At 39.6% G+C, this 576,716-nt stretch overlaps 5 protein-coding genes across 12 annotated transcripts; 1 reads left to right on the forward strand and 4 right to left on the reverse strand.

Annotated features, from left to right (window-relative positions):
- Positions 1-97,163: 97,163 nt before the first annotated feature.
- LOC132770022 (claudin-8-like) lies at positions 97,164-98,974 on the reverse strand. The gene has a single exon (XM_060766911.2). The coding sequence runs from the start codon at positions 98,723-98,725 to the stop codon at positions 98,060-98,062; it is 666 nt and encodes a 221-aa protein (XP_060622894.2). The 5' UTR covers positions 98,726-98,974; the 3' UTR covers positions 97,164-98,059.
- Positions 98,975-111,063: 12,089 nt separating this feature from the next.
- On the reverse strand, positions 111,064-112,752 carry LOC132770021 (claudin-8-like). Its single transcript, XM_060766910.2, has one exon. It carries the CDS (start codon positions 112,429-112,431, stop codon positions 111,763-111,765), a length of 669 nt encoding a protein of 222 aa, XP_060622893.1. The 5' UTR covers positions 112,432-112,752; the 3' UTR covers positions 111,064-111,762.
- Positions 112,753-171,384: 58,632 nt separating this feature from the next.
- TIAM1 (TIAM Rac1 associated GEF 1) lies at positions 171,385-432,218 on the reverse strand. 8 transcript variants are annotated; one of them, XM_060770443.2, is made up of 31 exons: positions 431,717-431,884; positions 407,378-407,469; positions 366,562-366,615; positions 360,469-360,670; positions 294,130-294,302; positions 290,392-290,444; positions 285,833-286,812; positions 260,736-261,180; positions 255,763-255,935; positions 247,740-247,973; positions 246,707-246,892; positions 244,973-245,119; positions 239,748-239,822; positions 234,873-235,043; positions 227,434-227,538; positions 223,912-223,993; positions 219,342-219,428; positions 217,969-218,190; positions 206,929-207,032; positions 193,614-193,793; positions 192,337-192,405; positions 191,673-191,798; positions 190,271-190,379; positions 187,835-188,014; positions 186,654-186,772; positions 186,311-186,419; positions 184,478-184,536; positions 182,297-182,399; positions 177,165-177,252; positions 176,803-176,975; positions 171,385-174,259 (listed from the first exon to the last, which is right to left on the reverse strand). In XM_060770443.2, exons 7-31 carry the CDS (start codon positions 286,799-286,801, stop codon positions 173,775-173,777), a joined length of 4,800 nt encoding a protein of 1,599 aa, XP_060626426.2. In that variant the 5' UTR covers positions 286,802-286,812; positions 290,392-290,444; positions 294,130-294,302; positions 360,469-360,670; positions 366,562-366,615; positions 407,378-407,469; positions 431,717-431,884; the 3' UTR covers positions 171,385-173,774. The 8 variants fall into 8 exon arrangements, with proteins under 8 accessions (XP_060626426.2, XP_060626424.2, XP_060626423.2 ...); XM_060770441.2 differs by lacking the exon at positions 290,392-290,444 and adding an exon at positions 332,853-332,964; XM_060770440.2 differs by lacking the exons at positions 290,392-290,444; positions 431,717-431,884 and adding an exon at positions 432,127-432,218.
- Positions 432,219-472,488: 40,270 nt separating this feature from the next.
- Positions 472,489-484,594, forward strand: SOD1 (superoxide dismutase 1). Its single transcript, XM_060770438.2, has 5 exons — positions 472,489-472,657; positions 480,425-480,518; positions 480,818-480,887; positions 483,092-483,209; positions 484,299-484,594. The coding sequence occupies exons 1-5, from the start codon at positions 472,535-472,537 to the stop codon at positions 484,407-484,409; spliced, it is 516 nt and encodes a 171-aa protein (XP_060626421.1). The 5' UTR covers positions 472,489-472,534; the 3' UTR covers positions 484,410-484,594.
- Positions 482,400-551,871, reverse strand: SCAF4 (SR-related CTD associated factor 4). Its single transcript, XM_060770437.2, is given in 23 exon segments — positions 482,400-487,896; positions 500,512-500,631; positions 500,776-500,868; positions 501,007-501,169; positions 505,767-505,930; positions 510,055-510,211; positions 511,339-511,452; positions 512,981-513,081; positions 513,844-514,034; positions 515,166-515,245; positions 518,075-518,242; positions 518,356-518,464; positions 518,897-518,991; positions 521,073-521,249; positions 522,018-522,157; positions 523,157-523,292; positions 523,517-523,678; positions 524,913-524,957; positions 526,244-526,327; positions 551,540-551,639; positions 551,641-551,726; positions 551,729-551,830; positions 551,833-551,871. Coding segments are annotated over 23 exon segments (3,423 nt in total). The 3' UTR covers positions 482,400-487,099.
- Positions 551,872-576,716: the final 24,845 nt, after the last annotated feature.

Below are 576,716 nucleotides of genomic sequence, written 5' to 3' on the forward strand. Positions count from 1 at the left end.
TTGGTCTTCAGTTTGAACGGAGTGGTGGAGAGTTATTTTTTGGACTGAAACTCCCCTTGCCTCTACTGTGCTTCCTTTGTACTGCCACACTTTTCCAAGCTCAGAGTCTGAGACAGAAGTATCCTGGAAAGGGAGAAGAAATTTCTTCAGTTTGTCCCAAGTGGTATTGCAGTGGTTTGGGCACTGGACTGCAATGCTGGAGACCAAGGTTGGATTCCTTGCTCAGCCATGGAAACTCACTGGGTGATCTTGGGCATATCACACACTCTCAGCCCCAGAGGAAAACAAAAGCAAAACCATCTCTGAATAAAACTCACCAAGAAAACTTCATGTTGGGTTCACTTTCGAAACATATAGTCCTCTTGCCTTAGCAACTCTGACTGCAGTTCATCCAGTCCTATTAAATTTTGCACCAGGGCCCTGCCACACCTGGTTTCAAAAGGAGGAAGAACTGTAGAGCTTTACCCTAGGAGAGTTGCTACAGGCGTGGAGGGATGAAGACATTACCCATCCAAATAATAGACCTTTGCTCCCACAGTGACATTGCAGAGGGTGAAATGTGGAAAATCATTTCAACTACATTTCTTACCATTGTTTTATTCATATTCCCTTGGAATTTTTCCCTGCCCTTTCCTTTTCTTGGGTACCTGAATTGTATCTCTAAATGTTCATCTCAAGATCCAGGTTTGTGTACTTCTAGCACACAAAACAAAGCAGCTAACTGGAGTGGGTCAAGAAAGCAATCCTATCTGATCTAGGAAACTATGCAAGGCCAGTTCTGTTTAGTTCTTGGATGGAAGACCAACAATAAATACCAGATACTGCAGGCTATGTTTCCAAGGAAGGAAGTGGCACCACCACTTTTGAGTTTTCCTTGCCTAAGAAAACCCAATGGAATTCAAAGGTTGCCATAATTCAACAGACAAAATCACACACATACTCCTGCTTTTGAACATGAGTGAAAATCAAAATAGATATACTGTATATACTCAAGTATAAGCTTGGTTTTTCAGCCCCCTTTTCAGGCTGAACCCCCCCCCCCTTAACTTATACTCGAGTCAAGTTATTTATTATTTTATTTTACTCTGTTATTAGTATTCTTTTATTGCATTTATTATTTTATTCTACTTATTATTATTATTATTATTGCATTTACATTATTTTACTCTATTTATGATCATTATTATTACATGTACTATTTTACTCTATTTTTATTATTACAGTTATTATTTTACTCTATTATTCTTGGAAGGATACATAAGCACATTTACACTAAATAAGGTTAAAATAATGGTTTAATCAGAGTTGGACAGTCTTATCTTAAAGTTTTATATACATATTCAAAAATTTAACCTACTAATGTGATTAGTAGGTAATTAATGTGATTTTATTAGTATATATTTCTTTTTTTAAAATTTACCAGTAGCTGCTGCATTTGCCACCCTCGACTTAATACTCAAGCCAATAAGTTTTCCCAGTTTTTTGTGGTAAAATTAGGTGCCTTGGCTTATATTTGGGTTGGTTTTTCCTCAAGTATACATGTAATTTTACTGGGGTTCAAACAAGACTAAAGCCTTGTTGATTTAATTTCCATTTTCTGCAGTCAATGCTGAGTCTACCATCAAGCAAAGTGGAACAAGCATCTATGGCTGTTAATTCTGGGGTCAAGAAATGCCAGCAAATCTCTAGTTATTTGATGTATTGCCCTAGTATTTTTACTCTTAAAGTGAAATACTACTGGGATTTTCTGCCTCAGATGCCAAAATAATTTGGCTGGCATGGAGCATTATGTATATTGGCTTGGAGCAGCATGGGGGAAGCACCATTTGCTGTTCTTCCTCAGGCAGCGAAATGCCTGGAGCACTGCCAGCAGTGCCCCATTGAAAGCATAATGGACAGGGACTTCAGAAGAAATGTCCTTGTGAATTCCATGAAATTATGAATCAATGGAAGAAGCATTCATGTGGGGCAGCCAAGTTCTTGCATTCTCCTGTGACAAAATATGGCTGAAAGATGATGAACAGTTTTTATTTCCACTGCTTTCCTGACTTGATTCGTAATGCGGATGCATGGACAAGTATCAATTTAGAAAGCAGTCACCATACTATTCACTTCATTGACACAAGGCAACGTTTCTCAAGCAGAAAATTACAAAATTGAAATGGAAAATGCATTTGCTATACTGGTAACTTATTTTGTTCCTAAAAATCATGTAAATGCTTGCACGTGGCAAGGAAAGTACAAGGAAATGAATAAGTATCACAATGCCCTGGAAAATGATTACTGAGTGTGTGCAACTGTATGCAGGCATGATATAATGTTTATTAATAGATGCTACAGATATTAAACTCTTACCAAAAGGTTTACATTGGGGAATAAATTTGTTATTGTGATAGATTAACTATGCATTTAAATATGTTTCAAAACTTAAACCAACTTTAGGCGTGGTAAGTCTTGCTTGGTTTTAAATGCTGCCTTGGTTTATGCTGAATTGTGCGTTAAAGTGAAAGAAGAGTATGTTAAGTGCTTTATCAGAGTCTGTGAAGGCATTGATCGAAAGCTCTGTGCAGACATTTGTTCTGTAGAGCCAGTGAGTTTGAATTTGGAAAGGGGGATTCATCAAGAGTGTGACAAGATGTTATCGATAAGTCCCAACGTTTCCTTTCCAATTGACTTCCTTTTCTTTCACCTCTGGACAGAGCTTGGAAACATTACTTCCTTGTCCTAAAGTTCCCAGATTCCACCAGCACTTATGTGTTTCATTTTTCTTGACTAAATGTAGTATCTCCCATTTATCTCTATTGAAAAAGAAGGAGCTTTTTAAAAGTAAGGTGCCACCGTGTTTTTATACTTTTATTTTGTCTATTTTATGCATGTTTTAAATTATTTGCAATGTTATTATAAGTTTAATTGCATTTTAATAATAAACTTTTGTGTATTTTAATCTATACTGCATTTATTTAACTGTGAGTTGCCAGTTCTGATAGCAAAAGGCAGGGTATAAACAAGGTGAATGACTGTGCTGTGCTTGCTCCTACTCCTCACTCCAACTTTTTTCCAATCTCTCACACTCCAGATGGACTGGACTACTACAATTACAATCTCCAACCATCATGGTCATGTTATAGTCCAGCATATCTGAAGAGTATAAGGTTAGGAAACACTAGTTTACAACAAGGATGTTAATATTCAATATTTTGTTATTATATGTGAGGATGACCAATTTCCATGGTTTCTGAGAAAAAAATTCTATGATGAAATACATGTGGAGTTTTACCCTCACCTTCCCAAAATGACTGGCACCCCATTCAGTATTTTTTCAATAGAGTTATAAGCTGGGTAGATACAAGGAATGCCAAAGATGTAACTTATCTGGATTTCAGTAAGGCTGTTCAGTATTTTTTCAATAGAGTTATAAGCTGGGTAGATGCAGGGAATGCCACCTGAACATTAGGAAAAACTTCCTAACTGTGAGAGTTATTCAGCGATGGAACTCTCTGCCCCAGAGTGTGGTGGAGGCTTCTTCTTTGGAGGCTTTTAAACAGAGGCTGGATGGCATCTGTCAGGGGTGCTTTGGAGGTGATTTTCCTGCTCCTTGGCAGGGGGTTGGGCTGGATGGCCTGCGAGGTCTCTTCCAATTCAATGATTCTATGATTCTGTAATGTTACCTTTGAATATATGTTTACTGTCATTGCACCACTGCAAGAAGTCTGCTGTTTTCTATGAAAAAATCCCACCAATCTTGTGCAACAATTTTGCTCGGAAAACAGAAATCTTTAACAGTTCAGAAATCTTGTACATAAAATCCTATGTCTATTTTTGTTCAAAACTGCTGGTTTTCCCTTTCTTTCTTTCTTTTTTTTTTTTTTTTACACAAGATGTCTTTACATAAGACGTGTGTGTGTGTAGAAAATAGCAACTTTGCACAGGAAGATGTGTAGCTCGATAGAAGGAGGGTTTTTTAAAACTAAAACCCCACCTCTCTCATGGATTTTTGTGCAGAATAATTCATAGAATCCCAAACTGGAAGGAGCCATTTCATTCTTTAGTTAGATCCCACCCAGCAGATAACTGTCCAGACTCTTTATGAAGACATCCAGAGAATGAAACCCTACAATTTCTCTAGGTAATTCATTCCATCACTGAACTGCTCTTACTGTCAAGAAGATCCTTCTAATTTTCACTCAAATCTATTCTCCTGTAACTTAAAACCATTAGATCTGGCCATCCCCTTCTTTGGGAGTACAGAAGAAACCTACATCCTTCCTTTTTGCAACATTCCTTTAGACATTTAAAGAGTCTAATCTCTCTGTTAAATGTCATTTTCTTAGTTTAAGCCCATTTTAAAAAGTTTATCGGGTTCTTTTGAATCCTGTTCCTATCCTCCCAAATTTTGCCTCATCTGAAAACTTGGGAAGCACTCCCTCTACCCCATCATCTAAGTTGATAAAAATATTGAAGTGTGTTAGTCCCAGGATTGGACCCTTTGGCAGTCCAATTAAAACTCCGCTCCAGTCTGAAGCACAGACATGGATGAGGACTCTTTGAACATGATTTTCCAGTCAATTATGGATCTGTCTGATAGTGTCTCCATGTCTTCTATATTTAATCAGTTTACTTATCAAACTACCATGGGGGTCTTTATCAAATACTTTACTGAAATCCAGATAAACAGTATATACATCACTCCCACCATCAATTAAACTTGTGACCTAATTTTATAAATAAGTTTAATTTAGCAGGATTAGATATTGTCAACATGATTATGTGGATAATTTGCTTGGAGAGGTGAGGCCAACCACATGTTTGTTAGACCTATGGCCAACCTTGCTAATTCAAGATGCCAGAAGAGGTCTGACCAATTGGATGGTAGATGTAAATGCTTATTTGAAGGAGGTCTATGTGCCAACCTCCCAGAAGCAACTGTAAGACCTTTGCCTAATTTCACCCCAACTCTCTGGGTAACTATCACTGTTGTTGTGTGCCTTCAAGTCATTTTCCAGTTATGAGGGCCTTCAAGCAAATCTAACATGGTTTTTTTATGGCAAGATTTGTTCAGAGGAGGGTTGCCTTTGCCTTCCCCTGATGAAGGTTTCCATGGCCAAGTAGGGATTTGAACCTGTTCTCTATAATCACAACTCATCACTCAAACCACTATTTCACACCAGCTGTCGGGTATTAAATTTCCATTTTTAAAATAAGGTCATAAGGCAAGTAAAGGCAACACTTGCTTTTTCTTGGATGAAAGTGATAATCTAGATTCATTTCAATCTGGGCTTGCTTCTAAACTCAGTTCATGGTGCTGGTTTTGACCTATAAAGCTTTAAACATCTTGGGGTCAGAATATTTGAAATATGGTTTCACCCCATTATGAGCCTGCCCAAAATCTGAGAACCTCAGTATGTAGTATAATAGGCATTTCTGTGTAGCAGTCCTTTGACTGGAGAACCATTTACCAAGAAGGTTAGGCTGGCTTCATCTCTTTTAAGCTTTCAGTGGGGAATCCAAACAATCCTGTTCCACATGGATTTTAATCTTTGAAACAGTTCTTTTAAAAAATTGGTCAACCCAAAACAATGTCTTATGTGGTGGCAACATTACCAAATAGTGTATCCAAGATGTACAATGCAAACATTTACATTTTCACTCAGTAGGGGTGTATTGGGGTATTAAAAGGTAAAGGTAAAGGCTTCATTTGACATTAAGTCTAGTCATGGCTGACTCTGGGGGGTGGTGCTCTTCTCCATTTCTAAGCCGAAGAGTAGGCGTTGTCCGTAGATGCCTCCAAGGTCATGTGACTGGCATGACTGCATTGAGCACCACTACCTTCCCACTGAAGTGGTACCTATTGATCGACTCACATTTGCATGTTTTCGAACTGTTAGATTGGCAGAAGTGGGAGCTCACCCTGCTATCCGAATTCGGACCACCGATCTTTCGGTCAGCAAGTTCAGCAGCTCAGAGGTTTAACCCACTTTGCTACCGGGGGGCCCAGTGGGGCATTACAAAAATGTAAGTTTTGGTAATGCCTGTAGTTTGACTTTTTACACAGTTTCATAAGGAAATATCCAATACAAGGGTGGTTCCTCATTTATGATGACACAACTGTAGGCTTAAAAACTAGTGTGACATATGGATGCAGCTCTGCCCTCCATAAACCAGAATGTCAACTGAGACAGTCCATAAAGGACTGTCACCAAGATTGTTATCATTGTGTAAGAATCTCAAGCAGTATGTTCAATGAGGAGGACATTCCATGGGGTTGAATTCTAAGCAAACATATTTATGATTGTGCTACACTTTGTTCAGGGCACTACTAGTGCTGGGTTGATTTTGTCTACTATTTGTTACTCTTCAGATCTGAGTCCACAAGACTTCACAAATTGTTTGGCAGATCATGTTTTGCTGAGTTGGCATAAGAGTCATTACATTTCAGCAAACGTTAATCATGACCGAAGGCTAGCCACCACATTGTACAGTATTCAATTTTTTTTTACTGCAATTCACTATATAAATAGTGCCAATCATGCAGATTTTTTTTTTTGCCCTATTTGGAGCAGCTGTAATTTTGTAGTGGGAGCAGATAGGGAAATGCTACTTTTGAGTTTCAGTACATATTAATCCAGACAAGTTTGGAAAACATAATGGGCCCAGTGACTGAGGAAGTAGAATTAGTATACAAAAGTGTCTACTACCAACTGTGTTCTCCAGATCCCTTTGCACAATGCAGTTGAATAAGTAATACCTCTTGCAGAATTCTGGGGTTTGTAGTTTAGGGGGGAGCTTTTAACAACCTCACTAAACTACAGATCCCAGAATTCTACAGGCAGAAACCAGATTTAAAGTGGATTTATTTTCTAGTGTGATGAAGTTGCAGGTTAATCATTCAATAGATTTGCATTAAGCACACTTTTAAACACAAGGAACAGTATGGCCCCCGAAATGAATACTTTCCAAGCTGTGATATGTTTGCAGTGGTTAGTAATTTTCTGCCGGGCTTCATTTAATCTATTACTTTCTCTCTCGGCATAGTTTTCTTTCCTCACTGCTTCCCCCTCCTTCCAATCAGCTTTCCAGGCCCAGAGCATGCTTGGTTTTCAGATGGTTGTCTGGAGTTTGTGCCTCAATATGTGTGTGTGTATCTCCCTGTTCAATTCAGTTTTATTTTGTGGTGGTGAGAGGGAATGCTTGTTCTCAGTCCCAGCTACCTTAGCATCATTAATTTTTCCATTGATTTCTAAAGACAGATCTCACTTCCACCCAGAAAAGACTTAAAATAGATTATCTATGAACCAGGAAATAACATAACCAATTAATGAACCTGTAGTTCATTCTACTCTTTTCACATCAGTGTGTCCCTTTTTGGTCACACTTTTTCATCCCCCCCCCCCAAAAAAATTCTGGGATTTCTTTAAAAACAAGAGCCATTTGTATGGCATATACATCTCTCTCTCTCATTTGTGTGTGGTACAGTTTAGACCACAGTTTCTCAGACTCAGCCCCTCCATATGTTTTGGACTTCAGCTCCCACAATTCCTAACAGCTAGTAAACTGGCTCGGATTTCTGGGAATAATAATAATAATAATAATAATAATAATAATAATAATAATACACTTTATTTATATTCCACCCTTCTCCCCTAAGGGACTCAGAGTGGATTACAGTCTATAAATAGATATAGGCAAACATTCAATGTCTTGTTACAATACAATGGGACAAACATACACAGACAAAGGCAAAGGCTTCTCCTTTCATTTCCAGCTTCTGGAGGCGGTGCTCATCTCTTGCTCTTTTCCAAACTGAGGAGCCTGCATTGTCACCTCCTGGTTGTGTGGCTGGCATGACTGCTTGCAATGTGTTTTGCCTTTTCCTGCCAAAGTGGTACCTCTTTATCTACTCACATTTGAAGTCAAAAACACCTGGAGGAGCTCAGTTTGAGAAACACTAGTTTAGACCACAGTTCTGGGAGCATTCAAAGACTCTGGACTGAAAACATGGATATCATTGACTTCACCTGCTCAAGTATGTTCCTTCCCTGGGAAATGAATATAGGATTGGGAAATTAAATCTTATGAGAAAACACATAGAATCATGGTGTTGGAAGAGATCACATATGCCATCAAGTTCAGCCCCTTGCCTTGCAGGAAAAAAACAATCAAAGCACCCCCGATAGATGGCCCTCCCAGTCATTGCAAGTCATCAAATGTTTAAAATAGTGGGCTGTGTTGGAAACAAAGAAGATCAGCAAATTTGCTTAAAATTTGTCTTCAGAATCCATCAACATGACTCGCCTAGAGATTTTTGATAGGCAAACCTCTGAGTCAACTGTTCAAAGTCCACATAACTTGAATTAGTATTCAACAACATCTGTAAATTGTAGAACCCTTGGAGGACTGCATTTATTTGAAGTACCACCTAAATTTCAGTTCACACTGTCCAAATAATATTCCCTCTTGCCTTTCTTTGGCCAGTATATTACAGTACATTAAACAAAATGAGCATAGTCAAAGGAAATCCCATCCATATTCTGGCAACTGTTCTCTTTCTGTGTCAAACAGATTTCCGTGCCCAAAGCCTTTTGCATCAGAGAAGTTGTTCAAAGCAGGCTGTCAGCCACATTGCTTACCCATTCACTGCACTGCCAATATTTAATTTCAGTACATTAGGAAAATGCTCTGGAATACCTTGAGAAATTATTTAAGAGCCAAAGACCCCCCAAGCTGAAACCACAATGTTTGCATGCTGCTTCCAACATTGATTGGACCAATCACATTGAGGAAGGAGTCGTTCCAAATACGCACAGCATTGGCCTGGAGACTCTTTATGTGATAAGTCTAGACAAAGCCATTGCTGGACTAATGGCTACAAACATGACGGCTTCTTGGTGAGCAACCCCAAGCAAAAGCCTTTTCACAGGGCTGCAGCCTTTAATCAGTATTTTCATCAGCTAAACTGAACAATTAATTCCTGTTTTAATTGGTAAGGGCAAGTTTTAGTTAAAGGGAGTTAAGGGCACATTTTCTAAAGCCACTTTGATTCTGGTATGTTAACATAATGGTAAATTAAGGAAAGAGAAATAATTGAAGGTATTATCTCCATCAAAAACAACACATAGAAGTTGGCACTTGGAAATTGCAGCATCTGGGGGTCCCTTTACACTATGCAGTTACAACACTGCATAGATTTTGGACCTATGGGATCCTGGTATTTTTAATTGTCAGAACTCTAATGCCTCACCTGTACCAGACCACAAATCTGAGGACTCCATCAGGTGCTGCTATGGTAGCTAAAGCAAAATCATACTGCTATATTTTTGCAGTGTGGAAGGACCCTAAAACACAAAGACATATGCAATTTTCTTCTTCCTTTGAGTTTATAGATCCTCAATGATGTGCAGCATGGCACATAATTGAGGATCTATATAGCATTTCATAAGTACTTTGTGATTCAGTAGTATTGTATATCAACCTGTTCAGTCTGTGATGGTGTCTGATGTTCATGTTGATGTTCATGGTGGGAATGGAGATTATGATTCGGTTCCTGGGCCAGGATCTGTTGGATTTGAGGATGAGGTGTTGCTTGGGCCTGAATTAAGCTCAGAAAAGAGGCCTGAGCTGCTGTGGGAGGACTCTCAAGCTCACATGCTTGGGAAAGGCCTTTCATCACAGTTCCCCGAGCAGCTGTCTGAGAATGAAGCAGGAGTTAACAATGAGAGCAAAACCTTGAACAGTAAAAAAAGTTTCAGTAAACAGAGGCAGTTCAGGCAGCAATTAAGGTGGTCAGTTCGGATTCAGCAGAAGAAAGATAACAAAATAAACCTTAAAAAATGTTCCTGGCAGTTTTGGAGTCAGGGAAGGTTTTAAAATGATTTGTGGGAGACAATTGTCTCAGTTGAGGCAACGTGGAGATAACACCAAGTTTATCTTTCCTTTGCTCTAAGTTTCATGTATCAAGGTTTGCCTAGCTCATGTTTTGCCTATGAGATTTGCTTCCTGTGTTGTTCATGGATTCATGTGCCTAGTTTAATGGATTTCTCTTGACTGTTTGTTCCTGTTTTCCTTTGTAGCTGATGGACTAAAAAAGATTTTGAACTTGATTACTGATTACTTTTTACTGCTTTGGTTAAACATATTCTTCATTAAATTGCTTGCTGATTTCACCAAGCTGGTGTGGTGCTTAAGGTCAGAAGTGATCCTGCTCTGGAATACAACAAGTAGGGCGTGACGGATTCAAATGGGAGATGTCACAAAAATCATTTACCATGCATGGTTTCTGAATTCTGGACACTTGGCTTGGTCAAAATATACAAACATTGAAACATTGTAATGGAATGGTTTTCTGTATAATTCAAAAAGTGTATGTTTCATTAATAAAACGTAACTTTAAGCAACTGGCAGTATGATTTGTATTGGTTGTGTGTACATGTAAACAAACTATGCATACAAATGAGGGTTTTTTTACATAATGAAATAATCACTTTTTGTTATTTAAAACATAATAATACTGCCGTTTTAAGCTATGTCAAAACTGCTAATGTGAGTCTGATTTTTATGAGAGGAAGATTAGCTTTTATTGCAAGGATACAGATACGGATAGTCAAGTGAAAACATACTTTTGTGTCCAGAATTGTACCTGTTATTGCAAGCTCTTTCCCCACAGGCTTGGCGTGGAACTAATGCTGAAAATGGAATCACACACACACACATACACACACAGGTGTACATCCAGAATTCAAACTATGAAACTTGAGAATAGTTGTCCCCAAGAGACTTCTTTCTACCTAGGTGAAAATGTCATGAACGTGAGTGGTGCCATGATGTGGTTTCTTCTAATTTTTTGGTATAAAAATCCAGCAATTCCACAGCTGCAATACGAATGTGGTGTTTGCTGGATTGTAAGCACTTCAGTTGCTGTTTAAAGTCAGGATGGGTATATCTACTGTGGACCACTGGCTAGGATTTCAGACTTTTTTCATTAGTCTTTATTTTTTTATTTTTGTGCATTTTTACTGGTATTCACACTTTGTGATGTTTTTGCATTCTGTACGAAAATCAGCAATTCATGTAATGATTGCTGGACTTTTGTTAAGAAAACACATTTCCATATATATGTATATGTGTGTGTGTATATAAAGAATTTTCTTGAAAAATGCCTTGAAGTACAGGGACTTTTGTGTGGATACTGAGGTCACACCCCACATTGTTGTTGTTTGCCCTCAAGTCATTTCTGACCTATGGCAACCCTAAGACAAACCTCTCACAGCAATTTCTTGGTAAGATTTGTTAAGAAGAGGTTTGCTACTGCCTTCTTCTGAGGCTAAGAGAGTGTGCCTTGCCTTGTCACTCACCCACAGAATTTCATGGCCAAGAGGGGATTCGAACCTTGGTCTTAGTCTAGAGTAATAGTCCAGTGCTCAAACCACTGCACTATCCTGGGTCCTTTTTTGAGCAGCAAACAAAAAAGCCATTAAGTTAGCATTTTCATTATAAAACGAAGTGCATAGCAAGTATGTCCTTGGCCCTGATGCAAAAGCATACTCCCTTGCTGTGATAGTGTAGTGGCAAATGGAGAGAAACAGCAGTGCTCTAAAAAAAAACCCTGCTAGTGTCACCAGTGCAATCAATTTCACAAAAGTGGCCCAAGAGACTACAACAACGACTAGGAGCCTTTTGGATCACATATTGCCATATAGTCCATGCTCACATCTCGGTAAATGATTCTGACAGATGAATTTTACTACTGTCATTCACACTATATCCTCAATCTAACTGTCATGCCTATAACTTGTAGAAACTGGGAATTTGCCGTTTAGGGAGAGGTATTTACAATTCTCAGTCCAAGAGTTCCTTGATTCCTCACCAAACTTTAGCCATAGCATGCATCCATGATAGTTCAAGTGGAAAAATAGGACTCTAAATGTGTGGTGTGAAAGGGCTCTGAATTGAATGGAACTTCATTTATCATTTGCAGAGTTCTTATTTAGTTTGGAGCAGCAACAGTAAAATTCAGATTGGATTTGCCACTTACTCAGCAGCAGATCCCTCATCTGCCACAAATCTTGGAGCTCAATCACTAAAGACAAAATGTTAAAAATGCACACCATACTTTTTTTATCAAAAACAACAACATTTTTCTAAGAAAAGGAATAAAAATAAAGAGCCTGTTCAAAGTCTATCTGCAACAGCCTATCAATTTTAATGCTTAAAATGTGACATAGGACAGAAAAGGTTATACCACCACTACATCAACAAATACAAACTTACTCTCCTCTGTGGAGCTATTAAATTGATTTTGCAAACTAATGGTGGTAAAATAGATTGGAGCCAGAACATTTTATTTAAATTGATGTAGAACTCTTTGCATTGTGTTCAGCTCACAATGGACCTCATCAGACGGAGGTCCATAAGCCAGGGGACAGCAGGGCAATCCATGGGGCAGAGACCATCAAGCAGTACCCTGCATACCTTGGTTGCCCCTGCCTTCATCCCATGCTGTCCCTGACTTAGTCAATGAGAACACAGGGCAGCCTCACAACTTGCTGTTGCAACACAACCATAACAGAGCCAGGACAGAGCCCCGCCAGAAGTAGCCCTGCGCCATGCCATGGTCTCCAGCAGGCTCTGTCCTGACTGAATCTCAACTACAGCCCAGGATAGGGAAAAAGCACCGTCTGATGCAGGCATGTAGCCGGGGGGGGGGGGCTGTAGGGGCTTCAGCCTGCCCCCCCCCCGAAATTCTCGTGGTGGTCCGCGAGAAGGCCTTACTGGTACATTATTTAAACAGTTATGTTTATTAATATGATCTGATCACCATTCTCAATATATCCCTTATGTATGGGGGTATTGGGGTAACGATACAAGAGGTTTGCTAGGGTAGACCCTCTTTCACTCAGACTCAGCCCCCCCCATCAAACTCCCCCCCCCCCCCCCCGGAATCAAAATCCTGGTCTGATGAGGTCCAATGTTACCAAACCTTTTATTTCCACCTCACATTTAGTAACTTCTTGCTTCTCACAGATTTCGTCAACAGCCAACTAGTTGTATTAATCTGTTGCTGCAATAACAACAAAAACATCAGACATTTCTGATGAAGTTGATTCCAGTCCATGAAAGCTTAGCTCATAATGAATGTTTTGCGTTTTTATGTGCCAGAAGGCACTTGTTGGTTTTACCCATTTCTTTGTCAAACATTCATTTGTGCTTTCTAATTATTTCTCTTCTCACATCTCCTCTCGCCCCAGTACTGTTAGCATCCTGCACTTTCACTACTGTTCCATTTTGTTGATAATCAGTGGTAAATCTTTCCTCATTGCTTTGATGTCTTCTAGACTTACTTAGATTGCCCCTCCACCCATCCACATTTATCCGAAGCTCTGCTCCCAGCTTCAGGTTATTGTCAACTAAGGATGAAAATGTTTTTAATTACTAGGGACACAAAAGCTTATAGCACATTAAAATGAATGTATTGATCTGGAGGGCCTGATCTATTATGAGCCTACCCCATTTCATGCTCTCTAACTGGATGTGAAATGTCAGAGACAGTCCCAATTACTATTAACCTTCTGGCATCCTATTGTTTCAGCTGCTTTTCAAATGTCCCAGTTATTCCACTCCTCTGGCCACTCTCCTCTTTTCCCCTAAGTTTATCCCAGTTGCTGCAAACTGATTTCAATATGCAAACCTGGTAAATCTTCATATTACGAAAAGTCAGGAGATGTTCTGGAGTTTGTCAGAAACTTCTGAGTAACCCTGCAGCTTTGGGGAAGTGTGGACAGCAAGATCAGGTGCAATTCAGACCAGTTCACTATCTACAATGGCATTGCCATCCCCACCCTTTGCCCCTGTGTTCATCAGCAGAGAGAAAAGGGATGGATCATGCTCATATCACCACAGTTATCACTACCAGATGCTCACACAGCTATGTGCATGCTGTGACATCAGCAGAGGGAACTAAATGAGGTGCAGAGATTAGGGCTCACCACAGGTGCCAGTAGCTCACATGGAACATCAATAGCGATACACTCCAGAAAGACCTGAATAGTCTCAACCTACCTGGATTGTGTAAAGTATGATCCACCCCTGCAGGGTTTTTAAGGGCATTTGTAGCCCCAGGATTACTGGTCAGTGTAGACATAGACTTGGTTTTCAACTGTGTATGCAATTCCAAGGATACACTGGAATAAGCATAAGCTACTGAAAGTACAAGGCGGTTTTATCAATGAGAGATGAAAAGGGAGGGCGACTAAAATGATCAAGGGTCTGGAGAACAAGCCCTATGAAGAGCGGCTTAGGGAACTGGGCATGTTTAGCCTGAAGAAGAGAAGGCTGAGAGGAGAGATGATAGCCATGTATAAATATGTGAGAGGAAGCCACAAGGAGGAGGGAGCAAGCTTGTTTTCTGCTTCCTTGGAGACTAGGACGCAGAACAATGGCTTCAAACTACAAGAGAGGAGATTCCATCTGAACATTAGGAAGAACTTCCTGACTGTGAGAGCCGTTCAGCAGTGGAACTCTCTGCCCCGGAGTGTGGTGGAGGCTCCTTCTTTGGAAGCTTTTAAGCAGAGGCTGGATGGCCATTTGTCAGGGGTGATTTGAATGCAATATTCCTGCTTCTTGGCAGGGGGTTGGACTGGATGGCCCATGAGGTTTCTTCCAACTCTTTGATTCTATGATTCTATGAAGCGGAAAGAGAAAATATATAGAAACAGTGTTTCTTTGGCCAAAATTTTAACACAGATTCAAGTGCAAATGGTTCTTGGGTCTATACTGCAAGAGCTTAGCTCCTTCTGTTAGACCGAATCCAGACAGGTCCTTGTCCCAGAAGCATCTGCATTAAAAAAAACACACAGATGTTTCTGGGGGCTTATCCATACCCACCCCAGAAAGTGAATGCTTTCTGGGGTGGGTTGTCCACACATTCTCTCGGGACTAGCTCGAGAGAAGGTGCGGAGGCCTTCCCCCCCTCCCCCAAGCCCCCAGACCCCTTAGAAAACTAAGAAAAACTTATGCACCCTCCATTTGAAGCCCTGGCAGGCTCTCCCAGTGTGTAGAAAGGATGCATCAGGAGAGCTGGGGTGGGGGGGATTTTCCTCTACCGCCTCCTGCTTTCCTGCTGCATTATTTCTATGCACTGGGAGAGCTCACCAAGGCTTCAAATGGAGGGCACATAAGTTTTTCTTAGCTTTCTAAGGGATCCAGGGGCTTTTGGGGGGGAGTATTCCCACAGTTTACCAGGCTTATTTACTATCTGGACTGCAGTATTCTGTAGTCCAGAACCAGAAATAGAGCATTTATCCCATGCCTTCCAAGAAGGCACGGAATAAATCCACTATCAAATTAATTTGCTACAAACCAGGATTTTTCTGGCTTGTAGCAAATTAATGCAGGACTGTCCAGAACAGTGTCCAATGGGCCTTTATGTTCTTTAGCATTTCCTTTTACCAAAACTTGAATAAAGGAAATCCCTCCCAAGTGTGAGTTGTATACGGTGCCAGGATCTCTGGGAGGTAAAAGATGCTATCCATAGGCTTTAGGGGAATATATAACCTACCTCCTCCCCAAGACTGAGAAAGGGAGGAAGATTTAAATTCTCAGACACAGTTTTTTTATTGGCACAAGAACTAGTTCAAAAACTCTGTATTACCCAAGTCAAATTGAGTACAATGAAGCTATGAAGCATGGGGTTTAAAGGAACCTAATATGTGCATATATGCATAAATAAAATTACTGTTCTAGAGCAGAATTTGAAACTTTTCTCTATCGAAGAACTCCAGTTCCATTTTGGCAAACACCTTGAAGGTTTCCTCCCACAGAATTGGTTTTTAGCTCTTGGTGGATGAGATGTGTAAGAAATAAAGGGTTATTTTAACATTGCCCATTTCATTTCCTCAAAACTGAATTATATTTTGTTATTACTGATGAGACAAAATTATACACTCAACCAGAAACAGGATTTGGCAGCAGGAGCAAGTTGGTGGTCAATGGCAAGGAAGCTCACCACAGAGGAGAAACCCAGGAAAGTTCCTTATTTGCACTGTAATTCTCAGAATCCCTTGGCTAGCATAGCCATAAGCTATTTTCTCTCAGCAGTGCAGTGTTCAGAAAAGTAATCTTCCCATGCTCTGCCAGAGGTCACTAGCCAAGCTGAATACAAGGATGAACCAAGAGCAACAATTGTCAAATTGTTTTCAGATCACCTGAGAGAAATAGGCCAGGCCAAAATCTGCAATCAAAGAATCAATGAGATAGAAGGGAAAAGAATCAGAGGGAAGATGGAAGTAAATAGGCCAGGCAGCAGGAGTTAGATAATGGAAATAAAGCAACTCACCCCGCTGGGCTGGAAAACTCAGTCATCTAGGAAGTACATAGCACCTGTTTCGGAGTCAAGGCAGAGCATATCATTGTATCTCCCAACCCCACTATTGAGCAGTGGAATATGCATCAATTAGGGTTTTCAGAGTGAAAATTATAAATGGCTCCTATACCTTTACTGCTTGTACAGAGGAGGAAATTTCAGCAGGTGTTGCTTGTAACTTGGTAAGCAACAACTACTGAAATGACCCATTCTGCACAAACATCAAAGGTAATGAAGCAACCTCCAGTGTTCAGCCTGACAGCCCTAATTCAGTATGCTAAAGCTGAAGCCATTGGACTCATCATCCTAATAATGACTACTGATATGTGAGTGTGGTGTAATGGTTTCCATATTAAACTGGGTTAGTTGAGACAGAGCATCAAATCCCAACTCAACCATGAATGGACATTTTCCTTTAGCCTAACCCACTTTGTAGGTATGTGGTGAGAGCAAAAATTGAAGAAGCAGATTACATATATGTACACATATATACTGCTCCGAGTTCTTGGAGAAAGGCTGAAGTTATATTTGCACCAGGCAAAATACTCTGGAGTAGTCTGCTGCTAGGCTACCCTGGATACACTACAGGGAGTCTACATATGTTGGTGTGAAAGTGCTCCCAAGTCCTTTTGCAGCCCATGCAGCCGGCAGAGCAATCAGACCACCACCACCAATGCTCCTGGGGGCAACGGTAACTGTCCCACTGGTCAAAAGCCATTCCCAGGAAGAGTCTTGCTAATGATGTTGCTTCTAGTGAGGTCAAAGCAAGGTGCCCAGCAATGGCATCAGGAAGGCTGTGCTGAGGTGACATGGGACTTTTTGTGTTTGGCAAAAGGTTGGAAGCTCAAACCTGTGGAGCGAGATGAGCGCCCATTGTTAGCCACAGCTTCTGCCAACCTAGCAATTTGAAAACATGCAAACATGAGTACATCAATGGGTGTCACTCTGGCAGGAAGGTAACAGCGCTCCATGCAATCATGCCGGACACATAACCTAGGAGATGTCTACGGACAACACCGGCTCTTCGGCTTAGAAATAGAGATGAGCACCACCCCCCAGAGTCAGACATGACTAGACTTAATATCAAGGGGAAACCTATACCTTTACCAATAGATCACCCCAGATCCAGGTGCTGAACAGACTGCGCTCTGGCACCACGAGATGCAGAGCCAACCTTAAGAAATGGGGCTACAAAGTGGAATTCACGACATGCGAGTGTGGAGAAGAGCAAACTACAGACCACCTGCTGCAATGCAACCTGAGCCCTGCCACATGCACAATGGAGGACCTTCTTGAGGCAACACCAAGTGGCCAGCTACTGGTCAAAGGACATTTAATCAACTACCAAGCTTGCAACTTTTGTGTTTTGTTTGTTTGTTTGTTTGTTAAAAAATGCAACGCAACTGTTAGGTCTGCTCCTGACACGATAAATAAATAAACCCCAGATCCACCTCAATCTAACTGTCCACATGTCAAGACCACCAGGGGTCACTCTGGAGTTTTCTTGATGTCCTGTGTTCTTCTTCTTCCAAATGAATGGTCTCAAGCAACACTTATGTGGTACGTTACGCAAGTCCAAGGTGAGTATATTTATTTGGTCCATATACGCACAGGGTGAGAGAAATCTATTTTTTTTTTCAATTTAATAAATACTTAAAGCTTTCAAAAAATCCAGGCTCCCCCCCCCCCCCTCAATGTCTTTTTTTCTCTTTCTTTCAAATGCAGAAAATGTAGATAATACATAAAAGCTCAAATAAAATGACAGGTAATATATGGATTGATAATGGTCCCTGCACACTCTTTAGCTCAGCTTGGGTTTATTTTATCCTTCGCCTTGGCCTAATTCACATTCTGTCCACCCGAACGTGTTGCTGCATGAATGCATTCGCTGTAGCTAACCGATGACAATCTTGTTATTTGATCCAATAGCACCACTTTATTGTGTGCATTTTTTTCTGAACGAAATAAGACAGGATAATACATCTCCGTCAGAATTCCTCACTTTTCTGTATTGTGAATATATCTGAGAATTCATGCCAGCGTCAGCTGAAAATACGATGCTTAAAAATACTGTGATGGCTGGATGGAGCAAGACTCCCAACTATTTTCTATCCTTGTGGTTATTGTTAGCTACATGGATCAAACCTGAGGTTAGAGGAGGTCAACTATATCTCTTCTGGTAATGTTATTAGGTGCACTGCCAGCCTCCCCCCATAGATCACTTTGGACTTCTTGTGATTCTTAATTATCCTGAAGTGCAGGTAATTGAAACAATCCATTTGATATAGGTCAACTTCCACTGTGACAGTGATACATAATGCAGTGTTTTTAGCAATAATAAAATGCCTTTGCAAAGTGAGAAATCAATCAACACGGTTATTTTTATCCCTTGGATTGCTAGAGACTTTTCTCATAATATTGTATAACTTTTTTTTTCCTCAGCCTCCCACAACATTTAGGCAGTGTTCTTTTTTTCAACTTAGATAACATAATGTGGATCTGGCCTTTTGACATGAAGAGAGAAGGAAATGTGACTACAGATAATCAAGTGTTTCAAATCACAGAAGAATAGAAGCAGGGGAGTAATTTTTCCTCACCTCAGCTGGGAGTCTGAAATCAATTTTCCCAATGATTTGATAACATTATTCAGCATCAAAAGGTCAGATCTTCCCCTGATTATACCAATGTATCTCATTCTGTTTGATTATGCTGTCTTATTTATTTGGGAACCAGTTCATCATAGCTTGGAAAGGTTATTTTGTTGACTACAGCCAACAGAATCCCCAACTAAGTTGAGCACTGGTCATGTTGGCAGGAAAATTCTGTAAAAAAAGAGATACTTTTAAACTCTGAACTTCAGTTTGTGCTTTGAGTCTCACTGTAGGGGAAAAAAACTTCCAAAAGCCAAATCTCACTAAACATAGTGAGGGGGATACAAATTTGTTGTTCACATACATTATCTTATTCTGTATAAGGCAAGAAAATGCGTGCCTATTTTTATATTACCAATGCTTCATGGATGAGATGAACTGAACTTTCCTGGATCTTATTTTTCTTGCTTTATCATCTCAGACAACTCATCCCTAGTTTGGCAGGCTGAAAACTACGAGAAGTGGCAGAGCCAGGAAAAAGATGTAAAATAGGACAAGGCTGGGCTTCAAGTCTCTTTTTTTCATGCACCCTTTTTGAAATAAGAACCTTTATGCCCATCCCCTGCTCACTTTAGAATGACATTATAAATGTGGCATTGATACTATTTTTTGATGAATATCAGAGAGACAGACATTATTTTTTAAAACTTGAACCAGTTAAATATATTAAATAAAACTGGACATTAATGGGATTAGATACTGATTATTCATAGTTCTATTTGGGCTCAAGCATGTGAAATTGATCTACACAAGGCTGCCAAGAGCTCTCTGTTCTAGCTTTCTAGATAGTGTTGAACTGCAACTCCCAGCCATAGAGGCCAACATAGCCAATGCTGAGGGATAATGGGAGCTGCAGTCGAATGACATCTGAGGAATTACATGATTTCCATCTCCACTCTAAATTAGTGCTTGGATCATAGACTCAAAGAATAGGAAGGTGCCCTAGGGGTCACCAGGTTCAATCCCTGCTCAATGCTAAATCTCCAGCTAGCAGGTATGGGCAAACATCAACCCTCCAGTGTTTTGGACTTCAACTCTCAGAAATCCCAGCCAGTTTACTGGCTGTTAAGAATTATGGGAGTTGGAATTAAAAACACTTGGGGGGCCAAAGTTTGCCCTTGCCTGAGCTAGAGTATCCCCAGCAGGTACCTGTCCAACCTATTCTTGAAGGTGTCCTTTTAAGAAGACCCATCACCAATTGGATAGCAAATAGTTCTGCTAGTATGCCATCAAGTTCCTTCAATATCTTGGGGTGCAATTCATCTGGGCCTGCAGATTTGAACTCATTTAAGTTTACTAGATAACTCCCAACTCCTTATCAATGAATGCATGGAAGCAGACCATGCTTGTTCTTTTTTTTTTGGGGGGGGGGATGTGGAGGGGAATTAAAGCAAAATATTAAACAATTCTGCCTTTTTGTTGTGATCTTTGCTGAGCCGCAGTCCCACTATTTCCTCCCTCACACTCATTCTTCAAACATGTGTGAAAAACTCCCTTTTTGTTGCTCCTTGCTTGCCTAGCCCATTTGGAGCTTTAGCTTTACTTACACTATTTTTGCAAGCTTGGGCTACACAACTGTATTGTTCCTTGGCAATTCTTCTTTCCTTCATTCTTCAGACAAGTTCTTTGTTCTTTCCACTTTCTTCTTTTGTTTACTGTGCAGCCACATTGTCTCTGTGTGTTTTTTTAGATGCTTCCCATTTCTTTCATTGTACTAAGTTGTGATGGTGCTTTTAGCAGTTCCTTCTTTATGAAAACCTACCTTGCAGGGTGTCTTTTTATTTTAGCATCTCTAGCTATAGGATTTTGCCCAGTATTTTCCTGAACTTGACAAAATTTTCTTGAAATCCTGAGTTTGTGTCAGATTATGCTCCTCTTTGGTCTATCCTATAATCATGAATCCTACCATTGCATGGTTATGCTAAAATACCAACTGCTTTTATTGCTTCCTATTGGTTAAGATCAAGTCCCAATGTTCCTTCCTTCATCTTTTGAAAAAGAATAGTTTCTGCAAAGTACAACAGGAATTTGTTAGAGAGCCTATTCTTAGCAGACTTAAGCTTCCAACAGATATCAGGATAATTGACATCCTTCACAATTCCAATGTGATGCTTGTTGGAGATTCATAAGATCTGATGCAGAAAGCCAATTTATCTTGGTTTGGCCATCTGTAGCAAACTTCTACCACAAAGTTATTTTTCTTTCTTTCTCAATTTATTTTTACCCAAATGGTCTCCACCAGTCCAGGTTAATCACTCACAAGGACTTCTTTACAAGTGAATTATTCTGTAAAAAAGCACCCGGTCCAACACTGAATTCTGTTTATTAGCAGAGGGCAACAGTAGCAGCAAGTTGATTCCTACAAGCGTGGAAGAAAGATTTCCACCCAATGGACCAATGGGAAACACTCTAGGGCAGTGGTTCTCAACCTGGGGTCCCCAGATGTTTTTGGCCTTCAACTCCCAGAAATCCTAACAGCAGGTACACTGGCTGGGATTTCTGGGAGTTGTAGGCCAAAAACATCTGGGGATCCCAGGTTGAGAACCACTGCTCTAGGGGCTGTACGGCAGCAGTGGTTGTATTTCTGCAGGGGCAGTAGCTGTCAAAGAGAGCCCTTGTGGTTTGTTTAGAGAGCAGCCCACCCTCTAAAACAGTGGTTCTCAACCTTTGGGTCCCCAGATGTTTTGGCCTTCAACTCCTAGAAATCCTAATAGCTGGTAAACTGGCTGAGATTTTTGGGAGATTTAGGCAAAAAAAAAAAACAAACACCTGGGGACCCACAGGTTGAGAACCACTGCTCTAAAATACCATGAGGGTTTTCAGCAGCAGCCCTGTAGTTTCCAGTGTTTGATACTAGCAGCTAAGACTTGACTAAGGACAAATCCACTTCATCAAGAAGTTAAAGTAGGATATGTTGGTTTTAGCCAGTATACTGAAATAACTGAAATTATAAAGCAAAATATTCAAGCATGATTTTTTGTGGATCTCAAGGTCAATTTAGTTCCTATACAAACTAGGACTGTAGTCGTATTTCTTTGAAATCAAGATGAAGTAGTTCTAAAGGCCTTTGCTAGTGTACTGATAACAAATAGCAGAAGATAACATCTGAGAGTCCAGTCTTGACATTAATGAGCCTCTCATTCTTTGAGGACAATTTATAGATCAGTTATTCATTGAAGCTATACTTGGGCAGCACAATGTCTTCCATTCCGGTGAATGAAGTTAATCTGGATAAAGGATGTATGTTTTTCAAATTAATCTAAGTATATATCTTGTTCACATTTACTATTTGGACATTTTTGGGCTTATGCAATGATTTATATCCCATTCCAGATGTATGAGACAAATTCTAAAATTGTGCATGAATTTCTGTGAACATAATCTGTTTAACAATCGTGACTTATGGTAGAATCATGGATAGTGAGGTTTTTATGTGATCTTCACTTGAGGATCACCAATTGGTCACCTTGTTTTATGCTAAACTATCTCCCAGGGTCTTGCATTCTTAGCATTAGTTAGTTCCTTAAATCAGAAGTGAGCACTATGGCCCCAGCACTTCATGTGATAGTTTTCCTGCATTAAACCTACCTTCAAAAAAGGAACAGCTTTAAATCATGCAGGCCAAATCTTGTGCTGTTCCTCTTTCCATGGAAGAGGAAAAACTTCTACAGGGTCAAAGTGGGGTTCCAAATGTCCTCAAATGTCATATAGGGAACCTAAAAACATAGCAAAACTGTCCCAATGCCCACTAGAAGCCATTTAGTGATGACATTTTAATTTATTTTCAATAAGGTATTGTGGGGAGTGTGACCTCCCAATCTCCCTGGGGGACCATGAATTTTTACCAGACTTCCTTAGTTGCTCACCCCTGCCTTAAGAGCTTTGATAAAGCAACCACGGCAATGAATCTGTTCTTGTTTTCTAAGTGCAGTAGTTTTAACTGTGTTTTTATATGAATCACTGAATTGAAGGGATACATTGTTGCAACTTATTTATTTGTACCTAGTCAATCTGACATTATATTCTCTTCACCAATATCTTACTATATTGCCATGCCTTTGGTGAGATGCTGTGGGGAAACATCTGAATGAAAAGCGATCTGAACAAAAATACTGGTGATGATTAATCATGTGGACATGAGATAAGATATGTTGACCAATAAAATGGACATCAAAAGCTTTAATTAATAATAATATTGGTTTGCAAACAGTATACACCAATATTTATTTTTAGTTTTATTTACTTTTGGAAAAAGGTGCTTGCTGCCTTTACAGTGGGTTAAACTGTGCAGTCTTGATTTCCCCATGGTAAATCAATGACTTTTAGAGTAAAATAAAGTTTTTAACTGGATCACTTTTAAGTTAATGACCTTGCCCTCCCTGTCACATGCTACTAATTCACAGCAGCCTTTGGTTCTCTTTGGAACCTTAGATGTGACCCACCAAGACAGTTTGCTGACAAGGTCACATTAAGATAACATGTGCCCCGGATGTGTATTTGTTTCTCATGATTTGTTCAGGCTTCACTCACTAACAACATTTTATTTATCCTTCTGGCTAATATTATTCCTGACATGGTCTTCGGAGTAGTCAAACCTTGTTTGCAGGATGACTTTGTAACCTAAGAAAGCTGAAGGATGCCCTGAGTTTTATGTCAAGTTCATTATATTCAGATGGAAGTATTATAGAATTCATTGTATTGGCACAGTAGTTTGCGGCTCTTGCTCCTAAAGGAAATTGAGGACTGTGGATCATACCATGGTAACTGTTAATCAGGACCATGGAATACGGTTCCCATGAATATATTACCAAAATGACTCTACTAAAGCTGAAATTCTTTTGGATAGTAAGGCTGTAGTCCTCATAATGATTTGGTCATCTAGAAGTGTCCAAAAGCCACTTTGGACACTCCTATGTAGAAAAGCAGAATACTGGAAAGTTGAGGGGGAGAGAAAAGGGAAGAAGTGGTGGAAGAGGAAAGAAAACTGAAATATATATCAGAAAGTAACTATTACTGAACTCAGAATGGATTTAATTCTGAGTAACCATATTAGGACTGCATTCAGTGGCTCTGTATTCGGGAGTAAGCCCCATTGTGGAGATCCAGCATAGTGTAGTGGTTTCCTTGCTGGAGCAAAAAGCCTGATTAAGCCTTGGACCCACTTTGAGTAAGTCATACTCTTTGAGCCTTAGAGAAAAATAATAATAAATCTTCTCAGAATAAATCTTGTAAAAAAAAAACCCTCCATGATAGATTACCATAAATTGAGTTGACTAGAAGGCAAGTAACAAGTCCCATTGTCCTCAAAATGTGTTATTGGTGAGTACATACTTGCATATGACTTTTCTGTATATTTTCCAATCTGAAACGTTGTAAACTTCCATGCAAAATTCACTGCTTTATTTTGTGTTGGAAAAATAAAATGTTGACCTTTTCAAAAGGGCAACAAAATTATTTTGCAATAGTTTTTCTCAGCACATGCAGGGCTTTATATTGTGCTAAACAATGCTCACAGCAAGATAGAAATGTGGTGCAGAAAAGTCCTTGGATCAAGACTTTTCAATTCTCATAGTTCAGTACTCTGCATTACAGAAAGCCCTAGGACAATTCCCTTTGAATCTCAGTATTGCAGCAAAGCAGCTGTCTTTTCATTGGATGTACAGGCATTCTTTCACTACGTGAAGAACTTGTAAAGCAATCCAGAACTCATTACTTTTTCTTACAGCATAAAAGAGAATATGTGTAAAACATTTTTCCTCAGAAAAGGTCACAATCTACATGCTACATTAGTACCAGAGATGAGAGATGGCTTTACTTTGTCAGCGACAATGAATTTGTACTGCAATGGAAATGGATCTAAACATTTTCACGACTAAACAAGAAATTGTGATTACGCCGAGAAATAGGTTCTAAATATTTTTCATTTATTAGTTAGATACCTAGACATTTAACTCCCCATCTTTGTTTTTCTTCATTTTCTGACGTGCTTGAGGAAACTATCCTGGAGAATAGGGTCAGAAATATAAAACATATATCACAGCAAATTAATTCTCAACCTGATTCCACATATATGGGTTAGACTGTAGTTCTAAGCACTGAATAGGTGGAACCTGTAGTCCAGAACATTGGAGGAGTGCCAAATTGTGGGAGCTTGAGAAACCTCTTTCATCCACAAAGGCCAGAAACTGAAGCATTGCCTGTAACAATTAAATGGGAGTATTGTTATGGGCATCCATTGGGTTGGTGGGAGATATACAGCAACACTCAGCAACACCTAAGGACCCAGTAGGCATTTTTGTCTTTCCCTGGATCTCAACACATATGCACATGCTTCTGCTCTGCCAGTTACCTGATTCTCATAAAATCAAATGATAAACCTATACCATTCATTTAGCTAGAAGGTATCATATAATAGAAAGCTTCCAATGGCTGAGTTCCATGCATAAGATACCAAATTAAGTCTGTGGTATTGCATTTATTTATTTACTATATTTATATCCCCCTCTCTCTTACCTCAAAGGGGACTCAGAGCGGCTGATGGGCCACTACTGAAAAGACCCAGTCTCTCATTCCCACCAGTTGTGCTTGTGAAAGGAGTGGCACTGAGACCAGGGCCTCCCTGATAGATCTTAATGCTCTAACCAGTTCATAGGGAGAGATATGTTTGGATGGGTAAGTTGGTCTGGAAGCGTTTAGGGCTTTATAGGCTGAAGCCAGCACTTTGAATTGTACTGAGTAGCAGACTGGCAGCCAATAGAGCTGATGTAACAGGGAGTTGTGTGCTCTCTGTACGTCACTCCAGTAAGCAATCTGGCTGCCACCCGTTGGACTACTTGGAGTTTCCAAACAGTCTTCAAAGGCAACCCCACGTAAAGTGTGTTGAAGCAGTCTATTCAAGATATAACAAGAGCGTGGACTACTGCTGCCAAACCTGGCTTCTCAAGGTACAGGCTCAGCTGGAGCATAAGTTTTAATTGTGTGAAAACACCCCTGGCCTCTGCAGAAATCTGGGGTTCCATTTCCTGGAGATCTTGGAAATTCACTGCCATTTACAGCAGACAGTACTGGTTTTGATAGACCAACAGTTTGACTCAGTGTAAGGCAGCTTCATTTTCCAATGAAAATGAATTTCTACTCATAGAAAATTAGCACATCTACAGAAAGTTTAGTAAGAACACTACTCCCTTGCTCTCCATATACAGGCAATGTTTTCATTTTGTGCATATAATATTTAGTCTTACAGTTGTTGGAACTGTGGATTTACTTGCAAAGCAAATTTTAATACACATTAATAATAGTATTGCCACTGTAAGCTTTACATTCAGATCACAACCCTCTTGAAGCAAAGGCTACTTTGAGTTTCTGTGTACCATGTTCTTAGACATACTTTCACCAGAAGTTATTTTTTGAATAACATTCACCATTAATAACTTTTCTTGCACTTCGCTTTGTGAGACAAAGAGAACGAATTGTGTATGCAGTGGCTGTATGAAAAGAAGTACTTTCGAAAAGCAAGTACTTTGGAAAACCAAGTTTTGGAGTATTTACAAGCTCTTGAATTCTTATCTATAATTTGAATCACTGATTGAAAGAAATGTTGTAGTGTGATAAGACTGATAATAAAATATGATCAGAGATTTGTGGAATAAAACAATGTACTAAGGTAACCATTGGGGTTTCATCTGTTTCATCTTTGCAGTATGATTTGTGTTATATATACTCACTAAGGTTAGTTTTTGCCTCTGAATAATCTCAAATAACAAATTTTTGTACAAGGTAATGGCCAAATTTAGACAATCTACTTATTTCTTTCAACAGTAAAGCTTAGTTTTAGCCAAGAGAGAGAAAGAGAAACAGACAAAACAGAACGACATTAAGGACTGGTTCATCAGCGCTCTGTATTTGGTTCATGAACTATCCAGCAACCAGCTATTTCCTGTAAAAATCTTGAAATATGACCCCAGCCCTTGATTCCATCAATCACTCATCACTGATCCTTTAGCTGTTCATGTTTCTGAACCATCTTCGAGAGTATCACCATCTACGAACCCACACGCTCGTTACGATCATCCGGAGAGGCCCTGCTCGTGATCCCACCCACGTCGCAAGCGCGCTTGGTGGGGACGCGGGACAGGGCCTTTTCTGTGGCGGCCCCCAGACTTTGGAACGCCCTCCCAAAAGATCTCAGACAGGCCCCCACTCTAGCCGTTTTCAGAAGGAATCTAAAAACTTGGCTGTTCCGTCGTGCCTTCCCAGACTAGGAATCCCCACCCAAGTCCTAGTAGCACCTTAGCATAACAAATTGTCGCTACACACCGCACTTTCAACCTTACGTGCCTCCTACCATTTCAGCACTTTTAACCCTTGTACCCAGTGCGCCGGCCGAACCAGTTTTAATAATGTCCTGATGTTCTGTCATTGTCGTTATTTGTTTATTGTTGATTTGCTTAGTTATTGTGGAGTTATGTTATTTTGCTTATTGTTTGATTTGCTTGTTATTGTGATGTTACGTTCTATATTGTATTATGTTTTGAGGCTTCGGCCTGTGTAAGCCGCATCGAGTCCTCCGGGAGATGCTAGCGGGGTACAAATAAAGTTAATAATAATAATAATAATAATAATATCACCAAAGAAAATTTCATTAATTTAATCTGGAAATGTTACATGACATAGATGTGAATAGCCAAGGGTTCATCTGCTTTCAGCAGATGCTCTAGCAATAATCAAAGCTGGCAAAAGGGCACAGGCATCCTATAAACCTCCAGGAGCAAAGATGGAATTTGAAATAACCCATATGACAAGCCTACACTTTTAGTACGATTGTGTGCTTGCACAGAACAGTCATCTAACACATCATCAGTATTTTTGGCCATGGAATATACACATGTCTATTTACCTTTAATTAAATGTCACTGATCTCAAGCACACACAGAGAGAAACTAGAGCTTCAAATTAGATAATAAATTAACTTGTTGAGTTATTAATTCACTATTTTTTCTCTAGCATTCTAGATTCCGAGTAAAATTCAAAACATATTTTGGTTAATTACATTATGAGAATTTGTTAGGCTACGTGCCTCTTCTTCTGTCACACTCGGGCAAAGAAATGTGGTATGACTTCAAGTATCCATAGCACCAGTACTTTCTTTAATCCGTATCTGGCAAAAGATGTCATCTCTATGCATTCCCTAGATCAGGGGTCCCCAAACTACGGCCCGCGGGCCAGATCCGGCCCCCTGAGGGCATCTAACCGGCCCGCGGGCTGTGGAGAAGGGTGAGAGGCGGGCGAAGGGGGAGGGAGGCGGCAGGCGAAGAGGGGGAAGCGGCGGGCAAAGTGGCTTGGGCCTGCTTTACCCGTCGCCTCCGTGGGCCGAGCCTCTCCTCCCTTCGGGATGCATCCTGGATGCATCCCGGAGGAAGGAGAGGGGGGGAGGCGACGGGCAAACTGGCTTGGCCCTGCTTTGCCCGTCGCCTCCGTGGGCCCAGCCTCTTTTCCCATCGGGATGCATCCTGGATGCATCCTGGAGGAAGGAGAGGGGGGAGGCGACGGGCAAAGTGGCTTGGGCCTGCTTTACCCGTCGCCTCCGTGGGCCCAGCCTCTCCACCCTTCGAGATGCATCCTGGATGCATCCCGGAGGCAGAAGAAGCGGGGGGGGGGGGCTTAAATCCAGTCATGTCTGACTCTGGGACTCTGCTGCTCATCTCCATTTCTAAGCCGAAGAGCTGGTGTTGTCCATAGACACCTCCAAGGTCATGTGGCTGGCATGACTGCATGGAGTGCCGTTACCTTCCTGCCGGAGCGGTATCTATTGATCTACTCACGTTTTCATGTTTTCAGACGGCTAGGTTTATATTTATTCTATTTTTTAAAATAATTTTTATTAGGTTATAGTTTAAAAGTACTGAAGCAATACTGCTCCCACATACATAGACAAAACAAACATATACCATATAACAGTGTAACATAAATAGCATATAAAAATATCCTCTTGTTGTACATATTGAAGTGTGTCAATCTCTTTTCCGAGCTCCCCTCTGATACTCGGTCTGGTTGCTTTCTTTGTTCTATCGTCTCATGGTTAGCCTTATCTTAGGGAGCAGTTGTTCGTTTTCCCTTCCCCCCTCCCGTCCCCTCCCCCCCCCCCCCTTTGCTCTATTCTGTTACAACCTTGACAGACAAAACATGAAGACACAAGAAAACTCACAAACACATATACAGGCTATATACATCTTTGACTTCCAGGGCGTTTAAGCATGACATTCCTTATATATATGTATTTATTTATTTATTTATTTATTTAATTAATTAATTATCTTAGGTCTGCGCTGGTCGGGTACTCGTTTGTTTGATTACTATTATTTATTTATTTATTTATTTATTTGGGTTTTTCTTCTGCTTTCGTGTTCTATTCACATTTCTTGTTGTACTTCTTCAGGTAGGTTATAAATTTGCTCCAGTCAGTGGTTTCTCTTGCCTGTTCATTTTTCCTTAATTTTTGCGTTAGTAAGTCCATGTTCATAATATCCATGGATTTGCTTATCCACTGACTGAGGTCTGCTGTTTCTTTGTTCTTCCATTGGCGGGCCACACAAATTCGCGCTGCCGTGGTGAGGTAGAACATAATTTTTTCATCGTTCTTGTTCATGGTTGGGTCGTTCAGTCCCAACAGAAAGTGTTCCGGTTTAAATTCCACGTTAATTTGTAATATTTCTTTTATTTTGTGGTGTACTACCCTCCAGAATTTTCTAATGATCTTACAATCCCACCACATATGTCGAAAGGTTCCCAATTTCTTTCGACATCTCCAACACTTTTTGTCAGATCTTCCTTTGCTGTATTTCGCTATTTTTTCTGGCGTTTGGTACCATAAATAGAACATTTTGACCCAATTTTCTTTTAATTCTGAGGCATATGTGTATTTTAATTTTTTTCCCCAGATTCCCTCCCATTCCGACATTGTTATTGTGCATCCTATCATCCTGGCCCATTTAATCATAACCTCCTTCACTTGTTCTTCCTCTGTTGCCCATGATAGTATCTGCTGGTATAGTCCTTTAATCACTTTCCTCTCTTTGTTTAGCATCTTGTCCCATACCTTCTCTTTTATTTCAAATCCTGTTTTTTTATCTTCTTTAAATTTTTCATTTACCTGCCAGTATTGGAACCAGGTGAAATCCGGGTCTATTTGCCTTATTTCCTCTATCGTTTTTAGTTTTATTTCCTGGTTCGATATCTTCAGGAGCTGTTTGTATCTCAACCATTTGCCTTTTGCTGTTTCCCTCCTTTGGTCTGCCTCATTCGGGGAGATCCATGTTGGTGTTTTCACATACCACCTCCCCTTATATTTGTTCCATGTTCTTATTAGCGATGCCCTAATGGGGTGGTTAGTGAAATTCTTTTCTTTTGCGGCTTTTCCCCCCCATAGGTAGTTGTGCCACCCTTTATTTAGGTCATCCCCTTCGAGTGCTAGCATTTTCTCGTCTTTTAATGTTGCCCACTCCCTTACCCATGCGAGTGCTGCTGCATCATAATAAAGTTGGAGGTCTGGTAACCCTAGCCCTCCCCTCTTTGGGTCATCGCACATATTCCTGAATTTTATTCTGGCCCGCTTGTTTTGCCATATAAATTTGTTTAGATCTTTCTGCCACTTTGCTATTGTATTTTTTGTTTTTATTACCGGGATCATGCGGAACAGATATAGGACCTCCGCTAGGATATTCATTTTTGTTACTGCGATTCTCCCCAAGAGGGATAGTTCTAGCCTCTGCCATCTATGCATCTTTTCCTTTATTTGTTTCCATCTGGAGTCATAGTTATTTTTTATTAATTGCGCATTGCTAGGTGTTATATATATTCCCAAGTATTTAACTTTTGATGTTACTTCCACTCCTGATGTTCTTTGCAGTTCTTCCTTTTTCTCTTTTGACATATTTTTGACCAGAAATTTCGTCTTATTTTTATTTATTTTTAGTCCTGCTACCTCACCGAAGGATGTGATTTCTGACCACCATTTATCTCATTGTTTTATCGGATCTTCTATGACTCCTACCACATCATCAGCGAAAGCTGCTATCTTATAGCTGTGTGATCTTAGTTTTAGTCCTTTGATTTCTTTGTTGTTCCTGATACTGTCAAGCAATATCTCCAGGGTCATTATATATATTAGTGGGGATATTGGACACCCTTGTCTGGTCCCCCTAGTTATTTTAATTGGGTCCGATGCTTGTCCATTCACAATTATTCTTGCTGTTTGTAATGAGTAAATTGCTTTGATCGCATTGGAGAAGTGGTATCCTGCATCTAGTTCTTTCATTAGTTCTGTTATAAATCCCCAGTTGACCCTGTCGAATGCCTTCTCCGCGTCTAGGAATAGGAGGCCTACCTCACTTTGTATGTGTTTGTTGTAATATTCTATTACATTGAGGATCAGTCTCATATTCTTGCTTATTTGGCGCCCTGGCAAAAATCCAGTCTGGTCTCTGTTTATTCTTTTATCAAGCACCTTTTTTAACCTCGCTGCTATCACGCCCGCAAATATTTTATAATCTACGTTTAAAAGCGATATTGGGCGGTAATTCGATACCTTTGTTGTATCCTGATCTTCTTTTGGTATTACGGTTATATGTGCTGTTCTCCAGGATTCTGGTAATTTTTTGTCTTCTAGGGCTTTGTTTATTACCTTGGCTAAATATGGTGTTAATGTCTCGCTGAAGGTTTTATAATATTTTTCCGTAAGTCCATCAGGGCCCGGGGATTTGTTCGGTGGTAGTTTTGTTATTATTTCCTTTATCTCGTCTTCTGTTATTTTTTTGTTTAATATTTCCCTTTCTTCCTCCGATAACCTCTTTACGTTTTGTTTCCCTAGGTAGCTTACTACTTTCTCTTTAGGTATGTTATCAGCTGCGTAAAGTTTTTTATAGAATTTTCTAAATTGTTCTTCTATTTCTAGTTGTTTTACGTAGCTTCTGTCGCCGTCCTCTATTTTGGTTATCTGTTGCTTGTGTTTTTTTCTTCTTACCCTCCAGGCTAAGTGTTTCCCAATTTTATTAGCGTTTTCAAAATGGTTTTGTCTTATGTATTTTAATTTTTTGCTAATTTCCTCTAACTGTAACGTGTCCCATCTTTTCCTTAAGATTTCTAGCTGAAGTTTTAGTGATTCCTTGTCGGGTCGTTTTTTTAGTTCTTCTTCCGTTTTTTTGATGTTACCTTCTAATTCTCTCGTTTCACTCTTTCTTATTTTATTCTTTATAGCCTTTTGTTGAATGAAGTGGCCTCTAATATACGCCTTAGATGTATCCCAGATGATGTCTATGGTTGTATCTTTTTCTGTGTTGGTTTATATTTATTCTAAACTGCTAAGTTTATATTTGTTAAAATAGTTCTTCATTTTAATTATTGTATTATTTAAAGTGTTTTTTGCACTACAAATAAGATATTTGAGGTGTGGATAGGAATTCATTCATGGTTTTTTTCTCAACAGTTTGAGGGATTGTGACCCGGCCCTCTGTTCAAAAAGTTTGGAGACCCCTGCCCTAGATCCTCCAATGCAGGTTTATGATATGCTTTTGCCAGAAGATGCCCATAGAATTGTGCTGGAGGAGTCAGCAATGTCTAGAGATGTGTCTTCTCTACACATTTCCTAGATCCTCTAGTGCGACCCTGTGATATACCATCACCAGAAGTTATTTGTTGAATAGAGTTCATCATTATCTGCTATTTTCAATAACTGCAGTAAATCCAGGGATGTATCACGTGCTGATATGGGGGTTGTATCATCTTGGAATTGTTAGAGAATTATTACATGGCTACATTGTTAGGCAGACATAGGGCCCTTCATACAGCCATGTAACCCAGAATTATCAAGGCAGATAATCCTCAATATCTGCTTTGAATTGGGTTATCTGAGTCCACAATACCATATAATCTAGTTCAAAGTGGATTTTATACAGCTGTGTGAAAGAGACCTAAGGCCCCTTTCCATACTGCCATATAAAACCCAGATTTTCTGCTTTGAACTGGATTATATGGCAGTTTAGACTCAGTTAATCCAGTTTAAAGTAGATAATGTGAATTATCTGCTTTGAGAACCTGGATTATATCACAGTGTAGAAGGCCTAAGATGTGTGATTTATTTGTGGAGATATTAGAGAAGGAGAAAATATATAACTTTATGAAGCTGATAAATTTATTAAGTTTGTGGATCATGAAAACAGCTATGTTAGGGAAAGAAGGAAAGAAAGGGGGAATAGAAAAGATGAGGAAAATGAATAGAAAGGAATGAAGTGGAAGAGAGTGATTTGTTTGCTTAACAGGAGATCAAAGCTCTCAAAAAAGCAGATTCCAAGAAGGAGCCTCCTAAAAAGTCTCCAAAATAGTATATAATAATTGTCTATTATTCCATATATACTATAGAACTATATAACATGAAGGGGTCAGTGAGCAGAGTCACAATGCAATCTCCTCGCAGAATTACTATAAACACTCTTATTGACAACTGTCACCAAGGTCCCTTCTACACTGCCAGATAATCCAGGTTATCAACAAAAAAAATCCACATCTGATTTGAACTGGATTATCTTTTTCAACACTGCCATATAATCCAATTCAAATAAAATAATGTTGGTTTTGTACAAGTGTGTCAAAGGGACCCCAGAAGACTTCAGCCACCCCTAGACTGTGGAATAACCTGTCAGAAGTAAATCAACAAATGGGTATTCTATCTCAATTTAAAACCAAATTAAAGAGCTATTTCATCTGGGAGGCCTAATTCTTTCAGTTTAAAGGAGCCAAGAATAAAATATGTTTTCCTAAGTTCAACAATGATAACTTTTTGGCCATTCTCCCATGATCTAGATCAAATCTAAAATTTTAATTAATGAATTAATTAATAACTTGCCAAATTAAACTATTTCAGTTATTGCTTTTTATAGTAGTGAGTTGATTTTTTTTTTAGTTTCAAAGCTCAGGTAATAACAGGACGATACAAAATGGAAATAGAATTGGATGGCAACAGCTAAATGATTTCAAATAACAGTTTCAAATAGAGTTTTTAAAATAGCATAGGAATTGTGATTAAACCCCACAGGGAAAAGTGGAATCACCAATAAGTAGTGCAGCCAGCTATAACCTGGAAAGTAAATGGAAAATGTCCTCACCAGTGATATCAGGCTGCTGAGAAAGCTAGAAGAAAACAGCAGGGTCACATAACCCTTTATCTCTTTCAAAATGTAGTCACAGAACAACCTGTGTTCCCAGATTAGCCCACAAACCATTATGGATCTAGATAGTTTCATTTATCAATGAGCATCCAAATTTACCCAGCCATCACTCACTTGAATCAAGTGATCCATATGCATAATTGTCAAGTCTACAGCACTAGTCAAATCCAGCACTAGTTCTCTGAGCAAGTTTGCCCTTATTTATAAAATAGTTGCCCTAATAATATAATTACTTTGGTAAAAAGATCTAAATAGCCAGGTTTTAGAAGGAATTTCTGAAATGTCTTTTGTGATCCACTGGATTTGGAAATTCTCTAATTAGTCATTTACAACAGTGGTCTTTTCTAAAGGATGTTGCAGTAAATATTTGAACAGGATCTATTACTGACAAGAAGAACAATCCATTGTTGTTAGGCTTCTCCTATGAATTCAGTTCTTGTTAGTAAATACGATGAATTAAACAACTTTTGAATTTGCTAAAATTGCACACGTTTCAAATTACTTATAAAACAGAAAAAATCAAGAGAAATTATTTCATTTGATTAAACAGACATGAATGCAAAACTCCACCTTGTTCTCTGTCACATTTTCATATTGCCTTCATATTGCTGTCTCTATGAGCGGGGCTGGATGAATGCAAAGCTGGGGTGAAAATTGCTGGAAGAAACATTAACAACCTCAGATATGCAGATGACACCACTCTGATGGCCGAAAGCGAGAAGGAGCTGAGGAGCCTTCTAATCAAGGTGAAAGAAGAAAGCGCAAAAGCTGGGTTGCAGCTAAACGTCAAAAAAACCAAGATTATGGCAACAAGAATGATTGACAACTGGAAGATAGAGGGAGAAACCGTGGAGGCCGTGACAGACTTTGTATTTCTAGGTGCAAAGATTACTGCAGATGCAGACTGTAGCCAGGAAATCAGAAGACGCTTACTTCTTGGGAGGAGAGCAATGTTCAGTCTCGATAAAATAGTGAAGAGTAGAGACATCAGACTGGCAACAAAGATCCGCCTAGTCAAAGCCATGGTATTCCCTGTAGTAACCTACGGATGTGAGAGCTGGACCTTAGGGAAGGCTGAGCGAAGGAAGATCGATGCTTTTGAGCTGTGGTGTTGGAGGAAAGTGCTGAGAGTGCCTTGGACTGCGAGAAGATCCAACCAGTCCATCCTCCAGGAAATAAAGCCCGACTGCTCACTGGAGGGAAAGATACTAGAGACAAAGTTGAAGTACTTTGGCCACATCATGAGGAGACAGGAAAGCCTAGAGAAGACAATGATGCTGGGGAAAGTGGAAGGCAAAAGGAAGAGGGGCCGACCAAGGGCAAGATGGATGGATGGCATCCTTGAAGTGACTGGACTGACCTTGAGGGAGCTGGGGGTGGTAACGGCCGACAGGGAGATCTGGCGTAGGCTGGTCCATGAGGTCACGAAGAGTCGGAGACGACTGAACGAATGAACAACAACAACAATGAGATTTTGAAAGATGGGATGCTTATAGCATATGCAGAAAAGCCTTGGAGACATTGCCTTTACACTGAAACACACTATCAGACCGTCTGGCTTCTTGGATCATTACAACTCCACTGATTTGTGTTTGTAGTAAAATATGGTATATAGTGCAACAACTGGTTTCAATTACATTACAAGGACAAATTCTGAAATTTTCATCCTCCCTCTACCTCTACAGAAAATATAGCAGTTGTGGAGTTATAATACCGAAACATTGCACATACTTGTTTTGTGTAGAAAATTGTATTTTATGTGCAGAAAACAATATTTTCTGCACAGAAAATAATACAGTACTTACAGGGTTTACATTTCCAGACCGACTTTAAAGTCTATGGGAACGTTCTTCAAGTTGTATTTTGGCACAAGTGTTGATTCAATGCTCTTCTTTAGTTTTACTCTAATTGTGGATATTAATAGTTCATGGAATGTGATGCAATTTGTGGTATGTGTCATGATCTGCACCCAGATTTGTTTGGCATACAGAAAAGAAGCTTCTGTATATACTCCACTTAATTTCAATATTGGCCATCATGGCCATGGATAGAATACATGTGTTGCTTGAAAAATATGCTTGTGATGAAGAAATTGTTGGCAAAATTCAATCAGTTGTTCTGATTCATTTCTTAATCCTAGGCCAAATTTTACTATAATTTTTGATTCTGCTCTGTTTCCTACTTTTATATTCCAACCGTCTTTGATTAACAAGTGCTGTTTTGGGTATGATCAATTTTCCCCTGGACTCTTGCATAGAATATTTCAATTTCTTTGTTTTCTGCCACTGTGGTTGGTACATAAAGTTGCATCGTGTTTATATTGATGGGTTTTCCCTGAATACTTTATTCAGTCTGACTTTGCATTATATCCTTTGACTGCTTTTGCTACATCTCTCCTCACGATTAATGCCACCCCATTTCTCCTTAGATTTTCATTCCTGGAGTACAATATTGTGTAATTATCTGACTCAGCAAAGAATCTCTCAGTCACTTCTGTTCCCAAGAATGTGAAGGTATGTCAGATATAATTTCATTGATCTCATCCTATCCCATTTCAGCATAAAATTATGAGGTGCCCCCCACCCTTTCCACATAAATACTTCCCCATCTTTTGGTAGACTCTTTCCACACTGTAAATATTTGTAAATACTTTCCCACAATGACTAAATTATGTTTTGTGCACATGTTAATGTAAATCTATATTTCTAGTTATGCACAATTACTTGCATGTAATTAGAAACTGTTTCCTCTTAAGTGAAGGGATAATGGAAGAAATGAATGCAATTAATTAAAACTCTTAAAACCCACAAATTACATAAATTGATAAAGAATCTCGGTTAATACAAATCTTTCTTCCATCTTTAGTTATTAGATGATAAGGTGGCATGCTCCTTTTCCAAGTTTTGTTCCTTCCTTTTAACATTTGTAGAGCAATATATTGTCCAGTCAGATTGTCTGCTGATTAATGTATTTCCTGTATTATGCAAATACAGCTACTGTAGTTACTTGATATCTGAAATGCACAAAGAAATTGTGCTGACACCAAACAATTATTTTGCTACTGCCCGTGAGCCAAGTCACTAACAGTGCCAAGTGGCACCATTTGAGCTGTTCTTTCCAAAGCAATTTCCAGCAGTAAGTTATTAACCCAAACAGCTTTGGGGATAGGTTTACTATTATTACTAATGGAAACCATTACACTCCTGAGGAAAATAATAGAGTTAATATTTGTATTCACAAGAGCCTTGCATTAAATAGGCACCTAGCTGCAATGAGAATTTTAAACCTCATAATTTCTTTGTATTCCACTAGCATTTTTAACCTACAAAAGAAAATAAATGGTTTCATGCCCACATCTCACTGAACGTATGGGTCTGCATAATTAATGAAGTAATACATTTACACCCAACCATCTATTCCAGACCTTTAGCCCTTACACAATATGTCAAGAGACAGCTTCAATTCGCAAAGTAACGTAGGAATGCTGTGGAATTTAATTTTTTCTTTGCTTGGACTTACATTGCATCATTCTGAGAGGTCCATTCATTTAAAGCCCTATGTAAGTGTTTAGAATTTTATTACACCAAAGAACCAATGCCGAGGAGTGCCTTGATTCCATTTGTTTCACCTCCATTTCCATCATCTCCAGTCCATGTAGTCATTTTTGGAACTTCCAAAAGCAAGTTCCAAAAACACATAGAGACTTCTTGTCTCAGACATGGAAGGAATTGCCCTTAAAAAAGTCAGCATGTGTAGACAGTATAAATGCTGATGAAGAGGCAGCATTATTCTCCTCTTTTCATAGTTACTATACTGACATTCTAAATGTCTGCCAAGGCTTTAATAGCTCATTTTTCATGGCATTCTCATCATTATAATAGCATCCCCGTGAATAGTGCTTTAGAAAGTTCTTTTTTTAAAAAAAGAGGACAGATCCGTGACTAGACAAGCGTACTAATCAAAATTTAGTGGAAAGGAAAAGGGAGAAAAGAGGACAGGAAAGATGTAACATTGCAACCTTCAGCAAATGAATTGGTTAATTGGTTAAAACTTGCATGTATGTATATCTGTACTTTTTACATAATGTGAACACATTGTGGTTGTCATCTAGCTACCATTCTATTTCCAAAAGTGCTATTCTTGATTTCTTAGGTCCTGAACGCAACACAGCTATAAATGTATTAAAATGTATTTTCTTCCATACGGACTACATTGGTGGCTCTGCATGCTTTACTGTGGACTAGTGAAGCTCATTTGGTTGTAATTTCCAACATTTCACAGGTAAAAACCAAGACATATGTGACCAGACATCAAAATGTGGTCAAAATGGCAAAAGATTTTAAGCAGATGATGGTCACATTGGGAGTCAATGCTCTTCTGGACTCTTGGACCAGTTCTTAAACATGCTTCTGGAATTAGCTTCGTGTATTCCAAGTCGACTGCAATGTACTTTGTCCTAATCTTTTTAATACTGGTTTTAAACCACTTCATTGGATGTGTTGCAATAGCAACTTCCCAGATTAGTTTGTGTTTACATCTTATTTTATTCCCACCCCCACCCTCCTTGGTTATTTTATATTTAATGTTTATTTTACTTAAGTGATATTTTACAGTTCTAATGTAGCACAAATCCTATGCAAAATCATACTACAGTGTTCCCTCACTTATCGCGGGTGTTACGTTCCAGGACCACCCGCGAAAAGTGAAAATCCGTGAAGGAGGGACACTATATATGTATATCGCATTCCGAGGGTGAGGCAGAAGCAAGATTTAAAGGCACTGCACACCTTTTTTGCTAGCTATCTCTGCTTTGCTTTGCAATCTCTCTTGATTGGCTGCCTCTCAAGAGAGAGGGAGGGTGAAACCCCCTTTCACACTCCATCGTTGCCAGGAGGAAGGATTAGTATGCCGCTTTGGGCAACAGCAACCATTCATAGACTGGGAGGCAAAAACCCACAAAACAACGAGTCCACAAAAAAACAAACCACAAAGTAGTGAGGGAACACTATGTATTTTTGAAAATATCAAAATCTGAAATATATACAGAAAGTTTTATTTTCTGTTTAATTTCTATTTCTATTTCGTATTAAGTTTACAGTAATGACTGTTCTATTTTCTTTTATGTGTCTTGTTTTGATGTAATTTGTTAAACAGTCTCTTGTTGGCACTGAATGTTTGCAATATGTGTTGGAAACCGCCGTTCGAAAACAGCAGTTCGAAAACAGTGAGTAGATAAATAGGTATCGCTTTTACAGGGAGGTAAAAGGGATCCCTGAAGACATACCGGCAATTCAATCAGGAAGGACAACAAGCTCCCCAGCATGGAAAAATGGAACAACAGCACCTCCTCATGACCAGGTCGAGCACAGCCTCCAGATGTCAGAATGTATGAAAAAGAGGGAAGCCTTGCCTTTATCTATGTACTGTCTGTCTTTGTTTGTAAATTGTATAACAGCATTGAATGTTTGCCATAAATATATTCTGTAATCTGCTCTGAGTCCCCTCAGAGAAATAGAGCTGAATATAAATAAAGTATATTATTATTATTATTATTATTATTATTATTATTATTATTATTAGAAACACCACAAGATTAGTCCACAGTAGACACTCTGTTGGCTGTTGTATTTGATCATATGTCGGACACTTCCCAAGTGTCTAGGATTGTGTGATGTATCGGCGAATAATGCGTGCAGATCACAGTAAGGTGGCCTTTTACAGCTGGCAGATGGTAATCTTGTTAGTGCTGATTGTGTTTAAGTGCAGGCCAAGGTCTTTAGGCATTGCACCCAGTGTACCGATCACCACTGGAACCACCTTTACTGGTTTGTGCCAGAGTAAAGGTGGTTTGATCTTTAAATCCTCATATCATGTCATCTATTATTATTATTATTATTATTATTATTATTATTATTATTATTATTATTATATAAATGGAAGATCCTGCCTCCTGATACCTTACCTGAAAGGCATATCTGCGTACACAGCTTCCTTGTCTGATCTTTAAGCCTGGGGATGTTCATATGAGTGAAGGTGATTTCTTTATCTCAAAGTGAATTAGTAAATATAGCAGCTAGCATAATGTGATCCAAATGTTTGGCCTTCAGGTGCAGTCTACGTTCTTTCCCCACAGGAGTATCATTAAAGGGTTCCCCACCACTGAGTACATTACATCAGTCTGGTTTGTTTGTTACTAAAGGAAATACACTCCTGCATCAAGCAAAGAAGTGTCAAAACACATTTTAAAAGATTATTTAAGATATGTGAATGTTTAAAAGCTGCAGAAATTGGCACAGACTACCTATTTATTTATTTATTTATTTATTTATTGTGTCAGAAGTGAATTGAGGGTACGGTTGTAATGTTGTAATGTATAAAGTTAAATACTTGGGATTATACTAAATATACTTTGACCAGTAGCTGGTCACTTGGAGTCAGCCCCCCCCCCCCCCGAAATTCTCATGGTGGTTCATGAAAAGGCCTTACTGGTGCATTATTTAAACAGTTATGTTTATTCATATCATGATCTGATTACCATACTCAATATATCCCATATGCATGGGGGTATTGGGGTAATGATACAAAAGGTTTGCTAGGCTAGACCCTCTTTCACTCAGACTCAGCCCCCCCCCCCGAAACTCAGCCCCCCCTGAAACCCCCCCCCCTGAAATTTTTTTAGCCCCCCCGAAACGAAATCCTGGCTACGGGCCTGCTTGGAGTGCCTCTGGTGTTGCTGTGCTGGATGGGGTTGCACTCCCCCTGAAGACGCAGGTTCGCAGCTTGGGTGTGATCTTGGATTCACCGCTGAGCCTGGAACCCCAGGTTTCAGCGGTGACCAGGGGAGCATTCGCACAGTTAAAGCTTGTGCGCCAGCTGCGCCCGTACCTTAGGAAGTCTGACTTGGCCACGGTAGTCCACGCTCTTGTTACATCCCGTTTAGACTACTGCAATGCTCTCTACGTGGGGTTGCCATTGAAGACGGCTTGGAAGCTTCAATTGGTCCAGCGTGTGGCAGCCATGATACTAACAGGGGTGGCACACAGGGAGCATACAACCCCTCTGTTGCGCCAGCTCCATTGGCTACCAATTTGCTACCGGGCCCAATTCAAAGTGCTGGCTTTGGCCTATAAAGCCCTAAACGGTTCTGGCCCAAGTTACCTATCCGATCGCATCTCCACCTACGAACCCACTAGGACTTTGAGATCTTCCGGGGAGGCTCTGCTCTCAATCCCACCTGCAACACAGGCACGGCTGGCAGGGACAAGAGACAGAGCCTTCTCGGTGGTGGCCCCTCGGCTGTGGAATGCCCTTCCCACGGACATTAGATTGGCTCCCTCATTGATGGTATTCCGGAGAAAAGTGAAAACCTGGTTATTTGAACAGGCATTTGAATAGGCAATGCAATGAATTTCAGGAAATGGAACTATGACTGACGAGTTTGGATCACGATTCTAGTTATGAGACGCCACTTGAATGTTTATTACTGTTAAATTGTTTGATCTGTTTCTGTGTGAATTGTTTTAAGTACCTATTGATGCCGCATTGAATTTTTGCCTTGATTGTTTGCCTTGTTTTTGCTTGATTGTTGTAAACCGCTATGAGTTGCCTTAGGGCTGAGAATAGCGGTATACAAATGAAGTAAATGAATAAATAAGAAGTCCTCCATTGTGCATTTGGCAGAGCTCAGGCTGCATTGTAATAAGTGGTCTGTGGTTTGCTCTTCTCTACATTCACATGTTGTGGACTCCACTTTGGGGCCCCATTTCTTAAGGTTGGCTCTGCATCTTGTGGTAGCAGAGTGAAGCCAGTCTTCTGTGTGCCCAGGAGGGAGTCTCTCATTCAGTATCATCCATGGATTGAAGCTGTGGGTTTTAGCCTGCCACATTTGGACTCTCACTTGCTGAGGTGTTCCTGTGAGTATCTTTGTACATCTTAGAAAGCTATTCCTTGATTTAAGACATTTGTGTGCTGGCTGATATTCAAACAGAGGATGGGCTGGAGATCTCACTGCCTTGGTTCTTTCATTATTGGTTGCTACTTCCCGGCAGATATCAAGTGATGCAATACCTTCTAAGCAATATAATTTCTCAAGTGGTGTAGGGTGTGGGCATCCTGTGATAATGTGGCATGTCTCATTAAGAGCCACATCCAGTGTTTTAACGTGATGAGATGTGTTCCACATTGGGTGTGTGTACTGAGCAGCAGAGTAGCAAAGCACAAGAGTAGATGTCTTCACTGTGTCTGGTTGTGATCCCCAGGTTGTGCCAGTCAGTTTTTATATTATATTAGTCCTAGCACCCATTTTTGCTTGATGGTCAAGCAGTGCTTTTTAAAAGTCAGACCACCTGAGAAGAGGCATCCCACATTCAGTGTCACATAGAAGGGAATGCCTCTTCCAGGATGGTGATCGCAAAAAGATGAGTCGAGGAATGTGTTTCTCTCTCTCTCTCGCCTATAGTTTCAGTGAAATGTGAATTGATGCAGAATTGTTGATTTTTATTAATCCCCACTATTTTGTTTAGGTTCTGAGTGATGCAATTGCAAAAATGTGATAATTCCGACAATAGAACTAAATAGCAATTTATTACTGGGAATGAATACTTTTAAAGAAAAATATGAAGAAAGAATACTAGGATTCCATTAGTTAGCACTTATAGCAATGATACAGATAGTTTTAGAGAGATCATTCACAGCACATTCACAATGGTAATTAAAGTTTAATTTTTTATGAAGTACAGCTCTCTCCCATTCTTATACAGATTTCCTCCAACTGCTGTATTTAAAATTAACATATACTTGTAGGAGATGAGTTTGGAAATTGAATATTTCTGGTGTGGAACGTTTTGCTGACACTGGATATGGCAAAGATTTGTTATCAGTAGCGGAGCTGCTGCTGCTTACATTGTGATTCTAAGCAAAATTAATTTTATCTCAATCATCTGTTGGAAAGGAAAAGATCAGCATTATGAAGGATTGGCAAATAGCTGGGTATCTAACTTTTTGGGATGTCCTCTTTCCTTAGATTAAGAAGCAAGGCAAAACCTGCTGTGCGGAGTCTGATCAATCCCAGGGTTTTGGTTTTGTTTGTTTTTTTGCAAAATACAGGTGTACTGAAGCAATAACATTTCTTAATCAAAATATCTAAACTAGCAATGCCAAATTTCATCCCTTTCATTTGGATGGACTCTGGTGACACTTCTGAAAAACATCATTTGATTTTTCTGGTAGAGCAAAGAAACCCTTCCTAGGTTAACAGCTTGTTATGCTTAAGAAGTAAAGAGCACCGGAAATTATTCCAGTCCATATGTTGCTGAAAGGGTTTTGCAGTGGATTAGTAGCTTATGTAATGAATCAGCCCAGCCCAACATACTTAATTTAGCTTCCTTTCCTCCTGAAAAAAAAGTTTGTTCCTAATGACAAACCTAGTATTAGTTTAATTTCCCTGTTATTTGCTTGTGGGCACATCACCATGTACTGCCATGCACCTTTAGAAAACAGGGAGAATGCACTAATTCTAGTATATATCTTCTATTTAATTTAACTACTTGATGTCTCCTTGGTTGATTTATGGACTTATGGGAATACTAGATATATTTCAGTGTTACTGTACTGTATATAGGGATATTATAATTGTTTAATACTGTGAATTAGTTTCTTATTTATTTGGAATTCCACTGAGCACTTGCCAACATGCACAGAAAGAGAAACCTACTTCACATTCTGCATTCCCCATTTTCTGTTTCATCTGTGGGCTGCTCTGAGACCTTCACTTCATGGAGAGAAGTGAGGATTCTTGTAGGGTGTTTGTGCCTGAAGTTCCAAAGCACACTCACATGCATGTGAGGGACAGAGTGTTTAGAAAAACACATGCCCTTTCCCCATAGTTCACCCAACTATGTATGGGTGAATTATAGTTTCCCCATAGTTCACCCATAACCTCTCAACTGGAGGTTAGAGAGGTTGTATCACTGTGCCATTCATCCCAGGATCTGAGCAATGGTCTTTCTATGCTACGCTATGGTTTACATGCTATACTAGAATAAGGTACTTATATGTGCCACATCCTATCAGTTGTAGAAAAATAGACAAGTGGTTGTTGACATTGAACAGTCATTTTCCATACCATTCAGTTGGGGAAGTTCCTTCTACTTGGTTTGATACACCAGGTGTATATTAATATCACTGAAGGCAGTGTGGTTGTATTACACAGCTTGGCATAATGATCCTCCTCTCATGTTCCACCTCAATTCATTTCTGGTGCGAGACTGGCACATTCTTGCAGCTATTACACTGGTAGTGTATTCCAGCAAATGATCCAAAGTATAACACTGCATTATCTGTTATGGGGTGCCATATCTACTGCTACACAAGCATCATGGAGTTTCTGCAATTCCCTAACCCTTCAGACAGCATAACCTCAATCAGAGCTTTGAAGTGTCATGATTCCCATAATACACACACACACTAAAATTTACACCTTGTTTAAGAGGAGAACTGCTGTTCTTGGAATTTTCTTGCATGGCTGCCCTTCTTTTTGAACAAAAAAATAGTTTACAGTAAGGAAGGTCTAGGGGAGGCTTGCAAAAATGGGCAGTAGGTAGGCTGCATATTTAGTCAATGAGGTGTAGATATTATTGAATAGAGCATCCATCATACCCGACTATCAGCCATTCCCACCCTAAATATCTCGGTGTCATCTTAGATTGAACATGAACATTTAGGAAGCACTGTATGAACACCAAGCACAAAGTAGCTGCATACAATAACATCCTACAGAAATTTATTAATAGCGCATGGGGTGCAGACCCAAAATTAATAAGAACATCAGCCCCTGGCTTCTCTTACTCAACTACTGAGTATGCCTGATTGGCACAAGTCTGTCCACGCAAAACAAGTGAATATAGTACTGACCAAAACATGTAGAATAATCACATGATGTCTTAAACCAACCCCTTTTGATAGATTCCATAAGCTAGCTGGTATTACCCCTCTCCTCAATATGCAGCAGGAAGCTGTGGCCAACTGCAAGATAAATAAGGTTGATCACTGTGAAAGCCACCCATTGTATGGCTATCAGCCTCCTCCCAGTAGACTTAAATCAAGGAAAAGAACCACCACACCTCTAAATGTTCCTCCAGCAACAGCAAGAATATCCCTGTGGGTAGCAAAATCAGGCAGTTCCAACTGGATGGCCCCCCACAAGACTCTTCCTCCAGGGGCAAACCACTCAGCACCTATATGCTTGCCCACAATGCCCTGCCTCATGCATAGGAAGAACTGTTTAAAGCTACAGACAAAACAGTTGCTGTTGCCAGTTTTTGGTCTAAAACTATTTCACTGCTTTTGCTTCCTTTATTTTATCAGTTTCATACTTTTTTATTTATGCAATGCTTTTGACACAAAATTAAAAAGCCACATTAGTTTGTACTAATGTGAGTTAATAAGCCCAAAACATCTGGAATAGTGATTTCTTTTGACTGGCAATCACTCTTTTCTGAGGGAGAGATCCTACATTATCATCTCTAACCTGATCCGTTTAGATAGAGATGGCATGGTGTCCTATTGCCTTTCAAATGGAGACCAGAATGAAAACTGTGAATTAATTTAGTCAGATTTTAATTTGACGGGTCCCTTATGATCTGGCCATCCATTTGCAGCACAGCTGCTAACGTAATTTCTGGCTTGTCATTAAAACCATGAAACCCCTGGGGCTTCTGTATTGCTCACTAGCAATACATCTTTAAAATAATTACATCTTTAACTCTCAATTTAACCAGAAAAAAAGAAAGAAAAAGAAATATGCAGCATGGCTGATTTCAAATGGAAACAGATAAACCTTTGTTATTGCTGACAGTTTCCATAAATTGTTTTCCCCACAAAGGGCACATTAGCAGGAGTGCCTAATGTTTATATCTGCATGGTCTTGCGTTTGAAATAAGGATGTGAAAGTCCAGATCAATAGAGTAATTGAGAAATCCTTTGGCAGATTTGCAGTGACTACATGAGGTATTTTTCTCTTGCATAGCAGCACACTATAACATATTTAGGTCAGATGTAACATCTGAAGAAGGCTGCAAATGAGTGATTTCCAATCTTTGGTCCTCCAGGTGTTCACCACCTCAAGTCCCAGAATAACCAGCCAGTCTGGACAAGTGTCAGAAATTCTGGGAGCAGAAGTCCCAATCACCTGGAGAACCAAATATTGAGAACCACTGTTGTAAATTAATATGCTCTTTGCCATTGCCACAGAAGATCTTAACTCTTCACTAGATTGTCCCACAAATATGATACCTTGGGGGAAAATATATATTTACATAAGAGTCCTTGAATCCATAGCTTTTGAAGCTCAAATTAGCAGCTCTTCAACAAGTTTGTTCATATGTGTTCCTGACCTACATAAGTTTGCTGCATCCATATATAGAAGAATGCTCTTTATAAGCAATACATCCTTGAGAAATTTGCTTTCAACTAGCAGTGCCCAGAAAACAAGAGAGAACAATACAAGCTATGCATTCTTGCAGTTGCCACCTGTGGAAAATGTTTCTTATGTTTGGGGAGATAAATAGTATGTTTAATGAAATGTATGTTTTCAATTCAGATGAAGAATGGTTTGTAGTTCTCAAGTATCTTCTTCCACAGAGCAAGAGAGTACCCTGGATACAACTGAGATATACTGGAAGAATCTTTCAAAAGAGAGCCCTTTGATTTTCACTCTTGAGCCCCATTATGCACCTGGCTGCAGAAGAGGCAGTAAACAAAACATCTAGCAAGGAAAGAGAAGGATAAGGGAAAGTTAAAACTAATATCAGGAATTCTAGTAGTGAAATATGTCTTCTGTTTTTAATTTCTCAGACCCCTCTGCATCTGAATAATTACAGACTGTAGTCCCCATCTACACATAAAACATTTCAAGCACATACAATGTTACAGTTGAAAAACAAGTAGAAAATCCAATAGATTAGATTTATATTAGCCTATTAATATATGTACACTTGTACTTTCAAGTCTCATATGAACCCCAGGAATTTTGTAGGATTTTCTTAGGAAAGGAATACGCAGATGTAGTTTTGCCAGTCCCTTCTTCTGAAATATAAGCTACAGCACTGACAATTTCTAGGCAGTCTACCCTCATTAAATAGCCAAAAATTATATTTTACACCAAGCTGTGTTTTTTCCCCACATAGTATGTATTTTGTAGTATATTAGCCATCAGTCTTCAATGCCATCCTTGGGAATTTCTCCATAGCCCGGAGTCCCAATGCACAATACTTTTAAATCTTTTAAGCAAAACACATTTAATAGTGCATTTGTCTCCGGCTGTAATGAATTATGTCTTGAATTATTCCAGAATTGCTAACATAAAAAATAAACATACATCGAAGTGGCAGTGGCTCAGCTTGTACATTTCTGCTGCAAGACCAACCTTAGGTCCTGCTTTTGGAAGTGCTCTCCTGAGCATCGCTAAGTGCGTACAGGAAAATACCAAAGAGCAAAAAGCAAAAGCAGATCAAAGGGACAGAAATTGCACAGGCAAGGCAGAGGCAGAACGGCTCAAAGCACCAGCAACCTGTGCTGCAGGGAACTGCAGTGTGCCAGATACATTTAAACTCAAAGAGATCTTATTGGTGGGACATGCAGTACAAATGATGCCCAAGAAAGTGAAGCAGATCCCCAAAGTATCTGTCAACATTAGAAAGTCTTTAACAAGGACCGTAGAGGCTGCAGATGAAGTCAGATTAGGATGATACAGTCAGCCCTCCACATATGCTGTGGTTATGGGTACATGACCTGTGAGAACACCTGTCTAGGAAACGCTAGGTCTTCCAGCCCAACTCTGCTAGAAGTTGATCATAGAGTCACGCCGGAGGACCTAGAGATTCCTAAAGAGGTCATGTTAACTTAATTTGCAAATAAACAAATCTGCAGAAGTTAAACCCTAATACATACTGAAAAGCGCCAAAACCTGGACACAACATACCTCCTTTCAGTTCTGTCTGTCTCTGTCCTGTCTGTCCAAAACGGCATTGAATGTTTGCCACATATGTGTTCTGTGATCCGCCCTGAGTCCCCAAGAGGAGATAGGGCAAAATATACATAAAGTGTTGTTGTTGTTGTTGTTGTTATATGGTGCAAATAATATTTGTAAAATAGTTATTCTAATGGACAGATCAGGAGGAGTGTGAGCTGAGATCCCGCTGGATATCACAGAGACAGGTGTGGCTTCCTTGTTGGTGAGATGATAGAATTTAAGAGCTTTGTAATTTTGTTTTTACTGTGGAATTAAGTTGATCGGCTTCAATAAATGAATCCCAATGCAGACTCCCCACCCTATTGAAATGGACAGAGCATTCTTAGTTGTTTCTCCATGCCTCTCAATCTCCTTTCTTAAGGAGACAAAAAAATTCCTTCCTTGCTATCCATCTGTGAGAAGGAAAATATTTTTCTTCTTCTGAAAGCCTTATGAGAACTCAATGTTTTTATAAAAAGAACTTTTAAGTCAGTATTGCAATACTCAATGGCAGGGGTCCACAAACTTTTTAAACAGAGGGCCAGTCACAGTCCTTCAAACTGTTGGTGGGCCAGATTATAATTTGAAAAAAACACGAATGAATTCCTATGCACACTGCACATACCTTATTTATAGTGCAAAAAACATTTAAAAACAATACAATAATTAAAATTAAGAACAATTTTAACAAATATAAACTTATTAGTATTTCAACGGAAAGTGTGGGCCTGCTTTTGGCTGATGAGATAGGATTGTTGTTGTTATTGTGTGCTTTCAAGTAGTTTCATACTTAGGTTGACCCTGAGCGAGGGCCGGGTAAATGACCTTGGAGGGCCGCGTCCGGCCCCCGGGCCTTAGTTTGAGGACCCCTGCTCAATGGCATAGTAGTAAAACGACAAAATCAAGTTATGCATGTTGGGGTTTGAAGAGGTTTGCTTTGTGATTGGGGGAGTATTTTTTAGCTATCTAGCCATTGATGGTTGAATCCATAAATGCAGAATCTGTGGGTACAGAGGGTCAGCTCTACTGATTTTAAGCAACTTTGTATTAATGTATTGTCGAAGGCTTTCATGGCTGGAATCATTGGGTTGTTGTAGGTTTTTTGGGCTGTATGGCCATGTTCTAGAAGCATTCTCTCCTGACGTTTCACCTGCATCTGTGGCAAGCATCCTCAAAGGTTGTGAGGTCTGTTGGAACTAGGAAAATGGGTTTCTATATCTGTGAAATGACCAGGGTGGGACAAAGAAACAGCTCTCTTGTCTGCTGGAGGTGATTAGGTGTTCCTGGTTGTTTCTTGTCTGCAGTTGGATGACTTGGGTGATGGTTGGAGTTCTATGTAGGTATCTACCTGTGTGTGTGGGTTTTCTGTAAACTGTGTGATCCAATTGTTGATCTGGTTTGCGGATGACTAGGACATCCCAAGTCAAAAAAGAATCACAATTAAAGCGCTGGTAAACTGTGCAAAAAGAATATGTGAACCTCACCTCCTCCAAGACTAACTGAACCACATGTTTCTGGCCTTTACAGGCCAATGGATACTCCACCTCAGACATCAGAAGAGTTGCAAGACCGAGAACAAGCCACAAGAGTAAAGGCAAAGATCCACCCAGAGGAAAAGTGTTCTTGCCATACATCAAGGGAACCACTGACCACATAGGGAAGCTGATGTGGAAACGCAAGATACAAATTATCTACAGACCCATTAAGAAAATCCAACAAATGCTACATTAAGCAAAGGACAAGAGGGATCCTCTCACTTCTGCAGGAGTCTACTGTATACCATGGAGCTGTGGACAAGTCTATATAGGGGCCACCAAAGGCAGCACCCAAACACAAATCAAGGAACATGAAAGGCACTGCAGACTACTTCAGCCAGAGAAGCCAGCCATAGCAAAGCACCCAATGAACCAACCTGGACACAGTATATTATGTGAGAATACTGGACCACTCTAACAACTACCATATCAGGATATACAGAAAAGCCATTGAAATCCACAAGCATGTGGACAATTTCAACAGAAAGGAAGAAACCATGAAGATAAACAAAATCTGGCTACCAGTACTAAATACTCTAAAATTATAACAGTAAATAAAAAACAAAACTCAAACACAGGGGAACTCCAGACAAGAAACAATCAGGGACAGCTAATCACCTCTCAACAAAGGAATTTCCCAGGCAGTAACAAGCCACACCTAAAAACTGTCAGGCCACCAAATACCTATCAAGGTGGCCAATTAAAATAGAAGCATTCTCTCCTGATCTTTCACCCATATCTATGGCAGACATCCTCAGAAGTTGTGAGATCTCACAACCTCTGAGGATGCCTGCCAAAGATGCAGATGAAATGTCAGGAGAGAATGCTTCTGGAACATGGCCATACAGCCTGAAAAACTTACAACTATTATTAGTCAATGTCCCTCATGGTCCCTCAGGTACATTTTGGATATTTTTGGAGCTTTGGGCCCTGCTGATCCACAGCCTTCCTCCAAATTTACCCTAATAAGCCACCATTTTGTCTCTCTCAATACAGAGGCTACCCCATGAACTTCATATTATTAAGAAGATGCAGCCAGGAATACATCCTCTAAATAATATAGCCTACATCACCTGATGGTCTCCCATATAAGTACTATCCAGGGTTAGTTAGGATGGGATCTGCTGCCTTTGGAGTATTTTTACCTAATGTGAAATACGAGTGCATCATCTAAGAATGAAGGGTTTTTCTTTACCTTCAGAAGTAGTTCATTTGAAAATGTATGCACATTTAAATAAGATGAATTTTATCACCTCTAACCCATATAATTAACACATATAATTATTTGAAAAAAAATCAGTACAGCTGATTTGACCTAGAATAAAGCAGTTTGCTATGACCAATGATTTGTCCTTGCTACAATACCATCTGCTTCTTTGACTGATTGTGGCTTTCCAAGGATGGACAACTTTGAATGGTCTTAAACCCAATTTTTCAATCACCAGCATGTACCAGACCAAAGCAGGGGAAGGAGGTGGTGGTGGTGGTGGTGGAGAATCGAGGTAGAAGTGGCTATTGCCCACTGTTTTTTCTTACTCACTTAATGTTTTAATTTTGGGGAGGTTGGAAGGCACTGTGCCAAAAAAAAAAAATGAAACAAAACACTCTGCCATTCCAGAAGACCTTTAGGACCAGACGTCTTTTGGGTTTAAAAAATTGTAATGTACTTTTGCTACATCTATTCTTAATGAACGAACTAAGCACTGAACAAGAACAGTCCACACAAAGTATGAGCTTGATTATTGATATGGTTGCTATATAACTGACCTCATATCTCTGTAAGTTTCATAGCTCCAAGTTGCTAGTTATATTATTGAATTGTTCTTTTAAAACTTCTCACCATATTGCCTCTTCAGAATTCTTTTGTTTAAAAAAATCCTTACTAATACAATAGGAATGGCATGATAACCATAACAAGAATGACAAAATGACAAAAAGACTTAATTTTCTTCAAAAAGCAGCTATGGCGCCTCTTCTTAAAGAAAGATCAGAGAAAAAATGTACTCCATTGTATCAGGAAAGTTGGAATTTCTCAGACAAAAAGGTTCTTATCACATGTTTCATGGAGGATAGACGAGAGAAAGAGAGAATTGGGGACTGATGAGATGTCAAAGAATAATGAAGAGCTACATGAAAGGGAAGAAAATGGGTGCAGGGAGAGATCAGATGTGAACAAGCACACAAAGCAAACAAGAATTTGACATGCAGTGTCTAAACTGTTAGAAAGTGGTATGCAATCCAATGGCCATTCATTATTGCTGTGCAAAGCTTCCAAGCTCCAATATACATCACCTTGGCTAGACATTAATTAGAATGGGGACAAACTCAGCAGAACTCAAAGGGCAGTTCTAAAGGAACTAGGTAAGATACTCTAGGTAAGATGGCTTTGCTGAGCGGCAGAGGCAGCCAGAGAGTGAGAACTCTATTTTAGACCTCCTGCCTGGGGCCGGCCTCACCAAACATACTGGGCATTGTCTCCACAGCTGTGCATTCTTACCTGAAGCCTTTGCCATCTGGTCCTTTTGAACTGTTGGTGCTTGCTGCTTGGCTGTCCACTGCCCAGCGCTCTGGCTGCTATGGGGAGCCTTCTCACCCCCTAACCCCCACCGCCTTGTATGCTGGCTTCCCACTGCTTTGTTGCTCAACTGCTGGCCTAGCTGGTCTATTTACAATGGACTCAGGGCCTTGGCCGTGGCCACAACCCACTCATGATATTGCAGCTAAAAAACCTACAATAGTTAGATATGGGAAATTTAACAGTATCCCTTATAATGAATAGATTTGTAACTGCAGAGCAGCTGAAATTGAGGATAGAGCACACATATTATTTGATTGTAAATTGTATCAGAAGGTGAGAGACTTCTATCTTGGTCCATATATCAAACAGACAATATATTGGGAATCTCACATCAGAACAGCATATTTTATGTGTGGCAAAGACCCAAACATATAAAACAGCTCTCTTTTTAAGCAAAACAATATGTGGGACTGATCAGGGTAAATTGTAGGGATGATACAGAAATATGATGTATAGACTCAATTTTATCATATCTCATCATATTTATTTACTGTTATGCATGTCTTATTTTAACTTACTACAAAGAGTGCAATCAAGTCTTATCAAACCTTGTTGTTTGGTTTGGTATTGTGATATGGCCTAAGGGCTAATCAATAAAATGATTATAACTTTAAAAACAGCGTCCTTTCTTTTAAAACCAACTAGAAACTTGCTGTTATCTTCAGGGGAAAGAAGCAACCCTCGCTCCCCCCCCCCCCCCGGGCTTAAGGCCATATTTACCATCCCCCACAAAGGCCCGGGATGATATTGCCCTACCCAGCCTGTACCCAAGGAACCTTGTAATCTGTGGGGATGGGTAGATTGGGGAGGGTGTAAAGAAAGGCAGGGAGATCAAGGGGAGGGAGATGGAGGTCAGGGGAGGGGAGAGGAGACCTGTGTTAAATTACTACAGTAATAATATTCACTAGAATGGTCTATATTTAGTTGGAGAACCCCTGGCCATTTGGCAGTTGTGCAATAGAAAGAGTTATTCTAACAATTAGTTTTATTACATTGCATTTATATGTTTTGTTTTATAATTTGAAATGATATATTTATTATTTGTATGTACAATGCAGCATTGATTTTTGCCATAATCTGTAAGCCGCTTTGAGTCCCCTTCAAGGTGAGAAGAGCGGGGTATAAATATAGTAAATAAATAAATATGAACATATATAATTAACTACTATCATAAGAATTGTCCATTCCATCCTATTTCTAACTTTTATTTTATCAATTAAAATTATTGCTATTGATGTTGAAAATAAAAAAGGATATTTGTCAGTCCATGTTTTCTATAGAACTGTCCTGTAGTACTACTTTTCAATTAGGTTGGTTTTTATTCCACTTTCTTCATCATTCATCTTTCACAATCATAAATAGAAGTTATTAATTTAATGGATTTAAATTGTATAAATAAATAAAAATAATAAAAAATCTCACTTATGCAGGGGTTAGGGGTTAGGGGTGCAGAACCCACAAAAAGAAGAAAAACTATAACTAAAACCTGAATTTTTATCTGAGAGAATATATCTTTAGTCATGCTGGAAGACCTATATATTCACAGAGAAAGCATGTTAATCATAGGGCTTACTGTAGTTCAATCAGCTCCAGTTTTCATAATTGCCTTCTTTATTGTCTCAAAATACAAAAAATACAATATAAATCATTGCTGATGACCAAGAAAAGTCAAACATCAACAATTCCATTTTCCACTTATTTTAATAGTAAAATTGAAATTGGCCCACCAGAACAGAAGATGAAGCTTTGGAGGAATGATTTTATGCATTGACTTCACCTCAGTTTATAAACTCAAATCTAATTCTTAAGAGCATTGCAGATCCCCTGACAATATTCGTCCAACCATCACCTGTCACCCTCCTACTCCCCAAACTGCTGCGATCCCCTCAGTTATTCTCTTTGTTCATTTTTCTTTTCAAGTCACACTATATTGTGCACTGGGAAAGAATGAAAGTATATTCTAAAATTTTTATTTATCATCCATAAAAACAAACTTGCACTGCAATCTTAAATGTATTTATTATCAAGTACGTTCCTGTGAACACAGTAAGAATTATTTGTAAGTAAATATTAATGATGTATATGACTAGGATTGCAACCTTATTTTCATAAAAATAAGCCTCATTACACTCAGACATACTTGAATAAGCACATATGTTTGTGCTTTTGGTGACTCCATGAACAACTTTCATTTATGGTGTAGTTCTTCACTATCCACCCCCCCCCCCCAAATGGTTGGTTTATTTTTCATACAATTATAAAATTGGAAGAGACTTCAGGGCCATCTAGTTAAGTCCCCTGCCATGAAAGACTACACAGCTAAAGCACTATTGATAGAGTATTACTTCTCTTTAAAGATCGGCAAAGAAAGAGGGTCCATCAGCTTCTAAGGCATTCTTCAGAGTGTGGTGAACTCTCCTTTTGCTCTTTAAACAGAGGTGGGATGGTTGTCTGCTGAGAGTATTTTATCTATGTGTATATTTCAGCATGCAGGAGGTTGGTCTAGAAAACCCTTGAGCTTCTTTTTTGAAAAGGGTTAAGGTAAAGTATTCACAATGACCCAGGTTTTGCTTTTTTGACTAAAGGTTTTAGACTTATACATGAATATATAAAGTACTTAATTTTAAATATCACTTCTGGGCTCTTAAAGAAACTGTCATAGCCCAGAGCAGAATCACCTCTGACTTTAAACATCACACTAACAGGGTAAAATCAACAAGCAGTTTATTTAGAAATATATGTAGCCAAAGCAGTAAAAAGTAATCCACAGTAAAAAGTAATCCAATTGATATAAGTGTAGAAAGGAACAAAGAGTCCAGGGAATTCCATGAAACTAAGCACTTGAAACCATGAACAACACTGAAGCATATCCCATAGACTAAATATGAGTTTAGCAAACCTTGCTGCTGGAAATTTGGCATTAATCCGATGTTGCTTCAACTAAAGCAATCTTCCCTCACAAGTCATTTATAAACTCTTTCTTGACTCCAAAACTGCTAGGAACAGATTCTTTTCTCAGTTTTGGTTTGCTATCTAACTTCTGTTGAAGTTTAGCTGAACATCTTAATTGCAGTACGGACTGTCTCTGTTTATTGAAACTTCTTTTCCTATTCAAGGTCTCACTCCCCTCATCAACTCTTGTACCTGGTACCTCAGAATCAATTCCATTCTCAGATAACTGACCAGGGAATTGTGGTGAAAAGCCTTTCCCAAGCTTGGGGCCTTGAGACTTCTCTTGCAGCAACTCAGGCCTCCCTGGCTTCTCTTTTCAACATCATTCAGGCCCTTGCAGCAACTCAGGCCTCTCTGGCCTCCCATCCCCAGTCCCTTCAGGAACATCAACATGAGCATCATCCCAGAGGCGGCCCTAGGTAATTTTCAATGGTAAGCAAACAGTATTTTGGTGCCCCCCCCCCCCCCAACCAATCACTGATTATATATATATATATATATGAGAGAGAGAGAGAGAGAGAGAGAGAGAGAGAGGCAGGCATGGACAAATTTTGGCCCTCCAGGTATTTTGGACATCCTACTGGTTGTTTGGAATTGTGGAAGTTGAAGTCCAAAACACATGGAGGGCCTAAGTCGGCCCATGTCATATATATATATATATATATACACGCTAACCATCCCCTGCCAGTCTGGTTATCTTGAAAAGAAAGTAATGAGAAAGTTGGTTTCTAATATATGTAATTTCTTGATGCTTGTGGGTAAACAGTATTTCTTGTTGTTTCTTTGTCAGTATTGACGTAGCGATTGTCTGGTTTGCCTACTCTGGAACATAAAACATATCATTGTCCTTCTTTAGGGATCCCTTTCAAATCTATGATATTATATCTTCCGTGTGTGTGTGTGTGTGTGTGTGTTTGAATTCTATAGATCTATCTATATCTATGGCAGGATGGCTCTTTATCAGGAGGGCTTTGATTGTTTTCTTGCTCTGGTGAAGGGAGTTGGTCTGGATGGCCATAAGGCAGCATTTCTCAACTTGGGGGTTGAGACCCCGGGGGGATCATGAGGGGGTGTCAGAAGGGTCGCCAAAGACCACCGGAAAACAGTGTTTTCTGTTGGTCATGGGGGATTCAATGTGGGAAGTTTGGCCCCATTCTATCGTTAGTGGGGTTCAGAATGTTCTTTGATTGTAAGTGAACTATAAATTCCAGTAACTACAACTCCCAAATGTCAAGATCTATTTCCCCCCCAAACTTCGCCAATGTTCACATTTGGGCACATGGAGTATTTGTGCCAAGTTTGATCTAAATCCTTCATTGTTTGAGTGCACAGTGCTCTCTGGGTGTAGGTGAACTACAACTCCAAAACTCAAGGTCAATGCCCACCAAACCCTTTCAGTATTTTCTGTTGGCCATGGGAGTCCTGTGTGCCAAATTTGGTTCAATTCCATCATTGGTGGAGTTCAGAATGCTTTTTGATTGTAGTTAACTATAATCGCAGCAACTACAATTCCCAAATGACCCTGGAAGGAGGGCCAAAATTGACCCAGGCCTATGTATGTATATGTATGTATGTATGTATGTGTGTGTGTGTATACACACACACACACACACACACATATATATATACATACACACACACGGAGCAGCACAGGAGTGAGGAGGAGGCTGCTGCCAAAGAGGGCCTCAGCAGCGGCAGCTTCCCCCTCGCCCCTCTGTTGCTCCGTCATCCTTCCTCTCCAGACTGGGCGCCAGGCTTGGGAGCCCAGCCTGGCGAGGAAGTGACCCTTTTAGACACGAAGCAGCAAAGGGGCGAGGAGGAGGCTGCTGCCGAAAAGGGGCTCAGCAGCAGCAGCTTTCCCCTCACCCCTCTGCTGCTCCGTGCGCCTTCCTCCCCAGGCTGGGCGCCAGGCTTGGGAGCCCAGCCTAGCGAGGAAGGGACACTTTTCGCTATACAGCAGCAGAGGGGCGAGGAGGAGGGTACTGCTGAAGAGGGCCTCTGCGGCGGCAGCTTTCCCCTCGCCCCTCTGCTGCTCCGTGCTCCTTCCTCCCCAGGCTGGGCGCCAGGCTTGGGAGCCCAGCCTGGCGAGGAAGGGACCCTTTTAGCCAGGGAGCAGCAGAGGGGCGAGGAGGAGGCTGCTGTCGAAGAGGGCCTCAGCAGCGGCAGCTTCCCCTCAGCCCTCTGTTGCTCTGTCCTCCTTCCTCCCCAGGCTGGGCGCCAGGCTTGGGAGCCCAGCCTCACGAAGAAGGGACTCTTTTAGACACGGGGCAACAAAGGGGCGAGGAGGAGGCTGCTGCCGAAGAGCGCCCCTGGGGGAAATGAAGTGTTCCGCAACGGCTTACTTTGCGTAATGGTTGAGCCGCCCCTGCATCATCCCCATTCCCATCATGAATATAAACATGAAAATCAGACACAATTACAGGCTGCACAGATTGATATACAACAGAAGCATCCCAGAAATCAGATTTTTAATCATGTAAAAACAGTTTCATATACTTTGCTTATGTTTAACAAGAAATGACTGCACCTGAAAGAACACAATGGGGTTTAAGCATGCATATCTAGAGAGAACAATTTTCTGAATGGTGGCATGAAATGAATAATTATGTCAGGGTGTTGACACTGAAGGGAGTTTTTTTTGTTTTGCTCTGAAATCTCTGTGGTTTTTTAATCAGCCACACTGATTCTGTTCCAATCTTTGGAATATGTTTTATCATAGGAGTAGTGAAGACTGCAATGTCCTTGAGTTGCTTTATTACGCCACTTGCCTCCGACCTACAGGAACTTCTAAATTAACCCATTCCCTTTAGCAAAATCAATGATGGGAATGGGTCTTAAAGACTAATCAATAAACTTGTGTATCCAGTGCAATTCAGGGGGAAATTAAGCAAAATATAAACATTCTGATGTCTGTACCTTTGCATGTATCTATAAATCCTGCGGATAGACCAAAAACTTTTCCCAACCATTTATTGCTTTTTTTTAAAAAAATGCCAAGTGCATTTTTATTTCTTTACTTGTTAGTAAGTATCATATTTCAGAGTTCAGTTTTAACTAGCAAGTGAGGTTCCTCAGCAGACCCCAAATTCAGTGATGAGGTGTGTCCTACTTCCTTCCTTAGTCCCTGAACAGAACAGAGAAGCAGTAATTAAAACCAAGAAAGAGTATTCATTAAACTAAGGAAAATTGTTTTGACTTAGGTATGAGATAAAAGTAGACCCAGGATTCTTCTTGGTTTTCTCAGTCATCACTACCTCATGAATATGTATTTTACAGAAATGTTTTGATTTGGATCTTTTATGAACTGAATTTTTATGTGTGTTTGTAGAATTTAGTATTTATGTGTTTTTAACTGTAGTGTGACCTGCCTTGAGCTGTCATTATTGTTGTTGTTGTTATTGTTATTATCTGTTGGAAGTGAAAAGTTCCAGCAACTTTTCTTGTAATTCATACAGTTTCATCTTGTTCGACACACATTTTCATCCTTAATCAAATTAAGCATGGCTATGAAAATATCCAAAGAATATCTGGAGCTGCATCTACACTGCCATATAATCCAATAGTTGATCCTAGATTATCTGATTTGAACAAGATTATATGAGTTTACAATGCCATATAATCTGTGTTGTTGAAGGTTTTCATGGCTGGAATCACTGGGCTGCTGTGAGTTTTCCAGGCTGGAACATGGCCATACAGCCCAGAAAACTCACAGCAATCCAAAGTTCAAAGCTGATAATCTGGGATCAGAAACTGAGTCATATGGCAGTATAGATGGGGCCAGAGCTAATGTCTGTCCTGTCATCTCATCACAGAGATAACATACAACATTTATTCTGCCTACTCGTATAAGTCTTCCGGGAGACTTATATGAGTATTCACTTGGCACAACTATTCACACATCTTTAGTTCTTACTTCCCTCACCAATAAGTGAGGACAGGTAAGACATCTTGGTTGGGGACCACAAGTCAAGTTGAGTATGGTGTATTCTACAACCCCTATTAAAATAAAGAAGGATAAAGAACATAATTCCCTTCCAAGCAGCCCTTATTCCTTTTTGTTTTGAAATCCGTTAACTTAGAAATTAATAAACTATCATAGATGCTCATGATGACCTGAAATCAGTGGTTGGAATATTGTGAACTAAATAATAATAATAATATAAATAATAAACTTTATTTGTACCCCACTACCATCTCCCCGAAGGGGACTCGAGGCAGCTAACATGAGGCCAAGCCCAAAATTACAGTATAGCAAAATAAAATACAAAGAAGCAGAAAATAACATCAAAATAAATACATGAAATAACTAATAAAATAAACAGTTACCAAATAACATGATAAAGAAATAGACCACAGTGGGCAGGCCACATGCACTAGGATAAAATTGATAAAAGCCTGGATGAGATAAGTAGTGGGAGAAGTGTTTCCTAGGGAAGAGTTCCCAAATGAAGTAGTTCCCAATACTATATGACTAACAAAAAGCAAGCAGCAGTTTTTCAATTTTAAAAAAAAAAACAGCAACGAAGGTTTGGATAAACAACCATTGGCTCCTTAGCATAGGCTCTCTATTAATTAATAATAGCATAATCAATTGCTTAATTCTAGAATTCTGACTTAAGTTAGTCAATCAAAATAAAAATAATTTTGACGATTTATGTTAGAAAATTTCCAACTTAATTGATAACAATTGATGTCAATTAATTAGTTCCTGTCTGATTGAAATTGTGACAGTGAATGAATTGAACAATCACTTGCTTATATAATGCTTTGCTCTACCTTTCCCGCCAAGTCTCCCTCTTTCTACCTCTGGGCCCTGTAGTTATCTCTCCCAGGAAAGTGAATTTTGAGGTTCGTAATTATGGGACTTTTGCTGAGATCCCTTCATATTAGCTCTTCCGTGTAATTGGCAGTTAAATATGAGTGTTCATTAACCTCGCCCATTTACTTTACTATGGTGTTAATTAATATTTGAACAAAACTACAGGCACACGAAAAGAGATATATTACTCATTGAATAACATTGTTTGCTAATTATTTTTCATCTCATCAGGGCTTCCAAAGCAATGGCTCAAAAATAAATGTAAAGTTTTAACTGTCGTTGTGTTATTGTTAATGTTTATTGCTTTTTTGTTATGAGTTTTATTTTATTGCTTTGTATTATTTGTTGTTAGTGCTTTATTATTGATGTATTGTGGGCTTGGCCTCATGTAAGCCGCACCGAGTCTCTTGGGAGATGGTAGCGGGGTATAAATAAAGTTTTATTATTTATTTATTTATTTATTTATTTGAACTAGTTTAAAATACACTTAAAAATAATACTAATCCCCTTGGCTCTACCTGGGTCAGAATTTCAGCAATGATGGAGTCAACCAGACTTCATTTGAGAATGCCCATGTACTGTGCCTTGCACCATGATGAGGGTCTTAAGGCAAAGACTAGAAGGTAAATGGGAGAAAAGGTTATTTTAGACCATGAGCCAGCAGCCTGTGCCATTGTGATTTTGCAAAAAAAGTAACAACCCTAAAACAAATAATTATTTTCATTGTTTTAGGAAAACTGGAAAATAATCATTTTTTAAACCACAACTACAACAGTAGTTTGGAATTATAAGAGCATATCAGTATACAACTCTATGCCCATAGAATCCAAACATTTCTAAGGAATTATTCAGAATAATATTAAATCTCTATTCAGATCATAGTGTGCCGCAGATAAGAAGAAAAAATGACCAGAGCAGCATGGAAATTAAGAGATAAGGCTATTCACACAATATGGTTTTTCATTTGTAGTAAAATCTTAGCCTTCTGTCCAAATATATGCATAGAGGGCATAAACAAGGGGAAGATCAGTCCATTCTTTATATGAAGGTATTAAAAGCAGGGAGAAGTCACTGCCATGAATAAGAAATGTGTAATCTCCTCCTACTATATTATTAGGGTGATATGAGAACCAGTTGTTATAAGAAGTGCCATTCTTCAAAGATCATTTTTATGGATGTGGATTTAATGATATCTGAGGTATTTTAATTAAAGAACTGTAAAGCTGCCTGGGCCATACAAATATTTAATTTGAATTGATGTATTTTTAGCCTGTGTCTCACTGCTTAGAAAAGGTTCATAAAAAGGCATAAAACTCTTTTAACTAAGACATTGCCATAGATAAGTATAGATTTCTCCCTTAATTGTCATTCTGTGGAGCCTATTTTGATTTTTGTCAGTTCTTTTATATGAAAACCAATAATGAAATCTCCTAGGTAGATTTAACCTTGCCAAAATATGTCAGCTACAGCAGAAGCAAGAAGGATCATAGCATTTGTTCTTGAAATTTATTTTTTAAATGCTATGTGCCATTAATTCAAAGTATAGAAAGAAATACAGAATTAAAAAGCTTAATCAGTGCATAAGGCTTATTGTCTGTCATATTACTGAAGATCAATAATTATAAATATTTGTATATTATCTTACCAGAGATATTAATGGCAAGTATTCCCAGAGAATAGCATATTCTTAGATCTGGGTCTTCAGAATGATGCAGTAGGCAATAACTTAAATGCTCAATATGATTAACCAGAAGTATGCTAGTACCATAGCCAATCATCTGTTGAGAAAAATTTGCACAACCAGCTATTCTTGTGCAGATTCTTTGGTACAGTAACTTTTTAAAAAATCACTGTATAGTGATAGTGAATCAGCTATGCACATTGTTCCTAATGACATTAGCAAATTAATCTTGAGAAAAACTAAATGTCATTTTGGAGAATGTATTGTCGAAGGCCTTCGTGGCCAGAATCACTGTGTTGTTGTAGGTTTTTTGGGCTGTATGGCCATGTTCTAGAAGCATTCTCTCCTGACGTTTCACCTGTATCTGTGGCAGGCATCCTCAGAGGTTGTGAGGTGATAGATCATACACAGTGTGATTCCTCCTTCCCTTTTAAAAGGTTTCTTAGAGATATTGAAACTGCTTCTACTGAAACCCCAGGGTAGGGCAATGAGAATGTGAAGAATGTGAAGCAAAAATAAGAAGGGAGTAGCTTTAGTTTTCCCACAGGCATAATTTCATGTTCATGGTTGTTGAACCAACAGAAATATTTCCAGTGGGGCACTTACTCATACACCACTGTAAACCATAAATAAATTCTTTCCTATTTGGAGAATATGGTTACACTAGTTGCTAAATCTGTCTACAAATCAGAATTGCTTTTATTCGCCTTTCAGCTATTAAATCAGCATTTAAAAGATGAGAGAACAGTAACACTACAGAAATATAATTTTAAATATTTTACATTGTGTTCTAACAAGAGAGATAGCCATGGTAGTTTTTGCCATAATTTAAAATGCATCAGAAACCACAGGATGGTCCTTGGGTAAAATAATAATTTTGAATTGTAGCTTTGCTGCCACCAGGAAAAAAGAAAAAAGAGAAAGGGGTGAGCTATTAAAAATACACTAGCACATAGTTTTAGGAAGTGGTATTGGAAAGAATAGTTTGTTTATTCCTACCAGAACTGACAGCTAGTTGCCAAATTGTCCCTGAGCACTTTTTAAAATAAGCTGGCTTCATTTGCTAATGTTACAAGAGCCTCTAATTCATCTTTTTGTTGTTTGGATTAAAAGGGCTGAGTGTTTTGCAACATGGCAATTAAGAAATTGTAAAATAGCTGGAAATGCCATTAATAACACTTTTAGTAGTGACAAAGGTCTGCCACAAGTTCCTACTGTAAATCAGAGAATAGCCACATTTTCTTTGAACCTGTACACAAATAATGGTATCTCCTAAGGAGTTCCATCTGCTTGTTTGGCCTGAAAATGTAAAATATTCTGCCAATATCTTCCCCCTGAATTAATGGAATCATCCCAAACAAACAGTTGGTCCCATAAAAAAGGTTCCTCATTTAAGAAACAGCAGTAGACAAGAGGAGCTTCGACCTTAATAGGTATTGTGGAAATATTGCCTACAATTTATTTGGAAGGATTAAAAAGTACTGAAGAATTTAGAATTTGGCCTTATAAGCTTGCAGTATATTAAGAAATTCCTCAAATGTATGCCATTCTGAATGAGCTATAGGTTGTTACTGTTGTGTGACTTCAAGGACCTCTTCACGCAGGGTGCTTTTTGGTGATGGCAATGGGGTTTTGGCAGTTCTGCCACGGAGCCCAATGGCTGCCATCACACCCTGGAGAAGTACTGGTTGATTCAGCTTAAACATGGTTCCCCCCATGTGATGAGGTAGGAAGGCGATGTGGGGCATTGGGTTATAAGTTCCCATGGCCCCTGGTCAGGCGCTAGTGACATCACCATGTTCTGCAGTGATACTGACCAATTCCAATGGAACATGTGAAGAGGTCCCAAGTCCTTTCTGATCTAGAGCAACCTGTCACAGGATTTTTCAAGACTGAGAGGGCATGGCTTGCCCAGGGTCACCCTGTGGTTTTCATTCCAATTCTGGTCTCCAGAGTAATAGTCAAAGGGCCCTTTAAAATGTGTTGAAATGCAGTTACCATCCATCAAAGTCAGCATAGCCCACAGTAAGACGTGAATGGAGCTCCAGTACAGCAATATCTGAAGGGTCACATTGTATCTACTCCTGCTTCAAATGAAGCCACTTGGAACTTGTTTCCCAAGACAAAAGCCATTTATGTAGCTTATTTTTGTTTTTTGACTGCTTTCTTTTGCAGAAAGTTGTAGTGCCTTGCTGGAATTGCATGGCAATCTGCTGCAGCTGTCTCAAAGAATAACTTTTGTCTGGTCGCACGTCAAAAGCCTGTCAATGTGATTCCGGTTGAAAGCTTTGGTGCAATGCCAAGTCAGGGCTTCCAATGTGCTAAAATACAGTACATATTTGATATCTACAGCTTCATTTATTCATGCTCCCCCCAAAAATCCCCATCCACTCACTGCCAGAAGTGTTTATGGACCTTTCTAGGTCCTCTAGTGGAATTGTACGATGTGCTTCCAGCCCAAGTATACTCAACATAATAGGTTGGCTGTTATCCATAGTTTCAGGTATCTGTGGGAGTTCTTGGAAAATATATCCTGAAGATAGTAAGGTCACACAGGGTTTTTGTAGCAGCAGCAGCAGTAGTAGTAGCATGGGTGTATATTGCACCCATGTTTTTCTTAGAGCAGTGGTTCTTAACCCTTTCTGTTCCATGGACCCCTTTGCCAGTTAAGTGAAAACCGCAGGCAACTTCTCAGAATGTAGCAGCAGATAGTTTTATGGCACTTAATATCAGCATGCTTTCAGTGCTGTTCGTATTTGTTGTGAACCGCTGTGAGTCACCTTCGGGCTGAGAACAGCGGTATATAAGTAAGGTAAATAAATAATAATAGTAATAATTATATTGACAGTCCCTGAGTTACGAATGAGACAGGTTCTGTAGGTTTGTACTTAAGTTGAATTTGTTTGTATGTCAGAACAGATACATTTTAATCTGCTCCTATTCAGAAGATTTCACCTCACTTTCTATCTATCCAAAAGAGCCAGAAGGACAACAGCCAGAAGCTTGGAAGGCGGAGGCAATTTTGCTTGTTGTGGGCTGCTTCTGACAGCTCCTGGTGCAGAGGACTGGCTCTTCACAGACTGAGGCCCTGACTGAGAGCAAGCTCTGGACTGCCAGCACCTGCTTACCTCCAGACTGGGAACAAAAGGAGCACACCTGTGGGGGAAACACAGAAAGAGGGAGCCACTTCAGGGGTGGCATGAGGAAAAGGGCCTATTACCTTGCTTTTAACAATCACCTATCTGATTTTATATAGGATTTTTACTTGCCATTTGCCAGCCTGACACATACAAGAAAGATGTCTTTTTTCCAAAGAGGGAGGGAGTCCCCAGACTTCTGGGGCAGCCATTGGAGTCATACAGAGCAGGAGGAGATGTGGAAGGTAGAGACAGTCTGCTACTGGGAAATTGGGAGTGAAATAGAGTGCTTATTGACCCAAACTACCTCTTTTATCTAATAGCTTGAATAAGCAGGGTGACAGCCCCCCTAGGCTGAAAGTGATGCTAATGAAAGTCAAGTCAGTAAATGAGGAAACAAGTGCCATCCAGGACTTGTTTCTCGATGAGCATGCTGATCTGGTTTGTATCACAGAGACCTGGCTGGATGAGACTGTGGAGGGGGTTAATCTCTCTCAGACCTGCCCATCTGGATTCTCTGTGCAGCAGCAGGTGAGGCCTGGGAGGTGGGGAGATGGAGTTGCAGTGGTCTATTGTGATTCCATACCCCTGACCAGGTTCCTCCTCCCACAGTCAACAGTATTCAAGTGTATTTACCTAAAGGTGGGTAACCAGGACAGTATAGGGATCCTGTTGGTGTGCCACCCACTAGGCCCGTAGCCGTGAAGGGTTTAACCCCTTCCCCCACCGCCACCCCCACCCTGGTTTACTCATAAATTAGGAAATCAGTTAAAGTTCATGATAAACCATTTTTTAATCTGACACATTTGGGGGGGGGGGGTGAACCCTTAACTACCACCACCACCCTGGCTAGGGCCCTGCCACCCACCCCACTGCTCAACAATCTCCATTCCTGAGCTAGCCAGGGTGGTTTTGGAGTTGACATTAGAATCTTAAAGGCTAATAGTGCTGGGAGACTTCAACATCCATTCTGAGACTGCCCTGTGAGGAGTGGTTCAGGACTTCATGGCCTCCATGACAACCATAGATTTGTCCCAGGTGGTGTCTTGCCCTACCCATGCTGCTGGACACACTTTGGATATAATCGCATAGATAGTATAATTGCATTCAATGATAAGTACCCCTTTAATTAAATGATACCTTGAGTTAAAAGTTTAATTTATTCTGTGACTGAGCTCTTAACTCAAATCACTCTTATCTCAAAATGAATTTTCCATTTAAATATTTTAAATCCAATCCGGCCCCACAGTCCCATTCAATTTTTTGTTAGCCAATATCAAATTTTCTGCTGTCTGACTTCTCAACTAGCAACCACTGAAAAAGAAAAAAAACCAAAAAACAGATCTCTAACCCTTTCTGGCATCAAATAATTAGTAATAACTTCATCCTTATTGCTAGATTAGTTCAGTATCTTTCATTTTTGTTCTGGGTTCTTGTGGCTAGATTTATAGATAAACTTAACTACTGGTTCATATCAAAGGTCAGTTTCTAATCCAGCATTCTGTTTTCACCAGTTGCCAGCCAAATGTCACCAAGAAGCCCATAAGCCAGTTCTTCCCTTGTTGTCTATCCCCAGGATCTGATGCTCAGAAGCATCTGCCTTTCAACATGGAGCTTTGATTATGGTAAATAGTCACTGATCCCTTCAAATGTGTCATCCACAAATTCATCCATTGCCTTTTTTTTTTAAAAAAAGGAGAATTTCTTTAAACTTGATTCCCATTACTCAAGAGCTAATGCAAGATTATTTCACTGCAATATATGATTACTTCATGTCCTGTTTACTCATTTGTATGAATTCATATATTATATGTACTATAGGCTACAACAATTTTGAAATATAAGAACAATCAACATCACATGTCTGAAAATCACATGGGCTAGAAGGATTACAGAAAACAACAAAGGATACAATTCAACATAGCATACAATTAAAAAAATATTTCCCTTTGACCATATTCATTCAGATCTGTTGTTGTTGTTGTTGTTGTTGTTGTTGTTGTTGTTTAAGGAACTATTTACCAATGCCTTCCTATTTGGTTCAATCAATGAAATAAACTTAGAAATGACTGTGGATGGTTCCAAATATATTTCTGCCAAGGCATTGGCAGTTATTCTATCTATTCTTCTTCAACATATTTATGATTTTTTCCGGTTCCGGTATGGTGGCTGGCAGCAAAAACGCTGTGCTGCTCAGCCAAAATTTCCAATCTGGGGGAATCCGGAGCCCCCCCCTGCCTACCATCTCCTAATCAGGGGGTGAGAGATACCCCAAGCCTCAAGCCCCCGACAGAGGGGCAGAAGACCGGGAAAGAGGTCGGAGAAAGCTATAAACCCGGAGAGATAGTGAAGGTGAAGGAACACCCGTCGCCATCTTACCGCGGCCTACCGGTATCGCCGCCGAGATCTGAGGCCCGGCTGGCCGGATTATCGCCGTTGCTGCTTGGCCCCCCGCCACCACCGCGGATGGTAAGAAGATCGCCGGGGGGTCGCTGGACCGCCGGGCCGTTGCGGCTGGCCGCTGAAGGAGGGCGGCATTGAAGGAGGGACGCCTGGTTGCCGCTAGGCCGCCGGCAAGTCACCGCGGCTGAGTGCTGCCTGGCCGGAAGGAGGGGCCGAGTGCTGCCTGGCCTCCTCCGTCGTGCCGCTGGGCCGCCGAATCGCCGCCGCCGGCTGTCGGAGCGGAGTGGGGAAGCCAGGTGACGGACCGCCGCCGCTGAGCCGCTGAGCCGCTGAGCCACCGGACCACCGCCGCCGCCGGCCGCTGGGTGGGGGGGGCTGGGCGCCCCCTGGCCCCCCGCAACCGCGGCCGGTGGAGAGTCATCGTTCGGCTTCTGCTGGGCTGCTGGGCTGCTGCTGGGCTGCTGGGCCGCTGGCCCGTTTTGCCATCAGGCGAGCCCCTCCACCCTCCGTCCGTCTTGGACGAGCTTTACATCGAGCTTCCCCATCGGCGGCCGAGTCCGTCCCGCCTTTCATCTTCGGGCAAATCCGCCCCGCCGGCACAGAAGACCTCGTGCTGCTACCCCCCCGCCAGGCCACCGCTGACCATCGAGGGCCGCTTGGTTGGAAGGAGAGGCCGAGTGCTGCCTGGCCTCACCCATCAGTCTACTAGACCGCCAAACCACCGCCACCACTAGCTGCAAAGTGGAGAGGCCGGGTGTTGGGCCGCCGCCGCTGAGCCACCGCCGCCGGATCGCCGCCGCCGCCGCCCGCCGCCCGCCGCCGGGTGGAGAGACCGGATGCCCCTGGCCTCCGCAACCGCCGCCGGTGGGAAAGTCATCGTCGCTGGGCCCGCTGGGTTGTTGGGCCGCTGTTGGGCCGCTGAGCCGTTCCACCTTTGGACGAGTCCGATTTCATTGAGCGCTACCCGAGCTGGCCACGGCTGCGTAGCCATTCCATTAGATCTTTAAGTTGGCTTCTTCGCTGTTATTTGCTGAGCAAAGTGTGATTAACCATCTGTGCTGCCCCACCCCCGAGTTATCAACTCTGGAAGCCTATCCGCTGGTTTACCAACCGTCTAGAGTCTCATTGGGGTCATAGCAATATTTAGTTAACTACCACCATTATCGTATACGGGTAGTCGTATAATATCAACTAGCACTTTCCGGTAGTCATTGTTTATCATCTGTTATCATTGTAATAAGAACGATTTAGAACACCTAGGCGCCTGCCATCTGCTGCTAGATTGCACCTGCACTTTCACCCCTTCCCTGTCCCTCTGTGCCGCACTTTATATCGTTAAGTAGAGCACTTTAGACCTAGCACTTTATTAATGTGCCTTTGAATATGTGTCGCTGCTAAGTAATTTACGATCATCCTCGCTCATCGACGGACTGCTCCTGAAATCTTTGCACTTTAAGAACTGGCTATATCGATACTACCATCCGTATCGCTGCTACCCATGTGGTCCCCTGCCCCCCTCGGGTTACTGTTTATGTTGCTCTGGTGTGGTGGAGGGGGCGGGAGAGGAGGTGGCCCGGAGCCTGGGATTGAGAGTGTGGTGGGGAGGGGGGAGGAGGGGGAGGAGGGATGCTGGCAAGGACCAATAAACTTAACAACAAGCATAGGAGAAAGTACTCTTATGGCTCAGAACTGCGGCATGGAGGGGGGGAGGTGTTCCACTAGCCGAGGGGCCCCCATAGAGGTCGTGGTGGGAAGGAGGAGATGCGGGAGAAGGAGACCTCGAATTCGACCTGATTCGGACCGTTTTTCCAAATTAACTATTCCCAATAGGTCTCCTAAGGTAATTTGGTGTAACCAGGTGAGCGGGCCCTCTGGCTTGAAGGTGGTGTTGTTGAACGCCAGGTCTGTCAACGGGAAAACAACTTAGATTCAGGATTTAATCCTGGAGGAGTGGGCAGATCTGGCGTGCATCACCGAGACCTGGTTGGATGAAGCGGGGGGCGTAAATCTCTCCCAGCTTTGTCCTCCAGGTTTCTCCGTGCAACACCAACCAAGAGCCGGAGGACGGGGAGGCGGGGTCGCAGTGGTCTATAGAGATACCATCCATCTAACCAGGAGCCCCATCCCGCAGACCACAAATTTTGAATGCGTCCACCTGAGGGTGGGTGACCGGGACAGAATAGGGATTCTGCTAGTGTACCGTCCACCTCGCTGCACTACAGTCTCCCTACCTGAGCTAGCGGGGGTGGTCTCGAGCCTGGCGGTGGAGTCCCAACGGCTTCTTGTGCTGGGGGACTTCAACATCCACGCCGAGGCAACCCTCACAGGTGCGGCTCAGGACTTCATGTCCGCCATGGCAACCGTGGGGCTGTCCCAACAAATAACTGGCCCCACCCACTGTGTTGGACACACATTGGACTTGGTTTTCTGCCAGGGATGGGAGCAGGGTGGCGGTGTGGAGGAGTTGTCCATCTCTCCGTTGCCGTGGACCAACCACTTCCTGATTAGATTTAGGCTCACTGCGCCCCCTAACCTCCGCAAGGGTGGAGGACCCATTAAGATGGTCCGCCCCAGGAGGCTAATGGATCCGAATGGATTCCTGACGGCTCTTGGGGAGTTTCCCGCCTCCGCGGTAGGTGATAATGTCGAGGCCTTGGTCGCTCTCTGGAATGGGGAGATGGCCAGGGCTATTGACAAGATCGCTCCGGAACGTCCCCTCTCAAGTAACCGAGCTAAACCAGCCCCTTGGTTCACCGAGGAGCTGGCAGCGATGAAGCGAAGGAAGAGGGTTCTAGAGAGCGTGTGGCGATCGGACCCAAGCGAGTCAAACCGAACACGGTTTGTGTCCTTTTTGAGGGCATATGCCGCGGCAATAAAAGCCGCAAAGAAAACTTTCTTTGCGGCCACTATTGCGTCTGCAAAAAACCGTCCAGCGGAGTTGTTCCGGGTTGTCAGAGGTTTTTTAACTCCCCCCACTGGTGGGAGCCCTGACAACTCGGCAGCGCGCTGTAAAGCATTTGCTCGGTTCTTTGCAGACAAAGTCGCTTTGATCCGTTCCGGGCTGGACGCCACATTGGATGCAGTCTCCGTGGATGTGACACAAGCACCTGCTTGTCAGTTTTTGTTGGATTCTTTTCAGTTTGTGAAACCCGAGGATGTGGACAAGGTACTTGGAGGAATGAGACCCACCACGTCCATCCTAGACCCCTGCCCATCCTGGCTTCTTAAGGAGGCCAGAGGGGGATTGGCCGAGTGGGTAACGGTGGTGGTTAATGCCTCCCTTCGGGAAGGCAAGATTCCAGCGAGCCTAAAACAGGCTGTTATAAAGCCGCTGTTGAAGAAACCATCACTTGACCCCACTAAATTGGACAACTTTCGGCCTGTTTCCAATCTTCCCTTCTTGGGCAAAGTCATGGAAAGCGTGGTGGCCTCACAACTCCAGGTATTCTTGAGAGACACGGATTATCTGGATCTGGCACAGTCTGGTTTCAGACCGGGACATGGTACCGAGACGGTCTTGGTCGCCTTAGTGGATGATCTGCGCCGGGAGCTAGACAGGGGGAGTGTGTCCCTGTTGGTGCTCCTGGACCTCTCAGCGGCCTTCGATACCGTCGACCACGGTATTCTTCTGGGGTGCCTTGCAGAGATGGGTCTCGGGGGCACTGCTCTGCAGTGGCTCCGGTCATTTCTGGAGGGTCGTACTCAAAAGGTGTTACTGGGGGACTCCTGTTCAACGCCGCAGCCGTTGACCTGTGGCGTTCCTCAGGGTTCCATCTTGTCCCCCTTGCTGTTTAACATCTACATGAAGCCGCTGGGTGAGATCATCCGGAGTTTCGGGGTGCGGTGTCACCTGTACGCAGATGACGTCCAACTCTGTCACTCCTTCCCACCTGCTACTAAGGAGGCCGTCGAAGTCCTGAACCGGTGCCTGGCCGCTGTAATGGTCTGGATGAGGGCGAACAAACTGAAATTAAATCCAGACAAGACAGAGGTACTCCTGGTCAGTCGCAAGGCCGAACAGGGTATAGGGTTACAGCCTGTGCTGGATGGGGTCGCACTCCCCTTGAAGGCGCAGGTTCGCAGCTTGGGTGTGACCCTGGACTCATCGCTGAGCCTGGAGCCTCAGGTTTCAGCGGTGACCAGGGGAGCATTTGCACAGCTTAGGCTCGTGCGCCAGCTGCGCCCGTATCTTGGGAAGTCTGACTTGGCCACGGTGGTACACGCTTTGGTCACATCCCGCCTCGACTACTGCAACGCTCTCTACATGGGGCTGCCCTTGAAGACGGCCCGGAAGCTTCAGCTAGTCCAGCGCGCGGCAGCCATGTTGTTAACGGGAGCTGGACGCAGAGAGCATACAACGCCTCTGCTGTCCCAGCTCCACTGGCTGCCGATCTGCTACCGGGCCCAATTTAAGGTGCTGGTGTTATCCTACAAAGCCCTAAACGGTTCCGGCCCAAAATACCTTGCAGACCGCATCTCGGCCTACGAGCCCACGAGGGCCTTGAGATCATCCGGGGAGGCCCTTCTCTCGGTCCCGCCTGCCTCACAGGCACGTCTGGCGGGGACGAGGGAGCGGGCCTTCTCGGTGGTGGCCCCCCGGCTGTGGAACACCCTCCCTGCTGAAGTTAGACAGGCGCCCTCCTTGATGGCCTTTCGTAGGAGCCTGAAAACGTGGCTCTTCGAGCAGGCCTTCAACTGAGTGTATTGAATGACACTGGAATGAATTAAGACTACGAATTTCGGCTATGACCCCAGGACTTGACGAAGCGGATTTTTAGTATAAGTATATGTTATGTTGTATCTGTCTGGTTTGTATTGTCGTGATTCACTGTACACTGTCTTCTTTGTTGTTGTTCACCGCCCCGAGTCGCCTTCGGGCTGAGAGGGGCGGTCAATAAATGCATGAAATAAATAAATAATAATATTTAGTATATTAGAAAAAGACAGAAAAAGCAATGGGAAAACATGGGGTAGATACAAAAAGAAAGCAACAACATTGTCTGGAAGCCCACCCCCTGAATTCTGCAAATGCAACAGGGCAACTACACTTTAAAAGTCTTGTCTATTTCTTGATCTATTACAAGGTAATATGGTGAATAGCTCTGGGAAGTAGGATGTTCTGTCCACACTTACATTGAGAATATGTTCTTACCAAGCTCAAGGGGGCTTATTATTTAGTAGGGACATAGTAATCTTTTATGTCAATTAAATCTAGTGTATCCTTTAATATTAACCTTGAATTATTCCCAAACCCTTCAAGGGTGTCATTCTAGCATCCAAAACTATCTCAACCCACTGAACAGGTAAATAAGGTATACAGTACAACCTCCATACACACATCCAAAAAAATACATCCTCCCTTGGAATTTTAGATCTTCCAGTATGATAGACTTCTGCTGGAAGGTACCATAGAGCAACTTTGGAAGATCTAGAAAGGTTCTAGAGAAGCTACCTCTCTAGGATTTTTCCATGTTCTCCAAAATCACTCTATGGTAATTTGTGGTAGAAATCCTTCATTTCAATAGGGTTCTCTATTACTCACAATTTCCTGTGTTCACTGTAAATTCTGTGGATACCATGCTTCTAGCCCCAGCTTGGATATTACACTCGTTTAACTTATCTAAAATCGCTTAAGCATTTCCTTTCTGTCAGCACACTATATTTCTGAATCATATTAATATCTTTTCCAGTACTGCTGGGTAATGTGGGTGCTCAATGTTCTGTTTTCAAGAAGAGCTGGCAGTAATGTATAGCTGATTAATGATGAAAACAGAAGCTCTAGACAGAAAGTTAACCAACCAGAAAATAAGAAGAAAGGATTGTAATAAACACATTTTTATACATCCCACCAGTGATAATTATCTACTGAGCTTAATCCATATATGTGTAAGGTGCCTAATTTGTCAACTTTTGATTATTTATCTCTAAGCAATTCATTAAAAGGATTGCACATGGAGATGTTTTTAATGCCATCCTGTCATACGTCATTGTTGTGGGTATCAATATGGGAAAGCAAATGACCATAGCTCAACAAGAAAGTATATACGACAAATGCAGACATTCCTAGTTTAAATCCCCCCAAATTTCTAGATAAAATATTCTATGGCAAGGACATTGAAAAGCATCTGCCAGTTGGAAAAGACAGTACTGACAGAGATTAAATCTTTGTGTGATTCTTCATATGTTTACTTTACTTACTTTACTTAGGCGATAACCTTGTTGTCCGAGGATGATGGTCCTCCAAGATTGGTGTCCTGGTGGTGGGTCCGTAGGTGACTGTGGAGCCCTAGTCTTGATCTCCATCTTCTCCTGCAGTGAGGGTATTCCCAGTCGGAGTTGGCTTAATGCGCCTTCCTCTTGGCACGTTTCTCTATTTTGCCCTCCATTCATGCCTCTTCAAATTCTACAGCACTGTTGGTCACAGCTGACCTCCAGCTGGATTGCTCAAGAGCCAAGGCTTCCCAGTTCTCAGTGGCTATGCTAGAGTTTAAAAGGTTGGCTTTGAGCCCATCTTTAAATCTCTTTTCCTGCCAACCAACATTCCATTTTCGGTTCTTGAGTTTGGGGTAAAGCAACTGCTTTGGGAGACGGTGGTCAGGCCTCAGGACAACGTGGCCGGTCCAGTGGAGTTGATGGTGGAGGACCATCACTTTGCTTCTTCTAGCACACTGACATTTGTCCGCTTGTCTACTCAAGAGATTTGCAGGATTTGCAGGAGGCAGCGCTGATGGAATCGTTCTAGGAGTTGCATGTGATGTCTGTAGACAGTCCACGTTTCGCAGGCATATAGCAGGTTTTGGAGGACAATAGCTTTATAAACAAGCACCTTGGTATCCCTATGGATGTCCCGAACCTTAAACACACTCTGCTTCATTTGGAAAAATGCTGCACTCACAGAGCTCTGGCGGTGTTGTATTGCGGTGTTTAGGTATGCTTTGAATGGGGTCCCCAGAATTGTGGGGGGTGATGAGAGGTGGGGTCAACATTGGTAGGGAAGTCATTAATTTTGACTACTTGGATATATAAGCCAGCATGGTGCAGTGCCCTGGGGGACTAGGGTATGAATACCTTTGTGACTGTAGGAACCCAAGTCACCTGTCTCAGCCTTAGAGGAAGGCAAGGGCAAAACTATAAATTTTATCAAGAAACCCTTTGATAGGGTCATTCCAATCAGAGTACCATCATTTAATTTCTCAATCATCTGGTTTTTAGTTTTATCTCTTTTTAGCCTTGTTATAAACTTCCTTGGGCATCATGTCAGATGAAAAGCCGGACATAAATTAAATTCACAGGACATAAATTAAATTCCCTCTCCCCTGTACTGGGTCCGTGGCTCTAAATAAACTCAAACATCCCAACTAGAGGGGCTAAAAGCCCTTCTACACAGTCCTATATCCCAGAACATCGAGACAGAAAATCCCACGATATCTGCTTTGAACTGGATTATCTGAGTCCACACTGCCATATGGAAAGGACATTCCACTGAGCATGAGGAAGAACTTCCTACTGTGAGAGGTGTTCAACAGTGAAACTCTGCCCCGGAGTTTGGTGGAGACTCCTTCTTTGGAGGCTTTTAAACAGAGGCTGGATGGCCATCTGTGCAGGGTGCTTTGAATGTGATTTTCCTGCTTCTTGGCAGGGAGTTGGACTGGATGGCCCATGAGGTCTCTTCCAACTCAAAGATTCTATGATTCTATAAATTCCAGTTCAAAGCAGATAATGTGGGATTTTATTCAGCTGTGTGGAAGGGACCTAAATGAGGTGGGGCGGGGGTAATGGATTTTATGGTGTCCACATAATGCATGAGGCTGATTTGTTGTACTGTCTGGCAAAAAGCACTTAATTTGGCCTTGTCCCAACTTATCCAAAGATGGGGATGCCCCAAAACTCCAAAGTTCATCACATTTTTGGGGACATGTAAACAGCTGGGCCACTTTTAATACTGCTGTGTACGTGGCTATCCTTCTTTTCCTGGGTTTGGGCAGCCTGGGGACAAGGGATGACCCTTATCATTACCAGGTTGTTGTAGGCTTTTCAGGTTGTATGGCCATGTTCTATAAGCGTTCTCTCCTGACATTTTACCTGCATCTGTGGCAAGCATTCATAGAGGTTGTGAGGTTTGTGGAAACTAGGAAAATTGGGTTTATATATCTGTGGAAGGTCCAGGGTGGGAGAAAGAACTCTTGTCTGTTGGAGCTAGATGTGAATGTTTCAGTTGGCCACCTTGATTAGCATTTGATGGCCTGACAGTTTTTAGGTGTGGCTTGTTACTTCCTGGAAAATTCCTTTCTTGAAAGGTGATTAAGTGTTCCTGATTGTTTCTTGTCTGGAGTTTCCCTGTGTTTGAGTTTTGGTTTTTATTTACTGGTATGCGGTAGACTCCTGCAGAGTTGAAAGGATCCCTCTTGTCCTTTGCTGAATGTAGCATTTGTTGGATTTTCTTAGTGGGTCTGTAGATAGTTTGTATGTTGTGTTTCCTCACCAGCTTCCCTATGTGGTCAGTGGTTCCCTTGATGTATGGCAATTACTATTACTGTTGTGTCTTCAGCTTAGCAGTGACCTCTGGATGCAGAATTGGTGGCAGTTATCACTCATTGCATGTACTGATGTTAGCCGCAGTGCCAGACCAATCGGAGAAGGGAGAAGGGAATGGAGGGGGCTTTAGTGCCCCAAGTGAAGTGCTGTATTATGTATATTACAGTTTAAGAAATATTTAAAAGATGGAACATGTCTAAAGAAAGTTGGCCAAGATGGCAAAGCTTCTGGAAACCATGTGCTTTAAGGAACAGTTCAAGGAGGTGGATATGAGAGAAGAGAAAACTGAGTTAATAGCTATCTTCACATGTCTGAAGGGCTGCCATGTGGAACATGAAGAAAGTCTGGTTTCTACTGTTCCACTGGATACTGATGCATTCAAATTAAAAGAAATGAGATTCAGTACCAATGAATAGAGACACAGACTGTTGAAACAAATGCAATCATCTTCCCCACTTAATACAGCTTTGGTCTCATCTCAGGTCACAGGGTTTATAGACATTCAAGGAAGATGTATTCATTGTATATCCAAATAACTGCTGCTATGAAAAATGCTGGTCATATGTTATTGCAGTATACTACCAGAAATCTTTTTGGGTACTAAAATAAAAACAGACTTCATAGAAGCAATAAAATATGATTGCCTCCAAAACTTTTAATAAAATTGTGAGTGGCTAAAAACTATATTAATACCCCAAAAATGTGTCCATAAGAACAATATTTCAGAAGTATTTTTTTTACTAATTATGGTATATGGAATTGTTGTAATGGTTGCTTGAGAAAATAACCATGTCTATGTATAGTTGAAGGCTTTCATGGCTGAAGTCACTGGAATATTGTGTGGTTTCCAGGTTGTATAGCTGTCTTTTAGCAGCATTTTCTCCTGATGTTTCATCTGCATCTGTGGCTGGCATCTTCAGAGGATCACATCCTCTGAGATGCCAGCCACAGATGCAGATGAAACACCAGGAGAAAAAGCTGCTAGAACATGGCCCTACAGTCCGGAAACCACACAACACTCTATATTTATTTACTTACGGTACTTTATTTTTATGCCACCTTTCTCAAGATATAGGGACTCAAGGCGGCTAACAATAAATGTGATGCAATGCAAACTAAAATTAATATGTAAGTATAAAAATTAAAACATTAAACACTTTGTATCATAAAACCATTAAATATTAAAATATTAAAATACATTAACAACTAAACAACCACTCAAAATTCCCAATCTTTTGTATAGCTATAGGTATTGAGAGAGGATGCTCCCAATTTATAGACAACCATTTCTAGGAACAATCCAAATAGCTGGTTATAACCTACAAAGCCTTCTACAGCATCTGTAAGATCCTTTCTTCCCTGTTTGAGCATCCTTGGCTTTTAAGATCCCCTTCTGCAGTGGAAGATGGTGGCTTCCATCTTAGTGGGGCATTGAATCCAGTTCAACTTTAAAGAACCTACCCCAGGTGCTGAACCTATTTAGGAACAGAGCTCAGCACCATGGAGAGCTTTTTAAAATCCTGGATTAACACATGGGAGGGGATTAAACTCTTTCACTGATATAAGGATCATCAACTGGCACCCTATATGTGACAGAGAGTTCTTGATAGCAAGTCTCAGGTTGTTAAATTCTATAGGAGACAACACATACCTTCTGCCAGCATGTAAAGACTTCTCCTTATTTAAACATATTTTGAAGGTTACTTCACTGACCATTTAATACATTTTGAAGCTAGCTTCAAACTGAGGGGGGCAGACAATGAACAGACAAAAGCATATGAAAGAAAGCACATGAAAGAAATCCTCAAAATGGGTCCAGGATTTCCTATATAATCATCTGCACAGCAAAAATAATTCCTTCAATATCAGTTTTAAACTGGATTGAATGATCGGTGTAAATGGAGCCATAGAATCTTAGAGCTGGAAGGGACCACAAGGGCCATCAACTCCAACACTTTGCTATACAGCAGAGGTGCACAACCTGTGGCCCTCAAGGCATTTGAGCCTCCAACTCCCCGAAGCCCTAGCCAGTTTGTCCAATGGTCAAGCATTTGGGGAACTAAAATCCAAAACACCCACATAGGTTCTGCACCAATGCTATAGAGAAATGTCCAATATACTATCTTATCTAGATGTCTTGCCCTATAATCCTTATATATCACCTCTCACATCAGCACTTTTAATTCTGTACCCTTCACTCTGGCCCGGCCCAGTTTTATTGTGTTTTGGTGTATTGTTTATTGCTTGTTGTTTTGTTGTTTAATATTGCTTTAATTGTTTTAATTTGCTTTAGGTTTGTATTGTTATGTTGTGTTTGAGGCCTTGGCCTTTGTAAGCCGCATCAAGTCCTTCGGGGGATGCTAGTGGGGTACAAATAAAGTTAATAATAATAATAATAATAATAATAATAATATGCAGTGTTTTTATTCTCATTACTATGCCCTTAAATGCTTTTTAAAAGTTACTACTTTAAAATTGTGTTGTTGAAGGCTTTCGTGGCTGGAATCACTGGGTTGCTGTGAGTTTTCTGGGCTGTATGGCCATGTTCCAGAAGCAACCTCTCCTAACATTTCACCCACATCTATGGCAAGCATCCTCAGGAGTTTCGCTTTCAAACATTGTCCATTCATGCTATACAATGATAGCACTATTATTCCACTTTGGCCACCTTGATGCCACCTTATGGATTTCTGGGATTTGTACTTTAGTGAGGTTCTGGAGGATTTTGACTAAGAATTCTAAAAGCCCCTACACTACATTTGATGTGATGTTGCCATGACAGTTTAAATGGTATAAAACTGCTATAATTGGAAGTGTGAATGGATCCTTTTTTGTTCACCCAAGTACATTATCAGTAAATGTGAAATTCGTGTGAAAGATACTCAGTAGGTTACAGTTCTAATTCTGAGATATGTACAGGTTGGGTGAAGATAGTGTAGTTTTCTGTCTGGGAAACAATGAAGTCTAAACAAAAGAATAAGCACAAAAGTGTATGTATTATGCAAAGCACATAGGTTGCACGGAATCCATTTTACCAATACTGATAAGAAGGTTAGGCCAGCCCTGATCGTTGCAGTGAACATTATCCAAGACAGATAATCCTCAAATGAGATTATCATTTTCCAGAAATGCTGGTGAAATTAAGGACATTTCTCAAAAGTTGTGGCTTCCTTTCCTGCATCATTCTGGCTTTGTCAAATGTGGAATGTTGTTTCATCTGTATCCAGCCTCCAATCCCAAAAGCTGTGTTTGTTTTCTTTGTTCCAGTGGGCAAGGGAATTGATTCACTAATGTTTAATTCATGAAAGTATATCTTCTGAATGTGGCTTTCAATACATATGAGGAACAAAAGTATTGCTAACCAAGGCACCTCATGAAATCTCTGTTTCTGTAACAAAAAGGTCCAGAAAATTGAATTATTGCCACTAATGGATGCCCAGCGCCATAATTATAGTCCTCAGGTTGGAATGCTGTAGATGCAATTAGCTTCCTCCAGGAACCAAGTAGTTCACTGCAATCAGGAAAGTATGACATCTGACCCCAAACAAAGAAGAGAGGGCTGCTCTGCCTGGAGTCTGAGAAATTACTGTCAACCCCTCTGAATGTGCCTCATCACTCTGCTCTGATGCCTCTTCTTTCAAAGCTAATTTCAGGGATATACCATGCCTTTCATTAATTCCTAATACACAAATACAGCCATGTGAAATTACAGTAAATGAATTCTAAGCACAAAGATTTTCTGCTCTGCATACATTCAGGCTCCGTAGGTACTTATAGAAATGATGTGAAATCATGCTAAATAGTGATAGAGTGAAACATTCTTCAGTCTCCTTTGGGCCTTCATCCAGTAGACTGACAATTTGTAGTGGCTACATTATTATTAACTGCATAATGGAATCTTTTCTGTACGAGGAGACAATTGGGGCAAAAAGGAGGGGGGATCAAGACAAAACAGAAGGAGTAATGGGTGCAAAATCAAAGCATGGCTTTATGTCATGAATCATTTTCTTCTTCCTCTTCATTCTCCTCTTCTTTTTACATGTACATGTATCTTGGTGGCAGGAAAGCTAAGGCCGTGACCCACATTGCAATGCGCTTCAGCAATAGAGAACATGGGACACTCCAGATGTTCTTGGACCACAGCTCTCATTAGCTAGTGCTGATGAGAGTTGCAATTCAAGAGCACTGTTTCTCAACCTGGAGGTCGGGACTCCTGGGGGGAGGTCACGAGGGAGTTTCAGAGGGGTCACCAAAGACCATCAGAAAACATATACTTCTGATGGTCTTCGGAACCCCTTTGGCAGAGAAGGCTGGAGATCTCTCTGCCTGTCCTTCACTTCCTTTTTGGAAACAGATCGCAAATTCTCCCACCAAAAGCCCTCCTCAGCTGTGATTGACTGGCCTCTCAACCAAGGGGAGCATTGTTTCTGAGACTCCAAGCAGGGAGGGAAGAGCAGACGTGCTTGGTGCATTGCAGAATTATGCGCATGTGAAGACAAGGGAGAGTGTGTGTGGCTGGAAGGAGGCTCGTGCAAGTCCCTTCAAGGCATGGGGTTTCTGTGTTGGACATTTGGCCCAATTCTATCATTGGTGAGGTTCAGCATGCTCTTTGATTGTAGGTGAACTATAAATTCCAGCAACTAGAACTCCCTAATGTCAAGGTCCAGGCATGTAGCCGGGGGGGGGGGGGCTTGGGGGGCTTCACACCCCCCCCCCCCGAAATTCTCATGGTGGTCCGCGAGAAGGCCTTACTGGTACATTATTCAAACTGTTATGTTTATTTATATCATGATCTGATCACCATGCTCAATATATCCCACATGCATGGGGGTATTGGGGTAACGATACAAAAGGTTTGCTAAGGTAGACCCTCTTTCACTCAGACTCAGCCCCCTCCCCCCCCCCGAATCAAACTCAGCTCCCCCCGAAACAAAATCCTGGCTATGGGCCTGTCAAGGTCTATTTTCCCCAAACACTACCAGTGTTTACATTTGGGCATATTGACTATTCGTGCCAAGTTTGGTCCAGATCCATCATTGTTTGTGTCCATAGGACTCTCTGGATCTAGGTGAACTACAACTCCAAAACTCATGGTCCATGCCCACCAAACACTTCCAGTATTTTTTGTTGGTCATGGGACTTAAGTGTGCCAAATTTGGTTTAATTCCATCGTTGTTGGAGTTCAGAATACTCTTTGATTGTAGGTGAACTATAAATCGCAGCAACTGCAACTTCCAAATGACAAAAAAATCAACCCCCCCCCCCCAACCCCATCTGTATTCAGATTTGTGTCAGATTTCATCCAGTGAATGAAAACACACCCTGAATATCAGATATTTACATTACAATATGTAACAGTAGCAACATTACAGTGATGGAAGTAGCAACAAAAATAATTTTGTGTTGGGTATCACCACAACATGAGGGACATGTCATCAAGGGTCATGACATTAGAAAAGTTGAGATACCCTACAGGTTCTCTTCATTTCTTTATAGAATATTAACTTACAACTGTATTTCTACTAAGGAAATTGGTTTGAGGGATTTTGATGTTTTGTTCTTGTGTTCTTGTTTCTGCAGTTTACAGACTCTGATGCCATTGAAAACCTTGTAGATATGAGCCACTATAGATACAGAATACATTTAAGCCAAGGGAAAGTTTTGCCTTTGATGGTGGTACTTCATGAACTATACTGTACTATGCCAGTTTCCCCCGCAATTTTATATATGTTTTGTCTCTGCATGTGTTTCTGAATTATCCTTTAGCCTTGCAGGCAACCAATACATTTACTCCTTTGTGGAGAAGGAAAACTTAAGTCCTGGTTGTTCTCACTATGGTTGCATTCAGATATTGCAACTATCACATTCTGTGTTGGGTCAAGTAGCTAGATTTTGCTTTATTGTGCCCATAGTTTAGTACAGCCTCCACTATGCGGCAATCCCCAACAGCTTTGACACTATTGCTCTAATGATCATCCCCAGCCAGACAGATAGTTTATACCAAGTTAATGGTTTAGTGTGAGGAGAACAACTTGAACTTTTTCCAGCATGACTGTGAGGGAGAGATAGGAAACTTCTGGTTCTGTTTCAGATTGACCATCATTTGGTGTGTTGTCTGAATCCTAAATTGAGATTAATCTAAGATATACTTTGTGAAAACAAGCCAACATCTCTCTCACTCCACTGTGTCAAGAGCCACAGTTTGTCTAACCATGGCAAGCAACAATAAATCTAAAATGGAAACAAAAGCTTCTATTCTCTTTATGGTTACTCTGGAGGAAGAGATGAAGCATATAAATCCAAGGGAAAGCTAGGCTGGTTCTCATGTTAAACCATGATTTAGTATTTGCCTTCAAGCCAGACTTTTGTGGCAAGAATTTGGCTTGCAATTAATTGTAATTGGAAATTTTGACAGTGACTGTTTGTCAGAGATGAAAAGAGTTGAATTACATGACCTTCCAACTAAAGAATTTTATGATTCCTTATATTAAAGGTTAAAGAAACAGAATTGCTCCATGACAGGCAGGATGCCATATTATTTATCATTTTTGTATCAGATATGCTACCTATAAAATATTTTTATAGGTAGAAAAAACATACAATATATGGGATGAAAAGTTCTATTAGTGCATTCCAAACAGATATACTAGAATTAATATTTCTTAGTCAGTAACAAAGACAAGTACTAGGTATCCAGTATTTACAATGTCATAAAAGGATTATGACATTGTTAATGTTGAAATTTACATTTAGGGTCATTCTACCCACTCAACACAAGAAACTTCTCACCTAAACATACCTTTGCACAATCAGTGCACAATCACACACATCTTGCCACAGGAAGATTTCCATGGTTTTGGAAAACACAGTAGTGTGCAGTGATGTCTCCAGCCATCTCCCAGTAGTGAGGCACTTTGCTATTGAGATCAATAGTAGGGTTCTACAAAATTCCTGCAACATGTACTTGCAAAAACAAGATACCAGGAAAAGGTTGCAGGAGTCAACCTAGTTACCTTCTCTTGAGGTTTTGGCAGGTAATATAATAGCCCCATCACTACAGCTCTGTCTCCCAGTGCAAAATCTCATCCATATGTTAACATTTTTTCAATATTTGTGAATATTTTCCCTCACAATAAACAATCTTACATATATACTTTTGAACATGGAAAAAAGAATTATACAATGAAACCTTATGTACTGAAATCTTCTAGAACACAAAACAGCACCTGTCTTAAAATACCTTCCAAAAAGAAGTCCCAAATAGTTTTTTTAGATTCTACCCCCAAAGTGAGAGCATTTTTTTCATGCCCCTTACAAGGCATGCTAACACCAAGGCTTTTTGGGACTTGCCTCTTTAAAAGGCAACATAGAATGACTACTTCAAAGTTACATATCAAGAGCTGATAATACTCGATTCCATATCCAAACTAAGTGATGCAATAGTTTATTCTTGGGCAATGTTAGCGCACTGACACTGAAACACAGTTCTAGCCATGATATCAACTTTGGCTGAGAGTATATAGCTTGGTTTGAGGTATTTTGCTGGAAGTAATTTCCTTCATTTCTATTCTGTACTGTAAAACATCTATATTGGCAGTGTTCTTTTATAGGACTGTTAATAGGAGGAATGAGATATTCACTGGAAAATACCTTCTATTCTAAGGCATGATATAAAAGCGTATAAAGATCATTTCAAGTGGGAGGGGCAATGAAAGGTTTAGGAAAAATTTGTAGGTTTACAAACATAATTAAATAACCTCTCCTGTCCTGATACTGTCCCCTTAGACATGAAAAACAGCTTTCACCTGTACTCCAGTCATTGACAGAATGGACTTCTTTCTCCCCATGCAGCTGATAGTTGGTAAAGTAGTAGTAATGGTATTGATAGTGTCACAATCATGACTAAGAAGTAATTGGGAATAAAAAAAGGTACAGTGAGAAAATTTAGCGAGATATTTTGTAAATGTGATTACTACTGGGGCTATATCTACACTGCTAAATGCTGTGGAATCCTAGGAGTTTTAGTTTGGTGAGGCACCAGCATTCTATGGAAGAGAAGATGAATTCATTCTAAGTATAGATGCACCTAGGATGTGATTACGATGCTATTGCCACAATTGTACATTCTTCCCCTACCCCATCTGTCTTATTGGGCATCAGATGCATGGAGAGAAGAAGATCCATTTTACTGGTGACTGGAACACAAATGAAGGAAGTTTACATCAGATTGGAGGGGGGGGGGAGGGGGTTGGCCCAGGAGAGATAATTTATAATGAGTGATTTCAGCTCTGCTGAAACCATGGGTTAGAAAGCCTGTTGTGTCTTGCTTTCCAGAAGGCCAAATTAGACAGATAGGGTAGAAGGCAAAAGCAGAGGTTTATTCTCACTGGTCAGATAGAATGTCGGTGGAAAAAGAGATCCAAACTACTGACATACCACAATAGCAAATTGGATTTTTATATAATTTGACAGCTATTCAAGAAACCTGTGCCAGGCTGAAAAACTATCTGGCTAGGATCCACGTTCTGAGTGGCTCAGGAATCTTCTGAGTGTCTTTGCTGATTGGTTCTTCATATAGAGGGAAATTCAACAAACTGTCATTGAATCATTTGAAGTGTTAGTCCATTTAATGGTCCACCTCCAAAAGGGGTGTGATCCCAAAGGAATCCAGTGTGACAATATGTGATGAGTCCTTGATGGGTTTAATGGGTCAGCTCTGGTTAGTACAATAGGGCTAGGCTGGTGTACACAATGGATATTTGGGAATGATGACCATCTTGATAAGTGAAGCCACTTTTAGGCATGGATGCCAGATCTTTCCCACAGATAGCCCTGATCTTATCAATGGGAGCAGGAAATGGACCTCTGACATACATAGAATCATAGAATCATAGAGTTGGAAAAGACCTCATGTGCTATCCAATCCAACCTCTGCTAAGAAGTCAGAAAATTGCATTCAAATCACCCCCGACACTTCTATTGAGTAATTTCCCCCTGTGAATCCCATTGTAAAGTGATTATGGAAATTAAAGGCAGGGATCTTGCATGTAACTGGACATTATTCCAGATATAGTTTATACACCAGATTATTGTAAAACAAAAAGCACAGGCTCATTAGACTCTTGGGAACAGTGGTTTCTGTTTCATATAATTTTACATTTCTCATATTTTGGGGTTTTGATTTCTTGATATCACTTATAAAGGATCCTAGTCTCTACGTAGACATGTGCCTATGCTTTCAAGCTTCTATTGACTTATGGTCACCCCATGAATCTCATAGGATTTTCTTAGGCAAAGAATACTCAGAGATGGTTTTGCCAGCTCATTCCTCTGAAATATAGCATACAGCCTCTGATATTCATAAACAGTCTCCCATCCAAACTCTAATCCAAGGATGACCCTTCTCAACATTGAAAAAGATCAAACAAGATTTTTTGTCTTCATTGGAATTTTTTTTTTTTGCCTTCTTCTGCATATAACTTAAAGAACAAAATCACTGTAACTGGTTATTTGAGTCTGCTTGGAACTGGTTATTTCTACTAGACAAGACCATTGTAGATCATTAGATTATTTATAGATCCTTTGTAGATAATTAACAAGACTTAAAATACTGACTTTTACTGAGCATTATCTAACAAACAAATGCAAGGCAGAATGCTATTTGTTGGATCCAAGGGAGTTTAAAAGTTCAACTGTACTGAATCTGAACAAAGGTGACCGGGGGAGGGGGGGAATCTAATAAGTTTTAAAACGGTATCCTTGCTGTGCCACAATCTTTATCAAGGAGGAGTTTGTCAAGGAGCCTACAAATAGCTTCTCTCCCAGAGCTCTGTTTGATGATAATAAAGGCCCGGGAGAGAGAGAGAGAGAGAGAACATAAAGGGTGGGGGGTGTCAAAAGAGGCGCTGCAACAAATTGATCATTTAAATTGCAGTAAGTCACTGGGGCCGAAGGTTTCATCCAGCAGTCCTGCAATGAATTAGGAATGAAGTAGGAGAAATATTGCTAAAAGTCAAAAAAAGAAGAAGAAGCAAATATACAGATTTTAGAGTCTGGGCTCTTTTTTAAAACAAAGACGTTCCCATTAGTTGCTCCTTTTTAGTTTTAAAAAGCCATAGTAGCAAGAATAAACAGTTTAAGATCCCTACTGTGCTACCAAAATTATTGACAATTTATATTTGCCCCCTCTCCCAAAAAACTTTCCAAACTACTTGACCAAAGAGCGAAGCTATGCTTTCTACACTAGTGGTTCTTCAATCAACAGGGGACATTGGTGAATAGAAAGAAGCTGAGCACCTTCCAGTTTCTTATTTTGCATAATTCTTTTCTTTCTTTTTCTTCATTTTTCAATATCTATACAGATTGGTTGAAACATTTGTAGCTATAATTAGTTGCCTTTTTGGTATAGGATTTTAGGTGTCAAGAATTAGCAAAAGCAATATTTCTTTTGCTATCTGATGTATGACCAATTGCCCATTTTCCTCTAATGCACCTCACCAATACCATATTTATGCCACTGCTACAATTGTTTTTCTCCTGAAAATTTTCCATGGAGCAGCAGATGATAGCTCGCAAACCAGCTCTCGTTCATGGACAGTGAACTAAAATAGCTTACTTGGGAAGCAGTACATATGTATATCATACTACTTTATATCAATTTATAATGTTTGCATAGTATACTCTGGCTGCTTGGATAACTATACAGCACTTCCAATTTCTCAGCTGGATGAGGGTCCAACCCTCCACCATGACAAATGTCTAATGCTATGATGTAACATTCCATAACTTGGCCCAAGGCCTAGATTAAGGTAACTGGGGCCTTGGAACAAAATAGTACATAGGTTTCAACTCTTCTAGAAGTGGAGGAATAGAGATTAGATGCATAATTAATTCAAAATGAGTAGAATAGATAGCAGGATAAAAATAATTGTGCATGAACCTATTTTTTTGAGACTAACAAACAGAACCCATATATTTTAATGCAAATTTTCAAATGTTTGGGAGATTTAAAAATGACTGGGCTAAACAGGTCCATAGCCAGGATTTTGATTGGGGCGGGGGCTGAGTTTGGTTCGGGGGGGGGGGGGGCTGAGTCTGAGTGAAAGAGGGTCTACCCTAGCAAACCTTTTGTATCATTACCCCAATACCCCCATGCATATGGGATATATTGAACATGGTGATCAGATCATGATATGAATAAACATAACAGTTTAAATAATATACCAGTAAGGCCTCCTCGTGGACCACCCTGAGAATTTCGGGGGGGGGGGGGCTGAAGCCCCTCAGCCCCCCCCCCTCCGGCTACATGCCTGGGGCTAAAAGAACTAGCAAATGATGCAATTTTTCATTAGCATTGGGCCCCACACAATTGTAGAAGTTTACCATTGATATTCTTGGCCTCGCTTGGCCCAACCAACATCCTGGAGTAGTTAATACTGTACCAACACTGCAGGATTTCACTTCATAATATTACTTCATCCATTAACCCAGCCAGATCACAAAAGTTACAGATCACTAGAACCAGTCCAGGAATATGGGCAGCTGTATTTGAATCCAGACTTAGAATGAATTCCTCCTCTCTTGATTCTCTGAAGTGAGATGCTAGATATGGAGGCTTCAACAGGAGGTAAAGCTGGAAGGTGGACAAAGAAATGTGTCAGTCAAGAAACAACTTGTTCAGATGAGAGCAGAAACCCAATGTGTTGAGATTTATACAAGCAGTGGCAGAAGATCACTTCTATTCCAGTGGGGCAGTGGAATCCTTACCGAGTTTTAGTATGAAGGTATTGAACCTTCAGCAATAGTTCAGGCACTGAACCTATACAGAAATAGTTCAGCATCTTGGATAGCTCTTCTAAAGTTTTAACTAAGGAACTCATCACATTAAGGCTTAGATTTGCCATACATCATGGTGAGTTCAATGGAGTCTGGCATGAACATGGGGAAACTGTAACCCCACACCCCACATCACCCACCTTCCCCCTCAACCTGTCCCACAGGGAGGGTGGAGTGTCCACCACCCGACTTCCCCCCATTGTTTCCTATGCAACACGGGAAGCCTCCTATGTTGTCGCCAGTGCAGATTACCATGCTTCCACTTCATTTGCAGCACAAAACCCTACCAGAAGTAGATCGACATAATGGAATGGGTGCTGGTGAGCTCCATGCCACAAGTGAAGTGGAAGTGTAATATGACTGGCAATTTTGCCCATCTGATAAGACTGTAAATCCCAGATCAGATTTGTGATCCCACCGACAGAGCAGCCACCAGCTGTTGATATAAGCAAAGCCCATCAATCCAGAAGCAACACATGGTCTGCCACTTGAAGGAGTTAATTTGTACATCTATTTCCTTTGTGTTTGTCAAGAGCACTGGACCACTTACAGTCACAGACACTTCATCAAACTAAAGCCCAGTCAAATAACCACAAGCTCTCTCATACATTCTGACAAATTCATTAACTGCCAAATCACTGACAATCATAACACTCCATTCATGTTGCTCATCATCATTTCAGAAATGTCTTAGAACAATCTTGATAACTTAATTATGCAAGGGAAGGAAACATTTATTGATGTTCAAATTCTGAAAAAATACTAGTGGCTGCTTACTGGAAGTCTGATGAGAAAGAATTGCAGCGTATGTTCTAACAATAATTAGAATATGGGCTCAATCTATCTACTTCCTTCGTTCTCACATCAATGAATGTCAAGTTGTGTTTTATAATGTCCTTGTATGATTACATCTATGCAATCAACCTAGCTATATAAAATGATGTGTTTATTGTGTGCAAGCTTTTCATTAGCACGTGCAGTGCAATCTTTTGATCCATGTAATTCAAAAAAAGAGTATTTTGCAAGTTAGTAAAAAGTTTTGGCAAAAGATTGGGGGGGGGGAGAGGCTAAAAGATTAATATTATGAATAGAACAATTGAACTCATTGAAGCTGGTAGGCTAACAAATACAGAAGAAACAACTTGAGCAGCCTTTGAAATATTACATTAACACAGAATACTGTCCTAGTTGAAATGTCAAGTCATACATTTTAGTTTTTGGCAAAAAAAGAGGAAGATAATTTCTGAAGTGCTACAAATCTACAGTGAAAAAAGGTGAGAGGGGGAACTGGTGAAAAAGATTGTGGCCTTGAGAATGCATCTGAGTATATTACTGTAAATCGTTTAATTCTATTTCAATATTTGCTTTGTTTGTGTTTTGAAATAATAATTATTATTATGATGGTGATGACTAAGATAAAAATGATTAACAGAGAAACCATGTGGCAACAATGGGAGGGGAGCAACTGCAGACAAGCTGGGAGCATTCAAATTAAAATAAAATAAAATATGACCTCATCCAGAGTTCCTGTGCAGGCATCAAATAGGTTTCCATGGCCAGGCAGGGATTTGAACCCTTGTCTTCTAGTGGCATAGTTTCTCAGACTATTAAATCATATTGGCTTTTAATGCCATTTATATTTCTCTAGGTCCATCTTTGCAATGCCTTAAATAGCTTGCAGCAAAACCTTATTTGAAAGTTGCTTATATAACCAGAAATTCAAAATCTGAAATATACCCAAACCCAAACCTTTTTCTTGCCAGCCACCCATTTCTACCTTTGGAAAAGGGGGCTAGTCACATATCCAGTACCTGCCAACTTTTTTCATCAAAGAGCCCTGATGGGAAAAAATGTAGAGAGACTCTATTTATACAACACCTCACACATCTGTCTCACTTTCTGCTCAACCAATGGTGATACATGCCCTACAAACAGCTGAGTGGGTGAGCATGAAATAAATCCATTGATTGTACTGTGTATCTACCCAGAGGTAATAAAAGAAAAGTCTCACAGGAGGCAAACGGGAGGATTTTCCTCTCTCTTCTCAGCTACTTTGCTAAAAGAGTGGAAAATGTGCTGACATCCCTTGAAAAAAAGCTCAGCGGGCGCTGTACAGGTGATTATGTGTATGCAAATACAGATAGTCCGAATCTGAAAAAATGCTGATTCCAAGCCTTCCAGATAAGGAAGACTCTTTAGGAATAATAGAAAATGAAAACATCTGTGTGCCTTCACAATGGCCAAGAATATGTCTCATGAGGGAGACATTTTTGTCACTCTTTCCTCACTTTCCACTAAGACATTTTATTTAAACTTGCTTGGTAGCTGAACCAATGCATTCTACTCCACTTATCATTTTAAAATAAAATCCTTTTAGTTTTTGCTGTAGATACAATCATGAATTTCAGTCTGAAAAATGTTGCTGTTATATGACTTCAAGTTCTTTATAATATATGGCTACATTAAGGTAAACACGTGTGCCTTATAATAAAATGATTTGTTCAGAGGAGATGTGCCTTTGCCTTCACCTTCCTCTGGGACTGAAAGAGTGTGCATTTCCCACTGGGTTTCCATGGCCAAGTAGAGATTTAAATTCTGGTTTTCCCAGGGTGCTTCGAGGAGCACCAAAATCCACATTTTAGAACTGAGTCAAAAAATCCTGGGACTTGACAGCAGGTCCACACACAGGCCTGTCAGTCTCGGGATATGGTCCCCCGCCATCTTCACAGCCTTCTCTTGAAGCTGATTAAGATGGAGGGCAGACAGGAGGCATCCAGGGGAAGTTTTTCGTTAAAAATCCATTTGTTATGCATTGGATCGTATATGCGCACATGCAACTATCTTAATATAAACATAAGCAGATTCACATGTGCACAAATACAGACTACTAAATAATGGAGGTATTTTTTTTAAAAAAAAAAACCACTTCTGTTGGATCTCTCTCTTCCCCCAATTGTTTATCAACCTCTGTTTCACACTATAAAGTATAAAAGAAAGAGTTTCAGGGAGTTCTAATTGCTTTCCATTTGTACTTCCCTTGAAGCATCTGTGTGTCCGTTTGACAGCTCGATCAGCTGTTTCAGGCTTTTAAAGAAGCCCATATGCACTGGAGCAGTCTACACAGGGGAGAGGGAATGAAAGCATATGTTTTGCATGATTGCAGAGATGTACAGTCATGCAAAGGTGTGCTTTTTTGGGCTGAACTGGGTTTTAAGTGCACCTTTTCAACAAGTGCTTTTTAGCTCTTAACCCAATCCCTGCTGCACTTTGGCTAAACGTCATTTAGCCAAATACACCCCTTTAACCCAGTTACTTCTGGGTTTTACAGCATGTGTAAAAGGGCCCCCAGAATCCTAGTCAAACACTCCAACAACAACATCACACTTGCTCTTTCATTCAATGATCAACCATGTACTTAATTTACCCAAAGAGACACACACCTATCTCACAGACAAATATTTGTTTGCATAGGAATGCCATCATACCAACAGGGATTCCACAATATAATCATGTTTTCCCCTTTTGGATAATTTGTGGCTTAACTAATATCCTCTTAGGAAATAAAAACACATATTAAAGCTTTGTTGTTCTTTTCAAGAAGATTTCAGCATGCTTCTTGGATGACATTCTTTAAATTCTGGGTGTGGTAATACAAATGAACTGGGAGCAACCAAATGACACAGGCATTGTTTAGCTGAAACAACAACTTTGCAAAAACTATTGCATTTGAGCAATTTCATCACAGCAATCCAATGATTCTGGCCATGAAAGCCTTCGACAACACAATGTCATCACTCATTAGCAATAGGTGGCAATACTAGATGGACTATCTTAATCCAGTCAAAAACTGAAACTCCCACTACAGTAAGTACACAATTTTTGAGTCATCCTAATGGAAACTTATTTCACTATAAGGCACATGTGTCAAACTCAAGGCCCATGGGCCAAATCCAGCCCACCATGTCATTTTTGTGACTCTCCAGATGTTGAACTACAACTCCTGTATTCCTCATCATTAGACATCATGACTAGAGCTCATGGGAGTTATGCTACAGTAACATCTGTAAGGCTGCGGTTTGTTCTATTTAGCTAGGATAGTGAGGTTTGAACTTAGATACAAGACTTGTAGATATGATGTCTGACTTTAAAGTGTCCTTCAAGCTTTGCCCAGCCTCACAGCCACAAGTGCTGTTGGGCTGTAATTCTCATTATCCCCAGTATGCATGGTGAATAATCAAAAGTGATGGGAGTTTTATTGAATAACACTTGGGAACAAAATTGACCACTATGTGTTATATATAGAGAGAGAGAAAGTTGGCCTTGGATTCAATGGCTCTTTGAAGCTGATCATAATGAGTTTTACACTCCTCCTATAAAGGCAGGGGCATAGCACTGTTTCTTCTAGTTCCGTGGTTCTCAAATCTGTGAGTCCCCAGATGTTTTGGCCTTCAACTCCCAGAAATCCTAACAGCTGGTAAGCTGGCTGGGATTTCTGGGCATTGTAAGCCAAAACACATGGGGACCCACAGGTTGAGAACCACTGTTCTAGTTTCAGGTTTCCAATTATTGAACAAGAACACAGTAACTATCACAGTTCAGGCACCAGATATTGTTTGGTCTCAGAAGCGGAGCAGGATCTGCTCTGGTTCATTCCTGGATGGGAGACTGCCAACATATTCCAGGTGCTGACGGCTATATTTCAACGAGTGGCAATGGCATACAACCTCCGAGTACTCCTTGCCTAAAAATAACCTCTGAAATGCTTGGTGTTGCTATTAGTCAACACGTATATTAGTCAACACTACTTACTTACTTACTTAGGCAATCCCTCGTTGGACGAGTAAGATGGTCTTCCGTTATGGATTTCCTTGTGGGTCCGTATGTGGCTGTGGAGCCCTATTCTTGCTCTGCATCTTCTTCCGCAGTGAGGGCATTGGTTTCCAGGTAGAAGGCGGTCCCGGTCGGGGTTGGCTTGACGCGCCTTCCTCCTGGCACGTTTCTCTCTTTCACCCTCCACTCGTGCCTCCTCAAATTCTGCAGCACTGCTGGTCACAGCTGTCCTCCAGCTGGAGCACTCAAGGGCCAGGGCTTCCCAGTTCTCAGTGTCTATGCCAGAGTTTTTAAGGTTGGCTTTGAGCCCGTCTTTAAATCTCTTTTCCTGTCCACCAACGTTCCATTTTCCATTCTTAAGTTCGGAGTAGAGCAGCTGCTTTGGGAGACGGTGGTCAGGCATCCGGACAACGTGGCCGGCCCAGCGGAGTTGATGTTGGAGGACCATCGCTTTAATGCTGGTGGTCTTTGCTTCTTCCAGCACACTGACGTTTGTCCGCTTGTCTTCCCAGGAAATTTGCAGGATTTTCCGGAGGCAGCGCTGATGGAAACGTTCCAGGAGCTGCATGTGACGTCTGTGGACAGTCCACGTCTCACAGGCATAGAGCAGGGTTGGGAGGACAATAGCTTTATAGACAAGCACCTTGGCCTCCCTACGGATGTCCCGGTCCTCAAACACTCTCTGCTTCATTCTGGAAAATGCTGCACTTGCAGAGCTCAGGCGTTGTTGTATTTCAGCGTCGATGTTGACTTTGGTGGAGAGGTGGCTGCCAAGGTAGCGGAAATGGTCCATATTTTCTAATGTTACACCATTAAGCTGTATTACTGGCATTGGAGAGGGATTGGCTGGTGACTGCTGGAGTCAACACACACCCACACACATATATACACACATTACATTTTCTCATATATACATAGTGCTTAAAGAACCTAAAGATGGATGGATAGATGACAGACAGACAGGCAGACAGACAGACAGACAGATAGAGTAGCAAAGCTGACTGGATTGAATAGCCTATTGAAAATGTTTTGGTCCAGTGTTAAGAGTAGTGAGATAATTTACTAGTACTCCTTAAACAAGACTGGAGTAATCTATGTGGTGTTGTAGGTGTCACTTTCATCCACTTCTCTGTTACCAAGATCATGCAACTTCCGGTGAGCAGATGGAAAGGACCTTCATGGCATAACCATTTATTTATTTATTTATTTATTTATTTATTTATTTATTATTTCTTTACAGCATTTTTATCCCGCTCTTTTCAGCCCGAAGGCGACTCAGGATGGCATACAGATACAACAATTAGATGCCATAAACATACATACATACATACGTATGTATGTATGTATGTATGTATGTTAAAACATTTAATATCACATAATAAAAATCCATATAAAAACCATTTAAAACTATAATAATTAATGTCTACCAATTCAACTCCTTTTCCATTTCCATTGTCTAAGCCATTCCGTGTTTGTTATTTCATCATACTGTATTTATCCAATTATGCCATGTTACCAAAAGCTTGCTTGAAGAGTCAGGATTTCACTCTTTTCCAAAAGGTCAGGAGTGAGGGAGCTGATCTAATATCCTGGGAAGAGAGTTCCACAGGCAATGGGCCACCACTGAGAAGGCCCTGTCTCTCATCCCTGTAAGCGCACCTATGAGGAAGGAGGGGATTGAAAGCAGGGCCTCCCCAGATGATCTTAAATTCCTGGATGGTTCATAAGGAGAGATACGTATTACTTCCCCCTTTTTTTCTGATTGCTTCTATTTTGAAAACTCAAGATGATTTTTGCAATTTTGTAGGGGATTTTTTGTGTCAGGAGCAAATTGAGAAGCTGCTAGTCACTTCTGGTGTAGTTTTATCCTTACACACATATGAATGTGCTTTGTTGTATATGCATTTCTTTACTGGTAGAACCCTTGACGAAATATTTGTTTGTTACTGGTAGAACTGGTAGAACTATTGACGAAATATTTGTTGAAGTTAGTGCTTCAGGTCTCCAACTATATCATTCATACATATGCCAACACTTTGTTAATTGGATTGCCTTTTGAAGGCGTGAATGCACATTTTTAATTGTGGTGTTGTGCACTATATTCACATTGACAAACATTGTCACCTATAGGAATCCTTAGAGTTCTGCTTGCCCCAGCACTCCAAAACAAGATTTGGCACTGATAACCACATTACACCTTGTCAGCATAAACTAATGTGTAAAGGTTGGGAATTGCAATATCAATATTTATTAGGTCACCGAGACTTTATTTACTTGTACATAGAAACTTGGTAGTGCATTAATCCAGTATTGCAAAATTACGCAGCAGTGATAAAACACATAATAGTAGATTCTCATGATAACAACCCAAATCTCAAAATTATACTCTTCCTGCAGTAAAGTGTGAAAAGTGGAAAGCACGATTGTATTTTGATAGCATTATTAGGAAGATTATGCAATACAAAGAAGAGCTATGCTGCATGGTCTAGCTTTCTACGAGAACAAGTTTGTGAAGCCTAAACTCACTTTTAACCGTGGTGCAGTAAAGTCCTAAGACTCCTTACTAGTTTTTATCTGACACCTATTTGAAGTATTTGTCTTTAAAGTTATCTTAGTCACCTTAAACACAGCTATTGTCTGAGCAACTGTATTTGTCATTTAAATCTCATATTTTATTCTCATAAGTATTGAAATGTAAATAGCACCACATCATTTGCATTCAACTCAGTTTAAACAGTTGTGTTTTTCAATTTACAGCAGGAACCATGATGGTGGCAAGCAGCCACTTCTTCAAATCAGATAAAGAAACCTTGATCAAGATGGTACTTCTCTTTTAAAATGTATTTTAATTAGCAGCACTTGTTCAGATAGTGAGCTTCATTATCTGAATCCATAATGCAGCTAGAAGATAAACATGCACGGAAGTTTATTTTCTCGTTAGTTCAGGATCCTGGGACCAGAATCTTAAGTACCTCAAACAAGAGGGCTAATTTTAGAGACTTTGTTAACCCCCTGAAAGTATTTGCTCCTTTTTAGATCCCCAGATAATTCCCATGTATTTGAAGAGGATAGGAAGAACACAAACTCTCTCAGAGTGCAGTCATCCATTCCTTTGGCAAAAACCCAAACCACATTTACTAAAGTATCAAAGCTATCCATTCCTATTTCTTGATGTCCTCATGCCAAGACCTTTTTATTAATTGTGAGCAGTTTGTGACAAGGGGTCCTTCACATACATATATACATAATTATGTGTTTATGAGAACATGTACAGCTCTTAAAATTAGTACCAGACCTTGCTTGCTTCCCCTCAACCCTCCCCACATTCCTTTCATTTTGTGTGATTTCTATTGGATTGTAAGACTGTTTGTGAATGTGTGCACCTTCACATCACCTGTCAATATATGATGACCCCATGAATTTCATATGGTTTTCTTAGGCAAGAAATGCCAAAGGTAGTTTTGAGTGAGCTTTGGTAGGGTTTATAACATTGAAGGTCTCACAGTGGGAGACTTTTTTAGCTGAAAACTTGAGCAAAGTATTTTAAAATTGAAATCACTTTTCTTGTAAGCATTAGTTTCCTCCATTGCCAACATTACCCACCTGACCTGAACTATTCCCAAGTTATTTGCCAACTAAAATATATGGCCCAGAACTAGATTATTCATAGTGTTTGCACCCTATTTCCCTTAAACCTCTTGCATTGGTATTTCTGCTATGTAACATCTCAATAAAGCCTCAGTTCTTTCATGGTCTGTAATGAGGGTTTCGTCAGCAGATGGAATATCTATAATATACATTTGTTGGCATAGCATGAGTAAAGATCAGATGGTTTGATATGCTGAGTGACTTTTTTTCAGAGATAATTGGATGCTGGGAGAAAATATCTTGAATGCTGATAACTGATGCTATTGAATGTAGAATAACCCTGTGAGTTTCCATGGCCAAGTTGGATTTGTACTCTGGTTTTCAATAGTCATAGCCCAGCATTTAAACCACTACAATGAACACAGTATTTTCTGTTGATCATGGGGGTCCTGTGTGGGAAGTTTGGCTCAGTTCTAACATTGGTGGGGTTAAGAATGTGCTTTGATTGTAGGTGAACTATAAATCCCAGCAACTACAATTTCCAAATGTCAATGTCTATTTTCCCCAAACCCCACCACTCTTCACATTTGGGCATATTAAGTTTTCATGCCAAGTTTGGTCCAGATCCATTATTGTTTGAGTCCACAGTGCTCTCTGGATGAAGGCAAACTACAACTCCAAAACTAAAAGTCAATGCCCACCAAACCCTTCCAGTATTTTCTGTTGGTCATGGAAGTTCTGTGTGCCAAGTTTGGATCAATTCAATTGTTGGTGGATTTAAGAATACTCTTTGATTGTAGGTGAACTATAAATCTCAGCAACTACAACTTCCAACAGACAAAATCAACCCCCCCCCCCAACTCCACCAGTAATCAAATTTGGGTGTATTGGATATTTGTGCCAAATTTGGTACAGTGAATGAAAATGCATCCTGCATATCAGATATTTACATTACAATTTATAACAGTAGCAAAATTACAGTTATGAAGTAGCAACGAAAATAATGTTAAGGTTGGGGATCACCACAACATGCGGAATTGTATTAAGGGGTCACGGCATTAGGAAGGTTGAAAACCACTGCATTATACCATGCTGGTTCCTACTGACTTACCATGATTTTTGCAGTTGTCAATAGGTGAAGTCCTTATGATTTGCATGTCATTCATTTTCATCCCAACTCTGTGAGACAGCAGGCATCAAAATACGATTAAGACAATATATCCAGTATAGAAGGAACCTTGTAACCCATCTTTGTAATTGTAATGGCTATTATATTGTAATTCAGCTTCCATGGGTTATAAATGTATATCACAAACACAAGGCAGAACTGGGCATTTTTAAAAAAACCCGAAAGACATTTGTACTCTTACAGTGAAGACATTCCCCCTTCTCTGATTTGGAGGTAAATAAGTCAAATAGTAACTTTTTCTTACAGGTGTGGAACTTTTATTGTAGTTTAATTTAAAATAATCCAGGTTCTGTATTATATTGCTCCAGAGATCTTTTTTTCTATTTAGTGGGTGCCAATCTGTCATGCTTCCGCATTCTTCCATTTTCTCTCTGCCTGTCTCATCAGTGGAAGCTGCAGTTGGTCCAAGATTTTTTTAAAAATTAGATAGAAACTTTTCTTGTGTTTTCCCTTAGAGAACCATATTGCTTCTGAATTCAGACTATCAGGAGAAGCATAACATGGCATACTGTTACTTATGGAGACAATATCAAATGTGCAGGTTAGCAAACTGTGGCATGGTTACAGCATCAGTGGATAAGTGGCATTAAATCCGACATGCTTTTGCACATCCTAAAAGTAAGTTCATAGCTGGAAACTTATGAATTTGGTTCACTAGATCCAGCTGATAATGGTCTCCTAGACAGGGAAGAAGGAAATCAATACTATTGTCCAAAACAAGTTCCATATGTGAACAAGTGATATCATCAGATATACGAATGCACACTTACAGGTTTCATTCTTATGTGCTCAGGTTTGTTTGCTTTATGGCTGATTGGTGTTGGATATCTGTATCCATCAGGCTTCTCTGCACAGGAGAAGAAACTGCAAAATATAGCTCCTCCGCTGATTAGAAATCCAGAGGTGATCCATCCCAAATAGAGGGCAGCTCCCAATTCATATTTCCGGGCAAGTTGGTTTGCTGGATTGTAGAAATCTGTGATGATATTGTTGGCAATCATGGAAACAGGAATCAACACAATGACACCAGTCAGAAGAAAAATGATTCCAGCAGACAATAAAAGCTTGCTTTTTGTTTCCTCATCTTTGCCAGGACATCGTATCCACTTCATGCCAGAGATAGCAATTAGAAAGGCAACAACTGACAATGCACAAGCTGTGCACATAAGCCCTCTGGATGCATCTAAAGTCATTGGAAGGGCTAATGTGGACTGATAGAATTTGCACTGATATTGTCGGATGTGACTGACACATGCCATCCAAAGGCCCTCCCAAATCTTCTCAAAGACTACAATGTTGTTTCCTGTGAAGGCCGATACTTTCCATTGAGGCAGCAGGGTGACTGTGAATGTTCCAAGCGTACCAATGCTCACAAGCAGCAGAGCCACCGTTTGCAAAGCACAGCAAGCCATGGGACTTCTCAGAAAATGTTGCCCAAGGAAACTAGCAAAAGATTTCACCAAATAAATTCTTTATATCCTTTCAAAGGGAACACGCTTCTCAAAGTTTCTTCAGAAAAGTGCAGCCAGAGAAAAATGATGGAGGGCTCTTCTTTCCCCACATAGATGCGAAGTCTAGTTTCCTCATGCCCCAAACTTAAAGTAATTTCCAATTTAATATTTTTCTTTAGTGCTGCAGATGGAGACTAACAGGGAGAGCGACATCCCTACTTTGTTTGAAAGAACATCTATTTATTTTGTGTGAGGTTCTATAAAAGGACAAGGCCCAATACCTTGTAGCCAATCACAAGCTTTGTAGGGATGAGTCCAGACATCTCTCACCTGACTCTGTTGCTTTTTAATTTTAGTATTGCCACAACACTATAATTAAATGATTAGGTTCTAATTTCCATTGCTTAATTACAGCACTATAATTATTATATAGCTCTAATTACTGTCCCAGTGTCAGCAAGAGAGGTCAACTCAGCTTTGTGTTCTGTCTGGTATGAATGTCACCTAAATCAAACTATGTACAACTTGGTGGTGATGAAAATTTAAGGATGCTTATAGGGTGGGGTTGAGATGTGTTTGAGCATTGCAAAGAACAGGAAAATGTGACTTGTATAGAAAGGCACATAATGTTATTATAAAAACAGCACAAAGGATGTTGTGAATGTTTTTGATGCTCTGCCCAATTAGTTATATATAGATGTGTGTTGATTGTTAGTGGATGCCTTATGAATATAAAGGAACACAACGTAAACAGATCATGAGGTATCTCTCCTATGACAAAAAAGAATTCAAGAGATTCACACAAATGTATCTATAAAGAAACATTGGAGAACATTTAGATTTTTTTTTTGTTGTGACAGGAGTGACTTGAGAAACTGCAAGTCGCTTCTGGTGTGAGAGAATTGGCCATCTGCAAGGACGTTGCCCAGGGGACGCCTGGATGATTTGATGTTTTTATCATCCTTGTGGGAAGCTTCTCTCATGTCCCCGCATGAGGACCTGGAGCCGATAGAGGGAGCTCATCCACCTCTCCCCGGATTCGAACCTGCGACCTGACAGTCTTCAGTCCTGCCAGCACAGGGGTTTAACCCACTGCGCCACCGGGGGCTTCTAACATTTAGATGAAGTCCTGGCTTAGATGAGGTGTTTGCTCCAAGGAGCTCAGTCACCTTATGAAGCTTCTGCACCCATTATATAGTTTCATTTTTCACCAACCCTTTCTCCATCATCAGGCATGTAGCTGGGGGGGGGGGGGGCTTGAGGGGCTTCACACCCCCCCCCCCCCCCGGAAATGCTCATGGTGGTTCGCGGAAAGGCCTTACTGATGCATTATTTAAACTGTTATGTTTATTCATATCATGATCTGATCACCATACTCAATATTTCCCATATGCATGGGGGTATTGGGGTAACGATACAAGAGGTTTGCTAGGCTAGACCCTCTTTCACGCAGACTCAGCCCCCCCTTGAAACAAACTCACCCCCCCCCCCCTAATCAAAATCCTGGCTACGGGCCTGTCCATCATTGTCCCGTGTGGTGGAATCAGATGCCCACAAAAAGTAAACCAATGAAATTTTGCTGTCAGAAGCAAAGGAGAAGATGGTGCATGTCATGCACCCTTTGGTTCATGACATACAGATGCTGGCAAGACTGCCAGTTGAGAGGATGGCATCCACCAGTATATCTGACACATCATTAATAGGGATCAGCACAGAACCTTCTGTGATCTCCGGTTAACATCTGAAAGGCTCAGGCCTCCATAGGCTTCTACAATTACCATCAAGCTCTGTTCCCTCCCATTGGGGTCTGTCTTCTGTCTTCCCATGTCATTTTCCCCTTCAGATCAGTCTTCCCCCACTTTCTCTTCACTTTCAGGTGTCACATGTTACCTGACTCCTTCAGAGGTACTCTGGATTCCATTTCCTCTCTGCTATCAAAACAGAGCCCCACAGAGTCCCACCAGAAGTTGCCCTGCATCATGTGATAGGCTCTGAGGGACTCCGTTCCAGCAATGGAGAGAAGCAGGAAAAGACACTCCTCTCTTTGCATCTGATGAGGTCATGAGACATTTGTTACACTCTACTAGCAGTGTACTGCCTACAGTAGCATGATAATATTGACTTCTGTCAGGGCTCCATGGCAAAAGGGGAAAGCAAGCAGTGTACACCACCGCTGCGGCAACATGGGAGGCTTCCTCTGTTGCCTTTGCAACAATTGGGGGGGGGGGGGGGGAAGCTGGGTGGTGCCTTTCTTCCTACAGGCAACTGCAGGAATGGAGCTTGCTTCTCCTTTGGCCCCATCATGGTGAGGAAAGCGACTTGGGGAAAGAGCCTTAGTAGATGGAGATCTGATTGCCTCTATATTCCTCAACCAAAAAGCTGAAACTGCAGGCTAAAATGTGTCCTTATATCTGTGTATCTCACTAACCAGATGCCAGCTATTGTCTTCTCAATAACCAGTCTGTACTTTGGTGCTTTATTTTGAGGCTTGGGTCTTACATTTTATTGATATTCCTGACTTAACTTTGAAAGAAACCCATACTGTGTTAGGCTACTTAGATCAAATCAATTAAATCTTGAAAGCTTAAATGGCAATATTTGTTGCTGCTGTTGTTTTTTATTATTGGGATTGCATATGCATTTTAGAATCAAAACTGTCTGTCTACTATGAGCTACCTTTAGCAAAAGCTTCTTCTGTTGTGATGTCATGCCGAATGAAATGTTAATGGACATTTTGAACGGATGAGGGGAACTAATTCAGAGTCTGTGAGGAAGGATGTTTTGAGATTAGGTATGCATTATGCAATTGTGTTGCCTCATTAATGAGATGTTATGGATGTGTTCAGACAATGGCATTTTTCCCACCGGTAACCTTGTTGTATTTTCCCTCTGCTTCTTTTGTATTATTGTTAGAGAAAACATCTGCCACAAAAAATGTTCACAAGTTATTACAGAAATTTCTTTTTTCCTCAATAGCACCAGACATTCCTGGAACTGAGAATCTTTCAATGGGAATTGGACTAGACAAATCCCCTAGATCAATAAGCAGGAAATAAATTGAACCCATTCTGGTAAAAATCCAATGTATGACTTCCACTAGCTGTGCCATAACCTCCAAAAGTCCCAGTTTGGCAGGTAGGGCTCTGGTTAATCCTCTGTTATCCCATTTTCTCAGCTGCTTTTAAAATGCCCCTGGTTTTTTCCTCCTTCCATTTTCTTCTTTTGTTCTCAGTTTATTTCAATTGCTGCAAACCAATGCTTCATCTTCATGGGCTGGTTAATCCAGAGTGAATCCAAAACAAACCCCTCTCCTTCTTCCTAGATGTGCAGACACCTGATGCCAGAAAAGGTAACCCATGATAGCCGGGATCTGTGATGGAGCGCAACTGAGAATGGTAACATGGGCCTGATTCATCCTTTTACTTTGCACTAATGTCTGCAACAAAAGGGGAGTGGTGGTGATGGCCCATGTGGACAATGGATGAATCCAAATTGGACCCAGGCTTCTGTACCCACTATATCAAATCTGCTGAGCTGTTCCAGAGTTTTTGAAAAACTCTGGAGCATCCCTGGATCAGAAGTTGTGGAACATCATGGGTACAGCAAGAGGAACTCGATATTGAATATGGATTATTGAAGCCGTGTAATTGAGTCCCCAGTTCAAGGGACAAAAGTAGTTTGCACTTAGGGCGCTTCCAGACAGGCATTTATCCCAGGAATATTCGTGTTTTTAAAATATTCCCAGGGGCTCATCTACACACACACACCCAGAAAGTGCGTGCTTTCTGAGGTGGGTGTTCAGATGTTCTCCTGGAACTTTACAGGAGAACACACAGATACTCTAACCTCCACCCCAAAACCCTTTAAAAAAACAAAAGAACTTACCCAGCCTCTATTAGAGTGGTGCCAGAACTCTCCTGGCACATAGAGATGACATGCTAGGAGAAAGGCGGGGCAGGAGCTGTTTTCCCCCTCCCCTTTCTCCTGGCATGTCATTTCTATGCACCAGGAGAGATCCGGCACCACTCTAATGGAGGCCGGGTAAGTTCTTTTGTTTTTTAAAGAGCTTTGGGGGGCTTTTATGGAGGGGGTTCGTGTTCTCACATTTTCCGGGCTAATTTAGCCTGGAAAACTGTGGGACTACTGTCTGGACTGCCCCCTCAAAAGTCCAGACCTTTTGAGGGAGCAGTCCAGACAGTGGAAGTAGTCAGTTTATCCCACACCTTCCAAGAAGGCCCAGAATAGACCCAATAACAAAACAATTCACCACAAACCAGGGTTTTCCTCAAGGACATCATCTGGACAGCCCCTTTTTAATTGCGGGAACTCCCATGTTAAAGGGGCTGTCTGGATAGGCCCTCAGTTAACAAGGATAGGATCAAGTCTTCTTTTTCTCAGTAGATTCAGGCAAACTGCTGCAAGGTCTCCTAAATTTGTAGTAGAACATCCTATGCTATGTGACTCCTGATTGCTTCTTAAGGTAAGCATTGGAGCGAGTGTTGCCAGTTAAAGGAGGCTTTCTTTGAGATGATTCCCCTTGAATTATAGTACCACCAGAGTTCTTGTTGTCTGTCAGACTCAGATCTCCTATTCCCACTACACTTCCTCGTGCACCCCAAAATCCTGCAGAACCAAAATAATAAAAAAGTATTTCCATTCTTTGTGACCTAGGCTGCCCACGTAACAATTTGTTCACTATCATTCAGCCGCCCCCCCCCCCCAAAAAAAAAACAGGAAATATTTATTTAGGGAACAGGATTTGATCACGCTGAGTAAAGAAATAAGATATATTTGTATGTATGCATGCTTCAGTCATTAATATAGCCTCAGATGACTGGATAATTAATGAAACTGAATAATGCTAAAAGAAAAGCATAAGAGGCCCAGCTTAAGTAGAAGAAAAAGAATGTAGATATTGTGAACTGCCCAAACACAAACAGCATCTAACTGTATTTTCCAAAAATTTAAAGACTTCGCTTTCCCTTCAATTCTTTCTAGCAAATAATTTATATTTTAGTTTACCTAAAGATTTCAAAATGCATTATATGAATTGTAATTTTACAATAATTAAGAAATGGAATGAATTTAAGAGTGATTATTAAGGAATAATTAAGAAATGGAATGAAATTAAGAGTGATTATTAAGATGGGAAATATTTGATTTTCACTGTCAAGAAAATAAATCAGTGACAAAGATGAATTATGTATACATATATTTAAGTTTGTATGAGTGCATCTACACTCTAGAACAGAGATCCTCAAACTTTTAAAACAGAGGGCCAGGTCACAGTCCCTCAAACTATCGGAGGGCCGGATTATAATTTGAAAAAAACATGAATGAATTCCTATGCACACTGCACATATCTTATTTGTAGTGCAAAAAACACTTTAAAACAATACACTAATTAAAATGAAGAACAATTTTAACAAATATAAACTTATTAATGTGTCAATAGGAAGTGTGGGCCTGATTCTGGCTGATGAGCTAGGATTGTTGTTGTTGTGTGCTTTCAAGTTGTTTCAGACTTAAGTTGACCTTGAGCGAGGGCCGGGTAAATGACCTTGGAGGGCCGTATCTGCCCCCCGGGCCATAGTTTGAGGACCCCAGCTTTAGAATGACTTGAACATGCTAGTGAGAACTAAAAATTGTTCTTGAATTGTTTATTTCTATTTATACTATTTTCATAGTAAAATAATTGAACTCACTTTCAGTTTTGGGCACCAAACTGGATAACCCCTTGGAAAAAACAAATAAAGAGTTAGTTATCTCTATGAATCAATGCGTCTTCATTTCCACTCTCAAAGGTGGCATGTTCCCAATAGATGTGAGACATTTGTGGCCTTATTATGAGAGATAATAAGTAATAGTCCATGAGAGCAAATTGGCAGTTAACCATTTAGTTGTTATATTTTTTCTCTTGGGATTAGAAATGTTACCACAAGTTGGAATGTGTCCAGAGAAGGGTGACTAAAATGATCAAGGATCTGGAGAACAAGTCCTAGGAGGAACAGCTTAAAGAACTGGGCATGTTTATCCTGAAGAAGAGAAGGCTGAGAGGAGACATGACAGCCATGTATAAATATGTGAGGCAAAGTCATAGGGAGGAGGGCACAAGCTTGATTTCTGCTGCCCTGGAGACTAGGATGTGGAACAATGGCTTCAAACTACAGGAATGGAGATTCCACCTGAACATTAGGAAGAACTTCCTAACTGTGAGAGATGTTTAGCAGTGGAACTCTCTGCCTCAGGGTGTGGTGATGGTTCCTTCTTTGGAGGCTTTTAAACAGAGGCTGGTTGGCCATCTGTTGGGGGTGCTTTGAATATGATTTTCCTGCTTCTTGACAGGGGGTTGGACTGGATGGCCTACAAGGTCTCTTCCAACTCTATAATTCTATGATTTGGGGTCTTTTCCTGGCCCTATATGTGAGAAAACATAATTTGACCGGTTTTAGGTAACAAAACATTTCACATCTCTAGTAGTGAACGGGTGAACAAATCATTGCATTGCCTAAAACAATCAAAATATATTGTGCCAGCATTACTCCGGGGCAGTCTTCTGCCTAACCCATGCATTCTATGTATAGTAGAATTATAACCTGAAATGGTCAAAAGCAGTCAGACAATTAAAAGGCATATTGTTAGTTCCTCACTGTAGCACACACAATATTTTGCTATAGTTAACACAGAGCAATATTCTCTACAGCAGAAGAATATATAGCCACACAAACATGACCAATAACTATATAGACAATAACCCAATAGAGTACAAGAACAGAGATTACTTTGAACCTAGAGTGACATCTTTATAGTGGGGAAAAATGGCTCCATCTACTTCTTCTCCTGTTAGAAATAGAGAACAACTCTATAAAATGTTACTAGCCGTATTTTCAAGGCAGGGCTGTGAGACTATATTAGTTTCAATATAATGATTTAGCAATTGAGTGAAAATACGGTTCTAGTATAATCTACTTTGATTATACCAGAATCACATTAGTTACCTTATTTTTAAGGACCTGAGCATTCCATTTATTATAACATGCGATTCAAAGTGCATTTCACAGTGTTTTGCAATTTTTCAAATTCCAATTCTAAATGTGTCTTCTCAAACACAAATCCCATTAAGGTTGGGCAGAGGTCTCACATAAATGCGCATGGTTTTGTGGTTTCTTGCTATAATATTATGTCTTGTTGAGCCACTAGTCATAGGATCGAGGGATGCTAGAGTGAAAATTAGGGAATTATGCTATACTGTTAATGATTTTACAGAAAGGGGGGTTCCAGCAGGCATTATTTGTTACCGGGAAGCATGAATAAAAGCACCTCCTGGAATTCCCTCTTCTAGACAAACATTAAAGCTATGAGAGCTATCCAGTTTAATTCTGGCAAACCTGTTTTGCCTGAGGTTGAAGCACAATATAAAAGAATGTCATAAATACATATCTACACTTACATCTAGAGTTGCTGCCTCAATTTCTGTTACTAGTTCATTCCTAGATACGATAGATTGATAACTGCTCATAACGTACACTAGAAATAAAGGTCACATGGGAATATATCTTGGGAATTTATTTATTTATTTAGAACATTTATACCCCGTCCTTCTTGACCTCTGAGGAGGGATTCAGGATGGCTTCCAACACAAGGTAAAACATATAATAAAATACAGCCATGTGCATTAAAATAGTTATAAATATACATTTTAAAAACAGTTTGTCAGGTTAAAATTGTCATCCAAATCAGTCCAATTGCAGTCAAATAAAATCTTCACCAGTAGAAACAATATATTCTGCAAATGCTTGATCCCATAACCAGGATTTAAGTTTCTTCCGGAAGGTCAGGAAGGAGGAGGCAGATCTAACCTCATTAGGGAGGGAGTTCCACAGCCGAGAGGCCACCACGGAGAAGGCCCTGTCTCTCATCCCCACCAAACACAACTGTGATAGAGAGCAAGGCCTCCCTGGATGATCTTAAGGTCCTTGATGGTTTCTAGAGGGAGATACATTCAGGCAGGCTAGGTTCTGTGAAAATGTGGTCTCACACGCACACCACTATAAGTCGATTTTACTCCTTAAGTAATGATTCTGTGGTAAAATTCGAAATTATTCTGTATGGAAACAAATTAGTAGAGGGAACATTCTGTAGAATGAGTCCTTCATCTCAAAAGATCTCTCTTCTTCCAGTCAGAACAGGAGCCTGTTGTACTTTCAAGACTGCTCCCTGCTTGTAGGCATCAGGCCAGAATGTGATCAAAACTTTGCCATTTTGTGTGCTTCTAAGAATTCCTTGGCCATTAAAAATACAAAACCTCTCATCCTATTTTTTTGTGCAAGCATGGAGTCTGGGCCCAGGAGCTTGCATGTCAACTTTATAATGGGAGCATAGCAGCTCCTTGTTGGAGGCTGCTTAAAACACATTGTCCACAGCTGTGCCAAAGAGGTTCAAGCCATTAATAGTGTCAGAAGGAATGAGGTCACATATATATCATTCTAAATGTATTTGGGTCACTACAGATCTAAGATCATTAGTGGGAAAACTATCTCTGTTCTCTCATATCTTGTATGTAGCTGTATTATATAAATTGGACAAACATTTGGATAAGACCCAAATCAGCCAGACTTGGACTACATGAGTTCACAGATATAAATCTTTTACATTAAATTCAAGAAGTGCATGTAATCTTTGCCCTCCATTTTAAAAACCCCATGGTTTCAACCCTCCCCCCCCATCTTCTAGACTCAATTTTCAATTGCTTCATCCCTTTCTTTCCTGTCACTTCCAGTAAAAAAAAAATCAGTGGTAACTGTAGTGACAGAATATCTACCCATGGTACATACAGCAATGGCACCCAATGGATTTGAAAATATTTAATGCAAACCTGGCAAAGTTACCTGCTCCAAATGTACATGCTTGTGAGAAAAGCTTGGCTATTCAGAAAGCAAAGCACAATTATGGGATTCTTATCAGATTTCTGCAAGTAGGATTGTCAGCATGAATTACTATGAGGCAGTACCAATGGAGACATCCAAACTGTGTTAAGAGCTTAGCAATATTTTTCCATGTGAGCTACGCACATGTGTCAAACTCAAGGTCCACGGGCTGAATCTGGCCCACTATGTAATTTTATGTGGCCTTCCAGATTTAGGACTACAAATCCTGTATTCCTCATCCCTCATCATTAGACATCATGACTAGAGCTGATGGGAGTTGTGATACAGGGACAACTGGGAGACTGCCCTTTGTTCTGTTTTGTCTAGATAGTTGGGGTTTGCATTTAGGTTCAAGGCTTGTAGATATGATGTCTGACCTTAAAATGCCCTTTAATTTTTCCTCAACCTCAGACCTATAAGGATTGTTGGGTTGCAATTCCCATTATCCCCAGTCTGCATAGTTGGCCCTCTGTATTCAGATTCTCCATCCATAGATGACCTTTGAAGGCAACCATAATTGATCAAAATGCATTTGACACTCCTGTGCTAGACTATTCGTTCTGAAATACCTGAAAAAATACCTAGTTGGATAAAGTAGCTAGAGAGATGCAAAAAGGACATGACAGAATTTGGGAGAGAAATCAAGAAGAGAGATCTTGAATTCTATGAGATAGTAACATTTATGGTAAGTTTGGAACCTGGAAGTTCAGGGATTTGATTTGGAAACCAGTGGATATCAGCTATCTGTTGGAGTATATAAACATTATACAAGCTAGACTTGTATATTTGTTAAGAGATGGAAATATTACAAAATGTCAAGAACAAAACCTGAGTATGTTCTATACCCCTGAATCTTCTCAGAGAAGCGGGGTGAATGTAACAGTGTTTTGGTCTGGTAAATACACCATTGGTGTTTCACATCTATAAACACTGGGCTGTTTATATGTATTTTTACCTAAACAAATGAGACAGGAGTTATTTAACAGTCATTTTATGCCTATGGAACACGTATAGTTTCTTCTGCTGCTACAAATTCTGATTGAACTTTCCAAATCCAAGGAAAACCTCCATTCTTCCTCCCAGAAGTTAACAAAGTCTCTTTATTGCACAACTATGCGTCCATTGCCCATTGGTCTATAACCTTATTGACTAGTGGTCATGATATATCCAATTCCATCATATATTGCTCCTTAAATATTCAAAGCAATTTTGAATATTTCACCAAATGAATGAATGAATGAATGAGGAGAAGGGTAACTACATATACACATAGTAGTTCAATACTAACTGAAGGATGAATACTTTCTAGAAGGTTCAGTGCAAGTCTCCTCTACTGGGCGAGATCTCAGAGATCTGCAGATGGAATAATCTAGCAGCAGAAATGCTAAGATGTGCTGGCAAAAGGGCCAAAGGGGAACAGGTTTAAGAAAGCACAGCCTCAAGTAATTTACTGTCAGCTCAGCCATGTCTCGGCAAACTTGGCCAGTTAGGATTTCACTTAAGGAGTGCATGTAAATTGTAGAATTATGACAGTCCAACACTCCTTTAATTGCCATGGCTTAAATGTTATGGAATTGTGGGATTTGTAGTTTGGTGAGGCCCCAGCACTTTTTGACAGAGAAGGCTAAAGACCTTGTAAAACTACAACTTTAATTTCATTGAGCCATGAGAGTTAAAGCAATGTCATAATACATTAATTCTGCACCATAAGTCTTCTTAAAATGTCACACTACTTGTTTATCAGTACCCCAACTGTTTCGGAATCATTTCCTTCCTTCCTTCCTTCCTTCCTTACTTACTTACTTACTTACTTAAAATCATCACTCACAAAAGGAGCATTTCCTCCATCTCAAGTTCATATCTCCTGAATTGTGAATGCTTTTCAAAGAGGAGTTCATCGATTTTCAACAAGCTTTACCTGCCCTGAAGCAAGCTTCCCCCTACTCTTTCATTTCATCTATCTGTGAAACAGATTTGAGGGTAGAGTTACTATAGAAGTTAGTGAGAAAATCACTTTGAGCATATTGTTTCTATATGCAGCCTGAAAGGAATTGCTAAACAGCTAATATAGCAAACTGTCAATCAATGCACTGGCCCGGCCCATAGTTAAGCCAAAGCAGGCCTTAATTGTGCAAATCTATATTAATATATTTAATCTGTTTTCTGTGATTAGCAAAATCTTGTTTCCTTTAGTTAAACCTCCTTTATAGTAATGATGCTCCAACCCTGCTCACCCATTTATATTTCTGTCCACTCAGTGAAAAATATCTTGCTACCATCCTTGTGCAACCTTTAAGGAAGTGGAACTGCTCACCGGATGACATTTATGTCAACATAAACCAGAAACAGATTGTAGGGACAGGAAGCCTGCAGTGATCCAGTCTAAGAACTATGGGTTGTAGGGCTTGTCTCCCCGCTCCCAAAAGAAAAAAAAAGAAAAAAAAAGAATTGACTTTCTCAAGCTATTTGTAGTGTAGGGGAAGCCAACTGAGATTTCTCTTGAGACATTACTTAGATAACCAAGGGATGTGCACATTAATTGCATTTCCCCCAATTAATGTCACGCCTCGTTTGTAACTGAGTCAGATAACAGGCTAAACATATTGTTGCTGGAAAAGCATTAATGAACTCCTTGTACATTAGAAGTATGTTTCACAGAAGTGTGTTTCTGAAAAAGAAGTAGCCACAAAACCAGAGGCAGGCAGAGTGGAAGTTCAGGATAAGAAGAATTGGTTACTTTACAGAGTAGTGGGAGAAGGGCATGAAATAGGCACGGCTAGCTGAACAACCAAACTATAGGGACATGATATCCTCTGATGTTAGACAGATCTAATGAAGTAAACCTCTAAAAACTGCAAGCAGTGTTAGTACCCACGGTAAGAAAAATGGGTTGTGTTCTTTAGTGGCCTGTCAAGTCAGCAAGGATCAAATACAGAGTGTATGTGCACATGCATAAATACATAAATAATTAAATATACTCAGAAAAATATATAATACTATGTGCAAATAGTAGCAACCCTACCCACTGGCAGTCTTTGTTGGGGGGGGGGGGGCAGGATATAAATTAAACACATAATTATTGCATTCTCAGTCATCAACAGGACAGTGTACCTCAGCTTCCTCATCTTGTTTGAATTTCCTGTCCATGTGTTTCTTGCAGCCACACAAATGTTTATACTATAGTTGTTGTGCTTTGAGTGGATGTATATCTTATGAGCTAGCAGGAGGATATTGCAAAACATGTTACATGTGCAGCTTTACACATATTTTTAAAAACTCTGAACACATAGTAACAAATAGGGAATTGGTCACATTACTTAATAAAGCAAGAAGACTACAAGTTGTATGGCTTTGTTATTAATAGTTGTTTATTAGTAGTAAAAAGCAAAATCCAAAGTGTTACTTTTTAAAAACACAAAGCTAAATACTACTTTGACAAAAAGAATGGTACGTGTTTTTTTTAAAAAAATCAACTGAAGATTTAAAGTAGGTTTGAGAATAAATTTAGAGAAGGAACCTTATGGAAGACACCTACATTTCTGTCATATGCTCCAAATTTCCTGGTTTTGTAATCCGTACCTGTTCATTTTGTACTTCTAACAATAAAGACCTGCTTTGTGACCATAATAAAGTTATTAGTACATTCTGTGGACAAGTTTTCTCTTCAGCTTTTCTCCTTTCACCATTTTTATGATCTCATGCTATACTTTATATACTAAAGCAGTATGCAAAATACAGTGGACTTCCTAAATTTTAAGTTACAACATCCTCTTCCTCCTTCCCAAATACATCAAATTATTGCAATCATGTGTACATTTCTTAATAGATGCTGATTGAAAAAACAATACCCAAATTGACATAAGATTCAACTGCAATTTGTCATCCATGCATTGAAACATCTGAAGACACTGTCTGTAACTGTACAGATTGCTTGGTCTGAAGAATTCAGTTAATCCAATGGATATAATCCAACATGTTGTCCTGGCAAAGACTCCCATGGATATCATCCAATGTGTTGTCCTGAATTTTCAAGCTACCACATCTCAGAAAGATGGATGGATGAAGAGACAGCTAAACATACTGACTTTTAGAATATGCACTCTCAGCTCTCCTCTGACTGTGGTAGGCAGTACGTTGCGAAGGTACAGAATACCGATAGCTCCTGGTTTTTTCGGTGCAACGGCAGAAACTGCAAAGAATGGCCCCTCCAACAACAAGGCAGAAGGCAGAGACCCAGCCTATGTAAAGGGCTTCTCCAAGCTCTCGTTTCTCGGCCAAGGTGACGACTGGATTGTAGAAATCTCGGATGACGTTATGGGCAACAAAGCACACAGGGATGAGCACAATGATGCCAGTCAGGATGAACGTGATGCCACCTGCCAGCAGTATATATCCTTTGATACGGTCATCATTACCTGTGCACTGTGTGCACTTCATGCCAAGGATGGTCACTGCAAAAGCAAGGAAAGCCAGAGCTGAAGCTGAACACATGAGACCCCTGGAAGCTTGAAGATCAGGAGGTAGATCCAAGAGGGAGTCATAGATCTTGCATTGCATCCTGAAGGAGGCTTGCCTTAGGCAGTTCATCCAAAGGCCTTCCCAGAAGGTTTCAAACACTACAACATTGTTTTCAATGAAAGCAGTCACGCGCCACTGAGGCATGCCAGTGATGGCAAAAGTCCCAATTGAGCCAATGCTTCCAAGGACTAGTCCAGCAACCTGTAGAGCAGAAGCAGCCATCTCGTCCTTTTGACAAAAACGGTCTGAACCAGAGCTCTTCAAAACCAGGTGCTTAGATGGATCTTGCTTTGCTTTGGTGGACTCGGCTTATCTGCTAAACAGTCACGTCTCCTAACCATATCACAGTCCTGTGGTTACGTGCACAACTCTGCAAATGCAAACCAGTTTGAATCGGATACACACCAGCTAGCTCTTGGCTATTCTTTCACTGTCTTGAGCGTCCTCTGGCCCCGTTGATTGAAAAGGATAAAGTTATCCATCAGGTTTAACAACTTTCAAAACCAATGAAATCTTTGACATAACAGGGTATGCAGCAACAAAAATCTTCCCAAGGCACACCTGTTCCTGTAAGGAAAATTACTTGTCCTTTAGCTGTCTTCTCTTAGTGAAATATTAGATTATTAGGTTAGCTTTCTGAAATAGGAATTGAGTGGTTTTAATAAGGAAGGTAGCACAGAAAGAACAACTCATAAACACAGTTTCCCTCTAAATGAAGAGAAAAATCAAGTGAAAATGACACATATTAAGACCCTGTAGATGCATTCATTGCCTTAGGATCAGATACTTTTATTTAAAAATTATTATTATTGTTGTTGTTTTTAATATATTTTATTTTATTTTTGTAAAATAATTCAATACATTTATAATACAGGAGTCATGCTATATCCAAGGCGCTTCATAGATCTCTTTGTATCAACTGTAAATGTCACTCTTATACATATGCTTCTATCATATAAAGAGAGGGGAGCATGGTGGTGAATGATAAAAATTATTATTGTTATTGTAATGATTATGTTTATATTCTGCTTTCCCTCAAAAAATAAAACTCAAAGTGGTTCATATTATAAAAGGACAATACAATTAAAACATAAAAAGTGAACATTAAAATATAATTAAATCAATTACAAATTATGCATCCTTTATCAAAAATACTGGGGACCAGAAGTGCCCCCCCCCGATTTTGGAATATATATATATATATATATATATATATATATATATAATGAGGTGTCTAGGAGATGAGAGAGGGAGATATTTCATATATATGGAAATGTTTCGTACATACATTATACACATAATCTAAACATAATTTTATATAATATTTTAAAAATTTTGGGCATTAAACAAAGCATTCATACATTGAATAAAGCACATGCTCACTATTTCTCCACATATTAGTTGCCTTTTTGTAGATGTGGGCCAAACTGATATAGGACATCTTCTATATTTGGAATGGGACAGGCATGCCATCACTAAGTAATGCATTAGATTAATTAATAGTGAAATCCATATTCATCTCATTATCAAATCAATAACTATATTGAATCTTAGATTTCATTCCCAGTCCTATCTCCTGGTTAAAACTGATTTTTCACTTCCCATAATTTTCCACCAAGTAACCAGCTCAAACCCATTAAGTAAAATAAGTAACTCCTACTAAAATATATAGAAAAGAGATGCACGATATAGATTCATTCTATTATTGTAAAATTGTATGAGCTTTGTAAAAAAAATAAAGTGGCTAAATGATACCTGTTCAGGTAATACTTGTTTATGCAGAATAAACTAGAAATTTAATGCACAAGAAATCTCAACACATGCATCCATTTTCTTAATGTATATAATATTAAAGTGTGCTTTTCTCTTGACAAAGACAAAGCCTCTTAGGAGAGTCCATCAAATCGAATCTTTCCACAGTTGCAGGTTTGACTTTTATGGATTTGATTGTTTACAGATTTGATCATAATGTTCTATCTAGAGAGCTCTAGTTCCTCCATCACAATTCTGAGGTCATCTTATGCCACATGTGGTATGTCCACATTATAACATTACTTTTATTAAGCAAGAAAAAGACTGGTATAGCAGTAAGATTACACAATCCAGGTATTATTATTATTATTTTAAAGAAGATAAAAGTAATTGGGTAGCTTCATATACAAAACTTCCCAGGGTACATCCAAAAACAGAAGAGGCATAGGAAAATGTAAAGAGGCAGGAACACCAGGGCAGAATGAAAGGATGTCAATATGGGAAGGTTAGAGCAGGACTCTACATGGCAACATCATTGACAAGTGAATAAGGTACTGTCTCATTTCTGTGATAGATTCCAACAAAGAAAATTCAATCTTCATATAAAAAACTTGACTAGATGTTTGCTTTTTGTTTTTGCTGTGTGTCTCCAAGTCATTTCTGATGTATGGCAAACCTTAGGCAATCCTATTGCAAGGTTTTCTTGGTACTATTTATTCACAGGAGGTTTGGTATAGTTTCCCTCTGAGGCTGAGGAAGTGTGGCTTGCCCAAGGACACTCATTAGGTTTTCAAGGCTCTGTGTTGGTCTCCTAGAATCCTAATCAACACTCAGCCCACAATCGCACACTGGCTTACAACTTTCTGTACATTCCTAAATATATTGAAAATATACAAGTGCTGAGAGTAGATCATTATGTCTTCTTTTCTTAGGGAGAACTTCTCAATTCACACTCATGCCAGCAGGATTTAGCAAATAGAAATATCAAAGTAGTTATGTAGTTTTACCCACTGGCTTTTTGTTTAGTTTGGTTTTCCCATTTGGCGAAGCTCTTCTTTAAATGCTCACACCAAGTGTAAACATAACAACATGTTTTATTCTGAAATGATTTTCCTAAAATTTTATGTTTAGCAGGCAGACACCTTTCCTCCGCCTGCAATTTCAGTATATTGTTTTTCAAGCTTTGCTGAAATTAGATTTTATTATAAAAGTATCTCAAGAAACAATGTCATATTACAAACACATCATTCTTCAAATAGATCACATGAGTGCACTTGGGCTTTAGAAATATCACATAATGATGTCATGCACACATATGAACCACCACAGTGATTTAAACATGACCTTAGAGGGGATTTTCTGGGAACACAACTTGGAGAACCCCCAGCAGTCCTGAAAGGTAGAAAATTCTGAGCATTGTAAAGAAGCAGAGTTTCCAGGCCAGGAGGTCGAAGAGGATGCCTTCACTGTTGTATGTCCAGTTACTGGAACATAGTTAGACATGTTTTAGCCACTTCTTGATTCTACCATGTATGTGTCACGGGGGGGGGGGGGGGGGGAGAAAAGGACATTGAGTCCAGAGCATAGGGGATTATTGCACAAGAGGGAGTGAATCCCTACTGACTCAACAACCATAAAGAGATGCAGCCAAGATGAGGAGATCAATGGGCTGAGAAGAGGATAAAATAATAATAATAATAATAATTATTATTATTATTATTATTATTATGAAATTTATTTATACCCCACCTTTCTCCCTGTGGGGACTCAAGGTACACTGTAGAAAAGTTCCGAGAGGCGCCTGGGCTGAGCGGAAACACTGCCCGCATGGCGAGGCCTTGCGGTCAGGCCTCCGCCCGGCCCAAGCGCCCCTCCGAGTTCCGAGAGGTGCCTGGGCCGAGCGGAAACACTGCCCACATGGCGAGGCCTTGCGAGCAGGCCTCCGCCCGGCCCAAGCACCCCTCCGAGTTCCGAGAGGCGCCTGGGCCGAGCGGAAACACTGCCCGCATGGCGAGGCCTTGCAGGCAGGCCTCCGCCCGGTCCACGCAACCCTCTGAGTTTGTGGAGGCGCCTGTCCGCATGGCAGCCATTTTGGAGGGGGCGAGGCCAACCAAGGCAGCTTCGCGACCCCCCGAAAATGACCTAACGTCCCCCTGGGGGTCGCGACCCCCAGGTTGAGAACCGCTGATCTAGATAATCTAATTTATTGAGGAACCCTTAAAGTTGTGAAACTATCACACACTCGAGTACCTTGCCTAAAAAGAGACTGGGGACTGGTCTGTAGCTGCCCAGTATAGAGGGGTCTATGGAAGGTTTTTTTTTTTTTAAGAAGTGGCCTTACCACAGCCTCCTTGAGGCTTGCGGAGACCCTGCCCTGATGTAAGGAGGCATTAATCACTTCCCTGACCCACTCTACCAGTCCCCCTCTAGTAATTTGATCTAGTTAAGAGGCAGCTAAAAACTCATGAATTGCCAAATCTGAAATGTAGAAACTTACAAATGTAGAGGACCAAAAGTATAGAAGATAAAAATGGATTAAACAAGTATTTTACAGATCATTTTAGCAACATAGGCAAATAAAACAGTCTCAAAAGCCTACCCTGGCTTTAAGATCCAAAGGTCAAGTAAGACAGCGCAGTAATGACTGCCTTCCAGAACCTCAACAGAGCCACCCTGACTTTCCTTAGAATGAAGTTCAAAACGACTGAGATATTGTATCAAAGGCTTTCATGACTGGATTCACTGGGTTGTTGTAGATATTGTCAAAGGCTTTCATGGCTGGAATCACTGGGTGGTTGTAGGCTATATGGCCATGTTCTAGAAGCATTCTCTTCTGACGTTTCACTGCATCTATGGCAGGCATCCTAGGAAACGAGGATGCATGCCAAAACTGTGAGAAGTCCAGTGTGGGAGAAATAACTCTTGTCTGTTGGAGATAGGTGTGAATGTTTCAGTTGGCCACCTTGATTAGCATTTGATGGACTGACAGTTTTAAGGTGTGGCTTGTTGGTGCCTAGAGGAATCCTTTGTTGAGAGGTGATTAGCTGTCCCTGATTGTTTCTTGTCTGGAGTTCCCCTGTGTTTGAGTGTTTGCTGTCATAAATACTGATTTTTAAATACTGAGAGCCAGATCTTGTTCATTTTCATGATTTCTTCCTTTCTGTTGAAATTGTTCATATGCTTGTGAATTTCAATGGCTTCTCTGTGTAGCCTGACATGGTGGTTGTTAGAGTGACCCAGCATTTCTGTGTTCCCAAATAATATGCTATGTCCAGGTTGAGATATTACTGCAAAAAAAGCCCCAACATACATGCTCAGTAGTCAAGCCTCAAGGAAAATGGAATCTAAAATTCGTTTATGTGTCATGTTTAGCAGCCCATGCAATTCAGCACACAATGCTGCAATAATTATTATTGGTTTGCCACATCTAATTCTGAGTTAATGCTTAAGTCATTCTTAAAATCAGTACTGATGCCAACCCCAGTTCACAGCATACTAGTACATAGGCAACAGGGAACAATCTTGTATTGACAAGGAGATGGAAGGGATGACTTAATTGACTTTCCTCAATAGTGCTTTTATGAAGTTAAATTGCTGTTCTGTTTGTTTCTGGCAAATACACACAAAGATAATAAGGCTTCATTGACCCAAGTTTGTTGAGAAGAATGTGTAAAATTTTGTGCTTAGCTAAGTCAGGAGAAAGAGTTCAGAAACAGACAGAAGAAATTTGAGGAACATCCACAAGAAACACATTTAATTAGGCAATCAAGGTGATACATTCATGACTTCTGTGTTCCTCAGAAATGTTTTTGTCTTTCATTCATGAAACATCAATGTTGCAATGACATTTTAATCCACACTGTTATGGACTTGTAGGACTTGAAGATTACGGTAGCTTTATAAAAAGCGGAGAGAACATGGTTGTCATGCTGCAACAAAAGGAAGATAAAAGCTGTGCAGCTAGTGTTGAGAACTTGAAGCAAAATGCAGTATTTTCCCAGTATGAACCTTGTATTCCAAATATGAATAGGAATCACTTCCACTATGGAAGCCATTTTGTGAAAGTGCTCATGATGTCAGCTCAAAGTTTGTGCCTTTTCTAGCACCATAGTTCCACAAAGAACTGTTTTGAAGAGATCTTCTTTGCATAATGAATCTACTCCAGGCAGTAAAAGGAAAAGGCTTCGCTTTAAGGTTGCTAAATTATTCCACACTTGCAAATGAAGGTCTATAAGGCTGTCACACTTATAAGGCTATCACAGTTACAAACTGCAAACAAAAGCCAAAAAAAGTTGAGAAAGGATCATTTGAAGTTGTTGCTACATATTCATCTTTCTATTGAAATGGAACTGGATGCACATTTAATCCTGAAACATTGGAAAGACAAGTACTACTTCATGTTTGCCTTTATGGCTCCTTAATATTCCCTGTTACTGCAGTTATGTACTCTATTGCCTTTCAATGCCAACATTATTTAAGCTCCTGTTGTGAGTGTTTTTCTAAGGATAGATTTTTTTCTCATCTTTGTTAGGAGGTGAAGAGTAAGATGTAAATACCTACGCATTTTTTAAATGTCTTGTAGCTGTTATTTGGTCACTTAAGCAAAAAAAAAAAAACAGGCACAAATCAAATGTTGTCCAACGTGTACTTTTCTGCTATGAACAATTGAAGTGTCGCCTTGTATGAACCAGTTGGTAGTAACAAATTGCCATATATACTCATGTATTAGTAAACCTCATATATAAACTGAGAGTCAGTTTTGGAGTCAAAATTAGAATTACGCATTTAATGCATGGATAAATTGACAGTAAAACTAAGGGATATATAACAAACAAAACTTTTCCTCCCTTTTAAAAATGCATAGCGACAACACACTTAGAGCTAAAGGGAAGAAGAAGATCTATTTAGTTGAGGGATTATAATGGGGGGGGGGTGTAAACTACATTGCTTATATTTAAATATCTACATTTATACAAATAAAGATAGGGAAAGGAATAGGAAATAGAAATAAGGAGGTAAATGAGAATGCAACCTGCTAAAGGAAGGGGAAGAGAACCAGAACAAGGACCCAGAACAAAGGCAGTGATAAGGAGCAGAGGCAAGAAGCACTCCCATCCCACTAGCCCACCCACCACTACTGGAAAAACAAAGGCACCCCCCCCCCCCCCATTTTTGTTTGTGTGGCTAGATCACTTTTTTGTGAGGGAGTCAAAAAATGCAGCATGCATTTTGCTGCATATGTCTCTCTGTAGTGGCCATTTTTAATGGAGCCGAGAGGCTTTTAAAGTAAGTCTCTATTGAAAATGGCTGCTGCTCCACTTCATCTCAAACATCCCAAATGATATGTGCACTGCATTCCCACATGGCTGAATGCTGCTCAAACTTTAAAAACTGTGGGTTGTCATGAGTTTTCCAGGCTATATGGTTATGTTCCAGAAGCATTCTCTCCTGACATTTCATCCACATCTATGGCAGGCATCCTCAGAGGTTGAGACCTCACAACCTCTGAGGATGCCTGCTATAGATGTGGATGAAATGTCAGGAGAGAGTGCTTCTGGAACATTACCATACAGCCTGGAAAACTCACAGCAACCCAGTGATTCTGGCCATGAAAGCCTTGGACAACACTTTTAAAAACTTTCTTTCTCCAGTTTTGGCTAAGGAGGTGAAATATGGTGGAAATGCTTTTTACCTCTGCCTCTTGCCACTGCTTTTGCATTGGGTCCTTCTTCCAGCAGTTACCAGTGTATATGTTGATATAAGTTTTTAAAAGTCAGTTTGGTATTAAAAAGAATTTAAACTAACATATATGGAAGATACTGCTTTAAAAGAGTAGAATGATGTGCATTGCGCATTAATGCTTCTCCATTCATGCAAATGGAATGATTTATGTACACACTCAAAGGAATATTTCTGTAAAGAAAAACACTCAATTGCAATGGAAAGGCAGTTATATCTGAGACCTATTCACACTACACAAATTTAGCACTATTTCCATTCTAACTGCCATAACTGCATCCTATGAAATCCTGGGATTTTTAGTTTGATGAAGCCAGAAAGCACTCTGGCTGGGAATTTTGAATGTTCTGCTGTACTCTATCTATCCCAGGATTCGCTGGATGTTACCGTGCCAGTTGTAGCAGAATATTTTACTTTAAGTTGTAGTACTGTAAATGGGACCCTAGTCGATGAATACATTTGGGCCCCTTTTCTTCACAGATGATCAGAGCTAGCAGAAGAAGCTGATACCAATGACCAATGGTCCAGAAAGAGGCTCAGGACATGACTGTGTTGCATGTTTTTGTTTTTGTCAGTTGTCTCATTATTTATTAACTGTTTTCCACCTCTATTGTAAAATCTGTGGGGAAAAATAATTATGATATTCGAAATTATGTCAGGTATTGGTCAATGAAGCTGCAGTTAACCTAAAAACTACTAATTACATATTGAAAACAGAAGGGAATTATATTTTAACAAATACGTATTTCATTTGGGAAGAATGCCTAGATTGGAACAACAATCTCCAGAATAACAATAGGAATAGCATTTGAATTTGCCCTATGAACAATATGCCCATTTTTGAATAAAAACTTTTAGCTGCTCCACCTTTGTTTGGGGGGGAGGGGGGCAGGCAAATGCCTCTCAGATGCTCTGTAGATCATGATAATGAATCATAAGCCAAATGAATTTCTAAGCTCGATGAGGGCATGTCTACACTGACCATTTATGTCAGTTTCAAACTGATATTGACAAAAATGGTTTAGCAGCGCAGATAATTACATAGGAAATCCTGGAACCACTTTGAGGCTCGGGTGGTGAGTACACAAACCACAGAGCACCAATGCACATTAAGGACTTCCTTTCATACACTTTTGTGGGAATTGTCTAGCCGTTGCAGTTTGAAGCTAACTTTGAACTGCATTAAACAGTCAGTGTAGATAGGGCCTGAGTCACAAATCACTACCTTTAACTTTCAAAATGTTGGGTTAACAAGTCTCCTATCTTCTCACGGCATTAGTAATCTACCAATTTTGGGTGAATCTGCTCTGTAGAATTAAAGTAGTTTGATACTGCTTTAATTGACATGCGCAGTCTATCACCACTCAGCTATTGTTATATTTTCCCCTTTTTTAGACCTAGATTTCAGACTTCTGCAATTCTGAAATTTCCCTTTTTTGAGTTTAAAAGACAAAAGAAAGCAATATGGGTGGGGACTACACTCAACCTGAGTGGCTATTTCTCAGAGCATGGAGGATTACTGTAGAAATAGACAAAAGTCCATTCATTCTAAACATAACAGAATGGAACACTATAGTAAGAAGATGATTCCCTCCAATCCCCCACCCCTGGGAAGAAGTCCTATGACTCTGAACATCAGGTTTGAATCCACATTCAGCCATGAAAACACACTGGTTGACCTTGAACAAGGCACACTTTCTCTGGCTCAGATGGAAGCAAATCTTGCCATAGGTTGTCATATATTGGAAACAACTTGAAGTAATACAACAATAACAATTTAGTCAATTTTAAGATTTATAATGAAGACAACCACTTCTAGTGGTATAAGAAGAAATGTTCCAACTCTTGTTCCTTTTGAATCAATCTGTCTGTCTGTCTGTCATCTATCTATCCACATACTTTTAATAGCTTTTTCTTAGTATGCCTGAGAATGAGAATATATATCTAATACTAGAAGTGCTATTAACGGATTGTAGACTTTGCATTTTGTTTGCAGGGGCTAGTACATACCTGAGCACTATGCATTTAAAAGGCAAATTTCACTCTCTTTTCTGCCCCCAGGCACTTAAGGACTTGGAGCATAAACTGTCCTGCAACAAACGTCCAGAAGAACAAGTATATCTTGCTTGGGCAATGTGTGTTATTACAACATTGCAGAAGCAATGGATTGTGGGCTTCAGATATTAATCTGTTGTAACAGGGATAGCAAAGTTCATCAGAAGCCCAAAAAAAAATGTTAAAGGGTAGCAGAAGACTGAAGAGCAAAAAAGAACAACAACAAAAAATCTAGCAGGTGATCTTTAGAACATATTTTTTCTTGGTAATTGACACATCCCTTTTCTTCATTTTCAGATATCTAGTTCCTTCTGTACTGTTTTTAAAGATATTTGAAAAAAATGCCAAGTTCTTATTTAAGGAAATAAAACTATTATTCCTATGCACTGGTTAATTAATACATGCAGTCTGACAATATATCGTCTAGCTCAAACAGCACTTAAATATTACTTTTTCAAATTACGTTTCCCAGATTTCCCAGACAACTAAAAATACTTTCACAATCTGTGGTGTAGACTGTGCCACATATTTATTCAGAATTATATCACTGCTTACAATTTAATGAGAACATGTTGAAATGCATCGTAATATAATTCCTCCTAATATATTTCAGTTTGAATTTATAAACCAAATAATAAATGACAAATATCAAAATTATATTGGATAATTCAGGAAGAAAAATGGATGAAGATTGGTATGGGAATCAGAATTAGAAGAGACTTGATCTGTAAAAACTGAAGCGTATAAGTCAAATTTCTGCACAACTGAGAAAAATATGTTCAAAATTATACATATATGATACTACTATCCACTTAAACTACATAGAATCAATAATGGTATCTCTAAACTATGTTGAAGAAAGTTTGGAAAAACAGGGGACTGGAACCACATGCGGCAAACATGCCCTAAAGTATGAAGATATCCATGACATCTGTATCCATAGATTTAACCACCCATGGCTTGAAAACATTCTTCCTCCAATAAAAAATCCAAAAAAGCAAACCTCGCTTTTTTATTTTTATAAAGGTAAGCATTTTATGATGTCATTGTATATAATAAGACTTGAGCACCACATATTTTCTTATCCATGGAGGGTTCTGGAACCAAATCCACTATTACTGTTACTTTTTGCATGTTTGATTTTTTAAAAGTTGCATCTCAACATATGAGCCATCCTATTGGGGCAAAGGAGATTGTTTGATAAAAGTACATTGTTTTCTTCAGAGAAAGTATTTTTTTTCAAAAACGTTGCTTTCTGCACAATAAACAAAAAGGCATGGTGTTATACAAAATAAAGTCTTATGTTTATAAAATTGTAGTCTGAATATTCTTTCCTTTCTCCACAGCTTTTCTGTCTTGCAGGGAATGCCAAATGGTCACACTAAACATTAAATGAATTTTTTTAAATACAATTAGCATACAGCTGCGCCCGTACCATGGGAAGTCTGACTTGGCCACGGTAGTCCACGCTCTGGTCACATCCCGTATAGACTACTGCAACGCTCTCTACTTGGGGTTGCCTCTGAAGACTGCTCGGAAGCTTCAAATGGTCCAACGATCAGCAGCCAGGATGCTAACAGGAGCGGCACTCAGGGAGCATACAACTCCTCTGTTACGCCAGCTCCACTGGCTGCCAATTTGCTACTGGGCACAATTCAGAGTGCTGGCTTTAGCCTTTAAAGCCCTAAACGGTTCTGGCCCGACCTACCTGTCCAAACGCATCTCCTCCTATGAACCAGTTAGGACATTAAGATCGTCTGGGGAGGCCCTACTCTCGATCCCGCCAGCTTCACAAGCACGCCTGGCGGGGACGAGAGCCAGGGCCTTCTTAGTGGTAGCCCCTTGGCTGTGGAACTCCCTTCCTACAGAAATCAGATCGCCCCCCTCCCTATTGGCATTCTGGAGGAAAGTGAAGACCTGACTGTTCGAACAGGCATTTGACTAGGCAGTGTAATCGATTATTGGAACACGGAATAAAGGATAATGAGACAGGATTCTATTGTTGAGACATGATGGATTTGTTATATTGATGTTTGATGTTTAATTAATTGTTATGCTATTGCTTTTAAATGCCCAATAATTTTGTACTGTGTATATTGAAACTGTTGTTGTTAACCGCTCTGAGTCACCTAAGGGCTGAGAAGAGCGGTATACAAATGAAGTAAATAAATAAATAAATAAATAAATAAATAAATAAATACAAAGGGGATGTGCTATAAACAGCAAATATCTGAACCCCATCAAGAAAAGGGGATGGAGTGGTGAATATTTGAACTACATGTCATGGTGCCAGCAGATGTCACCTCTCCAAAACAAGTATTCCAATGGAAGAAAAGCAAATACTGGTAGGAGTTCCAGAAAGGTGGTTTATGGCTATGGCTTCAAAAGAAAGAGTTAAAGATCCAGTGCGCACTGTTCTCTCCATACTCCGCTTCCTCACAGCTAGTATTTGCATAACAGAAAATATTCATATTAATTGCAGCCACACAAATATCAACATCTCTGCTTTGGTTCAGAAGTTAATAATACAACAAGCAAGGGAGATTAATTTCCTTTGGCAGCTAGATTGTGTTCCCCAGCTATCCATTCCTAGTATCAAAGCCCCAATATGTAATGGCCAATGCTAACAGAAAAGCTAGATTAGAAGTGAAATCCTCCAAGAGGAAGCCAACTAAACTCTTATATATTTTTGTCTGCATGAAAATATCCTATGCTCTTTCTCGGCTCCTCTCTTCTTACAGGAACTTTGTAAACACGAGCAAGATGTAAGAAGCACATTTATGAAAAAGCATTCTAAAATCAATTGCAAATGCAAATATTATTTTCCCCAGCCAATGTTTGAAATCTGGCACATTTTGATTTCTCCCTCTGTGTTTAGGATGGCAATGGTATGGATTATGCATTAAGTCAGGCAGGAAGGATCTGAAAGATTGTTTTCCCGTTAAGCTTCTCTTCTCTCCCCCCCCCCCCCCACCATCTGCTAATCACAGAGCACTATAATTGAACAGCATTTTCCTTCATATAAATCCCAAAGAAGGTTTCCTGCAGGCAGCATTCATTTAACATTGTCCGCCCATCCAGCTGAAAGCAACAAATGAACACACATAGGCATGTTCAAAGGAGAAAATCCTTGAGGACCAAACACAATGGAAAGCAATATACCCATAGGTGGACCCCCTACCCATTTTCTTTGAATTTTATTTTAATCCAAGCTCCAAAAAGATAATAACAGCCAGAACCTGTGTTTTTTAAAATGCTACTCAATTTCATATGGTTTTTCATATATTTGTTTTATCATTTTCATACATTTAATAGGATAAATAATATGATTAAAATAAATTTAATAAAAATGTGCACATGCAGGGACATGCACATAATAATGATAAACAATTGTGATGTTTGGAATGCATCTATACTGTAGAGGTAATGTAATTGGACATCACTTTAGCCTCCATGTTCTGCCAAACTATAAATACCAGGATTCTGTAGCACTGAAGTTTCCATGGCTGAGCAGAAAATCAAACCCTAGTCTCCAGAGTCATACTGCAAAGCTCAGACCACTGCACCACATTGTTCTATGGCATCGCTATTAAGAAGGCCCTGCAAGAAAAAAAATCAGGATGTCAGAGGGCAGTACCCATGGCCTTCCTCTTCCTAATGCTCCTCCCTGCCTCTTGAAAATGTGCCTGCTACTACAGAAATAGAAAACTTGCAGAAAGGGCAACAGAGGAAGCACCATAGGGAAAAAAGCAAGAACATAACCAATGAATATATATTTCTGGTGAGGATATCTTCAAAATTAGGTTAAATTTCATGAGATGGGGGAATATCCTTTGCATTTTGGTTTAAAGAACATAACAAATTAGCTCAACTGATACAGATGGCCTTCAACAGCTTAAAATATGTTTTTTAAAAGCTCAAAAGCAAACTTTGATGTTGCAGTTTGAAATAAGGCACATCATTTTAGTATATAATGGGAATTGACCACCCAAGGATTTTGTTATCAAAAGAAGAAGAGGTATTTGCCTTGTGACAAGAAGAAGTTGTCGAGTTTTGAGTATTATGCACCAAGCTTGGAAAGTGGTGGTGTCATTTCTTGTTTTGCCCAAGATAACAAATGTCTGAAGAACTGTGTTTAAATTCTCTTCAGCTCCTATCCACATTTATATTTTGAGGGTTACAAAAATAATTTGGTGTTTGTTCTTTTTTCAGTTGCAATAGTTTGGCCTTTTTATAACACTTGTTGTTGTTCATTCATTCAGTCGTCTCTGACTCTTCGTGACCTCATGGACCAGCCCACGCCAGAGCTCCCTGTCGGCCGCTACCACCCCCAGCTCCCTCAAGGTCAGTCCAGTCACTTCAAGGATGCCATCCATCCATCTTGCCCTTGGTCGGCCCCTCTTCCTTTTGCCTTCCACTTTCCCCAGCATAATTGTCTTCTCTAGGCTTTCCTGTCTCCTCATGATGTGGCCAAAGTACTTCAACTTTGTCTCTAGTATCTTTCCCTCCAGTGAGCAGTCGGGCTTTATTTCCTGGAGGATGGACTGGTTGGATCTTCTCAGAACTTTCCTCCAACACCACAGCTCAAAAGCATCGATCTTCCTTCGCTCAGCCTTCCCTAAGGTCCAGCTCTCACATCCGTAGGTTACTACAGGGAATACCATGGCTTTGACTAGGCGGATCTTTGTTGCCAGTCTGATGTCTCTACTCTTTACTATTTTATCGAGACTGGACATTGCTCTCCTCCCAAGAAGTAAGTGTCTTCTGATTTCCTGGCTACAGTCTGCATCTGCAGTAATCTTTGCACCTAGAAATACAAAGTCTGTCACGGCCTCCACGGTTTCTCCCTCTATTTTCCAGTTGTCAATCATTCTTGTTGCCATAATCTTGGTTTTTTTGACGTTTAGCTGCAACCCGGCTTTTGCACTTTCTTCTTTCACCTTGATTAGAAGTCTCCTCAGCTCCTCCTCGCTTTCGGCCATCAGAGTGATGTCATCTGCATATCTGAGGTTGTTAATGTTTCTTCCAGCAATTTTCACCCCAGCTTTGCATTCATCCAGCCCTGCACATCGCATGATGTGTTCTGCATACAAGTTAAAAAGGTTGGGTGAGAGTATGCAGCCTTGCCGGACGCCTTTCCCAATCTTGAACCAGTCTGGTGTTCCCATTTATCTGATATTTTCTTTCCCTTTCCCACTTTTATTTTAATTTTATTTTAAACGTGGGTTCAGGGCACAGATAAAGGATGAAATCCACATTTTGGGGGAAATCTTCATGTTAATGCTACTTGTCTGAGAACATTTAAGAAAAATATCTGGACAACGTTAAACCCCTGCAGTCATTTAGATGCCATCAAGACAAGTGACAGAATGTGTGCTGTTTATGTAATGTGCTTATTGATAAATACTAGCAGGACCCTGAAATACAAGTTGAGCAGGTGCCTATTGTATACAATTTCCTTCTAGAGAGTTTGCAGTTACACCACGATCTAGTCATGCATTTGGAGTACTCACACGTTTCATTATTTGCTAAAACTCAGTCACTGCCGGAGGAAAGCTGATGGTAACATCATTTTTCCTTTTATGAGCATTCCAGGGCTCTTTTATCAACTCTATGGCCTGAATTTGCCCGCAGCTTCCAAATTAACCTCTTAATGAATGCTACAAAGCAGGATTTGAAAATATACTTAGAGGATTGCTGCATTCTTTTATAAAACATGCACAGTGCAAAATCTGTACCTATATTAAATAAGGCCTTCCATTAGTGTTTCTATAAAACTTACTTAGCACTTCATATTTGCCACTATTGCTTTTTTAAAAAGCACATGTCATGTCGTAAAAGATCAGAGTTTCTTAACACTGCATTTCAAGAATCTCTGAGTGGAAAATATTGATCAAATACTTATGGTGTTGTTTACAAGGTACTTATTCACTAAAACTACTACCATCATTTATAAGGAACAGCTACCTGCTAGTTTGTGTTGCCCAGAAATGACAAGAGGAGTGGATTTCCTTTCATTACTATAATTGTAATTATAATTACAAAATTATAATAATTGTATGTATTGGTCCTTTATTATATCAATTTTGAGATAATTTGTGGATCCTTCTTGGAACGTTGTCATTAAAAGTGAATTCTAAAATAGTCAAAGAAATTCCCCCTCTCCTAGGACCTCATCTCGTTTGGGAAGCAGGGGGAATCAACTTCTTTGTGTGGTGTTTCATGGGGTTCCATTTTTAAAGAAGACAGAGAATTGACTCACCCCCATTACACAAGATTGCCTCCTTCTGCTTCTAGCACAACCATTTACTGAATTCCTATCACACAGGAAGGCAAGATCTCCTTCAATTTCAAGGATACCAGCAGACTTTTTTTTAAAAGCACCCTTTTTGAGACATGATTTTCCCTGGGGTTGCTTTCCCTCAAGACCCTTCCGCTAAAGGAGAATTAAGGCACTCTTTTGAACACTTCTTTCAGTGAGACCTGCACCATCTGAAAGAGCGTTCGCACACTCCTGACAAGAACGCCAACCCTTTCATTAAAACACTCCAAAATGGAGAAATCCGACAGAAATCGCGGTCTTAATTTTTAAATAATTTTTGTAGCTTTTTGCAGTCCTGCCACTTATGGATAAAGCTTCCAATTCCACCACATTTATGCCAGCACAATGTTGCTGTGTTTTTCATAATATCGTCCAATTGATGTGGGATTTGATACATTTTTTTTCATTTTTTATGTTGTGTTTCCTGAATCCTTAAGTGTTTGAAATTTTAGTTAATTTTATCCCATTTTCAATCTCATTCTCATTGCTATTTAATTCATCTTTCCATACTTCAGCCAAAGTATGTTTCAAATTATGTTGTTTCCTATTATTTGATTATATAAATCCCACGATTCCTTTCCCATCTATTTTCCATTTTAAAATTTGGTCTAAGCCTGCTTTTGTGCTTTCCTTTTTCTTCCATTCTATGATCCTCTGTGTCATTCCATGGCCTAATAGACAGTTACTTTGCCCGCACTTATCCTTTAATTCATCCCATTCTGTTACCATTTCATCGGTTTTAATAAATGACCAATTTGTGTCACATTTATTTATTTAATGCATTTATCTACCGCTTTTCTCACCCCTGTGGGGACTCAAAGCAGTTTCCAACATACTAATGGCAAAATTCAATGCCATACATACATATGGCATACACATACATAACGGCGCTCCATGCAGTCATGCCAGCCACATGACCTTGGAGGTGTCTATGGACAACACCGGCTCTTCGGCTTAGAAATGGAGATGAGCACCACACCCCAGAGTCAGACATGACTGGACTTAATGTCAGGGGACAACCTTTACCTTTACCTTACATACATATGAAAACCAAAGCGTAATATCTAGATAATAACGTATAACTATAAAGTAAAAAAGATTAACCATATTAAACATAAAGCATAAGCAACATTTAGGTATTGAAACATCTTAGTATAAACATTAAAATCATATAATCCAAAATTGTAAACCGAAGCCAATTGTCATAGAATCATAGAATCATAGAGTTGGAAGAGACCTCGTGGGCCATCTAGTCCAACCCCCTGCCAAGAAGCAGGAAAATCGCATTCAAAGCACCCCTGACAGATGGCCATCCAGCCTCTGTTTAAAAGCTTCCAAAGAAGGAGTCTCCACCACACTCCGGGGCAGAGAGTTCCACTGCTGAACAGCTCTCACAGTCAGGGAGACTTCCTCGTGTTCAAGTGGAATCTCCTTTCTTGTAATTTGAAGCCATTGTTCCACATCCTAGTCTCCAGGGCAGCAGAAAACAAGCTTGCTCCAAGCTTGTTAATTGCATATATTCCCTATTGCACATATATTCACATCTTTTGTGAAGGCTTTTGTATTTACATCACAACATATACAAATTATATTATACAAATCAAGACCTATACAAATTATATTATACAAATCAAAAGTGTCCTGAAGCAGCCTCACTGTAAGAAAAAAAATCCAATCCAGACATAACATGATATGCCTGTAAGAGAAATGCAGGAAGTAGTTCTCAAGCATTGTTTGATTGTAAAGAAAACACAAGGACAATTGCAACACAAAGATAAAAGTTAACCAAGAAGAGGGCGGGGGATAAAAGTTAACCAAGAAGAGGACGGGGGAAGAAAAGAAGACTTCATCTAACATAGATGTTTGTTAGAGATCCAAATTTTATCTTCGCAGCATCTGACAGAGCATCCACTGAACTGAAGAAAACTGCAAGCAAGGGATGATGTATGTTTTACTTTGAGAGTTTACTATGCAAGTAACACCAGTTTTGCTCTCTCTCTCTCTCGATCCAGTGATACAGTGGCTTGTGTGACTCTTGACTCATTCATTCTACTAGGCATTTCAGACCATACTACGCTACAATTATTATTTACTGAATTTGCTGTTATATTGCTTCATGGCATCTATCTATGCAGAACCTACATTAGCTATCCATGCAAAGGCTTAGGGTTTGGCTAAGGATTAATTTAAGAGTGCTTCTGTGATGCAAGTAAATCTACTTTAGCTGTTCATTACTATAAGATTTCTATTTTAAAGAGAATTTATTATATGGAAAGCTGCTTTTCTTCACTTCGGAAGTATATCCAAGAATATTATAAAGTATAATTCTTCATGATCTAACGATTACTGTTTCCTGCCCCATTTTATATGTGGTATAGATACATATTTCAACATATTTCAAACTATATATTTCTGTTCTAGGACTGTTTCCAACCAATTCATTTTTCTGTTTAAAATAATCCTAGCAGTTCAGTTGAAATTATTATCCAAAACCATGCTGCAGGTGCAACCATCACCAAAAAACAGACAGGAAGACCAAAGACAGGAACTTCCCTAAGAGATCATCCCATGTTTACAGCATCCTTCCCTGATATAGCTTGTAACTTAGGACCAAATCTGGTTAATTTTAACCACCAAGTTACAACTTCTCTATTTAATCAAATTGTTGAGAGAGATGTTGATAAACAATAAGCAGTTTAGCTTACTGCTTTCCATCCTTCGGGAATTAGCTCCTTTGAAGGTTTGTTCTTCTGTTTGAGTATGCTTATATTTGATCACCATTTGTATTGTGTTTGTGGATTTTACTTTACAATTTCTTGGGAATTGTAATCAGAAAATAGAATTAAAACATTTAAAACAAACTGTTCATACAAATAAGACTTGATAATAGAGTGCAAAACTCACTAGTTAAAATACAGGCAGCTATGTGTGTCCACAGATTCAATCATCCATGGCTTGAAAACACACACACACACACCCCACCCAAGCAAACTTTGCCCGGCATTTTATACAAGAACCTCCATTGTATATAATAATAATTGGGCATTAATAGATTTTGGTATCTGTGGGAGGCTTGGAACCAAACCCCAAAGGATTCCAAGGCTCTCCTGTATAATAAATGAGGGGTTGTAGTACTATGCAGAGTTACTCAGATGCATTTAATGTATTCTGTGCATAGGAATGTTCAGGGAACAGCCTTAAGTTTCTGTCTTGAGTAAATCCCATCAAAGCCAACAGGGCTTTCAAGCAAAAATATAGAATTGCACATTGGAGAAATGAATCTGAAGCCTAATATATTAAATGGTTCCACCTGGAGTTTGTTTACAGTTTGTTAACTATTTCCCTAAACTTGAGACGGTTTTCATCAATCACAATTTTGAGATCTTTTCATAGGTGACCAGAATATTCCAACTGAATGAAGGAACCCACTATAGATGAAGGACCCCACATGATGATGTTTCTAATGTTTCTACATTAAAACATTAAAATTTTAATCTATGTGGTGCAGCAGGTTAAACCACTAAGCTGCAAAACTTGCTGACCGGAAGGTCAGTGGTTTGAATCCATGGGATGGGGTGAGCTTTCGTTGTTAGCCCCAGCTTCTGCAAACCTAGCAGTTCAAAAACATGCAAATGTGAGTAGATCAACAGGTATCGCATCAGTGGGAAGGTAACGACACTCCATGCAGTCATGCCGGTGACATGACCTTGGAGGTGTCTATGGACAATGGCAGCTCTTCAGCTTAGAAATGGAGATGAGCACCACTCTGCAGAGTTGGACTCAATGTCAAGATCCAGGTCAAGAGGAAACCTTTACATTTTACATATATGGTAAAAACATATCTATTGAGCCTTTAGTGGCTTGCCAATGAGTTAACGGATCCTAAATTGTGTGGTATTCTCTGAAAGCATTTGAGCATCATACAAAATTCTATTTTTTTACCACGAACAGCAGTGTCACAGTAAAACTGCTTCTTGAAAGGGATTTTCCATCAGAGTGTTTACAGTAGAAACAAAACAAAACAAAACCCCATTGCATCTATGAAGTGCTCTTTGATATTTCCTAGGCTGTGCCTTATGTTACCAAAATTAAGGATATGTCTGCCAAACATGCTTTTGAAACTTGTACAACAAATAACACTGTGTACAAAAAATACTGATTTGTTCCATTTGCAACGTATTCTCTTTTTTAAAAAAAATCATGGATAACAGCATCCTGGAGAAAAAAACTATTTGACTGCTGTGTTTTAATTCTGCCTCTTCGGTAACCTTTTGTTGATAAATGCAAGAAATGATCTTTAATGTGGAACTAGTAGAACTAGCACCCTAAATGGATATAGAGAAAACTTATATAAATGTGAAGGAAAATAATAGATCAAGTTGTAATTATATTAATGGAGGCAAAATCTTTCAAAAGCACTCATCTGAGGCATAAAGTCATGAGCAGATTTGGAGATACAGACATGTGTGAACCGAGTTTATGTCTGAAAGCAGAGCGCCAAAGAGAATACAGTAGTAACTTTTGCTTCTGAGGAAGGCTATTGAGTAGATTTACTATTGATTCACCAGCTGTGTGATATAGGAGGATAGCACAGCTTGCATTTCTGTCTAGAAAACCATGTTGTAAGAATGGGAAGAAACCTGTATCTAATATAAATGTACATGAGCACACATACACACATTTTAGGAGGTACTTAAATTCAAATGTTTAATCAAATAGTGGAGAAGGCTGATTGATATGGATATGCCATGGGGTAATATCCCTTTGGGCAACCGTAAAAAAGGCGTTCTCCACACCACCATAAAATCCAGATTATCAAATCAGATAATCCACATTCAAAGCAGATAATCTGGATTGTATATGACAGTATAGAAGGGGACGTAGAAGGGCCCAAATTACAGTTTCTCCACCATAGAGGAAGGCAATGATAAACCTTCTCTGAATAAAGCTTACCAAGGAAATGCCATGGTAGAACTGCCATATATTGACTTGGGCCCCTTCTACAATGCCAAATAAAATCCAGATTATCTGCTTTGAACTGGACTATATTGCAGTGTAAACTCATATAAACCAGTTCAAAGCAGATAATGTAGATTATCTGTTTTGATAATCTAGATTATATGGCAATGTAGACCTTGAAGGCACATAACAACAGAGAAAAACTCTGCACTGAATGGGCAGTTTGAGAGGCAGATGCTCTTCAAATTGGTCCAAGGAAAAGGGGGAGTAGTGCAACTGCATGACATGATCTTTCTAGACAGCTACATAATAATTCCAGTTGCTAGAGGTAAGTATTGATTTCCCTTGATCAGTAGTTTGGTTTCTCATAGCAAACTGTCCCATATAATGGAACACCACCACCATCATTGGGGCAGTTGCCATCAAGGTAAATAAAAGCTCATTTCTGCAAAATACGTCCAGGAGAAGATAGTTGTCTAACAATGCACCAAATCATCTTAAAACTAACTTATCACACCGAGAACAACAGTCATCTGATTTTGGAAGCTAAGCATGGTTAGATCTGGTTTAGAACTTGAATCAAAGACCTTCAAGTAATATCAAGGACTATAAATAGGACTAGGAAAGGATCCACCCCAAAACTTTGAAGGGCATCTGCCAGTTGGAGTTGACACTATTACACAGATCAATTGTCTGATTCAGTATAAGGACCTCATCAGAAAGGCTTTGGCAGATTTAGTATAAGGACCTCATCAGAAAGACTTCAGCAAAAAGTGAGAGGGTCAACGGGGAAAATCAGTCACCCTATACACAGTTCTCCCTTGACTACACTACCCACATCACACATTGGAAGTATCTCCCTTCTGTAGATGACCTGTACTGCCTCCATTGGAGCCAGCGCAATGCGGGAAGCATCCTGTGTTGTGGGAGAACCCTCTAATGAGGCTTCCACCCTGGTTGAGGGCAGGACCTTTACCAGAAGTCACACAATGTTGTGTGATATCCAGCATGGGAATCCATCCATTAGAATTAGCTTCTGAGCACAATTCAAAGTGCTGGTGTTAACCTATAAAGCCCTAAATGACTCCGACCCTGTTTACCTCTCCGAATGTATTCTCCCCTACGAACCATCAAGATTATTAAGATCATCTGGAGAGGCCCTGCTCTCAGTCCCACCGGCCTCGCAAGCTCGTCTGGTGGGGACGAGGGACAGGGCCTTCTCGGTAGTGGCCCCTGCGACTCTGGAACTCTCTCCCACCGGAGGTCAGAATGGCCCCGTCTATCCTGACATTTAGGAAATGGGTGAAGACGTGACTGTGGAGTCAGGCTTTCGATGAATGAGACAACACCCTAGGATTCTGGATGGAAGATGATGTAGATTTGATTTTAATACGACGACTGACCACAGTAGTTTTATACATAGTGTTATTTTAAATCTGTTTCTGTAATTGTGATCTATGATATTTTAATGATTGTATGTGTTTTTATGGTTGGAAACCGGGCTGAGTCCCTCAATGAGGTTGAGAAGTTCGGTATAGAAAACTTTGAAATAAATAAATAAATAAATAAATAAATAAGGGGTGAAAGCATCCTAGGATGCTAAATTCATGTTATTTGATGTGGTCGCTAGTCTGTCTTGAGAGGGAGATCCAGGACCTCATCACACTGAGGTCAATAAGCCAGGTGGCACTAGAGGAATTCCTCATACAGCATGGCAAATCCAACAGCAGCAGGGGGAAACCGTTGCCCCACATCCTGCATCACCCACTCTGCTGCTTTTCCCATCACATGGGGGAAAGCGTCACTGCCTGGCTTCCCCTCATTCTTCTTCATGAGAACACAGGAAACCTCCCATGCTCTCAGGGAAGCATCCAACATGCTGCCAGGATGCTTTCTTCACTGAGCCCCACTGGAAGTAGGCTTGTGTCATGTGATGGTGTCCGGTGGACTTCGTCAAGGAAGTGCCCTGACAGCATAGTAGGACTTCCAAGTCTCTGTGTGATGAGGTTGTACAGAGTCTAGGAGCAGCTACCAAAATGGCCCTCTTCCTCATTCCCACCACACAAGCTTGAGAGGGTAGTGGGAAAGAGAGAAGGTCCTCTTCAGAAGATTGTAGTGATCCCACAGGGTCATACAAAATCCTGTGAATAAGATAGGACATTTCTTCAAAAGGAACCTTCCTAAATTTGTTTGAGTTTTTATATCAATTTGTACAGTCACAAGAGAGAATGATGTTAACCTATTCACAGGGTGAAATAAAAAGCTTTGCACCTTTCACAGGATTTTCACTAGAGCTCTTTATCATTTCTGCTAATGGATTCAAGTAATTTTGACATATTTTAAAAATCTTTATTGCCCTCTTTTGTAAAATAAGAGATAGAGAGACAGAGAGAGGGCTGAATAGAGTGAGAAAATAAAAGCATTGGGCATTGTACATAGCAGTTGGTGTCCACCCTAACTGATAGCATGTTGCAATTTCACTGATGGAAACATTTTTTTCCTTGTCAGAAAATAAACACCATGCTGTACTAAATTGAATTAATTTAACAAAACATGTTAGAACTGGTGGTATTGCACTACCAGTTGAGATAAAGAGATTAAGTAAAGAAGCACAAAGGAAAGTACAGTCGGCCCTTTGTATCCACAGATTCAACATCCATAGATTCGGAGGTGGAGGGGGGATCCACATAGCAAACTTTAATTTTGCCATTTTGTATAAGGGATGCCATTTTAGTACACACCACCGGGTATAATGGAATTTGAGTATCCATGGATTTTGATATCCACTGGGAATCCTGGATCCAAAACCAGCAGATATTAAGATCATAGTGTATTCCATCTTTGCAGATATAAGTCTGTTAATTTTCACTTTTCTCCCTCATATAAAACTACATGGTAAAGCCAGTTTCTCACATATCTATTTTCAAGTATGCCCTTACCCCCAAGGATCTATCCTGAAACTCTAATTATCACTCTAATTAATGTAAAATTAATGTAAAATCGTCTGCTTTTCTTTGTTGCCATGCTCCTAAAGTATGGTGTTCTTTTCTTATGGTTTCACTGTCTCTGCTCTGCCTCCACTTCTTCATTTCCTTCAGTCTGTCCTTTACCTCTACATTTGCATGAACTGGTAAAATCAAAGATAATCATAAATATTTATTTGTGTATATTTAAGTATATGTTATTCCAACCTATATTCAAAGGCTTCAGAAAAACATACAATAAACTAAATTAGAACATTTTCAATGTTAGTAAATACACTATGACCCTCTTATCCATGACTTGCTATCCACATTCACTTACCTGAGCTCCAAAAAACATTCCCCCAAAAGTGTTTGTGGGCCCTCAGATCCTCCAGTATGATTCTATTGTATGACCCCTGCCCAAATGTAGGGTTCATTATTATCTATGGTTTCAAGTATCCATGGGGTGGCTTTGGAATGTATGTCTTATGGATATAAGAGTCATACTGTAATACAAACATATTAAAATATATAACAACACATGTCAAAACCACATATGAATGCACAAATAGAATAAGTTCATTAGACTCCAAAGACTTTAATAAAAAGCCATTTTTTAACACTGAAACACATTTAGCATCTGTACTAATAGGGCTTCCGAAGAGAAGGGCATCTGGGATGCCAGAGCAAGGAAAGCCTTCTCCTCTCCTCTCCCCCCTCTCCTTATGAGCCATACATGCTAGGACAATGCTTCTAATCTCCACTTGGCCATGGAAACCCACTGGGTGGCCTTGGATACATCACACTCTCTAGGCCAGTGGTTCCCAACCAGTGGTCCATGAACCACCAGTGGTCCGCAAGATTGAAAATATGGTCCACAGCTTCACCATTACTACACCATTGTTTCAAAACACGCGGCAATGAGAGTGACTGGTTTGTGAATCCCTCATAATGCCAAGGCGACAGGGATGTCTAGATTATTAAGTATGGTTTTCTGTGAATGAGCAGATGGTGACTACTGGATGGTATATGTTCTGTATTAGAAACTAGAGCTGATGTGGTCTAGCCAATGCAATTTTTAAATCAGCACTCCAAATAACCAAACTGAATCTAAAGTTGACCAAAAACTGATTCATAACCCTATAGGTACTTATGTTGGAAAGTGGTCCCTGGTCAAAGTGGTCCTTGGTCAAAAAAAGGTTAGAAACCACTGCTCTAGACAGAGGAAACCACTGAACAGATATTACCAAGAAAATTCTATAAGTCAGAAACAAAACCACACAATAACATCTTCAGTCATTCTCCCTCCATATCTATGGACATGATCAGGCCCTCATCTGCGTAAAATGTATTTAAGAGGTGTTTGTCTTCCATGGCTGAGCTTCATTTTTTGGGAATCCCCACAAAAAAACTCAAATAGAACTTGGAACTCAATGGTAAGAAGAAATCCCAAATATTTAAGTTTCTAAGCAGTCTTTTTAAAAACCTATGACACTTTTCTTGATGTGAAAATCAAGAACTGTTGGTGACAGTATTGAAATTTAAATCCTTTCTGAAAGTTTTCCATCCTGACCATCTTGCCATTAGCATAAACAACATGCTCATTTGAATTACTCACAAGATGCTGGCTTAACCTTTGTACTCATCCTTAATTAAAGTGGGATTTCTTTCTGTATTCATCAGTCACATGGACTTCTGCACTTACATAAGCAGAGATAGGCCTTTTAGCTTGCACTGGAGGTTAACTGTTCCCATGAATTAGACTGCTGGGGCTATAGCTGTGTCACATGTCCACTTCTTTCGATGTATTAAATGTTTAAACTATTCTTGAGCATATTGAATCAATGCTTCATCCAGCAACCCTGAGTTATTACATCAAGATAATGATAGACTTGTCTATGTGTGTGTCAGAGTAGCATCAAATGAGAAATGGCAGATGAATCATAACATATATAAACACTTCTAAGTACAGATGGCTGTTTTAAACTGTTGTATCTATGAGGTCAACTGGTACAGCCCATCCTCAAGAATTTCAGACTGAAGACAGCTGAAGGTAAAAAGGGAGCACATAATGCAGACAGACTGCTTTCTATATTAGCCATTAGCTCATCAGGAAATCAAAGACTGACAGGAGTGCCTTTGTCCACTGTAGAGTGAGGTACCTTTTAAGAAAAGGTGGATGAGGTCACAGTATTTCAGTCTCCCTCCAATTAGATTACACAAGGTACTCTTCATGGGGGAAGCTGGGAAAAGATTAGAAACACTTTTATGTATCCCACCATCAAAAGAGGCTTTGGGTTTTAAATCTGTAGGGAAGTGAGTTAGGGCTATTCCCGTTTGCGGGTTTCTTTCCAAAAGCTAACCCTTTCTCTGATGGGATTTAGGGAGGCAGAAAAGACACACTTCTTCCATGCTTTAACCATTTCAAAATGGAAATTGAAAAACTCTGCTAGTTGTGGTTTCATTTTGTGTCCTTATTTCATAATTTTTTTAATCATTTATGTAAATATTGTTACGCTTAAACAGAATTTGGTCTGTTCCAACGAAAAAGATACAATAACTTGGCACAAAGGCAAGAGGAAAAAGAACAGAAAACTTTACTCTTGTCAGCAGAGTCAAAACATAAACTTGCAGTGTTGCATACAAAATAAACAGTGCTACAAACTTACATAGTCCTTGTAAGAATAACAGAATACAAAGAGCATGGCTTCTTCATCTTCCTTCAAATGAGCAGTGAAATGGTTGAGCAGAATGCTGTGAGCATAAGCTCCTCAGAGCAAAAGCTAAACTGTATTCTAAAACACATACAGTTATACCCCACCGGGTGTGGCTCAAATTTACTAGCTGACCTAGATTAGCAGCTGCACATACTGATTAACAATATAAGGTTTTCTTTAACACACACACTTGATGTTGATCCTTTTGCAACTTACTGTAACAAATATAAATAGTTCTTGGTAGGGCTGATAAGGTATAGTATGCATTTTATAAATACACTAGCTGTGCCCTGCCACGCGTTGCTGTGGCCTATAGTAAAACTTATTAAAGTTGAGGTAGATATCTGGACTATTATGAAAGAGAGGTACCTACCTATTCCTTCCCCCTTTTCCTCCCCCTTTCTCTACTTTCTTCCTTCTCTCCCTCTTTCTTTCTTTCCTTCTTTCACTACTTGGTTTCATCCTTCTCTCTTTCCTTCATTCCCTCCCCCTTTCTTCCTTTGCCTTTCTTCCCTCCCTGTTTGCTTCCTTCTTTCACTTTTTATTTCCTTATATTTCACCACCATCATAACAATAACAATAATGCAATGCATTGCCTCTGGGACCTGACACCTCTCCCATTCCCCCTAAAAGGGTCTCATAGGAACAATAGCATCATCATAATAATCATAGAAATAACAACCTTTACCCGCCACGTGTTGCTGTGGCCAATCTTCCCTCTTTCTCTCCTTCTTTCCCTCCCTCCCTCCCTCCCTCCTTCCTTCCTTCCTTCCTTCCCATCTTTCCTTCTCCTCTTCTTTCTCTATCTCTTTCCTTCCTTCCCCCTTTTTCTTTCTCTTCTGCTGTCTCTCTTTTCTTTCCTTCCATCTTTCCTTTTCTTTCCTTTTCTTCTTCCTCTAACTTTCCTTCCTTCCCCCTTTTTCTTTACCTCCCTTTCTCTTTCTTCCTTCTTTCCTTCCTTCCTGTCTTTCCTAGATTTTGACAGGGCGGGAAGGGGCGGGGTGGGGTTTGGAGGTGGCTTGAAGTAAAAGGAGGTAAGATTGGGGCAGGGGAGTGATGGAGCGTGGGGTTGCGTGTGTGTGTGCGGCGGCGGGGGGAGTGATGGAGCGTGGGGTTGCGTGTGTGTGTGCGGCAGCGGGGGGAGTGATGGAGCGTGGGGTTGCGTGTGTGTGTGCGGCAGGGGGTGTGTGTGTGTGCGGGAAGCGGCGCGACGGGGCTTGGAGTGGGCATGGTTTCCACAGAGGGAACGTTGGCCGGAAGGCCATGTGCGCGCGCGATGGAACTTGCGGCTGGGCGCCAATGCGCATGCTCAGTTGTTTTGCCGTTTTGTGAGTGTGTTGTGTTGTTTTTCATTTTGAGTAGATATGTTTGTACCTTGTGGGTTGTGTTATGGGCATGGGAATTTTGGTTAAGTTTCGTTGGGGTTTTTTTGAGTTTTGTTGTTTTGCCGTTTTGTGAGTGTGTTGCTGTGTTGTTTTTCATTTTGAGTAGATATGTTTGTACCTTGTGGGTTGTGTTATGGGCACGGGGATTTTAGTTAAGTTTCGTTGGGGGATTTTTGAGTTTTGTTGTTTTGCCGTTTTGTGAGTGTGTTGTTGTGTTGTTTTTCATTTTGAGTAGGTATGTTTGTACCTTGTGGGTTGTGTTATGGGCACGGGGATTTTGGTTAAGTTTCGTTGGGGGATTTTTGAGTTTTGTTGTTTTGCCGTTTTGTGAGTGTGTTGTTGTGTTGTTTTTCATTTTGAGTAGATATGTTTGTACCTTGTGGGTTGTGTTATGGGCACGGGGATTTTGGTTAAGTTTCGTTGGGGGATTTTTGAGTTTTGTTGTTTTGCCGTTTTGTGAGTGTGTTGTTGTGTTGTTTTTCATTTTGAGTAGGTATGTTTGTACCTTGTGGGTTGTGTTATGGGCACGGGGATTTTGGTTAAGTTTCGTTGGGGGATTTTTGAGTTTTTTTTATTTAGCCGTTTTGTGAGTGTGTTGTTGTGTTGTTTTTCATTTTGAGTAGATATGTTTATACCTTGTGGGTTGTGTTATGGGCACGGGGATTTTGGTTAAGTTTCGTTGGGGGATTTTTGAGTTTTGTTGTTTTGCCGTTTTGTGAGTGTGTTGCTGTGTTGTTTTTCATTTTGAGTAGGTATGTTTGTTTCTTGTGGGTTATGTTATGGGCACGGGGATTTTAGTTAAGTTTCGTTGGGGGATTTTTGAGTTTTGTTGTTTTGCCGTTTTGTGAGTGTGTTGTTGTGTTGTTTTTCATTTTGAGTAGGTATGTTTGTACCTTGTGGGTTGTGTTATGGGCACGGGGATTTTGGTTAAGTTTTGTTGGGGGATTTTTGAGTTTTTTTTATTTAGCCGTTTTGTGAGTGTGTTGTTGTGTTGTTTTTCATTTTGAGTAGATATGTTTGTACCTTGTGGGTTGTGTTATGGGCATGGGAATTTTGGTTAAGTTTCGTTGGGGGTTTTTTGAGTTTTGTTTCCTCGTTGGATGCCCCTAACAAATTTATATATATAGATATATGTTTATGTTATCCTTGTAGTCAGTTCTACTGGTAACATCATCCTTATGTGCCTATTAAGTCAAAATTTAATTTTTTTCCCTCAGAAAAAGTAAATGTCCAGGAACCTAAGATGGAAGTGGAATAGTCTTCTACATCTCAAGACAACCCACTTAAGGGCATATGGTTTCTCAAGTGGAGAAATGTGGGATGTTCTTTCATTATGTATACATGATGTAGAAGGTTGAATATAGTATCACTCCACAAAAGTGGGGGGAAATGTTTACCAAAGAACACTTCTCTTGAAATCTCTAGGTTCTCCAGTATGACTCTATGGTCAATTTCCAGTGGAAATTGGTCATAGAATTACACTGAAGGACTTAGGAGATTCTCAGAGGGACCATATTAATCATTTTTTAAATAATCAAGTTCATCTTGGGTCAACTACATATGTAGTATGTAAAGAAAATATTGTATGTTTTGATGTTGATGTGCATGAATAGTAGATGAAGGTAAGTGATTTGTTGGGAATGGCTAAGATGTTAGAGTTGAATGGTGATTGGCTGAGTATGTGAGTGAGTTTTGAAAATGCTAAATCAGTTAAGTTGTGGAGTCAGAAGGGTTAACTGAACATGGGCTGTGTTGAATGTGGATTGTAACTAGAGTTAGGTGGAGTATGGTGTGGGGTTTCATCATGGAAGACTAATGAAAAAAGGCCTATGCTTAACAGTAACCATAAATGGCTAAGAAACAATATGCTTCTGCATAATAAATAATTGTGAAGAGTATCATTGTTTTTATTTAATAAACTCTTTTTGGTCACAAAAGACTGGTTTTTAAATGGATATACAAGTTCTAATACTAGCAGTACTGGTAATTATAAATTCAGTCATGCTGATGTCCTTAGCAGAATTGGTAATACAAGTGGCAAATTGGTATTTGGTGGTCTGTAATGTGGTTTGAGCTGGAAAAGCAAGAGTTTGAATCCCTGCTCAGCCAGGGAAACCCAATGACCGACCTGTGGCAATTCACACTCTCTTGGCCTCAGAGGAAGAATGTGGCAAACCCTCTCTAAACAAAGGCATCAAACCCTGTGAAGAAGAAAAAATAAAATGCCTAAAGGTTGCTATAAGTTGGGGAAAAAACCTGAAGGCATCTATCGTAGAGATGTCCTAAAGATGAAAGTTGTTACAGGAATTACAAAAACTTCAGAAGTGGGTGTTCATAGCCACTAGTTGCAGTTTAGATCAGGGTTTCTTAAATTTTTTTCCACTCATGACCCCTTTCTGCCCACTAATTTTTTTATGTGACCCCAGGTATTAAGGTATATAAAATAGGTATAAAATCAAACATGTACAGATAATAAATCACCATTTGCAAAGCTTTCTAAAAGGCTGGCTTTCTTTTTTGTGGAGTACAGTTGAAGATTTTCTGTAGAGTCTACTGTTAACACAATATGTTGTTGCTAACAGATTTGTGTAAATGGGTGACATTCAGAAGCCTTATACTGTTGCATTGAGCTAAGGCAGTGGTTCTTAACCTATGGGCCGTGGACCACTAGTGGGTCGTGAGGACGAAAATCTGGTCTGCAAGCCTCCTTCCTCTTTATTTTATTTTATTTCCGCTCCTTTCATGCTGCCTGCCACTCCTTCTCTGTCACTGATGATGGCATATCAGAAACTACAGCTGGTGTGGTCTATCCAATGAAAATTTCTGAATCAGCATCCCAAACCGAACCTAAAGTGTACCAAAAACTGATTCATAACCCTTTTGGTACTAATGTTGGAGAGTGGTCCCTGGTCAACTAGTCCCTGGTCACGTGGTCCCTGGTAAAAGAGGTCCATGGTCAAGTGGTCCCTGGTCAAGAAAAGGTTGGGAACCACTGAGCTAAGGGAGCCCCATTTGGGGTTGGGACTCACAGTTTAAGAAGCAATTTGGATAGCAAGTGTTTATCACTGAAGGAGAAATGATCAGGAGAGCAGTAAGAAGATACAAGAATGATTTTGCCTAGGCAGAGAGTCAATGGTCTGTTTAGATTAGATTCAGACTACTTTAGGGATCTAGGCCGCAAAGGAATTATGTAGCCCTCTGATGTTGTTGGACTATAAATCACAGCAGCTCTAACCAGCAAATCCAGTGATGAGGGACAGTGAGATTTGTAGTCCAACAATATCAGAATTGCAACATGACTGCCATCCCTGATTTAAAAAAATTGTTATAAAACTACAATTTATGATACAGAAAAGATATTGCCATGAGGTTATTTTGCTTAGATTACAGTACATAATCTTTATACAGAACATCATGCACTTGTTAGTAATATAGCTTTAGCAGAGGGATCAAGGGGATTTGTAACTGGAAGACTCTGTTTTATAATGTTGTCCTTAAAGGTAAAAGTGTGCATTGCATTTTATTTCCTTTTCCCATTGGGCCGGTTAATATTTATTGCCATGGGTAAAAAAGGAAACTGAGCCGAATTTCTTCCCTTCCTTCTCAAATCAAAATCCCCCCACTTGCAAGCTGGTCTTTGTACCTGATAGATGCTTGACTGCACAAGCTCTTGGATTTGATAAGGGAAAAAGCCAGGAATGTCTTGAGAGCTGGAAATAAAGCAGCGATGGCATGAAATAAAAGAAATTAGCTTCAGGTACTTAAATGTGCAAGAAAGAGATCTAATCTTCAGCCAGTACAATAGAACCCATAATTAACTGAACAAAAGCTTTAAATGGAAATAAGAAAGTGACAAAAGGATTTTTTCAAAAGGAGACAAAGGTTGAACCAAACAGGCAAGTCATGGGACTGATTTCATCTATCCTCTTCCCATGTATTTTTTTAAAAGAACAATACATCTTGACACAATTCAGTTTAGGGAAGGAAAAAACACTTAGTTCTTCAGTTCGCAACATTACTCATATTTATCTGGCTGCCTATCAGAGTATGTTCTTTGGACATCTTACAGCATATGTCTTTCTGAAACTATACCTTGCCCATAAAGCAATCACAGGCCCCTTCTACACTGCCTTATATCCCAGAATCTGATCCCAGATTATCTGCTTTGAACTGAATTATATTAGTCTACACTGCCAGATAATCTGTGATCACTCATCAGAATTTTCTTACTTTTTAGTGAGCTGTACAACCCCAAATATGCAAGTAAGCAATATTCACGACTTGAAAACTAATTTGAGAATATTAAATGTTTAAAAAATGAGGAATTAATTCATTGCCACTCATACTAATAAATGATTTTAATTAATCAATTCTTTTTAATCATTTGAATGATTCATTATTATTCATTATTGAAAACGGTTGCCATGGGATTTACAGAGAATGGCATGTAGGTCACCAGCCTTTCCAATCAAGGCCATGGTTTTTGAAGCCAAGTAAAAAAATTATCCACCTACTATTAACTTTTTATTCTTCCTTCCCATTTTCTTTGATTGATCCCTAATCCAGTATCTTCAGTTTCTTCTTTTAATTTTACAGGGCTTTTGATGTCTCTCAACTAGCCCCAGAGTCAACCATGGTAAAGCAAGCAGATAAACTCATTTACCTACAGAGTCTGTGTAATGAATTTTCTCCAATAATAACGTTAGGCTTGCCTGTCAACCTGAGTCTGCTAGAGGCAGAGCTATCCAACCTAACAAGTTCTCACAATTGAAAACATGGTGTAGTGCAGTGTTTTTCAACCTGGGGGTTGGGACCCCTGTGGAGGTTGCAAGGGAGTGTTGGAAGGGTCACCAAAGACCATCACAAAACACAGTATTTTTGTTGGCCATGGGGTTCTATGTGGAAAGTTTAGTCCAATTCTATATTTAGTGGGGTTCAGAATGCTCTTTGGTTGTAGGTAAACTATTAATCCCATCAACTACAACTCCCAAATGTCAAGGTCTATTTTCCCCAAACTCCACCAGTGATCACATTTGGGCATATTGAGTATTTGTGCCAAGTTTGGTCCAGATCAATCATTGTTTGAGTCCACAGTGCTCTCTGGATGTCGGTGAACTACAACTCCCAAACTCAAGGTCAGTGCCCACCAAATCATTCCAGGATTTTCTGTTGATCATGGGAGTTCTGTGTGCCAAATTTGGTTCAATTCCATCATTGGTGGAGTTGAGAATGCTTTTTGACTGTAGGTTAACTAAAAAATCCCAGCAACTACAACTTCCAAATGATGAAATCAACCTCCCCACAAACCCCAGTAGTATTCCAATGTGGGTGTATCAGAAATTTGTGCTAAATTTGGTCCAGTGAATGAAAATACATTCTGCATATCATATATTTATATTACTATTCATAACCGTAGCAAAATTGCAGTTATGAAGCAGCAACAAAATAATTTTATGGTTGGGGTCACCACTCCATGAGGTACTTTATTAGGAAGATTAAGAAGCAATGGTGTAGTGGACTATGACTCTGGACATTTCTAGACCTATACTTGAGTATTTCGGCAAACCAACACTGGAGGACAAAGTATGGGAAGAACAGATCCAGAGATGTCGGAGAGCTCATTGTGTTTAGAACAAGAGTCTGAAGGATCGCATCAGAAAAGTTCCTGGGGGCATAATTGAATTATTATATGCCATCCAGGAGTGCATTTTCTGGAGCATGAAAGCCAGGTGTTTGGAATAATGAAACATCTTATAATAGTCTTCTTTGGGATTCAAACATCAAATACTTACATGGCAGTATCATGATAGAGATTTATTTTTTAACTTGATGTCATCATCAGGTTTCCTACTAAAGAAATATACGTTTTACATAAATGATGTTCTTCAGCATATATAGGAGAACTGCGGTGTAAGAGTTGTCTTAAAAGGGCTTTGGGTCAAAAGCACAGCCATTCTTGTTTTCTCATCAATCAAATTGGTAAATATGTGAACAAGATTACCCCCAATGCCTCATATGAGAGCGGTGGTTTATCTTCTCAAGACAACTCAAAGGTGATGACAATGAGGATGATAATGATATCATCCTGACAGCACGATTAGTCATGTCAATGCCCTCGCCTACTATAAGAGCAGACAGGCATTTCAGCAGACACTAAAGTAATTACATCAAGAGAATTAATTCTATTCACCGACAAAAACCTTCCACTAAGAAGCAAAAAACATTAGCTTAGTATCGCTATCTATCTGACAAAGCTCAAATTAGTATACTGAGAAAGAGATAATCCTTCACGTCAACATACAATTAAAATCAAGACAGAAATTTTTGTTTGTAACATTTGTTGCCATGGTGGTTTGCAAGCAACAATACCTGTATACTAACTTTGACACTAACTTCCTATGACAGCTTGGTCATGTCACCTCTCTGCAGCTGTGTTTCCACTTGCCTTGCCTTGTTATTGAGTTGCTCTTCAACTGTCTTTCATCAAAGATGGTTAAGTTTCCACTACTCCTCACAGAAATAGTTCAGAATAGACATAGATATTCATCTTCTAGTTCCAAGACTAACCTCATGAGGAGGTCTAAGATTGTCTGGGGAGGCCCTGCTCTTGGTCCTGCCTTCCTCGCAGGTGTGATTGGCAGGGATGAGAGGCTGGGCCTTTTCAGTGGTGCCCCCCCCCCCCCCCGCTATGGAATTCCCTCCCCAGGGACATCAGATCAGCCCCCTCCCTCCTGACCTTCTTTAAGAAACCTGGCTTTGTGACCAAGCATTTGGAGAACTTGAGAATTAGAAAGATATGGAATCGATGTGCACTGACTAACTGGAACAGCTGAACTACGTTTAAGGATCATATGATTAACTGCTAATGTATTGTTATACACATTTTTAAATTGCTTTAATATATTTTATAACTCTATATATCTGTAATTGTACATATCCTATGGCTTCGTATGGTTGTCTACTTGTAAGCCGCCTTGAGTCCCCTCCAGGGTAGAGAAAGGCGAGATAGAAATGCCATAAATAAATAAATATGTGAGTGTGGACCCCAACCCAGCAGCAGCAATAAATGTTTAGAAACAGTTTCCCACAAGGGTATAAAAACAGAAAACAATTGAATGTATGGAAAATAATATTAATAATATACTAGTGTACTAAGCAAAAAAAGGAATATACACTTGAAACATATGAGTAGCCCCATGAAGGTTTTCTGTGCGGTAGCTATGACTACAGCAGCATGCTACAACAAAGAGTCTGCTGAGGTTATAGTTTCCTGGATCAAGACAACAATGTTTGATCATGGAGGTTATTTATTGGCAATTTCAAAAGCTCTAGAGGTTTCAGTCTTAGTCTAAAATGTAATTACTCTTTGATATACTGTGCTGGAATTCAGTTCATGGCAACTATTTAGGGTCTTGTGAGCTACAGTCATTGCTGTGGAAGAGTCATATCATTGGAAGGTGTTTCACAGGTCATCTAGTCTGTCCCTCTCCTAGTGTGGATACACTAGCAGAGTGTAATGGGCCGGATGACCACCTTACAGGTGGTCATCTGGCCCATTAGAAAACATCTAATGATGGATATTCTGCCACTTTCTTACCTGTCCGGAAGTATCTCCCTCTATGTCCCACCTCAAAGTTTAAGATCTTCTGGGGACAAAAGACATGGCCTTCTTGGTGGTGGCCCCTGCCTGTGAAACACGCTCCCCAGTGAGATCAAGTCAACAACATCCCTCCTTGCCTTCAGGAGAAAATTGAAAATATGGTTATGGGACCAGGCCTTTGGGTAGCTGGCAGATAACTGACAATGTCAATGATAATAATGTTATGGAAAATGGACTGTGGATAGGATTCTGATTGTGTTGTGCGCGCTGAATTTGTTTCTACATAAGGTTAGACAGCGAGTATTGTACTTTTTATTAATGTACTTTTTATTTTATACTAATTTTTAAATTAATTTCATTGTATCATTTATATTGTATGTATTATTTATATGTAATGGCATCGAATTGTGCCGGATGTAAGCCACCCTGAGGGTACAAATGTTTGAAATGAATAAATAAATAAATAAATATAACTCTTCTTTAGTGGCTTATACTTAAACCGTTAATCCCAATCTATACAATATTTTCTATTCATGTCTGAGCTTGTTGGTATCCCAATGGTAATGCTATTCCATTTTGGACATATAACTAAGGGTGCACCTCCAGTGTAGAATTAATGTATTTTGACATCACATTAATTGTCATGGGTCACAGGGTCAGTACTATGGAATTCTGGGATTTTTGTTTGTTTGATGAGGCACTAGCACTCATGGGCAGTGAAGGCTAAATAGCTTGTAAAATTACAACTCCCACAACAACTCAGCAGTGATAACATGATAGCCATACAAATGATTGAACTATCTCATGGGTGACATGCTGTTTTTAAATAGTTTTAAATTGTTTTTAAATTGTGTTTAATTTTAGCCGCTCCGAGCCCCAGGGGAGTGGCGGCATATAAGTTCAAATAATAAATAAATAAATAAATAATATCAAAACACAATTGTGGCATATTGGCTAAAATATACCCTTTCTGGGTTATCCAGAAAGTAAGATTATAAGATTTTTTTAAAAAAATACAAAGAATTAATATTTTTAAATAAAACTTTCATGGATTATAGCACAGGTATTACCTTATTTTTCCAAATAATCACCATTCAGATCAATACATTTTGTCATCAATGAGATGAGTTTTTGATGCCTGTGTCATAGAAGTTTCCCTCCACTTTTTTCAGCCAGTTAATCACTTTGATTTTCACCTTGTCTGCATCAGAAAAGTGTTTTCCACCAAGGCAGGCCCGTAGCCAGGATTTTGATTTGGGGAGAGCTGAGTTTGATTCGGGGGGGGGGGGGGGGCTGAGTCTGAGTGAAAGAGGGTCTACCCTAGCAAACCTTTTGTATCGTTACCCCAATACCCCCATGCATATAGGATATATGGAGCATGGTGATCAGATCATGATATGAATAAACATAACAGTTTAAATAATTTACCAGTAAGGCCTTCTCGTGGACCACCCTGAGAATTTGGGGGGGGGGCTGAAGCCCCTCAAAGCCCCCCCCCCCCCGGCTACATGCCTGCACCAAGGTGTTTCTTCAATTTAGTGAACAGATTATTATCACTGGGTGTGAGATTAGGGCTGTGAGAGGGGTGGCTTAAAACTTCCCAACCAAATGAAGTCAACAAGTCTTGTGTTGAATGGGTGGTGTGTGGACACGCATTGTCATGAAAGAGACAGACTCCTGCCATCAGCACCCCACGACATTTGTTTTGGATGGCTCTGCAAAGTTTCTTCATGGTCTCACAATATATTCCGTTCCCATTTTCTCACATGCTATAATGACATAATGTCCTCTCCATAAACTGAAATTATTTCATGATAAATCGCAGCGGTGTTCATGCCCTTAGCATTTAGATAATGCATTACAGTGCGAACTTTACACTTGGAGGGAAACGGAATGAGGATGCTCATCTCTAACCTTCACCACAATGCCAGTCGATGAGCTACTGAAGACCAGCACTGCTTGTTAGCTTTCACTGGCTTCCCGCTATACAGCAGTGATACCAACTTCCTCCGCGAAAATTCCCCACAAGAGCTATGTGCCTTGTAACCTTACTTTCTGGGTAACTCTTGTACATCTGAGGATTGGTAAGCATTGTTAACCAATTTCAAATCCCTCCAAACCGAGATGGTCAATAACTTGGTCAGTCAGACTTTTGCAATCTGGCCAATCCCAAAGGGTTGTTCTGAGTATAACACAAGCAGGCCCATAGCCAGGATTTCGATTCGGGGGGGCTGAGTTTGTTTGGGGGGGGGGGCTGAGTCTGAGTGAAAGAGGGTCTACCCTAGCAAACCTTTTGTATCGTTACCCCAATACCCCCCAAGCATATGGGATATATTGAGTATGGTGATCAGATCATGATATGAATAAACGTAACAGTTTAAATAATGCACCAGTAAGGCCTTTTCGCAAACCATCATGAGAATTTCGGGGGAGGGGGCTGAAGCCCCCCAAGCCCCCCCCCCCCCCCCCGGCTACATGCCTGAACACAAGGCAAAAGGGGATAATTGATATGGCCTTGATCTCAGTAAATAAAAATCAGGATATGCATGTAATTTTTTTTTAATCTCATGAAATCCAGCTATGCTATAAATTGTCTCCGTAGAAGAACTCTTAATTTACTGCTTATCAGGTAGAATATTACATCCCATTTTGAACAATGTCAGTTCACCCTAATACAATTATCATTAATCTGCCTTTACGCATTTAAACTACTGGTCCATCTAGCACAAAACATTTAAAATAGGTGTGTGAATTGCTGTCTACCTATCCTTGGAAATCCAATTTATCAATTTATTGTCTTGTTATTCTAAGTGATTAAGAATTATCTGCTTTTGTTTTAAAAAAACAACATTCCTTCCCCTTGCGTTTTTTTTTCAAAAACCTGTCTACTCTTTTTTAATAAACAGCTACTATTCTAGCTATACATGCTGATCCAGCAAAGTACCAAAGCAATTTTTAAAATAATTTAATAATATGGATGAACCTGGAAAGATGAGCCTTAAGGTCTTTTTAAAGGTTAAAAACTACACTTAGCCTTGGCTCAGAACTCTTGGCATCAGACATAATGAAGTGGGAAACACAAGTCGTACCATTTTATTTGCAGCCTGATTTCTGACAGCTCCTCCCTCCTCACACACATAGCGTAATGGCCATTTTATGCTGTATTCCATTAGCATTAAAATACCAAGATGAATAGCTAACTTAATACACAATTGAGTACATAATAGACTGTCAAGCGTAAGGAATATAGCTACATACAATTTAGTGCATCACTGTCTTGAATAAAAAAAACAGGAATGGTAACTCATAAATAGGCTGCTACCTTCAAAAGACATGCAACCTGAATCCACAAATGTAATGCATTTAACATTTCCAAAGCTTGGAAAGAGCCTTTTTAATTTGCTGCACTTATAGTTCAAGGAAAAAGGCTGCTAGTTACTGCCATCGTTGAGATTTTTTAAACAATCTGTAATAATTACATTTTTGTTGTTGTTAAATTCCATCATCTTATGGAACTCCCTTCCTGGGAATATTGAATGAATTGTTTATTGTACTAGCCATAGGCCATGACATCAGTAATACTGGCAATATTAGATCAGCCTCCTCCCTCCTGTACTTCAGAAGGATGGTGAAGACCTAGCTGTGGGACCAAGCCTTTGGGTCAGTGCAATGAAGCAAAATGGTGTCCTGAGATGGTCTTTAAAATCTCTTAAGTGATTTTAAAGTGGGTATAAGTGATTTTAATGTTTGTATATGTTTATGGTTGTATGTCCCAGCATTGAATGCTTGCCGTATATATGTTGTGCTCCACCCTGAGCCCCCTGCAGGGTGAGAAGGGAGGAATATAAATGTTTAAAATAAATAAATGTTGACTTTGATTTAGGGTAACCTTATACATGAATATTTCCAAGACACCCTGTCATCAACTGTCCTGCTCAGGTTTTGCAAATTCAGGACCATGGCTTCCTTGATTCAATCAATCCACCTGCAGTGCAGTTTTACTCTTTTTCTATTTAATAATAATAATAATAATAATAATAATAATAATAATAATAATAATATACTTTATTTGTATACTGCCCTATCTTCCCAAACTGATCAGCTCCAGCTTCGATGTGGTGTCTCTATTTACCATGGTCCCGGTAGCAGACACCATTGCACTAATCAACCAGAAGTTCTCAGAAGACATCACAGCTGTTTCACCATTGCCTCACCACCAGCTACTTTCAGTGGGAAAATGAATTCTATGAACAGAAAGATGGAGTAGCTATGGGGAGCCCTCTCAGCCTGGTCATAGCTAATTTCTACATGGAACACTTTGAAAAAGAAGCCCTGGAAACAGCAACAAAAAAGCCCACAATATGGTTCAGATATGTGGATGACACTTTCACCATTTGGAGCCATGGAGGAGAAGAACTCAACAGGTTCCTGGACCATCTTAACAGCATCCACCCAAACATCCAGTTCACCATGGAAAAAGAAAATGAAGGAAGACTGCCTTTTCTAGATGTCCTAGTCATCCGTAAACCAGATCAACAATTGGGTCACACCGTTTACAAAAAACCCACACACAGAGATACATATCTACATAAAAACTCCAACCATCACCCAGGTCAAAAAAACGAAGCACCATTAAAACCTTGGCAGACCATGCAAAAAGAATCTGCGAACCCACCTCCTCCAAGATTAACTGAACCACCTCAACTGGGCTCTCCAGGCCAATGGATACTCCACCTCAGACATCAGAAGAGCTGCAAGACCAAGAACAAGCCACGAGAGTAAAGATGAAGATCCACCCAGAGGAAAAGTGTTCCTGCCATACATCAAGGGAACCACTGACCGCATAGGGAAGCTGATGAGGAAACACAACATACAAACTATCTACAGACCCACCAAGAAAATCCAACAAATGCTACGTTCAGCAAAGGACAAGAGGGATCCTCTCACCTCTGCAGGAGTCTACCGTATATCATGCAGCTGTGGACAAGTCTACATAGGGACCACCAAACGCAGCGCCCAAACACGAACCAAGGAACATGAAAGGCACTGCAGACTACTTCAACCAGAGAAGTCAGCAATAGCAGAGCACCTGATGAACCAACCTGGACACAGCATATTATTTGAGAACACAGAAATGCTGGACCACTCTAACAACCGCCATGTCAGACTACACAGAGAAGCCATTGAAATCCACAAGCATGTGGACAATTTCAACAGAAAGGAGGAAACCATGAAAATGGACAAAATCTAGCAACCAGTATTAAAGAACTCTAAAATTACAACAGCAAAACAACAGAGAGGAAACTATCTGGGACATCTAATCACCTCTCAACAAAAGATTGCCTCAGACACTGCCAGGCCATCAAATGCTAATCAAGGTGGTCAGTTGAAACATTCACACCTAGCTCCAGCAGACAAGAGGTCTTTGTCCCACTCTGGTCATTCCACAGATATATAAACCCTTTTTCCTAGTTCCAACAGACCTCACTACCTCTGAGGATGCTTGCCATAGATGCAGGCGAAACGTCAGGAGAAAATGCCTTTAGAACATGGCCATATAGCCCAAAAAAACCTACAACAACCCAGTGATTCCGGCCATGAAAGCCTTTGACAATACAATATAGTAATATCTTAATTGTAGAAAAAAAATATATTAACATATTATTAAAAAGAAATTACTTCCAAGACTGGCACTTGGCTTTTGTGTGTGTGTTTGTGTGAATATGAAAGGAGAAAATGGGAAAGGGCATTTTTGTTACATTGTGGAATGAAGGCTGATTTTCTGTTTTTGTTTTTTTTGTCAGAATTAATATTTTTTTAAGAATATGTTGTTGTTTTAGAAAAACTAACAAGCCTTTCTCTACCTTGTCAACATTTGTAACCACTTGATGCTTATATCAAAAGATCGTGCACAAAGAAAGGGCTTTACTAGCCCAAGGAAATCTGAGACAGAGACAATCTACACCGTTGCCTGGCTTAAAGGCCATAACACGTCCTTTTTTGAAGGGTGCTTCTCTAAAACAAATACTAGTTCATATTTCCGTTTTTCCCCCAAAGGCAAAAGTGCTTCCTCTGAATTCTCACTTCTAGCAGTGTTCAAATTAATTGGTTCAGCTGGAATGATAACTGAACAATAGCTGGTTTCTACCCAACAGCTACAGTTTCTAGAAGACATAATGCAACTGCTTCCTCCAGGGCTGAAATTGAAAGGTTTGACTCACAGAGCATTTTAGAGAGAGATTTTTCTCATACTCTCAAAAAGAATTCAAAGACATAGCAGCATTGTGAATTTCAGGAGACAAAGTGATCTTGTTGCTCATCAGAGACTAACTAAGCTTTTGTAGTCTTAGCCCTCATGAATCTGAGGAAGTAGACTAAGTCTGTGAAAGCTCATACTATAGTTTATTTCTCTCAGCTAGTCTCAAAGGTGGTCTTTGAATAGTCCTCAAATGGGCTAGCTTGTTTATCTTGTGAACAATTCAGTCAGAAATATAGCATGAGTGTTTCTTTAATGTTTAGGGTTACAAATGGTACGATTCCCAAGCCTGGCAGGACTTTAATTTGGTAGAAACAAAGACAAAATATTTATTTTCTTTATATGGGAACAAGTGAGAAGTTATCATGTACAGTATTCCCTCCCTACTTTGCAGTTCACTTTTCGCAGACTCTCTGATTCATAGGTTTTTGCCTTCTGGCAATGATGGAGTGTGGAAGGGGGTTACACACACACACACACACACACACACACCCCGGAGAGAGGCAGCCAATCATAAAGAGAGGGGGTGGGAGTACAAGGCAGTATATATGAGAATCACGGCCTTATAGCCTCTTCCTTATAGCTAGCAAAAAGAAAAGATGAGAAGTGCCTTTAAATCTCCTCACTTCTGCCTCACCCTCAGAATGCTATAGATAGATAGATAGATAGATAGATAGATAGATAGATAGATAGATAGATAGATATAATGGACTGACTCCCAAAGCAGTTATTTTATTCTCAACTTAAGAATGGGAAACAGAATGTTGGTGGTGAGTGAAAGAAATAATATAAACATGGGCTTAAAGCTAACCTTAGCAAATGTGATATATAACCAAGAACTGGGAAGCCCTGGTGCTCGAACGCTCAAACTGGAGGTCAGCTGAAACCAAGGGGGCTATGGATTTTTGAAGAGGCACAGATAGAGGCTGAAAGGGAGGTGCATCAAGCAAACCCTGGTCATGACTGCCTTCCATCTAGAAATCTAGGTCCTCATTGTGAAAGACTGTATGGATCCAAAATAGGTCCTCACAGTCACTTATGGACCTACTGCCAAGATTCTACTCAGACATGAGTGATCTCCTATCCTCATCACACTATATAATAATATATAATTGCCCTACAGGACCATGCCCTAGTTGCTCAGCAGTGGGTCCTGGTTCCTGTAGCCCACTTGTTGATGGGTGCCAAGAGAATCACTCACCGCAGTCTTTATTATCCTGATGCATCACACAGTCCTAGACACTTGGGAAGTGTCTGACACATGATCCAATACAACAGCTATCATAGTGGTCTTGTTTGCTGTGTTTCAAATAATAATAATAGTTTATTTTTAACTTGCTGTCTCTCCCCAAAGGGACTCAGCAGGCATGTAGCCAGGGGGGGGGGGGCTTGAGGGGCTTAAGCCCCCCCCCCCCCAAATTCTCATGGTGGTTCGCAAAAAGGCCTTACTGGTGCATTATTTAAACTGTTATGTTTATTCATATCATGATCTGATCACCATACTCAATATATCCCATATGCATGGGGGTATTGGGGTAATGATACAAAAGGTTTGCTAGGCTAGACCCTCTTTCACTCAGACTCAGCCCCCCCCCCCCCGAAACTCAGCCCTCCCCGAAACCCCCCCTGAAACCCCCCCCCCTGAAAAAAATTCACACACACCCCGAAACGAAATCCTGGCTATGGGCCTGGGACTCAGCATGAATGACCTTTAAATCCGGTTTCTGACTCCTGCAGAATTCTGGAGTTTATAATTTAGTGAAGCCCAGGACCTCTCTGTCTGAGCGGTTTAAAGCCCCCTCCCTAAACTACAAGCCTCAGAATTCTGCAGGAGGTGGAAACTGGATTTAAAGTGAATCCGTGCTCTGGTGTGATGGGGTCCTATGATCTGTCTGTCTATCTATCAATCTATGATCACAAACTGTATCACACAAATTCAGACATACTGTTTCATATGTATTGTGACTACAACTGAACCATTATGACAGATAGTTGTTTAGTTCCAATATCATAGACAGCCAGTGTGTTATAGTGGGTTGAGCATTGGGCTATGACTCTGGAGACCAAAGTTCGAATCCCCATTCAGCCATGGATACCCATATGGAGGCAGTGGACAAGTAACACTCTCTCAGCCTTAGAAGAAAGCCAAAGCAAATCCCTTCTGGACAAATCTTGCCAAGAAACGTCCATGATAGGGCCACCATAAATCAGAAACAGCTTAAAGGTACATAACATCAACAAATAAATAAATTAAAGAGGGAAAGGCAGGATTGCTGTCTTCTAGAATGCGGAGTTAGGAGCTGAGTTTGGAAATGTTACTTTTTGTTCCTGATGAGCAAACCCCTCATGATGGGAAAACTCCTTGAGACTCTAAGGAGTTGCTACCTGTTTGAGTAGACAATCCTGACTTAGGTAGATTCAGGGTCTGACTTGGTACAAATCAGCTTCCAGGTATAAGCTTCCAAGATTTCTAGTCCTTAAAGGAGTATTAGATCATTCTATAATTTGATCATTTTCTGATTAATGCCTTGTGATTACATCACTTTGTGATTAATGGTTGAGGGATTATAAAGATACTTGATCCCTAAAAGGTATTAGAGAGTTAATTAAAAAGTTTTAATCTTTCTCAAATGGAAAACAAATCTAAGTTCATCCCCTGAAATTACTTTTTCTTGATTAAATGATGTAACATTCAAATTCTACCTAATGGAGGGCTCTTCTGTACCTATCTAAGTTTTATTTTACTACAAAATACAGCAATTAAACAACCTAAAATTTCCTTTGGGGGTTTTATTTAATTTACTTTTATTTAATTTACTTTTTATAAAACAAATCAAATAGGAATGTTTTTGCACTTTTATTTCTGATATCGGAGCACCACCTTCTGGATACAGTTGAAAAATGTGCACAATTAGTCTTACAGGAAAAAAAAGCATCTCTATAATTTCCAGAGTTACTGCTCATCAATAAGTTTGTGCAATGAGGAAGGCTGGAGTAACGGGTTGTGGCATCTCCTCCAAGTGCACTTTGCATGAACTTGAACTTAGATAATCAGATGTAATGCTCCAGCCAATGTAAATGTGCTTTACTCCATATTCAAACAATCGAAGTATATGTTTGGCAAAATTCTCACTGTATGAAATCTGCATTTTAATATGGATGGAATGGAAAGGGCTACATCATCAGCCTGTACCATCTTCACCATTCATTCAAATGACTGATGAAATAGCTGTATTTTGCCTTTAAAAACTCAGGTGGAACAAAAATGTAATCAGAGCTCAATCTAACAATTTCTAGTCTAATCGTGTGCAATCATGCCCAAGTGTGGCTTAGACTGTGAGATGCAATATGCATGATCCCAGGCCTGCCACAAGCTGTTGAATCAATGACTTACATTATGCCCTTGTGCTTTGAATAATATAAAATCCGAAAGTAGACTTTTGTCAAGTTGAGCAAAGCAGAGCTTTATTACACCAGTGTCTTTGGAACCACGGTTGAGGTAATCCCATTAACCTCCTTGTTTATTTTTGCGTTTTGGTAAATTCTGTTCTTCATGAGTGAAATCATCATAAGCGAAATAATCAATAGCTATCTATGCAATGCTGAGTAAGTTTCCTAGTATAATTTAAAAAATTCTTTTAACATGTGAAATAGGCATCACAAAATAATTATCAGAAACTACCACCACAAGAACAACAAATAGTAAATGAGAATATCTAAGAAAGTCAAATGAATTAAAATAATTCTTGAAAGCTTTTCAGAACACTAAGATGGAAGGGGCTATATGTATACATTCCTTGGTCCCAGTGCCTGCCAGCTCAACTGGTCTGATGTTATCACATTGGTGGCAGCCAGTGGCAGTGCTCCTCTCCACTGCCAAGTGTGGGGAATCTGGTGATCCACACCTCACTGCGCATCACCCATCAGGAGGGCAATCATATGGGGGGAAGTGTAGAGCATGTGTGGTGCATATGGCTCCCCCCCTTACAATTGGCAACATGCCAATTCCACCCATCTACACCCACAGGACCAGCACAGCATCATGTGAACGGAGTTGGCCAGCTCCGTGGGTGATCAGGGCTAGATCAGCATTTGCCCCCAAATTTAGCCCTGTCTGATGAAGTCATTAATGGGCTAGTAAGAGCCTAATAAATGTTGTTTTTATGTTGTTGTTCCAGTTTAAAAATGTTAAACCAAAGGCAGAAGTTGAGTTATATAACAACAGCAACTACTACTACTACTACTACTTTATTTTTATACCCTGCCTCCAACCCACCTAAGGGACTCGGGGTGGCTTACAAAGGGACAAGCCCAGATAACACAATAAGATAGAATCAAAACAAACCAAATAAAAACATATAACAATTAAACACAACATCATAAAAACAGTACCATATAGAACAATAAAGTGCTGAGTTCAGAGGGCTCTGGGTTTGTGCAAATTCCTAGATAGAGCTAAGAGAAAGTGCAAAATTCAGAAAGGCAGGGCTGAGAGGATAATGTTCATGGGCATTAAAATGTCAGGATTGTAGAGCGGAGGGCCATGCTAAAGTGCTGGAACTTAGGTAACATTGAGCCAATTCTTTGGGACTGCCTAGCCAAAGGCACAGCGGAACATCCATGTTTTTAGGTTCTTGCAGAAGGTGGACAGGGTAGGTGCTAGTCTGATCTCCTTAGGAAGAGTGTTCCAGAGCCATGGGGCCACCACCAAGAAGACCCTCTCCCTCGTCCCCACCAACCGTGCTTGAGACAGAGGTGGAAGTGAGAGAAGGGCCTCCCCGGATGATCTTAGGTGATCCTTCATAGAATCATACAGTTGGAAGAGAATACGTGGGCCATCTAGTCCAACCCCCTTGTCATGCAAGAAAAGCACAATCAAAGTATACCGGACAGTTGACCATCCAACTTCTGTTTAAAAGTTTCCAAGGAAGGAGCTTCCACCACACTCTGAGACAAAGAGTTCCACTGCTGAACATCTTGTATGGTCAGGACATTCTTCCTAATGTTCAGGTGGAATCTCCATTCCTGTAATTTGAAGCCATTTTTTTGTGTCTTAGTCTCCAGGGAAGCAGAAAACAAGCCTGCTCCCTCTTCATCATGTCATCCTTTCACATATTTATACATGGCTATCATGTCCCCTCTCAACCTTTGCTTCCGCAGGCTAAACATACCTAGTTCTTTACGTCATTCCTCATAGGCTCTTTAAGATGTTTCTTCAAATAAACTAGTTTCAAATATTATGGAATTTTATATGGTAAAGCTCAAAAATGAGCTCACTGCCAACCACTAGATTAACTAGAGTTTTATTTCATATCAAAAGCATTACATAAATTAGTATAAAACTGATAAAAATAGAAGGTGTGCAGGCGGCTAAATATCTTTTGACCAAAAACGGGCAACAGCAACGGCATTGTCTGTAACCTTTAACAATTTCTCCTAATTACACGAGGCAGGGCACAATGGACAAACATACAGATGCAGAGTTGTCTGTTCTGCTCCACAGTCACACAAAGTATGGGATTCTTTTAGGTAGTGCCATTTTGCCAGGTTGTCTTTTGATCTGCCCACTCCAATTCTGAGTCTATTCAGGGACTTCCAGATTGCCCCTGGAGGAAGACCCTCGTGGGGGGCCACCCAGTTGGGATTTCCTGATTTAGCTGCCCAGAGGAATAAGCTTGCTGTTACTGGAGGGATGCCAAGAGGAGTGGTAGTTTTCATAAAGCTTTTCCTTGATTTGAGTCTACTGGGAGGAGGCTGGTAGCCATGTAGTGGATGGCTTTCACAGTGTTCAACCTTATTTCTCTCACATTTAGCAGCAACTTCCCGTTGCACATCGGGGTGGGGGGGGGGGGGCACTGCCAGTTAGCCAGTTAGCTTGTAGAGTTTATCAACAGATGTAGGTTTAAGACACCCTGTGATTATTCTGCATGTTTCATTCAATGCTATGTTCACCTGCTTTGCATGGGCAGACCTATGCCAAACAGGGGAGGCATACTCAGCAGTTGATGTTCTTATTAATTTTGGGTCTGCATCCCATGTGCTGCCAGTAAGTTTTCACAGGATGTTATTGCGTGCAGCTACTTTGTGCTTGGTGTTCGAGCAGTGTTTGCTATATGCTAGTGTTCGATCTAAGGTGACATCGAGATATTTAGGATGGAAACAATGTTCAAGTTCTTGACCTTCCCAGGTGACTTTCCTGTTGGCGTCACGGTTGCGTAGATGGAAAGCACATACTTGTGTTTTGGCAGGGTTAGGCTTCAGGTGGTTATCTTTGTAGTAGCTGGAAAGATCTTTCAAGGTATTAGTAAGTTGGATTTCAATTGTTTCAAAGTCTTTTGCTTGTGTTGTTAGGCCAAGGTCATCAGCATATATAAAGCTCTAATATATAAAGTAACTAGAATAGATCCATTGAATCAATGAGATTTATCCAGGTTTTTACTTCCATTTAACAACTGGTTTAGCATACCAATGTTTGGATTTAGGCCAGGGGTGGTTACCATGTGGTTCCTCCAGATGTTGGCAGTCTGCAAATCCCAGAAACACTATTAGCTGTCCTGGCTAAGGCTAGTGCAAGTTGCAGTCCAACGACATATAACCCCTTATTTAGGCTCATACATTTGGACTGCCAAGTACATAAGCAGCCAAATACTATACCAGTTAAAGCTTCTAAGTTGTTTTCATGCAGGGGACATTACAGAAATCTTGTCTGTATGAGACCAATGAATGTATAACCAAGGCTTAGTTTGCTTTCTCAACAGTGTCAAGTTGGTAAGATTAGAAGTTTATATTTCTAGTTTAGGTTAGATTAATGTCAACAGGGCCATACAGCCCGAAAAACGTACAACAACTCACTCAAATGGTACAGTCTGAAGTAGGTTTATCTCCACTAACCATAGGTTAAGATTAACCAGAGTTTGTATATGTGCATAAGACAAACTGAACTACAGATGAAAAGACTTTCCAATTCCATCTCAGGAAGCTAGAACAAATGGAATCCTTGGAAAAGCTGGACCAAAAACTATGTACAAGCAATTTTAGCTATGGCATAGATATTAACTAAAAGGAAACTAGTATGTAAAAATATCCACTGGGCAGGCCCAATCCCCTACAACAGTGGTTTTCCTCTGTGGTCCTTTATATGTTTCATACTTCAGCATTCAAAAGCTCCATTAACATGGTCAGAGATTTTGGGAGGCCCAACGTTTGAGAACATTTTTAGAGGAAACACAGTGAATTCTACTTATTGAGAGGATTTATTTTTAACTATAAAAACTGATGTCTGATAGGAAAATAATGACTCATGGTTTACATTGCATTACTTCCTATGATCGGTGTTGCTGCATGGTGCTTAAACATATAATAGTTTATGTCTGAGTTATTTGTACTAGTGTTATTCTTTCACTCCCCAAAGAGCTCTAAAATTTATGCTGCCACGTATTTTAATGCAAATTAAAGCAAGGACAATTTACAATATGTCTCCACCTTGTCACATTTCATTTGCATTTCACTTTGTTCTTATTTTCCTGGTAATAATATTTGGGTATACACACAAACTTTGTTCTCTCTCAACATAGTTCCCAATTTAATTTTCTTCTCCCAAAACAGGGGTGACATAATGGCACTTACACAAAGAAAAAACGAGTGTAGGTCTTAACTTTGAACTATATTGATCTGAGAGGTTAAGAGCACTCAAACTGCATATTGACTTACTAGCACCCCATAAATTTCATAGCTAGTTCCTTCCTCTGAAATGTATCTTAGTACCTTGTATTCCTTGGTAGTCTTCCATCCAACACCAACCAGAGCTGGCCTGCTTATCTTAAAGGTCAAACATGATCCTTTAGAGTTGAGTTTCTCAAACTGTACTCCCCCAGATGTTTTGGACTTCAACTCCCACAATTCCTAACAGCTGGCAAGCTAGCTAGGATTTCTCGGCGCTGAAGTCCTAATCACCTGGAGGAGCATAGTTTGAGAACCACTGCTTTCACGTATTTAGGAACCATTACATAATCCAACTCTAAATAACCAGAGTTGCATTGATATTTATTTATTTATTTATTTATTTATTTATTTATTTATTAGGAGTATTTTTATCCCGTCCTTCTCACCTCCGAAGAGGGACTCAGGATGGCTACCATCAGGCACCATTCGGTGCTGAACAATAAATAACAAAGCATAAAATACACTTAGCATACATTAAAAACAATTGTAAATATACATTACAACAGTTCGCCATTTCGAGTCGTCTTCCAAATCAATCCATTGCCATCCGCTAAAACAATCTTATCATTAAAACAACCTATTCTGCAAACGCTTGATCCCATATCCAGGATTTGCGGTTCTTCTGGAAGGTCATGAGGGAGGGGGCAGATCTGATCTCATTAGGGAGGGAGTTCCACAGCTGAGGGGCCACCACCGAGAAGGCCCTGTCTCTCGTTCCCACCAAATGAGACTGCGATGGAGGTGGGACCAATAGCAGGGCCTATCCAGATGATCTTAAAGTCCTTGGGGGTTCGTAGATGGAGTTGCATTTGGACAGGTAAGCTGGGCCAGAACCGTTTAGGGTTTTCTATGTCAAGGCCAGTCCTTTGAATTGTGCTTGGAAGCTAATAGGCAGCCATAGTTTGTAAAAAAAAAAAAAAGAGCACAACATCAAGAAATATACTTGATTTTTTAAACATATATACCCATTATACAAAAAGTAAAATGCAGCTAATTAACATTGAAAAAAGCTATCCTGACCTTAAAGTTCATGATTTAAATATCAGAACTCTCTCCTGTGATGTTTAAGCAATTACAGGGATAGGCAGTCATGCGAGCATGAGTAGGGATTTTCTTCCTCATAGATCATTAATTTTTATAATGAAAAATGCTTAGATAATGGCTTTCATCAATTCAGGGGGAGAGAATGCAGAACATACAACTCAGGTATAATTAGGAAGTTTTTCACCCACGCAACATAGGTAAACTATGCCTAGAAAGTTACCTAAATAATTCATATAATGTCATTGTTATCAGCCCTGGCTCAACGTTTTTCCCTTGATGTATTGTCACCTTGTCATGGTGAAGGGGCCTGTGTGTTCCAATGAACATGCAGGTGAAGCCATTGGAGTCATGTACTCCTGGGAGGGTCACCTAGGGAAGCAAGGTCACAAGAAAAGAGACCAAGCACAATCTGAAATTCTCAGTGGCGGAGCAGATGGACAATAATATAATACATGTTACAATGGCTGTGAAGGCAGAAGAGAGCTGCAACAGATGAGGGGCCACCAATCATCAGGTTAGCCATGCCATTGGATATGAACACTTCCTGTGAAGACTATATGCTACTCAGGTTTGCAATGATCTCAACACATAAAACAAATTCACACACAGGTGTCTCACAAGAAAAAGAAAAGAAAACCAACAAAAGTCCCATGGCAATCAGCGAGAGGCGATGGGGTCAGGACTGTGAAATCTGGAAGTCCCTAACTCAGTGTTTCTCAATGTGGGGGTCAGGACCCTTGAGGGGGTCATGAGGAGGTGTCAGAGGGGTTGCCAAAGACCATCAAAAAACACAGTATTTTCTGTTGGTAATGGGGGTTCTGTGAGGGAATTTTGGCCCAATTCTATCCTTGGGTGGGGTTCAGAATACTCTTTGATTGTAGGTAAACTATAAATCATAACAACTGAAACTCCCAAATGTCAAGGTCTATTTTCCCCAAACTCCACCCGTGTTCACATTTGGGCATATTGAGTATCCGTGCCATGTTTGGTTCAGATCCATCATTGTTTGAGTCCACAGTGCTCTCTGGATATAGGTGAACTTGAACTCCAAAAATCAAGGTCAATGCCCACCAAACCTTTCCAGTATTTTCTGTTGGTCATGGGAGTTGTGTGTGTCAAGTTTGGTTCAATTCCATCGTTGGTGGAGTTCTGAATGCTCTTTGATTGAAAGTGAACTATAAATCCCAGCAACTACAACTCCCAAATGACAAAATCAATCCCCCTCCAACCCCACCAGTATTCAAATTTGGGCGGATTGGTTATTTGTGCCAAAATTGGTCCAGTGAATGAAAATACATCCTGCATATCAGATATTTACATTACGATTCATAACAGTAGCAGAATGACAGTTATGAAGTAGCAACGAAAATAATGTCATAGTTGGGGGTCACCACAACATGAGGAACTGTGTTAAGGGGTCACGGCATTAGGAAGGTTGAGAAACACTGCCCTAACTGCAAATTGGCACATTGGCAGTGGATATGGATTCAGTCATTCTACCTAAATGTCCAAGGCAGTTGAGCAGTTGAGCAGCTGTATTCACAACTGAGCACCCCAAATTGGGAGCTAGAAAAGGTGCCCTAAACATAGTCTGCCTCTCTTATCCCTGACTGGACTGATGTATCCAGGGGGAATCTCCCATGTCTAATATAGGATTAATTTCCATCGACTAATTTATTTCTACACAGTATCCAAATATATGGTTTTTTAATTTGAGCTGTTTAGTCAAATAGTGGTTGTGCGTATTTGATCCCTCTAAAATGACTGGCAGGCTTATAAATGTTTGGGTTTGTGAGGCAAGGTGCATTGGAAGCTCCAAAACTAGTATTTCTTTACCGAAATGTGAATCTGGTAGATTTCTTGTTTTTAGGTGTATATCAGGCATTTTGACCTGCATTCTGAGGAAGGTGACTAATTCTGTTATTACAGAAAGAAGTGTCCCCTGTCATTCAAACTACAAGCAGCGGGCTTTGACCTAAGCAAAGTAGGGTGAGCTTTGCTGAGGACTTGGATGGGAAACCACCAAGGAGTAGCAAGTACTGTTGGCTATATTTTAGAGGGAGGTAATGACAAACTACTTCTCAGTACTCCCTACTTAAGAAAAGTAAAGGTTTCCCCTAACATTAAGTCCAGTCGTGTCCAACTCTGGGGGTTGGTGCTCATCTTCATTTCTATGCCGAAGAGTTGGTGTTGTCTGTAGATCTATTGATCTACTTATATTTGCATGTTTTCGAACTGCGAGGTAGGCAGAAGCTGGGGCTAACAGCAGGAGCTCACCCGGCTCCCCAGATTCGAACCAGCGACCTTTCGGTCAGCAAGTTCAGCAGCTCAGTGGTTTAACCCACTCTGCCACCATTAAGAAAACCCTATGTATTATCTACAGATGACTTGAAGGCACATTGACATAACTTTGGAGTGGGGTAGTGGTAAAATAAATCGACCCCTGATCTAATTGAATGCAGGCCTTTTTCTTTTCTTAATTCAAAGAGTAAGAGTCTGAAGATTTCTTTTTAAACTGGTAAATAGTTCTCAAAGAATTGAAGAAAAAACAACAGCTTTTAGTATGAGAAACTCTTGAGTCAAACTGGGCAGGTTCCCCACAGTTCATAAAAATGTCACTTAGAGCACCTGGGAACTAAGCCGTGTAAAAACAGTGTGATTAGTGGGATGAATCAGGTGCAAGATTGTAAGGTACTTGATTACCTCTGTTTTGCAACCTCTTATTATTAAGGCTTTCATGCTAAATCACACCTGTCCTCGAGTGACTGATGGATTTAAACATCGCTTGCAGGTATTTTTAAATAAAAATGGTGTTTGTTGTTGTGTGCCTTCAAGTTGTTTATGTCAATCTCGAGTCAAAGCTCTCAAGTGTTTTTCTTGGCAAGATCTGTTCAGAGGGGGGTTGCCTTTGCCTGAGGCTGAGAGGATGTGATGTTCCCAAAATCACTCAGGCCCCTTCTACACTGCCATATAAAATCCAGATTTTATTTATTTTGTATCAAAAGAATTGCATAAATTAGTATAAATAGAAGGTGTGCAGGCAGCTAAATATCTTTTGACCAAAAACAGGGAACAGCAATGGCATTGTCTGTAGCCTCCAACAACTATTCCTCTGTACATGAGGCAGGACATAGTGAACAAGCATACAGATTCAGAGTTGTCTGTTCTGCTCCACAGTCACACAAGGAGTGGTATTCTTTTAGGTGGTGCCGTTTTGCCAGGTTATCTTTTGATCTGCCCACTCCACTTCTGAGTCTATTCAGGGACTTCCAGGTTGCCCATTCTTGGTTTGCCCCTGGAGGAAGACCTCGTGGGGGGCCACCCAGTTGGGATTTACTGGTTTAACTGCCCAGAAAGATACCCTTGCTGTTGCTGGGGGGATGCCAGGAGGAGTGGTAGTTCTCATAAAGCTTTTCCTTGATTTGAGTCTACTGGGAGGAGGATGGGAGCCATGTAGTGGGTGTCTTTCACAGTGTTCAACCTTATTTCTCTCACATTTAGCAGCAACTTCCCGTCGCACATCGGGGGGGGGGGGGGGCAAGCCAGCTAGCTTGTAGAGTTTATCAACAGGTGTAGGTTTAAGACATTCAGATTATCTGTTTTGAATTGGATTATATGGCAGTGTAGATTCATATACTCTAGTTCAAAGTAGATACATGTGGATTATCTGCTTTGATAATCTGGATTATATGGCTGTGTAGAAAGGGCCTTAGTCCAATGCTGAAGCCACTGCACCATATTGCTGTTTTGAAATTGTTTAAAATTGTTTTTAATTTGTGTTCGATTTTAGCCTGTTCTTGTAAGCCGCTCCGAGCCCCAGCGGAGTGGCGGCATATAAGTTCGGATAATAAATAAATAAATAAATAAATAAATAAATAAATAAATATTGCCCACTGGCTTTTTAGTTTCTCCAGATTAATGGCAATGGGGAAAATGCTTAAACCTTCAAAACAATGTTTCAAAAGCAAGGCAATTTGTTACAAAGAAGGAAAAAAAGAGTGTCAGGAAGATCAAATGTCCAGTTAGCACAGCAAGTTATACTGCCAACTACAGAAAATCTTGCTGACCGTAAGGGTTGGCATTTTAAGCTGTTGGTGGAGTGCGCTCCCATCATCAGCTCTAGCTTCTGCTTACCTAGCAGTTCGAAATCTGCAATGTGAGTAGATAAATAAGTATCGCTTTGGCAGGGAGGTAAAAGGCACTTCTGAAAACATGCCAGCAATTCTATCAGGAAGACGTTCATGGTCAACAGGCTCCTTAGTGTGGAAAAATGGAACAACAGTTCCTGGGATGCTGCAGCTAACAAACCCATGGGATTTTGGCCTGCATAAATAGGAGTCTAGTGTTTAGATCCAGGGAAGTAATGCTACCCCTCTAATCTGCCTTAGTAAGACCACACCTGGAATACTGTGCCCAATTCTGGTAACCACAATTGAAGGGAGATAATGACAAACTGGAGTGTGTCCAGAGGAGTGAGACTAACATGATCAAGGGTCTGGAGAACAAGCCTTATGAGAAGCAGCTTAAAGAGCTGGGCATGTTTAGCCTGCATTAAAGACTGAGAGGTGACATGATAGCCATGTTTAAGTATGTGAGGGGAAGTCATAGGGAGGAGGGAGCAAGCTTGTTTTCTGCTGCCCTGGAGACTAGGACGTGGAGCAATGGCTTCAAACTACAATTAAAGGAGATTCCACCTGAACATGAGGAAGAACTTCCTGACTGTGAGTGCTGTTCAACAGTGGATTTCTCTGCCCTGGAGTGCAGTGGAGGCTCCTTCTTTGGAGGCTTTTAAACAGAGGCTGGATGGCCATCTGTTGGGGGTGCTTTGAACACAATTGTCCTGCTTCTTGGCAGGGGGTTGGACTAGCCCATGAGGCTCTTCCAACTCTATGATTCTATGAGCCAAATGGCTGAGTCAAGCACAGCTTCCAGGTGCCAAAAATGAAAAAGAGGGAAGCCTTGCCTCTATGTATTGTCTGTCTTTGTTAATTTGTATAACGGCATTGAATGTTTGCCATATACGTATTCTGTAATTTGCTCTGAGTCCCCTTGGGGAGAGAGAGCAGAATATAAATAAAAATTATTATTATTATTATTATTATTATTATTATTATTATTATTCATGAGTTTTGTAAGATATTGAATAAATATTATTAAAACTCAGATTAGAAAAGGTGTCCAAAGGGATGCAAGTGAAGTTTATGAGAAGAAATAAATAAAAGAGCTATAAAAAGAATAGCTCCTAAGCCTTGTTGCAAGAAGGAATATTTTGAAATCCAGCTCCAGATGCCACTTGAAAATAAGGTGAAGAGGAGGATGTGAAGAACATGTTGCTAAAAAGAAATAATTTAAAAAGACATTCAACAATAATTTCTTCCTAGAGAACAGCTGGGAAGTTGTTGGAGTGGTAGATGAAAAAGGTTCACAGATATTGGATACAGAGATGTCAAATTGAAAAATGGAAAGGGCTGCTGTAATGCTTGTTTAAAAGTGGAGAATTTCATCAGGTGTTGCTTGTCACACTACAATGCAATAAGCAGCATCTGAAGAAATTTCCCCTTCTACAAAACCAGCAAAGATAGAAGAACCTTGTATTGTCAAAATCTTTCATGGCCAGAATCACTGAATTGTTGTAGGTTTTTCGGTCTATATGGCTATGTTCTAGAAGCATTCTTTCTTGATGTTTTGCCTGCATCTATGACAGGCATCCTCAGAGGTTATGTGGTCTGTTGAAAACTAGATAAATCGCATTTATATATCTGTGTAATGTCCAGGGTGGGAGAAAGAAAAGGAAAAAACCATGAAAATGAACAAAATCTGGCTACCAGTATTAAAAAAAACTATACAATTATAACAACAAATAAGAACAACACTCTAACACAGGGGAACTCAGAGACAAGAAACAATCAGGGACAACTAATCACCTCTCAACAAAAGATTCCCCCAGGCAGTAACAAGGCACCCCTAAAAACCATCAGGCCATCAAATGCTAATCAAGGTAGCCAATGGAAACATTCACACCTACCTCCAACTGACAAGGGTTCTTTCTCTCACCCTTGACATTCCACAGATACATAAATCCAATTTTCTTAGTTTCCAACAGACCTCACAAACTCTGAGGATGCCTGCCATAGATACAGGCAAAACATCAGGAGAGAATGCTTCTAGAATATGGCCATATAGCCCAAAAAAACCTACAACAACCCAACCTTCTCCAGGTTTCAATTCTAATTGGATATATTGTATAGCCAATCCTACACATTCACTGGGGCAAGTGGAAACAATAAACATTGACAAAATCACAATCTGTCAACTGCAAAAGGCCACCTAACTTGGATCTGTGCGCATCATTCGAAAATACATCACACAGTCCTAGATGCTTGGGAAGTGTTTGACTTGTGATTTGGTGATACAAAATCCAGCCTACAGATTCCGTTTGCTGTGACATACTGTGCTTTTGTGTCAGTAAAATAATAATAATAATAATAATAATAATAATAATAATAATACTTTATTTATACCCCGCCACCATCTCCCCAAAGGGGACTCAGGGCAGCTAATAAGAGACCAAGCCCAACAAATTACAACAGATCAAAATAAAATACACAGCAAATAATAACATCAAATAAAAATAAAAATAAACAGCAAATTAATGCAGAGTCAAACACAGGAAATGAAAATAAAATAAAATAGTAATGTGAGCATAGCAAGCAGGGCCAGTTAAAATTGTAAAGTATAAAAACCCTGGGTGAGAAGGATGAATAGGGCAGTGTGCCTGGTGGGGATATCAGATGGGACAAGCAATAGGGTGAGTTTCACTAAAGGATGGGATAAAGTGCGAGGGACATATTATACTGAACTGGTCATGGAATGGGGATTTGCATTTATTTCTCAAAGGCACACTGGAACAGCCAGGTTTTTAGGCTCTTCCTGAAGGTTGCCAGAGTGGGTGCTTGCCTAATCTTTCTGGGTAACGAGTTCCAAAACTGGGGAGCCACCACAGTGAAGGCCCCTTCCCTCATCCCCACAAGTCGCACTTGCAACGGTGGGGGAAACAAGAGGAGGGCGTCCCCAGAAGATCGAAGGGGTCGTGCAGGTTCATAGAAGAAAATGATAAAACAAGTGGTAATGGTGGCACAGGGGGGTTCAGGCAGTGAATCCACAAAGTGTGTGGCTACAATGTTTCAGGAAAGACCCAAAAACTACCACACACAAAACTAATGTCTGTAAATGGAAACCACATAGTATGTGATGGATCAATGATCATGAAAATGTGGGCTCTTGCTACAGTGGTAACATGTGTTAAACCTATCAATGAAGCATTAACAAGAAAATCGAAGATGGAGCAAAAGAGCTGAGAATGAACATGGCAAGCTAGAAAAAAAATGAATGACAAGATGACCTAACAAAGTCAACACATGCCTGTAGAACCATGCTTTTCTCGTACTTGTTGGCAAGGCTTAGGCAAGGCGTGGTGTCATTTGCCAGGTTGCCGAGTTCATGGATGGGGTCGGGCAGTGTGATTGTGGTAAGCAGTATTCTATATTATCCTATTTCCTCTTTAATAACTTGTATCGGAGGATAGTACAATTTAAGATCAATGTTCAGAGCTGATTCAGCACCAGAGAAGGAAGAAAGTCAATGTCCATATAAGATTGTAATATTGTATAAGCAAAATATGTATTAGAAGGATTACTGAAGAAATACAATAAAATTAATATTGAAAGTGGAAAAAACTCAGGCTCTTTCAAGATACTGATAAACTTTTTAGATGTCACTGATTCAGATGAGAAAGTTGAGTAGGAGAGTAAATATTTGTTTTCGTTTCTGAAAGAGAACATATGCCATCCAGTAGTTGCCATCTGCTCGCCCACAGAAAACCATATAGTCTATCCAATGCAATTTTCTGAATCAGCATCCCAAATTATTTATTTATTTATGACATTTCTACCCCACCTTTCTCACCTCAGAGGGGACTCAAGGCGGCCCAGGAACAGACCTAAAACAAAGACACCAAGGCGCCCCCATTTCCAGGGGCCACATGGATGGCTCTATTCAGGAGAAGGAGAAGCAGCAGTTCTGGAGGCTTGTTGTCATGCCTTTTGTGGGTAGTCAACCTCTCCCCTCCCGACATCCCCATTGCCTCTGCACTATAAGAGAGTTTTGTGAGACTAGTCGCTCCCATTGCAACAGTGTAGTAACGGTAAGGCTATGGACCATATTTTAATTCTTTGGAACCACTGGTAGTCCATGGACCACAGGTTGAGAATCACTGGTTTAAAAGTAGCCCAAACTCACCCCCTTCCCAAATGTGGTAACATTTTCCTCAAGCCACATAGGTGGTACATTTTAAAGAAACAAATATTTTATAAATTTTTAAACCAAATTTGAGACATTTGGAGGTGAGGGACACAAAAATGGACTTAAGGCTATAGGTGAACCTCTCCCTTCCCCTGCTGTAGTTCACTCCCCTGAAATACAACATTAGAGCTCTCTGGCAGATAATTTCAAGAACTTCAGTAAGAATCAAAAGAATTCAAATGTTGACCAAAAATGGAGCCATGACAGTTAAAGTAGTCTCAAACTGTGAAGTCTCACTGTAATTGTGTCACGTAGGTACACCCCAGCTTCACTATTAACATTACAAAAGACTAGTCCAACTTTTTGGGGTATTGTTTTATTTGACAGGCATTTACAACGTTCCATTCATATACTTAAAAACATAAAAATAGACCTTCTTTCAGCTTATAAAAGAAATATATAAGAACCTTTGACATTGACAGGTCATGACATTATGTACAAGAACAATGGCACCCTCCAAGCACAGGACGTCCAGCATTTCACAGGCTTATTGTATTCCACGGGGGACAGCTAAAACATTGTCATGTCTATTAAACTGGTACACAACTGACTTGAATTCAAATATGGTGAGATACACAGGGTGTAGAAACCTTACTAAAGCTTTTTAAGGGAAAAAACCATTAAAAGATAGCAAAAGTTAAAAGGATAAAACTTTCAAAACACGGAGTATAGTGCACTGAGAACCAAACAGGTAAGACTCCAATATTGGCTGGGACACAAGGCAGCTGGAGCTGCTGGGGAACAACTTCTGTTCATGTCTCAAAATATAGTCACAGCTGATTGTATAAAATGTAATCCCTAAACACTATTAGAAAAGTCTAAATCTTCAATGTATCTACCAATGTGTAAAGCATCAATAGATACAAAAAAGATCCCACTCCGCAAAAAACAACCCCCACCCTTTTTTTGCAGATTAAAACTAAAATGGGAAAGCTATATAAATATTTTAAAAGAAAAAAGTGCTTCAAAATTATTTGGAATTTTTTAGACTTTAGTCACATCTTTACCCTGTTATAGATGCTTAAATAAGGAGTTTAAATGGAAAAATAAGTTTTTTATGAATATTTTTTCATATCCTATAGAAATGGGTTAAAATCAAGTAATACGGTACATTGATATCACAGAAAAGAATAAGATGAGGTCAGGTTTTTTTGGCCACAAAACGTTTAAATTTTCCTGAGCCCTAACTTCATCAACCAGAGGATCAAACTCACCCGAGATGCAAATCTTGCCGGTTTCAACAGATTTACAGCAGGGTTCATTTAACCTTCTTGGTTTCTCAGCTATTTATTCACATTGCTATTTTAATTCCAGTCTCAAATATGTACAGCTGTCCTTTTTTATTTTACAGAGGGAGAGAGAAAGAGGGAGAGGGGGCACAGAGAGAGAGAGAGAGAGAGAGAGAGAGAGATTATCCCTAAGAGTTCCCAGTCCAGAATTTTCCTATAAAACCAGCGTTCTCCCTTTCTAAAAGGACTGTGTTACATCCTCACTTGGAACAAAACTACACAATCCTAGGCATATTTACTTGGGAAGCGAGTCCTTATGTGTCCAATGGGACTCACTCCCTAGTAGACATATTTCAGATTTAAGCTTAACACTGTAAAATTCCCAACCCTTTGTGCCCTTGTGTTTCATGTAAAATACAGAAAAATATCTTTTTCAAGTGTTACATTTGGATCTCTCTTTTTTCAAACTAAAAAAAAAAAAAGTTTGGCATTATTATAATTTGCATGTAAAACTAGAACTCCCAACATTGACATTAGACTAGCCACAGACCAAAGAGAACTCGGCACAACATAAATTCCAAGTTTTTCCTCACACATTCCTAAAATATACATCTTGTCACTGGATCCAGCGATCCTCACTCAGTGACAGTAAGCTTTGTGAATGCAACTGCGTGCAAGTACTTGACCAACAGACGTTTGGTACGGTCACTGTCAACCACTTCTTAGGGGAGAAGAGGCAGGGAAACCTACGCCTAAGCCCCATAGAAGGACTGACTGGACAACATAGGGCTGGCAGTGCCAAATGGTGTTCAGCAGTGCAGTGTGGTGCAGTGCAAGTCCATGCCATCCACCCTCCCCCCCCCCCCCCGGATGCAGGTCTTTTTCCTCCACTCAACCCCATTTCCTCATTAAGAAGGAAAGTCCATGTCCAGAATGTGCATGGACCATCCTTGCTGGACCACAATGAGAACAGCTGGCATTTAAGAGGAAAAATGAAAGGACAGCTGCATCTCTACAGACCTGTTCCTTGCTTCCTTGTTGAAGATGAACATGATTGACATGTCACATATAAAATCCATTTGCTGCTTGTGCTATCATTTAGCTAATTTGCTGCCTATAGTTTTTTAATTAAAAAAAACACCCACAGCAATGTTCTAATAATATCTAGCATTCCTATTTGAATATGCAGCCCCTGATTAGATTAAATAATTTAAAGCCCTTGGTAATGTACAGAGAAGGACTCAAGCTCATTCCATTTCCAATTTTTGTTCTGCTTTGTGTCTCCTTGTCATACATTACTTTAAAGGGGGAAACAAGAAGAAGAAGAAACAGGCTGTGTGGTTTCAACCAGTTTAGCTGCCTTAGCTGTATGTGCAAGTGTGCATTTTAAAAGGTCATTCTCGAAAACGTGTTTGGGGAGGGGCACATCTATGCCAACCATCTAAGAAGGAGGTGATCAGTCTAAAGCTCAGTGTTCAGTTTTTTTGGTGGCACGAAATCTTCACGGCGCACCCAGATGACCTCTTCGCTGTTGCCTTCCATGCCGCCATTGATTCCAGGCAGAGCAGCCTGTTTCTTCAGCTGGGCCATTCGAGAAGCATGGGTTCCCCCAGCGTATCGTGCTCTCTCTCCTCGATATGACCGGTTGGTGGTGATGGAGGCAGCCTGCAGCTGCTCCTGAAGTTCTTTTTCAACCACGGCATTCCTCAGAGGCTCACAGTATTCGTCGTCATCGCTGAGAATGTCTGTCTCTTTAATGTCCTCTTGCTCTTCATACTGGCCAAGGTCAAACTGTTCCTCAACCCAGCGGTCAGTGTCCTTGCTGTTGGATGCCTGCTGCGGCTCTTTCTCAGGGCTGCCGGCAAACACAGCATCTGAATCGACAGTGAATCTGTTTCGAGCAAGTCTCCTTCGCCTTCTCCCAAGGGACTTGCTTGGGGCAGACACTGTGGAGACACAAAAACAAATCCCTAGGTACTTTCCAATGTCTTGATAATGGCTTATTCTGAAATTTGGATTTGATACATGCGCGCGCACACACACACATACAAACACACTCACATATACACAAATACACATGTATATAGATAAAGGTTTCCCCTTGACATTAAGTCTAGTCATGTTCAACTTTGGGGGGGGGGGTGCTTTATCTCCATTTCTAAGCCAAAGAGCCAGCATTGTCTGTAGATGCCCCCAAGGTCACGTGGCTAGCATGACTGCATGGAGCGCCATTACCTGCCTGCCAAAGCGGTACCTATTGATCCACTCACATTTGCATGTTTTTGAGCTGCTAGGTTGTCAGAAGCTGGTGCTATCAGCAGGAGCTCACCCCACTCCCTGGATTTGAACCTCCAACCTTTTGGTCAGCAAGTTCAGCAATTCACCCACTGTGTCACTGGGAACTCATATATATATATCTACACATACAAACAAATCCACTGAAAAACCTGTGTACAATGGCCCTCTATTTATTCCAAGGGTTTTTTGTAGGAAAAGCATATAGAATTACCAGAATTGCTATATGCCGTGTTGTCAGAGCTGTAATATCTGGAGAGGAAATACACATGTAATAAGCTACAGGAGATACCAAGAATGCTAAGATTAGATATAACTCTATAGTAGTGTATGTATTGACACTGGATCTTGCTTCAAGTCATAGCTGGAGGCACAAACGGCTGGATAGAGGCTTCCACTCCACTCTACTGTGATAATTAGTGGTCATTTCAGCTCTGAGGGCAAGGATGGGCCAAACAGAACAGAGGACAGGTTGCACAAAGGAATATTGGATGACTCCTGGTGCAGGCTTTGAAAATGTAAAGCCATTGTTATACCAAAACCTGAAGTCATGATAATAACGGTTCAGGTTTTACATTTTTTTAAAAATAAAAGCTCTACACAGTTCTTAGACTTTTGAAGTGAAAATCCTGATCTTTAGGTTACAAGAAGTCAGCTGGAAATGAATGAGACTCTACAGTACAAAACAATTGAAGTCTTGCTGTGAAAATTATTGGACTGGGACAAAAGAGGTACAAAGCACCCAGGAGAGTAGGTTTATTTTCCACTCGGCTAGAGACAGTATTTTAAAAAACAACCAAAAAGCACTGTGCTGTTCTAAGTGAAGATGATGCTTTCTCAGTCTTTTGTTTGTTTCCAATCCAGTTGCCTTTGCTGAAGGTCATCTGAAAAGGAACAGTATCTTCCTCACATCTTCTTCTTTCTTGCAGAAAGGTGCCTGCTAAGGCAATAAATTCCCCCTCCCCACTGTACCCCAGAATTTTCTTTATAAGTTTAGAGGACTCTCTGGAGTAGACACTTTGGAGCACAGAAGACTGTAACAATGAATAACATCATCCAGTGTAACTACCTGTCTTTTTATCCCACTTGTACAATTAAACCCTTGTGCCGGCAGGGCTGAAGACTGACAGGTCAGAAGTTCGAATCCAGGGAGAGCACGGATGAGCTCCCTCTGTCAGCTCCAGTTCCCCATGTGGGGATATTTATTTATTTATTTACAGTATTTATGTACCGCCTTTCTCACTCCTAGGGGGACATGAGAGACGTCCCCCACAAGTATGGTAAAACATCAAAACATCCGGGTGTCCCTGGGCAACGTCCTTGCAGACAACCAATTCTCTCACAACAGAAGTGACTTGAAGTTTCTCAAGTCACTCCTCACATGAAAAAAATAACTTTTGCAATGTTTTACAAAATGTCCAGAGATAAACCAATGCATTAGTGACCCTTCCTTCCTGAACGCAAGGCATCAAACAAAAACTAAAAAACCTCTGTTAAATAAAGTAGTTATTACATCCATGCACTAGTCCAAATCAGAGAAGACCTGTTGATTGAATATTGAATGTTCTGAGTTGTATGTTTTTCGGGTTGTATGGCCATGTTCTAGAAGCATTCTCTCCTGACGTTTCACCTGCATCTGTGGCAAGCATCCTCAGAGGTTGTGAGGTGTGGCAAGCATCCTCAGAGGTTTACCTCACAACCTCTGAGGATGCTTGCCAAGATGCAGGTGAAATGACAGGAGAGAATGCTTCTAGAACATGGCCATACAACCTGAAAAACCTACAACAACCCAATGATTCCAGCCAGAAAGCCTCTGACAATACATTGAATGTTCTTATCAGTATGTATATACAGTACAAAGATACAGAAGGTCTACTCTAGTTTGGAGTAGAACCTGTACAGCTCAACAATCTACTTTGTTAAAATGGCCTCTCAAAATAGAGACTCATTCTTTCTCAACTTGAATAGTTTGACTCATTTTTGAAAAGATCTGCACATAGGCTGAAGGCTGCTTTTTCAATCACAAAAACTGGGGCAGGTAAGGGTTCTTTCTGGAATCTTCTAAAAGAAGAGTAAGTTTTGAGCTCATGAAGAATATGAAGCCAAAGTCCTACATTTTGTATAAAGAATTCAGGCATGTCTTACAACGATGGTTAGATTAATGAGATTTTGAAACATGGAAGCTTTACAGTACCTGCTCTGTTCATAGCTGGCCGTGCACCTTTTAAAGCACTCAGCCTTTTTCCTCCAAAAGGAACATACTGCTGTGAGGATGGTAAGCTTTCAGTTTTAAGAAGTTGTCGTCTGTGTTTGTCCCGTAATATTGAATGTACAGACTTCAGAAAATCCTTCCTATGTTCTGGGGAACTGAAAAGGGGAGGAAAAAATCACAGAGACATAAGTTAGGCCCAAAGCCTGTATTTGAAATATATTTATTTAGCACTCTCATTTTATGAAGTAGTTTAGTATATCATCCTTACAAGAATGTTGTTGTAATTTAACAAACTATTGCAATTTTACAGATTGAGAATTTATTTCAAGGCCACAATTACTTACCTGCAACACAGGTGGAATGATCTTTCTGGTCGGCCTTCAGATTCAGATTTCACATGAACAATCTCGCAAACTGAATTGGTTTCTGCATCTGGAAAATGATGGAATTTTTTGTAAAGCATTTCAAGGTGTTGATGATGTACTGACTTAGATCAACATGGTAAGTGAACAGCTTTCAAAAGTCATCTGTGTTTATGTAAATCACTTCCATTAACTGTAATCATCTTAATTTGGACTGATTTTTGCATTACAACAGCCAGAAGAAAGCTGCTAGAAAAGTTTCCATGAAATGTTTCTAGGCGACAGACGTAAGAGGCCAAACCTTCTTCGTTCATAGAGAAGTTCCATCTCTTTAAGTACCTCTCCACGAACACTGCACATCCTGAAAAAGGCATCCTCAGAGGTTTTGAGGTCTGTTGGAAACCACCCTGGGCTTTCCACAGATGTATAAACCAATTTTCCTAGTTTCCAACAGATCTCACAACCTCTGAGGATGCCTGTCATAGATGCAGGTGAAACATCAGGAGAGAATACTTCTAGAACATGGCCATACAGCCCAAAAAACCTACAACAACCCAGTGATTCTGGCCATGAAAGCCTTCAACCATACATTAGACATTGCTGTTGCTGTCAGAGATGAAAGACCTGCCACACAGTGGGTCAATTCAAATGGGGAAGAGCTCCAAGACCATGGAATTCAAGCAGTTCTTTCTGCAGAGATTTCTTGTGAATACAGTGAATAAATCAAACAATATCAAGGAGACACCTCCACTGATTTCAGCATGAACCATATGGAGCTTGCATTTGAACAACACTGAAATCAATGGGGACTATGTAACAGCTATTCTTGGTGGTTTGTTGCCACGGGCGTCAAGTATGCAACTTGTAAAATTGCTCCTGAAATGGGGATGGGGCCTTCACTAAAATGACTCAAGTTTTAATAATCTCTTGTTCAGGTTACTACAATGGATTCGCCTTCATGTAGGGCTGCCCTTAAAACATTTTCTGAAATTTCTGTTAAATGTGGAAAAGAGACATTTGTCAATAGTGCACTTTCTAAACCAGAGATGGACAACAACGTTGAATGAAATGGGAACTATTCCCTCTCTATGGCCCCAGTGCAGCCACAGTGTGGAATGCCTTGACATGATAGCTCATCACTTCTGGTAAGTGCCCAAAATATGGCCGTTTTGTTGCATTGGGGTGTATTGTGGGGGACAACAAACCCTAACCTACCACTTTTTGTGGTTGGTGGGGGTGTGGGGGGGGGGGGGGTAGTTGGCTGAAATTTGGGACATAAAAGGTTTAAAACTGGGAGGACTTCAGTGGTCTTCTGAGTGCTTTATGCGGCACAAAATGCCATGGACTATCCTTTCCCCACCGTTGTTCTAGATCATATGATAAAAGTTTTGGGTGAAATTTATTGGCTTCCAGTGTTTACTTATGCACGAGTCAAGGCAACTGTTATGACATAGGTAGTTTGGAGAATATTTTGATAGCACCACCTTGATTTTGGAATTCTCTCCTCACAAGAGAGGGGCGATTATCCCCCTTTCTTATTTATTTTTGGTCAGGCACTAAATACTATTTCATTTTAATCCCACTGTCAAATGTTACTGCTGATTTGGGGATTTTTATTTTCCCTTCTTGTGCTGTGTGAGTGTATGTGTATATGAAGTCTTAACATTATTTTTATTTCACACTGCTCCAAGTGCCTGCTAGTCATAGGATATGATTTATAAAGCAAGCAAGCAAACAAATAAATGGAAAGTATATTGAAACTGGAAAACTGCTGAAATGACTTCAAGGAACTACAGGCTAGTATATGACACTGTTAAGAATTTAAGTATACTATTAGACTCCTTTTAAAGGAATGGCCATATCAGCCAGGTGAGAGAGGTCAGCTGCAATGTATTATTAATGTATCTGTCAGGGAGGGAACGGTTCCACCTTGTTTAAAAGTACTGGTGGTTATTACTACTTCTAAAAAAAGCTCTCCCTGGAACTCCTAGACTTAATCACAGACCAGTGTCAAAACTTCCCTTTTTAGATAAGGTGATCAAGAGATCGTGGTTTTCCAATTTCAGGCAATCTGGGATGATATAAGTTATCTAGACCTATTTCAAAAAAAAAAGCTTCAGAGGAGGATACAGAATTGAAACAGCTATGACCACCTTAGTTGATAGTCTTTGCTTAGCATTGATATGAGGAGCACGTTCCCCCTGGTGCTTGTAGACCTCCTCAGCAGCATTTGACACCTTCAACCACAGTATCATTTTTAAATGTTTGATGGGTCTGGAAACTGTGTTTCAGTGGTCCTGAGCCTATCTTTCAGGTAGATTCCAAATGATGGTGTTTGGAGACAGCTGCTCTAAAGAGATCTACTATATGATATGTCGTAAGATGCCATTCTAGTTACAATGCTGTTCAACATCTACATAAAACAGCTGGGAGGGGCCATCTGGAGGCATAGGTGTCATCAGTATGCTGATGACACCCAAACTTATTTCTTCATGCTTCCAAAAATACGCAGGTAAAGACAGCGTGTCTCTTCCTCTAAATACCTAGAGGAGGTAATGGACTGAATGCAGAAACACAAACCAAATCTAAATCAAAACAAGATGGAGGTGTTTACTCTCAAGGGTCCTAACCTGGATTTGGAAATGTGTCAACCAGTCTTGGATGAGGTTATACTCCCCCTGAATGGCTTGCTGGAAGAGATTCAACAGCTAAATAAACTTTCTGAATTTCAAAGATCAGATGATTTTTAAATTACAGATTTTAAACTATGGACTGACTGCTTTAATATGTGTAGTTCTTATATATTCTTTAACTATTATTATGTGTTTTAACTGTTTTATGTGTTTTTAATTTATGTTTTGTATTTTAACTGACTCTATGTGTTGCATTTTAGCCTGTTGTTATTTCCCACCTCGATCAATGGGGACAAGTGGGTAAGAAAACATTGTTACCATCCATGACTATGGAAAGAACCTCCCCTGTTGGGTTTCCAAGTTTATGTGAACCCTAAGTTCTGAAAACCTTTTTTCCAATGTTCATGTCAATTAATATCCAAAGGTTGTGAGTGGAAGAAGAAGGACCTACACAGGATTCACTATGATTGTGCAAACAGCGACTTCCATTTCCTAAAGATTCTGGATGCTTCCAGAAAAGCCAAATACTACACAGTCCATATTTTAAAGCAGTAGTATAAAGGAGAACCAAAGCTTGTGTTATGAGTTGACCTGTTATTTCTTGTTCTTTGAGTGAAGGACAACTTTGCTAGTCTTCAGTTGTACTGTCAAGGCCTCAATACTCTATGAGATCACAATACATAGAAGAGCTGTAGCCTTACTCACCACAACACCTCTTAGTTCATGAAATGCTGCTCTGCATGATACTAAGCTTCCAGCTGCTCAACAAGAATAATTTTTTCACTTAACAACCAGTAGACCACCCACTTGCATAGCACATAGGTAGATCATATTAGGAATGCTTATTTCATAATTCTTTTAAAGTGTCTCTATTTGCCCACTATGACAGCAGTTTTGGGAGCTTTGATAGAAAAACAGAATTAAATTAAGAGTGGCATGTAGAACAATATTTATATTTGTCGTGTCAGAGCAACCAGTCCATTATATATTACATTTCTAACAGAACAAAGCAAACAGACAGAAAAATACACATCTTGTGAGTTTGGTAGTTGGTTAAGTGTCCTTTGACCAGTATCTGGCCACTTGGAGTGCTTCCGGTGTTGCTGCATGGTGCATGTGGCAGGGCTCAGGTTGCATTGCAGCAGGTGGTCAGTGGTTTGCTTTTCTCCACACTCGCATGCCGAGGATTCCACTTTGTAGCCCCATTTCTGAAGGTTGGCTCTGCATCTCGTGGTGCCAGAGCGCAGTCTGTTCAGTGCCTTCCAAGTCGCCCAGTCTTCTATGTGCCCAGGAGGGAGTCTCTCATTGGGTATCAGCCATTGGTTGAGGTGCTGGGTTTGGGCCTGCCACTTTTGGACTCTCACTCGCTGAGGTGTTCCAGCGAGTGTCTCTGTAGATCTTAGAAAACTATGTCTAGATTTAAGTCGTTGGTGTGCTGGCTGATACCCAAACAAGGGATGAGCTGGAGATATCTCTGCCTTGGTCCTTTCACTATTGGCTGCTACTTCCTGGCGGATGTCAGGTGGTGCAATGCTGGCTAAGCAGTGTAATTTCTCCAGTGGTGTAGGGCGCAGACATCCCGTGATAATGCGGCATGATGTAGAACAATGCAACAGCTATACTATAGTCAAGAATTAGTAAATTGAGCATCAGTGCCAATCTAACCTAATTTCCATGCTAGAAACACAATCATCAAGTTTGATGCTTAAATCCTTATTACATATTTGAGTCCTACAAACTTAAGTGCCCACAGAGGAATCCAGGAACATTGCAAAATGTGGCTGCAACCACTAAGTTTAGGATAACTATCAATTGTATCTAAATGGCAGGATACTCCCAGAAAGAACTCCCTTAAAAGATATGAATCCACGAATTTAAGATGGAGGAAGGCAAAGAAAAAGATTGTGTAGGGTTTTAAATGTTTAACCATAAAGTCTATTTTAGTCCCCCTGACTCACACAGAACTAGACTTACACATAGGCATTTAATGATATCTTCACCTGAAGAGTTGTAAACAATGTCCCAATATATGTTTCAATCATATGCCATATACAGTTTTATGTTTAACATGCACTCAAATAGTGGGACAATTTCACTTACAACAAAACTACTGTGCTGTTGTGCTATTACGAATAAGAAGAGGTGACATCTATACAAAAGTTCCAAATATCTGACTTCTGGATCTAAGTATTTGAGCATTGTGGAATACCCTTGATTTTGTACCCACACACACTTCTGTGCACATGGGGGCATTTTTATACTCTGAAATATTGGTATTCTCATGGAATCTCTATAAGCTCTATAGTTTAATTCAAACTTTGAAGAATGACAGTTCTGAATCTATTTTGGGGAACAAGATTCAACACTTTAGATAATTACTTTAAAATTCAGATTAAAACGCAGAGTGGATTTGCTGCTCTATCAACACAGAAACCACTGGTCAACATTGACTAAATATAAGTTAAGGCAATTCAATCTTACCTGCACTTGCCAGTGCTCGAACTTGCAGAGCTTCTAGAGGAATCATATGGCGAAAACGGAATGGGTCTGAGTCTTCATAAATTGAAGTCCTGTGTGATCCACCCTAAGTGCAGAAGAAGAAAAAATAGTATTTATTAGTGGAGATGTGCTGTATGTAATGGAAAAATTTACGTGATAGTTGAAGCCTTATATATCTAAAACAAATATCCAAAACAAAAATAGAGTATCCCTGCTACCAGTTACATGTAGAGGGTGATGAAAATTGGGATAGGGTAAACAGAGCGAGAGCACACATGCTTTATATGAAGACATGCTCTCAAAATGGCGAAAGACAATTTCAGTTAGGACTGTAATAAGCATTCACCTATACTGGTAAAACCATGGAAGTTTGCTTCCTGCATTTATATTTCACCAAGAGGTTTAGATATCACATATGGCTTTCCCCATCTCTATTTCCTCTTCTCATTGATCCTGCATTCTTAATAAAGCTGACAATGTGTGACTTGCTCAAGATTACCCATTGAGCTTCAAAATTCAGTAGAAATGTGTACAAAACCTCATCTACTACATCAGGACTCTTAAACCTTTTTCCACTCATGACCCCTTCCACCCATAAATGTTTATGTGAGCCCAGGTATATAATTATATAAAATAGGTATACAAATAAAATATTTACTGATAGTAAATCATTAAAAAAAATTAAAAATCTTTAGAGACTCAAACGGTAGAATATAATATTTTAACTCTTCCTTTTTCCTCTTGAATTGGGGGACCACAAGATGATGTTTTGGGGATTCACACCTCCAATTTAAAAGGTCCCAGTTTGCAGGGTGGGCAAGTGCATGAAACTGACCTATAATCTGTATACTCTTCTTCCACACAAAACAAATAGATGTTACTAAACTTCCTTTCCTTGTTGCATAGGTTGTAGGCAAATTCTTCTTGAACTTTAATGCCAGATTACTGATATCTTTGATTTCAATTGAGTATGGTTTATGAATCCAACGTAGTTTTTTTTAGAATCAAAATTTAAAGGGAAGTATTTCTGAAACTGAAAAAGGTAGCCAACCAGCAAAATCAGCATTTTCAAGGCATGCTAAACAAGACAGGCCTTTCTATGAAGTACAACTGAAGCATTTGCTGCACATTATTGCCAACAGATTCATGGATGTGCCTAAAACATCCACTAGATGGCAAGCTATACAAATTCTTTGTAAACCCCAAATCCAATTAGAGAATTCAAAATGGGTCATAACCTATGTGCTACACCACACTGGTGTTCTTTGTATTTGCAAAAAATGGTAACATTCCTCTCTGTGAATTTGCTCCAGTCCTCACCCCAACACATTCCTCACATTGCAATTCAGCAAATCCCAGTCAATGAAATTTAATGGCCCAAACTGAGACTATAAGCCCTTGTGATATCATGAGTGAGGATCCTTGTGATGTCACAGAGGTGGAGGAGGGAGGTAGGTTGGATGGGATTCTGGTTTACTGAAAACAGAAGCACAAGCTTCCAAATTTTTCTCAGACTATGCTGAAACAAAAAAGGTACATATTCAAGGCTTCAACAGACTCACTCCTATCACAACAAACCATAGTTTACTATCATGTCTTAATATAACCACACACTGGGTTTTTTTTTTTGGTTTTTTTTAAAGCCACAAGCAAATTTTAGCTCCCTTCATTTGAGTTTTCTATACTCTGTGGACACATGGCTACCTTGTAGTCTAGACTTAACAAAGAATGTTCTGTCTGCTACAAGTCATTAATTTCCTCTATGCTTATTTAATATGTGAATGCTTAAAGAATGCTTATATTGCTTATTTAAATTGTTTTATAAGCTATCCCAAATGCAGGAGATATAAATTAGGGTGTGAGAAGGTGTGTATATATAATAACAAGACGACACTCCAATATATTGTAGTCACAATAATTACAAAAGTTTAAAATGAATCTGAGCATTAAAGACAAATTCTGTTTTTGAAGACTCTTAGATATATATTTAGCATATTTTACAAACAAAGTAATGTTGGTCTTCACATCTCTAAAGGTATGTAATCTTTTTAGACTTAATGATATTCTGAGCTCTCTTCATGATTTCCCCTAAGTATGCTTTCCAGGTATCCATTCTAAACCCCATGATTTCTTTTAGGTTACTTGAAGTAATGACAAACTTACCAATTTTTTCTTCTGTTTGGAACCATCTTTATACACAAGAACCACAGCTGTTTTGAACACTAGAGAGAGAAAGAGTCCAAAACATACAAGGAAATCAGTACTTTGCTGGGCAGAAGTGAAACAGAACATGGACTGCTTGAATCTACTTTTTATTATATAAATAGGTTCCAACCAGTATTTGTTCTCTGTACACATACAGACGTAACTTACCCCCTCTACATTTTATTGATTATTTATTTATTTAGGTTTGTGTTTCCTTCAGTGAGTGATTTAATAAGGGAGGGGGCGGGCGAATTTTAGCAAAATTTCACAGGAGGAAATTTTCACCTCCTCCAGAGTCATTGATTTAGCTATTTAAGCTATAGTTTGGAAAAGAGATTTAACTTTATTCAATCTGTCCAAAAATACAAATGTTAATTATAAAGTGGCATTCTATTCACTTGCACTAATTTTCTGATAATCTAATATCATTAAAAGAGACAGATGTTGCTCTGAATACTAGGTAAGACTGATCTTTAGCAGATGAGGACACAAGGTGAGCAAAATGGCATTTCAGAGAATCTGGCTCAACAGAGATTTGACAGGTATAAGGCAATCTTCTGCAAAATATAGGGGTGGCAAAACTACATTTGTATGACTTTCCTCCCCCTCTTCCAGTTCTCTAGGCACTAGAGCCCTAATCCACTTGTTAAGAAATGTTATTGGGATTACTCAAAAGCAAGTAGCTTAATGATTGCCGTTTAATTTCCTGATTCAATAAGGTTCCTACAAGAAATTTACATAATAGGAGTTCAAATGATAACATGGGAAAAACTTATTTAATGAACTTTTAAAGTTGTAAACCCAATACTTTACTTCAAAGACAGGGTTGTTTTTTAAAAACAATATATTACTTAATCTTATTAAATTGTTGTGCATCCCTAGTTCATCAGCAGGCAATTAATTCTGTCACACTGCTGTGCTTAGGAAAACATCCAGGATCAACATTTGCATAAAAGAAGGATGTAAGTCAGTAGCCCAGATGGATTTATATTTAAATGAGTTCAGATCAGGAATGTGACATCTGTGCCCCATCAAATGTTGTTGAAAACACACACACGCAAACACAAAACAATCAGTGTCAGTCACATGGGCCATGGTTAGGGATGATATGAGTTGTAGTCTAACAGCATCTGGAAGGTCACAGGTTCAACTACCTTTGGTTTAGAAATACTTCCTTGGGCAGAGAAACATGTTACATCCTGGTTTTGGATATTAAAATATCTACCAACATGCTAAAATAGCATTTCCCAACTTGGTCCCATCAGTTTTGGACTGCCTTCCAGTATTTCTAACCATTTGCCATGCTGGCTGAGACTAATTGAACTGGAGTCCAAATATCTGGGGAGGATATCATCTTTGGAAGGCTAGTTTAAATTATCTGAAAGCAAGGCAACGTGTTAGCCAACAATCTTTGGCCATTTTAGTAGTTTCCCCACAGAAAAAAACGAAGTAAAACTTGATTCTAAATTTACACCATGCCCTTTTCATGGCAAGAGTTGATAATGACTGAGCAGCTGAATTTTAGAAATCCATGATACCTATGCTCAGTAATACAAGGGGGGAAATGAGCAATATGGCAAGTAGAGCCATTTGGGTCTGTGGAAGTCACTCTCAAAACAGGCACAACTTTTGGGGGGTGGTTATGAAGATTGTTCTAATGACTGTACTTTCTGTTTATTTATAAAGTACTAATCTGAAAGAAAACTCCTGTGCAGTTGTGCCACTAGAAATAGTATTTGAAGTTCTAGTTGAATGAATCAGTGTTGTTTTCTTACAGAAAAAAGGACATACCAAATGCAGCCAATTCAGGTTCCTTTTTCCACTTCCCAAGGGATGCAGGAGGGTTGAGCCAGATGACAGTAGTATGCAACAGCAAGTCTCCCATAGAAAGATCTGCAACCTGCCAGTCACATAAGGAAACACACACCAAAATTACCAACACAAAAAACTCAATTCAAGCATTGAGTGTCTGGACCAAAAATTAAAACAAGTGGCTCTTAACATGTTAGTCAGCACCATAAGTCTAAACAAAGGCTATAAGCACCTGGTGTCTTACTCGCCATTAAAAAAATAAAGACACATTTTTAGTTTCACAATGAGGGTGTTTTCCCCATAATCAAGAACAAACTCTTACCTCTTTTTTGTCTCCTGTTTGTTCTGCAATGAGCTGGTCAAAAACTGCACCATATTCTTCATGGATTTTCTGCATTTCATTAATATGGCTAGCCACTTTATTCATTGTTTTTATGGCCACTAGAAGAAATGTAGTGAAATAGAAACCCATTAAGAAACAAGGCTATGTTTCCATGCTATCAAAACGTTAATCAGTTTTACCGTTTTGAAAGGTGTGGATTGCATTACTAGAGCATTTAGACAGCCACTCTAATGCTAAATGTTAGAAGTGCTGTATGCCACATCATAATGTATGTGCTATGTTGGTTAGTCTTATTTCAGTTTTTCCATCTACTCTGTCCCATGATTATCGACTGGTTGGGAATGTCAGTTGATGCTGAACACAGTGTGGGAAAGACTGGCAAAGAAAGTAGGGTCGTCTTGCCTGGAGTCCCCTTGGTACTTGGGCATACCAGCTGTGCATATTTTGTTTTTAACAAATGCCACCCACTTGCTTAGCCAAACAATGTATGTTATAGAACCATACATGCTCGATTAACCCACTTTTTGTCTGATCAATAATGCATGCAAAAATGAATGTTCAGCAAGTTGTGAAGCAATTGCGTGACTACCCAAGGGTGCATGGTAATTACAGAACAAAGTATCCTATTGTGGCCCTGTATTTGCTCTTTTAGGGGGCAGAGCAACACAGTCCTTTCCAAACAGAATCCTGAAAGAGGTACAATAAGCCTTTGAGTTGCAATGCAAACCTGGATGATAGTAAAAAGGACAGGACAGAGAGAGGAGGGAATATGATGAGCGAAAACAATTCTTTATATACGGCAACAAAAATGGGTCCTTCTGTTTCCACAGTGGGTTGACCGCATTTTTTTCTGTACCATTGAATGACTTTCATACATCTAAATCATGCAAATAAACATCCTTTTATCCTACCCAATCTTTATACCAGCATGGATTGAGAGAAGTTTCAAGTGCATTGGGTTGCTGCGGGTTTTTCGGGCTGTATGGCCATGTTCCAATAGCATTATCTCTTCAAGAGCATTGTTTTCCATATTTTTAAAGATATTCTTTCAAATATTACCAGTGTAGCTGACTTCATAATACATTACCAATAGGATTGCTTGTTTTAAGAAATGAAAACATGGCATGCATTAATGTTGATGTTCAAAGAAAACAACTTACCATCCAGGTGATAATGTTCTTCACTCTCTGCATCAGTGAGGGCAAAGAGTTCTTTCAAAAGAAGAGGATACTTTAATATCCTCTGGATGGGTTTGATAAGATACGACTCTAATGTTGATGAGTGTTGCCGTCTAGGATTTTGAGCATCCAAGAAAGCCTTAAATGCTGTATCAGTCTTAGCTGCATGAGAAAAAAAGATAAAGGAAATCTTAAGACGCTATCAAACACTTGATCTTTATTACAGATTTATCATATTGCTTATCTGCTCTCTGTTTGAAAATAGTCCATGTGGAGTAAACTATACCAGTTAGGGATCAGACTAATATTGTTAGAGATTACTTTATACTATGCGTCTCACACATGATTCCTAGAAGGATAGTCTTTATCAACAGTCATAACAACAATGACAGCAACATCAAACTGTAAGGAGTTAAAGAGACAGCATGAAAATATCTAGAAGTCAAAAAAGAATATGTAATATAGGGCTAGCTATAGGGAGCATACCATGCCCCTATTAAAGCAGCTCCACTGGTGGCCAACAAGTTTCCAGGCCCAATTCAAAGTGTCGGTCATTACCTATAAATCCCAATATGCTTCAGGTCCAACCTATCTTTGAGACCGCACCTCCTTCTATGAACCAGCGCAGGCTCTAAGATCTGCCTGGGATAGCCACCTATCTTCAAGTTTTCAGAACAAATTTGAAAACATGGTTTTTCAAACAGGCTTTCAGCCATGTTTAGAATCCTATCTGCTATACTTGAGGACCTAGTGATTTGTTTCACCCTAGCACTTATAGGACTGATATTAATTATAGTTTATTTTTATATCTGCTGCTACTGCATTTTATTGAATCTTAAGTCAGTAGGAGTTTCATATGATGTTTTATGTAATTTGTTTATGTGGATTTCATTGTTATTGTGCTATTTTACTTATCTACTTAATTGTATTTAATATTTATGCACTATTGAGTGCTTTTGTGAGCTGTCCCGAATCCCTTCAGGGATATGGTAGCACAATATAAAGTATTATTATTATTATTATTATTATTATTATTATTATTACTATTATTGAATATGTAATTCAATTTGTTTCATGATAATGATGATGATAGCCTTAAAATGGAATCAGCTGGTATGAACTTGGAAGCCATTTCAAAAAAGGTTTTGTGTCTTAGAGCATTTGAAGAGTTCAGTATGCAACTTTATTGGCAGTAACTTCGGACCATGTTATATTGTTCCATAGAGGAGTGAGGAGCTATACCTTATTGGCAGAGAATATGAGATCCCAGTTTTAATTAACACATTTTAGGTAAAGCTGAGAAGTATTTCTTTTTGAAATTCTGGACAGTCAATGTTAGTAAGTGCAGATACCCTAAAATGGACAAACAGTATGACTTGGCATGCAGTGTCCCTCTACTTCCTTGATGTTTGCCAGCTGGCATTCAATGCAACCTTGATCCACTCACCAGCCTACACAGGCTATGTACTCTACCCATCATCTTCAGTATTCTTGCCTTTATAACAGAAATCCTATGAAAGCCCTTAAAAATGAAGGTTTATGAAAAGTGTTTCTTCTTATGTAAGGTTTACAAAACTAGATCTAAGAAGGCTCAGAGTGCAATACTGGAAGGGATCTGTTTCTTGTACTATATACCACGATTTCCCACACTGCTTTCAAAACTAGTTAACTTCTGTATTCCCCTGTATTATTTGCAGTGTCTCTTCCACTCACAAGTTAATTTTGATAAAAATACAGGTCATGCAGCTATGCTGTCTTGGGCATATAAATATTTCAAGGAAATGCCATGTATGAATAATTTTGTAGACAGCTATCAAAATGTACTTCCATGGAAATTGGAAAGATAGAACTGCCTTCCAATCTAGCTGTTGGGAGAAGTATCTGCCACAAAAAGATGATTTTTAATGTATGAATCACTTGAGCAAACATCATACTGAATGTGTTACTACATGTAATATTACATTAAATAACTCCAGGTTGTTAATAAACTTGGAATACAGAAAGACGGAGAGCTTAAATGGATTAACAATAAAGCTGTTTATCCAAAAGACACAGAGGTTAAAAGCATCTATTTGCATGGTAAGTGAATTATCTACAGAATTAAGAGCACTGGTGTTTGAACTTTCAGAAGTTCCTTTCTTCCTGTCTTACTGAATGTAAAAGTAGAAATCATAGGCAATACTTCAGAATTTGCATAAATATATTTTTGTTAATTATTATTAGGAAATTTATTAAATACGTGTAAGCCCCTTTGAATGCAAACACATGACTTCACAAATAAATGGAGCAAAGCTAGGATAAAATATTCTTTAGATATCTACAAACTCAACAAAGACCGCCCAAAACCAACTACACCTGTCAATTTTAAAGGTTACAACAACAACAAAAAACAATTTTGTGAAAGAGTGTGTCACTTACCTTTCACAAGAACTTTTGGAACCTTTGTGTGGCTGGCGCAGAAGGCACTATACAACTTGAAACGGTCAGCATAATACAGGAAGGACCCACCCAAGGAAAACAACACTTTCTAGGATTGAGAGAATGTGAAATTAGGACATATAGCAGAATTTGATCAGTCTTTTTAAAACAGATGTTTTACTTATCTTTTAAACTTTTCTGGGGTTTTTAAATTTATTGTTTTCAGAAATAGTCTTATTCTCACTCTGGGAGAAAGGTGGCATGGAACTAAAATTTATTTATTCATTCATTTATTGAGATGTTTCTTCAGAGCACTCTGTGTTTTAGTTTAGTAGCCAAGGAATTATTTTAATCATCAATCAATTAACCCAATAATTCTGGGTGGATAAGAGAGAATTTTTCTTTCTCTTCCAAAAAGTGTTTTAAGTCAGAAATCATATGAGTGTCTACCTAACTTTTTCTCTCTGAAAATATGGCTGGTGCTTTTCATGACAGAAAATCTTAGCATTGCTCAGACATTTTTGGGAGAGGCAAATGAGTGTCTTCATTTCTGGAGGAGAAAGCACCTCAATATTGAATGCCTTCCTGCCTCTGAACTTGGAAAAGTGGACATTTCTATATACTTTGCACAGCAACAGAGTATCACCTGCCACTTTCAGAGACTTTTAGAAAGACAGAGTTGAGTGCAGCTAGACTGACATTATTTATTTAATGCAGAGTTCTAAAAGAAACTAAAACCTGAGGATCATTTACAATGTACAGCTATCCTGTTGATGAGGATCATCTGACAATAAGAAGCTAAGAATAATTTGCATTTAAATTGCAAAGACAAAAATGTAGAGACCATACATGTATTCATTTTGCTTTGTAATGCTTAAGCATTATTTCTAATCATGTTTTTCTGCCATTTGTTTTTACTACTTTTTTAGTTTGTGTGTGTGTTTGTTTGCTTTTAGTTTAAATATAAGTCCTGACAGAAGAGAGAAGGATAATAAAAGGTATCATTTGATTGATCATCAAGAGAAAAATGAAATATGCATTTCAAAAGCATTTGCTAGGGGAAAGTATATTCGGTTTGGTTAACTTAAACTAGGGTTTCAGGCATTTAGAATTATTTCGCTAACATTTCCACCACAAAAATGCAAGTGTAAAGCCAGATACGTAACATCTTGGATGTCTTTACAAAAAATGAATTTGTGTTGATTAAGTATAGCAACCCTATTGATACAAACTGATACTTTATATGAAATCCTGATGGGCAAATGAAGAGCACAAATACTGTAAACAGAAATTATGCAATTGATGCTGCTGTAAAAACAGGAGTTCAGGCATTTTACTATTGTTGAGTCATTTAAACATCAGTAAAACTTTGAAATCTGAAGCAAAAACCTTAAGGGCTTACTTTAAATTGGTCAACCTTTTCAAGCTTTTCCAAATCTGGAACCAACCTCACTCCATCTTCCAAGGTTTTCAGAAATTCTACTTGAAATGCCACCATTTCAGTTAAATTTCCAAAAAGAACATCAAGCTGGTAAAAAAGAAACAAACAAACATTATCAAAACAGGTTCAAAATTATTTCCTCCTTACAAAATACCTGACAAAACATAAATACTCTATTTCTTCATTTTGAAGATACCATTGATAGTAGGCAAGTACTAATTTCAGTACTACCACCAGAAAATAAAGTTTTGCTTATGTACATAAAATGCAGCCATGATTTTAAGATGCACCCCATTTTTAGAGAGATGGTTCATGTTTTAGAATCAAAGAAATACAGTACATCAGTAATTTTATTTATTTCTAAATTTTGAATCCAACCAAGTAGTTAATAAATTGTTCTTTTTAAAATCTTCAGCAGCTGAAATACCAAGTACTGGCTTCCTTTTGCTGAAGAATCCAACACCTTTTCAGACTTCCAGATGTGCTGGACTGCTATTCCCATCTGCCCCAATCAGTTTACCTAGATATGGTTTAAAATGTAGTTTGACCCAGAACATATTTTTCTTTTTAAAAAAATGTCAGTGAACAAATGTTCCTGGGTAGTAACATGCAAGTGGTACCATACCTCTTCTTGAGTGAGGAAAGTTTCCTTTTGCAGAGGCTTCAGATACCTCTCCATTAGACAATTTAAGTCCTGGATAAGAAATGGAAAATTATTTTATCTGCATTTCCTTACAGGTTTCTAGACACTATAAATTTAAAACTATCATCACAGTATCTTGAATTATTATTCATTTATTTACGCTATTTCTATCCCGCCTTTCTCAAACCCGAAAGTGACTCAAGGCGGCTTACAACCCGGCAACCATTCAAATTATATTAGGTACTAGCTGTACCCGCCATGCATTGCTGAGGCCAACCTTCCCTCCCTCTTTCTCTCCTTCTTTCCCTCCTTCCTTCACTTCCTCCTTTCTTCACTTCCTTCCTTCCTTCCTTCCTTCCTTCCTTCCTTCCTTCCTTCCTCCCCTTTTCTTCTTTACTTCTCTCCTTCCTTCCTTCTCTACCTCTTTCCTTCCTTCCCCCCTTTTCCTTTTCCTTCCTCTTCCTCTCCTTTCTTCCTTCTCTACCTCCTTCCTTCCTTCGCTTTTTGCTTCCATCTTTCCTTGTCTCTTTCTTTCCCTCCTTCCTTCCCTCCTTCCCTCCCTTTTTTCCTTTCTTTCTCTCCTTCCTTCCTTCTCTACCTCTTTCCTTCCTTCCCCCTTTTTCTTTCCCCCCTCTTGCTCTCCTTTCTTCCTTCTCTACCTCTTTCCTTCCCTCCTTCACTTTTACTTCCATCCCTCCTTCTCTCTTTCCTTCCTTCCCTCTTTCTCTCCTTCTTTCCTTCCCTCCTTCCCTCCCTCTTTCCTTCCTTCCTTCCCTTTTTCTTTGTTTCCTTCCTTCCTTCTCTACCTCTTTCTTACCATCCTTCTCTCCTTCCTTCTCTTTCTTTCTTTCCCTCCCTCCCTCTTTCTGTCTTTCTCTCTCTCTCTTTCTTTCTCTCCTTCCCTCTGTATCTCTTTCCTTCCTTCATTCGCTCTTTGCTTCCATGCTTCTTTCTTTCTTTCTCCCCTTCCTTCCCCCCAGGGTGAACCTATGGCACATGTGCCAGAAGGGGCACACAGCACCCTGTCTCTTGGTGCTTGTGCCTCCCCCTCCCGCTCGCCCCGCTTGCCCACTTGCTTGCTTGCTTGCCTTAAAGCAGGTTTTGGATTGCAGTTTGAGCACTCGGTCTCTAAAAGGTTTGCCACCACTCTCTAGAGCATTGATTGGCTATGTAACTTTTTAGGGTAACTACTTATATGAACACTGCTGTTTATAAATATACCTTTTAGATATGTCTAGTGTGTATTTCCTTTAGCTTACCTTGACGTATGTACGCTCTGTTTCAAGGAGTTCACATATAACTTTGCGTAGCTTATCAGCGTCGGTTAGCTGTCTCATGGTGGCTTGCTGAGGTCCAGTAAATTCCTGAGGCGTCACAATAGAGTCTGGTGGATTCATTTCATGAAGACTGCGACAAAAAGCAGCAACCTGTTCTGTACTCTTTAAAAATTAAAAAAAAATGCAAACTGGTTATTATTTCCAGGATGAAAACTCAACATTATAGTCCTATTGCACTCTTCAAGTTAAAATATAATCTATTTAAAGGTTTAAATAGTTTCAAATTTCTACAGGGTACTGAAGCAAAACATGATGTGTTGTATCAGATACCAGAAGAATACAACTGGTTTTGAGTTACACAAATTACAGTTGACATCTTCTACAGGAAGTAATGCAATACGATATAAAAACTACAGTAAATCATACTAAAATCTCATTTTGAAAGTTTGCTAACTGCTGAATCAGCATAATTTCATAAACGTCACACAGTGTTATCCTTACATTGCAGAGCTATTTTTCAGGTATCACACAGAGACGGCCAATTCAAATATGAAAGCTTCACATGCCAATTATCCTTAGAAATTTGCTAGAATTCTTTCCAGTCAGGACCTGTGTTTGAACAATTACTCAAAGACCATCAATTTCGTCCTCACCAGATCCATACGTTGCAGTCTTTTATTAATTATGTCTCTAACCTGAAAACAGTAACTACTCCTAAAAAAACAGTCTTATACTAGGAAATTCAGCTTTCACAAAATACTGAATTTTTTAAACAGTTTTAATTAGTATCTGGATTCATTATCTTACCTAGGGTTTTAAAATAAATTTAGTCTTTGCAATGGGCCCTGCTACCCTGTTCAATTTTTGTGATTTTATATTGTATCCTGTGTTATTTTGTATTGTTCTCTTAATATTTTTTTTATATTTTTATTTGATGTGTTTGTATACTGACTTTGTTGTCACTGTTGGGCTTGGCCTCATGTTAGCTACCCTGATTCCCCTTGGAGGGATGGTATACATGGCGGGTTATAAATAAAGTATTATTATTATTATTATTATTATTATCATTATTATTATTTAAACTAGCCTTAATAACTAATCAACTAAACTATATTCTAAATTCATAAAAGGAATATGACATTTCCAGGTAATGCAACTAGTTTTAATGTACGCCACATTACTCTAATCTGCTGGTGAAATTAACACTGCTGTCAAACTTCTAAAATGAATTCTTAAACATTGTGAAAGTTAATCCTTGAGGGTCTTTTTTCATCTCTTTCATCTGAAATATTAGGGTTGTATGAGGTGAAGTTACATTAGGTAAGAGATATTGTGGATGGTCCTTTGATGAAGGGTTTAAATGACAACACATACTCTGTAGATGCCCCAGATCATGCCCAAGTAGTTCAAGTGTCTCCCTGCCCTCATGGCAAATGGCCACTGCAGATCTATTTCCATTGTGTTGGCATGCACATGTAGGAGGCTGAGGCATGCACATATCAGGTGGTATTTTAATTTTCCATCTAGTTTAAAATCAGTCAGGCAATGTATGCTCTACAAAATGAACCTATCCCTCTCAAAATAATCAGAGCAATAGAAAATTATTTCTAAAATTCCATTCAGCAAACTCTGTGATCGCAGAAAATGATCAGAAGAAACACAAGAGCCAACTAGAGGTCCCTGTTTAAAAGTCACAGTAAGAAAATACAAGAAAAATGAAATTACCCTAACTAAGGAGATGTCTCACGGCTTCACTACTTATCAGATACAATATCTTACACTGAAGTGCTTCTCAATCTGTGGGTCCCCAAGTGTTTTGGCCTACAACTCCCAGAAATCCCAGCCAGTTTACCAGCTGTTAGGATTTCTGGGAGTTGAAGGCCAAAACATCTGGCCAAAACACTGTCTTATGGGAACTTGGCAAAATTACTTTTGAGGACTATAATAATTAGAATTTCTCACTCTCCATATCAGTTTGTGAATTCTCTTAACTGTATTTTTTTTAAAAAAAGGTTTCTAACTCTCATGCTTCAGTTCACAAAATAAGCCTTCCAGTATTAAACCAATAGAGAACCAATGAAGTTGCTGAGAAATTGGTGTTGCGTAGTTAATACATTTTGAACCAGTTTGCACTTTGCTTCAGAAAAACCAATGGTAATTAAATAAAAACACTTGTTGTTACATCTGAATGACTGAGGCTGGATCTAAACTGCCATTTAATCAAGATTATTAAATGAGATAGAGATCATCCATATTTGAACTGGATTATATGAGTCTACACTGCAATATAATCCAGTTCAGAACAGATAATCTGGGTTTTATATGAAAGTGTAGATGGGGCCTGAGTGTTACCCATTTGTCCAGAATGTAGCTACATCAAAGCTATGGGTTTGTACACAAAGACCCATCAGATATACGCTCAATACTGATAAGGTTAAGGTAAGGTAATATTGTTATTGCTTTCCTTCAACCACCTACATTAAAGAAGTTGCTAGTGAGAAATGAAATCAAAATGCCCACTGAAAATCTTGGATCATTTGTACATATATCTGTGAAACCACTTTTAAAAGCAAAATCGTTAGCAAAACCTATCATATTAAACAAAATATGACTTTCATTTCACCAGGTTGAGCATGTGATTTATGTTGCAACACATGGAGATAAACAGTTATCTTTACCTAAGATTCAGAGACCACAGTAGCAGATAGATGAAGAGTGTTCGTGTGAACTAATTGAATAAAACATGAACAAATTCCTATGTACACTGCACATATCTTGTTTGTAGTGGGGGAGGGGGGAAGAACAATACACTATTAATAATGAAGAGCAATTTTAACCAACATAAATAGCATTTCAGTGGTAGAGCCCAGCAGCCATCCAGTTCAACCTCCTCCTGCCATGCTCAAAATATCCCTGAGAGGTGGAGGGAAATAGGTTTCTGGAAGCAAGGAAGACATATGGGGAAAGGGTCTGCATGGTGAGAGGGTGCAGGGGAAGGGTTCTCGACAGAAAGGGGGTGTGGGAGAATGGGTCTCTGCCCTGGGAGGACAATGCTGCTACCGTAACGGATTCTGGTGGGAGCAGGAATGAGGCCTATCCATGGAGCATGAACCTGAGAAAGGTCTTGCCTTCCATCTCAGCAGGGTCTTCCACCCATCATGTGATGCCTTCTTTTCTGGACCCGCATTCATTCCCTCACTCCTCCCTCCCTGGTGGTGGTGGTGGTAAAGCTGCCATGTGTACTTGGAAGGGGAGGAGCAAAAAGAGAACGCCACTGCCACGCATGCTTAGAAGGGGAGAGAGAGCAAAGAGGAGGGAGAATGGAAAGACCCCACTGCGCACTTGGAGGGTGGGAGGAAAAGGGGAGGAGGGAAGCGCGGAGTCCCTAAGTATGCTCCCCATAGCCGCAAGGACACTTTAAGAACTGCTGAAGTAGAGGATCCTTTTGGGATTTAGGAAATGATCTAGGACTCTACTTACACCTTGTAATCAACAAATTGAAATTATTTGCTTAACTCAGTGTAATCTTATAGGTTATGAAAACCTTGCTTTCTATTATTGATATATAGGTGTGCATGGTACCAAATAGAGATGGTTTCGCGCCCACACCAATTCTTATAGGCTTCCATTTGTGGACTTTACTGCTCATTAAGTAACAAAAGCAGAGAGTTTTTTGTTTTCTAGAACCTAAAATCTATATGGATTAGATATAGAGCCAGTGTAGTGGCCTAGGACACTGTGAGATCATCATCCAAATCCCCATTCAGTAATTGAAACCAATTGGGTAACCTTGAGAAAGACAGACCCTCTCAATCTGAAAGGAAAGCAAGGCCAACCCCCACCCCCACCCCCGAACAAATTCTGCCATGAAAATCCTGTGATAGCTTTGCTTTAAAGTCATAATGTCTGAAATGACTTGAAGGCACATAGTAATAATTAACACATAACGGATGTATTGGAACTCAGGAGCATCATACACAATAAATGAGATTTCATATTACTTTTACACTGGCAGCCATTCATTAAAATCTATTCAAATAATCTGTGATAACATTTTCATCAGCTAAAGTACATGCCTTCCAAAAATAAAATGAAATACAGGGGAAAATCTGACTGTTCTGTGTACCATTATAGTTTCAAATGTACAGCTGGGTTTGGAGTCCAGTATCTCACTACAGCTATAAAGGTCTGCTGTGAGGCTTACAACCCAGCAAGGATTAGACAGACACGCCAATTGAGTGAATTAGCATTGCCACATGGGGCCAACAGATACAGTTACTATAGTTCTTGCAGCTAGAATTGCTTGGGGAAAAGACCACCCCAAATGCAGAAATTGCAGTGCTCACACACAAATGATCCAAATGACAGAGGGGTTCTACATACAGAACATCAAAGCATACATGTAGTCTTAAAGGTGTTTAGCAGTATGGGCTTATTTATACATGCATCATGTAAAATACCATCTCCAAAGTTTTACACACTTATCTATCTCAAGAAAAATGCATGTCATTAAATGTTAGAAGGAACAATACATGATCTTTTAGCATATTTCAAGATCTCCCAAATTCAACTGCAAGACAAGAGAGAGAGAGAGAGAGCTACAATAGCTGAAGCCTTAATAATATTTTTTTCTACCTGAGACTTTCTTAATCATATAGCTTTCATATTAGCATAAGTGTACCTTCTTCAAAAATAGATCAACTGTAAAAAAGCACATACCCAACATCTATTAATTTACTGTGAAACAATAAATGCTTAAGATGGTCCTATCTAAATCTCAGTTCACTTTTGGTGGCCATAATTAGCATTTTTAGGCTTACTGGAGGTAGTAGTTTGCAAAACTGCATGCACCAATTTGTTAAGAAAAGCCACGTCTTTCCATTTGCAATCATGCAACAATAAAAACCATTATCCAAAGAGAGTCAACCCTATCCAACTGTAAAACAAACAAATAGATTTTTTTTTGCAAAGTATTTGCTGTCAGTTGGATATAATGTTCACCCATTCCCTCCTCTCTCCTTAATATTCTGGTGACCCAGAATACTGGGTATTCAAAGCAAGAACTTTGAATCACTCCATGTTATTTGGAAACCTTAGGCAACCATTTCTTTCAAGTGCAAACATTCTCATTGTGTGTACTATGTGGTTAGATCTCACCAAATGAAGCATACGCTGAAGAGAATCAGAAGCTCCCACTGCCTTCATTTCTGGGTTTACGTTTAACTCTCCAAAGAACTGACACCATCAAACCGATGCTGCACTGATAATTCCATTATTCGCCATTTTCAGCAGCCCAAACAAAGAACCAAATCCAGATTTATTGACCCACTTAACCAAAGAGGAAAAAAAATCTTCTCGTTCCATGTCAGTATTGCAAGCTGTTCACTACCCTCCTGCATGTAAATGAGAAAGGATAGCTACCGTATTTCCCTTCAGACCTCCCGCGCTCAATCGAGTCAGTAAGAATGAAATTCTCAGATTTAAGCTGCAGTGGGTTCTTAATTCTCCCTTTCAAAAACGAACTCAAGCAAGGACAGCTTAAACTTGAAAGGAAGAGGCAAAATCCCCAGAGGAAAATAAATGTCTATTGCCTGTGGTTCGGCAAAGCTGATTGGCTGCAACCCGTACTGTACGAGAATATTAAAATGTCAACGAAATATAGCAGTTTGCCAATTAAAAAGCCATGAAAACCAACAGCTTTAGAGAAAATGGGCTAAATACTTTCATTGTCCAAACAATCATTTTACTGTGCTTTAATTATTGCTAAAAATGAAAAAAAAATGTAGGCTCGACATACTTTAACCATTGAAATGCCATTATACAGTAATCATCACTCTGTGTGCTGATCAAAGGTAATTAATGTAAATTCAAGAGATGGTTGCCTGAATTAAGAGCAAAGGAAACTACCATCTGCATATAATATTCCAATCTCACCAGCGCTGCAAAGAACACAATTCACACTTTTCTCTCTTAGTTATTTCTTTAAGACCCATTGGACATTTAAACTTTCGCCAATCTATCTAACCCATTCCATTTTGATGAACAAAGCATAAAAAGCATGGCATCACCATTCAGAGTGATGACATGAAGCATGGCCCACAGCCTGATCACAGTAACAAAATATGAAAGAATATGCCTCTTGTCAATGGTATGCAGACAATCACAGAGCCCTGTATGATGAATGGTAAAGCTAAATTACATCCCGCCCTTACTCTGACTTGGCTTCTTGAATAGTAATTTGACCAAATGTAACTATGTTTTCTCTAAGGTTATGTGGGTCGCCTTCTATATTGTCGTCCATTCATTCAGTAGCTTCCGACTCTTTGTGACCTCATGGACCAGCGCACGCCACAGCTCCCTGTTGGCCATCACCACCCCCAGCTCCTTCAGAGTCAAGCCAGTCACTTCAAGAATACTATCCATCCATCTTGCCCTTGGTCAGCCCTTCTTCCTTTTTCCTTTCATTTTCCACAGCATCATTGTCTTCTCTAAGCTTTCCTGTCTTCTCATGATGTGGCCAAAGTACTTCATCTTGGCCTCTAATATCTTTCTCTCCAATGAGCAGTTGGCTGTATTTCCTGAAGTATGGACTGGTTGGATCTTCTTGCAGTCCAAGGCACTCTCAGCATTTTCCTCCCAACACCACAGTTCAAAAGCATCTATCTTCCTTCTATCTTTGCTCAGCCTTCCTTAGGGTCCAGCTCTCACATCCATAGGTTACTCTTTTTTATAGGTTACTATGGGAAATACTATTGCTTTAACTATGTGGATCTTCGTTGCCAGTGTGATGTCTCTACTCTTCACTATCTTATCGAGATTGGTCATTGCTCTCCTCCCAAGAAGTAAACCTCTTCAGAATTCCTGGCTGCAGCCTGCATCTGCAGTAATCTTTGCACCTAGAAATATATGTTTTCCTTAAGGTGATGCACACTACTTGCATGAGCACTGAAAGTGGCGAGAAGACATCGGACTGTCTTTCCTCAACATGGAACTATACAGATGGGGACATGTGGAGCAGATCTTGTATTCATGCCCACATCTCCTTCTCACATTTAACCCTCAAGTGAACAGTCTAAGTGGTTCTACAACCCATATATGACTGCTATTTGCTTCATGTTGCCTCAAAAAAGAAACAATTGCTCTTAAAGAAATAGTTCTAACATTTTATAGATTGGTGAGAGAAATAGAAAGGCAAATAAAATGAGGAAGGCAAGCAAGAAGAGCTTTGTGAAAGTTTCGCTACACTTTCCTTCTTACATCTGTGGAGCAGGAGAAGGCATGTTAATCCTAGGTCCTTCTATACTTCTATCCTTCTATACTGCAATTTAATTGAGATTATCAAAGCAGATAATCCACATTATCTGCTGTGAACTGGATTATATGAGTCTACACTGCCATATAATCAAGTTCAAAGCAAATAATTTGGGTTTATATATGGCAGTGTAGAAGGGACCCTATTTGAGTTAAAATCTGCTATGAGATATCATGACATCTTCAACGTGCACAACCTGCGGCCCTCCCGGTGTTTTGGACTTCAGCTCCCAGAATTCTTGACCATTGGATAAGCTAACTAGGGCTTCTGGAAGTTATGAAGTCCAAAGCACCTGGACAGCTACAGGTTGTACAGGCCTGACTTATAGCAACACTACAAACAAGAAAACTTTGAGGTCCCTTCTACATTGCCACATACAATCCAGTTTATTTGCTTTGAACTGGATTATACGGCAGTGTAGACTCATATAATCCTGTTCAAAGCAGATAATGTGGTTGGTCTGATTTAATAATCTGGATTATATGGCAGTGTAGAAGGGGCCTTAGTTGCCCCCCCCCCTCCTGCCCCTGGAACAAAGATAGCACCAGGATGGTGGAGTGGACCAGGCCTCCAGGGATTCCCATGGTCATGCAGAAGTGGAAGGGAGGAGCGTGAAAGAAGGAGGATGCTGCTGCTGGCAACTCTCTCATTGTGTGTACTATTTGAGCTGGTGTTGCTACAAATTTTCAATATCAGGTCTTCTGAAGTAGGAGGAATCCTTTAAAAAGATAGGGGAAACTTTTCTCCTTGTTATAAATATAGCTTTAAAAGGGCACTGAATAAAACCACAGGGAGCACATCTTCGCTTATTAAGTCCATAGTGGTTTACAAAATATTGGATTTAAATATTTTTACTCCTACATTGTTTCCCTCCTAGTAGACCAAAATCAGAAAAGATAACCATTTGCAAATAATTTCTACAGAATAATAGTCTAAATAAGGTAGACTGGACTGACATCCAGAGTGCACTATGAACCCAAACAACGATGGATCTGGACCAAACTTGGCATGCATATCCGATATGCCTAAATTTGAACACTGGTGGGTTTTTAGGGGAATTGGCCTGGACATTTTGGAGATGTAGGTACAGGGATTTATAGTTCCCCTGCATTCATTGAGGACTCTGAACTCCACCAAAGATGGAATTGGACCAAACTTGGCATACAGAGCCCCCATGACCAGCAAAAAATACTGGAGGTCATTGAGGAAAGTTCATCTTGATTTGGAGGAGTTGCAGTTCACCTACGTCTAAAGAGCACTGTGAACCCAAACACCAGTGGATCTGGATCACACTTGGCATACATACCTGATATGCCAAAATGTGATTACTGAAGGGGTTAGGGGGAAACTGACCTTCCTTTCTGGGAGTTGTAGTTCACACACAACCAGAGAAACTATTACCTTCACTGATGATGGACCTGGACCAAACTTGGCACACAGAACCCCCATGACTAACTCAACTGACTCATCATAGTGGTAGTTGTAGTTTACCCTACAGCCAGAGAGCACACTGAACCCCACCAATGATGCATCTAGAGCAAACTTGCCCAGAATAACAAACTTTAAGTACTGATGGGAGTTTTTCAGGGTTAACCTGGCATGATGTGAGTTCTAGTTTACCCACAACCTTATGCATTTTGTACAACTAAAAACTGACTTTTTCAAATAACCCAGGCACTGCTGGATACCCAAGCTAGTATATAATACAGTTTGCAGTCAGAAATATTATTCTAGATGAATGCACTACACACAGCAAACATGATTATTTTGTCAAAAACATTAAAATGTGATCTAATCCTATGGAAATATACTAAAACCATTTTATAAGAATGAAGTAGAAATCACATTTTTAAAGGATATCTTCCACTCAACATAAAAAATTAAGTAAATGTTTTATTGTAGATTTTTAGTTTTAGAAAAATATCTCTCTGAAATGGAGTTTAATAGTATAGCACTGTAGAGGATGTTTTTAAGTTTATGCAAGAGAAATTATAGGCAATATATTAATTCTTAAGTGAGTTTCTCTAAAAGAAACACCCTTTGTCCCTTTAAAATCTCTTAAAAGAAAGACTTAAAAGAAAATTGTTTCTCTTCAATACACACACACATTCTCAGCATACTTAAGGTCAGTTAAGTGCATGTCAAATAAATTATTTGACCATTTATATAAATGAATGGTGTCACTACAACTAAATTATTTATTCATTATTGTGCAGTTGTGTATGAGATTGCTAATATAGGTAGTGCATTTTAGCCTTGTGGCAATTAATGACTGAGCTAGTTAAAGCAAACTGGTCATAATTGATGCATGACTTGCTTCATGTAGTTAAGCTGACCAACCATGAAGCCTCTTTTTAAATTAATTGTACATTGACCTAAAAAGACATAATTATATATGTTAAATGTAACTGAAAATAAGAATTAAAAACGATCAAGCAAATTTATACTCCAATTTCTGCAAAAATTAGGAATCTAGATAAAGCACAAGCATTGATGGATACTTTAAGAATGCATTTCTTTAGTTGTGCCCATTGTTAAAAATGAGTCACAGCCTTTCGGAACAGACCATACCTAAAGGTTTAAAATCTACATGCCTCAAAACAAATAGTGTTTCTTTCCACCCTTCTTTAAAAGAAAAGAAAAACTCACAGCATCACTTACTATAATTGGTTCTGCAGGAAACCAGAGTACAAACTTCAACAGCCTTCCGCATGACATATGAGCTCAGTATCTGAGTTTTAGGAGCTGATGTAAGTTTTGCAGCTGCCTTGAGCCTGGGAATATCTTCTGCTTAACTGGCATCCAGTCTCTAGTAGCAGCTATCAAAGGAAGGGCTTGTATGACAGAGTCAGGAAATCAGCAGCCAAGTGCTTTTTCCTTCCTTTCCTCTATGATACTGGCACTGCATAATTTGTGGCTTCGTTCACAACTTAGAGCCACCTCCCACAAGATACATTTTGCACTTGAGTATGGTTTTTAAATTAGTTGAGCAATGTATCCTGATGTCTGGTATATCCAGGTTTCATACCATCAAATGAAGCTTCCTGACTTGAAGTAATGAAAATTAATGCGTTCATCAAGGATGACAACATGTGTAGAATACAAAGCCTTTCCTTCCAAAAGGGACATTTGTGCAAAGAAAGTCATAGTCTCAATCTGCCCTCAAGCAGAAATTATAATTAAACTGTGGTGTGGAAATACTAGAGACACAAAACAGAAAATTCAGAAGAGCACTACAGAACTCAAGATAATTTTATGATGAGAAGAATAATGTAGATTCTGGACTATAAACATTTGGTGTTTTTAGGTTCGACTTTAAAGCACCCTTGAAATGACATTCCGGGTAAGGTGGTTTTTTTCCTTTCTTTTTTTTCTTTTGTATCAGCTGAAGTTACTGCCCTTTCAAAGTCACATTATATTTTCTATTCATGCATCTTCAAAGAAACCTCATTTCCACAGGGAAAAAACTGCACAGAAAGCTAATACATGCACACACTCACACAACTGGCAACCTCATATGCTAAGAAGCAGCAATTAATTATTTTAACAGAATTATTGCAATTTCAGTTGAAGACTGTTTGTCAGGAATAAATTTTCATTTAGGATACCACCATGTAAACTGTTCTACATTCTAATACCATACACTTCTGTATATGATAAGCTCATTATTGCTATTATTGCTGCTGATGATGATATTATTAGTATTATCATTATTATTGCATTTCTTTGATTCTAAGATGCTATCAATTATAAGATGCACACTAACTTGAGTACCACCAACTGAAAAAAGATATGTAGATCTACACATATCTCTCAGGGTATATGTTTTAATGTTAATTATGTTATTAGGAGCCCCTGGTGGTGCAGCAGATTAAACCTGAGCTACTGAACTTGCTGACCAAAAGGTTGGCAGTTCGAATCTGGGGAGCCAGATGAGTTCCTGCTGTTAGCCCCAGCTTCTGCCAAGCTAGCAGTTTGAAGACATGCAAGTGTGAATAGATCAATAGGTACCGCTCCGGTGGGAAGGTAAAGGCACGCGATGCGGTCATACCAGCCACATTACCTTGGAGGCGTCTATCGACAATGCTGGCTCTTCAGCTTAGAAATGGAGATGAGTACCAACCCTCAGAGTCAGACACAACTGGACTTAATGTCAAGAGGAAACCTTTACCTTTACTATGTTATTAGTGTTATTATTTTTTATTTGTGTATTTGCATTCTGGTCTTATTTTAAATGTTGATTACCCTTTTTTGTTCTAAGTTTATAATGCTGTTATTTTGTATTATTTTGTTTTGAATTGGATTGTGGCATTGAATGTTTGCCTTTTTTGTGTGTGTAAACCATCTTGAGTCCCTTGGGGAGAGATGGCAGTCTATAAATAAACTATTATTATTATTATTATTATTATTATTATTATTATACACTTTTATATATCTATATATATCTCACCGGAAATTCTAAGATGCCCCCACCCATTTTTAGAGATGTTTATATGAGGGGAAAAGTAAGTCTTAGAATTGAAGAAAATTATTATTATTATTATTATTATTAAACACCCTGTCTGGAATGGAGAACCAAAGCACCTATCATTTAAGAATGAAAGTGTGTATGTGTGTGAGAGAAATTGGGGGGGGGGGGACATGCATTAATGTGGTATGTCAGGTATGTGTGAATGTAGGTGTGCCCTTTAGACAGGCTTGGGCATGATCAAAGACAAAGCATAAGGTTTACTATATGAGATTCAGCAACACCAGTGCCACCACTTTTCAATGCTTCATTTTTTGTCATCACTTTTCAATGTTACAATTTTTTGAAATATAACGCAGACAAGAGAGAAGTGCTCATGGTAAGCTGAAAGACATATCGGGGAACAGAAATTCAGCCTGTGTTTGATGGGGTTACACTCCCCTTAAAATGCAGTTTTGCAGTTTGGGGGTATTCAAGGATTCATCTCTGAACCAAGAGGCATATGTCTCAACAGTGACCTGGTGTGCTATCACAAAATTAAAGTTAATGCACCAACTGGGCCCATTTCTGGAGAAGTCATATCTACCCACGTGATATATGCCTAGCTTACATCCCACTTGATTTACTAACCCTAACCCTTCCATCCCATTTGATTTACTGTAATGAGCTCAATGTGCAGCTGCCTTTGAAAAGTGCTCAGAAATTTCAGTTCGCCCAAAGAGCTACAGCCAAGTTGTTAACTGGAGATGGCTACAAGAAGCACACAACTCTTTGGTTGCAAGAGATCATTGCCTGCCAGTGCATTTACAGGCACAATTAAAATTATGCTTTTGACCAATAAAGACTTATATAGCTTTTCCTAGGTTATTTGAAAGGATGTACCTCCCTGTATGATCCCATTAGCGATCTGAGATCATTTGGAATGGAGTCCCACTAAGTTCTTAGACTTGTTTGATGGGAAGAAGGGAGAGGGTCTTCTTGGTAGATGTTCCCAGACTTCGGACCTCCTCCCTAAACAGCCGCTGTCCTTGCTTTTATTCTGTTAGCAGAACAAAGCATTTTAGACACCAAGCTTTTACAAACCAAATAGGATTGAGCTTTCTATGCTCTGTGGCACTGTTTCTAAGGGTTTGTATATGGTTTTTTAATGACTATAAATAGTTTTAATATTTAATGTTTTAATTTATAAATTGCTTAATTGTTTTTAATCTTATATTCATGTTTTTAATTTGTATTTTAAAATTTTCTTAGCCACTTTGAGATCCATTATCGAGAGAAATACAGGATGTAAACAAATAAAATAATAAAACATATACCACATCCTATGCATCTATGATTGGGAAAAGGGATCCAATGGGTTGGGTTTAATTGGTTTTCTCACATTTCATATATAAACACATTTTTTTAAATGCTCAGATGAACATTATCCTGAAAAAAATGCACTTAGTTATGAAGTCAGCAAGGCTCTGAGCCTGCAGCATTTCTGCTATTTACAATGTGGGTTTAAAATTTCACACCTTGCTGATTTTATCACCCTCAGTGGAGGACTCCAAGGTGTGCATTTCTGCCTCTTCTGGAGTTGTCTCAGTACAGCTGTCTTGATCACTGCAGAGAAAGTGTCCTGCAGAATGAGAAACAAGCATGAAAGAATGGGTAGTAACATTTCATGATTCAAACACAGCAAATAATATCACAAGTAAACAAAACCACCTTTACTCTCCTCAGACCCATAACTGCAACACATTTCAGTGACAGAGTAATCACAATTAACAGTAGCCCTACTTCAACATCCAAAGTGTTCTTAAATGGTTTGTCCTGTACTGACATTTATGTTATATGATTTCCCACAGACATCCATACCGAGTCTGCAGGTGCCAACTAAGAGGGTGAGGCTGAGTAATATCTGCATTTAGTGCTAGGGGGTGGAAAATAGGTAACACATATTACATTAATATTTTTGAATTCCTGAATAGGATTAAAGTCCTTATCTTCAGTAGCACACAGAGCAGTATAGATTCTGAGAAGTAATTTAAATGTACATAGACTGTCATAATGTCCTACAGAGTTTTCAGAATATTAGAAATGAAGAAAATAATATATTGCATCAACAAAGAAACAAGAGCCCAGACAGATTCCCAGTGAGCTACTACAGCAGCCAGTTATATTCAAATAAAAGATTATGCCTTCCCCTGCTCACAACATGGCAAAAAGAAAACCTAATATTATAGTGAACTGGAACAGGTTGACACATTCCAGTAAATTTGCAAAAACACAGTTTCTGTGATGGTTCTGGAGAGAGGACTTACAGAATGTATAAAGAACCTAAGTTCACCTTGTAACCAAAATGAATGACTCCTGTGCCATCAAGTCCAGAGGTTTGAGTTTGAGAGTGACAAACTCTATTCCAGATTGAGTTAGAAAATCCAGTGTGCAACAGAATTAGATGTACTCCCCTGAGTCAAGAATCAGCAAGGCCATTTAAAGATCTACCATCTGAATTATCCTACTGAAGCTCTACCAGTATTCAGTAGCATAGAAATGGGAGGAAAGTGATATAGGAAATGATCTGACCAACATCTCTGAGGAAATGCTGCAAACCATCACTCTGCTTCAATATAGGCAGTGCTTCTTGTTGTTGTCTATGACAAAGACGTGCTGTACCGATACTATATAATTCCAAAAGCCTTGTCGGCTGTATTGCCGGATTCCATGTTGAAGTAAATACAATTATTAGTTTATCACATATTTGCAATACCTTTAATACTGCGAGAATGTAAAACATGTTTATGTGTAAATTCTTCTATAACATTCAGTAATTTCTTGTGGACCTGTGCAGTGAGCTCCACAATAGGCAGACATTAGCTGTCATCCAAAATCACAAATTTTGGAAAGTATTGCCAGGAAGAGGTTGTGGCAATCTGTCCAATAAAGAAGGTTGTGACAAGTGCCTCAAGGGCCTAATAAGCTCTTGCATTCTGAGTTTCCGTGTGGGCTGAAGTAAGAAAAAACAATTCTGAAGATGTCAAAGAAAAAGTTATTTTCATCAGGTTTTGAGAAAACAACCTACTGCTACCATGCACTTAGTGAATACTCGGTGAAGACTGGAGGGGGCACTGAAAAGCTGAAGGGAACAACTTTGTACTGTTACTTGGTATTGTACTTGCAAAGTTCAGGAATTTAAAATAATGTCTGAGAATCACAATATGAGAATATTGTAAATCTATGGTGGCAAACAAATTGCATTGATGTACAAAGGAAAACATGATGGTGATGGTATGAACTTCTGATCCAAGATTGTAAGGGAAACTTGGGTACAAGAAAGAAGTCAACAGATCTTGCTTTGAATCTCAAGAAAATTATTTTTAGGATGCATGTTGATGAGGAAGGGACTGAGAAAACTGACAGGAAAGTCTGATCTTGTGTATGACAATGTTGTTATGAGGAAGGGTGCTGATAACAGTTTTGAGAAAGAACAACAAATCCCAGCTTCTTTGCTCTGATCTCACTTATAAAATATAGTCCATAGCCTCCATCTATATTTGCTCTGAAGAGACCCTCTCCATCAAAATGAAGGTCTTCAATCTGAATCAGGCATCTGAGTTACACCAGAAATGGAAGGAGTTTCAGCAAAAGGTTACACACTGGTAATTTGAAATCTCTTGCTGAAATACATGTGCCCATCCTTGTGCTCATCAGGCACATAAGGAATGAAAAATTGTCCTTCCCAAAGAAGTGTTGGCATATGGAAAGTTGTCATGTTTCACCATCTGAATTCCAAAAGCATCAGAAGAGTGGTGGTGATAGTCAAAGATGCAGTCTTTATTCACAGGTGCAGAATGTGATTTCCTGCTATTCTTACTCTAGGCTGCCTCAACTACAATGAAGTTTGGGGCAGGATGAGTAAATAAGAAAACAGCTCCTTCCTGTTGAACTCTATGTAACCTCTCTGAAATGTGTGAAAAATAGGAGATAAGGATACTGTTTTACTTCAGGTTTGATGAATGATGTTGAAAGCAAAGGCACCATAGTTGGTGTTGTGCCTTGCACGTTAATTCTTCAAAAAAGGTGGGTCAGTAAAAAGAGGTAAATAATGAGACACTTGTATCCCAAACAGCCTAGCATGTGTGGATTTAATTTGTAATATAGAAAATGATTTGGGCATACCAAATCACCTTATCTCTCTCCTGAGGAATCTGTATAAGGACCAAGAAGCAACAGTAAGAACTGGCCATGGAACAACAGACTGGTTCAAGATTGGGAAAGGCGTATGGTAGGGTTGTATACTCTCACCCAACCTATTCAACTTGTATGCAGAACACATCATGTGATGTGCAGGGCTTGAGGAATGCAAGGCTGGGGTGAAAATTGCTGGAAGAAACATTAACAACCTTAGATATGCAGATGACACCACTTTGATGGCCGAAAGCGAGGAGGAGCTGAGGAGCCTTCTAATCAAGGTGAAAGAAGAAAGTGCAAAAGCTGGGTTGTAGTTAAACAACAAAAAAACCAAGATTATGGCGATAAGAATGATTGACAACTGGGAAATAGAGGGAGAAAACGTGGAGGCAGTGACAGACTTTGTATTTCTAGGTGCAAAGACTACTGCAGATGTAGACATCAGCCAGGAAATCAGGAGACACTTACTTCTTTTTCGGAGAGCAATGACCAATATTGATAAAATAGTGAAGAGTAGAGACATCACACTGGCAACAAAGATCCGCATAGTTAAAGCAATGGTATTCCCCATAGTCACCTATGGATGTGATAGCTGGACCATAGCGAAGGAAGACAGATGCTGGACTGAGCGAAGGAAGATGGATGCTTTTGAACTGTGGTGTTGGAGGAAAGTGCTGAGAGTGTCTTGAACCGCGAGAAGATCCAACCAATCCATACTTCAAGAAATAAAGCCCAACTGCTCATTGGAGGGAAGGAGAGAGTACTTTGGCCACATCATGAGAAGAAAGAAAAGCTTAGAGAAGACAATTATGCTGGGGGAAATGAAAGGAAAAAGGAAGAGAGGCCGACCAAGGGCAAGATAGATGGATGGCATTATTGAAGTGACTGGATTGACCTTGAAGGAGCTGGGGTGGTGATGTCCAACAGGGAGCTCTGGTGTGGGCTGGTCCATGAAGTCACGAAGAGTCGGAAACGACTGAACGAATGAACAAACAATAGAAAGTGGGTTTCTATAGGGGGAAAAGCAGCAGAGCTTCCAAACACCTAAGTAGGTAAAGAAGTGACTGTAGAATAAGTATGAGAATAAGTTCTGAAGTCACTGTATCAGACAAATCTGATTGATGGTCAAGTGCACTTGCAATGTAAGTGCAAGTGCAGTTGCAATACCAATGCTGTTGGGACAAAAGGAGAGACAGTGAAGAGCAACTCAATCGAAGTCATCTTGGCACCAGAAGATGAAATGAGGAATACTTCCATGAAGGAGAGTAATGAGGAGTAAAAGTGCAATAATATGTAACTGAAATGGACACATGAGAAGGATGAGCAGGAGGGGTAACCTTCTCTCTTGGGATCTGAAATCCTCTATAAAGGTCAAGAGATAGATCTCTGAAGTTGTTTTTCCCATGATGAAGATGTCAGTTGATTGAGGGATTGAACCCACACCTATCACAGACTGTCTGGATATGGAAACAAGGAGATCAAAGGCATCAATGCTCCTACTATGAAGCAAAGTTACAATTGAAGTATTTTGGTGTTTGGTTCTTTGAAAAAGAAAATTCTTCAAACAAAGAGCACGCCAAGTATAGAGACTTCAAGTTAGGAGGATATCAGTTTTTGAGTGCTTGACCTGCTTCTTAGAGAGAATTTGTGCAATAATAAAAGCTAGGATGGGAAACTTGGTTCTTCATAACTGAAACCATGAAACCTTGACAAATACAAATTAGGTTGGCAATATGTCTCTCTCCCCAACAAAACAAATACTGGCAATGTTCATCAGAGCGAGAGACTTTCCTTCTACAAGAAACACAGTGCTCAAAATGATGTTTGATGCCATGCAAGAAAAAGAAACAGTCAGAAATCTTGGGGGGGGGGGGGTCGGTGGGTTAAAAGCAAGGGCAAGAAAGGGGAACCAGAAACAGGTACACGGAAAAGGCTATTCAGTTATGTGGAAAAGAGGAAAAGGTTCTGAAAGCTGTTCATCTCATGGTGGACAAAAAGGAAATGAAAGGGAGCAGCTTTGGTGGGCTGCAGCATGTATTGGAATAGAGCAATAACCAAAGCTGCTAAACTGTAGAACAGTGGCTCACAGGCTGTGGGTTCCCAGGTGTTTTGGCCTATAACTCCCAGAAATCCCAACCAGTTTACCAGCTGCTAGGATTCCTGGGAGTTGGAAGCCTAAACATCTGGGGACCCGCTGGTTGAGAACCACTGCTGTAGAAGGTCTCAAAGTTCTCAAAGTTACAAGAGTCCATTTGTGTGATGCACTGAGATAGCAAAGGAATGGCTGGTCACAAAACAAATTGATGATAGGAGTTTTAGTTAAAGAGGGAAAAGAGGGCTACCAAGAACCTCTGAATATTGATTTTTTTCATCACATATCACCCAAATAATGCACATATACCAACTAGTTACATTTAGAGCTAAACTATTACCCCAAAATCAATAAAGTATTTAAAATCTAGAAATCAGCCACCTTCTTTAAATACCTAAAACCCTCACTGAGATTTTTTAAAAAATTTAAGCACCTTGTATCCTCCCCTAAATAGTTTCTGCTTATGAAAAATAATGTCTCTAAACCATATGAAAATGCATCCTATCACTATATACTAACAAATACTTTCAACAGTTATCTGGGCATTCTTTCCTGGTATAGGAAAAGTGTTCTACAATCTGCTTCCTGCAGTAGACACCAGTCCCAGACAGAAAGCAATTGTTCATTTGAGTCTTAATGAACTACCACAGACAACTATTGCTGTATATATCTCCTAGCCAAAAATATTGTCTATTTAATAATATTATACACTCCTGCAGCTATATAAATTTTGAATGTGGTTCATGCTCCATTTACATCCAATTCATTATAATGCTTATGATTAATCTTTTGTTACCGATTTATTGCATCCTTTAAAAAATGAAGTATAAGTACTTCATATTCAAAAACATTTTAGATTGTGAACTTAACTGCTTTACAATAATTTCCCTAAAAGGAACTGTAGAAGGGGAGAAGATGGGCAATAAATAGTGAATGCAGCAGCAGAAAATTAGGAGGACAAGTGATTACAAATAAGAGCTGTTCCTTTTATACAAACATTATGCATGTAGCCTATGTCAAATTACATTATTTGAGCTATTCCCCAGTTTTTATATGGGCATCCTCTTATAACTATGGACAAGCATCTGCTAGTCCAAAGCAGGGTGATTCAATTGTCAACTACATTATCTGTATTCACTTGTTATATACCTTTGATCCTCAGTCTTTTAAAGGGGAGAATGAAAAGTCTGAACTGAACAGGTTAGCTACCGTGTTTCCCCAAAAATAGCACACTGCCTTAAATTTATTTTTCCTCAAGAAGACAAACTATGGCTTATTTTCAGGGGATGTCTTACGTTTTATTAAATATGGTACAACAATCTGCATTTATGGGATGATCTCTCTGGGTTCAGTAGCAGACTGTTTGCTGAAGCTTTTCCTGTATCCCCTAGTGTTTGTGTGGGGTGAGAGAGAACCACAGACTGTTGTTGGTCAGTGCTGGGGAGCAGCAGCTTTAGAGACCCACAGACTGTTGCTGGTTGGTACTGGGGGAGAGAGACCCACAGTGCTGAATAAAAAGGCAGCCACAGCCTTACTTCTTTCCCCTGAGGGCACACAATACCTAAAGCTGAGCATCCTGCTCCTCATTTCACTGAGGAGAGGTTTACTTTTACTTTCTATGTCTTCCTATATGCCTAAGCTTGCAGAAGACCAGGACTTGACTGGGGGTGACGGTGACCTTGTATGCTGCATAGCCACATCTATCACTATGCCTTATTTTCGGGGAATGGCTTATATTGCACAAATGTTTAGAAATCCTGCTACAGCTTATTTTATGGGTATGTTTTATTTTAGGGAAAACAGGGTAGACATGATGTCACACAACTGGAATCTCTAACCACAAAATCAGGGCCCCAGATTGCATCAAGATGTCCACATGTAAAAGAAAGGTTTCCTACTCAAAACTGTTGCTCTCCACACGAGGAGAGTAACAGGCATGGTTTTGTGGAAAATTTTGAAGCACAGACCATCAAGCAGAACAGTTTCTGTCCCAACACACTGACAGAGGATCCAAAACTGCGGGTGAATGAAATTTCTAGCAGTTTTCACAGCTACCTATTGGTCTTTGGTGAAGCCACTCCCTCCTCCACCCCAGTACTTTAGGATTACAAGAGCGATAGCTCTTGTAGGCACAAGAAGCAACCACATGAGCTTTTCTGGGACAGAAGATGACTTCAGGTATTAATCTCTCTCCAGAATCTTAGCACCATAAGCACCACGTTTCTTGAAGAATGCCAGTGAAATGCCATCCCAGCACTGGGTATCTGACCTGGGACTAACAAATCCCAAAATCCCATGAATGAATAGAAAACTGAGTAGTGACAGTGGTTCTTATCAATGCTGCTACAGTGATGGATGGCAAATAAATGGTGGTTGATGCAAGTAGCCCTTATATAAGGGGCTGTAGATGGGTGAGGCTACTGCCCAAAGATGTATGTAATTCTCAAGAAGGTTCTGACAGATGCACTGCACGGGCACTGGATAAACCCATTTGTGTGAGCACAGAGTCCACAAAGAAAAAGGTGGTCAATAACTGACTATTTTTAAAAATAGCTTATTCTTTTCTAGAGAAAATACAATCAAATACCACACAGAGAAAATGTTAGAAGAAAGGGCAATAACAGGAAAATCATTCTGAAGGTCCTGGATTGGTATTGGCATTTTACTCAGCATTCCAAGAACTACTGGTATTACGGCTACTAATGTATAGGAGGCTAGCTTTTCCATTAGCAACACAACTGCAGCAGCACTTCACTTAACTGAGTGTCCTGCCTGTGAAAATGAATTCGTAATTGAAAAAAAATAATCCCCATATAAAATTGAAGTATTCTTCCTCATTGCAGAAAGCCATCATTTCTTAAGATGAAATTTAGAAACAGCTTTGATACCATTAGGTAGAGAGGAAAACATATGCGCACAAATATGCCTATACACAGAAACACTGAGAAATTTATGACTTGAACTAAATACCTTGCACCATCCCAAAGTGTCAAATAGATATTGCAGGGTGGATTCATGTTTGCAAATTAATTCCAGTGAGTCCTCACTATCCACAGGGTTTGGTCTCAGCATATCTCCCCACAGACACCAATATCTGTGACTACACATCTCCTATTATATATAGTGGCATAGTTTGGGGTTTTCTTCTTTTTATGTCAGAAGCAAATTGAAAAACTGAGTTGCTTCTGGTGTGAGAGCATTGGCCATCTGCAAGGATGTTGCCCAGGGGACAGTCAGATGTTTTGATGTTTTATCATCCTTGTGGGACGCTTCTCTCATATCCCCACATGGGGAGCTGGAGGTGACAGAGGGAGCTCATCCACACTCTCCCCGGATTCAAAGTGGCATAGTAAAATGTATATATAAACCTATTTGCACCTATTAAAATGGTCAATGTAGTCTCTCATTAAGAGAGGCTTATGCAGTAATCCTTTATTAAAAATGGCCACTACCATTCCATTCTACCTTTAGCACCTGAAGTGGCAGACATATCACAGTCTTCAGATTCCTCCATATTACAGTTGAATGCCATTCTAGTAGGAAAAATAGTAAAGGAAGTTGGGCTAACTTTCTTCCTTTGGTTTGAGCAAGAAAAGAGTAATGGGGTGGGAGCTTTTGTCATTGCCTTTGTGCTGGGTCCCTTATTCCAGCAATGACTTGTGTATAAGTTGATCTAATAAAAGATAAAGGTTTTCCTTTGAGATTAAGCTTTACTCTGGGAGGTGGTGCTCATCTTCATTTCTAAGCCGAAAAGCCAGCGTTGTCCGTAGACAACTCCTAGGTCATGTGGCCGGCATGACTGCATGGAGCGCCCTTACCTTCCCACAGAAGCTTTACCTATTGATCTACTCACATTTGTATGTTTTCAAACTGCTAGTTTGGCAGAAGCTGGGGCTAACAGTGGGAGCTCTCCCAGATTCGTACTGCCAGCCTTTCAGTCAGAAAGATTAGCAGCTCAGCGCTTTAACCCGCTATGCCACCGAGAGCTCCTAATACATAGTTGATCTAATATATGTCAATTTTCTGCCATTTTATTTTACTTATGCACAAGTATGTATATATGGTAACCACATTTAGGTTTCGTTGTGTCTTCTGTTTGAAGAGCAGACAGAAGGTGGAAGATATGGGTTTTTTTTCTTCTTAATTAGAAGTTCAGCATTTATCTCCTCCTTTTTGTGCAGGAATTAAAAGATATGAAAACATTTGAAAAAAATTATTTAAGATGACTTTGCATGCTCTGCTTATATTGTACTGTAAGTCGGCTGAACACAGTAGTGATGGAAGTCTTAGGTTGTCTACATTTTAGAAACTCACAGGTCTATTTAGAGAACAATCAGGACTTTTCTACCCAGTTTATTTGAATATGAACAGGCTCTTGATGCCCCTATAAATTATAGCTGACTACATAGAGCTATATTCTTCATTGCATTATAGAGAATGTTTTCAGTTTTGGTATATTAATGAAATTTACACAGTGCAGTGGCGAAATAAATTCAGCATCAATGTGATTTCAAGTAAGATCCTGCTGACATCTTGTGGCCAAATGTATATATAAACAAAAGGCCTTAGCACTAATACCTATCTGTCTGTTTATCTTGAATATATAGTTGCCATATTCTCAAGTGTTTGAAAGCTTCTACATCTAAAAATATTATAGGCAAGTTCTCAAAGCAAACGTTTGTGATATATCCAAAAAAGGGCTTTGCAGAGAGATGTCATAACAGAAATGTATGGTTAAAACACAGGTAGTATCTTTCATAAACATAGCTAGAGGAATTCTTGAAAGCAGAAAGTCTCCTTGTTTTTCACCTTGTTCTCAGGACAATGCTCCAAATCTTCAAACTACAACAAGGATACTGAAATGGTTGAAGTTTTTTTTTGTACTTTTACTAAGTCATAAATCAAATTAGAAAATCTAGTCAATAAATTGTAAGAACCTTTGGACCTGGAAGGGCAACTAGGCAATATCCTCAAGGATAAGGATGTGTAACTGAATGCTAAAATCAGGATTTCTTTTGTTATAGCTTTCCCAATTTCTATGAACAGTTGTGAAATTTGAAGAGTGAAGAAACCTGACCAGAATCGTCTTATTTGAAATGTGGTGCTGAAGGAGAGTTCTCTAGGTACCATAGACTGCCAAAAAGATAAATACATGGATGGGCTCTAGAGAAAATCAAGCTTAAATTCTCCCTAGAAGCCAGCACAACTAGACTGGGGCTATCATATTTTGGTCATAAAATGAGATAATATGACTCGCTTAAAAAGACTGGCAGAGTGGGAAAGCTGCAGAAAAAGAAGAAGACTGCACAGAAGTGGGCAGATTCAATCAAAGAAACCACAGCTCTTGATAACAATAACAAGGTATCTTGGAGGTTTTTCATTCACAAAGTTACCATAAATTGAAGTTTATGTGATGGCAATAAACAACACTATCTTAATTGTACTTATGGCCAGTTGATGCTATTTGTTTCCTACTCAGGATATTTTATTTATTTATTTATTTATTTATTTATTTATTTATTTTGCAGCATTTTACCCCGCCCTTCTCAACCCCCAGGAGGATATTATTTGACTGTTATGGATACAAGTCAGTGAACTTTGCACAAACATCTCTTATCATCTTTTCATACAGACCAGGAAAGCTCAATGTATACACGGAATTGTCTATGTGTGTCTAGACCTTAAGATTGGAAAACTATGTTTCTCTCAAATCAGAATGTCAACAGGAAACAGCAGTTCACTATGATATGTGAGCACAAAAGAACTAGTTATGCCTCAATCCAGCACTAAGAACAAATTCACTGGGAATGTTCCCATTAGATACAACCTGATAAATCATCAGAAGTCTTCTGCTCTGAAAATCTACCTGCCAGGTTCCCATTTTAGACCATAAGTCTTAATGATCTGTGGTGCCAGTTTTTATTTATTTATTTAAAACTTTTATATCCCGGTCTTCTCTACCTCCGTAGAGGGACTCAGACCGGCTAACAGCAAGAATTCAATGCTAACGATAATACCTTTTAAAACATCATACATAAACAATAGGTTAAAATACATGTAAGATAAAATACATATAAACCAATTCACCAAGATAAAAACAACTTCCAACACAGTGCGCACATTGTGGTCAATATCTTTAGTCAGTTTTACATGGCAATCTCCCTTTGGAATTTGTCTCAAAACTTGTAATGTGGAAACTCATGTTTAAGGCAGCTCAAACAGCATAAATTTGTCATCTAAGACAAGACAAATTGAAACAGAAACTCATAATGCCAGAAAATATGGGTACCTTGGCTGCTGCAGAGAGATCTCAATGGACTGTCAGCCAAGTCGAGAGAGCCATCTATGCGTCGTGGTGGTAACTGTATTACTTGCCCGGCCTCTCTCTCAGGATAGCTTCGTATTATAAGGCACAGAACGGGCTGAACAAGGATCTCTTTTAGCATGGCAGAGTTCAGGTCTTCGGCAGCCTTTTTATTAATTTGAACAATTTCATCACCTGCTTTTAGGCCTGCAGAGAGAAAGCAGAAGATCATGGTTCATGCAAAGAGTTACTATTATGGTAGAATTTCTATCTTGCCTTAGGATTTAATATCTTCCAAACAAGAAAATCATCTATATTTTCAGGGTTTCTTAAAAGTTTCATTATTGATTATTAAGGAATTACGTTAAGATTAAAAGTTATAAATGTCCCTATACCTATGCAAATCATTAGCAGCAGCAAAGAAAACTCGCATAATCTCTAGAATGGGATGTCAGTAGCACAAATTGAAAAAGTTACTTTTGGGAGCTAATATGCCCAGAATTCAGTGGTCATGCTGCTTGAGGATCCATGGCACTATAGCAACTTTTCCACTCTCTAATTACCAACTAAAGTTGCCAACATTTGCAAATGCCATTTTTGTTGTTCGCTTTCAGATTGAGAGGCTTTGCATTTTGTTCTCATTTACTGCACAGCCATGGGATATCCAGTCCACATGTGCATCTGATGTTTGTTGGAAAACTTTCAATAGGTATACTGGGGCATTGAGCTGGAGGGAGCAGGAGAATAATTAAACTGCAACTTTCATTGGATTGTGCCTTTTATCTGCAAAGTGCTCCATAAACCTAATCATATTTGTCAATTTCTGAGTTGTTGTTGTTGTTGCTGCTGCTGCTGCTGCTGCTGTTGTTATTGTGTGCTTCCAAATTGTTTCCCAACTTCTGGCAGCCATACCCCAATTTATCACAGGGTTTTCTTAGCATAACTTGTCATTTTCTTCCTCTGAAGCACATAGAATATCATTTGCAAAAGGTCATCAAATACATTTCTGTGGCTAAGTGGGGATTTGAGTCCTGGTCTCCTAGAGTCCTAGTCTGAGAAAAGCCCTGTCTAGGGTTGCCATAAAGCAGAAAAGACTTGAAGGCACATATAAACAATAAAAATTAGAAAATCCATATCAACTCTCACCATTTTTAGGTGTATTGTATTTATTTAGGAAAAGTGCTGAGAGATAGCAACAATTCTTCAGGGCCCAGAAAGTGAGAGTACCTTTTCCTTTCAATATTAATGCTGGTGTGTGAGTGCATGTTCACGTTGGATAGCAGAAAAGAAGAAACAAATTTTGTTGGACACTAAAATGTTTTAAAGGGAAAGGCAACACCCAACAAATAATGCCTCACCTTTTTTAAAAGCTAGACCTGTGTCTCTCACACTGTTCACATGGAGGCGACGAATCCCATCTTCTTCCACAGAGGATAGAGAGAATCCTGTGAAAATGTCCAGCAATAAAACCAAACATTTAAAAAAGTATTCTTTTAAGTTTAATAAGTTTAATAGTTCTTGTATGTGACCAGATTCTACTCAAACATTCATCTTCTCTGATTGCAAAATATATTCAGCATACTCAAATGTACTGAACATACTCCTGCAGATTGCATGTGTGTTATCTATGCAATTATTTCCTCAAATCAAAATCCATCTTTGCAAAACACCATGCTACATGCTTGTTTGTTTGCATTGTTCTGTTCTCCAGATCCATCCTGAGCAACCTGACCTTGATATACCCAGAATATTAAATACATTAAACAACATGTGAATCTCATTTATATTTATGATGTGTATTGCACAAAATACTCATGGGTTTCACCAAAGGGAAACAAAAATAATCTTAACACTTTTTGTATTGTTTGGGAGTAGTTTACAGTTACTGAAACATCTGCGCCTTATTTATGTCTAAACTAATACTTTATATAGAGTATTTATACCAAAATTCTTCAGCTACAAAAGTTCTGAGGGGCTAATGAATTATTAATGTAACAGAAACTTTCAAAAAGTCGTGCAAGTTTGCCTTTACTCCTACCGCTCAGTTTTGAGCTAATTAATGTTCAACTTTCAAATCTGACAGTCATCAAGCAACTCTGCAGTATCGATACATTTCACTGGCCCAGGATCTACTTTGGGGGTTTGATTTCTAGTACAGTAGAGTTTCACTTATCCAACATAAATGGGCCGGCAGAACATTGGATAAGCAAAAATGTTGGATAATAAGGAGGGATAAAGGAAAAGCCTATTAAATGTCAAATTACATTATGATTTTACAAATTATGGACCAAAACATTATGTTTTACAACAAATCGACAGAAAAAGCAGTTCAATACACAGTTACGTTACATAGTAATTACTGTATTGATGAATTTAGCACCAAAACATCGTAATGTATTGAAACACCTGTGGATCTAGGGGGTAGGCAGACTGTGTTGGATAATACAGAACATTAAAATGAGCAAAGGTTGGATAAGCGAGACTCTACTGTATCAGTAGAAAATTGTTTTCAAAATATTAAAAACAATCAGAAGTTATATATATACATATTAGTATACAGCAATTATACATACAATTCTTTTATGTTTTGTCATTGTCAGTGAATATTATCCTATGTTGTTTAAGTTATTGGCATATACTATTGTATATGCCAATTGTTGCAATTAGGGCTTTAGACAAACAACCTGGCCAGAACAATTCTGATCCATGCTGGCACAGACAGGCAAGTGGATCCACATCAGTTTCCAACACATGATGATTTGCACCAGTCAAGGCAAAAAATAAAGAGGGGTGGGATGGGACTTCTCACTGGTGAGTTGTTTCACTGGATTTTTGAATATTTCAAATTCATCCCTTATTGAAAGCGATGAATAATTAAGTATGCCTCCATGAGGATGGAGTAAGCATCAGGCCCTTCCCAGGAAAACATTTTAGACCATCTTTGGATATATACATGTTTACTCATACCCTATTTCAGGGCCTTAAGCCAACTGGGGAAGAAAGGTGGTAATCCTTCTCTTCACTAGAAGAACTATACCTTAATTCCCCCGAGACAAATATACACATATACACAGAACAACACTGGGGGCTAGTGTTGAGTCCAGTGAAGCCTCTGAGGATGAGTGTTACAGACAACCCAGTGTTTACAGATCAGACGGGATAGTGTGAAACAGAGAGAAATCTGGTGTTCCCAGAGACTGAAAGATTTTTTTTTATCGTGTCAGGAGCGACTTGAGAAACTGCAAGTCGCTTCTGGTATGAGAGAATTGGCCGTCTGCAAGGACGTTGCCCAGGGGACGCCCGGATTATTTTTATCACCCTTGTAGGAGGCTTCTCTCATGTCCCCGCATGAGGAGCTGGAGCTGATAGAGGGAGCTCATCCGCCTCTCCCCGGATTTGAACCTGCAACCTTCAGTCCTGCCGGCACAGGGGTTTAACCCACTGCGCCACCGGGGGCTCCTTGACTGAAAGATAAACAGAGGGAACCCAGGTGTGAGAAAGAGTGAGGTCATGGGCCAGAGAGAAAATGTTTAAGAAACTGGAGTCAGTGTTAGGTGAGGAGATCAACATTGGATTTTTCATGTGTCAAGTTGTCTCTCTTGGGAGCTCTGAGTTAGGAGTTCTGTTATTGGGTCTGTAGCTTGTTTTCCTGTTTAGGTTCAATGCCTCCTGCTTGGATTACAAATCTTGTTTCAAGCCTTTGGGATTATAGTCAAGTTCAAGTATCAAGCCTTTGGGTATGGTCATGTTCATACTTTCAAGCATTGGGATAATTTTATTGAAGTGCAACAACCCTTCAATTACAGTTTCTTGCTTTTGTCTTAAGTAATTTTTGTGATTCCTGTTTTTGTTAAGCTTCTGGAAATCTAGCTCCTGTATGCATTTTGAAACCGTTCTTATATTATTTACACTTTTCTTAATAAACTTACTATTCTTGTTCATCTGTATGGTGTTTGGGTGAAAAGGGGATCAAGTAGGTGTCTGGGCTACAACAGCTAGTACACTAAGCTGCCTACTTAGTATTTATTTTATAGGATTTCAAAACATATCTTTCTTGCCTGATAATGGTTGGTTTTTCAAATGTTTCTAATATGTTGATATTGGTTTGTTATACAAATGCTAGAGAGAATTGGTGTCTGAAAGTAGATTGATTGGGAAATAACATATTTTGTAACGCTTTAAAATTACATATTTGAAGATTACCCTTCATAATCAATAACTGGTTTCAATTTTGAATATATGTATTATAAATATTGTCTGCTCTGTATAATTATTACTTCACATATTATTGATATTATTATAATAAAGAATATTTAAAGTAGTCTGCTTTTGAAAAACATCTTTTGTTATATCACACTATACCGTATATTTCATGGTTAAATTATACATGCTAAAAAAAACTTCTGAAGAAAAAAGAACAGCAGTAAAAAAAGAATTAAAAGGGTGCCTCATGCTTGACATTCACATTTGTCTTTGTTTTCGCCTTGAGGTGGATTCAGTTTATATCTCCCACTCCTAGGTATGTAAATACATGTTAACTATCATGCATTATTTATTACTAAGACTCCTCTAAAACAGAGCATGTGCTACTCTTAATTTCGATGGCTTCCTAGGGATATGTAGGCACCAGCTTGCTTTTTTGTTTACTAAGCAAAATATTTACAATCCTCGTGGGGCAAATGCATTTAACACACAATTGGGCATCAACACAGATGTGGCAGGAACTGAGTCTCAAACAGCCTTCAAAGCAATATCTATGGATAGCAAGAAGAGTGCCAGAAGGTACATAAATGTCACTGGTGCCTTTTTGTCTCAAAATGCAAAGAAAATCCATCTGTGAACCTCTGACATTATCTTCACTATGGACAGGACTGCTAAATTGAAATGTAATTAAAAGAACTACTTCTACTTTTATTAAAATAATTGTTTGAAAAAAACTAATAGTTGAAAGCATTTCAAGCACTTGTTTACCATCTTTAGCATTTAAAACTATATATAAACTTAAATGCCATTTAAAACCAGGATAGTGACGGCAAACCATTTAAATCTTTGATAAGAATCCTAGCCTTAAAAGAACTCTCCTAGTCTCCTGCTTTAATAAATAAGACAGACAGTTTCCACTAACAATACATGGATTACTCAGTGTCAAATTTAGCTAATAAATATTCATTGTTCAAGCCTTGTACTTTCAAGCAGATTCTTGTATTGCTGGTTCATTCAATATTTTGCCCTGCAGCTGTAGAATAAACAGCTTATGGATTAAATGTAAAAGTTTAAATCAGTCTGTATAAACACTAAAGATGCCTATGCTTTGTCCATTGGAGCAGACTGTAAAGTCAATGCAGTGCCATTGAATTCATTTGGGGTAATTGTGATTAGTCTTGAAATATCAGGTGAGCAAGTTATTTTGGTAATGAGGTGCAAGCTGTTTTATGGAGCTCTAGGCCCAAAGCTTCGGTATCAAAATTATAGTCTGACAGGGTTCTTGGCTCCTGCTGAAAGACAAGTCATTTCTCAAATATAATTTTTCCAGGCTTAACAACAGACTTAGTTTTCTCTTGGGGGAAAGTTCTGTGCATTGTTCAGTGATAAATACTTTCTCTTTCTCTCTCTGCAAGAAATGTGTTGTTTTTTGACAGGTTTTATCTTTCAAAATGAAAAAGTTTGTACTGAAAATTAGATATTAAAACTTATCCCAATGTATCAGGCAAGTATATTTTTAGCTAAAGTGCTAGGTCTGCCATGCTTTACAAACAAGCTTAATTTTTTTGGCACACAATTTTGACAAGTCCTGGGAATGCTACTCCTCTGAACCAGCCATCGGTTCTTATTCATTGCATCCTATCAACCTATATTAAAATCTCATAGAGCATACTTGTAAGCACCAATTATTTAATATCGCAAGATAAATACAAATTCCAAACTCACCATAGTTCTCAGATGATGCATCAGATTTTTCTATCTTAATTTTCTGTGTAATTTTCTCACAGATTTCAATTTCTTTATATAACTGAAAAGGCAAAATAGCTTTAAGAAAAGTCTGTTACAAAGACACATCATGCCACTTGTCATTTTTTACAAAGTATTCTGAATTTTGGGACAAGCCATAAATAATATACAAACAAATGGTTGTAGCAGTGTGAACACTGAAGGCTGGAGTGAGCAGACAGATAAAACTACCAAATCAAATTGTGGTCAAAGGCATTGTGATTACTTTTCTGCCTATTCTTTCCTTGCCATTTTTGTGAAATCAATAATGTGTCTTCATAGAAAAGTCGAGAAACCATTTCAGACCTTCAGCCCATACCTTGGGAAGTCTGACTTGGCCACGGTGGTCCACGCTTTGGTTACATCCCGTTTACATTACTGCAACGCTCTCTATGTGGGGTTGCCTATGAAGACTGCCCAGAAGCTCCAACTAGTCCAACGAGCGGCAGCCAGAATTCTAACACGAGCAGGGTACAGGGAGCATACTACTCCTCTGTTGCACCAGCTCCACTGGCTGCCAATTAGCTTCCGAGCACAATTCAAAGTGCTGGTGTTAACCTATAAAGCCCTAAACGACTCCGGCCCAGTTTACCTGTCCGAACGTATTCTCCCCTATGAACCATCTAGATTGTTAAGATCGTCTGGAGGGGCCCTGCTCTCGGTCCCACCGGCCTCACAAGCGCAACTGGTGGGGACGAGGGACAGGGCCTTCTCGGTGGTGGCCCCTCGGCTCTGGAACTCTCTCCCTCTGGAGATCAGAGCTGCCCCTTCCATCTTGACATTCAGAAAACGGGTGAAAACTTGGCTATGGAGTTTGGCTTTCGACGAGTGAGTCAATATTCTGTGATATGGATGGATGACGACAAATGACGAACAACGAATTTACTATGACGACTGACCATTGTAATTATGTGATTGCATTTTGCTATTTTAACGTTTTAGTTTAATATGCTATATGATGTTTTTAATGACTGTTTGTGATATTACTGTTGGAAACCGGCCCGAGTCCCTCGACAGAGGAGAGAAGACCGGTATACAAAATTGCTAAATAAATAATAAATAAATAAATTCCAAAGCCCTCTTCAGTTCATCAGGTGGGGCAAGAGGAGGTTAAGAAGAAGACAAAGGAATACAGAGGGAATAAAAAGGGCAGGAAAAACTTGACAGTTTGAACCAGTCTGCTTATTGATATGTTTGCCTGCTAATTTAATTGTAAATATTGGTTCTCAGCATGGCTGAATAGAGTGTCATGAATCCTCTTCCTATATTATATTCATCTTATTTCTTAAAGAAGGGTACAAAAGTATCTTCATTTTTAAAAGGAATTTTGCTTACTAATACAGTATCTCTTCCCTCCTAAAATGCAATATCCATACATTTTAATCAAGCTGTATACAACCAAAAAAAGTAAATTAAAAGAGTATCAAAGAGTGTCATATCCCTGAGCAAAAAAATTAGGTTCATCTGCATACTTATACATTTCAAAAATGAAAAAGAAACATGTTTTAATGGTTAGATCTGTATGTGTATCCATAATAATTATTCAAAAATGCCCCTGGTGTCCTAAAATGATTAATAAAGTGTTTCCACCACAGTTTGCTCATGAAAAATTGACTGAGCACAGAGGGAGAGGAATTCAGCTAATAAGTACAATGTCTGCCAAAGAAGGGAACACAACCAGGTTGTACCTACAGAAAGGGGTTGAGTAAGGCTCTAGCTGGGAGGTACTTCAGAAAATAATAAGGTAGGTTTCGCTTTGCCTATTACATTTTATTAAGTTATGTATATCCCTAACATTTAACAAAGGTTTAGTTTATTAAGGGAAAAGGAAACAGGGCGTAAAACGGACATTTCCACCTTATTTGTTTCTTATGTCTCAGTTTACGTTATTTGTCATATTTGTAATAGTCCTTCTAACCACAAGTTCAAGGAGGCAACAGCCCTGACAACTGGTTCAGGCCGAATCCTGAATCTTCATAATGCCAGTCCAGCATTATGGACTGGCATTATCTTCATTATGGACTGGCATTATCTTCATAATGCCAGTCCTTTCATCACTTTCCAAGACTGGCTTACATGTAGAATGTTGTACATTTTTTTTTTGTGCCTTCAAGACAACTCAGACTTATGGCAACCAAATAATAGTTTTCTTGGAAGGATTTATTTGGAGGAGGCTGCCTTCTTCTAAGGCTGAATGATAGGGACCTGACAATGGCTGCATTCAAACTGTGGCCTCCTAGAGTTGTAGTCCAAAACTCAAGCCAATAGATCACACTGGGTATTGGTGTACTCCATATATGGAATGATAATGTGGGAATATTTCCTTGGGCAGTAATGTTGAAAACATTGGTTGGACGCAATGGCTACACATAACTATTGACCAATACTTCTTTTAGCGTCATAATTAAGATAGTATGGCCATAACTTCAATATGGATAATGCCATTTCTTAGGGGAGTTTCAAAGTTATTTTTATAGTGATGTATTTAAATTTATTTAAAGTATTTATGTATTATCTCCTGGCTCACAAGGGATCCTACAGTTAGATAAATATGTAATCAATAAGTGGTTGGGGTTAAATCATATGATTTAAACACAGCGTCATAAAGTGCCTTGTCTTCTGCTATTGCTGCTGAATAACTAAAATAGTTACTTTTGAAAAACAGGAAACTGAATAGTTACTTTAATGATAACTGTAACTAATAATTTTTTTAATTAACTTTTTAAATTATGGTTATGTGCTGTAAAAGAATTAAGCTTCTGTTCTGTCATTCAGATTTAACCTTAGAAAACATTTTAATTCAGATGTTTCATTTATCTCCCCCAGGGGTCAGTATTTACCACCTTTCCCTATTCGCATTACTTCACCAAATGTTCCAAAAAGATGTGATGTTTGGTTTGTTTAAATGTAAAACAATGTAACAATTTTCTTAAGTATATCTTCAAAAGAGACCATTTGATATTCAAGCTCCAGATTTCCTGGTCAGCATTAAGAAATCAAAAGTCCTAACCCTGCTATCTTTGCTTATCTACTTCTATGTCCATCCAGGCTTCCATTTCTGAATGTTCTGTGAGCCGTGAATGGTAGATGAATGATGCCAAAGCACATTTTGCTCTGTATTTGGTCTAAGGGCAAAAAGACCAAATTGCCACACAACAACAAAGTTCTTACAGAGTGACCTTGGATCAATCACAAAGCCTTAGTGTATTATATAAGAACAAGTTATTGGAATAATAAGGAGAAGGAAGACCCAAGTATATCACTATATACTTCTAGGAAGGAAAGCGAAATGACATAATAACAGCTTCTTATCTTGCTGCGTTTGAGAAAAGATCTTGTTATTGACTGCATGTCCTTCAGACATTGGCACACAGACACACACACACACACACCAAATACTGATAGAAAATTGCATTTTAAAAAATACAGATCCCAAGAATGGTTGCTGAAGAATGAAATTACCAATTCAGAAATGTCCTCTTCTAACTTTGGTATATAGGATTGCATTTGGTTTCCTGATAAGAACCTTAGGCGCAAATAGTGTGCTGAATAATCCAGTTGATGTGCCTGAAACAAAAAAGAGTTGCAGGGAAACATTAATAAAAATGATAGAGAAGAAAACCAGTAGCCATTTTCTTTCACAGAAAGATGTCTCTGAAAATTGAAGGAGAGATCTTCTCTTCTTAAAAGGAAGCTTCCAAACATATTGTCTAAACAGCCCTTGAAAAATAATGTATTCCTCACTCAGAAAACAGAAATGCTCACATAACTCCTTCTTGATGTTGTAAAAACACATTTATTATTCCAAGTAGAAGAGTGCTAGAACTCGCTCTTGTCAACTACCAAATGGATGAAAATACAGCTATTGCAGAGAAAAGGTGTACTGCATCATGGGAGAAAAGAAGGGAGATGCTATCTCCCGCGTATCTAACAACATAACTTTCTTAAAAGTACATGTATTAGAAGGCAACTTTCTTTTTGGATCTTGATGTAGTCTGCGATTAAGATATCAAATGCTAGCTAACCGGATTAGCATTGTAAATTTCATGTATTACATAGCATCATCCCAAAATGGATTACAAATTATGTGCATTTCAAATAATTTCTCATCCTAAATAATGTGCATCATTAAAATGGTTAATTATAATTAGTTCAAGATTATGGCATTTGCACTCCCACCCTCTGTTCCAATTATCTGTTGCATATTAAAATCAGTCTATTTATGAGGAATCTATGCGATCACCACAAAAGTGCTATTTTAGAATTATTTCAGAAAGCTAAAAGCAGACAAAAAATCACCAAAGCAGGTCAAGTAAGTGCAGCTTTCTCTCATCGCTATGGAAGGCCTACATCTTTGGGGAAAATAATGAAAGCCAGTCAGATGGTCTTCCCAACATTCATATTTTGACTGCTTACTCCCTTTATCCCCTAAAATACTTTCTTCCAACTGAAAAAAAGTTACTGTGTCACTATTCCATCTTCTAAATTGCTTCAAGTCATGGTCCACTAAAGTCAATAAAGGCATACACAACCCAGGTCCTTCTTACACCTAAATGTAAAAACAATTGTTAACTCCACTTAGAGCAGACTCACAGCTCTATTAGTGAAGTTTATGTAAGAGTTGACTCATCAACTTTGATTGTCCCAAGTCTGATATGACAGGCATACTTTAGCTGAGACTAACAACTGGACTTAGGCCCAACCAAAAAAAGAGCACCAGCACTTCTAGAGTTTTCAAAGTCGGGAGGGCTCCTGTTCCTTTAATTACTGTGTAGGAAAGGGAATGCCAATGGGTGTGGCTTGTTACCTAGCTGTGTGACAAACAACACATGCTGACTGTCACTCTTCTACCCAAACACTGAAGACATAAGTGCCCCCAGTTTTCACTCTGACAATCCTAAGCATTCAGTGAATAGTCGGGTGCTGTCAAGAAGCCATCCTTTTGTGGTTGAAAACAATGCTTCTTGGGCTGCCTGATGTGAGGAGGTTGGCAATTGTTTTTTCCCAATGTACCCATATTTGTGGCCAAAGTACAGCTATTCCTTTGTGCCTAAAAACTTTCCAGGAACCTGCACACAATGGCCTGGGCATCTGCATCATTTCAGGAACTAATCCTTTGAGTGGCACTGGCCTCAAGAAGTAGCCAAAACCACATTGTGTGATGTTGTTGTTCTCAAGACTGGAGGCAGCCCAACAGCAGCATGAGGAAGAGTACTGCATGTCTTTCAAGATGAAAAGGACATGAAAGGCCCCCTGCCTGTGATTGATCCTACAATGCCCTTGCCTCTGGGGAGAGATAACAGCATCCCCAGGAAAGGATGGGTAAAAGCTTGCTGCCATTCATTAGAGGGCGGCTGTGGCCTGAGGGCAATCATTACTTGCCTCAAGCCCATGGCAACTTCGAGCCAGAGCCACAACCACCAACAGTATGCTCACGACACAGAGTTAAAGTCAGCCCCAGTGTGGTCGATATCTAAACCTGTTATGAAGACAAACTTTCTCAGCATAAATACATATCAAAATCATCTTTGTTTGTAGTCAAATAGCTCTGGGTTGTATCTAACTGTGACTACTTGCCATAATGGAATAGACACTGCTGGTATAATGGATCCCACCTTCCCTCTACAGCCCCCACTCCATGATTCCCAAACAGAAAAGAAGGGAAAGGAAATTCCCAGTTTTCACAGTGACACCTTCGCTAAGCACCAAACAACCAGGATCAGTCAATAGTGTTGGCTCTCGCCTTCTGTGGTGGTGTTACTGTTTTAATGTCTAAACATCCCCCCTCCTCAAATAAGTCCAGCAGAATTCAGACTTCTTTCAGGGATAACAGAATTTGAAAGAAGGTTAGCAACAGCATGTATCAGAGAATAAAAGACCCGGGGAAAGAATATCTCTTGAGAAACATATAAAAATGAAACCTGACAAGCCAACACAAGTATGGAGGAAATAAAAATCACGTGAATGGAACAGATGACCCACTAGCCTCTTTCCAACAGCCTCTTTCTGTCAGTGAGCAATCACTGGGAACCTCCTGTATATTCCACAGCTCATTCGGCTTCAGAGTTGTCGAGGGCAGGGAAAGAAGTGACTGAAAGGCCTGTCAGGGAAATTTAATCTGACATGCTAGAGAACCCACAGAGACTAGTGTCCGGGCAGCAGAAAGCTAACCGTAAATATTGATGGCTATATGCTGACAAACAGCAGTTCTTTGACCCTCTTTCCTTATCCTGGAGGGAAAGACCCAATTCTCACAGTCTGAGACAGACCTCTGGAAGAGGTTGGTTATTAGCAAGCTCTTCCCTAAAGCCCAAACAACTAGGACTAGCAAAAGCATGCAAGCAAAAAAAAAAAAATGGTAGTTTTAGAATGCTTTCTCTCCTTTGTTTTACAGGCAGCAAGCTCATTTCCAGAAACAGAGGGAAATGCCTGACAGGGCCACTGATGTATCTCTTAGCTCCACCTGAGTAGGCAATGTGTGGCTACTGGCTTCTGCAGAGCCTATCATGAATCACTGCTATTTTTTTTCCACTTCACCTCTGTGTTTTGGCAGGATGATCATGTTAGAATCTATCTCAATTTCAGATTGCCACAAAGCATGCTAGGAGCAGGCATCACATTTTCTAACTGAAAGGCATTCCTGGAAGCCTCCCAAGAGAGTTATTCAGTTTGAAAACAAGCTGCAAGTCTCTGGGAAACTTGTTTTAAAGGGAAGTTTTGAGGGAACCAACTTTAGAAGGAGTCATTATGGTGTAGTGGCTTGATCACTGGACTACAACTTTGGTGACCAAGGTTTGATTCCCCTGCACTGGGTGACCTTGAGCAAAAGTAAAACTCTCTTAGCCTCAGAGGAAGGCGATAGCAAACCACTTCTGAACAACTCTTATAAAAAAAACTCTTTTGCCTTGGGTAAGAAATGACTTGAAGGCAAAAAACAACAACAAATGGCCATAGCAACAAAATTCAGTGATTTGTTGGCAAATCTGACACTTCAGAAAAAGGAACAAACCTTGGTGATTTACCCTGGTGAGTCCCTCCATTTCTGACTGAATGTACCTTTCTAGCTTTCAAAACAAAGAGTGTTCTCAGATCTACCTTAAAAAAGCAAGGGTTGAATACATAGATTTTGTCTGCAAAGAATGTTTTCCAGCTAGAAAACTACAAAGCGTTTTGCAATATGCGAAACACTACAAAACAAAATATCCCACTGAAAAACCCTGAGCATTTTTGCAACTGGCAGGATAGTAGTCCTGAAGGTCCAGTAAATCTGGTTTTGAATCCCTTTGATTCCCATCCTCAAGGTAAGATTTACAACACGGGAAGTCTGAACAACAACAACAACTAGAGCACGAAGAGGTTTACATGAAATGTAGAGCTTGAAATGTTTACTATACCAGAACTTGGTTCTCAGATGGCAGATGACAAACTGATGTGAAATGATGTGGATCAGAGAATTTAAAGGGAAAAGAATGAGCTGAATGCAAGAGACAGAAGAGAAAGATTCATTATTAGATGTTATGGAAAAGAATGTAATCATCAGTATTGTCTTACACTGATAATAAAGAAAGGAAGAGACAGATGTATAGCCTGAATCACAATTCAGTTAAGCCAGAACGCTTGATGTCAAAGCTGTTAAAATCCCAACCATGACCTGACATGCTTGCAATCTGAACCTTAAAAATTAGCTGGATGAGCACTTAGGAATTGTTCTTCAGGAGAAGTATACTGTACTAAAGGGGAAATAGCTCAGAAGCTAACTCCTTTTTTTTTTCTCAAAAGCCCTAAAATAAAACCATTATAAAGAACATTTCATAATTTTTTGCTCATTGTGTGTCTTCTTTTTTAAAAAAATGTCATGTGATCTTGGCTACAATGAGATATTTCTCCAGGAACATCAGTCTATAGAAACTCATTTGTCAGTGAATACAATATATAATTACCCCAAACAAAGGCATCCCTCACATCTTCTGTGCAATGCTGGATTTTTCTTTAAAAGTTAAAAGTTTTATTTTTCCAAGGCTTAACTTGAATTTTAAAGATCCAGAGTATCATGCAAACTGCTTTTAGCGTTTCACTTTTGTTCATTAGTAGAGGTTCATTGGGTGAAGGCCACGGATTGCAAGGGTGATTTCTTTCTATAGTGGAGCTTGCAATTAATAATAATAATAATAACAATAATAATAATAATAATAATGGGTTGCTGTAGGTTTTCTCGAGCTATATGGTCATGTTCTAGAGGCATTCTCTCCTGACGTTTCGCCTGCATCTATGGCAAACATCCTCAGAGGATGTAAGGTAATGATGTGATAATAATAATAATAATAATAATAATAATAATAGACTTTATTTATATTCTGCCCTATCTCCCCGAGGGGACACATTTCTATGTTAGCTTGTAAACTGCAATACATATATTTTATTGATTCCTTTCTCCAAGTGAATGAATTCAACAAAGCACCTGGGAAGCCAGATAATTAGTAAAAAAAATGATGTGACCAAATAAATAGCTTTCTTCTTCTGAAAATTCGTTTCCAGATTTCTGTCATTGTTACTGCCAATAATTCATATGTGGTGAGTATCACTTCACAGACACTTTTACCATTCTTCAACAATACATCTCTTTCATAGTTGGAAATGCACAATAGTGTGTTAATATAAAGTTGCATTAGCTCAAGATGCTTTAAATATCATATATATCATATACTTAAAGAAACAAGTCAAATTTCTATACCTTTATATCTGACCCTGCTGGGGGGAAAACACCTGGAAGGCTAAAATTGTTTCCCCGAAATTGGGTTCCCATAATATGGTGGGGCGGTAAATTGTGCTATTTTGGACAATGCTTTCCCCAAGATTCTCTGGTATCGGCAAATATTGGCAAAAAATCGGTTTTAAAAAAAATCCTAAAATCAGATAATTGTTTAGAAATTCACTTCTGATTTAAAAATACAAGACTCTGCTTACATTGAATGGTGCAAGGGGAGAGGCAATAAAATTTTCTATTTATTTAGCCAAAGATTGATCTTTGCTTCTGGAGGTGTCAATGGCCAATTGTGACTGTGTTTTGACCACAGCGCCAAAATGAGTACAACATAACAATGCATAGATAACACATTAAGGTAGACTTGAACTCTTTGGTTAATATCTTGTTTAATAATTCAAAATGTGGGGCGTTTGAAAATAATGTGATAATTAGTTTAGAAAGTGGCCATAGAGGAATCAGACCACATACAATAACAAAACATGAATCAAATGTGGAAAGTGTGTGCACAAGGACTACACTGTCTGAACAAAACAAAACAACATAATTCAAAAGCATCCTGTTTTATCTTTAATTAACATTATGTTGATGCATTTTGTAAACTGCAATACATATATATTTTTGATGCTTTTCTCACACCTACTTTCTCACACCTACGTAGTTCCTTCAGCATTTGATCACATCCCCCTAATCCTAGTGAGAATAGTTTCAGCAGATAGGAGTTCACCAGGGATGAAAAAGTTTAGAGTTAAGCAAATGGTTTTGTCAAATTATTATTATTATTATTATTATTATTATTATTATTATTATTTTGAACATATTATAATCAGGTTTTAAACAGCATTTTGTTTTCATGATACTGCAAAGTTGTCTTGGTCCCATGTCAGAAGAAAGGAGGAATATTAATTAATCAATTAAACAGAGTTAAATCAGAACTGGGGATGCATCTACATAGTAGACATAATGCAGTCTGACATCACTTTAACTACCATAGCTGAATGTTATAAAATCATGGGAGTTCTAGTTTGGTGAGGCATTAGCACTTGTTGTTAGAGAAGGCTAAAGATCTTGTAAAATTATGATTGCCAGGCCATGGTAGTCAAAGTGATGCCAAATTGCCTTAATTTTACACTGCAGATGCACCTTGAAGCTTCTGGTTAGTCTTTCTCCTATCAAAACAAATTCTGAAAGCAGGATTTTGATTCTTTGTTTGCCTGGTAGAAATGCAGCCACTAACTGGAGTTTAAACGCAATATCCCTATAACTACAAGTACATACATTATTTAATATCTACACAAGTGAAATATTCAGTAGGGGGCAGAGTGAGATAGAGCTGTAGGCACAGAGAAACTGTTAAAGATGGAATACAAGTACAAAAAAATTAGGCCAATGTACTTGGGTGAAAATTAATTTTGCTGGAGCTTGCCCACCTTCTCGAAGGATTCTACCATTCGGTCTAAGTTGAACAGATAAAAGGAATCTGCAGAAAATGGGTAGCAAGGAATAGCACGCAGCTACTTCAAAGTTATACATAATTGGGAGAGAAAGATGGGAAATGTTTCAGACTGTTGCAGATGCAAGTGCTTGTAAAATAAACTTTCCAAGCATGCGAAGGTCTTTCCCATTACCTATATGGAAAGGAAAGCTTACCAGATTTAAAAATATGTCAGTGACCAAAACACATGAAGAGCCCTGTTTTTTCCAACACTTGCATTTTAAAGCCTGTATGATGTCACTAAATTCACCATAATGCTGATGTAAAGGATAATTATTTGACTAACACCATTGGTTTTGTTCATGGAAGAAAACAGCGATCCTCTCCCCAAAAACTAAAATTCAATTTCAAAATATATTTTTTTCAGTCAGGAATACAAATTTCAACATGCATTTCAGGAACATGAAGACAAACAGCCTTCCCTCACATGCCAATTCTCTCACACAGAAAGCAGATAGCTTTTGAAGAGTAAACATCACTCAAAAGGAAGAAAACTCCCAATATGGGAAACTAAGTTTTCTGCAATTTTTCATTCCAAATGAAATTAAACCACAGGGTTGCAGGTTTTGTTGCTCTGAAACGGGAACAAAACAATAACACAATATATAATTCAAAAAGTCTTTTGGCACAGAGTCTCCTTTTTACCTTACAAATCATTTCCAGGACATCTCTTGTTGTGTCTCCAGGGTGCACTACAGTCAAAGCAGACTGGTTATTTGGCAGACTGTACCAGGATGGGGTGAAATACTCATGAACCCAGATGTCAGAGTCAGGATTGTGTGGATGGACAGTAGTTAGCACCACTTCTTTCTCTCTCTAAAGAGAAAAATACAAGGGTCAAAAATACTTCTGGTATGACAGGAATCTCTACTTGTCTCTTAACAACAAATGTAAAAAAATGTAAAATTCACCTTTTTTTCACCCAATTAAATAACAAAATGAAAACATATTATGTGTGGGTGATTGATTGTCAGAAAGATGCTATCAGTTGCCCAGAAACCATCAGCTCTATGCCTGGTTATGGACGAGCACATATATACACACCAGAAATACATATAGCACAATTCAATGGCAGGAAAGCTTTAGCTTCACTCCAGTTCCAATAATATCCAGAAGAATTGGTGGGATTGAATGAAGAGGCTATAGAACACTAGGGTAGAAAGAAGCTTCAGCTTCACTCCAATCACAGCAGCCATATTGATCACTTGGACAGAAATATAGATAAAACTCACGTCAGGCTTCAGTCCCCCCCCCCCCCCCCCGAAATTCTCATGGTGGTTTGCGGGAAGGCCTTACTGGTACATTATTTAAACTGTTATGTTATTCATATCATGATCTGATCACCATGCTCAATATATCCCATATGCATGGGGGTATTGGGGTAACGATACAAAAGGTTTGCTAGGGTAGACCCTCTTTCACTCAGACTCAGCCCCCCCCCCCCGAATCAAACTCAGCCCCGAATCAAACTCAACAAAATCCTGGCTACGGGCCTGACTCACACCAACTCCAATAAAGTTAGTTAGAATTATAGAATCATGGAATTATAGAATCTTAGAGTTGGAAGGGACTGCAAGGGCAACCTAGTCCAACCCAAAGGGAAATCCACCACTACATGCAACAATCTACTCTACTGTGAAACAGTTCTCACAGCCAACATTTTAAGTGGGGTCCCTTGGGATCAGAAGTGTTTGGATTTCAGGTTTTTGTGGATTTTGAAATATTTGCAAATCCATGAGTTATGTGGAGATGGGACTCAGTTCTAAACATAACATTCATTTATGTTTCATGTAAATATTATATACATAGAATCATAGAATCATAAGAGTTGGAAGAGACCTCATGGGCCATCCAGTTCAACTCCCTGCCAAGAAGTGGGAAAATCATATTCAAAGCAGCCCCAACAGATGGTCATCCAGCCTCTGCTTAAAAGCCTCTAAAGTAGGAACCTCCACCACACTCCAGGGCAAAGAGTTCCACTGCTGAACTGCTCTCACAGTTAGGAAGTTCTTTCTAATGTTCAGGTGGAATCTCCTTTCCTGTAGTTTGAAGCCATTGTTCTGCGTCCTAGTCTCCAGGGCAGCAGAAAACATGGCATGAAGATTTTATACACAATTTTTAAAAATAATTTTGTACATTAAGCAAAATTAATGTACACTGAAACATCATAAGGTAAAGGTGTCCCCATCACAGTCATCCAGCTGAATACAAATTTTGGATTTTGGAGTCTTTTATATTTCAGATTTCTGTATAAGGAATGCTCAGCCTGTAATGTGAATCCATTGGCTTATGTTCTAGTCTCTGGAGCAGAAGAAAACTAGTTCACTTTATTTCCTTTACTTCTTCAACCTAAACATACCCAACACCCTAAGGCATTTCTCGTAAGGCTTGATTTCCAAACTTTTGATCATTTCACATGCCAACTTATCATTATCCTTCCTGAAATGTGCTGCCCAAAGCTGGACACAGCATAACGGGTGAGGCCTGACCAAAGTAAAGTAGAATGGCACTACTTCCCTTGATCTGGGACTGATGCTCCTTCTTTATAGGCTTTTAAGCAAGGGCTGGATGGCCATCTGTCATGGGGGTTTTGGTTGTGCTTTCCCTGCATAGCAAGGGGTCTCTTCCAACTCTATGATTCTATGAAACAGGCTAAAATTACACTGGCTTTTTACTACTGATTCATTATATGGAAATATACTCTGGAATCCTCACAGATGCTGTCACACAGGTGCCAGAAACCCCAACAACAATCACAAAAAAATGTTAGCTGTAGCAGCAAGAAGTGCAGCATTGGTGCACATACCTGTGGGCTGATGGGGGACCTAACACAAATCTACCCTAAATTCAAAATTGAGATGACTCTGAGACAATCATCTGTTGGCAAAACTCCTTTCCTTGCTATGAGTACACTATCTACTTTGCTAAGGAGTAATTTCATACTTGAATCCCAATTGCATGCAAACACGCATTCACATGCAGTGCTCACTCAATGGGCTAATTTCCTGGCATCGAATTCCTTGTGTACATTGGATTGCCCATAGAACGTAGAATCAGTGGAAAGTATGCAGACAGGAAGTCTTGATGAGATATAAATTAAACAAAAAGACACTATTATTCTTGTATCAAAGTTAGATTGTTCTTTTATTAATTATGGAATTAGTTGAACGAGTATTTTTATTACATCTTAGCAAAGGACAGGATTCATGCCAAATGTTCCTTAGTTTTTCTAGATTTAAGTTATACCCTTAGGGATATAATTTCTAGTAAGTGACAGATATATGGAATTCCCATTAGTTTTCAAAGCCATCACACCGATAAATCACCATTTGCTTGATTAACTATATGACCCCTGGCCCTGAAGTAATGACATTTCATAGCCCAGTTTCCTTTTGAGACTTATGAAGGTAACAAAACCAAATTGTAATTACCAAAACAGAAGTCTCATTAACGTGCACACATTGATCAAGTGTAAAAAAAAAACTATGTTAATCTGCCCTAATCACATCAGATTAGCAGAGGTCTTATGTGATATACACAGAGCAGAGGTCTTATGTGATATACACAATGATATATGTCAGACTTGGCATGTGATTAGTTTTGGTGTTAAAAAGCCCAAAACATTAACAAACATTTTGGCAATTATATCAATGTAACAGTAAGTTAGAGAGGAAGAAGATCTGCTTTGGGCAGAATTAAGGAGTGGGGGGGGGGGGAACTAAGGGAAAAAGATTACTGAATACTTCAGATATGTTGGTGATGCAAAGATCTTTGCCTTGAAGTGAAGAAATATATCTGGGATTAGACTGTATGCTGAAAGCGGGCAGCAGAGGAGGGTGGTGGCTTTGATATCATTGGCATGGTGAATAAATTCCAGGTTTTAATCTAAACTTTAAAGGAAGTATCCATGGTCCTGAAACATATCCTCCAAACAGTTTTTTAGAAATCCAATAAAACCCAGGACTGGATTTACCAGCTTGCTTGTCTTCCCGTGCCCCCACTATAACAAAGCATATCCATCTGGTTCTTTGTGCATACAAACCATCCCGTTTACATACTTAACATTTGTAAAGTTAAACTTAGATTACATGAAGTCACATATACACCTCTGTCTCATAATGGTCCTTGACTGAGAATCAGAAGAGAGTTTTGCTCCCCAAAATCCCAACTCCATAGACATTCACATCCATACTGTATGCACAGTACAAAATAAGCATTCATTCAGTAGTTTCCCCACAGTGTTTTCTTCCACGTCCTATATTTTCTTTTACTCTGGAAAATATATTGGCCTAGTAAATGCTGGTTGCAAATACTTTCTAGACCAGTGGTTCCCTAACTGTGGTCCGGGAACCATCAGTGGTCCACAAGAACTAAAATATGGTCCACGGCCTCACTGTTGTTACACTGTCGAAACAAAAGCCACTGGTCTCTTGAAACTCTCTTACAGTGCTGAGGCTTATTAAATATGATTTTCTGTGGGCGAACAGATGGCAACTACTGGATGGCATATGTTCTGTATCAGAAACTAGAGCTGATATGGTCTAGCCAATGCAATTTTCTGAATCAGCACCCCAAATAACCAAACCAAATCTAAAGTTGACCGAAAAATTGAATCACAACCCTTTTAATACTAATGTTGGAGAGTGGTCCATGGTCAAATGGTCCCTGGTCAAAAAACGTTGGGAACCACTGTTCTAGACGGAGGCTGGGAAGTTTGGTTTGCTTGCTAGTTTGTTCCCTTTTTTAAATCATTACAATAGAAATCTATATACTTGGGGTTAAAGGAGACATAAGAATCCAAAAAGTAGTTTAAAAAATGAAAGGAATATAAGCAAAATAAAAGATCTGTATTTGTGCCTATGGCCTGCTTATCTGCGGGGCAGGACAGGAATTGAATAATAAAGATCTCCATGAAATCTTATTAAAGATCTCCAGAGACATATATCTGAACCCAGAATATTTGCTATGTTTTTATTCATTTATTCATTTATATTTTATGTCCTCCATCTTTCTCAGGACTAGGAATCAAGTAGCAACCAAATGGAACTTAAGTTTGAACTAAGAAGACAATGCTTATATATTTATATTCTTACATATTTTAAGTGGAAAACACTTCTATATCCATATGGCAGGTGTTTCGACCTAATAGTTTTCACAGAGAAGGGCTTATATCAATGCAAACACTGTTGTTTACAGAATCCCAATTGCGCTCCTCTCCAGTGCTTACTAGCCATGGAACCACAAGCCTTGCTCATGCAGATACCAGTAAACTCTCAGGAGCTCCCCTCTCTGCAGCAGATTCAAAGCAGAGCAGTGCCAAGTTTTCCTGTACCTTGTGTTTGGCTGAGCTTCAAAACAGCCTGTCATCTGGCAGAGCTTTACTGCTGCATGACTTGCCCTTCCCATCAGGTTTTCACTTCTCTTTATTTTGTCCTGAAGGAATCAGTTCCGTTCTAAAAACAGACTCACGAGCTAATTGAGCTCCTTTGTGGAAATCATGTAATGTCACGTTATTTTTACCTTGCTTTCTTGTACTGTGTCATCAAATATTCCTTCTAAAGATTTCTTTACAGCATCAGTTCCTTCACCGAACACCTGCAGAGGTACAAAAAGAGCTATTTTAAAACACAATAAGATGATGCAAATGTTTTCTAAATTTGGAAGTATCTCCAAATTCCTGGGACAAATGAGGAAGGGGTGGGGAGCGGCACAGGTTGCATTATCGTATCTATTGAAATGGCTCACATGTCTTGCCAGCCCTAAATAACAGCCAATCTGATTGAGGACCTACTGAAAGCCATTAAAAGAAGTGAGGAGCAAGAGAACCATTTAATGGCAAATGTTGTTGTTCTTATAATATTAGCACTCCGATTTTCTCCCAGGACTGTGACCCAAAATGGCTCACAACTTTAAAAATTCTACAGTGTAAAAACCTACAAAATAAATTAAATATTAAAAGTATTAAAATAATTAAAGCACTAAGCAAGAAGGTGAGGGGTGTTCAAAAAAGCAGTTAATATACTGTTGCCAAATCCTTCTGTTGCCTCCAGTACATCGAAGATATATTAAACCAGAGTTGGTCAATCCTTCTGCTGCCAACGATCACATTTTCTAGTGAATAATTTGTTAATAGCCAAATTGGGCTACACAAGAGTGTCAAAAATGAAAATGACCTAGACCCAAAAGCTCTTTCCATGGCCTATTTTTCTGCCCCTTTTTGCCATCGCCTTTTATTTCTCTCCCTTCCTTCTTCCTACCAAAGGGCTGCCAGGTTACATATAGATTCCTTGCCAGAGCTGCACAAAATTAACAATGGCTTATACTACTGTTATAAGTAACAGCCAATGTCACACACACCATTTATAGTAAGGCAATCACCAGTTCTTGTGTGAAAATTTTTGTGTGAAAATTTGAACAAGATTGCATAAAGGTTATATTAGGGCAAAAAGTGCAACCCATGCTGGACAAATAATATTTTCATCAAAAATATTCCTAATCCAAATGCTGCATGGAGTCAAATTTATTAAAATAGCTTTACATGGAGTCAAAGAGAGAATATTCCTTCTTTAGACCCTATATCAGGGTCCTCAAACTAAGGCCCGGGGGCCGGATGCGGCCCTCCAAGGTCATTTACCTGGCCCTTGCTCAGGGTCAACCTAAGTCTGAAATGACTTGAAAGCACAAAACAACAACAACAATCCTATCTCATCAGCCAAAAGCAGACCCACACTTCCCATTGAAATACTAATAAGTTTATATTTGTTAGAATTGTTCCTCATTTTAATTATTTTATTGTTTTTATGTGTTTTTTACACTGCAAATAAGATATGTGCAGCGTGCACAGGAATTCATGTTTTATTTTTCAAATTATAATCCGGCCCTCCAACAGTTTGAGGGACTGTGACCTGGCCCTCTGCTTAAAAAGTTTGTGGACCCCTGCCCTATATAGTTCCCCTTCTCACAAAACATAAAACTTCATGGAATCTCCCACAGCGACTTATCATAAACCCTATCTCTATATTTGTTTGGATAAGAAAATAAGCTCAACTTTTCTGACACATTTCAATGTAGAATGTGTTTGTTTCTATGTGGTTTCAGGTTGCTTGCTGATCTTTGGCAACTATAGAATTTTCTTAGGCAAAGAATACTCAAGAGGTAGTTTTGTCAATTTTTCCTTCTGAAATATAGTTTACAAACACCTATTAGTTGGTGATCTTCCATCCAAGTAATAACCACAGCTGACCCTGCCTAGCTTCCAAGATCAGATGAGATCTAGTGCCCTTCGGGTATTTAGGCCAATGTGGAATGAAGGGGGTGGAAATGGCAGCTAGACTTCTTTATCATTTGCAAAAAATCATCTTAGGACAGTGGACTTCTGGGATGATCACAATCTCCCTTTGCAGAGAAGGACTGCAAAGAAAGCAAAACTCTAGAAGTGCATGCATCAGACATATGAAATTGTAGTGGATCAAACAGAACCATTTCTGCTGTTTTTAAAATCCCTTTTATTGATGGAGACCTATATTCGGGGGATTTAAAAGCTGGTTGAAATTCTTAAAGAAAAGAAGAGCCAATACAACTGTGGATTAGATTATTTCTGTTTGAGCACACATGCCATACAGTCAGAACAAGAGGGAATGCAAACAGAGATTAACCATGCCCAAAGCCACAAACATATGTGGTCCCCAGTGAATCCTTCCCCTCTCCATATTCATAAATACAAACATTATTCTTATATTCACCTCTACACTCCTAAAGCAAAAAATAGGAACAGGATATTTCATAGGCAAGGCACTGAAATGCAGACTAGCATTTTAAATGGGGCTCTACGAGGCAAGGCCAGGTGGTAATTCCCACATGAATCTATTCTTGAGTTTAGTCCAATTTTTAAAGTAGATATCCAAGGTGTTGAATCTATTTACAGGACACTTTTTTACGGTTAAGAGTATAAAACAGAGAGGCTTCACCACCTCAGTAATTTATATGTTCTATACCACTGCAATAAAGTTCTTTGTCTATAAATAAATCCAGTAAATTTATAGATAAATTCAATAAATCCTTGCAGCTGTTTAATCAACTGGAACTTTATTTTGCAGTTAAATCGCTGAGCTGCTGAACTTGCTGACCGAAAGGTCACTGGTTCGAATCTGGAGAGCAGGGTGAGATCCCACTGTTAGCCCTAGCTTTGGCCAACCTAGCAGTTTGAAAACATGCAAATGTGAGTAGATCAATAGGTACCACTCCAGCGAGAGGTAATGGCACTCTATGCAGTCATGCGGGCCCCATAACCTTGGAGATGTCTACGGACAATGCCGGCTCTTTGGCTTAGAAATGAAGATGAGCACCAATCCCCAGAGTCGGACACAACTGGACTTAATGTCAGGGGAAAACCTTTACCTTTACCTATACATAACAAACTAGCCAAATGTATACTAGGCTTGTGCACGGATCCATTTTAGCTGTCTTCCTTCGGCCAATCCAACTTCTTCGGCTCTGCCATATGGCCATAACAGCAAAGGCTCGGCCATCATGTTTTCCAGGCCGTAATGGGACCACGTGGCAGCTGATCATGGTTCTCCCTCCCCTATTCAGTACCATGCAGCATGCAAACCTTAACTCCATTGCTGAAGGGAAAAAAGAAAGGGTGACAGGAAAGGTGCTTCCATAACCCCATTGCTGAAACCCAGGCTCCCTTGAAGGGAAAAAAGGCAAGGGTCACAGGAACGGAAAGGGGAGCTTCATAAATTCACTGCTGCCATCAATGGGGCAAATCAAGCCATATTTTCAGCTATGGTCCAAAAACAGCCATTCGGCTACCCGCCCATTTTCAGGAGGCGTGCATAAATGGATATGGGAATCTACCAGTATCCGGCCAGCAGAAACAGATCAAGGTTCAGCCGAAATGCCTAATGTATACAACTGGGGACAACTTTATTACTTGCAGAATGAGATTAGTTTTCTAACTGACTAACTAGTGTAAGATCAGACTCTAGACTTATAAAACAATATACAAAGGTCCCTCTCACTTAGTCTGGTTGTTTAAACTGAAATTGGATTTTTGTAAATGCTGGAGGAAGCAGTGATACTGAGACAGTGCGTTCCAAGGGCATATTTTAAATTCTTCCTGGACCATGAATAGCTTAATCCTATTAATATGGAAATACCATCTACAATGCCACAAGCTTTATAGAATTTGGAAAATAGCTGTCATGGGAACAAGAAATAAAGTATTATCCCTCGGGTGCCAGTCTTATTCACAATTAACCAGGAGATCTACAGAAGGCAGAATGGAAACAATGCTAAATCAAGGAAAGAATAAAGACTTTTTCTTTCTTTTCTGGCACTGCTTTGAATTAACACCAGGACAAGTGCCACAGCAGATATGATGGTACAACTCAAGAGGGAAACATTTTTGGCCAAATCAGGACCTGAATACATGCATCCACATATATGTGTACATACACATGTACAGATCACCAAAGGTAGGAGGAGGCTTTAAAAAGTTTGTGCTATATAAGCACATAAGATTGTTCGCATACTCTTGAATACTGGAGCCCCCGATGATGCAATGGGTTTAATCCCTTATGCCGGTAGGACTGAAGACTGACAGGTCAGTGATTCAAATCCAGGGAGAGAGGGTTGAGCTCCCTCTGTCAGCTCCATCTCCTCATGTGGGGAAATGAGAGAAGCCTCCACAAGGATGGTAAAAAAAAATTATTAGGAATCCATGAGTGATTAGACTCAAAAATAACCCTCTCTTGGGATGAGTCGCCCTAGGGCTGAGAACGGCGGTCTACAAGTGCAGTAAATAAATAAATTCCACCAAAAATACAGCAGAGTGCTAGAAGCACACTTCACAATCAGCAGAAACGTACATGTGGTGAGCTGGGATAAGCTTCTGTTGCTTAGGATGGCACAGGATTGCAGAACCAAAATATACATTCAAAAGTATTTGTTGAAGTAAAAGAAATACATTCTGGATAGGAAAGTGCTTGGAGCTAACTATCTTTCTAAATCTCATATTCTAAGGAAAGCAAAGGTAACAATATCAGAAAAATATGCATTCACTACATCTTGCCTGGAGAATGGCAAGATGCATCTTCACTAGAGGAGTCAAAAGGCAGAAGAGAGAAAAGATGGAGATGGACCATGTGATCGAAGCGTAGGACCAATCAAAATGGCAGTAAAGAGGAAGCTACATCATACCTCAAAGAGGTCACATTTCTACAACTTCAAATGGGGAGGAGGTAGTAGCAAACAGGAAGAGAGGAGTAGAGACAGAAAACGCCTTCTAGGAAGGCATGTATAGGCATAGAGAAAGGAATCCCTCACTCTAATCCTGCTTTCTTAGTCTAACTATTCATTGGGGACTGAAGATTTGTGGAGTCCAGGATGACACCCAACAAAAATCAAACTTCCCAGTGGCCCCTGGGCAACATCCTTGCAGATGGCCAATTTTCTCACACCAAAAGCGACTCGCAGTTCTTCAAGTCATTCCCTACATAAAAAACCTGCTTTGGAAAAAATAAATATTTTGAAGCATGTAGGATACTACTACCAGGAAAGAAGCCTAAAGGAAAGTCTATTCAGCTCAGAACTATTTGCAGCTCTGAGCCCAATTTTGGATGTGTGTTAAAAATTAAAACCCTCTGCACAGACAAATGATCTTTGCTTTGCCACCTTTCTACAGTAGACTGTAAACCAAAACAAGGTAATTTAAGTGTTATTCCCATTTTCAAGGTTACCTGATTAATGCTTGGTCTCCCTTGCTTCTTCTTTGAAGTCGTGTCCAAGCCCCAAAGAGAAGAAAATCGGCTTCTCCGTTTGCTTGCTGATCTCGACATGGCCTGTGTTCTTCTCCTGACGCCAGATTCACCTGTGCGAGCTGCCACCTGCCAGGGACCACAAAATGCATTGGGGGAAAGTGTGACAAAGGAATTCACTTTCAAGGATGACAGAGTGTAAGTCAAACAGTTTAAATGTTTTGCTGCTGCACTTTTAAAAAATATTATAATAAAATTCAGGATGTAATTATAAATAATTAACATGTGCACTGAATACATGCTCTGACATGAGTTCCATACAAACTGCTTCTGCCAAACTGTTCCATTGAGAGCTTCTGCACAAAGTGGATACCCTTCTTCTTCGAGTACATCATTCTTCACATGAAGTAAGAGGCAGAACTGGAAACAGAAGTGTTTCCCCTCTCATGTGTTAGACCAGCATGATTTAAATTAGGAGTGAGCAAAAATATGGACTGTATGCTGTATGCAATCTGTGGATTCAACTTTTGAGCTCCCTGATGCCCTTTCTCCCCAAACTCATACATGTATAATTGTCTATCACTGTTTAAAATGACACCCGACTAGGACTTATATATTATGTAGCACAGTGGTTCTCAACCTCTTGGGTCCCCAGATGTTTTAGCCTTCAACTCCCAGAAATCTTAACAGCTGATAAACTGGCTGGGATTTCTGGGAGTTGGAAGCCAAAACACCTGAGGACCCACAAACTGAAAACCACTAATGTAGAGTCTCAGGCACATTGAGAGTATGCATTGTTGGATTCAATACTTTCTTCAATTGGAACTTGGATCCTATGCCAAAAGCTGAAATATTTGGCCGAATAACTTCCTCTCCCAAAGCACCTGCATCACATCTGATATTATTCTTGACCTCTGGACAATTTTTGAGGGCTTCAGAAGACGGATCAATAAAAATTGTTATCTCTCTTTCTGTAAGCAGAAATTTCTACAAAATTCAAATTCCTTTTGCAAACAGAATGGCACTGGCAGATCCAATTACAGTAGTGAATCAGACATACAGAATCTTATATTCACCTCAGTGCCAGCATCTCAAACCTGAAAGAGAATCTGATAAAGTGCCAGCTCTCCCATGCAGAGGGTGGACTGTTATGCAAGCTCTATAAATTGCTAAGCACTAGAGCAAGTCAGTGGAGAAAAATAATGCACAGGATAACCACATTATTTCTCCTTGAACATCATATATATTAAGGGCATGAGGACTAATATAGTAGGAGATATAATAGTAACTGCATATGTGAATATCACAAAATAATTAATGAAAGGTGCTATGATCAAAGATGTGTGTATAAATGTATGTGTGCAGCATTTGTTTATATATAAGGCCCTAAACAATCCAATTAGCTGAGAAAGTTTTGCCTTTGCAAATAATAATACCAGCCTTCACAATAATGACTGAAAATAAAATTCATTCCGTCCTATTTTTTCTTTAAAATGCCAATTGAAGAAGCATTGAAAAACGTAAAGTTGAGGAGAAATTTGCCACAGAGACAATGCCTACTTTTTTATTTCTATAGGAGCAGAGACCAAGAATGACCTTATCTCACTGAAATGACCAGAGGCTGCACAGCAACAACAACTCAATTAACCTTCTTAAAAAAGCACCAAGTGATTTCTATTTTAGCAACAATAACCTCTGGCGTCAGCTTAAACTCACCAGTGCATGAAAAGATGACACTGAAAAGATTCCAAGACGGCCCATTGCATCCTTCGTCGGACGACTTGCAAAAGCAAGCAGTGTTTTTGGATTTGGTAGTTCCCCTCCTTGAAGACTTGCTAAGTAACACCGATACCTAAAAAGATCCATTTGAAACTGTTCCAGGTTTTGTTCCCAAACAAATATCTATAAAAAGAAATTTGAGAACAGAGAATAAAAAGTCAAAGATAAATGAATGTTAAGGTACACATGCTAATACAGATCCACAAATACTACATTTCATTGAATTGTATCTTCTATTGTCCAAATTCATTACATTCCTAAGGAAGGAAAGAGGGTTTTAACTGTCTAAATTACAGCAATGCAGATATCTTTATTCCTGGAGCAGAGAGAAATTCCGAGACAGCTATTACTTTGATATGAAGCTAATAAGATTAACATTCCAGTCTTAATTTCCTCTGGATTCTCCTTCTCTACTCTGCCCCACAGATACTGAAAATCTGTTTTTGTACAACAAACATGAAGACATCAGAGCTGTAACAACAACCACAAAAATCTCCAGGCTCTCAATAGGAGCAGCTTAAAAGCCAATGAAGTTTGATGCCATACTAAAGAAAATGAGTAAAATACACCAGAGAATACATTAACATCTGTCAGTTGCTGAGCACCACCAACAGTCTGTGTGGTGAAGATTGTCAGTAGGAAATACATTAAATATGCTGGAAATCTCCATAATGCTGCAACAACAGTTTACCTTTGGTTAAGGTTCTAGACTTATTTAACAGCCCTGGTTAAAGAGCTGTCGTTCAGCAAAAAGGGCCCCATATGTTACCTTTTTTCAATTATAGTGCAAGCTTAAATATATTTACTCAAAAGCAAGTGGAACTAAGCCCACGGGCTTACTTCTTGGTATGTGCTCTACTATAATGTAGCTTAAGTTACTATAACTAGTGTTCTATAATAACAATGCAGACATATTTGGAAATATGCGTATATTTCACAGATGTGTGCTCAATGTATACAAGTAAGGCACCTGGTCAAGAATAGTCTTCTTCTTCTTGGAGTCTCTAACAGAAGACAAACTGAGGAAATGCATTTCTCCCATTTTCTTCATCTTCTCATCCATGTCAATCTTTTGCTCCAGTTTTTTAATTTCTGTTTTCAACAGCTTGACGGTGTCTTCTTTGTGGTGCTGCCGTGCTACTGCTGTTGCACAAGCTGAGTGAACTGCTGTAATCCAGTTCTCCAGTTCTGTTTGGCTACAAGTCTTTAGAAAACAAAAGACAGAAGTCAGAATCTTCACAGTGCAGGTTTTTAAAGATAAACTGAATTTGTTCATAATAGATTCTATTCTGCATGTCCATAACTGTAAAGGTAAAGGTTTTCCCTGACATTAGGTCTAGTCATGCCCGACTCTGGGGGGTGGTGCTCATCTCCATTTCTAAGCCAAAGAGACGGCGTTGTCCGTAAACATCTCTGAGGTCATGTGGCTAGCATGACTGCATAGAGCACTATTACCTTCCTACAGGAGCGGTACCTATTTATTTACTCACATATGCATGTTTTCGGACTGCTAGGTTGGCAGAAGCTGGGCCTAACAGTGGGAGCTCACCCTGCTCCCCAGATTCGAACTGCTGACCTTTCAGTCAACAAGTTCAGCAGATCAGTGGTTTAACCCGCTGTGTCACCATAACTGTCCATAACTGTGTCTATATACTTATTTGTTCCTTCTAACAGTTCACTCTATCAATGGAAACTTCACAAAAAATAGACAGCTGGAGAGGCTTTGCAAAACACCACAACAATTCAACATTATTCAGTCCATCTCTGAACCCAATGATTTAGAATGAGAAAGCCTGACAGGAGCCACAGTGCATGTCTATATATATTTATAGAGTAATTGGTAGCCTGCAACAAATACTTATATCACTTAATGAACATGGTGCCCATTGATACTGTAACTATGATGAAAGCTATGCCACTTCCCTGCTGAGAAAGCTTACAATCATCAATTGTCATGTCCCCGCAATACCCCAGTGAGACCACTGCATTTTAGAGCTGAAGAGGAAAAACTAATAATGAACAGAAGAATGCACATCAAAGAGAAAGTAACTTGAAGAGCTTCACTAGATTGTCTATGATTTTGAACCATATGGCAACATATGCTGTGTTCCTAGTAATGTTATCAAGATGGGTAGCAACAAATGTGTGTTTTAAGAAATACTTTTTACTCATTAACTGCTGCAGAGAATGACTTACAAAATAGAAATCCTCATGATTTCATAAAACATGTGTTCAGTGTCCTTGATTAGTATGTGAATTGAATAAGGCTAGATGTAAAATGTCCTTAACTGTAAGTAGATATCAATTTAAGCACTCACTGGTATCAACACAGCCTTGTTCTTTCCCAGAATACAATATATTGATCTGTTTTAATAGGATCTGCTGTTTGAATGAATCTTTGCAAATTGTTTTGTTTTTCTATGATATAAAGTTAGCTGCAAATATTTATAATTCCTGTAACTATAACTTTAAAATGAAGGGGGAGGATGGGGATTGGTGATCCTATTCATTCTTAACCCCGGATATGAACTTAGCTTCCAATGTTTAGTTAACAGAAAGCCATGGTTGCTATTAATATGGTTAATGCTTATACAGACGTAACTACTGACCACAGCTAAGGGCAGTAGAAGGAGAGGATATATATGAGAGGGAAGGGAGTATAAAACCCCATACAAGTCCATGGGTAAGATTTTTGTGTGTGTGTCAGGAGCGACTTGAGTAACTGCAAGTCACTTCTGGTGTGAGAGAATTGGCCATCTGCAGGGACGTTGCCCAGGGGATGCCCTGATGTTTTACCATTCTGTGGGAGGCTTCTCTCATGTTCCCAGATGGGAAGCTGGAGCTGACAGATGGGAGCTCACCCAGCTCCCCAGATTCAAATCGCCAACCTTTTGGTCAGCAGTCCTGCCAGCGCACAGGTTTAACCCACTGCGCTACCAGGGGCTCCTCATGGGTAAGATCTAAGTATGCAATCCTAACTTACAAACAATCGTAAGTCAATTTAGGCCATTGGAAGCTTTATTGAATCCTAACTTCGCTCCATTCAGGGACACAGGGTTCTGTCCTAATTTGTGCCAACAAAGTGGCATTCCCCTTGAACCGAAAGACATTTGCATCTACAATAAATGTGACTCTTCTTTTGATTCGCCCCTTCTTCACTTAGCAAACCAATAAATTCCTCTGTCAATAAAAATGATTGCGCCACTTAAGGACAGATCAGATGGTACAAGAGTCTTCTACCTATTCCTAATCCCTTCCAGCCTTCATATCTTTGAGTTAAGTCTGCACTGGATCCACTGCTTTAGGTGCCATAGTGGTAAAAAATAGATATAAAATGGAACGAATGGATAAGATTCAAAGCCCACACTCTTTACTAGGTCATTTTATTAGTTAGCCTTTTCATTCTTTTCAAAACCCATTTAAGGTCAATTAAATACAATGTCATCGATGTCATAGTTTATGCAGAAGCAAATTCTAATTTACTGCATTCCCCCATTCTCCCTCTACAAACATCATATATAGCTGTATTCAGCAGATAAATTAAATTGATTTTTTAAAAGGAAAACACCTCCAATTGAGGTAAGATGTCTAGAAACAGCATATGGTGGACCTTTGGTATCCACTAAGGCTAAGTCCCAGGATCCTCATGAAACCCAAATCCAGGAATGCTCAAGTCCCATGACATTTATTTCTTTAATATATTTATATCCCACCCTTCTCACTCTGAAGGGGACTCAGAGTGGCTTTCAAGAAGGCAACAATGCAATGCCGCATAATCAGACATACAAATACAAGCATATACATTAAGAACCCAAAAGTTAAAAACATCTGAATATTAAAACCAATAATTAAAATCACACAATCCTAAATCATAGTCCAGGAGCCATTCCAGCCATAACTGTATTTATTCCATATTCACTTATTGCACTGAATTATTGTTCAAAGGCTTGGTCCCATGGTCACATTTTTAATTTAATTTAAAGAGGTAGAGAGCTGATCTGATTTCATTGGGGAGGGGGTTTCACAGCCAAGGGGTCACCACTGAAAAGGCCCTGTCTCTCGTCCCCACCAACTCCACTTGCAACAGAGGTGGGACCGAGAGTAGGGCCTCCCAGAAGATCTTAACCTCCGAGGTGGTTCATAGAGGGAGATACGTTCATACAGGTAAGCTGGGCCATAACCGTTTAGGGCTTTACAGGATAAAGCCAGCTATTTGAATTGTGCTTGATAGCAGACTGGCAGATAGTGGACCTGATGTAACAGGGGAGTTGTATGCTCCCTGTATGGCGATCTGGTGAAAAATCTGGCTGCTGCCCATTGGACCACTTGGAGCTTCCAAACAGTCTTCAAAGGCAATCCCCTGTAGAGCACATTGCAGTAGTCTATTCTGGGTGTAACAAGAACGTGGACCACTGTGGCCAAGCCTGGCTTCTCATATACAATGGTGTAGTAAAATGCTGTCCCTTATATAAAATGACAAAAATCAATGTTTTCTTTTTAAAATTTTAAAAATGTTTCCAAGCTATGGGTGGAGGGCCAGCTGTATAAAAATGATTTCATCACAGAAATTCGAACTATCTTTATTCACTCTATGCAGGAAACTAGAAGTGAAGTTTAAATTTTAATGATTCACCACATCAAATAAATCATTCAATAGTTATAGCAATGTTTTGACTGAATGGTAATAGAAAATGCACATGAAGTTGCATTTGGAAGAGAAAGGGTAGGACTGAGCTATTTAACACTCTCAAACTAAGAGGGCCTCAGTTTGCCTCCAAATGAAAGGTGAAACCTTAAAAATAAACTGCACATAACCTGAAATATGAGAATGCAGTTTTTAAATGCTTCAGGCATCGAGTAACCATGTGGCTTGCAAGTCTCGTTGATTTGTGTAGGCTGCATCATAGCTGCCTCACTAAAGAGGAAGTTAGTGGGAGATGGGCAGCATATTTGGATGCAAGACAGTAAAAATACATTTACAGTGAAATGTATACTTTGGCTGTGCTGAACAACCCTCTGTCTCTCTTTGACTTTGTAGTAAGTCTTTTTAATAGTTCTTTTTCAATGTATGTGTAGATAAACCAGATAATATTCTGAAGACCTTAAATCACAAGGCTTTTAAAAGAACTTCTAATGCTTTTTTAAATTTTATTCAAATATTACTATAAATGTGCATGAACGATCTGCAAAGATACATTATGACTAATGTGATGTACACAGTTTAGCAATTCTCTGAATAACAAATCAATCTTGTGGGAAGGGGATTACAGTAACTTGCAGATTATTTCCATAATTACGTCCAATCTTTCTCTCTTCCCGCAAATCCATCTTTGTTTCACCATGTAAATCCTTTAGATTTACAATGGCCCCAGCACACAGCTAGCAAATAGTTTCACAAATCTAAAGAACCGTCTGAAATATTACTTTGACTATTCATTCTGTGCTCTTTCCCACAAGATGTCACAGGAAAATCTAGCTCTGATGTCTCAGTGAGGAACTTGTAATAAATAAGGCTCTATGTTGCCACAAAAGCTGTGGACTTCGTCTGACCCCTAAAGTCTTTAGCCTTTATGACATTTCTTTTTGAGAATCAAGGTCTCCAAACAAGATCTATTTGTAAGATTTTCAGTATTCTATGAAGATCTACTTTGGTCCTCACGAAATATGACATTAATGCTGTTCCCTTATGCTCCTTTACTTCTCTTCCCGTGACCCCTCGTGCCCAGTAAAACACTGTAATATGGACAACATACTTGAGGGAAAAGTTAGAAAAGGTAGAGACATGAAAATAAATGATTTAAAAGAGAGATTATGACACTACAAAAGGCCTATATTGTAATTGGGGAAAGAGTTCTATTTGTCCTATACAATAGGAAGAAAAAGACACAGCACGTGGCAGACCTGCTATCATTTTTTTTAAAGGAGAGATCCATAGACAACAAAGGTATAGTTCCAATTGAGACTACAGTCCTGAGGCTTTAGGGGATTGGGACTGGTTTGCAGAAACTCACAATTTGTTTCACCAAGCTAAATGGTTGAGAAAATATGTTATCTAGAGATAAAAGCATGGACATATTTTTATTCCTATACAGATCCCTAACAGAAGTCTGAGCATTGTTATTCCTTTCTCTCTCTACACTGAAATAAATGAGTAATATGGGCATATGGTTACAGTAAATGAATTTGAAAAATAGGAAACACAATGATGATTTAACCCTATATTGTTACCTTATACCCACCGAAATTAAATACATGAGAAAAGTAGCAAGACATACTGGGTTATTCTACCTTCAATCTCAACAGAAGTGCAACAACACATTTTATCTATACATGTTTAGTCCTACTGTGACAGGGAGCGAAGGAACTTCTACTTGTTTCATCTACTGATAAGAATTGTTGTCCCCTTTCATATTAAAACCATCAACATTTTTAGTTGAGGTGGCACTGTTAATTGCTAGATGCATGTGCGTGTCTAGTTTCATACTTTCCTTGTGGTCTCTTCAATAATTTGATACTCACAAAATAACAATGGGACTAAAATATACTGTAATTTCGCAAAAACATTTTTGGGAAACTATAGTATATACACTGAAAAGTTTCTGCTGGAACTCAGATGGATGCAATTGATCACTTAAAATATATATTTTTGTAGACTAATTAACAGTCTTTTATAAATAAATTGACACACTTCACAATCTGGTGTTTTAAGTTGCTCAAAATGGAAGCAAAAAGAGTTTAAATCATTGTATTGTAAATATTTTAATGTGAATATTTAATATTATTCACTAGCTTGAGACCATGCAGTGTAAAGATCTGAAGTCTCTTGCAGAAATTCTCCCTTATAACCAAAGTTTTTCCACCCCTGTGAAATTGGAGGGATGACTGTATTATCATCTTGGGAAAGTGCTCTGACTGAGGACTTTGGGCCAACAAAAACCTGGGCACCATTACAATTTACAGCTTACTGTGCCAAGAGAAGCACTCTGGTATAATTCTTACAGAACCTCTTATTATGATTGAACAGTTTAATGGCTATTCTTTATTCTACTGATGACATAAGAAATCACAATGTGAATACAAGTGATATATCTAAAATCCTAACCCGCTTTCTTGCTTGGTGGTTGGGAGGGGCTGTCCTGTAAACCACCATTTGAAAAGAAATGAGGTCACAAACAGAGATTATATTTGCTTCCTATATATATATTACATAGAATAATATATTACAATGAATTGGAAGTCAGATAAGAAAAACTATTGAAATAGTAGATACTTTCAAACAGGAAAAGAATGAGATCACTTAACATCCATTTAAATAAGTAGATGGGAAAAAGAAGAATTTCTTTTTTAAATGAGGTAATCACTCTCATCTAGCAATTATAATCTAAATAAATAGAAATCTGTAATTTCAAATCATATAATTATGGCACAGAAAGGGATTTCATAGATTATTTGAGCCAGTTATTTTTTCAAACTGTGTTTCATGGAATCTTGGAAGCTTATTTTTGATGCTTCAATAAAAAGATCTATATATAGCAGGTCAGCTTCATGGAAGAAAGCGCCAGTACCACCTCAGAGACCCAGCAGGCCCTGGTTGCTGTCATTTTCTCACCCAGGCATTGAAAAAAATATTTTTTCACTATGTACAGAGAAATAAGAGTCAATACTGATAAGAGTTCATAATTTACCTTAACATTTATCAGAAAAAGTACCATATTGTTTCCTTCTCTGAGTGTTGTGGTTAAAGGTGAGAGTTTAGTTGGTGCCAGGCAGACCTAAAAGAAACACTGACCTTCACTACTCTCTCAGTAGCCCTTCGAGGTGAAGCTGCTGCCACTATTTTCTCATGTGGGAATTCAGAAAAGCAAGAAGCAGTGATGTTTTGGAAAGAGGAGACGGCCTGATGTTACTTTTAGGCTCACTTGAGACGGACTAAGTTCTTGCCCCTTGCTAGTGTACTCAGAGAAGTGGATGGTTCCTTTTTTGAGAAGAGTTATGATAATCAACCCAGGTTTTTGGGGGGTCAATGTTTTGACTAAAATTTCCCAACTTATGCGTGAGTATATATGGTAGGCAATCTAAATGCAGTCCAGAATCTTCTGGAATCTTTCTATTTGAAGTGACAGTTCTGGACTGGTCCTGCTCCCTAAGGCATTGGCTGCTGGTCCTGGGAGACCTCGCAGGACCAGCAGCCAATGAAAGAAACAACCACAGCCAATGGGCACAAAGACAGTACCAGTCACTGGAACATTGGGAAACCAATACTTGTCAGCTTCCCATATCAGATAGCTCTGCAGAACTGTTCTATGGTATACAGAGGTCCTTGGCAGACAGGCAAATGAATTTGTCTACTTGGATGTTTAGATTTTAGAAGCCACTGATGTAACCAAATCTATCTATGAAGAAATATCTGTAACACACATGTATCCCAATTCCTCCCACTCACTGAAACATTTGCCTAGGCTGCATCTTCCTTCTGGAAAAACACATGAATATAGGAATATTTGCAAGCCAACATCAGGTCTATAAACAAAAGCCTGGTTGTTATTTGTTCAGATCAGTGTACAGTTCTACAACCTGATCTGCAGCAAAAAGAGTTTGTGTGCTGTAAAGTATATCTTCCCCCAAACTACAAGTTTCAAAGATATTAAATGCACATTCCTTTGGTTTTACTCAGACCCGCCAACAACTCCCTGTAGAAGGAAGAAGTGCCCCAAATATGTCATCACACAGTTGCAGATCTACATAATAAGAGTCTAGCCTTGTTGAAAAACTAGGAGTGGATACTTGTCAACCTCTAATAAAGTTGTAAAGCCATTTGGTTACATCTTGACACCAGAGTGTTTTGGATTGCTAGATGAGCAAAAGCTACCCACTGTTAAAATAATTAGCTTTAGTAGTCACTACATGTTAAAGTAACCATCTCTCAAGTGCTGGGGCACCACTCAGGACTTTGCCTGAAGCAAGAAAAACAATTATCCAAGGGCAGAACAAACCTGAAATAGAAAGGCATCACCAAGGGAATTGCTGAGGCAGAAAACATAGTCCTTCTTTGGGTGTTCTGGCACTGCTTGCACTATGCTGTTTTCCACCCAGACTGCATGTTTCGGGATGCTATTGTGGTCTATTCCAGATCTTCCATCACTTTCGTAGAAGAATAATGTACAACCTTGAGAAAAACAGCAAGTATTAACAACCAACAACACATCTGAACAAGACAGCATTTACAGGCAACCGTAATAACAGCTGGGGTGGGGGAGGAGGGGACATGTTTAGAGCCTTTTCTAAAGTATTACTTTGAAATTATTTCAATCCCCTTCAAGTCTAACAAAAAATAATAATAGAAATCATCAAAGTTGTAGAAGGACATTGCTGTTGAAATATATGAGGCAATCTTGAGGGTATGGAGCTTTGGAAAACTGGATCAAGGCCCTACTTCATGACAGAAGGAGGTTAATGCTTATCCTATCACACTTTCTAAATTCATATGGTTAAAACATATGGCAAATATTTTTCATTGGATACACATGGCCTACATCCATATCAGTTAAGCTGTCCTTGTTTAAAAACTGAATCAGGTTCACTGTTCATTGAATCCAGAACAGACCATGCATATAAATTCAGTTCTTCCAAAAATGTTATATGGTTAAGTGCAATTCATAATAGGAAATATATAATTGAAAGTGACAAATCTCCATTAAAGAGAACAAAAAACAGACTCTCTGCCCCACAAAATACAAAGTAGAAGATAAATAACATAAGAGTCTAAATTAAAACTGAAAGCATTTTCCTCAAGTGTTTGAGTTGGGGAAAAACACATTGTGCATAATTTTAGCCAGATCTATTGATCTTTAATGATTATGGACTGGAACCTTTTGTAATCCCAACTAGGGCAGACCCACTGAATCAATGAGGTGTATTTAATATTACTCACCATTCAACAACTGACTTAGTGGAACAACCAAAAAGACTCAAGTGTAAGAAACTTAATATAGTACAAGCTTTTGTAGAAAAGCAGTGTACTGTCAGATGCATGCAATGATACATTCAATAGATGAGAGAAAATAAGACTGCATCATCACATACTAAATCATATTCATTCCAGATAACATTGCTTTATATCAACCCATCCACTCACCACAAAGTGAGAGTTCCAGAACACAATATTAAAACCAACAGCAGAAAAGCATGCTTTGGCACAAGTAGATACATAAAAAGGTACATCACAAGAAAAGAAAGTGTGTGTGTGTGCGCGCCTGAGAGAGAGAGAGAGAGAGAGAGAGGTAGTATGCTGAAAAAGTTCCTTTTAAAAAAGAATGAAAAATTGTCAATTTTAGCTCTGGGAAAATGTATTATCACATCAACATAAACATGAAAGTATTCCTTTCAGATAAGATAGAATCTGAGTTAGACGAATGCAATTCTATGTTCTATTAGGCAAAAATACCATAGATCTTTTTTTTAAAATCAGCATTATTATCCTAGTTTCAAGATATCCCCTGGTTATCATGTTACCATATTAACCCAAGACTTAGAGAAAACAATATTCAGCAAGACACAGCAGATGTTAACTTCAAAGCCTGAATGCTAACATTATTAAAACCTGGTAATCCGAGAAACAAACATTGAACACAAGTCACACTTTAAAGTAACACCTCTTTTATACCCCTCTGTCCTTTCTTTCCTTCCAGATGGCTTTTTGTTTATTTGTAAACACCACCATCCCACTCCCCCATCCTGCTGACTGCATGAATGATTAGGGCCCCCTTCTTTGCTCAGTCAGCCATGGCGAATGTCTGATCTATTTTCCTGTCTTCAGTAGCAAAGCAAAGGAAGATCTCATACACATTCAGCTCCTATAAACTGGTGCTCCAGGCTGTGTTTGTTACCAAAATAAATAAAAGTGAAATCAGAGGGTCTGTTTCTTTTTTATTTCTTGGGCTCAGCCTTTCTGTTTTTGGTGACCTTTCAGAACAATAAAGCAGAGAATTTGAGTTGCAATATGGCTTTGCCTCTGACCTCTTGAGCTGGGGTCCATTTTGACACTATGCTCTCTCAATTCTTACATAAAGAGGATTATAATATATGGGACTTAGCATTAATTCTTTTAATTTAGAAGGAATAGGTCTATACAAGACCAAGGTGACCTATTTTGGTAGCTTATCCCTGTTTTTCTCATGGATGAAGGGTATGAATTTGACAGCAATTTCAAAAGGGTGGACACCATGCTACCATTTCCAAGTCTCTATGTTTTCTGTCATGTTTTCCATCTTAGGCTACAGTGGAAGAAAATTTAAATCAGAGTGGGAATTGCATGAAGGCCAGGGACCCACTTTATAGGCCCATTCATTTTTCTCTGCAGTCCATCTCAAAATGATGATAGCAAATGGCATTATGCCATTTCCTGTTGTCAGTTTGAGAGGGAATACTGAGGAAGACAGGGATCACTAGGCTCCAAGTGAAGGTGTGTTCACATGTTTTAGTTGTTTGGGGATTACTGTTTAGTTTGGGGCCAAACTACCCCAAACTGCTTCAAAATCATAAAAGAATTTGGAAGATTGATGAGCCTTTGGGGGCCCACCAAAGGTGGGGTCCAGGTTCTACTAGTGGCCTATGGGCTGCAATCTGCCCACCCAACCTAAACACTGATATATGTATAACTATGTGACCAGATTCAGATATTTTTTCATCCATGCTACACTCATGCAAGTTGTGAGCCAAAACAAAGACCCATGTTGCCAACTTAATCTGTCAACCTGTAATTAGGTGGACATTCCTGAGAAGCATTCAAAAGCAAGAAAATGATGGAACCAATGGAACAGAATTTCAGATTCCCATGGAACAGAATTTCAGATTGTTCTATTATCTGAATGCAACTGCTATAACAGAACCAATGAGGCATTGATAAATATGTCTAGGATTGAGTCGTAAGGTCTCCAGAGACACTGAACTACACATTCTTTGCCATTACTTGTTTCTATTGAAGCCAGAGAGTCCTCCTCTTCTTCAAAAGTTTATATTCCTATAAAATTCGAGTATTTCACAGGAATAAAATGTAGTGAAATGCTGAATTAAATGACTGCCATTACAGATCTACATCGAATATTAACAATCACTGATGGAAATGGTTGTCAAATGCTGCTATTGTTTTTAAAACTTGGCTTATAGCAAAAACTAGAAAATAAATATCAACTGGAAATATATACATGTTTAGAAGCATCAGAAGCAAAGGGTGTCTGTTTCCATTAACTTATCCTTTCTGCTACAGGTTTATGTACACTGACACTTTGACAGTGTTTCAGTGCTGGCAGGCATAAAACACATATTTTGTTTTGGCTTGTTACATATAATATGATGTTATCCTCTCCCCGCCCCACCCTGAATTCTAAAAACAATTTTAGCTTCACAACAACATCAGAATATAGAGCTTTTTAAAAAGCATTGATATATGGTACAACACTTCCCAAGTGTTTGGAATCCAAATTTCCCACACCTAGACTCAAACATCTAGCTATAAAACCATACTGACATACTATACATATACTCATCTACAAGTTGAGCTTAAGTTGCAGGCAGATTTTGGAGCCAAAATTATGGATTTTGATATGACTTGTGGATAAAATCAAGGGTCTTTCTGCAAAGAGGGAAAGCTCCAATGCCACAACAGGCCAAGTGCTGCTACCTCTTCCTCACACAGGCATTAAAAAGAAGTAGTGCCACAACAGAGTAGAAAGTGTTGGTGCTTTTTTTGAGCTCTGAATCTCATCACATTTGCCATTCTACTCAGAGAAGGAGGTGACTCCTTTTTTGATAGGTGTTAAGGTCAAGTGCTCACATTGACCCATGGATAAATCAACCCATGTTGTTTTGGGTTGATTTTTTACTAAAATTTCTAGACTTATACACCACTATATATGGCAATTTCTGGTGCATCAAAATATGAATTTTGGAAAATAATTTCCCTCATAATATAATCACATTTTATAAAAGTTATTTTAATTTATTATCAGGATCCAATGCTGCTTCCAGTAGATCCTTACTTCCCTCCAGAATGTGGATTCCCTGCAGCTACAGTCTTCCATGTGCTCTAAAGGGCTAAGAATCCCTTTGAAACAGTTTGAGCAACTCAGAGAGCTACAGCAGGAGAGCAAGGTAGCTGTATGTTCTGCTGGCTTTTAATATAGACGTATGTGGAATACCCACATACATTACTGAGTCTTGGCCTGATTCTGAATTATGGTTGCCATCTAGAAAACTGGAGAGGACCCCTGAACCTTTAATGGTTCTGCAGATGAAATTTCAACCAGCATTGCTTGTCATATAACTAAGTAACAAGCAACACCTGCAAGAATTCCATCTTCTAGTCCAGGGATCCTCAAACTAAGGCCCGGGGGCCGGATGTGGCCCTTCAAGGTCATTTACCTGGCCATCGCTCAGGGTCAACCTAAGTCTGTAACGACTCAAAAGCACACAACAACAACAAAAATCCTATCTCATCAGCCAAAAGCAGGCCCACACTTCACACTGAAATACTAATAAATTTATATTTGTTAAAATTGTTCATTTTAATTATTGTATTGTTTTTAAGTGGTTTTTGCACTACAAATAAGGTATGTGCAGTGTGCATAGGAATTCATTCATGGTTTTTTCAAATTACAATCCTGCCCCCCCAACAGTTTGAGGGACTGTGACCTGGCCCTCTGTTTAAAAAGTTTGAGGACCCCTGTTCTAGTCAGTCATTAATAATATAGAAACCATCTTCAATTTTCACTTTGGCAATCTTAAGCTTAATGCATTATATTTAGCAGCTTTAAAATATCACAAATGTTTGCTACTTCCATAAATACAAAACCTTTTTGGTATCAGAAGCAATGCCGTGTACTACTAGCTAAATCATCTGACTTCTCTTTTTTGTAGGATCTACATGACTACACAAGTGGTGAAAACACAAACAGTCCAATCACCTTACCTTTTAAGGAGACCCAGTACTGTTTCCATTTCCTCCGCGTGGCTAACTCCACCTTCTTGTTCTTTTTGTGGACGAGGAAGTTTTTCACCGCAAGGGCTCCAGCTTTCCGTACAGTTCCTTGGCCCGCAGTGAGAAGTATATCCGACTGTCCTGGGGAACTCAGAGTCCCGCTGCTCTGCTCATCGCTCAGGGCAGAACCAGCTTCATCCAAGTTATCATTGGTGCTGCTCATCTCCAGCTCCCTCCGAAAGTTCTCGTAAACTCCCTGACGGGCCCCATCTCCAGTCGAAGAGCTGCCACTATCGCTGCCAGCAAAGGCCCGGCTGGTGGTGGGAGAATAGCTGGAGTTAGTGGCATTGGAGCGTCTAGAGAGGAGGTCTGTGTCAGTTGTTGCTCCCTCAATCCCACTGTCAGCAAATTCGCTTCCTTCACCTGCATTAACATCCTGGTTCAATAAAAGAAAGGAAACATGATGGAGAAGTTGTTCAAAGCAATGTAGGGGATTTTTTAAAGGAGGGGGAATCATTTGAGTATAATACTTTGCAAAGCATCTAGAACTGCCTCCACTGACCTTGTGCCCTCCAGATGTGTTGGATTAAGCCCCCCAATTATCACCTACAGTGGGGAACCATGTTGGAGAAGAGTGACAACCTCCATTCCAAAATCAACAAGGCCACAATTTACAGTAAAATGTATCACATTTATCTGACCTTAGGCCATGTGGAAAAACACAGATTTCATTGTCTTCAAAATTGTAACATTTTTATAAAGTAATCTGATATCCTGGAAACAATCCAGCCATGCTGAACACTTATAAGGATCAATCTGAAATGGTAATATAAACGCTGAAGGTAAAAACTGGGGAGAGGGTGGGGGCATCACACTTTTAAAGTTCTGTCTTTTTGCTGACACTGGATTTTACTACTATTTTCCTGATCAAATTGCTACTGCAATTCATTATTTTTAGTTAGCATTTGTGGTCTTTTAAATATTAATAACACTTTAAATTAGAATACAATTAAGAAAATAATGGGCACAAGTCAATCCCAGTTCAAATTTTAAGCATGTATTTCAAGGTGAGCATAAACACACCTAATCATCCCATTTAAAATCAGGGGTATTCCAATGTTCTTTAAAGTGAGATGGATTCAAATCTGTTGTTTGCATTGAGAAAATATCAATTCTAATTCTTTCATATTTCCCAGTGTGTATCAACCCATTATTTTCCACACCATTCTGGAGGGTTTCCTGAAGGCAATATTCTTCCAGCAGACTAGGGGGCAATGAGTGGAAATCTGAGAACTTAATCTGTTACTGGATTTTATATTATTTAGAATCAAATTATTTAGCTGTATGCTATTTTCTGTGCTTGTGGGATAAAAATGAGCCATAAAATGTTGATAAACTAACATTTACATCTGTGACTGAGGAAATCCTGACTGGAAAAAAAAACACTCAGGTATATGCATACACAAATCCTCAATGCTGAGGGGTACAGAATCCCTAATATTTTTTGACCAGTTACATATATCATTGAATGCAAATTTTTGTCATTCCAATGAATGCAAATGATTGGAACATAACAAATGACAATGTAAAGCCTTTTGGCTTCTATTTCAAAATACTTTCTGCATCTTATTAATATTCAAAAGCTGCAGCTTATGACTTTCTAACTTATTCTGATAATCATATTTTCTCTCCTTCTCTCTCTTTCTCCCTTTTCCAAAAGGTGAACAGCTCCTACAGAGTCAGGGATGAGGACAACCTGCAAAGGAGCAATATTAGCCTGACAAAATTATTTATTTTTATTTATTTTATTTCAAATATTTGTACCCCACCCTTCTCAAACCTCCCCCCCCCCCCCCCGGGGGGGACGGGACTCAGGGCAGCTTACAGCCAGCAGCGATTCGATGCCCCTATATACACATAATAAGATACAATAATTACATATACTTCTATGACCAGATACCGAATTTCTATGACCAGAAACTCTATCAGAAGTTTGTCCATAGTTCATAGCGATTGTCATCATTACCATTGTCATTGTCAGCATACTACCCAAAGGCCTGATTTTTAACTTCTTTCTGAAGGAGAGGAGGAATGTGGATAGCCTAATGTTGAAAAGAAACAACTAACTACAGATTCATTTGTACCTATGAGAATTCATAGTTCTTCATATCATCACTTTGTAATTTCTTTTTCTCCAAAAGTAGCTGCATATTAAAAGCAGCTGAATTTCCATCTCCTTATGGCTGGAAGATAGTTTTAGAATGCTGAATTATGTATTCCTGAAATACCCCCACAGCATTATAGTAATAGAGCACTTCTGTGAGTTAGGAAGGCGGGGGGGGGGGGGGGGGCAGCAAGCTTCCCAGTTAGCCGATCAAGGCAAATTTCCTGCAAATCCGATTGGATGCTGTGAGCAAACTAAATGGCACAGCTGCTCCCTAGGCAGAGTTGCCTTTGAAGTGGGCTAAGGAGCACGTACACCACTTGGAGCAAAGAAGCTTCTGAATGTTGAGAAATTGTGAATGGTAGAGACTGGCGAATGAGGATCTTCTTCAGCACACTTGTTCATGCATAAACATTCCCTGGCATGTCCTGGACTATGTTCTGAATTCAGGTCATGCATACACCCTTATGTGTGCATCTATGTAGAAAACTATCATGAAAAAGATCTAATCCACAAATCTTTCACAAAGTCCAAAGGCAATGTTCTTCCAGTCCAACTTCAACACACAACAAGGCAGGACTCATATTGGAGAAAAGCCAGCTAACACCTGCATATTTAATGCAATGCAGTTCATACACAGTGCAGTTAAGAGCAACTAGTCTTGAGGGGCCCACTGGCATGGGCTGGTCCATGAGGGCACAAAGAGTTGGAGACGACTGAACAAATAAACAACAACAACAAAACTTTATTTATATACCGCTCTATCTCCCCGAGGGGACTCAGAGCGGTTCCCAGGTAAAAATCACAGAACATCCAAAGTAAAAACAACATAACCATAAGATTAACAAAACAAAATATGCATAAAAATTGTCACCATAACACACATATATTAAAAGTATGGACCTAGGATGGACAACTGAGGACCAAAACTGGAAAAGGCAAAATTGCGTTGCCTTCATTTCTCCTTAATTTCTCCACTGCCACCTCTCTATAAAGCAAAGATCGGGAATTTATACCCTAAGTGGTTCTCAACCTGTGGGTCCCCAGATGTTTTGGCCTTCAAATCCCAGAAATCCTAACACCTGGTAAACTGGCTAGGATTTCTGGAAGCTGTAGGCCAAAACATTTGGGGGCCCACAGGTTGAGAACCACTGCTTTAGATGTTTTGTAGTTCAACTGTCTGAAGGCCTAGCCAGTGTAGCCATTTGTAAGGATTCATGGAAATTTTAGTCCAAGACATTGGGAAAGCCAAAGGTTTCATACCCTTGCTATAAAGAAGCACAACAACATCAAGAATTTGCTTTTGAAGGCGTTCCACTCAATTTACTAAACTGCAAATCAATTCCGATGGAAGGAAGGAAGGAAGGAAGGAAGGAAGGAAGGAAGGAAGGAAGGAGGAAGGAAGAGGCATTCGTTTGTGGGAGGAGAGGGAAACCTTTTTTTCCAGATATGCTATGAGGAAATTGGATAGATTGCTCTGAGGGTAATCATTCACCAACACAGAGTAAGCCTTATTTCAGCATTATACAAACCTCAGTTTTAGGCTGACACAACCCCTGCGGTTAATCTAGACCAAGCTGTCAAAATAGATAAAAATAAAATTCTCTCCAAGGATTAAATTCTTCGTCTGCTTAGTTTTTAGGAAAAGTGGGTCACCCTTATAAGTAATTAATTTCTAATTCCATCATTATGAAATAGCTCCTTGGTACTTAAAAACTATTTCTAAGTAGATATTACTCATATATGTACCCTTCGTTTATTTTGCTGATCTTTATCTGCTTCTAAACATTTTTTCAGATGTTCATTCATCCAATAATTAATTTAGTAATCCACATGTACTCCCAAGCCAAAAAACAATGCCTCTTTGAAACATAAAATGTGAAGATGGAATATTACCCAGATATTATAAATTCCATTTGAAAAAGTTTATATAAACAAAATGGATTGGGAAGATGAGAATGATTGCGGTATATAAATATGGTAAATAAATAAATAAATAAATCTTGTGATATAAGCCAGTGTAGCTCCTTATGTTTCCCCTAAATATATATTCTACAACATTTGATGGAATCTCACATAAGCAATGAGGGGATCATATAATACACTTTAATACTGGACAATCCAATAGTTGATTGTATAAGCAACTGTCTTACTCAGCAGTACTAGTATATATTATTATGGTATTGCAAGCAATAGTGTTATTCCTTTTTAAGTAGAAGACCTTGATTTTTTAAAAAAAAATGGAATTTTAGTTTGAAATAAAGTTAAAAGTGCAGCATCTGGAAGAAGAAGAAGAGAAGTAGATCACACAACAACGTAAGAAAAGCATTAATCAGAGGAAGAGGGGGGAAATTCATCAATTATAGTCTTTACTATACAATGGAAACGCTTATTGGACTACTAGAATAAAATGTCTGAGGGTGAATCTCACTAAGAGTGCATCTGTACTGTACAATCAATGCAGTCTGACATGACTTTAACTACCATGGTTCAGTGCTATGGAAACATGGCAGTTGTAGTTTTACAAGGTCCTTATCCTTCTCTGCCAAAGAGTGCTTGTGCCTCACCAAACCCCTAGGATCCCACAGTATTTGGTCACAGCTGTTAAAGTTGTATCAAACGACATTAATTCTGTGATGTAGATGGGTCCCCAGTCTGAACATGTAAGTGCGAGCAGAAGTTTGATGATTTTGTACACAGGAGATAAATCCAATGAAGCTACAATTATAGAAGAGAAATGAACACTATCCATAAATCAAGTCTGGTGTCTAAAACTTGCAGATCTAGTGTTGAGGGTCATTAATATTTAGAGAAGTTGTTTCCATGCGAAAACAAAAGTAAGATTTAAAATAAAGTTAGTAGACAATTATTATAAAATTGTGGCAGTTATGGGCGATGGCAGATGTAAAATGAAAAGAAAACAGCATGTCCGCCAGCTACAAGGGGATGAAGATTTCCTCCTCTCTTTGCAATTAGAATGACAGATGTTCATTTAAATCAAATGCTTGTTCATTTGTCTCTTGCCCCCCACCACCTGCATGCTTCAAGCTGGCTGTCCGGTTTTGTTTAAACACTACATCTAATTCGGTCTGTTCATGCATTTCCTTTCGATGCTTCTTTATTTTTAACATAACACTGTTTTTAACGTGTGAGATTTTGACAGGGTTTCACAAGGAGTAAGTCTGGCTCTATCTGATGTCGTATTATAATGCATACAGGTTTTTCATGTCCTGTGTAAAAAAAAACAGAAAAATTGAATGATTTTTCTACAGGGATTTGTAAAATGGTGTGACTAACAGTGTACACATTCAATTTTTTTTAAAAAAAATCATCTGACAGTAAGGGGGGAGCCCTTGGGAAAAAACAGTTTAGCGTTACCGTGTTTTATGCTGAGTCAGACATTAAAGAGCAGGTAGGCTTGAATTTAATAACCATGAATTGCACATAAGATATTTAGTTCCATGCGCCAGTTAGAAAAAATATTCCTATATTGACACATTAGAAAATATAGCCTAGTTTCCATGTGATCTAAAATGCCACCTCTTTTCACTGTGTAGTAGGATCAGCTGAAAACCTTACAGGGAAATAATGGCTGCATTTTTCAACGACTTCACATGTTACATTAAGTTGATTCTGTGGAATTCTAGTTTAATCTTCTGAAATTTTCAGTACAGAAAAGGTATGACGATCTCTGATTGAGAATCTCCCATGATCCCAGATCTCAAGATATGCCACTAGCAAAGGAGACCCCTGTACAAACATCGTCATTAGGTATAGGTTCTGTGGTATAGTTTCTGAGAAACACATTGTCCTGATCCTATGACCATCTCTTCTATGAAATCACATAGGCAGAGAACAAATGTAGCCCAAATGATAGGCCCAAGGTGATGTATGAATCAGAATCACTTATGGAGACAGCCCATAGTGGAAGAGACAAAGTTATATGTTCCTGAGCTGAAGTTAGACTACTTTAGCCAGGGCTTCTAGAAGTTGCAGTTAAGCAATATCTAAAGTGCTGCATATTGCCTACCCATAAACTACAGATGAAAAAATGAATTAATTCAGTAGAGCTGAATTTTATTATATGTGGAACACACAACAAAGTGTTTTAGCATTGGAAAAACGAAATGCAAAGATACAAAATGGGGGACGTCTGGCTGGAGAGCAGTACATGTGAAAAAGATCTTGGAGTCCTCGTGGACAACAAGTTAAACATGAGCCAACAATGTGATGTGGCGGCAAAAAAAGCCAATGGGATTTTGGCCTGCATCAATAGGAGCATAGTGTCTAGATCTAGGGAAGTAATACTACCCCTCTATTCTGCTTTGGTTAGACCACACCTGGAATATTGTGTCCAATTCTGGGCACCACAATTCAAGAGAGATATTGACAAGCTGGAATGTGTCCAGAGGAGGGCGACCAAAATGATCAAGAGTCTGGAGAACAAGCCCTATGAGGAGCGGCTTAAGGAGCTAGGCATGTTTAGCCTGAAGAAGAGAAGGCTGAGAAGAGATATGATAGCCATGTATAAATATGTGAGAGGAAGCCACAGGGAGGAGGGAGCAAGCTTGTTTTCTGCTTCCCTGGAGACTAGGATGCGAAACAATGGCTTCAAACTACAAGAAAGGAGATTCCACCTAAACATGAGGAAGAACTTCCTGACTGTGAGAGCCGTTCAGTAGTGGAACTCTCTGCCCTGGAGTGTGGTGGAGGCTCCTTCTTTGGAAGCTTTTAAACAGAGGCTGGATGGCCATCTGTCAGGGGTGATTTGAATGCAATATTCCTGCTTCTTGGCAGGGGGTTGGACTGGATGGCCCATGAGGTCTCTTCCAACTCTTTGATTCTATGATTCTATGATTGAGAATTTCTGTCATTCCATTCCATCCATCAAAACCCATTCCATTCCCTCACCTATGATCTTGTTCCCTCCCTTCTCTTCACAAGAAACACACATGTTTCTACAACCACGAAGATCTCATTGCTGATTGTGTTTCTACAAATGCTTAGTCCTCAAGAACCAGGTACTCAGAGAATGAGTTTGGGTGCTGATGTAGTGACCGGAAAAGCCAGTAGGGTTCTAGGCAGAATCAAGAGAAGAACAATGTGCAGAATGTGGGAAATAGTAGAGACACCCTTGGTCAGACATCATCTGAAATAACGTGTCAACTTCTGGGCACTACAATTCAAGAAGGACATTTACAATCTAGAACATGTCTAGAGGTCAGTGACCAAAATGATAAAAGAGTCTGGAAAAAATAAGGAACAGTTTCAGGAACTGACTGTTTAACTTACAGAAAAGAAGATAGTAAAATTATGGAACAGTCATATTTAAATATTTTAAGACCCAAGGTCTTACGAGAAAATGGAAGAAACATGTTTTCTGATGCTGCAGAGACTAGGATTCAACTTACAAGATAAATTAAATTCCACTTAAGTATTAGAATAACTTTCTCATAGTAAGAACAGTAAGAACAGTTCAACAGTAGCATAGACTGCCAAGGAGGGTGGTAGAATCTCGTTTTGTTTTATTATTTTTTTAGGTCTTTAAACAGATGTTGGATCATCCCCCCCCCCCCCCCCCCCCGTTTTAGCTGTGGGTTTCCTGTATTAGCAAGAGGGTTTGAATCAATGGCCCTTGAGGTCCCTTCCAATGCTATGATTCTGTGCAGGGTCTGGTGACACATGATGCTGTCAAATTGCTATGGAGGGACAGATTTGGTCAATATCTAGGTGGGATACCACCCAAGAACTCCAATATCACTGACTGAAGTTTCAAAACTGGAAACCATCAGAACATAGCAAAATGAGAAAGCATTTTTATGATGTCCCGAACACAACATACTTAGTTATCCCAGAAATGTGTAGAAGCCCAATAAAGGACAAACCTGTCTTATTCCCTCTCCACACCACAATCCAAATTGCAGATTATGGGAAAGGGTACCAAGGAAAATAGGGTATTGAGACAAAGAGAATACTAGCTTGAAAGTTTGCAGTTGAGGTGCGACTTGGATTTGAACATGTCAGCACATAATATGCACACATTTGTTGGCCACTCCAGCAGACTTACTGATGGAAAAGATTTAGGATGTGCTACATATTGCTATGAGAATAGAGTTTCATTTTAGTGATGTATCCCAGTCCTGACAAGACCAAAATGAGTCCCCAAAACCTCTTTCAGTTTTTGAAAAATAAAAATGCAAAGCGGTGAGGATGGGGGTTGCAGAGCAAATATATCATGAAGTACAATAAATAACTGCCAAAAGTGCTTCAGGGAGGAAACAGATTCAGGTTTTTAGAGCTATTGCTCTGCAAAACCTTCCAGCATGTGGGAAATGCTCCCAGGTATTTTACAACTTTCCTGGAAATGAATTTGAAGCCTCAGCCTTACAAAAACACATCATCTCCATCTGCACCTGTGTGAAACTCCATAAGATCCATATGCTTCTTGCACAACAGCCTCTCTTGCCTAAACTTGCCTGAAGGTAGTCTCCAGCTATGTCTCAAACTGTTTCACTAGAAGTAGTAAGTAAGCAAAGAAAGGAAGGAGTGTTCAGCCCATCCAAACTGGAATACAATTCAAATATACAGGTAAAATACAAAGGTGGACAAACAACTGCAAACTCCATTCTTCCTCTATAATTTATACAAAGATTTTAGTAACTTGACTAGATTTCTATGGAATCTAATATGTACAGAAGGAATCGTTTACGGCATTGCCATAAAAATATTCTACTCATATCACCTTCACATTTCAGAAGCCTCTCCCATGTTGCTAAGATAATAAGAGAAACTTCTATTTGTGCATGATTGGTTTCGATACTAGTACTGCTTTTTTCCCATCCCCTCCACCAAACACAATCCTAGAGTCTCTGATTGCAGTACTGACTGGATAAATGTTTATGAGCTAGAGAAAGGTGCCTACCTATTAATTTTCTAATATTTGCCAATGCCTTATGGCCTCCATTTCTAAATATAGTCCTAAATAATGATAACAATTCCAACACAAAAGAGCATTAAAGGATCTGGACTGTTAGTAAACAATCCCAGGAGATTCATACCAATTTGGTATGCCAAAGCTTATGACTCTGACTCCTGGATTTTTGTTCTTTCTAAATCCAATTCTGACCTCTGTCTTCAATTCCTTTACATATGGAAAATGTACATAATTAGTAATAACAAATTTAAGGCATTTCATAATGACCACCTCATTCATCAGTTATTTAAATTGATAGAGCTGAAGATATATTCATTTGATTATAATTTCTGAACAAAAAAACTTCCTTAGACTTCTATGACACTAAATATACAACAAAGTAGACAATTAATTTTATCTTTATTTTGAAACTAAAGCCAGAATTGGTACATTTCTTCTTATTCCAACCACAACTCTGGCTTCACACATAGTAGCTTCCAACTTTGGCTTCACGAGTCCAGTTCTAAAGCCTTGGCTCCACCTGACAAAACTGATAAAATTAAATCAAATTCTAAACACACTTTAGCAGCTCAGTAAGTAATCCATTTCACATGTAATTGCTTACAGGCCAGGAAAGTATATTGGTACTGCTCCGTTCAATGACAAAGTTGCATTAAGATGGCAAAATGGTATGTGTCTCTTTGCCAAGGATATTCACAATATAGGTATCTGTAAATTACCTAAATAAAGGTATGCTTTATTTAAGAAGATGGGGATCCTTCTCATCTGGTGACTATTCCTACCTTAAATATGAATTTCAGTGGAGGAAAGCTCTCCCAAGTTAATTGAATATGACCAAATTCTTTGAAGAACAAAAGGTCTGCAGTGGGTAGTCTATAGCCCTAGAGTCAAAAAACAGTCCAAAAGTGATTTTATTGTGATCCTCAGCAATGCAATTATTATTGCCACCTTGAAAGCAGTGACCAAGCTGATAGCAGAGTTATTAATATTACCAGTCAGAGCAACTGCTTGTTTCTAACATTTCCCTAGTTGTCTGTGAAGTTGCTTTCCATAAGGCTAAAACCCACAGACCACAGTTAGATGCTTCCCCTACTCAGTTCTCTCTTCTAAAGAGGAAATGGGCCCCTCCCCACTTCTAAAACCACATAAAACTGTGATTCAGCAACCAGCTTAACAGCTTCTTCTCTCTGATATGCCAGTGCGCATTCCTGCAGCAAATAAGAACCTATTTTCCTTCATAGGAGGCAATAAGGACAGAGTAAAAGGGATTTCTATCGTTTTTCATTCTCCAAATCCTAGCACAGTGAGAAGCTATTTTTAACAAGTACGAATTCAGCAGAAAAAACAGGAGTGGGGATTAGAAGAAAACATTTTCATGGATTTTTGTAATCAGAATCAAGTTTATTCAAAAATGGGCAATTATTTTGAAAATTGGTCATGCACTCCCTATATTTTTTAACTAGTTGCCTCTTATTTTATACTATTTTTGTTTAATTGTAGGGGAGAAATGTACTGCATATTTATTACAAGAAGTTTCCCCTGAAAGCTGTTCTTTCTTCAAAATCTAGGGCATTGATTCCCAATCCACACACAATAGTATTTCTATGCATACGAAATATCCATATGTATGATACAATCTGGATCTCCAAATTGTACGGCTTTCTAGATTATATTGAAATCAGCCCAAACAGTATTGGTTAATATTCTGCAAACAACTGTGGATCTTATGTAGATGACAAGGGTGGGAATAGTCAAGGTAGTACACAGACAGAAATCATAGGGCCCTTCCAGACATAGGGCCCTATATCCGAGGATCTAATCCCAGATTTTCTGCATCAAACTGGATTATATGAGTCACCACTGCCAGATAATCTGGGATAAACAGAAAACCTGGGATATTAGGCCTGTCTAGAAGGGCCCTTAGGTGGTTTTATTTCCATAGGGCTTAATTCAGAATGTGACTGCAAAAAACTATCTAACATCAAAAGCCTTATAAAGCTCATAACCAAGCTTGACGTACAAAGAAAATGTCACAAAAATCCAGGAGTCAATATTTTGAAAAAGATGTCCAGGTTTTGGCCACTCAAGATAACTTGTTATCTAACACAACTTTGCAAAAAATATTGTTGGAGGATTTAGTCCAGCCACCTACCTCTTTCTTCCTCTTCCACATCACTCCCAGGTATTCCTATGGAATCAAGAATCCTGGAAATGTAGGCTTTGATCATTAGGTCAAATTCACCTCTACCATCTTTCTATGGATCATGAAGTCTGGGGCGTTATTCTATTTCTTTTCTCCCATATGGTCACTCAATTCAGCACATGACAGGCTACATGTATAATTCAGAATTACTTTTGTTACCATCAGATGCAGCTCCTTTTGATGCCTTTGGCAAGAGGTGAGAGAACAATTACAATACCATATTACATTATCTAGACAACTGGAACCACTTGTGGTATTGTATAGTTTTTATGGCTCTCCTGTCAGTAATTCCTAGCTACTGACAGCCCCGTGTGATGAACACCATCATTGTTGCTTCACACTGTGCTTCAATATAGCCTATAAGCATACTTCAGATGGTTACCCTGGGCCTAGCTCATACACCTTCCAATTGCATAATGTCCATCAATACATGTACTTACGCAGGATCTCATTAGCTGTTTCAGGAGAAAAAAGAATGGCACAGCAAGATCTGACATGCCTCAACGATACTACTTGTATTTATAGATTGCCACATACTTGATGAAATAGAAGAGTCGCTTCAACATTAACATATTGCTGAGATCACTATTATGCTGTATATATATTGGTTAAAACTGGTATGCAGAAATATATAATCATGCCTCCCTGCTAGCTTAACACTCCCATCCTGTAGAAATTTCTGCTCTTCCTCACAAATCTAAGTCAGCTGATACTAAAGAAAATTATCTAAATGTTATTCATTGATGGTACTTTATCTCTACTAGACTTGTTTTAATATTCATCCTTCTATTAGCAGGATTGTTCAATTAAGGGCATGTATAGACACAGGTGGATTCATTATCCTGTGGTTAATGAACTTTGGGGCTTAAGTATAAAATATTACCAATCTCAAATATTACAAATCAAACAATAAAATTCTGCTCCAAATTGTTACTTCTATTTTGTTGTTGCTGTGTGCCTTCAAGTAATTTTCGACCTATGGTGACCCTAAGGTAATCCTATCACAGGGTGGTTAAGAGTATGACTCACTAAAGGTCACCTCATAGATTTCCATGTCTGAGCAGGGAATTGAACCCTGGTCTCTAGAGTAATACTCCAAGGCTCAAGCCACAGTACCACACTGGCACTCTCTATTTGGGTATCAATCAAGAGAGAGAAATTGGTAATAATAATAATCATAATACAACAATCAAGAAAATGCTAATTTAAAACACATATATATGATTTCAGTTCCATTATCTGTTTCTCATACAGATAATGGTATGACTGGGGATTGGAAAACTTGAGTAATCTTAATATAGATTCTTGGTGGAATAAAACAAGGAACATAATCTTGATGAAAAAAACTATTCAGGTGTCCAAGGATACTTGTCTTAAATTCTGTTTACAATAATGAAATGTTAACCCCACGTTCTTATTAAATAGGTGGTTGGTAAGATTTCCTTGATACACATGCAACCTCAATAATTGATAACATTCTTTTTCTTGTAACTTCCTTATTTTTCAAAAAAAATGAACAAAAGAATGACTCAGCTATGCAGCAATCAGTTTAATTTTTTAAAAAACAACTATAGTCAAATCTTTCTTATTTAAATATTATTGATGCTTTCTTCCTAGTAAAGGTAAATGTAAAGGTTTCCCCTGACATTAAGTCTAGTTGTGTCTGACTCTTGGGGGTGGTGCTCGTCTCCATTTCTAAGCCAAAGAGCCGGCATTGTCCGTAGACATCTCCAAGGTCATGTGGCCAGCATGACTGCATGGAGTGCTGTTACTTTCCCACAGAAGTGGTACCGATTAATCTCCTCACATTTGCATGTTTACGAACTACTATGTTGGCCGAAGCTAGGGCTAACAGCGGGAGCTCACGCTACTCCCCAGATTTGAACCGTCAACCTTTTGTTCAGCTAGTTCAGCAGCTCAGTGGTTTAACCTGCTGTGCCACTTTCAAATGGATGTCATATTTTAGTGCATCAATAAAATATTTTAATTTGTTATTTTAAAATGAATTACTGTATTTGTTTTGTTTTTTTTATTTGGCACAAGCTACCTCCAATGAGTCATGTACACAGCTTTCATCCTCCCTACTTTATCCTCATAGCAACCCTGTGGGCCGGCTGAGGCTATCTGCCTGTCTGATCCAAGGTTCATAGCTCAGCAAAAGGCTTAGTGGGATACTTCAGTCATTGCTCTAACCATTACATTATACTAAATCCCATGAAACAGAACAACATCAATGACAAAGGGGCACTGTGTTGATCAAACCCAAATCACTAACCACAGCACAGTACATACAGAATTAGTCTTATTTTACAACAAATCTGAAATTACTCTAAAGTCTAAAACAACACATTTCAGAGGCATTTTGTTGAAACAGGAGTGAAAAAGTTTTAGTTGAAAGCAAAAGGAGAAGTTTTACCAGATAAAGTTGTGAAAGACCCCATGCAATTCCTATTCACACCCAGAAGGCAATCAAGAAGCAACATTGTCATCTCATTGATCACCAGATTCAGCTGACTAGCTGGCTCTGTGCATGTCCCCCTCCTCCCTCAGTGCTCCATGTGTACCTTAACGAAGCTGCACCCTCACGTGGAAGAGAATGACCATCTCATGTGTTTTGTGGCTGAAGTTTCACAATAACTATAAATGTGTTTTTCCTCAACAGAGAAAATAGGAGAACACACAAATACTGGATTCACTTCAAAGATGGTGAAACATTTGAAGCTATTTGTCATTGAATACAGCAGTGGATCTCAACCTGTGAGCCCCCAGATGTTTTGGCCTTCAACTCCCAGAAATCTTAACAGCTGGTAAAACACCTGGGGACCCACAGGCTGAGAACCACTGGCATAGAGGAACTTATAAAGAAAGATTTACATCCATGAACTTGAATATGAACATAGAGTTGTGATATTGCCCTCAGTACTTTCTCATAACTGAGGTCACTTGCTACCCATAATGAATGAGGGAGAATCGCTGTCATGAAACTGTACCTCTAACACTCAGTCTACAGCAATTTATCAGACAAACATGACCTTCAGTCTGCTATTAATCTGTGGGCCCCAAATAGAAGTCCATGTAATGAACGGTAGTCTGGCTTTAAGAATACTTTTGTCATAGTCATTTACCCCTCCACACTGCTCACATGATTCAGCCAATCTCATCAATACTAAGATGGTTGGACTATGGCCGACTTTGTAGATCAACACATAAAATTCATCTATTCATATACCCTAACATATGGAAGGTGAGAAAACTGCTTAAAGGGGTGTGACTGGCTGTACTCTTGATGGAAAGGTCAAATTCTCCTTGGCATAATCTGTAAATAACATAAATATACTTGTGCCATTTTTGTGTTTACACAAATACCTGAAATGACCTACAGGAAAACTTATTTCAAAGGCCAAGAGTACGATGGGAGAAAATTGTTTCAAACTTTATAATGTTCAGTAATTTTTTTTAAAATGATCTTTTTCTAAAGCAAACGGAAACACTCTTGAACTTAGCCTCCTGAAAAGGCCAAGATAATTTGTTCCTGCCCTGAATGTATTTCACAGTATTTAAGATAAAACAAGGAAAAGGCTGAAGCGGCAACTAGCTATTCAGGAAGAGTTTATCTGAACAATCACATCAGTGGATAAAACAGAAATCTTTTTTGTATAATAGATGCCAACATAAAAATGAATAAATGTGTTCCGAAATAAACTTTAAAACATTCCCATTACTGGAAAGATGGCCTATTGCTAATCACAGCCATCTGACTGAGCACAGTTTGTTAGACTGTCTGTTGTGGCAAACTATTTCTGGATTTTCATGTGAAATCCTTTAAATGTATAATGTATAATCAAGAGAATTTTCTGTAGCTCAAAAACTTTGATCTGTCTAGTGCTACTATATTTAGCAAAGGGGGGGAAACCCCATATCATTAGAACTATAATCTGGTGCCATTATTTTTGTCAACTACATAAAAAAGGAAAGCCAAGACAAAACACTAAAAACCTCTACTTGTAGTGCAAATAATGTTTTTCATGCATGAATACCCAACACATCAAACTTTTGGGATGCTTTCAAGAGACTACACAATAGTTTGATCAGTCTTGGGCACTATTTGATGGTTTATTAGATCAAAGACATGAGACAACAAAGGCAAATGTTATTCCTCACTTAAGTGCAAACTGGTATTTTAATTTTTTTTTACCCATACTTTATCCAGATAATGTATTATTTATAAATCAAATAAATACTAAAAACAAACAACACAGAACCCACATTTTCAACTAATTAGAAACAGTGCATAAAATATTTTCTCACTTTTTTAAGAGTACTTTTAAATTGAATGTATAGAGTGGGGTGGGAATTTTTGCCCTCCAGATGTTGATCTGTGTAGTCAATAGTGAGGAATGCAATTCAACTATCTCTGCAAAATTGGATGATTCTAATCCCTGATGTAAAATCATACAAGCAAAAGAAGTTTTCATTGAATAATTAAAGCATTAAAAATTAAGGATATAAAAAGAACCTTTCCTGTCCTTCTTGCTGTTAGGATTTGCTGATCACTATTCCTGGAGACCAAGTGAAGTGGGTGGCCAGTTTTAAATTCTGTGCTATAGAGAGAGTCCTAACCTACTGCATCTGAGTGTGGTTTGGTAACTGCACGGTGGCAGATAGGAATGTGCTCCAAAGGGTCACCACTGCTGCACAGAGAATCATTGGTTGCCCTCTCCCCTCTTTGGAAGAATGTATAGATCCCACAGCGTTAAGAAAGCTCGGAGCATTTTGGGGGGTTCATGTCACCAAGCATATTCTTTTTTTTAATTATTGCCATCTGGAAGACAGTACAGGGTGACAAAGGCAAAGACAACCAGGCTGAGGGACAGCCTTTATCCTAGAACTGTAACTATATTGAACTTCATGGTTTCACATTAATGTGGCATTGGGGGCTGTGCAGTGGTGGTGGGAGTGCGGAGGGATGGGTGTATTGTTTGTGATATGTGTTGGGGAAAGCATTTAATTTCATTGTACAATATACAATGACAATAAAGTTATTCTATTCTATTCTACAGCTTTTCAGTTAACCATCTTCCAAATTTGATTCTGTCCAGAATGGCCACTAGCTCTTCCTGGTCAAGAAGGAGTACAAAAGTAGAAACTTCCTCCAACAATAAACTCTACCTGAACTCTGATATGTCTTGTGTTTCTGGTCTTATACTTTAGAACATACTTCTGCCTTAAACTTTAGTACAGTTGGCTCTTGGTACCTGCTTAAGCTTAGATTCATTTCTTTTTAAAGCCCATAAGGAAAATCACATTAAAAAATCCTTTTATCTATCCTCTGTCTCATGCCAATCATTTTCACTGAGTGACCACATTTTGGTATTGTAAGATACATATCAAACATTCCTCTATGAATGAAAGCTTTTTTTTCTATACACACATTTCTCATTTTGGGTGGCCTTTGTTGCATATTTGTTGCAGAGTTGCAGAGAGCAGGCCTTCTCGGTGGTGGCCCCCCGGCTGTGGAACTCCCTCCCTGCTGAAATTAGACAGGCGCCTTCCCTCATGGCCTTCCGCAAGGGCCTGAAAACCTGGCTCTTCGGAAAGGCCTTCAATTAAGTGCTATGTTTTGGAATGACCACCGGAATGGACTAAGACTACGAGATGGATTATGACCCAAACAAGACGAAGCGGATTTTTAGTTTAATTAGATGTGTGTTAGTAAGATGTGTGTTATGGTCCTGAATTCACTGTAACTGTTGTCTTTATGTTCTATGTTCTGTACACCGCCACGAGTCGCCTTCGGGCTGAGAGTGGCGGTTAACAAGTGCAAATAATAAATAATAAATAAATAATAAATATTTCTTGATATACTTTAGGTGTAGACAATGTGATTTCCACTTGTTCCTGGTTTACAAGTGCCATCAACCCTGATCAGCACGACTATTATGACGAATTTTGGGAGTTCTAGTCCAACAACTTCAGGAAGCCCACATTTGCCGGCTCTTGCTATGTACAGGGAATCAACTAGCATGCTTCCAATACTAGCATGCTTCTCCTTCCCCACTAAGATTAAAACTAACCCATATACTTTAATTAAGAACACAAATACAGTATATAGACATATAGATTGTATGCAGAACAAGCTTTTTGTTTAAGACTTGCATTTAGTAGCAATTATTATTACATGCATTTAAAATTAATTCAAGCTATTTGTAATGGCTTTTCCTGCTTGAATCTCACATTAATCTCTACTGTAGCTAATATCACTGGATCTCAAAAAAATCCAGTGAAAAGAAAAAGAGAAGACAAGACAAGAACAGGATGAAACCAGGCAGAATGTAGAGCTTGTTATTTGGGTTTCAAATACCTGACATAACAGTGTGTGCTATATTGGCTTGACAAGTATTTCACTGTTTTATTGTTGCAAATTACTGAGAGCTGTTGTTTAACAAAGTGGGCAAAAATGCCTACAGAAATAAATAAAGACAGAACATTTCTTGTTCCTTTCATATCCCAGTTAATCAATCCACTCCTAAGCATTTAAGAACATTTTCAATGTAGATCAGGTAAATGAACAGGAAAGGGCATTTTTGTACACGTGAGACTGACACATAAATAACCATGAAGGTGGATTTTTAAAAAAATTATTAAGATTGAATACTGTTGTTAATTTTGTGTTACGATCTTTTGAGTCCTATTGCACTCCATCATGGAAACACAACTGCTTGTAAAGACAAGGAATAAAAGATTGCTAATCCAAATAACATTTTCTTGGAAGCACATTTCGGTAATTTCATTATGGCTAATTTCCAACAGATATGCTTTGGGTCCTACCTAAATTCTAATGTGGCTTTGTGCCCAAGTATAATATCGTAAGTGTTTTAGCTCTAATTAATGCAATTAAATCCAAATTAATTACCATGGTTATAAACCCAAGGGGATTAGGCTTCAAAACCGCTTACAGAGGCAAGTCACTTGAGGTGCACAAAGCTCCAAAATCTCCCCGCCCCCGTCTAGAGTATTTCTATAATCAAGAAGGGTCAGAAACATGTCAAAGGGCATTTCAGGCTCTGTGTGTCTGCCCATTGTTTTTAATGAAAGTAGAGCTCAATCTGCCTATCTAGAGCCAAAATATTCAACTACTGACAGTCACCCTCTGACAGACATGTCCAATTCCTATCATGCCTTTCACAGCCAGGAATCAATCAGAAAAACAAAGGTTGTGGGCACCAACCCCCTGAAATCAAAACAGTACACTGAAAAGGAAATTTGTTCTTTTTTACCTAGCACTGGGTGACAGGTGTCTCAAATGTTCTCTCATATGGGTGCATTTTTTTTATTCTGAGTTATAGCTATTCATTGTGTAATCAAAATGACAACCTAGGTCACCAGTTACAATCCTATCAGTGGCTACTTTGAGACAATTCAGAAATGTTGACAATGGAGAAATAACTACCAATTGCAGAAGAACCATCCCATCTGAAAAACCATAAAGAGGGATCCCCGCCAAATGGACCATAATTAATTTTGAAAGATGACCACCATGGCTTCCTGACAGTTTTTCTAAAAATACTATGAATGGTGGAAGATAGAATAAGAGTAATTTTCTTAAAAGAAATAACTAGTTGTTTTTTTTAAAAAAAATTATTTTAGTTGATGCATCTGTTGCCTCCATCTATTTTGTCAATTAGAATAGACCATTTCCTGTACCAGTCTTGTTTTGTATGACTATTTAAATCATTGTTTTTCCTTTGATTGGGGAAATCATTGATTATATATTCTGATAGATAAGCTCATCAAGTTTCTAAATCCCATCTTGTATTGTCTCTCCATCCTCAGGTTATTGTAGCCTGTATTGCGGCTATCATATATTTTCGGATTTCTGTCCAATTATTGTTATCTTCCTTTGCCTCTGGCTTTGAATCTGGCTTTTTCCCACTTTAATTCTTTCCCTATTATTTCTTCCATTACATTTCTTATTTTACTGTAATAGTTCTGAATTATAGTAAAATTAACATCCATAAAATCAAACATATGAGTATCAAAGAAACCCAAAGGAAAATAATCTCTAAATGGTATAGAACTCCCCTTCAATTAGCTTCAACAATGAGAAATATTTCAAACAAGTGTTGGCATAATTGTGGGGGAATAGGTTCATTCTCCCACATGTGGTGGGATTGTAGAATAATTCAGAATTAAGAGAAATAACTAGTAATCATGGAAACAAGCACCTAATATTCAGCAGTTGCACAACAGTCGTAAAATAGCTAATACAGGCAGTCCCCAAGTTACAAACAAGATAGGTTCTGTAGGTTTGTTTTTAAGTTGAATTAGTTTGTAAGTTACACACACACACACGGTGTAACTCTATGGCTAGAGTTACACTTAAAATATACCTGTTCCTACTTACAAACTAATAGAGAGAGCGAGAGAGAGAGCGCTTTGGATAGCATAAGGAAGGGTTAACATCCCAGTGGTATTTGTTTTGCTGTTTGTGCCCCTGTTCTGAAGATTTCACTCACTTTCTGTCCTATGATAATTAAATTTAGAAAAAAAAATCGGCTTGTGGAAACAAGGATTCATGATAAAGCTTCAGTGGAGATACCTTTTCCCCATGATAACTCTTTCAGGAGTTAACTTCTTTTCCCAGGGGTAGATTTCTCACACTTCCTGTTGTCTCACCATGGCTTGTAACTATGAGTTGTTTGTAAGTCGTATGTTTGTAATTTGGGGACTGCTTGTAGTTGGAAATAATACAACTCCTGGAATAACTGATTGAACGTGGACAGTCTTGGGGATACTGGGAGTTATAACTGAAAAATAACTTTTACAAGCTCTGTCCCCTTTCGAAACCTGCAGTTCTCAAGTTTCCATGGTGAGAGGAAATGGTTGCTAAACTGGTTGATGTCTGTGAAGCAGAAACTTTCTATACCCCTCTGTAGAAATTTGTTGTGTGTTTCTCATTTGGGACCCCACAGAAGAAAGAGACAAGTAGTCGACAAGCTGTGTCTTCCATCTGACCAATAAATATCCAGTCAAGCTTTGCATCCAATTACCATCATTCATGGACAGCACACCATTATTTTTGACTCCTAAAGTCCCACCCTAGCTTTCATCCAGGGAAAATTCTGGAAAACATGCCTAAATACATAAAAAGAGCATTGGATCCATGGAGGTGGGGGAGATAAAACTCAAGAAAAGGATAGCAACAAGCTGGATGCAACAATTTGTTCTCACCTTTGTTTTTAACTTTGAAAGCAAAGTATTTTGATCCCCCTCTTAAGGTTTTGCTCAGCTATAATGAACTCTTAACATTAAAAATGAAACTGCTGCATGGATGCCTCCAAAACAACTACTGGATATTAGGTGCTTGCACACATTAGTCACAAAGTATTTCCAAAGCATTGAAAACTGCTTGCAATTAAAGAAAAACAGCACCCACATTTATTCTCCAAATTAAATAAGAGATGTTATGAACTTTGGAGGGAAATGCATAACTTCACCACAGGAGACTAGGGATCCATTTGCTTTTAAATATTCTCAAAGAAGTCAAGGAATATTTACTTTCGTTAATTATGTTCAATGAGCTCATGAGAACAACTAGAAGAATATAAGGCTATGTTTTTCTCCATTTAACCATTAGATTAGGAATGGAAAGTCTGAGCTTTGCAGAGGATTTGGTCTACAATACATCCTTCTCTCTCCCTGCCCAAGTACTGAGGTCTTCCATATTCTACTAGTAATCTTTTGGGAACTACTAGTAATTTACTTGGCAATACATATGTGTGTGGTTTTAGCTTTTAACCTTATTTTAACAATTGTCTTGTTTATTATGGTTTTCTCTTTCTTGAATTATTTATTTATTTATTTATTTATTTCATGCATTTGTGCCCCATCCTTCTCACACATAACACACAGACCCCGGGGGGAGGGGTCAGGGTGGCTTCACAACAAGCACTCATTCAAGTGCTAACCACAATCATAAAACACATTTTAAAACAGTTCATTAAAATACATTACATTAAGAAACATTTTATTAAAATCACGCCAGTTTAAAATCAGTGTCTGGGACAGTCCATTGTCATACATATCACACTGAGTCTTATTCTAGATTACTGCTGCTAATGTTTAGATGCTTGGTTCCATAGCCAGGTTTTGAGTTTCTTTCTAAAGGAAGGGAGGTAGCCAATCTGATGTCACTGGGGATAGAGTTCCACAGACGGGGGGGCCACCACTGAGAAGGCCCTGTTTCTCATCCCCACCAGTCGCGTTTACAATGGTGATGTGATTGATATCAGGGCCTCTCCAGCTAATCTTAAACTTTGTGATGGTTCTTAATGGGAGACATGTTTGGACAGGTAATCTGGGCTGGAACCAGATTTATGTGTGGTTTTAATATGGAAGGGTTTAGGTTAAGTTTTATACTGACTGAGATTCTCATGACAAAAGACAAAATATAAGTATTTCAATGAATATACAGAACTAATGGAGAACTGAGCAACCATTGCGCCCTCTAGATATTTTAGACATCTTCTTCTGGAAGCTCCACCCTGTGGTCAATGGTAAAAGATTTCAAGAGTTGTAGTTTTTCATTCTTGATCTAATTATTTCCAAAAGGATTAAAAAAGCCAGTACTTTAAAGACATCTCTTATTATTATCACTAAAGCTTGGATCAGGTGAGCAAAATGTAGACATGTTCAAGATGTGTAGTACTGTTGTCTGTCAATTGAGAAAAAGGCCTCAGATCCCATCTGACTTTGGAAGCGAAATGGGTCTGCCCTGGTTAACACCTGATGAGAGCCTGCCAAAGAACATCAGGTACTATTGACTATTTCATAAAAAGGAACTGTCAATATAATCAGTGAGTATTCCTTGCCTAGGACAACTGTTTGAAATACATGGGATCACCCGAAGTCGAAAGGCAACTTGAAGGCACACACCCTTATGACAATAATTTGAAAGAGAAGCTATGAATGAAGACCTCTTGAAACCCCCTGAAAACATGTCAAATTCTAAGACTAATGCCTATAAAAAGAGACTCATTTTTGATAGATGCGATGTAATGATAATCACAACAAATGTGTGGTGGAGTCTCCTTCTTTGGAGGCTTTTAAGCAGAGGCTGGATGGCCATGTGTTGGAGGCGCTTTGAATGCGATTCTCCTGCTTCTTGGTAGGGGGTTGGACTTCCAACTCTATGATTCTAAAGTGCTTTCAGATTTACTTAACATACTGGCGCAGCAATGATAAGGCTAACCTATCATTAAACAAAGTGGCAGGGTGGAATCACAATTGTATGCATACATCAAGACCTCATCATCTAAATCTTTACTTTTTTCATTTTAAATTTAAGCTCAGCGCCCTTGTCAAACTAGATGTGAATAGCATCTCTACTAATTACATCTTAAGGTTAGTCCCAATCAAAAAAATCTTGGTTGTATGTGCATGTGATTTTTTAAAACATAATTTTTATTGAAGGTTAAGCTTAAAATAAAAAGTGGATTTAGAAAAAGTACCTTTAAAGTGGGAGAACATTTGATTCAAAGAAAAGTTAGAAAATTGATTTGAAAAAGCATGGCACGAGAGGGATAAAAATAAAAAGAACACCCCCTCCCAAAAAACAAAAAACAAATAAAAGACCATTTTAAATATATAGCATTTTGCTATTGGAAACCAGCAGCATCTGTTTCAGAATGTCAAAATGACATTCTTATGTATAGAAGCAGCAACATCAGATTGAGCACAAACAACTAGTTCAGAAACCTACTTTCCTTTACATTCCTCCCAATAGATACACATGTACTTTATATCCCTCTCTTTCCTCACCCACCTCCTCTGATTGTTTCTTTTTCTCCTTAACATCCAGTGAGCATTTCTCCCCCCTTCTCATGTTCTTTGCCCACCTCAAGATCTACAATTGCAGGATATTGAAAGCTGACTGGCTCACACTGTCGGATCCTATTGCATGTCAGTGTGTTTCACTGCCAAAAGCTTAGCTCAGCATCAGGATGCAAGTCTGCTGGTTTATCACCCCCATCCTATCCCTATATGAAACATTTTTTTTCTATTTTTGGGTCACAAGATGTAGTCTATAGTCTCTGCTACACATGTACTAAAACGAACAATGTAATAAAATCAGAGAAGTCACTGAAGCATGCTGTCTAGCGTTAGCTTTGACCTATTTGTTCAGGCTTTTTTCTTGGATTGTTCCAATTTCATTCTGCTAGCTACATTTCACATCAGATGTTCACAGAGGGAAAATACAGACAAACGTGGACATGTTGCCGCCAGCCTTATTTTAGCAATTATTTATTAAAGTTTACTTCGGCAACAAAAAATAATTAATTGAAAATATATTGCAATAGGATAGTTACAAGAGTCTATACTGAATGAATTGCATGTACTAATAAGGTCAGGAAACACATTGCAATTTAGTAGAACAGATACAACTTATTTCCAAAACCTGCATTCGTAGAAAAATCCACATTCAGACTCCACATTATGGTAAAATGAAAGTAATGGGGGTAAGTATTCAAATGTGTACTGCCAAGGAGTACCAAGTGCTGTCAACTACATTGTAGGGGAAGAAAGTGGCAAACTTCCTCTGAGTATTCATTCCTTAAGAAAACCCTATGAAATTTGTGGAGTCACCATAAGTTGTCAGGCAATGTGAAGGTAAGTTCACACACACTCAAAAATGTAATATGGCAAAGTCATTATCATAATCATCATCATTATCTTCCCTTCATATTCACTCACTGTTTTTAAGCCTAAAATAAAGTTAAAATAAAAGGACAGGTATTACTTTTCTTCACACACACACACACAAAAAAAACCCAGAAGATTGTCCCCTTTCCCCCTTCGGCTGAGTTAACAAACATTACTTTCTAAAACCTGATTTGAAATTCTCACTATTTTATGTTGTACTCAGAGTATAAGACCACAATAAAATACACTTCTATCACTGGGAAAGAGGGAAGTAGAGTCTTAGCTCACACTATGTTCTTTGGGAAGTAACCGCCTGGTGGGGGACGAATATTATTTCCCATCAGGTGGACATGGCATCTACACTGAAAACGGACCAATATAAACACAAGTTTAAATATATGTGCAGTGTTCACCCTTCTCTCTAGGCTGTTCTTAAACTCTCTGAGGTCCTAAGCCAATACTCAAACTGGATCATATGCAAATTCTAGATTAGAAGACCACTGCTACATATGATCTTAGATGCTGTTTCAAGCCCAGTATGGGGTTGGGAGGTGTAAGGACCCTATAAATCAAAGTTTTGGGTCATGTAACTCCAAGATGTTTGACTGGTGAGTACCTGCATTGCGGCTCTATCTCCCAAGAGAAGTGAGGATGGCCCCATCCTTGTCAAGCTAGTGGTAGATGAAGCCTCTGCTTGTAAAAAGTGTATTTTAAAATAATTTTAATTTGTTTTTAACTAACATCATTAATATATTTTCTTGTACTTCACTTAGGGGGTTCTGTTGGCAGAAAGTGATTAAGTGATCTTAGAGATAAAACAGGTTTATATGAGAAGATATGGTTCTTCAAATAGCATGGCTTTTTACTCTCAAGGGAAAAAAGTCACATGCAAGATTTTTAAAAACATCTAAAAACCAAATTCTATTATGAATCAGAATTTTTTTGGTTCCATCCCTAACTTTATCATTACTTGATTAGACAATAAGGCTCCAACAGTAAACACTGATTACATATACCAAACTAAGGTGTGTGTGTGTATGAGCATTTCAGTGAACTGCAAATTAAATAACATATGGCTCTCTTACCTGAGTCGTTTTTGCACGTCTGCCATGCATGCTGTTGCTGTGGCTCAATTTGGAGTGAGTGATTCCTTCAGAAAGGCAATGGGATTTTCTGCAAGGGAGTGTGTTGTAATTACTGTAGGAAGGTATATTCTCCATTGTGGCTGGTGACATTTTGTGTTTCTCAGTGTCTGGTATATGAGGCACTAAATTTCGGCAGTACCCCCCTAATGTGTTTCGCGGGCCACCATTTATGGTAGTGCTTGAGTTTGGAGGGGAATACAAGTCACTCATGGAATTGGCACGCTGACAGGTGACCAACGGTGGATGACTGTTGCCAGGTTCTCTCCCTCGTGTCTCCTCACAGTCCTTTTCTTCACCACAGCCGAGGATTTCTTCGTTGCTCGTCAGATGTTCTTGACTCAGATCAGAGAGTGAAAATTCTAAACTATCCTCCCTCCAGATATCCGCTGATTTCGAACGTTTCTTCTTGAAACTCAGCGGCTCCAAGAAAGTGGTGCCATTTGTTGAATATGAATGTTGCCTACTATCCCCTTCAGCCAAGTACGTCGACTCATCTCCATAAAGTCTCCCTCCTTCTGAATTTGGCATACTCTGCATTGAGGCTGCCATGAGAACTGTGCTGCTGTCCACACTGGGAGTGACAGAGGAATCGGTGTGATAAGAAACAGGCCTCAAGCCCACATCCATCCTGTCTACCCAGATTGGGCTTCCAAAATCCTCCAAGTTGGCCTCTTGGGTAAAAGGCTCCAAGCCATTCTCTGCCAGGGACTGAGGGATGCTGGGAGTACTGCTAGATCGTGTGCTTACTTCTGAGTTCCTGTGAATAATTTTTCCTGAGGAAGCGTGTCTGGTCCGGCGAGATGCTTTGTTCGAAAGGCGAAGAGAACGTGATGTATGCTTTCGGCCCAAGCTAGCATGTTTTTCTCCATAAAACTGATGGTCTACATTTTGGCTCTCTGCATTTCCCATGGCTGTAATATCTGCAACAACAGGAAACATCAATGTTCCAAATGCAAGCTTCAAAAATGGGCTTTCTCCTACTTAAAAAAAAAAAAGGATGGACAACATTTAGCGGTTGAAAAAAAAAGAAACAGCAATAGTGTCCTGGCATAAGACGTAAGACAGTGTTCATAGCAGACATAGACATAATTCTGTATGGAGTTGTTGTTTGCCTGAGTTGACTTAGATGATAGGTAAATCTATCTCAGGGTGTCCATGGCAAGATTTGTTCAAAGTGTGTTTGTCATTGCCTTCCCCTGAAACTGAAAAGGTATCATTTCCCCAAAGTCACCCATGGGTTTCTATAGATGAATGTGGATTTGAACTCTAGTTTCATAAGTCCTAGTTGAACCCTCAAACCACTATACCATACTGACTATCAATTCTATATACAAATGTGTATTCAAGACAGAAGCACCATATGATTCTTTGTGAAATATGAACAGGCTACAATGTATGTGCATTTCCTACAGTTCTCCAAGAAAGCTGAAAAGCATGGAACATGGTACTGGTTACAGAATTAATATTCTTTAAAATCTTTTCATGTTTTAACAGAGCAGTTTTTAGCCCTTATGTTTATGAAGACAGGCTTGAGAATGTGTGGGTAACAGCAAATGAAACCTCAAAAACCAGGATTTTTTAGATTACTTTTTGGGTAGTATGAAAGTCAGGCTTAATATAGCTCTAATAAGCAGAAGCAGACTATATTCAAAAATAGAAATATGCAGTTACATATAGAAATGGGTAAAGTCACTTCTATCAGAGTTATAGTCTAAAAAATAAAAATTTCAAGCTCTGGCTGTATAACTATATAAACACAAATATGTACCCCACAGGGTTGCACTGCACTCTTTTAGGGAATTAAAATCTGTCTTCAGATGATTCGAGAATCTAATTCTAATGTGCAATTTCTGCCCTCTCCCCATTGTTACTGCTGGCACATCTGTGAGTTGGATCAGACACAGGAGAGACTGCACTACTTCTATTGCTTGATCCCTGTCTGCAATAAAAGTTTGTTGCCCTACTGGAAGAGAAAGGATAAATGGGAACAAAAGCAGGATTGACCACAGAGGTAGTTGGGAAAAGGCAAGAACAACCAATCAGTGTTTATCCTGCTGGAATACAAAGACAAGCCAATATAAAATGACAACCAAAAGCACATTCACAGCTCTGAAACATCCCTTTGTATAATACATCTGTCTTCAGCCTACATTATGCAAAACAGAAGAACATTTAGAAAAATCTATGCAAAATATATGAAGCCATGCAAAATTTAATTTAATTTATATCAGCTGCCAAAGTCTGCTTCCTGCTTATTATGGAATCTAGGTTGGCACTTTTTAAAAAATCTGAATTACACACTTTTCTGGGGGAGAGTTGGTAGAAGTTTCTTTTCAGCAGCTTTTACTTAAAGCCATCAGTTACAGCTGTCAACAACACCTTTCCAGTATTAAAAATTCTACCTATATCCCTTTGCTCTTTAATAACATACCAACTCTGTAACAGGGCAACATAAGACAGCTGTAGAAGGTGCAAAAAGCAACCCTGCCTCACCTCAAGTATTGTGTTTCATAGCAGCGTCTGAACAGTGCAAGGCTCCCAGATGACTGCCATTCCATGTAAGTTTGTTATTGTCTGCTATTCTTTCAACAGCAGGGATAATACTATTTTATTCCAGAAGCTACATCACCCAATCCTAAATCTGTTATAGGGGTTTACCATCACTGTTTCCACTGCTGCTGATTATTTCTCCAAGCATTTGGCATAAGAGCATCTCCCAACACTCTCAACTCAGCTTACATGTTTGCTCTCTAAAACTTCCAAAATTTGAAAAGGTGACATAAACTATCCTTTTACTACTTCCCAAACATCCCAAGTGCAAGCAAAACATAGCACTTAAAACATTCAAAAATTAATCTACATCATGAAAGCTACAGCATTGCAACTTAATCTCATGTTGTTTACTCAGAAGTAGGAATGATATAAAAGAATATTTTCAAATAGTTAACATATGAACCCTGATAATAATCCTAAACAGGTGGGAATTTTAACAGTTTCGGACTTAAAAGAAGAAGAAAATGCAATTTTCACACAGAAAACATAATTACCTCTGCAGTAACATTTATCTGCAGAAATGCCATGTTCCATGAAAAAAAAACCATTTACAATTTTGCACAAAATAAATGTGCAACTACAAATTGTCTTCAAAAATATAGTTTTGGGTGACATTTAACTCTTTCAGAAAGAGTGGTGGGTGGGTCAGATTATAAATTCTTGCTGAGGAGAATGATATTTATGAAGCATTGCATCCCTCCTGAGAATGGATGGACAATGAAGTGCAATGATTGCCGTGCTGGACCAGTTATGCTGAACCAGAAAGCATATCAGGAGGCCAGTCACTTTTCTTCAGTCTGACCTACCACACCAAGTTGTAAGAATAACATTTGGGGGAAGCTCTCTAAGCCACTTTGAGCTCACAAAATCAAAGACAGAAGGTGTATGTGACAAATAAATCCTCTATGGCCCATATGTTCAGGTCTACAGAGTGGTTTTACAGCAAATGGACTCCAAATCCCAGAATTCTTCACCACTGGCTATGATGACTAAGGCTGTGAAGACCTGCAGTCGAGTTACATTTCAAGGCAAACGCAATGCCCATTCCTGTTTTACAGTGATAAAACCTTCCCACTAAAATGGTTTCCACTTTAACAGCCAATTGCACCTCCACCCTTTTAAAGATGGAAAGATCTATACTTTGACAGGTCATCCTCAAAACTATGAGATCACCATGCCATGACCAGTTGGGGACAAAACAAGCACAAAGATTCTTATCTAAAGAGAAGCTGCTCATTTTACACAAATTGTATTTTTTTAAAAAACCCGACAAGCAGCCACTTGCTGGGTGAGTAAAATAACAGAATCTTATTTGCCAGTTCAGCACATGCAATGAATCCTACGCAAACATAAATAATGGACATGATCATGCAAAATTTAAAAACCTTCCCCTTCTCTGTCTGACAGAAATAACCTAAGAATAATCTATATTGAGCTTTTAAAAAATAATAAAAACAGCTATAGGAGAAGTGCTTTCCTACAAGGAGTGATGCATTCCCTACCACAACAACCCACACCAGCGATAATGGTTGACTTAATAGCTGCTCCGTCCTTTGGAAAACAGAGGGCTTTATGGGGAGGTTTTTAGCAAGCAAAAGCACATGTTAAAGACATCCACAGAACACTGCTCTGCTGTAAGCAGTCAACCCTTAAAATAGTGCAGCTAATAGCAACTTGGCCATTTAATTTCTTTTTGGGATTGTTCAAATACTGAAACATAACAAAAATAAATAAAACTCACAATTAAGAAAGGAACAATCCAAGCTTTATAGGACTATTTGAAGGGCTGAAGTACAAGCCGTGTTTAAACAGAACAGACTGTATGGCCACCATAAAACAGCCAGTGCAGCATAATGACTTTAAAGACTAATTGCGAGGCATTTCAATTAACAAAGCCTCTGACAAAGAAGCTTCTTTTTACAAAATCTATTCACAACCAACCATACCTTCCCCATTTCTTCTCGCCCCTTGTTTAGTGGGAAAGTTTTCAGCATCAGCACTAGAAGAGTGGGAAAGAGTGGCCGGAGAAACACCAACATCAGGCACCAGGTTGTAACAGTGTTTCTGAAATAAATACTGCATTAAGCTTGAGCTGCGGAAGAGTAGGATTCTACTATGGCCAGTCTATTGCTAGATGTACCTACCTAAATCAGGCAGGATGAGCAGCTGCTGCTTTAGAATTTATTACAGAGCACGAATGAACAGCAAAACAGAGAGAAAAGGGAAGAGGGCATATAAGTTGCCTCGCTAGTTCCCCACAGGATGTTAAAAATATATCTATATATTTGGCAACTAAAATAGAAGTCATAATGAAAGTAGAGGTCGGGGGCGGGGGGAGGGGGTAAATCCTGGATGCATTTTTGTGGATGTTTTGTGGATGTTTTTATTTAGCTATGAAAGGCTTACCTGACCAGGCTGTTTCCTTTCACATGTCCACGTTTTTAATTTTGAATAAAACATTTCCTAAAAGATGCTAACCTACTCTTCATTTTTTGTTGGTATAGGAACTTATCTCTACTCTTTCCATGTTATTTCTGGCCATAGAATTCATGCATCTTAAAAATAAGTAATGCCCAAGAATATAACTATTTCATCATCTGAGGTAAGTAAAGGTAAAGGTTTCCCCTTGACATTAAGTCTAGTCGTCTCTGATTCTGGGAGGTGGTGCTCATCTACAATTCTAAGTCAAAGAGCCAGCATTGTCCATAGACACCTCCAAGGTCATGTGGCCAACATGACTGCATGAAGTGCCGTTACCTTCCCACCAAAGAGGTACCTATTGATCTACCCATATTTGCATGTTTTCAAACTGATAGGTTGGCAGAAGCTGGGGCTAATAGCGAGAACTCAACTTGCTCCTCAGATGCGAACTGCCGACCTTTCAGTCAGCAAGTTCAGTAGCTCAGTGGTTTAACCAGCTGCCTCACCGGGGTCTAGGCTGAAGTATATCTGTAATAATGGACCTTTCCAATTGCCTGTCTGATCCAAAAACCATTCAAGCTCATTCAATTCTGAAATCATTGAACTCAATAAACTCTGTGGGACTTATTTCTCTATAGACACTAGAACTTGAATAACCATGCTGGACAATGGATTCTAAAAGTGGTGCTCCAACGGAATAACATGTTCAATAGTGACTGAACTTTTAAGATAAAGATTGGTGAACTTGTGGCATTCCAGATGTTACTAGATTAAATCCCCATCCTTCATCACATCTGTCTATCTCAGTTCAGATACCCAATTCTTCTGTGAGGACTCTAAATAAAAGATTTCCATAATATCCTTTTGGGATTGTTCCCCTGTTAACGTAATAATGACCTTCAGGAAACATTTTTAAAAATCAAGTTAATTTAAATTGCTGAAGTTTCAGACTTTCTGAACGTCGACAATAAATATGAAATACCTTGCAAGACAACAGATTGCAAATTTAAAATTAGATTCTGGTGGGAGGCTGTTGCCATTAGATTCATACTTTCTGTTGGAAACAAAGCTTAAGACTGTGAAAATGGGAGGAAATAAGCAAACGACAACATGTTCTATGTTTTTAAAAAAACCCAAAACAAAACAGCCATCTGCTGATACATGTTAAACATCAGGCTCAAACTACAGAGTGACGGCATCAGGATATCTACATTAGGTCCCTCTTATTTACAAACGAAGAGTGAAAAGGAGCTGGGTTTGCTGTTGTACCTGACCCTCCTCCTCTGGACTAAAAGCTTGGGAAAGTTATATTCTGGTACACAGCTGCCAGAATCATCCAACCTGTATGGTGGCCAGGTTGGCTGGGGGGCTCTGAGAGCTGTATTGCCAAAAACTAGTGTTTTCTTATTCTCTCTGTCTTTTTCCCTCTGCCCTACCACTTTTCTACTGTTTGCTTTTCTGTTAGCAAACATGCCACCAGGAGGGAAGCTGCAAAAATATGGGAAGGGAAACTCATTTAGTACTTGCCTTATCCATGCTCTTTTGAATCTAAATAAATATATTTGTTTCCTTACTGTGTGATGAGGACAGACGTAGCTTTAAAGTTTTGTAAAATGAAAATCTCCAGAACCTTTTGGAGATTTTATGATCTTTGGAAAGGCATTGCCTTCTTAGAAGTCATAACCTTTGGAAAAATGGCACTCACCAGCATTCAGCATAGGCTTCTCAGCTGTTAAACTGATGTACCTAGGTATGTATTTGAACTGCTAGGGACAAAAATATGCCAATGCACAAACATATATATATTCAGCAGAGTTTCAGAAGGGTTCTTTTTAGTTGCCCAAAAACATCTACTCTCTCTTAAAATATATTTTCCTTTAAATCATGCTCTCAAGAGACAAAAATAAGTAGACATCTTTAAAAGTAACATAGTTGGTTTACTCATAAACTTCATGTATTCAGCATCCAGGTACTTTGCATATCAATCCAGTTACAAATAGATTTGAAGTAGTTTCCCTGAGTAGATAACATAGAGAAGCTTTCTTAGAATCAATAATCCATAGTCCAAAGCATCTCTCTTCTGAGAGTCTAATAGAGTATCTGCAATACATTTCAACTAACTTCTAAACTGTACTGTTTCTACTGAAGTCTCTAAGCATACTGTTTCTGCTGGCATCTGAAAGCAAATGGTTTCTACTGAAGTTTAAACTGTCTGTACTGTTTCTAAAATGGAGTCTTGAGTCCTGAACAAGCCCAGACCTGATCATATGATCTGCAGCCTCTCCCACAACAATGAGTTAAGGCAAAATTGCATACCAATACAATCTGAATTGTATTGAAATCTGAATGATATGCATAACAAATAACTATTGGATGCTTCAGAAGGTTGCTGTTTCCAACATAAAGCAGAGTAGAGAACATCTAGCTCTCTGCTTACTATCATGGTGCACAATTTCCATCAACCCCAACCAGAAGAGGGACCACTTAACTCTTGTGAGAAAAAAAAAAACAGATTTGCTGTTATCAATATAGTTGATGTCTTCACATCATGCATAAGATAAAGTGGAGCCAGAGAGGGAGAAGGAATTAAAAGTTCATATTAACTCTTTTATATTATTGTTGGAATTCAAAGAAATTTTAATATCATCCTTTAGCACAGAGCTTTCCAGACATTTCATATTGTTACACACTGTTTAGATATGCATCATTTCATGAAACAGTAATTTGGTTTTACTAGCAAACCAGAAGTTAAACCAATCCTTTATAAGAAAGAAATATAGACATACAGAAATTGCAATAATGAAATATGGAAAATAATACATCTCAAGGAAACTTTCATTTATATTTTTTAAAACATATGATTTTGTAAGATAATAACATATATTTCCAAGATTTTGCCCTTTCTTGTTATGTTTGCACAACACACCCACACACTTCATCTGACACATTAATGTGTCACGACACACAGTTTGAAAAACTGCTTTAGCATTTCCCTAGAATGAAGTATTTCAAAAAATAATAATAAAACAACTCAAAAGTCTGTGGCTACATACTTCATTTTATAATCCACTTTAATTCAAGTTGAAGTATATAATGTATTCGTAAAATGTCTTGCAGTTATTGAAATTAGGAAGCAAAGAAAGGGGGGGATGAGGATAGCATCATTGACAGCTTGGTGGAGATTCTTGTTTTTTGTACAGCTCAATGAGATAATGTGAGCTGTACAAGCAAAGTCCCATGGAAAATGCATGCAACATACGTACCTTATAAGGCAGTACCCAGAACGACTTCTGGTGAGAGAAGTGTGGAATTTAGATGTATAGAATGACAAATGCTTTCAAAATGAACAGTTACTGGAACTGCAGAATCTGTCACCACCTGCCACTCACAGACTCCATTACTGTCTTGTCGGAGCCTGTGAACATGTGCCAAAAACCTGGTGGGGAAGAAAAAAGAGAAGCAAAACAAAAGGATTAGCCAAAATGGAGATAAAGTTCTACTTTCTGCAAAAAAAAAAAAAAAGGCATGACAACATCAACACTTACCTAAAACAATTATATTTCTACTCTATTATAAACCTCTGTGTGTTTGCAAGGGGGAGACAGATTAGAATATTGCTTGCTCTGAAATATCACTTTGGGCACGGTGGTACCACAGGCAATTTAGATAACACACAGGATATTTTTAGTAATTCAAGATATATTGGTTAAACAAGAGCCCCAAACAAGAGTAGGATAGGAGGGAAACTGAAAAAGAAGTTCAAGATGAGAATCACTTCTATGCCATCTTCATACATTCCTATACAATGATTGTAACTGTGAGATAAGCAAAGAAAGGAGGCAGAGGTTTGAAACAGAAAGATTGCTATTGAAATGCCTTTGCATTGGCGAATGTTCAGAATACAAACTGAATTTAAAAGGGCAGCAATTGGAGGAACTGGTTTAACTGGCTTCCATGAAAAGAAATTGCACAATTATATACATAGCTAACAGTATAGGCCAAGACAAAATAAGCTTGCTGCTTAACAGAATGGGGCATGTCTATGGCAGCTTTTGCACGGGATTTTATGTTGAAACCACAAAGGCAGAATTCTTCTTTTCTATGCTGTCAATGCAGGGAGGTTATCCAAAGCAAGACAGATGTGACAGATCTATCATACTGTGGTTCAAGCCTCAGATCACACCAACAAAATCTCAGTATCACTGGAGTTTGAGGGGGAAATGTCATTTTCAGAGTAAGATTACTTCTGAGAAAAAGGACACTCAATAAAGACTCATTAATTTATTTATTTATTTATTTCAAGCATTTGTACCCCGTCCTTCTCAAACTGCTCCCCCTCCCCCCCCCCCCGGGAGGGGGAGACTCAGGGTGGCTTACACTGGCAACAATTTGATGCCAGCACATACAAAAACACAGTATACCATGACATTACACATTAGATAAAAACATTAGGTTAAAAATCCATTTAAAACATTATCAACCATATAGTCATATCCAAGTCCAATTCAGCACCCAAGACTTAGTCTAAAGCCTGCCCATTGTCAGTTCTCATAAACATTGCAATTACTGTCAAGCCTGCTACCCGAATTCTCGTAGTTATAACTATGAGAAGAGACCATTCCAATGTGTGCCTTAATGTTCTGTCCCTAACTATTTTTTATATATATTTTGGAAGAATTCAGACTAAGTTTACAGTTCTCTCCATGGTTTTATGTCTATGGGGTCAAAACTTAGTAATACATACACACACTAAAGTCTATTTCTTTCAGTCTTGTGCCTTTCTTCCGCTCCCCATCTTTAAACTGCAGTTGAGCTCTGAAAAGGAGTTCATAAGCTCATTTATACTGAAATAGACTTATTGTCATGCCAGCTGCCAACAATTTATAAGGCTGAATTCATGTTAACAAGCAAAGGTTCTACAGGAAAGTCTTCTTCCACCTGCATCTTGTATGCGGTATCATTCATAAATAAATAAATAAGCTAGATAGCTAGCTGAAGGAGGGAGCAAAAGAAGTCCTATAAATTCTTCTATGAATAAAAGGGCCTTCACAAAAGGTAATAATCCGGAGAGGCCCTGCTCGTGATTCCGCCAGCGTCACAGGCGTGTTTGGTGGGCACGCGAGACAGGGCCTTTTCTGTGGTGGCCCCCGACTCTGAAACACCCTCGCCAAAGATCTTAGACAGGCCCCTACATTGGCAGTCTTTAGAAAGAACTTGAAGACCTGGCTGTTCCGATGTGCCTTTCCAGAATAGGAAAACTCCAATAACAAGTCCCAGAAGCACTTTATTAGAATTGAGATTGCTGCACACTGCACTTATCCTATAATCTTTACGTATCACCTGTCACATCAGCACTTTTAATTCTGTACCCATTACTCTGGCCCGGCCCAGTTTTATTGTGTCTTGATGTATTGTTTATTGCTTGTTGTTTAATATTGCTTTAATTGTTTTTAATTTGCTTTAGGTTTTGTACTGTTATGTTGTATTTTGAGGCCTTGGCCTTTGTAAGCCGCATTGAGTCCTTTGGGAGATGCTAGCAGGATACAAATAAAGTTACTAATAATAATAATAATAATAATAATAATAATAATTTCCCATGGGTCTTAAAAAGATATTCCAGAATAAATGTGCCATTTAAACCAAGGATAGGCAATAACTGGCATTTCAGTTATTGTTCCTGCTGGATCCTAACTGTATAGTCAAGAGGGATGATGATGCGAGTTGCAGCCCAGTAGCATCTGAAGAGCCACACATTCATCATTCCTGATTTAGATACTGTATAACACTAAACAATGAATTGGCACCAAATGGAAGATTCTTAAGTGCTTATATTGTCGAAGGCTTTCATGACTGTAATCACTGGGTTGTTGTAGGTTTTTCAGGCTGTAGGGCCATGTTCTAGAAGCAAACCCTCTTATGTGCTTGTCTTTTCTCCTCTGCTGTCATGACTACATTGACTATTTCATGAAGTTTCAAACTGGTATTAAAGAAAGTGGTTTTGCTGTATAGATGAATACATAGGAAATCCTGGAACCCGTGTGAAGCTCAGATGAGGAATACTCCAAGCGAAGAGCACTGATGTACACTAAAAGCTTTCTTTCAGGTGCTTTTGTGGGAAGCTTCAAACTGCATGAAATGGTCAGTATAGATGGGCCATGATTTCAATTCTCTTCCTCCTCAAATCAAACTCTGATTTGCAAACCTATTTGCAAGACAAGTAGAACCCTAATGTGAAAGTTTGAAGAAAAAATCTCAGCACGTGAGGAAAAAGGGGAGGAGGAGAAAAAACTGTGCAAGCCTAAAATTTGCTAATGTAAAATTAACCAAAAAATAATTGAATCAATTGTGGATTGGTGAGTCAATACACTGGTATATCCTACAGATTCTTTGGTCAGCAAAGTTGAAACATACTTTTGGTGTTGTGTCTGAACTAAACTAATCCTCAGCAAATCTGAGTAGAGATCTTACAGCGCAATCCTAAACATTTGACTTAGAAGCAATTTCCAGTGAGTTCAACTGATGCTAATTCTCTTGTAAGAATGCAAATAAATCTTTCTCTTAATTTACAACTTTTCCTTTTCCCTTTCTGTAAAAGTTTGATACTGTTCCCCAAAGGCTCTGACACAACCATCTGGCAGTATGGCTTCAAAGCTTTGGAATCTCAGTGCTTCAAAATAGTACAAAAATATTATTTCAAAGGAAAAAATAAACACTCAGGAGGCTAGACAATTCTTTGTTTTTAAGGATTTCCAGGAGCAAGGAGCAGCCATGTTAATCTACTGCAAAAGAAAGAACAGAATGATATAGTGCACTGAAGGCAAACAATTTTTATTTGTCAAAAGCTTCCGAGGACTGCAGCCTACACCTGCAATCCACAAAAACATATGCCAAATAAAATATGTTCTTCTTTAATGTATCACAAGACTCATTGTTGGACTTCCAACACTGTTCTATTTGCTACTCTTATATCAATTTTAATCATTAAGGCAGTAATTTATGCTTGTTAAAAAATGTAACAAGCATAGCATGCACAGTAGGATAAGTGTACATTCATAGAATCAGAGTTGGAAGTGGCCACTAGGAACATCTGATCCAACCCCTGCCAATATTTAGTAACATTTATTAGCCAATAAAGAAATAACAAGCTTTTCACATTTAGAAATATTGATATTAGATTTTCTGAGAACACCTCTTGAGAGATCTACTGTTGTTTCTATGAGCTTTCAAATCAACTCTGACTTCTGACAAACCTCTCATAGGGTTCTTCTTGCCAAGTCTTATTCAAGGGAGGTTCCCCTGAGGTTAAGCCAGTATGACTTGCCCAAGGTCATGCAGTGGCTTTCCATTTCCTCATATAACACTCAAACTACTACACCACACTGGCTCCCTTAAAGTAGTATAGGATATGTACCCCTTATCTGAAATGCTTAAGACCAGAAGTGTTTTTGATTTGGTGATTTTGGGAGATTTTGGAATATTTGCATATACATAATGAAATATCTTGGTGATGGGAACCCAAGTCTAAATAGAAATTCATTTATATATCATATATACCTCATACATGTAGCCAGAAGGTAATTTTATATACAGTATTTTCAGTAATTTTGCACATGAAACAATGTTTGTGTACATTGACCTACCAGAAAGCAAATATCCAATTATCTCAACAACCTATATGGACAATTTTGGATTTTGGAATGTTTCATATCTTGAATTTCCAAATAAGTGATACTCAACCTGTATTACTATTCCATAATTAGTTATTTAGAATCCATTAAATGTGCCCAGGGAAAAAAGGGGCACATACAGAGAGCGACAGATTTAGTGAGCAATTTGTCTTTGCCAGCAGCACATAAGATGGTTTTTGTCACTTCACCTCAACTTAGAAGGGGGCTTTCTAAGAAATGCCATTATCAAAGGCAGATAGGGACTAAAAAGATTCTTTGTAGGAAAAAGAAACACAAAATAACTCTCTTGACTGCTCAACTCCAAATGGTAGGAAAAGGGTGGGGGATCTTTCCCAAGAGAGGTGGAATGGGACTTACTAGAGCAACATTCCAATTAAACCAAACAGCTGAGTTCGTAGGAGAAATTTCTTTTCATGTGGCAACTGACAATTTCGTTTAGCTGGAGGGCAACGTTGCTCAGGTGCAAGGGTATGATTTCTTTTCACCCCCTCTAGGAGCAAACCCTCCCATTCAGAAACATACAACTCCCCAGTTCCCTCCCCAATGGCAATACTTTGTCAGTCAAGCTTTCAACCCCCGCCCCAAGCTTTTGCTAGCAGAAATTAAGGGTTTCATCGTAAGATGTCCTTCTCTTTCACTTCAGTAGTAAATTAATAATTCAGTTGTTCAGAACCGACATGTTAGTTTAAATAGAAAATCAGGCTCTTCATTTAACCACCTACAAATCCGAGAATTTGGGTAAAACAAAGTGGCATTTCTTTGCCTAACACACAATGGAAGAACTTTCAAAAGTAGCTTTTTTGAGACTACAACTCTTATGATGGCTGGAGGATTCTGTGACCCAAAGAAAACTACAATGTCAAGTACTACTACAACTCTTATGATGGCTGGGGGATTCTGTGACCCAAAGAAAACTACAATGTCAAGTACTACACTATGGATGTTAATGTCACAGATGACATTCACTAACAGGGTTGCCGAAATGAAAATTGGAGATAGCTGTTGTACCTATTGTGGTTGTGTAGAAGGTTTCAGCAGATGTTGCTTCATGCCTGACAAGCCCTGCTTTCTTTTACATAACCACCATAGGAGTCCTCTCTGGTTTTCTATCTGCCAGCCCTCTATATATACATTTTTTTGCAAATCCTCCATTCCCATAGCATAAACCATCATGAAATACTTCATTGTGAAAAACCTTTTTAAACCACGTTTTGCATGAGTTTAATATTTTAATTTACTATTCCTAGGCCAAGGTCTCCCAGTTGTACTATGGTCTAACATGAGTATCCACTTGGCTTCCTGATTTCATTTCAGCTTTAATCTGGTAAACAGGGGCTATCAGCTTCATTTCAATGTCCTGCTGAATCCTTTTGTTTTCTGGCCATCTCAACCCCTTTCCCCCACCTGATTCCTGGTTGTGTGCCCATTTGTTCTTTTCCTATTCAGTTTCATCCAAAGCTTTGGAGCATATAAACAGCTTGCTTCTTTATTTGCTGGAAGCAATAACACGTGATCTTCCAAAACAGTGATTCTCAACCTGTGCGTTCCTGGGTGTTTTGGCCTACAAACTCACAGAAATCCCAGCCAGTTTACCAGCTGTTCGGATTTCTGGGAGTTGAAGCCAAAACATCTGAGGATCCATAGGTTGAAAACCACTGTTCCAAAGGCTCCACTGCACTTTACACACTCAAGCAATTGATCCATAGCCTATCACATGGGAGAAGATCTTTTTGCCATTGGTTCCAGAGTATCACTAAGAAAGACATTATTCCTCCTCAGATAAGTTCTAGTTTGACATTAGAGATGTTGACTTAAGTGCGATGATTACCTCTGACATAAATGACCCAACACATTACAAGGTGAATTTCAGTAACATGTTGGAACATCATATTAAGGATTTTTTGCTTATGGGTTAAGTATTCGTGAGGTATCAGTGCAAAGTGTGTCAATTATAAGAAAGGGTTATTATAAAAGCATTTAAGTGCTCCACTACAAAACAAACCACTGGGATAATTGGAAGCTCTATATAATTTCTCTTCTAAGTCAGTGAATTTGGTAAGTGATGATTACATATATCAGGCTTCAAACAAATCACAAATCTTTAAGAAAGAGCAAAAGAAGAGTGGGGAGCCTGCATGCATGCTTTCAGGTTATGTGTTAATTTATGGAAACTCCATGAATTTAATAGGACTTTGTTAAACAAGAAATACTCAGAAGCCATTCTGTAAGTTCTTTCCTCTGAAATACAGTGCATGATACATGATATCCACTGGTAGTCTCCCATCCGTGTACAAACCAGGGCTGATATGACTTAGCTTTCAAAATCGGACAGGATCTGATGCTTTTAGGGTTTTTAATAGTATAAAATCACAGCTGCATTTGTTTGTGGAACTTTTGCAAACAACACCGAAGACAAACCTGTCAGATAAATTATTCCTCCAGCATGAACACCAATCCTACACTAATCTATAAATAGGAAGATAATTATCCCTCTCGGAAGCTCCTCTATCTTTGCATAACTGGCAGGTCACATCCTCCAAACAATTAAAATCAGCAAAATCAGAAATAGATATTAGTAACAGACTATAAAGAGGGCAGTATTCATTTAAGCAGGAGTCACAAGGGAACACCTCCCTAATTCTAAACATGTAAAGACAAGGCTGCACTACTTTGGTAATGTGGAAAAGGCAGAGATGCTTTTCTTGTTACATCTCCAAACTTTCCTCAAACTGGGACTCGTTCACACAATGTAGTTGTACCACTGAAATTCTACTTGAACTGCCATGGCTCCAACCTGCAGTTTAAAGAGTGGTACCAAGAATTCCCATTGAGAGACTTGTACAGCCCCACCACCACCACCACCACAACTGCAAACTCCAGGGTCCTACAAGGTGACGCCATGGCAGTTAAAATGAAATCATAAAGAGCAAACAGTGTGAATATGATGTTAGTACTCTCTGTATACATTGGATAATAATTCCCAATATGATACAGAGCAAGGGCAATGAGGGTGTGTGGTGCTGAATGGGCATAGAAAAATAAATGCTGGGTCTAAGAGGTACTGATTTTTATTCTATTTATGTCACTGTAGCTTTTAAAAAACATATACTGTCGAATTGCCAGGAGTGTTCCAGGTTCCTCCATAGCTCCTTTCATACAATGTTTTTCCAGTATAGAATACAACCCTCAGAATTCATCTGCCAGCATGTCCAATGTGTGGAAATCTAACAAATGTTCAAATCTAATAGGAAGTTTTATCCCCTCTTGCCAAATAATAATACAGAAAATCATCAGTATCACTCATTCTCCTTGTAAAATTTAAAAAAAGTAATTTGTCTAAGTTTTGGTTTTACCATAGTAGCAATCTGAGAGTGCTTTTCAACCAGCTGGTGTGGCTGAAGATTACCACTGAATCTCCTTGCTTTTTCTCTGCCTAGATAGTTAGCATACTTTTATCCCACATTTTTCTCCAAGCAGCTCAAAAATATGCATGGTACTATATCTAACATTACGTGACCATACTTCACTCAGACAAAGGAACCATAACTTCCTCTATTTCCCATGACTACTTGAAAAGATCCCCCACTTTATTGTTTGGTCACTGAAGTTGTTGGGCTTTAATGAAGACGTTTATGTATACCTAAAGACTATCGATGGTGGTATAATATTCCCAGAGACACAAACACTTTAAATCACTAAATATTAAGAAGTCTCAACGATTGGACAGACATGGTTACATAAAAAGTGGCATTTCATCAATGCTGTGTGAAAGCAGTCCCAAAGAAAAGTCCTTCAGGGCTTATCATTCTGTGCCCTTAATATTAAGATACAGGGAGAGAAAAGCGATGAGAAGCTATGTTATGTAATAATTTGAGAAAAACAAATGACAATGCATTGCATAAGAAGGAGCAAGTGCTAGGGAAATCAATCAAATCAAATTAAAGCAAAGCAAATCAGAGAATTTATTTTTGGCTTAGAGTCTAAGTCTGCTGTGTTGCAAAATGCAGATTTAGGGGAACGATTTTTCACTCAGGCCAGCCTTACACCCATCCTTTTTGTTCCCACAAATTCGCAAATGTACACTTCTAGATGCTATTTAATTTCACTACAACTATTTATTGGAAATATACTTGGGGTACATATACATCAATTAACCTATGCAAATATAATAAAGTGGCCTAGATGAAACCTATGTGCATAAATGTCTACACTATTCACAAAGAGTTTAACTTGGAGGTACATACTGGCTGCATCCTTTAAGCAACTGGCTTAACCTTGAAGGAGGTCTGTAAACCCAAATTCCTAATATTCTCTCTGAAGTTCAGTTCCAACTACTAGTACCAGCACCTGGTACAAAAGAGAATGTCTAAAATCAAGCTGGACAGTTTTCAATGGAGGCTGTGCCACTATGGAGGAGACTGGTATTATCCATTTTAATGGAACATATGCAGAAACCTCCCATTCCATTGTGATAAAAAAAATACACACGGATTCTGAATATCCTATATGCATGCATATGTCAGTCTTCCCCAATCTAATACCTGCCTTTTTCATGTCATGAGTGACTTGAGAAACTGCAAGTCGTTTCTGCTGTGAGAGAATTGGACATCTGCAAGGACGTTGCGCAAAAATAATTATAATGTGGCATTCAGTGGTTGGGATTTCCTCTAATAGGCTCTGCAAGACTAGTTCACCATATTTGTTTTAGTCTCATCCGTTTCTATCTTAGAATAGCTGAGAAAACTGTTCTTTTGCTAGTTTAGACAGGATAATATTCTTGAATGTGATTGTCCTGCTTCTTGGCAGGGGATTGGACTGGATGGCCTACGAGGTCTTTTCCAACTCTAGGATTCTATGATTCTAAGTCACTTCCACATGGTGGGCTAGACGTATGAGTGCACAGGACAGGGCTTTCTGTGTAGCTGCACCAAACAGGCTGGCTGCAGCCCTACAATTTAATTCCATTGGGTTTTTAAAAAGTGTTTTTTAAAATTTCACAGTTGCCTATTGACATTTTATTAGGTTTTGAAGAGCATTTTTGCATGTTACTGTACACTGGCTCAGCTGGCCCTTTAGGGCAGAAAAGTGGTAATTGTTTTCTGAGCATTAATTTGGTAAGTAACCCAGGCTTTATATTATTTCCAGCTCCTACATTATAAATGAGAAGTAGCACAACATCCTGAAAAAAATACTGGTATTCTGTATGACTATGATGCCAAGTGGAATCTGGGGCAAAAAACATTTTAGAATAAGCGTCCTATTTGTGTCTAGCAATTGAATAGTGTTCACAGTACTTCTAAGTGGAAACCTGCTCTTGGTTCCCCTCACCTTCTCAATGTTTTCATAATTTAAAAGTACAACTTGAGTTTTGGGGAGGGGTTGTTTTCTTCTTGCTATTATTAAATAACTAGAGATCACAAATCCTTGATAATCTACTTTTTCATGTCAGGAGTGACTTGAGAAACTACAAGTCACTTCTGGTGTGAGAGAATTGGCCGTCTGCAAAGATGATGCCCAGGGGACTCCTGGATGTTTTGATGTTTTACCATCCTTGTGGGACGCTTCTCTTGTGTCCCCGCATGAGGAATTGGAGCTGACAGAGGGAGCTCATCCACACTCTCCCCAGATTTGAATCTCTTACCTGGTGGTCTTCAGTCCTGCCAGCACAAGGGTTTAACCCAGTGTGCCACTGAGGGCTCCTCGATAATCTAATTGAAATCTAGCAAAACATGTTTTTCCACCTTCTACTCAGGCCTGGTTTAAGGGCTACAGGATCTCAGACAACTTTATGTACCTGCACCTCTCATTCTTGGTTCTTTTAAAATCCCCTCATCAAAAATGCAAAGGGTGGTTCATTTTCTGTCCCCCCACCAAGAGAGATACTGAAAATGATATCTTTGCATGTGTGTGTGTGTGCATATTCTTTCACATCACTCCTTGACTTATGTTGACTCCATGATCTTTATTACAAGGAACATTCACATGTTGTTTTGCCAGTTTCCTCTTCTCAAATATAGCTTTACAGTCCCCCATCCAATAATAACAAGAGCTGACCCTGCTTAGTTTCCAAGTTCAGACAGGATCTGGTGCCTTAAGAAGAAAACAGAAATTGACTTTCTGTTTGAATAAAGAGCAGTACTGGGTCTAACCGGGGTTGTGGCAAAACTGATTCCTCTCCCGTTGATATGGGGACAGTTTTAAGAACTGAAATTTAAAAAAATGGATAGTTGCTCAAGAACAGTCTTGACTGTTTAACTTTTCCCCCATACCTGCTATAAAAGGATCCCACGACATTTTGTTCATTTTGCTACAGCATATTAACACATCCAGTCCTTTAGATTTGAAATTACTCAGATGAGAAGAAAATATGAACTGGTGTTACAAAACAACAATCATTCATCTGTACCTAATAAGTTGCATGTAAATGATGTCATCCCATGTAAAACTGGTATGGCTTCTCAGAATTTGTACAAAGTACACAAGCAAGTAGAATAAAATGGCTTCCAGTATTATTATTTTTTTGCAGACATTAAATGTTCAAAACATTACATTACGTGTTCAAAATGATGTGGCAACTTGAATAGTGATACAGTGGCCTGAATCCAACTGTTAGTTCCAACTCTAATTAAATCAATAAGAACTTGATATGACAATGCTTCTGTAAATTCCATTTATTCAATGCAGCTACTATACTTGGAACAAAGAATTGGACTTAGGCCTGTATTATTATTTTGCAGAATTTCATAAATCCTGCTATTCTATATAAACTTCTATCAGATTTCAGGGCTAGAAAATAGTTCTGGACTGTTTATTTAGAGGTAGGTGAGGAGCATTGCCAAAATCCAATACCACTAAGCCTTCAAGGGCAGGGACAGCTCTAGTCCAGTGTGAATTTAACTTTATTTGAGGGCAAAGGAGTGGAGAAAGTATAAGCTGTGGTCCTCCACCAGTTTGTAAAATTAGAGAAAAGTTCAGACATAGGGCATTCAACAACAAAAACCAGACACTTCTACAAAAAATACCATTGATTTCCAATTGTATAGTAATAAATACAAGGAAACTAGCAATAAAGCGACTTGCTCATTTCAGAGATTGTGCGGTGGAGGAAGAATTAAGAACAAAGATGATTTTTTTTATATTCCACTTGAAGTTAATAGACTGTAGAAAGATCATTACACATCTTCACTTTAAATGAACTTGTTCGCACAAGAATGTACCCAAGGGATAAATCTGTGAAAAAGAAAGCAGATTCTTCCATAAATTTCCTCTAGAATATTTTAAACAGGTATTGCCTTGAAAATGTTCCATATATGCTTTTTGTTTGATGATTATTGAAGTGAATTAACACCTACAGTTTCAGTCAAGTTATGTAGGATAAAACTTGGAATGTAGCTTGCAAATGGAAAAAATGTCATTGTTTTGAAAAAGAATAAGAAAAAAAGCAAAATGTTTCTAATTTCCCCAAATAACTAGTCAGATTTCTCCCTCCATCTCAGCTTCAAAAATAACCTTTTACTTCAACCAGACTGAACCACAACACAAGGAATTTTTGTTTTAATGCATTTAAGTCTGTGGCTTTCATCGTTAATTTAGGTTTTAACTTCATGAAAACAATGGAACCAAAGAATAAATCTGTGAAAAAAGAAATTTGTTCTTCTATAAATGTCTTCCAGATTAGCAAAGGTTGTCTCAGTTGTCTGAACTTAAAAGCCATTTGGAATTGAAGAATGTGGTTTTCTAAAACATGGAAACCTCATAATGGATTTCCTATCTGGCCACTTTCAAACCAGTATTCCAATTTCTTCGACAGCTTCAAACACAATAAACTATGGCATGTATCAGGAAGGCAGACTTTTCTCTGCTTGGCTTTATGGATTGCACCTGCATGCAGTTCATTTCTGAAAAGGAGCTATCATTCTCATTCTTAAAAGGCCCATTGAGAACAGCCCAGGGAACAGAAGACAGACAGTGAAGTCAGATCACAGCTGCCATTTAGCTGTGGGCCTCCACATGGCATGGATGACAGACCACCTGGGAATATGAGCTCCTTGAAGGAAGGCAGGACACCAAGATAACAAAGGAATAATTCACCAAGAATCCATTGATACTAAAATGCCATTGACAGGTGAGTCAGATGCAGAAGTCCCATAGATCATATCCAGTCAAAATAATCTACCTGGTCTCCAGTTCAGCTCCACCTGCACTGTCTAACTCAGGCATGGGCAAACTTCGGCCCTCCAGGTGTTTTGGACTTCAACTCCCACAATTCCTAATAGCCGGTAGGCTGTTAGGAATTGTGGGAGTTGAAGTCCAAAATACCCAGAGGGCCAAAGTTTGCTCATGCCTTGTCTAACTGCTACTGCCAATAGCAGCACTTGGGAAAGTTTCTTTTTCTGGACTACGCAGACCTCTTCAGCCATGTAATTGGCACATGTATATATATATTTTCAACCATGTTTGCCATAGTTTCTTGTACTTTTGGTTAATTATCAGTTTGAATCTTAAATCCCTGAAGATTTTCAACATGTTTTTCAGGCTTATCTTCCCATCAGTTTTTGTAGATGCTAAATTTTATATCTATCTATTTCGTAGATCCCACTGTAACATTGCCAGTTCTTTATTGTGGCCTTTCAATAATCAATCTGTGCAATCTTGCTACATACACAAATAAGGTGATGAACAGAATTTCTGAATTTTGGGAAAACCTATTCTAAAACAGAAAGGGTCAGGAGATTGCTTAACTTTTCTTCTCTCAAACTTGAATTTATTGCGCCCCCTCCCCCCATCTCATGCAAGGAACTGGAGGCGGGAGGAATTCACTGGAAGACCAACACAAATTTTCAAGGAGGAAGGGCAAGTAGTAGTAATAAACCCATTCCTCCAGCTCAGCAACACAAGCCACCTCTTCCTGAAACCCAAAAACAAACAGAAGAGCATCCAGGTCCTATTACATATGTTTCTGCACAACATATAGTTAGTTCCTTGCATGTGCTTAAAACTCATTCATTTCAATTCTGTTGATGCTTGGATTAAGAATGGTAACCTCTGATTTCAACCAGCCCAGCCCTAAAAAAATATGGTGGAAGAAAGGCTCTTATGGGAGTTGTCTGAAGATTACACATCCTAAAATACAAGAATGACAGGGGATCAGACAAATCAAATGAGTGTCTGACATGCAAATCTATCAACACATAATTTACAGATGTTTTATATTGGTTTTGAAAGAAGAAACTAAATGCCAGGCAGTGGCTGATGAAACCTGATGGTTGCACTTGATGTATTGTATGTGTACTTGGCTGTGAGAATGAATCAAGGCATCTTTCAGCACATGTTTGAGCATGCTTTGAACCTGTTTTGAAATGTCTGAAACCCCCCAAATAGAATCATAGACCTGGAAGAGACTACAAGGGCCATCCAGTCCAACCCCATTCTTGGGTCACCTTTGGGTTCGAGAAAGGAGGGATAGAAATATTGTAAGTAAATAAATTAATTAATAAATACCACGCAGGAACACAGAAACAAAGTACACCTGACAGATGGCCAATCAGCCTCTGATTAAAAAACCTCAGAGACGGAGACTCTATCTGACTCGAAGGAGGTATATTCCACTGCTGAACAGCTCTTATGATTTCATCCTAATGTATTTGAGTTGTTCCTTCAACCGTACATATTTTTTCAAGAAACTTAACTGGAAACTCTACCTAAAACCATGCTGTTAAATATTATTTTCTACAAATAATACAAGAGCTAATCCAAACACATTTGTACATAAAACATCCCACTCAGCCAACAAAAGAGTGCTTCAAATTTAGAAGAAGAAAAAAACAGTTGATTACAATTTTTCAAAGTAAAAAAAATGACAAATTCACATGAGTATGTTATAAACATATTTCAGGATCATGTTTGGGAAAGCACAATATACCTGTTCCTACTAGGTGACAAAATCCATCACTATGCAGCTCAAAACATGTTATACATACATCATGTATTATTCTGATGGTGTCAGGTTCTTGTTGCTGCCATCAAAATAATACAACAAACATGGAGGAACAGGTGATTCAGGTACAGAAATGTCTTCTTGAAGGATTGGAAACTGTGAGAATTTATCAATGTTGCTTCTTTCTCAGCTTTCAAAGCATAAATTATTAACATTTGCATGTATGGGTGGTTTGTCAAACTATTTGTATTGATTTTAAACTAAACTAGGTGTAGAAGAAGGTCACATTTAGGATTATTTATTTATCGTGTCAGATGCGAATTGAGAATACAGTTATAATGAATACAAGAACCACAAAAAAGGTTAAAAGCTTGGCATTGTATTAAATTTCCTTTGACCAGAAGCTGGTCCCTTGGAGTGCCTCTGGTGTTGTTGTAAGAAGGTCCTCCATTGTGCTTGTGGCAGGGCTCAGGCTGCACTGTAGTATGTGGTCTGTGGTTAGCTCTTCTCCACACTTGCATGTCGTGGACTCCACTTGGTAGCCCCATTTCTTAAGATTGGCTCTGCATCTCATGGTGCCATACAGTCTGTTCAGTGCCTTCCAAGTTGCCCAGCCTTCTGTGTGCCCAGAGAAAGTCTCTCACTTGGTATCAGCCACTGATTGAGGTTCCGGGTTTTAGCCTGCCACATTTAAGGATGTGAGTAATAATGATTAGGAAAGGATGTTTACTGACTTTTCTTTTTGTTGCTGTTGTGTGCCTTCAGGTTATTTCTGATTTGAGACAGTCCTAAGGTGAACATATCATGGGGTTTCCTTAGCAAGATTTGCTCAAAAAGGATTGCCCTTTCTCCTCTGAGGCTGAGAAAATGTGACCTGCCCAAGATAACCCATGGATTTCTATGGCCAACTGGAGATATAAACCCTGGTCTCTCAAAAGTTCCAATCAAATATTGAAACCACTATGCTACATTGGCTAATTTTCTTCTACAACCTTTTCTATACCAAAGCCAAGGAGAATGCAGAAGAGTATTTGTGTTCTTGTGTATATAGGAAAAAAACAGAGACAGAGGAAGAAGTAAGATCCCTTTTCCTACCTGATGCTTCTATATATTTCCTCCCTGGTCTTCACACACTGCTTTTCAAATTTCCAGAATCAAGTTTTAAAACTTTATTTCAGCCTTCATTAAAAAGACTTATCTCATGTTACGTATATTCCTATATGTGAACATCTGTGGGAACCTTTTAATCTAGGTCCAATGCATTGCTTAACACAATGAGTCTAATCTGCTGAACATACAATAATTTGGACAGGACATATATTTTGAAAAAGAAATGTTTTTTTCTGACCTGCAGTAATAAGACACATCTATTACTTAAAGAGTGTGCAAGCTAGTATTCTGTTCTTTTTCCTCCATCAATAAATACGAGCCAAAAAAAATAATCCAGGAATTAAAAGAAAACTTCCATTAGTAGTGAGAAATACTGAACATCTGTCAATTGCAGTATATACAGAAACATTCCCATAGTAAAGCATGAGCAGGAAGACATCAACAGATCATACATTGTGCTCACAAAAGATGAAAACACTTGTCGGAAATTAAAAGAAACCAGCAGACCTAAGCTAATTAAACATACAATCTGCATTTTTAATTAAATGGCAATATCATACAATCTATAGTCTCTCACCTCTTAATAAATCATTAGTCAGATGAAACAACTTCTAACAATTGAAGGAGGGGTTCCCTGGCGGTTTTCAACACCATTATAGACATGCTAATCATTTATCATTTTTTATGTCTGCAAAGCCATCTGGAAATAGCCAAAAGACATTTTACTTTCAAAGTAGCATGGAAGATTTGAAATGAAACACTGTTGTGAATTGTCCAAGGGTGCTATGGCTCAGGCTTACATTGTAATAAGAGCTGAACCAGAATTAGCACTAAGGCTCAAACCAAGTTGAGAATCAGAGAGTACTCCAGGCCTAAGACAATCAGAGATCATCCCTGATACAGAAAAACTCAGGAAAAGTCTAAGGCCAATCACAAAGCTTTTCTCTAACCATACACAGCTAAGAATCCCATCATCTATGAGCACATCTAATACCTTCCATCAGTGGCTCCTTATCTCATATCATATACATCCCTATTTCATGTAGATTAAAAGCTATGTACAATTTCTGCAAACATTAAAACGAGCAAATTTCATAGAATTGTTTTGGATATTTCCCTCATTTGTGTTAAACTTGAATCAGATTATTTATATATGAATCCTAGATTTAACCTGCTTCCTGGGAAGGAATCTCACTGGAGCATTGCAGCACACCCAAATACCTGGGAGTTACCCTGGACCGTGTTCTGACCTAGAAGAAGCACACTGCCTGAATATCAAGCAAAAAGGGGGCGCTAGAAATAATATCATACCAACCTGGGGATCACAACCAGATACAGTGAAGGCTTGCGCTTTGCTACTCTGCTGCTGAGTATGCATACCCATTGTGGAACACATCTCACCATGCTAAAACAGTGAATGTGGCTCTTAATGAGACATGCCGCATTATCACAGGGTGTTTCCGCCCTACACCACTGGAGAAATTACACTGTTCAGCCAGTATTGCATAACCCGACATCCGCCAGGAAGTAGCAACCAACAGTGAAAGGACCAAGGCAGTGACATCTCCGGGCCATCCCCTGTTTGGATATCAGCCAGCACGCCAACGACTTAATTCAAGAAATAGTTTTCTAAGATATACAGAGACAGTCACTGGAACACCTCAGCGAGAGTCCAAAAGTGGCAGGCTAAAACCCAGAACCTCAATCAGTGGCTGATACCAAGTGAGAGACTCCCTCCTGGGCACACAGAAAACTGGGTGACTTAGAAGGCACTGAACTGACTGCGCTCGGGAACTATGAGATGCAGAGCCAACCTTTAAAAATGGGGCTAGAAGGTGGAATCCACAACATGAGAGTGTGGAGAAGAGCAAACCACAGACCACCTAATACAATGCAACCTGAGCCCTGCCACATGCACAATGGAAGACCTTTTTATAACAACACCAGAGGCACTCCAAGTGGCCAGCTACTGGTCAAAGAACATTTAATAGAATGCCAAGTTTGCAAACTTTGTGTGCTTTTTTAATGCAATACAACTGTTTGGTTCGCTCCTGACATGATAAATAATACCTGCTTTTTCCATTTCTGTCTTTCAATTCTTAGCCCATTTCACTCACCTCAGCGCTTTTTTTTTTTTTTTTGCATCTTTCATTAATTGAGATTTCTGGAATTATGTGTCATCACTCATTACTTCTGTCAGGCCCATAGCCAGGATTTTGATTTGGGGGGGGGGGGCTGAGTTTGATTCAGGGAGGGGGCTGAGGATCTACCCTAGCAAACCTTTTGTATCATTATCCCAATACTCCCATGCATATGGGATATATTGAGCATGGTGATCATGTCATGATATGAATAAACTTACTGGTACATTAAATAATGTACCAGTAAGGCCTTCTCACAGACCACCCTGAGAATTTCAGGGGGGGGCTGAAGCCCCCCCCCCCTCCCAGCTACATGCCTGACTTCTGTAGTCATTATTTTGGTCTTTGTCTTCATTTGCATCTCTTTACATTTGATATTAACATTGTAAGTCTAGGAATTCTCAATACTGAAGACAACCTCATTATATTAATGAATGTGTTTAAGATGCGTTTGATCTGACCACTCCCTGTCTTGCTCTTGCAAGACACTCTCTACATTCTGGCCATTACTATTTAAACATTTTCAGTTGTTTCTTCATCCGTACATAAACTACACCAAAGCAAGCAGAGCATTATTTGTGTCTTAGAGTGATCAATGATGCACAAACAAAATACGAATGTATTCATAGTCTTATAAAGTGAGCTGAAATCCATAGGCATGGTACCCTCCCCAACGCATGGGCAAGTTGGATCAGACTATTTTCAGTCTGTCAGTTCCACATCTGTTCATCTATAAATCTCTTTTCCACTCTTTCTGCTCTAATCTGCACTTTTAACAAAATCCTGCTTATAATACATACATATTTTCATGCATTACTGGCCACAAAAGCATTTTATACATAATCATTCGAAATGCCACTAAATTCCATTTTGGAGAGTGGCCAAAGTTATCAAAAGCAGTCCTTGATTAGAAATATATGAATATATATTTACTTACTTATACTTTCACCCCACCCCACTCCAATGGGAGTAACCCATCCCATTTTTTCTCCCCAGGTCTAGGAAGCAATCTTGTGTACTTGTCTAGACTGCACCCCACAGACACAACCACAGACACACTATCAATTTAAATGCTAATAGGATTTATTAACTGGAAAAAGATTTGACGCTCAGTCCTGGCGCCCAATGTCATTCATTGCATGCCATAGCCTGATTTGCCTGTGTGGAACCAGAGATGTGGGGCTTACTGGTTAGCTGTAAGATTTCAATCCAAACGCTTTATAGATCTTATTCCTATTGGCAAATATACCACTTCTGAGCCACAAAGCCTTGAATGAGAAGGGGAACAAAACTTTCATTAAAGTTGGGGAGCAGTTTAAAGGTATCTCATGGGACCGGGTAGTTCCCAAGAAACATTGTAAACCACAATTGCAGAAAGGAAGAGAAAAGATAGCTAACATACCATATAGTAAAACAATAATTATTTTGGGAAACTTGAAGAAGTTATTTGCTATACAACAATTCCCAGATTCCACTTGTCAAAATGGCTACTAGTTATGATGGGCTCGGGAATCATAGGAAATATCATTTTTAAAAGCACTTTTTCCCAGATGTTTGAAATGTCTGTGTTAGCCATGGTTTATTATAGACTTTGAGCTTCAAATGTAGAGTGCCTTCCAAAAACAACGTGTTAGGAATTAAAAGAAGATAGTCCATAATCACAAAACTGGCTACCTGAAAACTGTGTCTTGCAACAGCCATCTTAACATTATCGAAAGTGGAACAGTGAAGTCAAAGCTCCAAGGGTAATAATAATAATAATAATAATAATAATAACAACAACAACAACAACAACAACAACAACTTTATTTTTGTACCCCACCTCCATCTCCCCGAAGAGACTCAGGGCAGCTTACATATGGCACAATGTGCCTAAAACAATGCATAATAAACACACAATACAATACAAGATAAAACCAATAACATAATAATAATAATATGCTGGCATTTGTTTTATATTGTTACTATTATTATGTTTATTTATGCCCTACTTTTTCGCTTCACAAAAAGACTTAGAACCAGTGATGTCATGTAGTACACCTTTCCAGATTACTCTTGCTCTCTGAGATTAGTTACCGAGAGGAAGAGCATGGGTTTCTTAAAAGACAAAATCATACTGTTGCAAGCTATCCTTGCCTTCAGGCAAAGTTTTTTTGGAGTAGCTTGGTTTTGAATGGGCAATTCAGTCCAATTAGTTTTAGATAAGGCTTGATCCTAGTGAAAGGCAAAAACTGTTAGATCTGGTTTCTCAATATGGATCAGCACAGCTGCATTTTGGGAATCTTTTTGCTAACATATGGGGTGTCCGGACTACATGTCAGAGTTTACTGTCAAGGAAAGCAGTACAAGTGAGTTTTAGTATAATTCCTTTGTGGTCAAGATTCTATTTCTGCTCATCTATATAAATAAAAATGTAATGTTCATCTGTGGGATTAACATTACTCAAAAAGCACTGGACGAACTGGCACCACATTTGGACACAATACACATATCAGGCTAACGAGTTACCATCACTGATAAAAATACTGAGAAACACAGCAGAAGAGACTTAAAAAGCCAAAAAAAATGAAAAATACATTAAAACGCATGTGCAAAACCACACACACACACACACACATATATATATATGCAAACACACCTATACGCAAATATATACACACACATATACACACACAACAAATATACACAGACTGGGTCACAGCAACGCATGGCAGGAGATGGCTAGTACTTATTAAAATGCAAAGAGTTGTATGTACCTGAAGGCTAAATCAAACATTTTTGGCCACACAAGGCTCAAATGTCAGTCTGATAAATAATGCAACTATTTCCTGCTAGGTTCTCTGAGTGAAATTAGTTTTATGTTGGCATCATGATAGAAGCTCTGAACACACAGCTGCTCAGGAATTATTCAGAAAGAAAAAGAAGGGACAAAAGAAATCCACCATCTTCAATACAAGATTCCTGGATCAAGGTGCACTTCACTGAGCTCCGCATATAAAAACCACAATAAAAATAAAACCATTGCAAAGCCTGATTTCATATAAGCGTTGCATGCTGATTCAGCAGCAAAACCCAATATAGTTGCGATTTATCACCTTTGCCTGGATGAAACCCAAAACCATTCATATACGAGATTTCCTTATGAAGCACACCTGTTTCAGAATCAATGCTAGCCAAAGACAGTCTGTTTCCGCTTCATATGGGACAAAAACAATTTGCAAGGTGAAAACTCAGGATATAAATTAAGAGTCTATAAACATAGGTTTGGCTTACTAGCCAAGAATAATTTATCATCAACACTGGTCTCTACCCTCCCTCACAGCTCATTGCATGTGTGCAAGCATAACTTTTCTACCTTTCATTTCCACACACAGACACACACCCCATATGTGTGTGCTTGTGTGTTATGTGTTCTGAGAGCTGGTAAAAATGGCTTGGGTCCAGACAATCTGAAATACCATACATCCCGACATGAATCTATCCAAGTTTTAAGACCCTTGGGCTTTCTCTTGGTTCTACTACCACCATCACAGGCAGAAACTCCTTCTTGTGGGAGGCCAATATAGCCCCCCTCTCTTCTCTCTTTCTGCTAATAGGCAGAAACGTTTCTGTTTATCCAAGATTTTGACTAACTGTCTGTTGCAGAAGGTCAATAGCAGAAGATCAATTTCTATTGTGAGCCACCTTGAGGAAAATGATGATAAAAATTACATGAATCATAGAATCAAAGAGTTGGAAGAGACCTCATGGGGCATCCAGTCCAACCCCCTGCCAAGAAGCAGGAATGAATGAATGACTTCAGAAAACAGCTGGAGAGCCATGGGTAAAACATGACCTAATGAACTAAGTTCTAGGAAGTCTCTCATATTCTACAAGGCTTTGGAGCTGGATGAAACTGTGAATATCTTGTGCCACTTCCACCAGCCTCAGTGTCAAAAATCTTATTCCACGTAGTTGAAAAGAACCCCCAACACAATTTGTAAGATACATCCTCTCTTCTTTTACATTTGGGCAGCAGTGCAATGGATGGAAAAAGACTTAGCTTTGTTATGTTGAACACATGGACAGCCACCCATTTCATATATAAAAGCTGACCAGACTAGATGCTAAATATTATTCCAACACTGGTGATGGAGGGTTATACCCCATAGGTTAGCTTGGAGAGTTCATAGCTTTATCTGCTTCTTGCTATTCTATATTTGCTGCATGCACAACTGTTCCAGACTACCTAATGGCAGGGCCAGCATTTGTGGAGCAGGGACATCTTCCCTTGCCCTACAAACTTGTTATTATAATGCTCATTAAATTAAATGGGATTTATATTCTTGCCATATATCTGACTATTATTACAGACATCTGGCTGATTTTACTGGACCAAATTAATACATACAAATTGAATCATTATCTACCTTTGTTTGTAAAAGGATAGGTAGCATAATAGCTCATTTCATCTGTAAGGATATGATACAGCCAATTAACAGTGCACATGTACTCCAAGGCATGCTGAAGTCTATAGAACTTAACTTCATCCTAATCCGACTTCAATTTTTTCAGCATTTCTTTTTTTTTTCTGGTTCATATATCTTTTTTTTTAATAATTTTTTATTGTTTTATCACATTTATTACATACTATTACATTTTGTACATCAACCTCTTTAACATGTTGTTTTGTTGTTTTGCTCTGACATTTCCACCCCTTTTCTCTTTTTTTCCCCCCCTTTTTCACCACAGTGCTCCCCTCCACCCGTCTCAAGCCACCATTCTTACATTTCATCTGTCCAAAATTTCATTTCTTCTTGTGACGGTAATTTTCCTTCCTTATTTTTTAATCCATTTACCACAAATCTTCCCCATACAGCATCAAAATCGCTTTGTTTCCATATACCTTTTTTAACCTTTAATATACATGTCAATTTATCATTTATTGCTATTTTCCATGCTTCTTTATACCACTCCTCTATTTGTATATTCATTTCTTTTTTCCAATTCCTTGCTATAAGCAGTCTTGCTATAGTTAGTAAGTTTGTTATCGCTTCTTTGTCCTCCTTTTTCAATTGCTTGTCTTTATATATTTTCAGCATTTCTTAACAAAGAAATTAATTCTGTCTTCTGAAGAAAAATACAGTTTAAAAGGTGTATAATAGTTTCCCTGCATTTGCAGAGCTTTTTTCACATGTGCGGAAATCTTTTTATTAGAACGTATGAGAAAATGTTTGGTATTCCAACCTTTTAAAAACCTTGTTGCACAGCAAGCAACCAAATAAGCACCATACCTGCTGAACCAGATCAAAGAAACTTCACATTTGTTTATATTTTATTAAAACCTTAGTAAAATTTAAAGATAGGCTAGACAAAGAGTTTAAAATAGATGCTGTAACCTTTAGCAGATGGAGTTTATTTTTACATACATTTACAGGATTTTCTAAAACTTTCTTTTCTTTTTCATCTAGTGTAAAACTTGGCTGTGTTAATCCTGTGCTTGGTTCTCTGTATTTTGAATTCTATTAATAAGGGCTTCCTAGGACTTAAATATCCTTAAAAATCAGATTTTGCCTGGTCTTGGAAACTAAGCAGGGTCAGCCCTAGTTAGTAGTTGGAAGGAAGACCACCAAGGAATACCAGGTGCTGTGGCTATATTTCAAAGGAAAGAATTGGTAAAACCACCTCTGAATATTCCTTCCTGAGAAAACCCTATGAAATTAATGGACTTGCTAAAAATTGACAAGCAACTTGAAGGCACATTTACATTAAGATGCTGAGACAAAAACAATGATTATTTCACAAAACTCAATGAAACATTCTATTCTGCCTCTGTTTCTCTCTCATTATCTTCCTCTCTCACATATAGATACAAGCAGATCAAGAAAGGCACATCAAAAGAAATGAAGTTAAATCAACCCAATCTGCAACTTTTATTACTGCATGTGATCATGTTTACTTCACTGACAATTATTTGTACAAAAGCAAACACTGATTAAAAACTCAGTACTATTGATGAATCTGCATTGCACTGAGATAGCCCCTTGTATCAGGTTTTCTTACATGATCAGATTTCTTTTCAAAAACATTAGTGAATAGGACCAGGTTGAAACATAACAGTACTCGCTACCTCAATTTCTATCTTCTTGAGTAATTCAAGATGGGCAAGTGATGCCATTCTACCATAAGAAACACACAATATGACACCTAAAAAGTAGAGTGACTGATCCTGTAGATACTGTAGTCTATGCTCTAGACTACAAAAACCTTGGGTACTACAACATTATTTGCTTTGAAGGTCACAAAGCAAGACCCTCTATAGTTTCTTCTTGAGTGAGGTTAGAGTTACTTGGCCTGGATTTCCATGGAAACCAAGAGCACACTGTGGGATTCTTTAGAGAAGAAAAGGATGCAAACTCAAGAAGAACATCTGGGAAAGTGATCTGCCACTTTACAACTCAAGATAAGAGCAGAAGGGAAGGGTGTTGCACAGCTCACTTCAATCCATAGATTAGCAAACAAAAGCTATTTATTTTAAACATTTATTTTATGTTCATAATTTCCATGTATAAATATCTGTGAACAACCTAAAAGTAAGATGAAAAAGGATAGGTGACAGATATTGCACTCTTCGAGGAAGAGGATGTATCTACACAACCAACCTGGTCTTTGAATTTGGGTTATGCACACCATAAACCAACTTTTTAGGATACAACCTCTAAAATTCATCAGCTAGAACTGTCACTTGCTGGATTTCTGAGAGTTCTAATCCAAAAAAGTACATCATCCAAAGTAAATAAGCAAATAGAGAATCTCTTTGAGTACAGTCCACCCAATTCAAGTGTTTACTTAGTCTTATATAACCATTTTGTTAATGGCACGGCCCCTAGAGAAAGTGATCTACCATAAATTAAGGATGAAGTCCTAGTTTGATATACTACTTTGGAAATAGGATGTGTTTTGGAAATAAGCATACAGTTTGTTGTGTTGCATGAAATTGCACGTTGATGCAAACCACTATCAGAAGCTTCGCTTATTTCTCTCAATCAAAAGGAAGCATGGAAAGAGCAAATAAACCTGAAACAACCTCACATGGAGACATTATTTTGTGGACCAAAGTCCCCAGGCTGGATAAGGAATTCTTGGGAGTTGTAATCTGAAAAAACAGTAACCTCTCCAAGCACCCATTGTAACAAAGAGAAGTAAGTGGCACACAAGTGGCACTGAATCAACTGATAAACATTAGAATTTACTTCAGAGCTTTTGAAGCAGAGAGGAACAGTTCTAGTCAAAATAATGTTAATAAGGAAATATTTTTTACATTCTTTTTATTATTTATTACAATTTTATACATTATATGTTATTTAGAAAGCACATTTTTCTTATTTAAAAACATGTAACAAAATGGTTCTTGAGGGCTGGAACAGATTAATAGAATTTCAATTCATTTCAATTAGGAAATTAGATTTGACCTTATAGCAATTTGAGCTAAGAGCTCAGTCACAGAACAAATTAAACTCCTAATTCAAGGCATCACTGTACTTCCATAAACACAATGAAAAACAAGATGCTCTCCCTATCTTGAATGCAGAAAAGGCATTCAAAAATTTAAGTTGGGAATTTATGAAAAAAATGCTCAAGACGATTAAATGTGGATAAAATTTCTTGAATGGGGTGGAGACAATATATACTAACAATATGCAAAAATACAAATAAATGGCAATTTGTCTGAAATATTTGAAATCCAGAAATGTGTGAGACACGGATGTCCATTAGTACCATTACTATTTATAATGGAGGTAGAAGTGTTGGCAAGAAAAATACAAGAAAACTTCTTTAGAGGAATGAAAATCAAAAAAAGAAATAATCAAATTAAGGTTCTTCACAGATGATGTGGTGATAACATCAGAAGAGCCCATGGTGACAAAATCTAAAATATTGAAATTTATTGTGGACTTTGGAAAAGTGGTTGAATTTACAATTAACAAAGAGAAAACAAAAATAATTAAGAATATTGAGCAACAGAACCAGAGAATTTTGAACTACAAGAAAGATACCAAATGGATAAGAAGATAGACATCAATTGGAAAGGTAATGAAATAGATAATTCATAGAAAGCCCTAACTAATGCTTCCCACCCTCTTTCTGCTGTCATCTTTATAATAAAAAAACAATTATTTTTGTCATAAAACTTATCTCTGGGTACCTTGGATATCATTGGGGATCTGTTACTCTTATCACCAACATCTCTATGTTTTCTTTTCTTTTATTCATACATCCCTGTACTGCTAATTTTCCCATATTTTCATTTTCTTTGCTTCTTTTAAATAGTCAATAAAGGGCTGCCATTCTTCTTTAGATTTGGATCTGTCAATTGCATAAGCCTAGCCAGTTTGTCCATCCTTGCCATGTCCAACATTTTTGTAATCTACACATCTTGGGTGGGAATTTTGTCTTCTTTCCAATTAAATAAGCAAGCACAAACAATCCTTGCTGCAGTTACCATGTATTTTCCATCTCTCAACGTTTCTATCTCCTTTGTTTCAAAACAATGTATATCCACTTTTATATCCTTCTGTTTTAGAGAAGAAGAAAAAAAGTTCTTCCCCCTCCCCCTCTTTTCTTTTTTAACATCATAGAAACCTATTTTTATATTTAAAAACAATGGAAGAAGACAAAAATATAAGATGTTCTACATTCACTCTTGCACCCTTCCCCATTCCTCATATATTTTCAATATAAATTATAAGGAAAAAAATAAATTGGGCCAGTTCCATCCAGAGGGCAGTTTAAATTTTCAATGAGCTTTAATTAATCTGGATATTCTTTTTCTCCTCACAATGAAAAATCAGGTTTAGTGAAGATATACATAACACCAACAGATTTTTTATCATGAGCTACATAAGAAGACTGCAAAGATCTGGTTGCAAAGGCTTGAAAATATGGACCTGCCAATGGGCTGGAACACACCAGCAAAAATCCTCTGAAATTGATGAAAAAACAGCTTAGGACATGCAGAAAACTTGTATCAACTTTTGGGGGAAACAGAGTCAATTTTTTTTCAGAAACCAAAGTATGCAGACTGTAAAGAATGTATTCTATATGAGACTCTGTAACTAAGCACATAATTGTCACAGCAATTTTCTGGAGATTTCAAAATGAAATGATGATTGCTTTTAAGCTCAAGATGGAAGTGACATGTTCACATTAAGCATCTCCCAATGCTTTTTTTTAAAAAAATGCAAATACCGCATTATGTTTAAATCAATCCAAGACTGGATCAGTCCTAAAGTACCTAAAATGGTTTGACTATTGGGTTTTTGGATAATATAATGAAATGTCAACATCTGCTGCCACAGCATGCTGTCTTAATTAAACAATAGAAAACGTATTTTGTCTGTCCTTGAGAATTTATTCAAGATGACAAAGTATCACATCCACAGGTGAAGTTTTGAGTCTTGCTAATCCGTAGTGATCATATCAGATAATCTGTTTTTCCAGCATTGATTCATAAACAGAAGCAACATCCCCAGACACCTTCACCTGGGCCGTGGATGCAGATAGAAGTACTGTTCTCAATCAGTTCGATGAACTAAGAAAAAAAGTAATTGAATGGTAATAACTGCTGCCAGCTTGCAGGCAGTGCCCATGAGGATACAGGACTGTAGGGGCCAAACCAAAGAAGATCCCTTAATGTTGTTACTTGAACACTCACAACACTAAGGCTTGTTATTCATGCGTCAATCACTCCAAAGGAGAAACAAACACTTCAAACTAAAAATAACCTGGAAAATTACAATGAAAAGCTGTTTCTCTTCATAGATCTCAGAGCAGTCCTGCACAATACTCTACCGAGTTCAGAAATGTTTTGGAAGTCCAAAATGTAGAGGAATAGAGTCCTTCTTTGTATTAATAAGTCAGCCTTTTCAAACTTGAGGGCTTTCAAATATGATGGACTGCAATTCCCATTATTCCTGCCCAATGACCAGGATTTTTTTGGTCATGTCAGGAGCGACTTGAGAAATTACAAGTCACTTCTGATGTGAGAGAATTGGCCATCTGCAAGGACGTTGCCCATTGGATGCCCTGATGTTTTGGTGTTTTACCATCCTTGTGGGAGGCTTCTCTCATGTCCCCGCATGGAGAGCTGGAGCTAACAGAGGTAGCTCGTCCATGCTCTCCCCAGATTTGAATCTCCAACCTTCAGTTCTGCTGGCACAAGGGTTTAACCCATTGCGCCACCGGGGGCTCCTAATGACCAGGATGACCTGGGTTGAGAGTGTTAAAGAGCAACACATCTGAAGTGCCCCAGGCTGGAAAAGGCTAAGGTAGATATTCAATAACCAGCTTCCCAATTTTCAAATATTCAAGTTTTCTCTTCTCATAACAGGATCCTGATTGAAACTAAAAACTTTCGCAAGATGAGCTTTAAATGTTACAGAGACTGTAACCTATAATTAAAGAGTCAGACAACTTGGGAAAGAGGTGCATCTTTAATAAATTACACAGGACTCCCTCCCTCACTTTCTGTGCTTCTGAAAATGCAGCTACTAAATCTTCCGCTCCCATTAAATCAAACTTGCCGTTTCCAGCAGGCTAACATTCAAGAACCATACACTGTTCTTGTACTGCCTAAGAAAGTCACATAAGTGCCCCAAAAGTCTGTCTCTTCACAATTTATTTTGTATAAAACAGGAAGAAAGGGCACCTTTCTGATCCGATCGGCATCTCCTTTTCAGCAGAGAAGAAAATGCCATGCAGGTTATAATTCAAATGGCACACAGCCAAAACCACAATGCTAAGTACTTGGGCACATGAAAACACATGCACATGTATAAAGAATCACACTTCCCCTCTCCCAAATAGGACTGCAAGATATATCCAACAGAAGATATTTCACAAATAAAGCCACTTACCTTTAAGCAGGAGCAGAGACATATTCTCTTGCCTCCTCTCACAGAGCGCTCAGTTCCAAGAACAAAAATGAGGAAGCGTGAGTCTTTCATTCCGTTTCTGGCTCAGAATGTGGGTGTAACTTGTTAAGTTTCATGTAAGTGGAGATGGGTCATTTGGGCGTGTTTGGTGCTCTCTCTCATCCTCATCTTCCTTCCCTCCTCCCCCTCCTTTCAAGCTCTGTCTTCTTGCATTTCTCACATGTAAAAAGAAAGCGAGCTGTTGGGATCCTCTTCAGTTTCCCACATCTAAGTACCCAGGAGCACCACCTCAGTGGGATCCCTTGAATTAAGAAACTCGAAACAATGACAGGTTTATCCAGTCCCTGAAGGGGAAAAAACACCAGCCAAAAAGAAAGGCTATGAAATGGCACTTCAGCTGCTTTAATACATGTGCCCCAGGAGCAATGGGCTGAAACCAAGTCATCAACAAGAAAAGTCAAAACAAAGAGGAGATGGGATGTTTCTGCCTGAAGATTGGATTAAAGGTTACGACATCCCTGGCAAATCACAGCAGAATAAATCCCGTGCATTCTGCTTAGCTTTTCAACACATAGGAAACCAGGGGGGGAAAGCTTGGTTTTGTGCAGAAACTTATGAGAATGGAGGGTATATTTGGACTTTCCTCACAGAGGAGATAAAGCCATTATTCTTAAAATACCTGGTACATAAATATTCAGCTCATTTTAAAAAATCAAATGTGTTCTCTTCTGCACACAGTTCTCACCTTTACATAAAACCACCACTCCATTAAACCTCATGATAACCTTGCAGTTATCCTAAAGACACATAAAGAGGGAACAGGTCTTCATGAAAATTCATCCCATGCTGAAAGCTTATGAGAATGAACATGAGCTTATGAGAATGATTCTCTCACTGCAGAGAATGAACAGGAAGAGCTATGATTCCACTTTACAAAACCCCAAAGAAGCATAAGTAGGAAAGGCAAGTCACTTGAGTTTCCTGTTTGTAATTCCTCCCTCCCACATACGACGTAATATTTTATCATGGGAAATGGCAAGCGATAAAAAGGAATTGTATCTTTAACAGAGTTAGATCATATCTTATATTCTTGTGCTATACATTCACCACATCCACAGTTTCAAATAAGTTCTAGTTTGGAGTTTCCAAATCTGGCCCCCTCCCACCCAGATGGGACAGAACAGCTAAAAGAAAACAACTCATTTGTACTCTCACCAACTCTGGTAATATTTCTATCACACCACTGAACAATATCCTAATTGAAACCCATGCTGTCTCAGCACTCCCTGAACAATCTTGCACAGACTTCCCTAATAGTTGCAATTCTGAGACTGGGTTTTAAGGTTTACAAAGTGGGTTCACTTATAATACCAAAGGGATGCCTTAGATACAATTCTCTTGCTACATTCTCTCAGCCACGCAAAACATAATTCCACAGAACCTAAGAATAATTCTGATGTTGCAAAACAAGAGGCAGTCAAGTGAAGGGACACTGAAAGCCAACTCCCAAAAATAGCTTTTTGCAGCCCGTTTGGAAGACTGAAACTTTGTCACATATCAACCATTTTCCTATAGATCAGGTATGGGCAAACCCAGGCCCAGGGGCTTGAAGCGGCTCCTTGGGCTCTTTTCTCGGGCCCTACTCTCTCACATCATCCTATCCTTTCTTCCTTCCTTCTCTCTTTCCCTTCATCCCTTCCCTCCCTCTTTTTCCATCCCTCCTTCTCTTCCACCCTTTCATCCTTCCCTCTTTTTTCCCTCCTTCCCTCTCCCTTTTTCCTTCCTTCCTTCCTTCCTTCCTTCCTTCCTTCCTTCCTTCCTTCCTTCCCTCTCGTCTGTCTTTCCTTCTCTCTTTCCTCCCTCTAGCCCTTCCTTTCCACCCTTCCTTCCTTTCATCCTTATCTTCCTCGCCCCCTCCCTCCCCTCTTTTTTCTTCCTCCTTTCCTCCTGGGGGATGTTTAGTTGGAAGAAGAGAAGGTTGAGAGGGAACATGAGAACCATGTTTCAAGATTTAAAAGGGTGTCCCATTGAAGAGGAAGGGGGGGGGTCTAATTTTCAGCTTCTCTAGAGACCAGGGCACAAGGGAGCAATGGGTTCAAATGGCAGGGAAAGATATCCAACTGAAAATATTAGAAAAGTAAGAGCTGTTGGAGAATAGCAGAAGCTATCTTGGAGTGTGGTGGAGCCTCCTTCTTTGGAGGCTCTTCTGCAGATGCTGCCTATTAGGATTGCTTTGATTGCTCCTTCTTCCATGGCAGGGGGTTGGAATAGATGGTCCCTGGGGGTCTCTTCCAGGTCCAGAATTCTAGGATTCTGTATCAGAAGTAGGCAATATGGGGTCTAATTGATATACTTTTTCTTTTTCATCCACCATCTCACCCTCACCAAGGCTAACCCTTTTGGAATCCAAACATTTTCTGACTTTCCTTCACTTTCTGACTCCAAAAGACAAGAGGACTGGGAGGAAAGGGCACTGAGGGGTCTTGGGGAGAACCCTCTCCTTCCTGGCCACCCATCCTGCTCTAGTCCGCCATGCAGCCCCCAAGTTAGAAAGTTTGTCCATGCCTGCTATAGACACACAGAAATAAATTGACAGAGTCAGAGATACACCCAAGGATTATATACCAGCAACCCTCTACTCACCACTTCAAACAAAACAAGCATTTATATTGAAATTTTGTTGCTTGGAGATATGAGGTAGGACTCTTTACTAAATATATTCTCACTCTGGGCTCTATGCTACCAATGTATCTAGGTAAGTCAGCCTTCTTTTTCCATAAATTCTACATCCTGGATTAAACCAATGACAGCTCTAAAATTTCCAGAGAGGGGTACAAAAAGGGAACCTTGTGTAGGTATGCCCTGCTATATCCCCGCCCCGCCCCACCCCCACACACAAACACACATCATTTCAGAGGTTCTCAGGCTCTCTCCAGCACTTGTTTGAGTTTTCCCACAGTTTATAATAAGTGATGGCATTTTACGACACCATTGTATACAACAGGGCTTCAGCACCCATAGATATTGGTATCCACAGAGGGCTCTGGCACCACAGCACCTTTCAGGTAAAATTATAAGCTAATGTCAATGCTTCAGTCAAAAGTGAGCTAGCAACCACAGATTCCTTATGCCAACTTTCCCCACAAAGACCAAGAAATCAGTAGATTGATACTATTAGTGACACCACACTGCTGTCACCCAACACCATGGTTACAGTGAGAATTTGAATTTACATTTTTATGTATACTTGCAGACTATACATACTAAATCATTTTGTTAATATGATTTCCTCCACATAATGCAAAAGCTAAAACCATTGCTTGTGTATGTGTAGATGTCATATCCCGTCTTGTATTATGGGAGAATCTGAATTTATGAGCAACAAGAAATCATTCCAAAGCTCTTTGAACTGGGATTATAACTTTACTGCACATGAGTCAGATGCAATGCACATCATTAACCTTCAGGAACTCCTAAGTGTCTTCTTCTGAAATAATAGCATGACTGATGAACACGAGGGCTTTATTCAATTTCATTCTAAAAGGCAGTTGATTGCAAAGCAACACCACAGCATCTCTCTCATGAACTTATTAAGCACAGTCAGGAAATGAGTTATTCAACAGACACTGAAGGCCCATTCACACAATACAGTAAGCTGGTATGTAATATTCTAAACATATATCATGATAAGTCAAACAAATCCCAGGCTTTCTATTCCTGGTTTGTTCACTGTAACTTCTGAACCTGGTATTCTGGCTTACAGTGGTTCCTGAACCTGGTACTTTACTCCAGTTGGTTGGAAAATTAAGCAGATTCTACTGTTAAGAGAGGTAGAGTTCCTTTCACACTACATAATTATAGTGTTATATTCCATTTCAACTACTATGGCAACATTTTATGGAATTCTGGGATTTGTGTAATGCCATTCAGAATTTTCAGAAAGCATTAGTGCTTCATCAGACGGTAAGTCCTAGGATTCTGTAGGAAGTTGCCATGGCAATTAAAGTGGAATGAAATGTGTAAGAACCCTAATGAAAGAAAGCAATCAGCCAGGGTAGAAAAATACTAAAAATGAGCCATTACAGTTGCAGGAAGTTACAATCAGCAGAATTATTTTGAGATCTGTTTGCCAATAAGTTCATTTAAGTACCAAAAACTTATCTATCTAAATTAGCCATAAAGACACAACACAGTAGACCTCTGATATTATCACCATGTTCTATTGTCACTTTGCAGAGCCTCCAGTGGCACAATGGGTTAAACCCTTGTGACGGCAGGACTGAAGACAGACAAGTCAGAGATTTGAATCCAGGGAGAGTGCAGATGGGCTCCCTCTGTGAGCTCCAGCTCCCCATGCGGGGACATGAAAGAAGCCTTCTACAAGAATGGTAAAAGGTCAAAACTTCAGGGTGTCCCCTGGGCAACATCCTTGCAGACGGCCAATTCTCTCACACCAGAAGTGACTTGCAGTTTCTCAAGTCACTCCTGACACGAAAAAAATATATGTCACTTTAAAGTGCCTTTCTCTGGTGATTATATGCAGCGGGTGATTTGGCTCACTGTGCAACTTTTCATATTGTGTGGTTTATTGCCACACCTTTTCCAAATAAAGCAACACCTTATAAGGGACTAGTAAAATCTGGAGATGAATTAGTAGGATCACTTTTTTAAAGAAGTCATATATATAATGATGCTGCAAAAATAATTGCAACACAACTTGGCATTCAAGCTTCAGAAGAACGTTGTAAATTTCACTGTGCTCTCATTATTTGAGGAAGAGACTGAAATTAACGTCCTTCTAATCTCTGTATGCCTCCTCAAAAGAAGAGGAAATGGAATCTAAATTGAAACACAGAATATCATTAAATTAGTTTAATGTTCTGTTTTTTCCTGTAATAACTCTGAACACCAAGCCATCACATTACACTGAAGGCTATGCCTTAAATGCACATTAAATGTGCATTTAATTTTAATTTTTAAATTTTTAACTCAAATGTATTTTAATGGTTTGTTGTTCTAAAGTCACTGAATAGTTGTCATATGTAAAGCTGCCTTGAGTCCCCTTCGGGATAAAGAAAGGCAGGATGCAAAAAGAGTAAATAAATAAAAAAAATAATGCAAAAAATGCTAGAACCAAGATCAGCTTAAATTTATGACAGAAAAATGAACAGAACTGAATATGAAATACTAGTGACCAAAACAGCATAATTGTCACATTTCTCAACCAATCACCAAAATGTGATTTTGCCGAATTCTGATTTTGCCGAATCTTGAAGATGTATCCTCCTTTTCCCAGACATTTCCACATTTTTGTTACTACTTGAAACTAAAATGATTTAATTAGCATGGTTACTGCCACATTTACACAAAATAACCAATGCAGCGAAGGTATGAAAGGACAGTGGTGGTACAAAATTCAATAGTCAATTCAATAGTCAATAGTGAATAGGAATTCAATAGTCAATTCTTACAGAAGAAGGCCCTTTGGCAGCAACTACAGCTATAAAACATCTTGGTTATGTCTCTATCAGATTTGTTCATCAGAATTTTGTATCATTTCCCCTTTCTTCATGATAAAATTGCTCCAGTTCTATCAAGTTGGATCAAGACCATTGGTGAACTGGGAAGTTCAAGTCTTGATCTCAGTTGGACTAAAATTTGGGTTCTAACTGGGCCATTTTAAAACATTCATGTTTTTGTTTCAAAAGCATGCCACTATTTTTTTTAATGATCAGTGTCGTGCAGAAGGCTGAACCTCTGCTCCCTTCCCAGATTAAAATAGGTATTTCTCTAGAAATAATCTGTATTTGGCTTCATCCATCCTAACATCAGTCCTTTTTCCCTTTCTGTGCCAACAATATCATGTTGCCATCACCATGCCTTAACATGGGGAAAGGTGTTCTCCGGGCAATTAGCACTGTAGCTTTGCACCACACAAAGTATTTCACAATAAGGTCATAAAGTTCAGTTTTGATCTCATGAGAGCAGAGAACCCTTTCCCACACGTTTGCTGTGTCTCCTATAAGCCCTTTTACCAGTTCCATTTGGGTTTCATTTGGGTTTGTTTCTTTTCACTATTCTTGCATATTTGAGATTATGGGGAATACATGTTACAGTTTTCCAATGTGTGTTTTCCAATTTTCCAATGTGTGTTTTCTCCTATCTCAGTCCAGATTTCCCCAGTTCCTTCACCTTGGTGGTCGCGCTGACTACATGTTCTCCTTTCCCAGTCATTGAGTTTTAGTAGATGGCCTTCTCTAGGGACTCACAGTTAAGCCATATTATTTCAATTTTGCAATCATGGATATAGTGGTGGTCCAAAAGGTACATCACTCCAATTTAAAAAAATAACCCAACCCTGTGTGGTGCTTCTATAGCTCTAACTACTTTTGATAGCACTCTCGTCTCCATGATGCTTTTGAGTTAGATTGTGTTGTACAAAACTTTCTGAGCCCTTCACTGGTTTCCACAGAACTATTGTTGTGATGTCTGGAAACAGTAGGTTATACCCAAGCTTACTGAAATATATGCTTATGCTTTAAAATGTATGTAACTTCCATGTCACAATCAAATAGTTCACACCTTCACAGAGTTGAGTATCTTGTATGCATCCAGTGGTGGTAGTGGCAATTAAATCTATTCCAGTCTAAGATCATAACAAAGCAAAATAAAGAAAAAGTCAAAGCAGAGTGTACATACTTATGCAAGGGAGTTTATTTTCCTAGTACTGTTGTGTTTGTAGATTTCTGGACAACGTAAGTGACAAATAAGAACATAATCACCTGCATCTTAAAGACTTTCAGTCATCAATACAGTAGTTTCCCTATGAACTCTTACATTGTTAGGTGCAGAAATGCTTGATGAGTGCAGAGTTCAGCATTAAAATGTAATGTAAGAAATGAAAACAATTTTCTGCATTTGATAATAAACACATAAACACACATACTACAACAATCCTTTTTACATGCAGCTCACCTCCACTGCTGGGCTATTGAACAGATCCTTTGTGGCCTATAACCCCCAAGTACCTCTTAATCTCTCTTTTACTAGCACACTAACTATAGGTAGCACAGCACGTAGTACCCTTTCTCACAAAGGTCAGCCACATAGCCACAGAGGTACATCAGGGATGCAGCTATAAGAACAAGGACAAAATACTGCAAGCAAAAAGACATTGCTTTGGACATACAACACAGACATCTTCCAATTATTGAAACTGGGGGGAAAGCCATTGCTTTGGGCATGCAACACAAACATCTCGCAATTACTGAATCTGAAAAACACCTGACCTGTTTAAAATGAACAGCCATCTCTATTTTCAATGCCTGGAGTTTAGAAGAAATTAACAACGTGAAAGCTTCCACTTACAAGCCCCCATGTAACAACTAAAATAAAATGCTGTTCAACTATTGCTCATGCTTAAGCCTTGCCCATGAAAGCCAAACCTAATAAAAAAAAGTCTTACAAGGGCAATAATAGTAGGTAATTTATTAGTACTAGCCATACTGATGACTGTAAAAATGCAAATTGTTGTAACACACTCTTGAGTTCTGGTCGCTACAATACTTTGAAGTCTTATAGGCTTATAGGACTGTAAAGCAGATTCATTATATAGAAATGCAAAGGCTGCAGTTAATGCTGTTACATGAAAAAATGTCCTTTCTTTTCTAAATCAAAAGGAATGACCAGAAGCTAATAGCACACATAGATACAGATGCAATTAATTATGCATTTCATCCTAAAGGAGGAAAATTTCCACCAACTGGAATCAGCCAAAAACATATCACTGAAATACCACTTCAAATGATTTTCAGAGAGATCCCGCAACATGCACCTTTCCGCCATTAGCGTTGCCTTTGTTTGCATTCTGTCACGCCATTTCCAACGTAATATCAATTTTGGCTTGCCATTTCAAGCAATCATTGGCTCCTTGTTCTGCCCAGGATTCCTATATAAATATTTCATTTTCCTCTGAACAAAGTTATTTTGGAAAACACAAAGGGAATTGTTTCAGTATTACCTTTAACTCATTTTAATTGTAATACATGCTGATTTTTAAAAAGAAAAGGAGAAAAAAAGAATGTGATAAGCAAAAGGTATACCAAAATGGCCCCAAAAGGTCTACAAAAGAGAGTGGACAAAGTAGGGCCCACTGGCCACATGTGCCTAGGGCCATTTTGTGGCTTCCAAGTTCCCTGGAATTTCCTCTGAAATGCCAAAAATTAACTCAGGGATGGAGGTCAATACTACAATTATTGTACTCCTCCCCAGGCATTCCAGGAATCAAAGCAATGTATTTCAATTTTCTCCAGATGCCCACAAAATGTCCTTAGGGGCACAGGAAGAGCCCAAAGCATGTTCCCATGTCAGTTGAAGGATATGGTGGCAGGTGTGGATGGAGGTGCAGCCCTCTGATCTTGCAGTTGCCCACACCTGCTCCAAAGGATATGAAAGCTAAGCTACAGATTCATTAACATACACTGGATGTAGTTAATGCTGACGGAGCTTGCTTGTCCCTGTTTATTAAATGCCAGAGCCCAGTTTTCTGATGGGGACAAATTGCCTTCTCTGGGGTCATGCACTGCAGCAATGTGTTTAGTGAATCTTCTTCCCTGGTGAGAATCAGCTGAAAGCCAAGCAGGCACATGCCTAGAGACAAGTCTTACAAAGGAAGGTGATTCACAATGATGACATATTAAGGCCTGAGCATGTTCCAGAATCACAGGTGACACATACCAGTTGGGGAAGATCTACTGACTTTGACTGACAACACCCTTGCCGATTGCCCTGGAAGGCAAAATACTGGCTTGTTGGTTCATGTCTGCCATAATAGCAGAACAGGCCTTTCCAGACTGTAGACTGTCCTATTAAACAACTAGTTGAGCTAAGACAGTCTGAGAAAAGCCTACATATATTTTATAATGAGGGGCCAAAAATACTTTGCTTTTTATGCAGTGTTAACTGTGGTAATATGATGCAGGGTTATATTGCTTTACACACAATCTGCCACCATTCCACAGAAGTGTTCAAACAGTGTCCGACAGGCCAATGTCAAAGTGCATATTCCAATTCAGACTTTTCAGTTGTTGGATAAGACACCTCTGAAAAATTCAGTTCTCAGCACGTTGCTGCTAATCTTTAGTGTAGGAGAGAGACTTGTGTAGCCGTCCAGATATTGTTGGACTGCAGGTCCCAGCAGCCCTACACAGCCAATGGTGATGCATGCTGGAAGTTGCAGTTCAACAACATCCAGAGGGTCATATGATTATCATCTACTACCATAATATACATGGAACTATTTTGCTTCCAGCAAGACATGTGGGGCAATTATCTCACCCCATGACCCATATTTTTCAACTGTGTTCTTCCCTCTTCCCTCCGTTGCCTGAAGCTTTGGGACACAACTTGGAAAATGTTGTTTTTAAGATTACACATCCCAGAATATGCCAGCAGAAGGGTGAAAACAGTTTTCCTCCACCACTTTCCTGTTCAAAGATTATGGCTGCAGACAGAAAATGAAACGGAAACACTATCTTTACCATGCTCTTCTTTGGATATAGTTTTCTTCTTCTCTAGGTTGATTTTTCTGCTTATCCTCTTACAATAATCTAAACCCTTCAAACTTCTCATCAGACTTGCCTTGGCTGTGCATTTAATTTTTTGGCTAGATGTACACTATTATACTGATTTTCAGCTAGTTCATTCATGGGTAAGACATTCTTGCTACATGATAAATTCACAGTAACAAACACACCTGATAACTTCTTTTATCAGATGTTTTTGTTATTGTGAATTTATCACATAGCAAGAATGTCTTAGCTGTGAGCCATCTAAGAATTGATATACTCGTGGACATTTAACCAAATGAATTCTTGCTATATGATAAATGCATTGTAGTAAACACATCTGATAAAATCAACTATCAACTGCTATTTATTCCAGATGAGTATTAAATCACAGTCAAGACCAATACGACAGCAGTTTCCAGATACCTCCTATATGATAGAATAATCACTGTGTATCAATAAATCCTGTTTAAAATCAATGCACTAGAATCCCAAGAATATCTTTTTCAACACACTTTTCTTTCAAACCTGCTTTTGTACCAAATCATATTTATCCACACATCCCAGAAACCCCTTCACAAATGACAGAAATAAAGCATTGCAATTTGATACATTGACATTAGTTCCTTACCCTAATTATGACACAAGACTAGATAGAAGAAGATCCTTTTGACTTCCCAGAGAAGGTAAAGGCAACATATTCTTCAAAAACACAATCAGGTATCCAAGCTTTGGGTCTGCTTCTGTGGTGCAGAAACAGGAGCATTAGTTCAATGTTATCCTAGCCATGCCATGCTGAAGGCGGCACTATCGACTGGAAGCAGAGCCAATGAAGTCTACTCAGAGTAGGTGCATGTTGAAACACAACACTGGGAAAATACAGAGATGAACCCTAATAAACGTCAATAGTCAGTCACACCCCAGAACACCTGCTAATTAACGTCTGCATCATGAGTTAACTCATTGTTTAAATCCTATCACTTGGAGCACAAGTACATTTGGGAGTAACCTGCACCTTTGAAATATATGTTGTCTTCTCATGGCTAACAATGAAGGCTGGAAATTTTAATAGGGAACAAACTTAGCTACACAACAGGATTGAAAAACATACAGCCCTCCTGAAGTAACCCTAGTCAGGATGAATAGAGGAAAATATGTGAGTTTTAGACCCGCATTCTCAGGAGAGGAACATGTTCCTTATCCCTGGTTTGACTCTGAGCTCGGAAAAGTCATTTTGGAGGGCAACAATTCCCAGATTCCCCTAGATTGGCTCACTTTTCTAACGTGTGTGGAATATAAAGTGGAAGGAGAGAAGGGCAGAGCAAAAGACGGAGTTAATGTTCTCAAGGGCAGTGGCTACTCAATAAGTACCATCTTGTATCTTCTCCTCTAAGGTGAGGTGGTTCAGCAGCTCAAAGGTCAACGTTAGGTATACTCTTTCACAGCACAATCAAGGATTTGAGGAGGGAAGACAGAAGAGAACATGGACTACCAGTAGGCTCATGGCCCTACGATCAATGCAGTTTTTCAGCAGTCAAGACTTACACAGTATATCCAGTATGTCTTTTTCTACCTTTCTACAGAATGTAAGGCAAGCAGTATTGCCCTCTTTTACTTCACAGAATATACTCCTTTCCCCCTTTCAGCACAAAGCACTGCATTCTCATTTAACATTATAAAGCATTTGTAAAATAAGGTAAAGGTAAAGGTTTCCCCCTTGACATTAAATCTAGTCATGTCTGACTCTGTCAGGTGGTGTTCCTCTTCATTTTTAAGCTGAATAGCTGGTGTTGTCCGTAGACGCCTCCAAGGTCATGTGGCCGGCATTACTGCATGGCATGCCATTACCTTCCCACTGAAGTGGTAACTATTGATCTACTCACATTTGCATGTTTCGAACTGCTAGGTTGGCAGAACCTGGGACTAACAGCGGGAGCTCACTCCACTCCTCGGATTCGAACCACCAGCCTTTCGGTCAGCAGTTCAGCTCTTTAACCCGCTGCGTCACTGGGGGGCTCCATTTGTAACATACTAAGACAATATACTCTGCATAAAGCATTTTGGAGCAGAACATGCTCTTCACCCATTAAGCTCCAGAAGCATACCTTTTTCCTCTCCTTTCTTGAATGATTAGTTGGGATCCACAATAAAACACTGTGATCCCAGCTGCTAACAGTAATCACCACTCTTCCTTTCTAAAGGTCTCAAGCATATAGCTGCTTAACATTTACAACAGAGGAAGCAATCAACTACAAAGCAATACAACCAGTCCTCTATGTTCACTAGGATTAGGAGTACAGGATCCCCATGAAATTAAACTATGAATAATGAAATTACCATTTTTGAAACCTGAGGAAAAGGCCTCTCTAGGAATTTCTAGGCCTTCTGGCATGACTCTATGGTCAGCATCAGCTGGAAGCTGACCCTATAATCACACTGGAGGGCATAGAGATTTCCGAGCGATGTTCTCTCAGGAAATTTCTAGGTCCTCCAGCAGACCAAAGGACGTTAACCATAGAATCATACAGGAGGACCTAGAGCAGGCATCTTCAAACTGCAATTCTCCAGCTGTTTGGGACTCCAAGTCCCAGAAGCATTAGCCAGCATTCTCAATTGTCAGGAATACTGGGACTGGAGGGCCAAGCATCTGGAGGGCCACAAATTTGAGGATGCCCAGCCTAGAGATTCCTTGAGAAAATATTTTAATCAATGAACCGATCAGGTTGAAGATCTAGTAATCTGCTCTTATTACCCATAGCTGCCTATTTGCAAGCAAACAGCAAGCTGGAAATTGGGAATAATTGTAGGTCAGTGTAATTCTAGCCTAGACTTTTCCCTGACATGCTATTTTTCTGCAAGGAATTTTTCCATTAGCATCCAAGTGTGAAATTCCCTACCAGCAACTTACTAAATGCCAGAAAAGCACACATTCACCAGTCACTAATAATTAGTCACGGGCAAAAGAAGGCAAAGAGAGACAGCATGGTGTCCTGGTTTAAGTGTTGGACTAAGACACTGGAAGACAAGTGTTTGAATCCTCACTAAAGCATGGAAACTTATTGGGTGACTTAGGGCAAATCACATCCTCTCAACCCAGATGAAGGCAATTTGAACAAATTCTGCCAAAGAAAACTCCATGATAGATAGAAGTCAGAAGTGACATGAAGGCAACAAAAAAAAAACACACAAGAACAATCTAGGAAGTGGGTTGCTATGAGTTTTCTAGGCTGTATGGCCATGTTCCAGAGGTATTCTCTCCTGATATTTCACCCACATCTATGGCAGGCATCCTCAGAAGTTGTGAAGTCAGTTGGAAACTTGGCAAGTGAGGTCCAGGGTGGGAGAAAGAACTCATCTGCTTGAGGTAAGTGTGAATGTTGCAATTGGCGACCTTGATTAGCAGTCAATAGCCTTGCAGCTTCAAAGCCTGGCTGGTTGCTGATTCTTTGTTGGGAGGTGTTAGCTGGCCCTAATTTATTCTTGTCTGGAAATCCTGTTTTTTGAGTGTTGTTCTTTATTTACTGTTCTAATTTTAGAGTTTTTTAATACGTAGCCATATTTTGTTCATTTTCATGGTTTCCTCCTTTCTGTTGAAGTTGTCCACATGTCTGTGGATTTCAATGGCTTCTCTGTGTAGTCCTACGTGATGGTTGTTAGAGTGGTCCAGCATCTCTGTGTTCTCAAAGAATATACTGTGTCCAGGTTGGTTCATCAGATGCTCTGCTATGGCTGACTTCTCTAGGAAGTGTTTCTCTAGGAAGTGCTTGGCATCACTTAGAAGAATCTGGCCAATTCACAAAACTGGCAGTGGAAGTACCGATGGTGGTTCAATGCAAAGAGATAAAATTAAAATCACTATCTGAGATCTCTGTCACCAAACATCAAATGTCTGAGGTAAATGCTGAACTAATAGAAAATTTGGTGCTAATGCCCCTTTTCACACAGGCTAGTCAACAGTGCACTAGGACATCAAGCTGTCTTTCCAAATACAGTGGGGCTGTTTTTCAAGCTGGGCTTGCAAGACACATTTGCAAACCCCCTTTTGAGAATCACACAGCTGTGGCTTAAAAAACAAAACAAAAAAGAACCCTGCTGTGTGTATTCAGTTTCTTGGCAACATGTAAATGGGCTCTCGGGATGATAGCAAAAGCCACAGCGCAGCCACATCTGCCTTTGCCTTTTAATCATGACAATGAGTACAATTTGTTACATATTAGTGAAATGTTTGCCATGAAGAGTTTTTCCTTAAATAATAATGAAAAGAAAAATCGTTTTACAGAAGAACCTCTCTTTCCTTCAGATATGTTAAGTAGTCTGTACATTTTAGTGTCTCAGAAAGCATCTTGTGTGCTCTTTTGCAGAAGACTATATAAAGGTTAACATCTCAATTCCAAAATTTGCCTAGCAAATAAGTACTGGAAATAGAGAACTTTAAGTGCAGTAGGCATGTCGTGTCATGAGGCTCAAATTGGTCTTTTAATGCTTAAAAGACTTTTTATCCATGTGCAAGTTGTTACATGGATAAAACATGTGAACAACTTGCACATGGATAAAAAGTAAAAAAATAATAATCAGAAAATAGAACACAACATTTAATTCAAACCACCAAAGTATGAATTCTATCTGCTTTGTGAAGCAAGATTCAGAAACCCTCATTTACAATCCTGGATTTTGCAATTTATATAAAACATCACAATATGATTTGTCTCAAAACTGGGAAAAGTAGAAAGGTAAAGCTGTCATAAAAATATGGAGTGAGAGAGACCACATAAACCTGAAGATCAAGGTTGATCATTAGTATTAATGCAGAGTCAATGAAGCACTGGCAATGTACGTTTTGGTCTCTACAGTCACGTAAAAATATGTAAGACGTGACTTTTTCAGTCCTCGTGTACAAGCGGAATGATTAAAATAAGACAGGTTCTATGAACCCGAGTGTCTACTGAGTAGCCTTTGCCTAGCTTTGAATGTTTCACCAATAACCTCCTTTCCTAGAAAAATGCATTGGGTCACATTGGGTCACAATCCATGCCCGTCCCATCTCCCAGTTTGATTGCTATAATACACTATGAAAAATATCAGATACTACCGCTGGCACAAAAGGTAGCATCCAAATTGATGTCTGGTATATGCTTTGGAAACCACATGCTGCTAACTGCATTGATTCCTAGACTCAATTCAAGATGCTGGTTTCACTTAGAAAGCCCTAAATGTTTTGGAGCAGGATGTCTAAAAGACCACTTTCTTTCAAATGAATTAGACAGGAACCTGAGACTCTCACAGGGAACGTGTTGTGTGTTCCACCACTATGAAGAGCTAGTTTGGTAACACAGGGCTTTCTCTATAGAACCTTAACTCTAAAACCTCTTCCCAAGGAAAGTCAGGTTGACTACTTCCTAATTGATGGTTGGTATGACTGGCTCCACCCCTATTGTTTCACACTGCATTTGGTCCAGTTCTTGATATCCTTTTAAAATCTCTTTTCAATGCAATTTCATATCACCTTGGGTCCATTGGTGGGATGAGAGATAACTGATACTTTAAATAAATAAGCATGGGACTCCAGGAGACAAGTCACTGCATTTGTAAGCTTTTCAAATATATGCAATACCAGTGTTGCATGGCAAACCTTCACATATACCAGTCCTAATAGCCATTGAGAATAAATAATGCTCCTAAGAGCATTCTTAGGCTTGTGATGGCACGCCTGAGCCTATGGGAAAACTATAGTGTCTGGCTTTACTCGGGGGCTATCTATATTCTGTTAAGATTAAGACTCTTAGCAGACAGAGGCACTTTAGGCAAGGTAAAAAGATAACCAAAATGAGTTTACTGCAAACAAGTTGAATAAAAGGTTCACTCCAACCAGGACTATCATAAGGTAACTTAAAACAATACATTACAAAAGGAGCCTTTGCTGGCTGCAGTCATCTCTCTGGAGTCTTTTGCCTCTAATGCAAAGCAATGGATATAAACAATGGTTATAAGCATAAGCTGGTCATAAGCTTCTGTTGTCCTTTGGACTGATTGTATAAAATACTGCTGAATGCAGGTGCTAAAAATACCTATTTGTGGATTGCTAGGCCTAGGGTTACCAGACAATCTCAAGCTTAAGTCACAGTAGCTCTGCTGTAGAAAGAGGAGTCCAGCAAGAGAGCTCTATACTGGGAAATGGAATAGACCAACTAAGGCTGGTCTCTGGGGGGATTTTAAGCTCCACACAAAACTAATAGAATCATAGAATCATAAAATCAAAGAGTTGGAAGAGACCTCATGGGCCATCCAGTCCAACCCCCTGCCAAGAAGCAGGAATATTGCATTCAAATCACCCCTGACAAATGGCCATCCAGCCTCTGTTTAAAAGCTTCCAAAGAAGGAGCCTCCACCACACTCCGGGGCAGAGAGTTCCACTGCTGTACGGCTCTCACAGTCAGGAAGTTCTTCCTCATGTTCAGATGGAATCTCCTCTCTTGTAGTTTGAAGCCATTGTTCCGCGTCCTAGTCTCCAGGGAAGCAGAAAACAAGCTTGCTCCCTCCTCCCTGTGGCTTCCTCTCACATATTTATACATGGCTATCATATCTCCTCTCAGCCTTCTCTTCTTCAGGCTAAACATGCCCAGCTCCTTAAGCCGCTCCTCATAGGGCTTGTTCTCCAGACCCTTTATCATTTTAGTCGCTCTCCTCTGGACATATTCCAGCTTGTCAATATCTCTCTTGAATTGTGGTGCCCAGAATTGGACACAATATTCCAGGTGTGGTCTAACCAAAGCAGAATAGAGGGGTAGCATTACTTCCCTACATCTAGACACTATGCTCCTATTGATGCAGGCCAAATTCCCATTGGCTTTTTTTGCCGCCACATCACATTGTTGGCTCATGTTTAACTTGTTGTCCACGAGGACTCCAAGATCTTTTTCACACGTACTGCTCTCAAGCCAGGCATCCCCCATTCTGTATCTTTGCATTTCGTTTTTCCTGCCAAAGTGGAGTATCTTGCATTTGTCACTGTTGAACTTCATTTTGTTAGTTTTGGCCAATCATCTCTCTAATCTGTCAAGATCATTTTGAATTCTGCTCCTGTCCTCTGGAGTATTGGCTATCCCTCCCAATTTGGTGTCATCTGAAAACGTGGTGATCCTGCCTTCTAACCCTTCATCTAAGTCATTAATAAAGATGTTGAACAGGACTGGGCCCAGAACGGAACCCTGTGGCACTCCGCTCGTCACTTCTTTCCAGGATGAAGAGGAAGCATCGGTGAGCACCCTCTGGGTTCATCCATTTAACCAATTACAGATCCACCTCACCATAGTTTTGCCTAGCCCACATTGGACTAGTTTGTTTGCCAGAAGGTCATGGGGGACCTTGTCGAAGGCCTTACTGAAATCCAGGTACGCTACATCCACGGCATTCCCCGCATCTACCCAGCTTGTAACTCTATCTAATACAAAGGAAGGTATCTACACTATTTGGAAAATCTATGAACAGGGAGAACTGAAGCAGTGGAGAGGAAAAGGCAGAGCTAAGGACCTCACTACCTCTGAGGATGCTTGCCATAGATGCAGGCAAAACGTCAGGAGAGAATGCCTCTAGACCATGGCCATATAGCCCGAAAAAACCTACAACAACCCAGTGATTCCGACCATGAAAGCCTTCGACAATACGCAGAGCTAAGACTTCACAAGGCTAATTCTTATCGCTAAAGCCTTATAAACATTAAAATCCATGGCTAGTTTCCCACTATAGAAAAGTTATTTTGGTGACCTTAACATAAGGACTATGATACATTGTTGAGCCTCAAGAGACAGAACACTCAATATACATCACCACTAAAGAATGTGGCTATAAGCATTTTTCTTCTAGCATCTACAAGTTTTATGAAACTTATTTACCATCTAAGAACAGAAAACAGAAATCCCATGTTAGTTTTTAGGAAAAGATATGGCATAGCACTTCTCAATAAACATACCTGGGTGAAACAAAATAAATTGGTTCTGCAAGCTTTATGATTTTGAAAAAAAATGCATGAATAGCAAAAACAACAACAGTGCATTACATAATATATGTTTGGCTTTTTGTTATTAAATGAGAGCACTGAGTTCAGAACAGTTAGTTATCTTGCATGTGGGTTTGCTCTTGGAAGTATTCACTGGTTCCCTTCTGCCAGGCTCTTCTGGAAATCCAGCTGGCATTCAAAAAGCTATAGCTTGATTTGCTTGTGTTTTGTACTTGAATCTGTCCTATTTGGAGTAGATGGCAGCTGGGGGTGGTGGTGGGTAGAACAGAATTTAATTGTGTATAATGTTATTGCCTTTCAGTTGAGATCCTCCTCAATTTATAACCATGCACATAAGAAACTATTTTAAGCACTTAGAGGATGACATCATTTATAATGGCGCAGTGACAACAAACCTCTTCAAGATACTGTCCCCATTTGCTATTATAATTGAATCCTGCAACTACATTGCCTTGTAAAGTTATTGAGCTTTCGCACTTTCAAAAGTCGGAAACCAAGGACAATTCAGTCATTCGGTTGATTTTGTGATCACTTCAATCTTTTTTTACAAATTTTCCAAAAAGTATCCATGCTTCTTATACCTTACCACCTGTAGCAAAAAATGGAAAAAGGCACAATACATCAGGCAGGAATTTCACAGCCTGGGACATAACCTGAATCTCCTAGGTCCAGAATTTAGCCCTTTCCAGATGGGCAGACCCACCTCCTCATGACACCACCAATTTGTGGCTTCCCATATTTTGTATGTTTTTCCCCATTCTAAAATGCTGAAGCAACTCTATTAAAGTTTAGATACTGACAGCAAGAGCATTACACTAAAGTATGCTCTTCTTCTTGGCCACACTCCAAAACTTCTCAAGAACTTCTCTAGTATTGAATATGGCCCTCAAACTGAAAGAGATTTTCTGCATTTATGATCAGGCTTGCCGGGACAGAATTATCACAGCCCTCAGGTTTCAGGGACAAAATCTGAGAGCTAGGGACAACCCTTGTGATGTAATAGGAAGCAGACCCTAGTAATATTACAAGAGTAACGACATGAAACAACCCCAATGGTGCCATTCCGGATAGTATTTTAAGTATCAATCACAGCTGCAGTATGATTTCTTTAAAAAAAAATCCTAAGAAATGAGGAAAATACACAGAAGTACACACAGAGTGACACACATACACACAGTTCTCATCTTGAATAGTAGTCTTGTGTTTTAATAGGTCTGGCTCTATACAAAAGATCCATGAGAAAAGCATCAAATTAAAACAGATACACACATTATTGCCCAAGTCCACTTTGTGCCTTGACTGAAGCAGGAACATATGAAGTCGTATGTTACATGTCTTAAAGTCAATTCTGATATAGAGTGATTCTATCACAACATTTTCTTGACATGAGTTTTTCAAAGGAAGTTTGTTACCGTCTTCCTCTAAGACTAAAAAAGGTTGACTTAGGCCCCTTCTACACTGCCATATAATCCAGATTATCAAGGCAGATAATTCACATTATTTGCTTTAGATTAGATGAGTCTACACTGTCAGATAATTCAGATAAAATGAGAAAATCTGGATTTATATGGCAGTGTAGAAGGGACCTTAGTGGGTCTCCATCACCAAATTGGAATCCGAATCATGGTCCCTGAGAGACCTAGTCCAGTATTCAAACCATTATACCATGCTGCCTCTTTCATGATGATAACTAGTAGAACATTTAATCTTTCAGATCAATGACAAAATGTTCCTAAACCTTAGAATTGAACAGTCTCAGGACTTCGTATTGACAGACTGTATTCACCCATTCAAATATCCACAGCTTGAAAATATTCCAAAAACTAAATTCCAAAAAGCAAACCTTGATTTTATATAAGGGGCACCATTTTACTACACCATTGTATATTATGGGATTCACAGATTTTTATATCCATGGAAGGTCCTGGCACCAAACTCTAGTGGATACAAAGGGCCCATTGTAGCTACCCAGTTCTTGAGATGTACCAAAAGGGCAGAGGAGCCTATTTGACCTACCTTTAGAAACAGGACACCAAATTACAATTGTTAGAGAGGGCCTTTCTTTTGGTGGCATTCCCTTTTCTTTGATACCTGACTGTAACCAACAGTGCCCTTGATTTGGCACCAAGTTAAAACTTGGTTGTTTAGTCAAGCCATAGATTTTGGGGCAAAAGTATGATAGCTGGGACCCTATGCTGGTTGTGCAGGTTAGAATTCAGGAAGGGAAGATGTGTGCGAGACAGCACAGCAAGTGAAAGACGCAGCTGCGAGGGAGGGAGGAGGAGGGAGTCTATGGCTCACAGGTCATGCCCTCCCGGAGCCCCAGCTCCTCCACTGTTAGAAAGCAGGTGAGGGAAAGCAGAAGAAGAGGGGAAGGGGGGAATCCGGTTCCTGTCGCTCTGTTCGGACTAGGGCCTTATAAAAACCTTCCCTGGCCGCCAGCACACTTTCTGACCTTCAAAGAAAGCAGCCCCAGCAGTTGGGAGCAGTCCAAGCAGACTCCTCTTCATTAATTTTGATGTGCGTTGCGCAACTAGCTTAGGGTTTGTAGGATCCCAGGTATCATACTTTTGCCAATTTTGGCCTAGTGAAATCATTATTTGTCTTCTGATCTTTTAGATGCTAATTTTATTTGGTTTGAATTGAACTGTAATAAATCCCCCACCACTGATTTAGCTTTTAAAACAATTTCACTGATTGCAAACTACTCTGAGACCTGCTGATCTCTCAGTCTTAGAAGAAGGCAAGAACAAATTTCTCTAAACAAATTTTGCTAAGAAAACTCTTATCATAAGTTAGAAACAACTTGAAAGAAAACAACAAGAAGTATTTAAGTAAATAGTCTACATATTAACCTTATACTAGAGAGTGGATCTCATGGATAATTACCTCTTGTCCTTTTGCGTAACTGTCGAGCTCTCTTGGTTGTGAGAACACTGCAGAAGAATCCAGGGTGATCATCTATATGGCAATATCACATCTGTTCTTCTTTTATTATAATATCCTTCACTCTGAACTCTACTATTACTCCCACCTAAAGTAAACCAATTGAATCAATAGGATTTACATAAGTCTTGACTTATGATTCAACAGTTGGGACTGACCCAAAGGATTCAGGCCCTAGTCAGCTGCAGGTGAGTAATAATTCAGTGTTCAAATTCTCAAAAAGAAAAAAAGAGTCAAGCAGGCTCATACCTAGAGAGCTTTGTTAGAATTATCAATATAAACTTTGCCCTTCTTTTGATTTTTTTTTGTTTCCCCACATTCCTGGATCTCTTTGCAGGTGGGGATCAGGCCACAAACTTTTGGTGCTCAAATTTCCATATGAGGTCACAAACAAGGAATAGAATGTAAAGAGCAATTGAACCAAATGTAAGTCATTCTAAAAACCACTTTTGCCCCCAAATCTATGGCTTGACTAAACAACCAAGTTTTAACTTAAATTAGAAAGGGGTGAAATTTTGAAAGCTGCACATTTTGGTATACAAGGAATGTGGCCCTTTGTGGCCCTTAGTGACCCAACAAATTATTTCTAGATGTGAGTTTGTTGCTGTCAAATTACCGGTGCATCAATAAGTAAGGAACAATGACCTTAAATGAATGGGTTCTTGACATATGCACAGCCAAGTTGATACCAAAATTCAAGACACAGAAGAGAGACCTACCTAGAAAGCTGACCATGAGTGTTAAATGGTCATGGGAAAACAAAGTTCAATGTGGTTCAAGAGCACAGAACACAATACGATTCCTTAAGTACACATATCTAATTCAGCACAAAAGATTTCAGTAGATGAGCTAGGTTAGCACTTCTCTGTGACGTAAACACTGAACCAACCATTTTGGGACAAAAGACAGGAATTTGGAAAAAGCGTGGATGCAAATTTTAAATATTTGAAAGTAGCTTCCAGCAGAGCTGTCCTCTTCAGATGATTTCTCACTTATCAAGGTATTCATATTCAAATTCATTTTCATTTCTTGCAGCTCTTCTTGCCTCTCTGATGATGCCACTTCAACTTCCACTATGGAGATACAGCTTTTCTTCCAAATATTAGAAGCACCAAGACATAAAGCAAATTGGATTTGTCAAGTTTGAGTGGTGCAGTGTTTGGATCAAAGCAATGGCAAAGCCAGGATTAAAGTAATTGTGACAAAGATGTCAATGTCATTTTTCTAAACTCATGGATATCTTTAATTTGTGAATTAAGTAGGAACATCTGTTTCTGATCAACAGTTCATACATTTGACTTAAAATATTTGTAAATATAGAAAATACATACACACATATTGTATCCCTTTTGTAGCATGGAACACGTTCTTTTTATTCTGATATTTAAACTGAAGGTTGATGAACCTCAGTGGTCTATAATGTTTTGGACCTCACTCCCAGACTTCCCAGCTCCTGGCTATGGAGACTAGGGCTGGTGGCTGCTGAAATGGTAGGCATTTTAAATCTCCTGCCGTACCTCTTCCTAAATCTGGGTTCCTCTCATCCCTTTTAAGCATGAAGAGTTACTTCACACTTCCAAATCTTCAATTATCTTTAACTTCTCTGACTAGACTCCAATTTGCTAGGAACTGTGCTAAAGCATGTCAAACAGAGCATCAGAGCTCCTACTCAGACCTTACCAACTGAATAAAGCAGCATTGCCCCTTTCTATTTACTTGCATATTCATAAACATATTGATGCCAGATCTGTCATACAGCCATAGATCTCATACAGTAAATGTCACCAGGGCATGTAAGGTAATGAATGGGTCATCAAAATACACAATTGAAGCAATGTTAAGCTTTGGTGTATTCCTTACTACATGCTAAGGAAGTTGAGTCCCCGGATGTTGCCCAAAGTCAACTCCCAAAAGCACCATTAAGAAGGGCCTATGGAGATGTTGAGAATTATAGTTAAGCAGAGTACTGAATCCAGAATTTGGAGGCAATGGTATAGCCACAACTTTTTTTTCTTATGTGTCTCTGGAAAGCATAAGATATTTGACATTCTTTTAAAAAGGTTCAAAATAAATGGACTAGATGGGTATTGTCTCTAAGGAATTAGGGCAATCATTCCTATGCCGGCTTACTAGCTGGAGCTAAAAGGACCTGCAAGCCAGCAACACCTTAAGAGCACCTTAAGAGCAACAGATTATTTAGCATTGTCCTAAACATGCATACTAAAGAAGAAAGCAGAAAAGCTAACCTAGTAATCCAATGGGACAGACTGAAGTCTTCAGGGGCCATAACTGAAAGGAGAGTGACCATCTATTTGCACCTGAGTGCAAAGCTTTCCAAAATGGCACTGGGTTTCTAGTCAGCTTTCACTTCCCTTCTTTTCATGTTTGATAAAACGGTCCCCAAAGGCTTCCCCCTGGACCTTCCACAGTCATCCATTTTTTCTTCAGCCCACCAGCTGCTCTGCTCCCATTGAATGTCAGCCATGTCATTCGTTTTAGTGGTGGCTCTTTAGCATTTCGACACTGTCCTTTCTGAAGTCTGAACCTGGGATGTTCTGCCTCCAAAGCATGGGTTCTGTCACTGTCTCCTTGCTAACAAGAGCAATATAGATTGGAGAAATTAACTCAACTCAGCTGATATACAATTGTAAAATTCACACAATTTAGAAATATGAAGAACACTTAACATCATTTCAGTACAAGCCGATCTGTAACTAGTCAGAACAGAATAAGATTCTTTACTTGTAAAAACGAACAAGACTGCAGTCTTAATTATCTAGTTTATATCCCATTTTTCCAGTATTTTAAAATGTTTCATAATTATTCATGCCACTAATCTTTCAGAGATATTAGGTGTCTGCAAAAATCTTAACTCCTAACCCACATTTTTCTAACTAAGTGGGAAAATATAAATCTATAAAAAAGATTCTTTTGATGGATATAGTAACTTAAGCTTAAACCTTTCTCAGCAATAAGCCATCCTTAAATCTTGCTATTTTAAGCAGTTAACAAGGTTACATCAATTGGACCATATTGATTCGTAGCATTGTTTGTTAGCCCAAGGTCAGATGGCTAAACTGATTTTTTTCAATTGTTAAGTATAGCAATTATTTGATGAGAAACCTTTTAAAATACATGTTTTGCCATGTGGAATAAATTGAGAAAGAGGCATCCCACAGAGAGGTCACAGCATAAATGGACAGTGCTGTATTTATTTCAGTAGAACTATTCCAATTTAGTTTACATCTCAGTTATGATCTATTCATTTAATGACAAGACAGTGCATGCTTCCCTTTGAAACTATTATCTATCATTTTTCATTCTGGGAAACAAGAGATGCTTCAAGGCTTCAGGACAATTCTTAACATGGTGTTTTCTTCCATTTATTCAGTAGCACGTTAATAAAAATGGTCTTCCATCAATAAAGCACCAATTATGCAATATTAGGACACTGTTCTACATGATGATCCATGGATTCAAAATTCCAAGGGAGTGGGGATATACATTTTCATTCACTGAATTTGAAAAAGATGAACAGACTACACTGGTCTGATCATGGCATTAAAAAAATAAAACAATAATGGCACAGATAGCCGAGAGAAGAATTGTTCCAACATCATCTATTTCTTCCAGTGATGCTGAAAACCTCACCATTACAAAAAGCACCAGTGATTTATCCCGTGACCAAGGAAAAGTAGTAGAAAGAAAAATCTTGACTCAGCCATGCAGGGCAAGAGGTTACAATTATCACCTAAGCCACCTCAAAAGCACTTTAAGCATGTCAAAACTATGCCAACACAGCTACCTCTGAATAGACAACAACCTCTTTGTAAGGAAAGTATTGTGTTATTTGATCGAGATCTACATGAAAGCAAAAGAACAAAAAAATTATGCAGGGGATCTACCAGCAGGATTCTCTGTTGGCGAGGACCCCTAAACATAGTCTTGATCAAAAAGAGTGAATGACAACTATTTATCAACGTGAAAGAAAAGAAAGCACTAAATATCAGTCAAATATAGATGTGAAGGTAAATACCTGATTTCTTGCTTTAACACTGGAAAGTGACAAAGTGTATGAAAGTCATCTTTTTGGACCAAGTCCCATAATGTGAAGCCAGGAAGCTGTGAGATTCCAAGAGCTGTAGACAAGCTGTGGGTAGCCCAACCACAAATGGACAGGATTATTTTGCAGAGACATGCAATGACATGCTATCTTAGAAGGCCCTGAATAATACTATCCCTGCTTAGATGTAGGCAAGTTGTCATGGACAGGTGTTTTCTTAGCACTAAATAAAGGAGAGGTTTACCTCAGTAAGCTGGTTCTGATCTTCATCGGATGTACCCAACATACGGACCATGACAAACTATCTGCCCTTACCAGCTATGAAGGAAGAAGCAACAGTGGCAGATCCAGTTGTATAGCCCCAGGCCACTGCCAGTTCACCTGTCTCCTAGAACAAGGAGTGGAGTGCCCCAGTCTACATTATTACACAACTATCCATCTCTACCAAGCACTAGTCACATAAAAATTCTCCATTTTAACATTGCCTCTTCATTCTTGCATGTATGATATGCATTTTCTACTTCAGTGCAATACCATCTGCTATCCCATCAGCTGCAGTGATACCCCAGCTTGTGCCCAAATATACCATTCTGTATGCCCTACTTTTTCACTACTTTGGATCAGTAATGAAGTTTCAAAAGCCACAAAAATTGGATGATTTATTTCTCTGGTGCCCCCGATATTCGAAGTTCGAAGTGAGGTGCCACTGCTTCATGTCTGGCATATTACAAAAAGCCATTGTTTTATAAGAGCGAAAAAGAATGTTTGGGATAAAACAGTTATGTAATTTGACTTCTTTGCATTAAGCAGAGCTGGCAGATAACTATATTTGTCTGTGGATTTTTTTCTTTTTGAATGTATACATTTTCTGATGCAGTCAATACTTATAGAATGTTACAAGAAATCATATGAATTATAATACAAGAAACCACAAAAGCCAATGTCTTAATTCCATGCACATTGTCCTGGACAATGCATTGTCCTGGACTGCTCCATGGTCTGATTCCATAAATGTCGCTTACCAAGTTCAATCTATATTTCAGAGGAAAAAGCTGGCAAAACCACCTCTGAGTACTCGTTACCTAACAAAACCCTTTGAAATTCATGGGGTTGCCATAAGCAACAGGCAAATGTACAAACTACAGCAAAGACGTTTGGAGGGGAGCAAGCTGTTCTTTTAACTGAGATTTTGTTATTGGGATAGCTCAAATATTTTAATCTCTAAACATATCTTCCACCTCCTGTTCTTTAAAATGTACAAATATATTTGTATTTAAAATAATGGATGACATAAAAGGGAAGTGTAGCCAACAAAGGCAGGTAAGAGACACAGTTGCCATTTGGACCATATGTTGCATTATTCTCCGCACAGCTTGTGCATTTAGTCTACATGGAGAACATTTACTCAGAGCTCTCTCACACAAAGCCACACACCTCTGAGTGGTGGCAGAAGTAGAGTACCAGTAGTGGCATCATGCCCAAGGCCTATTAGCCTGGCGCCAATCCTGATGCCAAATATCTGTTCCTTTTTGGAACACCCATACACGTCCCATTTCTGCTGGTGACTAGGAATGCATAGCCAGGACTATTGATTCTGTAAGGAAATGGTCTACATTCTTCTTCAAGTGAGCCAACACCCTCCATACATATACATGAAATATACATATACATATGCACATACACACCATATGTTACGTAAACTGCCTGCCAAAGAAATTGCTTGAACAACCATATTTCCGGCTCTACCACATTTATATCTTCTGACTCAACTTTGTTTACCTCACATGTATAAAACCTGAGAAACACCTTTTAACTTCCTCCCTGGGATGATGATTGAGCCTGCCTGCCCATATTTAGCTAATCTATGCTATACCATCCCGTTTCTTCACACTGCAATTGCAAACTATGGAGAGTAACAATAACCTGACAGGAGAGGTAGGAAATTCTAAACTCACTTTATAGGAATGCCATATCAGCAGCATTAGTGAACCCAAACTATGTGTGAATTACATTAACCATACAATTTTCATATTCCCCATGTTCACTTCTGCAGGTTTGGGTACATTAATCGGTTATTCTTAGCACAGAGCGCAGCCTTCCACAATCTAGAATTCTTCAATGTGCTGGAATATAATATAACCTACTGTGCATGTTGACCTTGGATAACTGGAAATGTAGCCCACTACATCCAAAAGGTGGCAATTTTGAGAAAACTGCAGTAGAGCAAGAATGCAATAATATTGGGAAAAATTCCCTTCTTTATTTCTCTTTTCAAATACTTTATGCAGTGTCTTCAAAATACTCGTGAGTATTAAAATGAAAGTCTTTTCTCAGCAACACTACAATTTTGTCTTGACTGACACATTTTTGAAGCACATTACATACATTTGTCTTAGAAAGCCTTCAACATCACAATAATCCTATATTGTTAACCAGAATGGGGAAAATGGAATGGCTTTCTAATATATTTTCCAAAGATATCATTCCGAGGTTACTAGCAGGGATCAAGACCATCTAAGACTTGATACGAACATTACTATATACTATTAAAAATACTTTCTGAACTCACAAGATACCAGAACAAAAACCTATTATATGTTTTGCATTTAACTATACTGCTTGAATATATCCCTTTCCCAGAAATTTGAAATGATCCAAAATGTAAAACTATTTATTAAGGTGGCTGAGATAGTGACACCTTTGTTTTTTGATAGCTCTGTGTAAAGTGTCCCATACACAAAAATATTTCTAAATATTGTGTATAAAATTACCTTCTGACTATGTGTATAAGCTGTATATGAAATAGATAAATTTCATATTTAAAATTGGGTCCAATCTCTAACCCCCAAAAAACTGAAATCCCAAACACGTCTGGGTCCAAGTATTTCAGTTAAGAGATACTCAACGTGTATTATTATTTGATGCACTGTTTTTCAGAAATTGTGCAAAACAAAGAACAATTCTGCCTATTTTTTCCCTAGGAAACTCATACAAGCCATTTATTGTATATTATGTTTTGTTTTTTCTCTTCGTTCTCTGTGCTTTTTGTAAATATACATATGTTGTGTTTAATATTTACAGTACAACCCCTATATCTGTGGGGGATACATTCTCAGACTTGGCATAGATGTGTGAAACTGTGGATAATAGAGCTAGACATTCATGCAAAATTTTAGGTCATCTAAGGAACCTACTCAGCAGCTTCTCAGTGCCAAAATGTCTGCTTTGTTGCTCTGCCCTGTCTTGCCTTACTAAATCACGGAACTAGAGAGCACAAGGTAGATTTCCAGAAATAAATCCCAAAGTTCCCATTCCTAATGTTGACATTAGTCTGCTATACAAGTTTTCGAAACATTTGCCTCCTCCTGCTTCAACTGTGCCACCTCCATGGGTTCAAATGAGATGCTACTTCGTCATTATTTATAAAGGAGAAAAGCTAAAGGTGAAGATATCACATCAATTGGCATCATGAAGGCTTAGCAACAGAAAACTGAATGTTATCTGGGAAGACCAAGAGCTTGAACACTGTTCAAGCCAAAAGGAAACCAAAGGTTACCTGGGAAGGCCAAGAGTTTGAACATTGTTCCCACCCTAAATATCTCAGCATCACCTTAGATCGAACACTTTTAGAAAACACTGTGAGAAAGCCAAGCACAAAGTGGCTGCATGCAATAACATCCTGCTGAAACTTACTAATAGTGCATGGGGTGCAGACCCAAAATAAATAAGAACACCAGTCCTCTTACTCAACTGCTGAGTATGCTTGCCCTGTTTGACACAAGTCTGCCCACGCAAAGCAGGTGAATATAGCACTGAATGAGACATGCAGAATAATCACAGGATGTCTCAAACCTACACCTGTTGATAGTTTCTATAAGCTAGCTGGCATTGCCCCCCCCCCCCCCGATGTGCGACAGGAAGTTGCTGCCAATTACGAGAGAAATAAGGTTGAACACTGTGAAAGCCACCCACTGCATGACTATCAGCCTCCTCCCAGTAGACTTAAATCAAGGAAAAGTTTCATGAGAACCACCACTCCTCTAAATGTTCCTCCAGCAACAGCAAGAATACCCCTGTGGGCAGCCCGCCCCGCCCCGCCCCCCCCCCAGGGACTGCCTCCAGGGGTAATCATGGAAACTTTCCTTTACTCATGAAAATAAAACTTTTACCACTCTTCAAATTAGCAAAATGAACCAAATGGAAATGAAAATTCAAAATTTAGACTCTGGTATAGGCATTTGCATTGCAAATTTTGACAAGTTTTTGTCTTATATAAAAATACTTCATTTTGGAGCTTTAATCTGTCATAAAATTAGGCCTGGGCACCTAGCAACAAAATGACGAACTAGGATCTCTTTTCTGCTAAGCATCAATGTCAAAATTTGATTGGGCTATGAAATCAGCATGCATAAAGATGAACACTGCTATGCAAATCCGCTTTTGTTGTTTCTGGTTTTATTGTGCCTTCATGACAAAACTCTAAGAAGCTGGGAAAAATCCAAAATTAATAGTCTTAGTAACATGTTTAACTCCTTTATCAGATTTTATTCTTTATGCATCTCATAATTTTGTGTATGCACAGTACCAGTAGAGATTTCAGATTTGCTTTGCACGTGTGCCAAAGTTTGGTTTTAATTATCTTGTACTTCAAACATGTCACAGCTACCACATACATTTTGTTGTGTCAGTCATACTTCTGTTATATAAATCTCAACACCAAATGCTGTAGATTCTGTGGAGTCACATTTTCAACTGCCTCAAACATCTTTCATTTATTTTAAAATGGCTCAAAAACAAAGCAAAGTATGACATGAACATTCAAGACAGTGCCAAAAATAGAGGCACATGTAAAAAGCAATTTGATATATAATAAAGATCTAAAAAGCACACAGACACATATAAAAGCATCAAATCAACATTTAAAAGATACATAAAACATTTCTTAGAAAAAGCAACCTACCCAAAGAAGTAGTGGGGGGGCGGTGAATGATAGCAAGTACAAATTAGTATTTCAAGAAATCTATTACAAAATGAATGTATAAGATTCCTTTTGAACTCCAGTTCTCACATACATCTCCGAGATGAAACCATGCATATGTACCATCACTCATCTACATATGATACTGGACAAGGAAACCTTCTCACTGGTCTTGTCATTAATGCAACCTTCAGAATCTCCCAACTCACGTGAGTCACATGGTATCATCCCCACAGAACTCCTCTCATACTACCATCCCTGTGCCAATGACATTCATAACCTTTTTGAAAAGTAAAATGATGTCATATCCTTTTGGCAAATGTGAATCTCCATGACCACCTTTTGAAAACCACTAATCAAGGAAAGGCATGACCTTGTTAGAAATCAACCCTTTGAAAAAGTGATGTTCACAAGCATTCATGTTAAACCGATGAAACATGTATTTGAACTGCCAGGGACAAAGACATGCCACTGTACAAAAAACATATACTTAGCTAGCAGAGTTTTGAAAATATTTCTTTGAAGTTGAAGTTGAAATTGCAGTTGCCCAAAACATATACTCTCCCTTGAAACCCCTTAGTTTAATATATGCACTCAGAGACAAAAACAAAGTCTTCTTTAAAAAGTAACATATCTTGTTTACTCATAAACATCTTGTATTAATTCATTATACAGGCACATTTACAAACAGGATGTAGTTTCTCTGTGTTGAGAACACACGACATCATTCTTAATCAACAGTCCACAGTCCAAAGTCTTTAAGTACACAATTTATGAAAGTCCAAACTGTATAACTGTACTCACTGCTTTTCAAACCAAACATATAGTAAGCTGTTCCTGCGTTAGTCCAAAAGTGAACCACTAACATTGAAGTCCAAAAGCATACTGATTTTTTTTGGTCATGTCAGGAGCGATTTGAGAAACTGCAAGTCACTTGTGGTGTGAGAGAATTGGCCATCTGCAAGGACACTGCCCAGGGGACGCTTGGATGTTTTCATGTTTTACCACCCTTGTGGAAGGCTTCTCTCATGTTCCCGCATGGAGAGCTTGAGCTGATAGAGGGAGCTCATCCATGCTCTCCCCGGATTCGAACCTGCGACCTTTTGGTCTTCAGTCCTGTCAGCACAGGTGTTTAACCCACTGTGCCACCAGGGGTTCCAGCATACTGATGGCAAAATGCCTTGAGTATGAACATGCTCAGCACAATCAATGTCTGTAGCCCCTCCCACACCAAAGAGGTATGGTCTAACTGGCAAATCAATATATACATACAATGCATGTTAGCAAATATATACATTAACAAACTAATAGTGAAGGTTTGGAAGGTTTGCAACAATCTCCTCCAACTACTAGGTATCAGGATGCCATGGTGAGGCTGAAGGCTGGCAGCAGCAATGGCTCCAAAGCAGTTCTGAAGTGTCATGGGAAGTCCAGGAACAAGAGAAGAGTAGTGCCGCAGAGGCCATAGCATCAGCAACCAGTGAGATGGGGGAGCAGCCTGAGCAAAGGGAGGGAAGAGTGATCTTCCACCTACTTACCAATGAACAAACTGCCACCTCTCTGCTCTGAGCAGCTCAGAAAGGAAGGTGCAACTCAAGGACTGTGGTGTAGGAAAAGGTCCATAGGGTGACACCACTGTCTGTCTCTACTCTGAGAAGAGATGGGTCCTTTTTATATAAAAGTTAATACTGTACCATGATGGTAATCATGAAAAATGACCCTTTCTCTAAGAAGAGTAGCTACTCTTTCTGGCAGGGAAGAACAAAATAACTTCCATCCCCATCATTTTCCAGCCTAGATTATCTACCTATAGGTGATCACTCATGGCGCAGATTAATATTGTGCATTAAAAGGAAAAATCACTAAAAGTTTAGACTTATATATGATCATATACAATATTCACATTCATCTGCTGGGGTACAAAAATGGAAAAGGGGGTGGGAAGAGGAATCTAGCATCATGTCTTAGACCAGGGGTCCTCAAACTTTTTAAACAGAGGGCCAGGTTACAGTCCCTCAAACTGTTGGAGGGCCGGATTATAATTTGAAACAAAATGAATGAATTCCTATGCACACTGCACATATCTTATTTGTAGTGGGAAAAAACACTTAAAACAATACAATAATTAAAATGGAGAACAATTTTAACAACTATAAACTGATTAGTATTTCAATTGGAAGTGTGGGCGTTCTTTTGGCTGATGAGATAGAGTTGTTGTTGTTGTTGTTGTTTGCTTTCAAGCCATTTCAGACTTAGGTTGACCCTGAGCAAGGGCCGGGTAAATGACCTTGGAGGGCCGTATCCGGCCCCCGAGCCTTAGTTTGAGGACCCCTGTCTTAGACAATGATGTTCGTATAAGCTATTGTGGATATCAATCTGTTTCTTCAGATGAATTGTTTTTAAGCATTACATAGTAGTGGAAATGGGGAAGAATATAAGAGGATATAGAAAGATGCATATTCTGATTCTAACAATAATTTTTAAAGATCTGTGTGAAGTGACAGAGGCCTTTCAACTGTTATTCAAATGTTAATATTATTTAATACGAATTAAATGTCTGAGCCCTAATATGATTCATTGAATTAATTAGTATATACTAGCTTCCCTTGTTTTATATGCAGGTTTTCAATATTGCCATATAGCAAGCATGCAACATTTAATCTAGAACAGGCTGAATCTATGTTTCTGAGAAGAAAACAGCAGAAAGCTTTAAAAGTCATCTGGCACATTGTAACATCTTGTTATGAGATCAATGATTGGAGTAAGGAAAACCCATGTTTTCAGGATGCAGCTCTATCATTGCACATGTCAGGAAGAAAACTTGGCCACATGTAATGCCTCCCCTTCTTCCTCTGAACATGAAAGCAACTGCGTAATAATGGAAGGGTGATACCAAACACAGAAGGAAATACTTTGACCAACATAACTGGAAAAAATATGTACTACTGGTAATTATGGCATATCCCTCTGGTTTTGTCTTCAGTTTTAATCATGTCAGTGTGAAAAGTTTGTGTCATTTCATAGCCCTTGAAATGGTCAGATATACAATGCCTCAAATTCAGGCAAGTTCTCCCTACATTGCTATGGAGAATAAAAATCATGGCTTTAGCTTGCAACTTCCCACGCATGTCAGGTCCTTCTTCCATTCACTAGTCACTTTAATTATAAAGCGTGATGGCATTCAATTCAAGTAGCTATAGTTGAACAACGGAAGACAGTTTGCAAACCCTCCTCAATCTATGTTTTGGAGGTTAATGTTAAAACAGAGAATCTGCTGTAATTTGGATTTCTATCTTCAGTGGAACCTGGAAATTGAATCTGCATATACAATGAATCACTATATGAACTCATGATCTCCTAATCACAACAATAGCTTCAATGCCAGATGTAAGATGGAAAGGATCACACACATTGCTTAGAAAATGGTGCAGACATTCCTCATGCAGAATTGGGAATTGTAATGGGATTACAACTCAAAAGGTCATCTAGTATAACCCCCTCCCAATGCAGGAAATATACAGATAGGTAAAGGTATCCTCTTGAGATTAAGTCTGGTTGAGTCCAACTCTGGGGGGTGGCGCTCATCTCCATTTCTAAGCTGAAGAGCCGGCGTTGTCCGTAGATGCTTCCTTGATCATGTGGCTGGCATGACTGCATGGAGTACTGTTACCTTCCTGCCCAAGTGGCACCTAGAATAATAGAATCATAGAGTTGGAAGAGACCTCATGGGCCATCCAGTCCAACCTCCTGCCAAGAAGCAGGAATATTGCATTCAAAGCACCCCCGACAGATGGCCATCCTGCCTCTGTTTAAAAGCTTCCCAAGAAGGAGTCTCCACCACACTCTGGGGCAGAGTTCCATTGCTGAATAGCTCACAGTTAGAAAGTTCTTTCAGTGTTCAGATGGAATCTCCTTTCTTGTAGTTTGAAGCCATTGTTTCGCGTCCTAATCTCCAGAGCAGCAGAAAACAAGTTCGCTCCCTCCTCCCTATGACTTCCTCTCACAAATTTATACATGACTATCATGTCCCCTCTCAGCCTTTTCTTCTGAAAGCTAAACATGCCCAGCTCTTTAAGATGCTCCTCATAGGGGTTGTTCTACAGACCCCTAATCATTTTAGTCACCCTCCTCTAGACACATTCCAGCTTGTCAATATCTCCCTTCAATTGTGATGCCCAGAATTGGACACAATATTCCAGGTGTGGTCTAACCAAGGCAGAATAGAGGAGTAGCATGACTTCCCTGGATCTAGACACTATACTCCTATTGATGCAGGCCAAAATCCCATTGGCTTTTTTGTCACCGCATCACATTGTTGGCTCATGTTTAACTTCTTGTCCACAAGGACCCCAAGATCTTTTTCACATGTACTTCTCTCGAGCCACGCGTCCCCCATTCTGTATCTTTGCATCTCATTTTTTCTGCCTAAGTGGAGTATCTTGCATTTGTCACTGTTGAACTTCATTTTATTAGTTTTGGCCCTTCTCTGTAATCTGTTAAGATGGTTTTGAATTCTGCTCCTATCTTCTGGGGTATTGGCTATCCGTCCTAATTTGGTGTCATCTGCAAACTTGATGATAATGCCTTTTAACCCTTCATCTAAGTCATTAATAAAGATGTTGAACAGGACCGGGCCAAGGACGGAACCTTGCAGCACTCTGCTCATCACTTCTTTCCAGGATGAAGAGGAAGCATTGATGAGTACCCTCTGGGTTCATCTGCTTAACCAATTACAGATCCACCTAACCATAGTTTTGCCTAGCCCACATTGGACTAGTTTGTTTGCCAGAAGGTCATGGGGGACCTTGTCGAAGGCCTTATTGAAATCCAGGTACGCTACATCCACTGCATTCCCCACATCTACCTATTGATCTATTCACATTTGCACGTTTTCAAACTGCTAGGTTCGCAGAAGCTGGGGCTAACAGCAGGAACTCATCCCAACTCACAGATTCAAACCACTAATCTTCCAGTCAGCAAATTCTGCAGCTTAGTGGTTTAACCCACTGCATCACCATGGCACCATACAGATAAAGGATGCTAAATAATGGCCATCCAAACCCTTAAAAAGGCCAAGTCACAACAAAAGTTGGATAGTCATTTGTCAAGCTGTTTCCTTCTATGTCCTAAACACACGTAAACAACCATCTTGATGTTCTACCTGAGAACAGAATCCCACACTAAGCATGCAAACAGTTATCAGTGTGTGCACATGTGCATGCACATGAACATTTAGACACATAGATTTTTTGCTACTCAGGAGCCAGAATCAATGGCCCATTTCAATAAGTCAGTGTCAGCTACCCCATATTTGTTCTAGCAGCATCTGCTAACACCAACATTTACTCAATAAGGACAATAGTTGTAGAAAAACATTGTATGGGGTTTGCTAGCATTTGACTGTTTGTTTAGCATTCATGTTTTACTTTTTATTACATTATTATTTAAAATGGTAAAAGTGGATCAGGGTAAAGATGTTATAATATTCATCATATAAATAATGTCTGATAAGGTGGGCAGTAGTTTGCACAAGATGTTTGCTTTGATACATCAGGCTGAGATAACACGTCAGTACAACAGAGAGACAATATTGCCAAAACCAGGAAAAGTTTAAGGTAAAACTGTCAATGTCATACCACAATGAAAATTATACACATTAAGATACACAAAACACACAGAGAACTTCAGAGACAATATTAGGAAAATATTAATTCAGTTCCATAAATCTCATAGCCTACTCCAGCATTTTAGGTTCTGATAGCATGCTATCAGAAGGTACGAAATGAACGGTCTCCCAAAGGTACACACTACTTATAACAATGTTATAAGTAACCACATTATGTTCCTGGGTAAGTATAGTGATTCTCAATCTAGGTCATTATTCTACTGTGTAAAAAAGGATAAAGGAAGATGACGAGACTTTAAGTCTGCCTCAACAGAAGCAGTTCCACTTTGGATAAATGGCAACTCCTTGAGCAATTGGAATATTTTGTAATAGCAAATTGATTACACAGTAGTCCATTTACTTAGGAGTCACCATTGTGCAATACAAACTACAGACAGAGAACCCCAAATCCATGATGGCACTGCAGCAGGGAGAAATGAGTTAAATCCTCCTATTCTCCACACTCATCATCATCATCATCATCATCATTTATACCCCACTACCATCTCCCCAAAAGGACTCGGGGCAGCTAACATGAGGCCAAGCCCAAAAATTACAGTAAGGCAAAATAAATACATACAAAAAGCAGCAACATCAAATAAAATACATAAATTCAAATGAAATGCTAAACAATAACAAAATAAAACAATAAAATAACACAAAATATAAAAGACACGGGGAATTAAGCACAACTGGCTGGGCCAGATGCAAGGGATAAAATTATAAAAACACCTGGGTGAGATAGGTAAATGGAGTAACGTGCCTGGTGGGAGGTTCGGTGGGAAAAGGAAAACAATGAGGATAGTCTTCACTGAGAGATGAGATAAAGCACAATGAAAGGACAGAATTGTACTGGTAACACTTGTACTGGTCTCACATTGGACTCTCAGGCACTCTAAAGTAAATATAACCAAACAATAAAAATTACTATCGATGCTTGTCTTTGCTGGTATACACACTGAAGCTGTTCTGATTTTTGGACTGTAATTTCCAGCATCATTTATCACTGGCAATGGTGGTTAAGGCAGCTGGGAATAGCAATGGAATGACTGTCATTCCAGATTCAAAAACTTCAGGAAAAGTCTGAGTATGCCAAAGGCAGAAACTAATATTATGAACTTGCCACATATTAATTGACTTGTTTTGCTGGTCTTCATATAGGAAAAAATGTTGGTGTATTAGACAGCCCTTAGTCATAGGGGCTATAATAAGCAGTCTCTCCTTCTGTTCTTTTTTTCTCTTCAAGAGGTAGTTTGGGAGTGATATGTACAAACAGTCAGCGGAAACAGTTGTCACTGAAAGAATAAGTGACAGCTTACATCTCTGACTTGGCAACTGGGTCTTCACCATTAGAAGCAGCACAAAGCAATTGATTCTTTAGGGCAGGAATAAGCAAATCCCAGGGGCCCAGGGACCATTTCTCCAGCTATAGGACTCTCAAGGGATCAAACCAGTTCCTCCAGATGAAAGATTTAAAGGTCAGTTCCAGTTTTAAAAGCAAAGCTACTTATAGGTTTCAGAACCTGAATATTTTGCTAAACAAAATACTTTGCTTCAGAGAATCTTTTCATTTTGTGTGAGGAATCTTTTCCCCCATCCCTGGCATCTATGGCAGTATCATTCCCACTCCTGCCACTGCAGATCATGGTTTACCATAACTTAGAAAACAGACCATTTGGGACATAAGATTGTTATGTATCCAGCACACTGAACTTAAACATTATTGCTTGTGGCTATATATTCAGAACATTTTAAAATTCCCCATGCATAAAACCAAACTCACAATAGACATACACAAAAGGCACACATTCAAACATAATCATAATACACAATATGACTCACTGCTGTGTGGACAATGATAGAGGCTACTCAGAAGCTGTTTTTTCACTGAGTCAGACTATTATTCTGTCTGGCTGAGGACTGTCTCTACACTTAGTACAAGGGCTTCAGACAGAAGCATTTCATGACTTTATATAAAGATGCCAGGGGCTGAACCTAGGACTCTGTGTATCCAAACTACATACTGTACAATACTGTACCTCTGGATTATGACCCGTCCCCCAAAAGCTATATGACAATGCTCAGAGAAATTAACTTTTTGAACTACAATTCTCAGAATCTGGCAGCTAGGATAGGGTTTCTGGAATGTGTGTCCAGAAATACAAATTTCCCAGTTAATGTGAATGAAATATGCCTGCCTTAAAAATGGATCTAATATTTAACTCTTCTTACAACTTGCGTTTCTATAATGTAAAGTCTCTCAAAACGAAACACCAAGCTGTTTGTTATCATGCCTTGAGAAAATCCGTTGAAATCAATGAGTCTAAACTGCAAAAAACCGTTTGGCAACATAAATTAAAGGCATTGGTCCCCAAATATGACTTAAGGCTATTGCAGGTAGGAGAATTAAAGCTTAAGATCTATGATTGATTTTAGAGTAAAAGGGAAGAAAAAGTGTAGCTTTACAGTAAGGTGCGCTTTGGCTCTAAACTCGGTCCAATCCATCATGCACAGAGGATTGCACATTGATAAAGCAATGCAATAGAAAAAAAAACAGATAAACCAATGCATCACCACATACCTTTGCTCCATGAGAAGAAGAAAAAACAGGTCTATGCTCTTGATGTATTGCAGCCCTCAAATAAAGCACTCCAGATCGCACACAAAGAGGGTCCAACAGGAACAATTTAGCAGATCACATCAAAAACAGTGTGGCTTTTTAAGGCGACACATGTCTCTTAAGACAAAGTGCTCACAAAGCAGAAGATGGTTCAGATCACAAGCTGTAAATTAAATCATACACACAGATACACATCAGGAAAAGAAAAATTACAGCTGCAGCTAACATTGTCTCTTAATATGAAAGCATCCAAAGGAATTTGTCTTGTGGCTCAAACAGCCTTAACCCTATTAGCAGAGTCAGTTTTACTTACAGTACAATAAGCTTCATTTGATTCAATTACTTGGAGGAGACTCTAAGCATTAAAGGAGACCACAATGTAACATCCACTCATTCAGAGGTACTTTGCTACATTTAAAAAATTGGTGCGGGGCTTGGGACTATTATTAGAAATATCTGGTTGCTAAGGAAGGCTTTGGAAATGACATGCATCAGACAGAAAGCAAAATCTGATTTGCAAGAGAACTTGTGGGGGTGGAGATGTTTAAAATTTAGGTCAAGGGAACATAACTTTCTAATTTACTGTAATTACAGAGGCACATCAGGAGAACTGAAGAACAGTCACAGTATAGATTGAGTACCTCCAAAGAGAGAGGGCAGGATATAAATAAAGATTATTATTATTATTATTACTATTACTATTACTATTATTACAGCAGATAATGCAGCAAACATGTCGAGCAAATAAACTACAAGTGTTCTTCTCAACCTTCCTGATGCCACGACCCCTACAGTTCCTCATGTTGTGGTGACCCCCAACCATAACATTATTTTTGTTGCTACTTCATAACTGTAATTTTGCTACTGTTATGAATCGTGGCATAAATATTTGATATGTATTTTCATTCACTGGACCAAATTTGGCACAAATACACGATACATCCAAATATGAATATTGGTGGAGTTGGATGGCGGGGATTGATTTTGTCATTTAGGAGTTGTCGTTGATGGGATTTATAGTTGCCCTACATCAAAGAGCATTCTGAACCCCACCAACGATGGAATTGAACCAAACTTGGCACTCAGAACTCCCATGACCAACAGAAAATACTGGAAGCATCTGGTGGGCATTGACATTGAGTTTTGGAGTTGTAGTTCACCTACATCCAGAGAGCACTGTGGACTCAAACAGTGATGGATCTGGACCAAACTTGGCACTAATACTCAGTATGTCCAAATGTGAACACTGGTGGAGTTTGAGGGAAAATAGACCATGGCATTTGGGAGTTGTAGTTGCTGGGATTTATAGTTCACCTACAACCAAATAGCATTCTGAACCCCACCAAAAAGAGAATTGAGCCAAACTTCCGACACATGGTCAACAGAAAATACAGTGGTTTCTGATGGTCTTTGGTGACTCCTCTGACACCCCCTCACGACCCCCCAGGGGTACCAACCCTCAGGTTGAGTAACACTGTCTGAAACTTTCAGTACACAATTAATTGAGGACTAGCAGGTTTTACCACAACTGTCTCTCATGTGCAACAATCCTATGCTGTCTGTTTAGAATTAATGAGTTCAATAAGGGTAAAATTTCACAATGTTGTCCTTATGCACAATTTTTCAGTAGAAGAGTCCTACTGAATTTAATTGAGATTTCTTCTGAATAGATATATGCACAGAACATGCAAAGTGTTGACAGCCGTTCTGTCTATCCCAAGCATAAGCAAAATAATCCAACCAATAACTGGTTAATCTAGTTTTTGTTACTGAACAAGTTTTTGAGAAATATATTCTGATAGCTAATTTAAAATTATCATAGCATGCAACCTATACACTCTTCTATTTCTCACTGACTTGTCTGAGACAGCAGGATTTTTCCTTTCATATTTTGCCCCAGAATTGTGCTTTGTTTCTCCATTAGAAGCACACACATCAATAAACCCAACCACTTTGCATTTTGTTCACAGTGAAACCCATTGATGCTATTAATATCTTCAGCAGAAAAGTCATGGCCATCTGCTGAATCAAAACAGTTATGTTCCATTTTCTCCTCAGAACATCTTCCATTTCGATGTATCTAAGGCAAAATACTAAGAAAGTATGCATGTCAAATTTTAGAAGCCATCAAAACTATGCTTTCTGAATGAACATCTTTTGTGGTATTAGGAAGAATGAGTAATTAAACGAATAGTTCTCCTATGCCCAACAGCAGAAAAGATTTAATTATCCACTAAGCGACTGGGGATAAGAGAGTCATATAACTTTTTCCATTTCTCCATGGTAACATTACACAACCAGTGTCTAGTAAAGGTTAGAAAGTATAAAATATTTCTCAACGGCAAGTTAAAACAGAGATCCATGGGACCTCTTCAATAAAAAAGGGTTAAACCGAAAAGTATTACAGTTCATATGTACATGATAAAGGGAAATTCTTAGATGGTATTTACATTTTAAAAAGTAACATTTGCACTGTAGGATTCTGTAAATTTTACACATACTTATTGGCATTGGTGAACAAAAAAATACAAATCATGCCACAGATTCTTAGTCAAATTGACATCTTGGTTTTGAAGGGTCATTGTTTGGAAACATGGGTAAGAATTAGAATTCTTAACCAGTCTGCCACAATGTTCATTGTGGTAGATTTTATCTAAATGTAATCAATGTTAGATTTTCATGTGCCAAGTCGCCTGTTTTGGGAGCTCTGGGTTAAGAGTTTTGCCTTTGATTCTGTGTCCTGTTTTCCTGTTTAAGATCAGAGACTCTCAAATGGATTACATTTCTTTGCTCATGTTTTGGAACCCTTGGATTACAGTTTCTTGTTTTTACCTTTTGGGTGTTGAGGAATTAAGTTCAGAGTTGGTCAATGATTATTGCTATAAATTATTGATGTAAATATAATAATAATAATAATAATACAATCACCTATTGCCTGATATTGTGCTCCATCTATCACCTTCACCTTCTCAGCAAGTAATGCTGTAACTCAGGGCACATCCAGACAGCCCCTTTAACGCAGGAGTTCCCGCAATTAAAAGGGGGCTGTCCAGATGACGTCCTGGACAAACCCGGATTAATTTGTACCAAAACCAGGAAAGTCCTGGTTTGTGGTGAATTAATTTGTTAGTGGGTTTATTCCACGCCTTCTTGGAAGACACGGGATAAACCCACTACTTCCGGTGTTTGGACAGTAGTCCCATGGTTTCCAGGCTGAATTAGACTGGAAAACCGCAAAAAACACCCACCCACCCACCCCAAAGCCCCCTAAATCTGTTTAAAAACAAAAAACTTACCCGGCCTCTATTAGAGAGCAGCCAGAGCTCTTCTGGTGTGTAGAAATGATGGACCAGGAGAAGAGGGGGAGGAGAAAATCACTCCCCCCTCCTCTCTCCTGTTGCATCATTTCTACATCCCAGGAGATCTCCGGCAACTCTCTAATGGGAGCCAGGTAAGTTCTTTTGTTTTTTAAATAGCATTTGGAGGCTTTTGGGGAGGGGGTTACAGTGTCCGGGTGTTCTCCCGGAAAGTTCCGTGTGTGTGGATAGGAGCCCAGAAACATTCGCGTATTTTAAACACAAATAGGGTAAGGGCCCAGAAACATTTGCATATTTTAAACACAAATGCTCCTGGGATAATGGGCTGTGTAGAAGCGCCTCTTTAAAAACTAGGGTCTTTACTGAGGTATTGAGGTACAGCATAACTTGCTAAGAAACTGCCTTCAGTTCTCCACTACATATTTTTAGTGGGAACACAAGAGAGGGTCTTCTCAGTGGTTGTTATATTGTTTTAAACTGAACTCTCTTTTAGTAGCATTTCAATGTTTTAATTGCATTGTATTATTTTAACTAGATACTCAAAGCATTTTAATACTGTGACTAGTTTAAATTTATTTTTATATTCACTTCTTGTATATGTTTAATTTCATTGAGCTTTTAAAGTGTAAGACACCTTGAATCCTAATTTTGGGAGGACAGCAGGATACAAATAAATTGTTGGTGCTGTTATTCCCATAACATAATCTTGCCCCTGTTTTGCTTCAACAAGTTCTCAGGACAATTAACATTCTTAACTGGACATCGCTCATAATATTCTGCAGTAAACCAGAAAACGATTTCATCAGATCAGAAACGTTTTTCCCATATATATTTTCTGTAGCTCCCACCTGTCTTTCCATAACTTCAAAACAGGCAATTGATATGGTTTTATTTCAGCAGAGAATTTATCTTATCATTCTTCCATACAAGCGCAGGTATGGGGGCATCCAATGGATACTTTTCCTATGGCTTTTTTCTCAGCTGCAAGATCTCTGGTTAACTCTTGGGTGCTTCTCTAACATCTCTTCTACACTGCCATATCCAGATTATCTGCTTTTAAGTGGATTTTATAGCAGTGTAGATGCAAAAAGAAGGTTAAATCATGATTCTGGGACCAGGCCTTTGGACAGCAAGCATGACAGCACTTTGGATGTTGAATCAGACTGGAATTGGCTATATGGATTGATGACAATGTTTTTAATGTGTTTTTAACTTTATGTTTTATTTACTGTTTTAAACTGTTGTTATATTTGTTTATACTTGTATTATCTTGTGGCATCAAATTGTTGCCAATGTAAGCCTCCCTGAGTCACCCCTTGGGGGTTGAGAAGGGCAGGTTAGAAGTATGGGAAATAAATAAATAAATAAATAATCTGATTTGATAATCTGGATTATATGGCAGTGGAGAAGGAGCCTAACACTTCCCATCCACTGAGCTTTGTTACACAACCCTCTCTAGGAAGAGTTATCATTGAGTCACACTCCTTCCCTTTTGTAAGCAAGCGTTTAGTCGTATTCCAGAAGATATTAATAGCTGATAAGCAACCCTGACTGGTGCTTCTGTGTATTTTTATCTCTGGTTTGTTTTGATAGGTCCTTGGTCTTCTTGATTATGCTTTTTTAGATATGTCATCCAAAAAACTTCGAGGTCTTCCAGAAAAACATATATGTATCTGAGATCCTGTAGAACTGGAGTTGCACACAAGTGGACTCAATTTGTTTTGTGATTTCTGAAGGCAGCAAACTTCACTAGAACTCATTTAGGTATATCAAAGCAACAGTGAAGATCTCTGCAGCAAACAATAGTTAATTTGTGCTTGTTTCCTTATTTAATCTACTTCCATGTCAAAATAAAAATATTTTAAAACTTCACAATGTTGACTATATTGTTTGCATTTTTTCATATCAGCAGCGACTTGAGAAACTGCAAGTCACTTCTGGTGTGAGAGAATTGGCCATACGCAAGGACATCGCCGAGGGGACATCCAAATGTTTGATGTTTTACCATCCTTGTGGGAGGCTTCCCTTGTGTCCCCGCGTGGGGAGCTGAAGCTAACAGAGGGAGCTCTACCCGCTCTCCCCAGATTCGAACCGCTGACATGTCAGTCACCAGTCCTGCCGGTACAAAGGTTTAACCCACTGTGCCACCGGGGACTCCTCTATTGTTTGCATCAAGTGGTAACAATACCAATTAAATACAATTCAATTTCAAGCTTTACACAACAAAACGTTGAAAACGACAAAGGATGATGTGAATGCCTTCACAAGGCATTGTTGCACTTTGAACAGTGTCCAAGGGATAATACAGTTTGGCAAATTTCTATTAATCTAATCTTTTATAGTAGTTTTCAGGATGAGAATCACTCAAAAACTCCCTGAAATAAAGCAGATTTTAAAATGGAAGTAGCATGTAACTACTTTCACACACTGTGAATTTCATTTTATAAAGGTTCTTTCCTTCCATCCAGTACTAAGAACATTACTTTTTATCTTAAATCTTTGTTCTTTAACTGGTTGATCCTTTCCAAAGTTCCCATGACTCATAATGGTGTGTATATACTATATTGAAGCATTCATCTCACCAAATGTTTTTATCCCATTTCTCCAACACCAGCGAAACGTATTTAAGAAACCAGACAAAGACTTATCCAGTCTCAACCAGAAAATTAACTTTAAATGAGCCTTCTTTTATCCTGGATCTATATAAACAAAGAGCATAGGGAAGTATTATACGTACAAGTCTGGGAAATAGGAAATGCTGCCATCATCACTTCACTTCACAGCTTTGAGCCTGGAAAACAAAATTACACAAAATCCATCAATGTACAGCATGTGCCAGCTTGCACACCTAGTTAGTTTTGGACACACAGTAATTAAATTGTCAATGTAGCAAGCAGTCCAGAGGGAGAAGATTGCATGCATCCGCACATGCGCACACATTGGAAGGGAGTCTATTAGGTGAAAACAGAGATATGAAGGACTGAAAAAATCAGGGCAGGGGGGTTGAAACATATTCCCATTTTTTTCTGAAAAAATAGGTTGGGAGATATTTTATTTTGGAATAATGTATAAAATGTTTAATACAAGGTGTCCATATATTTACTACCCAAAACTATTTCTAAAAACTTTGTAAGATGTTTAGTTAAAACTGTGTAGCATATTTGCAATTCCTGGTCTTGTTTGCATTCTCTCAGTTCTTATCATGGGAATGAGAGTATTGCAATTTGGGACGACAGTATGGTGGACAATTTAAGACATAATATTCATCTTTGTATTAATAATAATAATAACCACAACAACAACAACAACATCTCAGCCGGCATTTAAAAACAATAAACACTGACAAAATCATGATCTGTCAATTGCAAAAGGGCACCTTACTTGGATCTGCGTGCATCATTCAAAAATACATCACACAGTGTTTGACTGTTCGACACTTGGGAAGTGTTCGACTTGTGATTTTGTCATACAAATCCAGCATATATATCTCATTTACTGTGCCATACTGTGTTTATGTGTCAGTAAATAGTAATAATTAAATGTTATTTATAACCTGTCCTCTCTACCCGAAGGGATTCGGGGTGGTTTCCAAAAAACAAAAATGGCAAACATTCAATGTCCCAAAACAGACAAACAACAATCAAGGCAAAACATGAAATAAAATGAACTCGAAATAACTTATAAACAACCAAAAACTAAGTGTTAAACTAAATAAACATAATAAACACAAAGGGTCAAACCAATTAAAGAACAATACATTAAAAGTATAATATGGTGTATCACATCAGCGGGCTAAGGTAAGTATGTGTGTGTCAAGGCATGGATGTGTGTGAGGTATGCTAATCCTTCTTCTCTCAGTAAGATAGATTGCACAAATGGGTTTTAGAAGCTTTTTAAAGGAGAGGAGAGGCAGGGCAATTTTTAGTTCTTTAAGAAGGGAGTTTCAGAGCTGGGGAGCGGCCACGGAGAAGGTCCCCTTTCTCGTTCCCACCAACTGTGCTTGACACAGGGCTGGGACCGAGAGCAGGACCACTGCTCATATTTTAATTGGGGAGGGTTGCATGCTCCTCAAAACTGGGAATATACAGAAGTTTCTTATTGTATAGATGTTCCTTACATTTCAGGACATTTTCATTCTATTTGTAAAAAAAATGTAAAAGTAAAATTAACGTGTATTTATAATGTTTTTAACATATAAAACATGATAATCTATGCAAAACCATGATCAATTAGATAAATCGATCTAGATATGTCATCTATGTTCCTAAATTAACAGTCTCACTTTATAGAATAGCAAAGTGGCTTTCTTAAAGTTGCAACGTGTAATGGGTGAAAATATTGCATTTTTCAATTTTTCCTGAAAAACAATTAAGAATTCAAAATATCCTGAAATTCTACATTTCTATGTGAGAATAATTATCATGCACAAACAAGCAATGTGCATATTCTAGCATGAACCTTCTTCCACAATGTTATAATCCACACACATTGGACTGCAATTTCTCTTCAGGAACTTTCTGGGCTGGGATGATAGGAAGTCTGGTTCATTTGGAGGATGATAGTTGGAGGGGGGCTGACATAGAAATATGTTGGATGCAAGTTTTGTTTTTCAAGAAATTCCCCTTTGCCAATCCTGAAAAGTGAACTGAAGCACTCAAAAGAAGGCCTGTCTACTCTTTGCAGACAAACAGCCTATTCTAGTAGTGATTTTTTAAATAAATAAATAAGCATAATTTTCCAAATATACCAGAGAACAATTTTAACCTCTTACAAGTATTTAGTTTGTGTCAAAAATCTGTGTCATCTGTACCAATTCGGGAAGCATACATTGTGCAAACTTACCAAAATTAAGAATATTTTAATCTCATTTATTTTACCAGGGAAAGAGGAAAAGGGTATATTATCAATAGTCTCTAAAACCAATGGGACTTCATTTTAGCTGGGTCTCATTTGTAATTAATTACTTGTTATAATTGTGTGCCTTCAAATGGTGCGTGACTAATGGCACTCTATGGGAAATCTGTCATGGGGTTTTCTTGGCATGTTTTGCTCACAAAAGGTTTGTCATTGACTTCCTCTGAGACTGAGAGACTTTGACTTACCCAAGGCCACTCAGGGAGTTTCCATGGGTGACAGGGATATGAGCCCTGGTCTCTGAGGGCCCTGGCCTACTGCTCAAATGTCTACCCCACACATATTTATATTTTAGATCCCACAGATAACCCACTGAACATGTTTATTCATTTTGTCTGTGAAAATCTGGAAGATACAGCGGATTATTTGTAAATCATAGTGAAAATGAAGAGTATTGACATATTTTAAAGTGCTAAATTGATTAAACAGTAGACCTGCTTCCCCAAAGCACTTTCCTGATTCTCCAAACTGAGTCATGCAGACAGTGTCTCTGATCCAGGGCTGTAACAATCATTCCATGGCAGAATATTGTCATGCCATTATATTTTTCAGATTCCAATACTAAATTAGACGTGAGTTAATTCTTTCCACCAAACTCAAGACATCTTCCAGAGATTTTTCTAAACAAAATTCAAGTGATCCAGATGACAAGTCAGGCTACTGAATCCCGCTGACACACTTAGTTACTTCTCCTAGCCATTTGCATCTCCCCATTTGAACACATGGGGATCTCTGCAAAATAGTTGCAAGTCCTCATGTTGAAGACTAGCATTTAAAAATGAGTCTCACTCAGTTATAATTCACAGAAAATGACAGATTGCTCAAAACTATATGCATTTGTATCGATTGCACTGTGCAAGTGAGGTGTACAGACAGACTACAAAGGATAACAGAAGTCCCTGAAAATTTATGTTTCATGGATAAGTCAAGTGCCTTGAATTCCAGAACACAGAAGTCAGAAGGCCAGAGACATCTGCTTTTGTGTTGAGTTCAATGAGAGTTCATTAGGAAATTTCAGAGATCCACTGAACGGGTTTGCCTAACAGCATAGAGATTTTGATGTGAGCATGACCTAGATTAAGAGATAAGAGTCTATAATACTGAAAAGAAGCAGACTTGATGGGCCAATTTAAAGGTACACCCATGCAGGGAATTCACATCCACAGACTGACAGCAGAAATTTTATAGTTACAGGGGGATCATTTATTGTCTCAAGAAAAAAGACAAGTGCATGTTAGCAAACACAGAAACTAAAAACAACCCAGCAGACAAATTAGTCATGTCAAAGGACTGCTATAGTGTTTTAATGACCCTGCAGCTGCTCGAGAGGAGAGGTTCCAATCTTCACTTTCTAGCAAGGGTCACTTGTTCAACTGCAAGTGCAAAAGTATTAGGGATGGATGATTAATTGCTGCAATATGTCATTTGTTACCAAAAGCCTTCATGGACAACTTCTTGGTCAGCAGAGCCTGAAAACTCTACTCATTCATATCAGGTTGAAAGCTTTCCTGGGGGAGCAGAAGATCACATGCCATCAATCTAAGAAAAACCTTGAAAATAAATATATATATAGTGAAAAATTCATACTTATCAAGAATAGTCTATACTAAAAACTATGCATGTTATTGCTATCAGGTCTACCTTTCAGGTAAACAAAATCAACATACCAGGAGCCTTAGATCAGTCCCATATTCCATCCAGAATGCCAAACTTATGCTAATTTTAACTTAATAAAGGTGTCACAAGGCCTTTTTATGCTTTACATGTCTGGTAGACAACCACATTATCATTTCATTTCAGGATAAGCCCAATCAAAGTTGGACTAAAGTGGTTGGGACCCTGCAATGCTGCCTAGAAGAAGAACTGCTTTGTGTTCCATGGGTGACCCACTCTAGGAGGGGTGGTTCAGAGATAAGATAAGCAAGCAAAACATACAGCACAAGTGACCCAACTCTTTATGATTGGACACGTTTTCAACTTTGCAACACAGATGAGTCTTAACAACCTGAACCCCATGCACTTGTTACTCAAGTAAAGCACAAAAAAAAACATGTAGTAAGTAAGACACGGGGAAGTTTGGGAAACTATTGGGGAAGAAGAAGGAAAGAACTTTTCTTTTTTTAGCACTGAGTACCCAGCTAGTGGCAGGCTTTGAGTAACTGTACCATTCATAAGATAACCCTGGACCCAATGAGAGGAAATTCACTTAACCCTCTTGCTCCATAAACTGGAGTTGAGCTATCATAAGAAATGACATATTAGGGATCACTTTCACAGTGGAAGTTGGTATTAAGGGAATCTCAGCTGATTAGACCAGGAAATGAATAACCATAGAATTCTTGCCTATACCCAGAGGTTAATAAGGCTCAGAAAACATGGCTTCTGTGTGTGTGTGTGTGTGTGTGTGTGTGTGTACACACACACACACACACACACACACACAAGAATTGACCCATTTAGTCAGCATCCTTCCCCAAGACTCTACTTCCTTCCTAGAATGGATGTTGTCTGTAGATCACAGGTTAGTCATTCATTTCCTGGTCTAATCGACATGGTCCAACCTCAAAATATTGATATATTGTACTTTGTTTAGATGAATTGCTATTGTATTTACACTAGTTAACCTCAATTGTGTGATCCTTGATGGCTCAAACTACACATTGAAAAATCAAGATGCCTTATATTTAGCTTCTCTGCTGCAAGACAGGGCCACCCACCCATCAGTCTTCCTTCATCACCACAAATCTAGACGCACTGACAAAAATAGTACCATCAACACAGAAATCTAAGAAAAACTAAAAGAAGTCTACGAACAACCAAAAGAACAACTGCAGGGATGCAAAGCTTCAGCAGTCTGATAGCCAAAGTTTGGGAATCTTTCAACCAAATTTAATTCATTAACCCTAATTCATTAAAATGTTGCAAGAGCACAATATAAAGAAATTGTTTCAATTATTAAATGCCCAGTTGGGTATATTTAGAGAAAATGTTAACATTGCATGTTATCTTTGACCTCTATGAAAGTAGGAGGCAACAGAAAACTATTTTTAGTGATTTTAATGGGGGTTCTCCTATGTCCCATGAAATATAGTTCACTACTTCTGCATCTCCTCTAACAACCAACACCAGACTCCCCAAAACCAAAGCAACTTCCTATGACAGTCTGAGGTGCACTGTAGGGAGAAGGGGAAGCATAAATATAAGCTTCTTGTGTCTCCTCCCCCATTCATACATGTACATGGCTTGCTCTCTTTGGGATATTTGTAATTTTCTTTATCTACCATATCTTTAAAATACTGTCATTACCAATACAGAATTATATTCAACCACAAAATCAGAAAATGGCATAAACGTTTTTTTTTATTATTATTCATTTTTATTGCATTATAGTGTAATTACATGGAAAGTGGTGGAATAATTGTGAAGGAGATAGAAAAGTAGGAAATAATGATAGAGATGGGGTAATGTGAGGGGATTAAAAAAACGAGGGAGAAAAAATAAATTAAGAAGAAGAAAAAAATTGAAAAATCAAAAAAATCAAAAAAGAAAATATTAAAAAACAAAAATATGGGCTTCCATCTATTCTCCGAAGATCTTCTATATTTGTGTTGTAAAAAAACCAAAAGCATGGTAAGAAGAAAAAAAAAGAGAATGAGAGAAAATCTTTCATTCTCAGTAGTCCAACTTGCTTTCCTGTAGTACAGTTATTTATATTCTATCTTTGTTATAAATCAAGAAATGACCTCTATTTTTTGATGTTTAAGGTAATTTTTCACCAAGTCCCAATTTGTGTGTTTTTTCGGTTTTCCTTCATTCGGTGTTAGCCAATATGTTAACTCATCCATATTCATTATTTCAACTATCTTACTTAGAAAATGGCATAAACGACGTGAAAAATGCAGAAAAACCTAACATCAATGGTATCCATGAGAAATTTATCTAGATCAGTAGCATAACTCTCTCTGTTAAGTGAAACATCTCCCCAATGAAGGGCCATTCTTTGTACGACCTGCTCTACAGTTAACTAAAACATATCACTCATATGCTACAAGGTGTTTTTATTTGTTTGTTTGTTTGGGTTTTTTGCCAGCAAGGTTCCCACCATTTTTATGCTGTACTTTCCTGGTGCCTTTGGCATACAATTCCAGAATTGGCAAATCCTTCAATGGGACTGAATCAAATTTCTCCTAGCAAATTAATGGGCTATATGTAAGTGATGACTTGTCATTCAACAGTCACTCATCTGCTATATCCTAGTCTTCAGATTTGACCTAAATCTATTTTACTACCTGCCTATATCTGGAAAAACAGATAAATATATATACAGAACAGTCTCGCTTATCCAACATAAATGTTGGATAATAAGGAGGGATTAAGGAAAAGCCAGTTAAATGTCAAATTATGTTATGATTTTACAAATTAAGCACCAAAACACTATGTTTTACAACAAATGGACAGAAAAAGCAGTTCAATACACGGTAATGTTATGTAGTAATTATTGTATTTACAAATTTAGCACAAAACATTGCAATGTATTGAAACAGCTGTGGATCCGGGTGGGAGGCAGACTGCGTTGGTTTAATACAGAACATTGGATGAGCAAAGATTGGCTAAGCGAGACTCTACTGTACAGGCAGTCCCCAAGTTACAAACAAGATAGGGTTTGACCTTCAGTTGAATTTGTTTGTTAAGTCAGAAAAGGAACGTTTGAAGTGTAAAGCCAGCTCTCTCTCTCTCTCTCTCTCTCTCTCTCTCTCTCTCTCTCTTTAATGTCAAGTGAAACCTTTACCTTTACTTATATTATATTATATTAGCTTTGGAAGTCAAAGGGGAAGGGTTAACATCCCTTTGATGTTTGTTTTGCTGTCTAAGCCCCTGTTCAGAAGATTTTAACTCATTTTCTCTCCCTGTGATAACTGGATGTTGAAAAAAATGGCTTGTGGAAACAAGGATTGGTGGTAAAGCTTCAGTGGAAACGCCTTTTCCCCATGATAACTCTTTCAAGAGTAAATTTCCCTTCCTAGGGGTAGATTTCTCTCACTTCTGGTTGTCTCACCTCTGTTCTTAACTATGAATCATTTGTAAGTCAGATGTTTGTAACCCAGGGACTGCCTGTATAGGTTACATAAAGAGCTGATAAGCTTTGTTCATCTTGATTGGTTGTACTTGCCTTGCTGGGCAAATTAAGATATGGGATTAATTTTTTATCCTTCTTATTTGCCCTGGGAAATATCTACAACTCACTAGGGGCAAATGGGAAAAAAATGTTAAGGCTAAGTAAGGCAATGTATTTTGCTGGGATTTGTTCTGCTAGCTGGTATTTCAATGTTCTTTGTTAACCAGGTGGGATGGAACTATCTGTTATTCAAAAGAGAGAATGGATAAACAGAAAGCTGTATGGATCATCACGCCTTCTCTTCACCAATTTAAACACAAACAAACCCTGTTCTGTTCTCTCCTGTGGATCTAGAGTATACCACAGCCTTGATCTCCGTTTTTCTCTTGCACAAACTAGAGAAAAGCATCCCATCCTAGTACTAAGTATACCAAACCAGTTTAGAATTAATCTAATCATCTCTAATAATTTAAAAGCTTTGTCATTATGCATTTTCAGTCTACCAGTGATGTTTGTGGTGAAAAAGCCCCAAGTACCTACGTTGCTGACAGAGGTAACCTTACAAGGTAGAATCTAGAAATGTCCTTCTTTTTATATAACCTCCTGCATATGACTCAGTTATGGGGGAGTGCTTACCATGGAAACTGCAAAGGAAAATATGCTTTTGCCATGACAAAATGCACACTTTGCAAAGGGGTGAGGAAATCTCAAGAGGAAAGTGCAAGCACATCTATTGCTTGCAACAGCATATTAACCCCACTCCTAAAGCAAACAGAAACTCTAGTGATGTGGATATATCATGTGGCTTTTCCTCACTGTACTGATTTCAAAGCAGGATGGAATAACATATGGGTCACAGCTTCTATATCTGCTCTACAACCCATGCCACCCAATCTTCCAAAAAGATAAGAGAAGAGCAGAGACATGAGTTTCCGGGCACACTTCAGTGTACTAGTCACCCAACAATGTGTTGCAAAAGTAATAACTCAGGAGCAATTGTCCTCAAACAGTTCTAAACTGGTGAAGTCATTCTCTCTTCACTGGCAAACACAATTTTGAAGCTGAAGATGCATAACGTGATGGAGCATGCATCTTTGTATCAGCTGAAAATTAGATATAGAGAATTGGGGGCTGCCATGAAAAGGCCCCTGACGCTCTTGGTACCAAAAAGCCCAAACACCTAAATGACAGACTTTCTCTAAGTAGTTTGTGTTCCATAGCATGTAATCTAAGAGGCCTAGACAGTTTGCATCTTCTCATCAGGTTAAAAAAACATGTATGCCTTCTTCCTAACGGCAAAAGTTCAAAAGGCAAAAACATGATAAATGCTGCTGGGGAAGTGTGGGTGGGATTCGGGAGAGAGGGGTGGTTGTGTGTTTTAAAGGCTACTTTAAGTATATTAATTGTATTTTTATCTGTTTTTAATCTTAGGTAAAGGTAAAGGTTTTCCCTGACATTAAGTTAGCCGTGTCCGACTCTGGGTGTTGGGGCTCATCGGCATTGTCCATAGACATTTCCAAGATCATGTGGCCAGCGTGATTGCCTGTAGTGCTGTTACCTTCCCTCCAATGTGATACCTATTGATCTACTCACATTTGCATGTTTTCAAATTGCTAGGTTGGGAGAAGCTGGGGCTAACAGCGGGAGCTCACCCACTCCCTGGATTCAAACCATTGACCTTTTGGTCAGCAAGTTCAGTGGCTCAGTTATTTAACCCGCTGCGCCACCTTAACCCACACTATATTATTTTATTGTTTCTTAATGTTTGTATTGCACTTTTTAAAACTATGACCAAAATGTGTGATTGTTAACTGCCTTGAGTCCTCATGCAGAGAAAAGTGGGGTATAAATAAAGTTAATAATAGTAATAATAGTAATAATAGTAATAATAGTAATAATAGTAATAATAATAATCTACACAGCCTGGGACCAAGCACGCTAGAAAGACAAATTTCCTCCACGTGAACCTGTCTCAAATTTGTGATCTTTGGGAACCCTCTTGTATGTCCCACCTCTAAAAGAAAACAGGGTAGTTAGTTCATGAGACATGGCCTTTACTATTGCAGCATCTCAAGTGTTGAATGCCCCTTCAAAAGGGGTTAGATTAATCCCATCTTTTGTGGATAAACTGTAAAATTGCTCTATTCCACCTCAGATTTCATTGGCTTTTTAAAGGATATTTCCATGTTGCCTTGATCAGCTGTTGGATATGTATTGCTGTTATAAAATAGACATCTTCTCTAGGATATATATAAAAATGCAGCAGTACTTACTTCCAGCTCCCTAAAGGCAATTGGAATGAAAAGCTTTAAAAAAACCTATGGCAAAATATACAATGCCTGGAACTTTAGGTTGCAGAAGGCTTAAGTAAGAACAGGAGGAAACCCATGAATTCATGGTAAATAACCTTCAAAGAGATCTCTTGCTACTTGCCATAAAAGTGAGGAGGATAAAGCAACATAAAATTAACCAGCAGATATTATCTCAGCTGTTAGTGTGACTGAACAGTGTTCAGCATTAGCAAGATATACAAGTCAAACGTGCAACTATGCACATGCTGAGATTTACTAAATATTGTGCACAGACACTACTAGCAAGTAGATTTGCACTTATTAGATAACCTAGTGGAGAAAATGACAGCTGTTTCTGATAATAATGAACATTATATGCTTATCGTGTCCCTTATCTTTTTGGGGCATCTATCACTTAGTAAGGAGCTGACTCCTCTAAATTTTATTGCACATCTGATTTAAAGGTAGTACTGCATATTGCAAGGATAGAATCATAGACTGTTCCCATGTCTTGCAAAGAAGAGAACTACTAACACATCAATCTTGAATATATCATACTGTCAAACAACACTGCTTCTTTTTAAAAGAAGGAAAGCTGAATGGAATTCAGTGCTCTCTCCTCAACTAAAGCTGACAAGCTATCCAAGACACTTTCATAAAAGAGGCTGAATGTCAGAACTAAACTACCCCCCCCCCCCATTTCTAAAAATAGCACCGGAACCCACACAGCCAGTTTTGCATGGCCAGTGCTCTCTTTCTATTACGATGCTTCTGAATTGAGATGCGACACCAGAATCTTTATACCCTTTTGTCTCGAGAAGAAGAAGAAACCAGGAACCCTGTCGCATCACACCTTTTAACAATTTTTTGCTTTGGCATTACTCTAATTTTTCAGCTAAATAGCTATTCCAAATCCAAATCTTTATGTGAATGGATCATTTGTACTGAGTTTGAGAGGGGAGACAGTGAAAGAGGAATAATTTATGGCCTGTGAGCAACCAGTTTCTCTCTAACGGTACCAGACCTCCATTTCTGGATGCAAGTTTGCATGCTTTTATGTCCATGTTTCTCTTCAAGTGCCACATACTAAAAAGTTACATACCATAAAACCACAGTTCCTGGATTTGGCTTTCTGCATTGCACTTATGCACTTTACTAATAAGATTCCTGTGAGCTGCACCACAATACATCATATCAGCTAAGCATTGATGAAGAACTTCAAGGAGAACAGAGCCTATGGCAAAAACATCATCTCCAAAACAACTTCCATATGCAGTATCAATTTTTATATTACTATAGGAAAAGACACCCCTTTATTCCATACATATTTATAGAGTCAAGATGATTACACATTTATTTGCAGTGGCTTTTGAGTCAGCCAACATAATACTCCAGTTCTCAAAAGGGCATGACTAAAAACCATCCTGAAATGATAAACCTTGGTTTTGTAACACCTTCAAGCCTAACAACTGTTAGTACGGGACAAGTGTCTGTGGTCCAGAGCCCATTTCATCAGATGTAGCTCACAGTTAATCAGCGACCCATTTGCCAACACTCTTACACTGGAACAGATTGCTAGGCAACCCATTTTTAACTCCAGACACCTTTAAGAGCTAACATTTTAAGTGAGCAAAAGTCAAGAAAAATATGTGGTGGCTTGTTAAAGCAGACAATATTCAAGATAATCAGTAAGAACACAGTGAAGGCATTGCCGCCCACAGATCCCATTTTAAAACATTAACAGCACAACCTTGCAGTGCTCACTCAAACACAGGCCCCACTGAGTGCAATGACGTTTAGTTGAAGGCAAATGTCTGAGCACAGCCTACAGGGTACTTTGCTCACTCCCAAATTAAAAGCATTCCCAGCATGTAACATTGCATCAATCTTTCTTTCTTAACCTCTCCTCATTTAAATGAAGTGCTTCTGATATTACTATCAGACAATCCTGACATCTCCCAGAGAACCTGCCAGATGTATTTTTCTTTAATCAAACAGTCATTTGAAAGGCAACACAGCTCTTAATCAATGTACTTTTGTGCTTAACAGACTGCAATCATCATTAAGATTCATGACTGTGGATCCTTTCACCCTACACAAATATAGCACTGATATGCCTATTCTAACTACCAAAGCTCCATTCTATGGAATCCTGGGGCTGTAGTTTGGTCAAAGGCACCAGAAATCTCTGGCTGAGAAACATAAAGGCCCCTCCCTAAACTACAAATCCCAGCATTCTGCAGGATGAAACTGTGGTCGCATTATTACTGCCATACTAGAAGGATCTGTATCACTACCATTCCCACATGACAGACGTAATTAAGAAGGGATCCTGAGAACGATAATAGAAAAAGGAACCGGTCTTGCATGCTCTTCTTCAAGGACCTGCACTTTCAAGGCCAAGCCAAACATTTTTGTCATTGTGCCATCTGTCAATCACTTCCAACCCTTAGGCTGAAGGAAGGGGAGTGTGTGGGTTTGGGTGCTTCCTCAGCATGTTTGTATAGTGGCTCTATACACATATCCTCCCTTACTGGCTGTTCCTGCTATGGAATGATCTGTGAACTCAGATTTGGTCTACATAACCAAGGCACTCCACACAACAACCAAAGCACGCCATAGTTTGGAAAAGTTATCTTCTCAAACCTTGGACTGAACAAGGTGATAGAGAGTCACTGTAAGACTGTCAAATGGTCCCTGCCAGACTAAAGAAACACATTTAAAGGAAGGTTAAGTGCCTATGAAACTAAAAAGATTGTGCCACTCTACCCAGGGAACAGAACTGCTGAAACTTGGTAGAATGTGCAGTTGGGAGATCCAGGTTCCTCAACAGACCAATCAGAGATGGGAAACCTGAAATGGTCTAGAGCCAAATGATCACTGAAGTTTATTTACTTTTAAAAGGTCAGCCATTACAGTTCCTCCTCCACCCCCGCCACCCTCAAAAAGCTGTATGCAGTCAGATACATTAATATGGACATCCATATATTAAGTGCTCCTTGGTCCTTTCCTCCACAGTCCTAGCCTTCCTCAAAGTTATTTATAGCAGCAGATATAGTCTTCCTCCCCAACATACATATACACTTTATTCTGGCCCAGTTTTATCTTGTTGATGTATTGTTTATTGCTTGTGGTTTTGTTGTTTTAATACTGCTTTAATTGTTTTTAATTTGCTTTGAGTGTATTGTTGTGTTGTGTATTGAGGCCTTGGCCTTTGTAAGCCGCATCGAGTCCTTCGGGAGATGCTAGCGGGGTACAAATAAAGTTTAATAATAATAATAATAATAATAATAATAATAATAATAATTCTTACAACCATTTTCTGACTAGAGAGAGAATAGCTTTATTTGTCATGCTACTGCACTACAAAATTACATGCCTTTTCCCGCACATATCACAAAACAACACATCCATCCCTCCACACCCCAACCACCACCACACAAACCCCAATGCCACATCAGTGTGAAACTATGGAGTTCAACATAGCCACAGTTCTAGGATAAAAGCTATCCTTTAGTCTGTTTGCCCTTCTCTTTGTCACCCCGTACAGTCTGCCAGATGACAATATTTTTTAAAAAGAATATGTCAAGTGAGATAGATCAACAAGAATGCTCTGAGCTTTTTTAAGGCAGTAGGAATTATAGTTATGCCAAAGAAGGGGGAGGGCAACCAATGATTTTCTGTGCAGAAGTGGTGACCCTTTGGAGCACCTTTCTACCTGCCACTGTGCAGCTACCAAACTATGTGCAGATGCAGTAAGTTAGGACATTTTATAGCACAGCAGTAAAAAGTCACCAGCGGTTTTTCATTTAGTTGGTGGTTCCTTAGGAGTCTCAGGTAATACAGTCTCTGCTGGGCCCTCTTAAGCAACACTGCTGTATGGGTGTCCCACAGTGGCACCCAGGAATTTAAAACTGGCAACCTGCTCCACCTGGTCTCCATTTATGACTAAGGGCTGAATTTCTGTTCTGTTCTTCCTATAATCCACTATGAGCTCCTTGGCCTTGTTGATGTTAAGAACCAGATTATTGTCCCTGGACCACAAGAGCAGCCACAAGGCAGATTCATCCCCTTCAGAGATAAGCCCCACCACAGTTATGTCATCTGTGAATTTGGTAATGATCAGAAAGCTGATTGTCACCAATCACTTCCTGACAATGTCTCCTCATCTACTCATTAACACCAGCTTTCCACACGCTGATGTCCTCCAGATGTGCTGGATTGCAAGCCCCCAATATCTCCAGCCAACATGTACAATGGGACTGTGGTGAAAGAAGCTGTAATATGATGCAGCTAGTGTTAAGTTAAAGAAGGCTGTGTTCACATCACGTATGGATGTTGACATTGAAGTGAAGGTCTTCATTGACAGTGGGAAACCATTTTACTATCAAAATGCTTAAGGCTGGATGCAGACTTGGGCCCTCAGTTTCCACTCTTTACCCTGGGTTATAAAGCAGCAATAATGCAAGCACACAAGACCTATGCTGAATCCAAAGTTCTGTTTTGTGGCCATTATACACCAGGCCCTTTATATCTTGGTTTCAAGACCCCAAGCAGATACCAAAATCCATGGATGTCAAAATCCTATTATATATAATAGTATAGAAAATTGCATCCCTTATATAACTTAGATAAAAGGTTAGAAGGCATGATCATCAAGTTTGCAGATGACACCAAATTGGGAGGGATAGCCAATACCCCAGAAGTCAGGAACAGAATTCAAAATGATCTTAATGGATTAGAGAGATGGACCCAAACTAGCAAAATTAACTTCATTGGGGACAAATGCAAGATACTCCACGTAGCCAGAAAAAAAATTAAACACAAAGATACAGAATGGGGAACACCTGGCTCAACAGCAGTATGTGTGAAAAAGATCTTGGAGTCCTTGTGGACAGGAAGGTGAACATGAGCCAACAATGTCATGTGGTGGCTAAAAAAGCCAATGGGATTTTGGCCTGCATAAATAGGAGTATAGTGTCTAGATCCAGTCATGCTACCCCTCTATTCTGCCTTGGTCAGGCCACATCTGAAATACTGTGTCCAATTTTGAGCACCGCAATTGAAGGAAGATGTTGACAAGCTGGAATGTGCTGAGAGGAGGATGACTAAAATGATCAAGGGTCTGGAGAACAAGTCCTATGAGGAGCAGCTTAAAGAACTGGGCATGTTTAGCCTGCAGAACAGAACGCAGAGAAGAGACATGAGGGATGTATGTAAGGGGAAGTCATAGGGAGGAAGGAGCAAAACGTTCTGCTGTCCTGAAGACTAGGACACAGAATAATGGCTTCAAATGACAGGAAAGGAGATTCCACCTGAACATTAGGTAGAACTTCCTAACTGTGAGAGCTGTTCAGCAGTGGGACACTCTGCCCCAGAGTGTGATGGAGGCTCGTTCTTTGGAGGCTTTTAAACAGAGGTTGGATGGCCATTTGTTGGGGGTGCTTTGAATGTGATTTTACTGTTTATTGGCAGAATGGAGTTGGACTGGATGGCCCACGAGGTCCTTTCCAAATCAACAATTCAAAGATTCTATAATTCTATCAAAACAAAAATTGCTTTTTAGAAATTTTAGGGGGAATATTTTAGTTTTAGATGACTGAATCTGCAGGTGCAGAATCCATCAATATGGAAGACAGTTTATTTTTAAAATCTAAGCATTTATGTTAAGCATATGCAAAATACAAATTTAAGTGATTTCCAAATTAAGTCTGTGTTACTATACATATCTTATAGTAATGTGTTACTATACATATTTTACTATATATATTTTATATGACTGATACCAAATATTTTATTTATATTATATTTTTATATAGCTATCTATCAGTATGTATGTGTGAATGTGTGACTACACACATGCATAAACACAAGAAAAGGCATGCCAACACATAGACACTTGCAGCCCAAGGCAAAGAACTGACCAATATGACTATTGTCTTTTCAATGTACTGTAGACCAGCAAAGAGAACATGGCTTCTTTTAAACATCAGGAACCTGTCAGACCTAATTACCAGCATTTGCACACACCTTTCCAGTCCCATCAGAATGCAGTTCACACAAAAGAAAGCAGATGGCCTCCTGGTAAGCACGAGGCACAATTCACTGGAGGTGCCAAGAACAGAAATGGAGGCAAGAAAAGGAAGCTGCAGCTCTACACCAAGACTAAACTCAATTTCGTATTTACACTACTCCTGTGTTGTGAATATTGTTAGACCATGTGATTCAGGCAATTTTAGCTACATACAAAATACTTGAGAAGTTATGGTTGTTCTCTCCATTTTGGAAGGGTTTAAAAAGAAAGAAAACTGACTTTCACTGCCCATTGTGAACATGTTTTTAACATGGTTAGCTGCAATATCATGACAAGTAGAAATGGGAGCACCAGCTACGCTACTGAAAATAGGAAACACAGTTGTTTACTTGCAGTTTAGAATGCTTGGTTCTGCTAGACTGCATAGAGAGGCTGAAATTCAATGTGCCCATCATTCTAAAAGAGCCACCACTAAGCTCAGAAAAGTTACTTTTGTTTTACAAATCCCCCAACCAGAATGGCCTTTGTCTATGTAGGATGGAAATCCTGTTGTTGTTGTTCATTTATTCAGTCGTTTCCGACTCTTCGTGACCTCATGGACCAGCCCACGCCAGAATTCCCTGTCAGCCGTCACCACCCACAGCTCCTTCAAGGTCAATTCGGTCACTTCAAGGATGCCATCCATCCATGGAAATCCTGCATAGTCCAAAAAAAGTAACTTTTCCAAGCCCTGACTATCAGTGGTACATAACCATCACTATCTTCAGTTTGTAATTATCACACAGATTCTTTATTTCTACATAACTAAACACGATATACAGGTGCGGCGAGCCATGATAAAATCAGCCAAATTCTTCAACAGTACAACTCTTATGACTCAAACCCAGGAGGCTGTCAAGTCAATCCAATTACACAGCTGCATGCTCTTAAGGCTAGTTTAAAACAAGTGTACATTCAGCTACTGTATAAGTACTATTATGGCCGGCCAATCTCCCAGGTAGATGAAAAACTTCCATAAGGTCATACAATTCACTGAAATGTTCAGCTACACTATGTCCATTAAATAGAGTGGACGCAAGCCAAGAGCACTAACATTCTTGTGCTGCTACTATGTACTTCCCAAAATGGATCAAGTTAGTTAGCTTTTCCAACTACTCCTGTTGAAAGCAAAAGATATCTTTCAGTCATCAAAATGCAACATTTCTGTGTTACATTTGTTTTTTTTACAAGTAGGCAAAAATACAATGCAATACTCAAGTGGGAATGGAGTTAAAATGGAAGAGTAATTTAAAACAAGAGGGCACAAGTCAACTATAAGTAAACAGTTAAGTTCCATTTGTTTTAAAAGAAGACATGGATAGACTAATCTAGGAAAGATGGTTGCCATCATGTCAGAGTTTACGCTTTCATAAGTAAGGATCAATGCTATCTCAACTACAGCATCAAAGCCACAAGAAAAGGAGGAGGAAGAGTATAACAACAACAAAAGATTCCCACAGATGTCCTGGGAACAGCACTACAACCACTAATCACTGTGACGTTCAATTATGGCACTCCTACACAGAGAGAAACCCACAGTGACAGCAGGGGCACCCAGACAACATTATGGAGGCCAGTTTACCAACCCTCCCACATCGAATGCACAAGCATATGGCCATAACTCAACCTCAGAAGCTCCTTCATCCTAGGAATAAGGATACAACTTTGCAGAGCCAGCTACAACAGAGCTATGGAATCTGCAGTCCTGAAAATACTGCTGAACCCCAATTCCTACTAGCTCCAGTGAGCCAGACTAATGTCAAGATATGATGAGAATAGGGGAAACTGGGAAAATGAACAATGCAACAAGAAATGGGTGGTGCACAAGCATCTGGAAATCTGCTTCTTAGGGCCATGGGCCACAGGCCCTCTGGTTGGATTGACAGTTTTCAGACACATCTCTTTACCTGAATTCTTGCTTCTACAGTAGTTTACAGAAGGTTCTACTCACCTAGGGTGCCTCAATACTGCAGAATTCATGCAGTTTGATATCACTCTAGAATACCTCAATGCCGTGGAATCATGAAAGCTGCAGTTTCAGATAGTGTTTAGCCTTCTCTACCCAAGAGTGCTGATGCCTCACCAAAGTACAAGTTCCATGAGCCATGGAAGTTAAGGTGGTATCAAACTGCATTAAATCTACAGATTCTTATTCTCTTTGTACACAACTAAATTAAAAAGAGTCTATGCCTCTCCTGCAAACTCTCTGTGCCAGAGACAGGAAGTAGACTTTGACTACAAAGGGTTATGTTACCAATTTCTTCTCAGTGTGTCTCAAAGGTGCTACAAGATCCCCTTTTTACACAAGAGGGATCAGTCATTTCAGGCACGAAGAGAATCTGTAGCCAAAAAGATAACTGGCATGGTGAACAGTTTTGGCCCGTATCAAAATGCAATCTGAGATACTGATTTTAATCTTCAAAGATTATGACAGTTTTCACCTTGGCATTTAAAAGACCAACATCTCTCACACAAACTTACCATTGTATTAAAATCATCCCCTAAAGCCCCTCTCCCAGCCCAATGTCCCCTCACAGGAGCTAGAACTCAAAGGGCCCTGCTTCTAGGTCTCACTGCTCAGGCATACACGTGTGGTGGTGGTGGTGGTGGTGGTGGTGATGATAATGATAATGATAATGATAATAATAATCATAATAATAATAATAATAATCTTTATTTATAGACCACCCTATCTCCCCGAAGGGAGTCAGGACGGTTTCCAACAAATATGGCAAACACTCAATGCCAAAGGAAAAACTATACAAACAGTTGCCATCAGGACAAGACACATTAGACAATTTAGAATAACGTAAGTATAACTTAATAAGCAAAATAGCAAAAAAAAAAGATATAAAATTTAAAAATAAAATAAAAATATCATAAAATACAAAAACCCCTGATAAAACACACTAAAATAAAATATGAAACCAAATTAATTGGAGCTCTCTCAGGTGAGGTTCAACAATAGCAATGGCCAGGAGTGCTAAAATGGATCTAATCAACTCTAAAAAGGGCTGGGCAAGAGATAGCGCAAACAGCATACCATAGGGCCAAGGAAGTGGGTGAAGTACAGAACAGAGTACTATCAGGCAACCTAGAGACTGGGCCTAGGGACTAATCATTCTCAAAAACTTGCTGGAACATCCAGGTTTCCAGTTCCCTACAGAAGGAGAACAGTGTGAGGGCTTGCCTAATCTCCCTGGGGAGGGTGTTCCAAAGTCAAGGGGCCACCACCGAAAAGGCCCTCTCCCTTGTCCCCACCAACTGCACTTGTGACAGTGGAAACAAGAGGCTGCCCCGGCAGATTTTAGAGGCTGTGCCTGTTCATAGGGGGGAGATGCAAGTATGAAGATAGGCAGGACCTGAACTGTTTAGGGCTTTGTAAGTCATAACCTGCACCTTGAATTGGGACCAGAAACTTATTGGCAGCCAGTGGAACTGCTTTAACAGGGGCATTGTGCTTAGATTTCATTTTGGCATCAGATGAACGTTACTAGTTTCCCCGGTCTTTCGGTTTCATCTATTTGAAATGGTCTTAAAGAACATTTTTCATCTCCTTTGCTGTTTTATTCATTTGTGGTGCTTTTACTGCACAATGTTATGTTAATCTCACATAACCATTGTGAGATTCTTCTTAGCCAAAGAGGGTAAGGTTTTTTTTTTAATACATACAAAGATATCCTTTCTGTCTTACTTTCTCTCTCCAAGTCCAGATATTCAGGAGGTCACACCAAACACCTAAGGAACAGACTCTGCTCAAAAGCATTAAAATTAAGTATGGATCAGGCAGGAAAGATTTTGCTTTTTAAATAATAATAAAAAAACTCCCAAGTATGAAATGTGTAGAGGGAACACTGCAAAAAGCACTTTACTACACATGAAAATTATATGACTCATCATAGTATATCACAGAATCATAGAGTTGGAAGAGACCTCATGGGCCATCCAGTCCAACCTCCTGCCAAGTAGCAGGAAAACTGCATTCAAAGCACCCCTGACAGATGGCCATCCAGCTTCTGCTTAAAAGCCTCCAAAAAAGGATATACTGAGGCAGATGAAAAAGATAAAATATTCCACAAATTGGATTTTACAAAAAGAAAAAGAAAAAGAAAAACTCTACCTGGCATGTTCCCTTTGTAGATACTTTACTGTATTTATGGATATGGGACATTTTTTTCTGGAGAATAATCTCTGTCTCTTGCATTCCCCTCCTCCTCACTGCCAATCTGCATTTCCATCAGCACAACCAATTCCAACTTCTTAGACTCTAATCCAGTCACAACAACTCACACAGAAGCCAATAATGGGCCGGAGGGGGAGAGTTTACATTAATCCATTTCTGTCTTTCTTTACACAGTTCATCCCTCGAGGCTGTAAGACCCCCTAAGTTTGATGTGCAAACTGAGATTTAGTTTGCAATACAGCCATATTATACTATTATAAACAGCTTGTTTCTTGTCCTTGGGCAATGATAAATTTCCAGAGAATTCTTTAAGAAACCCAGTCAACCTGAAAGCCCCATCTGTTCATCTAAAATAGGGGGCTTTAAAACATTTTTCAGTTCACTTCCTTAAAAATCTTACACAAAAATCAAGTTCAAATTCATGCTTAAAAGTGCTTTCCTAAATTTGAGCAACTTGATGAGAACTGTACTTATTTCTTTGCAAATGTATATTTTCCCAGTTGAATGAATGGTTCTTTTAGTCTTATAAGAGACTGAAATAATTCACACAATTCAAATTTACATAGTCACTATGTCTCCCCAGTCAATGGCTGATACCAGTTTAGGTCCCTTTCGTTGCTTCTAGTCCAGTTTAGCTTACCTCCCCCTTTCCTATGATGCAGCCACCCAATGATCCTTGGTCACTCTGATCTATAGCAGAAACAAAGGGATCATTCCTGTCAACTCTATAATCCCAAGACAATTTGTCTATGAGTGTCACAAGCCAGATAACAGAAAAGTCACTTTTTGGACAACAAGTCTCAGAATCTTGCATCAACATGGACACTGCTGGCCAGGGGATCTGAAAGAACTAGTCTGAAAAAGTGATATTGTTTAGTTCTGAAAGAAAAGAAGTGAAATGAAGGAAGATATGGCGGTCAGCAGCAGCAACGCTGAGCTGCGCTGACAGAAAAAAGAACAATCCTAGGGAATCCTAGAGAATCCACCCTCCCTGACCATCAAATTAAGGGGGGTGTGAGATCAGCACTCGCCACGGTCTCGCTGAACCCGAGAGAGCTTGAGAGAGCCGAGGAGCCGGGGAAAGAGGGCCAGGGAGGCGGAGGTAGATGAGGGAGCGCCGCCGCCATTACAACGCGGCTCCCTCCTCAAGAAACCTACCTGGGCCTAGTCGGCCGTCCAGTTCGCCGATCCGCCTGTGCTCCGATCGCTGAACCCGAGAGAGCTTGAGAGAGCCGAGGAGCCGGGGAAAGAGGGCCAGGAAGGTGGAGGTAGGCAAGGGAGCGCCGCCGCCATTACAACGCGGCTCCCTCCTCAAGAAACCTACCTGGGCCTGGTCGGCCATCCAGCTCGCCGACCCGCCGGTGCTCCGATCCGGTGCTGCGGTTCCCGCTGGGTGGGCTCTCCCGCGACGTTGCCGCCTGGGCTACTGCTGGGCCGCTGCTGTGCGCGCCGCGGCTGCTGCGGTCGCCATCTTGGCATCTCGCAGTCGCTGTCGGGACTCGCTTCCGCGGGGAAGAGGCAGCTGGAGGGAGAGGCAGCCGGGAGGCCGAGAGGAGGCGGACTACTACAATCGCCGCCAAGAGTCGTCCCGTTCCCGCTGCGGAGTGCTGGGGAGGAGTGAGGAGTGAGTCGGAGCTGACTGTCGCCGCGAGGTGGGGCCTTTTGCAGCAGCCGGCGCCGAGGCCGCGAACGTTGCTTCGGCTGGGCCTCCATTGCGGGGCCTACGCCAGGTGGCCGCTGCACCACGGGGGTCGCTCGAACCGGGCCCTGGCCGCCTGGGTCTTGCTGTCCTCACCATCGGGGCCTTTTCCTCCCCTCCGCGGAGTGGGGGGAGCGAGTTGGGGCCTATTGCTGTAGCCGAAGCCGCCGCCCCGAACGCCGCGAGCGCTGTTTCAACTAGGTCTTTGCCACCTGGGCCTTACGAAGCAGGCCGCTGGGCCTATTAAGCAGGCTGCTGCGCCGTGAGCGCTGCTCCGGCTAGGCCCCTACCATCTGGGCCTTACCGTTTGGCCTGTACAAGACGCCCCGCCGCCAGGCCCAACATCACCCAACATCGCCGCTCCTTACCATCTGGGCCTTTACCATCTGAGCCGGTACCAGACGCTGGGTCTCCACTGCCTGGACCTTGCCAGGCGGTCCGCTGCACCGCGAGGGCTGCCTGAACCGGGCCCTGGCCGCCTGGGCCTTTACCATCTTTTACCATCTGGGCCTTTACCATCTGGGCAAGCCATGTGTAGACCTTTTTTGTGCTGACCTTCTCTGTGTTGACCGATATTGTGTAGACCTTTTTTGTGCTGACCTTTTCTGTGTTGACCGATATTGTGCTGCCTGATTGCGTAACTCAAGCTGGGCATAGTCCAACTTGTGCTGACCACCTCCGTGTTGACCATCTCCGGAAGACTGAGAGCATTCGCTGTTTTACATCAGCCGTCCATAGATTACACCTTGAATCACAACAATCTTTACTAACTGATATTACTGCCAACTCCTTAATGTTGTGTTCACATATTGTTCATATATAACGTGTTGTTCCTTGTCGACATTGCTGCTAATTAGTACTAAGAACTCAGTATAGCACTTTAAGGCGCCTGCCTATTTTTGCTGCTAAATCGCACTAGCACTTACGCTCCCTCTCCCTATCCCTCCATGCCGCACTTTAGATAGCGTTGAGAGCCAGACGTGGGTATTTTGTCGCACTTTAAGATCCTGCACTTTATGAGTTGCCCTAGTGGCACGCAGCTGTGACGCCTATTGTGTTTGCACTTTAAGACTCTTGCACTTTATGAACTACCTAACTGCCGCGGCGGAGACGTTTACTACACCTTATTACTATCAATCTTATTGAAGTGAACGATTATTACCCATGTGGTTCCCCATCCCCCTATTTGTATTGTCCTTGATATTAGTGACTAGTGGAAGGGGCAAGGGTCGAATTGGGCTGGAGTCTGTAGGCAACCATGAGGTGGGGAGGGGGGAGAAAGGGAATCAAGGGAGTTGGCAAGAAAAAACTCCAACAAACCAAACAACTACTAACGAAACAGAAACTAAGATCTCGGATTTGGTCTGCGGCATGGAGGGGGGGAGGTGTTCCACTAGCCGAGGGGCCCCCATAGAGGTCGTGGTGGGGAGGGGGAGATGCGGTAAAAGGAGACCTCAAATTCGGCCTAATTCGGACCGCTTATCCACATTAACAATTCCAAACCGGTCTCCTATGGTAAATTGGTGTAACCAGGTTGGCGGGCCCTCCGGACTGAAGGTGGTGCTGTTGAACGCCAGATCTGTCAACGGAAAAACGACCTTTATCCAGGATCTAATCCGGGATGAGCGGGCAGATCTGGCGTGCATCACGGAGACCTGGTTGGATGAAGCTGGAGATGTGAATCTAACCCAGCTTTGTCCTCCAGGCTTCTCCGTGCAGCACCAACCAAGATCCGGAGGGCAGGGAGGCGGGGTCGCAGTGGTCTATAGAGATTCCATCCATCTGACCAGGAGTCCCATCCCGCAGTCAACAAATTTTGAATGCGTCCACCTGAGGGTGGGTGACCGGGACAGAATAGGGATTCTGTTAGTGTACCGTCCACCTTGCTGCACTACAGTCTCCCTACCTGAGCTAGCGGGGGTAGTCTCGAGCCTGGCGTTGGAGTCTCAACAGCTTCTCATGCTGGGAGACTTCAATATCCATGCCGAGGCGACCCTCACAGGAGTGGCTCAGGACTTCATGTCTGCCATGGCAACCATGGGGCTGTCCCAACAAATATCTGGCCCCACCTACTGTGCTGGACATACATTGGACTTGGTCTTCTGCCAGGGATGGGAGCAAGGTGGCGGTGTGGAGGAGTTTTCCATCTCTCCGTTGCCATGGACCGACCATTTCCTGATCAGATTTAGGCTCACTGCGCCCCCTAACCTCTGCAAAGGTGGAGGACCCATTAAGCTGGTCCGCCCCAGGAGGCTTATGGATCCGAATGGATTCCTGATGGCTCTTGGGGATTTCCCCGCCACCTCGGTAAGTGACCATGTTGAGGCCTTGGTCGCTCTCTGGAATGGAGAGATGGCCAGGGCAATTGACATGATCGCTCCGGAACGTCCCCTCTCAAGTAGCCGAGCTAAACCAGCTCCATGGTTTACTGAGGAGCTGGCAGTGATGAAGCGAAGGAAGAGGGAACTAGAGAGCGTGTGGCATTCGGATCCGAGCGAGTCAAATCGAACACGGTTTGTGTCCTTTCTAAGGGCATATGCCGCGGCAATAAAAGCTGCAAAGAAAACTTTCTTTGCGGCCACTATTGCGTCTGCAAGGAACCGTCCGGCGGAGTTGTTCCGAATTGTCAGAGGTCTTTTAACTCCCACCACCTCAGGCGGGAGCCCTGACAATTCGGCCATGCGCTGTGAAGCATTTGCTCGGTTCTTTGCAGACAAAGTCACTTTGATCCGTTCTGGCCTGGACACCATGTTAAATGCAGTCTCTGAGGATGTGACACGAGCACCTGCTTGTCCTATTTTGATGGATTCTTTTCAATTTGTGAAGCCCGAGGATGTGGACAAGATACTTGGAGGAATGAGGCCCACCACGTCCATCCTAGACCCCTGCCCATCCTGGCTTCTGAAGGAGGCCAGAGGGGGATTGGCTGAGTGGGTAACGGTGGTGGTTAATGCCTCCCTTCGGGAAGGCAAGATTCCAGCGAGCTTAAAACAAGCTATTATAAAACCGCTGTTGAAGAAACCATCATTGGACCCCACTAAATTTGACAACTTTCGGCCTGTTTCCAATCTCCCCTTTTTGGGCAAAGTCATGGAAAGCGTGGTGGCCTCACAACTCCAGGTATTCTTGAGAGACACGGATTATCTGGATTCGGCACAGTCTGGTTTCAGACTGGGACATGGAACCGAGACGGTCTTGGTCGCCTTAGTGGATAATCTGCGCCGGGAGCTAGACAGGGGGAGTGCGTCCCTGTTGGTGCTCCTGGACCTCTCAGCGGCCTTCGATACCGTCGACCACGGTATCCTTCTGGGGCGCCTTGCAAAAATGGGTCTCGGGGGCACTGTTCTGCAGTGGCTCCGGTCATTTCTGGAGGGCCGCACCCAGAAGGTGTTATTGGGGGACACCTGTTCAACACCACAGCCTTTGACTTGTGGGGTTCCACAGGGCTCTATACTGTCCCCCATGCTGTTTAACATCTACATGAAGCCGCTGGGTGAGATCATCCGGAGTTTCGGGGTGCGGTGTCATCTGTACGCAGATGATGTCCAACTCTGTCACTCCTTCCCACCTGCTACTAAGGAGGCTGTCGAGGTCCTGAACCGGTGCCTGGCCGCTGTAATGGTCTGGATGAGGGCGAACAAATTGAAATTAAATCCAGACAAGACAGAGGTACTCCTGGTCAGTCGCAAGGTCGAACAGGGTATAGGGTTACAGCCTGTGCTGGATGAGGTCGCACTCCCCTTGAAGGCGCAGTTTCGCAGCTTGGGTGTGATCCTGGATTCATCGTTGAGCCTGGACCCCCAGGTTTCAGCGGTGACCAGGGGAGCATTTGCACAGCTTAGGCTCGTGCGCCAGCTGCGCCCGTACCTCGGGAAGTCTGACTTGGCCACGGTAGTACACGCTCTGGTCACATCCCGCCTTGACTACTGCAACGCTCTCTACGTGGGGCTGCCTTTGAAGACGGCCCGGAAGCTTCAGCTAGTCCAGCGCGCGGCAGCCATGTTACTAACAGGAGCGGGACGCAGGGAGCACACAACGCCCTTGTTGTTCCAGCTCCACTGGCTGCCGATCTGCTACCGGGCCCAATTCAAGGTGCTGGTGTTGGCCTACAAAGCCCTAAACGGTTCCGGCCCAAAATAACTTTCTGACCGCATCTCGGCCTATGTGCCCACGAGGACCTTGCGATCGCCTGGGGAAGCCCTTCTCTCGATCCCGCCTGCCTCACAGGCACGCCTGGCGGGGACGAGAGATAGGGCCTTCTCGGTGGTGGCCCCCCGGCTGTGGAACACCCTCCCTGCAGACATCAGACAGGCGCCCTCCCTCATGACATTCCGCAAAAGACTAAAGACATGGTTATTTGAGAAGGCGTTTGACTAAGTGCTACAACAATTAGCAATGACGACTGGAACGGAATATGTACAACGAGATTGGTTTATGATTCTACAATGAGACGGCACGGATGATTTAGTGTAATTTGTATTGTTGATTGTTATGTTGATATTGTTGTTGTGATATGCCCTTGTTGTAAACTGTTTTTATATGTTGTAAACCGCCGTGAGTCGCCCTAGGGCTGAGAACGGCGGTCAACAAATGCAGTAAATAAATAAATAAATAAATAAGATATAGGCAGGATTCCAAGTTCTCTTTTTTCCTACCTCATATAAACATGCCGTTCTTACAGACAAAAACCTTTTTGGCCAAATCAGCATAAATATGGGAAATATTGGAAAGCCAAATTTCTTATAAGAAAAAGTAGTAAGGGGCATCTTAGAAGCATGTGGCCCTATTATTCGGTGTTTATTTGGCACTCTAAATTCAATGGAACTGGACAGTTCTTTTGTTGTTTATTCGTTCAGTCGCTTCTGACTCTTGGTGACCTCATGGACCAGCCCATGCCAGAGCTCCCTGTCGGCTGTGGCCACCCCAGCACTTTCAAAGGCAAGCCAGTCACTTCAAGGATAACATCTATCCATCTTATCCTTTGTCTGCCCCTCTTCCTTTTTCCTTCCATTTTCCCCAGCATCATTGTCTTCTCCAAGCTTTACTGTCTTCCCTTTATGTGGTCAAAGTACCTCATCTTTGCCTCTAATATCCTTCCCTCCAAGGAGCAGTTGAACTTTATTTCCTGGAGTATGGACTGGTGGACTGGTTGGATCTTCTTGCAGTTCAAGGCACTCACAGAATTTTCCTCCAGCACCACAGTTCAAAAGCATTGATCTTCCTTCACTCAGCCTTCCTTATGGTCCAGCTCTCGTATCCATAGGTTTCTACGGGGAATACCATTGCTTTAACTATGCGTATCTTCATTGATAGATGTCTCTACTCTTCACTATTTTATCGAGATTTCTCATTGTTCTCCTCTTACTTCTGAGTAAATAAAAAATCCACAGAGCCAGGTTGAAAAGTTTCAACTCCAATAATGTGATCCTATGCACTCAGCTACATCAGCACTAGACTTTATATGCACTCATTGAATTTAAAGATATCAGTTATTAAATATGAACAGCACTTACATTTTTATTACAGAAGGTTCCACTGAGCTTGTTTATTTATTGATTGTACTTCTGACCATCTGATAATTAGACTTCTTGTTAGATAACCAGACAGACAGAGAGGTGCTAAAATAATGAACCTATGACTTGAGTTAACATGTTGAAAATCCAAGAACAACACTAGAAATTAAAAGTAAACCCACTACAGCATACTAAAGTCAAATTGGTAACAACACAGAAGAGTGCTAAAGTTTAATAGCACTCAAAATCAGTTTTAAAATGCCTAGAAGAATAAAAAAATCTTAAAACTGAAATGCAGAAACCACACAGTTCCCTTCCCCATAGGATTTTTATTACAGTCAAGACCCGCTCTCTCATGATCGTTCACTTATTGGGAAGGGGAATCTGGCTTAACAATGAAGGTTAAACGCTAGAGGCAACCCCTCCTTATGTGGTTACAGACATCACATGGTAAGCTTTTAAGTGACTTCTCAATGGTACACAGTCGCCAGAATCCACTCTAAAAAGTAGTGAAATCCCTGACCTTGTCTGGTTGAACAGACCAGGCTTGACATGACAGCAAGCACAGAAGTGGAACAAAGAGAGAAAAGACTAAGAGACTAATCTTTGTTCAACATTCCAATATGTAGTTTCTCAAAAGAAGCCATAAATTCTGTAGCTCTATTTGTGACAAAGATTCCATATCTCTCTTCACCAAAACAAATGTTGCATTTCCTTTATTGCAATATTCAGGAAAAGCCAATATAACTTTATGAGTATACCTGGTATTCCATAAAAACAAACAGAGCTTTGTTGGATGAACCTTTCTGTTCCAACACCCTGTTTGCCAGAGTGGCCAAATGCCTAAAACACCCCACAAAATTCAGGACATAGGTTCAGTAGCATCTTCCCATTCAATCTCTCCAGCAATATAAAGCTTACTGCCTCCAACAGTGGAGCCATGACTAGCCATCTCCATATCCTTACCTTTTATAAAGCCATTAAATTTGGTGTTCCCTGAAGTCATGATGGCCACATGATCTTGGAGGTGTCTACTAACAATGCCGGCTTAGAAATGGAGATGAGCATCAACCCTCAGAGATGGACATGACTGGACTTAATGTCAAAGAGAAATCTTTACCTACTTAAAGTCGGAAACCTCATGGTAGCAAATTCTACAGTTTAACTATGCAATATTCTAGAAGCACTTCTTTTTATCAGTTCTGTCAAAGTCAGTAATAAAAGCATACACTTACAAACAGAACTCCATAGGACCAGAATTTTATCCAGCTGCATGAAGTAAACATAGTCAGAATAATATTTTGTTATTTAGGAAGCAAAGATGGAGAATGCAAAGGAGGCTCCTTTGTTGCTTACATCCCCTTTTATGACCTTCAATTTTCATTTGCTTTTCAGATTGATGGGGAGGGGGGGTTAACATTCCCGAGGCGACAAGCTGAACCATAGAATGAGACTTCCAGGCTCCAACAGTGACAAGGTTATCACATTGAAAGTAAGTGGGGGGGGGGGGGGGTTGGGGGGGCGAGAGAGAGAGAGATTGAGAGAGAGAGAGAGAGAGAAACCATCTGAATTCACTCAGCTGATTTAAGAGCCTCGGGTCAAAACCATGTGTGTAGGATGTTCTTTCTAAGTTATGACAACCTAGATGCAACTAATCCATTTCTTCATTTACAACAAACATAGCATGGACTCACATATTTTAACAGAGAACTATCACTTGGACAAGGTATCTCCTTTTCACAGGTCAGCAGGACCTAACAACTCATAGCATTTTTGTAGTCTGTTTGATGTCCAACATTGAGCACAACAGAGAGCATCTTAACTAATTCAAGGTATAGTTGGCCTAAAGAGATCATCCATTCAGCAGTGATCAGAGTAGAAGAAAGGAGAAAACCATGAAACTGAATGATATCTGGCTACCAGTATTTCAAAAACTCAAAAATCATGATAGTAAATAAAGAAGAACACTCAGAAAACAGGGGAATTCCAGACAGGAAACAATCAGGGCAAGCTAACTCCTCCCAACACACCAAATGGCCCTTTTTCTACATAAAGCAACACAGCTGAGAACTGTGTATTTGGAGGCGATTGGGGTAAACTGTACTGGGATCGTGTAATAGCTGGTCTATTTTAACCTTTGTTTTAACCTTCATCCTTAACTTCTGTTGTACGAAGTAGTATGACATTTTACTTTGGAAACGATCAGGCATTCTTGCAGTAATAGCAGTTGCAGCATCTATAAAATTAACATAAAAATTAACATATTTTGGAAATGCATAAAAATGGAATGAAATAGTCAAGAAATTGAGAAAGTACAATAATCTCTTTAATAGTTCACCTTTGTATTATTTTCATTCTGTTCTAGTTCTCCGCACATTTAGTCAAAGATATATGTGTTCTCTTTGTTAAATATACGCAGAATCATATGGAATCCATTTAAAAAATAATTATCCAATGAATATAGACTTGGATGAGAAAAAATTACAAGGTAAGGAGCAAACTAAGCCAGTACTGAAATTAGTTGAATGCATGCTAGAAGGAACTAAACATTTCATGTAGGACAGTCAACCCTGTATCTTTTGAGAATAATTTCAAATACGATGTATCAAACAGAACTTGTGTCTTCCACTCAGGTTGGTTGACACCACAGCAACATTTTAAAAACTGGAAAAAATAAAAGCAGAGAGCTTTCATAGAAACTATATGTTCATCCAATTTCACAGAAGCTGGGATTATCAAAACTAAATTATCCTTCACCAGCTTGGCAAAGGTTTGGTGGATTGATGCTTCTACCAACCACTGCAACTTTCCAGCAAAGGGAACTCACAAATAATTGCTTCTCCATTTCTGCACAGCGTGATAAAGAAGAAAAGCCCAGAGCTTTCTGCAAACAAAAGGATCTTTAATAGACAAGAAAATAGAAGGTGGGATTTCTGCCCTTGAAGTACAAACAGGTTCAGACACCTCTTATAGATGAATCTGCTGTCTCACATAACAATCCCATCCAGAAATTCTGTGATTCTAATATAACCATGAGAAGAAGATTTGCAACAGACTCTTTGATGATATATCAGTTCTGCTATCCCTGGCTTTACTGCCAAAACAAGAGAGGCAGTGAAAATCAAAATGTAAAGCTTTGCATAACCCTGAACTCTCAATGCCTAAACTGATACTGTTCTTTGGACAAACATCATGAGAAAAAATGGCAATGCTTTGTAAAGCTGAAGGCAGTAAGAAAAGGGGTAGACGACATCACAGGCACATTGGTTCATTAAAGGAAGCCACATTCTTGAATTTGTAAGATCTGGGAGGATCTGTGAGAGGTTTCTCATTCATGGGGTCTCCATACATTGAAGTTGATGTGACAACAAATAATAACACCTCCACCTGAGGTTTTCCTTTGGGGTCTGTGATTATCCAGTAGACATAAACATGTATTCGTATTTTAGTATTGTGTCATCTTTGAAGCAAACTTCTGACTGTTTGTACCCACAATATGAATTAAAATTCAGCAATTGGATCTCTGTGGCCAGTTGATCCCCACAGTTGCCAATACAGATGCAACAGGAGGTACAGTAGGCAGCAATTTTCGTATGGACCTTACTGGCACTCTTATTGAGGTTGTGGATATTGTGAACCATCACAATAGAGAAATGCTCTTCCTCTCTTAACAAACAGAAACTTGTTTTATGGATTTTCCATATCTTGGTTACACAATCACTTGTTTCTGGCATTTTCTGAAAGCATGGAAAATGAACCAGAGCTGGAATTAACGCTAGCTGTAGTCCAAAATACTCTGGGAAATTATTCTTCTGAAAGGTTTCTACGTACAGATCTGAATAAAAGACCTCACCATGTTGCTATATTGGTTTTTTAAGATTCTATCATATCTATTAAATTGGTGACCCCCAGCCCTGCATATGTATATTGATTTTTCAGCATTGATTACAATAAATAGCAGCCACCATCAATATCTATATTATATTCAGTTAGCCAATACAGCTCCTCCTGTACATAACATTATCTCTTCTAAGTGCCATATACAATTAGGCAAATTAGGTTCCTAAAAGTCAGTTTGCCATGCCAACTGGCCTATATTTCAGAAGCGAGGAATAAACCATAATGATATATGCTGTATAACGGTTTCTTTGATAGATTCAAAGTTCTAAATTAAACAATTCCTTCCCATTTTCATCTCTACTTGAGACGATGTCCCTTCTTTACCTGGCTGTTCACTCTAGAAAACAAAATATAAATAATCCTGGATTTTTCCAGTCCACAAAATTCTCGGTCATGGGGCAGTTTTCACCAGAATTTTTATTTTTCAGCCTTGGGTCAGAAATAAACCTTAGCTCAGTCAGTCACTTCTCAGGAAACTAATTTGCTGGGCACAAGCCCAAGGCATTTTGCTGCCCAAGGCAAAGAAGATGGCATCCCTCCGTCTTCTCCATTCCCATTTACCAAGTTAGCTGGACTCTGACTGGAGGCCAGTTTAGAGGAGTTGACATAGCTTGTATATCATACCAGATTCTGTCAACTTTCAGAATAGAATAGCCAAAGCAACAGGAAGTAAAGACAGGAAGCTGCCATCTCTGTCATTTGTGACCTGAGGCAATTGCTTTATTCTGTCTAATGACAGAATGGCCTTGGCAAGGGAATGTTTAATCGTCACTTGGAAGACTTATGCTGCCCACTGGCTTCTGGCTTCAAACCCTGTCAATCTTCTTCCATCAAGGGTATCTTTAAAACAGAGTTGGCTAGAAAAAATGAGCACATAGATTCTTAGGATGCTGAATGCAATAGTCAATACTGAATCCATTCAGTGTACCGCAGATGACAAATTCATCGTAAGCTATACCTGTCGATTTACGGGAGCAGTTTCCTGCACAATTCACAACATAGTTATTATACACCTCTATCTTCTAATTTGTCAGAAATATGAATACTGCCAGTTCAGCCACCAAACCTCTGAGGTTAAATATCAGAATGAATGAAGCCACCAAAACACATCCAGATCCGCAATTTCTTACTAAAGCTTGAAAGCTGAATTAAACCATTTAGTAGGTGTGGTAGCTGAGTGGCAACATTAGTCTACCAACAGCCTTTACACTCGCAGTTCTGTGGTTTTAACAGTGTCTGCTTTGTAAACCAGACAGCCTATATTATAATTTAATATGTAGATGGAAACCAAACTACATCAGTTTTCTCGTTATTTCAGAATACCGTTATTTATATTAGTGCATACATTAAGAACCCATCCATAAATACAAGCCAGTGGTTGTATTTTTCTTTCACACGTGACTTCCTTTACTGAAATGGATATTTTAGGCAGTCGCCTTTTTTCCAAGGTCCGCTCTGTCATAAAACTTGTACGGTGTTGTATAGTGTGCTTAACTGAAAATAAAAATTACAGCCTGGCAACAAGCAATAAAGCACAGTTTTGCTCAGTAGAATTATTTAAAAGATGCTAAGACACAACTTGAAATTAGCTTCAGGACCAAAGAAGAGAAAGTTTGGGTCTTGTATTTCTGAAATAACTTCATCCATCCTGGTAGCAAACTCTATTAATCTGATTTTATAGTGTTTCTACACCAAATATCACAAAGGTCCACAGAAAAAAGGATCCGAAGAACACATCATCATTGTGCTGATATTCAGTGGTTTATTGCCAAAATATAGTACAAACTCTTCACTGTGGATGAATACAAGCCTCACAATACAGTGGAAGTTATTCTAAATTATTTTGGAGTCAAATGGCAGAATTTCATTTCCTCACCGATCAGAACATAAGATGGTAAATGAAGTGTAAAACATCAAAAGTGGTTTGCTTTCCAATATTTGTGAATACTTACACAGTATGGCACCTGTGTCCACGGGAGTGGAATCCATGGTTTCATTTACCCATTTTCGATAAAATGTAGTCTTTTCAGGAATTTTCCAGTTGGAGTCTGTAATATTATTTGGGCAGAAACCCTTATTTCAATAGCATCCACTATTATTTGCAGTTTCGCATATCCAGGCAAAGTCAGGAACATATCCCCCATGGTTCTGGGGGTCATACTGTCTTTGACATTACCACTGAGAGTTCCAAAACATTGGCAAAAATAGTAACATGTTCTCAGTGCTCATTAAATTTTATGAGAAGTGTATTACTCATTCCCTACACCTCATGAGTAATGCTTTGTTATTTCATAAATACATTTACAAAATTTATCATTTTATTCATTTTTATTATACAACCTACGCATCTTGTTTACCAGTCTATTAGTACTTCTGAAAGGTTTCCCGGAATGCTATTAGCTTCACACACAAAAAATCCACATGTGAGCCACATAACTTGCATGCTGATTTAAGAAATATTTCGACATCAATGATTTACGTGAGGACGAAGAACAATACTACCTATCATTACTCAAAATTTTAACATATTGCAATAGTGTTCTAAATGTGTTTAATGTCATTGCTCATAACACCTTTTTTCCAAGTTCTGTTTGTATGTACCTTCCCACCCAATACATACCTCAGTGACTCTACTGTCATAACTTGCAGAAGTTCCATTATCTTCATTATTATCTCTGATCCAGAGCTCTGACCTTGGTGCTGAACATATCTAAATATTCACAATGTATATTTCTTGTTTTTACCTATCATAGTTCACTGTGTTCACTAGTCAGACTGAGGCCTGAGACTGTTCACACAAGAACAATACAGACTGTTGCTGGCTTTTGTTTTGTCAAAATGTTTATTGGCACAAACCAACGACACAGTATCAAAGTGTCAAAAGGAAAAAAAGCCAGAACCCAGAAGCAGAAAAACAATGTTTAGTTCTGTTGAAATTTGACTCCTTTTGCCAAAAAAAACCAGTGTTCCTATAATCAACTGCATAACTATAAACCTGTGGTTTCCAACATGTGGTCCGTGGACCACCTGTGGCCCACAAGAACTAAAATATGGTCCATGGCCTCACGATACTACACTGTTGCAACCAGAGCGACTGGTCTCGTAAAACTCTCTTATAGTGCCAAGGCAACAGGGATGTCGAGGAGAGGCTGACTACCCGTGAAAGGTATGACAAAAAGCCTCCTGATTGCTGCTTCTCCTCTTCCTCCCTCCCCCTGAGCAGAGGCGGTCCATGTGGCACCTTGGTGTCTTCGTTTTTAGGCCTATTCCTGGGGTTATTTGGGGTGCCGATTCAGAAATTTGCATTGGCTAGACCACATCAGCTCTAGATTATTAAATATGGTTTTCTGTGCGTGAGCAGATGGCGACTACTGAGTGGCATATGTTCTGTATCAGAAACTAGAGCTGATATGGTCTATCCAATGCAATTTTCTGAATCAGTACCCCAAATAACCAAACCAAGTCTAAAGTTGACAAAAAACTGATTCGTAGCCCTTTTGATACTAATGTTGGAGAGTAGTCCCTCGTCAAGTGTTCCCTGGTCAAAAAAAGGTTGGGAACCACTGATATAAACTAAAATATACAACTCAGTTAAAAGCAACTGCCTTTTTTGGAATAAGCCCTAATGTACAGAAGAAATGCTAACCAGATTCATCACATTTTATAACATCCTAATTGTAAAGCAAACTGAAGTTTTTAGATATCTTTGAAAATTAAGAATTAATTTAATTACATTTTATATATTGTAATAGGTATAGATATTGATTGATTTATTAAAATGGGCCTTTATTTGTCATATGAAGTGGCACAAGTGAAAGTTAGAAAAGTTACTTTTTAACTACAGTTCCCATTTAAGATGTTATATGATTTTTTTTCACAGTAAGGTTATGAAATCTTATTTTAGAACGATTCTGACCACACTACAAAACAAATAGGTGACCATTCAACACTGCTACTGCACATTTAATCATCGGTAACTCCTTCTTCTTAATGAATATTTAGTTATTAACAACCCGTGAAAGAATGAAGCCCAATAGGATAATCCCACACAGGTCTTCTCAGAAGTCCTTTTTAGTACTGTAGGACTTACTTCCAGGTTAAATGTGTCTTAACCTGCAGCCCAAAATATTGAACAGAATGCATTTATAAGGATACTAGACATACCAAGAATACTACCAAGGCTTGGAAGTTTCATTTTTAAAGTTTTCAAAATAAAATACATTTTTGTTTGATCAAGATTAGGCAGGTTTCCACATATTTCTTGTCCATTTGCCCCTCTAGACTTCCAATTCACTGAGACACCACTACCTCATTGTTTTGGTATTTTCTTGTTCATCTTATGCCTCAAACCACAACATAGGCAAGGATGCCACAACTTCTAGTATATGGGAGGGGGCCCCAGAAAGAGCAGCCACTAGGAGGTCCATTTTCACAAGCCCCAACATATGCATCAAAATATGGATCCATCCGTTGGGCTTAATCGTAATGCATTACACAGTCCTAGGAATATGTCTTTAGGAATGCCTTAAGGCAGTGGTTCTCAACCTTTGGACTTCAGCTTCCATAAGTCTCAATCAGCTTACACGATCTTAGGGTGTTCAAAAAGACATATTTTCTAGAAAGTGTATTTACGATGGCAGACTTTGCACACACTCTGTGTACACGGACATTAGAGTAAATAATCCAACATGACATAACAGGTAGACATGAAAAGCCATGTTTTTAGTCCCACTGAAAGTAGTTGGATTCGGGTTAGACTGCAATGGAATCGCAGCACAATTAACTATGAATTTAGTCTGAATGGAATTCATCAACTTTAAAAAGTCAACAATGCAAAACTCTGACCATTTTCCAACAAAAAGTGCTTGTTCTTGTTTTTCTCTTTAATTGCAGGTAAAACTACTCTGCTCACTACTTAGCTAACCTGTTTCATAATGGCATGCAGAGCTAACTCTGGGAAAACAGTAGGCAGGTCAAGGACAGGAGTGATGTGGAAGATCCTGTATTTCCAAACAAGCTGGTTCAAATTTGAGTCATCAAATTAAAGCACATCATCTTAATCACATCAGGATTGTTATTCATCATTTCCACAGCACTTAACTAGGGGAGTAGTGTACTTTACAATCTCTGTACTGAACAGTCTTGCATCAGAACTCTATAAAGAGTGATTACTCTACTTTTTGGAAACTGAAAAATCAGCTTACCTAACATCACTGGGTAAATGCATGTGTGAGTGCGATTCAGATTCAGGTTTCATAATATCCATAAAAGAGGACGAAAGGCTTCCAATTCTACACATATCACAGGCTAAGACATGTATAAAAACCACTGCAACCCCATAGAAATAAAAATAAATAAATTGTTCTCTAGATTTTTTTCAGAGACTGAAAATACAGAGATACTGAAAATATAGAGATTTAACTGCATTGTAGATGCTACATAGACCACTTGGTAGATTTCATTAGCAAAATCTAATGGTAGCTTGGTTTCCGTTTTGCCTCAGTCAAGTCCTTATTTAAGTGGACAAAGGCCGTTTTGGACACTCAAAAAGTCTCCCAAGTGACTGACCGATCGATCATTTCCGAAGTATTTTCAGTAAGGAAATAGCCAATATTGCTTAGTGAAATGTGCTATTGGCCATTTTCCCTAGGGCTATGTGTGTGCATATATCCATGTTTTAGGTCCACATGGGCTCTTTTTCAAAACAGAAACTAACCATCAAGTCACTTCTGGTTTTTAAGGCCTGTATAAACCTATAAAATTGTGTGGTGTATTGCTTTGAGTGTTAGTATACAATTCTAGGTTAGTAAATTATGAATCTCGACTCAGCCATGGAAACGCACTGGATGGCCTTAGGCAAATCACATTCTTTAACCCTTTGAGAATACTGTACCCATGGTTCACTTCTGATATGATAAATAAATACTACTACTACTACTACTACTCCCCCTCCTCCCCTGCTCACAAGCCCTCCTCCTCCTTTTCCCCCTCCTCCTTCCTCACGAAACAGCGAGTCCGCGGAAAGCGAACCGCGAAGTAGCGAGGGAACACTGTACATAACCCTTAGAGGAGGGCAATAGTAAGCCCAATCTGAATAAATCTAGCCAAGAGAGCCCAGTGATAGGGACACTATAAATCAAAAATGCTTATATCAGTATGCATAAACCAGATGTGGAGAGACCAAACAGGAGATGAAATAACTAACTAAAAGCTTCTGTGGGTACTCTGAGCTTCTTCTGGTGAGAAAAAAATGATACAGTAGAACAGAGAGCAAAAATGAGGATGGCCTTCTAAGGTTCTACAGGGGAATGATGTAGTCCATCTATTCTCTGTACATTGCCCATGTTATGAGAAGGAGCCTAGGTTCCCCCAAGATAATATATTCAGCCTACATTTTCTTCTTGTAATATAATTATGTTGAAGGGATTAGCACTTTTTTAAAACTAACATGGGATGTCTGAACCTAAAAGAAAACTATGATTAGCCTAACACTGATTTACTGTAGCAAGCCCAGTTAAAATCTAGGCATTTCAGACCAACTTCATCAATAAAATAGGAGACCAGCCTTTTTTGCCCATAGTGGGTAGGGACCACACAAGCAAATGTACATGCTCAGATGAGGTCTGGGGAAAATAGAGGGAGTCCCACTGGATTTAGGGGCCACACAGGGATAATCAAAAATTCCACACAGTCCCTAGTTCTAAGCTAACACAACTAACTATGTGTCAGGGTTTATCATATGCAATACTAAACAATTACAGTGTTTACTGTTGGGGAGCCACTGAGCTAACTGGTGTACACAATAACAACCTATATTGTATAGTTACATCCACACTGAGCTGAATGAACAGCATATCACCTAATTTATCTGACCTTTCTGTCCAGTAATAATTTACCTTCATGTTTCTGTCATGCAAGAGTACTTCCTGCCCTTACATATATCTGAACTGCAGCCAAGGCCAAGATCTTTACATTCAAAACTTATTTAGCTATGAACTTCTACAGTGGTATTTGGTGACAAGAATTCTTATGTTTGTGCTCCTTGATTTATTTTAGTATGCTGTTTTATTAATTACTAATTCTTATTAATTTAGAACTTGGGTGGGATATGTGATGCTCTCCAGATGATGTTGTGTTGCAATGCCTATATTCCTCACCATGGGCTAAAATCTGCTTTGGGCTCCAGGAAGTTGCAGTCCAGCCACATCTGAAGGGTACATACCAACCTTGATCTTAAAAGTAACATGGTGCTGCATTGTTGTTGTCCCTTCAAATAATTTCTGACTTACATTGAATGAAGACAATCTTTTCATGGGGTTTTCTTGGCAAGATATTTAGGGTTTTCCCTTTGCCTTCACCTCAGGCTTGTCCAGGGTCTCCCAGTAGATATCCATGGCTGAGCAAAGTTTTAAACCTTTGTCTCAGAGTCCTAGTCCAACACCCAAACCACTACACCATACTTGTTTCATGGTGCTGCATTGCTATCACATAATCTTTTAAGTGCACTGAAGAAACACAAAAATGGAACAGAATTCCCCCCTCAAAACAAAGTTTGAGAATAACAAGTATTGAAATTACCAATAATTTCATGCCATTGTGCCTTAGCTGCCCAATAAACTAACAGTGCTGACAACTTGTAATGTGTTACTTTTAAGCTCTTGAATTATATAAATCAAATTTCATTCTTCTATGACTTTTCCATCAGCTGAATACCCTGCATGTGTCTGTGACATTTCGACTGGTCCTAAAGCAAGTATTGCCCAACTGTGTGTTTTGTTCTGATTCATGGATCAGCATCACTCCCTGCACTGCTGGTATTTTTTATATTTTTCTCTCAGTTTCTTTTTCACATATATAAAATGAAGACAAAGGACTTTTCACAGAATGAATTGACAAGGATAAAACACAAAAGCAGAGTATACCAACTTTAAGAACAGCAATTAGAATATTGGTTACTAAATAAAATACCATTTCACCAAGACTGGGAATAATTGAGATTGCTAATGCAATTAACATTAATAAAAATACATTATAATTTGAACATATAAGAGTTGGTAAATTTATGATGAAAGGCAATTCTACAACACTGTCAAGTGTCTAGGGCAATTCCTCATTAAACAAATGAGCCCAGCTGTACTCAGAACGAGAAGCTACTACTGTGAGATGTGATAATTGCCTCCAGAGATAATCCTGTGTCACAAAAAAAGACTCACTCCTAAGATTTTGGTTTTTAATCAGAAACTTGTAAATTACATTTATCTTATTTCAAAGAATAAAGAGATCTCTTGGGGAAATTGTTTTAGATTCTATCTGCATTTAATGAGAGCCATTTTCTGATCACAAGTTATTGATGATTGAATTAGTGGTTTAGAACAAGGTTTCATTCAGAAGTAACAAAGTGCCTCTTCTTTGACTTCAATGAAGATATTCCAGTTCATTAATTCTTAAGTGGCCGAGTACAATTAATACTACAATCCAATCAATAAATAGCAAATGCTTGCTTTATGATCAAATTACTTTACACATTAGCAAATCTCCCAAAGAAACACAGTTTCTCTTCTGTATTTCTGAATGCACTTCAATATTTTAAAAATTGTTGCGGTGCCTAGTGCTTCTTGATTTAAATAAGCTTCTATTTGTGATGCCCCAATAATGTTTTACAGTATAGTCTGCAGAAAACAAGTCTGATGACATGGAACTTACAATTTTGGTAAAAATAGGATGTAATGACAAGGTAAGAAATAGATTATGGGCTCCAAGGAGAGAGTAGATTGTGAGTTGTGTTTTGTGGGTTCTTAACAGTGTATGCGCGTGTGTGCATGGATGAATGGATGGATACACAAACAGATAGGTAACTAACTATATGTATCTACCTCCAGCATTTAACCAAATCAGAGAGCAGCTCAGCCCCACCAAGTTCATCTCAAAGCTTTTAAGAACACTGTATTGTTTTGATTGCACCATTTTAACAGTTTTTCAACATTTTAATCATATGTTTTATATCCTTTTTAGTGTTGTTAATGGCTTAATTCTATTTTATTGGGTTTTTTGTTTTTTGTATTCTTTAGCTATGTTGTATTCGTTTCCATTTCATTTCATTTGCCTTAAGTCCCAGGTTTTGGGGGGAAAGCAGAGTAAAAATAATGATGTTGTTGTTTCAATAGATATATGTCCTCTTTTAACAAAACTCAGCCTTGCTATCCCTTTTGTTAGAATGTTACCAAACCAGAACATGTGTGGTATATCTGGATATTTATTGTTAGTGTGTGCGTTCAAGTCATTTCCAACCTATGGTGACTTGAAGGGAAACCTATCACAAGGTTTTCTTGGCAAGATTTGCTCAGAAGTGGTTTGCCTTTCCTTTCCTCTGAGGCAGTGCAACTTGCCCAAGATCAACCAGTGCGTTTCATGGCCATGGCAGATTCTCCAGAGTCATACTCCAATGCTCGAATGCTACCTTGTCCTGGCTCCATATTACAAACACAAAAGTTTACTCTGTTCATTTCTGGTTGACTTATCCTCCCCAAAGTCACCTGGAGAGCACAGAGGAAAATGTTCACAGACTGCGAACTGGTCAGTTTGAATATCTTAACTGCAAACCCACCCATTCCAGATACACAGGATCAAAAAAGACAAAATTTGCCTGAGGTTTGTTCCAGGAATACCAAGACAAAAGCTGTTAAGTCAGTTAGGATTGTGTTTAAAGTGTTCAGTTTAAAGGTGGTGAATAAAAAGAAGATTCCCATCTCCACATATATAAATCTATACTCTTCCACAATAAAAAGATAATCATGGTAACGCTCAGGAAAAATGCTGTGCTATCTCTAAAAAAAGAGATATAATGTGTTGTGCAGTTTGTCTTACCTTGCAGAATTGGAAGTACAGACATGCTGGTTTGTCACATCTATAGGAGACGTTTTCCTTGTTGGAGTGAACTTTTTCCAATACCCATATGCCTGGAAAAATATAAAATGCAATACTAAGGACATTGTATTAGATGCAGACTTGTATTTATCTCTGTCCTTGGCATGACCTAAATAGAGCCCTGAAATGTCGTTGACTGTTATCTTCTGCTACAAAATGGAAATATCAAATTAATGTCTTACTGAGTTATAGTAAAGGGGAAGAAAACAAAGATAGCAGATGGTCATCTTCTTCTTCTGTCCAGTTCTGGGTTCATCTCTTGCAATTCCTTTTTCAATGAACTTCTTTTCTGTACTCAGGCATCAATGAAGCACAGAACAGTCCTTATAGTGCTCATTCTACAAACCATTTGATAAGGAATATATTGGACTGCATCCAAAAACAACAGGGACAATAATCTGGTTCTTGAAATCAATGAGACCAAGAAGCTCATACTGGATTATAGGAAGAACAGACCAGAAATTCAGCTCTTGGTCATATATGGAGACCAAGTGGAGCAGGTGGCCAGTTTTAAGTTCCTGGGTGTCACAGTGATAGAGGATCTGATGTGAGGCACCCATACGGCAGTGTTGGTGAAGAGGGCCCAACAGAGGTTGTGCTACCTGAGGCTCCTAAGGAACCACCAACTGAATGAAAAATGGCTGGTGACTTTCTAAAGCTGTGCTATAGAGAGTGTCCTAACCTACTGCATCTGCGCATAGTTTGGTAGCTGCATAGTAGCAAATAGAAAGGAACTCCAAAGGGTCACCACTTCTGCTAAGCGAATCATTAGTTGCCCTCTTCCCTCTTTGGAAGAACTTAATAATTCCCACTGCCTTAATAAAGCTCAGAGCATACTTGGGGATTTACTTCTTACACAGAAAGGTCTTATAACTTCAGTTCCTTAAAAGCAATGTTCCACACACAGGAATACAAACAGGTTATTTGAACCTTTTGAATCCTCTTTCCACACCAGCACTCTAACACTATAGAGGCCTAAATATATATCTCTTTCTCCCTCTCCCTGAAGACTTTAACTATTTTCCTCAAAGAGATATCTTTTAACTACAGTTCCCAAAACTCTCCCTTCCTTCCTTCCCCTTCAAAACTCCTAAACTAACTGTTTTAACACCAAACTGAACTAAACTATGGTTGCATTAGCTTCTTCTTGCCCCTTGCTGGCTCCGCCTATCTCTGGTTGCTAAGAAACTCTCTCCAATTTCATCAGCCAATCAGATGCACTTCCAGCTATGAAGCTGCCTGGCCACTCTACCCTCCCCCCCCCCTCTCCTTAGCTTTTCCAAGCCAGGTCTGTGTACTGCCTTTACACCAACCCTGTAAGGCAGGCCAATCCATTACAACATACAAATCCCTATATTGCTCAGGCCCATGAAATCAGACAATCTGTGTCTTTCTATGATCCTTTCCAAACTCTAAAATTTTGGAGGAGACCTTTCTCTTGCTTTCCACACTTAGTGGTAAATACCAGAAGGTCTTCTCAGCTTCCAGACTTCAGAATCCGCAGCATGATGGGAGGTTAGGAGAGACTGCTTCTTGCTGTGCTTCCGAGTGCAAACTTTCATATTCTAGCAGACTTTTAGGAACAAACTCCAAGGGTTTTAATAGTATTTTTGTTTTTCCGACATCGTTTAATCAAGTTTTTATTGTTTAATGGTGTAATTCCATTTTAACAATACTTATGTTTTTCTTTTTACTTTTGCAAGTTCTTTTAACTGTAAATCTTTTAATTTTTGTAAGCTACACTGAATCCTAGTATTGAAAAGAAATGTAATAATAGTAATAGCTATCAAATGCATCATGTTTTGCCCATTTCTTTCCTGAAGACAAAGATCTGAATTCAAACAATAATAAGGAAATTATAATGAATTGAGAGGATTTAAGTAGGCTTCTTAAAACTGAAACCTCACACCCCTATAGCCAACTGTTTGAAATCAATGAATTTTTTCAAAGCCATTAGTTATGTGGCAAGGGCTCAGCTGTTCAAAACAAAGCAGTCGAAAATTTAACTATGGGCCTCTCCAGATGGGGGGAAATGCTGAGGAAATCTCAAGTTTCTCGTTCTTTTTGTTTCTATTGCACCTGCTTGTTCATGACTTGCATTCAGTCCCTCTCTTATTTATTTATTTATTTATTTATTTTTTGCATTTATTGACCGCCCCTCTCAGCCCGAGGGCGACTCGGGGCGGTGAACAGCAACAAGGAGGACAGTGTACAATAAGTCAAGACAATACAGACCGGACAATACAACATAACATATACTAATACTAAAAATCCGCGTCGTCAAGTCCTGGGGTCATAGCCAAATTCATAATCCTAGTCCATTCCAGTGTCATTCAAGATACTCTCAGTTGAAGGCCTGCTCGAAGAGCCATGTTTTCAGGCCCCTACGAAAGGCCATCAAGGAGGGCGCCTGTCTAACTTCAACAGGGAGGGTGTTCCACAGCCGGGGGGCCACCACCGAGAAGGCCCGCTCTCTCGTCCCCGCCAGGCGTGCCTGTGAGGCAGGCGGGACCGAGAGGAGGGTCTCCCCGGATGATCTCAAGGCCCTCGTGGGCTCATAGGCCGAGATGCGGTCTGCAAGGTATTTTGGGCCGGAACCGTTTAGGGCTTTGTAGGATAACACCAGCACCTTAAATTGGGCCCGGTAGCGAATCGGCAGCCAATGGAGCTGGGACAGCAGGGGCGTTGTATGCTCTCTGCGTCCTGCTCCCGTTAACAACATGGCTGCCGCGCGTTGGACTAGCTGAAGCTTCCGGGCCGTCTTCAAGGGCAGCCCCACGTAGAGAGCGTTGCAGTAGTCGAGGCGGGATGTGACCAAAGCGTGTACCACCGTGGCCAAGTCAGACTTCCCAAGATACGGGCGCAGCTGGCGCACGAGCCTAAGCTGTGCAAATGCTCCCCTGGTCACCGCTGAAACCTGGGGCTCCAGGCTCAGCGATGAGTCCAGGGTCACACCCAAGCTGCGAACCTGCGCCTTCAAGGGGAGTGCGACCCCGTCCAGCACAGGCTGTAACCCTATACCCTGTTCGGCCTTGCGACTGACCAGGAGTACCTCTGTCTTGTCTGGATTTAGTTTCAGTTTGTTCGCCCTCATCCAGACCATCACAGCGGCCAGGCACCGGTTCAGGACTTCGACGGCCTCCTTAGTAGCAGGTGGGAAGGAGTGACAGAGTTGGACGTCATCTGCGTACAGGTGACACCGCACCCCGAAACTCCGGATGATCTCACCCAGCGGCTTCATGTAGATGTTAAACAGCAAGGGGGACAAGATGGAACCCTGAGGAACGCCACAGATCAACGGCTGTGGCGCTGAACAGGAGTCCCCCAGCAACACCTTCTGAGTACGACCCTCCAGAAATGACCGGAGCCACTGCAAAGCAGTGCCCCCAAGACCTATCTCTGCAAGGCGCCCCAGAAGAATACCGTGGTCGACGGTATCGAAGGCCGCTGAGAGGTCCAGGAGCACCAACAGGGACACACTCCCCCTGTCTAGCTCCCGGCGCAGATCATCCACTAAGGCGACCAAGACCGTCTCGGTACCATGTCCCGGTCTGAAACCAGACTGTGCTGGATCCAGAATATCCGTGTCTCTCAAGAATACCTGGAGTTGTGAGGCCACCACGCTTTCCATGACTTTGCCCAAGAAGGGAAGATTGGAAACAGGCCGAAAGTTGTCCAATTTAGTGGGGTCGAGTGATGGTTTCTTCAACAGCGGCTTTACAACAGCCTGTTTGAGGCTCGCTGGAATCTTGCCTTCCCGAAGGGAGGCATTAACCACCACCGTTACCCACTCGGCCAATCCCCCTCTGGCCTCTTTCAGGAGCCAGGATGGGCAGGGGTCTAGGATGGACGTGGTGGGTCTCATTCCTCCAAGTATCTTGTCCACATCCTCGGGTTTCACAAACTGAAAAGAATCCAACAAAATCGGACAAGCAGGTGCTTGTGTCACATCCACAGAGACTGCATCTAATGCGGCGTCCAGCCCAGAGCGGATCAAAGCGACTTTGTCTGCAAAGAACCGAGCAAATGCTTCACAGCGTGCTGCCGAGTTGTCAGGGCTCCCCCCTGACGTTGGGGGAGTTAAAAGACCTCTGACAACCCGAAACAACTCCGCCGGACGGTTTTTTGCAGACGCAATAGTGGCCGCAAAGAAAGTTTTCTTTGCGGCTTTTATTGCCGCGGCATATGCCCTTAAGAAGGACACAAACCGTGTTCGGTTTGACTCGCTTGGGTCTGAGCGCCACACGCTCTCTAGAACCCTCTTCTTTCGCTTCATCGCTGCCAGCTCCTCAGTAAACCAAGGGGCTGGTTTAGCTCGGTTACTCGAGAGGGGACGTTCCGGAGCGATCTTGTCAATAGCCCTGGTCATCTCCCCATTCCAGAGAGCGACCAAGGCCTCGACATGATCACCTACCGCGGCGGCGGGAAACTCCCCAAGAGCCGTCAGGAATCCACTCGGATCCATTAGCCTCCTGGGGCGGACCATCTTAATGGGTCCTCCACCCTTGCGGAGGTTAGGGGGCGCAGTGAGCCTAAATCTAATCAGGAAGTGGTCGGACCACGGCAACGGAGAGATGGACAGCTCCTCCACACCGCCACCCTGCTCCCATCCCTGGCAGAAAACCAAGTCCAATGTGTGTCCAGCACAGTGGGTGGGGCCAGTTATTTGTTGGGACAGCCCCATGGTTGCCATGGTGGACATGAAGTCCTGAGCCGCACCTGTGAGGGTTGTCTCGGCGTGGATGTTGAAGTCCCCCAGCACCAGAAGCCGTTGGGACTCCACCGCCAGGCTCGAGACCACCCCCGCTAGCTCAGGTAGGGAGACTGTAGTGCAGCGAGGTGGACGGTACACCACAAGAATCCCTATTCTGTCCCGGTCACCCACCCTCAGGTGGACGCATTCAAAATTTGTGGTCTGCGGGATGGGGCTCCTGGTTAGATGGATGGAATCTCTATAGACCACTGCGACACCGCCTCCCCGTCCTCCGGCTCTAGGTTGGTGTTGCACGGAGAAACCTGGAGGACAAAGCTGGGAGAGGTTTACGCCCCCCGCTTCATCCAACCAGGTCTCCGTGATGCACGCCAGATCTGCCCGCTCCTCCAGGATTAAGTCCTGGATCCAAGTTGTTTTTCCGTTGAAATATGCTGGATGTCCCTCCACACTTCCTTTCATTTTTTCCCTTCCCCCTACCAGTGATCACATGTCATATTCACTAGAAGAGATTTCCACTCTTTCCTAGCTCAAGTATTGTTTACTACAGACATGTTCTGTAACTTGGCACCAGACATCAGTTCCCCAGCCTCCCCTTCACCATCTTCCCAATGCTGATGTTGACAAAAATGTTTCTATTTGTTCAGTGGTCAAAGAAACAAAGCTAAACTGGGTACAAAAAAGATTTTGTAAAAAGGGGTGGCTTTTTAGAGGCGTTGTTAACTGCGGTATGCCTGTACTTAACAAATTTCCTGATGGCCAGAGGAGACAAGAAATTCCATAGCAGACAGGTGCATGGAATCCACATAAGGAAGCAATGGACTGAAAAGGAAGGAATTAATCTCTGTCTGTTCTTCCCCATCTACCTGGATTCTGAGCTAAACACAGAGGCAGGAAGTCTGCCTTCCGTATCCGCAGATTTGGCACTCACAGCTTGAAATCCTAAAGGCAAACTCTGATTTTGCTGTTTTATACAAGGGAGGCCATTTTGTTATATAATCACATAGTTGGAAAAGAACTTGAGGGCCATCCAGTCCAACCCCCTGCCAAGAAGCAGGAAAACTGCATTCAAAGCACCCCCAACAGATGGCTATCCAGCTCTGTTTAAAAACCTCCAAAGAAGGGTCCTCCACCACACTCTGTGGCAAAGAGTTCAGCTGCTGAACAGCTCTCACAATCAGGGAATTCTTCCTAATGTTCAGGTGGAATCTCCTTTCCTGTAGTTTGAAGCCATTGTTGTGTCCTAGTCTCCAGGGCAGCAAAAAACAAGCTTGCTCCCTCCTCCCTATGACTTCCCATCACATATTTATACATGGTCATCATGTCTCCTCTCAGCCTTCTCTTCTGAAAGCTAAACATGTCAAGCTCTTTAAGCCACTCCTCATAGGGCTTGTTCTCCAGACCCCTGATCATTTTAGTTGCCCTCCTCTGGACACATTTCACCTTGTCAACATCTCCTTTCAACTGTGGTGCCCAGAATTGGACACAGTATTCCAGGTGTGGTCTGACCAAGGCAGAATAGAGGGGTATGCCATTATATATAACGGAACTTGAGAATCCATGGTTTTGGGTATCCTGAAACCAAATCCCACCAGATACCAAGGGCCCACTGTATTTCTTGCAGTTTATGGGTGGCCACTCCCAGGCATCTAACTGAACTCCCTTTTGAATATCTTTATGCCAGCAGGCAAAAATCCTTTTACTGCAGGAAGGTCTTTGGCAACTGACCTTCCTTTGTGAAATAGGAGCTTTTAACCTGGCACGCACTACGTTTCCTTTTATTGGTGTGGTTTTTGAACTAAGTTTTAGAATCTTGGAGATATTTTATTCATTTTATGTCTTCTAATGTCTTTTTTCTATTCAATTGATTCGGTACTTATTCTTGCGCATATGGATTTCCCCTGCTTGTAGGCAGCTTTGTCGGCAAGTTATTTTTAAGTTTATGGAAATATTTTCTTCTTATTTAAGAAAATTGAGCCCCCGGTGGTGCAGTGGGTTAAACCCTTGTGCAGGCAGGACTGAAGACCAAGAGGTCGGAGGTTCAAATCCAGGGAGATCCTCTGTCAGATCCAGCTCCCCATGCGGAGACATGAGAGAAGCCTCCCACAAGGATTGTAGAACATCAAAACATCTGGGTGCCCCCTGGGCAGCATCCTTGCAGACGGCCAATTCTCTCACACCAGAAGCAACTTGCAGTTTCTCAACTCACTCCTGACATGAAAAACAACATTAAGAAAACTTAAGCTAAACTGTTGGTACTGTACTGCTATTTCACACCAGTTTATGGTGCTCCCAAAATGCCCCCCTTATTGCTCCATACCGTAATACCTGTGGCTGCAGGCCGGCTAAGTGATGTAATAGCTGCATTTAAGATGGGATTAATGCATGGGGGATATTTCTTGGCACATTAAGCAAATGTATGTGCCAAGTTTTAATCCTTGCTTTTTTGTAAATCTTTGCAGGTGATATTTTCCCCAAATGGTTGGTGGATGTTCTGCAAAGCTTCATGAGGTCATTCTTGCATTACAAATACCCGTTGAGTCATCGAGCTACTAAGGTTTAATTTACCATTCAGTTATTGGAAAGAGGTCGTTGGGCTCTAATGTTGCAAAAGACAAACATTTTTTCTTTAATAATCGGATACAATATGCTGAAGGGACTCATCCACAGGCCTGCATTTGTTCAATTAAATCCCCATAAAGGGATCACGGGTATGTTGACTTAACAGGCATTGTATTTCTTAATCTGAAATTTTGACAACAGAAAGAAAATGGATGGGTCATTGCAAGGACTATTCTCTATATTGGGCTGATGGGGAAAGTGCATGGGAATGATGCAGGTCACAAGGAGTTTTTATACCTCTCAAATACACTCACCTTGTTTTTAATATTTTTCTAGGGGTTTTACTCCTACATTCACTGCAAAAGGGGAAACCATGCCATATTCTTCCTCTGCATCTGCAAGCTGTTCAAGGCCTGGAGGATCTTTCCCCACAAAGTTAGAAATTATTTTTAGTTCACCTCCGAAGCATGTTTTTTTGCTATACAAATGAGGTACACAAGAGAAGGATGCCGAGAACATGAGCTGAAGCTGCTCAAGGGATGATCCACTAGGACATTGCAACACTGACATGCACACGGTTTTCACTACAAGCCTGATTTTTTCAGAAAGGGTACAACTACACTGTAGAATGAATGCAGTTCAACACCACTTTTAACTGCCATGGTTCAATGCTATGGAATCATGGGAGTTGCATTTTTATAAGGTCTTTAGCTTCTCTGCTAAAGAATGCAGGTGCCTCACTGAACAACATTTTCCATGATTCCTGACTGTGAGAGCTGTTCTGCAGCAGAGCTCTCTGCCCCGGAATGTGGTGGAGGCTCCTTCTTTGGAGGCTTTTAAACAGAAGCTGGATGGCCATCTGTTGGGGGTGCTTTGAAAACAATGTTCCTGCTTCTTGGCAGGGGGTTGGACTGGATGGCCCACAAGGTCTCTTCCAACTCTATGGTTCTATAATTCTATAAATGCTGACTGGGAGATTCTGAAAACTATAGTCCAAAAAATAATTCATCTTGGGGTATGGAAGCTAACTGGAGAAAGCAATGGCCGGCACAGGGCAGAGATGACCTGGAGAAGATGTCGACAAAAAAAGTCCAGACAAGGAAAAGACCAAGACTCCGATTCCTTCAAAATCCTTTTAAAAATGAGTAAGGGGTGGGTCATAACTCGAGGCTAGGTACAACACTACCTCTGAGTAGAGCACTGTTCAATCTATAAATGTGTCAAGATAAAGAATATATCGTGAGACTATGGAGAGCTGTCACCAATCAATATTAACAATCTAGGTTGAGTATACCTTATCTGAAATTCTTGGGACCAGAAGTATTTTGAATGTTTGTATCCACCCATCCAGAAGTGGATAATTTCAGATTTTGGAGGATTTCAGAATTCCAGATAAGGGATGTTCAATATGTACTGAGAAAGATAAATTTGTAGCCTGATTCAATGTAAGGAAGCTTTCCATTTTACAAAGAATCAAAAGGCCATTATAAACTATTTACTTATTCATTTCAATTTGAACTATTATAGGTATAATACACACATCTTTCAAATATGCTGTTAGGGTGTCGTTGTCCCATCCCCGTCCGTCCCCCCCCCCCCGCCCCCCAGACAGGAGCGACTTGAGAAACTGCAAGTTGCTTCTGGTGTGAGAGAATTGGCGGTCTGCAAGGATGTTGCCCAGGGGATTCCCGGATGTTTTACCATCTTTGTGAGAGGCTTCTCTGCATGGGGAGCTGGAGCTGACAGAGGGAGCTCATCCGGGCTCTCCCAGGATTCGAACCTCCGACCTGTCAGTCTTCAGTCCTGCCAGCACAAGGGTTTAACCCATTGCACCACTGGTGGCTATGGTGCTCCTAGGGTAGTTTACATAAAATCGAATCAAGCCAAACTATGCCTTCCTTTCCTCTTAATAACTCACTATCTGAATGGATGAATATTCTTCAAAGGTTTCAACATCAGGATCTTAAGACATGCCATAGATATACATCTATAAATTCTGGGCTAACCAATCAATTGATTTCTGTTTGTTGGAGAGTTTGACACAAGGTCTCTACACATAAGACTCTTTACTTAGGAAAGCTTATTACAACAACGGTTATGAAACCTTGCATTATATAGCAGTGGGGATGTAAAAGGGAAGACAGAATGAGCTGAAAGGTTATTAACAAGGAGAGAAAGGAAAATCCCCAAAGTGCCTCAACTAATAATGTAATGCTCTTGCATCAAGGCTTACATTTCTGTGGGTTCTGCCTAAAATCCCACAAGAAACTTTCAGTTAGCTTATCACTGCTAACAGTTCTACACTCACCTTGAATTACAAGCAAAGTAATATACAGCTAACAAAATAAGTCAGCTGAGGTCAAAAGAGCAAACTGAGAAATACTTTTGGAATGCAAGTTGCTGAAACAACACTACTGAAAACAAAGTATATAAATAGTTGATTTTCCCTGGTGGTTACAAATAATTCCATAGGTGCTTAATAAACTTCTCCAAAGATGGTGTAAATGCATACATCACAGTTTGGAGTTTATGGTTTGCATTATAATCCAGAAAGAGTATCACGATCTTTTACAGACGACAGCTGTCCATGTATACAGTTACGCAGAACAGAAATATGTGGGAGGGGGAATAAAATGTACATAGTGTGGATTATGACATTTAAAAACAACAAATCCAAGCTTATTTATTAGTTGCAGAAATTTTGAAGACATAGATCTACACTACAGGCATAATTTAGATTTTACTGAGAACTGGATGTTCTTGATTTTTGTCAGGCTTGGAAGAGATGAGAAGTCATATATGTATGTGCTTCCTACTGATAGTTAACCTGAAATTATTGCTTTGATTTTAGATTTGAATCAGTATGTGTCCATTCAACTTAGTTGGTATTAATTCTATCACTTAATCATTAGCTTATAAAGGTGTTAATTTTCTACCCCAAAGGAGAAATCACTGAGCAGAGTAAAACAAGTAAAATAAGCCATAGAAAGAAGAAAGCTCGCCTCCTGTTTAGTTAGATTTACTCACAGAAAAAGCATGCATTCTGCTTAGTGGCTTTCCCAAAACACCAAAATATATTTGAGATAATCAAAAAGGGGATATGGGAGAAAAGATTTTGTGTGCACAGTACTCATCTTCCCTGCTCAAGAGTATACAAGTATAATTGGCAACAAAGTAGTGAAGTCAATCACTGTTGTTGTGTGCCTTCAAGCCATTTCCAAATTAAGGCAACTCTAACACAAAGCTATCATGGGATTTTCTTGGCAGAATTTGCCCTTGCCTTCCTCTCAAGCTGAACTGGGATTTATATACCGTGTTGCTTTACCATTCAGAAATTGATTCAACACGTACATCCTGATAGGGATTAGCAATTACATTTGATGTGGTAGTAGGAGACTACAGTTTCCAACATTCCTTACCACTAGCTATTCTGGCTAGAGAAGTGGTTCTCAACCTGTGGTCCGTGTACCACCAGTGGTCTGCAAGAACTAAAATATGGTCCACGGCCTCACCGTTACTACAGCGTTATAACAAGAGTAACTGGTCTTGCAAACCCTTTGAGTAGACAATTCCTTAAATAGTAAGTTCCAGATAAGAACAAAAATCTGTCCTGCACTTTACTATTGCTCTTATCTTTACTGTAACTACATGATCTATGTACTTTACTCATTAGATTATCCTTTAAATTATTATTGCACTAGCCTGCCCAACTGTGAGGATACATTAAATTTGTTTACAGATTGGTTTCGATGCCTTTTTATAAATTGTTATAATGTTGTTATTTTATTATATTGTTGTTTTGCATTTTAACGTGTTACATTTTAACTGTGTTGTTCAGGCTTGGCCCCGTGTAAGTTGCCCGGGTCTCTTCTGGGAGATGGAGGCAGGGTACAAAAATAAAGTTGTTATTATTATATTATTACTATTACTATTACTATTGCTGAAGCTTATTAAATATGGTTTTCTGTGGGCGAGCAGGTGGCAACTACTGGATGGAATATGTTCTGTATCAGAAACTAAAGTTGATGTGATCTCTCCAATGCAATTTTCTGAATCAGCACCCCCAAATAACCAAACTGAATCCAAAGTTGACCAAAAACTGATTCATAACCCTTTTGATACTAATGTTGGAGAGTAGTCCCTGGTCAAGTGGTCCTTGGTCAAAAGGTTGGGAACCACTGGGCTAAAGCCTCTGGGGGTGTGTCTTTCAGCAACAACTGGAGAGCCACAAGAGTTTTGCCCTTGATGTAGGCCTTATTCTGTGAAATGCATATACAATCTTGTTCAAGTACTGTTACTGTTCTATTGGCCCAAGCACGCTAAAGGCACCAGATCCTGTCTGATTTTGGAAGCTAAGATGGTCAGCCCTGGTTTGTACATGGATGGGAGGCAGCCAAAACTGCTTCTTGCCAGCCAACATCTTAAGGGCACATAGAAACACTGTTATACAACCCTCCTGAAGATCTGTGTAAGGGAGGTTCTTGCCACAACCTCTTGGAATAATCAGATTTTCAGTCATTATGATTGATTATTAGTGTGTACTTCTATTTAGGGCAACAACAAACAATTAATGTGGCTTTCAGTAAAGTAAGTATTCCAATTTTAAATTATTAATGTAATGAGCATTTGCCTCATGACAAAGGGCATCCTTTTCCCAGCCACAGTCCATGTTGTGGGGATGATGGAAGATGGAGCCTAAGATGACACAGGATATTAAGGAGCACAATGGAGGATAAAAAGGTTGTACCTAAATGGATAATTTTGATGAATCTCATGAGTAAGGAGGACAATCCCTCATCTAACAATGACTAGGGGCATTTCCATGTTGCTTAGCATCTTGTTTATGAGCAATACCGGGTACACACACAATTGTTTTAAAAAGAAGACAGCAGACAATACATGAGCATTGATTTGCCAGCTGTTCCAAGAGTAGGAGACTGCACAAAAGGTGGCACAAAGCTCTTAGTAGGATGAGGAGGCCATGAAGGAAGCAGGAAAATGAGAGAGGAGAGTGGGAGGAATGAAAGCGAGATGTAGGCATGGAGGAGGAGTTGGCGTGATAAAGCATGAAAAACTAGGGATTTTTTTTTTACAAAAAGAAGTGTTACGTACATCCAGAGAGGCTTCAGCAGCAGTTGTTATGGAAACTGTAACTTTGAAACCTGCAGCTAAACTTTAGGAGCTATACTGAATCATGCATACCCATCAGTATCATCCTGAGTCATATAACTCTAAGCAGATGTACAAGCATCCCTGAAGAGCTCCAGGTCTCACAGGACCTTTTGACTAGAACACCAAGTCATGCTTTCCACCACTATCAATAATGTATTGATGAAGTCACCCTCTGGATGGTGGGTGACAATTCCCGTCTTTCCCAACCGATAGCTGTATTGGCTAGGAAACTATGGGAGATGTCATCCAAAATGTCTGGAGAGTGCCAAGATACCTGGATTCAAATGCACATTAAGACGGTTGAAGAAAATATTGTGTTGAGAGTTAAAAACAATAGCTGGATCAATGTTACTGGGACCAAATTCAAATTTCATTTCAAATTTCAGCAGGGAAAACAAAACCTTTGGAACGGTGGGGAATTGGAAACAAGACATGGAAAAATTCAAAATGAAGTTCAAAAGCAGATGACTTGTTATCATTTCCTTTGTTATGTCTTATAACTCTACTAATGTCATCAAACAATAAACCTAGCCTCTTATTCAAAATAGGATATCTATGCCCATGTATTTCATAAGTCCCATTGAAAATACTCATTCCTCTCAATTCAATATAGATTCAGGTTGTACAAATTATTTGCTGCCTAAACAGTATAAACTCTGAAGATACCAGAAAAGGACGTTGTTTGTGGGTTTTTTTTAAAGAAGGACCTTAACGAAGAGGCAAGTTCATTATAATACAAAATATATTGCCTACTACATCTTATTGGGTGGGAAACTGAAACTTGGGATGTATCTACACTGCAGAATTAATGCAGTTTGACACCATCACCAATATAATAATAATAATAATACCAACAACACGAAATCCAGCATATATATCTCATTTGCTGTGACATATTGTGTTTTTGTGTCAGTAAAATGATGATGATGATGATGATGATGATGATGATGATGATGACGACATAAAGGTTTTCCCCTGACATTAAGTCTAGTTGTCTCTGACTATGGAGAATGGTTATTATCTCAATTTCTAAGCCGAAGAGCCAGCATTGTCCATAGACACCTCCAAGGTCATATGGCCAGCATGACTGCATGAAGCACCATTACCTTCCTGCAGAAGCATTACCTATTGATCTACTAACATTTGCATGTTTCTGAACTGCTAGGATGGCAGAAGCTGAACTTCGGTCGGCAAATTCAGCAGCTCAGAAGTTTAACCCGCTACGCCACCAAAGGGATAATAATAATAATAATAATAATAATAATAATAATAATAATAATTTTATTACCCACCTCTCCCTATGAGATAAGGTGGGGTACATCATTAAAAAAAGAGATAAAACACCAATAAAACATATACAACAAAATACACAGAGTTAAAATACAAGCTAGAATTCACTGAAGAGATTAAGTTTAAAACTTACTTTGACTGCCAGGGTTCAATGCTATAAAGTCCTGGAAGTTATAGTTTGGTAGAAGATCAGTACTCTTTGGCAGAGAATTAAAACATTAGAAAACTACAATTCCCATTATTCCAGAGTACTAAACCATTGCAGCTAAAATGGTGTCAAATTGCATTAATTCTAAAGTACAGATGAACCCTTGTGTTGTTTTACCATCCAATGGTGGGGGTGGGGGGGTGTTTTTTTGTTCATTTGTTTCAAGGCCAAGTATTCTTTTGATAAAGAGTGTGGAAAAGCTAAAAAAAGCATCAGAAAAAATATTTGAGGCATACGAAAATGCAATACTCAGGTACAGAAGATATAGCTCCATGCAAACTTACCAAGGGGTAAATTCCACTTTTTAATTGAGCTTTTTTCAGAAGAAACGTGCAAAGGATTGCCCCCTTTCCCTCATCCTATTCATTCTTCCTTTTCTGCTGTCATTCTGAGTTTCTACAGGGACAGCCAGAATAAAGGGAGGCTAGTTCAAGCCTGCACACTAAGTTTCTGAGTGCAAAATAAATTCCTTATATTCCCTCCCCACTACACACACACACACCTATAAGTAGAGACACACTGCACAAAAAGTTTAACCCTCTACTTCCTGCTTTATTCTGTTTTAACGAGTTCAAAGCAAAATTCCCCTTAAAACTCAAGGAGATTAACAGAAGAGCACTCTGATCCAACTGAAAACAGGACCTTGAACAGACTAAAGGGGCTTAAATCAAAGCAACTGTTGAGGTAACTGGGTCTACAGAAAGAAAAGGGATATCCTTTCTAGTAAAGCAATTCTAGCCTTCATGTCCCAACTTGCTGGAGAGAAAGAAGAGTCCCTCTGAGCTCAGGTAAGCTACATTTTGGGATCATAACTCCCAGAATTCCCCGTTCTGATTGAGAGATTCTGGAGCTTGTGATCTAGAAAATGAAATTTTGCACACCATCATGTTCTTAAGAAAGCGTCAGAAAGGTGGCTCTTCAGCTCCGGAAGTATCCAGAGTCAACTGTGCAGGCAGAAATCTACCACCAGCATTCCTGCTGGGGTGAAATGAATCACAGTAAGAATATGTTTGTGCCAGTTCTGGATTGACTGATAATATTCTACTCCCCCAAATGTCCCTGTATTCATCCCATTAGCTACATCAGGCTAGATGTGGCATAACGCATTGCCACCCACCCACTGCTTTCATTGAGGGGAAGGTTAAATAGAAAAGCTCTACGTAGCAAACCCACTCTCTGGCTGGCACAAGCAGGTAGGGCTCAAGATCAGGTGGCAGATCCATGGCTTGGCTCTTCTCCTATCCCTACATAGGACTGCTCTATATACGTAAGAGGAAGTTTTTCCCTCAGGGGAAAGCATTAAGGCACGGGAAAATAAACCACAACAGAAAGTCACCATGCATGCTATGAACAGAAACAACATTCAGGTTTTGACGATATTTCTCTATCCGAGCATTTGAGTTTTCTAGTACATGTATAGGTCGAGGGCAGGTTTTGGGTTCAAAATTATGGATTTTGATATGACCCATGAATAAGTCAAGACTCATTCCAAGAGGCCCACTGGACCTGTCCACTACTGCCATTTCCCTCCCAGGGAAATTCAAAAGGGTCAGAAGTGGTGCTTTGCTAGAGAGAGTAGAGAGGATCAATTCTAATAATAATAACAACAACAACAACAACAACAACAACAACAACACCTTACATGGGCAGTTCCTTGAGAAGATTGAAGAAAAAGTTGACAAGGAGAAGATCTGGTTATGGCTCATGAATGGAACACTGAAGAAGGAGACAGAAGGCCTGATTCTTGCAGCCCAGGAGCAAACCATCAGAACCAATGCCATTAAGGCCAGGATTGAAAAAACAGCAGATGACCCAAAATGCAGACTGTGCAAAGAAGCTGATGAAACCATTGATCATATCCTCAGCTGTTGCAAGAAAATCACACAGACGGACTACAAATGAAGACACAACTCTGTGGCCCAGATGATTCACTGGGACTTATGTCACAAGTACCACCTGCCAGCAGTAAAGAATTGGTGGGATCATAAACCTGCAAATGTCATGGAATATGAACACGCAAAAATACTGTGGGACTTTCGAATCCAGACTGACAAAGTTTTGGAACACAATATACCAGACATCACAATTGTGGAAAAGAAAAACGTTTGGATTATTGATGTCGCCATACCAGGTGACAGTTGCATTGAGGAAAAACAACAGGAAAAACTCAGCTGCTATCAAGACCTCAAAATCGAACTGCAAAGGCACTGGCATAAACCAGTACAGGTGGTCCCAGTGGTCATTGGCGCACTGGGTGCCATGCCAAAAGATCTCAGCTGACAATAAACATTGACAAAATCACGATTTGTCAACTGCAACTGGCCATCTTACTTGGATCTGCGCGCATCATTCAAAAATCACACAGTCCTAGACACTTGGGAAGTGTTCAACTTGTTATTTTGTGATACAAAATCCAGCATATAGATCTCATTTGCTGTGACATACTGTGCTTTTGTGTCAATAATAATAATAATAATAATAATTTGTTTTTAACCTGCCCTATCTACCCTAAAGGGACTCAAGGTGGAGTCCTGAGTCCCTTCGGGATTTTAGAAAGGGTATCTCTCTGGGCAGTTAAACCAGGAAATCCCAACTGGATGGCCCCCTACAAAGGTCTGCCTCCAGGGGGAAACTAAGAATGGGCAACTTGGAAGTCCCTGAACAGACTCAGAAGCAGGGTGGGCAGCTCAAAAGACAAAACAGTACTTGAAGAATCTTCCAGCTTGTGTGACTATGGAGCAGAACAAACAACTCCACATATTTATGCTTGTCCACAATGTCCTGCCTCATGCACAGAGTAATTGTTTAAAACTACAGACAATGTGGTCACTGTTGCCCGTTTTGGGTCAAATATTATGTAACCACTTGTATTCCTTCGATTTTTATGAGTTTTATACTTATTTACGCAATGCATTTAACACAAAATAAATAAACTCTGCTCAGAGAAAGGTAAGAGTTAAGGTAAAGGATCCGCTGACAAATCAACCCAGGTTTTGAGGATTTTTTGACTCAAATTTCTAGACATATGTATACGCAATACTACGGAGTAGGCTGACTAAAACAAAATTTAGGAAAGGCAGGAATAAACAAAAAGCCCTCAAATCTGGACAGATGCTGCAGCCATCATTTTGGTATGTAGCATGACTTCCTAGATGGAGACTGTAAACATTTCAGTGATGTTCAAGTGTAAGTTTATTTAGCAATTCTCTCTGAATACAAAAATATTGGCTGTAACCACAAAATCTGTTGCCTTGTCCAAAACACAATGGCACCTGAACTAGTTTACAACAGAAGCTCAGAGTAACATGGCAATCTTTATATCAGCAAAGCCAGCAATTAAATTTAGAAGTTGCACTAGAAGAAATTCACTGACCAGAGGAGGGGGGGTCCTAAGAACTGTATACCATAATAGTAATATTCCCATGCTCAAACCCAGCTTGTTTCTCAGTAGCTCCTACAGAAATGCTAAATGTCCTTTGTCTTTGCTCACTGGGACATAGCCATAATATGAGAGAGACTGAGAAAGAGGAGGTACTCTTCTCTTGTGAAACAAAACAGATGAGAATGAGTTGAAGCAATGGAAGGATACACGCAAATGAGTGGCAACAAAGCAAGCATGTCTAAACATCAACCAAGTCCAACAATTAGTGCAAATGTTATATGGTTCTCATAAAGGAGAAAACATGCACTCCACAGGGGGTCATGCGGAAATGTTCTGGAGCCTGAGGTCTGCAAGATTGGTTATAGCAAAGTTTCATTTACCCTTCTTGAATCATTTATGTTAGCACTGAAGCATTGTTGAGTATGCTTCTGTCACTTTTAAGAAAACATACAGACAGGAAGAAACTATCTAGTCATGCATTGAGAAGTACTATGCACATGCAAACTTTAAAAGCAGCAAACCAACCCCTTGGCAAAACACTTAAGCTTTCCATTAGATGATTTGTGCAAATAAAAACTAAGCGCTTGTTTGTCAGGGCAGTCAGACGTCATAATGACCAGGTGTCATTGTTTTCAACTACAGGTTACGACAATGCGCAAACTCCAGAATCTTGAAAATGGTTAATTTATCCTCAGTGTAATCCCCAGACAACTTAACAGCTGTGGTTTTACTATGACCCAAAAGCTCTGTGACCTCCAGGCATGCCTTTAATCTATTAAGGCAGAGAACCCCAAATCAATGGTAGAAACAGCAAGCCTGTACTGTTTGAAAGTTAAAATCAACTGGAAACCAGACTCCTGCATCCCAATTTGCAGCCCCACAAGCGGTCCATTTCCCCCCTTGCTTAACATACGAACATCTCTTGCTCAAATGTTCAAAAGACTTTCCAAATGCGAGTTGCAGCCCAATTCATCGCATACCCAAGCCAAAATCAAGTCTCATTGCTTTAAGAAAAAAGTAATAGATGGATTCACAGCCATAACTAAACTAAAAATACCAACACATTTACTATCCATGATTTGACCTGCAACATGTTATTTCTTACACACAATTGCTGGATCTTGTAGAGTGCATCTACACTGTAGAAATAAAGCAGTTTGACACCATGTCAATTGCCACGGCTCAATATTATGAAATTATGGGAGTTGTAATTTAGTAAAGCAACAGCACTCTTTACCTTGATTTCATAGCCTTGAGCAATAGCAGTTAAAGTGGAGTCAATGGCTAAGTTCACAAAATAACTGAGTATGACATGCTGGATAAAGCTACCCACTCCCCGAATAATATGTACATTTTCACACTAGGAATAGGCTGTAGTGCACAAAGTATTGAAAAGTACATCAAAGGCTTTCATGGCCGAATTCACTGGGTTGCTGTGAGTTTTCAGGGCTGTATGGCCTTGTTCCAGAAGCATTCTCTCCTGACGTTTTACCCACATCTATGGCAGGCATCCTCAGAGGTTGTGAGGTCTGTTGGAAACTAGGCAAGTGAGATTTACAGTATATATCTGTGGAATGTCCAGGGTAGGAGAAAGAACTCTTGTCTGCTTGAGGCAAGTGTGAATGTTGCAATTGGCATTTAATGGCCTTGTAGCTTCAAAGCCTGACTGCTTCCTGCCTAGGGGATCCTTTGTTGGGAGGTGTTAGCTGGGCCTTATTGATTCTTGACTAGAATTTCCTTTTTGTAGTGTTGCTCTTTATTTACTGTCCTGATTTTTAGAGTTTTTCATTGTTTCCTCTTTTCTGTTGAAATTGTCCACATGCTAATCACGGTGGCAATGAATTGTTCAGTGCATTCCCAGGGGCCCCACTCTTGCCTAACACAACCATTTAACCACTTACACAATGCCTCAAGCAGACAAGAGTTCTTTTTCCCACCCTGGACATTCCACAGATATATAAACCCCACTTTCCTAGTTTCCAACAGACCTCTCAACCTCTGAGGATGCCTACCAAAGATGTAGGCGAAACGTCAGGCGAGAACGCTTCTGAAACATGGCCATACATTCTGGAAAACTCACAGCAACACATTACAAGGTATGATGCACACCATTCTCCAGCATTAGAGTATGTCTTGCCATATTGATAAAGGCACATCAGTCACCTTTCATACTCAGATAAGGAATGCCAGAAGAAGGGGTTGACTTGTAATCTGTTTCCTTTCCATTTTTCTGCTTCTAAGCTCAGCACACCACCCACCACTATTGAGACCAACAGGAACACACTCATCGATGCTGTTCTTCACTTGGAACTTCCTTTCAAAAGAAGGGGAAAGGAAGCAAAGAAATAGGCCTGGCAGAAATATTATGTGCATAAACTGGTGTGTACACTACCAGTTTTTTGAAAGGTCAAGTTTCATTACAAACCTTGATCTCTATGCATGCTATCATTTTAGTTATAGTACACAGCAAAGGCAGCTTTATAGGGTATAGATGTAGAGGCGGGTTACAGGTTATACACTTTAAGGACTTCCAAGACTGAACCATGTTGTTTTTGTATTGTGTGACTAAATGCCTGTGTGTGCATACACAAACATATGCAACTTTGAAACTCAATATACCAAGCAAGCTGGCACTTTTTAACTTCGAGACATTTTAATTACCTCCCCAGAGTTTGTTTCTTAATGTATCCATATTATATTTTAATATATGCATACTCCAAACCCACTGTGTAGATGCAGTTTTCCATCTGCAACTGAGCCAACTGCATTCTTGGGAGGAAAGGCAGGATGCAGAAAACAGCATGCAGCCTTATCACATGCTTAAACCTCACACTCCATAAAATAAAGCTCGGTACAGGATGCAGAAAATCACAACACAGTTGAAAGTCCATCAAGTAACCTGGCATTTGTAAAAGCATGTCCTCATAGCTTTTGAATGACTGCAATAAAAGATGTTCTTTCAATCAAGCAAGAGACAAATTATGCTAATTTTTAAAATCCTATTACTCTCCATGGCATACAGCTACAGCTGCTCTTTGAAAGAATTCATGGCTTGATGCAGTAGAATGGAAATGAAAAAGAGGTGATCCCTGCAGCATTTTTTAAGCAGGGAAAACCTTCAGTAAAATTCATGTTCCATGTTAACAGTAGTCAGCCATCAGCATGAATACACTGCAAGTTTGTAATGTGGGGCGCAGTGCAATCCTATGCATCTTTGCTCGGAATTAAGTGGCCTTTATCACTAGGCCAGGACTGCAGAACCCCAAAAGTGAGGACTTTCCTACCTGGTGGTGCTTTGTGAGCAGCTATATGGATCTGAGACCCAAAAAGAGAAGTGACTCATACAGTAGGATGAATTGTGCAGGGCATCCCCAGGAGCCCCACTCTTGCCTAACGCAACCATTTAACCACTTCACACACATACTTACACGATGATGTATCATAGCCTCAGGAGGAAACCTCTCCAGACTGACAACCTAATCATCCATCTTTGCAGGACAGATTCTCTATATTTCTGGGGAATTCTAGTTCTAAAAATGTGTGTGTGTGTGTGTATGTATGGTGTATGTCTTCAAGTCGCCTGTTGACATGGGCAAACTTGTTGTGGAATTCTAACAGCCACTGTTAGAAATTGTGGGAGTTGTAGTCCAAAACACCTAAAGGGCCCAAGTTTGCTCATGCCAGACTTAAGGTGCCATCGGCAATTTCACAATATTTTCTTGGGGTACATATACACCAGTGGTTCCCAACCTTTTTTTGACCAGGGACAATTCTCCAACATTAATATCAAAAGGGTTGTGAATCAGTTTTTGGTCAACTTTATAAGTGGTTTAGTTATTTGGGGTGCTGATTCAGAAAATTGCATTGGATAGACCACATCAGCTCTAGCTTCTGATACAGAACATAAGCCATCCAGTAGTCGCCATCTGCTCACTCACAGAAAACCATATTTAATAATCTAGAGCTGAGGTGGTAGTAATAATCTTTCTACTACCTCTCCCTTCCCAAATTCTCCATTGCCTTGGCACTATAAGAGAGGTTTACAAGACCAGTCACTCTCGTTGCCAAATGGTTGCAAGGCAACGGTGTACTAATGGTGAGGCTGTGGACCATATTTTCATTTTTAGAGACCACTGGTTGTCCACAGACCACAGGTCGGGAACCACTGATCTACAGAGTCAAATTAATGCAGTTTGACTGCAAGGGCTTAATGCTAAGGAATCACAGAAAATATAGTTTGGTGGAGTACTAAAGCCCCTTCTGCCCTGAGTACTAGAGTTCCATCCGCCCTGAATCCCTTTGGGGAGATAGAGTGGAATATAAATAGAGTTTTAGTATTATTATTATTATTATTATTATTATTATTATTCCATAGCATCAAGTCATGACCAAATGGCATTCATTCCACAGTGTCGGTGCACCCAAAGGCTAGGAATGCTCAAGAGATAGCTTTGCTGGTCCTGCCTCCATAACAGAACATACAACATTAATGAGTGGTCTCCCATTCAAGAACTAACTAGAAGTGGCCCTGCTTAGCTTTCAAGACCAAATGGGATCTGGTGTCTTTTAGGGTCTATCAATACAATCCCCCAATCCAGACCCGGTCTGTAGGCCAGAAACAAAACATACCTCCACCCCAGGCTTCAAAACAGCCTGCAAAGGGGTCAGGCTGCCTTAGGCAGAACAGTAAATGGCAAAGTAGATGGCTATGGGTCTTGTGAGAGCATCTCAATGCAAAAGGGAGAAAGAGCACAGCATGTCAGGAGCGCATCCTTGTGCGCAATGAAGGGGGGTCTCTCTCTCCAGAGAGTTCATTGGCTTTCATCTCTGAGCATCAGAGATTGGGGGGGGGGGGAGAGTATTATTGTTGTGGGAAATCTTTATCCCCCCCCCCCCCCTCTTTCTCTGTCCTCCTTAGAGCCACAGATCTATGCAACCCCGCTCCCAAACACACACAATCCTTCCTCCTTTGCCATCTTTTGGCGCAGCGGTGGAGTGGGCGCCCCAGCCTCCCATGTTGCCCCCTCCTCCTCCTTCCAAATACCCTTTTCCCAGCCAGAGGTTGTTATCCCGAAGCTTGATCCTGCTGCCTCCTAATCCTTGGCCGGCAAAGGATGTCACACCAGGTTTGAACACAGAAGATTACACTGAAAGCTGAGCGAGAGGGAATGAGGAGGGGAGGAGGGAGAGGAAGGGGAAGAGAGTGAGGGCCCTTCCACACAGCCCAATATCCCTGAATATCAAGGCAGAAAATCCCACATTATATGCAGTGAGGACTCTGATAACCCATTTCAAAGCGGTTATTGTGGGATTTTCTGCCTTCATATTCTGGGATATAGGGCTGTGTGGAAGGGCCCAGAGAGGAGTGGGCAAGCTTCTTTTTCCTGCTGCTCGAGAGACTAGGACCCCTTCTATGCTGCCACATAAAATCGACATTATCTGAACTGGATTATATGGCAGTGTAGACTAAGAGCCCTTCCACAAAGTAATATAATCCAGAATAATCAAGGCAGCATAACATACAATATCTGCTTTGAACTGGAATATCTGAGGGCCCATCCACACAGTTCTATAACCCAGAATATCAAGGCAGAAAATCCCACATTATACGCAGTGTGGTCTCTGATAATCCATTTCAAAGCGGGTATAGTGGGATTTTCTGCCTTGATATTCTGGGATATAGGGCTATGTGGAAGGGTCCAGAGAAAGGAGAATAAAGGAAGGGGAGAGCAGGAAAGGAATGGAAAGAGGAAGAATAAGAGGAGGGGAAGAGAGAGAGAGAACTAGAGAGTGGGGAAGAGAAGGGGAAGGCAGAGGGAAGTTCAAAGCAGATATTGTGGGATTTTCTGCTTTGATCTTCTGGAACATTGGCCTGGATGGAAGGGCCCTCAGATAACCCAGTTCAAAGCAGATCTTGTGGGATTTTCTGCCTTGATATTCTGGGATAGTGTGGAAGGGCCCAGAGAGAGGAGAATGAAAGAGAGGACAGGAGAGAGAAGATGGGAAAGAGGAAGAATGAGAGGAGGGGAGGAGAGAGAGAACTAGACAGTGGGAACGAGAAGGGGAAGGGAGAGGGAAGTTCAAAGCAGATCTTGTGGGATTTTTTGCCTTGATATTCTGGGATATAAGGCTGTGTGGAAGGGCCCAGAGAGAGGAGAATGCAAGAGAGGACAGGGGAGAGAAGAAGGGAAAGAGGAAGAATGAGAGGAGGGGAGAGAGAACTAGGGAGTGGGAAAGAGAAGGGAGAGGGAAGTTCAAAGCAGATCTCCTGGGATTTCCTGCTTTGATCTTCTGGAACATTGGCCTGGGTGGAAGGGCCCTCAGATAACCCAGATCGCGTGGGGTTTTCTGCCTTGATATTTTGGGTTATAGGGCTGTGTGGATGGGCCCTCAGATAACCCAGTTCAAAGCAGATCTCGTGGGATTTTCTGCCTTGATATTCTGTCATATAGGGCTGTGTGGAAGGGACCAGAGAGAGGAGAATGAAAGAGAGAAGGAGAGGAAAGGAAAGAGGAAAAATGAAAGGAGGGAAGGAGAGAGAGAGAGAATAAGAGAGGGAAGGGAAGGGGAGAGGGAAGGAGAGAGAAAGAGACCCCCTCTCTCCCTCCTCTCTTATTCTCCCTTCCATCTTCCTCTCCCCTTCTTCTCTTTCTCCCTCTCTGCTTCTCTCTCTCTTCTTCCCTTGCAGAGGTGAACCAGGCTGGAGGGGAAAGGGCTTCTGCTCCTTCTCCTTCTGCTTCTTTTCCCTCCGTCTCTCCTCCTGGGCCCCTTCTTTCCCTTTCCCCTCCTCACGACCCCCGTCCCTATTCCTTGGCCCGGCCTGGTTCCCATCGCGAGAAAGGACAAGGAGCATCCATCCTCCATCCACAGACCCGCTCGTTCGTTCATTCATTCATTCGTTCGTTCAGTCATTCAGTCATTCATTCATTCCCGCTCTCCGTCCTGCAGACCCACCGGGTGTCCTTCCTCTGCTTCCTTCCAGCCTGGCTCCCGCAGAGGAAAGGGCAGCGCACCGAGGCTGCCTGCCTGCCTTGCCTTCCTTTCCTCGGCTGCCTTCTCACCGCGATCCCATTCTGCCAATGGCAGCTGCTGCCATATTGTGGACGGGGAGCGCGGCGGAAGGAGGGGCTTCCCGGCGCCTTGGCAACCGGCCTCCCCATTGGCCGCCTCGCCAGTCAGTCTACCACGCGAGGGCCAATCCCGACAGACGGTGTCGAACAGCGGGGCGTTTGGAGTGAGGATGCGGCGTGACAATAGCGGAGCCGCAGGAAGGGAAAGCGGGGGCGGGAGGACGGGGCTCCGGTGTACTCACCTGAGCCTCTCGCCGTCACGTTGGAGCGGAAGGAAGGGAAAGCGGGGCTTACCTGTAACAAACGCGGCGCCCTTCTTGGCTCCTGAGCCCGGTGACGCAGCCTGAGCGGCTCTGCCAATCTGGCACGGGCCCGGCCAATCGGGAGCGAGGGAAGGGTTAAATTCGGCGCGCGCCGGAGTGAGCTGCCAAGGGATTGGTTGAAAATACAAGGGGGCGGGGGCTCGACCCGCCTTCTGGAGCTGCGGTGCCCCCTTATTTTTATTTATCTATCGCATCAGAAGCGAACCGAAGGTAGAGTGTAGTCTATATATTACATGCTCTGTTCGTTTTGAATGACAACATAACTCAAAATCCGCTGGACGAATTGCCGCCAAATTTGGCCACAAGACACCAACTAACCCAAGGAATGACCGGCGTCACTCAAAAATGATTTTGTCATTTGGGAGTTGTAGTTGCTGGGATTTATAGTTCACCTACAACCAAAGTGTATTCTGAACTCCACCAACAATGGAATTGAACCAAATTTGGCCCTCAGGACTCATGACCAACAGAAAGTACTGGAAGGGTTTGGTGGGCATTGACCTTGAGTTTGGGGAGTTGTAGTTCACCTACATCCAGAGAGCTCTGTAGACTCAAGCAATGATAGATCTGGACCAAACTTGGCATGAATACTCCATATCCCCACATATGAAAACTGGTGGAGTTTGGGGAAAATAGACCTTGACATTTGGGAGTTGTAGTTGCTGGGATTTATAGTTGACCAACAATCAAAGAGCATTCTGAACTCCACCAACGATGGAATTGAACCAAACATGGCACACGGAACCCCCATGACCAACAGAAAATACTAGGAGGGTTTGGTGGGCATTGACCTTGAGTTTTCGAGTTGTAGTTCACCTACATCCAGAGAGCACTGTGGACTCAAACAATGATAGATCTGGACCAAACTTGGCATGAATACTCCATATGCCCAAATATGAACACTGGTGGAGTTTGGGGGAAACAGACCTTGACATTTGGGAGTTGGAATTGGTGGGATTTATAGTTCACCTACAACCAAAGAGCATTCTGAATCCCACCAATGACAGAATTGGGCCAAACTTCCCACACAGAACCCTCATGACCAACAGAAAATACTGGGTTTTCTGGTGGTCTTTTCCGACCCTTCTGACACCCACTTGCCACCCCCCAGGGGTCCTGACCCCCAGTTTGATAGATGCTGCCTTAAAGCCATTCAATCCAACTCCCTTCCCCTGGGGCAAGAAACACAATCAAAGCCCTCCTGACAAAGAGCCGTCCATCCATAGATATTAATAGATATATATGATTCAAACACACACACACATGTATATGACATATAGTATCATAGATTTGAAAGGGACTCCTAAAGAAGGGCAATTATATGTTGCCTGTCCCAGAGTAGACAAACCAGACAATCTCTATATCAACACTGACAAAGGAACAACAAGAAATACAGTTTACCCACAAGTACAAAAAAATTACATATATTAGAAACCAGCACTTTCTCATTACTTTATTTTCCAGATCACGAGACTAGGCCACAGCAACAAGCGGCAGGAGATGGCTAGTGCATTTTAAAAACACAAAGTTTAAAAACTTGGCGTTATACTAAGTGTCCTTTGACTAGAACCTGGCAGGTCCTCCATAGTAGGTGGTCTGTGGTTTCCTCTTCTCTGCACGCACGTGTCATGGACTCCACTTTGTGGCCCCATTTCTTAAGGTTGGCTCTGTATCTCGTGGTGCCAGAGCGCAGCCTGTTCAGCATCTTCCAAGTCGCCCAGTCTCCTGTGTGCCCAGGAGGGAGTCTCTCATTTGGTATCAGCTATGGCTTGAGGTTCCAGGTTTTAGCCTGTCACTTTTGGACTCTTACTTGCTGAGGTGTTCCTGAGAGTATCTCTGTAGATCTTAGAATACTATTTATTGATTTAAGGCATTGGCGTACTGGCTGATATCCGAACAAGGGGATATCACTGTAGTGCCAAACTGCACTAATTCTACAGTGTAGATGTACTCCTTGAGAATCCAATTCAACTAAACTCAGTGACTCCATAAGGAGAGCAGCCAAAAGGCCAGTATTAATTGACATGGGATACTGTCACCTGGACACTCCACAAAACAGGACTTTTTGGAAGAGTAGTGAGAAGAAAGCCATTGCTGAAATAAGAATATATCAATTCCTATTTGTTATTTGCAAAGAAAGCATGCACATGTGTAGATATGCAATTCATAGTCCAAGGGCATCAAAACCATACAACATTGCTCACTATTCGCAGAATACCATTCTCATAGTAAACGTGGTGGTACTATTATGGGGATACTTTTTCTTGGCAGGTATTGGGAAACCCTAAGACTGAGGACAAGAAGGGTTGACTCCAATGCAGGGAAATTATAGAGAAAAGCCTATCTAATTCCACAGACCACTGCTTTTTAAACTGTGGGTCCCAATCCTCAATGGGGTCCCCTTTGCTCAATGTTGGGGTCACAAAAATGGGAACAGTAGAAGTTAGCAGCTCTTTAAACATTTACACACGTCTGTTGTATAGTGTTTAAGATAGGTGTGAATGTTGCAATTGGCCACCTTAATTAGCATTGAATGACCTTAAAGCTTCAAAGCCTAGCTGCTTGCTGCCTGGGGATCCTTTGTTGGGAGGTATTAGCTGGCCCTGATTGTTTCTTGTCTGGAATTCCCTCCTTTTTAGTGTACTCTTTATTTGCTGTCCTGATTTTGGATTATATTTAATACTGGTAGCAAGATTTTGTTCATTTTCATGATTTTCTCCTTTCTGTTGAAATTGTCCACATGCTTGTGGATTTCAATGGCTTCTCTATGTAGTCTGACATGGTGGTTGTTAGAGTGGTCAATTTCAACAGAAATGAGGAAACCTTGAAAATGAACACAATCTGGCTACTAGTATTTTAAAAAAAAACCCTCTAAAATCAGAACAGTAAATAAAGAGCAACAGAAAACAGGGAAATTCCAGAAAAGAAACAATCAGGGCCAGCTAACGCCTCCCAACAAAGGATCCCCTCAGGCAGCAATCAGCCAGGCTTTGAAGCTGCAAGGTCATTACATGCTAATCAAGGTGGCCAATTGCAACATTCACACTTGCTTCCAACAGACAAGAGTTCTTTCTCCCACCCTGGACATTCCACAAATATATAAACCTCACTTGCCTAGTTACAACAGACCTCACAACCTCTGAGGGTGCCATAGATGTAGACAAGACGTTAGGAGAGAATGCTTCTGGAACATGGCCATACAGCCTAGAAAACTCACAGCAACGCAGTTTCTATTGACTGTTTAAAGCACTTCATCCAACATGACAGATCTGTATCAGTTTTGACAAGAAAGGGCAGAAATTTCAGGTTCCGAATGCACAAAACTGATATTTACTAAGAAGACTTACAACTGTAAATTGTTGTCAGAGTTGTTTCTACCAAGTTGTAACTCAAGGGAATGAATACTTATACAACTAATTGATACTTTGTTTTGTTTTAAACTTTTGTGCCACAACAAAAATATTTTGTATCTTCACAGTATACAAAATATATTATGATAACACCAATTAATACATTTAGAGTCTAAGCTGTAACAAAGGAATACAGAAAAGTGAGATTGGAGAAATCTCACTTAGAAATTGGATGATAGTGCCATAAAGGTCACAGAACCCCAATGGGAGGGCACCTTTAGGAATCTTATATAAAAAAAACAGTTTGGGAAGTATGGTTTTGAATTAAATACATTTGTACAGAGGCAAAGGTGCTTGATCATTCCTCTTTCCTGATGCACATTTTTTCTACACCTGGCATTCACTCATACTTCACTTCTGCAAGGTTTCCAAAGGCTGCTTTACTTGTGCAAACATGCATTTGGAATTTGCAGGGGGAAAGTGCATCTTGAGGAATAGAGTTTTGGAGTAAGGCAGAAGTAGCAGAAAAAGAGTTTGTGTTTCTTCCCTTGGCTGCAAACTTGCCTCATCCCAAGGCTGTCTTTGCAAGGCAGAAAAGGTTGTTACATACGTTGAGTGTCCCTTATCATCACTTCACATTCTGCATGTGGCAGCTGTCCTTGTGTGATAAATACGGATAGCACATTGTCATAAAGATCCAACAAGTGTTGTTTATGCCTTAACTGATCTTTTCATTTTCATTCTATTTCTATACTTATGAAGATTTAGGGAAAATTCCCAGTCATGTGAAGAATCATTACAATGGAGCAATGGAGCCAACTACTTCTATGAAGTTGAGAGCTGTGCTGGAGGTAGTGTAAATTACCAGTAGGTTCAACCAAAGGTCTTAACTGAGAAGCAGAACTAAGTGCAGCCAAACAGTTTAAATATGGTGAAACAAACTCTAAAGAAGTATATAGTGGCTTGGTCATCGCCCAGGATAATAAGAACTGCGGAGAGTGCTTCTTCCATTCATTGTTCGATATAAAACCATTTAGCCGTTGTCAAAAGCTTGTTTCCATAGGCATGTTTTCAACTCTTTCCTGAAGGTTAATAGTGTGGAGAACTGTCTAATCTCTCTGGGGAGAGCTTTCCAGAGCCGGGTGGGGTGGGAGGAAACCACCATGCTTGCGACGGAGATGGGACCTTGAGAATGGCTTCCCCTGTTGATCTTAAAAGTTTGTGTTGGTTAATAGGGGAGATGCAGTCACATAGATAGGCAGGGCCCAAACCATGAAGAGTTTTATAGGTGATAACCTCCACTTTGAATTGAGCCGGGAAGCAGGCCGGCAGCCAATGGAACTACAATGTCCACAGTTCCATAGTACGGAGTCCTGACAGTTAAAATGGTGTCAAACTGCATTAATTTTATAACATTAAGTCCACCTCCCTGGTTGAATCCCGATCCCTGGCAAGTTTCCAAGACTTCACAAACACTGAGGATGCTTGCCATAGATGCAGACAAAACATCAGGACAGAATGTTTCTAGAACATGGCCATACAGCCCAAAAAACCTACAACAACCCAGTGATTCCGTCCATGAAAGCCTTCGACAATACAAAAATTAAATTGTTAGTTCTCCACTTTGGGTAGCCTGAGAAGCACCGACCTAAAGGAAGAAAGCAGTCCTGTGTGCATTTCTCTGGGATTCTTTCTTCCAGGTGAGGCATTTTGTCTTGTGGGAAAACTTTAAGCACCATGCTAGATTTCATTCCTAACTAATGAATGTGATAACTGATAACATTCCTAAGATATACACTACATGGCACAATCACAGATTGCTGTAGGCGATTCTGCAGTGGCCAACTCTGCTCAGAGTTTAATGGGACTTTCAATGGTTGAGCAGTTAGTTGTATAAAACCACCCCTCACTCATAGACTACACCTCATTATAAACATCTTAAATGTTTTCTGAAGAAAAAAAAAGGCCTCTTGCAGCTTTGTGTAACTACGAGGGCAATTTAGCTAACTTTTTGTCCTGACATGTTTCCTGTGAACTTACGATGACTCCATGAATTCCATGGGTATTCTTAGGTAATAAATACATAGAGGTGGTATTTCCCTTGAAATATATCTTACAACACTTGGTGTTCCTTGACAATTCCTTCTAACTGGGAGAGGAGGGCATTAAAAAGTGATTTCTCACAGGCCTAAAACAATCCACATAAACCAAACGTTTCTAGATGCCATGAGACCATTTCCTGGAACTAATGGCTCAGTGGACTTTCCTCAAAGTACCGGGATTTTTAATCCCACATCCTTAATCTGGGAACTCTTTCTGGAAGGGCCCCTGTAAACCTTGGTTATGTATTGCTTGTGTGGACAAGATCATTGATCACTTGCTCCTCCCTAACTGGCCCAGGGCCCTTGATATTGTGGTATGATCTCGATAACAAGATAGAACATCTCAAGCTGAAAAGGAAGAAAGCTAGAATGGGAAGACCTTCTCTTGGATAAATTTGAAGGAATTTATTGGGTTTTAATCTGTTTTAATTTTTACTTTGTACATTCTTATTGTATTTTTAGCCGCTTTGAGTCTTGTGCAGGAGAAAAGCAGGGTAAAAATAGTCATAAATAAATAAATAAATCTTGCTTCTCCCCACCTTGTGCCTGTATGAGTGATGTATAATTTTACTGAAGCCAGTGAATGTGGTCTAGAAATCAGTGTATCTTGGATTTTATGAACTGGACTGAAATAGCTTTTAGAAATATGTGGAGTATTTTCCACCCATTCTCTTTGGTATTTACACCTGGGCCAAATATTGAAGAAAGTCAATAATTTATGTTGCTGTGGTTATTCAATTTCTAGTTTTGTTTGCTCCTTCTCTTCAATACATTATATTTCATTATTTTTTTAAAAAATGGTTCCAAACTTTCTACCCCATTTTATTTTTAAAAAATGATTGCATTGCTTGTCCTAACTTGTTACCTGTGAACTTCAACTCTGAGTTGGAGTTTGTTTTTCTTTCTTTCTCATCTGAATAGATTTATTCAGAGGTTTGCTATTGCCTTTCTCCAAGACTAGGAGAGCATACCTAGGCCAAGGTGAGTAGGGTTGTCTTAGTCCTGGGGTCCCCAAACTAAGGCCCATGGCCTGGATGCAGCCCTCCAAGGTCCTTTACATGGTCCCCTCCCCCACGCTAAACTTTAGGCTTAGGGCTACCTTAAGTCTGAAACAATTGAAGGCACACAACAACACTCCTGATTAGTGGGATTCAGATTTTTTTTATTGTAGGTGAATTATAAATCCCAGCGACAACAAGTCCCAAATGTCAAGGTCTATTTTCCCCAAACTCCACCAGTGTTCACATTTGGGCATATTGAGTATTCGTGCCAAGTTTGGTCCAATTCATCACTGTTTGAATCCATAGTGCTCTCTGAATTTATTTATTTATTTATTTATAGTATTTATATACTGCCTTTCTCACCCCTGGGGAGACTCAAAGTGGTTAGGTGAACTACAACTCCAAAACTCAAGGTCAATGCCCACCAAACCCTTCCAGTATTTTCTGTTGGTCATGGGGGTTCTGTGTGCCATGTTTGGGTATATCCCATTGTTAATGGAGTTCAGAATGCTCTTTGATTGTAGATGAACTATACATCCCAGCAACTACAACTCCAAAATGACAACATCAATTCCCCACCCTACCAATATTCAAATTTGGGTGAATCGGGTATTTGTGCCAAATTTGGTCCAGTGAATGAAAATACATCCTGCATATCAGATATTTACATTATGATTCATAACAGTACAGAAGTTATAGTTATGAAGTAGCAACGAAAATAATTTTATGGTTGGGCATCACCACAACATGAGCAAGTGTATTAAGAGGGCCGTGGGATTAAAAAAGTTGAGAATCACTGCTCTACATATAATGTTGACTCTTTCAGTGACTTGTTTTCTTGAAAATGTGTTAATCATTTTTGCAAATAACATTTTAAATTACTGATCTTTTAGGGCTATGCCAATGTCCACCTTTAAGGTATAGGTAAAGGTTGTCCCCTGACATTAAGTCCAGTCATGTCTGACTCTGGGGTGTGGTGCTCATCTCCATTTCTAAGCCAAAGAGCTTAGAAATGGAGCTTAGACACCCCCAAGGTCATGTGGCCGGCATGACTGCATGGAGCGCCATTAAGGAGGTGTCCATCCTTAATAGAACTGAAAATAGGAATTGGCAGCAATTATCAAATAGCTCTCGACAGCAACATTCTTGTCAGCTTTTCCTAGTCTCAACCTTCCCAGTGTGTTGGACTTAACTTCCCATTATTTCTCAGTATAGGACATGTTAGCCAATGCTTATTAAGACTATAGTCCAAAATATACTGAGGTGAGCAGATTGGGAAGGGCCGTGCTATAGACAAAGATTTCTATTGCTATGTAAATACAACTGAGAGTGCAAAGTCAGGATGAAAGGAAATGTCCCTCCAAAAAATGAAACTTCTGTAATAGCTGTGATTTTAGGAGGCCTTGTGGGGAGAGTAAAAGATAACTGTGACATCACTAACTGGGTAGGAAATGATTGAACCGCTGATTTGAAAAAGACCAAAACCTGATAGCCTGATTCAATAGAAATTACTTTCTAGTCAATGCAACTGTAATTGCAAACTTATAATTTTTTTTGGACAACAGTCATTTAGCAGAAGGGTAGAATGATCAGAAATGTCAGGTTGTGAAAGAGAGCAAAATGATAACACTTGATAGATGATTGAGTGATTGATTTTTGTAGATGGCATCTATCTCTGTTGCGGATTCTTATTCCTACTGCAGCTAGTTATATTACACTTTAAGAATTGCCAAGTGTAATCCACCATTAGTTGACTTTCAAACATTACCAAACTTGAAACTCAACTCCTTTGAGTTTTTCATCCAGTTTTTTTTCTTATGACCATTCTTCTGTAAAATGACATATTTTAGCATGGTTTATTTCTCAGAATGACTGATTCTTGGAAACAATGGTTTCTTGTATACAGCTTTTGAAATCGTCTAGCCAGTACATTAAGCTGTGCCTGAAGCATGTTTTGCATTAATAATCAAGTGAAATAGTAACATGGAAGCTAGCATGGAAGCTTGAACCTCCAAGAAGAGTCTGGAAATACATATACCGTACTTACTAAGGCAATCCCTCATAGTTTGAGGATGATGGTCTTCCAGATGTAGAACAATGGCTTTATAAACAAGCACCTTGGTGTCCCTACAGATGTCCCGGTTCTCAAATACTCTCTTCTTCATTTGGAAGAATGCTGCACTCACAGAGCTCAGGCGGTGTTGTATTCAGTGTCAATGTTGCCTTTTGTGGAGAGGTGGCTGCCAAGGTAGTGGAAATGGTCAACATTTTCTAATGTAACACCATTAAGCTGTATTTCTGGCATTGGAGAGGGATTGGCTGGTGACTGTTGGAAGAGCACTTTGGTTTTCTCCATGTTCAATGATAAGCTGAGCTTCTCGTAGGCTTCTGCAATGGTGTCTAAAGTGGCTTGTAGGTTTTCTTCTGTGTGCGCACAAACAACATTGTCATCAGCATATTTCAGTTCTAGAACAGATGTTGTGACCTTGTTTTTGGCTTTGTACAGTAGAGTCTTGCTTATCCAACATAAATGGGTTGGGAGAACATTGAATAAGCGAAAATGTTGGATAATAAGGAGAGATTAAGGAAAAGCCTAGTAAATGACAAATTACATTATGATTTTACAAATTAAGCACCAAAACATCATGTTTTACAACAAATTGACAGAAAAAGCAGTTTAGTACACGGTAACATTATGTAGTAATTACTGTATTTCCAAATTTAGCACCAAAACATCACAATATATTGAAATAGCTGTGGATCTGGGCAGTAGGTAGACTGTGTTGGATAATACAGAACTTTGGATGATCCAAGGTTGGAAAAGTGAGATCCTACTGTATTGCAAACATCTTAAAAGCTTCTAAAAGCACAAGTGCTGGGCAGTGGAATAGTAATCCCAAGACTAACGCATGGCAAATTACTTTCTTAGCCAGAGTTTGGAGCTCTGAAAAACTGAATGCTGAAAACGTGATTATATGCCTTCAAGACTACTCTGAGTTATGACAAGCATATCGGGGGAGGGGGGTTCTTTTTCTTTCTTTCTTTCTTTCTTTCTTTTCTGAATAGATTGATTCAGAGGGGGTTATCCATTGATTTCCTCTATGTTTGAGAAAATTTGACTCAAATCATAGAATCAAAGAGTTGGAAGACACCTCATGGGCCATCCAGTCAAATCCCCTGCCAAGAAGCAGGAATGTTGCATTCAAATCACCCCTGACAGATGGCCATCCAGCCTCTGTTTAAAAGCTTCCAAAGAAGGAGCCTCCACCACACTCCGGGGCAGAGAGTTCCACTGCTGAACGGCTCTCACAGTCAGGAAGTTCTTCCTCGTGTTCAGATGGAATCTCCTCTCTTGTAGTTTGAAGCCATTATTCCGCGTCCTAGTCTCCAAGGAAGCAGAAAACAAGCTTGCTCCCTCTTCCCTGTGGCTTCCTCTCACATATTTATACATGGCTATCATATCTCCTCTCAGCCTTCTCTTCTTCAGGCTAAACATGCCCAGCTCCTTAAGCCACTCCTCATAGGGCTTGTTCTCCAGGCCCTTGATCATTTTAGTCGCCCTCCTCTGGACACATTCCAGCTTGTCAATATCTCTCTTGAATTGTGGTGCCCAGAATTGGACACAATATTCCAGGTGTGGTCTAACCAAAGCAGAATAGAGGGGTAGCATTACTTCCCTAGATCTAGACACTATTCTCCTATTGATGCAGGCCAAAATCCCATTGGCTTTTTTTGCCGCCACATCACATTGTTGGCTCATGTTTAACTTGCTGTACATGAGGACTCCAAGATCTTTTTCACACGTACTGCTCTCGAGCCAGGCGTCCCCCATTTTGTATCTTTGCATTTCGTTTTTCCTGCCATAGTGGAGTATCTTGCATTTGTCACTGTTGAACTTCATTTTGTTAGTTTCGGCCCATCTCTCTAATCTGTCAAGATCATTTTGAATTCTGCTCCTGTCCTCTGGACTATTGGCTATCCCTCCCAATTTGGTGTCATCTGCAAACTTGATGATCATGCCTTCTAGCCCTTCATCTAAGTCATGAATAAAGATGTTGAACAGGACCGGGCCCAGGATGGAACCCTGCGGCACTCCGCTCGTCACTTCTTTCCAGGATGAAGAGGAAGCATTGGTGAGCACCCTCTGGGTTCATCCATTTAACCAATTACAGATCAAGATCACCCATAGGTTTCCATTGCAGAGTGGGAACATCTGGCACCAGCAGCTGATAGTTATGGATCAGCAATTTGAATAGTTATGGATTAGGACACACAGGAAGTTGGGGGTTAGGGTTAGGAGAAAGAGTTAATGTCCACTTATATCAGTTCCACTGACATAAACAATGCCTACAGGACCATAGGCACACACTTGCAGCCTTCTTCAAAAACTGTAATGTTAAAGTTGGTGGATAAAAGGATTCAAATGTTTTACATATTATGGAGTTCCCCTTTAAATTAATTTGGGATGCTTTCAGAGAGATAACTTTAAGATTGTACCCCTTGAAAATTTGCATACAATTGTCTTTTTATCCTTGAAATGTTTTGTGGAGAATAATTTGGTAGGAAAACGTGGAAGGATTACGAGTAGGAAACAGTGAAGTATGAGCACCCCATAAAATTGTGAGAAAGCAGAGCAATTGCTAATTGTCAAGGTCAGTACTGTATAGGTTTATTTCATGTTTCCTTTCAATTTTATTCTACAGTGATGCGATAAATATTTCCTGCTGATGCAGAAACAATGCATTCCAGGGAATCATGGCCAGAAGAGAAATAATGAATCTGTCATTAGAACACCCACCCACACTCTCCAAGCACGATTTACTGACTCATGCAAGGCCCAGAAAACTTTGGGTGAGATCCATGAATATGTCAGGAACTGCTATAGGTGGGGGTCATCTAGGAAATGTCACATCTCTCTTTACATTTCTGCCACACTTGGCAAACCAACAAGGCTGCAGATGGGGGAGTGCCTTGGCTATGGTGTGCCTTTGAGACCCGGGTGAGCACCTCCCTTAGCAGTCTACTGGCTGTTCTCCACCATGCTCCTGATTCTAGATCTAGCTCATGCCTGAAGCAAGCACTTCCAAAATCTGACGATTTGAATTATTCAACACATCAAACCATCTTCTCTTACATAAACATTCTAACTACTGTACTCCATTTGTGTACTTTATGCATTTTACCCTCTTGGGTGTTCAACATGAACTGTTGTGGATTAAGAGGACATCTTTCTAGCCCACACTAAAGAAGTAAAATGAATCAGATGAATAACATCTCACTTGTTTCATCTTGCCTACCTGGCACACAACAGACTATTAGGCAGAAATCCAGAGCTCTGTAAGAACTGAGCTTTTGTCTTGGCTTTCTTGCTTCTTTTTTTTTTTTCATTCAGTAGTTCCTCCAGCAAAGCCACCCAAGATGTTCTCTATCCACTCTACAGATCATCCTCTAGCTTAAAGAGACATTTGGGTTTCAGGTGAGGATTTGAAAGGAGGTTGGCACTGGGGTGTAGCTATGGAGGACAACAAAATGGAAGGCATTGCCCCCTTCCTCAGAAACATTTTATTCGGTAACTTAAAGCTGCACTGACATTTGAAAATATTGTTTAGACAGCCAAAGAAAATGGGCACATAAGGTTACCAAGGGAATGCCTGACTTGGCCACGGTAGTCCACACTCTGGTTACATCCCGTTTAGACTACTGCAACGCTCTCTACGTGGGGTTGCCTTTGAAGACGGCTCGGAAGCTTCAACTAGTCCAACGTTCGGCAGCCATGATTCTAACAGGAGCGGAACGCAGGGAGCATACAACCCCCCTGTTGCGCCAACTCCACTGGCTACTGATTTGCTACCGGGCTCAATTCAAAGTGCTGGCATTGGCCTTTAAAGCCCTAAACGGTTCCGGCCCAAGCTACCTATCTGACCGCATCTCTGCCTATGAACCCACCAGGACTTTGATATCTTCCGGGGAGGCCCTGCTCTCGATCCCGCCTGCTTCACAGGCACGGCTGGCGGGGACGAGAGATAGGGCCTTCTCGGTGGTAGCCCCTTGGCTGTGGAATGCCCTTCCCATGGATATCAGACCAGCTCCATCATTAATGGTATTCCGCAAAAAAGTGAAGACCTGGTTGTTTGAGCAGGCGTTCGAATAGTCAATGCAATGAGTGTAATGAACATAGGAATGGAACAATGGATGACGAACCTGGATCATGTTTTTAGTGATGAGACGCTAGTGAATGGCTATTGTTGTTAATTGTATATTATTGTATAATGTGTTATGATGTTAACTGTTTTTTATACCGTGTTATTGTAGCATTGATTTTTTGCTGTTCTTGTTGTTAACCGCTGTGAGTCTCCTAAGGGCTGAGAACAGCGGTATACAAATAAAATAAATAAATAAATAAATAAATAAATAATGTAAATTCAACAATTACAAGAGTTCTAGATATGAATGCCTTTAAGTTTCTCATTCTGAAAGGCAAGAAATTTGGTAATTGAAGGAAAATTTAATTCAGGAGAACAAACGTCATTAAATCACAGGTACATTCCCTAAAGCTTTCACTTCAACCTAGAAAGCTTATGCAAAAATAAATAACCAATTAGCGTTAGAGATGTTGCTGCTTTTATTTTCTGCATCAGTTCCATTCCTTCTTTTTATGCTGCAAGAAACTAACATGGCTACTTCTTTGAAAGCTTTTATCAGTCCATTAAGCACAGTGGCTAAGCTTGAGAATTATTTTGGAAGATATAGCTCCCAGTAACCCTTAACATTCTGCCAACCTAGCAGTTCAAAAACATGTAAATGTGAGTAGATCAATAGGTACCACTCCAGCGGGAAGGTAACGGCGCTCCATGCAGTCATGCCAGCCACATGATCTTGGAGGTGTCTACGGACAATGCCAGCTCTTCGGCTTAGAAATGAAGATGAGCACCAACTCCGAGAGTTGGACACGACTGGACTTAATGTCAGGGGGAAACCTTTACCTTTACCCCTTTACATAGCCAGCTTTACTGTGGCTGGATAGGAGATTCGGAGAACTGTCGTCTACAAAATGCTTTTTTTCAGGCTCTGAAGAATCTTGCCATTTTCTGCATGAATAAGGCCAGGTTTAAACCTGACCCCAAATGAAATACACGACCTAAAATTAGGATCATATTTATTTATTTATTTATTTATTTATTTATTTATGCATTTGAGTCCCCTGGGGAGACTCAAAGCGGTTCACATCAAATAAATGGGAAAGATTCAATGCCTCACATACAATAAAAACAGTATATCACACATCTAAAACAATAACATATAACTATAAATTAAGCCATTAAAACTATAAACCATCAAACATAAACATAAAGCATTTTAACATTGCACTGATCCTGAGGTTGTCATCTATCTGCTACATTATTGTTGGCACTCCCTGAATGCTTATTTGCATAACCAAGTTTTTAGTCATTTTCTAAAAACCAGGAGGGAGGGGGCCAATCTAATCTCGCTGGGGAGGGAGTTCCATAATCAAGGGGCCACTACCAAGAAGGCCCTGTCTCTTGTCCCCACCAATCTCACCTGTGACAGCAGCAGGACCTAAAGCAGGACCTTCCCAGCTGATCTTAATGCTCTAACTAGCTCATAAAGGGAGATGAATTCAGATAGGTAAGATGGACCGAAACTGAATTACGCTTGGCAACAGATTGGCAGCCAGTAGAGTAGACACAACAGAGGGGTTGTGTGCTCCCTTTACATCGCTCCGGTGAGCAATCTGGCTGCCGCCCATTGGACCACTTTAAGCTTCCCAACTGTCTTCAAAGGTAACCCCATGTATTGCGCATTGCAGTAGTCTATTTGGGATGTAAGAAGAGCATGGACTACCATGGCCATTTTATTTTGGCTGTACTGCAACTTGCCTTCGTCCCGGTTTTTTGGAAGAAGATAGAATATGAACAAATTAATTATATTTCTAGGCTTTTCCAGATTAAAAAGTATAATTTATTGTGATATACTTGGAACCAATTCATTATATTCTTTTTGAAGCCTGACTGAGCCTCACTAGAGCACTTCCAAATATTTTTAAAATACTTGTCCAGTTCTGGTGATGGTGGTATGCTCCTCTCTTCCAGCTGGATGGAGCTTTCACCTGCAGACCTCAGACACACCATTACTGTCCTGACACTCCTATAAACTTTGATTCTATTGTGTTTCCTACTTTTGCATCCCAATCATAAATTATTAAGAAGTCCTCTTTAAGTGTGTCATCATTTTCCTGCTGGACCCTGGCATGTGATCTTTTTAAAATCATTTATTTCTCAGAACCCACAGTGATGCCTACATTAGAAAATTTAGGCTTTATTCAACCCTTGGTGCGGCAAGCACTTCTCTTGCTCCAGACCTCTATTGCCCCAAGAGTGCTCATTGCCATTCTCTTTTACAAAAGAGGAAATGGCCATGCTGAATTTGTGCCAAATTCACATAAATATTATATGGTCAGAAGGGCAAATGTCCTCTATGGGGTGAAGCTGGGGGTAACATAAGCAGTCGTGCTGGTGACCTAAATTGGACATTAACCCAGATTTCTTGGGAGTTAAAGACTAGTATAGCTAGATTTGCAACTCCCAACTTTCCTCCCACTGCCAATGCTAGTTGGGGCTACTGGCTTGAAACATATAGAGAACCACATGATTCATACCCCTACCATAGGGCCTAATGGCACAGAGTGTGTCTTTGCCTTAAACTAACCTATCAACTCATAGAGACCCCATGAATTTCAGAGGGTTTTCTTAGGCAAGGAATACTCCAAAATGGTTTTTCCAGTTCATTCCCCTGAAATATAACCTGCAGCACTTGGTATCCATCAGCACCTGTTCTAACTGTTCTCTTGTCCACTAGGAATAAAATGGCTTAGCCGCAGATTAGAAAGTTGACCTTTATTTTCTTGCCTGTTTGCTTGCTCAGTCTGCCACCTATCCCAAGATATTATGGGAAGTTTACATCATCTAGTTTAGCCTTGGGACACTCAACTCATTGCCCCTTGTTGTTTTGGAAAGGAGAGAAAAGTAACCTTTTTTCTTGGCATCTCCCACGTGTTCTCTCTCTTCATGGATGTGAACATGCCAGGGCATAGTTGCCTAGTGCCTACTATCTTAATTACTCTTAAAATTAAGTTATATTTTTAAAAATAAATATTTTTCCTTTTGAGAATCCTAAAACATATTTTCTGCCTCCCCTCGCTTCTTGCAGATTCAACCTTTTTGCTGTTGCTGGAGAAAAGTCCATTAACAGGCCTTTGGTTCCAATAAAAATCTTTCTGTACCCAACCCATGAAACAGTATACGGCTCAGTCTAGCATTGTCAGCAGACAGAACTACTACACAGTGCCGAACTATATAGAATTGCAGTTGTTATTATTTGAACAAGGCCTTAAACTCTTTCAGCATATGCAACAGGATTGAGTCATAAATTGTTTGCTGAAAAGCTCAATTCCATATATCAATGGCTTTCAAACATTAGCCCATCACTTGATTGGGCTTCAACTTCCAGATTTCCTGAACTTTAGCTATGCCCATGGGTCCTTCTGGGAGCTGACAACCAAAACATCTGGAAGAACAAAGGCTGAGAACTTCAATTCAGTACTTTCCAAAGATTCAATGCCTGAAGACTTTCCAAGGATGCTAATACTAATTCATTCTTTCATTGGGCAGTGCTCAATTTCTATCCCCAACTAAAGTATATCCACTGAATTCTGTTACATAACTCTTGGTTTACTATTCAGTAGTTGTGCCACTGGGTCCTCCCCTAATTAAGTCTAGCAATTAGATTTAGGTCATTGAGTGTTACACATTCATGACTGTCTTAATAAAACTCTCCCCAAAGTGCTATTTTTATCCTGTAAAGCAGCAGGCTTTCCTTATTTGTTGTAGAAACCCAAAGCAATTGCATCAACTGTTTGCTGGGCAACGTCCTTGCAGATGGCCAATTCTCTCACAGCAGAAGCTACTTGCAGTTTCTCAAGTTGCCCTTAATATGAAAAAAAAAGAATTTGCCTGTGTCTACAAGGCTAACTCTGCATGAAAGGAGGTGGCAATATCTCCTACAGAAGTGACCACTCATCTGTTTACCTGTAATGATAGATCCCTGAGATGCAATTATGTTGAGGCTGGGCGTTGTCATGAGTTGATATGCTGCCAGGAAGCTTCTTCCCAAGATCTAAGATATCCACCTGATAGCATGTGGCTTTCACACATCACTTTAGTCTGGTTCTTCCATCCCACAGGAGCCACAACCTAGTGACTTTAATGACTGAATCAACCCTAAATTCCTTTCAATTAAATTGGAGTAGATTCAAGATAGAGATGGATGAACTGACGCAAATACAAGGTGTCCTCAAAATCACCGTACATAGGAAAAGTGTAAATAAAAGTGGCTACAAGTTCCTATTTTCCCTACATATGGTTGCAAAAAAAGTTTACATTCAGGATGCTCCATTCCATTTTCACACTTGCAACAGTCAGCAATACATTGTCACAAAGCACTGAAAATCCTCAATGGCCGTTAAGGGGTCTCCAGCATCTTTATTTTTACTTCTGCAAATGGGAAGGCAGTCTCTTAACTTGATATTTTCTCCATCTTATGTTCTAATATACCTTTGACTCCATAAGCAGTAGGCGCCGTAACTCAGCATCAGAAACAGAGGGAGTGATTTAGGGAGAGACACCATGTGGCGCTCCAGAAACTACTGGAGGCTTAGCCAGCAAAACCAGTAGTGAACCATGACAGGAACTACAGGCCATCATCTGGAGGGACCCATTTTGCCCATCCCTGATCAAGGCCCAGATACTGTTCTGCTATTTGCTGTTCATTAACTCTTTTAATTCCCTAATATTGTCCAGCATCATAGGTGAAATTGACTTTTATTTATCATGTCAGAAATGAATTGAGGGTACAGTTAAAATGTATTTAAAACCCAAACAAAGTTAAAAACTTGACTTTATGCTAAAGCTGGCCACGTGGAGTGCCTCTGGTGTTGCTGTGGGAAGGTCCTCCATTGTGCATGTGGCGGGGCTCAAACTGCATTGTAGTAAGTGGTCTGCGGTTTAGTCTCCTCTGCACTCGCATGTTGTGGACTCCACTTTGTAGCCCCATTTCTTAAGATGAGCTCTGCATCTCATGGTGCAAGAGCACAGCCTGTTCAGTGTCTTCCAAATTACTGTTCGCCCAGGAGGGAGTTTCTTATCTGGCCTCAGCCACTGATTGAGATTCCAGGTTTTAGCCTGCCACTTTTGGATTCTCGCTTGCTGAGATGTTCCTGCAAGTACCTCTCTCAATCTTAGGAAGCTGTTTCATGATTTAGGGCTTTGCCATGCCGGCTGATATCCGAACAGAGGATGGGCCAGAGATGTCAATGCCTTTGTACTTTCATTGCTGGTTGCTATTTCCCTGCAGATATCAGGTGGTGCAATACCAGCTAAACAGTATAATTTCTCCAGCGGTGTTGGGTGTAGATATCCTGTGATTATGCAGTATGTCTTATTAAGAGCCACATCCTGTTTTAATGTAGTGAGATGTATTCCATACTGGACATGCGTACTCAGCAGGAAAAGTAGCAAAGCACAAGGGCAGATGTCTTCACTGTTTCTTGTTGTGATCCCTAGGTTGTGCCAGTCAGCTTTCGTACGATGTTGTTTCTAGCATCCACTTTTTGCTTGATATTCAAACAGTTCTTATAAGTCAGAGCACAGTCCAGAGTAACTCGCAGGTATTTTGGTGTGCTGCAATGTAATATTGACTATTTTAACAAGACAATAGCTTAAAGGGTTCTTTTAAACCAAGAAGCACATGTTGAGTGTCCTTTCCCAAAATGCTTGGGAGCAGAAGCAGTTTGGTTGTTGGATTTTTTTAGATTTTGTATATGCATATAGGTACATAATACCTAAAAATTAATTATATTCCTTTGTATGCAGTTTCTCCTCTGCCTATATATAATCTGAATGTAATTTTATACAATATTTTACATAATTCTGTGCATGAAACAAAATTTGTATATATTGAAAAGATGTCCCTCACTCAGCCACCCATGTGAACAATTTCAGATTTTGGAGTTTTTAAGATTTCAGAATTCCAGATAAGGGAATTGTCCTTGCTCACTCAGATTTCAGAAGAGAACTTAGAAATCAGAAAGTCTAAGAGTGCCACCTGCTGGGTTTTCCCATGTTTGATTTCTTTTTTCCAAGTGCGAAGTCAGGTTCCTGGGGTATAGTTATATTGCTGTAAAAACAGAAGAATATCCTGTTATTGCTCATAAGCAGGGGATTGATTGCGACATTAAACGTCCATGTTGCCATCATTCATGTAGTGATTTTCATGTTAGTGCTTTGGTGAATCTTCACTGGGTTTTATTGCAGACTTTAAAGACCCTATCCAAAGTGTTGAACTTAGCCATGGAAATATCGTAGGAACTCTGGGATTGGCAGTGATATTTAGAAAGCTAGATATTACCATGTCAATTAAAGTGAAATGTAGTCCTATATTTTCATAGTAGGAATGCCGCCCTTGACTCATATAGAATTTCAATCAAGTTTAGGTAGTTTTGCAGGAACCCCCAGTGGTGCAATGGGTTAAACCCTTGAACCAGCAGGACTGAAGACCAACAAGTCAGCGGTTCGAATCCAGGGAGAGCACGGATGAGCTCCCTCTGTCAGCTCCAGCTCCCCATGCGGGGACATGAGGGAAGCCTCCCACGAGGATGGTAAAACATCAAAACATCCAGGCGTCCCCTGGGTAATGTCCTTGTAGACAGCCAATTCTCTCACACCAGAAATGACTTGCAGTTTCTCAAGTCGCTCCTGACATGGGGGAAAAAAGCTAGCCTTACAGTCAAATGAGCACATATGACATGGCAGTAAATCCCACAAATATATATGTATGTGGGAATCCATTGTTCTGATATGAAGATCAATTTCAACCAATTGGTGGGTGAATGGATGTCTTCATATTCTTTGTTTTGCTGTTTTTCTCTCTGACTAGACAATGAGAAAGAGCTTGGAAAAGTTTCCTTTTTGGAGTCGTTTTGTAGAAGGTGACCAAGCCATTCTGGGACCTGTAGTACAAAACAGTAACTTCTCCAAGCTCCGGGTCACATCTATTATTATTATTATTATTATTATTATTATTATTATTATTATTATTAAAAAACAACCAGTCAAAAGATGTTGGCATCACAAAGCTGTGAGTCAGATGGAACGGAGTGGTGTTCAAGAATATAGTCATGAGGCAGAGGGGAATATTGGAAGGAATATCTGGATTGAAGAATTAATAACAAAGAGGAAAGCAGCAGCCAGAACCATTATCTGGAGATCGATTAGCATATATCCAAGAAATAAGGCAAGGCTCAGAATAGTTGCCCAGGAAGTTTGTGAAGTTCTTCATCAGAAACTTGTACAGACCTGAACAGGTTGGACCTGAATTGGATTACCAGTTTTGACCTTTGCACAGGACTTCTCCTTTAACAGCCCCAGATATTACGCAGGAATTCATTTCAGCCTACGGACTTCAACCTCACACCTCCAGATGCTCGGGATTACTTCAGGAGCATTTACTTCCAAGTCAATACTCTAGTATTAAGCTCACTACTAAAAGCTCGCTTTTCGATATATAGGTGTGTGAAACAAGTGGATGATAAATATATCTGATAAGAATCTGGTACTACCTGATATGAATGCAAAGGCATTAGAAGTGCATGAGCATGGCAGAATGTCACTATTACTACCATTACTGAAACTACAACAGGAATGTCTATAGACACTTTCAATGTTTTCTGTCAATTTGCTAAAAGGTAGAGATGGCATTAGGCCCCATGACAAATCTCATAATCAAGCAGAGAGACAAACCCAACTCTCCCACCAAACCCAGTTCAGTAGAGACTCTCTTATCCAAGATAAACGTGCTGGCAGAACGTTGGATAAGCGAAAATGTTGGATAATAAGGAGGGATTAAGGAAAAGCCTATTAAATGTCAAATTACATTATGATTTTACAAATAAAGCATCAAAACATGTTTTACAACAAATCAACCGAAAAAGCAGTTCAATACACATGGTAACATTATGTAGTAACTACTGTATTTCTGAATTTAGCACCAAAACATCGCAATGTATTGAAACAGCTGTGGATCTGGGCGGGAAGCAGACTGAGTTGGATAATACAGAACATTGGATAAGTGAAGGTTGGATAAGGGAGACTCTACTATACTTTAAAACATTTTTCTACACCAATTTTCTCAGAAAAGTACAGGCAATCCCCGAGTTACAAAAATCCGACTTATAAATGACTCATAGTTAAGAACAGGGATGAGACAACAGGAAGTGAGAGTAATCTACCCCTTGGAAGGGAAATTCACTCCTAAAAGAGTTAATATTAGGAAAAGGAGTCTCCACTGAAGCTGTATCACCAATCCTTGTTTCCACAACAAGCCAAAATTTTCAAAATCCAGATATCACACAGGGACAGAAAGTGAGGTGAAATCTTCTGAACAAACACCACAGGGGCGTTAACCCTTCCCTATGCTATCCAAAACTAAAATGTAAAAATATTTGGCTGGAGTTACACTTAAAACATGTACCTGTTCAGACTTAAGGACAATTCCGCTTAAGAACAAAGCTACAGAACCTATATTGTTCATAACCTGAGGATTGCCTGTATCCACTATAAAAAGTTACAAAAACTGAAATACAGTGATAGAAAAAAAAATCAGAGATTAAATTGTTGAAATGACATCATAAGAATGAAAAATGTTGTTGCCTGTGTCGTAGAGACTGGAATATGGCAATCTTAAATATTTTTATATTTATACAGGCATGTATACATGTGCACACATGTCTGTGTCCATAATACCATGATAGTGTTATTATGACACTGAAATATTGGTAGGGACAGTAAAAGTATCCTAGGACTGAGTACCTCAAGGTTTCGGTTATGTAAATAGATCAGCTTTAATTAATTTTAATATGCTTGAGGACATGGCACCACTTTCTGTCACTATGTGGCAGACTTTCCTAACAAAAAAGAAGAGACTGCAGCCAGAGCTGATGCATTCATATTTTTAGGCAGTTTTACATGAGTCAAGGCATGGTATGAGAAAACAGTTGCTGGCTAAAACTGTTGCTTCTCTCTGCACGGCTCCAAACGCCTCAAAAATTGTGTCCTTCTGGGTATGTTTGCATAGACAAACAAACATAAAATACAGGCAGTCCCCATGTTCTGATAGGTTCTGCAGGTTTGTTCTTAAGTTGAATTTGCAAGTAAGATGGAACAGAAACATTTTAAGTGTAACTCAAGCCATGTGTATGTGTGTGTGTGTGTGTATGTGTTTCGGATAGCATAGGGAAGAGTTAACACCCATGTGGTGTTTGTTTTGCTGTCTGTGTCGCTGTTCTGAAGATTTCACCTCACTTTCTGTCCCTATGTAATAACTGGATGTTGAAAAATCTGGCTTGTTGTAGAAACAAGAATTGGTGATAAAGCTTCAGTGCAAACACCTTTTCCCCATGATAACTCTTTCAGGAGTTAATTTCCCTTTCTAGGGATAGATTTCTCTCACTTCCTGTTGTTTCACTCCTCTTTGTAACTATGAGGTTGTACATCCGACTGCAACTGCTAGAGCTTCTCCTACCTTCTCTGTTTACCCTCATTTCTATCTTGGACATACTCTGATGTTACTTGATCACATGTATTCTGGTTTTCATCTCTGAAATGTTGAGAATCATTGTGGAATCTCTGCAGATTGAAAATGATGCTTTATCTGACTCATTATTTTTATTATCTGTATCTTTAGACCGTAAACAGGCTTTTTGATCTGATATATGTTTTATTTGTTAAAATGTTTATATATACCACATCCCAAGAACAGAATAAAACAATACTGAACAATCACAAAATAGTATTAACCAATTCAACAAGATAACATGGAGCAGTCTCCAACCGAATAACATCAATCATGCTATGATCACTGGATTTTATAAGCTTTTATTTGAGAGAATTGGCCATCTGCAAGGACATTGCAAGGAACACCCAGATGTGTGGGAGGCTTCTCTCATGTCCCTGCATGGGAATCTGGGGCTGACAGATGGGAGTTCTTCAGGTCTTCAGATCAGCAGTTCAGCCAGCACAAGGGTTTAACCCGTTGCACCACCACAGCTCTTGCTCCAAATTGAGAAGCCTGTAATGAAGTTGAAGCAAGGAGCAACATTTTTCCCACTGACTTTTCTAAGAGAAAGAAGATCATTATTTAACTTAATGTAAATTTATCATTCCCAAGAAATAATTAAATAAGCTGAATCCAAGCAAAAGGGGAGCCTGTAGCCTGGCTACTTGGAGTATTTGCACATGAGCTCCATTTTTGCCCGCCAGTACATTTAGGCTACAGTGATGAACTTTGTCCTTTTGGCACAGAGATATCTGCTGACCTGAAAAGATCATTATTACATTGTGTAATACAAAAGTTGCAGTGTCTGAGTGTAGTAAAAATCTAAAAACCACAACAGGGAAATCTTTTATTACAGAGAAGCCCACTGTCCAAATCAGGCAGAAACAGACTCAATTAATCCTCCATCATCCCTCCCTCGTTTTTCAGCTCCTTTTAAAATATTCCATTTTCTCTTTTCTTTTCTGACATCTCCCTTTGCCCTTAATTTAAGTCAATTGCTGCAAACTGAGTTCAAAGAACAAAAGTAGTTAGCAATCTGTTAATTCAGTTGTGAAAGAGCCACAAAGGGAAGAAGAGGATAAATCTTGCCCTTCCTGATGCCAAACACGAATTCCCAGTAGGCCCATGCACAAGCAAACTGTTGTAAGATCTAACTTGTTTGTTCTTATCTGGAAAATATAAGAATCCAACAGGCCTACCTGAACTTCATTCCTCACCATTTGATGGCACTGCTGTGAAATGCAATTCAACAATATATTGTCGAAGGCTTTCATGGCCGGAATCACTGGGGTGCTGTAGGTTTTTTCGGGCTATATGGCCATGTTCTAGAGGTGTTATCTCCTGACGTTTTGCCTGCATCTATGGCAAACATCCTCAGAGGTAGTGAGGTCAACCATATCTTCAGGTCCAGACATCTTCCTACTCCTACTCTGTTATGTTAAACTCACTATACAAAATAATGACCAAGGTTTTGAGCCCCCAGAACTCTTGAACAGTTTGGCTGTTAAATATAATAAATAAATATAATTAATTGATTGGTTAATCAGGCAAAATGGAGAGAAAAAACTACACATTCAGTTGATGCCCAGAAAGGTGCAAAATTTGGGGTTTAAGGAGTTTTAGAGAGGCCAAGGTTGCAATTTACTTAGGAACAATCTTTGTTGTGTAACACAAATACTGTTGCACCTCAGGCATGTTTACTCTGCTTCTGTGTAAACATGCCTAAGATTACACTGCAAAGTTGCAGGCCTATAACCATTTGCTCCCAAGTCCCCACTCAGCCATGAAAACCCAAAGAATGACCTTGGAGAAATAACAGTCTTTCAGCCTCAAAGTAAGGCAAAGGCAAATCCCGTTGAACAAATCTTGCAGAGAAAATCTCATGACAGACTTGCCATAATAAAACCCCTTCAAAACATACAATAACAAACATGCACAGAATCAGGGCTGACCTTACTGTACAAAGTACAGTCAGCCCTCCACATTTACTTCAAACCCTCTGTGAAATTGAAAAAAATGTGAATACAAATACACTATTAAATTATCTGAGTGAAAACCTCTGGGATTTTTAAAATCCATTAGCACTATTCTGGTCAATCTCTGCTGGAAGCTGACCACAACATTGCATTGGAGGACCTAGAGATTCCTAGAAAGAACATTTTATTCAAATCCACAATTAATTAAATCCATAAGAATCAGACACAAAGAATGTAGAGTCCGACTTTACTCTGGAAAAAAATAGTGCATTCAGTGTCTGTCACCACCACCTCCATCAACTTTAGCTTTCTTTTTAAAGTCTACAGAAATATACTTATAAATATTAGAATGGTGCCATAGAATACTGGTTTGGTTGGAGAATGAGAGAAGAAAGAGTTTTTTTAAAAAAGAAGAAGAAGAAGAGAAACAAAGCTTTTTAAATGACAGCTCATACAATCTTCTGACACAGAAATCAAGAAAATGACAGTCTCCAAAGTAAAAATGGTAAAATCTGCTATCCATTAACTTTACTTCACAAGAGGTGGTTGTTTAGATTAGATTTTTGCTAAATACAAAAGGATTGCAGATTGGACAAAGAAAGAACAACAGATCCTTTTGTTTGCAGACATACAATATAACAAACAAACCTCTTGTGAGCTGAGTCTGCATATATTGCCATGGCTTTATTTTGTATTAGAGTGGCAAACAATCCATAAGAGTTCCACAATGGATGCGGGGAATTTTTAAACCCCCTTCTCCCCAAAACCGCCCACTGATTAAAATGCTATCCAGGATTCTATTGTAACACAACCATTTTCTATCTTTTAATCTGTGCTAATCTATGGTAAACTTTGAATTTATCACTCTGTGAGTACTTAATTATACCCAGCAACCTCTTCTTCCACAAATAAGAGTACTGAGTTCTACACCCACCACTATGAAGGCATGTTTAGGAAATCTCAGTCCTTATGTGCCCTGGAGAAATGCCAGCTGTTTTACTTGGTGTAGGGTTAAACTTCTAATCTGATTCTATTGCTCCACCTAGTTTCTCATCCTCCATTGCAGTTGCTTTCATAAAAAGTCCTTGAGATAAATACTTTGAGATCAATGAGGTTGAAGGGAATTCTTGAATTGCTGGCATAAACTAGGAAGAGTCTCCTTGTGGAGAAAAAAAGTGGGGTATAAAGAAGAGGAGGAGCACCAGTACAGTTTGCCACTGCAGCAATTAGATCTAGAGAATAATGGTTATCAGAAGCCAAGCTTTGTTGTATATACAGAAGTTCAGGAAACATCAAAATACTTTCCAGACAACAGAAGGTGGGGGGGGGGGGGTACCATTTGTACTACAGTTAATACCATTTTATCAGTTGCAAGCATAATATTATCTTCTGCCCATTTTCCCTTTCTGATAGGTACTATATAGGGTTAAAGAATAAGCGCCCTTGTTGGAGAATGTAAGAAATTAGTGTGTGTGTGTCAACTGTAAAAGTAAGGTGCACAAAGCTGATTGGTCGGGCTACATTGGGGGAGATAACTGAGCCTAGGACTTTTGGTTACTGCTACATTTTTCAGGCTTGAGATCTACAAGTACTTGCAGGGAAGCAGAGAGAAGCAAAGAGAGACAAACTTTGGAGTGTGCTCTTGCTTCATGAGCTGCTGAAGGAGTTTATCCACATGGACAAAGAAAGACCATTTTAAATCTCTCATAAAAGGACATTATGTGAGTCGATGCAACATTGATCACATGATTGTAAATGTTTGTTCTGAATCATGAAGAGAAAATTACTTGTTCTTTGTTGATAATCTGCGCGGCTTTTTTTCCTCTCGGACAAGGCAGTGTGTAGACTGATCAAACATGAACTACACATGGTTTATTTTACATTACATCACAGTCCTGACTAAATTAAATGGAGGGGGTATGAAAAGGGGGAGGGTTATGAAATTCCTTTACAGTAGGAATTTCATTAGATTCCCCTACCTTTCTTGATTGGTGCTCTCTTGTTGTTATGGACTGTAACTCCAATCATCTCATGTGGTGATTCACAGAGACCTAGTCAGTATACATTGACTATAGTGTCACCATGTAAATTGCTGATCTAACTCTGCCACAGCCCACATTTCGTAATATCTTCTTCAAACTCATACCTTATAGTGCAAATAGTTGACAGGACATACTGGAAACCAATAATAAATGAAAATCATGAGGTAGTATTTGGGCACAGGGATTAACATAAATAAATTACACATGCACTTTGGGAAAATAATGGCCACACCTTTATTTAAAACTGGATGTGCAACAGAGTCTTTGACCCAAGCAAGAAGGGTTGCCTCATCATTTTACCACTGTGGAATAATTCGCTTTCCTTGCTTGAATGCTAAATTATCAGTACACATAATCCCTTAAGGAAAAACTGCAGTATTTTCATGAAGTTCACTCTGATTTTCATTTGTAGGCCATGGACTACCAAGTCTATGTTATCATCACCACACATCTTAAGTACTGAAGGAGGCATCACCTGAATTGATTGCTACCCAGCCACCAGATTGATGTCCTTCTGGTGTTGGGCATGAATGGCTGAGACTGGCAGCCTCATCAGACGTGGGAAGAATTGGAGGCATGCTCCACTTCACCGCCCCTTTACGCATGGAGCCCACCAGCTCCCATTACACAACACACAACTACTTCCAGTTGACCCCCATGTTTAAAAGAATGGGGAAGTGAAGCATTCCACTGTGGCGACAACACAGAAGGCTTCCCATGTTCTGCCAGGAACAATGGGGAAAAGCCAAATGGTCAACGCTTCCCCACATAGGACGCCCAGCTGGGCTAGTCGGGCAGTGCAGGGCATGAGGTGGCGGATTCCCCATGCCCTCCGATGTGTACCGCTGGAATTGCCACAATGCATGGCAATTCTGACCATCTTTATGTGCCCCATCCCTTTCTTCCAAGGCCTTGCAGAGCTAGATGCAACCACATCTCCATTCACTCTGCACTCAATGCCTGATGGTAGTCATCAGTGTTATATCCTGTTTTCTTGCTCACTCTGTCTGCACAGTTTCTGAAGCTACTCATCAGCCCCTGCCTGTAATAAAACACCTTTCTGGATAAACAGTATCAAGGAAGCAGGTGGACTTGAATGTCATGGTGCACATATAGTAAAAAAGAAAAAAAAAGAGAGAGAGAGAATGAGAGAGAGAGGGAGAGAGAGAAAATATATAAACTTTGGAATAACAGATGGCATGACTACATTAAAAGAGGATTTTGCTGGTAGTGAACCTCAGAAGATATCCATGAGTCATTGGCTTCTTAGCTTGAATTGGGATGCAAATAATTTATAAATAGTTGACCTGCTAAGGCCTGCTGTTGCAACCACGTACTCCTTGTTCTCAGTGAGGCCTCAGGCAGCTCTCAATAATTGGGATGTTGCTAGGCCAGCAACCCAGTTTCTGAAAGATACCTGGGGACTCCCTGAGAACAGGGTGTACGTGGTTGTGACAGCAGGCCCTTGCAATGCACAGTTAAGGTCATGAGTTGGCAGCACTGGTGCTTCACTTCCTGCCTGGCTTCAAGTGACAAGATGGGCCCATGTGTATTGGGGGGGGGGGGGGTCATAATTTTCTTCCCCTCGGTTCTTGTATATAATCACCACACAAATAAAAGACCTCAAGGATGGCCAATGAATCTGTACTGTGGAGGGAATGATTCCTTTTCACTGTGCTCTGGGGACCTATGAATATGGGATGGCACTCACCATTCCTTCCTGTTCTTCCTGTCATGGCAGTTTCCAGGTGTGACTAATAATAATAATAATAATAATAATAATAATAACAACAACAACAACAACAACAACAACAACAAGCTGATGAAACCATTGATCATATCCTCAGCTGCTGCAAGAAAATCGCACAGACTACAAACAGGCACAACTCTGAGGCCCAAATGATTCACTGGAACTTATGTCACAAGTACCACCTGCCAGTAGTAAAGAACTGGTGGGATCATAAACCTGCAAAGGTAGTAGAAAATGCGCACGTAAAAATACTGTAGGACTTTCGAATCCAGACTGACAAAGTTTTGGAACACAATACGCCAGACATCACGATTGTGGAAAAGAAAAAAGTTTGGATTATTGATGTTGCCATACCCGGTGACAGTCATGTTGAGGAAAAAAAACAGGAAAAACTCAGCCATTATCAGGACCTCAAAATTGAACTGCAAAGGCTCTGGCACTGACAGGTGGTCCCAGTGGTAATTGGCACACTGAGTGTGGTGCCAAAAGATCTCAGCTGGCATTTGGAAACAATAAACATTGACAAAATCATGATCTGTCAACTACAAAAGGCCACCTTACTTGGATCTGTAGGCATCATTCGAAAATACATCACACAGTCCTAGACACTTGGGAAGTGTTCAACTTGTGATTGTGTGATATGAAATCCAGCATATATATCTCATTTGCTGTGACATACTGTGCTTTTGTGTCAGTAAAATAATAATAACAACTTTATTTTTATACCCTGCGCCTCCATCACCCCGAAGGGACTCGGGGCGGCTTACATGGGGCCAGGCCCAATCACACAGAGTTAAAAACATAGCATATAAAATATAACAATAACATAAAGCAACATAAAACAACATGATAATATAATATAACAAACATCATAGGCAACAACCTGGGACATAACTTCAAATCTCGTGGGAGGGCGGGCTGGTGTGCAACACATTAGAAAATAGGCAATCTATAAGGTGCATAGATCATGTAGCAGGGTCATTATGACTTTAAATAATGAAGTAGTTAAGTGCCAATCCGATATATGCCATGCCAAATGGACCCTGGGATAAGGGGTCAGTGTAGATCTTCCCAGAAACGGAGCACTGGCAAAGGTGCATAAGGAGGATGGTGCACCAAAGCAGCCTGTTGCTGAGCCAAATAACTGGAAATGTGAGGTATTGAAGGATGAGCCATTAAAAAAGCCCCTCAATCTGCCAACCAATGTATTTCATATCAGTCAACCAATGTATTTATATCCTAACTTTTCTCTAAAACTGGGACTCACTGTAGCTTAGAGTGGGAAAAATGAAACAAGTAAAATCACATATAGGTAAAAACCCCAAAGGCTATAATTAAAATAATATTAAACTTACTGTAGAATTAAAACATAAAAACTCATTAATTTAAAACATGAAACATTAATTTACAAGCAAAAACACTACAGTACCGAAACAAAACACCATGATATAAACAAAATGTTCTGACAGGCTTGTAAGAACAGTAAAAGCTTCACTTGATGGCAGAAAGAGTGCAAGTAGGGAGCCACCCTACCCGCCTCAAGGAGTAGATTATAAAGTATAAAAAAACTTTAATAAACTTTATTTATAGTCCACCCTATCTCCCCGAGAGGCATATAGGAGCAGCCACAGCGAAGACCCCCCCCCCCCAAATAATCCAAATATCTTAAAATCTGGGAAGGCTCAATCCTACTGATAGCCTGAATTCAAGCTGAATAGACTGAATTGTGCCTGGAAGCAGAGGAACAGTCAGCGAAGCTACTGTAGTAAAGGAGTCATGTGCTCCCTGTAACCAGCCTTCATTAACTCTCTGGCTGCAGCTCCTTGGACCAGCTAAAGTTAAGTGTCAAACATTCCAAGGAACTGATACAGTTAGTACACCCCTAGACATGTCAAAATCCGAGCATCTAGTGAAGGCTGAGTCCAGGAGTACACCCAAACTGTAGCAAATCTGTATCAGGGAGAGTTTAACCCTTTCCACAACACCCTGACTCTATTCCTGGATCTGATTAACTAGTTTTGTCTGTTTGTCCCTTACTCTCAACAGACACCAGTTAGACCTAAAGCAGCTTCCTTTACCGAAGGTAGAATTGTATGTCATCAGTAACATTCTCTCCTTCTCCAGTGTTGCTCCTCTTAGAGTTTTGGTGCATCTATGCTGTAAAATTAATGCAGTTTGACACCACTCATGCACCAATCCAGATATCTGATATTAAGTCAAGTCAGCTTGCTATCAGAAAACCATTTCTTTGATTCCTGGCTGCTATGGTAACTCTTTTAGGAGTTGCATCAAGGTACGTAAGCCCTTTGAAAACACCAGTGGATGTAGATGTGCTTTTGAAGAATTTACTGAGCTATAAAGACAACACACAAAGGGAAAAGCAGTCTTGTTACTGTATACTTTCAAATGCTTTAACTATAGTGTCTAACCTACCTGAACTGTCCTACAAAGAGGAGTGCGAAATGGTCTTATTGTGAAAAAAGGCAGCAAAACCCATGGAGGGTGGAAATCCACCTCTGTTATTTTAGCACAGATGGTAAAGGGAGGAAGGCAATGACAGGAAAGATAATGAAACCATACGATGTTCATTCATTACTGAAAGACAGTCAGAAGTTGAACATGTTGTGTCGCCAACACTGTGCAAAAATATATGGAGCTGTGCTCTCACTGCCAAGCCAGGCATCTTTCACAATAGCTCCTTTTATTTTCTTCACTTCATAACATTGTTAAAATCCAAACAGGAGATGACATCAATTGAAGCTGACTTTCTAAGAGCACGAGGCAAATCAATAACGACAAAATATCACAAGTCATAATGTGTTCTAGGATAAGTATTTCATGCTTTCTTTCATAATTTTTCACAGCTTTCAGTCCATGCTCTTTGCATTTTGAAGTATAAAGACTCAATTTATTCTCTCTCATGGACATGTAATAGTTTCAGTTGAGAGTCCTGCTTGATTTAATGTAACCAGCAGACGTTTAATTTCATAACCAGTCATTCTGGAGAACTGGTTTATATTAATGGAATTCCTTGTTACTCAACTGCTTTTGAATTAATATTCAAGGCCTCTTTCACCCAGCTGTTGTTGCCAAAGTGTAGTGCAGAAGCATACGAGAAGCTCGGCCTGTCATTGAACATCGAGAAAACCAAAGTGCTCTTCCAGTAGTCATCAGCCAATCCCTCTCCAATGCCAAAAATACAGCTTAATGGTTTAAAATTAGAAAATGTTGACCATTTCCGCTACCTTGGCAGCCACCTCTTCACAAAAGTCAACATTGACACTGAAATACAACACTGCTTGAGCTCTGCGAGTGCAGCATTCTTCTGAATGAAGCAGAGAGTGTTTGAGGTCCGGGTCATCCGTAGGGATATCAAGGTGCTTGTTTATAAAGCTATTGTCCTCCCAACTTTGCTAGATGCCTGCGAGACGTGGACTGTCTACAGACGTCTCATGCAACTCCTAGAACGATTCCATCAGCGTTGCCTCCGAAAAATCCTGCAAATCTCTTGAGAAGACAGGCGGACAAATGTCAGTGTGCTGGAAGAAGCAAAGACCACCAGCACTGAAGTGATAGTCCTTCACCATCAACTCCGCTGGACCAGCCACGTTGTCCAAATGCCTGACCACCGTCTCCCAAAGCAGTTGTTCTACTCCGAACTCAAGAACGGAAAACGGAATGTTGGAGGGCAGGAAAAGAGATTTAAAGATGGGCTCAAAGCCAACCTTAAAAACTCTGGCATAGTCACTGAGAACAGGGAAACCCTGGCCCTTGAGTGCTCTAGCTGGAGGTCAGCTGTGACCAGCAGTGCTGTAGAATTTGAAGAGGCATGAATGGAGGGTGAAAGAGAGAAACATGCCAAGAGGAAGGCTCATCAAGCCAACCACGACCGAGACCGCATTCCACCTGGAAACCAATGCCCTCACTGCGGGAGAAGATGCAGATCAAGAATAGGGCTCCACAGTCACCAACGTACCCACCGCCAGTACACTGATCTAGAAAACAATCCTAATCGGACAACAAGGGATCGCCTAAGTAAGTAAAGTAAGTAATAGTATACATACCTGAATCTTAAGTCATTCAAAGGATAGCAAGGTGAACACACCAAGGCTTTGGCTTTCAAAGAAGCAAAAATATATATTTAGAAAAATGCATTGAAAACAAGCCAATTTCAGAGGGGGAATCATATACACATCATATAAATGTTATTGTTGGCATTTCCAATTGATGGATACCAAATCTAAAAGGAAAAAGAAAAAGCTTCACTACTATCATAGAATCAAAGAGTTGGAAGAGACCTCATGGGCCATCCAGTCCAACCCCCTGCCAAGAAGCAGGAATATTGCATTCAAATCACCCCTGACAGATGGCCATCCAGCCTCTGTTTAAAAGCTTCCAAAGAAGGAGCCTCCACCACACTCCGGGGCAGAGAGTTCCACTGCTGAATGGCTCTCACAGGAAGTTCTTCCTCATGTTCAGATGGAATCTCCTCTCTTGTTTTCTTATTTTCTTTTCTTAAGATAGGATCACTTGCTGTATCTACAATATGGTATCTCTATAAAACTCTAATGCAACTTCAGCTCCCCTGAAATATTTTCAGTACTCTGGACCTCTATGACCCACAATAGCCACATCATAAATCCAAAACACAATATATTCCTATCCAGTTGCACACTAAACTTGGCATAGGAGTCTGTTTTGTCAAAAGGTGTATCCTACCCCTCCATAAAGACCGACAAATGACAAAGTTTTGTGATAAACTTAAAAGCCTCCATCCACATCTCAAGATACTTCAAACCACCTCATCACACAGGCAAAATGGCCCGTTCTATGACAGTTTCACCTGACCTCCGGCAGGGCTCCCTGAAGTGTGGTGAAGCTGTCGTAAGAGGCAGTAGCAAGAACACAGGAGGCTTCCCACGTTCTCATTGAGAACTACGGGGGGGGGGGGGGGAGCCGGGTGGTGATGGGGTAAGGGGCAGTATGGGGTGATGGGCTCCCCCGTCCCCCCTCCAGATTTGCCACGAATCCCTCCACCATCCCCCTCAATGTGGACCTCAATGTGATGTGGTCCAAAGACAGTGTTACTAAATAGGACACCAGCTCACAAGTGTCAGCTAAAAATACAACGATATACTTCCTAGGGCCATAAAAATAAGAAATTCAGACAGACTCTTGTTAATTGGATCTTGGGATTTGATTTCTAAACAGATTGCTTCTGCTACCATGCCACAACTATGATGCTCAACAAGAGTCATATGTAACAAGAGTCATATATTAACCACAGTAAGGAACACGATACGATCTCCACAGTTCCAGAAAGCTAAGCATTTGATGAAATTAATTTTTTCCGTCTCAAAGGTGCAACGCTGAAACTAAATAATGCAATTATGACTTTAATACTATTGCTCTAGCGTCCCTGTGCCTAGGTTTTCAGAATTCCTTCTTGCACCCTATCTCTCCAAACACACCCACTAATGACAAAGTTTTGTGGTGAACTAAAAGCCTTCTTCTACATCTCAAGCAATACTTCAAAGACAGTGTCACTAAACAGGGTAACAGCTCACACGCGTCACCTCAAAACACAATGATGTACTTCCCAGGGTCATAACAGGAAGAAATTTGCACAGACACCTGTTAATTGGATCTTGGGATTGGATTTCTAAACAGATTGCTTCTGCTGCCATGCCACAACTAAGATGCTCAACAAGAGTCATAAGCACAGTATCAGCTGTAAGGAACAAGATACGATCGCCATAATTTTTGAAAGCTATGCATTTGATGACATTTATTTTTCTCGGTCTCAAGAAAATACAATTATGACTTTTAATTATATTGCTATACTATCTCTGCATCTAGACATTCAAAATCCCTGCTCGCAGAGGCTCACCGTGTCAATGTTGGATCCACAAGATGTGAAGGAGAAGCCATAATAGCATCAGGGATGAATTAGAGCAAATGCAGTGAATACAGGCCCCTTCTACACTGCCATATACAGTAATTCAGATTAACAAAGCAGATAATCCACATTATTTGCTTTGAACTGGATCATATGAGTCTACACTGCCATATAATCCAGTTCAAAGCAGATAATCTAGATTTTATATGGCAGTATAGAAGGGGCCACAAGGACCTCTATATTCATTTGGGTTTCCTCAACTCAAGTAAGATGGCGGCTTTCAGTTTTGTTTCAGATGAAGCAGAAAACTGCATGCTAAATGTAGCCAAAACATATTGGAAAATGTATGCTTTGAGGAAGAACTTGGAGGAGAGCTCTACACTGCCATATAATCCAGATTATTAAATCAAATAATCCACATTATCTGCTTTGAACTGGATTATATGAGTCTATACCAGTGGTTCCCAATCTGTGGTCGATGGACCACCAGTGGTCTGCAAGACCGAAAATATGGTCGTCAGCCTTACCATTACTACACTGTTACCTCAAAACTATGCAGCAACAAGAGTGATTGGTCTCACGAAACCCTTACAGTGCCAAGGCAATGGGGATATTGTGAGGGGAGAATATGACTACACACGAACGATTACTACTACCATATCACCTTTACATTATTAAATATGGTTTTCTATGGGTGAGCAGAAAGCAACTACTGGATATGTTCTGTATCAGAAACTAGAGCTGATGTGGTCTATCCAATGCAATTTTCTGAATCAGCACCCAAATAACCAAACCAATTCTAAAGTTGACCAAAAACTGATTCGTAACCCTTTTGGTACTAATGTTGGAAAGTGGTCCCTTGTCAAAGTGGTCCCTGGTCAAGTGGTCCATGGTCAAAAATGTTGGTAACCACTGGTCTACACTGACAAATAATTCAAAGCAGATAATCTGAATTTTATATATCAGTGTAGAAGTGGCCTACCTCATGCTAATAAGCAAGCAACTGAAATTCTACAGGGCCAGTAAATCCTCGGTGGAGTATGACAGAGCTCAACCAAATGAACAATGCCCTGGGTTACACTAATGTGACACCTGACAAAAACAGTTTTAATACATTAGTTAATGGCAATCATTTTGTTTGTGATCTTGTGTGATGAAGCAATTAAATAATTATCATCATACATATTCTAGATTCTTCCCTAGCCTATGGTACATAGTTACTTGTAGTGTGAGGATTACGGAACCCTAGTAACTCCCAGTGATGAAATGGGTGCTTAGGGAATAGGGGAAACATGCTTGCTTGTTTGGGAGCTGACTTTCCCAACTTATATAATTATTTACATAATTATTCCAGAAATTGCCTGCAACCAAAAGTAAATATATACAAGGAAGGCAAATATATTACAAAACCATAAAGTGGTTAGATAATTCGTCAGCTTCTTGTAGCATTACTACCTTATCATTAAATCATCTTGCTTCAAATAAAGTGCAAGAGATGCAATCTTGTCTTTGGCATTTGCATCAAGTCAGCGCTTCCCTGAAAATGACAAAATTCCTTTATTGGAAATCTCTTGAGGTATTCCTGTGCAAAAACACACAATATATATTCAAACACAAGCTGTGAAATACATGAGATAAATAATGGAATTTGGTACCACAAGATGGCCACCAATCTGAATGCTTTAAAATGGATGGTACAAAATGATGAAAAATCAATAAACTACTCATGCAAGCAATGTACTATCCAGAATTGGAGGCAACATGTGCCCTCAATCCAGGCCCGTAGCCCCCCCCCCCCCCCGAAATTCTCAGGGTGGTCCGCGAGAAGGCCTTACTGCTACATTATTTAAACGGTTATGTTTATTCATATCAGGATATGATCACCATGCTCAATATATCCCATATGCATGGGGGTATTGGGATAATGATAGAAAAGGTTTGCTAGAGTAGATCCTGAGCCCCCCCCCCCCCCGAATCAAAATCCTGGCTATGGGCCTGCCTCAACCCATCTACCTGGTGAATGGAATCAACAGTAGAAAGTTATGGCCTTCATGTCCAATTTGTTGTGGATCTGGTTCTCCATTAAGGTGGGAAAGGATCAGACTTAATATTGTTTTATTTCTAATGTATTTGGAGCTGTAGTGTTGCTCTTTGTTTATTGTCCTGATTTTAGAGGGTTTTTAAATATTGGTATCCAGATTTTGTTCATTTTCATGGTGTCCTCCTTTCTGTTGAAACTGTCCACATGCTTGATGAATTTAAATGACTTGTGAACAAAATCTGGCTACCAGTATTAAAAAACTAAAATCAGGACAGTAAACAAAAAGCAACACTCAAAAAACAGGAGAATTCCAAACAAAATTCTATCAGGGCCAGCTAACACCTCTCAACAAAGGACCCTCAGGCAGAAATCTGCCAGGTTTTGAAGCTACAAGGCCATTAAATGCTAATCAAGGTGGCCAATTGCAACATTCATACTTGCCTCGAGCAGACCAGAGTTCTTTCTCCCACCCTGGACATTCTACAGATACATAAACCTCACTTGCCTTGTTTCCAACAGACCTCACAACCTCTGAGGATGCCTGCCACAGATGTGGGGAAAACATCAGGAGAGAATGCTTCTGGAACATGGCCATATAGCCCAGAAAACTCACAAAATTGCAGTTGTTGCAGGTGAATTGACACATGACGCAAGGGATATTGATTTTCTAACATGGAAGCAAGGAGATGAAATAAAGATTGTAGAACTGTCCAGTTGGGAATAAGCAATACAGGTTGCCTGGAATACGAAATACTCTAACACTCAAAACTGAATTGCTGACATCTTTGCTTTCTGATGTGAACAAACTTTGTTCCATGCTCATAATTATTTAAAATATTCTATATAAGATGACCTTCAGGCTATGTGGATATGAAACATAAGTAAATTTCATGTTTAGATTTGCATCCCATCTCCAAAATATTACATTATGTGTTGGCAAGCACTAGAAGTGCTCTGCATTTCAGATTTTGGAATTCTTGCAGATACATAATGAGGGATACTCAAATCTGTAGTAATACTGGCTTTCCAAAAAAAGTTTAACTTTGGAAAATGCAGCTGGGCGGCCCTTGCCTTGTTATTATTTGCCCTTATTAACTGGCTTTTACACATTTTTTAGCATTTACATGCTAAATGACCAGCTAAATGACCAGCCACTGCCAGAAGGGACAGAGAGTTTCATCTTTGCTGACGATCGTGCCATCACTGCTCAAGCAGAACTTTGAAATGGTTGAACAGAAGCTCTTTGAAGCTTTAGGTGCTCTTACTGCCTATTACAGGGAAAACCAGTGGATTCCTAAGCCATCTAAAACACAGACATGTGCTTTTCATCTTAAGAACAGAGAAGCATCTCAAACTCTGAGGATTGCCTGGGAAGGAAATCCACTGGAGCACTGCAGCACACCCAAATACCTGGGAGCAGGGCTGTAGCCGGGGGTGGGTTAAAAGTTCAACCCCGCCCTGAAATGTGTCAGGCTAAAAAAGAAACATGGTTTACTCATAAATTGGTAAACCAGTCAAAATTCATGAGTAAACCAGGTTACCGGCGGGGGTGTTGAACCCTTTCGGAGGGGGGGGGGGGGTGTAAAACCCTTAAACTCCCCCCAACCCCCCCCCCCCCCCCCCCCGCTACAGCCCTGCTTGGGAGTCACTCTGAACCGTGGACTGAGTTATAAGAAGCATTGCTTGAATATCAAGCAAAAAGTGGGTGCTAGAAGTAATATCGTACGAAAGCTGACTGGCACAACCTGGGGATCACAACCAGAAACAGTGAAGACATCTGCCCTTGTGCTTTGCTACTTTTCTGCTCAGTACGCATGCCTAGTATGGAATACATCTCACTGCATTAAAACAGGATGTGGCTCTTAATGAGACATACTGCATAATCACGGGATGTCTACGCCTAACACCGCTGGAGAAATTATACTGTTTAGCTGGTATTGCACCACCTCATACCTGCAGGGAAGTAGCAGCCAATAATGAAAGGAACAAGGCATTGACATCTTCGGCCCATCCTCTGTTTGGATGTCAGCCAGCAAACCAATGGCTTAAATCAAGAAACAGCTTCCTAAGATCGAGAGAGATACTTGCAGGAACAGCTCAGCAAGCGAGAGTCCAAAAGTGGCAGGCTAAAATCCGGAACCTCGTTCAATGGCTGGCACCAAATGAGAGACTCTGCCCCTGGGCACACAGAAGACTGGGTGACTTGGAAGGCGCTGAACAGACTGTGCTCTGGCATCACGAGATGCAGAGCCAACCTTAACAAATTGGTGGAGTCCACGACATGCGAGTGTGGAGAAGAACAAACCACAGAAAACTTCCTACAATTTTGTAGTAATTCGTGACCACATCTCCCTCCACCAACCTGTACAATCCCTCTGATCCTCTGGGGAGGCCCTCCTCTTGCCCATTCCTCTATCACAAGCATGACTTGTGGGAATGAGGGAGAAAGCCTTCTCCGCTATGGCCCCCTGACTTTGGAATTCACTACCTGGTGAAATTAGGCAAGCCCCCACCCTAGCAGCCTTTAAGAAAGATCTGAAAACTTGGCTCTTCCGATGTTCCTTTGGAGAATGACCATTCACCCCATTTCTGTTTGTTCCACCTACAGTGTTGCCCCTGTGATGCACTTTCTCCCATCCTAAACTGAAAGCCTAACCCCACTGTCCATCCTTTTGGGCTCCTCTCAAATGCACTTTTTCTACTCCTACCTCATCCAGGGTTTTATCATTTTACCTTGTCCATGTGGCCCACCCATAATGTTTGATTTTATATTATGTTATTTTGCTTTGTTTACTATATTCTGCTATTGTATGTATTTTATTGTGATATAATTTTGCTGTTTTTTGTTGTTTGCATCTTGTATTTTATTTTGCTGTATTGTATTTTTGGGCTTGGCCTCATGTTAGCTGCCCTGAGTCCCTCTCGGGGAGATGGTGGCGAGGTATAAATAAAGATTATTATTATTATTATTATTATTATTAGAAACACAACAAGATGAGTCCACAGCAGGCACTCTTCTGGCTTTGTATTGGATCACACGTCGGACAATTCCCAAGTGTCTAGGACTGTGTGATGTATCGGCAAATAATGCGTGCAGATCCCAGTAAGGTGGTCTTCTGCAGCTGGCAGCTGGTAATTTTGTCAGCGCCGATTGTGTTTAAGTGAAGGCCAGGGTCTTTAGGCACTGCATCCAGTGTATCGATCACCACTGGGACCACCTTTACTGGCTTGTGCCAGAGTCTTTGCAGTTCGATCTTTAAATTCTCATATTGTGTCAGCTTTTCCAGTTGTTTCTCTTCAATTCTGCTGTCAGCCGGGATTGTAACATCGACAATCCATACCTTGTTTTTTAACACAATCGCGAGGTCAGGAGTTTTGTGCTCCAAAACTCTTGTATGTCTGAATTCAGAATTCTCAGAGGAGTTTGACATGTTCATTCTCTGTAACTTTTTCCGGCTTGTGATCCCATCAGTTCTTTGTCGCAGGCAGATGGTATTTGTGGCACAAGTTCCAATGAATCACCCGAGCAATGGTGTTATGCCTCTGCTTGTAGTCTGTCTGCATGATCTTCTTGCAGCAGCTAAGGATGTGAAGATTATTATTATTATTATTATTATTACAATGCAACCTTGAGCCCTGCCACATGTACAAGCGAGGACCTTCTTATAGCGACACCAGAGGCACTCCAAGTGGCCAGCTTCTGGTCAAAGGACATTTACCATAATGCCAAGTTTTTAAAACTTTGTTGGTGTTTTTAAATGCATTTAAACTGTACCCTGAACTTGCTTCTGACATTAACAAATAAAATAAAGAAACTGGTTTGCCTTTAGGTGTACCTACACCAGGCACGAGTAAACTTTGGCTCTCCAGGTGTTTTGGACTCCAACTCCCACAATTCCTAACAGCCTCGGGCCCTTTCCTTTCACCCCTCAGCCGCTTAAGCGGCTGAGGGGTGAAAGGAAAGGGCCCGAGGCTGTTAGGAATTGTGGGAGTTGGAGTCCAAAACACCTGGAGAGCCAAACTTTGCTCCTGCCTGATCTATACAGTATTATTAATACAGCCTTTTGTGTGACTGAAGGTGTATCTACACAGCAGAATTAATGCAGTTCGACTGCCATGCCTCAATAACATGGAATAATGGGATTTATAGTATTGCTGTGCTTGGCAAAAGTTTGTGCTGCTTTATAATGTCTTTGAGAAGTGTAGTTTTCCTAGTCTTACAGCTCCAAATCCCAGGATTTCATAACACTGAGTTAGTGTAAAACTGCCTCAACCCTACAGGCACTCACCTTTGGCCACAATGAGGACAAGCTGATTAATCCGGGCCCTCCTTTCAGAGCGAGGGAAAAGACCATTTCGCCTTCGCTCGTTCCTGATTGGCTAAGGTCGAAATGTTTCGCCCGCCGGTTGGCTGCCTGGCTTGGAGAAGGGCGGGGATAGAATGGCACACTGCCTGGCGATTGGGTGGTAGGGTATAAAAGGGCGCGGAGGCGGGCCCGTGCTCGGTGGTGCAAGTAGGGGCGGTGCAGCTATGTTATCTGCGAAGGGTTTTGGACAGACGACCAATATGGCGGTGCAGAAGGCGGTCTGCTTGCTGACGGCCGACCCGGCCTCCGGGAGCAATGTCTGCGGCGTCGTTCGCTTCGAGCAGCAGGCAAGGCTCTTCTGGGAAGGGAGCAGCCGGGAAGGAAAGGGATGGAAAGCCTGGGTTTGGGGCCGGAGAGGGAGCGAGGGAATCCAGCCATGCAAGCAGGCCCCTCTGTCACTGCCATGGCTCCACGCTAAGGCATCACGGGAGCTGCAGTCTTGCAAGGTTTTGGGCCTTCTCTGTCAAACTGCAAATCCCAGGAACCCCTGGCATTCAGCCCTGGCGCCAATCTGCATTAATTCCACAGTGTAGATGGCCCCTTAGCCCAGTTCCTTTAATGCTGGCTCTCTGTTAGGGTGCATCAAAGGCGATGTGTTTTAAAATAGTTGCAGTGAGTTTTGTCATTTTCAGATAATTATATTTTTAATTCCATTATAGGCTTTAAATTGCATACTGTATTGTATTGGTTGTGGTACTTTTCACTATAGTATATAAATATAATAATATAAATGATATTAATATAATTATTATTAATAATAATATAATCATATAGCCTCATTACGGGGTCCACTGTAAGCCGTTCTGAGTCCCCCTTCGGGGGTTGAGAAGTGACGGGATAGAAATGCGAAAAATAAATAAATGCTTTTGGTCGTATCAGGAGCAACTGCAAGTCGCTTCTGGCGTGAGAGAATTGGCTGTCTGCGAGGACGTTGTCCAGGGGATGCCCGGATGTTCTGATGTTTTACCATTCCTGGGGGGGGGGGGCTTCTCTCATGTCCCCCCATGAGGAGCTGGAGCTGACAGAGGGAGCTCGGCCGCACTCTCCCCGGATTCAAACTTGTGACCTGTCAGTCTTCAGTCCTGCCTGCACATGGGTTTAACCCACTGCGCCACCGGGGGCTCTTGATATTAATAATGATATGCATGATATTAATATAATATACAAGATGATGATAATAATATACATGATATTAATATGAGCTGTTCAGCAGTGGAACTCTCTGCCCCGGAGTGTGGTGGAGGCTCCTTCTTTGGAGGCTTTTAAACAGAGGCTGGATGGCCATCTGTCAGGGGTGTTTTGAATGCGAATTTCCTGCTTCTTGGCAGGGGGTTGGACTGGATGGCCCACGAGGTCTCTTCCAACTCTATGATTCTATAATATTATAATATACATAATATTAATTATAATATACATGATAATAATATATATGATATGAATATAGTATTATGATCTAATATTTATCGTATCAGGAGTGAACCAATGCATTTGAGAAAACACAAAGTTTAAAAACTTGGCATTCTACTAAATGTCCTTTGACCAGTAGCTGGCCACTTGGAGTGCCTCTGGTGTTGCTATAAGAAAGTCCTCCACTGTGCATGTGGCAGGGCTCAGGTTGCATTGTAATAGGTGGTCTGTGGTTTGCTCTTCACCACCCACATGTCGTGAACTCCACTTTGTAGCCCCATTTCTTAAGGTTGTCTCTGCATCTTGTGGTGCCAGATGTAATATGCAATATGTGTGTGTGTGTGTGTGCGCGCGCACAATATTCACAATGATATACATGATATTAATATAATATTATAGTAATAATATACATGAGGATTTAAAGATCGAACTGTAAAGACTGGCACAAGCCAGTAAAGGTGGTCCCAGTTGTGATCAGCACGCAGGGTGCAGTGCCTAAAGACCTTAGCCTGCACTTAAAAACAATCAACACTGACAAGATTACTATCTGTCAGCTGCAAAAGGCCATCCTTCTCGGATCAGCACACACATTATTCATTATCCAACGTGTGATTGAATACAAATGATCTTATTCACTCTGTACTAATCTTGTTATGCATCTAATAATAATAATAATAAAGAATAATTGCCACATTTGTATTTCTGAAGGCCAGGTTTTTGGTATGTGCTTCTCTCTCGTGACTTTTTGATACACAGGTTGAGTATCCCTGATCCAAAATGCCTGGGACGAGAAATATTTCAGATTTTTTTCAGACCTTTATTTGCATATATGTGCACAATGAGATATCTCTGAGGTGGTATCCAAGCCTATCTTCCTGGAGCCCCCGTGGTGGAGCAGGTTAAAGCACTGAGCTTCTGAAATTGCTCACTGAAAGGTTCGCAGTTCAAATCCGGGGAGCAGGGTGAGCTCCCGCTGTTAGCCCCAGCTTCTGCCAACCTAGCAGTCTGAAAACATGCAAACGTGAGTACATCAATAGGTACTATGTTGGAGGAGAGGTAACGGCCCTCCATGCAGCCATGCCGGCCACATGACCTTGGAGGTGTCTACAGACAGCGCTGGCTCTTTGGCTTAGAAATGGAAATCAGCACCAACCCCCAGACTCGGACACAACTGGACATAATGGACTTAACCTTTACTAAACAAAGTTTGTGTACATTGAGTCATCAGAAAGCAAAGATTCAAAGGGCAGAAAAAAGTTTCCAATTAAACATTAGTAAGAAGGATAGTAAGGTTAGTAAGAGATAGTTGGCAGTGGAAGGTACATCTTTGGATATCTCCTTCATTGGAGGTTTTTAAGGAGTGGCTGCATGCTCACCCGTTGGGAGTGCCTTGATTGTATTTTGTTGCATGGCAGAATGAGGTTGGACTGGATGGCCCTATAACTCTAAGATTCTGTATCACTGTCACAACCACCTGTATGGACAGTTTTGCATTTTGGAGTATTTTGGATTTCCCAATAAGGAATGCTCAACTTCTGTTTAGATATTAACACATGCACTTTTAGTCTAGTGTTTCTCAAACTGTGCCCCTCCAGGTGTTTTGGACTTCAGCTCCCAAAAATCCCAGCCAGTGTACCAGCTTTTAGAAATTGTGGGAGTTGAAGTCCAACATCTGGAGGAGCATAGTTTGATGAGAAACTGGTCTAGATCACTTTGCTGTAAACTGTGAGTCCTGTCCCCAAAGAGGGTCCCTTTAACTCATTGTTGGGGGTCATAAAAATTGGCAACAGTAAAGGATTTCTGATTGCAACTCACTTACACAATCTGTTAGCAACGAATGGTGCAAACAGTGGACATGGCAAAAAATGCACAGCATCCACAAAAAGGAAAATCAGCCTGTTTCATACGCTTTGTAAATGCTGATTTATTATCAGTAAATGTTTTATTTTTATAATGATGTACCAACGTATGTAAAATTTTCTCAGGCGGAATGGAGTTGTGAATGGAAAAGTTTAAAAAGCCATGGTCTAATAAAAGTATGGCTGAAACTAGGCTAAAGGTAACAGTGACTATTAAAATTAATGTTAGCATTCCTACAGAAAAAATGAGGCCTGAGCTGAAAAATGTGTCAGTGAGTCATAAGGATGTTTGGGAGACATGTTCCCCCCCAAAATCTAGGTTGAAAAAAACCCTCCCCAGTTAATGCTAATGTTGTGGGGAATATACATTTCTGTTTTCTGTTCCCTCTTTTCTTGCAACCACATGGCTTGGTTCCCCTCTAAAAAGAACATCTGGGTTAATAAAAAATACATTTCAGCCGTTTTACCTTAGGGTTTTCATTTCCCTATCCACAGGGTTGTAAGCAAGAGACACCTTGCTTTACACACTCCTGGAGCCACAACGGTATTTCAGGTTGTTCTGGGCATGGTTTCTTTTATTTTGTGCTTCTGCCAAAGCAGCACTTCTTTTCCTGCCCCAAAGAAAGGGAGTAATTCTTGCTGAGTCACGGGATTGGAATCAGCCCATGTTGAAGGGGGGAAAGCGAGAGTCTTGTACTCTGATCAGCTTCACAAACAGGTTTTACAAGCTGTGTTTGCTTGTCTTTTTTCAAACCCTCATGGAACCTAGTGGAAAGTATGTTTACACATTTCATAATCTCTGGATTTCTACTGATGAGCCAGGAAAACATTCAGTTCTTGAAATGGAAGTGATTGAAGAGTTAGAATAGGATTTTTTTAAAAAAATATTCTCATTTATTTATTTAAAACTTGTATATACCAATCTTCTCAACCTCCGTAGAGGAACTGTTTACAGTTCAAAAGCATTGTAAAAAGCTCTTCTTACATAGAATCATACTAGAGTTGAAAGAGGCTCCAAAGCCATCCAGTTGAACCTCATTCTGCTAAGAAAACTCAATCAAAGCACTCCTGAGAGGTGGCCATCTAGCCTCTGCTTAAAAACCTCAAGCGAAGGAGACTCCACAGCAGCTTGAATCCATTGCTCTGCTTCCTAATCTCCAGAACAGCACAAACAAGCTTGCCCCCTCCTTAGTGTCTTTTTTATTGATGTCCACTACCTCTGTTGAAGGATCCTCATGTGGCACAGCGTGTTAAACTGCTGAGCTGCTGAACTTGCTGACTGAAAGGTCGGCGGTTCAAATCTGGGGAGCAGGGTGAGCTCCCACTGTTAGCCCCAGCTTCTGCCAACCTAGTAGTTCGAAAACATGCAAATCTGAGTAGATCAGTAGGTACCACTTTGGCAGGAAGGTAACAGGACTCCATGCAGTATGCTGGCCACCTGACCTTGAAAGTGTCTACAGACAACGCTGGCTCTTCGGCTTAGAAATGGAGATGAGCACCACACTCCAGAGTCGGACATGACTAGACTTAATGTCAAGGAGAAACCTTTACGTTTATTTCCCTCTGTTGAGGTGAGCAACTTGTGGCCTTCTGGGTGTATATGCAATATGAATTCCTACATTCCTCATTATTGCAAGCTTGGAATGATGGGTATTGCAGTCCAATAACATCTGAAGAACCGGTCCTGCAGCAGACAACTAAGAATATTGCCCTGATATGGAATGTTAGAAGCAATACATGGAATGTGCATTTACTACAGTAATTGATTTTCCCTTTTGATCTGAGAGTCTTCTGTAGAGGTTTTGCTTCGCTTAGTGTTTCTAATCCACGCTGCTTTCTGCTACTGTTGCACAATACATGCTTTGTACGTGAGTGCATACCGTCTTACCATCACTAATATGTTCTTGCATAATTAGGTTATCTAAGCATGCTGGGTGTGGATGTAGGCCTTCAGATAGTTCAAGGGTATTGAAACACTTTGCCACAGGGTTATTTGATATGAACCTTGAATTCCTAATTATAACAAACCAGCTTTGTTGCATTACCTAGATATTGTCATTCTGGATAACAAGCTGGTATAGTGTTTAGAGTTGCAAGCAGATCTTTATTAAAATGTTTCTTATCACTCTTTGCTTACTTTGCATCACCAGAACATGGAAATGTTACTTTGACTATGGTTCACCAAAGCTGATTCATTATAAAATTTTAATTATAATGAAGCAGCGTTGATGCATTACCTAGATCAGGGGTTTTCAACCTGTGGGTCCCCATGTTTTGGCCTTCAACTCCCAGAAATCCTAACAGCTGGTAAACTGTCTCGGATTTCTGGGAGTTGTAGGCCAAAACACCTGGGGACCCACGGGTTGAGAACCACTGACCTAGATCCTGTAGTCATTCCGGATAACAAACTGATGTAGCACATAGAGTGGCAAGCCATTTAATGTAATGTATTTTAATTGTTGTTTAGGGTATATGTTTTAATGTTTACTCATGTTTTAATTCACTGTCTTACTGAATTGTTTATATTTTACTTTTCATTTCAATGCTTAATTCTTTTATTATAAGTTTGCTACTGTTATTTTGCACTATTCTATATTTATTTTTGATCTGTTGGTACTTATTTGAGGCATTGAATGTTTGCGTTTTTTGTATGTAAATCGCCCTGAGCCCCTTCGTGGAGAGAGGGCAGCCTAGAAAAAAGTTTTATTTATTTATTTATTTATTTGCCCTATTTATACCCTCCCGAAGGGGACTCAAGGCGGCTTACATATTGGCAATTATTCAATGCCTTAAAACACATACAATTCCAGTAACATTAACATTAAAATTAAATTGAAAAATAATACATATTAAGCATTTAAAACATTTTAAAACATAATACAAATATTATATTGTAAACGGGAGGCCTTTATTAAAACATAGGTCTTATCACTCTTTACTTACTTTGCATCACCAGAGCATGGAAATGTTACTTTGACTGCAATTCCTAGAACCAGAGTTCCTTGTGTAACCTCTGTGCATAACAGATTATTGGAATAAATAGCTATGCACGAAGACAACAAAGCCAGGAGTGTATCTGTCAGTTTGACCTCTCCACTGTCCGCCTGCCCCCGAAGTCTGTCTATACAGTGTTGTGTACTTCCTCTGGAGGGCATGGCATGGAACTGGAATTATCCTCAATGGCCAGTGACTAGAAAATTCACATTTCTGTATTCGTTTTTAAAATTACTTTGGAATCACTTTTGGGTATATAGTAGAAAATGAATTCAGGGATTCCTCGGTTTTTCTGTATAGAAGGGTAGTTCTCTGTTGAATGTATTTCTTAGTTAAATGATTTTTAGTGCATTTATTTTAAACCTGTTAATTTCAATAAGCATGCTAAGAAGAAGAGAAAAAATTTCCTTGAAACTTGTAAAGAATGCTGGCTTTGAAAAAACAACCTTAGAATGCATCTATACCAGCGGTTCTCAACCTGTGAGTCCCCAGGTGTTTTGGCACACAACTCCCAGAAATCCCAGCCAGTTTACCAGCTGTTAGGATTTCTGGGAGTTGAAGGCCAAAAGATCTGGGGACCCACAGGTTGAGAACCACTGTTGTAGAATTAATGCCATTTGGTATGACTAGAACTTCAGGGACTCAGTGCTGTAGAATCATGTGAGCTGTAGCTTTGCATCATGTTTAGCTCTCTGCCAAACAGTGCCAATGCCCCACCAAACTACAACTCCTGTTTATAACCATAGCACTGAGTCAGGGTATGTAAAGTAGTGACAAACATTAATTGTGAAGTGTAGATGCATCCTAAGATTCATAGCATATGCTAGGAAAGAGGTTTGTGAACGTATACATGTTAGGATAACTGCATATTCTTCCACTGAGAATCTTGGGCTTTGTACATATAGTTTTCATAACGTGGCGGCATTCTTTGCAGTGAGAGTGATGTCTGAAAACATCATAACATGGTTAGTGTATATCCTGATAATGTTATGTGTGCAGAGTATTTATTTATTTATTTATTTACAGTCGTTTTATTCCACCCTTCTCACCCCAAAGGAGACTTGGCGGATCACAGAACCGGATACATAAATGGCAAACATTCAGAGCTGTTTTATACACAAAGAAAACAGACAATTATTAGATTGATAGAGGTATATATATATTGGCTGTTCCCAACTTCGGCATCTTGGAGGCTTTTTGTGCTCAGTTACAGCCATTTGGGGGGGGGGGGTGCTGTTGCCCCATCTTCCTGCCAAATAGCTTGTTCGTAACTTCCTCCTTTTTCAGTGAATAGCCGGCATTCCTTATGGGTGCTTCAGAATACCTCCCTGCTTTCTTTAAGCGGTACCTAATTTTTCTACTCACATTTTGCTTTTGAACTGCTAGATATGCAGAAGCTAAGCTAAAGGCCAGGAGCTTACCCTGACCCAGGCTTCGAACTGGCAGCCTTTTGATTGACAAGATTTACTGCAAGGTGGCTTAAACTGCTGTGCTAATGCCCGGCCCCATGTCATTGGCCACGTCACACTTCTCTAGTGACTGCAGATACACTGGCGCATATATTTGGGGCGAGATATGACAGAAGGACCCAGAAACAGATTTCTTTCCCCCTTTCATGTAGTATTTTAAGTATTTCTTGTTTATGTTCCTTTTGCTGGACTAAGGTCTGGCTATGCAGTGTTGTCAGAAGTATTAAAGTAATACAATTAATTTATATGGAGAGTATTTGCAGTTTTGTGTGCATTCTGACTTAGCATTTGTTTGATTTTTTTAAGTACAATTTTTCTGTTCTAGAGCGGTGGAGCGGTGCACCTTGAAGGCCGAATTCAGGGATTGACTCCAGGGAAGCATGGATTCCATGTCCATGAATTTGGAGACAACACAAATGGTAACACTTTCACCCCCTCCCCCCCCAAAAAACTTGGAATGATGCATTTTCTTTTGCCAGAAGATATGAATAATACAATATACTAAAGCTACAAAGGAATACTCAATACACTTTATTGGAAGCAGTTTTTCACATTAATTTTGCAGTGTTTAAGAATGTAAATAGGTCTGGGCTTGTATAATCAGATAAGGTTTTTATTAAATTGAGCCACATGTAGAGCCACACCCCGATTGTTAATTTTGACTAATTTGCAGGGGACATGATGTAGGGAAAAACTCACTCTGCGTAATCTGTTACAGGATGTACCAGTGCTGGTGCTCACTTCAATCCTGAAAATCAAACACATGGCGGGCCAGAAGATGAAGTGAGGTGAGAATAGTTTCCTACTCTGTTCAATTTTGCAGTAACTTTTAGTGTAATGGCTTTTAATCTTTACAGTCTAGCTCTCAACTTCAGCTCAGACATGCACAGCATTTTATTGGGCTAGAGGTGCCCACCTTGCAATTTTTCTTTTCTTTGATCTTCAGAACAGTACTCGTTCTGAATTTTTCTCTGGGGGCTTTTAGGACCAGATTATTGCATCTGTAGGCATAGTATTTCAAGGTAAGTGTTATGCCTTTCGGTTTAACTCTCTGGCTTAGTCAGTAGTAATATCTCTTTACCTTTGATCTGAATTAATCTTTGCTCTTGAATAGATACAAAGCCTTTGTTTCTCTTTGTCCCCCTCTTGCAACCCCTGTGCTCCTGTGCAATCTATCGGGATTAATCTTTAACTGGACAGAGATCTAATGTCATGAGAAATGTGTTAGTACTCATTCTTGTTTTTCTGTAATGTATCAGTGAATCTTATTGTCTCCATGTTGGAAGATCATAATGCTCCTGAGTCAAAGACAGACCAAATCCAAGGTTGTGTTGGTCCATGTAATAAGGCCTTTCGTAAAACTATGCAGTGTGTGCATACTACTTACTATAACAGTGTTTTTCCACCTGGGGGTTGGGACCTCTGGGAGGGGATCAAGAGGAGGTATCAGAGGGGTCGCCAAAGACCATCAGAAAACACGTATTTTCTATTAGTCACGGAGGTTCTGTGTGGGAAGTTTGGCCCAATTCTGTCATTGGTGGGGTTCAGAATGCTCTTTGATTGTAGGTGAACTATAAATCCCAGCAACCACAACTCCCAAATATTAAGATCGATTTTTCCCAAATTCCACCAGTGGGCATATTGAGTATTTGTGCCAAGTTTGGTACAGATCCATCATTGTTTGAATCCACAGTGCTCTCTGGATGTAGGTGAACTACAACTCCCAAACTCAAAGTCAATGCCCGCCAAACCCTTCTAGCATTTTCTGTTGATCATGGAAGTTCTGTGTAGCAAGTTTGGTTCAATTCCATCGTTGGTGAAGTTCAGCATGCTCTTTGGTTGCAGGTTAACTATAACTCGCAGCAGCTACAACTCCCAAATGACAAAATCAACCCCCCCCCCCCCCCAAAAAAAAACTCCAGCTATTCAGATTGGGGTGTATCCGATATTTGTGCAAAATTTGGTCCAGTGAATAAAAATACATCCTGTATACCAGTTACTTACATTATGATTCATAATGGTAGCAAAATTACAGTTATGAAGTACCAACTAAAATAATTTTATGATTAGGGGACATCACATGTTTTGTAAAAATCTTTAGGGTTAGCCCTTAAAAACAAACATTAGCTAATGTTGCACTACCACCTAATTAGGTCTTCCTGATGTGCTTTAAGTAAAGATTAAAAGTATTTGTAACATTTGGCTAATGTATGAAACATTTAAGATAGGAATCTTGTCCCATATTTGGAATATTACCAGACAAAGGCATTTTATGCGAACACTAATTTGAAGACATGAGATTTGTTCTGCATATAGTTTATTCAACATTGCATAAAATAAAAGTATGAATACAGTCTACTAGAACAAGCAAAATACAGCCATACAGTTAGAGGTATCAGTACATGTGTACAATTGATTTACAATGAAAGTATCCATTTTCTGATGGCAGCTCTAAATTACAAATAGAACTCCAGAGGAAGCTCTTCAAAACATCCTGGAAATCTGTACAACTATAAATATTTCTGTGTTGCTCTTAATGCTGATACTATTAAAGTTGCATGGGTAGAGAATCCCAGTAAATAGACCATGAAAGAAGTTCAGCAAAGCAATAACCAAAATAGGAAGACATAAAATTACCAGTAATTGCTTCAGTGTTACAAATCAATTTTTAAAAGAACGGTTTATCCCTGTCAAGTAACACTAATTTTATGGGAGTTTAATGTCAACTGGTTATTGCACCATTGGAAGATTATTTTTGTATTAGGTTCGACAAATATTAAAGAAACAAGGACATGGATTGAATAGCGAGAGCCAAAGCTAACACTGGCCAATGAAACTTGTCTACAAGTTGAGCAAAACTGACACTTGGGCACAGTGTCGGTTTTCATCCACTTTGCATTTGTGAGAATAGGGATGGAGTGGAAGCACTTCCATAAGTGAGTATGAATGGAAGAAATTTTCCATTTAAAACAACCATAATACTGTATTTCAGGCATGTTGGTGATCTTGGAAATGTGGAGGCAAATGGTGCGGGTATGGCAGACGTGGACATAATAGACTGTATTATTTCTCTCTCGGGGCCACATTCAGTTATTGGACGTACTCTGGTGGTAAGTTTCTTGAAAACCTTGGGAAGTATCATTTGATTGATCTCTCTGAGGGGACTGTTGACTGCATCTCTCAAGGATTGAAATCACTTGAGTAATCAGACCTAAAGCTATTCTGTCTTGTTAGAGATACCTCTTTGCATAGCTGGTTCATGGGTTAAGCATGACTTGGACAAGCAATGAGCTAAACCAGTGGTTCTCAACCTGTGGGTCCCCAGTGTTTTGGCCTACAACTCCCAGAAATCCCAGCCAGTTTACAGCTGTTAGGATTTCTGGGAGTTGAAGGCCAAAACATCTGGGGACCCACAAGTTGAGAACCATTGAGCTAAACCATCTTGAAGCGCAGATCTCTCCTTATATTACATTTCATTGGCAACTTGTTGCAAATATTGAGGTGTACAAATATTGATGTGCTTCAAGTCTTAAAACCAGTATTCTAAAATTAATCTGAGCATAGTTCTAAATGTTAGGCCCTAATTTTTTTGACCTAAAAGAGGTTTATGTTGACAAATCCTGCAGCCTAAAATATTTCTGTACACTATTTATACTGATCCTTTGGAAAGTGGAAATTCTGAAGTTGTATTTGTCAGAGTCTTAGTGTGGAAGCTAGGTAGAACTGGATAGATGTTGGGGAGCGCAGGTTGACATGACTAGCAGTAACACTGATAATGCACAGACAGTTACAACACTGAGCAGAAACTATCTTTTCCTGATTATTATTTATCTCTTTATTGACTGCAGACTAACATGTTTTTGTGACCTATTTGCATTATGGGGTTGAACTGTTTCCTTGAAACAAGGAAGGTTCACATAATAGCTGCCTTTTGTTTGTTGCCGGCATCTGGTATAACATGTATTATTATTATTATTATTAAATTACTATAAGAAAGGAATACTCAGTTACCAGAGGAGAGGAGTAATGGTTGGACATAGGGTTCTTTTTCTTAAAACATGAATTCTATTTAAAAATTTCAGAATTGGGGTTGTTCTTTAGTTCATTGGGAAGTATCTCATTTGTTACCATCAACAGTAAGATATGAGTTTTACTAACCTACAAATCTTGGTCTGATTCTGTTGCTGTGCTCCTTTTAGGTTCATGCAAAACCGGATGATCTGGGCAGAGGAGGAAATGATGAGAGCTTGAAAACTGGAAATGCTGGTGCTCGCCTAGCTTGTGGTGTGATTGGACTGGCTAAGGCCTAGATGCGCCAAGAAGAGCGCTGAACACTAAAAAGCAACATGTCACATGTATTTGTGGAATTTTTTCCAATTATTTGGCTTTGTTTAGGGTATAAAGCAACCAGCTAATGTTATGGCTCTGTTAAACTGAATGTAAGCTGACAAGTCATATTTTGTACACCTGTAATTAAAGGCATTATGAAACGCAATTTCAGAAGTGATTGCTTTTACATAGACACTGGGCACCAGTTCATTCTGTCTAAAATGGTGGATTATATTCGTTTACCTTGCCATTGGGTCAGCAGAATCTGTCCTAATGTTGGCAATTTCAAGCTGGCTTGACACATTCCTATTCTTGAAGTCTCTTAAACCATGGCAAATCTAGTAAATTCTACCAGTTTCCCATGTGAAGAGAGAAGCCATCTGGTTTCCATTGTTGCAGATACTGTGAAAATGAACTCCACCACTCAGACCAGAATTTCTTTGGCTTCACTCATTCCCTAACCATATATAAATAGATGCCTGGAAGTTGTGAGAATTCAAGGGAAGTGTTGAGTGCACCTTTGCTCTGAACACTTCAAATGGAAGTCTAAGATACCTCCTGTTTTGGACCATAATCTAATGTTGCATAGCTCTCTGCCTGAAACCAGGGTTCCTTTAAAAGGAGTGTTTGAAATCAGCCTATCTTCATTTTCATAGGAAGAGTGAGCATTTAAGAAAGTTCAGATATATGGCATTGTTTTTACAAGCTGGACCCAAGCCTTGTCTCTGTCCTGCAGAAAATAATAAAACACAACATGCTGTGTTTTTAAAATTCATGTTTTGAACTTGTTTATACAGTTACTCAGCTGCATATCGGCAAAGGACTACTATGCATACTCAACAGTTCATGTCAATAACAATACAATTTAATTTATTAACCTTAGTAAAGATTCACTTGTCCAGCCCTGATAGCCATAGGTGATGTAGGCAATAAGATGGTGCAAGGAGTTTTTTGGAAGATCATGCTTAAAATCTATATTCAATAGTGGGCAAATGTCATATGCCTAGCACCCTGTTTAATATTGCCACTTTAAAATTGTTTTCACTATTTTTAGTACTGAAATATATGTATATTTGTATATAGGCATATTGGAAATGTTTGGCAATTCTAGCCCATGCTTGAGCAGTTTTCAAGCCCCTTGCTGAGACAGAAATTAATGTTACCCAAGGCCATCTGCATGTTTAGTCTTTCCTTTGCATACAGTAGATATACCTAATTTAAAAATGCCTGCAATAAAGTCCATCAAAAAGTGGTTATAACTGACAAAAAAATAAGCTCTTGCTTGCTCTATAGTATTACCTCACATCTAAAATTAGAGCAGCATGAGTAAGTTTTACATAAAGTTTTTGATAGACTTCCATATGCTTTTAACGTTTGAATTGTTTTTAAGTGATGAGCCATAGGTAATGCTGAGTTAATTAGCGACAAGATTTTTAAATAGTACCCATTACCTTCATAGGCTTAAGTACTGTTACTTCAATTCCCGTTTTGACTGATCTTCTAATGAATGGCATGGAAATTAAGCTTAATGTGAAAATGATTTCACAATTTCATTTTTTTATTATTGTTTTGCTATGACCCAAAGAAAAGACTTCCTGTAGTATAACCTTAAGAAAATGAGTAGCTCTTCACCTCATTGGAAACAGCTACTGAAGTACTGGGCATATCAACAGAAACCGAAAACCAAGACTGGAGGTGTGGGCAGGCCATATGGACTTAAATTGTCCTGCATTTTGAAATGGCACTAGAATATTTAATTGAGCAACATCGGATTCTTTAGTTTTCTATAAGCAATTGGACAGATGCACCAGGTTATATAAAAATAATGTGATTATTGCAAAGCATAAGACAACATTTGAAAATTTAAAATATTTTCTTTCGAACAGTTCTCTAAAATATATTAGAATATGTGTCAATTTTGCATTTTATTAGCATCTTCCATAATCAGTGGTTTATTATCACAAAAGTATGCTGATGTGCTTTCCAAGAACATTTTCCAAGAATTATTAGGGAAATTGTTTCAGGGCAACAATTTACTATAGCATCTATTTTGGATGGCCAATAAAAACAAGCAGGAAATCAACTTTTCACTGCAAACACTAGATTTTCTCTTAACACTTTAAAAGCTATTTTCTCCATCTATTCATGTATATTAAAAATCATAAATTTTAAAATTAACATAACTACCACATTGTTTCTGTGAACCGTTACACAAACATGTTTAAACAAAGTCTAATTTAGACTTCACTGTATTAACAGTTCAAATTTTAAGATGAACAATCCTTTACCATTTCAGTGCAGGAAGAATAGCACACATTAAAGTTTGTTATGAAAATAGAGTTTATTAAAAACATCCCTATTTGTTTTAGGAGCTTTTACCGTTACCTTCACTTAAATTAAAAAAAAAATAGAAAGCACTTCTAATTCTGAATTGTAAACTTTTTAAAGTCAAAACTTTAAAAAAGTTACAGCAAAAAATGGCCAATGGTTTATTCATTTCTTTTTGTTATTTTGTAACCACTTTAAATAGAAGGGAAGCAATCAAATTGCTTACATATCCCCATAAACTATGGAGGAGTTGAGATATAGCAAAAGCAAATATACAGCATACTGTACAACTCTAAAGATCTACACTGCAATGTCACTTTGCTTGGAAAAAAAAATCCAGTCTCTAACGAGAACCCTCTACAACTGAGCCAGTAGACTTTTCAGGTTTTTCAAGAGATGAGGTAGACTCAGATGTTAACTCTTCTGCAGGTTTTGCCCCTGTGGGTTCAGACTCTGCTTTATTCAGTTCTGAAGCAGTGTCTGCGTTTTCCACTTTACTACTCTGGGATTCATGGTTTTTGACACCATCTACGCTGTCTGTCAACTCAGGTTTCTCTTTCCCTCGATTTTCGTCCTTGTCTCTGCGAGATTCCCTATCCCTAGAATCTCTCTGTCCGCTGAAACGTCTATTTCTTTCCTCCACGTCTCTGTGTCTCTCACGTTCAGGGCTTCTTCTTCCCCAATCTCTCCTTTCACGGTTACCGAGGCGCTCATGCTCTCTGTCATCATTGCGGTTACCGAAACGTTCGCGCTCATTTTCTATCCGATTCCCAAAAGGCCGCCTTCCAAATCTTTCCTGGTCTCTATTTGGAGTAAATGGCTGCCTATCATTCCTGAACTGCCTTCCATCTCTATTATTATCATCAGGTCCACCAGGCCTTGCAAAATGGCCAGGTGGTGGGAAAGGGCCTTTCATCCCATGAGGTGGGGGCATCCCAAAGCCTCCTGGACCTGGAGGTGGGCCTCTGTGCATCATGTGGGGAGGCATATGACGTGGTGGCATCATTGGAAACCGCTGCAGGTGAGGGGGTGGCATTCCTGGGGGTCGCTGGAGTGGGATCAAACCAGGCCGTGCACCTAAAAGGCCCGTGGAAGCCGTCTGAAGTCCAATCACAGGATTAGGTGTGGCTCCTGGAGTACCTGAAAAACCAAAATAAAATAAAATTAAACTAATGATAAGATGCATTCAACAGCATTGTCCTCTCGTCTTTCAGAGAAAAGCATTAGATACGTTTTTTCTAAAAGAATAGCCTAGAATTCAAAACATAAATAGAAATTCAAAAGTATTGTATATTCAAGTGAATTTAAAGTATTTATTGAATGAAAGCAAGAAATATCACCATTGTTACTGAGTTGAGATTCAACTCAAGCTTTCTTTTCATGTCCGGAGTGACTTGCTGACCAACTGCCATTCAGCATTTTGTCCTTTTACACTTTTGCTCTAAGTAGACAACTGGTAATTTCCTCCTTTTACATTTAATACAGGGGTTGTTCTTGATCTCTGAACAGTTGGGCGTGGAAATCAACTATGTGGAGTTAAGATCTTTAAAAAGTTTTCTATTAGATTTCAAAGGACAGATCTAACCTAGAGTTTAATCCTTTGTTGAAATTAGTGTGATTTGTTAGCCTCATTTTATCCAAAATAGTTTCAAAGAATAGCACTGAGTTTGCATCAAAAAAAACATCGTTGTTAAAAATAGTGATAATAATTGAGTTTGACTTTTTGTTCATTTAACTTAAAAGTAATTTTGAGAATATGTTAGATTGAAAGTAATTTTGTGTTGTACTTGTTAAATTCTGTATATATACAGTTTAAGCGATACAAGTATATTGTGTGATGTTTAGTGAAGCATTCAAAAAGCATCTCATACACATACATACATATGGAATGAGAACAGTCGCATTATTTGTACTCTTTCATGATCGTAGCAGAGGGAGAACAAAGTAGGCATACCATTTTCCATGTAAAAGTTGAATGTCTAATATATATTACAATTAACCATATCCTATGAAACCTAGTAGAACCTAACAGATATCTCTTTCCACAAATTCAAAAATACTATCCCTTATTTTCTATTCCCCTAAAGTTAATAAATATAAACTGATAAAATACTTAAAAGTAAGTTTGAATTTGGCTTTGCACAACTCTTTCATAGTTCATATTAATCAGTGTTAATAAAATATGACTTATGTCAGCTGCAGGGTTGCCTTCTACAACTGGAAGGACTTTTAATCTGTGATGCCAAACCCATTAATCCATTTCATGAAAAATTATGCTGTATGTAAGTAAGACCAGTCCAAAATATTGCTGTATAAAGTGAAAAAGTTGCATTCCACCCAACAGAGAAACACTAAATTATTTACTCATATAGAAGTCAACTTGGGTGGCAGATTAATCTTATCACAATCCTGACAACAGGACAAATGCTCCATCACACTTGAGATCACAAGACTCTTAAGGCTCGCTACAGTGAGTGGGGCAGTCTTTTGCACCATCACAAAACACTGTCCATCACCCCATCTGGCACCTGCTTATTCCTCAAAGAATACAGGATCCTGGAAGCAGATTTCAGAATAGAATACTGGACTGACTTGGAAGATGCAAGGTTATCGAGTGACCTTGGTTTTTCTCAACCTGACCAAACTTGCTGGGCTGTTGTAAAGATAAAGCAAGACAAAAGAGGGGCCATGGGCCTCCTTTTTTTTTTTTTTTGGTCGTGTCAGGAGCAACTTGAGAAATTGCTGTCGCTTCTGGTGTGAGAGAATTGGCTGTCTGCAAGGAGGTTACCCAGGGGACGTCCAGATGTTTTGATGTTTTTACCATCCTTGTGGGAGGCTTCTCTGATGTCCCCAGATGAGGAGCTGGAGCTGTTAGAGGGAGCTCATCCGCGCTCTCCCTGGATTCGAACCTGTATGTCAAATCATCTACTACAAAGAAATCTGATAGCTAATCTCTCTCACAGGTTTTGCATTCATGGATTCAACCAACAAAATATATGTTGAAAAAAATCCCCAAAACAAATTTGATTTTGTCACATGCCAAGCACTACTCTGATATGTAGGTATACCTTGCTGTAGCATCCCTTCACTTCACAGATTTCACTATACCACTGTATATAATGTGCCTTTATCACCCATTCATTTTAGTATCCACAGGAGATCCATGAACCATCCCCTCCTCCATATGCCAAACACAATTTCTGTATTGAATGAAGAAAGCCTTCTATCAAAATAAAGAGCAGAATTTATAGAAATAATATAGTCTAGTAAATTGGCACTGAAATAAGTTGAAACTCTAAATCCACACAATTTAAGCTATATTAACCAATTTTCTACAAACTATTTTACTCGGAAGTAGCCAGCATCTTGTTAGTTAAGTGGTAATGTAGGACATAACTAAATCTCATAGATTTAATCGCTTTACTGTAGTTGGGAATTAAACCGGATTTTTTTTGTTTTCCTCACACAGAGATACATAAGAGGATTATATATAAACACCAATTAGACAAAAAAACTTCTTTTTGACCAAATTAGCATCTATCTATCATATCTGCTCTCTACCATTTATTTTCATGCCTGAGTAAATCTTTCAGATGTGATATTTGAAAAAATTCTAAACTGAAAAGTGTGAATTGTTCAACTTCTTGTTACCTTATTTAAAAAGGCACAACATACATACCTTTCAAATAACAATGCTGTTGGTGGGAGGATTTAATGGCAAGCGGATGTGATCTCTCAAGAAGCAAAATGGGTAGAAAAATATACTGCTAAGATACATATTTTGAGCTTTATAAAACTCTTCCTTGCACTCTACAGATCTATTTCAGGAGGAAGGCAAGAAGAAGGGGACAATCTTTCCTCTTCCCATTGTTAAAAATCATCTCTATCTGGTATTAGATAGCAATAAAATGCTCAGATTCGGTGCTTCTAGCTAGTCTCAAATAATAATGTATATGCAGTACAAAACAAGGAAACCCTACATTAAGGACCCCTTTCCTCTGAAATGCTCTCCACCGAAGCCGTGAACAAAAGCGGCCCTTTTATGGAATGGAAACACACAGCAACATTCTGTTCGTAAATTCATACCAATTCTTATCTTCCCAAATAATTACACATAAAAAGTACAAGTTACATAAAAGGTAACTTGTTTCCATATCTTTATATACCATAACCCAGTGGTTCTCAACCTGTGGGTCCCCAGATACTTTGGTCTTCAACTCCCAGAAATCATAACAACTGGTAAACTGGCTGGGATTTCTTTGAGTTGTAGGCCAAAACACCTGGGGGCCCATAGGTTGGGAACTACTGCCATAACCAATCATCCACAACACAACAGTTCCAAATACAAAAAGTTTTAAAAATATTGATCCCATAGAATAAAATGTGAATTGAAAGCATTGATGGAAATTCTGGGCACACAATTTTTCTCAATATATTGCTGCAAATTTTCTTATGTTGTCATCCTCAAAATGACTCCCAGCAAACTTGTTTAAATCTTGTTTTTAAATGTTATTTTAATTCCAGCCTTCCCTTTTTTAGATGATATCTGACCTTCCCAAGTGTGGCAAAGAAACTTTGTAACTTCAGTGACATATTAATGCAATCGATTGGCATATGCCACCCAATATTGGTGTTAAATATTGACTATGTATTGAACGAGATCTTTAAAATTGGGGAGAAAAGAAGTCCCAAAAGACATTTATCCAAAGAGCTTTTCTAAAGTTTTGTTTCTCCTAGCATGAGCTGTTCTCTGATCTTTCAAGCCCAACATGAAAAGGACAATGATCAGGAAGATGGGGGAGCAAATACCAACTGCCGGTTAATGTTTAGTGCAGCAAATGCTTGAACTGGTTGTAGACATTGATGAAAAATTGCCAGTTGGTGAAAAAAGTATCCAGAATCTGAAAACTTACCCACATAATGCCAGTAACTATCCAAACCATTGAGACTTCACTTTACCAATTTTGCAGTTTTTCATTGGCCCATTTTTGGGCAAAGTATATTTTATACACTGCTAAGACACTGCTTGGATTGTGTTGATTATCCCAAAATAGAGCTAACATTTGATGTACTGCTTTTGCTTCCATTTGAGAACTGAAGCATCTGTCACATTTTTAAAAAGTTAGTATACATTAGTTTCATTCTACAGGTCATATGTTTTTTCCAACAAAAATATGCCATTTTCACTACAGAACCATAGGATAATTTTCTTTTACAACGCTTCAAGACTTTTGTAATCATGCAGTAATTTCATTGGTCAATGACCTATGAAAAAACAACTCTTCTCCAATGCATTGTATAGGTTATTCAAACATTGCAGACCACTTTTAAGGGATTTCCTATATTTCTCTCCTGGTTTATTTGAAGAGCTCATGTTTGGACAATCTCCCTTATTCCAAAATGACTTCAATGTCTTAACACTGTGTGCTTTAGTAGAGTTTTTAAAGAATGTGAAAGCTCCTTTTTTAATAAAAGGTGCATTTATCCAGTTTACTGATTTCAAAACATAACTTAACTCTAGTTATTTTTATGTATTTAGAATGCTTATATTCTGCAATTAACTTTAAAAGATTTTCACAGAATCCCAGAGTTAATCCTGGAATTCACCAAAGTAGTCCATCTTTTAAATATCCACTGTTTAACAACAGAAATATCAGGGACATGCCAGAACCTAGCTAAAATTTTGCTTCAGTTATAAATTCACTTCAAGATATTTCATGTTTTTTATTATTTTGTTAATTTGTCAGGTAGTTCTATAGCACAGCACATATCTGTAGTTGTCTTGATATTTGTCATGGTGTATGATCCAGGTACAAACAACACTAGATAAAATCTGTATCCAAATATACATTGTTCCATCACCCAAAACTATCCATTTTAGATATACTGTTTATTCATCTCAGAAGGTATATTCAAAATCTTAAATTATTAATCTTATGCCACTGAGATTGTATTCTTCTATTTTCTAACACTAAAACATTTTAAAGTTGGCATAATATGCATGTTTAACTCCCTTGGTTCAATTCCATATTTTGCTCTTAATTCTGTGCTTTGTGGTAGTAGAGAATGTACATAATTTAACTGATTCAGAAGTTCATAAATTTCATGAGAATCCAACAAAAGTTGCAAGTGAAGAAAAACAATATTAAAAGATCTCCTTGCCGAACTAGAACTATAGATGTGCTGAATATAAGTCATGATGTTGCAGAAAGAACACACTGACATTACCCAAAAAATTGCTTGCATTGTTTGCAGAACACCAATATACTAAAATTGCTAACTGTATCAAATATGACTCTGGAACAAAAGGCAGATACATGAATAAATTACTGAAAGGATAAGGTAAGGAAACATATCTTTGAATAACTGGGATGCAGAAGTGAAGTGAAATACTATAATAGACATATAATAGGTGGTCGCAGAACTGGCCAGATTATTAGTCTGAGTCCACTGGGAGACTCCTGAATGATTTATAATAGATTGGAAATATTTAAAGTACTTGAATATTTAAGCTAAAAACAAATTATTCCTTCATTGCTCATGATTCTAGCAAAATAGGATTTTTTGTGTAGAATTCTGATGAGACAAATTCCTAGCCTCACAATTCATTCAAAGTGCATGTTTTTGCACCATGGCCTTGAATTTGGTTCACTATGCACTAAGGCACTCTCCAATACTAATGAGATATGTTATTCTGAAATGTTTCATAATCCATATTTTCTTATTTTCTTCCAATAAATATTTTCTTTTAAAAGTCACCTACATACTAACGAACATTTCTCCCAATAGCAATCTACAAGAAAATTTGTGGAAATCCAGAATTAGAAGGTAATTGTAAGCACTGAAGTGCTATAGAAAGTATCTGTGTCCTTCAAGATTTCATATTGAATCTTCACCTGGAAGCCGAGCAGCTTTAAAATGATAGGTTTCTTCTACAAAACTGAGCTAATATTTATTACCAAGCTTCAATTTTCTTAACTGTGTGAGCAGTCCAGCTAGTCGGTCATTTTAAAACCAGACAATAGCAAAGTCATGCTGATTTATTCAAACTGATAGCTTATTAATTCAGAAACAAATTCAATTCTTTAATAAGACATTGGGTTTTTTTAATGCCAGTCCTCTTTTAAGATTGACATAGATTATGTCCATTGCTGTGAACAGTCAGGGTGAAAGACCAGAGAGTAATAACAAACTTATAGAATAGTTAAAATACGATGAAGTAATCCCATGGTAGCATCAAAAATGTAGACTGATCAACACAAAACTCAATTTCCCAAATTTAATTTAAATATAAGGAACTCTAGCCACTACGACTAATGCCAACATTGTTCTTCTGAAGACAGAATTATACAAAAGGCATCAGAAGTATACAAAGAAAATTATTTTAAATGTGATCAATGTACAGAATAGGTAGAGTTACAACTGTCAGTTTTTATTACTGTAGAATTTAATTACTTGAGCATAGAGCAGTGGGTTCCCAAGCTTTCTTTGACCAGGGACCACCCTCCAACATTAGTACCAAAAGGGCTGCAAATCAGTTTTTGCTCAAGTTTAGATTTGGTTTGGTTATTTGGGGTGCCAATTCAGAAAATTGCATTGGATAGACCACATCAGCTCTACTTTCTGTGGGTGAGTAGATGGCAATCCAATAGTTGCCACCTGCTATCCCCCTGGTGGCGCAGTGGGTTAAACCCCTGAAGACCGACAGGTCACAGGTTCAAATGCGGGGAGAGTACTGATGAGCTCCCCCTGTCAGCTCCTGCTCCTCATATGGGAACATGAGAGAAGCCTCCCATAAGGATGGTAATAACATCAAAACATCCTGGCATCCTCTGGGCAATGTCCTTGAAGACGGCCAATTCTCTCAAACCAGAAGCGACTTGCAGTTTTTCAAGTCGCTCCTGACATGACAAAAAACAAAAACAAACCAACACAGAAAACCATATTTAATAAGCCTTGGCACTATAAGAGGGTTTTCAAGACAAGTTGTCTTTTTGCAACAGTATTGTAATGGTGAGGCTGTGGACCCTATTTTAGTTTTGTGGACCACTAATTGTCCACAGCCTACAGTACATACCACATCAATCTTTAGATGAAAGGTGAAGTGGAGTAAGGTCTATGCATGCTTTACCTTAAAATCACATTAGTGAATTGGTGACTCATTCAGATTTGTAATCTTATGCTCACTTACCTGGAAGCTGGCTCTACTGGTCTCATTTGGACTTTCAATTTTGCGTAGATATGCTATGATTGTCACGATAAATTCAAACAGACTATTTTTGATACACACTATCTTCAGCTCATAGTTAAGATTTTAAAAATCTTGTTCAAAGTTATCACATGAGCATCCCCATCTGTATGGTGCTGGAATCAACCATTCACACATCTTTTCTGGAATGGCCTTGGGGCACTATCTAGGATTCTTTATCCTGACACACAATATTTCTATATGCTTTTAATAATATGATAATAAAACTTTATATGTATCTCCCTGAGGGGACTCGGGGTGGTTTCCAACATATTTATTTTAAAACAAAAACCATGTGCTATATGTGGGTCCTGAATATGTAAGTCTCAACAGATATTCAAGTATGAGATAATGTTTAACTATGTTTCAATTTTTATTGTCAGTGATTTTGTTTTGTTTTAGCCTTGAGTACCACAAAAGTACCACAGAAAGGTGACATTTAAATGATGTAAAATGAAGTAAGATAACAGTATAGACGAATTTGAGTATTCTTGCCAAGGAAGTCTTCATTTTTTCATTTCATTCAACAGTGTGTTCTTCCATGTTGATCTTTGTGTAGATAATTAGTTCTGCCCCATGTGTTGTTTATACAGCTTTTAAACAAGGTGTGTCTCACAAATCATCCTTAAACATGGTTTCATACCTTGTCATACCCACTAAGTACGACATTTTGCCATGTGCTATTTAAAATCACTGTACATTGAAAAATGTTTTATTTCCAACAGCATTTCAGTATTGTCCTACGCATTGCCAATTCTATATACCTTCAGGTGCTAGAATCCTGTGTTTCTGATAGCTCTTGGAAGTAAATCAACTGGCTTTGTGGATGAGGGTATTAAAGGATCACTACTGTGGTGAAGTTTCCACCTCTGTAGAAGAGGTTGGCACAAGGAAACATTTTAAATTAGTTCACATATAAATGCAACAGACAATGTCCAAGCCCCAATGGCACTGGTTTTTCCAAGTGGGAACAGCGGGTTTCCAATAGCTGCTTGTAGTACAGGAGTTAGTATGTGATGAGCTTCACCTTTGTGAATTTTTCTTCCCTTATCTAAACACAAAACCCATTCTTTGATTTTCCAGTTCAGTTAACACTTGCTGCCTTCTGAAGGAAGTTGCTAATTGATAATTAATTAGCACCTCAGACATTTAATTTCATCCAATTCTAGAACCCACACTAGATAGGGCACCAAAATTTCACATATGGACCTGATCACATAATATATGCCTACAAATTATTTGTAGTTTCTTTTTGTGTGATACCCTTGATATAAAAAGAAAATGTTGAATACAAGTCAAAGCATGAATGTTCAAGAATATGCTTTTAATCTCTGTTGAATGTTATACATAACTTCTTTCTCAAAGGGAACTCCATTGTAGGGTACAATCATACTGGAATTATACGGAATGTGCGTATGATTGTCAAAATATTAAGCCCTCTTCAAATCTGTGTGAAGGAATTGCTAATATGCTGATGACACCAGGTTTTCCTTCTTGCAATGCAAGCCTTATCTTCCAGTTTGAGAACTAGGCAATGTTTGAAGATGGTAAATAAAAGCAGAGCAGAAACAGTCTGGGCAGGAATAAGGTGACTGATGGTACTTCCTATATGCTGGTAAATTCTGTTACTAATAGAATTCTGCCCCTCCATTATGCTTCACATTTGGGGGTTGTCATGTTGGCTTACAAACCAATGACAACACAGAATGCAAGATGTCAAGTTACTTTAAAAAGTAGAAAAAAGGAGAAAAATACATTCAAACATAAAACGAGGAGTTTAAGTTCCTTTTGCAAGGCCTGTTCACAGATTTCAGGCAAACCAAAAGCTGGTTCAACATATCTATCCCTAGAATGCTTTGTCTTTAGGGAAATATCTTCACTCACCTTGAATCCGTATTTAGCATAATAGTCCCAAAGAGTATTTTGACTGCAGCTTTTTTTCTTTCTGCAGCTTTTTTTTTCTAAGACCAAGCAGTGTAACATTGGTATATCATTTCTGGGGTGTCGTGTGGTTTCCAGGCTGTATGGCCATGTTCTAGTAGCATTTTCTCCTGATGTTTTGCCTGCATCTGTGGCTGGCATCTTCAGAGGATCCTCTGCTGTGAGAACACAGTCATGCAACCCGGAAACCACACAACGCCCCAGTGATTCTGGCCATGAAAGCCTTCAAAGATTCTATATTATTTTTATTTAAACTAAACATTATCCATCCCCATCAACACGCAAGAACAGTTTAAGATTTTGATTCGCCTTTCATATAGCTTGTTTTCTAAAACACCACCACTTCACTTCCCTCTTCCAAATGTAATCCATCACTGGAAATCAGATCCTGCCTTGTATTGAATTAAATACAGCCAGACTGGGTCCATGTGTCTTACTATCAATTCATCAGACGGAATCAAAGCAATACAACTTCCATACCTGTGGAACCTGTACCTGTGTTCACCTGCCTACATCTGACAAAATATGTCCTCTCTAAGAATGTTCTAGGTTCTTCAGGCAATTTATAGTATTTTATCCTGAAAGTTAGCAGAGTCACCCTGGAAGGCATGACAAATTCCTAGAAAAAATATCTCCATGGTAACTTCCAGAGGAAGTTATTCATTCCAACAGGGTTAGCTATTTATTCAAGTTTTGACGATTAAGTTCAAAAGTATGACCTGGCAGATACTGGGTTCATACTGTATTGTACAAAACTCAGAATGTCTTTATTTACCTCATTCACATTATTTTTGACTTCATAACTAGCTCATTTTAGTAGTTTTTCAACAGATATTAAGCCACGGGAGCTCATACAGGCATGAAAGAGAAGCACACAGCTGTGATACTTGTCCATGAATTTGGAATTCATTTCTGAAGCTAAGGATAAATGAGAACAAAGGGCTGAACACAAGGTTTCCTTCTGCAGATTGCAGTACTTTTCCACCCTCTGTAGCTCTGCATCTGATGAGCTGTATTGAAATGGGGGTATTTTGCTCTGATAAGGGCACAGTAGGGAGGGAATAATTATTCTCCCCAAGTCACCCAGCCACCAAAGAACCACAAAAACCAGCTTTGGCTTTCAGAGAGCTCCAAGGGCTATAGAGGGAAGGAGCAAAAATCACAATGCAACCTTAGATTAAATCAAAATAATACTGAAAGCAAAGGGATATAACGATTCGAGCACTGGGGTATGACTCTGGAGACCCAAGATCTAATTTCTTTCTTGGCCATGGAAACCTACTGGGTGCCACTGGACGAGGCACATACTCTTAGCCCAACAAAACCCCTGTGATAGGGTCAACTTCAGTATTGCTGTAAGTCAGAAATGATTTGAAGGCACACAACAACAAATGAAAACAAGACACAAGCTACCTATTGAAATAATATTCTACTTCAAATGGCACATGTGTTAGCTGAGATATAAAAAAAGAAACACTGCATTCTTTAATTATGAATATATTTAAATTTGGGGAAAAGATTTCAAACTATCAGCATCGTGTGGTCCTAGGACCACATTCCCAGAAAAGCTGTAATTCAAATTAGTTGCCAAAACGGTTTTCTGGGCAATTAATAATGATATACAAGTATACCTCAATTAATGAGTAGATGCATTCCTAGAGGTAAATTCGGTACCAGAGGCAGAAATAACATGGAAGAGTTCATATACTACAAAAATGAAAATCAGTTCATCAAGTTTCAGCAAACTTTGTATTCAAAACTAACAAAATACACATGTGAAATGAAACAACTTGGCTTGGTAAGCCTTGCATAAAATTACAAACCTTCTGGATACCACCTGAAAGCTTGTTCCAAAGTACATCTAAGGATTTCCCTCTCTTTCACCAGCTTCTACCACTGTAATAATTACCACTTGGTGGCCATTCTATGCATTTTAACATGCAAGGGATAGCAGGTGAAACAGGTGTTTCCTTTTTTCCTTCCCCCCTCTGCTGCACACTCAGTAAGGGATTCTCAAGGCAACTGCTGTTTACTTTGCCGGTTGTAGTCAGCCACAAAAAGCTACAGTAGAACTGATATAGGAGAATTCCATTGTCTCCCACCTCACATTAACTGCATTCTTTAACTGCCTACTGCTACAAATCAATACCAGATGTCTTGTGTTTGTCCAGGCCTTCTTCACCATCTTCCCAATGCAAATGCTGCTACATGCCATCTTGTCACAGCATGAGAAGGGGGGGGGGGGGGGGAGAAGCATAAAAAGATATTATGAAAAGTAGCTTCTTTGTCAAGTTTTGCTAACTGAGGTATAGGCCTGCTCTTGATGCCCACTGTGTCACGCCTGAGGCCTCATAGTAAGCCTTATTGGATCAAAAGTAATCCTTCTCAGTGTGTTTCTGCTTCCCTGGAAACATGGAAGGATATGAGATACCATCAAGTGCTGTGATGAAAAGTGAGGAACAGAAGTGTATGACATGTGTGGAATTTAAAACGTGCAGGAAGAAAGAAAATGCAAAACACTTCTGGTATACATGCTCAAATTCACTGAGCTATACACTTACAGTTATACATAATTTTTAAAATGTGGGCCCATTGTGGAATTGACACCTTTGGGGCACACATATAATGTATTTTATTCTGAATCAAGCTTAAGGGTAGCCTGTTCTGATTTTGAACAGAGTAATACACACAGAGGTGAAATGACACAAGAAGCCAGGTAATCATGAAGCTAATTCCTCATCTTCTCAGAGCGGCCTTAGCAGAAACACTTTGAAAACACTAAACAGATCAGTATACAAAATATAAGGTGACTGAAAACAAACAAGTAAAAGCAAAAACATCTAGAAAAAAAGCGACAAAGGGCCCATGGATTCAAACTACAGCAAAAAATAATCCATCTAAACCTTAGGAAACATTTCCTAATAGTAGAATATGCTGCTTTGGATTGCGGCAGAGTTTCCTTCTCTAGAGATGATTAAACACAGACTGGGTGGCCATGAGTGCATGTGTATTCCTGGATAGCCTAGATGGCCCTTGTGATCTGTTCCAGCTCTATGATTTTGATAGCCTGAAAGGTGCGGGAAAAGACTAAACAGAAAGTAGTTTATACAGAATCAGTATACATGAGTTTTAATGAAGACAGATGAAAGTAGGTAAAAAAGAGAGCTAACGTACATTTACTGACAACAGGTCCCCCATCCCCAAAATTAGCTGATAAGGAAAAAATAATCTCTGCTAAAGTTGACATCAAAATTCATTCTGTTGTTTTTGTAATATCTGATCATACTCTTCTTCATGATTGATTGATTTGTTTGTTTTATTACAATATACCTGTCATTTCCTGCCCTAAGAACAAATCAAGGCTTCAAAACTAGTACAATGAGTATTATCTTTCATTTCTCATAAACTGTCAGCTCCCTGTGATCAGGTGGCATAGAATAGATTGCAGCAGACAAAAGACTTCTTTGCTTCTTGTACTTTGGGCTTTCAAAAATATTAATCTTTAAATTAAATCAATAGTTTGGAAAGGAATACATGTGTATTCAACAATTGAGAAGTGAACTTACCAAGGAGTGGAGCTGTTTGTGTGACAGAAGCTGGTACACTAGTCGAGGCTGTAGGCGGTTGAGCAGTTGCATATCCTTCGGAAGCATCCTCATCTTCAGCACCTCCTCTAGATCCGGTAACTACAGTTTGAATGGGATTCCTCACATTAGAGCCTGTTGTAGTGTCCTCATTTATACTGGCTACAGTAGCTAAAACATAGCGATGTTAATAGGAAAAATAATAAGTGGAGCAAAGACCTCTAACAATTTACAAATTATACTTACAATTCGGGATGTTTACTCCTGCAGAAGGAGGGACAGAGACAGGAGGAACTGAAACAGGATTCATAGGAGGTGGTGGCCCAGGAGGAAGAAACCCTATGAAAACAAAAATATTAAAGAATAATTTCTACAAACAGAAATCTATAACATTTCTACTTAAAAGAAAATATCTCATCTGGTGTACGTAGGGAACAATTCATAATCTTGGGAAGTCAATGAGAATAGTTACTACACCTGGTGGTAAATGCATTGGATTGAAGCCAGGTCTCAAAAATGGTGGAGGTGGTGGAGGAGGAACTCCAGGACCAAATCCAGGAGGTGGCATTCCTAGTGGAGGGGTAAATGTATGCGGCTGAAGTGTACCAACCATTGGAGGGCCAGGCTGATGTGGTGGAACCTACAACCAAAGAGAAAATATTTAGTCAACACTTAATCCTACAGTTATGTAAGCCACCAATACTCACAATACTCACTATACCTCCCATAGTTAATGCTATTTTTTAAAACAAGCAGTATTTTGTGTGATAAAAATAATAGGTTAATAGTTTTAATGTGAACATGTTCCAAGTAAGTTATAGGCTGCAATCCTGTACACTCACTGGAAATAAAAGCCACAGAATGCAATGCACTGATATGCCCAGAACTGTTATTGTTTAGCCTTTCCCACCAAATCTGTACTTCTCAAACCTCGTGTCCCCACAGACATTGAATTATTACCCTTCTTACTACAGACATGATTAGAATGGCTAAAAATTATTATAATAGACAATTGAGGGAGGGCTACTCTGTAGAATAGTTTTCCAGACTTTTCATGTTGCCCACATGCTTTTTAGACATGCATCCTTTCACAACATGGTAATTCAGTTTTACTAGCAAACTACAGTTGATTCTTGTGTAATTTCTATAACCGCTCCATGTGGTTTATCACAAACACCATTATCTATTGATTTTCTTTCCTTTATTAGAAACCTGTCCATTTTAATTATAATTACGGTCTGTAGAAGCAGCACTCCACTTCTGTACTGATTAGATCTCACTAGAGGTTTTTAAACAGAGTCTGAATGGTCATCCAGGGGTGCTTTGATTGTGCATTCCTCCTGACTGAAGGAGATTTGACTGGATACCATTTGAGTTTTTCTTCTGATTCTTTCTTTCAATTCCCACTGCAGGCCCCTCCCTAAAATCCTTAATTGTTCTCACTCTCCTCCTCCTCTTCCCCCCACCTTCTAGGAGCACTGCCTTTGCGGGTGAGACAGAGAGCCAAGGATGAGGAGGATGGTGGGGGCTTTGGCTCAGTCACCACTGCTATTGCTCCCACTGCTGCCCCCTCCTCCTCCTCCAGGGGTGGCTGACACACTCCCTCCAAGCTGCTGCCATGCAGTCTTTGTTTGTGGGGCAGGGGAAGGGGGGGGGGCATTTTTTCATGGCACAGCTATAGATTGCAAGTGACACACTAGTGCAGGGGTCCTCAAACTTTTTAAACAGAGGGACAGGTCACAGTCCCTCAAACTGTTGGAGGGCTGCATTCTAATTTGAAAAAAACATGAATGAATTTCTATGAACACTGCACATATCTTATTTGTAGTGCAAAAACACTTTAAAACAATACAATAATTAAAATGAACATTTTAAGAAATATAAACTTAATAGTATTTCAATGGGAAGTGTGGGCCTGCTTTTGGCTGATGAGATAAGATTGCTGTTGTTGTTGTGTGCTTTCGAGTCGTTTCAGACTTAGGTTGACCCTGAGCAAAGGCCGGGTAAATAACCTTGGAGGGCCGTATTCGGCCCTCGGGCCTTAGTTTGAGGAACACCCAGTTTAGAAAACTTTGCTCTATATTTTTTTAGGGCTACAACTGGACACATTTCTATGGCAGTGGGATTGCATGTTTCTATGTCTATGGTAGTGGGATTGCATGTTTCTATGGGGGTCCAAATATGTACAAGTCAATGATCTTTTAGCAATGCCAGTACCAATGAGACAGTAGGGGTACCATGCTTATGTCTATTCTCCTTGAGACCAAAAAGAATTTGTCACATTTTCTAAGGTAACAATTCCAGAGGCACAGGTGGTCAGAACCAAGTATCAACTAGGGTCAGGTATAATGATCATATCCGTAGCATGATCTAAAGCTGTTATTATAATCTCCTAAAGCATGTCTTTTAGTCTTTATAATCAATTTCTAAGTATTTGAGGGGTGAACACATCCTAATGTGAGCAATATGCTCATTTCCCAAGCACATGATCCAGGAATAACTGCTTCTGAGATCTTTCTTGAAGATCCATTTGGTGCCATCAAATATTTAAACTGATACCCCCAGACAGGCCCGTAGCCAGGAATTTGATTCGGGGCGGGGGGGCGGGGGGGGGGCTGAGTCTGAGTAAGAGAGGCTCTACCCTAGCAAACCCTAAATTACATATTCTGCCTTTGGAGGCAGCATATTAATAGCATAACTAACTTCATTATAACGTAGAAGAACTGTTTAATAATAGTGATAATGAAAATGATAATAATAATAATGATAATAATAATAATAATAATAATAATAATCAAAAAGTAGGGCACTGAACCAAGCCAATGCTGGATCTGAACCAAACTTGGCACATAGAGCCAACGTGCCTAACAGTGCATACAGGTAGGGAATGGGGAATGATTGCCCTTTTCAAATGGTAGTTGTTGTTTACTGGATCCGGAAAGCACTGAAGGCAGCCAACATCATATCTGGATCAAACATGGCCAACTGTGCATACAGAACAGGTGGGGATTGGGGGTGACTGACCTTGGATCTGGGAGTTGCAGTGCACCCTTATCCAGAGGGCACTGAACCAAGCCAACGCTGGATCTGGACTAAACTTGGCACATAGAGCCAATGTGCCCAACTGTGCATAGAGGCAGGGATTGGGGAATGATTGCCATTTTTCAAGTGGGAGTTGTTGTTTACCTGGACCCAGAGAGTCCCAGAAGGCAGCTGACGGGCTTGACACACTCCACCCAGCCACAAGTGTGGCAAAACTTCAGTGCATGGGAGCGAAGGCCTATTGCGGCCTACGAATGGTCTGTGGTGTGGCGGCATCCTCTGGGCTGTCGGTGCACTCCCCTTCCTCTCCTGGAACCGAAAGCTGAAACCAGGGCCACCGAAAAGAAAAGAGAGTGCACCGAGGGCCCAGGTGCGGACAAGGAATCCATCATGCCATGTACCAATAAGGTCTTCTAGCGGACCACCCTGAGAATTTGGGAGGGGGGGGGGTGCTGAAGCCCTTCAAGCCCTCCCCCTCCTTGGCTACATGCTTGCTCCCAGATCACCAAACATAAAACCAAGCCATAAAAGAGTAATCAATATCCATTCCACAGTCAAACACAGCTATTCATCAAAGTCTTGAAAAGTATTGTCAACTCAATACTACTATAATGGGCAAAAATAACTGAGATATGGCACTTATACATGACTATTAAAGAAGAGTTTACTTAACAGCTGCTCAGCTCTCGAAGGCCCTGAATGATATACTACACAGGCACAAGTTACTCACATGCGAGACACCGAAACAATGAAGGAAAAATAGAAATTTCCACTAAAGATATTTGAAGGTCATAACTGCTTCAGTTTAGATACTCTACCAGAAGAAGAAGAAGAAGAAGAAGAAGAAGAAGAAGAAGAAGAAGAAGAAGAGGAGGAGGAGGAGGAGGAGGAGGAGGAGGAGGAGGAGGAGGAGGAAGAAGAAGAAGAAGAAGAAGAAGAAGAAGAAGAAGAAGAAGAAGAAGAAGAAGAAACAACACTGCTGGCATCATAAACTGGACGCAGGCAGAACTGGACAATTTGGACAGAAAAACAAGAAAACTCATGACTACTCATAATTCACTACATCCTCGCAGTGATGTTGACCAGCTCTATCTGCCTAGAAAGTCTGATGGCAGAGGACTTTTACAAGTAAAACAAGCAGTCGAAGAAGAAAAACATGCCCTGGCAGAATATGTCAAGGAAAGCCAAAAATCTGCTTTAATTGAAGTTAGTAATCGGAAATTTCTCAAAGCACAGCAGGCAAAGAACCAGTACAAGAAAACTGCACTCCAAACCAGAGCTGACAGCTGGCACAAAAAAGCATTGCATGGGCAATTCCTTGACAAAATTGAAGGAAAAGTTGATAAGGAGAAGACCTGGTTATGGCTCATGAATGGAACACTGAAGAAGGAGACAAAAGGCCTGGTTCTTGCAGCCCAGAAGCAAGCCATCAGAACAAATAAAATTAAGGCCAGGATTGAAAAATCAGCTGATGACCCAAAATGCAGACTGTGCAAGGATGCTGATGAAACCATGGATCATATCCTCAGCTGCTGCAAGAAAATCGCACGAATGAAATACAAACAAAGGCACAACTCTGTGGCCCAAATGATTCACTGGAACTTATGTCACAAGTACCACCTGCCAGCAATAAAGAATTGGTAGGATCATAAACCTGCAAAAGTAGTGGAAAATGAACACACAAAATACTGTGGGACTTTCGAATCCAGACTGACAAAGTTTTGGAACACAATACACCAGACATCACGATTTTGGAAAAGAAAAAAGTTTGGATTATTGATGTCGCCATACCAGGTGACAGCTGAATTAATGAAAAACAACAGGAAAGACTCAGCCATTATCAAACCTCAAAATCGAACTGCAAAGGCTCTGGCATAAACTAGTACATGTGGTCCCAGTGGTCATTGGCACACTGGGTATCGTGCCAAAAGATCTCAGCTGGCATTTGGAAACAATAAACAGTGCTGATACTGTGCTGATATTGTGCCTCAATTTTTTAAAATTACACTTTATCAGGATCAACCAGTAAAAATGTAGTTTTTATCAACTAAAAATCACATCGATGCCCATTACAAAATATATTAACTGTGTGAATTCCACAGAACATGGAATGAATTTTTTCCCTTGAGTAAAAAGAGGCACCACATTTTCAAATGAAAATATCTAAGAAAAATGGAAAAAAGAACAAAACTTACCTGTGGTGGAGGTAATGCCATTGGTGTAGGTATTGGAACAGGCATTTGAACAGATAAAGTTTTAGATACAGGCAATGTTTGTTCATTATGTGTCGTGTCTCCACCTCCTGCACCACCATTTTGGGCTACTTGGTTTTCTGATTTTTTTGGAATTCCTTTCCATTCTGTAGGAAAGATACAAATAATTAAGAGAATGTAAATATTCTGTATTTTAAGTCCCCCCTCCCTACAATGTATTGATGTTATGTTCAAATTAAGCCAAATATCTTTAAATGTTTTAAATAAAATAATTTTAAAATAATTGTATCGGTTTACCTCAAAAAAGTAACAATACAAAATAGCAAACATAACTATGTCATGATATCAAATTCTAAAAAAAAACTTCCCTCAAAGCATCATTAATTTTCTGGCACAATCCAAATACATTTTTCTTTCTTCTCTAGCCACTAAATCTTTAATTTCTAAAATATAATCAATCACAGATCATGTAAGAAATCTTCCTATGCTGAAACCTAGAGAAAAGATGCTATATTTACAAAAGCAATGAATAGCTGCTGCTCTCTCTCTCTCTGTCTCTCTGTCTCTCTCTCTCTCTCTATATATATATATATATGCACTGTGCATAATGAGTACCTTAAAAACAAAAGAACCAATGAACGAAATCACACCAAATTTGGCAACAAAACGTCTCACTACACAAGGAGTGACCATCACTCAAAAAATTATGATTTTGTCATTTGGGAGTTGTAGTTGCTGGGATTTATAGTTCACCTACAATCAAAGAGCATTCTGAACTTCATCAACAATGGAATTGAACCAAACTTGGCACACAGAACTCCCATGACCAACAGAAAATACTGGAAGGGTTTGGTGGGCATTGACCTTGAGTTTGGAAGTTGTACTTCACCTACATCCAGAGAGCACTGTGGACTCAAACAATGATGGATCTGGACCAAACTTGGCACAAGCACTCAATAGGCCCAAATATGAAGACAGATGGCATTTGGGGGAAATAGACCTTGACATTTGGGAGTTGTAGTCACGGATTCACAGTTCACCTACAATCAAAGAGCATTCTGAACCCCATGAACAACAGAATCAGGGCAAAAATCAGAATCAGGCCCGTACCTTGGGAAATCTGACTTGGCCACGGTAGTCCACGCTCTGGTTACATCCCGTTTAGACTACTGCAACGCTCTCTACGTGGGGTTGCCTTTGAAGACAGCTCGGAAGCTCCAACTAGTCCAACGCTTGGCAGCCATGATTTTAACAGGAGCGGAGCGCAGGGAGCATACAACCCCCCTGTTGCGCCAACTCCACTGGCTACTGATCTGCTACCGGGCTGAATTCAAAGTGCTGGCGTTGGCCTTTAAAGCACTAAACGGTTCCGGCCCAAGCTACCTATCTGACCGCATCTCTGCCTATGAACCCACCAGGACTTTGAGATCTTCCGGGGAGACCCTGCTCTCGATCCCGCCTGCTTCTCAAGCTCGGCTGGCGGGGACGAGAGATAGGGCCTTCTCGGTGGTGGCTCCTCGGCTGTGGAACGCCCTTCCTACGGACATTAGACTAGCACCATCTCTAATGGTATGCCGCAAAAAGGTGAAGACCTGGATGTTTGTGCAGGCGTTTGAGTAATTTAGTGCAATCTGGTAATGGAACATAGGAATGGAACAATGGACGACGAACCTGGACTACGCTTGGATGATGAGAAGATTGGGTACGGTTGTTTTTTGTAATAATTGTGCATTGTAATTGCTTATTGGTAATTTATGGATAATGTGTTAAGTCAATTGTTATATGTTGTATGGAACCACTGCTGTTTCTACTATTGTTTACTGTTTGTGAACCGCTGTGAGTCGCCTTCGGGCTTGAGATACAGCGGTATATAAGCAAAGTAAATAAATAAATAAATAAACTTCCCCCACAGAACCCCCATGACCATCAGAAAATACTTAAAGCCATCCAATCCAACTCCCTTCATCAGAGCAAGAAAAAGTAATCAAAGTCCTCCTGACAAAGAGCCATCCAGCCATAGATAGATAGATAGATAGATAGATAGGTATGATTCACACACACACAGATATAGTATCATAGATTTGAAAGGGACCCCCAAAGAAGGACAATGGTATGTTGCATGTTACAAGGTGGGCAAACCAGACACTCTCCACATCAACACTGACAAAGAAACAGCAAGAAATACTGTTTACCCACAACATAAAGAAATTACAAATATTAGAAACCAACACTTTCTCATTACTTTATTTTCCAGATCAACAGACTGGGCCACAGCAATGTGTGGCAGGGGAGAGCTAGTATCACAATAAATATGTCTGTCATGGTTCCCCTCTAAACCCTTTACACTGAGCTGTAAATTTTACATTTAATGCCAGACCCTTCAGCTTCGTTCATGTGAAGATATCAACATCCTTGGCATACTTCAGCTATGACTAATCTTGCCATTGATAAGACATTTATTATGCAAATTGTATTTGTAAAAATGGACAGGAAAATAATTCATCACTATTGTTAATATGCTGGAATGTGATTATACCTATTACACCTTATTTCTACTTAAGTCCAATATCTGTTTCCACAGGTCTCTTATTTTAGGGCAATGTAACTAGATATGAATCAAATATCCGGTTCATATTATGTCCAACAGGAAAAAGAGCCTTTTAGTCACAGTTGACATTCACGAGGGAGTAAAATGGCATCTGCATATTATTTTAGGATTTTTTTTAAAAAAAAGAAGCACAGTATTACATATTATTCCAAGCTCTAAGATGCACGTCTCTAGATCAGCTAAATTATCTTTGACACACGCTATTTACCAAAACCACTTCTTTTTTCAAAATGCCATTTTTCCCACAGACGTATTTTTCATATTTTTAATACAAGTGTCTTGAAGTCAGGAACAAGTAAGTAGGCAAATAAATGATCAAGAACAATAAAATCACACTAGTATTGCAGTGTGGCAAATATTCTACTATCTTTTCCCCTTAGAAAATGATGAAATTATTTTGATATGTAATACAATATATATCACACAAGTCAAATTGAGAATGGATATACCTGTCATTTTTACTAAAAACTAGACCCAAAACCAGCATCTAAGGTTTTCACCGTTTAGAGAAGCTTATGCTAGCAACTTTGTTTTCTCAGTTACAAGACCCCTTTGTATAAAAACAAAAATAAAAAAATCAAGGCCATTCTTACAGGGGGATCATTCATTCCACAGACAATATTTCTTTTTATACACAGAATATTAAATTCTGGATTCAGCCACATGACCTTGGAGATGTCTATGGACAACGCTGGCTCTTCGGGTTAGAAATGAAGACGAGTAACACACCCCAGAGTCGGACACAACTAGACTTAATGCCAGGGGAAACTTTTACCTTTTATGTGTACATAAACACATATATTCATATACATATCTCAGAGTATGGTTTGAAAGCTTGCTTCCCCTCACCCACCCCACATCAGTTAATTCACTTCTAGTTCAAACATTTTGCGGGGAAAGCTTCTTTGAATGAGAACTGTGTTTCCGAAAACTTCCAGAAACATAATTCTGTGTTCCTTATTTAAACTGAAAAACTGCAGAAGTGGGGGTGGGGGGAGGAAGGGGGGAGGGCCTTCTGTAGAATGTACAAGGTTTGCAAAATTAGGCAATGTTAGGGTTGCTCAGTTTTCCAAAGAGCAATATGTGACAGTCCTTTTGACGATGAAGCCAGCTCCAAGACTGGCTGGGACATCTGGCAGATGTAGGCCTGAGCTGGGAAAAATGACTCATGAGAATTCTCAACCCAAAGAGTAGTTTGCCACTCTCACTGAAAACTGAGGAACGTAGGCAACATGAAAGTGCATGGTACTGGTATTCAACAAGGTTTCTAAAGCTCCCTGCTTTGTTGTAATGTGGGGGAAAGGGCCATCTTAAAGAGTGTGACAGGTGCATGTTTAATTCTTTTCTATTTGCTAGTTTTGTACTACACTTCCTTCTCCCCAACTGGCTTATCTTCCAGTATAGTATAGTTCAGTGTGTCAGAATCTTTTTAGATTTTGGTAAGCACCTCCCATGATGCTTCTCTACTCCAAGTTACCCCTCCCAAAGCAGTTTTGCATCCTGAAAAGCAGCCAAGTGGATTTCCATTTATCACAGTTCAGGTCCAAAGCAAGTAGGCAAAACAAGTGCATTAAAAATACATTTATTGTAAGAATGTTTTTGCCTTTTATATAACTTTTCTAAGGACACACCTTAATAGAGTTTTATAAAGATCTTTCTTACCAGGACTAAGTGTTTCGTTGTCCAGCATTCCTCCTTCACAAAAACTTGGTAAATCTTCAGGTTTAACTTTACCCCATGGTACATAAGTAACACCTAATTCTACATCCCAGTATTGTTTATAATCTGGTTTAATTCCTTTATTCAAAGCCCAGGCAATCTGAAGGAGAAAGCAACAAATATCTTACTCTGTGATTTATTTTTATTTACTATTAAGAAACAGCACAGCAAAATTTGAAAACTGGAAGGATGATACTATGTATAAATGGGACATTGGCAAAAAAACAATATTTATATAACATGAAAAACTCTTTAAACAAATTAAAGGATACTGTGTATAATAAAAGAAACATGTGCAATCTACAGAAAATATCTCCTCATAACAGCTATGTTCCTTGGTTGTCTTTTTTGTCTAAGAGAGTACATAACTCAAAGCAGCCTCTGTACTATCATCAAACAATTGATTTTTTAATCGACAAACGTGAAGGCAAAATATAAACTGGACTCTCATTCCGCTACTGAAGAAAGTAATTAAATATAAAACCATTTACAATGTGAGGAACCACGATGTACAAAGAATTTTAAACAGACCACATGTGGTATATCATAAATTACCAAATTCCTTCAGATGATTCATCATGAATTATCGAATTAGTGTGGGCATATCATAAATTATCAAACTACTTCAGATGGCATATTATAAATTATCAAATTACTGTAGCAAGAACCACAAACCATTCTGCAGGTTACACAATGCTTTGCTGCAACAGAACAGAAACAAACTGAAAGTATCCAGAATGGACTTCACTGAGCAGCAAATAAGGTTATGTGGGTTCAAGTTCATCACTTCTTGGTTTAGATGGACTCCAACCAGGACAAAAGTAATTGTCTCCTTCTACTAAGACAGGAAAGATTTTTCCTCAATTAAAGATATTAGGGCACTTGATTCATTTCATGCCAAGACGACGAAACGGATCAGGATTGGAATGGCCAAGACGACGAAACGGATGAGGATTGGAATGAGAGGATATAGCTCTTTTTAAATTGTTATTGCACTGTCTTTTTTTGTCTAAATGTCTTTTTTGTCTAAATGCACTTAATTGTTTTTGCTTTTGTACTGTATTGATGGCATCAAATTGTGCCGATATGTAGACCGCCCTGAGTCGCCTGCAGGCTGATATGGGCGGGATATAAGTGATGTAAATAAATAATAAGCAAGTTAAGAAGTGTTTTGGTAGTTTTTAAAGAACTTTATTATTTTACAATAAAAAACCAATATCATAATACCTTTATTGATTTCTGATTCACTTTAAAGTTACCACGGCTTAGTTTTTGCAGGGCACGGTTTGCATCCTGTCTCTGCACCATTACAATATAGGCACATCCTCTTGGAGGTATCATCTATTGCAAAAATAAAAATATTGACATTTTATTGAACAAAGAGAAATTATCATGCAATTTAAAAGAAAAAATTGAAGATTTTATCAAAGAGATTATAATTACACTTTAAGGTGTATCTAACACCAAAAAGGTACAAATTAAAGACCACCACGTCTGAAAATTCACTTACTATCTTGTTACTTCTATAAGTTTCAATCTACAAGTCAAACAATCCCCACAATCAAGTAATAACATTAAACAATTACTAGTCATTTTAACCCAGGCCAAAAGGCATACCGTTTTTGGGTCCATTTCTGTCTGACCCCTCATTTTGTTTACCAGAAAGTTACCCATAAGAAGAGTGGAGTTTTCTGTTTCTTTTGTCAGAGATTCAGCCCACTGGCTACAATGGGAAACATTAAAGGCCATTTTAAGGCCTATCTGCACGAAATCTACCTCAGTTGTAGACCCGACTTAAAACTGCAGGCCTGCCAAGTTTCAAAACAATCCACCAATCTACTGATTTTTTAGAATTATTTTAAGTTTTAAACATAACATTTTTAAAAATAAGACCACACGAGAGGGATCTTGTAGTGGCCAGTTGTGTCCATTCAGCCAATCAGAGCATGGACACCACCAGGCTTTTTATTGGTTGAGAGACAGAAACTTCAACTCCCATCATGCTCTGAGAGGAACTTTCAATGATCACCCTATGTTAGTTCCACCGGAAAAGTGAGTTCTAAGGGCCCTCTCTGAATTAGGAGGGAACTTTCCAAGAAAAAAATGGAGGAGGCTTCTTCTGCCAAGGAGACAAAAAGACGCCACAGATGCCTCTGTCTCAGATGTTTTGTGGACTTAACTGTTTACGAAAATATTGTCTCCCTGAATTCATTTAACTGGTCTTTTCGTCTCTCCTTTCCCCTTTTTGTTTTCAGAAATAACACTAAAGTGGCCCTCCAAAAATTACAAATCTTTTCATTAACAGTGATTCAGGTCCAACTCTAAAAATTACTGCTAGCATCTATCAAAATGGGCAACTAAAATGATCAAAGGTTTGGGAGCAAAGCCCTATTAGGAATGGTTGAGGGAGCTGAATATGTCCAGCTTTAGAAAAAGAAGGCTGAAAAGGGATATGACAGCCATGTTTAAATATTTGAAAGGATGTCACATAAAGGAGGTAGAAAGCTTGTTTTCTACTGCTCTGGAAACTAGTAAATGGAGCAATGGATTCAGACTGCAGGAAAAGGGATTCCACTTAAATATCAGGAAGAACAGCCTGAAAGAGTTGTTTGACAGTGGAATATGCTGCCCCAGAGTGAGGTGGGTCTACTTCTCTGGAGGTTTTTAAGCAGAGGCAGAATGCCTCTTGATGGGGACTGCTTTACTTGTATTTTCCTGCATGGCAGGAGGTTAGACTGGATGGTCCTTGTGGTCTCCTTCAACTCTCATGATTCTATGTTGCAAACAGCTCTACGTGGACCAATGAAAAGTACTTCAACTAAAATGTGACATTTTATTGGTTATTGTTGTTTTTCTGTTTCATACTTACATTTATGGATTCAATTGGACCAAACTCTTCAAGAAGACCTCCAACATCCTGCTGTGTGGCACGTTTGTCCAGCTGACCTAACCACAGGGTTGTACTGCAAACTAAGAAGAAAAATACAAACTTTAAACCTATTTCAGTATTAAAACCCAACTCTTTGGGTGTCACTGTCTTTAGAAAGCAAGGTTTTATCATTATTTCATTTAAATTACCTATCTGTTAAGGAAACATTAATTCTTGCTAGAGAATTGAAGCATTTGTGTACTTTACTTATTCTTATAGATAAAACCAAATGATAGTTGTTAGATTTTGATTTGCCAGATGACTGCAACTTGCCGTTAACTTGCAAGCAATATATTTCATGTGCTTTAAGCATGACACAGTATTCTGAGTAAACAGGAGGTATATCTTGAAGCTTAATTCAATCTGACATTTAATAACTGATCTGACAATGTAGTCAAGAGTTCTCACAGGAATGAGAATGGAAGACAGTGCAATCTATCATCTTTCAATGGCTTGATCAGTTTTCTTGATGACTGCAGTAGAAAGGTGTCATTTTGTCCATACATCATACAGAGATGATGAAAGAAACAAAGTTCTCTTTAACTCCTTTTTTTACTCAAATAGGGGCCCACCTCTGATCAATAAATACCAGGTGCATGGTCAAATCTGCAGGAGCATTCAGGAGCACAGGAATAAGAATGATTTAATCTTTATGTATTAGAAGCTGCTCATCTTAAATTTACCTAGTTTTCCCAAGTTCAAATCTTATCAGATCCTCATTGTAAAGAAAAGACAACAATCAAGAATGGAAATAAACATTAATATTGCCTATTCCTGCTAGGAGAGACAAAAATCATACTCACCACTAACAGTTTCTGGTTTAATTGGGGGAAGACCTTTCCCTCTCCGCTCTCTCTCCTTCTCCCTCTCCCGCCTTTCCTGGGACCGTGTCCTAGGAGAATGGCGACGCCTATCCCGAGAGCGAGAACGAGAGCGACGATGGCGGGATCTTCGATTTCGAGAACTAGAACGTGACCTTCTCCTTTTGGGTGACCTTATGTTTAATCAAAAATGTTGAAATACAAGCAAGCATAGTAAGTCAGTAAAATATCTCACTGACTGCCAGTGAATTATTTCCATATCAAAACTTGCAATTATTATATGAAGAGAGAAATCTTTCAATCACGGCTTGAGGATGTAAGAAATCCTGATAAGCCCAGCCCAGCTTTTACATGTAACTATGTGCCATCTATTATTTCTGTGTTGAGACTGAGATAACACATTTGATGCCCCTTCATTTTGAGAAAACGTTGAGTAAACCTCTTCTTTCTTCAAATTTGTCTAGTAATCAACTTAAACTATTTTGTAGAAAGAATCATGTTATAATGAAACAAATATTGTAATATATTGATGCTTTTACAATATTAAATTTCTAGGATGTATATGACTCTTTCTTGAATACTCTTTTATGAACAGCCAAAGCCAAAAGGTAGGAAGTCTTCATCACAAGATATCTCAAGTTAATCACTCAACATAAATGTATTTTCATATTACTGTTTTATCTGAAAGTAGAAGAGACACCATCTCTGACACCTGGCCTAGCTGCTGCTAAAAGACCCATCATCTTCCTTTCAACTGCCACTTTTCTAGCTGCAGAATAATAAGAGGAGCAGCCAGGCACAGCTCCATAATGATATCACGCCACAGCTGCTGTTGAACCCACTCTCCTCAACCCTTTCGCAAAGCCTGTGTGCATGAAATGCCCAATTAACTATTAGTAAGCTACTGTGGAAGTTTCTGGTTTGGTCATGTCAGAAACTGCAAATCGCTTCTGGTGTGAGAGAATTGGCCGTCTGCAAGGACGTTGCCCAGGGGATGCCCGGATGTTTTTGATGTTTTACCATCCTTGTGGGAGGCTATTATTATTATTATTATTATTATTAAACTTTATTCGTACCCCGCTAGCATCTCCCTAAGGACTTCTCTCATGTCCCCAAATGAAGAGCTGGAGCTGACAGAGGGAGATCATTTGCGCTCTCCCCAGATTCGAACCTGCGACCTGTCAGTCTTCAGTCCTGCTGGCACAGGGGTTTAACCCACTGCGCCACATGGGGGCTGCTAGTTTCTGGTTATAAATGGTAAATAAAAAATATCAATATAAACATATACAGTTTGTACTTCTTACCTAGATGCAGATCTAGATCTTGATTTTCTATGGTCATGTCTCTTTACTTCTTGAACAGGTGGATGATCCATTTCCACTTCCTAAAACATTTACCAAGGATTTATTATAATTGGTATTGTGTCCTTTCCTCTGTTAGTTACAATTTTTAGTTACAATTTTTAACAATTAGATAGCTAAAGAGTTTGAAATGACAGTTAAAAATCAACACTCATTCATATGTATCAATTGTTTCAGATTATTAAAATATTTCCAGAAAAAGACAATTTAATTAAATTGTTAAAAGTAAATGTTAGTCCTAATAAATTGTAGCATGTTAGCCATGTAACTGAAACTGAACACACCCACATGACTAAATCATCATATATTTGTTGCCATACTTGATCTATAATTGGGAATCTTTGTTTGCCCATCTGCCTAATACAGAATGCTGCAAACTGAAAACATCCACACTCAATGAAAAATAATTAAAAGAAACAATAGGTATTGAAGATGACCCAGTACAGAGATAGATTTACTTATATTTTTCATATAATTTATACTCTTATCTATATAAATATCTAATTAACAATTTTTAAAGAAACTGTAAAAAAGAAAACAGTATTAAAAGCAAATGAGCTAGCGAGCCATCCAGTTATGTAAGAAAAGGTATCAAGAAATACTTCCTTCAGGAAAAGCCCACCATAATCCTATCATGTATTAGGAAGAGAACGTCAGAAACAGTATCCTCATATCTGTCATACTTCTTTAGGAATAATCTCAAAAGGGCTTTGCTGTTTCTGTTAACTGCTGTCGAGCCAACTTGAACTTGTGGCAATCTTATGAATGAGAGACATCCAAGCCACTGCTTTCATCTACAGCTCTGCTTGAGTATCGTGGACCCAGGGCCCTGGCTCCCATGATTAAGTCTATCCATCTGAAATAAGGTCTTCCTCTTTTCCTACTAACTTTACCAAGCTTTGTCGTCTTTCCTAGTGAGTCATGTCATCTTGTGATAGATCCGAAGTATGATACTCTCAGTTAAATCATTTGGCTTCAAGAGTTCAGCTTGATTTGCTCAAGAGTGCCCTAAAACGCATTTATTTGTCCAAGTTATCCATAAAACCTTCTCCAGCACCACATTTCAAATGAGATGATTTCGTTTCTATCCATTTTCTTCATTCTCCAGCTTTCATTATCACATACAGAAATTGGAAATATCATGGAGTAGACCATTCTCACTATAGTATTCAATTACAGATCTTCATATTTCATGACAAGATTCGATTCCTTCATAGTTGCCCTTCCAAGTCGCCATCTTCTGATTTCTTGACAGCAGCCTCCATTATGGTTAATAAATAAGCTAACGGATGGAAAGACCATCTTCATCATCTACTCTGAAGTCATGTAAATCATCTGTGGTAATTAGTTTAGTCCTCTTAATGTTGAACTGTAAACTTGCCTTTGCATTTTCTTCCTTGGATTTCGTTCCAAGGCCCTATCTAAACTGCCATATAATGCAGTTTGGAAGTGTTTTACATAGAATCATAGAGTTGAAAGAGAACTCGTGGGCCATCCAGTCCAAAACCTTGCTAAGAAGCAGGAAAATCTCATTCAAAGCAGCCCTAACAGATGGCCATCTAGCCTCTGTTTAAAAGCCTCCAAAGAAGGAGGTTAATGAAAACTCATATAATGTGGTTCAATGTAGTTAAATTGCATTATATGCCAGTGTAGATGGGTCCCAAGTCTTCTGTATTCCCTCCTAGTAGTGTGGTGTCATCTGCATATTTTCAATTGCTGATGTTCCTCCAATTGTCATACCTCCTTCGACCAGTGTTCATGCCTTTTTCCTCTGAGTCTAATTCTGCTTTATGTATCATATAAAGAACTAAGGGAAGATAAACGCCTACCCAGAAAGGATGTCCATGTTCAAGCAAGAGGTTTCTTCAACTTAACTTTCATGCCACCATGCCACCAGTCAGCTTTATGTTGGCAGCAAGACAGAAACAAGGGAAGCAATATAATATTATATGCCCACCAATGCAATGCTAATCCCTATTGTCACTTCTATTTCTGTAGAACTATTTCAGTCTACTTCAGCTGTAGTGGACACAGAAGAATAAATAATGTGTAGGAAGATTCTCCTAAATTTATGTCATCATGTAACAGTAATATAGCTAGGCTATGAACTGCAATAAAATGTTGATTTGGGCATGATTAATGAATACACAATATGAAAGCGGGATGATACAAATGGAACTACCTATGAAAACTAGAGAGCAGCATCTTATCTCAGAGGCTGTTTTTGTTTTGATAACTCTAACCTGAAAGCTACTCCAGTTTCTCTAATACAAAAGGGAAGTGAACAAAAAATGAACAAACTTTGGTGCCAAAATGAAACCCAAACAGTTCTAAAATATATTTTTAAAAACAGCACAGTTCATTGAGGACATTATGATGGTATTCAGACACTTATACCAGTTGAATAAGCTGCAATAAGAACATTCACTTTGTGTTCCATGTTTTTTTCATTTACTAACACCAAAGAAAGACCAGTGCCACAACGCCCATTCCTATCTCAGTTTATTAAGACAAGATAAAATCTCATTTTTGGTCAAGGACAATATGCTGCAGTCACTGGTGAGGAATGACAATAGATGCTGGTAAAAACACCTAGAGGTTGGGAAAGCCTGAGGAATAGCATAACAGCATATTCCTTCAAAAAAAAAGTTAAAATGTACACCATGAAAACAATTTGAGAACACACAAAATCGTTATACTACATCAAACAACACATTCTACTACAACTTTTGACTGTCAAAATTTAACGTATATTAAACCATGAATTTCATGGAAGTGTGAAAGGGACAGTGTCTCCCTAGAAGTAACATAAGGTACTAGGTTCACAATAATGACTATAAAGAGCTGCTTACCTGTTGATGTGTTTTCTGCATGTGGGACTCACTTTGCACTGGAAAAGGCGACTGGAAAGATTGCTGCACCTGTGATGATGATGGTATAACAGGCTGAGATATGGGAGGAAACTGTGGTGCGGGCAGAAGTCCATAAGTTGGTATCTGTCCATTTGGAGGAAGCGGGACCTTGAAATAAACAAGATATTATCCATTCATCTCAAAGTGAATACAAACCAACAATCTAAATATTAAATATTAAGCACATAACAAAGGAAATTTATTTAAAATGTGTCCAGCACCTGGTGGAGCATCGCATCCTGCTGCATTCCCATCATTCGCTGCTGGAACTGATCAATATTTGGGATCTGAGGGTAAATTGGTTGTTGTATGCCTTCACTCGGGAATCCACTGTGCAAAAGAAATACATTTTAGAAATATTTTCTAAATATAGTATAGTTAAGTGCAGGCTGCGAACAGAGCTCCCTTCTCATTAAAAAATATAAACTGAATATATATTATTCACTTGTTTATCCTAACCACTATTTTCCTCCCCTTCTGTTGCCACCATTTGTCAAATTTTACATGATAAACTCTTCAGAACAGGGCTTGTCTCTTGATATTATACTAGAGAACAACTGTCTACTAATTTTCTGCAGGAAGGCTATAAATATTAAATTAACTTTAAAATATTTTATTTTATTAAACTGATAAAATCAAGATATTACAAAATTAAATAGATGAAAACCATAAAGTCTCTACAGTGAAGTGAATCACATATATAACTTTAAATGTCCACAATACCAGCTAGTAACATCTACTTGTCTGTATCAGAAATCTTACAAGGTTGGTTGAGATACTGAAGAAGACAATGATTCTTCTTTCTTTGAGTCTTCCACTGCTTCTGGCTCATCATCATAGTCAAATCGATCCAACAGCTTATTAAAAAATTAACATCAGAAAAGAGAACAAAAAAATGTCACCAACAATTTAAAAACTGGGTTTGTACATTTGCAACTACTGATAAAAAACCCTAAAGTCTGCCACTATTCAGGAGAGCACCAGAAGCCCGGAATGCCATGCAATTATTTAGTATAAGACTGGAGAAAATATGTTTGTGGAACCCTATTTAGTAGCCCAAAGTCACAAAACTGGGAAGGTGAAATAAGCAATTTTTTTGCCCAAAAGCTGCCCAAACCAGCTCAAAATCATAGTGGCTTTACCCCTATGGCCACTAATGCACCCCATACAATTTGATAATCAACCAAAAACAAAACCAATGATATGACATCACTTCTGGTCGCCATGAGAGCACCAGCACAGTTCCTGGGAGAAGGAGGTGTAAGGGTAAAGGACATGAGCTAAAAACTATTCCCTCTTAATTTTCTCATAACTGATTTTGGACCAAACTGCACTGTAAAATGCACAGTATAGACCAGGCCTGCACAAAATACAGCCTGAGTGCCAGATGTGGCCCAAAAAGGCTCTTCCTGTGGCCCATGGGTGGGACTGGGCTTCTTCTTTGCCGTCAGCCCTTCCCCAGCCTTGTGCTATTCCCGCTGGGAAGGGTGCGAAGTCGGAGAAGGGGTGAGGCTTCCCTCTGCCACTCAGTCCTTCTCATGCCTACCTATCTGCTAAGAGAGCACATGTACCTCTCACCAGCAGGTGTGCAGGTAGCAAGGCAAGCCTCCAAAGCTGTGGATGTGAGAGGGTGGATGAAGCCCAGGTCCTTCTCCAACCTTGCGCCATTTCCATGGGAACAGTGCGAGGCTAGGGAAGGGATGAGGTTCTCCCTTAAGGCAGGGAGGGAGGGTAGCCTGCAGAAGTTTATTTTATATATATAATATTGCTCCTTTACAGGGGCAAGTTGTGCAAGCCTGCTATATACTAAGGATATGAGTATATGTCCACTACCCTACTCCGCTACAAGCACTTATTAGAAAACAGTAAATTAAAACAAAAATTAAGAGCAAGGGTGAAGCTGAAAGTATTTGTTGAATGGGTGTGTGCTTTTTTTTTAAAGTGTAACAGTGTGATTTTACTAAACCTAACCGTTAATATAGTTAAAAGCTAGTTCCAGCATTCTCCTACTTCTCCTAGTATTAAATAGTATTTTAAAGGATTAAAATGTGAATTTAGTCTCCATGATTTACCAAACTTTATTGCATGTTTCTCAAACACTGCAAAGTCAGTAGCCAACACTACACCTCTAGAACTGTGCAATGGTGGCTGAATTCCATGGTGACATATAATAAACAAATAGCTGCCTATGTTGTAAAGTTGCCTTGAGTTCCCTCCGGGGTGGAAAAAGGCAGGGTAGAAATGGTGCAAATAAATAAATACCTGACTATGAATCAATAAATTTGTTTTAGTAGCCATGGAACTTTTGCATCCAAGTACAATATTTGCTCCTCTGGATTTTGTCTCTATAGTTGTCATGCCAATCAATATATGCTTATGCCACATCAAATGAATACATTGTCAGGTTCTCAACTAATTTTGTCTCTATAGTTGTCATGCCAATCAATATATGTTTACGCCACATCAAATGAATACATTGTCAGGTTCTCAACTAACAGTCCACGTAGCTCTGATACCAGAAAAACCCAAGGGTTATCTGATAAAATATATAAATCCTAAAACGGACTATACAACCTACCATGCAAAAGCAACTAAAAAGAAATCATAACATCTCATTTGAAAGAGATAATATCCTCATTGGCATTGGTTTCTCATTGGCATTGGCTCAACAATGCCACTCCACAAGCCTGCATTACATATTCATTATGTGGCTTAAAGGTATGCATTCTTCTCTCTCCTCATAAGAAGAATTTATTTACTCCTTTAAAGCAAACAGTTTGCAAGTTAATCAAAGCCACAAATTAAGGCCTGCAAATTCCATTTAAACTACAGTTTTATTTCAAATTGTCATTACAGTCCAGGATATAGCTCTTTTCAATTTTTTCCCATGGCCTTCTATTTGAAATAAATCACTGGTTTAACACTTTTAAAATATTACCTTATCAAAGGATGTCTTTTGTTCTGGGGCTGAGAAATCATGCTTTTGTTCTGACGGTTGTGTGGTGGTAGTTTGCAGCTGAGCAGTAATAGCGTGGACCTGGGCCATCACATTATTATCTATCACTGGAGACTGAGGTTTAGGGGGCTGCTGAAAAGTCTGAAGAATCTGTTGCAGCTAAGAGTATAAAAGTACACTCTCAATACCAGCTTACAAATAGCATAAAGAAAAATCAACAACATGTACAACTGTTGCTACTTTTAAGTGTGGGGATCACACCTTTCCTCCCTCCAGCCAATCTTATGATAAATGTTAATATATGGAACACTTGTGTCTGTTATTCCTCTACTTTGTGGGTTCTTAATAACATAATATAAAAAAGGAGCTGGAATGCTTAAGCACTGAAACAACTGGCATAATATTTTGGGACAGAAATACTATAAAACACTATAACTATACCATGATTATATGCATAAAGTCTACCAACTCTTCACAAAAGAACTAACACGGCATGACCAGGTAGGCAACTAATGGACCAGTCAGATTCCTGTTGAGGCCTTCTGCTGATTTCATCAATAAGCTGTCAAGGCAAATTACATGCCCAACAGTCATATGTTATAGCAATGTGATGTAGCAGATAAAACAGTAGACTAGGATTTGGAAGATCCAGGTTGTATTTTCCATTGAACCATGACACTCACTGAGTGACCTCAAGCTAGTTACCCTCTCTTAGCCTGAAACACCTCATGTGATTGTTGGGAGAATGGGTTGGGGGGAGGGTGGCAAGGAATGTACTTTGAGCTCTCACTTGACAGAAGGTATGATGGAAATATGAGTAAATAAACAAACATGATTTATTTCCAGACCACATGTGGAACAAAAATTAATCTCACTTTACTTCCATAAATTTATGATTTCATTTTGAAATGAAAACACTGTGCTTACTTGTTGCCCTTGTGTAGTTTGAAATAACTGAGCTACAGCTGCAAAAGCATCAGAACTGGGCAATTGTGGCACAGCAGGTACTGAATTAGAAGAAACCTGGGGAAGCTCTGATGGAATTGCTGTAGGAGGAGGAGGTGAACCTACAAAAGAAATTTAATTAAATACAGCTAAAAATAGTAACTGCTTTCCATGTATAGCTTTAAACTTTCACTACCCCCTTTTTAAAAGTAAAAACACAAGATGGGCAAGTTGTATGCTACCATGTATACCCTTGTATTCATCAACTTTATGTATAAGTTAAGGGCAGGATTTGAGACCAAAATTGGAGATTTAGCCTTGACCGATGGGTAAGTCGATAAGAAAACTTTAGAGTCTGTAACAAACATTTTTCTCTGTTTCAAGGACCCAGCACCAAGACAAAGACAAGAAGCAGAGACTAGAAATCTCACATTCCATTGCACCTCCCATTCACATACGTTTCAGTTGAATTGAGTGGAGTGGACTACAGTCCACTTAAGCTTAAGTTCAATGAAAATAGTTCACTTTAAAGATGTTGGTCTTTTTGATGCATTAGGGCAGTGGTTGTCAACCTGTGGGTCCCCGGATGTTTTGGCCTTCAACTGACTGGGATTTCTGGGAGTTGTAGGCCAAAACACCTAGCGACCCACAGGTTGAGAACTACTGCATTAGGGTATGGCAATCCAGCCTTTCAACTATTAACTTACACAAGGAGACACAGGAGATGGTTCTACAAAACTGAATACAATTTCAAGGAAACATGCTCACCATTTGACAATCACAGAGATCACTCATTTTGGAAGTAACATTTGTAAAGAATTATGGCAACTGAATCAATATATAAAGTAGAGATGTAAATCCTTAACTATTTCATTCTCACATGCAAGAACAAATACTTATGGTAGTTTTCTCCCTTCTATAGAAGAAAACAAATCTCTGCAGCAATGTGGAGCAATTCTTCTGAGACAAAAAACACATTTTGCACAGAAAATGATCTCTTTTTTGGCACAGAGAATGTCTCTCCTGTACAGGCATCTGTGCAGAATATTTTGTCTACAACATTTTGGAGAACGCAGTTAAGATCTTCATGGTCGATACATCATCCAACAGAAATCTCCTACCTTCATTATTAGTGGCATCTTCAGTCATTGAAGCTGTACTGCTAGCTCCTGCTGCCATGTCCAGAAGAGGCTGAATAATTTCTATTTTAAATACTCCATTTTTCTGCCATAGGTTGAGGACACGAACGATCTTACTCTGTTCATATAAGAAATATGTCAGCAGATTTTTAAAAAAACTTATTTAAGCTTAATTGAGGTCTAGATAATTTTAAGAATAACCACCATCCCACATCCCAATTTTTAAATAGGAGACTGAAACAGAACAGTTTTTGAATGTGTGTGCTGCCATCTCCAATATACTAACAACCAAAAATACAATTTCACAAGTCACAATGTTGTAATAAAAGCTTGTAAGTATACCTTATCTTCCGATGGACAAAGATATAAATACTGGAATGTGGCAATTATATTTTTACAAAATCTTGGCCCAAAAACATCCTTGTCTGTTCCAAACTGATGACGAGACTGACGAACAATTGAATCAATTACATATAATCCAGGGACTTTATATTCTGGTTTACACTAAAATTAAAAAGAAAAGTCAGAAAGAAAACATATAGTTCCCAATGAGTCATTCCATATTCAACACTCAAACATAAACTTCTTTAATGTCATAAAACAGATATCCTCAAATAAACCATTACAAATTCAAGATAAGGTAGAAAGGAATATGTAGCCATATGCGCTATGCAACACAAAAGATACTGCAGCATCTTTTCTTGGAATCCAAGCACTAGTGCTATTATGTTTTTAACACAGATCTCAGGATCTGTGTTAAAAACACCAGGCATGTAGGCATAATAAATGTGCAATCACATACAAACACTGACCTTGCTACAGTACACCTTGTCTCCATGTTTGTTGCATATTATAATGAATATGTGTACATGTAATAAAACACATATCTATATCCACCAAAATCATAGGAGACAATATGAATATTCATATATTTCAGTTACATTTTACAGCAATTGAACAAAAGTGTGGAGCACCTGTAAGGTTTACCATTTGGTTAAATGTATGTGAGTCACTTTCCTCTGACTCTCTTGGTTCATGAGACAGACACCAAAAAAAAAAAAAGATAACCTTCTAACACATACGAAGAAAATTATTTTCTGACTTGCAGTGTATTGGAATTTTTAGGACCTGTGTTCTTAGAACTCTTCAAGCTGTAGAATTTTTGCAAACATTCAAAAATGTAGTACACAATACCTAGCAAAATCAAGTCAGAAATAAACACACCTCTAGGTTCAAAACTCTAGCCCAGAATGGGGAAAGTGAAATCTACAATCTCCCAAATCTGATTTGTGTCTCTCACCACCATTAAAAAAATTCACCACACTCTGGCCATAATTCAGTTTTTCTTTGAGTTAAATAAAGGTCTCTCCTGGGGCTATACAGTTCAAGATTCCCCAAAACATACAGAAACATGGGTATGTATCTTTAGAGGCCACCCTCTAACCCTGTGCTATCACCTGGAGAAACAAGAAAGGGAGAGGCACATATATTAAGGGCCTCTGTTCCCCCCCTTCCCTCCTATATTACACAAAAAGAGAAAAGACTCCACACCTTCCAACTAGTTATCAGAAAATTCTTGCCAATGTTTAATTTAAATCCCTTTAAAGCCAGTAGTTCAGGTCATAGATAGAACAATAAATTTGTACCATGACTCGTGTGTTACAGCCAAAAACATGCTAACATGATTAAAACCGTTGGGACTCAGCTTTATAACTCTTATCCATAATACTGCACTTACTTTTTTTATAAACTTCTCTACGATCTGGACAACATGCTTATAAAGCTGAAAGAGAATTAAACAGCATCAGAAAATCAATTTCTTAGAAATCTTTCATGCCAAAGAATAGTTAAGAAATTTCCTTGAAAGGAACACCGTATATACTCGAATATAAGCAGAGTTTTTCAGCCTTTTTTTCAGGCTGAAAAACCTCCCCTCGGCTTATATTCAGGTCAGGGAACGACGGAGGAGGAGGGAAAGGCAAGCCTTCCTCAGCAGCCTCAGCGGCGGCAGAGCAAAAGGAAGCCCCTGTGGCAGGCTTTTCCGCAGGCTTGCTCTCCTTCTTCCTGGTCCCATGCGCGGCCGCGGTGGCAGCGGCGGGAGGACGCAGGAAAGCCGTGCATGGTGTGAGGGGAACGGGGCAAGTGCGCGCCACTCCCCTTCCTCTCTTGCCACGCGCGCACCTTTTTCGCCGGCGGAGGCAGGGAAGACGCACGAGGGAGAAGGGAAAGGTGCGCGCTTTCTCTCCTCCCTTGCCCTGTGCGTGCCTTTACAGCCGCTGCCGAGGAAGACGCAGCGGCGGTAAAGGTGTGCACAGGGCAAGGGAGAGAAAGGCGCGCACCTTTCCCTTCTCCCTCGCGCGTCTTCCCTGCCTCCACTGCCGAAAAAGGTGCACACGCGGCAAGAGAGGAAGGGGAGTGGCGCACACTTGCCCCGCCCCTCACACCATGCACGGCTTTCCTGTGTCCTCCCGCCGCTGCCACCGCCACCACGGCCGCCCATGGGACAAGGAAGAAGGTGCGTGTGGGGCAAGAGAGGAAGGGAAGCGGTGAGCACTTTCCCCTCCCCCCTCGCACGGTTTTTCTGCTTCTTCCCGCCGCTGCCACCGCCACCGCGGCCGCGCATGGGACCAGGAAGAAGGAGAGCAAGCCTGCGGAAAAGCCTGCCGCAGGGGCTTCCTTCTCCTCTGCCGCCGCCGAGGAAAGATCGTGCTCCGCAAGGGAGGGAGAGAATGACAGAAAACTGGGTGGTCATCTGTCAAACTGACCAGTAGCGGCTGCATTTTTCACCCTCAGGTTATACTCGAGTCAATAAGATTTCCCAGTTTTTTGTGGTAAAATTAGGTGCCTCGGCTTATATTCGGGCCGGCTTATATTCGAGTATGTACGGTAAATGAGGAAAATATGTTGATAAAATGTACATGAAATATCAACTGAAAAGAAATTAATAAAATTCTCCAGAATTTACCAAAAGTCACAAAATTATATATTACAAAATCCCCAAATAATGTGAAAGGTAGGTCTAAAGAACAAGAAATACAACAGAGGGGATATTATCATTCACCACCTCACCTTAATAGCTTTAATGGCAGCTTTAGTGATGAGAATCATCTTTGCACGGGAAATAGGAGGCTTCATCTCCATCAGTGAGAAAAGCTAAAATTTTAAAAATATCAAAATTAATAAAGAGAATTCAAACACAAGCTAACTGGCATTATGCTCCACTTCGGAAACATCTTCTGTTCTGCTTTCAATCTGTTCAATGTTGTAAGGATGGTTGTTAAACCAGTGTGTAATGTTATGGAGTTAAAATCTGGTTCACCAAATATTCAAAATATTTATACCTTTATACTTCCATTTGTAACACTAAGTGAAAACTACATTTTGTATTTCTTTAGTTCAAAGCCCTGTTCATTGATCATATATCATATAAATGTAGATCATACAGGGTGAGGCAGCATAACTTCCTTTTTTAAAATGCGCGCCATTCAGTCGGTTGAAAACGTAGTGGAGTGCTAGTGGTCTCGTTCGAGAGGTGGGAGTATAAAGTTTTGTCCTGGCATAGTTCAGTTGCCATCATGTGTTGGAACAGTGAGGAGTGTGCTTTTGCCATTGAGGCCTACTTTTCGAGTGGAAGAAATTGCCAACATAAAACCTGCTATGTTGGCAAGAGTAATGACAAACGCTAGAAATCAGTTTACTCGGTGTATGGAGAATGGGGGACATCACCTACCTAATTTGATCTTCAAAACTACGTAAAACAAAACTTTAGGTATGCACCTACATTATAAAAAAATCCTGATTCATACAATGGGTTTTATTAAATTTTGGAAAAAGGAATTATAAAGCCTCTGCCTGCATATATTTGTATTATTTTTTTTCTCAAGTTCGTACAACTATCACAAAAGTTTCAAAGTTTACATAATTTTAATAATTTGATGTTCTTTCCTCTATTTTCACACCCCATTTTTGTGAATTCTAATCCTGCTTTCCATACATTTTCTGCATATTAATTAAACAGATGGTATGAAACTCCAGCTTTGTTTGACCATCTTGCCAATAGGAAATAATCCTATCTTGACTGTGGCTTCTAGTCTACAGTATAGGCTAAACATCAGGATTCGATGTTGTGGAGCTATCATTTCTTCTATTGTAGACCATGATCTCTCATGGTCCATGCCAGTGATCCCCAAATTCTGGTCCTCTAAGTATTCCCAGAATCTATGAAGCGAAGTCCAAAACATCTAGAAGAAAAGAGTTTGGGAAGTATTGGTCTATGTCAGTGGTTCTCAACCTGTGGGTCTTCAGGTGTTTTGGACTACAACTCCCAGAAATCCCAGCTAGCTTACCAGCTGTTAGGATTTCTGGGAGTTGAAGGCCAAAACATCTGGGGACCCACATGTTGAGAACCACTGGTCTATATAATCCATGGCTTTGCTGTGATCAACAAAACACAGGATGATTTTCCTCTGAAATTATTTGGTGCATTCCATTAGCTAACGAATACTTGTTTCCCTAGTACTTCTGACCTCTTTGAAACCAGTTTATATGTCTGGCATATCTTGCTTTTATGGCAAGTGTTTCTGCCATAAACTCTTGAGCATATGATGAATGGAAGATCAGTGCTATAGTACAAAGGTTACTACAATCTCTGACATCTGTTTTCTTAGGGATTGGACTATATACTATTTCCATTCTATGGGAATTTAAGGTTTTCTTCTCTATTAGTTTTAACAGGGTTCAAATAAATTTTGAATAGATTCCATCTCTATAGCTTTGAAACAGTTCCACTGGTATGCCATCTGTTCATGGTGATTTATTTCTCCTAAGCACTTTAAGAGTAGCTTCCACTTTGCTTTCATCTACAAACAATTCTTTTTGGGGGGAATCTGACAATACTTTGTCTCTTTTATGTAATCCTTCAGTATATGATATCCATCATATTTTTATTTTGTTCTGCTCCTATCTGTTTTTCATTTAGACACCTATTCTTGTTTTGTAGTGCTCTTTTTCTATTTTTGCATTGATTATATTATAGTTTTTGTCCCTAAATATAGTGGTAAGTCACCAAACAGTTACATTGAGGATTCTAACCCTGTCCTTAGCTGTCTGTTTTTTTTTCTTTTTGGTTTCTGCCCCTCCCCCACTTTCCTTATTCACTTTTTTCATTCTTCCCTGACAATGTCTCAGGTTTTGGTCCAACATTATTCTGGTTTTCTACTGAAGTCTACTTATAGTCTATAGCTGTATAGCTTTAAAAGCAACATCACTATTGCTATTTCTGTTATGTATCATCAAGCCAAATCCTATGGCACAGTAAGGTTTATTCAGAGGTAATTTGTCACTATATTAAGTTGAAAGAGTACAACACACAGTGGTTTTCCACGGATGAACAGATATTGGAATGCTGGCTTCTCTGAAACCTGATCCAACACTCAAACCACTACACCATACTGGACTGCAGGGCTAATATGATACCAATCAAAACATAATGAGGACTGAGAACGCTCCCTGGCCTCTGGGAGACCAAGTAAGTTTCCAATGAGAAAAAAAATGAGTATAAGACAAGGGTGAGAAATTCAGCAACTACTGGTCAATTTCAAAATAAAAACATACTAATAAAATTACATTAATTGAAGCATCAGTAGGTTAAATGCTTTTGAATATTTACATAAAACTGTAATCTATATAAATAAAAATGTAATGTTTGTTTGTGGGATTAACAGAACTCAAAAACCACTGGACGAATTGACACCAAATTTGGACACAAGACACCTAACAACCTAATGTATGTCCTTCACTGATTTTGTCATTTGGGTGTTGTAGTTTCTGGGATTTATAGTTCACCTACAATCAAAGAGCATTCTGAACCCCACCAACGATGGAATTGAACCAAACTTGGCACACAATCCTCCCATGACCAACAGAAAATACTGAAAGGGTTTGGTGGGCAGTGTCCTTTGGTTTTGGAGTTGTAGTTCACCTACATTCATAGAGCACTGTGGACTCAAACAATGATGGATCTGGACCAAACTCTACACGAATACTCAATATGCCCAAATGTGAACACTGGTGGAGTTTGGGGAAAATAGAATCTTGGCATTTGTAGTTCACCTACAGTCACAGAGCATTCTGAACCCCACCAACTATGGAATTGGGCCAAACCTCCCACACAGAACCCCCATGACCACCAGAGTGGGCCAAAGCAATGCTTGGCAGGGGACACCTAGTATAAGACAAAACTGTCAAACTCTGATGAAATCATTATTTTAACCTTCTTCAATGTAAATGTGATTACATATCCTTTCAATAATCACCATAGTTTATTTTAACTATACATTTTGGGGAAAATACTGTGTGTATAATGAATATGGAAAAGTGGAAAAGACTGGCACTGACAGAGGAAGAAAGGAAGGTGCACGCTGCGCAAAAGAGGAGAGTAAGGAGAGCTGGGTTGCTGTGCGGAGAGGTGAGGGTCCTGGCAGGAAGGCGTGGCGCTGAAAGAAGCCCTTCTTTCAGCCCCATGCCTTCCTGCCAAGACCCTCACCTGAGTATAAGCCGAGGGGGGCTTTTCAGCATTAAAAAGGGCTGAAAAACTAGGCTTATACTCAAGTATATGCAGTACTTACTTACTAGAGAAGTATCAGTCAGTCTCCTGTTTGCAGGCTCAACAGTTTATTGGAACTTGCTGGCTTCTGATAGGGAGGGACCAATTTTTCTCTCTGCTATTCCGATTGGTGCTTTCTGATGCTGATGCATTCTGGGAAGTGTAGCTTAGGGCAGGGCCTTTTGAATTCTCTGGCATACACTCCTTGCTTCCTAAACTGCATTTTCCAGAGTTCTGTGCTGTTTGCAGAAAACACCGCTTCCTCTTTTCCTTGCTCCTAATGGCAAAACTTCATTAATTCACTTTGCCTTGCTTCCTTGCACCGAATATGAAACTGACTTTGGGAGCCTTCTGAGAGTTACAAAACTAAAACAAAAAAGTATGGGGCAAGTTGAGATTCTTAAATTTTTGGTGCAGGCCACACCCACATAGAATCATAGAATCAAAGAGTTGGAAGAGACCTCATGGGCCATCCAGTCCAACCCCCTGCCAAGAAGCAGGAATATTGCATTCAAATCACCCCTGACAGATGGCCATCCAGCCTCTGCTTAAAAGCTTCCAAAGAAGGAGCCTCCACCACACTCCGGGGCAGAGAGTTCCACTGCTGAACGGCTCTCACAGTCAGGAAGTTCTTCCTAATGTTCAGATGGAATCTCCTCTCTTGTAGTTTGAAGCCATTGTTCCGCGTCCTAGTCTCCAAGGAAGCAGAAAACAAGCTTGCTCCCTCCTCCTTACATATCACCTCGTAAGTAAGAATTTAACAAATTTGATCCAAATTTGGTCCAAATTACAAGAACAAACAAAAAAAATGTACCTCCCTAGTAATTAGTTAGTATCTAAACTAAATTCAGTTTCATGCCATTTGGAAAAAACAAAAACAAAACCAAAGTATAACTTAATAGGCTGAAAATATCTGCCCTAATAGTTGATTCCAACATTGAAGATTTTTCCTTCAACATTTAAGTAAATTATTTCAAGATTTTAAGCAACCTCACCCCCACAATTTATTGCACGTATCTTAAACAATAGTGCATAGATTAGTAAATTATGTTAAGTATGCTATTGTACAATTAAACACTGCATTATTTACAATGTGTTTATTCTTAGAAGACTTTGCATCTCTTTAGCATGCCCTATGGTCCACATTTCCTTCTATCTTTTCTCCCTTGTAATCTACACAGGAAATGTTTTTAAGTAATGCAATATGGTTTAGAATCACCAGACCAGTATGTAAAATTGAGTACATCAATATAAAAATCTCATCTATAGAAATGACCATGATATAACAGGTAGAAATTAAATGCCTTTCTTTGACTAGTAGAAGGCCTCATACTTGCTGAGTGGACTGTTTATTCTCATCAGATGAAAATGATCAGTACATATTTGCTAGTGTAGATCAGTGGTGCAAAACCTATGGCCCTCAAGGTGTATTGAACTTCAGTTCCCAGAATTTCTGACTACTGGACAAGCTGGCTAGGGCTTCTGGGAGTCAAGAGTCCCAAACACCTGGAGAGCCAAACATTGTGCACCATTTGGTGTATAGACTGTCATAGCCAAGACTATTATTTAAAGGAAAGCTAACAAGAATGAATTCAACTTTTTTTTTGCTTTTTTTGCTTTTTACGCATCTTCAAGTCAATTCCAATTTAGTGTCTCAACCTCTAGTGAGCCTGGGGTTTTCTTGGCAACATTCAGCGAGTTGCCACTGCCTCTTTCTGAATATAGCCTACAACACCTGGTATTATCTGGTGGTCTTCCTTTAAAGTTCTGACTAAGCCTGATCCTGCTTCGCTCCAAAGATCAGGCAGAATCTAGTGCCATTGTGGTTTTCAGGCTATTACTGCATAACAAATTATTTTTAAACTTTTGATTTCTTCTTTGAAAAAAAAATCAATGAAGTTTTTAATCTAACTACTAACTACTATTAGTTCCTTCGCTCTCCTCCTATCACCCTAAAGGCAGAAAAATCAAGATGGGGATTTTTTTAAAAAAAAGAATCAAAAATCTACAAATTTTAGATAAAGGGGAGATATTGATTCCCCCCTTACTTCTGCAATACTAGGTTGAAGATGAAGGGATTCAATCATCCCTCTTGTATATCCATGGAAATATATAAAAATCAGCAAATTACCGAGGAAGGAAGGTGGGGTCTGTTTGAAGGGAGTGTTTGGTCTGAAAGATGAAGCCCTGGAAAGCATATATTCCTTTTCCATGAAGATGGGATCTTGCTAAATTTCCTTGTCCTTAGAGCAGGCAAGGGCAAACTTCGACCCTCCAGGTGTTTGGGATTTCAACTCCCACTGGCTGCTAGGAATTGTAGGAGTTGAAATCCAAAAGACCTGGAGGACCAACATTTGCTTATGCCTACTTTACAGTGAAACTGATTTCTCGGTTCAAGAGATGTAATTAGAAAAAGTGGCTCTAATTGCATCTTTGATGCCTTTGAGTTGTGGGGGTTTACTTTTACAAGACTGAAATAGCTGCCACATAGACTTAGAATGATGCTTTAAATTAGCTATTGCGTGGACAGTGGTTACTAACCTCCCCCCACCAGGAACCTACAAAAAAGATAAATACAATGGTTTGGGATAACCAAAGACCACAACTTGTTTATTGGTTAAAATGAAAACAGGGTTCGCAGGCATGCATGGGTCCTGGATCAAGAATCAGCCAGATGCTGACTAATGCCACTTGACAACAATAGAGGTCCCTGACAGTGTACTGACCGGTTCTGGCCTAGGTACACCCCTATGCCACCAGGACAATCCCTATTCACCGATAAAGGGGAGAAGTAGGCACGCCAGATTGGAATGATGCTTTCTATTAGCTAGTGTTCTAATTACCGTATATTCCGGGGTACAAGACGACTTTCTAAGCCAGGAAAATCATCTCAAAAGTGGGGAGTCATCTTGTACCCCGGTATAAATTTTTTGGGATCATTTTTCCCTCGTCTCCCTCGCCCTGGGCATCCCCGCGTGGTGGAGCCTGCGGAGGAGGGAGGGGGAAGGGAGGGAGCGAGGAGGAGGAGCGGCAGGTTTCGCTGCCAAGCTGCCAGCGTGGTAGCCTACTGGGCTGTCTTCACCCTCGCCAGCATGGAGTTGGCTCCGCCTCTGCCTCCAGCCCAGCTGCCGCAGGAGCCAAAGCCAGAACAGCGGGGCAGGGCCGGGAGAGCTCGCCTCTGGCTGCTGAGGCCCCGCCCCCGCGGAGGACCCTGCCCCGGCTTCAGCTCCTGCTGCTTTACCAGGCCGGCGGGGGTGTTTGCATGCTGTGCTGTCCCCTCCGCCACTGGTCTGCTGCTAGCTCCGCTTCTGGCCTCAAAGCCAGAGCAGGAGCTGAAGCCGGAGCGGGGGGGCGGAACCGGGGGGCGGGGCCCTCTGCGGGGGCGGGGCGGAGCAGCCAGAGGCCCCGCCCCCGTCCCTCTGGCTTTGGCTCCCTCCTGCAGCAGCTGTTCTGAGATGGAGGGCGGAGGCGGAGCCAACTCAATGCCAGCGAGGGTGAAGACAGCCCAGTAGGCTACCACTCCTCCTCCTCACCCCCTCCCTCTCCCCCCCTCCCTATGACTTCTTCTCACATATTTATACATGGCTCTCATCATGTCTCCTCTCAGCCCTCTCTTCTTCAGACTAAACATACCCAGCTCTTTAACCCACTCCTCATAGGGCTTGTTCTCCAGACCCTTGATCTGCTCTCTCCTCCCTATGACTTCTTCTCACATATTTATACATGGCTCTCATCATGTCTCCTCTCAGCCTTCTCTTCTTCAGACTAAACATACCCAGCTCTTTAAGCCACCCCTCATATGGCTTGTTCTTCAGAACCTTGATCATTTTAGTCACCCTCTTCCTCTGGACACATTCCAGCTTGTCAACATCTCCCTTCAGTTGTGGTGCCCAGAATTGGACACAATGTAATTCCAGGTGTGGTCTAACCAAGGCAGAATAGAGCATGGGGAGCATGACTTCCCTGGATCTAGACGCTATGCTCCTATTGATGCAGGCCAAAATCCTATTTTTTTTTGTTTTTTTTTTTGCCACCGCATGACAATGTTGGCTCATGTTTAACTTGTTGTCCACAAGGACCCCAAGATTTTTTTCACACATACCACTCTCGAGCCACACATCCCCCATCCTGTATCTTTGCATTTCATTTCTGACAGAAGTCAAACTGGAAAGCTCTTATTGACCCAGGGTCCCCCTTCCTCTTTTCTGATCTCTTTTCCCCTTCTAACAATTAAACATCACCTGGCTGTGTTCTTGAGAAACTCTAAAACAATTCAAGCTGCCACGGTGATTTGAGGATGAAGACATGTCAGGATGTGACCCAGTAAACATGTTCCATGCCAAATGCTACATTTCTGAAGGATGAGGGTCCAATCTGCCCCTCTCTTCTGATAGGAGGTCCTGATTTTTAAAGACTGCTTATAGATAAAAATTCTACAAATGCTTTGCCTTCACCTCAGTACTCATCGTACAAAGCCTGACTTCTATTTGCATGCAAGTTTCTATGCCAACATACATGTAATCTGAACCATTTAAAGCCTGCTTTCATACTTGCCAGCATGATGTAAAGGACCCAGAGTGTAAATGAAATTCAAGGGAGGGAGAGCAACTATAATGTCCAATGTAAGGTACAATGTCCCTCTCATAGGAACCTGCATGTCAGAAGCATTTGAATTAAAATTACCATATTGAATTCAAATCTGATTTTTTTTAAAAATTATTTGGTGTGCATTGGAAGAGGGGTGGTCTTATACGGCGAGTATATCCCAAACTCTATATTTTAACTGGAAAAGTTGGGGGTCGTCTTATACGCCCAGTCGTCTTATATGCCGGAATATACGGTATTTATATACAGCCTCTGCTGCTTTGGAATTCTTGGTTTATAAACCTAAATATGAAAGGTCAGGCTATCACAATTCAATCAGCATATAAATATTTAGTAAAGGATTAGATTTTCAGCTTTAACATCACAAAATTCAGCAGAGGAAATAAGTTTTAGAAGACATCTGGTGACAATTATTTGTTTTTCCTTTAGAAAAGAGATCTGCATGGTTATATTCCAAGGCTAGAATTGTTTAATCAGAGATAGACTGACGGAAAGATTCCACTCCTGCCTTAGTACTCAAATTATAACAGCAGAAGAGCCCAAGTTGGATTAGAGATCTATATACCAGATGCCAAATAAATCTGTTAAATGTATTATGAAAGATAAATCTATGAAAAGTTAAATATTGTGTACTGTGTACAAATACAAACCACGCCCTATTTGCTGCAAATTAGCTGCTATCAACATACATCCCACAAGTTTAGCTGCTTTTGAGTTCCCTTTGGTGAGATAAAGCAGGGTATAAATAATAATAATAATAATAATTATTATTATTATTATTATTATTATTATTATTATTATTATTATCTGAAGCTACAAATCACCAATTGTTACTGTTTTTCCGGCTCTTCTGCTTCTCTTGTGCCTCCAAACTGACTCTGGCCTATAGTCACCCTTTCATCTTTTGTAGTTTACACTTTCCATTCTACATAATACTCAAATGAGGAATCATGGAATCAGAGAATTGGAAGAGACCTTGTGGGCCATCCAGTCCAACCCCCTGCCAAGAAGCAGGAAAATCACATTCAAAGCACACACACACACCCCCAACAGATGGCCATACAGCCTCTGTTTAAAAGCCTCCAAAGAAGGAGCCTCCACAACACTCCGGGGCAGAGAGTTCCACTGCCGAACAGCTCTCACAGTCAGAAAGTTCATCCTAATGTTCAGATGGGATCTGTTTTAAAGTAATAGGCTATTAAAAGTCATTAATACAATACAATACAACACAAAAGGAGTAAAATAAAAAAAATACTAAATCAAAAAACACCTCTTCAGTGCATCAACAAAAGATGCAATGTGCACACTATGTGCTTGACCTTACTTAGCTTCTAAGACCAGATGGGATATGGAGTATTTAGGGTATTTATATCTAAACTGAAACATGTCATTAGAAAAAATAAAGTAAACGATGTAGTTTAAATTATATATTTAAACCGTAACAAACACTCTTGCATTGAATGACCTCTGGAGCATTTTCCGACACCATGGAAATCTTAGTGTATATAAGGGATAAAAATTCTCCTGTTCACATGAAGAACTACTTTTGACCCAAGCTGCTCTCCAGGCAAAGAACTATATTCCACAACATCCAAACATGCAGAAATCAGGAAACATAACTAAGAGAGACAGAACATTCTTTTTGAACTGCAGACCTCCTATTTTGCAAAAAAAGATACTCAATACTGTTTCTTTTTTTGAAAAATAACACTATAGTAGATTCTCAGTTAACCAGAACTAAAGCAGCTGAAATTCTCAAACAACTGGCAAAAAGAAAATAAAAAATAATACTTTAAATAAGAATCAAAATAAAATCAATTTTTATTGGAAATATTACATGAAGTTACTATCCCCATGGGTGCCACTTAACAAAGTGTCTACTGTACAATTATTTCTAACTTAAGAAAACAATGGGAATAAAATCTAAAGGAAATAGCTGATATTATTTATTTGCAGAAATATCAATTCATGCCATCATCTATCTCAAAAAAGTTCTTGCTAAGAAAAAGGTTCCCCAATGAAGAACTACTTTTGACGCAATATGCTTTCTAGGAAGTCAACTGCAAAGAAGAGTAAATGCACCTGACTGAAGAGCCATCTATTCTCACAGATCGCACAGGGCTGATCCGTGGTAATGCAGGGCAAGACCACCTTAATGCTGTCTTACCCCGTGTTAAAATTCAGGAGAAATTCTTGCAGTTTTGGCATTCACATTTTTGATTATTTGCATGGTTGCCACAGCTTCAGGAAATGGTGCTGCAGTGATGGTGAGATCACTTCTGCACTGTCCCCTATTAGCCGCAAGGAGTGGCGCAATGGCAATTTCAATCACCACTCCCTTCCTAGAAATCTGCTACTTTGTAGACTTCAGTTGAGGGGTGGACCGCGAGATTGCCATTGCACAGCCTCCGGAAGCTGCATGGAATAGAGTAATAATAATTCCAGGTGCTATCAACCCCCCCCCCCCCGGCAAAGTCTACCCATCAGTTGCTGTACCCCCAGAGATATTCAGTTTTTCCACATTCATGGGCGTTACCTTTCCCTAGCTCCCATAAACTTGGCAGGCTGACAGCACTCAGTTGCACATTCCTCTAGAAACATATATATGCTGACCACTTAAATCGGGATGAAACCAGGATAGAAGAAAGTAGTTTCAATTATTAAACTGAAGATCCTGGAACCAATTCAAGGCCTAGAGAGTGCTTACACACATCACAGGGGTTGGCCTTGAACCAGTTCCAGAATCTGCAGCTGAATGAGAGGGTTTTTTTTTTCAATTCTCCCCTGATGGAATGTACATGAGCATGTCAGTGCAGGACTTTGGGTATAGTATAGTGGTTTGTGTTCTGTAGAGTTGCTTTCACCATGCAATCTGGGTTTACATTAAAGGCTGTGGATGTGCATTAAGGATTTTATTTCAGACTATTCAATTTTGCTTCTCAATTTAAAGGACTTCCTAACAGCGCTGTAGCTACATTCATGCCCTGCTTTGTGCAACCATAGTACACTCAAGCTGCTTTCAGGTTACATTAAATGGTTAGTGTGGATGTGCCCCTAGAGAGGCTTGTACCAATGTCTAGATGCATTTATTTATTTAATACATTTATATCCCGTCCTTTCTCATCCCCCCCCCCCCGCCCCCGGGGAGGGTGGGGAGCGCTCAGGGTAGCCTCACAACTGGCAACCATTAGATGCCAAATAGAAATACTTGCAATAACAATTTACATTTAAAACAAGTAGTTAAAATATCAAATATAAAACATCAAATTAAAATTATACAAGTTCAAGTCATAATCCAGGTCTGTCCATCACCAGTCAAATAAATAAATAAATAATAATTATTATTAACTTTATTTGTACCCCGCTAGCATCTCCCAAAGGAGTCGATGCGGCTTACATAGGCCAAGGCCTCAAAACACAACACAACAATACAACACCTAAAGCAAATTAAAAACAGTTACAGCAATATTAACAAATTCTGAGGTATATAAATGTGAGCAGGCTGAAACTTATCCAGGCAAGAGAGAAATGATATACATATAATAGAAACAAATTTACATTCTGGAAGTTAGCATTTGCACATGATGGTTGTTGCACTAAGTGGACGCCTGCATCCAGTCTTATATAGGAAAAGCTCAAGTATGGAAATTTGTACCACCCTGTCCTCTGTCCAAAGTGAGAAAGCTCAAATGGCAGTATCCTCTTAGCCATTTAAACTGATATATCAGTTGTTGGTTTTGCCTTAGTTATTCATGGGTTATATTCAGTGATATTCAGACTACACTACTGTGATATATTCCATGTGAAGAATCTTTATGGATGGCTCAAAAGTCTAAGCATTGCAGAACATGGTCACTGAGATTGGTAAGGGTTGAGTAGTAAAGAGATTTATTGTCAAGCTCTCTCCAACCCAACTTAAAGCATTCGATTTTACCCTAACAATCTTAAATAATTTGGGACTTTCATACCTTTCAACAAACACACAGTTTAAGATCTTCCCTTGAGGACCTATTCATATGGTAACTAGTGAGAACAATTAGACTGGCAGATATAAAGGAAACATTTTTTTCTACTAATGATTCCATAGCTGTAAAATACATTTCACTGAAAAAACAGTTTCAGTAGAGTTTTAATGATCCAATTCCTATACCTAAGCTTCTTACAATTGCTATTGATTGTTTTGTCTGCATTTATTTATTATTATTTTCATATTTTTATTTTATTAATGTATATTCAATGGAGCTTTATTTTACTGGTCTTTTAAAAGCCATTCTGGTTGGGAATTTATTTAAGAACTACCATAAAAACTGTTAATTAAATAAAAACATAGCCAATTCAATTATCTACATGACACAAAAAAGCATGCATGAATTTTTAGAAAATTTCTTCTAAAAATACCTGTAGGTAGGATTATTCTCACAAATGAGACAGATCACAACTTAAAAGGAAAAAAAATCCAGGTCATTGCTAACAAGTCTTTAATTATTTTTTTCATCTCTTAACACAATAACCCTAGATATAAACAAAACTAGGTTAAAAAAACATATTTTAGCACTAAATTAAATTGCAACTCAATTCTAACTGATTGCTCATTCTGGCGCTCCTTGATGAGATAGGTATGTGAAGCGAGGCAAAAGTATATGTAGCAAAAACAATGGGTATCTAGAATCTGATTAAGTTCATTTTAGTTCAGTATTTACCACAGGTCTGAAAGAGATGACCACATGTGTCTATTCCTATATTAGTCGAAGGTCTGTGTGGAATGCTAGAATTGTATCTGCTTTAAAGCTTAAATGTTATTGAATATTGATTTTCTGCAATATACTGCAATAGACATATCTACTGAAGAGCAGGATAATAAATGCATTATTTTTTAAAATGTAGTATAACTAATTTCTGGTTTGAATCTCACCTGCTAACAGCCTTCACAGAAATTTTAAAGACTGATATAGCATGACTTCCAACACTCAAAAGAATTATATTAATGGCCAAGCATTATTTTTAATCCCTGACCTAAAGCTTGTTCACATTGCACAATTATAACGCTATATTCGACTTTAACTGCCACAGCATTATACTACTTAATCCTGGAGTCTGAAGTTTAGTAAGGGGTACTTAGAATTCTCAGAGAGCTCTAATGTGTCACTAAATCAGTGGTTCTCAACCTGTGTGTCCCCAGGTGTTTTGGCCTACAACTCCCATTAATGCCAGCCAGTTTACCAGCTGTTAGGATTTCTGGGAGTTGAAGGCCAAAACATCTGGGGACCCACAGGTTGAGAACCACTGCACGAAATGGTAAACTATATGATTCCGAAGGATACAGCCTTGAATCTATTTAAAGTAGATTCTGTATCTGTGTGCTGCCAAAGGACCTCAGTTTCAGAAGATGTCAGCTACATACATAAAGCTCTTGGGTAGGACATGAAAAATGGTTTGCTTAAAGAAAATGATAATGGAAATATCTAGATACTAATAGTAAAGAAAGAACTTATGAACATTCTAATTTTATTTTTTTAAACCCTTTATGGAGTTATCTCCATATATTTTGCCAGCACATTCTCAGTGGTGTATGTGGAGGTATATTAGTTCTGGTTGTCTTTGATCTACTTTTAATTTCACTAATGTCAAATTGAGAGGTACTGAGCAAAAAAGCAAACTTTTTGTATGGCTTCATTACACCATACATTTTATATATTTGTTTTACAATCTATCTCCCCTCCCCCAATAAAAAACCTTAAATTCCAAATGTTTTATCTTTTTGTTCCACAAAAGATTACCCAAACTTCATCATTTTAACTGAAATCAATTAAGAGAGTTTCACACCAGAGTAGATAGATTTATGGAGAGGAAAATAATAGTACCCATTATAATCTATATCCCTCCTTTCCCCACAAGATTAGCACTCAACACTGTTTGTAAATTAAAGATTTTACTATAATTAAAAGGATGCACAAAGTCAATACTACAATAGAATTAAAATATTAACCATATCAAAGCAATTTAAAACATACACTTTAAAAGATAAAACAAGTTTAAACAGTGCAACGTAAAACTATAAGCACTCTCTCATACCCTTTTTCTAAAAGCGATCAATTCTAAAGGTCTATCCAAATAAAAGGCCCCCTGGTGGTGCACTGGGTTAAACTGCTGAGCTGCTGAACTTGCTAACCGAAAGGTTGGCAGTTTGAATCCGGGGAGCAGGGTGAGCTTGCACTTTTAGGCCCAGCTTCTGCCAACCTAGCAGTTCGAAAACATCCAAATATGAGTAGATCAATAGGTACCACTCTGTCAGGAAGGTAACAAGTGAACACCAGGAGAAACAAAAGTTGGAGACAACATTTGCTCGTGGCCGCAAACCAATTGAAAACATGAAGAAAGGAAAGTCCTGCTGCATAACTCCACTGGAATGCTGTATACACCTCACCACTGTACATGTGAAGTACACCATCATAAAATACATCTGCTCATGCAATGAGACACTAGAGGCCAGTGTGCACAAACATTTCAACAGAAATCAGCCTCCACAACAACAGTTGACTGTGCAATTATTTCAGTCATGGCTTTGATGTCTGCTTATAGACCTCTTGGGCACCGGACTAGTCACTATGGAAAAGAACTGATAGACTACAAACTGCTGAAGAGATTCACAAAAGCACTTGCTCTGCATTTGATACTACTCTTCTTGAAATGGGACAGAGAGAAATGGACACAATATTCCCAAGCATGGACACACCACAGAAAAAAGCATTTTAGTACTAGCCGATTGATGTTCAATCATTTTCTTAATAATACACAGGATATAATTTATCTTTTTTCTTCATCATTACTACACTAAGTTGAGGTTTTTACTGTGGCCTTTTCTATCTAATTAGTCACCTACAGCTAGGCATATCAGAGAACAGACAGTCCCCAAGTTACAAATATCCAACTTACAAATGACTCATAGTTAAGAACGGGGTGAGACAACAGGAAATAAGAGAAATGTACCCCTAAGAAGGAAAAGGCGTCTCCACTAAAGCTTTCTTACCTATCCTTGCATATGTTAAATTATCGAAATCTCCAAAATGTAGTCACAGAACATATTTTCTAAGATATAGGTATTTATTTTGTATACTGACTTTATTTCAGGCAAATAACCACAATATTTAACAGAGATCAAAACCTCCTTCGAGTCTTAGCAGACAAGTTGAACATGATCCAACAGTGTGATGTAGCAGCTTAGAAAGCCAATGGGTATTTGTGCTGCATCAAAGGGAGAGTAGCGTCTCAAGGGAAGTAATTGTGCCCCTCTATTCTGCTTTTGTCAGTCCTCACCTGGAATACTGTGTCCAATTCTGGGCACCACAATTTAAGAGGGATACTGACAAGCTGGAAGGTGTCCAGAGGAGGGCAACTAAAATGATCAAAAGTCTGGAGGCCATGACCTATGAGGAGTGTCTTAAAGAGCTAGGTATGTTTAGCCAGTAGAAGAGAAGTTTAAGAGAAGACATGATCACCATGTTTAAATATTTTAAAGGCTGTCACTCGGAAGAGGGAGCAGGCTTGTTTTCTACTGCCCTAGAGAGTAGGACTCAGAGCAATGGGTTCAAATTACAGAACACCTTAACATTAGGAAGAACTTCTTGACCCTACAAGCTGTTCCACAGTGGAACTCTCTGCCTCAGAGTGTGGTGGAAACTCCTTCCTTGGAGACTTTTAAACAAAGGCAGGATGGCCACCTGTCAGAGGTGCTCTGATTGTGCTTTTTCCTGCATGGGAGTGGGTTGGATTAGATGGCCAATGTGGACTCTTCCAACTCTATTATTACATGATTCTATGGTCCCACAAAATGTTGACTTTTTAATATACAAGGAAGTGAAAACCTTTCTTTCAGAAATAAGGTTAAATCGTGGTTCTGGGACCAGGCCTTTGGACAACAAGCATGACAGCACTTTGGATGTTGAATCGGACTGGAATTGGCTATATGGATTGATGACAATGTTTTAATGTGTTTTTAACTTAATGTTCTATTTATTGTTTTAAACTATTATTATTTGGTTATATTTGTATTATCTTGTGGCATCAAATTGTTGCTGGTGTAAGCCGCCCTGAGTCCCCCCTCGGGGGTTGAGAAGGGCAGGTTAGAAATGTGGGAAATAAATAAATGTAAAAAAGATAAGAAGCACCCAGAAAATAGGTATGAAAATAGATAAATAGATAAAATATTTTCAAAAAATGAGTATTAAAACAACAGATAGAATTGGTGGATTTACCTGAGATTTATATACCCTGAATTCACCCGATTTGATATAAGCTTGGAAGCTAATCAGGGTTAGTTAGTTCATGGGTAAAAATATGATATGCTTCCCTCTTTCACCTCCCCTTCTACCGAACCACCTTGTCGACTCTGTGCTGTGTCTTGTGCATGTGTTTCCTTCTCTAATTCAGAGCCGTGTTGCACAACCAGCATAGCGGTACCAGCACTGGGTCCCAGCTAACATACTCTCACCAGTTCATGTTAGTGCTTGCCTGGGAGACCACCAAGAAACCCCAACTGTTGTAGGTTTTATTTCAGAGGGCAGTGGCAAACTACTCCTGAGTATACCTTGCCTAAGAAAACCCATGTATCAACAGGCAACTTGAAATACACACACACACACACACACACACACACGGGGGCACATAAGGTTGTGAACAGCCTACTAATTTGAAAATTTAAGAAAAATGAGCACAGGATAAAACATAATTTGAAGTGGATTACTATTATACTTTATTTCTCTGTACTCGTAATTCCATCAGTACTGCTATCCGTGATATTAGAAATAAGTGTTCCATGCCTTCGAAGCGCAACACTAATTACTTAAAAAAAATCATGCTTTCACTGATATTTAGCAAAAACAGCCACATATCACTGGCATTATTACCACCTTACCTTGACATTTGTTTCCAGGTTCTCACAATTTCTATTTACATTTATTCTCCTACTTGTCTCAGGTGGAAGTACCCAGAACAATAATAACTGTGAAAAAAATAACACTCAATTCTACTGTCATCTCAAGGAGCATATGGGGTGTAGTAGAGAATGGCAACAATGGAAGCTGTATGTGGAGGCTAACATTGCAGGTTTAATTGAAAAACATGGCCACCATTTACTAGATAGAACTTACATATGCTATCAATCATTTTCTATGTCAAACCCATTATTCTCTCATTTATATTTTTATACTTTTCTTCAATGTACAGTATCTCAACATTATACTTAAACAGTGTAATATACATCCAGACATGAATGGGATGCTGCTCTGAGTCCCCCTGCGGGGTTGAGAAGAGTTGGATAGAATTAAAAAAAAAACATACAGGAAAGAGTTAATCAGAACACACTGGATATTTTTACACAATATAAGCCAAAGAATTACTAAAACTCTGACTTGTATCAGCAAGCTAGTGCATGCTACTTGGTAATACTCCCACTTGTAGTAGGAGCCGTAGTTAAACCATGGAACTTCATGCATAGTTTGTTTACTGAGTGGTCTAGAAGTGGGCAACTTCCCTCCTCTTCATTTCCTCCTCACTAACCAAAGAGAAAAAACCAATAATGAATTCTGGATTCTTTCTCTGGTTGTTGGAAGTGAACAATCCAGAGTAAGGAGGCTAATAAGAAACATAATAAATGAACTCCAGGGTTTGTTCAGCTGTTCTTGCTCCAAGTTGGAGCACTTAAGCGGCATGTACCACACTGCTTTAACAGAATTAATCAGTAATTCTGTTAAAACACACGAAGTTTACTTCAAATATTTTGATTTTAATTCCAATTTAACATGATTTTTAGAATTAGATTTTGAGATATTGTTTATTCTAGACGCAATAGGGGTGTGCGATCCATGAAAAAGTGGTTCAAAAGTAATTACAAACTGGGGGGTGCTGGCGCTTCATTTCTAAAATGTTTCTAAAGTATAGTTTAGAAAAAAAAAACCATAACGAGAGTAATGAAATTTCACTACTATTTCATTAGTAATTGTGCATAATAATGGGGTCCTTTCTCCCTCATTTTTAAAGCGATTGGAGTGAAACTTGCTATAGTGGTAGAACACATTTACCACTGTTAGTCCACCAAATTTCAGAACGTTTCGCGTATCCACAGATTTCAGGGTAATTTTCAAAGTTTTTATAAACATTTTTTTAAAAAAAAAAAACTACAAGAGCTACCTACTTGAGTGTTATATACAATGCACAAGATAACCAGGACAATAATCCCCAGAAGTTTCAAAAAGATTCACACATCTACAGATTTTTGCGAATTTTAAAAAGTTTAGACAAAAACATTTTATCTCCCCCCCCCCCCCAAATGCAACAGCCATTCCCTTGAGTGTCTGTCTGTATGATACAAAACCACATAACTTCAACTTAGCACAGATTTATACTATTACTTTCTTACTTTAGTCCTCTTTGCAGATTCAATCATTATTTATTATTATTAGCTGGGAAATGTAGTTTAGGGCAGGGCCTTTTTCATTCTCTGCTACAGGGGGCCTCGCCTTCCCAAACTACATTTAAGATGGATGTGTTCTCAGTCTCCTGCCTATTAACTTTAGTCCCACCCCAGTGCCTTCCTTATGGCGAACGGGCCAAAGAAAAAGGATTGGTTTTTAAGCACTTTGTTTCCTTGGCTTTACCAAAGTTGCTTAATGCATATACTGAAAATTAAACTGACCTTGGAAGGCATCCAAATGTTACAAAATCTTAACTAAAATGATTGGTCAGTGTTTCAGTTTCTAAACTTTCCCTCTTTCCTGCATATTTCTAATATCAATTTGTATGCACAAATTTAACGAATTTGATCCAAAATACGAAATTAAAAATGAAATTATGCACAAACCTAGTAACCAATGCTTAGTCATTGTATATAACTAAGACAACACATAGGTCTTGAAATAAAATGCTTGTAAGAATGATCATTCCACCTGAATACTGTATTTCCTGCCTATGCTATTTGCTCCTCTACCATATGCAAGCCCTTTGCCTTTCTATTATCAAGGAGACAGTGTTACAAATTGCAACACTGGATTGAAACTGTTGTTTTCCTCCAGTAAGACAAATATAGGCATTCAGAGAGAAGGTATGCTTCTCTGTAGACAGAGACCAAAAGCAGCAGCCATGGTGTTGTACTCCAATCTCAAGACTGGGTAGAATTGTGGGTGGTTGGGTTGAGGGATATTTTCTGCCACTGGACAATGCACACAGATGCACTGACAGTTCTACTACATAGCTGAACAATGGGACTACTTCATTTGAACTCCTAATTTCCACACTAATAGCAATATGCATCCCTAAGCCTGTATTATAGTTAACCAACTACCCATACTCTCACCCAAACTCGGTGATTTTTACCATAGACAATGTTGGCAAGGATGGTATTTCTGGAATGTTTTGCATTTAGATATTGCCCATTATCTTTTTATCTCCTTTACATTAGTGTACCTGGTACAAGTGTGTGCCTCTCTCTTTCTGGTTTTAAACACTTACCAGCTCCTTAGAACTCGAAGGATATCACAGGTGTGTGAAGCTACCATAGTGCTAGATTGTGTTAGAAATTAGTAACTTCACCGGACCAGGGAGATAGTATTTTTTGACCAGGGAACCCTCCAGGGGTACATGGGCTACTTGAGACATGAACTGCCAAAAACCGTATTTGTTTTGAAATCTGTGTTTTAATGTTTTTAAAATTACCATGTTTTTACTCTTGTAAGTATTAAGTGTTTATTCTCAAGGGCTTCCATGTGATAAAATTAATCTTCTTTTGCTAGAAATTTAGGTGAACCAAGGCCACAAAAATAGACTAAAGGCTGTACTTTGCCCACACCTGATTTAAAGAAAGGGCAATACTTTGGAGATTGGTGTGTTGTTTGAGTTGCTCTTGGTCTAAAGGCCCTAAGGTACCCTTAGAATGCTTATTTATTTATTTATTTATTTGTCGTTTCAGGACAACCAGTCAAATTATATTACATTTCTAACAGAACAAAGCAAACAAACAGACAAAATACAAAATTTGTGAGTTTGGTAGTTGATTAAATGTCCTTTGACCAGTATCTGGCCACTTGGAGTGCTTCTGGTGTTGCTGCAAGAAGTCCTCCATTGTGCATGTGGCAGCGCTCAGGTTGCATTGCAGCAGGTGGTCAGTGATTTGCTCCTCTCCACACTCGCATGTCGAGGATTCCACTTTGTCGCCCCATTTCTGAATGTTGGCTCTGCATCTCGTGGTGCCAGAGCACAGTCTGTTCAGCGCCTTCCAAGTCACCCAGTCCTCTGTGTGCCCAGGGGGGAGTCTCTCATTTGGTATCAGCCATTGATTGAAGTTCTGGGTTTGAGCCTGCCACTTTTGGACTCTCGCTTGCTGAGTTGTTCCAGAGAGTGTCTCTGTAGATCGTAGAAAACTATTTCTAGATTTAAGTCGTTGACGTGCTGGCTGATACCCAAACGGGATGAGCTGGAGATGTCTCTGCCTTGGTCCTTTCACTATTGGCTGCTACTTCCCGGAGGATGTCAGGTGGTACAATACCGGCTAAGCAGTGTAATTTCTCCAGTGGTGTAGGGCACAGACACCCCGTGATAATGCGGCATGTCTCATTACGGGGTGTCTGCGCCCTACACCACTGGAGAAATTACTCTGCTTAGAATGCTAGTTCAACTGTATAATGATTTCTTAGCTCAATTTGAAACAGTTACAGGGAATGAATTACTCATTTCCGTAAACATATCAATGAAATTCAAAATATGTTTTGCACTTTCAAGTCCAAGAAAAGCTATTCTGTCCACCTCAACCAAGGCTGCCCCTCTCAACTCCCCCCTCCCGATTCACTTTCAACCATAGCATTTTTAAAAATATGTCCATTTTCTCAAAGGGTTCATATGTAGAATCTTTTTGCTGCATACTATCCTGACATTTGTATTGTGAATACATTTTAAATGTAGAAGCATTTCACTGTAGCTTAACTGTGTTTTAACTTATACTCATGACACAATGTAATTGTTTTTAATTTTTGTATTTGCCATTTTAAAATTTATTCAGTTGTGTCATGTAATTATGAACCATTTTGAGCATCCATGGGGAGAAAGGCAGGGTAGAAATAAAGTACATAAATAAATTAAATATTTACAAACATTCTATCCTAGCATAAAAAGGCATAAAAGAAATAACAGCCCCTTTGAAACCAACTGGGAGAAGAAATTTCTAACGTAAACTTTCATGGACACAGTCCACTTTATCAAATCCTAACATTAGTTAGTATATCTGCTGACTCAAATTTGTTCTATTGGTTCATTGATTACATTACTTCTGTTGATATTTTTCCACTGGGTTGCAAAAATCTAGGACTGGGTGCCTATTTGGACATACAATTTTTGCTTAAAAATGCCTTCCCCTCAAACCAACAATTTGAATCCTGTTATACTATCAAGATCGATGCTTCCCATGCTATTTAATGTGGAGGGCCAGCAATGTGCCACTGGATTCAAATGTTTCCTTCTTTCCTGGAAACTAAATAGGGATCAACTGCCTATGGCTTCAGGACCAGGATCAGCACCAGTTGGTGGATGGAAAGCTGAAACAGTACAGGGCACATCTACACTGTAGAATTTATGTAATTTAACATCACTTTAACTACCAGGGCTCAATCCTATGGAATCAGGGAGTTGTATGCTGCAAGTCCCGAGTGTGGAGAAGAACAAAGCACAGACTACATATTACACTGCCACATGCACAATGGAGAATCTTCTTATAGCAACACCAGAGGCACTCCAAGTTGGCTAGCTACTGGTCAAAGGACATTTAGTATAATGCCCAGTTTTAACTTTGTTTGTGTTGTTAAATACATTACAACTGTACCCTCAATTCAATTCTGATACGATACATAAATGGGAGTTGTAGTTTTGCAAGGTCTTATCGTCTCTGTCCAAGTGTCTTTGCTTTTCAGCCCAAGACTGATGTTCTCTCAGAAAACTAAAAAATGATCAACAGTCCAGAAACCAAGCCCTATGAGGAGCGGCTGAGGGAGCTGGGTATGTTTAGTTTGGAAAAAAGAAGGCTGAGAGGGGACATGATAGCTATTTTTAATCACATTGAGGACAGGGTGGACATGTTTTCTGCTGATCAGGAGACTAGGATACGGAGTAATGGATTCAAATGGCACGAAGAGATATTTCACTGGGAAGAGGTTCCTGATGTTAAGAGCTGTTTGGCAACAAAATATGCTGCCTGGTGGAAGAATGGTGGAGTCTCATTCTCTGGGTTTTTTTAAAGAGAGGTTGGATAGCCATTTGTCGGTGGTGCTTGGATTGTGCTTTTCTTGCATAACAGAATGGGTTTGGACTGGATGGCCCTTTGGGTCTCTTCCAACTCTATCAATTCAATCTTTTCGGAGGTAGCTGAAGACATGGCTATTCAAACAGGCCTTTGATAATGGTTAAGGTATAATCTATATAGGATGACCTAAATGGAATTCTACTCTGATAATTTAAAGCTGATACTTTAACCCGTCTTGTGGCTAGGATGTTAAACTCTGTATAGTTTGCTTTTAATTACAATCTTGTTTGGTTTTTTAATGTTATTTCATTTACACCTGTAAATTATAATTTTATGTTACTTGGAACTGCCAGGGAAACCCGCCTCTCGCTCCCGCCACTGTTATATGCACAATTGTTGGGGATGAGGGAGAGGGCCTTCTCAGTGGTGGCCCCCCAACTTTGGAAGTCCCTCCCCAGAGGAATTAAGCAAGCCCCCACACTGTCCTCCTTCCATAGGAAACTGAAAAACTGGATGGTCAGCAGGTTTCCGAGAATTATTAGTACCTAGATCTTTCCCCAGTCTAGCAGATAGTACTCTGTTCTGCACTTTACCTACTTCCCCGGCCCTATGATACATTGTTCCACTATCAATTGCACAGCCCTTTATAGTTGGCCATGCCCATTTTGTAATCCTGGCCATTGGAATTTTGAACCCATCTGATGGAGTTACAATTAATTTTTTTTTTAAAAAAAAAAAAAAGAAAAACTGTATGTTTTAGCGGGACTTTATGTGTTATGATGTTCATTTTAATTTATCTGTATGGTTTTTCTTTTGTGGCAATTGAATGTTTTGCCTTTTATGTTGGAAACTGCCCTGAGTCCCCTTGGGGAGATAGGATGGTATACAAATAAAGTTTTATTATTATTATTACTATTATTATTATTACTGATTTTAGTTAAATTTTGTGTATTTATGTATTATGTTTTGCACTGTGTTGCCTTGTAAGTCTCCCAAGTTCCTTTTGGAGAGATGGAACAAGATATAAAGTTGTTGTTGTTATATTATTATTATTATTATTATTATTATTATTAAGTCTATGATTCTATGATCATGTTGAGTAATTCTCCGTGGGCTTTTATTATTTATTTATTTATATTTATAGCATTTATATTCCATACTTCTCGCCCTGAAAGGGGACTCAGGGTGGAGCACAACATATATGAATGTTTATGAACCCATGCGCTCACTTTGGTCATCCGGAGAGGCCCTGCTGGTGATTCTGCCAGCGTTGCAGGCGCGTTTGGTGGGGACGTGAGACAGGGCCTTTTCTGTGGTGGCCCCCTGACTCTGGAACACCCTCCCAAAAGATCTTAGACAGGCCCCTACATTGGCAGTCTTTAGAAAGAACTTGAAGACCTGGCTGTTCCGATGTGCCTTTCCAGAATAGGAATCTCCAATAACAAGTCCCAGAAGCACTTTATTAGAACTAAGATTGCTGCACACCGCACATACCCTATAATCCTTACATATCACCTGTCACATCAGCACTTTTAATCCTGTACCCATTACTCTGGCCCGGCCCAGTTTTATAGTGTCTTGATGTATTGTTTATTGCTTGTTGTTTAATATTGCTTTAATTGTTTTAAATTTGCTTTAGGTGTTGGTATTGTTATGTTGTGTTTTGAGGTCTTGGCCTTTGTAAGCTGCATTGAGTCCTTCGGGAGATGCTAGCGGGGTACAAATACAGATAATAATAATAATAATAATAATAATAATAATAATAATATATGGCAAACATTCAATGCTGGAACATAAAATAAACCATAAATACACATAAACACTAAACATACTATGTATATGCAAGTTATAATTATGTACATGCAAGTCTCCTTAACACATTCGGTCAGGTAAAATTGGACAAAGAGCAGAACTTAGTCCTAAATATTGTGATAAAACTAGACAGGGCAAAATAAAAGTCATTAAGGAATGCAGAATTCATGCCGTATGACACTGACATGGCTCAATGGAATGGAATCGTGGGAGTAGTGGTGTTACAACAGGCACGGGCAAACTTGGGCCCTCCAGGAGTTTTGGACTTCAACTCCCACAATTCCTAACAGCCTCGGGCCCTTTCCTTTTCCCCCTCAGCCTTGTGGCTGAGGGGGGAAAGGAAAGGGCCCGAGGCTGTTAGGAATTGTGGGAGTTGAAGTCCAAAACACTAGGAATTGTGGGAGTTGAAGTCCAAAACACCTGGAGGGCCCAAGTTTGGCTGAGGGAGGGGGGGAGAAAGGGCCCGAGGCTGTTAGGAATTGTGGGAGTTGAAGTCCAAAACACCTGGAGGGCCCAAGTTTGCCCATGCCTGTTTTACAAGGTCTTTCACTTTCTCTGCTCAAGAGAGTTGGTGCCTCGCTAAATTACAGGCCTCACGATTCCCTAGTGTTGAGCCATGGTAGTTGAAGTCGTGTCAAACTGCACTCATTCGACGGTGCAGACGCAGCCACGGGGGTGCTGCCCGTCCTCGTGTCCCAAGGCCAAAGCGCGAGGCCACTTCCTCCTCTTTTCCGCCCGAAAGCGCGCGCGGAGGCCTAGCCCTGGCAAGCCGGGCGCCGGCTCCCCGCGCCACCTTCCCTTCCTTCCCCGGGGCCTGTCGGCGGGTCCACGTCCCTCTCCCCAGTAAGCCAAAGTTCTTCGGTCCCAGGAGGCTGAGAGGGCGAGGCGCCTGATTTCCTCACGAGGAAGGAAGCTGAGGGGGGCAAAGGAGGCCTCGGCACACTGCTGGAAGGAAGGAGGGAGGCCTCGCTCCCAGAGAGGCCTCGGCAAGGCTTCCCGCCCAACTCCCGCTCCGAGCGGGGCCTCCACAACAAACGGGCCTGCTCTGAGGGCCTTCCCTACCCACCTCCTGGTTGAAGGCGTTCACAGCCTCCATGTTGTCGGTCGGCGACGCGGAGGGGTCCACAACGGCGGCAGATGAAGGAAGAAAGGAAGGAAGCACTACTCCCAGGCTTCAAGGCCTGGGCGCGAACATGTCCGTTTGGCGGCGGCGGCGTCTCGCTGGCGAGGGAGAAGCACAGAGCGTCTCTCTCTCTCTCTCTCCCACCCGGCGGGACGGCGGAGGCCACGCCGCGAACTGCACCCTGGGATAGCGCAGGCCTCCGGACCTCGCGCCACCCCTCAGAAGGGGAGGGGGGAACTGGAGGAGGAGGAGGAAGAGGCGGAGGCAGCCGCCATAGACAAACGAACGGACGCTGCGCGCGCACCCTCCTCGCGCCTCTTGCCTCGCGCAGGCCTTCCAGGAAGGCATTCGGCTTCTTTCCGCTCAGCGTCTCCTCGGGACTTTTCCCACAGCAAAAAAAAAGCAACACACCACTTTAACTGCCATGGCTCAATGCTGTGGAATCTTGGGAGCAGTAGTTTTACAAGATCTTCAGCTTTCCCTGCCAAAGAGTAATAATAATAATAATAAAACTTTATTTGCACCCCGCTACCATCTCCCCATCTAGGAATAGTTTTCTAAGATCCTCAGAGACACTTGCTGGAACACCTCAGCAAGCGAGAGCCCAGAACCTCAACCAATGGCTGATACCAAATGAGAGACTCCCCCCCCCCCCCCCTGGGCACACAGAGGACTGGGCGACTTGGAAGGCGCTGAACAGACTGCGCTTTGGCACCACAAGATGCAGAGCCAACCTTCAGAAATGGGGCTATAAAGTGGAATCCACGACATGCGAGTGGAGAAGAGCAAACCACTGACCACCTTCTGCAATGCACCCTGAGCTCTGCCACATGCACAATGGAGGACCTTCTTGCAGCAACACCAGAAGCACTCCAATTTATTTATTTTATTTCAAGTACTTCTACCCCGCCCTTCTCAACCCCCGAGGGGGGACTCAAGGCAGCTTACAAAAAAGGCACAATTCGATGCCTACACAAAATGCACATACGTACAAAGCAGCAGTTAAAACAATTATCACAGTTAAAATAGTCGGTATAGTGGCCAGATACTGGTCAAAGGAGATTTAATCAACTACCAAACTCACAAATTTTGTATTTTGTCTGTTTGTTTGCTTTGTTCTGTTAGAAATGTAATATAATTGACTGGTTGCCCTGACACGACAAATAAATAAATACCCTCTCCCCAAGGGACTCGGTGCGGCTTACATGAGGCCAAGCCCACAATACATCAAGAACACAACATCAATAAAACAATCAATACAATACAATTCAAATAAATCACATATAAAAAAATTAGCAATAAACAATCAACAGTGACATACAAGCATTTAAAACCAATGGCCGGGCCAAATGTAATAGATTAAAATTAAAAAATAATGCTGACGTGAACAAGGTAGGATATAACTGGGATAGGATTTTCAGAGAGAAATAAGGGGCCGCAGTCAGTCCTAAATGAGTGGTAAAGTGCATTTTGAGGGCACATTGCTGAGAGTTTTCTTATTCTGGGAAGGCACGCTGGAACAACCACGTTTTCAGGCTCCCACCAAACTACAGCTCCCTTTGAGGGATTACATAGCATTGAGCTGTGGCAAATGAAATAATGTCAAACTGCATTAATTCCACAGTGTCAATGCACCCTCAGTCTCCTTAATCCAAACTGCCTGAGTTGTTCATTCGTTCTGTCGTTTCCGTCTCTTCGTGACCTCATGGACCAGCCCACGCCAGAGCTCCCTGTCGGCCGTCACCACCCCCAGCTCCTTCAAGGTCAGTCCAGTCACTTCAAGGATGCCATCCATCCATCTTGCCCTTGGTCGGCGCCTCTTCCTTTTTCCTTCCATTTTCCACAGCATAATTGTCTTCTCGAGGCTTTCCTGTCTCCTCATGATGTGACCAAAGTACTTCAACTTTGTCTCTAGTATCCTTCCCTCCAATGAGTAGTCGGGCTTTATTTCCTGGAGGATGGACTGGTTTGGATCTTCTCGCAGTCCAAGGCACTCTCAGAACTTTCCTCCAACACCACAGCTCAAAAGCATCGATCTTCCTTTGCTCAGCCTTCCCTAAGGTCCAGCTCTCACATCCGTAGGTTACTACAGGGAATACCATGGCTTTGACTAGGCGGATCTTCGTTGCCAGTGTGATCTCTCTACTCTTCACTATTTTATCGAGATTGGACATTGCTCTCCTCCCAAGAAGTAAGCGTCTCCTGATTCCCTGGCTGCAGTCGGCGTCTGCAGTAATCTTTGTATTTCTAGGTGCAAAGATTACTGTAGACGCAGACTGCAGCCAGGAAATCAGGAGTCTGTCACTGCCTCCACATTTTCTCCCTCTATTTCCCAGTTGTCAATCACTCTTGTTGCCATAATCTTGGTTTTTTTGATGTTTAACTGCAACCCAGCTTTTGCGCTTTCTTCTTTCACCTTGATTGGAAGGCTCCTCAGCTCCTCCTCACTTTCAGCCATCAAAGTGGTGTCATCTGCATATCTAAGGTTGTTAATGTTAAGAAGACAACAGAATAGGAAGGACAAGAAACCTCTTCCAGAAAATTAGAGGCATTGGAGGTAAATTTCAGACAAAAATTGGCATGATAAGAAACAAAGATGGCAGGGACCTAACAGAAGCTGAAGAGATCAAGAGAAGGTGGTGAGACTATACAGAAGATCTATATAGGGAGGATAATAATATCAAGGATAGTTTTGATGGTGTGGTGAGTGAATTAGAACCAGACATCCTGAGGAGTGAGGTTGAATGGGCCTTAAGAAGCATTGCTAACAACAAGGCAGCAGGAGACGACGGGATCCCAGCAGAACAGTTTAAAATCTTGAAAGAGGATGCTGTCAAGGTGATGCATGCCATATGCCAGCATATATGGAAAACACATCAGACTTCCGTACAGTGGCCCTTAGTTCTCATGCCAGTAAGGCAATGCTTAAGATCCTGCAAGGTAGACTCCAGCAATACATGTAGTGAGAGCTGCCAGATACAAGCTGGGTTTAGAAAACGCAGAAGAACAAGAGACCAAATTGCCAATATCAGCTGGATAAATATCTATTTCTGTTTTATTGACTATTCTAAAGCCTTTGACTGTGTGGATCATAACAAATTGTGGCAAGTACCAAATCACCTTATCTCTCTTCTGAGGAATCTGTATAAGGACCAAGTAGCAACAGTAAGAACTGACTATGGAACAACAGACTGGTTCAAGATTGGGAAAGATGTGCGGCAAGGTTGTATACTCTCACCTAACCTATTCAACTTGTATGCAGAACACATCATGCGATGTGCAGGGCTTAACGAATGCAAGGCTGGGGTGAATATTGCTGGAAGAAACATTAACAAACTGCGTGGGACCCAGTGGTTTTTGGATTTTGGAGTACTGTAGCTATGTAATACAATATTATAATAATAAAATTAATAATCATGCAATATTATAATTTTATATTTTATATTACATGTAATATTACTAATAATATTACAGTACAATGGTATAGAGTACAATATAATAATATATAATACTGATATTGTACTATGCTAATAATATAATATATTGTATGTATATATATTTTGTAAGCCGCTCTGAGTCCCCTTTGGGGTGAGAAGGGTGGCATATAAATGTCGTAAACAAACAAATAAATAAATATTTCCATATAAATACATAGTTGTCTGAAAGATTGCTGAAAGTGAGGAAGAGCTAAGGTGCTTTCTAACCAAGGTGAAAGAACAAAGTGCAAAAGCTGGGTTGCAGCTCAACATAAAAAAATCAAGATCATGGCAACCAGATTGATTAATAACTGGCAAATAGAGGGGAAAACATTGGGGCAGTGACAGACTTTGTATTTCTAGGTGCAAAGATTACTGCAGATGCAACCAGGAAATCAGAAGACGTTTACTTCTTGGGAGGAGAGCAATGACCAATCTCTATAAAATAGTGAGGAGTAGAGACATCCAGGGCCATAGCCGGGGGGGGGGGGGGGGGGAGGGGGAGGGTTACTCAAGAATTTTAACTGGTTAACCAAGTTATGAGTAAACCAGGTTTCTTTTTTAACCTGACACATTTCAGGGTAGGGTTGAACTTTTAACCCACCCCCCAGATACGGCCCTGGAGACATCACACTGGCAATGAAGATCCACATTGTTAAAGCAATTGTATTCCTTCTAGTAACCTATGGATGTGAGAGCTGGACCATAAGGAAGGCTGAGTGGAGGAAGATAAATGCTTTTAAACTGTGGTGTTGGAGGAAAATTCTGAGAGTGCCTTGAACCAAGAGAAGATCAAACCAGTCCATACTCCATGACATTATGCCTGACCGTGGAGACCAAAATCCACTGATTGTGGTAATGTGAAAATAACTAAATTAACTCAATGTATATATTACAAATACACATATAAAAAAACCAGGACTGCCACATTCACATTAAATAGAAACAATTGGTTCTTCTCTTGAAGTATAAAACAAAGTCTTCGTGTGAGTAAATGTCCTGTTCTTTATTACATATGAGTAGACTCCAGTAGTCACATGAATTGACTCCAACCTGCAACCGGTTTCGACTCACAAGAGCCTTCGTCAGGCGATTGGGTCTACAAACAACACATATCATGAATACACATATACAATTGAACAATTTGTTATAACAAGTTTGTAAGGATATATACAGACACTCTACTTACTCAAATTATATTTAAAAAGCTCAACTTTTGAGGTGAGAAATTCACCAACAGTCTTCTGGAGGGGTGGATCCTAAGGGAACATAGATAGTGGCTAAAGGTACATTGTGACATGAATTATAAACCATACATAGAGAAATATAATATCTATGAAACAAAAATAACATAATACTCACAGCTATTCTTTGTTGAGCAATATACTCTGCAAGAAGTTTTATTCTGTGGCGAATATAGGATCAAAATAACTCAACTCATTACTAATATAGCAAGTCCATTGGTCAGGTGATAGTGACATCATTATCAGTTCAGAATACATTGGGGTAAAACCTACTCGGTTCTGGTATCTTTGGCTCAGATCTCACTATCCATGGCCATTTTAAATTGCTCTATTTCATTGACACTATAATGCGACTTCAAGATGACTTGAAACTGTGGCAGTTGCAAAATGCATGCTGTTGATACATGCAAAATTGGCCAAATTCAGAGCACATTACAGATGCCTGCCTCTGCCAATTCAGCCAAAATCTATAATCCAGGAAAATGTTCTTCAATTGCTACCACTCTTTCCTTTAAAAGAAAATTGCTTCCTTATGTTCATACTTTGTGATATTCATAACGAAGAATGTCTGAGCCAATATTGTACTCCTTTCGTGTCATACAGCAGTTTGAGTACTTGCAGAACTACCACTGCTTGAAGACTTTTTGGGAAGTTTTGATTGGATTTTCAGTGGATTTTTTTGCCTATACCTCCCACTTTTTATTGGTTTGACTTTCTGATAGGCTTAAATGTTCTCTTTTATGCATTCAATTCTGAGCTCTAAGACAATATCACGAAATTACAAAGAATTCATACAATCCAGCACAGACACTGTTTATTCTCATTTTATCTAATATTGTGATGAGATTAGTTATACAGGCCTCACAATTTCTCATGGAATCAAGTTTCAGTTTCATCAACTCCCTGAAATGTATCTGACATTTAGTATATTTGTAGCCAAATCATTTTTGAAGATTAGCCAGCATTTCTTCTTCTGTGCTAATTTCTGTCATAAATACGGTTTGATAATTATGTATGGTAAACACAGAAAAGCATTAGTGCTGATTTAATATCATAGGTGGTTTAATATATACAATATAATAATATATAGAAATAATAACATTGTAATGTAATAGTGGTGGTATATTGTATGTAATATTAATAATGTTCTAATATAATATATTGTCTACTGTATATACTGCAACTTATGATATGGTACAATATATTATATATTATATAATACTAGTAGTATGATGTACTGGTAGTGTATTATATATATTGTGGTACAACAATATAATGCAATATAATAATATGTAATAATACAAGGGTTGGAACTTTAATAGTGGCAATACTGCTGTAAAGACGCCACACAATGAAACAAAAGAATGCCGCATATGCCACATGTAAGTTACATACCTACCTTAACTCTGAGCAAAAAGACTCGCCTTTCCTACGTCACACACATGCGGAGTGACGCGAAGAACTGAGCATTAGCATGCGGTCTAAAGTAAGTGTTGTCACAATGTTTTCTAAACAAGAACAACAGAGTTGGATAAAGATTGAATGTGCCCGGTTCGTACAGCACAACAATGTCATCAAGATCTTCAAGAAGCTTGCGGGGAATCTGCATTGCCTTACAGAACAGTGGCAAGATCAGTAAAAGCCTTCAATGAAGGACGCCAAAATGTGGCAGACATGCATCAGCCAGGTCATCCTAGTGTCAGCGAAGAGGAGTGAATGCTGTTGCCGGAGTCCTAGACAGTGATCGATGCCATATGATTCGTGAGGTGGCCTGAAACACAGGATTTGTGCATACGACTGTGCTCCACATTCTGAAGGAACACCTAGGCATGAGAAAAATTGCTTCACGGTGGGTTCCACATCATTTGATGGAAATGGCTATGATACAATGCTGCTTGCACCCATTTGGAGTGCTATGAGCGTGAAGGAGAGGCTTTCTTACGCCGTATCATTAGGCTGGGTGAGACTTGGGTCAGATTGTACCAGCCAGAACTCAAATGCCAATCCAACCAATGACATCATTACGGGTAACCGCGAAGTTCAAAATTTCATCAGAACCCCAGCAATGTGAAAGTTATGGTGATTCTCCGGTAGAACTGTGATGGTGTCATCCTAACGCATACTGTTCCCCCACATCAGACTGCCAATGCACAGTATTACTGCTCATTTTGGAACACCATCTCAGACAAGTTTTGAGAAAAAAACAGTGACACTTTCTGCAGAATGCCCCTATCATTTTGCATGAGGGCTCCCTTGACCTTGCATGATTTATCTTTTATGATTTCCTTGTATGTTCCCTTTTCCCATTATATGTGTGTATGTCTATATTTATGAAATACTAGCTTGGGGACCCGGCGCTGCCCGGGTTATTAGAGAAAGTGGGTAATGGCGGCTCTGTATGCCAAGTTTGGTCTTTATTTGTCATGGGATGACGGTTGCATTGTTTTCAGGTACTTGAAGTCCCATCATCCATGGTTTGTCCTTCTTGAAAGTGCACCAGGATGTAGAGTGGGTTATGGGGACTCTGTGTGCCATATTTGGTCTTGATCAGTCATTGGCGAGGGTCTCAGTGGTCTCAGGAAGTGAGTGAAGTGACTGCAAGTCCCATCATCCATTGTCAAATTCTTCCAAACCGCACCAGGATGTAGAGTGGGTCATGCGGGCTCTCTGTGTAAATTGTCGTCCTGATCCATCATTGTTAGCAGTTGTAATGGTCTTAGGAAGGGAGTGCAGGTATTGCAAGTCCCATCGTCCATGGTGCATCCTCCTCCAAACTGCACCAGGATGTAGAGTGTGTCATGGAGACTCAGTGTGCCAAGTTTGGTCTATCGGTAATTGGATGAGGGTTGCAGTGGTCTCAAGAATTGAGCAAAGGTACTGCAAGTCCCATAATCCATGGTCCATCCCCGGCCAAACCGCACCAGGACATAAGATGGGTCATGAGAGGTCTATGTGCCAAGTTTGGTCCTGGTCAGTCATTAGATGAGGTTAACAGTGGTCTCAGAATGTGAGTGATGGTACTGCAAGTCCCAACATCCATGGCTCATGCTCCTCCAAACTGCAGTAGGATGTAGAGTGGGTCATGGGGGCTCTGTGTGCCAAGTTTGGTCTGTATTGGTAATGTTCTGACGCAGCCCCCTCTGGCCTTTTCCTTTCCTCTCTTTGTCATCTCGGAATCTTGGAATTGAGGCTGGCCAATCAGAGACCATATGCAAATTTCCTTCTCATGTCCCCGTTTCTGTAATGAACTCTTTTCTCCACCAGGGGCTCCTATTGAAGCTGGCCAATCAGAGACCATATGTAAATAGCACCACAGCGGCAGCCAATCAGAACGCTGGCACATACTCCTCCCGCCACACTTTTGTCCTCCGCATACAAGTTTTGACTTTTATTATATACATAGATAGATGAAGGGAAAGCCACTGTTTTCAAAATCCAGCAACTCATCTGGCTCAGGAAGTCCCCTCATTCTTCCTGAGCTACTAATCCTCTAACAAAAGGTTTCACCACACCCATTTGCATGGACAATAAAACCAATGGTTCTTATCAACCAGATCTCGGAGGGCACAAGGTTAGTCCATCTGGAGATAAGACCTCTGGGCATCTTGATCCACCAACACCAAAGGTGATTTCCTGTCTGCGAAGAATTAGGACTTTACTACAGATTCTTCCATTATGTCAGCCCTGCCGGCCAAAACCAGTTCCAACGTTCATCAACGCACCCAATATCTCCGGATGATAAAACAAAGGATCTGGCCATTTGGGCCAGACTACAGATGATGATTCCAAGGAACTTAAACAATAAACCCTGGCCAGCTCGAGGGCTTACGCAATCACTGAGCCATTTTGCAAACATTAGTCATTTAAACCAGTCAACTGGACATTTCTTCATTGTTTTCCTGTTGCTGCCCCCCCCCTTCCACCCCATTGACTGAGAGACCAAAGCAGGGCTCAGGCCACCATTGGCTCTCCTGCTGGCTTGCCGACGTCACAGCCAATCACAACAAAGCTGGCTCAGGAGGTGGGCATGGAAACTTTTGAATCTGAAATTTATATATTCTGTGTTTACCTGCCTAGCAGACATGTCGATTTGTTTGGTACAATTACTGCAATCGTCATCCTTTCCAGCTGGAATGAAATAAACATCTCGGTGGTTTTCTCTTCAACTTGGTGAGATTTATTCTGGAATATTGGCTTCTCTTTTCTCACCAGGCTATCCACAATGGCTTGGGCCTAATCCACAGCCATTCTAAAATGCTTGACAACACCATGTTGAATGAAAGTTGTAATATAAATAAAATAAACAGCTAGTAGGTCACCTCTGGAACCACTCATGGCTTAACTCACTTCAGCTACAAAGGCAGAAACTACAAGGTGACATTTCTTTCTTCAAGTGTCAATGAGAATTAGTCACGACAAAGTGTTTTATAATCTTTCCAGAATTATAGTGGCAATAGCTGCAGCCAGCATGCTTATAATATAAAGAATTACTGTAATAACAGTCCAGTATTTTCAGAAACCTTTTGGGGGGAAAAATCTTTATTTTTATATGACCAAAAAGAGCCCATGTTGGTGGGAATCCTGTATATCTGTATGCATAATACCAAGGTAGAGGCTTAAACATCTTATGGGATTATGCTTTCTTCTAAGATCCCCCTGCTGACATTTACTTTGCCTTGTAGGTATAATAATGCACACAAAATCACATTCCTGTGACATTGCATCCTAGGGATTCTAGATGTTCAAACTGTTTCACAATATTTCATAACTATAGTTACAGCTTTAGTGTTAGACAGAAACCTATTTTGGTAAGAGACTGCTATTTCTTACTCTGTGTTTATAGAACAGCTAGCACAATGGGGTCCTTCTCTCAATTGCTCTTATCGACCACGGTAGCCCAAATGGGTAACACAGTAATGTCAGCAAAACATAGAATTAGTGCCAGATTGCCACATCAACTTTTGTGCTACAGTAAGTGCACCATTAATTGCTATGTGTGTTAGATTCTAATAAACTTTTAATGTTTATAGGGTTACTTTAGGACATTGTCGGACATGTCAGTTAGCATGAATTTGAGGCTCCCAGCTATGAATGGAAGAACCTGACATTGTTCTACACTCAGCTCAGACAAGTCTTCAACTCACGTCAAAAGAGTACTTTTCGAAAAACTGGGGCTCCCATATTTAGACAGCTGAAAGAGCTTTGAATTTGTGTTCAAAATGTTTTCAGGTGCTGTAGTAATTCAAAAGTGCTTCAGCAGTGAGTGTAGGGCTTGTGACTTTCTGTTGTGGGCATGTTGGTGGCATCACTTTCAAGTGTTTCACTTCCCGTGACCATAATGCTAGGCATTTTATTTCCAGCGATCAGACAGAGAAGAGCTCTGGCTTCAAAGCCATCACTGTCATCTGTCCCCCTGCTCACTTCCTGTTTTAAAGGAAATTTAAAATTAATGAAACTAATTCCAAGCACTTATAGGAATGTCTCTTCTTCGTTAGGCATTTCCGTACAGTTTGTTAACTTTCCTTTGTTCTTTTGCAAATCTTCACACAATGTAATGGAACTGAACTGCTCCAAACTGCAGCTTGAGCTTGTTTGACAATGAGAACTCATCCTCTCTCTGGCAGAATATGCAAATCAAGGAAAGCTAGTAACAGCAAAATGAATCTCCACTTTTTTATTGACAATTTATGTTTGCGAAATAGCCAGGTACAGCAAACCAGCAACCTGTACAGGTTTGGTAATGAGAAACAGCTAATAATTGCAATTAATATTTAAAGTTTTTAAAGGGATGGGGCTTGTGAACAGATTAGAAGGAGACAATTCCCAGCAGTTGCAGTAACCTAAAGCCTAAACGTTTCTTTAAGTACTTGGGGAATTGATCGATGGTTGTTGGACCCTTGTGCGTTAATGTCCATAGTCACCCTCTGTGTCTGAATCTATGTCTATACGCATGACATTTTTAAAAGCCATCCCTTGAAGCTGATAAACTGGAGGAGAATAGTTTTGCAAACACACTGAAGACATTTTCTTCAGACTATAGATACGAGGCCTCCCTTTTTGACTGCAATCTATCCATCACCTGACATTGTTCTATGTTCTACATTCTACAGAAATGATTCTGATGCAAGGTTTGCCATTCACACTTGGCAAACCAGGGTCAATTAGTAATATTGCTTGTCATTTTATAAAGGAGACATATTGCATTTTAGTTACCTTTTAACTAAAAACCAACACACAACCATCTTCTAAAATTATTTCCCAAAAGCAATGTTGTAAAAGAAAGGAATAAAAATGTCATTCTGACATACAGGCAGTCCCCGAGTTACAAGCATCCGACTTACAAATGACTTATAGTAAAGAACAGGGGCGAGACAACAGGAAGTGAGAGAAATCTACCCCAAGCAGGCCCGTAGCCAGGATTTCGTTTCGGGGGGGGGCTAAAAAATTTTCAGGGGGGGTTTCGGGGGGGCTGAGTTTCGGGGGGGGGCTGAGTCTGAGTGAAAGAGGGTCTAGCCTAGCAAACCTTTTGTATCATTACCCGAATACCCCCATGCATATGGGATATATTGAGTATAGTGATCAGATCATGATATGAATAAACATAACAGTTTAAATAATGCACCAGTAAGGCCTTTTCGCGAACCACCATGAGAATTTCGGGGGGGGCTGAAGCCCCCCGAGCCCCCCCCCTGGCTACATGCCTGACCCCAAGAAGGGAAATTTACTCCTAAAAGAGTTACCATGGGGAAAAGGTGTCCCAGCTGAAACTTTCCCACCAATCCTTGTTTCCACAAGCCACATTTTTTCAAAATCCAGGAACAGAAAGTGAAATGTAATATTCCAACCAGGGGCACAGACAGCACAACAAGGTTCCCCGGGTGTTTTGTGTCCTTGTTTCAAGAATAAATTCTCTTCATCAGGCTTCTTGGGAGTTATTTCATTCAATCAAATGTAATAGTCACTTCTGTGGTTTTTTTACTAAATTTAGAGAGGACAAAGTAATAGATATGCTAAGTGGCACCAAGTTATAATTTGAAAATTCTTATGTAAACAAATTAATACAAAGAGATACTTACTTACATTATTAGCACCAACGGCTCTGCAAAGAGACTTCAATACAGTGTAACATGCTTCTGCTTTCCATTCGCGAGCAATAAGGTAAAGGAGGTTACTCCTTTTTAAGGATTATCAGCTAGTTACCGGTGATTACAGAAAACAAGTGAGCTCTAATTTGTCATTTAACCCTTGTGGGTGTACTGTCTGTAGCTTAGAGATCCAAAATGCTTCTCTCTGTAGAAAAGTATTATTTTGATCTCCATGAGGCTTTGTGATGATTCTTTCTAAAGCACAGAATTTAAAACTAGTGTATGAATGAGATTTTTCTATGAAGTGAAGAGGGTAGAGTAAAGGTACTACCTGTCAATCAGATTCGATAATATATTTGATTCAGTGCCCCTGTGAAATACTTTACGTAGGTAAAACAAGCAGAACCTTAAAAACTAGAATCCTTGAACATCGCTCCCGTATCCAAAATAAAGCTTCATACTCTACCCTCTACTCACACTTCATAGAAAAATGAAGTTTCTTCTGCTGTGTTTTTATGAGTGATAGTCACTTGTTGGCCTGATAGGTGTATTGTGTCCAAATTTGGTGCCAATTCGCTCAGTAGTTTTTGAGTTATGTTAATCCCACAAACGAACATTACATTTTTATTTATATAGATGTGAGATGGGGTTTTATTCTACTTTGTGTTATCACTCTGTACTTTCAAGCCATTTCTGATTTATGGTGACCCAAAAGCCTTGGCAAGTTTTGTTCAGAGGGAGTTTGCCTTTGCCTTCCTTTAATGCTGATAGAATGCAAGTTGCCCAAGGTCACCCAATAGTTTCCATGACTGAGCAGGAGTTCAGATGCTGACCTCCAGAGCTGCAGTGCAAATCTCAAACCACTACATCATACTCGTTGTCTTGATATTTTTTGTTTTTTTGCTTAAGGGAAAGATGCTAATAGTCAGCTTACCTAATCAAATTGATGTAGACCAAGGGGAGCATGTTTCAGAGCCAGCTTTCTGCCATTGGGAACTTTGGCAGGTTTTATAGACACTATCAAAAATGAAAGATAGATCCATATGTGGCTTCAAGTCACTTTGAAAAACAGCTATCTTTGATGTTAGATACTTAAAAAAGACAGCTTAGAAACAACTTAGTGGTTCACTTTGCCACTTGCAAGTCCATCTCTCCTTTCCTTTATGAAAAAGCTCAAATCATGGTTTTGGGACCAGGCATTCAGGTCGCAGGCTTAACAGTAATCACAATGATTCATGAAAATTGATAATGGACAGGCTTCAGACTGGGTCTCTGGATGCTGAATTGGACTTGGATGTGCCTATATTGTTGCTAATAATGTTTTAAATGGATATTTTATAACTTAATGTTTTAACTAATGTTTAATTTGTGTTATATTGTTTTTGTCTGTATGTGTTGGCATCAAATTGTTGCCAGTTGTAATTCTCCCTAAGTCTCCCTCCCCACCCCCCGAGAAGAATGGGATACAAATATTTGAAAGAAATTTGAAATTTTCTAATGATCTGTATCGCATAATAAATGCCATACATATATTACACAATTATAGCATTACAATTCCACCTCTTCTGCATGACCGCATCTTATGGCATCCTAGGGCTGTGTCATGAGGCAGATGAGCTTCCTGGCTGGGAGTTCGAAACACCCATCTCTAAACTGAAAATCCTAAGATTCAATATAATATTGTCATGGTAGTTAAGATGGAATTATAGTGCTTTCATTGTGTAATGTTAAAAGATCCATAGCTGATAAAGATACTGGAGCAATACTCATAAAAGCCACCAGGTGGCACCTAAGACCTCCCTAATAGAGGTCTCATCTAAAATCTTAACATCATTGTAAAGTAATAGTTCTCAGGATAGATCATTTTCCCACCCCTCCTCAAATATACAGTAAATATGTTCTATTGTGTATATGTGAAATGCAATTCAGATCTTACAAATTATTTATGCATGTTACTATTTCAGAATTATCTAGTGAGTTTACAAGATAGCTTAAAGGTAAAGGTTTCCTCTGACATTAAGTCAAGTCGAAGACCCGGCGTTGTCCATAGACACCTCCAAGGTCATGTAGCCAGCTTGTCTGCATGGAGCACTGTTACCTTCCAGCCAGAGCGCTACCTATTGATCTACTCACATTTGCATGTTTTCAAACTGCTAGGTTGGCAGAAGCTGGGCCTAACAGTGGGAACTCCTCCCACTCCCTGGATTCAAACCACCAGTCTTTCAGTCAGCAAGTTCAGAAGCTTAGCAGTTCAATCTGCTGCACCACCAGGGGCTCCATAGGATAGCTTAATTATATAAAAATAAAAGTCAATTCAGAACACTGATCTCCTTATTATAAATCAGTGAAATAAATAAAAAGAAATTGAGACAGGCACTTTGTTCAAATACTTTGAACAGACGCTTCCTACTTAAAACAATTTTCAGTTTGCTGCCCTTACCTATGGTTATGTCAGAGCTGCTGAAAGTCAAACATGAGGAGGCATCATGTTGTTTTGTTAGGGCCATGGTAAATAATAATGCCCCACTTTCCCATAATTGTTTCTACTTTCCAATTGTGCATAATCAGTAGAAAGAATTCCAATGATGTTTTTGCATTTTGACTCAGTTCCTAGAGCTTCAAAGAAACCAATTGAAATCACAAACTGGAGTCTTCATTGTGCCAACCTGAGACATTTTTGAGCTCAGTGAAATACATATAACAAACAAATAAAAATGTTTATTATTGTAACTTTATATTAGAGCTTCAGTTTGCCCAAAACATGATAATGCATGTATGACATATTTGGGGAAACCTTGGCCCTCCAAATGTTTTGGCCTGCAAATGTCAGCTGAGCTCCATCCAGCATGTCTAATGGTTAAAAAAATTGGGATTGTCTGGAGAGTTAACAGTTTTTCATCCCAGATATAGGGGCTATTTTCTTTCTGCTAGCAATTATGACTTTCTGCTCCCATGTAGAGTCTCCAGGGAATCTATTCATATATCTGGAAAATATAGTTAAAATTTTAATGTGTAATATGCAAGCAATTTATAAGATCTAAAATGCTTTAACAAAATTAGTACTTGGTCTTAGAGGGGCTCTATAGGTATCTAAACCAGGAGTGCAAGCATGTCATTGCTAGCCTTATGTTCCCTTGTTCTTTTCTCACAGTTCTGAGGCTCTGCTTGCCAGAGTCACCTGTTCTTGGTGCAACCCAAGACTCGTGATCACAGCTAGATTGTTGATTCTCTGAAACATGAAGGAATGTGTTCGATGCAGGCCAGACTGTATAGTGTTTGGCAAGGTGACAAGGTGAATAGGGAAAGGGAGCAGTATTGATATGATACTTGCAGCTAATCTGCAAAATATATTGCCAAAAGAGGAATAATAGCAATCTGCTTCTCTCTCTCTCTCTCTCTCTCTCTCTCTCTCTCTCCCCTCCCCCCCCCCCCCCCCCCCCCACACACACACACACAAATACTAAAGTGATGGCAGTCTTTGCATCTTTATTTTTGACAGGTCTCTTCCTTCCCTTCTTTATCTGCAAGCCAGTACTGTCTTGAAGGTACACCAGCCAGACTGTAGCTTTGGGGAACGACAGACTTCTCCCCTTTCCATAAATACACTCCAGTTCCTTTCATCCCCATAGTTACAGCAACACTTAGACGACAATGAATTGTGCCAGCACGTTGTGCCCTTCCTTCTGAAAGCAGATGTAAAGTTATAAGCTTTTCCAATAGAATTCTGCCTGGTTGTTGTGTACTCTGTGCCTTCTTCTTCTAAATCTGTGCTTCTCAAAGTGGTGGCCCATGGGATGATTCAAGTCCCACAGCCATCAGGGGAGTTTCCTTCAAAGAAAGAAACAATTGAAACAAATAGGCACAAATATGGTATCATTGCCCTGGCATATTGCAGGAGGAATTGCCAATCTCCCACATCAGATAGGTTAAGAAGTTAACATTGAGAAGATAACCTTAAATCCATCCAGTTTTGCAGGCATTGTCTTATTTTCCATCACTGGAAATCTATATATTGGCCTCCTGTTTCAGATAAGTCCACGGTGATAGGCTAAATGGGAGGCCAATGTTCCATGGCAAATTTCTGTCCAAAGTAACTGATATGACAAAACAATTGCCAGAAAAAAATCCATTCTCTAGAGCTGGGGTCCTCAAACTTTTTAAACAGAGGGCCAGGTCATAGTTCCTCAAACTGTTGGAGGGCCAGATTATAATTTGAAAAAGGCACATATCCTATTTGTCATGCAAAAACGAAGAACAATTTTAACAAATATAAACTTATTAGTATTTCAATGGGAAGTGTGGGCCTGCTTTTAGGTGATGAAATAGGATTGTTTCAGATTTAGGTTGACCCTGAGCGAGGGGTGGGAAAATGACCTTGGAGGGCCGTATTCGGCCCTTGGCCCTTTGTTTGAAGACCCCTGCTCTAAAGAATATCAAGAAAGAATAATCAGTGTGTTGTGTGTACGCCTCTTCTGAGGAGGAGGGAGAACAGGAGGCTGAAGATGTAGTCGTTGGGGATTTGGGGCCAAGTGTTGAGGAGGAAGATGAGGGCGAGGAAAACATACTGCTGGTTCCTACATTTCAGGTACACCAAAGGGCGAAAGAAGAATGTCAGCTAGAATTTCTGCAAGGATGCTGAGCAACCAGACCTTGCCCTAGGAACACCTATGCTGGGAGCTGAGGGCTATAAATCAGCAGTAAGGCAAGTGGTCAATGCTGGCAGCAACCATTACTTAGTGCTTCTGTGCTTCGGTTTCCTTGCTTGAAGCTCCAGCGTCTGCAAAGTGCCCCACAAAGACTTTTTGCCAAAGGTCTGATGTAAAACTTTTGCTTTGCTTGTGGGATTTACCTGCTGTTCCTTTGCTGTGGTTTGTTACAGTATTATCATTTTGCCGAAGCAAAGCTTTCTTAGTTGCTTTAACCCTTGATGTAAGGATGTTTCTGGGGCAACACATCACAAGGTGCATCTTGCTGTTAGCCATAGGATGTGATGGACGGGGAGCTCATGAATGAGAAAGAAGCCCCGTGCTTCTTCCTCAAGCTACCACCCTTTTTTTATGTGAAAAAGCATGCATATGCTACAATTTTAAGCATGTACAGGATAATACTGCTGTTTTTTTTTCCTGAAATGCAAAACTAAAAATCTGTATGCATGCAATGGGCTTATTTTTTACAAATGTCTGATAAAAGGAATTTATTTAAAAAGCAGGCGCACAACTCCAGCAATCTCTTTGGCTTGCTGCTTAGTGACTGTGGGAGGAGCAATATCAGTCTCTGATATTACAGTCTCTGTCATAGCATGATTTGCAGTACATTCCTATGAGATAAAGTATTATACATTCTCATCCAACACCATTATGACTTTTGGTCCTGTCTGACCAGCCTTTCAAAATATTTCTGGTTTAGATTGTACTGTATATCAAAACCCACACTACATCAACTTGATTTCAGCCTCAACATGGTACTGTATATGACAGTATTTTGTTTTCAGGACACTGTATAGTTGCTAGGCAACTAATCAGTAGCCCCATTTGCATAGCTCTTTGTTTGGATTAGCATGCAGGCATGTGAGCGGTCTCATGCTGGCAACATCACCAGTGACAAGTTCCTGCGGCATGTCAACTTGTGTGTGCATTTCTGTATGTGTGTGAGAGAGAAAGAGAAAGGGAAGGAAAACGAGAGAGGTGGAGGAGGGGAAAAGGAGACTATATTTGGGACCAAGTATCCCATCACTGCCATTCGTTTTTTGCATGTTGCATTCTTTTTTCTTTTTGGTATGTAAACCATGAGCACATGTTCCTAAATTCAGATTTCAAAGATAAAAGAACATTAGGGTGTATGCAACCATATCTTTAAACACAGTAATCTGTGTGCAATGCTATGTTCATGTAAATTACAACAGGAGATTTGCTTGCAGGTATCAAATCAAGAGCAATTAGTTATTCAGAGAGGAAGCAAAAATAGTTGTGAGCTGCAATTTGATGTACTCTATAATATCATACATTTTTTTAAAAAAAAACCCATGGACATCTGTGCACAAAGGGAATAATGAAGAAATCTGTTTCCACTTCAGAGAAACATCTCCGCCTGATTGATTGAAAAACAAACAGGCAGAAAAGAACCAAGAGAGTATGCGAAGAGTAAATATTCCAGTGAATGAGTACTAATTGATGATAATTTCATAGTGCTTTGTTTTAGACAGATTGCAGACTCGTGGTTGCAGAAGCCACAGAGGCAGATCTGATCATTTCAGCTTGCTTAAAAATGTGAAGGTAAACTGAAGGCTGTGATAAAAATAGCACTTTCATGCGAGGAAACAGGCTGGCCAAAATGGGAACTGAGAAGATAGGGATGAGGTGCTCAACATGTGAAATGTCAGGGCATTTTTAATAAAAATTAAAATGCATCAATAAACCAGGATTTCCTTATCACAAAAATATTCAAACATAACCATCAGCATCAGAAAACAGAAATTCCAGAGGCTCACCATAGTTCTTTTAGCAAAAGCAACACAGGTGGCTTGACGAGCTCTAAACATAGGTCATCACAAACTAGGTGCACAATGGTTGGGAGACGCACACTTGAAACACACACAAAGGATTGACTTAGCCATGTGCATAGAGGAAAGTCTTCTGTTTGAAGAGCTATCTGAGACTAGAGATGTTTTTCATTGAAAGTAAATCTGTAGTTTGAGCCCTGGTTTAATGTGCAGAACCACAAAAAGGAGGAGCAAGAAGTTTCTACCAACTGTTGGTAACACAAAGTGATCATGTATGACATTCAGCGGGTCATTGTCTTCCCTATTAGAGCAAAATTATGTGTAAATGCTAGTACCTGTTTCTGAATGTGCAACTATAGACATGCATGGGGATTTTATGTAGCACTGCATATCTTTTTTGTTGATGTATCCTGTTGTCTTATATATGGTGTTGTTGTTTGTTCATTCAGCTGCTTCCGATTCTTTGTTACCTCATGACCAGCCCAGGGCAGGACTCCCTGTTGGCCGTCACCACCCCCAGCTCCTTCATAGTCAAACCAGTCACTTCAAGGATACCATCCATCCATCTTGCCCTTGGTCGGCCCCTCTTCCTTTTTCCTTCCATTTTCCCTAGCATCATTGTTTTCTCTAAGCTTTCCTGTCTTCTCATTATGAGGCCAAAGTACTTCATCTTTGCCTCTAATATCCTTCCCTCCAATGAACAGTCGGGCTTTATTTCCTGAAGTTTGGACTGGTTGGATCTTCTCATGGTCCAAGGTACTCTCAGAATTTTCCTCCAACACCACAGTTCAAAAGCATCTATCTTCTTTCACTCAACCTTCCCTACGGTCCAGCTCTCACATCTGTAGGTTACTATGGGGAATACCATTGCTTTAAGTATGCAGATCTTCGTTGCCAGTGAGATGTCTTTACTCTTCACTATTTTATTGAGATTGGTCATTGCTCTCCTCCCAAGAAGTAAAAATCTTCTGATTTCCTGGCTGTAGTCTGCATCTGCAGTAATCTTTGCACCTAAAAAATACAAAGTCTGTCACTGCTTCCACATTTCCTCCCTCTATTTGCCAGATATCAATCAGTCCGGTTGCCAGAATCTTGGTTTTTTAATGTTTAACTGCAACCCAGCTTTTGCACTTTCTTCTTTCACCTTGGTTAGAAGGCTCCTCAGCTCCTCCTTGCTTTCGGCCATCAAAGTGGTATCATCTGCATATCTAAGGTTGTTAACGTTTCTTCCAGCAATTTTAACCCCATCCTTGCATTCATCAAGCCCCGTATATCGCATGATGTGCTCTGCATACAAGTTGAATATGTTGGGTAAGAGTATACAACCCTGCCGTACGCCTTTCCCAATCTTGAACCAGTCTGTTGTTCCATGGTCAGTTCTTACTGTTGCTACTTGGTCCTTATACAGATTCCTCAGGAGAGAGACAAGGAATGAAGGGGCAAAACCTCTATACAATGAATTGAAAACACTATGAAATGGAAGGATTTATGGTCAAGTCTGTCATATTTCTCAGTACAAACTCCAGATAAAATGAGATAAAAGTAATCCAATGACAAGATCAATAATTGTGACAGCATAATGAAGTTCCAATTTATTAACACCTTTAGTTAAAAAGAAATCCAGACTCCCAATTATTTAAACTAAAATTGCCTTGAAGTTTCGCCTAAATTCTTGTTCAGAAATTTACCATGAAAACACTATGTTGAGACAATCCAAAATTAAATAAGACAGAGTGCCAAAAGATAAGTCTCCTAGATTAGAAAGGATTCAACAATGACTGGGGTAGAGCAGAGGACAATTACAAGTAACACTGTGGTTAACATCGTAACTGGACTCAAGCTGAAAGGATGTCCAACTGTTCATGTGCTCGAAGGTGAAAGGAAAGTCCAAAGCAGCACCACAAATATTGTAGGAATCAAGGCATAGCAAAACAAGTAATGGAAAAACATCTATACTTGGGAAGAATGAGCGGAGTGGATGTGTATGGGACATTTTGAGTCAGATAACTGTACAATATAATACAATAAAATACAAAACAGTGTGGAGATTTTTCACACTCTCCTATTTCCAGTTGTGAAAGCTGGGCAATGAAGAAAGTTGATGGGGGGGGGGGGGATTAACTGATTTGAACTATGATGCTGGAGAACAGTGTGGACTGCTAAAATGACAAACATATGGGCAATTCAAGCTGAACTCTCTCTTGAAGTCAAGATGGCTAAACTGAGACTGCTGTACTTTGGGCATATCATAAGAAGACATGACTCACTAAGAAAGATAATAATGCTTGGTAAGGTAAAGGGCAGTAGGAAAGAGAGAAGACAGCATTATAGATGGATAGATGCAATCAGTGAATCCATGACTGAGTCTGTAAGACCTGAGCAAGGCAGGTGATGATAAAGGTGTCTTGGATGTCTCTCATTCCTAAGTTGTAGTTGATTGGACAGCACTTAACATCAGTACCAACAATTGTTAAGCTAGCATTTGCTTCACTTGCTGACTGTAACTTAACTGTAGGATATTAATACATCAAAATATATATGTATTTATAAGCAGTGTCTATTTGTAAAACCTAGTAGGGATTATAAATTGTGGTATATTGTGCTTTAAATTTTTCCTTAATAGACTAGGCCTACTTATGATATATCCTTGCATTATAATTAATATATATGTATATTAATTATAATATGCATGTGTGATAATAAAATCCTTTAGCAGTGAATTTCTCTAATGTATTCACTAGAGATGAGAACTACATAGGGACATCACTGCAGCATGTTATCTGTGATTTGTCACATAATTATTGCTGAATCTCATTTGCAAGTCTGTCTGTATATTAAAGACGGAGAAGTGGTTTCTATTTTAAAGCATCATGTTTATATCTTGGAAAGTATAGCTATTGTGTTAAGGTTTTTTTAAAAAAAATGGCAATATTCACATTATCTCTTACATGTAACATTAATGCTAATAATTTTAATTGCATTGGTCTTTGCCTTATATACCTGTCAACTTCCAGGGAGTAAATCCTATTGAAGATACACATGGTTTTTCTGATAAAGGCATCCCCTGCTTATTTGACAAAGAACGGTCAAGAACCAGAAATTGTGAAAACGTGGAACCCTCTATTGTGTTTTCATTTAATCTGGGTATATTTTTATTTGGTTGCATTTTAAATTAGAATCATAGAGTAATAGAGTTGGAAGAGAGTACATGGACCATCTAGCCCAACCCCCTGCCATACATGAAACATACAATCAAAGCATATATACACCCCGAGAGATGATCATCCAGCCTCTGCTTAAAAGCTTCCAAGGAAGGAGCTTCCACCACACTCTGAGGCAGAGAGTTCCATTGCTGAACAGCTCTTACAGTCAGGAAGTTCTTCCTAATGTTCAGCTGGAATCTCTTTTCCTGTAATTTAAACCCCATTGCTTCTAGTTCTAGTCTCCAGGGCAGTCAAAAACAAGCCTGCCCCCTCTTCCTTATGACAGTTTTTCATATTGATTGAATTTTAATTCAGTTTTGTTTTTATTTGATTGTATTTTAAATTGACTAAAATTTAATTCAGTTTTAGTTTAATAAATGATGAAAAAGCAGGTCATGCTCTTGGTAGAATTCAAAATAGCCAGAGGAAGAGGTCATTAAAAAGTATGCTGTTGAAAAGTGGATACAATACAAATAACTGCTGAGCAGTTTATAACTTGATTTACCTTTGAAGTCATAATGCAGTTCATTCTGTTTCCAAGTGAATGTTTGCATGATTCTCCTGTGCTAAAACCTTAAGGTGTCCTGTTGCACCTTGAAGATTTATTAGCATAAGCCTGTAATTCTCAATACATTGTGTATTGTGGAAATACAGAAGAACAGGTCTTTCCCTTCCAGATCTTCTGGCTTTACTCATCTTGAAGATACCACCCACTTAAGAGTCCTAATGAACTTGAAGAGTTTGTGGTTCAGATTTACAGTTAGAAATCCAGCATTTATCAACCCCCAATACTGTCAAAGATAATGTTCTACCATATCTGATATGTTTAGCAATCTGTTCCTATTATTTCTCATTAAAATGATGAACCACGTTTTCTAACACTATTCACTGTGGTATACACTATAATGACCACATTTTCATCAGCTAAAATACATTTGCCTATGAAAGTGGGTTTTGAAACTTCATGATTACATCCCCAAGCCTACTTCAATTCACTGACTTTTTCTTAATTTTGGCACACAACCTTTACCACATGAGTACTGTACCTGTAAGACTTGTAACCACAGTTTCACTACCCATATCTGACAAAATATGTCCTCTCTGAGAATTTCTGAGTTCCTCCAGGTGATTCTATGGCATGTTTCTACTGGAAGTCAGCACAAAGTCATGTTAGGAGAACTAGCAAATTTCTAGAGAGGATTTTCTTAGTCAATCAGGGCAACTCTACAGTTACTTGTGCAGAAGTCATTAATTTCAGTAGGGTTCACTATTATCCACAGTTTCCTATTTTTCCTGTTCCCATTATAAGTTCAGGAATTATTTATTTATTTATTTATTTATTTCATTTACTTATACCCCGCCCTTCTCACCCCGGGGGGGACTCAGGGCAGCTTACAGTGGGGGCACAATTAGATGCCCAAGACAATTCACAGCAATACAAATACAACAATTACAACAATTAATTAAAAACATCAATACATAATAAAATGATGAATGTCTCCCCTGTGGCTATGACAATCTTACTGTACCAGTTTGGGTTATTTATATATTTATTTATTATTTAGCGAGTTGAGGTTACAGTTATAATGTATTTAAAGACACAAAGTTAAAAACTTGGCATTGTGTTAAATGTCCTTTGACCAGAAGCTGACCAGAGTGCCAGTTTGGGTGATGTTTGGGAATAGAAGTGCCAATTCTATGAAATAAATATCAGTGATTAGGACTCAAATGGGTTTCTCCACAGATAATGCACTCCACAATTCCAGTAGGTCTGGGACCAGTTGGGCAATTGATTTTTGATCCATATTTTTCCAGGAAGTCCAACATTCTAGGAGGAAATCTTAATTTTAAAATGTCCTAAACACTTTGGTTTGATGTTCCTGGACATAAAGTAATGTACTAATCTGCCGAGACCTAGTAGGTGATGACTCACTTTCTTTTGATGTGAAAAGCATAACAGTGGTATGTGAAACTGAATTTGAGTGACTTGTCAAATTCACTGGTCTAATGTGACCCACTCAGTCTTGGTGGTTTTTAATCTGTCAGTAGATCAGGAGATAGCTGAATGAACATTGTTACTGACAACAAACCTTTGTAAAGAAGTTGTAAGCTATACACAGTTGGATCTAACCATACTAACTGGAACAAAGAGCCTGAGGGTCAGGTGAAGAGCCCATTGTTGAAATAAAGATGAAAAGTAGGATGTTTCATCTTCATTTCAATGAAAAATGGTCTACCGAAAACATCATGGGGTAAAATCAACTAAAGAAGCAGAGTAAAGCATGAGAACCACAAACAGGAGGAAGGGGTTTATAAGAAAGGTAGCTACACAGGGAATATAAGACTATACTGGGCTACAAGGACATGTAAATGGTCATTCCATCTCCAGACTACTCTATTGATTAACTAAAAGCAATCAGTAAAAACCAGTTGCATCATTGTGGGGGAAAGTGAAAAATTATTGATTTCTTTCACAGGAATCATGTGGCATACATATTGTGCAGGACCCCTTACTTTCTATTTTGCTGGCAAGTTAGTATATAAAGCTAGCTCTCCAATGGGCACACAGAGCATTACAGTTCAGTCAAAACAGATACGGACTCCTTTGATGTCAGCATCACTGTTTGGGGTACCATTTTAGGACTGCAAGTGGTCAGTTACTGAATTATTTTTAATTCAATTCTAAGGTGTGAACATAAAATTATGCTACTTTCAGAAGGCTTTCCTGTCCATCCTATCACAGTGGGAAGCAAAGTCTGCCTGAGTCTCTTGGCCTTCAGATGGAATGGCAATTCTGGATTTCATTTGTGGACTCTGTGTGTTGCCCGTGGACTTATGGCACCCCATGAATTTCATAGGGTTTTCTTAAGAAAGAATTAGACAATTATGCTGGGGAAAATGGAAGGAAAAAGGAAGAGGGGCCGACCAAGGGCAACATGGATGGATGGCATCCTTGAAGTGACGAGATTGACCTTGAAGAAGCTGGGGGTGGTGATGGCCAACAGGGAGCTTTGATGTGGGCTGGTCCATGAGGTCACGAAGAGTCAGAAACAACTGAACAAATAAACAACAACAACAACAACAACAACAACAACAACAGCAACAACAAAGAAAGAATTACACCTTGGTTTTTACCAATGTCTTCCTCTGAAATATAGCCTACATCATCTCATATTCATTGGTATCTCCCATTCATGTAGTAACTAAAGTTGACCCTGCTTAGCATCCAAGATCAGATGGAATCTGATTCATTTGAGGAAGTGTTTCCTAAAAGCTAGCATTCCAGATACTTTGAACTTAACCTTCCAGAATCATTGAACCTTCCATGATTCTGGAAGATGAAGTTCAAAGAAAACCTGGAGATGACCCAAAACACCTGGAAGACTAGTATTTGGAAATGTGTAATAATAATAATAATAATAATGATGATGATGATGATAATAATAATAATAATAATAATAATAATAATAATAATTTATTATCCACCTCTCCTTGTGGCTCAAGGTGGGGTACAACATTGTTCAAACAACGAAGTAAAACAAAATAATATAACAAATACACATAGGCAACATGCAGCTTAAAGTTTACCAATAAAATGAAGGTTAAAATTCAC

Source organism: Anolis sagrei, chromosome 3 (genome assembly GCF_037176765.1).
Source record: "Anolis sagrei isolate rAnoSag1 chromosome 3, rAnoSag1.mat, whole genome shotgun sequence".
NCBI classification, from domain to species: Eukaryota; Metazoa; Chordata; class Lepidosauria; order Squamata; family Dactyloidae; genus Anolis; species Anolis sagrei.

Excerpts from the sequence above, each read along its gene's own strand:
- LOC132770022 (XM_060766911.2), bottom strand. The coding sequence starts at position 98,725 with ATGGCTTGCTGTGCTTTGCAAACGGTGGCTCTGCTGCTTGTGAGCATT.
- LOC132770021 (XM_060766910.2), bottom strand. The coding sequence starts at position 112,431 with ATGGCTGCTTCTGCTCTACAGGTTGCTGGACTAGTCCTTGGAAGCATT.
- TIAM1 (XM_060770440.2), bottom strand. The coding sequence starts at position 286,801 with ATGGGAAATGCAGAGAGCCAAAATGTAGACCATCAGTTTTATGGAGAA. Across the intron at positions 193,794-206,928 it reads AGGGTGATAAAATCAGCAAG|AGTACAGAACAGGTTGCTGC; the intron begins GTGTGAAATTTT and ends TAATTTTTAAAG. Across the intron at positions 174,260-176,802 it reads GCCAGCTATGAACAGAGCAG|TGTCTGCCCCAAGCAAGTCC; the intron begins GTACTGTAAAGC and ends GTGTCTCCACAG.
- SOD1 (XM_060770438.2), top strand. The coding sequence starts at position 472,535 with ATGTTATCTGCGAAGGGTTTTGGACAGACGACCAATATGGCGGTGCAG. Across the intron at positions 472,658-480,424 it reads TCGTTCGCTTCGAGCAGCAG|AGCGGTGGAGCGGTGCACCT; the intron begins GCAAGGCTCTTC and ends TTTCTGTTCTAG. Across the intron at positions 480,519-480,817 it reads ATTTGGAGACAACACAAATG|GATGTACCAGTGCTGGTGCT; the intron begins GTAACACTTTCA and ends AATCTGTTACAG.